Below are 552,288 nucleotides of genomic sequence, written 5' to 3' on the forward strand. Positions count from 1 at the left end.
AAGCAAGGTGTGGTCGCGGCCCTAAAACAATGTTGTCAACAGCACGAAACTTTGTGATTGTGTGATTATGTCAACATTCTGTCTAAAGTTATAATTTCAATCTTAACTAAAGTAATACTATACGATGGCTGAGTATAAAACGTTTGTAATGCAATTATTTTACTACAGAACATCTATTTTATCCAAAGAATTCTACAGATTTAGGGATTTATGGGAACCCAATGAGAATCTGTAAATGAAATTTTAAATTATACTAGTACCATTGTTCTAGAAGTTATAGAAAAGTTTTATTTGCATCTCCAAAAGTCCATCAATATAATGTATCTGCTAATTTTCTGCTTCAAGTTCTACTCTAGGGGCAATACAATTTACAGCCATACAAATAACTTTGTTGGAATTTAGGTACTTCTACACACAGCGTAGTGGGAAAATTAGTCAATTATTTTGTTATAAATAAAAGGAAACGACCTATTTCCATTATACATAAGAGAAGGCTTGTCAAATACATCTGAAATATAGTGAAACAACAAAAATATTAAAGAAAACTACAATAATACCAATAGTGGAAACCACACAATGGTTATTTTACCTTAAATAATACACAAAGTAAAGTATTCATAAACTATTTTTACTAACGGTACACGCGTTTTTTATATTCTTGACTATTTTTATCTTAACCTATAAATACCTTAAGCGTCAAACCATTTTATTTACACAGTAAATGAAAAGATTTTTTTTGTAAGTTTTCAAGTTTAGATGGAGGATGGCCTGAAGAGTTTACTCTATGAAAGTAGATCTACAAATCATTGAAGACGTCCGCTCAATTGTCCTAATAGTCCTTCCAAGATTAAAATTAAAAACATTTTTTTTTAAATTTAATCTACTAAAATTCTAAATTCAGTCAACGGTACGTAAAAAGGGTATATGTCCACCACGATAGATATAATTATAAGTAACACAAGATAAAGTTTGGTCTCGTATTAGATCCGACATATTAAAAATTTCATAGCTAAATTCTTAAAGAAATTGCGAGAATTTAATCGATTTATTATAATCAAAGTAGTATTACAGATGTGTGGAAACTTAGTAATACGTATTCCGACTTTAAAGTAGTTTCAATTTGAATGCAAGCATAGCAGTGAAAAAGAACCGGTGGCAATTTAGTAATTTAAAGAAGTAATTGAAAAGAAATAATATTCAGTCTGGGAGCAGCTGGTGATAAACGGTTAAATATGACATCACCTGCGGCAAGACGGTGGATTGGAGGTGAGATTTGCCAAGTTCTCAACTCGTTAAACTGGGAATTTCCGTAATATAAAAGTTTGGTGTCATCTAAATTGTCAAACCAATTTAATATCCCACACAAGCAAGGTTAGCGAGTCACTATGGAATCTTAAAGAAAATTCGAGTCTTAAATTATATCAGCAATATTTAACATTTTACCTATAACAATAGTCAATAATATAACACACTGTGATATATGAATAATCAAATCTTGGCTTAGAAATCAGCATTGAAGTATTCTTCTGTGCTTTATAAAAAGCTATTGCCATAAATAGCTCGTATTGGTTACTTATCGATTAGAGCTAACTTTACCTAAACTGTTCATAGTGTGTTTTACAAAAACTGATATTATTAGTTTAGTCACATTATACACAACAGTAGACTCTCAAGTACTGCAAGTCCACTAGTGAATTACAAATAGTTAACTAGTATTTAATCAAGCCTAATGTAACACTGTTTAACTTGGAAGCAGTATGTTATTGGAAATGTACACCTACACACATCTACACCTGTTGTGGTTAACTAGTTTTTATTCAGCTGTGTGGTTAGAAAAATAATGGGTTGGAGTTGTTTGTGGTGTTGTAAATGTCTCCTTCAGTTTTTTTTTACGAAAATATAGATTGACAACAGTTTTGCAGACCGCTGAGAAAGTAAACTAATACAAGCTAAATTTCATAGATTAAAAGCTCTACCACGATAAAAAATAATAAGCACAAGATTTTGGATGTTGCATATTATGGCTTAATATTTGTTGTTGGACCTTAGTTATTTTGGTCTTTAGCTAGAAAATCATACAACTTCTTGTTCGTCTAATCTAATCTAGAGTTTCTCGCGTTGCAACTTTCAAAGTCAATCCTCACGTATTTTGTACCAAGTCTCATCAGCAAGTTCCCATATCCGACTTGAAGCTAAGTTTCTTGTATCAGTTGTGGGAATCAGAGAGGTTCACTGATTACTCTTAAAGAGTTTTATTTTAGAGGACAAAGTTTATAATTTCATGCTGTTATTATTTCTAGTATAAACCTAAAATAAGAGATTAATTGCATAAGTTTTGAGTAGCGGTACTAAATAATGTGTTCTTAAAGGCCTTAAGTTTCCAAAAAGGGTTTTAAAGTCCCTTAAAGGGGTTTTTTAATCCCCCTGATATATCACGTCGTTATTCAGATCTACTATAACTGTCGCGGGAGTCATTTGGGGCAATATGAAACTATTTATCACGTTTTTGAGAATTGTATACCTCTTTTGCATTTGACCATTAAAAAACGGGATTTAAGACGGCATTTAAGACTGTAATAACAAAAAATTACTTTTTAATTTTCTTCTTAGTAAATAAAAAAAACCTGAACACCTTTATATAACTTTCAAACTAATTCCAACACTTTTATTGGAGATTAAATAAACTGTTGTAGAGTGCTTGTTTATGGATTTATTTTGATAATATTCAACAAATTGGTTTATACCGTGAACTTGTAATAATTCAGTAAAGGGAAACTTTATCGCCTTCCCTGTAGCATGAAACCAAACATAATGTTATTTAAAAAGGAAATAAATATGACATTTATAATGACAAATATATCAGCAAACATTCAATCATGCTAATTTAGTCTGAAGGTTTGTTGCGGTGAGGGTATTTTGAATTACTCGTATTACGCTTTTACCTAATTATCACAAAGAGTAAAACTCTACTTACAAAACATACTCTAAAAAGGAGAAACACAGGTAGAAAATAGCTTTCCACCGCTCCAAACTTTAATTTACTTTGTTTACTGGAATTAAACAAGAAGCAATAAAGTCTTGGTGGATAAATTAAACGCTGCAATGCTTCAAGTTCTCAACTCGTGGAGACGGAGTAAACTAGTGCATACTTTTATTCTAAATACCTTTCAGGAGATAAATACATTCTAGACTTAAACTACTTCTATTGCTTCGAGGTCGCTGGTGCGATCCTAAGTAAGTTAATAGTTTTTTGATGGTCCAAAACAACTGAACCTAGCTATCCTTGACCATTGGGCTTTTATTAAATGGTTCTGGATTATAAAACAGCTAGTCTTAGTCCGTAACAAAGCTACACAAGTATCTCAATCCATTCTACACTCATTCTTTACTCAAATCTGGGTTGAAATACTCACAAAGTGGCGTTCCCATCTCAATTGGTAATTATAATAATATCAGAAGTTCAGCTAACATTGTGTTTGTAAAATGTTCCTGTTCCTGAATTTTCCTGAAGAAGAAATAGTAATATAGGGATTGTTCGTTTACAAAAGCGGTATTACCCAAATTTACATCGCTGATAAGGGGTTTTGTTTTACAACGTCAATGGTGTCAGTCATTCTGTTTGGTATTCAAAAACTATATATGCATGCATGCTTATGTATGATATATATATATATGTGTAGTATAATCAAGGTTTGTGTATTTAACCTTGATTGTAAGGGTTAAATCGAACATCTAAGAACAAGGAAACCTAGTTAATACATAGGGATACCTGGTTACATGTTTCCTAAAAGTATAGCAGTAGAAATGCAATAGTTCTTAATGATTTACGTGATTTGTTTAGGGTTTTATTTGAAAGACAAAATCGTCAGCGTTAAACACCATTTCGTATAAGATAAGATCTTCAAACCCAAGACCTCCAGAACGATGTCGTCACCAGGACCCTACAAGATGTGATTGCAATTTCACACTTGATTTCATCTTCAGAGGGAATAGTAGTTTACGCAACGATTGCGTTAAGTTAGTCTTTACGACACGAGCAGAAAATTTAAGGCACGAGCCTTGGCGAGTGCCTTAAAAACTTCTACGAGTGTCGTAAAGACTATTAACGCGAGTTGCGTACACTACTTTACCTACGACCGTTTTTAATTACTAAAAATCTGGTTTTTATTACTAACAATCACTACTCATAACTTCCTAGAGAGGTTATGTTTTCGTTTATTGTCATTGTCACTGAAAGTGGATAGCCTAGGGTTCACTACGATACTCGGACAGAATACGATTGAATCGATCTATCGAGAGTCTGCAATTACACTATCGATATTGAATTGTGTACACTATCGATATAGGAAAATCGGATTCGAGTTTGTTGTTGGCATGTTGGATCTGAGTCTGTGAGTATTGAGTTTTCAATTTCAATCGGATTCAAATCATCTACTCAATCCACCTCTACATACTAACTAACTGTAGGCTTTGAGATTCTGTAGGTCTGTAGGCTTACGTACAGCAGTTTGTTTCTGCTGACTTCTGACGTTCTGACAAAGCCTACTTAAAAGTAGGTAGTGTCGAAAGTATACCATTTCATTTGCAAGAAATACGAATTTATATAATTAAAAGTTGCAACTACAAAATAATAGTGAATTTTAATAAATTAACCAATAACTATTAATTGCAGTTTTAACGAATTGGATCAGTTGCTGAAGAGGTCTAAATCCGAAGGTCTAATTAGATCTTCGGCACACATCCACACGTGTCTGTGTGTGTACAGACCTATGAAGTTCAATTTAATGTCATTTTGTTTGTAGGTCCTTGGCATCTCCAGGCATTTTTATAATTTTGAAAAATTTGAATTTCGATGATTTTCCATAGAAAACAGGAAAAATACAATTTTCTCAAAAACGGCCCGAACGATTTTAAGTTGATAAAAAATTAGTATGTTACCTATAGGCCCTAGTGTTTTAAATTTTGAACAAAACGGCACAACTCCCATACCTGTAAAAGTTACAATTACTTTCCCATTATATAACAAAAAATCAGATTTTTTAAAATAGTCGGTTCTTATTAAATTTTGTTTGTTATGGTCCTCAAAATATGAAAAGAAGTGTATAATAATACCAAATGTTTAATAAGGTGTATAATAATTCTAAACAAAATAATACAACCCCCATTTTTGTTTGAATTTTAATTTGTAATTGCTGTAACAGTTGCAGTTCAAGTAAAAAGCCTTTAGCACCATCTGTTCAATTTATATACAGTAGTACCTCGATAACAAGTCGACCATGATAACAAGGGTTATTTTCAGATCCCCTTGAAATTATTTTACCCCTAATAATTTGTTATTGCAAACCTCGATAAGAAGTCAACCTTGTTAACAAGACCTATTTTATAATCCTTATAAGAGTCTTGTTATCAAGGTTCTACTGTAAATTATAGCCTATACCATAAATAAAACTTACTCCCTTAGACTTGTGCTGCTATAGTTTAGTCTATGCCTATACACATAATTCAAAGTCAAAATAATCCAATTATGATGAAATTTGTTACAAACGTGTAAAACAACGTTTGTTGTAGCGTTCCGTTCGCGAACCAGCATGATCGGACTATGAGCAGAGGTAAAAATGGGGTTTCCTCATGTTTGACCTTATAAAAACTTCAAACATCTTTGTAAATAATTAATTAGATATAAAAAAAATTATCAACCTATTTTGCAGATAGCTAAATGGTTACCAGTAAGTTGAAAAAAAAACATGAAAATAACTTGTTATTTTGAAGTAGATTATTAGGTAAACTTGTTGGTTGTATTTTGGCTTGTTTATGGATATTTGACTTTAATTTTAATTTGTTGTACAATTCAATACCAATCTAAGTACATTTTACCAAGAACACACTTTACCTTCCCTGTATCTTATAACGCTATATCAGCAAACATACATATTTTAAAACAAGAAAACAAATCTTACTTTGATTGTAATGGGTGATGAGTATACTACACTTTTCAGTACCTACCGAGCTTACATGGCAATTAAATATTTTTTAAAGATTTTATTGAAGGAAAGACTTATTTTAAATAATTATATTCCCACTTGGTGTGAACAATTGGGATGATTTTGACAATGATGTGTGTGACAATGATTTTGACAGTTTTGTTGACTGATAGGCCTACAATGATTAGTGCACTTTATAATCAAGCTTCAACTTTATACTTGACTGTGTGGTAATTTATAATAGAATATATATAAAAGATAGTTAACACAAAGCGATAAGAGAGTATTTTAGTATTTGTTATGATAGAAGAAGTAAAATATCAATAGGGTTATCCCAATCGAGAGGGCTCTCAATTAATTATTTAGTTTTTATTATTATATAAAATTGTTTTTCTATCATTTGTGTTCACTCATTTACATTAAGTTTCTCTATAACCTCTACAGAGAGGACAAGAACACAAGAATGCAATACAAGAATACAAGAGTACTTTATTTTACAATTTTTAAGATTGAAAAAGGCATCAATACAATATGTTATCGATTAAAAATCTTTGTTGATTGGAGTCCTTGCAGTAGAAAGATGATTTAACTTGTAACGTAGTCGTTGCTGCCAAGACAAATATTCATCAATGCTTTAGAAAGGTCTAAGTAACAGCCCCTGTGATGTTTCTTCTTCAGTCTTCTAGAACAGAGAAACTTTACATGTTATTTAAATAAGGAGGCTCGTGTAGGATGAATGAACAATAAATTCTCCTCGGCTAGAATGCAATGTTAAAACTTTAACGTGTCTATTGAAACAACAACCTGATCTCTATTCCCAGATGCCGCACTTCTAAAGTGAAGGACAGTTTCCCACTACTGGCTTGTAAAATGTTTAATAGACTGCCTGAGAACATTAAGAACCTGGAGCCGAAACTGTTCAAAAAGAAGTTAAAGTCGTGGTGTTGCCAACAGAGCTTTTATTCCTTGGAGGATTACTTCAAAGCCCAGTTAGTTTTTTAATATTTTTTATGCCGCCTGTCACTCAAGTTAATTAATAATAATTATATGTTGAAGTATTTTTTATTTGTAAGTTTTATGATATTTGTATCATTACTGACGCAACCTATCCAGAAATGGTCAACGGTCAAGAGGATGGTAATTATTTGGGTTGAATGGAGCATGTTCTCGAGAAATTAACATTTGCAGATAAACTAATGCTAAAATTCATTGAACATCCACAACATTTTATTCACTTGTATTTAAGTACGAGTTGGATAGCAGTTTTATAAATTAACATAATTTAATTAAAATGTCCCTTTTGACCAGATTTATTTCTACCTCAAATCATGGTTTTCTCAGTAACTAACAGTTTCAACTTCATTTTTTTATGAACAACGACAGCTTATGGTTTACAAAAAATATAACCCATACCTATTTTAAAATCAAGACTAATGCAGGTTTATTTGAGCAATAGCAATGGTTTATCTGTATTAGGCCTAAGCCTAATTTTAATTTTAAATAGTGCCGCAGATGCTTTTATTTATGATCACATTACCTTAATCAAATATATTTGCATGAAATTGGTTAAAGCTTATATGCCTATTCTACCAATTTTGCTGTCCCGTTATTTAATCTTCCAACTAAATTAATTCTCTAAATTATTTCCCACATTAAAATACTATAATGCAGTGGGCGGTTCCAAGGGGTGGAGGGCTGTAGGAGCAAGAGCCCTCCCCATTAGAATCTGAGTCTGGAAATATAAGTTTAAACATAAATTTTGTCATATATAGGTGACAGAGGTTTTGGAACACAGTTCTAGAAGTAAAAACAGTTTTAAAAATAGCAGATTTTTCTAAGGAGAACCCCTGAAACCCCCTCCTAATGTTAATCACCCCTGTTAGCCCTTCACAACGTTCTAATCTAGAACCACCACTGATTATTAAATTTCAATATTGATTTTATGTTAACTTATGAGGATTCTCAAGTAGATTATCACCATTGACTATATACCTACCCAGGTAACTTGTATATAGTAGGTAGGCCCTATATATAACTTAGTCAATGTTATCGCCCACCAATCTATAACAGTGTGCTGTAGCTTTAAAATTAACTTAACTTAGTGTGGGGAATTTATGTTAATTAGAAAGCAATGTTAAGTAGCTAACAAAACTAACAAAAAAAGGATACGATTACAAATTGAGGTCCAAGTGTAAATTTATTTGTTTAAAAACAATTACTATATAGCCTACTTATAAACTCTTGTGTGTATACAATTTACATACAGTAGGCCTTGTTTGTAATTATCTTAAACTACCGTACCGGTAACTTAAACTAAGCCAAAGCGAAATGTTAGGGTACTTTGGTATTATCCGGAGGCCAATTATTTTAGAGGGATTTTTTACTGGAGAGTCCAAAAATAACTACCAGTACATACTGTAATAGGAAAACCTGCTTTAATTGACTGACTGTCCAAATTTGACATGATTACAATTAGCGGCTTTGAGTTCTGTCTCTCAGAAAAAAAGGCAGCGATGTCGGCGAGGATTGAGTTGAATGCGTCGCTGCCGCTATACTCCGCCAAGTAGGTATGCAGCACGCTGCGGCGGTCATGTTAGGTTGGATTATCATAAATGGGCCATTCCACGCCAAATCATCCAGCCAAAAGTAGACTTGTCACCCAAGGTTTTCTGATTTCAATAAAATTTTACATAGATAATACATACATGTAGATAAGAAGAAATCCAAAATTCTATCTCATTCTGACCAAGGGCTTCAGAGATACGGCCATTTAAGTTTCACACAAATTCAGTTTCCAAGGCTTATTTTTGCGCTAAACTGAAATGCATATATTCTCGTCTTTCTATGTAAAAAGGACAATTTTGGAGATATGGGCTTAAAATTTTACTTATATATCCAAAGCTTAATGCAGAATCATATTACACAAGTGAAATGATAACTATTACCTATTATCACCCAAAAAAAAATTCCTAAATACAAATAACTAGATTTTTCCAAAATCGGAACATTTAGTTACAAAAGGTTTCATAACAAAAATCTCTCTCCAGATAAACCTATAAAACTATATATCACTGGAAAGAGGATAAAATTATCTTTCAAATGGTATAATAACATGAGTGGGGTTTTGAGTATTAACATTGTTATCACACGTGAAAGACAAAAATTAAATTTGATTAGGCTAAAAATTTCATTTGATGCCGAATATGTATGATGAACTTAAATAATACTAAAGGTTCATCAATTTAATATGTTTGTACAAATGACTAGAAATCTAAAAATATGAAACAAAATATTGGGTCCTTAAGTTGTTATTTTTGTATGAATTAAATTTTTACTTATAAAAAGCCCTAACTAAATCGTCCTATATCCTACATTACTTTTACCTAAATAAAGACTAATTATTGCTTTACAATCAATTACAATTACATTTTATGCAAAATTTATAAGTTTACCACTCTCATTAACAAATAAAAAAATATGCATTATTAATTTTTATAGATCAAACTTCAATATTAAATTATGTGTTAAAAAATAAAATAAAATTGTATGACATATTTAATACACAATCAATGTTTGTAACCAGAGTTTATACCAGTGAATGTGACCAGTGTCTGTGTGTGTTCGTGTGTTTGTCACTCCTGTGATGACATGAAACATTTAAGTCTAAACATGAAAGGCTTGTTTCACATCTATCCGGCATGCCGTTAAACCGACTTCTAACCGTCACTGGCATGGGTGCACCTTTCACGTTACGCTGACACCTGCACTCTGGCAGTTGTACTCCAGCTTGTGAAACTTGTATGTCGTAGGGATGGAAATGGAACGTAACAGAGCAATTGCAATGATACTTTGAAATTACTTTTATTGAAACTGTATTTATATTTGGATTATTTTTTTATTTCATTCTATTTGAATTTGAGTAAAATTTTATTCAATGTTGTGTAATAAAAAATAAAAAAAATTGAGTAAAAATTCAATTTAATTCAATTTTGCTCTTGAACTAAATTAACAAGTAGTTCAATGTCTATTTCCGACATGACCAAAACTTTGCGAACAAATAGGCCTAACCAAAACTAATACTCAAATAACTACAAACAACTGAACTAAAAGTACACTTGGTGCACCCGACAGACGGCAGGTGCCGGTTATATGTGAACAGTCACATTAGGACCGCTACACCCACTACTCCAGCCGGCTTTTTTACAAGACACCGGCATCCCTCGACTTGTACACGGCAGCCGGGCAAGTGATTAACTGACCACGACACATGCCGTGCATATGTGAACAGTCCCATATACTTCTTCACCCCATTGCCGGTTAAACGTTAAAAAATGTTTATCATGGAAGGTATTGCTGCACCAAGTCAAGTGAGAACTAATTTGATTTGTACAGTAGGTAAACTGTCAGACTCTCCCTGTGAAAATTTTACTTTAACACAAGAAAAAAATGTTCATTTTAATTTTTTAAATCTTTCAAATGAAGAACTAGAAACATTAAGGTGGCACACAAATCAATATAATAAAAATGATTCAATTTGTTCTCATCATTTTTGTTACTTTTTGAAATATAAAAAAAAAATCATGCTGTGACCCATTTAAAAAACATGTGGTATCCTTGACAAAGATTTAAGAGCAATTTCTTTAGAGAAGGCAAAAGAAGTTAAAGAACTTAAAAGACATAACTTTAGTGCCAGGAAAGCTTTTGTGCAGTAATTGTAGAAAGTTATTGAATGTCGTAAATACTGGTTCAAAAAATGAAGAAAATTCTGCATTTCATGATAGTGACGAAGATATTGACAAAGAGTTTACAAAAAAATTACAACAAATTTACTACAAAAATAGGATGTATTTGGTTTTGTTTTACGTTTCAATCAAGTTGTTTTCTTTTGACTTTGACGTGTAATAAAAATGTTAATACTCCAAACCCCACTCTTATTTTTATAACATTTGAAAGATAATTTTAAACACAAACACACCAATACACACAGACACTGGTCACATTCACTGGTATAAACTCTGGTTACAAACATTGATTGTGTATTAAATATGTCATACAATTTTATTTTTATTTTTTTAACACATAATTTAATATTGAAGTTTGATCTATAAAAATTAATAATACATATTTTTTTATTTGTTATTGAGAGTGGTAAACTTATAAATTTTGCATTAAATGTTATTGTAATTGCTTGTAAAGCTATAATAAGCCTTTATTTAGGTAAAAGTAATGTAGGATATAGGACGATTTAGTTAGGGCTTCATATAAGTAAAAATTTAATTCATACAAAAATAACAACTTAAGGACCCAATTTTATTTTGTTTCATATTTTTAGATTTCTTGTCATTTGTACAAACATATATTAAATTGATGAACCTTTTGTATTATTTAAGTTCATCATACATATTCGGCATCAAATTAAATTTTTAGCTTAGTCAAATTTAATTTTTGACTTTCACGTGTGATAACAATGTTAATACTAAAAACCCCACTCATGTTATTATACCATTTGAAAGATAATTTTATCCTCTTTCCAGTGATATATAGTTTTATAGGTTTATCTGGAGAGAGATTTTCGTTATCAAACCTTTTGTAACTGAATGTTCCAATTTCGGAAAAATCTAATTATTTGTATTTAGGAATTTCTTTTTGGGTGATAATAGGTAATAGTTATCATTTCAATTGTATTATATGATTTTGCATGACATTTTGGATATATGAGTCAAATTTGAGGCATCTAGCTTAAAAATTGTCCATTCTACATAGAAAGACGAGAATACATGCACGCTCCCTTAGCGTCAAATTGGACCTCGGAAACTAAATTCGCTCAAAACTTCACATAGCCATATCTCTGAAACCGTTTGACATAATGAACTGAAATTTTGGATTTTATCCTATCTAAATGTCTAAATTATGTGTACAAATTTTCATGAAAATCTGTGACTAGTGGGTGACAACCCCTGGATGACTTGACATGGAATGGCCCTCATATGTTTATAAAACTTTCCTCGTTTCGTTATGAATTGAACTATATACCAAATGAGTCATACTTTCGCCCGCCAAATACCCCAGATACAGGTGGTAACAGGTGATACATGCTATGGTCAATGACCTGGCTAAGTACTTGAGGGGATATGGCGTGCAAAAGTAATTTATGACTTATCTGGTATTGTAAGATTCATAAAGAAATGAGGAAAGTCCTGCAAACAAAAATATTTGTGAAAACCCAACCTAACATAACTGCACTGTGTAAGGGTGGCCTCCGGATAATACCAAAGTACCCAAGTTAACCGCCACAGCACGTGTTAACGAGTCCTTTTGAAAAGCATAAGTAGCCTAACTTAAATAAATAAGTTATTCAAGTTATATCAAGTGAAAACTTCTACTGATAGGCCTACGATAGAAATATCAAACTGAATTTTCATCTGATAGTAAGTAAGGCCTAGGCTATTAGGTTCTCTACAGACTAGGCTACCTATCGATTCAATCGATCTGACAACTGCAAAAAATTGCAACTAACCAGCATCTTAAAGTTAAGCTTTCATAACTTTAATGTTCTTAAGAAACCGATTAAATCTTACTGATAATCCTAAAAATGTTTTCAAACTTCATCAAGTAGGCATAAGTCCCTACGTTAACCTTACCGCCACTCCTCAGAATCTTCTGATTAATATTTTCAAGGCTTAGAGGTTAATGATCTAATCTATTTAATTTTAGTCCATTATCAAATCAAGGAGACAATAACATGAATGGATTTATTAGGTAATAGCCACGAAGGTAATAATATATTTCTACCTGTACTTCTCGTGGAAAAAGCAAATCCATTTGATGCCAGACAAACATACCTAATTGGTCAAATTCTTCCTTTGACCTTACATAGCCCGAAATTTCCTTGGCGTATAACAAAATCTGTTATATTATGTGTGTTGCACAAGCTTCCATCTCTTTTAAAATTAATTCCATTTTAAAATCTAATTTACGTGTATCGTGTACCTGGCCAACCCAACAACTAGGCCTATAATATAGCTCAAGTCACACAAATTAATGACAATGTCAACAATAACAACATAAGTTAACACGTAAACGTAAACAAACATAGGATACCAGGATACGATACGAGATACGATGATTCCGTCGTCATAGAACCGATTCGACCATTGCCATTCGACTTCAGTAAGAAAGATCGCAGAGTCACGATAGATCGATTCAATCGTATTCTGTCCGAGTATCGTAGTGAACCCTAGGCTATCCTTGATGCAACGACTTATTTTATTATCAGCTGATTTCATGTAATTACGTGTTTGTAAAACTTTGTTAAATAATACGTTACTTTTTCAGGCAATAGGTTCTGCTAGCAGCATTCTTACCATAAATACTGTATCAGGTACAATTAGGGAAATATTGCATATATTTTTGGACAACTGAATAATATAGTGAAACAGTTAATTTACAGTTAGATCTCAGCATCGACTATGTGGTCCACAACGAGTTGGGTGAAAAAGTGGTTAAGAGGTTTTCAAAATAAACCAGAAGAACATTTTCATTTATCAATTTAACCTTATTTTGTTTCGTCCATTTAATGAATTGCTGGTATGTAATTGCATATGGTACCTTTGTTTTGATTTTGGTGGCAAAAGATTAGCACAAACAGTTTGTGCTCTCATTTCTATCTCGTCAACATCACTTTCACTAACCGATATTTTAAAATCAACCTTTATTTAACTTCCACCAACTTAGGTTAAGAATACGCGAGTATCAACAGGAACAAGCCGGATCAACAATTAAAATTGTCAACTGGTCAGCTGACGTTCGAAGTATTACACTTGTACTTCTTTTCTCTCAATCCTTGAACCCCATTGGTCCGTTACCTACCCGTGTTGATATGAGAAAAACTATGCTGATATGAAATGAAACTATGCTGATTGTTGAATTGAAAAGAAAGTTTCACTTAACAGCTGTTTACTTTCATGTAAACAGCTGTTAAGTGAAACTTTCTTTTCAATTCTAAGAACTGAACTGAAATGGCTACTTTAAAAAACGGTCGTAGGTAAAGTTCTATGTATGTGTCTTAGCTCTTTTAACTTCACAGGTACTATAGTGAACGTAGTATACAAGACCGCTAAACATCACTGAATCATCATGTTGGTACTTTTGGTTGTTCAATTAATTGTTGAAATTAAATGATTTGTGGCAATGTTAATTTTCAGTGTACCAGACAAAACCAATTATAATTGCAATAAAAACAATTATACATATAGATTAATTATTAATTACTAGGGACCACGAGAGTCTGCAGTTAGCGACAGCCAATAGCAAGACTGGACTAGCGCGACGTTGCAACATCGCCCGTTCACTAATTATTCTCGACACTAATTAAAATATACTAAACAATATTTTCAAATCAGCTGGTATAATTAGATTTTGAAACACTGTCCTCATGGGCTCCTTCGAAGTCAGGTGATAAATAGGCCCCTCCCTCAACTGCAAACTCTCGTGGACCGTACTGTACCTTGTGTTTACTGAGAAAAGTATTCAAACGAAATTCGAGTTCTTTCGTCTCAAATTAAATGTTATTCGTTTGATAGATTAAACAAATCTCATTTTATGACTACAGTATTACAGTTTTATTATAGGATTTGTTTTAATTGAAATTATGAATATGTCCACCAAGGGTGGCTTATTAGTCAAAGTAAATAAATTGTTATTAACAATTATTCATATTAATATTATAGATTTTTTATAATAACTCATGAGTACCTGTTGATACTGTATTCGATGATAGGTTGAGACTAGCCAATCAATACCTGATGTCACAAGCAGCGTTGTTGATATTCTGTAGGTGAGATGATGATTATTCATATCTGTTCTGGAAATGGTATTGAGTAAGATCAAACGGGACGAAGACAGATATGTTTTAATGAAAATGATAACATATTTACGTCGTTTAGTGGGTAATAAAGATGTTCAATAAAATAATATTATAATAACATTGAACATGTATTAAGGGTAATTAATACTGTACACTTTATGTTTAGTAATCTACCAATAAACCAAATATAATACCGTGAATTTTCGATATAAAGCATACAGAACAAAGACACATCCTGATCATTTCACTTGGCAACACACAACTGAAATTCTCGTCAGGAAGTAGCCCCTACAAGTTAGTAATGAGGTCCCATAGAAGTAGAGGAAGGATGCACAGAACATGAGTTGGCGCAAGTATCAAGTCTGAGAATAGTGTAACTAAGTTGTTTGAAGATTACAAAATACTACAGTAGTTGTTGTGCGGATCTTACGAAGGGTGTACAGTTGGAAGTTATAACAAGCTCTTAAAGGCGTATAGCTTATAAATAAATATTATCTACTCTTATAGTGCATATTCATATACGAAAATAAAACTATTTAAAATAACTTCTTGTATTTTTTTGTCCCCATCTCATTATCCTTTCAAGAGTGAAAGTTTCAATACTTAGCAGGAAGAAATATTTAGATATTGTTATTATTAAGGAAATTTCGTTGTATTTCTTAATATGATTTTTGAATGAAAACTACTGAAAGGGGTATACTCGTATTGATGGTATAATGTCTTTGTAGGATACAAGAGTAATGGTTGTGGAAATGGCTTAGTTTGTATACGTCCAGTTTAGTTAGTACTTTAATAGTTTGTAAGCTAATAACCCGATTCGTAATGTATGAAAATGAAGCTATTAAATTTATAATAATTAATTATTAAATAAAGAGTGAAAATCAAGTACGTTTTGGCGTCCATCCAAAAATCGACAAAAATAAACATAACATCTTCTAATATAAATAAGAATTTGGCTTTAATTAGCACAAAGAAGTAATAATAATTGAAAATAACAATGCTTGCATAAGATTAAATCTTGTTTATGATTCCGCGACCAGGTAGGAATAGCAAACGTAATACAAGTGGTTAGTACAGTAGAGGCGACAACCAAGTTTGTCCATTACAGAAGACCGGCCTCTGTAAGCTCCTTGTGGTCTGAGTGACTGTTTACATTACTGATTGTTTTGGCAAACTCTGGTGTGCGTATGGTTCTAAAAATATACCTACTTTATTTTAATAAAATTATCAAATTCCAATTACTACAATTAAATGATGAAAATGAACAAAAATACACACCCAATAAATAAAAACCAAAAACGTTTGATTTAGAAAAAATATGTTTAAAGAGAGAAATTGTAGTGGCACTACTTGATAAAACACGTAATAGTTGTAATAAAATATGGTAGTTTGGTTTTTTTTTTAAGGGTTTTAAGCCATTCCGCACCCTGAGAAGCTCGATGACTTATCAGTAGTACCAGGCTTCTGTGTGCTTAATTCGCTTCCGACTACTGGCTACATGAATTGTCTTTTCAAGCTCAAGCTTGGAACACATTACTTTGGAATAGGCTTTCTTGATGCAACATAATGACCAGGTAGTAAAAAAAAAACTCCACTATATGTGAGATAGTACCGAATGAAAGATAAAATTAATTTAAGTATAAAATTAAATCATGTTTAAAATAACCATTATAATTTAAAACCAATAAAATAAATCAATTGTGCATGTGTAAACGCTACGTTATATTTCATTGCTCGCTGTATAAAGTTAGAAACCCAAAAGTTATTTATAATAGTTTTACAATACAATTTGAGCTGAATAAAAATATTTATATTTATGATGATGTAACTGGTATGGTTAGTCCCTTGATGGTTTGTAGTACAAGCTTCCATCTACTCTAACTACTCTCTAGGGGTAAGGATAGGCAAGAGCTTATCAATTATTTTGCAGGCATTTGATTGCGGAGGCCACAAGCCTGCAATTCAATCCGATTCACCTGAATTAAAGCGGGTTTTTTTCTGTATTTACAATAAACTCAATTATATAACATGCACGTTTGTAAATATTGAAAGAACTAACTATTATACTATTGGATGAGTAATACGTGTATTTCAATTGTTTTCCAAGCTTTGCTTGCGTAAGACAGGATATAGCATGCAGGCCTAAGATAGTATTTAGGTATGAAACTATCAACACCTTTTATAGCTAAAAAAATTAAACAAAATCAATCCTGTTACAAACTTAGGATACTTGTGTGAGACTAAACGAAGGCTAAACCATAACTTATAAAAACTATATACAACTTAAGAAGTCAATTAAATAAATCAACTAGTTTCTCGTTTAAGGAGCTACATAAATAAATCTAAACTTCACAGTTAACACCAACTTATGTACTGTTAAACATATGGAAAGTATATTTAATAATGGAATTAACTACAGTTTTGATGTTTAATCTAGCCATTTTAAAGATCAAAACACTCGTATTTTTAGGTATATTTATACATTTCTACAGAGAATCGCCTGAAGTTATGACGACACTTTGCAACAGATTATGACCACGTACAATACAGAGTTTGGGCTCAGCACGCACGATGCTGATATATTACTTCATACTTTCAACCTTACATTAATCATAACAGTGTTCTTTGTCTGTAAAATATACTTGGTTGTGACTTTCAAAGAATTTAAACACAATTTATTTGTATATTAAAACTACAGTATACGTAAACGCAATGTTTAAATAGTGATATGTATTCCTATCTCTTTCATTAATTAAGATTATACCTCACTACTTCATAGATGAGCTGATGAAAATAATAAATTGAATACCACTCGGTTCATCTAGAAGTAATTTTTTCCTGTTACTGTATTTACATTCATTGTACAAGTAATTTAACCACATAAACAATCTAGTTATAACCAATTGCATATCCTCTGACCTTTAAACCAAATAGTTAAGAAAAACAATTATAAAAACCTTTAAAATAAAAGGATAAACATTTTTAGTCGTTATTAGTGCACTCCAAACGTTTCCAACACGGGACAGCAGTAGATATAATAGGAGAATATGACCCCACTTTCGGCGTTTTAGAGGCACTTTTAGGGCACTTTTTATAGGGGAAAAATGAGAAAAAAATGGAAGAGCTTTTTTTGGCCACTTTTTTTAAAGACCCAGCTCTCGACCTATACACCCCCAAAAATTTTCTACTTTTTTAATACTAAAAATCACGTCTGGAAATGGTGAGCTTTTTTTTGGCCACTTTTTTAAAGACCCGGATCTCGTCCAATACAAGCCCATACAAATGTTCAAACTCCATTAAAATTTCAAATCCACATCCATTCCCATGTATATTTTCAAAACCATGTGAGGTTTGCGCGTGAACTCGGGCACGCTTATGGCTATGTGTAAACTATGCCTGACTCAAATGAATGACTGAGAGTGTAACCTAATGACCCCAATCAAAACCAATTGTCAACATTCTCTGCCTGTCTGGCGCCAGTCTGTCTGGGGCAGGTTTAGACAATTACCAAATATGTTTGATTTGATTGACCTCAATTATTCAATTGTTCAATTTCAGTTTGTTCAATTTCCATTGTTAAGTTCTAAATTAATTTAGACAATTTTGTGGTATATAAGGGGGGCATTCTACGGAATCATCACTCACTCTTCCACCTGGATCTTCTTGTTATGGTAAGTCTTTGACATCTAAGCTAGACTATTAATTGTAATATGTTGTCGCGTGTCGGGTCATGGGATCAATTGGTGACGTAATTGATGCTTGTACTCATACCCTGTATTTCTTTTAACTTAGGAGTGTAGCTAATTTCCCGAGTCCATTTTTCAAAACTTAGCCGAATTGAGTCACTAAGGAACTTGTAAAAAATGTATATAAGTCTATTTTTAAACACTTAGAGTATTTTGAACAGTCACCAAGGAACTTAAAATGTATATAAATCTATTTTTAAACACTTAGAGTATTTTGAACAGTCACTAAGGAACTTAAAATGTATATAAGTCTATTTTAAAAAACTTAGCCAAATTCACTCATGGGGGACTTTGAGTCAAAAATTTGCACAAGTTATTATTTAAAAACTTAGCCAAACTTCATGCACTAGGGGACTTTGAGTCAAAAGTTTGCACAAGTTATTATTTAAAAACTTAGCCGAATTATACTCACTATATAATTTTGTCGAGTCCCTTTTAACATAGGTAACATAGTCTTCTCTATAACTAACACTCACTCTGTATATATGTAGACTCAGCAATCTGAATTGCTAAAAAGTATTTTTATTTAAGATTTTGGATTTAGTTTTGATTTAGAAAATTACAATTGCCAAATCTTATTGTACGAAATTGTTTTGAATATTAAAATTTAAAATTCTGATTTAAATTATTATTTCCCATTAATTGAAATTGTCTAAAATGTAATTTCCACCATATAGAAGATGCTAACTTTGTTTTTTAGTTACATGTCAACTGTGTGCTGCTTCTCTATCCAAAAAAGTAACTTATTTTGTTATTACTATTTTTAAGTGAGTCAAAAATATATACAAGTTATTTTTTTAAAACTTAGCCAAATTCACTCACGGGGGGGACTTTGAGTCAAAAGTGTACAAGTTATTTTTTTTAAACTTAGCCGAATCTCAATCACTGGGGACTTTGAGTCAAAAGTGTACAAGTTATTTTTTTAAAACTTAGCCGAATCTCAATCACTGGGGACTTTGAGTCAAAAGTGTACAAGTTATTTTTTTAAAACTTAGCCGAATCTCAATCACTGGGGACTTTGAGTCAAAAGTGTGCACAAGTTATTATTTAAAAACTTAGCCGAATCTCAATCACTGGGGACTTTGAGTCAAAAGTGTGCACAAGTTATTATTTAAAAACTTAGCCGAATTATATTCACTATATAATTTTGTCAAGTCTCCTTTAAAATAACTAACACTAACTCTGTATAAATGTAGACTCAGCATTCTGCTAAAAAGAGTTTTTATTTAAGATTTAGGATTTAGTTTTGATTTAGAAAATTACAATTGCCAAATCTTATTGTATGAAATTGTTTTGAATATTAAAATATAAAATTATGATTTGAATTATTACTTCTCATTAATTTAAATTGTAAAAATGTAATTTCTACTATATAGAAGATGCCAAACTATTTTTTAATTTCATATATAAAAATGAAGACCACATGTCAACATTGTTTTGCATCGCTCTCCAAAAAAAGCAACCTTATTCGCCACTACAAGGTAATACATAAAATGAAGGTGAAACTGTGCAAAGTTTGTGATTTAATCTGTGATAGTAACATAGCTCTAAAATCTCATATATTACAAACTCATAAGACTTGTAATTTCTGTAAAAGAAATGTTGTTGGTCATTTTAAAAGACACGTAAATTCTTGTAACAAATGTCCATATACAATGATTAAATTTGTTGGTGAATCGATTAAAACTGAACTTAAAAGTACTCTTCAATCTTGTCCTCTACCAATAAAATGGACTTTAGTAAGGAGAATCAAATTTATAAAATATACAATAGATCAAAATGGAAAATTAGTTAATGAGAAAGAATGTATTGCAGATTTTAGAAGCCTTACTACCTTAACCATTGAGAAGAGAGATTTAAAGCCTCAAATTGAAAATGCTCTTTTAAAGATTGACGCTTCCATACACAAATATCAAGCCGAAGGTAGTGGATGGATATATGACCACACTAAATATTGGCAGTTGCACGTTTACAAGTATAAGCCCCTAACTCCAAAGTCATACATTCCTACACCAGAAAGCATTAAATTGACAAAAGCAGTTTTAAATATAAAAAATTCGGATAATAAATGCTTCCTTTGGTCAATTTTAGCAGCTTTATATCCAAGGAATGCTAAACATGCTAATAGAGTCTCTAACTATGCACCCTATGTAGGTAAGTTGAACATGACAAATATAAAATATCCCGTAAAAATATCTGACATAGATCAATTTGAAAGAAAGAATAATATAAGTGTTAATGTATTTGGAGTTGAAGACCAAAAATTTATATATCCATTAAGAAGAACCAAACTAAATAGTAATACTCATATAGATCTATTATTATTACAACAAGGTCGTAAATCACATTACTGTTTAATTCGTAATTTTAATATGTTAATGCTGCGGTCTACAAAACATAACAATAAGAAGTATTTTTGCAAGTTTTGTTTACAACATTTTTACACCAAAGATAAATTAGAACATCATATAACATATTGTAAGAACTTTGATGCTCAAAGAGTGGAAATGTCTAAACAAGATACATTACAATTTAAAAATTATAAATATCAACTTAAAGCCCCATTTGTGATTTATGCTGATTTTGAGTGCTTTATAAACTCCAATATACATATTCCATCGGGATTTGCATTTGTCGTAGTAAAAGATTCTAAGATTATTTCTGAAGAGTTATATAGTGGTGCAAATGTTATGGATGTGTTTTTCGAAAGATTATTTGAGACTTATGATTTTATTAAAAGTCAAATGGTGATATATATTCCCCTTGTAATGACTCCTGAGCAAGAGGCATCTTTCCAAAACTCAACACATTGTCACATTTGCGAAAAGCCTCTATATTTTGATAGGGTACGAGAACATTGTCATTCAAATGGCCAATACCGTGGAGCTGCCCACAATGATTGTAATTTAAACTATAAAGTAACAAAGAAAATACCAGTATTCTTCCATAACTTGAAAAATTACGATGGACATTTAATTATGCAACACTTGGGAAAATATAATCGTAAATTAAATTGCATAGCCAAAGATATGGAAAAGTACATTTCATTCTCTGTTGATGATTTAGTATTTTTAGATTCCTATAACTTTCTGTCCCTTCCATTATACAAATTAGCTTCCAATTTAAATACATTTAGATTCATAGACAATCCACTACTACAACGCAAAGGCGTATTTCCCTATGAATATATGACAGGACCAGATAAGTTTGCAGAGTCTCTACCTCCAATTGAAAAATTTTACAGTACTTTAACTAAAGAACATATCTCTCCCATCGAATATGAACATGCTAAAAATGTCTGGACCCATTTCAATATAAATAATTTACAAGAATATCATGATTTATATCTTAAAACAGATGTATTGCTACTGGCTGATGTGTTTGAGACATTTAGAGACCTGTGTTTAAAAGATTACAAACTTGACCCCGTACATATGTATTCACTTCCTGGACTAACATGGGAGGCTTGTCTTAGAATGACTGGTATAAAATTACAATTATTTCAAGATATTGACATGCATTTGTTCATAGAAAGTGCAATCAGAGGAGGAGTCAGTATGATTTCCACACGTTACGCTAAAGCCAATAATAGATATATGGGAGAACATTATGATCCCAATCAAGAAAGTGTGTATTTAATATATTTAGATTGTAACTCGCTATACTCCACAGCTATGTGTGAGATACTACCCGTGGATGGATTTCGTTGGACGAATGAGATAGACTACAAATACAATCAAAATGATGAGTTTGGATATATTTTAGAAGTTGATTTAAAATATGATAAAAGCTTACATGATTTACATAATGACTATCCATTAGCACCTGAGAAAATGAATGGCAAATTAATACCTAATTTAAATGACAAAACTAAATATATTTTACATTATAAAGCATTACAAAAATATGAGGAATTGGGTTTGATTGTAACAAAATACCATAGAATTTTAAAATTTAGACAGTCTAAATGGCTTGCGCCCTATATTAATTTTAATATTGAAAAACGCAAATGTGCTAAAACTGATTTCGAAAAAGACTTTTACAAATTGTTAAATAATAGTCTCTTTGGTCGAACAATTATGAATCAACGAAGGTTTCGCGACATATATCTCAAGGATGAGTCACTATTAACAAAATATGTCAATAATCCAAGGTTCGACTGTAGCAAAAAGTTCGATAACAATTTACATGCTATACATTTAAATAAATTAGTTGTAAAGTTTAATAAGCCGATATATTTGGGAATGACCATTTTGGATATTAGTAAAGTAATAATGTATGATTTCCACTATAATTATATGTCAAAATTTAAGAACAAAAGATTTCTAATGACAGATACAGATTCTTTAATGTATTCTATAGTTACAGAGGACTTTTACAAGGAAATAGAATGTGACTTGCACTATTTTGATACCTCTGGATATAGTAAAGACCATTTCTTATACTCTGATAAAAATAAAAAAGTCACTGGAAAGTTTAAAGACGAATTAGATGGTCATATTATGTATGAATATTGTGGTTTAAGACCAAAGTTATATTCTTACATTCCTCTAAAATGGTTATATGAAGAAGACAAGCAAGCTTTAGAGGTAAAGAAAGCTAAAGGAGCTGATGGTGCTACAGTTAAACATCTTCTCAGACATCAACATTATTTGAACTGTCTTGCAACTGGGCAAGATTACTATGAGAATGTGACAAGAATTAAATCTACAAATCATCATCTTCAAACCTTGACCATGAACAAGAAAGTACTATCCTTTGACGATGACAAGAGGTTTATTCTAGAAGATGGCATCAACACCCTTGCTCTTGGTCATTATAAAATTGATCAAACATAAATCTATATTTGCCATTATTCTTCGACCTTTCTTTGTCTATTACAAAAAAGCCATATTTAGTTTTATCCCAGCATTGGTGGCAGAGATTTCTAAATTGGATAAATGAAAAGTCATTACCAACATGATTGTTATATACATGTTTTAAATTTAAATCATCTTGTTTAAATAATATTAGGAAATTTACATTATCACGTAAATGTTTGTGTACTTTGCTGTAAGATTGACACAAGTAAAAACAGTTAATATTTTTATGTCGACCCATTGAGAAAAATTGTGTAATATTTGGACCATTTATGTCATCAAATATGACAACTGACTGTGATTTTACATCATTTGGTGTGATTTCACAGTCAGTAAACGTGTGTAATTTCACTTCGTCACACAAACGAAATATTTCAATTATTTTTTTATATTTTTCTTGTTCTAAAGATTTTGATATTAAATATAGGTTTGTAAATTTTAATCCTTCCTTTTTTACAATTAAATTATAAATTACAACCGTCTTCCCACTTCCACTTGGACCACAAATAACACATCGAATATTGGTAGGAAATAGACCCAACTTCTTTGGTATATTTTCCTTAGTATGAACTATTTTAAATTTGTGTTTTTGTTGAATAAAAGACATTTTTTATATAATAAAAATGGTAAAAAATAATAAGAAAACATGTAAAAAGGGCAAAGGTTTATTCCTAAAGCCTTACAGGGGTCGAGGGTTATTGAATACTCTTATAAATAACCTTCCATTTAATTTGAAAATACCAACATATCAATACTGTGGACCTGGAACGAATATTCGTGAGAATTTAGCTAAAAATGTACCTCCAAAAAATAAGTTAGACTCTTATTGTAAAGAGCATGACATATTCTACATGAATAATCCCGATACCGCTGCTCGGAACAAAGCAGACATGAGATTAGCAGACTTAGCTTGGACTAGAGTAACGGCGAATGACGCAAATCTTGCTGAAAGAGCTGCAGCTTATGCGGTGACAAATTTGATGAAGGCAAAAGCAAAAATGGGAATGGGATTAAAATTTTATAAAAAAGATGGACAACTACCAGCTGTTAGAGGCCGCAAAAGACGTGCCTCACTTCCGGGGGGTGTACCTAAAAAACGAGCTAAAAAATCTAACACCAAAAGTAAAAGAGTGCGGAATAGTTAATTTAGACAGTTCATCTGGCACACATTGGACAGCATATCGTAAAAATAAAGATATTGTAATTTATTTTGACCCATTTGGAATCCAACCTCCGAAAGAAATAATTAAATATTTTGAGGGACATAAAATATTCTATACAACCGATCAAATACAAGATTTAAATAGTTCTATTTGTGGAATTTTATGTTTATCATTCATAAAAAATTTTTGTTTATAAAAATGGATTCATTTACTATAACATTTTCGGGTACAGAGCCAGAGCTAAAGTCAGTGTTCTTTCCTCCCATAGAATTAAATGATGATTATGTTATTGGATTAGTAGATTTTCAAAGTTATAATTCTATATTTAATGTAAAAAAACCACTTAATACTTTAACATATTACAAAGTAGAGAAAAAAACATTACCAAAGGGAGAGATCTTAGTTGATGATTTAAACCAGTTATTAGATGGTAAACTTAAAGTTATAATACATAAGAATGGAGAAGCATTAATTAATACTAAAGTCAAACTTTTATTCAAAGGGCTTATTCCAAAATTAAATAAACTTAAAGGCAACAAATTAACCATTGGAGAAGGTGATGATGTTTTCTATTATGACCACAAAGCTCCAGTTACAATAGAAATTTCTGAAGGAACATATGAGGTGGTTGAGCTTGCAAAGGAAATTCAAAAGCAAATCCCAGACTTTTTCCTTACAGCTAATAATAAAACTATGAAAGCGACATTACTTTCTAGCCACGTGTTTGATTTTACAAAACCATGTTTAGGGTCTGTTTTATTGGGATTTAAAGGTGTTTCTACTCCTGGTGTTCAGTTTGAATCTACAAATAAAATAAACATTAATAATGTAAATGTGATTAGAGTAAAATGTAATATTGCAAACGGGTCCTATTTAAATGGAAACAAATCACACACCATACATAGCTTTTATCCAGAAGCTCCTCCTGGCTACAAAATTATTGAAGTTCCAAGAAATATTATATATTTTCCTGTAAATAAGAGAAGTTTAGATGTTGTCAGTATTACATTTGCCGATCAGCATGACAAGGCAATTGACTTTAATGGAGAAGAAACTACAATTACTTGTCATATAAAAAAGATATGAGAATTTATAAGAATTTATCTATAAGTGTACAAAATGCTAGGTTCCTAAAGTCAATAGGACTAAAGTTAAAATTTTCTATTAATAAAAATGGAAGATTTTCTAGACGTTACAGGGAAATCCCAATTCGACGATAGTGTGGTTAAAATTACAAATCACTCCTATGTTCCCCATAACACTTTAGCAATAAATAATTCTGATGAAATTCGAATATGTATTAATAATCAAGATTTGCTAACTCTCCCATGTAGGAGTTATCTATATATTAAGGGAGAAATTGAAAATCATGATAAAGGTCATTTTATAAATAATGCATTTGCATTCTTATTTGATGAAATTAGATATGAAGTCGCAGGTAAAGAAATAGACATTGTAAGAAACCCAGGAATTTCTAGTCTTATGAAAATATTGAGCTCTTACAATAAAACAACTAAATTGTCAAATGTGGCATTTGATTCTGACACGAATTTAAAAGAGTTCCATAAAGGTGGCAAGTTTAGTACTTGTTTGCCATTAGAGCTGTTAATGGGTGTGTTCGAGGATTTTAATAAGGTATTAGTAAATGTCAAACAAGAATTGGTGTTGAAAAGATCCAAAAATGATTTGAATTGTATATTAACAACCACTAGTGCTCCAGCCAGTGGTGCTGTTGATACAATTCCCAAAATTACACTTAACTCAATTCAATGGGTGATGCCACATGTGATACCATCAGATGGGGAGAAGTTACAATTACAAAAGATGTTACTGCAAAATAAAAATTTGCAAATTGCATTTAGAAGCTTAGAGTTGCATGAACTTCCATCATATCCCAATACTACAAGACATACATGGTCAGTAAAGACATCTTCAAGTTTGGAGAAGCCTAGGTATATTATATTTGGTTTCCAAACAGCTAGGGATAATAGTGCACGAAAAAGAACTGATGAATTTGATCACTGTAAGTTAAAAAATCTCAAAGTATTTCTAAACTCTGAATATTATCCTTATAGTGATTTAAATCTCGACTTTGAAAATGGAGATGTCTCTAAAGCTTATGAGATGTTTATGAGGTTTAGAGAGACTTACTATAATACTATCCCAGATCCTATGATTAGTAGGGCTGAGTTTATGAAGAAATATCCACTAATTGTAATAGACTGTTCTAGACAGAACGAAACAGTGAAGGAAGGAATTGTTGATATTAAATTAGAGATTGAAACTGCAGAAAATGTGCCAGCAAATACATCTGCATATTGTTTGATAATACATGATAAAGTGTTTGAGTACAATCCTTTGTCAAATGAGATAAATAAAATGTAAATAAAAGATGAAAAACATTCAACAAGAATTGGTTGACTCTGCAAATCAAATACGAGAGAAATATAGAGCTTTAAAACGTGGCAAGTTTCTAGAGGCTGAAGAGAGGTTTCAAACATTCCAACCTTTAATAGAGCCATTACAAGAATTAAAAAAAATCGCCAAAACAGAGAGGCCTCGAATGGAGATTCTCCCAATGACTCCATCTAGAATACCAATAATACCAAGATTGCAACCATTACAGCAATCCACCCCACAGAAATTAGATTTTGGTCTTTTAGCATCAGACTATTTAGGAAATTACCTCAGTAAAAGTAGTATGACAGACACTACATATGGTATTAGACGAGAAGCAAATAAATTTTTTATTGGAAATAAGGAAGTTGATATTGCCAATGATGATGTTACAATTGCAAATAAAACCTACAAGGGGACAAAAGGTTTGTGGCAATTGTTAACTTTAAAAGAACCTGAGGATTATACTCCGGCCGATTTGCAAAATTATAAAGAGATTTTGGAAGCTACAAATGGACATTTAAAGAGTTACAAAGATGGTGCACCAATTTCAAGTAATAGACATACTAAATATCTTAATATAATTAAACCTCTTTTTAAATCTGTTGGTGAAGGTTTGAGACAAGTGACTGGTAATAAAATAGACTACATTTATTGGGATGATCCTAATGAGCTTGTAGATAGGTTAAGACTTCTTTGGCTAAGTCGCCAAGCCGGTAACTCAGGAGTGGATAATGAAATAGATTCCATTATTGAGGAATTGAGAGAAAGTGGTATTATTTATTAAATAAAAATATGTTTATAGATAAATTTTATCGTTTATATAATCCATACGATAAGCCTGCAGAACCCAGGGCTAGTAGTGAACCTACTTTAAATTTACAAGACGATAGTTGGAATGGTTTAAACCGTAAAATTGGTAATGTTAAAGATGGGGAGTTTGTAGATGATGTATCAACTTTGAGACAGACATTAACTAGAAAAGGTGATATCTTTTTACAAGGTAAAACTAAATTTGAGTTTTTAGAATCTAAGAATAAAAATTGGAATGCTAAAAAACAGAAAATTACTAATGTGGAAAGGGCTGAAGGTTTAGATGATGTGCCCACTTTACAACAGACTTTAATACGAACAGATGGTGGTATATTTGTACAAGATAATAATAATTATGAATTTTTAGAATCAGAGAATGGTGTTTGGAATGCTAAGAAACGGAAAATTACTAATGTAGAAAAGGGTGAAAGTTTAAATGATGTGCCCACTTTACAACAGACTTTAATACGAAAAGATGGTAAATTTGTACAAGACGATAATAATTATGAATTTTTAGAATCAGAGAATGGTGTTTGGAATGCTAAGAAACAGAAAATTAGTAATTTGATGGAAGGTACAGATAGTAAAGATGCTGTGAATGTTTCACAAGTTCCAAAAATGGAAGTAGGCTATTGGAATTTTAATAATAAAAGGTTAGTACGTGTTAAACCTGCCATTGATGACACTGACTGTGTTACAAAAGAACAGACCATAACTTATAATAAAAAACTACATTGTTGGGATGCAAAAAATCAATTTATAAGAAATCTACCAGAGGGGGAACATTCGGATGATATTTGTCTAATGTCACAATCTATGCATTACGATGGATCAAAATTTGTATATGGAGAAAAAAAATTTAATTTGATGGAATATAATCCTGATTTATTAGTTGCTGACCCCACATCTTTGAGTGGATTTAAGTATATAGATAATAGACCATATATACCAGAAAACTATGTATTTAAAAGAATGGAAGATAATCTATTGATTGGGGCTAATGGTGATGTATTTAGAGTTACAGGAAAGGATGATGTTATAAAAAATGAATGAAATTGCATACGAACTTCATAAGCCTGCAAGAAAGAATTTCATTAGAAGGTCTTTTAAAGTATTAGGTATAAACGAAACCATACAAATAGATTTAATTGATATGCAAAACTATGCTAGAGAAAATTCTGGCAATAAATATATTTTAACTTTAATAGATACATTTTCTAAAAAAGCTTATGCTGCTCCACTAAAGAATAAGACAGGGTTAGTGGTTACAGAAGCCATTAAAACCATTCTACCAAAGGGGGTTAAAAACATTCAATCTGACAATGGAAAAGAATTTTTTAATCAATATTTTAGCAAACTAATGAAAAACTTAAATATTAATCACTATCACACTTTTTCTACAACTAAGGCTGCAATTGTGGAGAGGTTTCAGAGAACTTTAAAGAATTGGCTATATAGAGAATTTAGTGCTCAGGGAAGTTATAAATGGTTGGATTTACTTCCAAAGTTAATTCGAAAATATAATAATAAAGTGCATAGATCTATAGGAATGAAGCCTAACCAAGTAAATGTTAAGAATAGTAAATATGTACATGAGAGGTTGACTTCTAAAGTAGAGCAAGTTAAAAAGCCAAGATATAAGGTAGGTGATAGCGTAAGGATTTCCAAGTATAAACATGTTTTTAGTAAAGGTTATACTCCAAATTGGACAGGGGAACTATTTACAATAGCAGAAGTTAAGAATACAAAGCCTGTGACTTATATCTTGAAAGATGAAAATGGCAATATAATCAGGGGAGGCTTCTATACAGAGGAGTTGTTAAAGACCAAGTATAAGGACATGTATTTGGTAGAGAAGATAATTAGGAAAAAAGGTGATTCATTGTATGTCAAATGGCTTGGGTTCCCAAGTAGCCAGAACTCATGGATTTCCACTAAGGATGTCCAAGGGAGCACGTCATGAGCCGGGAGCGTGCCCGAGTTCACGCGCAAACCTCACATGGTTTTGAAAATATACATGGGAATGGATGTGGATTTGAAATTTTAATGGAGTTTGAACATTTGTATGGGCTTGTATTGGACGAGATCCGGGTCTTTAAAAAAGTGGCCAAAAAAAAGCTCACCATTTCCAGACGTGATTTTTAGTATTAAAAAAGTAGAAAATTTTTGGGGGTGTATAGGTCGAGAGCTGGGTCTTTAAAAAAAGTGGCCAAAAAAAGCTCTTCCATTTTTTTCTCATTTTTCCCCTATAAAAAGTGCCCTAAAAGTGCCTCTAAAACGCCGAAAGTGGGGTCATATTCTCCTATTATATCTACTGACAGCCATATAAAAAGCTTTATTTTATTTTATACTATAATATGATGAGAAATCTATTTGCACTATACAAATTAAGGGTATTCATTAAAATTAAACATAGTAAATTGAGCTGCTCACATATAGTGCTACTGTAAAAAATTAATGTAATTTCTTACTTTTCGATTCAACGATTGTTTCAATGATTCAATGATTGATTCAATGATTCAATGATTGATTCAATGATTCAATGATTGATTCAATGATTCAATGATTGATTCAATGATTCAATGATTGATTCAATACCATCGGAACTACAGATTGGTCAGTAGGATTTTTTAATTTAAAGTGATGGGTCTTTAGAAAACAAGTTTCTTGTGGAACAACAGATTGAGTCTGTAGAGTTTGATTAATGAATCAACAACACAATAACAAAAAGGTCTCATATTATTATCTTTGGAGTAACAAATGGGACCCCTTTAACAACTATACTTTTTAGAGTTACAAATTTAGAGTTTGTGAATTTTATCACTTAAATTGCGTAGCACAATATATGATATGATAAAGATATGATATTGAATGGCATAAAAATCAAATAAAACTAGAATTGTAATCTTTGAATACTATAAACAACGATTGCTGGGTTGAACGGAGTTAAATACTAATTGAAGATATTGCATGACTGTATAACGGAGTATCCTAGTATCAACCTTATATGTGCTTAGTGTAAATAAATATGTCTTGCAGACGTGAAGGAAATATTACAGTTATATCATTTACGTAATTATAACTTTAGTGAAACATTTTACAAAAAAAAATACGTATATATATAATCTGTATGCACTTTGCTAACAATCGATAAATTTTGTCGCGTCAATGGGTACCTATTACCTATATATTTATTAAAAATTTGAAAACAATAAGTTAAGGGGTCTGTGTAATCTTATCGTCAATACAGCATAATTCTCCTAGCTTAAATTCGACAAAACAATAATTGAACTTTCATGCAAAGAAGTGCATATTCTTTACTACAATTACGGTAAACACTATAAGTTTATTCGTATCAATCATTAGGTGATTTGCATGCATTTTAATAAATCACCCCTGACTGATCACATGGCTTTGATAAGCTCAGTCCAAGATGGATAGTGACTAGTATAAGCCTGGCAATCCATTTGGGTGAAATGAAATTGAGGAAAACATCTTGTGCGTTATCTAAAAAAACCTGTAAGGTTTTGTCTTCATGGGGAGAATAAAGCTAAGTAGTGAAATAAATCAGACTATTTTGAGCAAGTTTCTATCCTATGGAAATTATGTCTTAAGCTATTTTACATATGATCGGAGCTTGAATCCTTCAGCCAGTTGGTAGTCGTGGCGATGAGAAAATAATTGCTGCATGTCTTTATCACTTTTTTTCCTAACAACATGTTTAGGGCCAACATAAGTTGTCAAGCGTTCATAAGTTGCCATTTGTGTTATTATAAAGAATAGTATTAAACAAATAAATCGAATGCAATAAAATATGGCGACATATTTTATTTCTGCAGAGATTATACTTGACTTTGAAGGATTTAGATGATAATTGCTTGTGTTGCATTTTGACGTCTTTTAATGTTCTCCAAGGTACGTTGTGGTTGTTCTGTTGGAATGTTACTAATCTATATTTACTTATTATAGTCGTTGCATTTTATCGATGAAGTGGAATAATCAAATTATAATTTAATACGGTATTTAGTTGGAATGCGACAGGGCAACTCCAATTATTCTGAAGGTTTGCTGCAACCGTAGGATTATCCTTGGCAATTGAACTAAAAGATAAAACTTTGAATTGAGAGTAACAGAACTGAGATAGAAAAAGCGTGGGAAATAAAAGTGGTGAAGATCTGTAGCAGAGACTTTCGCTCCATCGAAGAGTGAAACTCGGAGGTAACTTCTTTCGGTTAATATTTGATGTGTGACTTGAGAAATCATAATGAATGGTATAATTCACGAGTTGTTTTACCTAGACATGTGACAAGCTTTTCACACTTAAAAATATAAATTGACCACATTTAAACGTGTTGTTAGGCTGTATTTTAATTGCTAATGAACTCTTAATCAACTGAAGTCAAAGCCGTTGTATCCTCATCATAACTATATTGTTTGTACACACAATAAATATACCTTCCAAACGTATTTGTATTACTAGAATGTGCATCGAAGGTATAATTGATAATAACATTAATTATTATTTTGACAGAGATTTAGACAGTACAGATAATTGATTATATATCTCAGCTTTAATACTTTTTTTACCGTGTATAATGAATTGATCAAAAGTTTTAAATACAAATTAAATTAGTATGGTTAAAATACTTCGAAAAGATGCAAAAAACTAAAAATAGCTTATTCCCTATATGGGAAATTCGCTAATAAACAGAATTTATTACAAAAACAACGTGTTCTAGTTCAGACTAAGTGATAACTTGAAATCTAGAATAAGTAACACAGACAAGAATAGTAGTTTACACAACGATTGCGTAAAGATAGTGTCGTTAACACTATTTACGCGAGTTGCTTACACTACTTTACCTACGACGGTGTTTTAATTAATAAAAATCACTACTCATAACTTCTAAGAGAGGTTATGTTTTTGTTTATAACCTCTAATTGCCACTGACAGTGAAGCAACGAAACATTGTATCAAATACTAATTGCACCAATCAACAATTAAATTGGCCTGAACAGCTGATTAGTTGAATTTCGAATCATTACAATTTTGCTTCTTCTCTCTCAATCCTTGAACCTCATTGGTCCGTTATCCGTGTTGTTATGAGTAAAACTATGCTGTTATGAATGTAAACAACGCTGTTATGAGATACTTTTCAATTCTAAGAACTGTACTGAAACGGCTACTTTAAAAAACGGTCGTAGGTAATAGTATATTACGTTACTAGTCCTGAAAATAAGTGTTTACCGGACGAGTGTGGTCGTTCCCGTGCGAGACGAAGTCGAGTACGGGATTACCATACGAGTCCGGTACACACATTTTGGACGAGTTACGTACGATAGTTTACGCCATACTACTAAATCCGTACAAATCCTTATATATTTCCACCAACTAAAGGAATAAAAATCACTAGTCATGAGAGGTTATGTTTTTGTTTATAACCACTAATTGCCACGAAAATACAGTATAATCAGCTGATTGGTGTCCGGCAAAACTCATTGCAGCACAGTAGTACGCAATGAAACCCCATTTGAATAAGCTGGCGGCAAACAGCTGTTTTCTGGACTAAATCCTTGCGTGGGAAGTTCGTCAAAATAATGTAGTGTGGCGTAAAAATAATAACCAACTCACGTTAAGCATTATTAACAATAAACAAAGTTGCATTTAACCATTAATAAAATTACCAAGCGTAGCTAAGAAGTAACAAGAAGACGAAAAATAATCGCAAAACCATCATTATTGATTGTACAATGTACATTGCAGCTAATGGAACTTTAAATATTTAGTTTTTCAGTTGAACATATTATGAAGGAAACTAGTGGAATAAACTTAAACGTAATAAAGTATACTCCATTTTTCAAATGTGATTTTTAATTTGTAAAAGCCACGAATGAAGACGATTTACTTCGTTTTCTAAGTTAAAATGGAATTTAGAACGTCGGATGTAAATGGATCTCCATAGCAGGTTTGAAGCTCCAACATCCGTCACGTTATCAGGGACAGTTGTGACTGATAAGGCATTGTGACGTCACAATGGGCTTTGTGTAACCGTCTACATTCACTCTCTACATTTATTCCAAATATACTTTTACGGATATTTTGATTTATTAAGTTTAGTCATCATACCGAACTTGATATGTCGTGACAAATTACAGAGTATATAATTGAAGTCTGTAAATCTTTTTATTTTTATTTTTGATTAAGGATTTTATTTGTTTACTTAACAATCTGTTCTTTAAATACGTTGAACAATAAGTAAATGCCATATAATACAACAAAGTAACTTTTGAGTATTAAAATAGCTGCAAAGCAATTTCAACAACAAATATTCTTTAACAAAAATCACACCACAAAAATCAGAAGGGCAGGTCCCGAATTGAGGGCCTCTTAATTCTGTAAATTGAATCCGTGTTTTTGAGTAAGTTCAATGCTAAATTATTTTAATGCGATTCTAATTTAGTTATATATCTTTCACTTAAGGTCATGATTTCATCCTTAACTGTAGGCATCTTAAGGTCTCGATGTCACCTATATTGGTGGCGTACCCAGGCGCATTAGTTATCCTTCTCAGCATTGTTGAGGACACTTCCATGAGGAATCTCAGATTCAATAGGATGTAGGTCAGTAAGAACAATTTATGACTACCCTGTATATTTGGAATAAATGTAGAGAGTGAATGTAGATGGTTACACAAAGCCCATTGTGACGTCACAATACCTTATCAGTCACAACTGTCCCTGATAACGTGACGGATATTGGAGTTACAAACCTGGTTGGTATGGAAGTTCACTTACTTCTAACAATCTGACAGTCCACTGTTAACCTTATAAAACATAGGGAATCTTACATAAAAACATAAAGAAACTGTGTCCTTTCGGAGAAAATTATTCAGATTGAAAAGAAAGAAATCTGATTTCTGTTGCACTTTAATGTACTATTTTTTATTCAGTTCAGTTATATAGATACAGCTGTCCTAGTTAGCTATATTTTTGAATATCATAATTAAATTCAGAAGTTTTTAGTTATACGATACACAGCTTTTGCGATAGCAAATTTTACTAGCAACTTGCGGAGCACATCAAGCTTGTTAATTAAAATATAACATCTTGAATTACCTACTATTACTCCAAAACAAATAACTAATCTACAAACAAATGAACATTTTTCATATTTGGAGAATTATCAATTGTAAACACAATTTACTGAATGTTAAACACTACTTGGTTATAACTCAAACTGAGTTACAGCCATTTAGGGTGTGCATGTTTGGAATGTAAATGGCTTCATTTGGTCTATATCATTGGAGTAATTTGCTGTTCAGTCAGTGGTTGGCAAAATTACATACCAATTAAGTTTTTTATACAGAGGAAATAGGCTACATGATACAACTTTGTCTATTACAATATAGTACCCTTTTCTTTGACAATATCCCTTTCTTTCTACAGAGTCATTGTATTCCTTGGTGAAAAGCAAAAGTGTAATGCTGGTAGAAAATTTCCTACAAAATGTCTTTTTATATTTTTTGTTTTTAACTGTGAAATGAATTTATGAACGAAAGTAAACATTTAACTGAGTATCATCGTAAGGATTCCCGAATATAATGAGAAAAAGATATGTATTGTGAAAGAACACAAAAAAGTTGAATAAATTTATGATAGTCAAAGAAGTATTACAGATGTGTTAAATGTTAGTAATAAATGTTACAATTGAGCTTGGTAGCAATATCAAAGGTTTAAATTAAAACTTTGACGATATCCAATAGTCAATGATTCAATGCAAGCATTTGAAAATGACCTGGTTTAATTTACGAGAATGCTGCTTGAAAAACAGCTGATGATAAACAGTTAAATATGACGTCACCTGCGGCAAGATGGTGGATTGAAGGCGAGATTTACCAACTGGAAATATGCTTCGTATAAAACTTTAGTATTCTAAAGCAAAACTAATTCAATAATCCTCAAAATAAAGTTGGAGAGTCACTATGGAATCTTAATAAAATGGTAATAACTTTGAACTTAGGTCTAACCAAAACACTCAGCCCTGCTATTGGAATCGGCATATTGTTGCATTTGTTACCAAAAGATAATTTTTTGATTAAAAAAGTAATGTTTTAAATATTTATAAAAGAGTAAGCAAAATTTCCCACTGTTGTAGACATTTTTTTTTGTCTACATACTTGTAGATACTTGATTTTAATTTCATTGTTTTTCGGCATTTTTTACCTAACTAATTTACGTTTCAAAGTTATTGTTCATAGTCACCTGATAATATTAACTTATCTACACTCTACTCAATTACCATTAGTAGTGCCTTGACTGCTACAAGTAGGCCTCCACAAGTAACTTAATAGTTAACCGAGCATGCGTTAACTAAGCTTAACAATAGTTAGTTAGTTAACAATAGTTAACAAAGCCTGATGCAACTGTTCAACTCGATGGGAGGGAATTATTGGAAATCTACACCCACCCATAACAGTCCTATATGCAGCTGTTAGGGTGGGCTGAAAATAAATAGTACTAGGTTAGAGTTACTTGGTTTTTATATAATTTATTTCTTTTAAATATACAATTTTCAAAATTTAAAAGTAGAGCCCTTTTGTAGACTGCTATTAAACAAAAAAGTTTAAGATGATACTCCAAAGTTGAAATGGAAGCCGTGGAAGTAAAAACAATAATTATTAACTGAAAAACATTATTAGTTTGATCCACATTTTTAGTTAATACATGTAAAATATAAATGTAAGGGGCATATTGGGAGGGAGCCATCTACTTTGATTTTACATAGTTTTGAAGTATATTAATAAATAATAAAAATAAAACAAAAGCGTAAACATACTTTTACTGTAAATTTATTTAATTTGTAGATTTAATTTAACTGTACCACCTGTGGTAGGTTTAAATGTGTGAGTAATAAAGTGATCTTAAGTGAGTAATAAAGTGATAAAGTTAGCTATGTGCATTTGTTAGTGGATAGTCCAGATAATAATTATTGCAGAATGTATTAACTATACTTTGAGCTGATCAGTTTACATTTATCTAGTTACATTAGTTGAAATAATAGCAGGTGTACAAAACAAAAATAAATTTGAACTTTGGTTTCTTCAATAAGAACCAAACATAGAATTATAAGTTAGAATAAATGTTAACAATTGATCTATAATGATAAACAAATTGCATACTAGGCCTGGTCGTCATTAATTTTTAATTTTATTGGTATAGTTTTTTTTAAAAAAAGGAAAAATATATAAGTTTATTTTATTTAGACTAGAATTTTACGCGTTTTACATAGTACTCAAACCTCTAAGTATGTTGTGCCTATTATCATTACCAAGTTTCCATATCCAAGATGAGTATCATATTAGAGTTGTGTTAATCAGAGTTTTTGCATTCTTTTATTCTTGTTCAGTTCTTACGAGGAGATTTAATTGCCTGGTTATTTAAACCAACCAAAATATAAAATCCTTAACAGTTCTTTGTTATAAACCCAGATTAGGTTGACAGCACTAAAGTAGCTCTAAACAACACAAAATTTCAAATTTGAAAATTTACGATAAGAAAAAAAAATTATAAATAGAATCTAGATGTTAGAATAAAAACAATTCGGCGCGCTTAAGTTCAGGCCTAAGAGGAACAATACAATGCAAACAGCTCTATTTTTACACTTATTACAGATCCTCATAAGAGAATTAAAGAATATACAATAACAATTAAAAGCCAGTAAAGAAATTATTAATTATTTAAAAAGTTTATAACTCAGCTGTTTGTTGTCCGATCTTTAAGATCTAGGTGTCATGTGATTTGGCATAAAATTTCCTACATTTTGTTATCCTTGTGTTTTTTTTTGTAACTCTAGTGGTTTTCATGTAATTTGAGGTCAAAGATTTTAGATGGCCGCCATTTTGAAACGGCTATAGTCAACGAAATGAAATTTTGCATGTTTGTGTAACACGTTAGAATACACAAGTGTGTCAAATTTAAAGTTTGTACCTCGATTCAAACTCGAGTTATAAAGTTATTTATAAAAAACACATACAGACAGACAGACAGAAAACGAGGCTCCGGCGACCCATGTTTATAATGTAAAATATTCATGTTTTAACCCAAGGAATAATCCTGTGAATTTTTTCGAGAGAGTTCACAAACACCCTGTATTTGTAAAGACAATCCATAGTTTAGTTAATCTATATTCTAAATGTCAAATTGCCGTAATCAAATTTTTATATATACTTGATTACGGCAATTTGACATTTAGAATATAGGTTAACAATATATTGTTAAAAAGGTTTATTGTCCCAAAATGATTTCTTCGCATAAAATAGACGCTTGATAAATTTCGTCGTTATAGAAAATCTACTATATCTGTCACTGGAGTCATCAAGTGCAGTATTAAGCAGTTTTTCACGTTTCTTAGAGCTGGATTATGTCTTTTCCAGCTTTTGGTAACCTCAGAAGTACGATATTATGCTTTTAATAAAAATTTAAAACATATTTAACAAAGTACCCTTTTTAAACAAGTTTCCTGTAAAATTATCATTTAGTTTTTAACAAATGATTTAAGCCACCTATAAAATCACTTGGCGAACACGATAAAGCAACTTTGCTTCAAACGTTTTTGTTTTATTTAGAAAATTATGAACATTTCAACCTAATTATGTTTTTGTAGAATATAATACCAAACTTTAATACTCTGGTGACTGGAACTAAGCAAGAAACAATATGGTTTTGGTGGGTAAATTTAATGTAGCAATGCTTTAAGTTCCCAAACTCGTGGAAGAGGAGTAAAATGGTGCTCAGTTTTATCCTCAATGCCTTTCAGTAAGGAAATAAGGCCTTTTCACACCGGCGTACTGGACGTACTGTACGTTTGGTACGGCCAGTTCGTACAGTACGCGGTCTTTTCACACCGCACAGAAACTTCCAAAACGTACACTTGTTCGTTTGCAGTCAGACAAGTAACACTGGCTGAGCACGTGGTTTTGGTGTGACCACTGCGCATGCGCGAGCTCGCGTACGCCTCGTACGATTTAGAAAAATCGCTCTCCGAGCGATTCTCACAAAACCATCGCGTACGTACTGTACGTACAGTACGTTCTGTACGCGCGGTGTGAACGAGCCCATATGATAACATGGACAGCGATTTGTTGAAAAAAAACGTACCAAACGTACAGTACGTCCAGTACGCCGGTGTGAAAAGGCCTATACATTGTTGACTTAATTACTTTTCTGCCCGCTCTAATGCCAGAAGTTGCTAAAATTATGTTAGTGATCTAGACATATCCCCAAATTTACTAAACGTAATTAGTTAGGACAATATTGGACTTATTTGTTAACAAAAAAAAAAATGTATAATTTTTCCAATACAAAATTAGTGTAAACCGATAGTTTTCCAAATTAAGTACGTTTACCGTAGAAAACATTATCTTGGCGTCAAAAGTATTTTGTCAGTCGGCTGGTTCAGTTGGCAGTGCAAATAACTGCGTATACATGGTAGCAATGTCTAGGTATACGCTCGTGGCCACCACTAGAATTATCAGTACAGTTTATTTTTTACTCTATCAGTGTATCCCTACACACGTTTTACAGACCCAAGGCTTGTACGGACGGACATGCGCGAGGTTGAAAGAGGCTGCCAAACTCTGACAAGAAAACAAGAAAACGCAACATAACACTTCTAGCTAAGGCATACCTTTTTGTTGAGAATTAGTGTTGCAGCGGAAACCAAATATTTTACAGGAACTTAAGTGGTTTCGTCTAGGAATTATTCTGCCAGAACATGATAATCAGTTCATAACGCATTTTCGTACAACATGAGATCCCAAACCAAAGACCTCCAGAACGAAGTCGTCGCAAGGACCCCACGAGATAAGATTGCAATTTTACACGTGATTTCTCCCTTAGAGGGAACGTTATAAATGTATGTCACTACGTGGACAAGACAATGCGATAAACAATACAAACCTGTATAATTCCTGATATTTGATGACATTTTGACAGTGTTCCCTAATTCTCTTGTGCCAGAAAACAAGTATTTTCATTGGATCATAACAAATATCAGCGATAAATTATTTAACCATTTGTTGTTTATTTAAATTGCTATCTATACAAAATAGTTTTGCATTTAACATTTTATATTACGACAGACTTAATGAAATTGCTTGACCCTATGTGAGAAATGTCAATATTAATTAACTAGTATTAGCAAAATATTAGATTCATATTGAAATATTGTTCATTATGATTCATTAGAACTTTTATTTATATTAGTATTTATATAAAGTAGTAGTGCATTTAACAATTTATATTATGACGGACTTTATTAAATTGATTGACCCTATGTGAGAAACGTCCATAGTAATTAACTAGCATTTGCAAAATATTAGATTCATATTGCAATATAGTTCATTATGATCCATTACCGTATTCTATGTTAAGTTGAGTCTAGACAATCAATACCTGATGTCACAAGCAGCGTTGTTGATATTCTGTAGATGAGATGATGATTATTCATATCTGTTCTGGAAATGATCTTGAGTGAGATCGAGCAAGACTATATCTGAATTAACATGTTAAACAATTTAGACTAAAACTGTTATTTATAAAATAAAGTGATCACAACATCTGTATACTTCACGCTGTACTAACTACAGTCAATATTAGTTAATTAAATATTTTGAGGCTTGAACCCTTTGTATGGTAATAATTAAAAATAATATACCAAACAAATCTATATATTATTATTTATAAAAAATTTGAAAAAGGTCATTCCTTTGTTACTTAAAAAAGTGATGTTGATGGTTCCCATGTATAGTAAAACTATATATTGATCTTAACACAATTTTTTGTTAGTAATTACCAATAACGTTGTTGTAATTACAATTGTCTTAATTTATTACCTGACCATTACAAGTATTTTTAACGATTGTAGGAACGTGTTCGTTTATGATATTAAATTAACTATAAATGGATAGACTACATAATTGTATTTTTACACTATAATCTTATATAAGTTAAAATGAGATGCACGATAGTAGATTACTAGACAAAGAGCTTATTTGTTATAATTCGGTTGGGGTTTTATATCTGATACAAAGGTAAAACTTTGCATCCCTTTATTCCCAAGTCAGCAAAAAGTTAGGAGTTGTATTGTAACTGGTTCGTAAAAACTGATCTAAAAAACTCTCAAATTAGATAGTCTCACATTAGTAATGCAACAAAAAATACAATCAATGAATATAAACTCATCTACAGGACTCAACGTGATTAATGGAAGAAATTCGCAATCTCCGCTTCATGGACGAACACTACAATTGATTATTATTAAGACATTTGTACTAATTTTTTTTTACGTTTATTGAACTATCAAACAGTTACTCATTCAAATATTTTTTTTTCGTTTCTCATACAAATAGTTTTTTGTTTTGGACGAAGATTCGAAATTGTTATTATGAACTCATTTCTCTGTTACACTTTAAACTAAAATTCTGTATCCGTATTAATGAATCTGAATTGTAACAGGTAAAAATAGTACGTTTGATTAACTAATCAAGTAAAGTAGTTTATTTTGATTAGTTTCTTAATATTTGGTGGAGATAATATTGATCATGCTATTAAACATTGTTGGATGGCTAGTAGCTAGTACTAGAACTTAATTTTTAATCACCTACTAACTAAACTAAGTACGATACAGTCGATTTTCTTTATCACACTTTCATAACAAAGGCACCTTTTTATCATTCCATTTGACAACAGTCTACCAAACTTCTTGGAAGGAAGTTCATGTTAGTAATGAGGTCCCATAGAAGTAAAGGAAGGATGCACAGAACATGAGTTGGTGCAAGTATCAAGTCTGAGAAGAGCGTAACTAAGTTGTTTGAAGATAGTAGTAGGGAAATATTAGTTGTTGCCCAATTTGCACTAAGAGTATTTTATATACAAAAAAACTTTTGCAAAACCTATGACAGCTAGCCTGGCCATACTACTGGACCAAATTACACGCGGTTGGTACCAAATGAAAGATATTTTCCTGTAGATGTGCAGAATCCCTTCATAAATTAAAATAGGCTCAAAAATAAGCACACAAATTAATTTGAACTCTAAAAAAAATAACATGGCCTTTTGGGTTGCCACGTTGGTGATGAAATAACAACAAAATGTAAACAGAAAATCAAAACAAATCGAAGAAATTACAATCACATGTTTTATTTACAGCGTGGGGTAAAAATAAAGAAGTTAGCGCAATACTTACTTAGGCACATACTTTTGGTAGAGTTTTTGACCACGGGGTGAGCTCTCGTACCGTACTATTTAAAATGCCTACTGGCTATTAAAGTTGTATATTTTAATTATAACTAATGTTAATTGCCAGTGTGCACGCATTATTACTAATTTTTCTCATACTACTGATTACTTTACTTAAATCCTTTCACATGTTAAAATTAATAATTGACCCAAACTAAAACCTATACCATTAGTAGCACGAACAATATATATAACGTATTTGCTTGGCCTAAACATAAATTATAAGCATTGGATTTTTGATACTGTGTTAATAGTCAATGCTATAGCTTAAGTATAAACAAATTGCGTTAATATTTTTACTTGTGTTAGGCTACATGTGCATGAATAATAGTATATGCTATATTTATTTAGTTTCACACAATATTATCCCTTGTTATATAGAGAACATAGAAAACAAATAAATTGTTTAACGAATGAAAAGTGATTTTTGATGGAGTTATGAAGAGGATAACAATTTAAGCCGCCCAAGTCTGTGTAAGGCGTCGCTGACAGCTCCATAAATATCAGCTGCAGCGATTGTTTTGTAGAGCAATAAATAACTTCTCATATACTGGCTAAACTTACTCTTGGTTAACACTCGTATGTTCAAGGTTCCGTTTTCTTACATGAAGCTGTTATTAATGACATATTTAGCTCTTTGCTAAATTTCACGTTGCGCGGGGACATGACTGGACGTTTGGACTATTATAGGTGTCAAAATAAAACGTTCACTTTTCGTGACTTCCGTGATAAAAAGCATTTGGAGAAACGCAAATGCTTCATGTTTAACTGTATTCAGGCTGAATGTAAAACGCAACCTTAACTGCCATTAATCTGAACAACAACTGTAGTTGGCCTTTTGTTGTAGAAATAGGAAAACGCCATCTTCACTTCACCTAGTATTTTGGTATGAATATTTTAATAATTAATAAATATAAATTGATAACTATCTTAGGATTGAGTACAAACGCACATGGATAATTGAATTAAAATATTAAAATAAGAACTTTAATATCAGGAGATATGAACTAAATCCGATTCAGTTTCTTGCTCATACAAATTGTATACTTAATTCAATACTTAACGAGCCAGAAATAACAGCTATATGCTATAGCAACAAAATTAATAGTTACAAAGATAATGAAGAATAGTTTAAATCTCATTATTGCCAAACTATTTTACAGTTTTATTTACATTTTGTAAGTTGTAATTAGTTAAATAAGTTGGAAAATAATAAGTTGTAATTATTTTTATGACATATAAATCGGTGTGTGTTGTAGTTATGTATTAATATTATTAGTATTTTAGTTGCTTTAACTATCTCCTTACCTTTCAATCCACGTTTCTCTACACTAAAGTTACAAATACTGTCAGAGAAGTCACCACAATCACGGAGAGTGCACAATGTTTGTATTGTCCTACATCCAACGTCTGTAACTCTCTACTCTGCGATGTCTGTTTGTGGGTCGGAATAATATAACTTAGACTTAAAGGACTGCATACAGTCGTATACCTTAGATTTTGTAAGTGTTTACACACCCTCAGCCATAAAATATATTCAATCGATAGAGAAGTAGTAATTTTAACCCAAGTTAAATTTAAATATTCTACTTGACTTTCCAAATCAATAATGGAAACTGAATATAGTAAAATCTTCTACACATTTTAAGTTTTTTAAAGCACTTTCTTTGAAAATAGTAAGTGAACGGTTTTGAATATGAGTTAATTGAAAAAAGTCATAAGTTTATAGTATATTGATATTACGTTACTAGTCCCGAATATAGGTGTTTACCGGACGAGTGTGGTCGCTCCCGTGCGAGACGAAGTCGAGTGACGTACGATATTTTACGCCGTACTACTCGAAGCTAACTTAACAATAAAAAATCTGTATACAGGGTGACAAAAAAGTCTGGAAACGGTTTGATATCTGTTTAACTAAATTCGTTAGAAAATTCAAACCTTTCACATCAACTTATATGTAGGAAAACTACTTTTTGCAAGCATTACCATTTTTCACCAGGGGACGGCCCATGAGGAGTAGGTACATAATCTTTAATGTAAGCATAGGTTGATATGCACATAACTTTAAAGGTCTGGTCAAGTGGAGTTCATTGCCGTAAACTGCGTCAAAAAAGGTTCATCTGTTACAAAATGGTGGCAGTCCAATCAGAATGGTAAATACTCGTAGTCGACATTAGCCGGGAAATCTGAAACCCGGTTAAATTTGTTCTGAAGATTGAATAAACTTAGTATATGAGCTAGTTGACTTTAAAATATAATTTCAGCTCTCAAGCTAATGTTTAATACGAGTATTTACCAATGCTAAGGCCTGTGCAGGTATATTCCACCAGTACTTTGAACAGCCGCCATTTTGTAACGTATAAAGCTTTTGAGATGCGGTTTCCGGCAATGAATTCCACTTGACTAACCCTTTAACATGATGTGCATATCAACCTAGGCTAACTTTAAGATTATGTACCTACTCCTCATGGGTCGTCCCCTGGTATAGGTAAACAAATGAAAATGCTTGGAAAAAGTAGTTTTTATACGTGTAAGTTGAAGTGAATGGTTTGAATTTTCTAACGGATTTAGTTAAAAAGATATTAAGCCATTTCCAGACTTTTTTGTCACCCTGTATACACCCACTGACTAAAGGACTAACAATCACTACTCATAACCACATAAGAGAGGTTATGTTTTTATTTATATTCACCCTTTGCAAAATATATTAGCTGGTTGGTGAACGGTAAAAACTCATTACAGTATGTATGCAATGAAACTCTATTTGATTAAGCTGGCAGCAAACAGGTTTTCTGAACTAAATCCTAGCGTGGGAAGTTCTTAAAAACATTGGAGTGTGACCTAAAAATGTTTGAAAGTGTTTGTAAGTTTGAAAAAGGTGTATTAAAAATATTTTTTAAAGCATGGCATTATAGCTTGAAATCATAACGATCTTTATTACTCGTCAATTATCCATCAACAACACAATGAGTGTAATATTATCCAGGTCTCCATTGTCAGTATCAGGTGTTCAACACAAAGGACATCTCTGTGTCTCCTCCGGCGGGCTGAGACTGACGTTGGGGTTTCCTGGATTAAATAACTTATTTTTTACTCGATAAAGTACCAAATGTTTACTAAATGTTAATAAAAGCTACTAAACATGACTTATTAAAATGATACAAGTAGAACGGATTGTGAACGTAATTTAATACAAACATGCAGGATTTGTGCATTTTATTTAATGAGTTGTTTATGACATAAACCCATCATAAGATTTAATGAAGAGGAACCATTACATGAAAATGTATTTCATAAAGTTGTGTATACATCTTCATAATCAATGATACAAGAAGGTCTATTATCCACATCTAAGGGTTTGTTACAAACTCTTTAGGTAAATAAACCATGTGTTGTTACGAAATAAATTGACTCATAGGAAGATACACGTAGGCACTGTACCTACTTTTTAAATACGTTTGTTTTACTTACACAGAATTTAAAGTATGTGCAAAATATGATTGATCATACAAAGTTATTAAGTTATAACAACTTAATACCTTTAATACTCTAACACCTCTAACTGTAATGGCACCATACGATTGCTGGAAAGGAAGTAATTCGAAAGGCAGTACATTCAAAGATAAAAAAAAAAAAAAAAACTCGTATCGGCCCTTAGAAAATGCTGTATCCATGCTAATTAAAGTCAGCTGGCCTACATTACGACTATGCTAGTGGAGACATTTTGTATTTGTTCATATTAGGGGTTGAACATAAGGATCTAGTTCAGAGGTTTTTTCATATCTATGTTGTGTGGCTGAGTTTATGTCAAGAAACTAAATAGCCCTTAGTTCACTATGAATTTATTTGGATTTATTTTGTACGCAAAGGCTGATATCAATACTAAAAAAATTAAAGTATTATGTAAACCTCTATTACAAACATTTTCCAGAATTTTGCTGGAAGACCAAATTGTACGGGGATTTTATACTTTTTAATGTTGATTGATTAAAAGATAGCATAAAATTGATAATTGATGCAAAATGAATACATAATGTTAAATGTATATTCAGTTCTAGCTCGATACGGCAGACAATGGTAATACAAGTAAATAATACACAACGGTTGCTGCAGTATCCAATGCAGAATCTAAGAACGGAGGAAGATGGAGTTTCAACTGCATTCATCAGGGATTTCAGTATTCTATTGCAGTTATACATGCAGTAATTTATTTCTGTAGATCTCAAAATGTATCGCTTCATGTTGCCTTATTACATGACGTTATTTAAAGATCTCATGCTTATCATAGCCATCTGTTTTTCTACATAATACTATTCCTTCAATAAATTATCGACTATTTGGTTAATTAAAAATTAAAAAGACTCTTTCACTTAATTAGTCATAAGTCATTTATTAAACTAGATTTACATAAGTTACATGCATTGATTACGTCAATTACAGTAATGCATAAAATATATACAAAGTTCCTTATCTTACATAAGCTATTTACATAGCTAATTACTTAACAATATTTTAAAACTATAATAAAAAATAAATAAATAATAATAATTGAAATGTCAAAATAATTGAAATAGCATCAAATCATAGTGTTACTAAATTGTTACTTTACAAATTGTAGAACAGGATGATTTGCAGTGTTGTAGTACATACACTCAAAGTAAAACCTTAGGCAGTTTTGAAAATATGTATGAACATAATAAACAATTTTACCCTTGTATGAATTTAAATACATGATTTATAAAAATACCAAATACCTTTTACATATCCCTTTTTTATTTAGTCTATCAAGAGTTCTGTTATAAAAATATTTGCGATTTTAAACGAATTACACATGAAATTGTGTTTTAAGTATGCCAGAACGCTTGAAGGTACTGTAGCAAACCTATAGAATAAGTACATCTATGTAAGTGAAGGCTACTTAATATTGGCAAATGTTATAATAAAATACCATAAAATATTCCATAAAATACTCAAAGCTTAAAATTTTCCAAATTTTCTCTAGAACAATTTTGAAGAGCTTAAAAAATAAATAATTTAGTATGTTGAAGTGTTGCTGTGTTATTATTGGTTACTGATAAATGTGTAAATACCAAATTCCCATGTTATTCTTATGGAGAATAAGTAAACTGTTGTAGTTTGCTTGTTTACGGATATATTTGGATAAAACCTGGCCAATCTATTTAATTTATACTAAGCTATTAATATTTTACTAAAAACACACTTTATTACCGTTTACCTAATGTTATTTGATTAGATTTAATTGAAAATCAAATCAGGCAAATAGAAATTCGCTTAGTCTGCAGGTTTGCTGCGGCGTGGGTATTATAATATTAAGGATGCCTAAGGATAAGATTAGCTCCCTTCCCGTGTTTTTGGTAAAGCCATTACAATAATAAAGAAGTTTCATATTAAATCGTATGTACATAAACATATGGTTAATTTATAGTTATACCGTAACGAACAGTTAAATAGTACAACAATACTTACAATTCATAAAACTCAAATAATTATTAACTACTAAAATAATGCAATCGTAAATATTAGAAAACTAAATAGTACTATTTTTTTAAACCTAAAGATTATTTACGTAAATGCAAAGTTTTGCTAACTAGTAAATGAGCCATTTACCTACACTAATGATACATTGATTGATAAAGTATACAAATACGATAGTTCATTGAATAAAATATGTTGTAGCGTATACAAATGCTGGCTGGTATACTAACCATAAACCTAAACAGCTGATTGCAGCAAGTCTGGCAGCAAGTCACCTACTCGCATGACGCGCTAGATTCGTATTGGTTCATTGTTGTCCTGTACGTATCGTGAACGTTACAATGTATTTTCACGTTATTACGCGTTAGTTGTGGTCGTGTGTTCGTGTAGTGAGTGTTCGTTATTCGTGATATATTGTACCTGTGTCGAGTAGTGTTCGCTAGTGTGTTTTAGTAGACATTTAGTGTTAGTGTCATGTGACTGGTGATATTTCAGCTGCTAATTCCTGTGACGACATGCATCTTTGTTCAGATCTGGTAAGTATTTTAAACAACTTTCATTGCTCAGTTACCAAGCTTATTATCTTTGAAAAACTGAATAAAATAGCAGTAGATTATGTAGATGCAGTAGATTATATGATAATGTACAGGGTGTCCCACAAATATGTTTAGATGTTTGATCTTATTTTTTATATCACTGTTCCATTATTTATGTGTAGACAACTTTGAAAATGTACACAATTTAAGAGGTAGGTTTCGAAAATATGTCGTCAAAATGCTACATCTTAAAGCTTGTAGAAACCAAATGGTGGCTTGTAGGAACAAAATTGTGGCATAATAAAACTTACCAAATATATTCTTTAAAAATTCGTTCTTATGTTTTCACCAAATTTCTTGACTGCGTTGCAGTTTGGCTCTTATTGTTGTACAGCTGTTTGATTGAAGAATATTTCTTGAACCGTGAAAAGGTTAACCTAACCTTCTCAAGTGCAGTTTTAATTCAACTAAAGTTCATAGGCATCTGTTTTTCTACATAATACTATTCCCTCAATAAATCATCGACTATTTGGTAAATTAATAAGTCTAAAGATTCTTTGACCTAATTACTTAGCAATACTTTAAAACTATTATGAAAAAAAACACAAATAAATGAAATTTCGAAGTACTTGAAATAGCATTAAATCAGAGTGTCACTGATTTGTTAGATTACAAATTGTAGAACAGATAATTTGCAGTTTTGCAGTAGGCCTACATACACTTAAAGTAAAACCTTACGCAGTTTTGAACATATGTATGAACATAATAAACAATTTTACCATTATATGAATATAAATACATGATTTATAAAAATAACTTTAACATATCCCTTTTTTTATTTAGTTAAGGCCTATCTGTAGAACAAGAGTTACGTTATGAAAATATTTGCAGATTTCAAACGAATTACACATGAAATTGCGTTTTAGAATGCTTGAAGTATTGTAGAAAATCTATAGTGTAAATACATTTATGTACGTCAGGACTACTTCGTAATTGAAGGTGTTATAGTAAAATAGGAAAACAATACAGTATATTCCTTGTTTTATATTATATATTCCATTTCCAATGATCTTATTTTAACCAGCACATCATTGCAAAACTGAAAGACCATTCTACTGCTGTTTGCTTGAAAAATATTTCTCAACGTAAAATTAAAATATTTATAAAATGTAATGTGACTTGTTACAGATTTATTTTACGAAAGACTTCATCCATAAGCATTACAAGAAATTAAGAAACTAGTTTCTCTTAAATCGGACGGAATCTATCTCCGAATGATATTATAAATGTACTTAGAATGTACCACTTTACGATTGAAACAATAAAATGTCACACACGCTGTAAATATTGGCATCCCCAAGGGCCGTTGGTGAGCATTATAATCCACTCTTGAATTTCAAGTAATTCTTGCCTATTATACAAACATTAAACATATATTTTAAAATATTTTTTATTTTGTAAAATTTTTCAGAGAAGAAAGGCTTAAGTAGTCTTACTTAAATAGATACATACTAAAATATATTTGTAAGACTATAATAATTTGTTAATAGTTAGTTTTGTAACACAACAATTTTGTTCATAGCCTAATTAATATTTTGTCACACCAAAAGTTTTGTCCAAGTTAACCATTTAAAACTTTAAACTTGAAAACGAAAACACAATGTTTTTTTGTCCAATATGTATGACTAGTAAACAATATTTTTAAAATTAATGTTGAATGAGGTGTTCGGATTTAAAACGTTTAGCGGGTTTCACCAGGCCTACTCATGTTAACACGTATGTGCTGTAACATTTAAGACTTTAGCGGTTAGCTAAAGTGATCTATTAAAAGTCGCATCCCTCTAACACACTCCAAGTACAGAACAGTGGTCATGAATAATCATCATCTCAACTGCAGCACACTACCAGGGCTGAATGTGACACTAGAATATTGAGGGTCTCGTCTATAATATATGAATATTCACATTGCTATTGCTATAAAATATTTAATTCCACAATTAACAACCACATTGCAGCATGTTTACAAAGTAAAAAAATGGACTCTTTCAAACAAGCGTTCTGATTATAATAGCTCGCAGGACATACTACCGAGTGTTTGAAAGCAAGTAAGATGTTCTGTAGCTGACAAATATTATATACAGTATAAAGACTTCAAAACAAAAGCAAACTAGAAAATTGATTAGTACTAACTGGAAAACTGTTTCCAGCATTAACTCAGCGAATGATATTTAAAAAATCCACAATAGTTATCTCTCCCAACAATTAACCAAGCACTCAGGCTGTTTTGTTTGATGAACGAGTTTCATAATAACTGACAACTTAAATTATTAAGAAACTTTGCTTTTACATTTTCCAGACTGTCAAAGAAACCGTGGTATCAAAACTACATTCATCTGGTTGGTGCAAATCTTACCTTGAAATGATTTAAGAAAATTACAAATTATTTAAGTATTATTAAAGCAATATTTATTTAAACAACTGAATCTTTAGAAATTAACTCGGCTTCAATTGACATCAAGAATGTAAAAAAGTATGTTAAACACGTGGTATAGTAACAAATATCCACTAACAATGCAATTGTTCTAGATCCATGTGAGAAAATAAAATCGTTTGTTATAGTAAATTATAGTAATACCTGATAATTAACCTGTAGCTCTTGCAAAATAAAATAACTCTGAAGAACTCTGCGTAAATTGTGCAAAGCTGTCTATTGTATCACACCAGATAGCAGAAAAACGTGTCAATTTAACACTATTCCTATCCCTCAAACCTATTAAGTGTTAAATGTATAACAGTACTTCAAATTATTTTATCAATTATTATTACTTACCATTTTGTGCTAGTTACTATTATTTTAATATGCGTCAAATTTATTCCGTGAGGATACATTTTACATTATATGTTAAAAAAACTTTGTATTATAATACATACCAAAGTTATATGAATAAAGCAACATTTATGATGATGATATTGTCTGTGGTAACATCGTACACCAGGTGTGCTTAGAGTTGGCAATGTGCGAGACAAGAGTTGACAATATTCTTTGATTACGTTCTGCCATAACAAAGAAAATATCATCATGGTTCAAGTATGAATATGATATAACCATACAACGTTTCTACCTTTGTTTTATCCAAACAAAGTTCATAAAACCCTGTTGTATGTACTATTTATTTGAAATTTAATTTTTTAAATAACGTGTTCATTAAAAATGTCTGAAATTTAATCCATTTGCGTTAACACGCTAAAAGAGTTTTAAAAATTTAAACGTTTCTTCATTAAACTAGTAAATGCATTTTGCTTATGTTACTAATATTATAAGTGCGTTTAGTTTTAACTTTCAACCTTGATAAAGAAGCAGTATTGTAATTTTGATCCCGTCTATTTAGATACATTCAACATTAGGCCACTAATTATTAAATTGACCTGAGATCTTACAAAAAATACAGCTTATTGTACGTAAAACATATTGCATATTACATATTGTACGTAAAACTATACGACATTTGACTGAACCGTACTGATAAGTAAGTACACTGTATACTGTAATATATTTTTAGTATACAAACCCTCTACTGTACAATACTGTACGTTTTCGTGTTTTACGTGAAACTGTAGATGAGTGTTTCGAACATGACTCTTCTATTTTTTACAGAGGTGATAATTCATACGTTAGTTCCGGGATCACAATAGATCCATGCGTCCATTCCACATACCATCCCCTCTATTCACTTTAACTGGGCTACAACTTCTCATGATTATACAACTGTGTAAATATAATTGAAGCAATTAGCTTGTGCTATCATGGTTAGGTCTCATAGTGGAGCTTGTTTTTGTAAAAAATATATTCAATTCCCGAAATTTTATAGTTTTTGTTAATTATATTTCAATAAAAAACCTGAAAATTATGTAACACGAAAGTCAACTACAATATATGCTTTTTATAAAGTGCTTACCTTATTGATATTGATTCATATAAAACAATCTTTATAAAAATTGATCCTAGAGTAGTCCTACATTTTGTTTTCGTCTTAAAGTATACCTTACGAATACTTGAAAAGAACCGATATAGACCATAAACATAAACAAATAACGTTTTTGACCCGATAATTAACATTTTTTAACATTGTTAAAATTGAACTGCCAAAACATATGTTAATACTATTAGTATATGCATTGACTATACACAGATTTCTGTGTATAGTCAATGGTATAGGATTCGGGCAAACAAAGTCATTTGTTTGTGTTTATGATCCATACCGGGGTTTATTCTAGTATTCGTGGGCATAGAAGAAATTTTACTTTACCAAATCTTTGTGTTGGTGGATGGTTTTACATCAAAACAATGCACGTACAAATTGGAAATAATTAAATAAAGTATTCCTCAAGTGGCAGAATAATAATCAGTGGGTATTTAGTGAGTCGGTGGCTCAGTCGGTAGCGTCGCGGACTTCGGGCCCAAGGCAGCGATGTCGTGGGTTCGGATCCTGGTCACTGCCGATAACATTTTATCAGTACAGTTCACCTTTGTACTGTACCGGCTCACTACTTGCTTTGCTGTAAACGATCCACACACGGGCGCTTAGTCTATGTGGACGGGCAAATGCAAGGTTAAAAGAGGCCGCCAACCTCTTAAAAAAAAAAAAAATCAAACTACAGAAATTTAGTATTTCTGTAAGAGCATGCTTACAGCCAAACGGCTTTAATTTGTTGAAAACATAAACTTGGTCAAAGTTATACTAACGAAAACTGTTCATAATATTATGACTTACTAGCAAACATTGATTGTACAAGTTCATAAGCATAGGGATAAGGAATTCTCTTCGTGAATACTCTAAGAAGTTATATACATATTTAATTTCTTATCTTAATACGTTTTAACTTGAATACTAGGGCCTACACATAATATTTTGTACACTTAAGTTTTATAAGGTTTAGATTAAAACTAGTGTGATATGTTGCATCGATACGATCTGCAAAAGTTCTTGCACGAGGCAATAAAAACTACAAATACAATTTTGAACAATGTGTTATTTGCTAAAAATAATTTATTTGTCCCCTATTAAGACGACTTTTTAGTATATTTAAGAACATTTCGATTTCTTAAACTATTTGCTTGGTTATGGCTTATGTTTGCACTTATTTATTATTGGCAATGAACACAACAACAAACCAACAATTACATCGCAGTCACACAAGTGATGGTTAAAATTAAAACAGTCAACAGCAAAATCAAATTATGTTATACAAAACTTATACTAAAACCTTTACGTTCTCAACACACGTTTCAGCCAACACGTTCCGAAAAACTAATTGGATTTTAAGAAACAATTGCGACTGATTTTATACCTACTAGTAGTTTTAGGATCTTCTTATATTTGCATTTAAATGTTGCAACAATTTTTTCAATAAATAAAATTTCCATAAAACCCTAGAACAATACATGAAGTAGAGCTGCAAGGTATTGGGTCTGAAGGGTCTTCTTTTGTGATTCACAACACGTTTTACCTCCATGGGTAAACTGATATTTCCACGTCAGCCCAAACAAGAATGAAAATACCTCGTTTTATCGATGTTCATTAAAAATGACACAAGCCTCTTAAAGTTACTATGGTTAAGTTATGTAAATATATTATGCTCTTTACGCTTGAATAGAATGTAAAATGTATGGTTATCGATATTAATGACTTCACGGCTTTGTGCTTAGACTTTTTTTCTAATAAAGCTGTAAACAGATAATAATCTTCTTCTATTAGACATGAACAATATAATTGGTTTACTGGGGATTTCAAGGTTGGGATGGTTGGCTGAAGGAAATGTCTGGTAATGAGAAGAATGGGTCGCCGGTTTTATCGTGGTTGACCTTTTGATAGCAAACAACTGCATCTAATTGTTTACAGGCAATGAGCATATAGTAAATAATATTGGCTAATGAAAAATCTTATTAAATCAATCCATGATTTTAATTCATTCCTTAATATTGATCCTATACCCTTAAAATAATTCTTTTTGTTTCTCTACATGGCAATATCTTCTTCTAACCTGGATAAGATTTAAATTACAAATAAAGCTAATCAATCCTCTTAATTTCCTATGTATGTAATTTCTTCCGATATTACAGATATATTAAAACCTAGTTTCATGTTATTTGAAACAGTGACCGAGTAAATAACCGTATTACCAACATGTTCCAGCTCAACGTTGGTTTTCTTTTCAAATTTACCTCGTAAACAACAGCATGTGACAAAACCTCTGCAATCTGGAATAAACTTGACTTGACCACTAGTATAATTTATGTTCTTTTCACTATTCCAAATTTATGGCACTTTTATTTAAATTAATAAATGTTCAGTAATTAACTAGATCCCATTGGACCCTAGGGACGATTCAATGATTTAATTTGCTATATTTCAATAATTTGAGTGTCCATATTATGAACACATAGATACAATTTCTTGTAGGATTGTGGTGATGACACACTTACACCATAAGCATATTCTAAATATAGAAACCCTGATTATTTTTTAAATGGTAAATCCAAATGCACACTTAAAGGTAAAAAGTCACCAATATACCGTTTTATCCCTCTATACAGACACTTGGCTGCCAAAAATTAAGAGAACGAGTGGTATTTACGTTTAATATGTTTTCCTAAAATTAGTTATATGAATGCTATAAGTGAAAGTAGCCATTTTGAGCCAGTCTTTTGGTATGGTTGCCACTAACTAATAACAGTTAGGTGTACTATAACAGGAGCTGAGCCTCAAGCCACAAGCCACAGTGAGCTCAGCCACTGACGGATGAGAGGCTAGAAGACGAATGAGGCTGTATTGTACCTGCAACGCTATTTGCGATTAGTGAAAACAACTTAAACATTAACTAAAACTAAAAAAAATAAATAAAATGGTGTAATGTAAATATGTCAAGAGAACAAATAATAGCTACTAAAGGTTTAGGTATTGAAAACTCAAAATAATAGCATATATACGAATATTTCATTGATAACTAGTATTTCAATGTTGTCATTTATGTAAGCCTATTTGACCTATACATTTATTTTGTCGAGTTAGTTTTTTTATATAAAAAGCTTGAAAACTTTTAATTTCTTAATGTAGTTTAAGGGGGTACACAAAATAAAACATAATACAAAGTAGTAAAGGGAACTAAGCATTGTTGTTAGTGGAATTAAAGTTTTTACCTTGACCATGATTTGTATAATGGAGTTATAGTTTAGATTTTCTAGTGAAATTTTTAGATAGAGTTTCGTATTGTAAGTGATTGAACACCCATTATCAATGAATAATTTAAAATGTCCTTCCCTTGAACTGATGTGAGGCAAAATATTTGTTCTCTAGAAAAACAGAGATACAAGGTTAATTGTTAGCAACAAAAATGTTATGGTTTTACATTCCTATGGCTTTTTGTTTATTTTACAATCATCAATACATCAATACAATCATACCTTTTAGATGCAAAACATGGTGTGGAATTAAACAAGGTTTCTTTCTCTTCTATATATTTCCCAAGTAGGAAATACTCTATTACGCAGGTCTCATGATAAGACTGAGACCCGTGACCGATTTGCAATTTGTTATGATGTTCCTATATATAAATAAAAATATATATTTATAAGGAGCTCAAACCGGTTTCGTCCGAATATGGGAACGGATTATTATGGGATAACATTTTAAATTTCCCATTGTCGACCCCCAAAACATAAATAAATTTCTAAACAATTTTGTAAAGCTTAAACAATGAAAAATGTAGCATTATCTAAAGTGTAATCTGTAGTAAGCTTGTTTATGGATGAATTTTGATAAAATTAGACCGATTTAGTTATTCATTTCTAAGCTATTGCCATTTCACAAAAACAATCTATATTAAATTTCATATTAGAGCATAAAACCTAAGCTCTGGTAAAATGTAATCTAAAAAAAATAATTAACTCAACATTTTTCAGGAAATATTTTAGGGAAAATCCAAACAGTAATTCCCTTTACCTGGAGGTACCCCCTGCTGCGGAAAGGATATTGATTTTTATAAAATTATTCCCCATAATATATATATATTATTTTACAAAACTACAATTACGAGTAAAGTAAAAGATTTGAATAGGCGTATTCATGAAAGTTAATGGTCCACTTAGTAAACAACATAGTATTTGTTTAAGAACAACAATTACTCTGACATTCCTTTTCATTGAACACTGTGCTGAGGTCATTTATCTTCGTCTGCAAATCTTTTAGAACACAGATTCTTTTTATTATGAAAAGTAGGTAGTTAATTTAGTTGCTGTAATCATTAAAGATCAAGGAAAATGCTGTTGTTTGTACTATAAAAGAAAATGTTAGTATTGCTAAAATTGTTCTTGGAATAATAAATAAAAAACATTTCAGGAAGGATACGGGTTTACTAGTTACAATTTAAAATATGTTATAATAGTTTTCTCATGATCCTTTAGCTACCATTTCTTTAGTACAGGCCATTTGTGCTAGTTTTGAATTAACTTTTTCGTAAGTTTTTACGCAATTGTTATTTGTTGTGCTTTTTGTAAGAACACTCAGTAAAATGGTTTGTTACTTGCCAACCTGTTTTTGTATACCATTATTAGTTTATGGGTCAAGTAACAATTTTGCTTGGAACCAAACCAGCGTCCTTCAGATGTGTTGTCAAGCACTGTAGCCACTCGCATTCACAGACGAATTAATTGTGGAAACTATAAGTACTGATAAGCTATCAACTTGATGTTGCTTAGAGTCATGTTGTCAAAGAGATTCATAGTAGTTGTATTAAAAAAAAATACTAAAATATGCTATTGTTTTATATCAGGTCATGTGCGAAATAAAATAAGGCACGAAAATTAAAACAGCCAACATGAACACTGTAGGGAAGGCATGAAATATCGTAAAGCAAAACATAGTGGTCAGCTGAAATTTATACCAAATTGCTGTGGTTTGTCACATTCCACATCCTGTAGCTTATGAAATGATTTGGTTAAACATTTTTAACAAATGCCACCAGCTAAATGCTACTGTTGTGTATGTTTTTGTTCGATGCCTTACGAAATATCTCAACTTACATTTATGGGAAGCGCTAACTAACAGTATCCAAATAGGCCGAATATTTTCGGGAGCAAGGTGGTCCTCAGTCTGTGAGGCCCCTGGTTTATTCCACCAAATATAACTAATCGATTTTATTTAAGTGATAATGCCTCTTAGGAACCCATAGTTATAGCCTGAAGTAATGTAAAAACGATCCCGGAGTAGAGCATAGCGTCCTTGGACAATAAAGAAAACAACTGTACATTTTACACTTCTTTTACTTTTTATCAGTAGTCAGAGTATACTCATTATGCTAGAAAACATTTCAACTTAATATTGTTGGAATGTTATGATATTACAAACAAACGAAACAGTTTTCTCTCAAATAAATGTTTCAATGACTTGTTCATCTCATTGCTGCTTAAATGTCTGTTCTGGGATTTCTGCGCCCCGTCGTAATCATAACTTTACCTCTCGAGGGACTTTGTTATATTTGCTGAGGTAACCATGGGAGTTTTGGGTCCTCTCTTTATGTAATACTGGAAAATCCGTTTGAAACAACAGGGAAGTCAGTTTAAAGTCTCTGGAATGCTGCGATAGTTATTAACATGTAATGTTGTGTAATTTAAACTGTAACAATCATATTGTGATGCATTAAGTTGTATAAAAATTATGTTAATTTGCGATTTGTAAGTTATACCAGGAATTTACTAGTAACGTTTATGATTGAATAAAAATATTGAACAAATTTCAGGGTCGTTTTGTTAATAGGTACATGTATAAAAGCGAGGGAATATTGATTTAAAATTGACAGTAAATGTTCATAATGCAAGTAACATGTTCACCTTAAAATCTTCCGTTAGCCTTCACAAAGATACTTTGTGGACGTAGTGCTATTTAACCTACTTTTACGAATAATATCTTACTTCTTCCTACGAGTTATCATTCCGATGGGTGACATTGTACGGAATATGGATTATTGTCAAGTATTCATCAGTTTGTTGTGCATTTTATTAGGTGGTAAGATATAAAGAAAAACTATTATTTATAAAACATATGAAAATTATGAATATATTATTTTTATAAAAAGCTCAGTTCAAGGTCGCAAAGTATTCATCCTATGGATTTTCATGTCATGTTAAGAATTTTTTTTTGCAATAAGCAGATTACATGTTTGATAGTTCGTTTTACTTTACGTTTAAATGTCTGTATATCAATATGGACTAATGTTGGTTGAAAAATCGTTAACCTGTAGTGTGCAATATTTTTACTGTATTTAGAAAAAAAAATTGACGTCAAGATAACCTATAATCAATTTATACCATACCAAAAGGTCCCTGGTTTGATTCCAATCGAGATTGTAATCAGATCCAGATTTTTTTTCTCTAGGCAATAAGTATTATTGCATAGTGACAAATGATATTATTTTGTTAGATTGTGTAAAGACCAGGGTTTGGACCCGTTCTCATAAAAAATTCTACGAAATTGACAAAATCATAGATAACACACAAACATTAGAGAAGCTGTTCTAAATCTAATACACTTCACTTTTAACCGAATACTTGATCCTCTTGAGCAGGTCGGGACCACAGATGGTATCATTTTCTACCGCATTTTATGATATGATAGTTTCAAAGTTAATAAACTACAAAGAATCTTGCTATCGTTTTCCACATTACCAACAATTAATCTTGAGAAAATTATTTTGATAGCTATGCTTTTGATATACTGTATATAGTAATATTTGGGCCATTTATAGCTTATTATGTAGATTGGTAGCTGAATGGAACTCAACTAAAACTAAAAATACTTAAATTAAAAGGTTTTCAGTTTGAGGATAGCCAGTAGGTTTGCGAATCATTGAAGCTGTATCCTACATATTACAATTTTATTGATCTGATTACCTAACATTTTTTGAATTTTAATGTAAATATGATCAAAAAATAAATAAATAAGAAACCCCTAAATCCCTAAGTCACACACACAAGTCGAACAGTACTTAAGTGTCACAATCAGCATTTAATATGATAATATTATGATAACGCCTGTTAAGGCGTTACGTAGATGATTTTTTTATTATTCATATCTATTCTGGATCTCATCTGAAATCAGGTTTAACAAGTCACTGTCAAGATGCTGAAATGCTAGAACGTCTGAATAAAAGAAGTAGTATGTTTAATTGGGTTTACTACAAGAGTACCACTACTGTTACTAAATAATATATTCATCCCGAATACTTATTACACTGCTCAATAATTCTAATGAATAATGAAATATACTTTGTTAAATATTCTAAATTCTAGCTTTACTATTGTAAAATAATTTTTCAAATGTTTAAAATGCAATTTTAACAGAGAATGAAGTATTGCAAAATCCAAAGATGTCATACGAATAAAACAAAGACGATGTGAGGAAAATCTGAAAGAAGAGAAATCCGACTTTCTAAGAGTGTTGTATAGTTTGGACTTCTAATCTCAGATAAGGCTTGAGCTTCAATGGACATGTTAAACTTCTAAGCTTCTAGATTTGGAACTTGGATTCACTCTTACGTGTGACTGTTTTACTTGAGGAAAACCGATTTAACCAATGCAAAGAGAAAAATAAATTTCTGGTCAAAACTAAAAACGTGTTGGAGCTTATATAATAGTCAATAAACAAATTTAAGTTGCATATATCCAGATGTAATATTTCTATTGTATATTTTACAGTAGATTGTTTTAGTTGAATACCAGAATGCGAAAAATATTTTTGAAGAATTAGTTATTTTGTTTTATTTTGGATTGAAGATGCGGCAAAAGAAAATCCAAATTAGTTTAAAATTACCGTGTTATGTATCTGAAATTGTATTTTCCCGTGAACGATATACTATTAATTAATTCTATACCCACAGTTTGTAGCTCAAATAGAAATTTAATAAACATTTCCCTTACATCAGTCCAACCTAATTGTTCTTCTGAGTGTGGTTGTTGGAACTGGAATTCAATTTAAATTAACACAAATTAACTAATCAATACAATTTACTTCTTAATTATTCTTAATAGAGGAATAATTAGTTAAATCCCACCATCCACTTTATATATGAGTAGGTTTTATCATTTTCTATTAATGTATAAGTTTATTTCATTGTATAAACATAACATAGTTATTTTTATTTTGTTATACGTATCTAGTTAGGTGTTAAAAATCAGTTAAATTCTTTATTAATTATATATGAACCCCCAAAATACTGAAATTGGTTCAGAAACTTTCGCTATATTTGTTAAACGCTGTAAACTAAAATCTTGTTGTACAAAGCAATGAAAGTTATTAAAGACCATTTTGTTTTTAATATATATATATACAAAATTTCTTTACACTTCTAACATTTTTATTTCAAAAATTTTACTTAATATTCCTTTGATATACTTTTAGTATTGATTTTAAATGATTAGTATTATATTTAAATTTATATAAGTAATCAAAACATTTTTAATTTCCACCATCATTTTTCAATTGTGCTATTGTCCTCAATGTATATCGAGTAAACTTATAGAAAATCTAAATAAACGGTAAAAGTAATGTTCACAAGTAATAATCAATTTTATTTTATTTCTTATACATCGCACTGTTATTGTAAGTGACAGAAAAAAAACATGTCTGATGAAATAAAGTTAAGTCCCACCTGCTCGTGCAGACGTGTCCAAGTATGTCCTCATAATATTCATTTGTCACTTGCAGCTACTGAACTTTCATATTGCGTATATGAAATCCTGTGGCTATTTGCTCTCTAATACAATGTTAATTTTATATTGTTCTGTTTAAGGGCTTTTGATTTTACTTAACTTTTTTGTACTTGAATACTTCTGAGAGGGCTTATAGAGTTTCCAGCTTCAGATGAGTCACTTGTATTGTGAAATCTAAACATTTTCTCACCTGTGATCGGGATCAGATCCCGGTAAGGTCGTGAGAACTTTGTTTTTACGTCCGTAATAATCTCTTTGATAACATAAACTCGACCAAAAATAAAGTTAAGTACACGGTTCGTTACAACAAATATAAAAAAATAGAGAATTATTGTAGTCACTATTAAAAACCGGTGTTGGGTACGAATGAAAATTATTAAATTCGTGTAAATATCTGCTTCGTAGTAATCCTAATTGTTGCTAGTGTCGCAACTAGTTTCGAATTTCTACAAAGTCATCTTCAGGCGTAAAGGATGTTAATTTTCTAAAATGAAAGTTATTACTTCTGAGCGTGAAATAAACATTTGTATGATTACTGTGTGAAAAGAAAATAACATAGCTTGACTCATAAAACCTCATCCATTTGTCAAGCTCTGAGTTTATCTTAACCTGGGGAAATTGGATCGGTCTAATCCCCTTGGGCTTTGAGAGTGTTGCACAGTTCTCTTCTATAGTAGATTTGATAGAAAACGAAACGTTAAAAATGTTAATAGCAATTTTCGTGCCAATATACGGGATCCAACTGTAGTTAGAAAAAAATTATACTGCTTTCATCAAATATATAGGTTTCTGTTGAAGGTTTTATAACGAGGTGTTTCTTAGACTTTACACATTAAATTAAACAACCCGAATCCTAAGGAACAAAGTGTTTCAAGGCAAGCTACTTCCTAATTGGTGCAAACATTAAATTTCTGAATAATAAACAAACAAAGCACAAATATTGATTTTCGTTCTAGTTCAATTTACATGTTGATATTTTAAGCTTAGTATATAATCCAAAGACGGTTTTAATAAATTTTAGAATCGTTAAGTTATATTGGCATATTAGTTACATTATATAACGTAATGCTATTTTTTATGGATAACGGTTGATAACTATATGACTTATCATTATTTAATTGTCATTTTTATTCTGTGTAGTTTAAAGTAGTAATTTATATGTTCAAAAAAATATACAAAAAGTAAATTTAATACTTTTACAGATATCTCCTCCTTAAACTCCTATGATAAAATAAGTGTGAATGTGAGCTAGAAAGTTTTAAACCGAAACTGTAATCTCTTGAGGGTTCAAATCCTGAGTGTTACACTTCGTCAGATTCGTCAGCTGCTACTTCTATAGCTTTTCTCATATATTATATGAGACAGGATCTGAAGTTCATCTAGGTTTACAAATAATTTATAAAATACGAATAAGATCAATTGATGAAGTATTTTATATATGATTGGTAAAACGGATAAAACAAATCCATCCAGCAAAAATGACAATTCACTTTGTATTGTTAGGTCGTAAACATGCATGCAACTAACCTGAGCCGTTGTATTTAGTAGTTTTTAAAACTTGATTAATTAAAAAAAAAATACAGAAATCTCAATCTTGGTCGTTATTCCAGTTTTCTGCTTCAGAATATTCCATCACATCAGCTCTTATACAAGTTTTTCGAAACTAGACGAGTGAAATATAATTACCCATTACGCATCACCAGCTAAACCCAAAATTTACCCAATAAGACCTTCTAGTACTGGGGTTGATTTATCATATGGATTTAACTTAATGTAAACTAAATTTACAAACACAAATATTCTAGTGTAAATTTAATAAAAAGTATTATAATTTAAGAAGATAGTAATATTATAAGATTTTTGCACGTTTGATGTGAATCAGAAAGTATTACAAGGTACGTTTGAAAGTGTATCAAATGCAAGTACTGAACTCTGGTAAGAAACAAAACATAAAACTAAGTCAAAATCATTTTATATAACTCGGACACTTTATTTTTGTATTTTAAGATGTATCAAGTAGGACTCATGCGTAGTTTGTTCTCTGTAATTTTAAATGTTTTTCTTTTGCCTTTTTAGTCTATTTTTATAACAAATATTTGAAATGATATAGAGTCAAGGCTCTTGTATATTTTTTATGTAATATAGCTCGTGTGAAATGCAATGCATTATTACTACTAGAGTAATATCATTGAGTAAACACGTAATATGTAAATTTATTATAAGCTATATTGATAATGACGAGAATATGCATTTTGACATAGGTTATTTGTTGCAAATGTTGGACAAATGTTTCTGTTTGTTTGACTTTCCATTACTTGATTTTGACTGCGTTAATACATTTTTTCTATGTGAAATATTTCTTACATTATACAGTAGTAACCCAAATGTAGTTATTCAATAAATTTGAATGTCGAGAATGTTAACATGTCGAGAATGTTCAATAAATTTAAAACATGAAGCATACTAAATAACACAATTATCACAACCATTCTAATTGTCAATTCGTATTAAAAAATCCAAGGGTAAGAGTGACGTTTTTCATATCCCATCTCCCCTCAACAAATATGCCGGTCCAGGCGTCAAAATATACTTTGCAATTTCATCCGCAAAAGAGAGATATTCTCCCACTTCTCGGCATAAATAAATAAACGACCACCTTCCCCGGGGCGTCACGTGCACGTAATATTTCAGTCCGAGTGAAAAAATCACACGAAACGGAATACTCTAATCATCGTGTACAACATTCTGCCAGCCACTTTCCTTGGTTGATACCCCCCTTTGGCATCTATTTTGTGTCAAACGGTGGAAGCTAATTGAAATTAGGGTTAAAAATTGTTGTGCGATAAGAAATGTTTATTTACAATCAAATTATAAATTTAAACTTCGATTACGTTTGCAATTTTATTTCTGCAGATATACGTACCTTTTCTTGTAAATAATAAAATCATTCCCGCTAGAATTTTGGTCCCACTCATACTAATTTATCCATGTACTACTAAATTTATTTCTAACCTTATGAAAATAATCAAATAAGAACTAAACAATGACAATTAAAAACTAGTTGTTAGTGGGTTTTAAATTTGATAAATCACTTTCCCAGTTTATCATGCATTTAATAAATTAAATCATTGTAAAGTAATACTTATGTTAAGATTTTTTTTCAATAAAGCCTGATCGATTCATTAGTTACGCACTGATAACAAAAAAACTATCTTCAATTTATAACGATTTGCTGACGTCTATTAATGAGCACGTGAACCTTTTAATGAAAACAAAACACCGATGGACCATTTTGTTGGTCGAATGTTTACACGTCACACACTCTCAGATACACAAATGATCCATTAACATAGTAAATATACCAACCAAATGTAGAAAAATGCTACATGCCTCATTTAGTAAAATTGTAGCTTTATGATAATAAGTGACACTAACACGACAATACTATAGTAAATCATAATGTATTTATCAGTAATGTTTAAATAGATAATCTTTTGATTATTATTTTAGGCCTTACACATTTTTAGTTACCTAGTTTGTTCAATCTTGTAAGAGTGATTCACCGTTAGATAAGCCATAAGGCCGAAAAGAATTAACGAAACTGTTACAACTTAACTTAAACAAAAAAGGAAAAAAAACACTAAATATTACACTTAATTTAGGGGATAAGCTACATAATACTCAATCAAAAGTGCTTGGTTCTAAATATATGACACATTTTACAAATCAACAACAAAGATTGTTTTTTTTGTAATCCCTAATAAATATAGTAATTATAAACGATGAATAAGTATTAAACATGTCTACAGTTTTTTAATCTTTAAAATGTTAACGTTAATTATATGAAACTATTTCTTATTACAGATTCCAACTGCTCCAATACCACACACCGGATGGAGGATACACACCCTTCAATTTAACTTATAGATGAGTGAACGAAGTGAACGAATCTATGTATCGTGTATAGCGGAGTCGGAGAAAAGTTGTCCGCTGGAGTATGTGTGTGTGTGTGTGTGTGTGTGTGTGTGTTCGCACCTAAAACTCAAGAACCGTTGCACTTATAGCGTTCAAATTTTGCACAAATAGTTATGACACCAGTGTAAAGACACCATTAAAATTCTAGACGATTCCGCTCAGTAGTAATTATAAAATATTTAAAAAACATTTTTAAATTTGTCCCATAAGAATAACATTAGGAGCTACCTTCTTCTTCTTTTTATTTGTTTACGTTTTGCGACCAACAATTTTGTTGTCTACTTAAGACAGAGAGAACGACTTTTACTCTAAGCTCTTTCATTCATGGAGTAAACAGTTTGGCGTCTATGAATATATATCATTATAATTTCACAGCTTTCAGAATAATGTTATTTAAGCTAATTAAATCTCACAACTTTCATAATAATAAATTGAACTTAACAATATTAGTCGGCAGTTATATACCGTTTATGTTCAGTATTAAAGTTTCGCCTTTTAATTAAAAGTATATAGGTATGTATGTATTTAGAACAAAGCAGCTTTTTACATTATTCAATTTAATGTTGGCATTGAATATTAAATATTCAAAAATGTTGGTATATTTTTATACTAAAATGCTATGCGAAGGGGGGGGGAACAGGTCCCTGACGTAGAGAGTAGTAAAGAAAGCGGAAAGGTGAGCAGTGAAAAGAAAGGAGTACGGAAACCCTTTATGACTGTTAAATTAACATATCTTTAATACTTAAATGCTATGGAAAGATAGGGAAACAGGTCCACGATGTAGGAAGTAGTGAAGGAAATAGAGAAGGAAGTAGTCAAGGCGAGCGCTGCGGAGTGTGGGGGGCCTTTATGACAGTTAGAATAATGTATCTGCAATTCTAAAAATGCTATGGGAAGGGAGGGAAACAGGTTCACGACACTTAGGAAGTGGTGAAGGAAGTAGTCAAGGCGAGCATTCCGGAGTGTAGGAACCCTTTGTGGCAGTTAGATTAATGTATCTACCATAATAAAATGCTATTGGAAGGGAGGGAAACAGGTCCACGACGTAAGAAGCGGTAAAGGAAGTAGTCAAGGCGAGCAGTCCGGAGTGTAGAAACCCTTTGTGGCAGTTAGATTAATATAACTGCAATTCTAAATTCCAATAGGAAGGGAAGGAAACAGGTCCACGACGTCGGAAGCGGTGATGGAAGTAGTCAAGGCGAGCAGTCCGGAGTGTAGAAACCCTTTGTGACAGTTAGATTAATATACCTGCAATACTAAAATGCTATAGGAAGGGAGGGAAACAGGTCCACGACGTAGGAAGTGGTAATGGAAGTAGTCAAGGTGAGCAGTCCGGAGTGTAGAAACCCTTTGTGACAGTTAGATTAATATACCTGCAATACTAAAATGCTATAGGAAGGGAGGGAAACAGGTCCACGACGTAGGAAGTGGTAATGGAAGTAGTCGAGGCGAGCATTCTGGAGTTTAGAAACCCTTTGTGGCAGTTAGATCAGTGTAACTGCAATTCTAAAATGCTATGGGAAGGGAGGGAAACCGGTCCATGACGTATTAAGCGGTGATGGAAGTAGTCAAGGCGAGCAGTCCGGAGTGTAGAAACCCTTTGTGACAGTTAGATTAATATACCTGCAATACTAAAATGCTATAGGAAGGGAGGGAAACAGGTCCACGACGTTGGAAGTGGTAATGGAAGTAGTCGAGGTGAGCATCCTGGAGTGTAGAAACCCTTTGTGGCAGTTAGATTAGTGTAACTGCAATTTGAAAATGCTATGGGAAGGGAGGGAAACAGGTCCACGACGAAGGAAGCGGTGATGGAAGTAGTCAAGGCGAGCAGTCCGGAGAGTAGAAACCCTTTGTGACAGTTAGATTAATATACCTGCAATACTAAAATGCTATAGGAAGGGAGGGAAACAGGTCTACGACGTAGGAAGTGGTGAAGGAAGTAGTCAATGTGAGCAGTCCGGAGTGTCGGAAGCCTTTGTGACAATTAGAATAATGTATCTGCAATTCTAAAAATGCTATGGGAAGGGAGGGAAATAGGTTCACGACACTTAAGAAGTAGTGAAGGAAGTAGTCAAGGCGAGCATTCCAGAGTGTGGGAACCCTTTGTGGCAGTTAGATTAATATACCTGCAATACTAAAATGCTACAGGAAGGGAGGGAAACAGGTCCACGACGTAGGAAGCGGTAAAGGAAGTAGTCAAGGCGAGCAGTCCGGAGTGTAGAAACCCTTTGTGACAGTTAGATTAATATACCTGCAATACTAAAATGCTATAGGAAGGGAAGGAAACAGGTCCACGACGTAGGAAGTGGTGATGGAAGTAGTCAAGGCGAGCAGTCCGGAGTGTAGAAACCCTTTGTGACAGTTAGATTAAAATACCTGCAATACTAAAATGCTATAGGAAGGGAGGGAAACAGGTCCACGATGTAGGAAGTGGTAATGGAAGTAGTCGAGGCGAGCAGTCCGGAGTGTAGAAACCCTTTTGACAGTTAGATTAATATACCTGCAATACTAAAATGCTATTGGAAGGGAGGGAAACAGGTCCACGACATAGGAAGTGGTAATGGAAGTAGTTGAGGCGAGCATTCTGGAGTGTAAAAACCCTTTGTGATAGTTAGATCAATGTAACTGCAATTCTAAAATGCTATGGGAAGGGAGGGAAACAGGTCCACGACGTAGGAAGTGGTGAAGGGTGTAGTCAAGGTGAGCAGTCCGGAGTGTGGGAACCCTTTGTGAAAGTTAAATTAATCTATTTGAAATTCTAAAATGCTGTAGGAAGGGAGGGAAATAGGTCCACGACGTAGGAAATGGTGAAGGATGTAGTCAAGGTGAACAGTCCGGAGTGTGGGAACCCTTTGTGAAAGTTAAATTAATCTATTTGAAATTCTAAAATGCTATAGGAGGGGAGGGAAACAGGTCTACGACGTAGGATGTGGTGAAGGAAATAGTTGAGGCGAGCATTCCGGAGTGTAGAAACCCTTTGTGATAATTAGAATAATGTACAGTATCTGCAATTCTAAAAATGCTATGGGAAGGGAGGGAAACAGGTCCACGACGTAGGAAGTGGCGAAGGGAGTAGTCGAGGCGAGGAGTCCGGAGTGTGGGAACCCTTTGTGACAGTTAGATTAATGTATCTGCAATAATAAAATGCTATGAGAAGAGAGGGAAACAGGTCCACTACGTAGGAAGTGGTAAAGGAAGTAGTCAAGGTGAACAGTCCAGAGTGTGGGAACTCTTTGTGACAGTTAGATTAACGTATCTGCAATATTAAAATGCTATGAGAAGAGAGGGAAACAGGAAATACGTTACGTATATTACCAATGACTTTGGTTAATTAATGGACGAGAAGTTAGGATTGTTGTTGACTGAGATTTGTTTTTTTTAAGAGGTTGGTCCAGCCTCTTTTAACCTCGCCCGTGCGTGGATCGTTTACAGCAAAGCAATTGGTGAGCCGGTACAGTACAAAGGTGAACTGTACTGATAAAATTTAGTGGCAGTGACCAGGATCCGAACTCACGACATCGCTGCCTTGGGCCCGAAGTTCGCGTGACGCTACCGACTTGAGTCACTGACTCACCATTATTTGCGTACACCATTTTTTATTGTGTACACCAGTGACACCGGTAAGTGTGCTAGGTGTGGGTAAACTCTTTCATTATTGCGCTCATGTTCACTCATCCTGTTACGTGCAGAATAAGCGTACTACTAGTATTAAAGATGGAAAGACGAGCTCCGAGCCATTATAAATGTTGAACGTATATTTGTATGCAGGGTTCACACCATAGCTTTAGACGCTTTTTGCAGTTCTCACACGTTCGGACCAGGGAATGGTTTTATCAATCATTGGCTGGGAAATCCCTAGGTGGAATATCTGAGAAAACACCACTTATACTGTGGTAGCAATGTTTATACAACATTTAAGTTCAGAACAAATATACATGATTTTTTTTTATGAAAACCTATTTGACAATAATCATGTTATAAGCAGTTATACCATTGACTGTCAGATACTGTCAAAAGTTATACTTATGTAGAATAAAATATTATTTTTGCAATTTCTGTTATCATCATTCCATAGTTCTATCAGGTACGTATTTAAAACAATGTGTATGGATGTATCTCTTACAAACACATCAATTTATTTTTTAGTTATAAATGTATTATTTACTGAATAGTTAATTAATATTACTTTAGTTATTAAATAATGATTATTTAATGTGTTATTTAATGTTATTATTAAAGTTTGTGTAAATTCATCCAAATTAAATAATAGTTTTCTACCACATTATTCAAAACGTACATTACACCACTGACATAAATTAAAGAGTCTTTGCTATTGATAGTAAAACTGACCAATGTATAATTACATTTCCTGTTTTTATTATACTTTCAACCCTATCATAATATCATAATAACATCGTTTCATTAATTTGCATTTAGACTTATCGAAAACTGCAGCAAATCAATGTGTATTAAAATGTCTATATTCATGAAAAACTCTTTCAAACACTAACATTAGAAGACAGCTGAGAAGAGTTGGGAGGAAATAGGTAAAGTAGAAATTGAATAAACCATCGTAGGGGGTAATAATAGAGGATGAATCTAAACATTAAATTACTTACATGAACATATCATCTAATATTTATTACGTCTTCTTTAGGTAAGACCAAATATTAATTTGGTTTTACAAAATCCACAATACTAGGTAAGTTATATAAAAATGTTCTTTTCCTGGATTTTTCCTATATTGTTTTACGACTCATCCAAAGGATAGAAGATTTTGAATGGGCCTAAACGCAAAGGATAATAAATGCACGCTTTGTTTGTATATCAATGTATGAACAGATTTTCGCACCAAATAGCAAATAGGTATTAGCTTAGCTTCGAATGATTTTCATCTTAGTATATTTGTCAGCTCAATTTGGTTAAATGCGATGCGTAAAATCGGAATAATTTTTTCAGCCAACTGTATTGATTTAATTATTATAAATTTTATGTCGGTAGTTAATACAATTTTAATAAAGGTCTTTGATTTCCTGTTATTCTTTCGAGCAAAGACAACTTTATTTAGAGGCGTAGTGCATAATGTAAGTGGAATTATTTTCTGTTTCTACAGTTTCATGATGCAATGTTTTTAAATATCTCAAGTCAAGTAAGCTTTTTACCTTGAAAAATACACCATGATGAATTTAATTATTGTTTCTAATAATTACTTGGCCATTACTATGCATACATAATACAATGCCTTCATATTTAAAACAGTCCACTATCTTTTCTGTTTTACTTCACTGAACGCATATCAGCCGTTTCTTTACCAAAGTTATTCAATCTGTTGGACACAACTGCAACTTGAAGTTAATTATATACTGCTTTTAATTTGTATTACTAATAGAAACAGTAATACTAATACTTTAATATTTCATACTACTCCAGAGTATAACTCTTTCATTGCCAAAGGAAATGTAAAATTTTCAATAAATGTAATAAAAACGCCAACGTGCTAATCAACAATAGGTTATATCGAACTTGTTCGTGTAAAAAAAACAGATCCGTTCAATCAATAGATTTTTCTCTCAATATTGACACTATATTAAGACTACAGGAAGTTAGTCAGTTGCTGAGAAGATATTTATTGCTCTACAAAACAATCGCTGCAGCTGATATTTATGGAGCTGTCAGCGACGCCTTACACAGACTCGGGCGGCTTAAATGTTTAACCTTTTCATAACTCCATCAAATGCTATTCGACTCGGAGTATCACGAATGATAGCCAATTCTTTTCTACGTTAAAATCATCAAAAATTATTTTTTTTTTTGAAAAAATATTAGTTTATTTTATTTTTAGTCTTAAATTTTAAAATGTAGTTATATTTAAAAGTAAGTGCTTTGGGTCGGTAAAAATATACCTGAAATGAACTTGTAAAATGAAAATGAGTCTAGTACCTAAAGCGACTATAATATTATCATAATATATCTTACCCCAAACATATTCTACTCCTTTGAAACATTTCCAATTATTGGTTTGCGTACTATTGAAAATATGATTTAAGTAAAATCATATGAATCATATGAAATTATATGAAGAGTAAAAGTAAAATTATGATGCATAGAATTTAGACATTCATAAATATACAAATCATGTATGGGGAGTGTCTACAAATACAATGGTGAAATGGATTCTTTAACCGCAACCAAAGGCATTCTTTTCAGTTTAAATTCGGTAAAATAGTATAACAAATCTATAAACGACTAGTAACTGCAAATCCACAGAAAATTGCCATTCGATATTTTTGAATAAAAGTTTCATTGGTTTAACAGCCTGACAACTTGATTAATTATTTTGCTCAACCCCCACATTTGCCGAGCCGTTGTCGTGTCATTAAATTTATTATTAACATTTATCGTTCCTTTCGTTTTCAGGCATGGATAGTTTTAACAAAATTGACTTTTGTATCGTCTGTAATCAAAGCTTCATAACAAATTAAAACATTGATAGTTTTCAATTATTGTGAGATAAAGTACAATATGTATCTTACCAAACCTAATAAGCAAGCAATATTGTTTAGTCATCATTAAAGACTTTCCTCTGATTAGAAATAAACATTAAAATAAATAGATTTATACAAACAAAAAATCATAAATATTTATAGATCCTGCAATTAAAATCAGGCAAAATAAGACTAAACAACATGCCTTGCCTCGAATTGAAAGGTTATGTTTCCTTTGATCAGTAATCATAGTTTGGAAACTAATAAGGTGACCATGGGAACTTGTAGTAATTTATCATTAGAAACTAAATGTTTATCAGGTGCAAACATTTATCTATGGAGACAAACATTGCTCAAATCCCGGTCGTTTTAATTTTGTTAAAGTAATAACTCTTGTCTGCTTGTCCTTGTCGCCATTACCGTGTTTAGTGGAGTGAACTAAATACTTGATACAGATATGAACGATTTTAAGGATCGTCTAGGGAAGAAAAAAAACCCCTAAGACGACAAAGTGGTAGAGGCATTTGTAAATGCGAGCGTTGATTATTGTGTACAAATCAGCTCTTATTTAGACATGTGAAGTAGGTAGGTCGGGCGTTATGTGGATTCGTGAGTAGGATTAAGTGTTAGGTTAGCTTAGGAAGGTAAAGTTTAGGTTACAATGAACCGAGTTCTTGATTCATGGTATCTTGACTGTTCCTGGACTATTGAAATATTACTTAAACCCAATAAATAATAATTAAAAAAATGCTTACAAGTTGATAATAAAAAAAACTATTATCAATACATACAATATATCTGAATAGAAATATGATCAGATTCTTTCCAGTGTGGTCTAAGTTGATAAGCACAGTTAAAAAAATGTTATTATCATGGTAGTGCTATAGAGCATAGAAACATACCTGTATTTTGTTTACCGTGCTTTCTCAAAAAATTGTAACTGTGTCAGTGTCAATCAGTCTGGATGATGTTATATTAAATAGGTCATCTACCCGGTTCTATGAAATTTAAACATTATGAAACTAGCTAGTAGTCGAATGTTCGAGGGTAAAACAAAGAAATATATAAATCTTTATTCAGATCACTATTATTATAAATAAACTGATAAAATATCTCCATTTGGCTTACGAGTGTTTTTTAACGTTTCGCTTACTACCTAAATTAGGAATTCAACATGAAGAAGTAACTGTTCAAGACATGTTTTCACTTCCAGCAGAGTTGGAAGCTTGGCCAAATTGAGTCCGTGACTTAACTGTTGAATATGAATATGTGATTGGCGGTCCGAGGGAATTAAATGTTTTATGTTAGTACAGTTAACATGAATAATTATTTTATACATTATTGGGTTCAATGACTAGAACTCTTTCTATGTTTTTCAAAATGTTTCAAGCTTTTGCACTATTTGCCCTATACATATTTTATCCACTCAAAATTCCAATTTTAACAATAGGTATGTGGTTGAAAAAGATTCAAATTAGGTTAAGTTAAGAACTAGCCTATGCATGGTTAGTACATAATAGTGCTGTTTGATGTACTATGTTATCTACTAGATTAGTCAGCTATGAAGTACTGTTGAATCATACATTAAAAGCATTAACACAGACATAATACAAAACTACACATCTACGTTTATTTCGAGAGAGAAAAAAACAGTCAACCTGCTGGCGTGAAAATAAAATGTTTGCAATTATTCTACTTAAAAAAATTTACACCATAATCACGTTAAAAGTATATTGAAATTTTAAATTTTACAAAAGATAGATGATATCCACATACTACGTCAGTTTCCTATTCACTTTGCATGGAATGTCAACAAGCGGGTACAAATAACTCGGGAGGTAATAGCATTTCTATCAACTTATATTAACAATATTTCTTCAAAAAGTTTTTAACATAAATATAAAATGGTACTTATTATTTAGACAAAATATGGTTCCTTACTCTGTAGTCAAAATTATCTCTCAAAAGTCCCCAATGACTAGGTGCGTTGCAAAATAAACAGCCAAAATAAGTGCATTACATACAGTAAACACAAACACGAAAGGGATCATTTTTAAAGTTTTTTTATAGTATCGAGTATTTACTGACTGTTTAAATTTCTATATCCGTATATCTGTTATTAATTCTAAGTGTGCATCTTTGGCCCTAGGAATAGATTGTATTGACACAATTCAAATTACGGGGGATGGAAGGTATTTATGGACTGTATCATGCATCACCACCAAATGTCTTGGTCTTTTCCTAGACAACAGCCTCAATTTCCATGATCACTTTGAGCACATTTGTTAAAAGGTTCCGGAATATTCGTCATAAAAAAATCGTTCAAAGTTCACTGATCCTCGAGCAACCCTAAAAGCTTATTCTAAACTGCGCTTTTCTCGAGGTCTTTTAATGGTCAACTGCCTTTTTGTAACGCTAACGTTAAGCAGTTTTAGATCTTCTATATAATGATTTTCTCACCATAACTCAAACATTAAAACTCTGCCTTTCCTACTAACGACTAGTTAACAGACCCTGGCTAGTCAGCAGTCAGCAGTTTTAGTTTTGCTTTTTATATTATGTCGATTAATTAAAATTATTTTATATGACAATTTTTGCATAAGAAAACTGACGTTACAAGAAAGTAACCTTGTTTTATGTTATTTTAGGAAAATTTAAGTCAATAATTGTTGACAGCTGGTTAAATTCCGTATAAATTAATGTTGAATTCTTGTTTCATCGTGAATACTTTCCCAGAATTAATTAATTGAACTTGTTTTGAAATGTTATCTAGAGGTGGCAGATTTAGCAAAGCCTTTTTGAACCTTCTTTCAATTTCCTGCTGCATTGTGGGCAACTTCATTCTACCAACCTCCGATTGTGGTTGTTAGAACTGAATTCAATTTAATTAAAGAACAAGGAAAGTAAATATATAATTTTATTTTAATTTATCTCCCGATAGTATAATATGGAAATTATCTTTTTCAGAACTATTGTCGAGTTTGACATTTGGGGACATTTTTAGTGTCCCTGAACCCAAAATTTTGCTTTTCGTAGTGATGTGTGTTTGTGTGTTTTTACGGTTCAAAAGCTATTGCAGTTTATAATTTACCCCACAAAACCATTTACCGTAGGCTGGTTACCCCAAGGTCTTATTGGGGTAATCGATAGAAAGCATGTGTCTGTTTGATGATAGCGTTTATTAAAAAGTTTCTAATTATATATTATAAATATATTTTTTACAACTAATACTACAACTTTAATCACTTTTTGTGCTGTACAGAAGCACTCCTGTGAAGACAGATGTCATTTAGGTTAGGAATGGTATTAGATTTATCTAAAAGTAAAGTTAGTTTTTATTCAGTTTTATTTTATGTTTAACAATCATCTACCTAATTGGATAAGAAAGTGTTGAAGTTGTAGAACACATATTAAGTACTTACACATTGGAATTGTTAAATACAATAGTATTTCATATAGAACGAAGTACGTTTTTGGATGTCACCTAAAGTTGTTGATTTAAACACGCTTGTGAAATTTTGATAAACGAATACTGAAAAATTGCTACAAGATACTATTGTCATATAGTAATACAGTTTCACAACTATTAGTGGGAGAAATCAAAGTACACTGTTTGACACATAACGTCTTATCCAAGGCAAGCATTTCCCCTGAGTTTATCTTAACCTGGGGAATTTTGATCATCGATATAAATCCATGCTTTAAGAGCGCTGCGTAATTTTAGACTATTATACATTTAATTAAATCTGACTTTTCCTTTAATTTTCAATCGATATTTGTTTGTGATTGATTGAAATATTAGGTATACTAGGTGTTTCTTATTAAGTGTTTCTTAAGCTTTACCATCGATAAAACATTGCAAAACATTAACTTTATCACTACAAAACAAACAAATCAACATGATTAATGTATGTTTAACTGTTAATATTAAAGTAAATAATTGGACAAATTACTTAATTCTAAGCTTCGTGTTTGGTAAATGTTTGATGGCTGGGATTGGAGGGGGGTTAACTGTTTTTTATAAGGGATTAATGTACTTGACAAACATATCTAACAAATATAACTATTAAAAATCCGTATTGAAAATAAAATTAAGGTCTGAGCGAAGTTTTTAATATCTCATTGCCCCTTATCCAACGAATACGACAGTCCGGGCGTCAAAATCTACTTTGCAATTCCATCCGCAAAAGAGAGATGTTCTCCCACTTTTCGGGATAAATAAATAAACGTCCGTCTTCCCCGGGGCGTCACGTGCACGTGATATTTCAGTCAGAGTGAAAAAATCACACGAAACGGAATATTCAAATCATCGTGTACAACATTCTGTAAGCCACTTTCTCCGTATGACACATGTTGCTTTGGCCTTGAGCTCTAATTATTGACTTGACTGTCTAGAATATAAAACGGCGTAAGCTGGTTTGAGTTAGGATTTTAGTGGTCACACTATGAGTAATTAATTGATAACCAACACTGACACGATATTTCAAGTCGTCATGTTTATCACCTAACATTCAAAACACGATTGAAGGAAAAACCAAAGAACTAATAAATAGGCTAATAGGCAAGTTGTATGACAGAATTTTAAATTATATATTAATTGTTATAGTTAAATACACATCTTTACACCAATACCACTATGGTTTATAAAGTAAGTTTAATGGTAATTGTTTAGTCATAATAATGGACTGTTTCAAACAAACGTATATGTTTAAACCTGCAATATCCAAAACTGGGTTGAAAATCAAGGCAGGTTTGCTGTCAATGATCAATTAACACGGAAAACGTTTAATGAAAGATAACACCGATTAACAATTTTGTTTGTACACGTGACAAACCCAAAGCTTTTACACTAATGGGCCATTAACATAGATGAATATACCGACCAAATGTTGAACTACGCTAGATAACTTGATTGATGATACTATACTTTTATTATTTTAATTTACACAAAAATTCCAATCTCTGTAGAAAGTCAACATGTAATTACCTATTCATGTTATAGAACAATCCTTGTATTATTACCTAAACATATTTTCAACATACAAAGCTACCTCTTTTGATCAACCATTTCAATGCTATAACGTACCATTGGAATAATGAAATTTATACCTCAGATAGTGGAATTAGTAAACGAATGATCCTGCTCGTGGATAGTATTTTACTACAACTAATGATACAGGGCTAGGCAAAAGTCTGGAACCCCCCAGTTTATTTTTAAAGCGTTCCAGTAGGAAAACCAAACTTGGCACATATTTACAACATAAGAAATTGCACTTTTTGATCAAAGTTACAACTTTGCCCAAGCCCCAAAAATGGGGTATATTGGGGGCAGCCCCAAATTTTAAAATGTAAACACCTATCATGTGACCCCTCATTTTAAATGGCTTATCAAGAGAAATTGAATGTTGCAAACTAGAGGTCAATATCGCACCCCTAATCAAAATGGCAGCCATTTTAATTATTTAAGATGAGCAAGCAAGATAATGACTGGACACCCCCAGTTAACTTTAAAAATTTAATATTTTAATACTGACCAAAAGGTAAATTCTCTTTTCTTATAAAGGTATGCTGATATTAGTTTTCCTGCTATAACCTGCTATAAAAATATAATAGGGTGATATTTAAAAATGACTGCCATTTTGATTAGGGGTGCGATATTGACGTCTAGTTTACGCCATTTAATTTGTTTTGAGAATCCCTTTAAAATGAGGGGTCACATGATAGGTGTTTGCATTTAAATATTTTGGTCTGCCCCCAAAATACTACATTTTGGGGGCCGGGTACAAGTTCTAAAATGAAAAAGTGCATTTTTAAATGTTGTAAACATGTACCAAGTTTGGATTTCCCACTGCCACACGTTATAAAGTTAACTGGGGGTGTCCAGACTTTATCTTGCTTGCTCATCTTAAATTAAAATGGCTGCCATTAAAATGGGATTGTTTGTCACATTACTTCAGGTCCTGGATTGGTACTTCAGGATTGGTATAATAACATACTTTTAAAATTATTATCTAAATTATAATACTCTTCGAACAACACTGTTTTATATTAAATGTTTATTTTTACACAATTTAACACACCCGGTACAATATTTAAGGCTTTAAACCCAATGTAAATCATATTTAAGATGGAAGGACGAGCTCTGAGCCATTATAAATGTTGAAAGTATATTTGTATGCAGGGTTCACACCACAGCTTTAGACGCTTTTTGCAGTTCTCACACGTTCGGACCAGGGAATGGTTTTATCAATCATTGGCTGGGAAATCCCTAGGTGGAATATCTGAGAAACACCACTTACATTGTGGAAGCAATGTTCATACTAACACATTACACTAAAGTGCAAATCAAATGGTATACCTGGTATATGAAAAAGTTTTTCTGAAGTGAAGGTATATTACAACTATAGTTTTACAAGCAGTAACATTGGAGTGCAGTAAAATACTGTTCATGAACATAAATACTATTGCCATAACGAACATAATAAACAATAAAATAAAACCAAAGTCATTGTCTACATATTTCGTATTTTATTTGAAGTCTTATACTAATAAAAGAAAATACTGGGTACTACTAGATACTATGACATCATCAGCCTTTTTCTGGGAATACACTCTTTCATAATCAAGGAGTGTTATTTGCACAACGTTGCTCTAATCAATCATGTGGTTCAAGTAATTAAATCTTCATACTCATTTAAGACAAAAGGGAGTCAGCCAGTAGCTGAGAAGATATTTATTGCTCTACAAAACAATCGCTACAGCTGATATTTATGGTGTTGTCAGCGACGTCTTACACAGACAAGGTTGGCTTAAACGCTTAAGCTCTTCATAACTCCTTCAGACATCACTTTACCTCGTAACATAGTGACAGTTTATCAATCTATTATGTCATATTATGATTTTATTTTTAACCTTTATTTGCTTACCTAATCACCAAAAACAAAACAGGGCAGATTTTTAAAAAACATTGTTTTAGGTCAATACGAAATATACCCTTGTTTAACAAGTAGAAAAATAATCTTATGCAAGCAAATTTAAGGTCAGTATCATTGACTATAGAATATAGTCAATGGTCAGTTTCCAAAAACTGTACAGTCCGGTTACCGGCCAGGATGACTGCGAACAATAACATCCCTGACAACCTTTAGTTATATCACTGTTATTTGAAAATCAAAGGAAATATAATACTGTCAATGTTAATATTTCCTGTATAATTTTATGATAAAAGAAATATAATTGTTATTGACGAGTTATTCATAAATAAGAAAATAAAATCTGCATTAATAACAAGACTTTCTTGCACTATATTCATTCATAGTTTAGGTTTGTTTATATAAGTAATAACGTTTGGGTGAACTTTTACGTTTTAAATTCATAACTAACTTTTTTCGGCTTGAATAACGAGCTCTAACATGTCTAAGGCGTAGCAGGCCTACATAATATGTCCCATGCTTAGATAGATATGCATTTTACATTTTTAAAGTTAAACTAGCTGTGTACCCGTTCTACGCACGGGGATCTTATAATATTCAGTTGAAACCTTCTTATATAACGAACAGCAGTTGGTTTGCATATTTTAAGATATGCTGGCCAAACTATTATACATAGCTTCATTTTATGTTGTTTTTTGTTGTTCCGGATCGGTATGACAATCAATAAAAGGTTAAATTACCTCTGTGTCTGCCGGTCGATCCTATAACGGTAGGCTTACTTTTATTTTTACTATCTGATCTCGTTTGCATGGCTCAATCACGTCCTGGTTGAAGTTCGTTCGCTACGCTCACTCACCTGTATGTTGGAGCTCGTTCGCTGCGCTCACTTTCCTTCAGGTTAGCTCGTTCGCTACGCTCACTTGCCTTCAGGTTAGCTCGTTCGCTACGCTCACTCGCCTCCAGGTTGCAAATTAGCTGTTGTCATAAATGTAAAAGAAATAATAGTGCTAGTGCTGCACCCTGTTGGTAATCCTTGTAACTTTAATGCTATTGAACATCACAGAACAGAACCAACTTGTTTAATTGAAACAGCTGTTAAGATTCAATAATTTCATTTCTCATAAGGTTAACATGGGCTTCCAGAAATTCCACGTCAAAAATCGACAAAAACTTGATTTTCAAGGGTTTACTGTTAAATATCTAACTGTCTCATATTCGATGAAATACGTCTAAAACCATCTCATATATGTATAGTATTTGGAAAATAAGTTTCAGGCGGGACAGTGCTATAGTTATTGAGGAGTAGTTGTAATAAAGTGCGTATTTTAGCGTTACCAAGAGAATGACAGATAGACAGACAGACAGACAGACAGACAGACAGACAGAAATTGAGATAAGGTTTGATTCGGTTTCTCTGACCTATGAAATGTAAAAATAACCAAAAAGTTCATTATTCTAAGCAATGTACAGACAAAACTCTAATTTTATTTATATAGATTGTAATGGATTATGTAGATTATGCTGATAGTTTCTATACCTTTGAATATAGTGATACTTTTATTACAAACAAATGGTTTACCCCCCACAAAAAAAACAAAAACAAAAAAAAAAACACAAACACATTTTGATTTCTTAACTTCCTGGAGAAACGACAATAAATAAATTGATGATTAATTTATTGGAATATATTGACAAAACCTGAAAACTATAAACAAAAAAATAGTTGTGTGGTTGGTTTATGACGCTAGCTAAAAGACATTTATAGCTTAATCAATTTGCTTGGTATAATTTAGATCAAACGATCAAACCAATAACAAATCCTAAATAAATCCAGTTCGGAACATTGTTCAATGACATCATTTCCTCATTGTTCAATACAAAATTCATAATGATCAAAATTATTTCATATATTCTTTTAAAATATATGCAGTAGGCTATAAACTGGATACTTATTAACAAACACTCTTTCAAATAAAAATGTTGTAGAGTTCATAATAAATTTCATTGTATGTAATCACTGCAGACAAATGGCAAATAGACAATGGAATATTTTAAGTAACTTTCTTCAGTTTAACAACTTGACAACTTTCCAAATTTCTTTCTTACAATCAGACACCTTCGCCACAATGGTCGTTGTCGAGACATTTAACTTTTAACACAGTTTTATGTCCCTATCGTTGATAGTTATGGGTAATATTAATGATATTCAATTTTGCCGCATTAGTCACTAAAGCTTCATATACATTACCATTTTTAAGATTTATTTTTGTCTTTTCTCATGAACGATAAATATTAAAACTATTTTTTATCTATAAAACTACCAAATGAGTAAGCAATACACAAAACAATTATTGCCTATGTATAAAAAAATAAGAGTTAAGGACCGAAAAACTGTAAATTGACTGATCACGATTCTTCTAAGATGAGAGGCTAAATGAATATCTGTCTCTAAATAATCGAAGAGTGTGCTACTTCAAGTTTATGTAATTCATTATTATTTGACTAAATTTGTTACAAATGAATTTATTTTAACGTCTTAGAAACTTTTAGGCTATCTTAAAATTTGTAAAGATATAATGTACAAATTTGATTACTATGCACTTTTAGTACGATGAAGTGAGTATTTTCATTTTGGCTTGATTATATTTGCCAAGCACAGTTTTTGTTTTAAACTAAGTCATTGCGAGGATAAACACATTGCGAGGATAAACACATAGGGAGTATAAACACATGGATGATACTATGTTCTTTAGTAAATTTTTCTGCATAATACTGTGATATTTACGTCATACCTGTTTCGGTGCAGATTAAATATTCGAAATATTACCAGATTCATTGGCTAGTAGATTAGTTATTTTTCACTAAAAACAATGGTTTTATGTTACTTTCTATCGAAGCTAAAATTGTCATTACCATAATATTACAATCAGTGGTGCTAATATCTTTTTGGGTTTAGCATGAACAATCACAAAACAGCCAATTTATTTTTTACTTTTTTATTCGTTTGTAATACATTATGTAACTCTTCGTAAGGATTTTGGAAGAGCTGTAACCAGTCTACTGTAGATAGTAAAAGCTAAAACTAAACTTTATGTTGATATCAGTAAGTTTTATTCAATTTTAACATAATATATTATTGCTAATCTCACAATCATTGTATACTAATCATTTTAACCAAGGACAAAGGCTTTTTGTTTCCTTTTTCACGTTTGAATTATAAATCCCTAATAAGAAAATATTTTCGTGATTTTGATCATTGGGCTATTTTTTATATCCAGGATTAACATTTTAACGCATAATTGAATCATTCAAAATGTTAAGCTTTACCTTACACGTATATTTGGACGAAAAACTGTGTATGCAGACAATAAACATGGTCCCACAATATTTACACAACTCTCATTGATACAGGTAGATGATTTATCAGTGCCAGTATTGCACTAAACATCCGATGTCAGCAACAGAAGCTTAAAACATTCCACAACCACTGAAATTAAACTGCTTGATCATTGGGTTAATATGTCACATGCATATTTCGGACAACATCAATAAAGGAGTTCACATAAATGGTTTTAATAATTTAATGTGACAAGGAAAAAATAGTTAACTAATAATTTGCTTGAGTCTTATAAAGTTATATTGTATTTTCATTTAAACAATATTAATACCTATGCACATTGACATGCATCGAAACAGTTCACATCAATAACCCTCTAGTAACCGTGCAATAAATCATTCCAAATGGCCATTTCACAAAACTAGTTTGGCAAAAGGATTTTATTAAACCCACTTGGTATTGTTCGACGCTGCAGATCAACTCTGAGTATCAGAGTGAAGGATTACAATTTTGAACTTTTGCCGTTTAATAGATTCTCTTTTTGAATAAATCGCTGTGGAGTTACGTGACAATGATTTAACATTGTAATTTTAATATTTATAAATAAAAAGTATAACCTGAAAAATACAGAAAATATATACGTCTAATAACACTTGCAATAATATATTTACACTTATACTGTTGACTTACAAGACGGTAAATACATGTAAAAGTTGGTAAGTGGTGATAGATTTCGATTTGACACTCCACCAATCATCATCAGACCCAATAGACGAATGCCATGAATCCAAATGGCGTTCCCTTATATACTATTGGTTACCGGAAGTACCGGCCAATAAGTTTCTATAAGTACAACTAGAGTCAAAATTTACTTGTTCATTAATGAACTTATTTCTATTTTTACATTTTTCCTTATAAATATACAATTCTTCCCAAGCATTCATCACATTTCCTTTCTTACAATTCTTTAAAATACATACATTGTCTTCAATTTTTCCTAATGAGTGGCCATTTTGTAACAAGTGCTGTGCGACAATTTGATCTTTCCTGTTTTTTGTTTCTTCATGCAGATGTGTGGTTTTTGAATCGTTTAATAAAGTTTACAGTTTGTATAAGGAAAAAGTATAAGGAAGTAAACACAAAATGTTACGACAATAAATTCTGCTGCATTTGATAAATACACATTAACTGGCTGCATACAAAATTTGTAAATTATACAATTATCAACTTTTTATTTCTAAATTACAAGTAAATTTAACCCCTAATTGGTTCACCAGAAACACACGAGTAAATTTATTTCAGGCTTTAGCTTTTTAATAGTTTTTCTAAATGAAAGGTTAAAATACTGTTACATAATGTTAAAACAAACTAATCATCGATTCTTCTCTAAATACTTTACATTAGTTAAGGTTCCGTTCCCCAGTTGTCGAATTACTTGCTGCAACAACTATTTTAAAATTTTCCACTAGCACAAAATGTTCATCAACAAATTCCCATGGATTTAAATACTCTGTAAGTGGATTTTGGGATGTACCCTAAAACTTTATTTGAAAGTGAAAACATGACTTAAATCATCAATTAACAACGACGTGTTTTTCTTTTAAATTTAACAACACTAACACTAATAATTTAAATCCGAATACTAAAACTTAACTGTCAATTCTAACAAACGAGAGACCTTTTTTAAACTAAGAACCCCGTTTCTTTATTGAGATCAATTGTTTTTTATGCAGATACTGCTTACCTGCCTGGTGTGTTATTGGGGCAAGATCCTCTATATTTTACTTTAAGGTTCTTTCAAATGACGCCTAATTTTAATCAGCTTTTATGCTGCATTTTGGTTCCATCTATGGTAATTTTTCGAATATTAAGTTTTGCAATTGTAGAATTTCTGACGGTTAATGGTGTAAAGTTAATTAATCTATTAGTAGACCATGAAACGAACAAATTCAAGTCCTCGTTGAAGTATCCACTCTCTGACAAAGAATCACTGATAATATATGAGTAAACATGTATTTGTTGACAATTATAAATCTGAACCAAATTTTACCGAAAGACCGATTTAACCCTGGCTTTAAACTATCAAGAGTTTGCCCCGTAGAAGACCTGTCGGAGTTAAAAAGTGATGAAAAATTGGTCGCCTTTACGGTAGTTCAAAATTTTTTTATGCTTTGTACATCATATCCGTTAAATAAACGTTATGACTTGTAATAAATTTATGCTCAGCCCAGGCACCAACGACATGGACCGGATTCTCACATTGACGTGGAATTGGAAAGCTTTCAAAACATCTTAATGCCAGCTGCAGATTACAGTGTTATCTGATGCTGGTCTTTAAAATAATTATCTTTCGAGAATCATAGGGCCTTACAACGATGCCCTTACTTTTATCTTAATAAAACCTAAGCTCCTTAAGTAATTGATAACTTGAATAATTACTTAGTTTATTTTTGTAAAAAATATATAGTTGTATTTGGTACGGATAAATTAGGTGCACTATATGATATGTTTGTTTAATAAAATATAAAAACAATATTGTTGTGATTACTTATAAATAGAATAGATGTTAGGGTCAAATTATTTAGTGTTGATCCCTTATTTGTAGTGACAAATAAAACTGCAAACATTTCAGTAAATATTCCAGGGGAAACCTTAGATAGAAAAGGACTCATAAAGTAAGGACGTTTTAAGAAATTGTTAAAAAAATACTTAGTAGACCGTAAACACACTTTTTTTACCTTCCCTGATGTAGCAAACCTAAGTACAAATCAAACCTAACGTTATTTAAATAGGGAATTAAACTGACGTGTTTAAGAAAAGATATTTATTTAAATAAAATAAGGAAAATGGATATTCGCTTGGTCTGCAGGTTTGCTGCAACGAGGATGTAGTATAGTTTTAAATACGTATATATAAATGATTGAATATATACAGGAGAACCATCTTAGAGTAGCTTAGCTAGCACAGCAATCAATCGGCCGCACAAGCTGCTTATCAGTTAACAATGGAGATCCAGAATACAGTGACTATAACATATATGTATAATATATATTCATCGAACGTAAATTTAATCACCTTCGTGTTATGGCAAACTGAAACGGTCGCGTTCACACAAGGTCCTAGTTGTGTTAGCAAAGCTTATACGGTTCTTTCAACCATTCAATAATTTTATTATAGTTAGAAAATCACAAAGTAACTGAGTGTTTTTTAACAAACAAACAGTAATGTAAACAGTGTTGACTAAGACCACAAGCAGCTTACAGAGGCCGTCCTTCTGTAATGGACAAACTCGGTTGAGACTTCTACTGAACTCATCACTTAAGAGTTGTTTTAATTCCATTGGGCAACCATAGACCACATTCCATGGGGCCGTATCGGGATGAAAACTTTAAATTTCTGTGGCTTAAATCTACCAATAAAATGTTTGTTATACTCCAGAAAAAAATACTATTTTGATACAAATACCTTGTGTGCAAAATTTTATTCAGCTAACAGGTATACACTAACTGATTCTACAAGTTCTGATGTTTTGTATTTCTCCAAGCATATTAAGTTTTAGGCTTACGAAGGTTGTATTGGGAAAAATGATATACCACCTTTTTATTGTTTGGCCTAATAGTTTAAATAGTACTTTGTATTCAGGGAGGTGTCGCGAGCGTTAGAATGGTCCCTCAGGGTTGGATCTGGACCTCTGACGTAATGGAAATGAATACCTTTCAACAGAAATATAACTTCACCACTAGTCTACATTCGTTAAGAATCAAACTAAAAAAAACATTTAAAGATGAATCTATTGTTTGTTTTTCTGTGTTTAAAAGTATATAATGTTGCTTCACGAAATGGTTTTAAATGGTTTCTTTATATTTTTTATACAAATACGGACCTTAATTGCGTCTTGAATATTTAAATTTAAGTATTTTGTTTAATATACACGTCATAAGACTTAAGTGAACGTATTTCAGGGTAATAGTCATCTATAGATACAATGAATTAAATTATATAAATGTGATGGTTATATGATTGATTTAAATTAGATTTACAATATCTTTGACTGTTATATATTAAATATTTGCAAATTACTAATGAAATTAAAGTTTCTTAATTGTTATACAGTATTGTATTTTATGTTTTTAGAATATTATGAACCAAGGGTAAGAAATTCATTTGTAAGCGAGTTACAAAAGTATCATAGTGTCAACGGTAGTATGTATAATCAATATACTTTTGGTTGGGGTGGACGTGTGTAGGTTTGTTCGTTGAAACAATGGATTCACTTTCAGTTTTTAGCACTTTTCGCAGAATTACCCAATGCTATATTTGCCAGCCAAGTTTCTTATCAAAGGACAATAATTCAGTGAAATTAACACCGGACAAAGAAAAAGGAAAAGCTCAATTAGCTTGAGAACTACTGGAGCGAGAATGGCTTTAGCTAAAAGAAGAGCGTAAACTGTCTTTGTGTTGTGTTCTAATTTGCCTTGGTTAAATCTCATAAGAAAAAAGCTATGGTGGAGTTAAGTATTAAAAAAAGCTATATTACGGAGATACAAAATCAAAAGTAAATAACACTCATGTAAATAGCGTTTATTTATACACTGGTTACTGATAAAGATGTGTGCGGTCTATTTATTTATTTAAAATACAATAAAATTATTTTACAGTTCCTTTAATAAACAACGTTTATGATTACTTCTGCATTCATTTCATGTCTTTCACTCAATCCTATTTTCAAATACAATAAATGTAAACCAATCTCGGTTAACACACAGTGTAACATAAAGTTACACTTATCAATGCATCCCTTCAACAGTATAATGTTATAGCCTAAAAAACTATATCAATGTAAACCATATAAAATATAGTGATTAAAGATTACGTAAATCAACGGGCCTTTCTTAAGATGCACTAGACTAGACATAATTAATTAAGGTCTACTTAAAAACTAATATCCGATCTGAAAGAGAAAATAAACAAACATTCCATACTATTCTAATATTTGTAAATTATTTTTCTTTTGATGTTGAAAATTTGCTGGTAAGGTCGCGTTGCACATAACAGGCTAGACAGAGACTGACGATGGAGCTGTCACGTACAATGGTCACGTAGCAGTCACGTCATTATCAGTGTCAAAAGCCGGACGTGACCTTCAGTGGAGACTCCCCTGGGCCGAGGCACGTCCGAGTATGATTGGCTAGGTATGGGGAGGAGGGTCCAGCACAGCGTGTTTGGAGTGTATTGATAAACCGTCTGAAAACATCATTTCACCCACACAATTGCAATAATTAACATTCTCAGATATGCTATGCTAAATAGATGACAGAAACAAGTATTTACAACACAACTTCGGTTCATTTCTAATATAGACAAATTATTGTAACATTCCTTTCCTCACATGCTTAAAGAACAACATTGGCTAAACTAACTAGCATAAAACTACAGAAAAAATACTATTTTTCCATTGCCAAGTACCTACTAATGTGTAAACATCCAACTCTAAATTCAATAAAAATCGAACACGAGAAAAATATTGAGCAACTGTAAGAAATTTTGAGAACTGTTGAGTAATAATACAGCAAGATAAATGTCTTGAAAGTAAGTCATTTTACAGTATTAGCTCTTAGGGTAGAAAAAATAAATTTTGAAGTGATAGGTTTTAGTTTAAATATTTTTATAAACATAGGTATGACAATTTATTCCCGATATTCTAAAACAGCAAACGATAAGTATAAGATCATCGGTTTTTTTTTGTCCTAAGGACGCTAGGCACGAGCCTGGGATTGTTTTTCACATTACTTCAGGCTAGACCTAGGGGTTGCGGCATTATCACTTAGATAAAATCCATTGGTGACTTGGCGGGGATCGAACCCGGGACCTCAGGGACTGAAGTCCCGCGCTCTAACCACTACGCCAGCTCGCTCCCCCACAAGATCATCGGTTAGAAAATATAATGGCACTTGGGTGTTAAATACATTTTATTATACCCTGAAGTCTGGAGGTAATATATAATACTACTATTCAAGGGAAACAAGAAAAACAACACTTTTACAAACCTTAAAGAAATTTCTATGCTCACTTTTTCCATTGTGACAAGGTCATAATAATACATAATGGTCATAAAATAAACGCTTTCATGCACTACATACATTTTATCTCTCTAAATTTCCAAAGAACATGCTAAGATGAATGGGAATGTAGAAAAGAGGCATTAATGCATAGTACGTAAATTAAGTATTAAGGGCAGTTAGTATAAGATAACGGTGGTTAAATCCTCAGCCAGTAAGATTTGAATATGAAGCCAATAAAACTGTTTATCATGGCAGTACAGAACTACTGTTCATGCTCAATTAATTGAGCATACGCTCTGCCACAACACAGCTACTACGTTGTTGCTTGTTTGTTTACTACAATAGAGCCTACAATGTGGTCGATGCTTAATTGTATAAAGTTAAGTTCTCAATCTGGCGCTTCAATAAAATGTTGGCCTAGGTAGGAAAAAAAAGGCAATACAGGTTCATAAAGATAAAACTAAACTGATATCTTTTAGCGAATTTCCCATATAGGGAATAAATTTATAAGATAATAATCTGTTTCCAGACTTTTTGTCCCCCTATACATATATATATATAAAGGGGGACAAAATGTCTGGAAAGGGGTTAGCCTATTATCTTTTTAACTAAATCCGTTAGAAAATTCAAACCTTTCACATCAACTTATATGTATGAAAACTACTTTTTCATGCATTAACATTTATTGACCTCTACCAGGGGACGACTCATGAGGAATAGGATGAGGAGTTTGGTACATAATCTTTAATGTAAGGATAGGTTGATGTGTACATCATTTTAAAGGGCTGGTCAAGAGGAATTCATTGCCGGAAACCACGTCTCAAAAGGTTCATCCGTTATAAAACGGCGGCTGTCCAAAGTTCTTGCGGAAAATACCTGCACAGGCCTTAGTATTGGTAAATACTCGTCAAATAAATCTTAATCAAACAAAGAGGAATCCTTTTTAAAAGGTGTGTAGAGTTTGGTGTTTTTAGTTTGGTCTTTTTAGAAAAGGGGTATCCAAACATTTCCTTAACTTTGTATGCTGCATAGCAATAACCTTTAGAGTAAAATGCTAGCTAAGAAAATTATTTAAACCGAAAACACTGGATCAAAAGGATCTAATCATAGCATATAAAGGAAAGCTAAAGAACATTTCAAAGTATAATAATTTAACAAATAAATTGCCGATTTCTGTTCGTACATCTGTTTAGAGTTCGGCTCACTGGACGGAGTAAATGGACAGTAACAGTTCCACAACAGGGCCTGTGTTTAGCATAACCACATCGAAAATTAACTATTCATGATGGAAGTAGGACAATGTTAATTCATTATTCAAAGACCAATGAAAATTTCACCGGGTGGTTTCATTAGTCTATACGCCATTATCAGTTAGATATCATCTCATATTTCAACGAAAGAAAAAAAACACATACGCATTCATTCACTTTCATTTACATTAATTCACCTGATAGCAGTCTTATACGATATATGCGCACTATACGAGTTATATTATTTGTTTCTAGATTCATAAATAAGAAAATAGAGTTTTCTTAAATCTCTTAACTCTTTTGTATTTTGTTCAATATTGATTCCAGGATTGGTATAGGACAACATATAAAATTAACAGGCTCAAACATGAAACAGTTGTGTCGAAACTAGTTACTGTATTTGAGACTAAATTAGGCTTGCTTACATAAGGTTAACCTCTTCATATTTTCATATTGTGTTTCTTGAAAGAGTCTCTCACTTAACAAACTTTATCGGAAAAGTTGCAATCGTAAGGCATGTTGGTGGAACATTGTATTTTAAGCACTTTTTCAATTAAAGAAACCTGAACTAAATGTTCCATTGCCATGGTAAAGGGAAGCAACAAATGTAGGTTGATAAAACACGGTTATACACATAGACAAACATGTGAAGAACAAATACACATTCTAGGCATCCCATATAATATCAAAGTAGCTCGAAGTAAATTATTACAAAAATTATTTAAACTGGTTTTTTAAAATTTGGATTTAAATGATTCCGGAGCTATTACATAAGCTGTACAATCTGTTTAAGTGTTTTATTTATTTTAAACGTGTTAAATTGGCTTATTGAAAAGCAACCGCTAATATTTACAAGAACTAACCAAGCACTCAGCCTGGTTCCAGTATGACGAACGAGTTTCAAAAGAACTGAAAACTTCAATTATTAAGAAACTTTGGTTTTAAATTTTCCCCACTGTCAAAGAACTCGTAGTCTTCAAACTGTAATTTGTTCTTTAAGGTAAGAATTCCTAACTTCAATTTGGATTATCAATCAATTCAGTTTTCAAACAGGGGAGTTTAAAAAAATAGCATTGAGCTACAGACTTTGTACAAGGGAAACTACTTAAAATGATTCACACTTAACTGTTGGCTTACAACGTAACGTTCATTGTTCATGTGTATTTTTGTAATATAATTTCTTATGTGGTAAAAATAAAAACTAAGATTATTATGAAGAACCGTTGATAAAGATTTAACCGCTTTCTGATTTGCCACGCAGATCTCTTCCTCTTCTCTTTGCACTTGTTTCAGAGTGTCAGCACTTCACAATCCAGCTCTCAGCAATAAATAGTAATTAGTGCCTCCCCTCTTGCCTCTTATACATAATGGTGTTTCTTTGGGAATTATCTTTTAAAATTAGTCTCTGTAAAATATATAATTCACTTTTTGACAGACTAGTTTCCACAGCCTTTTTAACCAATGGTAATATTTTGAATGAACCAGAAGATGTGAAAAACTATACATCGTTCTACAAAAGAAGGTAGATCGCAAATATCCATCGTAGGATTGTTGTGGAGAAGTGAATATAAAAGTAAGACTGACTCATTTTCATCACTGTGTAAATAAGTGTAATTGGATTTTGAGGGCTTAAAAATAATGATAAATACTAACATATTAAATTGTTTTAATTATTATTTTTTTAAATTGATAGCATAAGAATTACCTCAAATAGTTTATCCTCTGTTACTATAACAATACCCCCGCCTGATAGGCAAAAAAATAACATTAGGCTTAACAAGTACGTAGGTTTGCTGCTACAGGGAGGGTGATTAGTAGTTTTTTTTTAAACTATTAATATCTTAGTATAAAATAAATAGTTTTGCCAAGTTTTATCAAAATATATCACTAAACAAGCAAACCACAACATTTTACAATATTTTTCATAAAAATAACATGAGCATTTTTAATTTACTTTTTTTCCTTTTTTCCGTAACCGATAACTGTACAAAAACACTTTTATATACAACATTATTTTTTTAAGCTCTTTAAAATGATTTAGAGTAAAATTATGAAATTTAGTGTTTCAGACCTCTTTTCGTCCTCTGCAATAACAAAGAAAATGGCATCATGCTTAAAGTTAAGCTAGGCATATTGCCTAGTATTTTCTCACCACGGATTTTAATTTATTTATATTAGAAAAAAACAATTTAGTTATGTGAAAATTGCAAATTACAATATATTATTATATTAATAATTGAGGCTATATATTTCAGTGTAGAACCAAAATTAATTATAATATTGAAATGCTAATTATACATTATGGTATGTAAATCCTAAGTAAGAATAATCTTCCATCTGCAACGCTAGACAACAAAATGGATAAACCCAATTTTAAGTTGAAAAATTTAACTTTTTCAACCTGTTCGTGAACTTCTTTTTTGTATTGGGATTTTTTTACTATAGTTTATATTTCTTATCCTCACAAAATAATCAAAATAAACTTCTTATTAGGTTTCTATACTATTATGCATGTCGAATTACTGATAAGGAATAACACAAATAAACCCTAATTGCAATGGACCTATTTTTAAAGTCAGATCAATAGCTTGGTAATTATGAGTTGAATAATTAACTGGAGTTATCCCTCTGGCATAGTGAATATTTTACAAGCTTTAATGTTAGTCATATAACCTGATATTTAACATTGGTTGTGGATATAATTTCTAGTTTAAAAGTTTTATTAAACATTATAAGAGTAATGGTAAAACAAAAACAAAATTTTAGACTAACGTAGTTCTCATAAGATTTTTAGTGATATTATAGTGTATTTTAGAATACTTTATAAAACCTCCTTATAAAAACTAAGATGAACGCAATGCATTTTTGAACGTTTTTTTCCACAGGTTTTGCTTATTGGGTTTTCAACTAAATTTCATACTCAAAAGCTGTGTTGTAATTATTAGATTTTAAATTATTCAGTAGGGAAAGTAAAATAAAAATTGTCAAATGTGTAATATAAGACCACCGTAACAATAATGTCATATGCGAAAGTGTACATGCAAATACATACACTACACTTTAGGCTCTACGTAACAAACAATTCAAAGAATATGTATTTTTGAAACTCTGGTATTATATTTGACAAATTAATTATTTATCTAAATTCTAAACAATAATATACCACACCTATTAATTTAGTCCTCGTAGGTTTCTTTTGGAACGTGTAAATGTGTAAAATATCAATTTGAATAAATTTATGGACCGTTAGTTAATAAACGTTTATAGAGAATGGACGTCAAAACAACTTTTCAGATTCTTCTACCCACGTTTGGAGGATAAAAACAAAAACCTCCAATTTCCATTATCAAAACAATATTAAGTTTTTAAATACAATTCCATAAAAAAATGAAAATCCACTTTAATGCATCAATGTATAAATTTTAGTAAATACGACTGAATCGTTTTTCCTAACCCTAAAAATGTATACTGTGTGTAAATACAACCAACAATTTATACGTGGATGTTTGAAGAAATATCCAACAAAGCGAACCCCAGCCATCAGGTAAAATTGCTTCGCATTAGATCTGCTCCAATGCAATACCATTAGTGACAATCATTGGTTTCTAGGAAAGCTGCAATCCATCTTGTTGCAAGCCCATTGTGTCACCTTAACCGGTTAAAGAGGGATTAAATAGTTAAACCGTTAAACGTTTCTTTTCTTGTAAGTTTAAAACAAAGAATATTGGTTAGAGGATTGGTATACAAAATTGAAACACTTATAGTAGGAGACTTTTGCCGAAAATTTGTTTATTACAATAAGTGAGTACAAGTAAATTTAAATGGAAATTATGGAAATCCCAAAATTCGTGCTGAACTTATTTACCTTATTCCTACTTTCGTCTTTTTATTTCGTCGTACATTTTACTACCACCAACAAATGTATGTTTAGGTTCATGAATATTGAAGAATAATAGGGTTAAATACTTCCTTATGCTATTTACATTTTACTCTAGTTACATTTTTAGTTGTGTTGAAAACCATGACACACTATTCAAAAATAAACATGCTTTGTTATTATCTCCTGATATCTAAAATTTCAATAAACGTTTTGCTGTGGAACTAATACATCATCAATTAAATAGAGAAAACAAAATAAATACATTTTCCCAATATAAGGTTAAACTTTACATCTAAACCCAAGTTACTTGAGATGACAAAGGCCTGCCTTACACACCACACCTATACATGGACCTGGAACACTTCCAAATGTAGTCAACTCTAGGTGTGCTGGACATAACTCTGGCCTTATCAGAAAAGGTCTTGTTCCAAACGTCCAAAAAATAATTAAGTGTTAAAATCGTTAGAGGCAATAGGAGGCAACGTAAACTTGGATACCAGATATTACCACACAAGTTCTATGAATGTCATGTCAAAATCGAATGACAAAAATCTATCAACTCAAGCATATACGGTAAGCTTCCAAATTTAATTCATCTGTAACATTCGAGGGTGAAAATATTTGACCTAACTGTGTCATAGTTACAGGAATATTGTATTGAAAATTCTTCCAAAGCATTATATACATTAATACACATTAAAAACATTCCTGGATATTTTAATATCCTTAAAGTCCTTCGTACCATTTATATTATACAAGCTATAAGGCGACTCATTTTTATAATCTTATATGATGAAATGAGAATCCTGAAAATGATGGAAATGAAATTACGTAATGAAAGTATCTTCCTATCTGTGAAATCTGTGGAACCATGTCGTCAAACTTTGCTTTGATATCACTAATATTTTTTATTGTAAAAGTTTAAATGTTCGTGAGTATGTTGTTAGACGTATTATTTTTTATGTAATTTTAATATATTTTACAAACAAATAAAAATTCTATATCATGCGCAATAATACCTCTTTGAGAAAGCATTTTTAAAATATATTTCTTAACATAGAAAATTAGTAGGCAAACATTAGATAAAACTTAATACTATCACATAGTTGTACAAATAAAGTTCTTGACGCTCAGATAAGGGTTAGCAATATTGCTCCCTTTGATACCTGCGGCTACAATATAGAAGTTGTATTAAACTTTACAGACAGGTCGGTCACTTCTGGCCCGGCGGTAGTTGACATCAAAGATATTCAGTTACGTGGGGTAAAACTATAATTGATTCTGTTACATTCAAACAAACATATTCTATTTAAACCACACGATGGTATAATGAATGTCAAACATAGTAATAGAAAATTTCCTGAAGAACATATATTTCAGTATAAATTGTAAGTTCACCTTAGGTTTATTTTTAGGTTAACTGTTATATGGCTATTTATTGTGCTTACAAGTCATTCGGTCACTGACATGATATGTATAGGAACATAACTTGCTATGAAATACAGTTAACAGCCTTAAATTTATAGTTTACAGGGAATATCCAAATGCAGTCCTGTTTGAATAACTTATGTTTATGGTTATAGATAATTCTTTACAAGAAATTACTTGATTTATCTTTCTTTTTGGTTGTAATGACTCACAACAAAGTGTTCATCAAACAGGTGGCAATTCACTATAATACTTTCCAATTATAGGTAAACCTTTTTACCTAAACAGGGTATTTTGGTTGAGTTATATAACATTCCATGAAAACACCTAAAACAAGATAAATTAATGTTTTCTAGGAAATGGATTACTACAGCCTTCACCAAGGTAGTATTATTCTCACTCCCTCTCTTTAACCCTTATTAATTGCACCAATTAACAGCAAGTCTTGAGAGGTTTTAACGCACCCTAATGTAAGAGTGCTCATTTTAACTCTTTATTTTCAACCTTTTCTCATTTCGCCCTAATTATATTTGAGACGGTTAAACAGCAGTATAACATTGATTAATTATTATTTTTAAAACATTCAATCCCACATTCAACTGTAGTTTGATTTTAATTATAAAAATGTTTTTCTGTGTTGCGAGTGTCTTGAATTATTTCGTTGCGATTGAGTTAATATTTTTCAGTGGAATATTCAAGTTTTATTTATTATAATGGATTTTCTGTGCTTAAATTCTTTATGTCTTTCAGAATTCTCCTTTCAGAAATAGTACAAAGAAATGTACAAGTTTTCTATATTCTTTGAAAACGTCTTTACTTTTCTTTTTTCGAGTTAACAAATGTTTTTAAATATTGTAAAAAAACATTCCGGAGAGTTTCTTTAATTTAAATTGATGGAAACATTTTAAAATTAACTTTAGTTAGAGGTAACCCTTGTCAATCGCAACGGTAACACGCGAGGAAATTTACTACAACTGTCAAATGTTGTCTATAAAAAGTCAAACTTACAATATTGTTCAAACTGTTTACGTTTGAAAATGGTCCAAGTTAGTGTGTTTTGGTTGGACGACGTTGATTTAACAGGAGAAGTCAGCAAACCTTTGTATTTCTGCAGCCTGCTTGTTAGGTATTTCTTTGCGGTAAGACACCCTTTACCTTACAACCTTTTCGTGGTAAGGTTCATACACATAAATGCACCCACACTTCAGATTTCCCATCAAGAAGATCAGCCTTCCTACGCTTAATACTAGGTTTTCCGTTTTAACATAGCACCCATTAGTTTTTAAACATACTTTCTATTTTTATCAAATCCTCTTTTGCTTAGTACTGAATAAGTACAGCCCAAAATATGCCTTCTTTGCAAATACAGTATGCAACAATGTTTTGACGTTTACGAAAATTCCTGTCTGACGAGATAATAGAGTATATAGAGGATTTTTTATTACAAATTAATTACATATGGATTTTTAAAGGTAGAAGCGGTTAAGTTAAGGTGTTACGTTTTGATTTAACTTAAAAATTCGAAAAGTATAAACACATGATAGCATTGCAGCCAAAGAAGTTCTTTGTCACAGAAGTCCACCAATACCTTAACTGCTTCTAGCTAAAAAAATCGAACTTTACATACGACTGAGAACGTGTTAATTGTTGTTATCTACTCAAATATTTGATATAGAGTTTAAGTGAAATTGCCCCTCAATGACCGATTCGAGGAAAGTATTTCATTATTAGGATAGATAATATGTATAATGAATTTTTAAATGCGGCAATATTTATATAGCTATTATTGTTCTTATTATGAAAACAGGGTACATTACTTATATTTTTAATTAACACTAAAAACATGACTTATAGATCAATTTAAATACAAATATTAATTCCGTTCAATATTATACGTTCTCAATATTATATTCAATATTATATAGGATGTGTTTACGTCATTATTCAATTATGCTTACTTGTGTCCTCACACTTCATATGTCACTTTGTCGATGGTTATATTTTACTAGTTGTCACATGGAGTGTTACAGTTCGTTTTTCTTTAGCATGTTCACACAATGGTTACACAGTGTGATTTTATTTTCTCGGTGACCTCATAAGCATGTTGAAGCTCGTAAGTTTAATGTATTGATCCAGCTACGTTAGATTCGTTCGTAGTAATTAAGTCCACTCTATTCTTGTAACTAACTATGCTAAGACACAAAGTTCATTGTTAAAAATTATCTTCAATAGACTAAACACAAGGACATATTTCTTAAGTATATGGTAAAAGCAATGGCAACCACATTTTCAACCAGTTTCGTGAAGAGTGTGGAGTATTGAAAATTACATGTTACACTAATTATATATTGAGTTGTGTAAGAATAATTTTCAACTTGATATGGTGCTATGTACAAAATTAGTTCTGAGGACCTCAATTCAACAATAGTTTCACCCCACGAGAAATGGCTTTGTTTAAATATCTTTGATGTTCGCTGTTTCTAGTTTGCAACAGTCCTGGTCTTGAAGTGACCATTGACCAAACTGTCTGTAAAGTTAAGTTTAATTTGTGCATTTTAGCCGCAGGTATCAAAGGGTTTATTCATGTTTTTTGTTCAGTAGTTAATTGCTTTCTATAAATAATTATGGTTACTAATACAAGTATATTTTGTATTGCCATTATAAATTGTATTATTGAGTCTCCGTTTGCAATTCTAATTTATTACTATTTTGTAAATTGCATACATTTGTAAGTAGCATAGATATGATTGTGCATTCCACCAATCCTTCTCGAGTCTACACATGTTTTAGAGTATTTTATTATAATTCTACTAAATTATACGGATACAAAATCACATATATAAAATAATATATTTAGTAAAATTTAAGACTTTTTAGTTAACTGTTACCAATAGTAGGCCTATACTAAATGTTTCAAATAAATTAATTACAAATTTAATTTAACTTACTAATTTCATATTTCGTATTTACAAAGTGTTTGAACACTATTTTTGGTATTGTGTTTTTAATGAAAAGGGTATGGTCAATTTAAGCAACGGTATGTACAAAAATAATATAATTTTTTTTAACGACCAGAATAAATTTTACAAGGTAAAGGTGTGCCATAATTATATGGAGGTGTGTACATACCAAGACTGCACAATATCACTCATACCTTTTGAGTCCCGTGTGGTCATATTCAATTTACTTACTGTGGAATACATTTTTTAAGTCTCTGAAGTTTAACGTACAGTAACAAAAATGCCATAAAATGAAGATTGTTTAGCACCAAGAAATATGTCGTTAATACTAATACTTTTAATGGCATATAGGAAGCTAAGGTGAAACCTAAATAAGGTACTGTATGAGAAGATATTAAATGTCAACGATTAGGAAAGTTATTTTGTACACCCAAAAAGCAAATTCTAATGAGACTTGTATATTGAGTATTCAATATACTTTACTAAATATGAATATTAGATATTCTTAGAGCGAAATAAAATCAGCACATTCAAACATATCTGGATATTGTGGTATCGTATTAGGCCCGTTGTAACATTTCCATTCTCCGAGCTACGGTCCCTCAGGGCACTCAATTTGGAAATCTGATATAATGGAAATGAAAATCCTCTCCTAAAATATTCATATTTTCAGTATGCGTTGTGATTTCCTCTTTAAAAAATCCCTACTGCATGAAAGTTTATGTATTTTTATTTTCGTTTAGCACTTTACATTTATTTAAACGACAATAAACGTATATTATTTGAAATTATTTTTCAGAGTCTCATTACGACCTTCACAATATTCGTATTACAAAATACATAAGGTTTTCCCATAGGATTGGTCAATATCTTGGATCCACAGGTTTTAAATTTGTTTAAAAATACTTACTCAAACTTTACTTAGTATTTATCTAGAGACAATAGGCCCTCGGTTTAAAGGAGGTAGTTTCAATTGCAGACCGTCTAATCAGGTACAGGTTTTAAGAATACATTTATATAGTTAACATGCCATTTGCGCATGAATAATGTATGCATGTATGTACCTGTTAAACACATGTAAAAAAACATCTTTCTTGCTTACAAGTTTTGTTAGGGATGAAGTTTTTAAGCTGTTATAATACTGTTATATATCCCCCACAATTAAGAGAATCAGGGGACAAGTTATTACCACTAGTATCAAAGGAAAGTGCTTACCTCTAGTTTGGGTGAGCTACTTGTTTAAAAATCACACAAACAAGACTTGTTTATAAAAATAGAGTCAATTAGTATTGTTAGTTAATGATTTTTGCTATGTATGCTCTTAACCACTTCTTACATTTAAGAAATGTTCTATTCTAAATGTATTATAATCAAAATGGTTGTTATAATGCAGTATACGATGGCCACGGGGGGTTTTATTCTTTTTGAAGTTGTAAACCATGTTGTTACTTGTATTTAGATACAAATCTTTGAAAAGTCAAATAAAAGCTGAAATAGGAAGGTGATCTAAAGGAAAACATTTCCAATATTCTATGTAGGCCTACATATAGGCCTCAAATAAGGAAGTGAACTGTTTTTGGTGACATATCCCTTTCACATACGTTCAAGGTGAAATTTAAAATCTTTACTCGTTCACAGAGGTTAGGTTTAAAAACTAACATCCAATTTAAAAAGTTGTAAGCTTATAATGGTTGATTCACGTAAATTGTGCATGCTGACTACTACTACAGTTTGTTGTAAGTGTATGGTAATGTTACAGTATTGTCAGAAGTAAAAACTGTTACCATGCATATACTAGGGCTGTTTTTTTTTCAAGTTCCGATAGGCCATAAATAATAAACACATTGAGATAAAAAGATGATTTTATTACCAAAAGATTCGTCATTTCTTAAACTTATTTTTCTACATAGTCACCAAAAATGTTGAGGCACTTGTCATAGCGAGAGACAAGTTTTCCTATACCCTCCTCGAAGAAGTCTGCCGCCAGTGAGCTCAGGTAGGCCCTTACAGTGGCTTGAAGCTCTTCGATGTCAGCGAAGCGTCGTCCACCTAACCACGCCTTCAGTTCTCGAAAGAGGTGATAGTCACTGGGCGCTAAGTCAGGACTATACGGCGGATGGTCGAAAACTTCCCATTTGAACTTTTGCAGAAGTTGTTTTGTGACATTGGCATTATGCGGTCGTGCATTATCGTGGATCAGGACCACGCCGGATGACAGCATTCCTCTCCGTTTGTTTTGTATTGCTCTCCGGAGGCGATGTAGAGTCTCACAGTATGATTCCTTTGTTATCGTTGTTCCCTGTTGCATGAACTCAACCAGAAGCACACCTTTTTGGTCCCAAAACACTGTAGCCATTGTTTTCCTCTTGGTCAAAGTCTGCTTGAGTTTTTTGGGTTTGTTAGGAGAGTGAGTGTGCATCCATTGCTTTGATTGTTCCTTGGTTTCTGGATTTTCATACAGGACCCAAGTTTCATCCCCAGTAACAATAGACTTTAAAAAATTGTCTTTCTCGTTGTCATATCGCGTCAGAAAAGTTAGGGCTGACGCCATTCGCTTCGTTTTGTGATCCTCACTCAACATTTTGGGTACCCAACGGGCACACAGTTTTCGGTACCCTAGCTCGGTGGTCACAATCTTGTACAAGGAAGACCTTGAAATGGCTGGAAATTCGGTAGAAAGTTCATCAATTGTAAACCTCCGTTTCTCCCGGATCGCTTGGTCAACTCGTTCAACCAAACTTGCGACCGACTTGCGTCCTTGACCGCCTTCGTCATGGACGTCTGTTCGACCTTCAGCAAATAGCCTACACCATTTTCTTATCGCGCTATCACTCATACAGTGTTCACCATACACAACACTCATTCTGCGATGGATTTCAGCAGCACTACATCCTTCAGCTTGAAGGAAACGAATCACACTTCGCAACTCACAACTGGCGGGAGAATTGATCGTAGCGGCCATCTTTACTCGCCCGTAGCTCGGCTACGACTGATGGATTGGAGCCGGCAACGGCGTTGGTTGTAGTGGGGGAGCGGCGCAATCGCACAACACGCAGCCCCGCCTCCCACCACTACGCTGGTTATTTGGAGAAACAAACGGAACTTGAAAAAAAAAACAGCCCTCGTAGTTTATTCCTGGTAAAAGGTTTTACATAGCCACATTTAAACCATTATACATATTCATTTTAGGACGATAAATTCTAGTAATTGGGATCAAAATTTATTTAGATTAAAAAATATTTGTGAGTAAGGCCACGTTTATCTAGAACAGTGCACTTGGGTGTAACAAGTTTTGAAACAATTCCAAGTCCATGTCGAGGTATGGAGTGTAGATTTGGAACTTATTGTCATATTGCTGGAACGTGGGGTTGGATTTATGTTTACCCTTGTCTTGGAAATATGTATTCTTACGTCAGATGGTACTACTTATACATGAAAGCAATAACCCGTAGATATAACAATAAACTATAAAATGAACTATTAGAAGTGCAACAATAAGCTTAGGTGAGGTATTTTTCGTTGGTTTCCCATTGTTAAACAGATTAAACATATTGGATATTCAGGTTGATTTATAAAGCTTGAATTTTTTTAAAACTTATGCATCGTAAACGGCGATTAAAAGACAGAATAATTGTTTAAGTCAGTAATATTCCTATCACTAATAGATGTAGCATTTACTACACAGATGGAAAATATTCGTTTTTCACAATCTATATATTAATAGGCAATATATATTGATAGGCAAGCATGTTTCTTTAAAACCTTTTTTCCCAGCTCGTGTGCATCGTAGGAAATACCTACGCATACTGTTGGAAAGAAATTTTCCTGTAGATGTGCAGAATGTTTTTATAAATTAAAATAGGCTCAAAAATAAGTACAGGAAATGAATTTAAAATTTTGAAAAAATTAACTTGGATCTTATGGGTTTCCATGCTGGTGACGAAATAACAACGAAATATAAACATAAAATAAAAACAAATGGAAGAAACTCCAATCAGATGTTTTATTCACAGTGTGGTGTGAAAATAGAGAAGTCTGTACATTGCATAATAATTGGTTGAGTTTCGACCACTGGACGACCTCTAGTTAATATTAATAACTAAATATTTGTATTTAGACTCTAATTGGAGTTTTGTGGTTATTTTCGAAACCTTATACAATGTTAGGGGTTGGATCTTTTGGTAATTTCTGTGTTTCTAATAATTTTATACAAACTTATCACATATTACATTGTTAATTAACAAACGAATACAAGTGTGTTCTGAAAATCCCAAGACTCAATAATAGAAGATAATTCAAATGTATTACAAAAAATATCAAAACACTAAAAATAAAACAAGGAAATAATATACTAACAATAACACATTTCGTGTTTATGTTCACGCATTACGATTACAGTGAATTTATATTTTACAATGGGTTGTTAACGACAATAACTAACAGTTTAACATCCAGGAAGTGTTTTAATATACTCATACAGAAAATGTGATTACCTAAGTAAAAAGAAGCTCAAGATTAAATGCAAAGGTTAGTCAAAGGGTGAGAACTCCCAAGACTAAGCCTTTCTTTTATTAATGTCATGATATCCCCAATGTGGCTCTTAATTCCTAAAGATGAACTTTACTGTTGTTGTATCTCAAGGATCATTTTTAGACCATATAAAATGTATTCCTCAAGTATCAAATATCACTATGATCAAATAACATAGGAAAGGTATATTGTAACAAACTCGTTACTCTGATTAATTAAAATTATCTATCCATCTGCAATAATAACCAATGTTCCTACTTATGCTAGGGTACGCCAAGGAGAAATTGAAAAATACTTTGTATCATAAAATGATCATCTGAATACTTAAGACCAATTATATAAAAATGGACAACAAACAAACGTGAGGGTTTGTTGTTTTCTCATACTTATAAATAGTTTGCAATGCGTTGTCTACCTTGGTCCGAAGCATTAATGATTTTAAAATACAGTGATCTTCCTAACCCGTGAAGAATATTATTTTTGTACTTTTAGCAAAATAAAATAAAAATAAGCCTTATTCTACATTAAGATGAGTGAGAGTGAATTGGTTGTGACGTAGAGCTGAAAGTGTAACGTTACATATATTTGCATTTTAGCTTCACACACGACGTTGTGGCAACAGTGGTTTTGGATTACACGTTTGAATATAATGCAATAAACTTAACTTACAGTTTATTCCAAACTCATGTATAAAAAAATTCACATTTTTCAGGACTTAGAAATAATAGAATAAAGGAAAGCGTTATATTGACGATTGGAGGATGTGTGTGGTGTATATACCATAAAATTTTCATTTTTACATTTTACAATCGAAAAATGTACATCAACCATAAAGTTTTACGATCACGCTAGGCCGGCCAAGCGTGATTGTACATAATTTTTTTTTTTTAATCTTAATGTTTCCGTATGTATTTATGTGTAATGTATTATTGACAATGGCAAGTGCAGGAAGATATGTTTGAAGATTCGACTACTGAAGATTTGATAATGGGATTTTAACCCCTAAACTATAGCCATCACGACAAATATAGGATTAATTGACGACAGGTTAGTAACCTCATTATATGTCAATTAATCAATCCTGGAGTCAAATTATGTATAAAAAATAACTAACCGTATGAGGGATGTCCCAAACATCCAAACAAGATAGTAAAAATCGGAGACCAATGACGTGCTTATTAATTCAATTAATACTTTTCTAACATGTCCCCACCCCTATGGGGTAATTAATATAACTATTGTATACGGAACACGGTTTTTACTTGGTGGGAGAGTCAATTTTCTTTCAACAAGCTTTCGATTACTATGACGAGTCTAATCGTCCCATAAGGGTAGACTATTAGATAAGGGTTAGATTATTAGTAAATTAAGTGAGGAACTCGGTGTTGTTTTAGGATTTAATCGGAATTGAACTAGCTCGCTTGAATGCAACCAAAGATCGAAGAAAACATATTTACGGACAATGCTCGTAAAAACCAATTCATGATTAATGTAAAATAATAGTTCTGTAACTATCATTATTGTTGGTGAAATATCCATTATTAACAGTGAGAAGAATAGAAAGCTAATTACTCTTTCTGAAATGAAATATATATAGGCCTATGATGGAGTATGTGGACTAAAAAAAATATATTTGAAAAATTAACAGGATACCTTTATTATTTGATTTCCGTTTGGGTGATAGTTTTACTTTTAGGTTCAAGAATAACTGTACTAAAAATTAGGATTCCTACTGAAACATATTATTCAATGTAAAATTACTAAATTGACATGCACGCTAGGTTTGTTTGTACCATAATCCCTTATCATTCTAGAAGTTTTTCTTAGATCTCGATGTAATGTATACAAACTATTCAATCTTTAAAAGAGCAGAAACATGTTCAATTAACATCAATGAAACATTTTTACGCTTTGTAATACAAGTATAGGAGTTGTAGGTTTTCACTAGGTTTGCCCTCGAGAGCTTGGTCACGTATACCTCAATATATACCTTAATATAAATATACCTTGTATCCCTTGGGTTTACCTGACCTAGTATTGGTATGTGAATTGTAGCAACAAAAATCTCTAAACAAAATAGGCTGCCAGACTACCAATATACATAATATTATGTTGCATGTGCAGCATGAGTTATATAAAATTAAAAACAGAAAGTAATGTTATCGTCTCAGATGAAAATACATTTATTATTTACAGCTTAAAGCACTACAAAGTGTTTTATCTCTACAATATTTCAAGAAAATTTCTCGGTCACAAATCTCTATTGGCAAAAAAATCCTTATTGTATTATTTTGTTTTTACATAATTTACACTGTATGTTTTTAAACCAGCTTCGATTAAGGTATAAGTTTTGACTAGAAATACAACACGAAATCAATATAACTAATCTTCACTGTGTGTTTACAAGAACTTGGCAACTATTAAAATTTAAAATCACACAGTGTATTAATATTAACTGATTATTGACGAGGTCCTTACTATTCCACCCTAAAGACATATTTGGTCTAGACAGTGGGCTGCAGTTGAGCTGATGATTATTCATGTACATCTGTTCTAGATCTAATAGAGTGATGGTTTTTGTTATAAATAATTGTATCCAATGAGTTTTCGTAGCAATATATCTTGATTTGTAGTTTTATATTTAACTAGATAGAGAAACAGATATGCAAGATCAATACAATTGAAAGTATAATATAATGGTTTAAGGGTACTTGTCTAAAGCTCTGCCACAAAGCCAGTATAGAACTACATGTACTAGATTAACTATGATTACTATGTCTTAGTTTTCAAATATCTTAAGTGTTTTTATGTTCCTATCTTAAGACCTTCTGGGTTATACCAAACTTTGGATCGAAAAGAAATGTTTTTGACCAGCTCTCGACATTTATCTTTTATACGTTTTAGAAAAAGTATGAGAGACATTTTAACTACGCTAACATATTTTGCAGACATTCTATGGTAATATATGCATTTTATTTTAGTGAAAACATTCCTACGAATAAGATTGATACTGAAATATTTTTCTCATGACAATTTAATAAACATGTTCAATTTACAGATAAAAATAAGTCAATGAAAATCAGTCAGTAACTACTATTGGTTGAGAAACATATGCAATGCAATCATCATGTCACGAATCAATGTTGATCTAGTTATTGTCCTTTTCATTAAACGCGGAATCATTTACCAGCATTGTTCAGTTAATTAGCATCATGAATGTTTCTACCGTGGTTATGCAAAATACGGAACAAGAGATGTAACTAGCTATTGGGCTACCTTCATAGCAGTGCTGCGTTTCAGAACTCAATTTGGATTGAATCATATTGTAAGATTAGCACTCTAAACACTATCTTACAAAACTAGCGTTACATTAATGGAATTAGGAGGAAGTTATAAATAAAACAAAAATGATGTTCAATGCGGTTATGACATGAAACTTGTGTTATACGTCATTCAGTGTAAAATTCTGTTAAACTATGTCAATTTGTTCAGTGTCGTAATTTTTTTGACAAATTACAATTTAAACACACAGAATTTAATTTAATTTATCAGAATGGTCGTTATCTCATAGAGTTTTTGATTGTTTTCGTTTCATTGGCATTTGCTTCTACCTAGCTGAGAACATTTTATAAAGTGACATTTAATATTATGCAGACGTTTATTAAAGTTTTAGTGGGTATAACTGCAGTTGTCCATACTTTTCCTTTTAAATGAATTCCTCCGTAGTACATCTTTATCTGAAATCAAGTAATTAAAGATCGTGCAGTCAATTAAGATTGACTTATAATTCACTATTGTATCATATAACACACAATTAATTTGTCAACTAAATCAAGCCGTGATTTAAACAATTAATCGATCAATTGTTTTTTAGCGTGAAAAATATGTTATTTAATCCAGGAAACCCCAACGTCAGTCTCAGCTCGCCGGAGGAGACACAGAGATGTTCTTTGTGTTGAACATCTGATACTGACAATGGAGACATGGATAATATTACAGTCATTGTGTTGTTGATGGATAATTGACGTGTAATAAACATCCTAAGGATTTGCTTACAGCACTGCACTTCCGAGCTCCTATTTTATGTGTTGACCAAATAATTTTAAAATTATTATAAATTGAGGTGTTCAAATAAACAAACGTCTTCGTAATGATTTAGAAAGTAAATAGAAAACTGCATATACAACAAGAAGGTAATCATTTTGATGTATATGTGACTCTAATTGTTGTAAAGTCATAAAAGTTTTTAAAAGTCATGTGACTTAATGCGGTGTAGTGTAGTACCTATCCTATTGATACTTGAATTCACTGAATTTAATTTATGTTTAGCTATTATTGCACTACATATTTCTACTGCTGACAAACTAAAATGTAAACACAATAAAACCCAAGGCATACGACTGGATGAATTTGACGGTTTAAAGTTATATTATTCCGACCCACAAACAGGCATCGCAGAGTTGAGAGTTACAGACGTTGGATGTAGGACAATACAAACATTGTGCACTCTCCGTGATTGTGGTGACTTCTCTGACAGTATTTGTAACTTTAGTGTAGAGAAACGTGGATTGAAATATGTTAATATACAAACTCCAATAGAGTTATTTTCTTATAAATAAATATCTGAAATCTTATCTAATAAATATCTTAAATATGTTAAATCTTGTCTTAAATAAATATTTGTCTTGTTTGTTGACGAATATTTTAGTCATACAGGCTACTTATATTGGTTTTAAGCCTATTTTCTGTCTTCTTTATAAAAAATACTTGAACAATAACAGTACAACAAGTACTTTCATATTTTCGGTCACCTGAGCAACACACATTTGTTATAGAGTCGTTTAAAAAAGTAATTATTCAGTCTATGTTACTCAACGGCATTTCCATGCATTCTTTAAATTAGGTCGACATGGAGAGGTTCCGGCGCGATTATCTGCATGGATAATCAACAAAATTGAACATATTAATACACATTAATATGTAGGGATAAGAATTGAGATCGAACATCAAAACTAGTTTAACCGAGCGGTCTGACATTTTCCAAGCATATGTTTGTTTTCGGGTGGGCCAACAAGGACTGTTTTCCACAGCAGCACGGAATCTATCGAATGTTAGTTGTCTGACGACCCATCTGACTTTGGACGGCTCTTGCACGGAACTACCGCTGAGTTGCAATGACTGAATCATTACTTTTTAAATTCGCATTGATTTCAAACGCACAATGCTCAAGTGACCACTGTTCTATGGCCGCAGATAATGGCATCGTGTAGGCTTTCCAACGAGCCTAATCCCACCACTCTCAGACGACCTGTTTCTGAACAGTGTGCTTCATAAAATAGATTGCGCACATGGGTGCTCTAGTATTGATTGTTTATGTTTTTTTTATTAGTGAAAAGTTTCTCCTTTAAGATGTCATATCAATTTCCTATTTAAATAACATTTCTTTTAACGAGTACTACGGTTTGCTGCTACCTTTGACTATTAATACAACAACTTCTGTATCCAATAGTCAATGCTACATAAAATATAAATAGGTAAAGGGTTTGATAGTTGAATATTAATAGTTTAGTATGAAGCAAATTTTCTAAATTTCATCAAAATATTTATGTTTATAAACACGCTAACTACAACTGTTTACTACTTATTCTTAAGAATACTTATTCATAAGAATAACACGATGATTTTTAATTGTAAATTCGTATGACATTTCTCCGTAATAAATACAGTACACGTTTTAAAAAACTCCAATGAACTAAATTGCTTGTTTGTAAGTTCCTAGTTTTGAGAGAAATATTATGTTTAAGGTTCGAAAATGAGAAAACCAAATTTTTCCCCGTTCCCATGGACCATGATGTGTCCTGTATGTGTGTAAATACAGTTATATCTTTTAAACAGTAATTTTATGATGTGGATATTTTATGTTTTGCAGAATACCAGAACGAGTGAACATCTCCCTGAGGGGTTGGAGTGCTTACAATGTATACGGTGTTATATTACTGTAACATTGTAAATAATGTAACAGCATCACCCTCACATGGTATACATTGTGTAACAATAATTGTTGTAACGTTATTAGAAAAAATGTTCATCTTTGAACAACCTTGGTTAACATTTAATTTATAATAAATAATACGAATCAATACAGCTTGACACTTGCTAATTAATTATATTATTTTATGACAATTAGCTTTTATTATTTTATGCACCTGTTTAAAAGAATATTTTGAAGAGGATATCTATCGTTGAGGGTGAAGTACATTTCAATAAAAGGCTTCAGTAAGCTTTGAAATGGAATATTTGTAACAATCTGTAATGGGTTTTGATTTATTATTTCAATAGAAAATGGAGAGTATTAAAAAGAAAGCAATTATAAATCATGATATGAGATCTCTGTAATGAAAATGATGTATTTGTACTTGTATTAATCTCAACGTCTATAGTGGCTTGGATATTTTCTTGTTTTATTTTTACATCTGTTATTGATGGGTAGAGTTGATAATAAAAAAAACAGAAGTATAGGGTTGAATTATTACCAAAATCTGTTTTCGTAACATAACCATACATTGCCATGCAACGAATACAAACTACTGTTTTCAAATACCTCCTTTAAAAAAAAAAACTGGATTTTGTACATACGGTGTAATTGAACTTTTTTCTCAATGTATTCTTAAAATTAATCAAGAAGGGTTAATATTATTGCTTACGTTCTAAGATCTTCCTTTTTCGAGGATTATCCTGATTCAATTTGCACAGGTTGGTATAAAATGTCTAACAAATCTTGAAAAACTGCAGATTTAGTTCATAAAGAGGCCAACATACACTCACCTAATGTGTCTTTTACCTCCCTTATTCGTATGTAACAATCTAATTACTACAAATCAAGAAAGAGTGAATGAAGAATGTTAAACTTGAAATTGTCGTTTATATTAGCTCTTAACTGTAATGTGAAAAGGTTCTGTCAGGTGTTTATTTTTAACTCATTGAAATTGAAAACAACTTATGTTTTTAAGTTCAAAATTAAAGATCAAAGGTCAAATTTCTATATTTAACTCCATTACTGAGAACATAGCTGTAGCATTGAACACTTTTCAATGAAATCGCTTTGCCAAACTAGTTTTGTGAAACGGCCATTTTGATGATTTATTGCCTGTACACAAGAGGTTTATTGATGTCTGCCGTTTCAATGCAGCTGAAACTGACAGAGGTATTTATACTATGAATTATTTGCTCATACGTTCTCTGGCAGCCCATGTATAACGCTGACTGTAACATTAAAGATTGATAATAATAATAGGTTAATACCTTATTTACGTCCTCAATCCAAGTCGTCTTTTTATAATGACTATAGTTTCGGGGCCAACAGCTCCATTGTCAAATTTTCTGTCTTGTTAAATTACTGGTAATAGCATTGGTCATCGTTGAAGTTCACATACAGGGTGACAAAAAAGTCTGGAAACGCTTAATATCTTTTTTAACTAAATTAGATAGAAAATTCAAATCGTTCACATCAACTTATATGTATGAAAACTATTTTTTTCAAGCATTACCATTTTTTGACCTTCCCCAGGGGACGGCCCATGAGGAGTAGGTACATAATCTTAATGTAAGCTCAGACTATACAAAGTACAAGTCATAGGTACTAGTGAGAAAGCTAAACCCCTTGCAAGCTAGTGTTTTCATTAATTAAAGACCATCCTGTAATATAAAAATATTTTTTACATATTGGTTAATTCTTTGAGTGGAATACTCAAATATTACAAATTAAGTCTGTGCTGGTAACACGACAGAAATATAAATATAAAAACTTGTTTCATAATATCATTTATTTTAAGTTCCTGACATTTAATTTTCTAAAACTGAAAAATATTTTTCTGTTAAGTCTGGCAGTTATCGTACATGAAAGGTTTTACGTTTCAGAGTTTACTCTACTACCAGTAATAATGATCTTACATGTTGGTGATATAACATTAAACGAGACCAATTAAATATAACTATGATGCCAAACAAGATGTAGAACGTCCATTTTGAAAGCTTTATTACACACTAGATTTGATATCAAATTAATCAGCCTTGACACCTTTAATATGCTATTATAGATAATAATCTACTTACGTATCACGTATGCCAGTAGGTGTCAATTATTAATACTTGGTTATGCTGTACATGTTTTAAGCCTAAATACGGCTCATCTTCAGCAGCATTTTTCTATGTACAATTTTCACATCGAGAGATGATTGTCGACTATATACAGACCACATATACACACAAACACAGAACGTTTTAGCATGCTATTTTTATTTACATGTGTTTTCGTAGCGTACGCTCGTTTAGACAATACTCAACCGGACGACATTTGTGGCCTAGGGTGAAAATTGTACATAGAAAAATGCTGCTGAAGATGAGCCGTATTTAGGCTTGAAACATGTACAACATAACCAAGTATTAATAATTGACACCTACTGGCATACGTGATACGTAAGTAGATTATTATCTATAATAGCACACTAGATTTATTGTTCTTTAATATCAACTCAAACCTAAGACCTCATTTGTTTTTCTATTATTTAATTTAAGTATAATATTCGACGAAGTGCAAATATTGGCTAATGTTACGTTAATATTCATTCATCAATATTATTTCTCTTGTAACAATCATACGGTCAAGCACATAGAATATCAAAGATATGTCATATTGGCTATGGAAGCATGGACAATGTATTGTAACTCTCCATCATATCCAAATAAAGAAGTACGCAATATTTTTATTAACACATGGGTTTTTATAAATACAACCGGTACGCAACCATGTTGTTACAGCGACAGGTATAAACTTAGTACTGTATTATTTTTAAAGGTTTAGATATCTTTTAAAGCCTTGTTAGGGGCATGAAATAAGGAATTACTAGTTGGAATGTTCTACAAAATCTTTACAAAGGGTATCTTTTTAACCTCTCACCAACTTAACTAAAATTAATTGCACCAACTTCATGAAAGCCTTAAGTTATTTTATGATTTTGACTAATTAAATTTAATGACAACATCCAATCTCGTTATTAAAAAAAATTGCTTACCTTATTACATAGGAGTTCACAGTAAAACATTTCAAATTTACATATTCTACTAATTCTTTTTACTTAAACATTTCTGCAATACATTTTGTTCAAAAATGGTTTAAACGGTATTGTTGCTAAAGATCTATTTAGATATAATTTTGTAATTCCACACTGTCGATACGTATTATGTTGTTGTAATATAAATAATAACAGTCATTGTCAATTAAGATTTCATTTTAACAAGACTCTATACGCTTTCTATGAATTTTAACTTGACTACTTTTCTTTGTTTTATGATTTAGTTAACCACAAAGGCTTGCCCGTCGTCAGCAAGACCATTATACATCAGAAACCCGCCTGTTAGAGAACTCGTTGGAGTAAGATTTCCTTTGCGTCTTTTAAAGGTCCACAACCTAAGTTTGAGGATCATAAAACGGAATCCACATGCAAGGGATTTGGAACAAAGTGCTTGCATAACATGACCCTTTGTATTATCAATAACTATTTTCCTGCTGTAAATGTTGCTGGAACGCTTTCCACTACATCAAACCAACTTTGGCTTAGTAACTAGTAATCCTGAATAGTACAGTTTGAATAAACTCTACGTATGGGTTTTCGTTGGCTTTGATTCAATTCATCATATTCATATTCATCTTTCTAACTGACTTTTCGTCGCATCTATCCAGGTTTAGGAAGTAAATTCTGAAGTTTTTTCTGGGTCGTAATATTCATGTATTCGTATCATTCTTTTATTAAAGCTTACACACAACCCACACAGTGTGCCTGTTAGATAAAAATTTCATAGGTAATATTGTAAAAGATTAAAAATAAATATTACTCAAAAACCAACTGTGTTACTTGATACCCTTTTTACAAATAGCTTAGATGAAAATCCAAAGACTGTGTTTATTATAAAAACAAATAATAGTTAGATTCCTATTTTTTCACAAAAAAAAAAAAATGGACGAGTACAGAAAGTGTTTTTACATTATAAGGTTGTCAATTAAGGTTAAGATTAATATTAAGGTGGCCAATTAAGGTTTTCCTTTCTAATAGACTCTGTCCTCATTCTACAACAATTCGTTCATATAAGTATTAGTGGGATTAAATATTGTGCAACACCACAGTATTACTGGGCGAATGCGTATGTTCATTATATAACATCTACTTAATATTTTGTTTAATATCCTATTTGTTCTTTTTGATGTACGGCAAGATAACTCTTTCTGCTACTATGTCAAAGGATACAACAATAACGTTGAATGTGTACAGGAGATGACCGAAAGGTAATAAAGGATTTGATTTTTGTACCCTACGTCAAAATAAATGACGCGAGAAATCATATATACTTATATCCGTAAAGAAAAATTATTTGGGTGAGTAAAAATATTTTACCAAGGCCTATAACAAATATTTGCGCATATATCAATCTAAAATTATGTCTAGATATTATAAATTAATATAAGAATTATTACTTAAGGCAAATAGTTCTGAAACGAAGTTGGTAGTGTACAAAAACAATGTCATTTAAACACGACTTGAATAATGGAGCTTTTCAATCCTCAATCAAACCCTTAAACCACGGTCAAGAGAGTTTAGATTTATAATGAAAAAAAACGGCCATACCACCTGCAAGGTATATTTAATAACAAAATTATAAAAGTATCAGGCGGTTTTAATGTCCATTATGCTTACCATGATTGATTTTACTTTATCCACTTGCAAGCAATTCTTGATCGTTTGTATAACATACAATGAATACGACAGAAGACATTGATTATGCATGGATTGGTTCTACTCGTTGTGAAATATTCAGTGTAGTGATGGTTTTCATGTTATAGAGTTAATTGTTTAGCATTATAACATAAAACTAACATTTAGCGTCTATGTGAGCTTTCTAAACGTTTTGTTTTTATCTTAATTCGCCTAAAAATATAAACGTTCGATAAATATTAATCCAAACAAACCAGTAAATATACTTTTTTTAATGGATATATAATTTTGTCAAAACTATTACCAAATATAAAAATTAAAAGAAAGTTAAAAAGTCTTATTGGCTGACTAAACTGCTTGAGAACTCTATACAATTAAGGCACGACCTCACTCGGCTCTGGAATGGTTAATTCTAGTAAACATACAAAAGCCACAACATAGTAGCAGTGATGAAGCAGAGAGTCTGTCCAATTGAGCGATAATTTAATTGCAGTATCTCATGTTGCGATACATGTGATAACGTCCTAAAAATAGGTACCGATGCTGGCTTTAAGTTCAAAACTTACTGGTTGATTCTTTACCGGTTTGCTTTAATTAAACGGTGTCAACATTGCATCCAACAACATAACACTCATCTTAATGTACGTGCTGTGATTTTGTAAACGCTTATAAATAGCAAAATTGACTTAACCTAGTGTTTAATGTCTTGGACTACATTTCATGAATAATAATTAGCCTACTGTTGAAAATAAGCTCATAAGTAAAAAATGTATTTTTTTAAAATTATAAATATGTAAAAATAATGTGGTACTCGTGTCATTAAGAAGTAAATAAAATCCGAACAGATCAATGAATTTTGACTTCTAGCCTCAATCTCATCACAATATGGAGTGCTATAAAATTTGTAATATATTTTTAATTTACGTAGTAATACTTCGAAAAATATTTTAATCCCACATTAATTTCTTCGTCTTTATGGTAAGATCTAAGTTACAGTTATTTACAAACACTTCCTTGTATTTGATTTAAGATGGATTGGCTTTTAACATTTTGATTAGTATTTCATTCAAATATTAGTTCAATTCGATCTTTTACTAAATTTCGCTGTTTCAAAAGCTACAGGTTCACCGCTTTTCACCTCAACCACTTCCCTAAAAATCCTCCAGGAATATTAACATCACAGTCACGTACAAGCAAGGTTCCTTCCTGTCACACTGTCAGTCAGGAGAACTCAGATATAGTTTCCGAGTTCCTACTTCGTAGCTTGCAATGTCTCCTGTAGTTCGATCTATGATATCCTCAACATATTAATAGGAGTTATGATGGTTAAGATTTCACTTGATAGAAGGGGGATTCGCTGGTTTATGGCATTATATTGTGTTATTGTGTCTCTTCAATATAGGAATAAAATGAAAAGCGAAAAATGTTGAAACTGTTAGTACCAATAAGTTGGAGAGTTTATCTAAACTCTTCATGTACCCTTCTGTGCAGGGCCTATAAAATATAATTTTCTTCACTCTGCATTCGAAAACAGCCAATTTCCAAGCAGCTGAAATCTTCGAAAATCTTCAATTTCCATACACCAAAAACCAATAGTGGATCAGCTGACTTTTCCTGACATGAACATTACTTTCGCTACACAAACAATACTTTGCCTGACATCAACAATAGTTATTTGTGTAACTAGTGGTGAAAGTGGCACTTTGCTGCACACGAGAGCAATGTTTGCTTTAAAGGTATTTTCTTGTTTATTAAGATCGTAGGAATGTTTTAAAAACGTTTAAAAGAAAAGTTTGGGAAGTTCAGAAATACCGAAACTATAAACACGAAATGACAGGTTAAATCGTAGTTATAATAGTCAATCTGCTCATAGTATTATTATCTTTAAGTGTTGCCAACCTATTTCCAAGCGTACACGGATTACGTGCCTCATAGAACCACTCTGTTTTGTGTTGTTTCGTTGGAATCCTGATGTGCGGCAAAGTTTAAACCGTACGGCAAAGTATAAATATGCAGCAATTAGCAGCTTTCTGTACTATAAACAGTACAAGGAAGCCAACTTTGTCGGGTGACTGTAGGAAAAGTAGTTTTGTCAGTTTGTTGATGTTCAATCAGCTAAATTTTACACCAAAATTAATTGTACATCATTGTGTTTGGATTAGAAAAGTGAATGTATTACGAAATATCAGATAATTTTTTTTTTAATTTGATGAAGTCGTTTTTTTTTCATCGTGATGAAAAGTATCGTTCAATACTTGTCACGAAAGTACCATTATGGGGCGAGATAGTGTTCCACATGCGAGTCGAACACGAGCATGTGGAACACTATCACTAGTGAAATACACCAGTACCTCATAGTGAAATGTCATAATTTTGCGTACGAAAAATCTTTGAATATATTCGCTACAAAATATTATATATCTGGGATTTTCCGAAAATAAAAAAAACCTGGTTGGATTTTAAATTTATCTTTAAGATGAAGGGCGGATTACAATGGTTTAGGTTTACGAAATATTATTTAAAAAAGTAAATAGTGGAAAACGAAAGTAACAAAACATTATTATTTTAAACACTTAAAATATGAGAAACGGCGAAAATCTTATGCAACACTTCGTCAGAACAGTCTTTGTTGTTATTTTAACTATGTAAACATTATTTTAAAACATGCACATAATCCTAGATATATAAACATTGTTAGTCAACATTATCAGGTTAAGCTTCGTTTACATGCTTTTTTATTATTCAATTTCTGTAGCTCCGAGCCAATTTTTTCAACTCGCCCTATTGAAAAGCGGATTGATTGATAATCCAAATTGAAGTTAGGAATACTTAACTTCCAGAACAAATTACAGTTTGAGAATACGAGTTCTTTGACAGTCGGGAAAATGTAAAACCAAAGTTTCTTAATAATTGAAGTTGTCAGTTCTTTTGAAACTCGTTCATCATACTAATACTAGTCTGAATGCTAGAACAATAAATTATTGAAAATAAGGTACATTTCTTCTGATTTTGATTTTCTAACCGTGTTTTTTATACAAAGGCCTTTAACGTCAATAGTATGTACATATATGTATATGACTCCTGTAAAAATCCAATTCGTTCTGTCTGTTTTATTGCGTAGCGAACTTAGCTGAGGTGATTCATCAATGGTTCCTAGTAATAGGATAATTCCATACTTAGAAATACTGTGAACTTATTAACGCATAAATACTTTAACTTGAAGCTTTGTCTTATATTAAGTTTTAAAGCTCTAAAGACTTTGGCATATTATAACCTATTTTGGTTTTCGTCACCAAAAGAAAATTTCCACATGTGGTTTTAAAAATATTTTATTAAATTCCGGCCAAATTTTTTGAAATCTTTGATCTTAAAATGATATGTACTGCAACTCAGATCACCCCAATTAAGTAAACTGTTTATTTACTTTATGGCAATGTGTTTGGTTTTAGATCATATAGGATAGGAAAACATAGAATTCAATAGAAATGAATTTAACAATTAGCAACAAATATACAATTAAATTTGTATGTAGAGATAAAAGGATGTCAACTTAAACTAACTTAAACTTGGAGTACTTAGGGAAACCATTCTGTAAGTTTTTTATTAGTTGTCGAATTAATTAAGACTATTTCACGAGTATCATAAATTCCTTTACATATGTAACAGTCGAATACCTATCACTTTTGAGGATTTATTGCCTGTAAACAAGAGGTTTATTGATGTCTGCCGTTTCAATGCAGCTGAAACTGACAGAGGTATTCATACTTTGAATTATTTTTTTTCTAAATTCTCTTTATCTATAACGCTGACAGTAACTTAAGAGTTTTTTCACAATCAATCAATGTCAGGACTTTTTTAGTTATTTGGGCTGTGATTACCAGTAATTTTGGTATTAAATTATACTGTCATCAACCATACAAACAATTTGCATTTTTAGGCTAAAAATAAAACCACGGTATTCAACAGACGTATTAAATTTATTGTATGCCTTCTAACTTTATTCAACATAGTTAGGACTTAAATAATACAAACTTAAGATTTACAGACAGTGGAATCCTTTTACATGGAATCCTTTTGTTTGACCGTTGGATATAAATAAATTTCCACTCCCCCTTTTAGCCTGGGGATATGATCTGTATATAGGTTAGCCTCACGCTTTCACACATTTAAAGCTACATTTATTGATTAGCACACATTTTAAGTAACAAAGTAACCTTAAACATATTATTAAAGATTCACAATTGGTAAACAGTCGAGTATGACGTCGACCTGTGGCAAGAGCCGGGATTTATCAAGTTCTCAACTCGTTAAACTGAGAATTTCAGTAATATAAAACTTTAGTCTGCCATCTGGGGTTTGAAGGCTAATGTCCCCCCACAAATTTAATATTTTGCAGTTGATTTTATTAATAAAAGTTTTGTTTTATGTAAAATTATGTTTTTATTTTTAGAATTATCTTTATGCTAAGCAATAAATATAGATTGTAATTTTGAATTAATAACTATTAAAATAGTTCTTTAAATAATTTTAATATCTTACTGGTATGCAATCATTTTTATTAGTATTTTCTGTCATATTCGACGATGGCATAGTTTAATATTTTAAATAACAGTACTATTTGTTTGTATGTAATCTAGAATAATTATATAGAACACACAAAACCTAAAAATCCTGTCAGGACTTGTTTATAGTCTTATCCAATTTGTTTTGTAAGGAGAAGGTTGTACAGTGCTTTTGTAGATATATATATTTTGTTTTGGTTCTTCTATTTCATTACATTTTTAAGTTGGTTTTAAGGAAACGTTTCAGAACCAAACGCCAGCACTATTCCCACTCGGCTGTCCAGACAAAAAAAAGAGTAAAAAAACACATAAATATAAAGCTGTGCTTCCAATATGAACAACTCAAATGCATCTAATGTGCAACGTTTAAAATTGTACAAATTACGGAAATTTTGACAGTAACATAAATTTATTGGATTAACTAGGTGAACGCAAGGAACATAAACTGAATTTGATCCAAAAGTAGAGATTAAAAAATACGTATAACACGTTACTAAGACCTTGTACCTTACCCTAGGTACATTGTTCCTTGTGTTACCTGCACTTGCAGAGGTAAAAGTGGCTATCATTTAAAATAAAATACATTATATGACCTTGATATACAATTATAAACTATTAAATGGCTTAAGCCCAATAAAGAATGTACGAATGTAATTAAAAACATTTATATGTACTTTTCAACAATACAAAATCCCGGATCGGCAGTTAAATATTCGACAATATTAGTACAGTAATTATGTGTTTACTTTCAACAGTAGACTAAAGAGAGCTGACGAATCATCTAAGGTGCAAATTATCCTGAGCTAAGATACTTGGTTGCTAATTGGTGCAAACATCAACTTCCAGATTGTTACACAAACAAAGCACCGAACCTTTCAGTTTGCACTCGTTAGTCTGCTGAACTGGTAATATTTAGACGGAAAATGTTCGAATGATTAAATTTATATCGTTTATATTGTTTGGAAAACAATATTTAAACAGTTCAAAATAATCTAGTATGCTCAAATAAGTCTATAAAATCGACTAGGAGCACTTACTAGTAACAGTGGTGATGTTAGATTCTCGGGCATTGCGGAAGATACTTACAATATTTAAACTGGATTTGTTTGTACAAATTTCGGTTTGCCCAAAAACAGTAGTGTGGTCGTTAATTTTCTAGCACGATAAAGCTCACTATTTCTATAAAAATATCGGATCGGGGATTGTTTTTCACATTACTTCAGGCTAGACCTTGGGGTTGCGGCATTATCACTTAGATAAATCCATTGGTGACTTGGCGGGGATCGAACCCGGGACCTCAGGGACTGAAGTCCCGCGCTCTACCACTATGCCAGCTCGCTCCCCCAACTAATATATTAGAGTTATGGAAAAGGCAGAATGGAAACGCCTTACCGTTCCCGAGCGTGCCCGTCTCACTTCAGCACTGATCAAAATATAATCATAGTCTTCTGTGATCTATATTTGATTTATTGGTTGATTTGATTCTTTTATTCACATTTTAATGTGTTTAAATACGAGTACATAAGTTTTTAACGCAATAGTAAAAAAGGTTTTCTCTTACAAGAAAGGATTAGAAGCTGAGAACATGAAATGGCTGAAGCTTTTTAATTACAATTAATTGTCTAGCTATAGTAAAATAAATATATTGTTAGTAGAAGGATTATAATGCTATTTTGTTACCCTAAAGTATTTAGAATTTTATCAATCACTACCAGTATTAAATTACAAATAAATTATATACCTTTTGAGTTGAGTGGGCTAAATGTTGGCAAAGGTAAAGTTAAAAAAGTTTAAAGTCCGTAAGTTCTAAATGGATTTATGAAAATGAAAACTACATTTATGAAATAAATAAAAAAATCCTAAATTAAATCTTTTTGTCACGTTAACGAAACAGAAACGCCTCTAGTATATATTCACTCTTAGTAAAATCTTTTTGTATAAACATTGCTTCAACAATGTAAGTGGTGTTTTCTCAGATATTCCACCTAGGGATTTCCCAGCCAATGATTGATAAAACCATTCCCTGGTCCGAACGTGTGAGAACTGCAAAAAGCGTCTAAAGCTGTGGTGTGAACCCTGCATACAAATACACGTTCAACATTAATAATGGCTCGGAGCTCGTCTTTCCATCTTAAATATGATTTATATTGGGTTTAAAGCATTAAATATTGTACCGGGTGTGTTCAATTGTGTAAAAATAAACATTTAATATAAAACAGTGTTGTTCGAAGAGTATTATAATTTAGATAATAATTTTGAAAGTAACATATTATACCAATCTTGAAGTACCAATCCAGGACCTGAAGTAATGTGTCAAACAATCCCAGGTCTGTGTCCAACAGAGTAGAGGGGTTTTTTTATTGAGTAGTCTGACAAGCTCAGGAGTCTCACACTACAGACTGGCTACCTGTGTGCGTAAAAGCATTTTTACCTCCTCTCCCTAAAATATATATATATACCAATCCCATTGCTTTAACCAATTATCTAATATTGTTAAATAATGATTATTAATAATACGAAATAGTGTATTTCCTTAATTTTATGGTAATATGAAAGTTCGTGGTTTATGATGAGACGAGGGTGGATGCTGAAATGGAACTTTCGTCACAAGTAGGGGACGAAATTTGTGTCGTAATTTGGTTTCATTACGACACAAAAATAATCACTCTAAAGCTTTTTAGTTTTTAATAATAAATACTGTTCCACAGTCCGGTAATTCTATTTAGGGTTGTGATAGCATTGTTTACATTGGATAAAAAAAAACAGGTAGTAGAACAGCATTTTTCGTAACAACATAGCACATTTATTCGTGTACTTAACGTAGGCCAAACCTTTGTTTGTTTGGGACAGGTAAACGTTTTTCTTGGATATTCTTTGGAAGAAGAAAGTTATTGCTTAGGATGTTTTAAAAGATAAAAAATCAAAAGCTCATTTGTTTGGAAATTACTTATTTTTGTATTCATAATGATGAAATGGAACTCATTCTGAAAGTTGTTCCTGTATTCGTCGTTGCCTTACACAAATGAACCTTGCAGAACTTTTTAGAACTTGTTAAAATATATCCTACTGTAATAAAAACATGTTTAAATATTTTGTACAATATTCTATGTAGACTTTTCTTTAAGTGAAATACACAATTATCTTATAACACTCCATTTGTCACAGAATATTTATGAAACCAGTAATTTAACTCAATTGTACAAGCGACAGATTATAAACTAAAATGTATTGTCCCTGTTTCAACTTATGAAATCAGTTGGATTGTGAGTCATCAGATACCATTCTCTAATAAAATTAAACATGTATTTTGATCATACTTAAACTTCAAATATTTCAACTTTTGACATTGTACTATAACACAAATTAATATCATGTGATAGCCTTTTGTGTATCAAATAATAATCTGGATCTTTCATGAAAGGTTTCTACAGAAATATATTTTTACAAAGAGTGAATCTTTATTAACTGTTCCCAAATTGTAAATAAATCAATAAAAGTAACAATGAAGGTATGAATTTACTAAACGTGTTTTACAGTATGGTTTTATGTTCATATTGCTTATTCATTCATTAATTGCCTTATTTGTTAATGTTCTATTTGGACAACAGCTTCGGATTCGTGCTGTGTCCACATTAAACTAACAACAAAAACGTTTATTGGTGTTTTGTTTTCATTAAAGGTTTTACGTGTTCACCAATCACTGACAGCAAACGCAGCTTGATTGTATGTTTTCATAGGTGTGCGTGTGTGTGTATTAGGGAGTAAATTCAAACACATAAATGTAATTCAAAGTCCCGTAATAGTTATTATTTAAACATAATCAATTTAATTTCTGTAAGGTACAGTATCATTGTTGTAATGACTTATAGTTTTTCAGCAATAATCTGAAATTCTACTTGATGATTCAACTACGGATGTGAAACACATATTTTGAATGTTACATTAATAAATACAACCGATTTAATATTCCAAAAACACAATTTTACTGTTCTATCCGAAACAATGTTTCTAAAGAAAATAAGTAAAAAAATTAAAAAATTATTTCTTTTTTTGATTTTATTCTTTAGACGCTAAAATTAAACACCCACCCTTAATGAAAGTTTTTGATACACTTAAAGTCGAGACAAAATATGTTATAAACAGAAAGTGACTGGTATAATGCTATACAGGGTAATTTGAATATTCCGTTTCGTGTGATTTTTCCACTCGGACTGAAATATTACGTGCACGTGACGCCCCGGGGAAAACGGTCGTTTATTTATTTATCCCGAGAAGTGGGAGAATATCTCTCTTTTGCGGATGAAATTGCAAAGTAGATTTTGACGCCTGGACGTGGACGTGAAGAGTGATGAGACATGAAAAAATATCACTCAGATCCTGACTGGACCTTTTCCTCCAAACATGTGCATATAAAAAAAAAGTTAAAATACATTATATTATTATAATTTTCGTGATATCTAAATAAGGTAAACTCGCAGTTGAGTGGCGTTTAATGTTTACAGCATCGTTTCTACGGTCTTAATAAAAGAAAATAATAATTGTAACAGTATATTTATGTAACAATCAATTATGAAATTTAAAACGTTATAAAGAGTTAAAATATAGTGTTCTACATTGAGTCTACCCGTAAAAGTAAAAACGTTTGATCCACTTCAGATGTGTATGATCCTGGTTTAGCAGTTGCAACGCAAATACACCTAATGTGCTCAGTAATCTTCTTTAAACTATCATTATCATTATCATTATTAATTGAGATGGGACACCACCTATGTGCGTAGTACAACCGAAATACAAGTGAAGGGTGTAGAATGTACTAAGATTAAATGTTTATTAAAAGTATCAAAATCTTTTATTAAAAGCCCAATGATTAGGGACAGATGGGTTCAGTTTTAAACTTAAAAAAGCTACAGTCTTATCTCAAGACCGATCCAGCAACCTTTCGATTGTTAGGCGAGCAATAGAATCACTCAACTTCATCCATGTAACATAAGAAAAAATTTTAGCTGACGACTCCACTATACAAAATCGAAAATTGTTATGTTTTGAGAGGTCAAAATGAAAAAAAAAAAATTAAACAAAAAACCTTCTTAACACCCGTTACCATAGTCCGAGCATGTTGGTTCCCAAACTTGTTCAAATAAATGTGGGTTTACACGTTTAAACCAATTATTATCGAAATCAGATCATTTTAGCACGAGTTATCATGCTAATGAATATGAGAAATTCGCCTTAATGATATAATACAAAATGAAATGTGTAATATTTCAAAATTGTCAAAAAAGATACTCATCCAAAATAAATCCTAATTACAATAATATTTATTAAGTACGCTATAGTATAGTCCCAATAGAAGTAATATGACAGACGATAAAATCAAAGTTAATTGAACAACGATACAAAATTTAAAAGTACCACAGTAGAAAAACAATTAAGAAACATCTTTGGGAAGAGAAAGAAATACAAAAAACACACGGTTTTCTGAAATATCTACACAGGAAGTTATCACAGAGTTATATTCCATGAAGAAAGTAAATAATTGGTTATTAATAAGTTAGTTCTCCTTTAGATTATCAGAGTTTAAACAGGAAGTACCTTGAATCTTTTCTAATTCGCAGCTTATTAATTGAGTTAGTGCTATAATCTTATACTTAAATATTAACAGATAAACAGACCAAGTAAGAAAATCAAGCCTCGTTGCTTTGTTTGATTAATATTCAGGAAGTAAATGTTTGCAATAATTAGGAAGTAGCTTGCCTCTGAATATTTTACACCTTTGTTGTTCAATTTGGTTGACTTAACATTACTTAGTAAGATAAGAATAATACAGTTAGAGAAAATCTTGGAGTGAAAAGATAAAAATAGTTTTATACCTAGTAAAAAAATGTGCACCTATACGTTAAAAATATAGTGTCTTATTACGACATTTAAAACTAAATTATCAATTAAATCTAAGATATAAGAACATTACCTATGCAACACTCTCAAAGCCCTGCAGGATTGGAGCGATCCTATTTCCCCAGGTTAAAATAAACGCAGAGGTAAAGGTTGACAAATGGATGAGGTTTTATGAGTCATGTTGTCTTTTCATTTTACCCAGTTGATAATCTGTTCAATGACATAGCCACGGTTATTCGAATATATGTAATATTTTTTGTATTGAATGTTGGTTTACAGCGGATATATTTTTTTCGGTGCCCAAATAAAATAGCTTTAACAAAATAAATTAGCAATTTCAGCACACATCACATACTATTGTATTTGATTGAAACATTTCTATTCCTTAAAGACGCATAAATTTGTACATTAAAATAAATAATTACCCTAACTCATATACAGCAAGGACTTATTTTAGTTTTCAAAATATTAATTCCAGTATCAGGTGAAAATGTAAATAAATACCATGCACAAAATGAAATGTTTAAACAAATATATAATACAACAACAGTGCCTTTTGAACTTTTGTTTATTATTTAATTTTTGATTAATAATCTCTCTACTAAGAATAATTAAAGGCGATTTTATTTCCTTTACATCCATTTAAATTGAATTCCAGTTCTAACAACCACAGCCAGAAGTTGGCACAATGAAGTTGCTTACAATAGTGCAGGAAATTGAAAGGCGGTTCAAAAGGGCTTTGCTAAATCTGACAGTTCTGGAGAACGCTTTGAAACAAGTTAAATTGCTTAATCCTAGGAGAGGATTTGTAACAAAACTAGTCTTAGAACAATTTAAACATCTGTTTGAAAACAAATTGATCACCTGTTTAGACTAAAACAAAAAATCATAAATACAGGGTGTGGTAGAAAGAACTCCCCTATCAGGAAAGCTAATAAAAACAAAACCAAGTAAGATATGACATTTTTATTGCTATTAACCAAAAACACACATTTTGCCATTTTAAAAAATATAAAATTATAGTGCTTTAAATAAAATGTCATTTTAATAATCGATAATTTAAAATTATCGTGTTTTAAATAAAATGCCATTTAAATGGCGGCCTCCAGTGTTAACACATTGGTTCAAACGTTCCCGGTAGTTGTCCATTACCTTTCGGGTCATGTCGGGTGAGATGGCTGCAACTTCATGCCTTATTATTTCCTTCAGGGCTTCCAAACTTTGAGTATTAAATATAAAAACGTAGGAGGAGTTTGGGAAATGAATAGAAGTCTTATTAAAATTAAATACCATTGATACTGAATGCTCAAAATTAGTCTATAAGGAGACTGTGTGTTTTAAGTGATGGCGAAAGAGACGATAGAAACTTTGTCTTGCTGTTTTTTTAATGGGAGTTGGAGGAATAATGGCTGACTATTGAAGTAGTTAAATAAAGGTCTGTGTTGTAATTGAGGTCTCAAATTTGTTATTTAGACGAACGTTAAAATAAACTTTTATGGTCTTAGTGATGATACTCACCTTGTATCTATAGCACTGCCACATTCGCAAGTAGGACACAGTCGTAGTCAGTTAAGTCTCTACCACATACCGTATGTCTCACCATATCACATTGTCTCACATTTGTGATGATATCTTCTATGGACATGTCATGCTTTTAGGTCAAACTGTAATTTTGTTGTCTATGACATCTTGCTGCTCGTCACTTACTATGTTTATAAAACATTAATTAAGACTAAAATATTTTGCTGTCCATAATCATAAAGATATTATCGCATATGGGTTTAAATATAAATAAGCCCCTGTTGTATAGATGTTCTTATGTAATCGCTATCCAACCACATAGTTCACGGAATAATGTATCTAAATTGTTATGGTAAAGCATATCTTTATTAACTTTGAAACTCAGCAAGAACGTTTATGATGGGTTACGGGATGTTTACTACATAGATGGTAGAATTTCAGTATCTTTGGAGGTATCTGTATCTATATAATTCCTGATTAATGACGAAATATGAATAATCATAATCTGATCTTCAGAATACATGCACTGTTAGTGACATTTATGTTTTAATCTAATTGCGTATACACGCCTATTATGCTTTCACTTACATCATAGGTAGACATCACAGTATATTTTAAGTCAGTTAAAATTTCACTAGCTAGTTCACATTAAAACATGCTCTCAAACACAATATTTTAAAGTTTTTTTTGTCCAAGGACACTAGGCACGAGCCCGGGATTGTTTTTCACATTACTTCAGGCTAGACCTAGGGGTTGCGGCATTATCACTTAGATAAAATGTGTTGGTGACTTGGTGGGATTTGAACCCGGGGACCTCAGGGACTGAAGTTCCGCGTTCTAACCACTACACCAGCTCGCTCCCCCAATATTTTAAAGTAACTACAAGTATATTTACTGTGCGCCATATTATTACTGTAAATTAGAATGTTTCGTATTTATTGTCGGCAATTTAGGCCTAAGATTTGCAATTTTTGTAGCTGTTTTTAAAATTGTTTGCCACATTTTTTTAACTTTATAATAAAGTGATAAAAACTATCAACTACCAATCATAGAGAAAGGGACGCCACCTATTTGCGTATTTAACCTTAATCTGAGTGAAGGACGGGTTTCATCAGCCCAGATCCATTTTAAGCCAAGTGACCTTGGACAGCTAGGTCCAGTATCTAACTATTAAAAAGCTACTTACTTTTCTCATGATTGATCTGGCAACCTATTGATTGTTAGACGAGCACTATAACCAAACAGCTACCCTCCCAGTAATAATAATAATAATACTTAAATAATAATAATATTAACAGGCAATAATAGTTTATACCAAATTTAATAGATAGTATAATATTGACAACAAATGGACAATTCAATGTGTATCATGTGGTTGATTAAGATTAGCAATTACAACATATAATTAAAAATAGCTATACTCAACGTGGAGGATGCTACACCAAAAACCAGACCTCGATACTTTTAGAAACTGCACAAAATCTATACAAAGATTGGGAAGGGAAGCTTGCAAAAGACTGACAGTTCTCCGTTTACAACGGTCTAAAACAATAAACAATGTCTTAGCTTAGACACTACAATGTCGTTTGGTTAGCCAAACTTAACAAAAATTCATTTTTGTTTTGTTTCTTTGTTATAGCTTATTCCTTATTTATTGAAATTTTGTTTCCTATAATCTCTCCTTTAAACTCAAATAAAACTTTGTAAATCTAATAATTCTTTTATTATGTTAATTTATAGTTCAATTTGTCATAATTATGTAAATATTTCTTTTCGCCTAGCAAAGTCTCGCCTATGATTCACAAGTTTTCCATAGATTCTTAGATTGTCAAATAACCCTTATTAAATGGAAAACTTTTTTAATTTGAAATATTTTAAACGTCTTTACACTATCCGTTCTGCTCTCTTACGGTACGGGAGTTAAGTAAATAATACTATGAATATTTTTTTTTACCTAAACGCAGGCAACTTTTATTTTAGCCAAAAGCATGCTATTCCATGCGATTCCGTTCAGGTAAACCTACATAGTTTCCAATCTAATTTGGGCAAGTGTAAACATATTGTCTTTGATTTTTACAGCCAAAAATTACTATGATTGCAAATGATACTTCAATCCTAATTATACTGCTCATATAGTTTACCTGGCTAATGTTAATTTTATAAAATGCACTTTCCTTTGTTTGAATATAATATTGGGATTTCGTATTCAGCAATACTTTATTTTTAAACCTTATTGAAATCTGTGGTAGTTTGTTGCCATCTAAAAAGAAACCCTTTCTTCAAGAATGAGTTAGCCTATTTAAAATGTAATTTTTCTTGTATAATTAATTTAAAAGGATCGAAACCTGTGATATTTTGTATCTATTTCTAATGTTTTACAAAGCCATTTCATAAACAACTGAGTGCAGTATGTGACAAAACCACAGCAATTTGGTCAAACTTCAGATGACCACTGTGTTTTGCTTTATGTTTACTCCCTCGGCTTCCCCAGCCCTTAACTTTCTTTTTGGGGTTACAATTTTATTACATTTGCACTAGTTGCTGTAAAAATGTATTTGAGAATTTCTTTAGAATTTAAAATTGCTATCTAATTCATAGATATTATTGACATTTATTCATAAAAGTATATTTTTATGTTGTTATGCCGAATTGGCTGCACCTTTTTAATTTGTTAGGTCTTAAATACTATGTTTTCTTTTAGATAGCCAAATAACCTGGCCAGAGAAAACCATGTAGTCCCCTTGTCATTTTGTCATTAGAGGCACAAATTTAAGCACGATGACAATTATTTGAGCGTGTTAGCATAACTTTAGCCTAGCTTACAGCTGTACAGTTGCACAAAAATTGTGCATTATGAGAAGTTATAGCCCAGTGAAACTTTAGGGATTGCAGTGTGTGTGGAATATGGAACGGACTCCCGGATCAATTGTGATTCCAAAACGAACGTATGAATTATCACCTCTGGCTATTGCCTGGCATTTGAAACACTCATCGACAGTTTCACCATTGGTCATATTCTGCATTCCACTTACAATCTCCACGTTTAAAGGATAACTAAAGGGAGTATCTTTAGAATAAATAAATCCGGTTATACTGTTAATTGCATGTATTCAATAGTATCGCTCATACTTAGCTTGCAGTACGTTTCGCTATAGTAAAATTGACATTGGATGTTTTTGAGTGGCCCAGTCCAAATTTTCATGATTTATAAAATGGCACTGAATTTTATATATTTTTGCATCACAAATATTAAGACCTCGATCACTCATCCCCCTCAGTAATTCTCCAGGAATATTAACATCACAGTCACGTACAAGCAAGGTTATTGTAACTCTGTCATTCAGATAAGAATCTAAGTATGATTCACACATTAATAAAATATTTTGGAAAATGATTGACCTTTATCCGGCTTTCTCCTCTTTTATAAAATCAAACCCAATGAACTAGTATTAAAACTATTGATTTCATATACAATGTTAGTGTCAAAATACACATGTAATAAACTAATGTGAGAGTAAATTCAATTGTAGCATAATTATTTGTTAATACAATAGTAATATAATTTTTCTTAGCACAAATTGTACTCATTTTGGGTCGGTAAAAGGCGTGTTTTGAATTTTAAAATATGGCATCGTAAAGTATTAATTGAAAGTGATATATTAAATGAATTTTGTTAATATTAAAAGGGTTAAGAAAGTTTATGATTCATTATTTAATAAATGTAATTTTAAGCGGTGTTGCTTAGAACAAATAATTTTTTGGATAAAAAAGTAGTACATCGTTAAATCGTTGAATAGTGTTTTCAGTTCAGCCTTACTTAAATTTGGGCTGCTGAATTAGCTATAGCCTTGATAACTATTATAAAGTCATTATGTTTGCAATTTTCCCTCTCATTCAAATGTACTATTATATAATTATTTTATGTTAACTTTGTTTAACGTTTACGGGCTGTAAAACGACGAATACCTCTGCTCTAAAATGTTTTACTTAATTGTTTCTGTTATGACACACATATTGTAACTACTATTGACTAACCAACAGTGTGCTAGAGATTCTCTCTTTACGTTTTATGTAGGCTTAAAATTATGCGTTTGGTGAAAAGTATATGTTTAAAAAAAGGGGAATTTGATATGAGCTAACCTTAATGTGTTCAAGACAAGAGGGGAGGCGCTAATTACTATTTATTGCTGAGAGCTGGATTGTGAAGTGCTGACACTCTAAAACACGTGTAAAGAGAAGAGGAAGAGTTCAGCCAGGAGTAGCAGAAAGCGGTGCAGAAAGGACTCAAATGATTTGGGGGGGGGGGGATTATTCTTCAGAATATTTTTTTGTACCATTTTACATATCAGTTATGCAATATACTATCAATCAAAACATACCTGTAAAAACGTTACTATGCTGGCATCACATAGAAGTAAACTCCGATCTAATATAAACCTTTTATATTTGTATTCTATGCCTAAACATGTAATATGGAAAATTAAATTAACATTGAGTAGGTCTATTAAACTTCTAATATGCCATCTTTGTGGTAAGTTTAAGTTATATCGGCCAAGTAATTTACTCGTTACAGCCTGACAAATAGACGCGATCTCTTTTTTGTAGTAATATCTTTTATTGTTCTGATCTAATAAATAATATAAAATATAATGGTGGCGTGTGTTAAAAAAAACATTGTTACATTTATCAGGATATAACAGGATTCTAATTTAGTGTATGTCAGTGAAATAATAAACTTATTATAAACTTATTTGTGAACAATAATTAAAACTTGATAAATTTTGTTTATAGAGATAACATATGTATAATATTAACTGTAATGTATTGTGTACTAAAGTGTTTGATGGATGTATGCAGGCAAGAGTCACTTAAAATACAAGAGAGGTTTACAATGTTTCACCAACGGCCCTTGGGATGCCAATGTTTACAACGTGAGTGGAGTTTTACTGTTGCCACTGTAAAGTCGTACATTTGAAGTAGAAATACAATCTAATTGGGATGTTTCATCAGATTGACATGTGAAGGTACATGCAAAATGATTCTTAATTGAATTTTAAAGGATGGATTAGAATTTCAAGAGTGTTTTGCGTACACATTGAACCCAATATTGAACATTGTACGCCATAGTATTTTTAACAACCTTTTGTTATGCAAGAGGATGAAATTGACTCAGATCACTAATTTATTGGTTCCAGTATGTTTTTCCTCAAATTTCCATTTAGAAAATGAAACTCACACATCTTTAATTCTATATTTTAGAAAATGTAAATGTATTAAACATTTTTAGTATTTACCACGGATCTTGAACCTTTTTTTAGAGGTACATAACATAATATAATGTGGTCAAACTCTTTTTGACGTTATTTTAGTAAGGAACCACTTGATTGTACAGCAAGTGGGGAACGTCAGAAAAGTCAGTAAAAAAACTCACGATAAACAAAAAAAAAAATTATAAGCAACGATATTAATAGCATTCACAAAAGACTTAATAATGCATCTCCGGCGTCATATTTATTTACTGCAAGCATACACTGAAAATGAACATACCTTTCTTATGATACAATTATGATTCATACGGTAAGCTTAAGACAATGTTTAGGTATACCTGGTATAACTTGACTATATTATCTTTATTTGCAAGTGATTTTCCAACTGTATATCATACAATCAAACATCAATCTCTCTGTAAGCTGTACGGGCTAGTAACCTTAAATTGAAGAAAAATGCGCCAACTATGACATTTGGGCTGAAATTCGAGAGAAACTTTGGTATTTGTCAAATCACTCAGCAAGCATTATTCCTTTAAAATGCACGCTAAAACACATTAGATGTTAAAATGGATATAAATTATACTAGCAATATCCACAAATAATTTTGTATAAAACTAACTATTTCAGTTAAACGAATAATGGGAATCAATAATCAATTTAATCAATTGTTTAAGATGGGAACGCCACTATGTGCGTCTGAATAAATACCATTAAACTGATAACTAGTTGTTAATATCATTGGACTACAAAACAGATACAAGATTCGTTTTACACTGTAATTTCGTGTAGTTACCCTCGTCTGGTAACGTTTTCATTATTCAGGGAATAATTAACCAGCATTGTCCTACTAGCATCATGAATACGCATTTCCGCAGTAGTTATGCTAATTATGGACCTAGTTGTATGATGTTACTTTGTATATACTCTATCGAGTGCGCCGAGCCCTAAAACACGCAGACAAACATAATTTTAAATTCCTCATTTTTTCGAACTTTTACATTATGCATGACAAGTTTTTTTTTTATTCTTGGCTTTATTTTGCAATTATATCCAGTAATTTCATCACTAAGAACTGAATGCACAGCTGTGTTTGATGCAAAGCCTTTTATATCCACTTTATTTCTCAAATTCAAACGTTGTGTTCCACAATGTGATTTTTTTAAACCAGATTTATTTACCTAGAAAACAATGTAAAATTAAAATGTGTTACTATCCGTATTTATTAAGGTTTGTGTTTTTTTATGTATATCTGTATTTTAAATAGTACTGACTGCTATAAATAAGTAAATTTAAGACAATTGCAAACTTTTAAAACAGTTTAATTTTTTTTCTAATCTCAGTGTGAGTGACTAATATAACCAAAAGTTTGCTTTTGCAAACTTACTGTCCACTATTTAAATTTTCCAAAGATCTTCCACCCAATCTCCATGAGAACTGTATTTAAGAGCCTACCCCACGTCAACATAACTGTCAGAACTTCTGTTGAAACACGAATAAAAAAAATCATAATCTAGTAATACAATATTTACCCAGTATCTCAATGCTCTAGACTAAAGTCATGAGGTATTAAACATATGAATTATTTTTAAAATACGATTATGAAAAATGTAAACCTAAATTATATGCATAATACTTAATACAAGTGTAAAATTACAGATGATGCTTAAAAAAAATCATTTCATATTTTAACCACACTAGATGAAAGCTATGGATTTAACTATACAAATACCCTTGCGAACATCCCGAAACAGAATATTATACCTTGCATTTTCTGAAATCTTACAGCAGCCCTGACTACGGTAGTCTCCTTACTTTCACCCCAACCCCTTTCTTTATCTCTAATTAATTACTCCAATTAAAAGCAAGTCTTAAGAGGTTTCAATGGGTCCTAATGTAAAAGGGTTCATTTTAATCCCTTGAGGCCTAGTCTTTGATTTGAGTTGGATAAAATAAATCTGTTTCTGACTCATGTGATTTACTTATATACTTTTTGAGGGTATTTGTAATATTAATAGGGTTCATATAAGATAATATGTGTATGTATTGGGTATTTTACTTCAATAACTTGCAATACTTATTACACCTTCTTCCATTTTACCCTGGATTAAAATCCCAGTATTCATAAAATAATATTTTACCTCCTTTGTTTGTTTTACTACGACGTTAGTGACTTTATAATTTTTTCTCTCTGCATATTTACTTTATATGATACTGATAGGTTAAAAAAGTAGTTTTATTTTGATATATGCATATATTCTAATAATACTTTAAACAATTTTAGTCCTTTGATCTAAATTTTGTTTTTACAAGGTCAAAACCTACCTAAGAAGTTAAACTGGACTACTATTTGTGTTTTGTTTGTTTGTGTAGTATGAATTCAACGGGTTTTAAGTCATCAGCAGGACCTTCATACCTCAAAAGGCTGGCAAATCCAACGCTGCAGGATTTCTTTCATGATTTTTTTTTTGTCAAGGCGAACTGAACAAATCAGAGGATCATCAAATGCTGATGTAAGTTGCGTCAATTCTTTTGCAGGAAAGGTTATCGACATACCTGTTAAACTTATTTCTATGTTTTCAATGGCTTTTCAAATATCCGATTTAGAGCATTGAGAACCTTAAGATTTCCACAAACACGAAAAACAAAATTTATAACCAAATTAAGCCTTTTAAAAATTTAGAAGTTTATAAAGGCCAGAAATGTTTTCAGCGTCATCAGTCAATTAAGTATCACGGTTGTCACTAAGCCTCACACCTGTCAAGTTCATAATTGGTTTGCTGTACAATACCATGTGATATCCCTGGTCAAACCTTTATCCAATATATGTTATATGGAATGTAGAAATATTAGAAATTCTAAAAGGAAGCTATGTTGTTATTTATAAGTAAGTATAGTGAAAAAGAAATAAACAGTAGTGTCACATTTGAGCATATTTTACCATGGATGATAATATCTACTTACATTTATTCGTATATTGAATTCCCTTACCCATGAACATTTTTGACTATTCAGACCTAATAATAGCTGGTTTCAGTAATAAGGTCAGCTTTTTAAACTATACTCTATACATACCAAAATATAAATACATAGCGTAGCATTCAGTGTAGTAAGTACAAATTAATTCACGTCCATTGCTCTATGGTATTGTCACAGAATGAAACTACAACACCGTAATTTTTACAGAAGATTGAGGAAAACATTATATAAAGACGACGATATACGTAATATGCTATCCTTCAACCTTACGTCAGAAGCAACGACACGAAAAATTGCGATCAATTTCTTTCATAAATTGTGTCAATACACGTTATTCACTCGCAGGAAAAACAGAAATTTGCCACTAATATTTTAAGATTTAGACTTAATAAAAAACCGTCGAAATCGTTAAATAATAATAGGGATAAGTGCCAAATAATGTTTTCTTCAATGGAAATCATATATTTACTGCTCAACAATAAAATAGGAATAGTTCTATAAAAAACCTCCCGAACTATTACGTATAGCTTTAACACTTTAACAGGTTTTATAGTCAGTTTGAGTTTAAAATCAAGATCAAAATATTCTATTTTATTTCTCATTTTTAATAATTTTAATACATTTTGTCTGAGGAAGCCTAACCTCTTTTGGATCGCTTGTAATAAACGTTCATTATAACATATAGTATAAAAAACAAAAAAAATCAAAAAAATCTCAACAAAACAATTAACAAACAATTTAAGTTAAGGACAGTTTAAATTCCTTTAGCACAAGTTTGTCAATATAAAAACATACTCAACTCTAACTAACAATAAAAAGGCACGTGAAATACACTAGTCGTATTTTATATAGCAATATTACAGCATCTTACATCTTTTTTAATCTTTTTCCTTGTCCTCATACTGGATTTCGGAGACTAATTTTGACCCCATTATAAAACCATTCATGATTGAAATATTGCGTTGCTACAGCTATTAGAAGAGTACGAAAATATTTATATTTCTTTAGTTTGCAATTATTTGAGCAGCCTAAACATGTTGATAACCGCGGCTTCCCTTACAGGGAAGGAAGTTTAGAGAGAGTTGATTGATATAAGCCAATAATTTCAATTATAAATAAGTACCGGTATATTCTAAAAATGTACCTTATCCACCACATATCAAGGGTTTCAACCCAGAACAGTTGTTACGGCTGAGACTTCTGTTTTAAAAGTGATTTATAATAATTTATTGAAATTTCAAACCCGGAGGGATTTTAACGACATTAAACCTTTTAATTACACCAATACTGATTTGAACCTCCTATACCTTATCACCTTACAATATAATTTATATTATGGGTCATTATAATGCTGTTAGAACTCGTTGATTAAATCAATGATTATTCAATATATTTATACTGTTCGTCGGGACATTATAATTTTTTCACTATAATTATTTTTGTTATATCGACAAAACTTGGCATGGCGAACTTTCACTTTCCTCTCTTTAGCAATCCGAGATGGTTTTGGTGGCAAGCAATGAATGCGATAGCAGGCATTGATTATTCATGAATCAGTTCTTCTGATAGTGGAACATTTTGTGATGGTTTTGCGGTACTCGTACATTATTAAGTTATTTAAATAGAATAATATTATAAGAAGTATATTCGCAAGTTCACTACATATTTACTGTAACAGCAATATGAATAAATAATTTGCATATTTAGTAAGTGCGGAAATTTATTAGATATTTCTAACTTTGTAATTTTTTTATAAGTTGAACAATGCTTTACTTTCATTAATAATTACAATATCAATAAATATAAATTTACAAATGATACTAAGCATTTGGATTCTTTCAATGTATATGTTGAATGCCTTCTTTCTCCATATTCAAATTTTCTATCTTCTCAACTATTAGCTCGTAGCCCTTAAAATTGAGCAAGTCAATCTCACTCTAGTCCCCTTAACAACTAGACTTTAAGGCTTGCCAAGTCAACTTTAATTACATTTTCATTCTCTACTGTAGGGCTATGTTATACAATTCCCCAATGCCTGCTCCATTATGTTTCCTAAAGCATCTCTTATTTCATTGTGTCGTTTTATAATTAGGCCACCAACAGGACATATAAGGGCATTGTGTGCATTAAAGTCTTTCCCACAGCCATGACATTTGGTTGGTAAGTGGTTTGGCGTCCGATCATATATCAGTGCCATGGAATCTCTAAATTATTGCGGTGACATGTCTAAATTTAATTTCTTCTATGGTATACAAATTACCAGTTTGTTGTCCTGTTTTGATTTAGGGTCAGCATTTCGTACTATTACTATAGTTCGGCCGCTTAGAAAACGACCTGCGCGCTAATGCTAAACCAATGCTGGAGGAGGTCGTTTTCTAAGCGGCCGACCTATAAAAGCCGTTGTCGTGAAAAATAATAAAATTGTTATTTAATAATTTGTTTTCTTCAGTTTTATTTTGTTCTCTATGGATCTTTAATGATTTTTAAAAAGTATCTTCATGGCCACTAAAGTCAAAAGAGGTTTTTAGTGCAAGAGATTGTAATAGAAATTCACACCCTCTTTTTGATGTTTCATGTATGTTTCGATTGCCCTAATGGATAAGGCATTCCCCATGCTTCCACTTTTTACTGTTAGATGTAGTACTTTATGCTCTTTATGCTACTTTATGCTTTGCAAAGGCCTTCTTGTAATCCAAACAGATTGGTGGAAAGTGACATTCTAATAGTGTGCTGGATTGGACTGAATATTTCTGGTAAAATTTTTACTACTGATGGACTCTGAAAAAAGTCCATTCATCTTGTAATGATTTTGTACCATCTACTTTTGAACCATCTAGATGGTACTTGATCCTTAGAGGTTTGTAGTGGATTTACTTCAAACAATTTTGAAAGATAATTAGGAGATCTACATTTAAGTGTGTGGGTGGATTAGGAGTTGTCAATGAATCATTACATTTTCAGAATGTTTTTGTTAAAGTAATTGAGGAACCTTGCATGACTATAATATAATCTCACATTCAACATTATTTTGTTTTAATTAGTTTCTCATGAATAACACTATAGGTGTCTGCATCTATTTCCCAGATTTTGAAATAAGTAGGTCAAAATGACCAGACACAGGATTGCCAGATAATTTACTTAGGCAACATATCCTTAAATGTTTTTGTCGTATGTATCCTCACCATCACTAAATTTTATTTTAATTGTAATGAATACTTTGATATGTCATTTGAAACCATGTTACTAGTATAACCTAATTGTTAGGTACAGATATTAAATTAGACACAGTCCTTAATAAGTTAAATCTTCCGAGTCATAATATATAACCCATTATCAAAGTTGATATGTTTGTGTAACTTAATGGTTTTGACGATTGTACCGAGTGTTCTGTAAACTATTACCAACGGAAATCAATTAAAGTCTTCTATAGATTTTAATTATATATGAAATACAGTTGTTCAGATGTGTTACCAATATTTTCAAAAAAACGCGCTGTGCTGGACCCCCCCCCCCTTACCTAGCCAATCATGCTCGGACGTGCCTCGGCCCAGGAGAGTCTCCACTGAAGGTCACGTCCGGCTTTTGACACTGATAATCACGTGACTGCTACGTGACTATTGTACGTGACAGCTCAATCGTCAGTCTCTGTCTAGCCTGTTATCTGCAACGTGACTTTTTGGACTAATATTAAAATATTTACGGATTTATTTTATTATGTTGTTTTCCTATGACTGTTTTGGATTTTGGCTAATATTAAGATACATTAAGTTTCATACGAACAGTAATGAAACATTATTTAAAAGGAGGAAATATTAGTATGCACGTAGGTAAGCACGTTGTGTGGTTAGTATGCAAGTAACTTGTCAATTAGTGTGTTTTTTCTCTAATAAAATCAAAAACCATAGCAAAAAATAAATTTATAGACCGTGCGAATATACACTGACATATTTTGTTCTAGTATTAAAATAATTGTATCTTCATTGATAACATTTGACCAAAACTTTCTTGGATTTTATAGTCATGAAACTGTGAATAAATTAAATAATTTATAACAATATTTACAATACATAATACAATTTTTACTAATTTTACTTAAATTTAATAATGGCAAGAGTATAAAAAAATTATGAATCTTTGTTTAATTTGAAAAAATCCTTATTTACCACTAACATTTATTTTGTGTAGTAAACCAAAGTGAATTAGAGCATGGCATAAAGACATATCACGCTCTTCTTTTAGTCAAAGCCATTCTCGCTCCAGTAGTTCTTAGGGTAATTATAATTAAGCTTTTCCCTTTTCTTCGCCCTTTTTAACTTGACCTTACTGTACTTTATATCCTAGGATGAAACTTTTTTTCAATGACTGATTTTCTTAAATTGGTTCAATTCAAATTCAATACATTGCTTCAACATCAGTTGTGGGTGTAGCTCCTTTTGAAATTCGATTGAATCCTATTTATTGATCAACCAAGCAAATTAAAACATCACTATAGTGGTCAGTAGAAGTGTCAACCAAGTTTGTCCATTACAGAAGGCCGGCCTCTGTAAGCTGCTTGTGGTCTGAGTGGGCACTGTTTACATTACTGTTTGTTTGTATATTTAGATATTAATTTTGTGTTTTGTGTTTTCCAATTTTAGTGAGAATGTTATTGTAATAGTAGACGTGTCTTTCGCAAGGGTTTTAAAATAATAAGTGAACTGTATTTCACTTAGGCCTAATATAAATAATTTATTATCGGTACTATTTTCACCAACAGGTACTCAATGGATAAGAAATTATGTGATCTAAAATATATGTGAGATTTTACTTTTCCGTAGGACGGACGGTTTTGACGTTTTAGCAAATACTTTAAAAATCCCCAATATCAATTGTGGCCCATGTCTGAAGCTCACCTGGAAAAATGGGACAAAGTTTAACACGTTCGCGGCGGCACGTCAAATGGCGGGCGTATCCCAGGTCCGGCGCAGCCCTCAGCATCGAACAAACCCGATTGCCGCGTGTGATTGGCTTTCCAATTTCGGGCTGACAAATAGCAAATAACGTGCGAGGATGTCCTGCTTTACAACGAGAGTCGACGTAGTTCGCTAAACACCAACAGATAGCAGCACTGCTTGTAACGTAGCCGGTCCCATTGGAATTGTATTGCCAAATGGAGGGGAAAAGACGGGACAAAAGTAGAATTTTGAGATTGCCAGACGGGGATTTACGGGAAGATTTACTACCAACCAACACCACAACAAAATACAGTATACTAATGAGCAGTGCTGTGCGAGGTTTCAAGTTTCTAGCTCTAATCCTGGCTTAAAAATAAATCATTTCGTACTGCATTGTAGCATGGGAGCGATCGCACCCACCAGGATGGCATTAGGGTTCCGTATGGGAGCGATCGCTCCCATGCCGCCGCGAACGTGTTAAATAATTTTACTTATAGAACAAACAAATAGATAAAAAAAGATTTCCAGCTTTCCAGGAATTATTTCCGGGAAAGTTTTAACTGGCCAACTGGCCTATTATCAACTTGCATATGTTTAGTTTATAAAAAAAACTAGCCTTCTATTATTAAGGGCCTTGGATTGGTCTTCGAGTCACAACTTTAAAATCATACATTGACCAAAACCATTCATAATTACTTAGACTGTCATTTTGTACCTGTATTATCGACTAGTAGTATAGACTAATCCTAACATGCTTGTCATTATGTTGTTTCTTAATTTAAACAGCTATTTATTTGTAAATAATTACTAATTAACAACACCTTAGTAATATATTCTTCTTTCAAATATCGTATGAATAAAATCATCCTGATGGAATCATACAACGCAACCACATGTATGGTTAGCATGAAAAATAATAATTGTTTTTTTCTTGTGTCTTCCATCCATAGCATCAGTTAATTTCCAACTATCAAATATAAGCTGTAAAAAAATTATAAACAAAAATAATGTGTTCGAAGAAATTTAATATACTACTTGTTACACCTCAGTGACATGTACATTAATTGTTTAAAATTACAAAATGTAAATCATTTAACAAAGCTATTCTACGTCTTGTAATTTTATTCCTTCACAAAACTAGGATAGCGTTTTTCTGGTTCGAGCTAATGGCACTGTGTTCTCCTAATAGAGGCTGTTAATTTACATCACTGCTGTACTTTTTATCCATATCCATGCTATCATTAGGATTCCCTCCTGACTCCTCGTAAACTGCCCCCAGTATGTTAAAAATCCACATTTTCTAAAAAAAAATACGAGTATTTTTCACCTTTACTACTTAATTGGGCAAAACGTCGCTGCATTATCTGCAAAGGCACAAAAAATAAACCATAATTGCCGGACTTGGTAAGGGTCTTGTATGAACAAAGGCCTTCTGAACTATATAGGCTACTATATAATATGCTAGATGTGTAATAAACGATGTTGATATAACATAGAAACACAGGGACCCTATATGATAGAAGCCTTTATGTCCTATATAGACTAGAAATACTAAGCTAGATGCATAATATGTTGCAATAACACAAAACAAACAGGAACCATAAATGAAAGAAGGCATTCTGACCTATATAGGCTAACACATATATATATACCATGTTAAATATATAACAGTTGCAGTAACACAACACAAATATTATGTATACACTTAACCTGATTGTGGTTCTCTTTCATACAAAACATGTTGGTCGACCATAGTACTTTAGTATACAAACCTGTTACACAACTTTGCGATAGTATTGTACCGTATTGTAACCTATATATTCCACTGCTATATCCAAATGTTTCCAAGTTTTCGGTAGTTACAACAAAATTAGTTTATTTTTTACGGTGAAAATTAGCATAATTTTTCATTGGTGGTTTAAATTCTCATCTAAATCATAGTATAAATAAATAATTAGAACCTAACAAATATTTTTTATATTTAATATTGACTTTTATAATATTTTTTTTATCTAAGTATACTTGGGCTGATTTAATGTAAGCTTTATCATTTTATCACTTAACTGTTCCGTGATATACAGTTAAGTTAGTTTTTAAAATATATTAACCCGGATTGTTCACTAAATTCAATTTGCGTGATATTTATTCGAATGTAGAAATTGAACTATTTTAAAATTAGATTTAAAGTAGTTTCCAGCGTCATGATATCAAAAAGTCACATTTTAAACAAGGATTATTAACATATAATTTCTTTGTTTATAGTTTTAACATCGTATCTCCTGCTTGCTAACTACCATTACCAATATATATATATAATATTAATATTTAGGACTTCCCTTTAATCAAAAGTAATAAAAACAATGAGATTTAACTGACAAAAAATAGACAGTTGCTCAACCAGGAAATGACACAAATAATAAAACACATATATAAGCTCTATATTAGTTACGTAGTTACATAGTTAGTTACGTAAATAATTATATAGGCACTCAAATGTTGAATGTCTATGTAAAGTTGTTTGATTAACTTTTTAATTAATTATTAATTAATTAGCTTTTTAATTTTATTATACACTTTTTCTAAAAGTATATAATAACTTTTTGGAAAAGTTTTTTTTTTGTATGGTGTACTGCACGCTTGACTCCGGTATTCCTAGTTTAAAATGTGTAATTTTGTGATTAAATCCAGTTTAATGTAATTAAAATCACTAACTTAGTCCTAGCTTTGCTTCATTGACACACTAGTTCCTAATGTGTGAAATGTGAATAAATAAGCACTATAAGCCCATTTAGTAGTACCTTTGACTAATAGTCAATGGTAGTACTTATTATTATATGTAAAATATAATCATCACTAATAAATATATCTCTTGCAATCCATTATATCCTCTTTGTTTTGATAATACATCGTGGCAAAAAGAGAATGTTTTTATTGGACATTAATCCATTACGATAATTTGTTAAAATGATGTTAAAAGCACGAGGTTTGGGTTTGTATCATTTTGTAGCGGATCGCTACAATAGCGCAAGTCACATGACTACGATGCGCGCGCAGTCACCCGGGTAGGCACGCGCAGCGAACCAAGAGCAGTACAGTGTAGTGTCGAGCGCCTGGAGCTGTACATCTAACTGGATAAGTAACTGTAGCCTAAGATGTCTAGCTAATAGAAGTAGGGGTTGGGGAAGGGTGTAGGTTAGGGCAGGAGTAATTAAATTATGTAACTTATTGGATTCCGGAATGGTCGTGGTCTGGCAATTAATATCATAAATTAGAATTCACTTTTGCTAAGTCTAGTAACCTTTTTCAAGTCTAGTAACCTTTTTCACGAATTAGAATAAGTCCATATATATATATATTTATCTGTTCATTATATTATAATTAGACACATTATGAACATAAAAGCTGGCTGTGATAGGCAGCTAAGGTAATATTGTGCACTTTGACGAGTTAGATTAATTCTTGCAATAGAGTTGGGTTACGACAGGAAATGTGCGTGATTTGGCAGTGGTTAGAGGAAGATATATAGGGCCCAGGTATCTTCATTTACACTCATACTACTCCACATCATCACAATTTTCTGGTGAATTTAAAAATAGTAAAAATTCCACCATTTAAAAATTCCAAAAATGTTATTTTTCAATGAAAACCAAATTTCTTACTGCCTGAGGTAAATGGATAGCAGGTTTGCAGCTCCAACATCCGTCACGTTATCAGGGACAGTTGTGACTGATAAGGTATTGTGACGTCACAATGGGCTTTGTGAAACCGTCTACATTCACTCTCTACATTTATTCCAAATATATTCAAATGTAACACTTATTAAATATCTCACAGCTGAACTTTCGTTTTCACTGGTTATGATAATTCTTCTTAAATAAATAAAAAATCATTTAGATTATTTGAAGTACGATTTAAATCGAGCTTTTGTAACATCCTTTTAAAATGCTATTGTAAAAATTCACCAATTTAACAGCCCTTGCAACTTTAAAGTGTGGCAATTTCGTTTGGTAGGAAAAAAGCACAATTCCCAAAGGGGATCCATAATTTACAACGTATAATTCTGTTATATAAGCGTAAAGTGATGTTATGGAAACTCCATCCAATCTCTATTTTCCATTATTACTAACTACAAAAAAATCTACATAATTACAGATTTGTACCTATACAAATCTATTATATGGTTGTATACAAATAAGGTTCTCTATGTATGGCAAAGGTATATAAAAATTTAACGGCTTGAATATAAAATCTAAAATTATTAAATAAATACTTCGAATTAATATTTGAAAAAGGTTTGATGTTAAAAGGCTGAACCTCAGATATTGAAAGCTCATCCGTGGCATACCGTGCAACATTATCTATAGGATTTGATGAAATCGCTTTGCCTAGTTCGGTTTTGTCGAATGACCATTTTGAGGATTTATTGCCTGTACACAAGAGGTTTATTGATGTCTGCCGTTTCAATGCAGCTGAAACTGACAGAGTTGTTCATACTTTGAATGATTTGTTTGTATTTTTCCTGATAATGCGTGTTTAAAAAATCTTTTATTAACACTATTTATAATCTTGAAACGGGTTGTATTGAGATGGACTTGATTGTATGTTGTATTGAGTGGGACGGAAGTTTTTTTAGCTTGAAGAAAACTTTAGTCCTTAAATGGTCACTAAACTTACCATATGATTGTAAAGGCTAAGGAATAATTGTCGTTTTATGGTAAAGTATTTGAAGTAAATGTTTTCAAATAATTCAAATTGAAAATGTACAACTTCAAAGTATTAATATTATACTGGTCCTTTAAAAAGTCCTGAACCCAGAGTTAGTAATAGTAAAAGTAAATACAAAATATCCAACGACTACAAGAATAGAAACGATAACCATAACGATAATATCATACAAACTTCGAAATAATTCCGCCAGGGTGAACCTGTAGTGAATTTCACTTTCCTGATTTGACTTACGCTAAAATATATCCTTAAAATGTTAGTTGTATTCCCTGTTTGTATTAAATGAGGTTTAATGGGTAATTATGTTTGCAGCTACTGGGAAGGTAATATAGTGTGTTCTTTAGTAAATTTAATGTCAGTATTATAGTTAAAATGATACACGTAACCAAAATATGTTTATGAACAAGAAAACTACAACAGTTCAACTATTATCCTTATAAAAACATGGGGTTTATAAATTTACGGGTTTTTGAACTTTCCTCCGTTGCCAATTTAGCGTACAAAAAAGCATTGTAATACTAACTATTTGTTTTGTTTAAGCTCCACAATGTGACTAATTGGTTTTATATTACCTGTCATCAGTTCCAAATCGTAACATTCAGCGATCTACATGTTTCAGTGAGCTGCCATTTTCAAACACATTCCAGGAATAAACACTGAACCCACTTGTACAGCTACGTTGATGGATCAAACACACGAAACATACATTTAACATACGACATGTAAATAAATACTTTTAGTTTGATAGCCATCACGGGTACGCAAAATCGCCGTTACACGATCAGACAGAACAGGCACGGACTCGATGATTTGTTTTACTCCACAATATGGTTTGGAAAGAAATTGTAAGTTTTGATTTGTTGAGGGTGAAAATGAAAACAAAATAATTTTCACCCCTTAAACCCCATTCCCATAGTCCAATCATGCTGGTTCAACATCTCGTTGAAAAAAACGTAAGTTTACACGGTTGTAAAACATTTAATAAAATTGAATCATTTTTACTTGAGTTATCGTGCTAACGGATAATCGGTACCAGGGTTGGGTCTTACCATGAGACCTACCGTAATAGCTTATTTAATAAATAGAAAATTCACTAAAACGTCCAAAATAATATACTATTTAAACAATGGCTGCTAAGCGGGTATGCACATGTTAGCGATGTGGTATTTTTAATCAAATACTTTGGTTGACGAGCTCTTTGTACTTTTGTGGTGGAATTCAACACTGGATTTCCACGGGATTAAATGTGTTTAGAGAACTCATTTCAAAAATACCTATATCTGATAAAAATGTAAAAAATTATTCTGTAACTAATTATTTTGAAATACCACTTATATAAACATTATACAATAAGTAAATACTATGCAAATCATAAATATACTTAACCACAACGTTATAAGTTTAATTGTTATTTAAAGGGAAAGTGGGTCAGTTGCGTTATTTTTAATTTTGATCTAATTTGATAACTGATAATAGTTTAATTAGATAACAGCTGGTATCCAACATTAAATAAACAGTTATTCACACCAATTGTTTTAAAATTCTTTAATGGTGAAACTAGCTGTGTTTTAAAAATTCCCTGGGTTCTTTAATTTTTTAAACTAAGTGGGATGCAAAACAATTTTTCCAACATTTGAAACTTCTAAAACTTCTAAAACAGTTTCACCCAAAAAAGTAACTGCTTTTTAAAACGACCAATTGAAATCTAAATCATTCTAGGGCTAGTCGTGTTAGCCAACCTTAGCAAACCCATTGAAATATGTCAAAGGAATTATGTCAAAACTCGCATGACATATTATTCATGTTGTGTGTTGTAACAACATATAAGTCATCGACATAAAACCTTTAATTCCCTCAGACCACCAATCGCATTCTCAATAGTAAAGTCACGGACTCAATTTGGCCAAGCTTCCAGCTCTTCTGGAAGTGAAAACATGCCTGAAACAGTTACTTCTTCATGTTGAATTCCTAATTCAAGCAGCAACTGAAATATAAAAATACTTAGCTGTGCTGGTAGGCGAAATACCATTATACATTTATTTTTATTTTGTGTTGATGTATAAAATTAGAGTAAGGATATAAACATATTTAATCTTTATAGAAAAGGCCATTATACCAAAAGCAGTGTAGTTTTAGTTGATGGTAATACAATTATTATTAATGTGCTTATGTTAAAGTTATAGCAAGGCACAATCCAATCCAACAATACTCTATGTTTAATATCCCACAAATATCCCCAGTTGATTTTTGTATCATATACTCAGGTACAAAACAAACGTCTTAGCCATCTCAACAACTATTTTTATAAATTAATATAAATCTAATGAATCATCAAAATTTAAAATGCAATTTAATACATTGAATCATTTTTCTCTATTAATTAGTGATGCGGAAAAGTTAAACTCAATAATTATTATCTATGCTTGACACGAAAAAAGGCACACATCATTGTAAAGAAAAGTTTGATATCTCGACAACGACTTTTGTGGAGAAGGTGAATTCAATAAAGGAATTTATCAACTTTTAAAGTCGTTAAGCTGAAGAAACGCTTTACTCTAAATCGCTCGTAGATTATTTACCATCCCAGTTTGCAGCGTTTGGACGTGATAAAATATATTATGGATTATGTCGAAAATCTGCAGAAAATACAGCTGGCTTTGCCAATTAAATGAATATTTTCTTATGAAACACTGTAATTTATTTTACAACTACTATGTACCATTATATCCTGCTCGACATTAGGAAAGGTTAATATTGAACTTTCTTTACTTTAAGATGATTACTTTTCAATTATTTTATACTTTACTAGCAGATTACCCGTGCTTCGCTACGGAATCATTCAAATTGGTTGAAATCTATAATAAATTAGAGTGTTTAAGTGCCAACAACCTTCAGTCAACATTTCAACCCGTTTTGCTCAAAACGATGTCAAATTAAAGTAGCTCTCATGTCTCACCTGGTCCATAAAGTGTGTATGCTCAGGGTGGTTTCCAATGAACAGACTGCATAAAGGTTCAGGTAGGTGCTGCAAAGGTAATAGTTGCACTTTACCACCATGCCATTGCAGCACATGCCCGGGGTTTCTTCTTTCCATTTTAAGGCCTCACAGTACTTTAATTTGAACGTCATGTACCTATCGCCAGCAAGCTATCTCCTTCATAGTCTATTTTCGGATTAGGCCTATATGTCATTGCTATATCTTTCACCATCCATTGAATCTTTGGTGAATGTCTTTCAGAATGAGTTTGTTCGTACTTTTTGTTTGCGTTCTTCACCTGCTTTTTACTTAATTTATCCGTGCACATGCTGCGCCATTTACGCCTTGATGTATATTGTTGAGATTCCGGGATTGGCTGACAATTAATTGATAGAAACGGGCTCATTTTGTGGCTCTAAAACGTCGAAGTGTCCGTTAGACAGGGATTTCATAAATCTGAGTCTTTACACAGGATAACGTTCTTAACGAAACTTGACATCACCATTCCGATAAACCTCTAAAGCAAATGTGAATAGTTGTGAAGCGCAACCAGCTCACACCACCCACCACAGGTAAACGGCTTAGACATTTCATAGAAGTATTCCCTGGAATTATTCCCGTCACTGTCGTGGGATAAGATTGAGTAGTAGTCCCTGTTCCTCTCAACATGTTCAACAATTTCTTCACACAGTTAGTGTGTAAGGTGAATTATGAATTTGTAAAATCGCTTCTTAATATCTGCCTACGCTATGATAGGAATATGTATGCAAAATCTCGTGCTTCTAGGTGCTATGGTTTGGCCTGTGCATTGATCGGAATTTCGCATTTATATATAGAGATTTACTGGAATTTTACTTTTTTTATTGTAGGCCTAATGAACGTTTAGAACGTATACAAAAGTGTATAATTACATATTTCCGCTCACAAATAAACTGTCATGAAACAAGGAATTTATTTCTAAAACAGTTGTAACCATGTTTTAATGTGGACCAAAAATTAAGTTTAAGAATATATATTTTAATACATTTTAAAAATATATATTTTATTAGTTACTACGAAGACGTCAAACTGGGACCTTAGTGTTCGTTGATAAATGCGAATCAATTAGGAATTTATTATAAATAAATAAGATTTTACTCTAACAAAATCCGTGATAGACGTTATGAACCTCGGTATTTATTTTACTTCCTATTATAGTTGTACAACACAATTTAGGATAACCTGCACTCATCCATTTATATTACAAACCTAATTCGGCAAATACCTTTCAAAATACCTTTTATGCCTTACCGGCCTTACGTAAAACTATACTTTCCATTTCACTGCACCGTTCTTTATAACAGCAAATTAACAAAGCTGAAACTTTTATGCCTTTGTATGTTACGTGACGTCTAAAGGAGTTATGAAGAGCTTAAACGTTTAAGCCGCCCGAGTCTGTGTAAGACCATAGATAAAAGGAGTAGTAAGACGTCGCTGTCAACACCATAAATATCAGCTGTAGCGATTGTTTTGTAGAGCAATAAATATCTTCTTAGCTACTGGTTGACTCTTAGTTAGCTTTACTAAAATTAAAGAACACGTCTACATATAATATACGTTTAAGCCCATAACCTAATTACATATACCGGTGTAAAACTACATTTTTCTGAACACTCCCTTGGGGTTGGTATTTTCTTTTAAATTTCATACGAAAATCGAATGAGACTCAAACTCAATTCTATATTTGTATCTGCATGTCTGTCATTGTATAACAACTCATACCTCAAAGTGTCTTCACGGGAAAGACAAGAGGAGAGTTTTAAATCACATTGTCAACCAGATTTAGTATACAATAGTGTGGTGTTATTCGGCAAATTCAAACTAGTGTAAAAAGTAGCACATGATCTCACTTCCGGGCTTTGCCTCAATGTTTTTTTTCTGCTGAAATCATCGTTTAAATAAAATACGATCAATTGAATAAAAACTATCAACGCGTGACTTTGATTTGCCAAACATTCAAACGTTGTCGCACACGCTCGAAAGATGCCGCCTAAACTCTCGGTCGGGAGGAACTACGTGAGGAACTACTTGTATTTCGCTCTTCAGTTTCTGAAAATAAAGTTTGTTAGGTCATCGTGTTAATTTGTAGATAAACCTATTTTCATTATTTGAATGACTATACCGAATTAAAAAGTATTAATGAGAAGAGTAATTTTAAAAAGCATAAAAATCTTCCAGAAAAATGTTTGTTTAATATAGTGTTAGTATATTACACCATATATTTTATAAATTTGGATTAATATATTGTAAAATATATAATTTTTGCATTGAATTGTTGTACTATTTAAAATTAAGAAAATGATTTTATTTTGTTAGTTATTTTATTATTTAACTATGCTTTTACCTAAACAAAAACGTATTTTAAATTTAACAGCAAAACTAGTATCTTTATAATGTATTTCTTTAAAGACTGGCGGAAATACTCTACGTTATTTAATTTATTGGATTATGATTAACTTTTTAACTGTAACTAGCCTAGCTTTTTTTACATGCTTAGTACTACATAGGTTAAAAGAAAAGATTGTTTAAAGTAATGTTTGAGTTATTAAATAGTGGAGTATTTGAAAATTTATTAAATTAGTATTATACTATACTTAAGTAAGACAATGTCTTTGGAAGAAAGGACTTAGGGAGCAGGTGTGTGGAGAGACTTGAAGTGAAAACTGATAAAACTTTTGAAAGGGTTCATTTCTTCGTGTTTTGGGATTGAAAGCAAGTTTAAATATTATGTTGTTTTTGCATTAAACTTTCATAGTTGTAAATAATTATTCTGTACACAAAATTACATTCAACAATGTTCATGCTGTTTCTACGACTATCAATCAATAAAATAATATTTCGCGTACTGTTATCAAATGTTTTACATTGATAGATTATATTTTATAGTGTTACGTTTATATACAATTTTTTCTGTTTTCCTTTAATCGTATAGTGAATGGTCTAGTGGTTGGTATGTAAATTAAACATAATTAGAACGAACCTAAAAGAAACTGAATGTTAAAATTAAATATAGACCTTTAAACCTTAATTAATTTCAACATTACTTTCATGATAATAATTAATAGGAAAATAATGTTTACATTCCCTATACCTAATTATAGAACACAATACCCACAAAGGGATAAAGTTTTATCATGATAAAACCATTAACGATCAACGTTCAAAAAGGTTTTAATTTATCTAAAACTTACTACGTAATATATGTTAACTAAGAAATAATATATATACTAATGTTTTACTGAATTATTGTTATCAATAAAACGGAACAATAAGCGGAAACTAAAGGTTCAGAACTTTGCTTGTACAACAATCTGGAAGTTAATGTTTGCACCAATTAGCAACAAAGTATCTTTACACCTTAATTGATCCAGCTTGATTTAGTTTACTTAAAAAGCTTTAAACCCCAATATTTCTTCATGCAAACTATACAGGATGCCCCGGAACCCCCTACCAATATTTTAGAGCATTTTTCCTGGGGAAAAACATATCTAAATATCATATTTAAATTGTTCCGAAGTCCTTATTTACTCAAACAGCCACCATTTTGTTTTTTTACCTATTAACTGTTTAAAAAAAGGGGTTGAAAACACGAAATTGATGATTTGCGCAATGATTTATTACAGCTAGACAAAAATATAAAAATTTAGATAATTTTCGAAATCCATAAAACAAAATGGTGGCCATTTACAATTTTGTTTCTTAAATCACTCAAAAATCTTATATTTAAAACAAATGTTACACGAATAACCTTTTAAAGGCAATACAATTACAAATCGTTCGACGGTATTTTTCAAGATTGGACGAATATCAACTGAGATATGGCTGCTTTAGTGATACGTTACACTGAGTTACATTTTAAAAGTGAGTTTAAACAGTTAGAGTTTTGCTCTGATTTAATTAAACATTTTTTGGTTAGATTTTACAAAAAAAATTATATAATCAATGTGAACACATTTTAGGTAATTCAATTACAACGACTTTATACACCGGTATAAATACATTGCAATCCACACAACGTTTTAAGGTTTAACTTCGAAATTCAGTGAGCTAACGTTCTTCCACACGTCGAGCAGCGATTCTTCGACGCTCCTGCTCAAGATGAAGATGTCATTATTCTTACACATCGCCATTGTTTCATTTATCCTGATTTAAACGTATTTTTTTAATGTTTTAAACTTATTCTTACATAAGGTGTGGATGGAGCCTTCCTAAACATAATTTAGATTAACAAACAATGCATTTCTACATATGCTTTTACTTTCGTAATATCCAACGGCAACCCATTCTTTTAAAATAAGATATTTGAGGCGTAAATATTTGATTGTTACACAATAGTCATTGCTTTAGGCAATTGGTGCAAACATTAAATTCCTGATTGTTATACAATCAAAGCACCGAGCCTTTAGTTTTCGATTGTTGGTCCGTTTTATTGATAATATGACCGCAAAACATCAGTAAAGGAAATGTAGAAATGGATTTATAATTCTTAAATATTATGAACAAGATTTTTAATTTAAAGTAGGATAAAAAACAGATGTTATTTAAACTCCATGTTTATTTTTGGATTTGCTCTAATTTATCTTTAAATTATAACCACTGATTTAGACCAATTTAGAGAAAACAGAAGAAATCTTACATTAGAAAACAGAAAAAATCTTATATTAAAAATAATATATAATATAATATATTTTCTTTGTAAAATATTTGTCTACAGTACATAGCACACAATGAGGAAAGTTTAATGCAAAAACTAGATGATAATTAAACTTGTTTTCAATCTCAAAACACGATGAAATAAACCCTCTCCAAAAGTTTGTTCGAATCCCACTTCACCAAATCCCTCCAAACACCTGCTCACTTAGACATTTCTTACTCCAGTATAAATTATGAATTACAAAACATTTATATATTACTACTTGATGTCCTAATATTACAAAAAAAAGATTTTTTTTATCTTTCTAAATCTATAAGAAAAAACGTATACTAATTGCAGTTCTAATAATATTATCCATAAGCCGTAACATTGCCATGTGTTGGTTCGAAGGCTATCTTGTAAAAAAAGTTACTTAAACGGGAAATCTACCGAGTAATGTTGATTATTTTTTTATCTCCAGGTTTCAGGGAAATACTAAGATACTAGCTTTGCTGTTAAATTAGATATATGTTTTTGTTTATGTAGTTCGGATTAAACTGTTTAATTCATTGTGTCAGACACAACTCACTTAACTAAATTATTGACCTATAATGAAAAACATAATTTAAAAAAAAATTGGACCTATAAACTAACTTTATAACTAGAACTAAAGAATGCCCATATTTCTAATCACAAATTTATATAATATCATACATGAAAGTCCGCAAAAAAAAGAAAGAAACACAATGTTACGAACAATTACGAAATTAGATTGCATCCGCAACGTTTTTAACACTGGTAAAACCTTTTTGTTATTTTTATTGCTTCCACAATGTAAGTGGTGTTTTCTCAGATATTCCACCTAGGGATTCCTCAGCCAATGATTGATAAAACCATTCCCTGGTTAAAGCTGTGGTGTGAACCCTGCATACAAATATACGTTCAACATTTATAATGGCCCCTGGGCATGTCTTTTCATTTTAAATATTACTTCAATTCAACGGTTTTAAGTACCTATAGTGTAAATGTTATAGAAACAGTTTGATTACGTTAAGGAACCCTTTTTATCTAAATATATTTGATTAGAGGCTAAACAAATTTATAAATGCAAATGGATACATTTCTAAGTCACCCACATGTTTAGTGGACGTATGGATGTGGCTACCAAAAACCGTTTATTGATTTTGTGTTTTCACTAAAAGTTGTACATTTTCATTATCAACTTACATCAACCCTTCCCTACATACTTACGGGACTAAGTAGGTAAATATTAGGTTTTATGGGTTAAAATAAAACAAAAATGATGAATAATATATTCCCTTAAACGCCTTTTCACCAATATATAAGCCATTTTATATTTTCATTCTTTTAATTTATATGTATAACTGTAAATGATATACTTATTAATTTTAGCAAACAACTTAAAATGACAATAAGCTATTTGCAAAGTGACCTTTTGAATTTTTTTAACTTCGTTTTTTTATAATTAATGAGTTTTATAATAAAAACAAATAATTTAGGACCCAGTAGCTTTGTACCAAGTTTTTTTAGGTCTATCTTAACCTTTTTATATTTAACTACCCCGGGACGTTTTCCACCCTGTATAAACTCAAACATAGTCATATTTATGAATAAATTAACCAAGATATAACTATTCAAATAAAAATCTAAATAAGTATAAACTTATATACACTCACTAAAAGCCACACCATTAGGCTCCCAAAAACATGTGTAACAAAAGAAAGTGGCTGGGAGAATGTTGTACACGATGATTTTAATATTCCGTTTCGTGTGATTTTTTCACTCGGACTTAAATATTACGTGCACGTGACGCCCCGGGGAAGGCGGTCGTTTAGTTATTTATCCCGAGAAGTGGGAGAACATCTCTCTTTTGCGGATGAAATTGCAAAGTAGATTTTGACGCCTGGACTGGTGTATTGGTTGAATGAGGGGAAAGATGGGATATGAAATTGTCACCCAGACCCTTGACAAACTTTTTCCTCAAAATAGGTTTGACATGTAAAAACTTTTAAACAAATGTATGAAAGTTAAATTTAATATAATTTACATTACAAATTGTCAAAATGTTTTTTTTCCATACGTTACAAATTAACTGTAACAATCGAAAACGATTAAGGTAAAAATACCGATTGTAGCTATTTATTTTGGTCTTATCTTAATATTTTTACAAGATCTTTAAGAAAACTAATTTATATTTCTAATTATGATTATTTACTGTTGAGTAAATTATTAGTAAAAATAGAGCTACACAAATATGTGGATTATATGAATTATAAACTAATCAAGTCTTAGAAACTATTATTTGGTAAATTAAGTACTACTTTAATACACTTTAAATTACTTACAAATAGTCTTAACAACATACTTGGAATTATTTTCAGTTGATATATGTTTCACGATAAAAATGACTCGAGTTAGAGTCACATAAATTCCAAACAAAGAACATCCCAGTTTGTCACGTCAACAGTCATGTATCATTCTAAATGTTCTCCGATGATCACTCGTCACTGGTTAGTTACCAAACTTAGAATTATAGTGAGTTGGACAACCATACTCTCCTCTCCAGGGTTCAACAATATGATTGGACATTATGTTGATGGTAGGAGAATCTTTGGAAAGTATTTTTAGTAGTAATTAAAAAAACGTAATAGTTTTTTTACCTCGCACACGGTTATAATCTATATACTAGAAATGAAAGCTTTACTCCTTCTTAAATACCACATCAGTTTTTAAAGTTTTCAAATATAAAATATTTTGAAAATTCATTTTTTGAATTTAACCCTTCCATAGCAATGTTATGATAATCGTTTTACAAATGTTATTTTTCACTCCGTACCGGAAGTTACTATGTTGTTATTCTTGTTAAAAATAAGAGGGGTGATAGCTGACAAGTTAGAGACTGTTAATTAGTGTTGATGCTGCAGGAAGTGAAGAGTGTTTGATTTCAGAATGCAGACCTATGTACCTACGTTCTTGCCGTTCACCTTGCCTTTCACGCTCAATAGCGAAAAGGGGTTGACGATTTGTGCAATTTACCTAACAAGTAGTGCTGTCATACACGTATGTTACTCAGTCTAACTAAAGTCAACACTACTTAACGTTTGAAAGTTCTTTATATTGTATGACCCATACCAAATTAAGTAATTGAATATCCCAGCACGTTTGCAAGTAGAACAAAGTCGTAGGGAAAGAGTCGTGAGTATCGAAAACAGACTGTATATATATCACATAGTCTCACATTTCTATTGTTATCTACTTCCTGTGCATGTCGTGCTTTTAGGTGAAACTGTTATTTCGTTATCTGTCATAGAATATCTTAGTTTTTAATGTTTCAGAAGCTAAATAAATACTAAATAAGCTTTGGAGTATTGAAACATAACTATTATTGACGTTTTCCTATATGATTATACTCAGTTCATACTTTCATAGTTACTGCCAATCAGCATATAGGCTTTCAAAGAACAGTTTTAAGTGAAAGATGAAACATGTCATTCTATAGTCTTACTGTTTTTATATTATACTTGAAACTTCAGAAGTTTTGTTATATAGGTAATATTTCTTAACATTTTCCTTATGTTGCTTTTTAGGTGATTTAAAAATTACAAGTGGACTAAAAATCTATAGCAGTGTATCAATTATCAAGTCTTATACCGGTTGACTATATTATACCCATATAAAATTCTGTATGTATTTAAACCATGGTGAAATTACCCAACAATTAATTATATGTTAGACCATTTAAATTATAACCAACCAATATCAATAATACTAAGGTAACTCTATTTTTACAATATCTTTCCAATAATAAGATTTTTTGCATTCGTCATATTATTTACAAATCACGTTCTGTTAAAAAATATGTTCAAATGTCTTACATACAAAAAAAATTATATGTTACACTGTGCAAGGTTATATTATATTATTAGCTTGTTTAAGGAAAAATATCCATAGACTAAGTAAAACCAAAGATTATAAGTTATATTAAGTTATATATAAGTTATGTTAAGTTAGATTATAAGTTTTAGTTTATATTAAGACGAGTGCATTAAGTAACAAACTGCTGTAGAACACAAAAATACTATATATATATTATAAATTATATTAAATTATGTGGTTTTCAACTAAAAATTACATCATAAGATTATGATTGTTATTATGAAGAAATATTATATAGATTATGAATAAAACATTTTGATACGTACTTCTTTATTCCCTATTGTAGCATTTATGTGCCTTCTTAATGTTAGATAGAAAGTTATATTTGTCATTGTATTGATAAAACCTTCTCTGTTCAAGTAAAACAGTCACACGTAAGAGTGAATCCAAGTTCCAAATCTAGAAGCTTAGAAGTTGAACATGTTCATTGAAGCTCAAGCCTTATCTGAGATTAGAAGTCCAAACTATACAACACTCTCTGGAAAGAGGACTTTTCTTCTTTTACAATTCTCAAAATCTTCTCTTTCGTTTTTTATGATTCTATTACAATTTTGTATCAGTTAGTTGTTTTTTAAAGTATTTTACGAGCTAGTGATTAATGAATAGTCAGTAAAAAATATTTTTGATGTTTTTGAACAATAAATTTAGTTTATTAAATAAGAAATTCCAATTACTTTTGCATGTTGTGATACGTTCTCAGGTCTCCTCAACTGATGTACAGTTTGTTCAACATACACATAATATTTGTTCAATTACAACCTTTTATTAAATAAACGTAATCATGAAATTTATAATATGAGCAAATATGATAACAACAATAATAATGTTATATTGTTTATTATAAAAAGTACAATTTCTTCTTGGGGATTAAAAACTTATTTTAATAATTCCAGAAACAATTATTAATTTAGTTTTTCTTATTTTTTCTTAGAATGCTTTGTTTCTGATAGCATAATACCTTAACGTATCTTTATTGTCAGTAATGACTAAAAGATAAACACTCATAGCAGTCCATTCTAACCTAACACATATTCTAATATACATCATTCTATATTATGTTTATTTTTATATTGTTAAGATACGGAATTTTACCATACGGAATGTAATGAAACTATTTTACATTTTTTTAGTTTAAATCACAAAAAAATTTTGTGGGTGTTTTGTTTGTATAATTCATTCATTAGATTAAAAGAAGGATGAACAATATATTCCGAATCTGGATTACCCATTTGTTCATATTACACTGAAAGTACAATTTCTTACTGTCTGAGGTAAATGGATCTCCATAGGAGGTTTGTAGCTCCAACATCCGTCACGTTATCAGGGACAGTTGTGACTGATAAGGTATTGTGACGTCACAATGGGCTTTGTGTAACCGTCTACATTCACTCTCTACATTTATTCCAAATATACTTTAGGCTATAATTTCAAAAAAATAATCAATTTTATAGAATTTTTTAACACAAAAAGGCTTACAGCACACACATTTACTCTAATTTCTCATTAATTTTCTTGGTAACTATATTAGTGCTTCATACCTACGACTATGCTGACGCAAGATATTTCCCCTTACATGCCCTCAATTAGTGATTTAAAAAGTTATAGATGTAAAAATTAACTTAATATGAATACATGCTTTGACAAACTTTAAAATAAAATCATTAGCTTAATGGATATATATTATCAAAGATTAAATCAGTGCAACTAGGAATTACCCATTGTATTCCCTTATAGTAATGTAATTCCTTTATAGTTATCCTCCTTCAGAACAACACAAAAACAAAATACTCAACTAAAAAAACATTTTAACAATTCAAATTGAGAATATTTTTAGTGCTAATCCGTTAGTGGGGGATTTATTCCAGTGCTAAAGCATGAGGCTTCGGTTACCGCGGTGCTGGGCTAAAATCCCGCCAATCAATAATGGAATTTATATATAAAATAACGTCATTACAATATCCTTATCTTATGTAATGTATAAATAAAGCGGTACCGAGCAAGAGCCTTGTGTTGTAGGACAAGAATGTTTGCCTAAAAACAAATTAAAATATTGTAAACAAGGTTAGTTCAACTTATTGAAAGGTGTGAAAGTAGTTCCGTTAAGGAATGTATGACAGTGATTGCATATCGGATGTTGTAACAATTTATACTTTCATTGACATAAAACATTTAATTCTCTCGGACCGCCAATTACATATTCATATTCAACAGTTAAGTCACGGACTCAATTTGGCCAAGCTTCCAACTCTTCTGGAAGTGAAAACATGTCTGAAACGGTTACTTCTTCATTGTGAATTCATAATTCTGGCTAAATCTAGACCGTAAAATAACGTAATCGTGCATGATGAAATAGTGAAAAATGTTATATAATTTATGTGTTAACGTATTTTTCATGATTAAACTCCTATTGGTACAACATAAGAACATTTACTTTACAATAAATACTGTAACAGGTTTACTTAACGAAGTAGTATGTATATATATATATAAAGGGTGTCCCAATAAGAACGCCGGATATGAAATGTTAATGAACCATATATTTTCACGCTAAATTTACAATATGAAACATGAATCTTAAAGCATAGTATCTCCGATTAGTGATATAATATTATGTCTCGTAAGTGTCCACCTGCTGCCTGCTGACGAGCCCGACATCTCTTGACAAAGTTTTCCATCACTTTTTCACACACTTCCTGTTGAATGACACGATCAATTTCCTCCTTCAGGTCTTGGATTGTTTGAGGATTATTGGCGAAAACATGTGACTTTAAACATCCCCAAAGAAAGTAGTCACACTGTGTTGAATCGCACGATCTTGCTTAAATGGCGATGCAGCGATGTGTGCTTCATCGCTGAACAGCAAAGTTTTTGTTAATTATGACATATTGATTGCCAACCACCCAGTTTACAAAATCAAGCCGTTTTACGGGATCTCTTGGCTTGATCTCTTGTGCGAGTTGAATTTTGTAAGGGCGCATGTGAAGGTCTTTTACCAAAATTCTTTGTACTGTGCTCCGAGCTAGGCCTAACTGCTGACTACGCCGACGAATCGATGTTCTTGCGTTGTCCTCTACACTATCATATTCAGCCTCAATATTTTCAAGGGAGCGACCTGCCCGACTGCGCAATGTCAAAAACTGAGCATATTTTTTCGAACTTAGAAATTAATCTTCGGACAGATGACTCATTTGGTGTATTGACCCGGCCGAAAATAACGCGTATCTTCCCACCGTTGCAGCGAAACGTTCCCCGTACTTGTAGTGCACTTTAACTATGACCAAGCGTTGATCCGTCGTGTAGCGATTCATGACTACAAATGGGACCTAATACTGATAACATAGCTGATAATTTGGGAATTCCTATCGAAATACATATAAGGATAATACGCTCTTGAAATCCGGCGTTCTTACTGGGACACCCTTTATAATGGTTTAGTTGTTAGTTGGTTAGTTCATAATTATTGTAGATTTTTAGGTGTTAGTTCATATGAAAGACGTGTTTCAAACATCAATTATTATTGCTTTATTGTCTTTTGCATAATATTATACCACATCATGGATATCTCCCATATGAAGGAGGATAATTTAAAATAGATTCTTTTATTGTGTATTAGCATTGACTATTGAGTCAAAGGTATTAGTTAGTAGTGTGGAAAAATTTATGATTTTTACAAAAATTTATGCTTGCGAAAAAGTGATTGATGATGTAATTCACTGTTAACCACAAAAAAAAACTATAATATTTCCACTAATGTCAAGGATTGAACGATGGAATTCATCCAGTTCTCAAGTCGTTAAAATGTCTTCATTTCTTTTACTTCAAACCTATCGCACATTTTCTTCCACTTACGTTTCCTGAATACATATCCTGAAAAAAATATACTATGAATTATATAGCATATTTACATAGTCTTAGTATTTCTTATTGAGCGATAAGACTAAACTTCAATTCGATCATTTGTTTTATGTCATTTTTAATGTTCATCGTTTCAAGGTATATGGTAAACATTTTCCAGTACTTATTTTAAAAACTAATATCTACTTTTGTCCAAAATCAGTTACTGTAGTAGCTTATTTGCAATTTATATCAACACTGTAATGCTAACGAGCATTTCATGCGATAATTTATACCGTAAACCATTAATGATACCCTAAAACCGGTTAAGTTAACTTAAAAATGGTACAGACAACGAGGTCTACCTTAGTAAGAGTTCTAACAAAAGATGGCTTATTTGAATGTCAACAAGTTTAACAATCATTTTCTATAGTTATAATTCGTATTCGTGGTACCGTTATATTATTGAAACATATGTGGTAAAAGTAAAAATGGACGGTTTAATGTTTTTTTTTAAATTTTGAATATTTATCAATGATGAAAAGGGAATTTTCGGACTTTTGAAAATGATACTAAGTTGACGTGTGAAGGAGTTATGAGGAACTTAAACGTTTAAGCCGCTCAAGTCTGTGTAAGGCGTCGCTGACAGCTCCATAAATATCGGCTGCAGCGATTGTTTTGTAGAGCAATAAATAACTTCTCGTCTTCAGACTGACTCCCTGATGACTTAGTATAGCATTAAAAACTATAGAGGCGAACTCTACAGGTGAATGAATAGATTTAATCATATTTTCTTCATGATATTTTTTTGTGTTTAATACACCCACTGCAAGTGCTTTAAATATCGATCAAACTTAAACAACTTGTTGATAAATTAGCTTTAAATTTGACCAAAAAAGTCATCTCGATGAAATGTGTTTGGCCGAACTTTATCATGTATGATCAACTTTGACCGTCGATGATCAGATGTAATCAAGTTTTGGTCAAACATGTTCAAACATTAATAGGGGTAGGCTACGTATTAGTATTGCACTATTAAGCCATATTTTGTAAAAATGGTTGTAGTTTTATAGTTTCAGTCATGTTTGTGAGATTGATAGAGTGGATTGAGAATCATATATAAATTAATAATTTTTAAACCTCAGTATACTTAACACGAGTAGATTCAAAACCTAATGTTTTAGATCTTTTAGGGAAGAATCCCTAACAAAAGTATGAAGATAACAGAAAATATAAATACGGTTTGTGAGCAAAACAATGAGAAAAATTCATAAAAAAATAAAAATTTAACCGAATCTATGATACAAAAAACAGTAGGGAAACATTGAATTGATCAGCAAAAAATCCGAAATCAGCCATTAAATATAGTTTTCCAACATCAATATTGGCATTATGGTAGACTAAATAAAGCGGATGGATAAGATAAAGTGCAAAGTATTCGACTCTGAGGTACTCAGTTGTTGCTAATTGGTGCAGACATTTACTCATATTGTTATATAAACAAAATGCCAAACGTTTCAGTTTCCAATTGAAGTTCCGTCTGATCGTAAATATTTTGGTGAAAGATTAGGATATCTGTTAAAATAATAAAAAATGTTCTTTTATATTGAATCCAACAACTGTTTTACAATTTAATACAAACTCAAGTCTAGCGATATTATAACTTTTGTTTACATGGTAGGTATTATGCCGGAGATGGTTAAGGCACGGCCCACTAGCTATTCAATACAAACTCTGGCGTAAACATCCATAAATGGGAAATGTTCACAGAATTCTAACATATTTAAATATTATTATCGCAATATTAATTTTAATACTGGGTCTAGATTATTTTTCATGAAATTATACGGTTTTAATCTTGAATGTCATAAATATTGCACATAGGATGTGTATGTTAAGTAAATTTGTTAAAAAAAGTGTTGTAAATTAGTAACGTGGAGAATCTATTTTTTTTTTGGACTTAAAGGTAAGATTTTGGTAAAAGAAGGATGGGTTTGCAGTCATTATGTTAGAATAACATATTTACAATATTTTCACTTGTAGTAAAATATTTTTGTATAAACATTGCTTCCACAATGTAAGTGGTGTTTCTCAGATATTCCCCCTAGGGATTTCCCAGCCAATGATTGATAAAACCATTCCCTGGTCCGAACGTGTGAGAACTGCAAAAAGCGTCTAAAGCTGTGGTGTGAACCCTGCATACAAATACAGCATTCATAATGGCCCTCGGGCATGTCTTTCCATCTTTAATATTATTTCAATTCAATGGTGTTTAGGCTCGTCGTGCAGGCTTGTATGTTGTATTATATGAACAAATTTAATTGAATTCCAAACTAGTTTAAATATACGAAATTCACAAAAATGTGTTTTATATATTTCCCCGTATATGTTAAAACTAACCTAAATGTCGTAATTGTTTTTGAGACTAATAAGTGATAGTTTCAAATGTAAAAACATTTTGGATTTTTTTTATTGATAACACTTCATCTTTTAATGTTTAGGAAAAAGAGTTTATTTATTGCTGCTAGTTTTAGTTATGAAAGATTGTTTTGACGTAGCTTATAAGAAAAAAAAAACTATTACAAAAGCCAACGAAAAAAATATAAACACGGATCCTCATTCATCATTTTTATATTATTAAGATACAGTAGACCTATATTGTTTTCTGCTAAGATCAATCAGTTGTAAGTGTGCGGTTGATTCAGGACCGACATAAACAAAACCACAAGGACATGGCAATACAAAACTGTTAAGATGTTGTAGCTTAAACATATTTGAACAAGTTTCCATTCAAACTGAAATATAAATAACCCTAAAAGTTTTACACACACAAGAGGTCTAAAGTAACTCCTGTCATGAGGAGAAAGTGAGATGTAGAATGTTATACAAGATCATTTAAATATTCCGATTCGTGTGATTTTTTCATTCGGACTGAAATATTACGTGCACGTGACGCCCCGGGGAATCGCTTATTTATTTATTCCGAGAAGTGGGAGAACATATCACTTTTTTGCGGATGAAATTGCAGAATAGATTTTGACACCAGGACTGCATATTTGTCGAGAGTCATGAAAATGTTTCCTGACCCTAAACTGGGCCTTTGCCCCAAATGAAATCCATGAGTTGGTAATTTATAAGTGTTTATTTAAATAAATTGTGGTTAATTATTTTCTTATTGAAGTAGGTCAAGTATTTTTTTAAGAGTCTAACGTTAAAACATATAACAACTAAAATAACCTAATTAAAAATAAAATAGAGGGCTAAATCAAAATATCCAAACCAACGAAAAAAGTCATTGTATTATTTGTAATTTTTATCTTTGCTTAGTATTTAATGTTCAAAACCCATTGAATAGTGAATCAAAATTGTATTGATGAAAAACCGTTAGATATTATGTTAAGTGTAAGATTTTTTTAGTAATAGCATTGACTTTTGGATGCTGAAGTTACCATCCTATCTCAATTAATAGTAGTTATATATGTTTTCATTGAAAATTAAACATAGTTTAATGAGGAACACAATGGGTTCACTTACGTTTAAAAAAATATTTTTACCTTTAGGGTTTGTTGCTGTCATAGTTGTTTTGATATAAGATACTAACGTTTGTTGGCCTATTACATTTATCTATTATTTTGGCTTGGTAAACAGTTCAGTCATTCGTCAGAAATTGGAATTTAACAACAGCGCACTCATTCGGAGACAAAATTAAACTGCGGATACATTGATTAGTAACATTGATTTAACATTGAAAAGGAATATCTAGTTCTATCCATATTCAATGGTTAAAACTATTAATAGTATAAAAGTGTAGCTCATTTTAACATTAATAAATAACTTCTTGATCAGCATTGTACATGTAATTAAATTTAACATTTAACATTAATACAAATATTATTAAGTTTGATTTAACATAGAATGACATTTTAGGTTTTATTTATTGACACGATTCCCCTAGACAATTTTCTAGAAATAAAACTAGAAAATTAATTAATTTATTCCATGAAAGTTAATTGATTAGTGTTGTGTCTAGCAAGATTAAAGTAAACAAATTGAATTTTTAACCAAATTATTCTGTATATTATTAGCACATAATTGGTAACACATATGTAGTATTAATAGGAAACATATGTAAATACACCCGGAGATATAATTAGGTTGTAATTATATTGACAATACCAATTACTCTATATTGGTTTATTACAATCGTGCTTACATTATGTGAAATATCGACGAACTAATACAGTAAGGAAAAATATTTTCCTTTAATCTTTAGGCTGATATGTGATAACCACTTTGGAAATCTGTATAAAGATAAATATTTACTCAATATAAACTGATAAGCTAAACGGTAAAAATCGATCTAAAGTATCATTAAAATTAATCTGGAAACCCTATTGCATACTAATAATAACATTTAATTTTTTTTTTGTAGTGTACTATTGATACTAAATCTTGAATAAAGACAAAATATAATGTCTATATTTGACTTCTATTCCATACTTATAAAGGTTTTTGTTAATAAACTGGATGTGGAAGAAGATTACCTATAGATGTTTTTAGATCGGAGGTAGCTGGTTCTACGATTTCTTGGTTTGGCATTTTTTCTGGAGGCTCGAGGCTTAATAAAGCTCATAAATGATATAACTAATTACTTACTACACTATTATACTAATTAGCTACTTTCCTTTGAGTAACTTGCACTACTTCTTTCGACTAGCTTGATATACTTTATCGAGTTAAGTCTAAGATACACTTTCGATTTTTGAGAAAAGACTTTAAAACTCTTTCCTCTTAAACATTTTACTATTACAAAATAATTAAATCATATCGTCTTTAATATCGATATACAGTATATAAAATGTATATGATATAGGAAGAATGTACAACTCTTACAGTTACAAAGTTCTAATGGATTAAAGGGATTCAATCTCCCCAGGTTAAGATAAACTAGAGGTGAAACTTGACAAAGTGATGAGGTTTATGAGGCAAGCTGTGTTATTTTCATCACAACCATGGGGAGTACCCGAAGCAGTAGTACTATCTTTTACAGTATTTTGTTTATTTGTTTCAAAATAAATGTTAAATCATTTAACAGGTGGGCTTTTAAATCGCACGTAAGACAAGACATTTAATTTCAAACTATTTTGAGACAGACAAATCCAACGATAATTTATACCAAAGAGTAACCTTTAGGCAAGTTCTTATACCTTCGTGGTGTTGTGTTTTTGCTGTTTAGCGAAGTTTAAGATAATTTGGGAATGATCTATTTGCAATACAGAGGGGTTCAGCTTTTACGTATCTTTTAAGTACTCCCCCCTGCTCTTGATATTTAGGATAATTCCTAAAGAATAATAAGTTTACTATCTGATTAAAACCATTAGTGTACAGACAATCAGTCTCTTGGAAAGACTCCTTTAGAGAATTGATTAGGGTAATTATACTTTCTTACATGCGTTCAAAACGTACTCAATTGAACGATTGATCAATTGATTTACGAAATGATCTAAACTTCATCAATAAATTTTTTCTACAATAAGTACGTACGAAATATAATATTATACGACCTCACTATACTTACTACATGATATATTTTTAGGACTTAACAATCTCAAACGTTTGTATATTAGAGTAAATAAAGACCAAACATTGCAAACAGCCAAGCCGTGCAAAGATGGATCAAACAATTTTATTATTAAATACTCGTACTACGCACAATCAAATTCAATCATAAATTACAACATCAATTATCTTAATTATGTGGACGAAACGCGTGTTGATAAATAATTGTGTATTTTGTCACACAATGAAGAGAAAATGTTATTAAATTACTGTAACTTACATCATTTAATTTGAATTCCAGTTCCAACAACCACAGCCAAAAGTTGGCACAATGAAGTTGCTTACAATAGTGCAGGAAATTGAAAGGCGGTTCAAAAGGGCTTTGGTAAATCTGACATTACTTGGTGGCACTTTGAAACAAGTATAATTGCTTGATCTACAGCAAAACAGATCATACAATTTTGCAAATTAATCTTGTATTCATAAATCCTGTGACTGAAAATCTATTATTGCTGCACTCTAAGTTTAGAACAAAGGTAATATATTATTTTTAAAAATCAACCAAAATGAAGTAGTCTATCGATAAAGTCGCTTTTTGTAACCTGTTATTGATAATTTTCAGCAGATTTTTTAATACTATTCTTTACTTTATACTCCTGGAATGAATTTTTTTCAATTATTCATATATTATGAAACTGCAGTAAAATGTTTTCTTTTTTTCAAAATTAGTGATAAGTAAACTTAATACAGAATATTAGCCGTATTGTGTTTACATTTGGTAACAAGCATATTATTCTTTTTGGTTAAGTAGTCATATCACTCGATAGCAAATTTAATTTTTGACATTAATAACGTATTATGGTCTGACTATATACTGTGGAATTGTAATTGTACAGGGATTTGACTGAATTTCAATTGCTCGCTTAACATGTTCTAAGTACTAATGTAGAGTTTCTACACAGCTTAAATTACTTATAAACTGTTTTAATTATTACCAAGAACAGTTAAATGTTAAAGTATTAATTTTATTAATTTGTGGATGACGAAGGTTTTACGATACAAATGGCTTGAGTTATAGTCACATGAATATCAAACAAAGAACATGCCAAGTTGTCACGTCAACAGCCGTGTATCATTCTAAATGTTCGCCGATGATCACTCATCACTAACTTCTTTCTGAACTCCATTCCTCACTATTCAACATAATTTGTGCTCTGTAAGCTAGGGAGAATGATTATATAGTTGTTTTTGTTTTTTTCTAGAACGCTAGTTACGGTCCCGGAACTGTTTTTCACATTACTTCAGGCTAGACCTAGGGGTTGTGGCATTATCACTTAGATAAAATCCATTGGTGACTTGGCGGGATTTGAACCCGGGACCTCAGGGACCGAAGTCCCGTGCTCTAACCACTAGATCAGCACTCTCCCCCTGTTTGACTATAGTAATCATAGCCAGTATGACCTTAGACAATGGTACACCTAATTCTTTCCTTTCAGTAGACAAACCATATAAACTAACTTGTTTAAAAATGGAAAAATATATATTTTGGTAATTTTGTATGTTGCCATTGACTATTGTAAATATTGTGAACTTGATGGAGAAAATAAAATATCCTTCTGATAACTTAGCCACCAATAATCAAGATATAAAGTATTCGGTATTGAAAGGGCGTCATAAAAATATCTGCCTGGATAAAATAGGGAAATAGGCCTAAGTGATTGTATTCGTTTACCAAGATTACTGATATCTTGATAAATTACCTGGTTCAGTACACTGTTGTAAGTTAATAGCTTTCTTAGCCTATGTTGAAGTCAATGCGTGTCTAATTTATGTATGTAAAACACAATATTTACGTACGTTAATTTTTTATATTTTGATGATTTTACGGTCTAAATAAAACATACCTATTTTAAGGGTGCATAAACTAACGAATAAATATTTATAATTTAAATACAAAAATACAAAACCATTTCCTTTTTAGTGGTTTCAAATTTCAACTCACAGGTTCTCTAAGGAGTTCTTATTCAGAACCCAGAAGGAGAACTGCAGACTGCTGACAGGAGCTGACAGGACCAAAACTGACAATTAGTGTTGATGCTTTAGGAAGATACTTGTGTTTGTTTTCAGACTACAGACATAGTATTTTGATAGCGTCGTAGTTGTTTGCGAATGATAGAGGTAGGTAATTAAAACAGTTAAGTTTTACCGTGTAAAATGAAGTATGATAAACATTTATAACAGTCAATTACATTCAGATCAATTATACTAAAGGCTTTAAATGCCTTTGTGCAGTATAAACCATAACACTCGTTTGCAAGTAGGACAAAGTCGTAGTCAGTGAAGGGCTGTGAGTCTCGACCACACACTGTATGTCTCACAATATTGTGATGTCATACTTCCTGTGTACATGACGTGCTTTTAGGTCAAACTAGTTTATTATCTATTACAGTATATACTCCTTTATATTGTTTTAGAAAATAACCATACAAATTACAGCTTCAGCATCCGTTTCATATAAGTGTTGTTATTTGTTAAATTTGGGTATAGTATCTAGATAATCGGCTCGAATTGCAATTACTGCCAAACTGACTAACGTTTTTAAAGAAACGTTAGGTAAAACAGTCACACATAAGAGGTAAACCTACATTCCAAAACTTGAAGCTTAGAAGTTTAACACGTTCAATGAAGCTGACGCCTTATCTAAGATTAGAAGTCCAAACTATACAAAGCTCTCAGAAAGGAGGATTTCTCTTCTTTTTCAACTTTCTAAACCTTAAATATATTTTATAAAACGTTTGTTTTAATAATACATTTGTTATTACTTAAATTGACTGTATTACATTTTCAAAAGGGTTTAACCAAGTAATTATTCATGAATGATTGGAATACATTTATGAATAATTGATGAAAACATATATTTCGTTTCTCATAATATAAACCTAGTAATATTAAATTGAGCCTATGCATGAGGCTTATCAAATTAACGATGTTCATTGAATAAATTAATTTATAAAAACAGTCGGAAAAAAATCTATGCATATGCTTTGCACGAACTATGAACGAATGGTTGTAAGATCATGTTCATAAAGCATGTAAAAATTGTATACGATCAATTTATAAATCCTTCAAAAATAAACCCATTTGTTTATTAAATTTTAAACGGTGCCGTATGACTTTAAGAGCATAAAATGTCTAATCACACTTATGTACCATGTTAAAATGTATTACAATACAAAAAATAGTTCTCGTAATCGTCAAAATAATTTCCGTAATTAATTACTGCAGATGTCACAATATGATAATCTCAGACAGTATTGAGAGAGTCTTGTTCTGCGTCAATACAGATCCGATTCAGAACATATATGAATAATAAACAGCTCATCTACAGGATATCATAAATGCTGGTTCTAAAGCTGATATATTGATCAACTTATGTGTGTCAAAATTCATGTATTATAATTATTTGAAGGTAATATTACTGAAACCCACGAAATAAAACTTAAGCTTTTAGTTAATAAACATTGGTATTGGTATCCACTATATTACGCTATAACGACTACAGGGTATAATTCTTCTAGATTATTATTATAGATGGTTTGCGAGCTCCATACCAAATTTAATCAAAATCGGACTTAAATAGCTCGAGTTATCTTGTTCAAAAACATATATACAATTGTTTAACTATTTGAAAGCAGTCTTTTTGCATCTGGGATCTCCAAGTGAAAAACGTAAATCGGTCTCTCGCCTAGATCTTACCGTGCTACTTGCGGCAATTGTATATTCCCTATAGAGACAGCCTTCCCATACAGTAACAACCTCATACACCTTAATTAGTAAATTTTTCTAGCAAAGTAAAATATGCACGCATAAGTCACATGGGCATTTATTTTTATGTGTATGTATAAATTTGAAATAGTCCATTTTCTTTACTTAGACGAATCTAAAAAATACAATTTTCATGCAAATGGCAAATTAACAACAATCCATAGCTAACTGTTTAACTCATTAGCTACCAACTATACTCATCCCTCAGTTACAGTGTGACGGACGGTAGGGAACGTGTTAAGGCATGTGCCTTTAATAAAGGTGTAAAAAAAATAAATCTCACCTTACTAATATTATTGTTTATTATCATTTAATGTTTAATTTAATATTCGTTAAGGTTTTCACCTATTTTTTGTGACATGACCATGGTTGTAGTGCCTAACTACTTACCTGTATTTAAATCTTTATTTAACAGATGATATTTATTTGTTTACTAATTCATTCAATTATTAGTGTTCACTTTATATTTTTAATAAATATACATATTTTTACTCTTGTCTAGCATTTGTGAATTTACAACATCATTTGGTGACCCCGACGTGATTCGAAATGTCAAACGGAGAACAATCAGTAGACAGAATTCAAGTCAAGATCCCTCCTTTCTGGCACTCAGATCCAGAATTGTGGTTTGCTCAAACTGAAACCCAGTTTTCTCTAGCGGGGATCACGGTCGACGAAACTAAGTTCTATTACGTCTGCGGTAACCTAGATGCAAAATACGCAGCGGAAGTGAGGGATATCCTCACCAACCCTCCAGCAGAAGAAAAGTACATCAAGTTAAAAAAAGAACTTATAAAACGGTTTACCTTGACCCAGGAACAGAAGACGAAACAACTTTTGGAACGAGAAGAGTTAGGTGATCGGACACCATCACAGTTCCTGAGGCACATGCGTACCTTAGCCGGAACCATGATACCTGATCCACTACTGAGGTTTCAATGGCTTAGCCGTCTTCCTTCAGCAACACAAGCCATCTTGGTAACACAAAAGGCTGCAGACCTCGATACACTGGCGGAGCTTGCGGATGCTGCCCATGAAGTCAGTCCTCACCATCAAGTATCGGAGGCGTCCTTATCAGCTCCCTCGATGGAAGAAATGATGGAACGCTTTACAACCACGTTGACATCAAATATTAGAGAAATAACAGACAAATTTCAACAAGAAATAGCAGGAATAAAAGAAGACATGAGACGTCCAAATTTCCACAAGACATCAGACACATATCCACGTAGACAATCATGGCATCGATTTGATCATCATGACATCTGTTGGTATCACTGGCGGTTCGGCGACGCAGCAACAAAGTGCACCGACCCTTGCAGATTCAAAGGAAGCAGATCGGGAAACGACCCAGGGAGTCTCTAATGGCGACAAGCGACTCCGACCTCACATGTTCCCGTCGCCTATTTGTCACCGATAAGGTAACCAAACAACAATTTCTAGTTGACACGGGAGCTGATGTATGCGTCTACCCTCGTAATATGTTAGATAAAAAAAGACCCAAGACTGACTATACCCTATATGCAGCTAATAATACTGAAATTACGACATATGGTCTTGTATCTTTGCCTTTAGACTTTGGTCTACGCCGCTCATTTGTTTGGCGTTTCATCGTAGCTGATGTATCCAAACCAATAATAGGGGTAGACTTTCTACACCATTATGATCTGCTTGTTGATGTACGACGTCAATGTTTAGTTGACCAGTCAACTTCATTTTTTTCCAAAGGTCAGACTCCTTCAGTTCATTTAGTGAGTAGTGTTAAAACTATTAAGTCTTGTCAACAAACAGTTTTCTCTCAATTACTTCATGAATACCCAAACCTCACAAGACCTTCAGGTAAACCTGATTGTACTTCCAAACATGACACAGAACATCATATCGAGACAACACCAGGACCTCCGGTGTTCAGTAAACCCCGCCGCCTGGCACCGGATAAGTTTAAACTCGCCAAAAAAGAATTTGAATCCATGGTACAACTAGGTATAGCTAGACCCTCTTCTAGTAGCTGGTCTTCTCCCCTTCACATGGTTCCCAAAAAAGGCAATGAGTGGAGGCCATGTGGAGATTACCGGGCTTTGAATGCTAGAACTATCCCTGATCGGTACCCTGTTCCCCATATTCAAGATTTCTCTCACCAACTTCATGGTAAGACAATATTCACCACCTTAGATCTTGTTAAGGCTTATCACCAGATCCCGGTTGCTACTGAGGACGTCCACAAGACAGCAATTACTACACCTTTTGGCCTGTTCGAATTCCCTTACATGTCATTTGGACTATGCAATGCTGCTCAAACGTTTCAACGCTTTATAGATGGCGTGCTTAGGGGCTTAGACTTCTGCTATGCTTACATCGACGATATCCTAGTAGCTTCAGAGTCAGAAGAACAACACGTATTACACTTAAAACAGCTCTTTGACCGTTTTTCTACTTACGGGATTCTCATTAACCCAAGTAAGTGTGTTCTAGGAACATCAGTCGTTAGCTTTCTAGGGTATGAAGTGTCTGGAGAAGGTATCAAACCTTTGCCTGAAAAGGTTAAAGTCATCAACACATATCCTAAACCTAAAACAGTTAAGGAACTAAGGAGGTTTATTGGTATGATCAATTTTTATCGAAGGTTTTTGCCTAACACGGCGGAGCATCAAAGCTTACTAAACGAACTACTGAAGGCTAATGTGAAGGGAAATTCCCCTGTCAACTGGACCACAGCAAGTAATGAAGCATTTGAGGCTTGCAAGCAAAGCCTTAGTAAAGCTGTGATGCTGTCTCACCCTGTACCAGATGCTCAATTGGCCATTTTCTGCGATTCTTCCGCCCATACTGTGGGGTGTGCGTTGCAACAAAAGATAGGTGATAACTGGCAACCTTTGGCCTTTTTCTCAAAAAAATTAACCCCTGCTGAACAAAATTACAGTGCCTACGACAGGGAGTTGACAGCAATATATTTATCGGTAAAGTACTTCAAACATATGTTAGAAGGTAGGCAGTTTACCATTTTCACAGATCACAAACCACTCACTTTTGCATTTAATCAAAAACCTGACAAATGCTCTCCCCGCCAATTTCGTCACTTGGAATACATTGGGCAGTACTCAACAGACATCCGTCACATCTCTGGACAAGGTAATGTGGTAGCTGACACCCTCTCCAGAATTGAGACGATTACCGTTCCATTGGACTATCAGGCATTAGCAGACTCACAGAGCAAAGATGAAGAGTTAATACGTCACATACAGTCTGATTCCAGCCTGAAACTTCTACAGGTCCCAATACCAGGAACACAGGTTTTGCTTTACTGTGACATATCTACTCCCATCCCTCGTCCCTTCATCACAAGGCCATTTCGACAAACCGTTTTTAACAGGTTACATAATCTTTCTCACCCAGGTATTAAAGCTTCATTGAAACTTGTCAGTCAACGTTTTGTCTGGCCTTCAATGAACTCTGACTGTCGTCGATGGGCCCGTTCTTGTATGGCATGCCAAAAGTCCAAGATATCACGTCACAACTGGACTCCTGTAGGTATGTTCGCCCCTCCATCTTCCAGGTTTGAGCACATACACATTGACCTTGTTGGTCCGCTACCTGTCTCCGAAGGTTACAGGTACTGTTTGACCTGTGTCGATCGTTTCTCAAGGTGGCCAGAAGCAGTACCAATCGAAAACATAGAAGCAGAAACAGTAGCACGAGCACTTTTTACCACTTGGATTTCGAGATACGGAACACCACTACGAATTACAACAGATCAAGGTCGGCAATTTGAGTCAAGCCTGTTTAAACACCTAGGAGATTTGTTAGGTTCGACTCGTCTCAGAACAACTTCCTATCACCCATCGTCAAATGGACTAGTTGAACGTTTTCACCGTCAACTGAAGGCAGCCATCAGATGCCACGCAACAGCACGATGGACTGAGGTATTGCCCGTCATACTTTTGGGAATACGGACAGCATGGCGTGATGATCTACAAGCTTCTTCAGCTGAACTCCTGTATGGTCAACCACTTCGCCTACCTGGAGAGTTCCTTACACTTAGCGATTCCAACCATGAACTTGACCCACAAAGTTTTGCCAAAGATCTGCGTCAACATTTCAAAAACTTAACACCAGTTGATGGAACAAGACATGGAGGTAGGACGCCATTCGTGTTCAAGGATCTCAACACATGCACTCATGTCTTCGTACGTACCGACATTTCTAAGGGTGCACTCGATCCCCCCTACTCAGGTCCTTACCTCGTCATTAGAAGATCTGACAAGACTGCAGTTATTCGGATGCGAGGCAATGATGTAACCATTTCGATGGATCGACTTAAGCCAGGCTATTCCTTACAACTCGACCATGATGATACCAGCGTTTCCAGAGACACCATAACTTCTACTCCTCACTTTTCTTATTCTGACATTCAACAACGAGGTACCTTGACATCTAAACCTATTCTGAGATCTACACCATTAACTACGCGCTCTGGGAGGCAAGTTCATTTTCCAGTACGGTTCCAGAGTTGATTTTTTTTTCGTGTTTGCTCAGCTACACATCTCAACCACTGGCAAGGGGGTACTGTAGTGCCTAACTACTTACCTGTATTTAAATCTTTATTTAACAGATGATATTTATTTGTTTACTAATTCATTCAATTATTAGTGTTCACTTTATATTTTTAATAAATATACATATTTTTACTCTTGTCTAGCATTTGTGAATTTACAACATCAATGGTTAATGATTTTAAAATTAGAAAAGATAACGCACATTTTTACTCCAATATTTGTCTAAAATAGTGGTTTGAAATATTGTGTAAAAGATTAGTCTGCATCACTGAAAAAATGCAGAAGTTGAATATTTTAACAAAAGAAGTCAAATTTATTTAACAGGGTATTTACAGATATTGACGGCGCATTAGAGACGTATATTACTTTCCTTACGCTTACACCTTGTTTGCAATAACTTCAAGCGGAAATGGAAATAGGTTTACATTTAGCTTATTAAAACTGCTTTTAGTAAGCCATAAATACATTGTTACCAAATATGTAACTTTATAAACAGACAATGTTTAAAATGTTAACGTCTTATTTTTTTTTTTTTCAATCGAAAGCTTATTTGATATATTCAAAGATTTATACACTGGAGTCTAGAATTCTCTTAAATTTTTTAACATATAAAAAACCAGTAATGGTAGGCCTAAAATAACTTAAATGTAAGCTAAAGTCATAATGAACAATTTTAACTTAAGCTTCTAAAACTGTTCCATTGTCTAACTACTATACAAACGACACATTGTGTGATGAGGTAATAATTTTAATCGCAAGTAGAAATAATTTGATCTGGAAGTATACTAAAGACGATTTATTGGGATCCAAACTTTTATATTACGTAAATTCCCAGTTTAACGAGTTTAGAACTTGATAATCCTCGCCTCCAATCCCTTGTTTTGCCGCAGATTGTCATACTTAACTGCTTATCACATACAGAACTTTTTGTTAGAGGAAACACTTTTAAAACAAACAAAACATTTAGCTATAATTTATTTATATGAAGAGCATTATTATTGGAATGCATTTATGAACTGTTCATCCTCTATTTATAAAATAACGTTAGGCTTAACATTATTTGTCCTGATCTTTTGTCATATTGAACATCGTTATACATAGTATTATATGCTTCAATGTCACTACTTCAATAAAATGGTATATTTCAGATTACACGTTGTACAGCCTAAATTAAGACAAAATACTAAAAAGACAGTAAAAGGAAGGTATAAGGTTGGTTTATATGTCCATAAAGACTCAATATTAGATGTTTTATTTCGAGGTAATTTTTCACCCTATTCTTCTTGGGTTAATAACTTTCATTTGTTTAAAACTGTCAAACAGAGCTTGCAAGCTAGTCTAGAGATGTATACAGTTAGTTATATATTATAAATTTAACTAAATTATGAATTGAAGTTCTCAAAGCATTCTTTGGTTATAAGATACATAAAGAGGGAACTCAAAACTCCCATGGTTACCTCAGCAAATATAACAAAGTCCCTAGAGAGTTGAAGTTATGATTACGACGGGGCGCAGAAATCCCAGAACAGACATTTAAGCAGCAATGAGATAAACAAGTCTTTGAAACATTTATTCGAGAGAAAACTGTTTTAACATGTGTAATTATGACAACTTTCCAACAACACAAGTTAAAGTATTTTCGTTTTTCTGGTACGGTAGGTATGACTACTGATACAATAATATAATACAAATAAAATGTCCAAAAGACTTCCCATAAATACTCTTTGTTTACTAGTTATTGGTATTGATAAAATATACAACAGTTGTAATAGTATAAAAGCTGGTATTTGTTAAAATATTCAAACATATTATTTTAACAAACAAAAGAGTAAAGTATGTGACAAAACCACAGCAATGTGGTATAGACTTTAGCTGACCACTGTTTTGCTTTACGTTTTTTACAACCCCTCCTACGTCATTGAAGTTTATGTTTGTTGTCGCAATTTGTATGTTTTACTTTATCTGCTATTCGCTCCAAGATAATAGGATATTTGTTATCAAACTCTCGTAAAATTTAAATTTTTAACTATATTGAATCTCTTAAATATAATGGATTAATCAGTACTATTTAAATGTCTTATCAGAGGTATACCATATGCAAACTTTTATGACTTACCCGATCGTACAAAAAAAAAAAAAAAAAAAAAAAAAAAAAAAAAAACTTATATGATTAGCCTATACCAGGAAGAATTATTTTCTTCGGACGAAAAGGACCTTTGTACACTACACTACAAGCACAACTAAGAACACAATACAAAATCGCCTATAAAAAAACTAAATAAAAAAACATTCTGCAAATCTTTGTCAAGAAACACTTAAATTCCGCTAGCAAGAACGCTTCAGTTTTGTTAACTAATTTGTATTAACGTATTTTATTTTGATATATGTCCCTACTAAGAGTGTACTTTCAAATTCTATGTTTAGAAACAAAACAAAAATGTTGTGTTTCTAACAAAAAAAGTTTAAAATTTGTAATTTATTTAACATAGTGTAAGAATACAATTTTAATGGATATATTATCAGCAACGTATCACTAGGATAAAACTTTGAACAGTTCATAATAATACTATACAGGAAATTACCGCAATAAATTTTATAAGCCTGAAATTGCGGTACTAAGAATTAATTGTTTAAAAACAGATTGATATGTGATTAATTTCACATATAGAAAAATCAGTAAAATGTATATTTCGTTATGTATTGTATAGAGAAAATGTATTTGGTAATTGATCATGCATTAATTCAAATGCATACAGAATTGTCAGTAATGTGTGTAATAGTTTTTAAATGCTGGGCCAAATCATGTCATAAACATCACAGAGCAGTATGTGACAAAACCACAGCAATTCGGTATAAACTTCAGGTGACCGCTATGTTTTGCTTTATGTTTTGCTCCATACCCACATTCCTGAAATTATTGATATTCGTATGCCTAATTTTACTAGATAACTCGCTTTAATTTGTACACAGTTTATAAGAATTTAAAAATTGTATCCTATTTTCCAACATTAAGACAATTTATCCCATAAATTACTTACTAAAACCAGTATATTTTTATATAGTTTTAATGACTATTTATTTCATGTTTACTAGTAAAATTGCCCTATTTTCTTTTATTTTTAGGTCCATAACATACTAGTTTTATTCCAACAGCCTTTTTCCAAAAAATATGATTTTCTGTTATTTTATAGGAGTTATGGAAAAATCTTCATTAAAAATACAAATTTCCAAAAATAAAACATAAACGCCTGGAGATACTATGGATTAGTACCTATACATACAAAATTTTCTCAAAATCGGACGACAGGTCTGTAGTTCTACACATCCTAAAACACAGACATAACTTTGAAAACCACTTTTTCGGGTCCAGGGGGACCCAAAACGAATATATCTTACTCAAAACTCAAACTCGAAAATTTTGACGAAAACAATACTTACTTCATATACGGTAAAGAATATAAATGGTAAAGAAGGAAAAGTTAAAAGATTATAAACGCAGTGATTGGAAGATAACTTAAACTTCAGTCCAATATTACGAAAGCAATACTAATAATTATATCACCTGTTGTTTATAATTTACCAATCACAAAATATATATTTTTCTAAATGGTCATAAACAGTAACAAGGCCATAACATGTTTGCAGAATGAGATAAACATTGTGCAATGTTTGGAAAAACAGAATGTCAGATTTTTGTTGTTGTTTGGTGATGGTAGACACTAAGCAAATACGAAACTGTTTAGATAATGGATTGTAAACACCGATAAATATGTCAATGACATTTTGGGTTGATTCGTGTTTTTAATGAGGTTACATTAATAATAACCGTTATAAGATACTAATGTTTTGAACAAATATAGAATAAAATAAAAATTATGAGTCAATGTATACTAACCAAGTGGTCACCTGGTTTGTGTTTTATTTCAGTGGTTTTGCCAAGGTTTTGTTTTGAAGGCTAGTTTTCTCAAGAGGTCAAATTCACATAACCAACATAGAAGTACATTTTAAATCTGATTCAGCAAAAAAAAAATATTTAATGTGGGTTTGTGACAAAAATAATGCCTAATAGTATTTAACCATAAACATTTAATGCGTAAGCGTAGCCCTTTCATTTTTACAATTTAAAATATATCTTACTAATTTACACGTATCCAGTTTAAACAAATAGTGATAAATGGTAATAAGTGCTTGAAACCAAGATATTTTCTTGTTTGGGCTGACGTGGAAATATCAGTTTACCCCTGGGTGTAAAACGTGCTGTGAATCACAAAAGAAGTCCCTTCAGACCCAATACCTTGCAACCCTATTTTTTGTATTGTACACTTGGGTCTAGTAGCGGATTGATAGAGGTTAAAGATAAATAACAATATGCTTCATGTTATATCAAAACATGTTTTCTAATAAAAATAAATAAAATTTAGCCTCCATGTGTATTGAAATTAAGGAAATATTTGCTTTATATGAGGAAAGATTTTTGCATCCAACATTTAAATTAAGAACATTTCCTAAGAGAAGACGAACTTTCATCTATTTGAGACACAAATTATTAAACACAATGACTTTTAGAACCTGTAACTTTCTATGATAACGACAGTTATCGTCCGAATCTAAAGTTTCTTGAAACAAAGTTTCTCTATTCTTTTTGCAGGTGTATTTGGTGACGAAATCACAGTGTATTAAGAAATTGACAATTTACATAGCCAAGGTCGTGGTAGTTCATAATGGCAACATTAACGTTACGCTTCATGGTTCATAAAGCAAATTACATTTGATATTTTTCATTTGGCTACTTTAATTGTTAACAGGTGAAAATATAGTTGTATGATTGTACGAGAACTGTGTTGAGAAAGTGAATTTGTTTTGTGTGTTTTGATATTATAGTGTGAGTAGGCTGATAAACAATGTGTTGACAGATGGTACTAAAACCACAGAGAGAGTAGATTTTACTGAGTAACGTGAAGAAAGATACTACCGAAATGATTCCATATTACTGATAATCATTAAAATCTTCTTTCTTACCGTTCGACAAAAATATATCAAATACAATATTATTTAGACATTATTTTATATGAGTATAACTGCATTCATTTTATTATTGAATTTTTTGTTGTTGACTAATTTGAAAAGATATTGATAACAGCTGGGGCAAAATGGATAGTTAACATTCAATTTAAGTACTATAGTTAATCTTATTCACTAGATAGTGCGAATAAACCCATAAACAGTAGATTCCTTAATAAATGTGTAACATTTTGTATATTACTCGTTACATAGTGTAATTACATAGTGTTTACCCCATTTTTAGTTCACAATTCTATCAAAACTTGCATAATTTTACTTTATTATGTAATAAGCCATCATATACTACAATCTCTTATGATAACAGAGTTTAAATGTTCATTTTCTTGAGTATACAAGTTAAGCAAACTCCTTGAGCGTATGAAGTTACTCAGTAAATATTTACCAATTAGGCAAAATGAGCTGAACACAACGAGAAAGCATTTGTTGGGCTAACTTTGCGGAAGTTTGTGTTTCTTCCAATAACTGGAAGTTTTGTTTTAAAAAGCAATATTATTCTTGATATTTGTTCGATAATTGAATATTTTCTTTAAATAAATACGAAAGTTTTTTTGCTGATTAAAAATAGATTTTTGTCAAATGGTATTTTGTATGTGGATATATATATATATGTCATATACAATCATCAATTACAGTGGTCTACAAATAAAAGAAGAGCTTATTATGTTCCAGCTCTCTTTTTGTGACCTATAAATATGGTGAAAACGGGTGGATGTTTGACCATCCTTTCATAATTAAAATGAATTAATAGATTTAGAAATTTATGATTACCTGTTGTGTCAATCGATCCTTGTGTTATGAATAAAATAGTTTTTTTATTTATTTATAACACAAGGATCAATTGACACAACAAGTAATCTAAACCTTCCAAATCATGCAATATCCTGATCCAAAGGCAATATCCAATATCCTATCATGGAATTTATAGAGATAAAATGCTATCTAGCCTTGTATTTTATACACAACAATTAATCAAATTTAAACAATAAACGATTATTCCTAAAACGCACTTTAATAGTATATGTCTACTTTCTGAGGCAACATTTCTGTATGTGTATTAATTCAAAATGTATTCATTTAACAGACCTTATTGGTTTAGGTATAATGGAATATAATGTCATACATCTCGTATCAAAACATAACTAATCAATGTTTAAAGAAAAAAACATCTTGTCAGTATTGCAAAAACCAAAAACTTTTGATAAAAAGTTTTTTAAATGACCTAAAACTTTCTAAAATATTGTTTTTAGTATGATTTAGTAGTTCAACTACCTATTGTATACTTGCACAATCATGAGAAGTTATAGCCCAGTGTAGGGATGGTAGGGATGGTAGGGTTTGTGGATTGTGGAATGGACGCACGGATCTATTGTGATCCCGGAACAAACGTATGAATTATCACCTCTGGCTGTAAAAAATGGAAGAGCCACGTTTGTAACTCATCTGCGTTTTCACCATTGGTCATACACATTTAGCAATTTCAACACCACAACATTTGATGCAAAATAAGTGTTATGATTTAATATGAAATAAACACGGTTTTATTTTCAATTGAGAGATTCTTAAAAAAACAGTGGTGCAGGCACTGTATTCAAATAATTTGTTAATGGGTTTAAGTTGGGTTATAAAGAAAAATTTGTCTGAGATACATGGTGTATATTATTACCTACCTATTATGTTGCCCCTCAGTAACTTCTAACGCAATTTTAGTTTTCAGAGAAAGCAAAAAAGAACTCAAATAAATTATTAGGGTACGGTGACCTGAATTTTAGTCTTTGATCTTTTTATAATACAACATAGATTTTCCGATGGTTGTGAAATAGTATTTCTTTTTTTTATATAGTCATACTAACCACGAAATTAACTTTAATTCAGTTCAACTTCTACTCACCAGTGAAAATTAATTAATATTTCTAGTAGAGACAATACGTTATTTGTGTTTGTAGGACACATTGTAATGTAGCAGAGATTTAAGTTACATGCTAGTTAGTTTATTCAGGATGAATTTAAATAAGTCATTAACGGTTGTAAAAATTCTTCAAATTATTTAGAAACAATGTTTTGCTATAATTAGGTTTAGAAATGGACATAAGCGTAAAAAGATAATAATTTTTTGTCTGTTTTTCGTTTACTAGCCTAATAATTACGGTACGACTGGAAAAATTTCAGTTTTGAAGAAGAAATAGTAGATCTGATTTCATAACGAATTTTAAAATCTCGTTTCTTCTTTACGCTAGTCATGGTTATTCGAACCATCTTACTTAATGTTTGTTGGATGTACTCTTCGAAGGTTTACATAGTCACATTGTCCCATTAGTATTTATCACCAATAAGCATTTATATGCGAGTCATATACTTCCGTCCTATCGCAGATAATGCATGTTACCCAAGCGATAACTTAACGGGGAGTTCAATGGCGTACCTAGTCAACCAAAACAAGACTGACTCCCTGATCTTCTAGGCACTTCCTTTTGTTTATCCTGATATGTCTGTTTGGTTACAGCTCTTGTAAACAAAATTTTAAATTTAAAATCAAGACCTTAATTTATTTTTGTTTAATCTGAGAGTCTTTTTAACGTTATAGTTATAAATACAATGTTTCCAATGGATGTTAGAGTCCAAAATGGCTGTGGGGTTTTATACAACTGTACGAAAAACTACTACAGATTACAGAACTGGAACTAAGACGATAATATGTTCCTTCAAACACCTATTTTTAATTTGGTAATATGGATAGTATGGACAAACAAATATTACATTGTTATATGTGGTTTGTATGAGTTTGATTTATAATTAATTCTCCATTAAAGGCCTTAATCCTTTAAAACCAACCTGAGTAAGATACGTCTATCCTGGATTAATTTATTCCGCAACAAGGCAATCCTACTTATTTAAAACTTATGTGTAATAAGTAGGTCACATTTTATACTAATTCTTGGCCCATTTTTATTTGTGTGTCTTAATTATGAAAAAAATCATCATAATATCGAATCAATATAAAATTAAACTCATAAAAGCTATTGAAGACATTGTGACACTAATAATCTAGCTCCAGAGAGTACTGGTTAGAAATTATTCCTCAAAACAGGATTACAACAAAATCAACCACATTCAACCACTGATAGACGAAGACTGTCGAAAAAACTGATTTATGTGCGGGCGAAACCAGCCCGTCCCGTACAAGTGTGAAAGCGAACATAAGAGCCCATGATCTAAAAACGATCCATGCGGTTTCGTCCCGCATTGGAAGTTTAGGTTCGTGCGGGTGATTTTTCAACCCGGACAGAGGTTTAGGTCTGTCCGGGTCAACCCGCACTGGTGTGAAAGCTCCCATATGATTCAATGGCCTAAACAGCTACATCCGGGACGGTCCCGCACCGCGCTGGTGTGAAAGAAGGCTTATGTTTAAAGTCAAGACAGACACTGGACTCACTTGGACTCGTCACTCAGACCAAATACTTCCCTTACACTAAGGAAGGAGAGTTGATGTATAGTTTTAAACATGTGTTCATTAATTGATTGCCTATGTTTACCAATTTTGTATAGGTCGGGCAATAATTTCTAAATCCTAAACTAAGTGAGAATCATTTACTTTTGGTCTCTCCGGACTAGTGAAAATAAACTCAATAAACGTAACGCGAATTCACTCTCTTTTTATATTTAGTTAATTTCTCTAAAAAATGTATATAATTTAATCAATACATTTGTAAAAACCACAAGAACCAAACATTAAAAGATCTCAAAACGTGGTTTTATTCTACTAGAAGCCCATTTCCCAATGAACTAAATGGTTGTAAGTTTTTAAATTTTTGGAGTTGAGAAATTGCAATTGTTTTGTATATTACTGTAAAGATAATTAAAATATTAATAGTGTGAATAATTATAGACTATTTAGATGACTCAGATTATTTTACAAACTCTTTAATAATCTCACCCACACCATTGATACACCAATGTGTCACAACCTCTGTTCTCATAATAGCACTATTTAGTCAACAGCCCGCGCTGCGTGTAAGCAATTATAGGATGATTTGTGTGTTTAAATTTACCACATGGTTGTAAATCTGTCCCGTGCTGTGATTATGATTTCTTTCCAACACTGAATATTGTGTCTATGTTTAGCACTGGAGTAGGACCCAACTTTATTAAACCTAACCAATGGTATTTTTACAGCCAACGTATACGATTTCATGTGCCATAAAGAGGTTTAAGACAAGATTTCGTAGTGAATAGTCAAGACTGTTGTTGTATAAGACTATATAATATTTTATGATGTCAAACTAGACTGATGGGCATCAGTCTAGTTTGACATTTATTTTACATGTGAACAGTATACACATTTTCATATGGGCATATGGGAAGTTAGGGGAAGTTTGAAAAATGTGTATACTGTAACAGCTCATTGAAATTATATTCACTGTTATCTCTAAAAGAATACTATTCGGTTCTGTTGTTAAAACGTACAACGTCAAGTTTGATATTTTCAGATTTGAAATATGATTTACTCTAAAGGTTTACAGCACCAAAATACTTAAAATAATAATACATATTAGGGGCTTTCAATATTTGATATTGGCAAACAACTAATTAAGATTATGAACTAGTAATTATGAAATGTGAAACTCTATGAGAGACTTTTTGTTCGATCTATTTATAAGGCAGATCAACTAAAACATAGGTCAATAATTTAACTTTCTATTGAAAAATGCCTTATGGTTTTTAAAAGCAATGCAAAGATGTAGATTAGATAGAACAATATTTTAATTTTTACTGCAGAGTTCTTACTAACTGTCTGTATTTTTCCCTGGAGGAATTTCGAGATAATTTAGTTAGCCTCGATTACATTAGCTACGATTTATTTTAATGTGTATACTTTTGCAAATATTCCTTAAGTCTCCAAACAACACATTCTAACTCTTAAAAATACTACTTATTCGTTGTAGTATACCAATCAAATGCATTTTATTATAACTAATTTTAAAGCCCCATTCTAGACAGTAGTAATATACAGCAACCCATCGTTTACACCACGCCAGACCACACACACACACACACTCCTGACATGTCAGTAGGCCGGGCTTTACTTGGCATCATTGTCACGTACTTCCCTGTTTGTCGGTCGCCTCTCCATCCGTCCACTCTTTGTCCACTTCTGGCCTCTCTGCTGGTTTAACTAGAGTGCTACTGTAAAAAAATGTTAAAATTTGTCTCTTTTTGTAAATTATATAAATTTAAAGTTTTATGATTTTTTAAGTACTTTGAAGAACATTATGCTAACGATTTTTTACCGGGCCTACAAGCAATATATGTTCAAACAATTGTTGTGTAAAGTATTTTTAAAGGGATTTTTTTTACTGGTAGATTTTTGTGAAATCCTTATCCTAAAAGAAAAATTTAGCCAGTTACCTAAACATTTTTTGTAACAAAAATTGTTACAAATTAAATTAAATGTACACAGTTTGCCCAAAAAGATCCCGGACCCTCGACATCCGCTGGCCCTTCCTTAAACTCAGAACACAAAAGTGAGATTGAACTGTAAATATTGATTAACTAATAAACTAACGATTGATTCGTTGTAGATCGTATAAATGAATTCATTAGTTGTGACAAAATAAATTATCGTTAAATTAATTCCTCTAATGTTAGTCAAATGTCTGCGTGAAAACAATAATTGAATGGGATATAATAACAATGGGATAAGACGGGATATAAGGTCATGCTTTTGTATAGCACTAAACATCACGCTTATGTTTTTTTATACTGAAAATGTTTTATTATATTTCTAGGCGTGTAACTATTGTGACAAACAAAAACAATATAACTATATCTTATCTGTGTGTTTTGTATGATATCCATCAATATCCGAATGATTTTGAATCATGGTTTTCTTTTAAACGTTTTAATGACCGTCATTTTGAATTCGTATAGCTTAAAATCGGATACTCTGTGAATCAGTGTATCCTGTTTGTCACTATTTATGTACTAGGTTATAAGTCAATCGCTTATGGGGTTTAAAAGTTATGTATACATTTGTAAAACTTCATAGGGGCAAACAAAAAACCAGGCATCATAAACCCATATTTATAAGATTTCTTTTCTTGAAAGTACACAACCCATTCCAGGGAGCTTGTATACATCTTTACCTTATATTTATAAATTACCTCGTTTTTCTAAATAAAAAATTCTAATGCCTTATGAGCCATTATGCTAAAGGCTTGTGAATAACGTTTCAGTTCTCAACTAACAAGGAAATATAGATATTGGCACATAATTAAATTAAGATCCTAAGCCAGGTGCCGTGTTAAGAACAAGATCTGGCTTATCTTTTGTGAGGGTTGGTAAATTGATGAATATCGCTAATAAGTAGAATGGATTTTATAATCAGCTAAATCTAATATTATGTATTTGTATGCAAATGTCCTAGAACACTATTATGCAAATCTAATAAACAAAGAAAGAAATTAATTAACTTAATGCAATAAACGAATTGGTGATTATTGTAAATCGTCTAGATATAAACCATAGCTAGGTGTAAGGCTGTCTTATGTAAGGAACGAAATGGGTTTTGGTCCATTTAAACCACTTAGGATGACGCATCGGCGATAAACGTACAGCATGGTCTTAGATCAAATTTATTGACGTGCTTTGCTTTCTGAATTTTCTTTTTATATTGGATTTGTGGGTATGATGTACTTATAAGTTATAAGTGAGTACTTATAAGTGAGAATCTTGATCTCACTGCTAGAGAGGACTTGTAAATGTAATATAAACTTGGACATTAAATTAAATTAAATTTGTTTATTAAACGGGACGAATCTTACTTTAAAAAGAAACTTGCATTTCTTGTAGTAAAGATTTTCAGCTGAGAAACCAAGCTTTTTCACTTGCAAATGAAAGATAGGCTTAGAGAGTGCTATTTCTTGTAGGGGACTTAATTTGTGTGTTTCCTCATCGGAGAGGGGTAAGGACAGTCTCGTGTTTTAGAGGGACAATGATGCATGATCTACTCAGATTTGTAGTGTTTGGTAATCTTTATTAATAACTTAAGTTAAGTGACGCCGGGTATTTTATACTAACGTAAAATTGGGTATTTCCTTTATGAATTGTGGAAAATTACAATAACACAAATTAATCTATAGGAAAGAATGAATAGTGTAATAGATCATTACCTATATATAACTTACTATGGACATTATAGTTTTATATTTTATATTTAATGACACAGAAATGTCTTCAAGTACACTTGAATGTAATTTACTATATATTCTAACGACCACTTTAAATACCTTGACTTGAGTATTGATTATTACTTGACTTATTGATACCAGTAGACGTCACATCTTCTTAAGGATAGCTCTAGCCAGTTGTTTACTTAACTTTATAAAAATAAAGTTACATGCTATTCAAGGTATTTGGTGAGCTACTATTGAAGTTAAATTTACCGTTACTTCTTAACCTATGAGGTTAAATTTCTAAACAGAAGACACTAAGGATTATTACGTGTTGTCCTTTCTGTTTGGTATTGAGAGGTAATGAGTGATTGCTACAGCATTATTGAAAGCCCAATTATCAATCTTAACACTGGCCACACATTTGTATTGACAACGTAATATCTAATTACCGGTAGTGCAACTATGGATAACATTACAGAATACAATCAACAACATTATGAAACTAATGGTGACTCAGTGGAAAAGATGAAGTGCTAAAATCTTTATTTCCTTTCACTCAATAGTTTTGTTTATTTCAATAATATTCCAATTTTCACAAAGTGAAGCTTACTCGTTTCAGGCTGAGATGTCGTTTCAATTCGAAGAGATTTCAATCTGTACACAATGACTCAATCCATGTTACTGGAAACATTGTTGGTTAAATTCGTAGTTTCAAAACTCTAGATGGATTACCTGTCAAAACATCATATGAGAATATTTAGTGTAAACTAACCGTGGTCTGTCTAGTGGGACATAACTCATCTTGACACAGGGGCGCGCTGCCCAGTTAAATCCCATTCACCATCAGTCATTAGGATTCTCTATGCAGTGCCAAGAGCAGTCGGACTCGCGCGGCGGTCAGTTACGCGGGAAGTTCTCATTTGCGCGGGAAGCTATCATTGCTGTGTTGCGCTCCACAGTTATTACTTCAAGTTGAAGTGCGGGTTCAGAGTGGATGTTCCATACAGTTTATGTGATATGCCATTTTTCGGATTAAAAATAGTTTTGTGTAATTATGGTGTCTTAATTATTATATAATTCTGTCCGAGAGTGCACCAGTCAGTATTGACATTGTTTACAAGGCTGGAAATTCAAGTTGTCCACTTAGTATACAACAGGTATTTAATTTTATTGATTCAAAGTCAAATGTTTTTATTGATGCAAAACTAAACATTATCAAACAGTTTCTTGCCAAAATTGCAGTTTATGATACCTAAAGGGGGATCTATGGGGTTTATGAAGAGGGGTGGGGGGTAGTGTATGTCTATAGACGCTTGATTTCAAAATTTTTATTTCGATACTAAGGTTCTCTATATTGCTAGTAAAGGATACAACTAATAAGTAGAAAAAAAATGCTCACAACACAATTCAAATCTAAAATGCAAAACTATTTTGATGAGCACTAGGAACATTTATTTTGCCTACTCATCCTCAATTACTCAAAGAATACCAATTTTTTTATGTGAACTGAACAGTCACGATTGAGATACATACGTAAAACAAAATATTTATAGTCATTTCAAACCTTATCTCTTTCCGTGGATTAACCAAATGCACCAGTGTTTATGACCACATTTCATCTCAACATGTCTTCACCATGAAATAATAGTTAATCAAATAGTTAATCAATCATGAAGTGGATCTTGTAAAACAGCTCTTTATGATTTAAATATTGGAGGGCTAAGACAGCTTTAGAGCTTTTTACAGTATACGCTTCTTAATTTTTATAAGAGTCGGCATTGTTCATGTCGGAGTTCTGAATCAACGGGTTTTCACAATTAGGTGTTGGATGACGTTAAAAACTGTTGTTATTATTGTAAGTTAGAAGAAATATATAGTTTTGAAGACGTTTACAATGTTAGTAAGTATTTACCGTAATTTAGCCGTAATAAACGTTTTCTGTAACGGCTACCTTATTTTGTTCACATACATGTGAAAAAGCATACGAACTGGTAACTGATCAGTATTTTTAATCATATTTAGTTAATGTTAATCCTTTTTATTACAATATAAGCGCTTACTGAAGTAGTCAAATTTATCAATTATGTCATATCATAAGTATTTACAGTAAAATAAGCAAACATTAAAGAAAGACTCGTAACGCATAGGATTAATTTAATATAAGTACTATACCTCCGTTATTCAATTTATATTTTATATTTTAGTTTTATTCTTCTATTGATGTGAGATCAAAATGGATTTAATCCCGTTATACCAATTATATTTTAATCGTTTTCATTGAAAAATGTTTTTATGACATCATTAAACAATATTTAATTGGTAAATAATATTATAGAATAGGCTAACTAATAAGGTTTCAGTATTTATCGGCAATCATTTGGTATACAATGCATTTCAAACATAGACCAACAGTTATCGTTAATACTTTTATCTAACTAATTCAGTAACTGTTATTAACTTACTGCAGAGCATCACATTAAGAAATAAATAAAAACACATTTAGCTAGTGTGTCATCTTCATAAGTGTTTCAAGATGTGCGTGAGGGGGGCAGAATGAGACGAGTCACTTGTTATTTCTGTCACAACTTCCTTTTTGACAGCGCGAAGCTTGGGTGGTCATCCTCGCCAACAAGTAGCTCTGACAGCTGTAAGTAATCACACAAGAGTTCGTGAAACATGGCACAATTACACTCTTGTGTGGGCACTTGACAATGCAGAGTCTATAATTTATACTATTGTTGTATTGGGAGCCGAGATTGTCTAGTGGTAGAGAGCGAGGCTTCAGTTCCAGAGAGAATGGGTTCAAATCCCGTCAATTATCAATGGGCTTAGTGATGTGACAATATCGCAATCTTCTAGGTCTAGACTGGAATAATGTGTATGGTGGCCAATAGTTTGTTCAATATGTAATGGACGGACAAAAAAATTCTTTAAAAAATATTATAATGATAAACAGTATTAGAAAAACGGACTCTTAATTTAGCTTTTTCTAACCAAAACATCCATATACTATTTATAAAGGTTGATGAGTTGTTTATACATAGTGATATATGAAATATTGTGACGAAGTGAAATATTTTAAACAATAAACATACAGTTTGAATCCTTTATAAGGTTTCTGTTTTTGAATAAATCATGGGGAACTGGTGTGGACTTAAAGGTTAGGTAGGGCCTAAATCGAGACATAAATGGAATAAAATCCAGCAGTAGTTTCATAACTGTTTCTAATTGAATTATTTTTCTATTCTTAGTGATTTTTAGCTGTTTCATCTATTGAAGTTAATTTTGCTGAAATAATGCAAAACTTTATGGAAGAAGTAAGCAAGGTGTGAACAAAAATAGATTTTTCACTAAAAATGTTGTAAGATTAGGTGGACTGTCTTTGGCATTGGCAACTTATTCGTCTGTAGTGTAATAGCAAGTGAATAGTAATAGTAAGTCATGTGGTCAAACTTGTTAAATTATGAGGTTAAATGAAAGAAAACAAGTTAAATTCTTAAACAACTACACTGAAAGCTATAATTTCTACTTTACTACATTATTCTTTTATTAACCCTCTTAACCGTAAGGGTATTTCTACACAAGTACAAAAAAGTCATCAGTACTTCTTAGCCCAGCAACGATGGAATTTAGCCGTTTCTCTCTGTAGTAGAAGAGATTTTAAGGAATATACGTAGCCGATTCCACAAATAAGTTATGAACATAAACCCTATTGCATTTTTATGAAACTACCGCGTCAGACATTTCTCGTAGGCAAACTTATGTATAATTAACTAGAATTGAATGCAAGCGTACATATCTGACGACCCTCGAGCTTATTTATTACACTACATTCAATCTATACTTCTATAACATAGGATATTATATTTATTAACAAAGTCTATACAAACTTAAAAACATTATAATTGAAAACCTTAAAACTGCTAACAATTCAATTTTCAACCAGATAATTGGTTTTTAATTGTGAAACCATGCGAGTAATTAGACAGTGCATTCCGTCGGAAACCATGATTTGTGAAATTAATGAAACGCTCCTATTATCTGTCAATCAGACAGTCATTTTTGATATTTTAAGCCCATCATTGATATGATATCAAAACTATATTATGTGTTTTATGAGTTAGGGGTTTTAACTAATAATAAAAAAATTGCACTACTTTTATTTTAATCATGCTATTGATCGAGATGATGTTGCAGATGAGCGTATTTCGCCCAAGATAAATAATTAAAGATGAGGGTTGAATAGAGTGGGATGTCTTGAATGAGGAGATCTACACTGTTGAGAGAGGAGTACACTAGATTGAACTATGTTTTATAGTTAGTGATTATTTTGTTGTCTTCACTCTCCTTTATTATTGTTGGTGATACGTGATACCCAGGAAACGTCATATAAAACACACATACACACATCTCAGGCAATCGTCCTGTGAATCAATTCTGACGTTTCGTGGAACCCAAAAATCGTCCAGCTTCTTCTGGGTATAAACACTTGGTTTTTGTCCCGCGAGGGTCGATTGCCTAACCCTGACTGTTAGGATATCACCAGACAGTAATAAAGGAATCTCAAAATGATTTTGACAAATGCACATCTCGCCAAATATCATATCATTTTTAAATGTCTTAAAATTGCAATATTTCATTAAGAACAGTGTAGTAAAGACAGACAGCTTCGGATGTTCTTAAAAATAAAAGTATAAAATATAAAAAATATCAGTATAGGCCAGTATAGGCTGATGACTTACTTTTTAAGGCACAGTCACAGGAAATGTTCAATGATAATATATCTTACATGTAGTGTACCACCACTTTGAGACTAATTTAATGCAAGTTTAATTTAATTTAATTTATTGCAGATCGTTTAATATGCACTGGATGGTAATAAAAATTAAAAATACAAATCCTTAGCCAAACGTATTCAAATTATTTAAATAATGTGGTGAATTGTGACAATGTTTGAATGCGGAGATTGTTACATGTTTAGCTATCCGCCAAATATATGTCTCCAATGCATAATTGATGATAAAACATTGTGCAACAAAACAAAGGTTGCGTTTTTTTACTGTTAGTTAAATGTGGACTTTGACGTTATTCTTTTGTCAGAAAACTCGCTTAGTCAAACAGGTTTACTAATGACATGGTTAGCGAATGTTTTATGTGGTTTAAGTTTTTCCGAGCTTTTTATGTGTAATATTATATGCATTATAATTCCAATATTATAATAACTTTACAATATTCCTACAAACAGATATTATTTTAAGATATTACTAAGGATTGAGCTGATTTAAATTTTGCTATATTGAGTTTTTATTAAAAATTCATCAAAATATTGGGTGTACAATATTGCATGTTTTAGAATGGTTACTATGCTTTAGATACTTTAAATTTTATATGTAAGCATTCAAACAGATTTTTTTGGTATATTTATCATTTACATAACAATAGTTTGAATTGTGTCATCAAATAGAGCTTACGTGAATAAATAGTGTACATTCAATTAAATACTAATCCGTATTTTACAGTAAAATAAGCTTTTGAATACACATGCTACAAAACTGATACGGGCGAGGGCTAATAACGTTACAAAAGCTATTCTAATTGAAGATAAATAGTAAATGTTTAACTAGTTCTATGTACAAAACTCCCCTATTTGTAAATTGTACCGCCATTTACTCAATGTAAAATGAATCATCAGATTTAATTGTACACACGTATATGATAAAATATCATGAAGTCTAAGACATTAATTTTTATACTAACTAACCAGTGTGAAATTCTTTGTATTTGCACTTTAAAAGTAGAATTTAGTTCACTTGAATTATTTTGCAAACTAGATGATTTCTCTACATTTCAATTTGACAAAACTAAAGCTAAACAAAACAAAATGTTGGTCAACCCGTATAGGAGCAATTATGTACTATAGCAATGCAACTTGTTTAAATATTAGAATACTTTTTCACAAAAGAAAAACCAGTGAAAGTATCATTGCAGTAGTAATGGATATTTGTTTGAATTCTTTTTATATTGTTTTGTGGACAAAGAAGTAGGCAAAGTACAATGCACAAAAAGCTGCTGTTCTGCAAACAAATTATCCATTGAAAAAAATTCTATTTTGGGTGACTACTTAAAACCAATGTCTATTTTGTTTTTGTTTTTTACATAAGTAACGCATAACTACAATTAATATATTAATCTTTTTAAGACATACTTAACCTTTAAAAAATATTAATACTTCAATCCTGTCATGTCTGCATGATTTGCTGTATAAACCTACTACTACGGTCAATAGTAGTTAAACTGAAGTATACATTACAATTTGAATATCGATTTGGTTCTCGATGGTAAACGTCACAAAACCGTTGAGTTTACTAATCATTAATTTGCCGGTAGGCTACTATTTCAGTTTCAAATAGTTTATATAACACATAAAGTAATAGAAAATAGTCCGCCTGGAGTAGAAGTGCTGAGGTGAGACAAGTTTACTGGTGTTACAAGAACCCTCTCTCTTGCAAACTTACTGCCTTGGTCACTTCTACGTTTCAACCTTTCCAATTCCCTTCTATTTTTGTATTTTTTAGAAAAAGGTTTTCAGCACTAAAAACTATATACAATGTATTTCATTTTACTAGATTTGCTAGATACTTTTATCTAATTGGTAATTAGTTATTAAGTGCTTTGACCAATATTGCTCATGAAATCTCTATTAAATGAGGCTTTATAAATATGACAAAAAATAAAACAAAAACAATTAAGGTTCATTCATGAAAGAAAACTAAAATATTTACAAATACATAGATAAAGGACATAGTGAATTATATTTTAATAAACTGAACAAAATATACAATGTGGTAAACTGTTATTCAATTTAAACAAACTGAGCCAGTATTTTTATGTTACAATCAATCAATCTTTTATGTTATGATCAATGGTACAAAATAATAACGAGTGATATATACATTGTATTACCTAAACTTAATTCTAAGATTCCTTTTAAAGTTCGATTTATACTATGTTGATGTAAATTTTGATAAAAGACATGATGTTTAAATATTAACAAATACCTCTTATAAAGTACATATGACATCAATTATATGAATTTATATAACAGGTCTTATAGACTTAAAACATTTAATTGAAAAGGTGACCATAAGATAGATAGCTATTTTAAGCCAAGTATGAATGAAGATGAGTGTGGAATAAATGGTGCGATCTTGTTGTCTTGTTACTGACTAAGACCGACATGTTCCTTAGACGGGACTGTTAATTAATAGCCCATACAGCCAATGGCAACTAAGGGAACTATAGTTTACAGTGGAATCTAAACCACATTATTGCCTTGTAATTTACGAATTGGTCTAATTATCACGATAGGACAGTGGGCCATAGTACTCACTAGTGACTGCTGTCGGTGGACACGGTCATACCGATGATGATGGAGGGTGAGGACAATTGGACCTGTGTGTCACTTTACATCCTGGGTGTTCTCCGCGGCATGAATCAATAAACATAAATAAATTTTATTTATTTATTTTTGTTTGCGGCATGAATAATGTGACAAACAATTCCAGGTCTGTGTCCAACAGAGCAGAGGGGGGTTTTTAGTGAGTAGTCTGATAAATTCAGGAGTCTCACACTACAGGCTGACTACCTGTGTGCGTAAAAACATTTTCCCCCTCACCCAAAAAAAAAAAAATAAATAAAAAAATAAAAAATAGTACTCACTAGTGCGTACGTTAATCCACACCAGGGAGTATATCATCCACAGTGCATGCCTTTAAATATCCACAATTCGTGACCTACAAGTAGCTGGATTACAGGACGACGCCACGGTCCCAGACTATAAATATACGTCATCTATATAATCTAAAGTTATTAGGCATGATGTCTAACTGTGAACAGAGGCGATCACATTTTTGTATGATATGCTGTAGGAGGACCAATAAGTTTATTGAATGGTGGGCTTGTCCGTTTACAAGTGGCACTACAACACCTAACATAGCTACAATATAGTGAACAGCTTCGAACCATTGGTGTTATGGAACGAAAGAAAATACAATAGTTTACCACTTTTTACTTACGTATACTAACACGACAGTTTTAGTTGTATTTCAATGGCAGTTTCCAAAAATTTATAATAATCCAATGTACTTTTAAGAAGACAAGTTGGTGTTTAAAAAAATAGTTACATTTGCAAACTGAAAAATTTTAAGTCTATCATGCCTATTACGACTAATGTCATTCATTTCACCATGCATTATAATTTATTTGTATAAAACATCATATTACATTATTATTATTTGTATTACATTTCATATTTAAATATCTACAAACTAAGTTACACGTAAAACAGTTTTGTATTGTAAATCTGTAATCATATTTAGGAAAATACTTTACTTGTACGAAGATTTAAGTTACTATACTATTAGTGGTACTAATACAATATTAAACTTTCTAAGAAACTTTAAATATTACTTTGGTTGGTTAATAGCTGATGCAATCAGCAGTGACAATGTTTAGTCTACAACCAATACCTTCAAATTTGTATGCAATTGTGTAAGAAGTTTGTTTACGAATTCAACATACATTTATGAATATCATTGCTTGCAGGCTTCTGATTGCAGTAAAACATGTTACAGAGTGAAAGCAATAAGAGCAACTTATACACACAAACAAGCTGGTATGACATGTGGTCAGACCACCATCTGTGTTCAATGAAGTACAAAAAGGATATATTTGCCAGTTCTATCCACTATTATGAGCACTTTACTAAGTAACAGCTTGAGATCCAATAAACTTATAAGTATAACTTAACCTAATATAACACATACACACAAGAGAGCAGAGCAGATTACAACAGGCAATGCAATTATAGAGTCGCTAGTAAGTGGAAAAGTTTAATTCGGCCAACAAGAAAAGTTTACCCTGCAAACCACTTCATATTTTTTTTGTATATTTTCCTAAAACATTGTTGAACTTTTAATGGTATAATCTATTACTAACCTACGTTTGTGAATCAGTGTGCTTTACTTGAATCCTAACTTGACAAGCATATTATTGCTGAACTAAATATATTTTATTTATTTATTTGTTCACACGGTAGACCCAATTTTTACAATAAATACACGAGTGGCAATTTACATGTTGAATATTATAATTAACAAACGCTATTTGAGTAAAAAAAAAAAACATAGCCAATCGTATTCATCATTGCTGACATAAAGAATTACATCAAAACAGGAATATAATAAAAAAAAACATTGACAAAAATTTGACCAAACATAACCAAGTAGATAAACATGTGACAAAAAAAAGAATGCCAAAACTGTATAAGAATAGATAATTTTACAATATAATAAGGATAACAAACAAAAATATAAAAATGTTTTACAGACAAGACTTATAAATATAAAAAACAGACAATAAATATAAATAAAAGCAAAGTTCATTGATCTTCATGTTGCAATTGTTTATTTGAATGAAAATAGCTTATAAAATTGTTAAATCATTTTAAATCCTATCTAATCTAGATTCCACATGTCTTTTCTCTAATTAATAAGTCGGCTTAAAATGAACAATCATTCCATTGATGATGACTATATCCAACATATTTGAATATAAATAAAAATACAGTTACTGAAATAATAATTATAATTAATTTCATTTAAGAAATTCAGTTTCTCGTTAACTTGTAGTGGATTTTAGATTTCTTGTCACAAAGAAAAGTTAACAATATAATGAAGAAACAATGAAATCAATAGCACACAATTTAAGTTAGTATAGCTCGTTCAATTGCTCCTTTGTTTTCACCTTTTGAAAATTTAGTTGTAACAATGTTTAAATGAGGAAACTAGTTACATATTTATTTAAATGTTTTATATGTATCACTTTTACCTTCCTTTTTGTGAACGAGGATCAGTTAGTAAAAGAAACAAATTTTCTGTGACACTTGAAAAGGTACCATTTTGTATTTGTTAGCATGGTTAAAAAACAAAATAAATCAATCCGGAATATAACTACGATTGAAAACGAAGGATCTGTGGCCCCAAGTTCCAATAATAAGTTACGGTAACAATGCTGTTACCAAGTGGGCGTGCGGTAAAAAGTTTTAATCAGATTACCAGGAAAACTTGAGACTCTGGAGAAAACTTTATCTTTTCTTTAACCAATTAAATTATTTCATTCCAAATGTGGTAATCAAAAGGTAGTTTAACTATGTTTAAGAAAATTATTTTTAATAATCCAGGGTATCTGACTTAATATACATCGTGACTTGTTTGGCAACTATTTGTCTCATTCACACTTTTAAGCCACACCACTGTTTTATTTCTAAAAATCTTATACCTGTTTTAGTATGTTAAAGTTAGTGCAGCTAAATATCATATTACTAGGGTATAAGTGGTTTGCAATAATGGTTTACGCAACGATTACATAAAGGTTGTCATTACGACACAAGTACAAAATTTGAGTGTCGTAAAGGCTAAACTTTAGGCTACTATTAAATGACGTACTATCATCCATTGCATGTATTGTACATAGCGTTAACGATGAATAAAAATTCTTGATTCTTGATTCTATTACGAGAGTTTTTTACACTACTTCACCTAAGATCATTTGTTAATGACTTTTGTCAAAAATCAAAACTTATACTCTTTCTGTATATTTTTCTGGGAACAGGAATGCTACTGCTAGCAGAATTCTTACTCTGAGTACTGTTTTAAGTACAAATAGAAAAACAATACATATTGTTTTTCAATACTGAGTTGGAACACGTTGCCTACAACATTCAAACACACTTTGATCCCTTACTTTTATGTTATCTATTCTATCTAATCCATCTATCTAGATAAAATTTCATACAGTTAGTTCTAGAACTAACTGTATGAAATTTAAAAAAAATGCTTTCTTTAACTGTTAGTTCGGGTTCAATGTTTATGTTATAGAAAGAATTTATGTGTTTTCAGCGGAATTCAAAGGTTCAACTATTGAATTGGTAGTTATCAGCTGGTAGGTTGACGATTTTTCTTCTTTCTCTCAATGCTTAAACCTCATTAGTCCATTAAAGTGCTGTAAAGTAAAACAACAATGCGATAAAGTAAAAAAAACAATGCGGTATAGTGAATCTTTGAAATTGTAAGAACTGAATTGAAAAGGTTTGTTAAAAAACGATCGTAGGTAAAGACAATTTAAGTTTACAATTAGAATTAACAGATCTATTTTATATATTTCAAGTGTGTATTAATGTCAATTTTATATAATATTTAAAATATATTATATATATATATATATAAAAAATATGTTTTTTGAATATATTAATTATTAAAGAAATAGGTTCCAATAATATATTTTTGTGAGTAATATTTAAATAAAAAATGTATTTAATATCTCTTCCAAACATCCCATGAGGCCTAAACATAAAAACATAAAATAATGAAGATTTAGTATAAAAAACACAATTATCAGTTAAGTAAATTGATTAAATATTTCATAAAAACAAATGCGGTACAGTGAATCTTTGAAATTGTAAGAACTGAATTGAAAAGGTTTGTTAAAAAACGATCGTAGGTAAAGACAATTTAAGTTTACAATTAGAATTAACAGATCTATTTTATATATTTCAAGTGTGTATTAATGTCAATTTTATATAATATTTAAAATATATTATATATATATATATAAAATATGTTTTTTGAATATATTAATTATTAAAGAAATAGGTTCCAATAATATATTTTTGTGAATAATATTTAAATAAAAAATGTATTTAATATCTCTTCCAAACATCCCATGAGGCCTAAACATAAAAACATAAAATAATGAAGATTTAGTATAAAAAACACAATTATCAGTTTAGTAAATTGATTAAATATTTCATAAAAACAAATTTTAAAAAATTTACTGGATAAAATTTTTTCAGCCCGGGTGGGTATCGAACCTGGGTCCTTCGACTTATGAGCCTCTTACCTTACCTCTGAGCTACTTGTGACTGTTATTACTATTTTTTTTTCAAATGGTAAAAGGGCGGCCGTCAGTTGCAATGGTTGCAATACTTGAAAATTGTTTGATACTACAGTATAATATGATTCTGTTAATCTGTTTTTCCGTAATTCGATTCTTAAACGGTCACCAGTCGCTAGCACCCTTTTCTAGCCAATCATTAGAGATTTCTATGATCACATTCATTGTCACATATTGCAATTTAAAAAATATAACCCATCAACACTTTTTTTCCTTTGACCCGAATGTAGCTGCCGAACATGTATACTGCCTCTTAACCATATGTGTGATTTTTTCTTTACGTGCATGATAGAGTGACACCATTCAGAGTACGTATTATTATTAACTTAATTTTAACGCTTTCACAATAGCAATTATCATACAAAAAATGCATGTATAAATTGATAGACACTATAAAAAAAACAAAAAGATGCACATTATTTATTTGCTAATTATAAAAGATTAGAGGCTATAGCCTATATTCTACAAATATATTATTATTTTATTAATAAAAATAAATGACGTTTTTCAAAATATATTTATAAATACTTTAAATATATAATATAGTTTCAAAAATATTATATATATATATTTAAAATATTCTCAACACATAATTTTTTTAAATATTTAATAGGAAAAATATACATATAAAATATGTATATTATAGATTCTATACTTATTTGATCAATATATATTATGAATCTATTATATATATTTAAAACTTATATTTAATTTATATTTTGCATTGCTTTTTGGTAATATTTTAAATATATATTTAAATATATCAAACTGTTATTAAAGATATATTATTTATATATTTTATTCGAGGTTCTATCAAATACAACTTTAAATATATAAAATATTTATAAAATACATATTTGTGCTACTAGGGTAGTCCCTCCCGTGTGCCATACCGCTGTACCCACTAACACCATAATCCACCAAATAATAAAATTTTTGGATGATTCTTAAAATAAAATAAAAATATCAGTATAGGCTAATGACCTGCTTCTTAAGGCACAGTCAGAGGAAAACTTCATTAATAATATATCTTACATGTATTGTACCACCGCTTTGAGACTAATTTAATGCAAGTTAGATCATTATTTTTAAGGCCTAAAATAATTTACTATACCATTTAGATAAGAAAGAAGATATCCTAACAAAACCGTTATTTAAAAAGGATATACCATGCGGATGGTTCTATAAGCACTTAATGGTAATAAAATTAAACATATTAATCCTTAGCCAAACGTATTCAAATTATTAAAATAATGAGGTGAATCGTGACAATATTTGAATGCGGAGATTGGTACATGTTTACTGTAGCTATCCATAAAATATATGTCTAAAATGCATAATTGACGATAAAACATTGTGCAACAAAACAAAGGTCGCGTTTTTTACTGTTAGTTAAATGTGGGCTTTGACGTTATTCTTTTGTCAGAAAACTCGCTTATTCAAACAGGTTTACTAACGACATGGTTAGCGAATGTTTTTACGTGGTTTAGTTTTTCCAAACTATTTTATGAATAATATACAACCTTCTTATTACTATAAAATATTCCTGCAAATGATATTATTTTATAATACTACCCAGGAGTAAGCTAATTTTAATTTTTTTAAATTGAGTTTTTATTAAAAATTCGTCAAAATATTAGGTGTACAAGTAGCTTGTTTTAGAATGGATGCTATGCCTCAGATATTTTAAATTTTTATATTTAAGCATTAAAAAAGGTTTTTTGGTATATTTATCATTTGTATAACAATAGTTTGAAGTGTGTCATCAAGCAGAGTTTACGTGAATAAATAGTGTACATTCAGTTAATTACTAATCTGTATTTTATAGTAAAATGAGCTTTTGAATACACATGCTACAAAACTGATACGGGCGAGGGCTAATAACGTTACAAAAGCTATTCTAATTGAAGATAAATAGTAAATGTTTAACTAGTTCTATGTACAAAACTCCCCTATGGCTAATTTTATGCTTTGTAAATTGTACCACCATTTACTCAGTGTAAAATCAATTATCAGATTTAATTGTACACACGTATATGATAAAATATCATGAAGTCTAAGACAATAATTTTTATACTAACCAGAGTGAAATTCTTTTTATTTGCACTTTTCTTACAAAGTAGAATTTAGTTCACTTGAATTATTTTGCAAAATAGATGATTTATCTACATTTCAGTTTGACAAAACTAAAATTAAACAAAAAAACTTTTGGCCAACCCGTATAGTAGCAGTTATGTACTATAGCAATGCCACTTGTTTTAATTATTAGAATAATTTGTTCACAAAAGAAAACTAGTGAAAGTATCATTGCAGTAGTAATTAATACTTGTTTAAAATATTTTTGTTTTAAATATTTTTTTTTGGACAAAGAAGTAGGAAAAGTACAAGGCACAAAAATTTACTGTTCTGCAAACAAATTATCCATTGAAGAAAATTCAACTTTGGGTGACAACTTCACACCAATGTTTATTTTGTTTTTGTTTTTACATAAGTAACGCATAACTAAAATTAATATATTAATCTTTTCAAGACATACTTAACCTTTTAAAAATAAAATATTAATACTCTTTACATCCTGTCATGTCAGCATGATTTACTGTATAAACCTATTACGATGGTCGATAGTAGTTGAACTGAAACATACATTACAGTTTGCATCACTTGTTTGGTTATTGACAGCAAACGTCACAAAACTGTTCAGTTTACTAATCATTAATTTGCCGGTAGGCTACTATTTCAGTTTCAAACAGTTTATATAACACATAAAGTAATAGAAAAGAGTCCGCCTGGAGTAGAAGTGCTGAGGTGAGACAAGTTTACTGGTGTTACAAGAACCCTCAGACCTGGCAAACTTACTGCCTTGGTCACTTCTACGTTTCAACCTTTCCAATTTCCTTCTATTTTTGTATTTTTTAGAAAAGGTTTTAAGCACTAAAAACTATATTATTTCATTTTACTAGATTTGCTAGACATTTTGATCTAATTGTTAATTAGTTATTAAGTGCTATGACCAATATTGCTCATGAAATCTCTCTGTTATATGAGGCTTTATAAATATGACAAAAAAAAAGAAAACAAAACAAAATTAAGGATCATTCATTAAAGAAAACTAAAATATTTACAAATACATAGATAAAGGACAAAGTGAATTATATTTTAATAAACTGAACAAAATACAATGTTATAAACTGTTATTCAATTGAAACAAACTGAGTCAGTATTTTTATGTTATTTGATCAATGGTACAAAATGATAACGAGTGATATATACATTGTATAACCTAAACGTAATTCTAAGATTCCTTTTAAAGTTCGATTTATACTATGTTGATGTAAATTTGGATGAAAGATATGATGTTTAAATATTAACAAATACCTGTTATATTGTCCATATGACACCAATTATATGAATTTATATAACAGGTCTTATAGACTTAAGTACTTTAAAACATTTAATTGAAAATGTGACCATAAGATAGGTAGGTATTTTAAGCAAAGTATGAATGAAGATAAGTGTGGGATAAGTGGTGCGATCTTGCTGTCTTGTTACTGACTAAGACTGACATGATCCTTAGACAGGACTGTTAATTAATAGCCCATACAGCCAATGACAACTAAGGGAACTATAGTTTACAGTGGAATCCAAACCACATTATTGCCTTGTAATTTACGAATTGGTCTAACTACCACGATAGGACAGTGGGCCACTAGTGCGTACGTTAATCCACACCAGGGAGTATATCATCCACAGTGCATGCCTTTAAATATCCACAATTCGTGACCTCCAAGTAGTTGGATTACAGTACGACGCCACGGTCCCAGACTATAAATATACGTCATCTATATAATCTACAGTTATTAGGCATGATGTATAACTGTGAACAGAGGCGATCATATTTTTGTATGATATGTTGTAGAAGGATCAATAAGTTTGCTATCGAATGGTGGGCTTGTCCGTTTACAAGTGGCACAACAACACATAACATAGCTACAGTATCGTGAACAGCTTCGAACCATTGGTGTTATGGAACGAAATAAAATACACCACTTTTTACTTACATACATAACACGACAGTTCTGATTTTACTTCAATGGCAGTTTCCAGAAATAATAATTCAATGTACTTTTAAGAAAACATGTCGGAGTTAAAAAAAAGTTACATTTGCAAACTGATAAATTCCAAGTCTATCATGCTAGGCAAGACTATCGCCATTTATTTCACCATGAATTATGATTTATTTTTATAAAACATTTTAACATTACCTATAAACAAACTATACACATTTAAACGCTTAAACTTTTAAGTTTTGGAAAAACGTTAAGTATTACATTTAATATTCTAAATATCTACAACCTAAGTTACACGTAAAACAGTTTTGTATTGTAAATCTGTATTCATATTTAGGAAAATACTTTACTTGTACGAAAATTTAAGTTACTATACTATTAGTGGCTAGAAATACAATATTGAACTTTCTAAGAAACTTTAAATATTACAATGATTGGTTAATAGCTGATGTTATCCGCAGTGATAATGTTTAGTCTACAACCAACACCTTCACATTAGTATGCAATTGTGTTAGAAGTTTGTTTATGTATTCAACATACATTTATGAATATAATAGCTTGCAGGCTTCTGATTGCAGTAAACGATTTTACAGAGTGAAAGCAATAAGAGAAACTTATACACGCAAACAAGTTGGTATGACTTGTGGTCACACCACCATCTGTGGTCAAGGAAGTACAAAAAGGATATATTTGTGCGATATATACATATATATATATACGTTCTATCCACTATTATGAGCACTTTACTAAGTAACAGCTTGCGATCAAATAAGCTTATAAGTATAACCTAACCTAATCTAACACATTACACACAAGAGACCAGAGTAAATTACAACAGGCAATGCAATTATAGAGTCGCTAGTAAGTGGAAAAGTTTAATTTGGCCAACAACAACACTTTAACCTGCAAACCACTTCATGTTTTTTTGTATATTTTTCCTAAAACAGTGTTGAACTTTTAATGGTATAATCTATTACTAACCTACGTTTGTGAATCAGTGTGCTTTACTTGAATCCTAGCTTGACAAGCATATTATTGCTGAACTAAATAAAAAAATTTCAAATTAATTTATTTATTTGTTCACATTGTAGACACAATTTTTACAATAAATACATGAGTGGCATTTTACATGTTGAATATTATAATTAACAAACGCTATTAGAGTACAAAGAAAAAGCATAGTCAATCGGATTCATCATTGCTGATATAAAAAATTACATCAAAACAGGAATATACAAAAAAAAAAATTGACAAAGATTTGATCGAACATAACCAAGTAGATAACATGATATGGTTAGAAAAACATAAGTGAGAAAAAGAAAATTAATGCCAAAACTGTATAAGAATGGATAATTTTACAATATAATAACAATAGCAAATACAAATATGAATATATTTTACAGATAAGACTTTAAAAACAAAGACAATAAATATAAATAACAGTAAAGGTTAATCAATTTGTTGCAATTGTTTATTCGAATGAAACTAGCTCATAATATTATGACAGTATTATATAGTTTGGATTAAAACGTCAATACCAAATTTAATGCCATCGGTTTTAACTGTGTCTTTTAGCTTGTGTGTGTAAAGGTTAGATTACACTTCTTCGAAAATTAAAAACTGAACGAAGAAAATATTTTTTTATCCTATCTTATCTGGTTTCACATGTCTTTTTCTCTAATTAATAAGTTTGATTAAAATGCACAAACATTCCATTGCTGTTGACTAGATTGATAAACATATTTAAAATATTTGTATATACATAAAAAATACAGTTACTGAAATAATAATTATAATTCATTTCATTTAAGAAATTCAGTTTATCGTTAACTTGTAGTGGATTTTAGATTTCTTGCCACAAAGAACAGTTGACAATATAATGAAAAAACAATGAAATCATACAATCTATGAAAGCACACAATTTAAGTTAGTATAGCTCGTTCAATTGCTCATTTGTTTTCCCTTCTGAAAATTTAGTTGTAACAATGTTTAAATGAGGAAACTAGTTACATATTTATTTAAATGTTTTATATGCATCACTTTTACCTCCCTTTTTGTGAATGAGGATCAGTTAGTAAAATAAACAAATTTTCTTTTACATTGAAAAGGCCAAAATAAATTAATCCGGAATATAAATACGATTGCAAACGGGGGTCCTGTGGCCCCAAGTTCCAATAATAAGTTACGTTAACAATGCAGTTACCAAGTGGGCATGCGGTAAAAGTTTTAATCAGATTACCAGGAAAACTTGAGACTCTGGAGAAAACTTTATCTTTTCTTTAACAATTAAATTATTTCATTCTAAATGTAGTAATCAAAAGGTATTTTAACTATGTTGAGGAAAATTATTTTAAATGATCCAGGGTATCTGACTTAATAAATAGCGTGACTTGTTCTTGCAACTATTTCTCTCATTCATACTTTTAAGCCACACCACTGTTTGATTTCTAAAAATCTGTCAACTGATTTAGTATGTTAAAGTTAGTGCAGCTAAAGATAATATTAATAGGGTATAAGTGGTTTTCAATAATAGTTTACGCAACGATTACGTAAAAGTAGTCATTACGATACAAGTAGAAAATTTGAGTGACGTAAAGGCTATTATTACGAGAGTTTTTACACTACTTCACCTAAGATAATTTGTTAATGAGTTTTGTAAAACATCACAACTTATACTCTTTCTGTATATTTTTTGTGGGATAAGGAATGCTAGTACTAGCAGCATTCTTACTCTGAGTACTGTTTTAAGTACAAATAGAAAAAAAAAATAATACATATTGTTTTTTAATACTGAGTTGGAACACGTTGCTTACAACATTCAAAGCAACACAAACCATTTGATCCCTTACTTATATGTAAATCCATCTATCTAAAACTAACTGTATGAAATTTAGAGAAAACCCTTTCATCAACTGTTGGTTGGCGTTCAATGTTTAGGCTAAGGAAAGAATGGATCTGTTTAATAATTTATTTTTCAGCGGAAGTCGATGGATCAACTATTGAAATGGTATTTATCAGCTGGTAAAATTGCCGGTAGAAATATTAAAATGTTTCTTCTTTTCTCTCAATTCTTTAACCTCATTAGTCCGTTACAGTGCTGTAAAGTAAAACAACAATGCGATAAATTAAAAAAAACTACGCGGTAAAGTGCATCTTTTAAATTGTAAAACCTAAATTGAAAAGGTTAGTTGAAAAAACGATCGTAGGTAGAGACAATTTAAGTTTAATATTAACAGTTATTTTTTCTATAGGAAAAATTATCCTTTTGTTATTCTGGACTGAAAGTGACACTGGCCCTGAGGATATACTATTACATATAGTGACAGGATATCGAAAGTAAATATACAGAATGTGTTTACTGCTTGGTACCAGATATAACTAGAAAAAGTCAAGATTAATAATACTGTTCATATTTTTGAAGTGTTACACAAACACAATAATTCTGAAGAATGCAATATCGAATCTATTCAACTGTAATAAGGATAACAGTGTATATTTTAAATGTTTGCTCAGGAGTATACTTAGTAAGCAGCATACCTCTAATTTCCTCTGTTTTGCGTTTATTGTTTTTAAGTAAAGCTACTGAGAGTCTAGAGCTACACATATGTCTTGTTTGGAAAACTATTATTATGTAACTTAATCGGAAAAAATGTTTAACCTCCGAATAAATATATGAGTTAAAAAATATTCTATTTATCGGAGGGCAGATTTTTGACTACAAAATTTATCTTACGTTCACGATAAGCTTATGTTTTTCTATCTTTATGTTGTTATGTGGAAATAAACCATCAATTTTTCTTCAAAGCAACAACAATCAAGAGAACTATTTGTATTTTTCCCTATGAGGTGTAGCTGGGTAATATAAAAGACACTCTAGTAACTGTGGGTACTTAACTATTTAACCCCTTGATACTCTGGCCAAGGCATTACACAATAGATAGTTCCAGCCTTACTAAGCTGTTTTACTTTAGTGAGCTAAAATGAGCTATAAAATTATTGCTCAGACAAACTTCTTTTTATAAATTCATTTTATACCAAGATATTATTTTTTAATTTCCTCACTTTTAAGAATACTGTAAATTCTTTTATTACTTATGATGATTAAGAATCCATTAAATCCGTGTGCTATCATCATACTGTAAAATTAAATAATTATATTTGGGGCAAAATAGTAACTAGGTCCTAGAAAATTCAAAAAGTAAAACTTTTTCATTAAAAATCATTCAAAAGTAAAACCTTTCATATTAATACTTTTGTGTGATAATAACTGTATTTTTACCTTGAAATTAAAAGATTTTTATTTATCAACCCTCTATTATTTATTTATTTATTTTTTTTTTTGAAATTGAGACATGCATGTCATAAAGATATTAAACTGACCATTGTTGTTCTTTGTTTGTTTACATATTTCAAGACTTCTGATAAACATACCAATTCTTCATTCTGTTCGTGTCACGTTGCTTGGCGTATGAAAATAACAAATCTTTATCGGAAATTAAGATCAAAATGTGTGTATTGTGAAAATTTTAATTACATTACCAAAGTCTAAATAGCTTTTTTCACCAGTTCTGCACAACTAAGGATCATTTACTTTCAAAACGTTTATCATTTTCCTCGTACGCCTTTACCTGCTATAAAATGTGCGTTCTATTATGCATTTCACATTACATAAATATACATTAATTTAGAATTGTTACTCTCATCACCTGATTTAGTTATGTGAGATTTAAAACTATTATATAGGAATGAGTTTAATAGGTTTTAATGAGTTAATAAATTTAATATGATGTTTATTTGGCCACAACCGATCCAACCTTAGCATCGTTAAAGCTATTGTGGCAAATGTCATTCCATTATTTGTGTCTTGCCCAATATTGGTATATATTTACTCAATAAATTACAAACCTTAAATAACCAATGATGTTTACAATGATCAGATTTAAAAAACTATTGTTTTTAATAATGTTAATGGGTTATGCTTAGTGCCATGGTAAAACCTAAATGTATAAACTACACACACTAACAACCTCCTAACCTTGTGGGTGATATAAAGAAACATTGAAAGCTTAAGGAGGATCGAAATACATAATGTATGGAAGTAAATTCTTTCTTTCTATGCCTCTACTAGAAACCAACTTTGCAATGGAATACATTAACTTTGGATAGGTTTATATGACAAAAGATGATATTTATACTGAATATATACAAAACTAAAGCTTGACATGCGTGTTTATATAATTAATTAACACATAATAGTTTGGCTCAGAAATATGTTTTTCATACTTTGCTGAACAATACGATATCTATGTATGACAGAGAAAGATAGAAAATAGCCAATGCCTTACGATTTTGTCCTGTATGTAACCAAGCATAAAAATATGAATTCAAGAACTGTTAATTTAAACAAATTTCAACAAGTCAACAAAACAGACATCTACTAACATAAAGATTTTAAAACTATTTAAAAATTACACAAAAAAAAACAGGTATCTAAAAATCAACAAAAACAACGTTACTAAATATCCTTTCTTGTACCTTTTTCTATAAGAGATAAGAAAGGGTGCAAAAACTATTAGCTGAGGTTAAAGTAATTGTCTCTTTTAAAAGTAATTATTCCATCAAGATCTGTTGGTAAATAAACAAAAACATTACAATACCATTATATTAATTTTATAGAAGCTATAGAAGTTAACAAATATGTGAAACAATGGTTTTAAAATTGTTTTATAACCTAGCAACTCTAGCAGGACTCAAAGACATTTTTCATTAGAATAAAAATAATTGAATGTATTTATCAAGCAAAGAGTTACGGGTCGGTAATACAATAAATCAACAGTGCTTAATCTGATCCTGGATTCCAATTATAATTGGATTTGGTAACATTGGTGGAATATTCTTGTTGATTATATTATGCACACACTTGTCCATGTTATGTTTACAGTGAATATTGATTATCAAGGGATTATTTGACAAGGGCTTGAGGTATGTAATATACCTAATCATTAACATCATGTATATACTTATTGCATCAATTGATGTTAACAGATTTTTCAATAAACCTTCAGGTTAAGTACTAACGTTGCACTACGAAACCCCTTCGAAAAAGTGTGATATATTCCTAAACTTTACTAAATAAATATTTTAATAATTAGGCTTTAGTTAATAAGTGCGTTAAGTTTTTTAAAATATGAGCTTTATATACACATAATATCTTTTAATATATGCCTACTTACCTCAGAGTTGATAGCATAGCAGATGTATTTAGAGTGTGTTAGCAGCATAAGCCTAATTTCATCAGGTGTATATTGTCTTTAATTAAAGCTACTGTATTGAAAACCTAGAGCTACTAATGATTCTTGTACAACGATCATTGCGTTACTGTAAAATCGGTTTTTGGATCCGAATAAATATACGAGATAGTTTAATGATTTAGAATATAGGCTGAAACACATGTTCCATATATCGGATAATCGGATAATAATTAAGCTCTTATGTGAATATCCTTACTCATATAATATTGCATACTTATTTAATAATAAAATAATAAATTATAAATTAAAGATTGCATACCATTAATTAAAAAAACAGCTAAATCTAGTATGAAATAAATGAACTGTTTGAATAAAATATTGGCAGTATCTTATTTAATTGGGATTAAAATATAAATGTTCATTTATTAAATATGTAAAACTGAAATTTATTAAATAGGCTTTTCCTACTACTTACCAAGATAATGAGATTATACTATGTTATACACATTGTTCTGGGTTCTCAATATTTAGTTACAAGTGCTGGAATTGTAGAGCTTAGAAAAACCCAGCATTGCAATTTAAAAATAACTTGGTTTTCTTAAAGAAAAGGACCAACTAGTCTTGCAGTAATGATGAAAATGATGTAACTCTCGGATCTTCCACTAAAGTTGGTACTGAAAAATATGACACCATCACTGATTTATGGTCAGAAAAATGTACTGGAAGAAGAATGCGTCGGTTATAGTCCATATTATAAAATTATTCAGTAAAATATTTGTTTATTATGTATCCTCAACAGTTTTTTAACAAAGGCAGTTTTTAGCCATCGCTATAAGGTGAACAGTTTACTAGAGTCTGGTAAGTTATTGAAACCACTTTACTACTTAACGCCTTGGCTACTCTAGCCAACAAACTACACAATACATTGTTGTGTGAAACTTACTCACTTACTTAGCTCTTCTATTTTAGTAACGCAGTAGCATTAACATTGATATTTAAATGTAAAATGTATCTAACAAATATACTTACTGATTTTTATTTTTTGGTTTAAGGATATCTCAATTACAAATATGAATTTATTTGAAGAATAAATATTTAATCTCATTTTTAAATTGATTAAGCCGTGTATTTCATTCGTCGTTGAAAAATTTGATTCTTTTTATTACAACGAGAACACAAACAAGCGTTTAGAATCTCTAGGGTATCTCTAGGGTAACAAATCAAGTAAAATGAAGTTTTTGTGTTTTTCAAAACTGAATTGCATTTCTCAAAGGGTTTAATAAATTGATAGGTGCCAATTGAAAACGCCCGGTTTGCCATAACTAAATATTAAACCTTGACCCCCTCCATTTGATTAGTTTTTATCAAATTAGTCAATATTTATTTAGGTGGTACAACATACACTTGATTTACAACATTTCTCAACGCGATGTTGTTAAACCATTCAATCACAAACTTTACTTAGAAAACACATACAACATATTTTTGGTATTTTCGAGTATAAAATATATTTACATACACTTATATACTTGATGCAAATGTATTGTTTACAATAGAATCATTGTTAAAATTATAATAAATTTCATATTAGAAGTAATGTTGCAAAGTAACTGGCATGTATTAGCTACATTCACTAACAACTTTTAACCTTGTTCTGTAGTTGAACAACATGTCACTGAAGGCTTTTTAATAAATGTTTCAATTACTGGAAAGGGTATTTATTGTAAATACACTATTGTATCAGATATCGTATTCAATATTGGTACTACAATACATGGCAAAGAAAACACTGCTTTAAGAAATATAATTATAGTTTACTACGGTGGAAGTAAATATTCCATCAAGAGATAGATTATTAGAACAATCACATTGAATACAGTACATTCAAATATAAAATTAAAAAGCCCATTTAAAATGTCAAAATAGTTTTTTTTACCTTGAAGTACCACATTACAAAAAGAATTAATGGTATGTTACGTCAAAGGTTGAAATTCGAATTAATCCATACGGATTGAGCAAGGAACCACGGGAAGGAAAGACAATAAAACAACAGCACACACAGTGCCTGACTCTGTATCACAGTGGATTCTGGAATTCAATTATAATTGGATTAGGTAACATTTGGATTTGGATATTCAATTATATGAACCCATTTGTTGATACTGTGTAGGTACCGATCATTGATTGGCATTGTGTAAGATTTGTTTGATCAAGCCTCTCAAAATTGGTTCTTCAACCAATGTTTTTTTTTCTTGGCACTTTTCTTCAATTAATTTAACATTTATTCTAGATTAATCATTGGCCCCCAGAACTGTTATATATTATACACACCAGATTTTCCGTATCAGTTAAGATGTTTAAATACTATAGCTTTTATTCCCAGTTATTAAATCTTACATATATGTATATAGTTTACATATCCAACCTATTACACAGTACTGCGGCTTAAACTTTAAATTACTAAATAGATTAGGTTTTTAACTACTAACGGTAGGCACAAAATATCTGATCTTTTTGAGTGATTATACTACATAAGGAAATTCTAACACGTATTTTTGAGCACTTAAAATTTTCAGCAGAGAATTGTTTATATAATACATAAAGTAATGGAAAAGAGACCACCTGGAGTAGAAGTGCTGAAGTGAGACAAGTTTACTGCTGTTACAAGAACCCTTTCCCTGGCAAACTTACTGCCTCGGTCACTTCTACGTTTCACCCTTTCCAATTCCCTTATTTTTGTACTATTTACTTATGTATATACTTTTCCATATATCCATAGATATATAATTAATTATTATTTGATAAAATGCTGCATTTAACAGTATACATTGTATATGAATTTGTTAGATTTTTTGTCCACTGTTGATCATTACATAAGAGTTGCATAGGTGCATAGGTGCTGCATAGGTAAGTAATTGTTTAGTTTTGTTAGCCGTTTCCCATTACGAAGTTTCTCAGAACAAGGAAGCTTCCCTAGCGTTTAGAAAAATAACATAACTGATTTAACAATGTTCAAGAAAGATTCATGAAAACCTTGGTAAAGGTATGGATGGATACCCTATTATGGCATTAGTGCACTTTTGATTGGTGAGCAAATTTTGACTGTGATCCCAAAATGGGGTATTTTTGAGGTAGCTTAAGATTTTTAATTGTGAAGCCCCATCAAGTGTTACACCCCATTTCAAAGGCAAAAAATTGAATACCCGTTAGGAAAAAAAGAGATTTCTATCTCAATTCAGGAAACACCTTAATTCAGGTAGTGAGTCGGTGGCTCAGTCGGTAGCGTCGCGGACTTCGGGCCCAAGGCAGCGATGTCGTGGGTTCGGATCCTGGTCACTACCGATAAAATTTTATCAGTACAGTTCACCTTTGTACTGTACCGGCTCACTCCTTGCCTTGCTGTTAACGATCCACGCACGGGCGCTTAGTCTATGTGGACGGGCAAATGCAAGGTTAAAAGAGGCCGCCAACCTCTTTAAAAAAAAAAACAAAAAAAAACAAATAACGACTATTTTATATTTCATTAGCCTAAGAGAGCGATCATAATAATGTATTTTCAACTGCCCGCAATATCATACTGGCTTGAGATAGTTATATAACTTTATAACAACATTTTAAATGAATTGTCAATCAATTGTGCTTTTACATTTAAAAATCTTAAGCTGTCCTCATTTTGGGGTTCCAAAAGGAATGCATATCTTGGTTTTCTTGATGTAACTTATCGGAAGCTATAAGGGGTATCCATACCATGGCCGAACCCTTTATACTCACGAGATCAGTAAACTGAACTATTTTGTATATTGAAACTATAGAATGTTACAAGATCAGATAAGATTTATTCGACGCTGTCACACAAAGGGTATATAGTTTAAGACAATGTTTACTTTGTAAAAAAAATGAAAGCGTTTTTATGGCTTTAAAGCTGGTTCTCCAGCCAGGGCTAATAGATTTAAAGCGTAATTAAAGCCACCTGGTTCCATTCCTGGTTTAAACCGCCAGCATTCTGACGATATATACAACTTTACACTATCTCCACTCAGCTACCCAGTCACATAATGATGTATTCTGGTCTATTTAGTCCATATTTATAAATGAAATTAAAATGCGGCATGAATTTTCTGTAGAGCATTATTAGTTAGCCCCAGTGATTTATATTAATTTTATACATAAAATGTGCTTAGTTAGTTCCAAGGTATTTAGGCAACATATTGTCATATATTTTACTAAACCTAATATTTTCCAGATAGTAATTGGATTGCAACTGTGTAATTTACTCACAGCCAGTATTTATACTAAACAAAATTATACAAAAACCACCATGGGGTTTTCAACCAATCTTTGAAAACTTTTAAAATTTTTATCTAAAGATTTGACAGCTTTTACGATGAGTATTATTCTGTATTCATCTATAGGATTGTCGTTAAAATTTACCTTTATTAAGCTTAGGTTTATAAGTTAAATGAAAATAGTACTGTCGAACAATAGGCAGGATTCCTTTTTAGCGATTCCTTGTTGTATGGTACCTTAGAGGAACAACTGTAACTTTGCTATCGAATTGCATGTGATACTGATACATTTTTATAGTACTGTGAAAAGCTGCTGGGCTATGGAAAAATATAAGATTGTTTTCATTAAACTCTAAATATTATTTGGCTGGGAGAATTATTTTTAGCGTTATAATTATACAAAGTAATTTTGGAAAGTAATAACAAAACTTAATCAAAAAGGTTTTTTTAGTAAACAAAAGATATCCAATACTAAAATTCCACTGTATGATAACATTAATCATATCTGTAAAAAGTACAACATACATAAATGAATTATTTTAACATATAATTGAACTATATTTTATTTGTCATAGCGTTACCAAACAGTACCTTAATACAACTATAACTTTTATCAAATAAATTGTACATGTTTATATTTTTAAGATTCGAAAAATATATATATGTTTTAAGATTGTGAATATAAAATAAAACATATCTTATTACGTAATTTTTTTAAGCACGTGCAGAAAAAAAACCTGTAATCATATTTAGCAAAATATTATCATAGTGTGAGATATGTAAGCCGTGAAATAATTTAAGTTTAGTGAATTAACTTTCTTAACTTTATATAGAAACTCAGGAATTGGGTCGGTAATTTGTTATAGACTGATGTAGTAGAACAAGTGCCAAGTATACTCATCGATGTATAATTCTCTACATCGAGGAGTCCATTATACATCGATGGGTATACTTCGGTATCTACAACTCAGCGGTTTCGAACTAAAGAATGTTTTTGCGTCAGCACTTTAATATTTTGTTACTTATTCAAAGAAATATTTGTTGATCTTCATATTATGCAATATCAAATAAATATTCTTATCTACTCTGATTTTACACAAGTTGTCTACATAAATGATTCATGTCGCATCAGAGTATTAAAAAAAGGATTCCTACATTTCTATTTGCTGTTGTTGGATTATCAAAATTATAGATTTTTCGTTTCCGTAATAAACTAAAAATTACTAAAATTTATTGACTAATCCAATACTTCACTAACCAAAATAACTGACCTTTGAATAAAATAATAGGATTGAAAAACAGAGGTCATGTAGTCCCAAGACAAAGTTACAGTAACAATGCAGTTACCAAGTGGCCATGCGGTAAAAAGTTTTAATCAGATTACAAGGAACACTGGAGACTCTGGAGAAAACTTTATCCTTTCTTTTGTACTTATTTTATTTGCCAAATTAGATAATCAAACAAGTATTTCAACTATCTTAAACAAATTGCTTTAAATGATTCACTATATTTTACTAAACAAACCTAGAGTAACGTGTAATTGTGTATCAAATTATAATACTAAATCACTTTCGTCATACAAATTACACTTCCACTCCAAGAATAACTCTATTTAACAACGTAAGACATATTTTCCTTACATTTTAAAATGTTTTTACAACATAGGTATATTATGTTTATAGTTATTTTTATGATCGTATTGTGCAAGATTTTTTACTTCCTTGAAAGTTTTAGTGACATAATAATTAGATATTTTTATAGGCTATTACATTCTGATGAGTGTGATGATATCGTAAGAATAAAATCAGGATTCCTTATACGAAAATACAGCTCCAGATAAAGTCAATAATGATATTGATGTAGTTTTACAATGTTTTACACACTCATTTTGAAGAGCATCAATGTTGACACGATTTATTCGCAATAAAGATCATATTGTATCTTTCAAATGTTTGCTCAGGAATAGAAGCAAGAACCTCATTTCCTCTGTAAGAGATATATCGTCCTTAACTAAAGCTACTCCTTGTTTACTGTAAGATTATTGCGTTATTTCTTATTTATTTATTTTTATATCCGACTATAATTAGTATATATCTTGAATTATAAATACCTACGCTAATGTTAAATTTATCCAATAACAACTATAAATTAAAAACTAAAAACTATTTTTTTATTTCACATTTTATCAACATACGAAAAAGAAAGGGGCTACTGGCAAATATACACCTGCCAATTATTATTCTATAAAAGTATCACTTTGATGGTTTAAATATCTACGTAACTAAATGTAGCATATATTTAATGTCTAAACAAGTATATTAAATGCACAATGTCACTTACTCCATCCCCTACCCATGCAGACACTCTAACTAATTATGGAACAGTATTTTTGTATTTATAATATGACTATGAGGCTGTCCTTCGTTGTATAGACATGTGAGTTTGTAATGAAGGGAAAATCTAACCACAATCTTATAGATGAATACAAAATAACACTCATCGCTAAAGCCGTTAAATTTTAAGACGAACAAAAGAAAGTTTTTAAAGATGGTTAAAACCCGCATGGTGGTTTTAGTATAACTTTGTTAATATAAATACAGGACGTCAGTAAATTCCACAGTTGCAATCAAACTGCTATCGGGAAACTAAGGTTTAGTAAAATATGGCAATATTTTTTCTAAATTTCTTGATACTAATTAAGCACATTCTATGTATAGAATTAATACTGTATTAATAACTGGGGTTAGCTAAAGGCGCATTTACGCCAAGTTTTACAACTAAAAGTTGATAACCAAAAGTTCTTAACTAAAAGTTTACTACTAAATAGTTAAAAATTAAGTAAAATGTTGCTCTTAACAAATTTAAGCAACTAGTGGAAGATTTTTTGTTGGAAACCAAAAGTTGCTCCTCTCTTATTTAAAGCCCCTAGTGGAAAACTTGTTGTCAAAGAATTAGCGCAAAGTAGTCAGTCGTGTCAAGGATGTCAGAACCCTTTCTGGGGATTGATTGGACATCAAATCAAAAAACGTGACACAAACTACAGGAAAGCCATACCTGTCAAAGAAAAGCTAGCAGTTACACTACGTATATTGGCTACTGGTGATTCGTACATAAGACTCGGTTATTTGTTTAAAATTGTGTGTGTAGGGGGAATAGTTATCCAATAGTTTTCTACAAAATGCTTGCGCAACGGGCGTAGCAACTAGCCTTCCACTTTCTTTGATCTTTACCGACACTCCGTGGGAAACCAAAATGAAGTGGAAACATGTCTTTCCACTAGTGGACGACAGAAAAGGTAGTATTTTGTAGAAAACCCTACATACTAATTCCCACAACTAGTGGAAAACTGAGTGAAAGACTTTGGTGTAAACAAGGCTAATGTTTTACAACGAGACTAATAATCTACAAATAAGAAAATTAATGTTGCATTTTAATTCAATATATAATTATGGACTAAATTAACCAGACTACATAACCTGAAAGACCAGTTTTTGGACAGAGTTGTGTGACTGGGTAGCTGAGTGGGAATAATGCTCGCCTATTGGTCAGAAGGCTGACGGTTCAAACCGCTACTGGAATCAGTTTGAGTTTTTGTATTTGCTACAGTTTTTAAATTATCTGAAAAAAATTAATATCTTTACACATGTTTTACGCATTTTAGTTTATTTAAAATAAGTATAAATAAAAGCAATGTTTTCAATATAAAATTTGAATGTAAAGTACTGTTTTCGTAAAATTCTGTTAATACTATAATTAACTGCTTAGTTGAATTTGGTTATCTTTTCCTAGCACGTTTGAACAATCTTAAACTTTTTTTAAATTTAGTTTTATACATTCAATGTCAATAATATCGTTTATAGTGATGTATGTTAATATATGTGTTTTTTTGTTTTACTAAACCACTAAATCTCATTAATATGGACGTAATTTTGATTTTGAGCCTGGTTTTATGGGAGCTTGGACAAATTATAGTCAAAATTGTCTTCAAAACTGTTCTAAAACTCACTGACGAAGACCCTCCAAAGGGGAGACTTGAGTTCAGAAAGTGGAAATCGACATAAATTTCCACCCAAGACAGTATTCTTACTTTATGGCCAATGCGTCATTTAAAATGGTTTAAATGGACCAAAACCCATTTCGTCGTAGCATTCACACAACCTTTCACCCAGTATTAAGACCTTTAACTAGATTTTGGAGCATGTTATGCTACAAAAGACGTTGTTTGGATTAACCTCTTCATAACTGGTGATAAATTAATAAGTAACTATAAACATGTTTATATTGTATAATACTTGTAATTATTTGACTAAGGAAAAATTGGCACAAACTAAATTACTTCACAAACTTGGTTAGGTCAAGCTGTTATTCCATATATTATTTAGGAAAAAACACTACAAAAACCCATGAAGTGGTTTTCAGGGAAAAGTGGTCTTGTTGGCCGAATTAAACTTTTCCACTTACTAGAGACTCTGTAATTGCATTGCTTGTTGTAATTTACTTTAGTCTCTAGTGTGAAATGTTAGGTAAAGTAACGTTATATTTACTTATTTTATCCAAATACTTGAACGACATAGTTAATACTGTTGAACGTGATTTACTGGACTAGTCTACATAATTTCAGATATTAATGTAACTAGTATAAATATTATAATGGAAATAAGTCAATTCCCTAAATTCAAATTAGGTTAGAAAGTTATAACTAAAGTAAAAATTGAATATGGTACAATTTAAATGTCAATGGGATTCAAACGCGTTAAGGAGGTTAAAGAGTTAATTTGTTTAATACCAATATACTTTGATTTAAGACTTATTAGGGTTAATTTGCATAAATAATCTGTTCTTTGACAGTATTTTAATTGTTATCAATTCCATTGCTCATATTACAGTGTATCTGTTAACATTACAACACCCATGCATATTTCACGCGAAGACAAAAAATTCAGGAAAGTCAAAGGTTTAGTTGTTTTCTTATTATTCAAGAAAATCTATTTAATACCAGTAGCATATCTCTCAACGCATGATTATCACCTTACTAATTTGCACATTGTTTTACTTCAAATAGTTAATACAATTGTTAATTAAAATAAAACTATATTCAACTTCAACCACATGTGTTTAAGTATCGAAGCATGAAATTACTCATCCGTTTTAGTTAGTAAAATATACATAGCGTTAAAATGTTAATAGTTTTTTATCAGTTATTTTTATTAATGATTAGTAAATTCATTGTAAGTAAAACATACACATAAGTAAACGTACACCATTAAATGGATTATAGAGGCCTGAAAATAAAGAAATAATCACTTAAATTAATAAAAAGAGGTGGCTAAAGCATTACCAAATTTTTCATTGATTGTTACTTGTATACAATGTATTCAATTTGTTTAATATCAAGATATTAAATCTTGATACATGTAGCACTGTTTAATTATATTGGACACTTGATAGAAATGGATTAGTAATTTTGCAAGGTATTGCACCAAAATGTAGTTAAAATAAAAAAAAAACAACCAATAGATACCACGTCTTTGTTTTGACTTATGAAAATAAAATATTCTGATAAATAATCAATAGATTTTAGATATGTAAAATGCGTGATACATATTTTTGGTATCAGTATAAATATTGTATTACTAGCTGGTCTGACAGACGTCGTCGTGTCCTAGTGGTTGTATGTCCAATGCTCGTTCATTTTCAAGATGAGCTCGTTCGCATCGCTCAATCACGTCCTGGTTGAAGTTCGTTTGCTACGCTCATTTACCTGTTGGTTGGAGTTCATTCGCTGCGCTCACTCGCCTCAGGTTGAAGTTCTTTCCCTACGCTCACTCACCTTTTGGTTGAAAAATATCACATTTTTTTAACACATGTTTCACACTGTTTAATGAAAACGTTTTCCTCTAATGCTAATGTAAAGGAAATTTTTTGGAATTTTAAAAATCAAATTACAAAATAACGGTTGGATGGATTTTATAAATTTCCTTACATAAAAACCTTCCCCTGGCACTAAGGAATACGACAAAAAATGATCATCCAATTCGGTGCTTTCGTTCTCGAGTTATGGAATACCATCAAAAAAGGATTTATTTTATTTATATAGATTTTAATATGGTAAATGCAATTCCCTACCCTGTATAAAATAAACACTTCTAAATAATCACCATTGCACAGCTACATGCATAAGTTTTAACGTTATTTCCTCCAACAGCTCTACATGAACGGATTGCTCATGGTTAAAAACAGCATAATCATCTAGACCTAGAGTTATGAGGATTGGTAACAATTTTTGATTTTTTTAAATAATTGATAGCACATAAATAAAATATTTAGCAAATGACAACTGCGATCCTCTCAAAATTTATTTGGAGGATTTTATTTTGATAAATTATAGCATTGTTCTAGTTTACAAAATCATCATATGTGATACACCTTATCAAATTACATTTACATTTTGAACCATAACCTCTACAGTATATTTTCTAAGCCATACAATATTTTATAATTTCACAGATAGGAGAGTTTAATATATGAATCAAGTTCAGATTCTAAAGTAGACCTTAAAAGCAGTTGCATCAGTCGTATACACAGGTATGCATATATTAGATATCACATTCAACAATGCTTGAACAAACAAATCCTTTAAAAAGGCCAAACATTATTCGCTGCCAACATAACATTGACATGTGCATGTAATTAATGAGAATATTCTCCGAATGTTACCAAATCCAATTATAACAATTGGAATCAACTGTGATACATATTAGATTGGAGATTGGCCACTGTTGATTTATTGTTTAGTGATACTGTATTGCGTTTTAAGAAATCAAACAAATTTTAAAATGTTGAATTTAATTATTATATGGCTATAATAATAATTTTCTAGTGTATACTATGTTTATTACTTAATGAATTGTATAATATACAACAGTGAAGTATATGCTGTACTAATTTATATAAAAAATAATAAGTTTTTTTTTTCAAAATATGTGTTGCGAAATGTAATCATATTTCACTTTGTATTTGTTTGGTATAAAACTACACAATTCCTGAATTTGTTTTTTTAAGGTTTAAGTAATACATTATTTTAAATATATTTACTGAGTTTATCAATTCAGTATGAAGACGTTTGCAGGTCTAGGTATAAAAAGAGGGAATTTACTTTCATGCATTATGTATTCCGATCCTCTGCGAGCTTTCAATGACTCTTTATGTCCCAAACTAGGTTAAAAGGCTGCCAGTGTGTGTAACTTACACGTCTCAGGTCTTTTTAAAGCTTCTAAAAAAGAAACCCCTTATAGATAAGGTTGAAATTATTATTTTTACCGTAAAGATAAAGATGAGTTTGTATCTCATGGATATAAAACTGTCGTGTAAGATTGTATGTTTAATTTATGTCAGAAAAAATAGAACTGAAAACAAATCATGCATGATTTGCAGAGCTTTTGCCCTGCCATGGGTCAAACCGATAATTATTAAAAATAACTGTTTTTGTACTCTATTGTAATGTTTCAGATCAATTATTTGAAACGCAATCCCAATCTTAAACAGTTTAAACCAACAAATAGAGTGTTTTGTAGCAAAAAGGTTATAGTGTTTTAAGTCAAGTTAAATGCACGAGTATGCCGAAAAGGTTGAATTACACCACAATAGGTAATTGAATGCAAGGCTGTTTAGTATTAGTTCAGTCTATATAGATTTTTTTAACTATGACCCATTCCAAATACTTTTTAGTTAGTTTTTAAGAATACTAATGGACACGGTTAAATTATTGCTTTCTAACATTAAACCAGTAGGCTGGCGTTGGAAAGCCAGCATGAAACTGTTAACTCAATTATACACATTCGGACATCGTAACTTTGAGAATTCACCGTCCACGTTTGGTAGCCTATATGGCTATTATTATACTGATTTTGGGTGTTTTTTGTTTGTGCGTCAAAATGTAAAGTGAGCTTCATAGTTGGAAGAGATTGTTGGCGATGGACAAATTTATAAATAAATATCAGAATAGTTTATTCTTCGTACCGATACACAGTTTATGATAGACATTTTTTAGAGTAGAGGTGATAAGGATTGAAATTCGTATAATTTTGTCTTTCATAGAACATTGTAAAAAAAAGTTTAATATAGGTTGTTTTCATATTTGTATTGTATATTTGGGGAGCGAGCTGGCGTAGTGGTTAGAGCGCGGGACTTCAGTCCCTTAGGTCCCGGGTTCGATCCTCGCCAAGTCACCAATGGATTTTATCGAAGTGATAATGCCGCAACCCCTAGGTCTAGGCTGAAGTAATGTGAAAAACAATCCCAGGCTCGTGCCTAGCGTCCTTAGGACAAAAAAAAATAATATTTGTATTGTAGTATTTTTCTTTTTTATTTGTATATATTGTAGCTAAGCTGTATAGCAAACAGTAATTGTTATATGCAATACCAATTAATTATCATGATATTTTCATTGATTATAAGCTTTACTGTTAAAAAACTTCACTGTTTGGGTGATTTATAATAAACAGTTTTATTTGTTCAAATTCATTTACACAATCACGTATTGACACTCATTTAACAATAGTTTTATTAAATTATAAGCCCAAGCTAGTTTAAGTTTGCACGGAAAGACACTGTGGAATGTTTATAGTTATTAGGTAAGTAATTCTTACCGGACAACAGATCCCAGTACTAAGGGTAATGCAGAAAGGAACTTATATAATTGCGCAATCACGGAAAATTGGATAGAAAGTCGGTCAGGCTTCCGAAAGCTCTATAAAGAAACTACTGCAAGAGAACAATAACAGCTTTTGCAATTGTTCAAAGTTTTATATAACCAAGTTGCATTTTGGTTTACTTTTTCGTGTTCAAGATTCATTTAATTCTAATTTCAGATTTTATATGAAATTTTGCTTGCTTATTTAATTGTTGTTTCTTATAAAATGCATTAGGTTCATACCATAACATTTTTTTACATCTAATGCTAAAAACTATGAACAAGTTATATTGTTTTCATTTTTTAGGTAAGGAACTAGATATATGAGATTGCTCTGTTTATTTCCAAAAAATGCTTTAACAATTTAAAAAAAATTCAGTTCGATGTTTAATTTGAGACTTTTCAATTTGTTCTTCAATTCAGGTATGGTACCACATTAGGTTCACTTTCCTACTCAGTCTGACCATTTTTCGAGATGTTTGTGTCATGTATACGTAGTCACAATAACTCTAGTTTGATACACTTTTAGCAAAACCTTTTAGCCCATTCAGTCAGATTCTAAATTGCATTATTATAAAAAACCATATGTAGTTAGTTATTAACGAGTCAAGCCATTTCAAACAACCATTGAAAATAAATACATTTGGAATCGTCCGTTTTTCAGTAAGAGTGTGTAAAATTAAGTTACTGTAACGATGCGGATACCAAGTGGCCATGCGGTAAAAAAGTTTTAATCAGATAATCATGGAACACTTGAGACTGAGAAAACTTCAAGTATTCCCTAATGTGTTTACTTTTATTTGATTACTACTCTAGTTTGATTTTCCAAATCAGATACTACAATAAGTCTTTCACTCGTCCTGAATAATTTCCTTGGAAAGCTGTAGAGTCAAAACCAAATAAGCAAAAACAATATTTACAGTAAAGCATATATCTTTTGTATATTTTTGTATTTAAACAATAATACTACTAACATAGAAATAAAACTCCAATGTAAATATAATTTTCGAATGTATCTTGATACAGTTACATCGTTATAACATGAAAGTAAGCTGTGATCTGTGCATCCTATCGATATCTTTACTACCCTAAAGCTAAAGTGCTCTTGGTAAATATAGTTAAGCAGTAACACATTATAATACAAACGCACGTTCTGCTAAGAAGAAATATTTCCTATTTCAAGTTTTCTCTTCAAAGAAAACAGTTTTTATAAACAAAAAAAACATTAATAGAGATCAACAGTGTTAAATATTCTACAGTTGACAAATAATTAAATTGCTTTTAACTAAGTGGAATTACTGCAAAGAAAGTTGCACGATATTTTACATAAGTCACCACCACTTAAATTTAACCTTAAGGTTGTATTATTAAACTATAAGTGATTTTTATATTATATAAGCTAAAGTATGCCTCACTTTTGAGTTTTGTTATGTGGCATTCTGTGATACTCGTAATATCATAGCGATGCAAGTAACAAGGTTTTAATAAAATTTAAAATATAAACTGCACCAATGTGTTATTGTTTTTATGAAGCATTTTGCTATGCTGGCATACCTATTGAAAAGTGTTTAATAATTGCATAAAGCTCATGTAAACTATTATTTTTGAATCATAATTGTTAACAATGAAATTTGTATATTATGTATATTTGTAAGCTTTTACACACTCACTTTCAAGAACATCAAAGTTTACGTGATTGGTCTGTGATAAGATTCCAATGTTTTTCTCAAATACCTGCTCATGAGTACACAACAACATGCAGCATGAACCTAATTTCCGCTGTTAGACTTTTATTGTCTTGTAAGACTATTAAGAGCCTACCCATATGAATTATTTGTTGAACGTTTGTTGAGCCAGTATATACAGGGTGTTTCAGAATTCATGTAGGATATTTTAGGGTATTATTCCTGGGCAAGAAAAATATCAAAATATCGTATTTAAATTGTCCGGAAGTCTTTGGTTACTCACAAATCTGCCATTTTGTATTTTGTACTTATCAATTGTTTTCTAAAAGGTGGTAAAAGATACGAAATTGAAACTTTGCATTAACATTTATGACAACTGGACAAAGAGACAACAAAATTATGATATTTTTTTATTCATAAAGCAAAATGGTGGCCATTTAAAATGTTGTTTCTTAAATAACTCAAAATCCGTACATTTTACAAACATTTCACATGGAAAATTTGTTTAAGGCTATTTAACTACAAATCAATTGACACCTTATGTATTAAGATTAGACGAATATTAACTAAGATATGGCAGCTTTAGTAATACGAAAGTCAAAGGTAATACGTGACCACTGGAGGTAAGTTTTAGTGCATGCCGAGGCAAGCGGCCAAAGTCTGCCACAATAATGCAACTGTCTCCCTCCGCTTTGCAAGTTATTTTTAAGTGATTTTAGATTATTTCAAACAATAATAAAATGTTACATAACCCCAAAAGTGTTTTTTATCAATTATCTATCTTTAGGATGACATAAAATTGCACACATTTTTACTGTCTTTAAAATTCACTCAAAACACCTAAACTTTTTATATCAGCTGTGGTGAAAGTCAACGCACTTGTTAACAAACTAATCAGCTTGATTTTATTGAGTCTGAAGATGTTATTGTTTATTCAATGTAGTCAGTTCCTCCAACTGTTTACGCTTACTTTTAAAGTGCACACGCAGTGTTCTTTGAAAGTGTCGTTGTTGTTTAGGAATTGTTTACCAATTTTAAGCAAATTGTGACGTTAAGGGTGATATAGTATACGACCAAACTCAATTATTCCATTCCCAAACAAATTAACAATGCTAACACGCATTGATAAAAATATGTTCAAACTAAAAACAAATTAATTTGTGTTAGCTAGGCCCAATCTTAAACCTTGTAGGTAACATTAACAGTCATTAAAAGCTTTAAAATACCTTCTATATCCTTCAAAATTTCATATTCTTTATACGCCCCGACCTAAAACAACCTTTTTGATAGGATTTATGTTATCCGTATACTGTAATAGCTAAAAGCAGCCATCACGCTCCTGGCCCCAAGGGCGACGGTTAATACAAGTTCTACTGTACAAATAAATTAGCGATTTCAAATTCATGTTGTGAAATATTATTATGTTTTGGTGTGTTTTATGTTATGTAGAAAGAAAATGTCCTTCTGGGCATAGGGTCGTTTGCAGTTGATACATATGGGTTATATATTATGACCAAAACACTTATGTTCAATCGTGTGAGCTTATTGCTATTACTCCAAAGGTTATTTTTCAAGGCAAGACTGCAGCATTTATAGAATTCTTATAATTTTTTGTAATATATTTTGTAATATTTGTTTTATAATAGGCCCTAATATTTTTTTAATAGTTCAGTTTAGTTTGTTAGTTTATTTGAATTTTATTATTTTTCCGTTGAATATTTATATGATAACACTGGTTTCTACGGAAATCTATATTAGGAAGTAGAGCACCCTTGGGTCTACGTTTTACCATGCCAATTATTAATGTAAAATATTATTTACTATAAAGAGGAGCAATATTAAATAATTTAAAGCAATAAAAAATGTAAATGGTTTAATAATAGAGATTTTTTGGCTGTATAATGATAGTTTATTGACTTAAATAATTCTTTAACTATAATAAATTAGTAGTTTAAAAATCTAAAGAAAAGAAATATTGAACATTATATTAATCTTGCGACCAAACGAGTGGTCAAAACTAAAATACCATGAAATTCCAGTCTGTATTCCGATAGTAAATTAAATATGATGTAAATTGATATTAAAACAAATCACATAATAGTAAATTTTAGTTTATTGACTGGTAGTCTAATTGGGGACTTAAAAAATACTTTAACTATAATAACTTCGTAGTTTAAAATCCAAAGAAAAGAAATATTGAACATTGACACTCGCGACCGAACGAAAAGTGGTCGAAACTGAAATACCAAGAAATTCCAGTCGGCATTCCTATAGTAAATTAAATATGATCTAAATTGATATTACAATTCACATAATGGTAAATTTAATTAATCTGCCATAATAAATATAATACTCGTGTACCAATAATGGAGCGCAAAATTGCTATGTTAATTGCTTGCCAACATTTACCAGTAGACTAGTGGTGGTGAGCCAACGTGAAACTGTTAACTCAATTATAAACATGAACACTCAGACATCGTAGCTTTAATACTTCACTGTAAATTGTTAAATTAAATGCATTTTCTTGCAGTTTCATTTTCATAATATTTTGAGTGCGGCTTTAAACAATCTGATAATGGAATAAGTTTAAGACTACGCAACACCATACTTTGGTTACAATCTTACGTTTAAAATGCATAAATTAAGAAATCAAGCGGTTTTAGAGGCAATTGAATAATTAGTATAGCCGGTGTTATGATTGTATACCCTTTTTAGGCTCAGTTTTTTTAATTCCACACAATTTAGTTTTTTAACATTTTATGATCACCTACATCAGCTGCTTGGCATATTAATTCATAAATACTCATAAACATTTAATTGGACAAAATCACTTTTGCAAATAATCAAAATGTTGTTAAATAAATTTAATCGTAAGATTGAAAATATCATATACCTTAGTAACTAGTGATTTCTAAATCAATTTCGAAACAAAATCAATTGGATTTATGTTGACCCAGATCATGTTGAGAAGATACTGTGATATGGTTTTTGTTATTAGATAGCTAATTCGTAACGGACAACAGATCCCAGTACTAAGGGTAATGCAGAAAGGAACTTATATAATTGCGCAATCACGGAAAATTGGATAGAAAGTCGGTCAGGCTTCCGGAAGCTCTATAAAGAATCTACTGCAAGAGAACAATAACAGCTTTTGCAATTGTTCAAAGTTTTACAGCGTTAAACTCAGTTGCCTTTTTCATATGTTATGCTGTATACTGTATATAGAGTTTAAGTTCAATTAGACGAAGAAACGGTTTTTTATACCTGTTTGCATTGTAACTCATCAGATTTGTATAATCTAATATTTTTTTTGTTTCGCTATTAAGTGGGATGTTAAGCTTTTATTTTGAGATTTTTAGATTAAGCATAAATTTTGTTTATGGTACCAATTGTCATTTTCCATTCTGTCAGATTTCCAAGAGATTATTTATATAACTTCATGCATCCCTACAGTCTCAGTAACTATTAAAAACCTCATGTAAAGAAAGTTTTATAAAGTTTTAGAAATGTTTTATTTACCTATATACATATTTTTTCCTTTTAATTATTTTACTGTTTGCTAACTTTTATTAGTTTTATTTTTAAAATTTATTTTATTATTTTATTTATTCAAGTTAATTTAACTGACTTTTAATTCAATTTAATTTAATTTAATTTACCCTTTAATATAATTGAATACATTGAACAACCAGCCCGAGTTCGTAAAACCAATTTACTGTAACGATTAATTTAGTTATACAGTTTTCAGGTTGCCATGTGATAAAAAAGTTTTAAACTCATTATAAGAATCTCTTGAGAATAACTTGATTGATTTATATATGCAATACTATTATTTAATGATTACTCTTCTTTGTTTTGCTAAATCTTAAAATCAAAAGATCACCTAGCATATTTTGAATGCTTCAGTGTACATCACTAATAAAAATGGTATATGCATAGTAAATACGCTAACTATAGTTACTGTCACAATCTTCTGAATGGTTCAACTCTTAAAGTAAATCTTCAGTATATTTTCATGAAAGTTAAAAGAATTAGGTATATAAATACTTGACGCGAAACCCTGTATTTGAAATATCCCATTTTCCCCCCTTAAAACAATATATTTTTTTAATTTTAACCTAAAAACGCTAAAATTAATTCTAAATATGTTCTGATTGTTAATTTCGAAATTTTCTTCTCTGTTGTATGTACAATCGATGAGAGAAACAAATAAAAGTTTTAAACAAACCGAAACGAAACCCAAACCATATAAAACTACACAATGTATTGTAAAATATTACTACTTAAATTACAGAGCTCAGCCGTGTTAACCCATGTTTTTATAAAGTATAATGTTCGATTTATACGTCTTTTATACACGAGTGATTTTACTTTTAAAAATATCTTAAATTTTTTATATGCCATACTCACGTCTGCAACTATATTAATAAAAGTTTGCATAAAATATGTGTTTGATACTTAAACAACACTCAACGGAAATAAAGTCTAATATTATTCTTATCCTTATATTGTTTTAAACGTTTTGCACACTCATTTTGAAGAACATAAATATTTGATTTATATTTTATGAGACCCCAGAGTATCTTGTATGTGTTTGTTCACGAGTAGAAGCAATAAGCAGCATGATGCTCATTTCCTCTGTTAGACATTTATTGTCTTTAGCCAAAGCTACTGAAAGCCTGCAGCTACATACACGTCTTGTTTACTAAATCATTATTGATTTTACTGTATTCATAATGTTTTTGGCATCTGTCCAATTATCTACTATTATGGGTCCATTATATATTAAATATAAAATATGTGGGTTTTATTTGTTAAAAAAATAGAATATACAACAAGTAAGATCTTTTTTACCTTAACTATTTGTCGTAATGAATATTTTGAAGTCTAATAATAATAGACCTGAAATATTTTATTTAAAAAATTAATTCAGCCCATTTTGTGTCTATTAAATAACTAGGTGAAACCCGTCGAAGTAGACAGTTACTGTTGAGGTTTTAAGCAAAATCATTTACTATGAATTGATGATGGATAACTTATCTTTGGAACAATTTAGGTTGTTCATGATGATAAAGTTAGTTGTAAAATTATAGTAATTTTTAGTACGTAAATAACATATACAACCAACATGTTTTATATATAAACGTACTTCAATACTCTTGAAATTCGATACAAAATGTAGCAATTTTACTAACCTCAAACTTTATTAAATTGTTTACAAAGTGTCAATTAGAATATTTTATATACAGATGAAGACAATTTAAAGATTATCTAACTTGGCATTAACAAACGCGCAAACATTAATTTGACAGTATTTTACATTTTCATGAAATACTATAATTTGAAAGGTGTTCCAATATTAAAGATGCCTATCATTTCTTTCTTGTAAATTTCATCGTTGGATATTTTTTGTACATCTAAAATTAGTTTTATTTTATAAAACAGTTTACTTTAAATCACGACATGGTCACAGAATCACAGTATAGTACTAAATAAAAAAGATAAAAAAGGTAAATTAAAAGAATTTTGAGTTACGTACAATTATGTACAGGACTTTCTAATAATCATAAACTACCATAAGAAAATAAACAGTCGAAACACCCTTGAGACTTTGGTGCAGTTAATGGTTAAATTTGATTACAAAAATTCTGAAAATTGTGGTTGTCATCTCCTAAAGAGTTTAACCATAATTTAATTATCGAGTTCCGTTAGTCTACACAATTTGTTGTTATCCAATTAGACAATATTGATTTAAGGTTGACAACAAACCTGAATTGATCAACGCAAATTGCAAACATTTTATTGGGTTACTTCTTACGATAACATGACGAGAACCGGTTTATCTGTACAGTCAGAAAGCTGACAGCAAAACACTATTAGGCAACCTTTATACTTCTAAATTAAAGAGTACTTAAAATTGTTTAAACTTTATTCTTTCAGTTAATTTAAAGATTGGTTTTGTTGTTTATTGCTAAATGCTGACCAAATCATTGAATCATTAACACCAAAATAACTAACAGGAAAGGTTTTTGGTAGGTTTGTTGTTCATTAACTAAGAAGTGTTAACGAGAACACCACAATTTTTTTTTATTCAAACAGATTGAGTAATATTTATAAATATATAAAAAAAAAATTAATAACTAACGAATATGTGTTAGAGGAATGTACTTAGACGTTTCGTCCTTTTAAGTAACGTGAAAGAGACATTGAAAGGTTTAGACGGATCAAAATGCATAATACATGTTAGTAAAGTTTCTCTTTATATTCCCCGATCTGATGCCGTCGTTTCTACCGAGGCACTGAAAATGCTAATTTCCTTAACATTATCACTAGGTCTTTCAAACTTATACCATGTGTTTTATAGGCATAAGAATAGGTATAAACATAGTTAAAAGTACATTTTTTCGTTAAGTTACGCCCTTAATATATATATTTTTTTTAGGTAATTAACTTAATTTGATATAACTTAAGTTCTAATTATTGGATTTTAATCATTAAACCATCAGTTTGCAGGGAATAATGCCCTCTAAATATTTAGGTAGAATTATAACAGTATCTTTAATTATTAATTTTTATGGGTCATTTTGTAATTTTTAAAAAATAAATTGGTTTTCTGTGGAAATAAAAAAATCTTTTTTAACTTTAGAATAGACATACATTTACAATTCTACCTAATTATTTAGATAATGACATTCTAAACACTTGGTAAAAATTTGAATCATGTAGCATAAACCGTTTTGAAGATATATCAAATTTTGTAGTTAAAGACGCTAAAAAACTGATTAGCGGGAATCGCACGCTAAAGTTACACTTGGCACCATGGTGATACTTATTGTTGAGTTATGGATCAATTTTTTGTTTATGCAAGCATTTTATTATTATTTATTATGTAATTATTACTTAATTATTATATAATTAATATTAAGAATAATGATAATTATTATTATTATTACTAAAATAAGTCAATGACCGGATTTTTTAAAAATATCTTCTGTATTTTTCTTAATAAAGCCTAAGCACAAAAAAAATATTTTATTTTTATTTTTGACCAATTTTTCTTATTTTTATGCTAAAAATAATGCTTATAAATCAAAAATAATAGACAAATTTAAAAATCATTTTTAAAAAAAAAAATCATTATTTCAGTGCCATATCCCCTTCTTCTGACGGGTTGGAAAATTATGTACTCCTAAAGTTGTACTAAAATATATATACAATTACGGTATTTTTTAATAAATGTATTTACAAAAACGAGTAAAATCATGGTTGTATAAAGCAAAAAAGGCAGTGTCCTTCATTATGTAAAAAATGTATCATGCTTTTAAGTGATGTAAAATAGTTCAAATTTTTCATATCTTTTTTTAACCTTTTAATTAGGACATCATATTATTGAGTTCATTAAACGTAAATAATACTTAAATCAATGCAAACAATCGTAACTAAGAATAACTGCCTCTGGCCTAATACACACCATTATAGCAGGAAGTAAAAGATTTTATTGGAAATTTAAAATGATTTATTAAATATTTCATCCAGCAAACATTTACAGAACTCAGGAGTACAATAAATCAACAGTGCTTAATCCGATTCAGTATCACAGTGGATTCCAATTATAATTGGATTTGGTAACGTTCGGAGGATATTCTTGTTGATTATATGCACACGATCGTCCATGTTATGTAAGCAGTAAATAGTGATTGGCATTATACATGGTTTGTTTGACCAAAACTAACATTTGACCTTGTAAATGTGTACGTAATCCATCTATCTTATTAATCTTATGTAACATATATGTATATTTTATTTAATACACAAGCACGTGACATGTCTGAGTAACTGATCTGGTATACAAATACATGTTTTAAAAGCACTACCTCATCAACCCCATATTAAATCGAGTCTTGGGGCAAGTTATTGTATAGATTAAGTTGTATATACTTAGTGTATATATTTCCAAAATAATTTCATTTGTTTTGATTAGACCTACGAATAAAATACCATAGCTTTAACTAATATAGCCGTTTTAAAATAAATAAATAATAAATCTGATTTATATTCTGTTTTAATTATTTATCCTTTACAGACAACACTGATTATAAAATATTTTAAATTCTGTTCTAATACTATAACCGTCTATATAGCGTCTTCAAAGGACTAAGTGATCTGTGGTCCTTTGCAAATCATACCCCTTTGCAAATCATGGGTAAACCTAAATGGTCCATTACATTAAACGTAATAACATAAATCCTAACACCATTACACACTTGCACGGTAGTCATAATTGAAAATGTGGAATCTGCCTTGACGACGATAAGTATAAACCATATTTTCTAAAGTAAATGTGGGAGTTTTTTCTGTCCAGGAAATTTTGTTTTTTTACAGAGTTTACTATAATATGTGCGTATTATTATTTGAACCTATTTTAATTATTCTGTATATTTTCCAAATGAAGGTGTCTGTAGAATTTGTATCTGAGTAGAAATTCAACAGCCATAGTGTTTAATATGGCGAGAATCTGTAGAACGAGAGGCAAAGTGCAGTCTACTGAGATAACGCTTTTTGAAAAAAAACTGTCTAAACTCGTATTGTGTTTTGCATATACCGGTAATCAAACCCGGTTCTACCGCATCGAATTCCGAGGCCCTAACCACTAGAGTAGCAATACATACACATTTAAACTATCAATGTCTTAAATAATAACTGTAATTTATTTTAGATTGATTTAATTTCAAACTTGGTTCACTATTTAGGTAACAATCACACCAGATAGGATTCTATGCAGAGGAGTTTTAGAATCAGGAGTCTTTTTAGAATCGTTGTCAGTAAAAATACCCCCGCCGCAGCAAACCTGCCGACTAAGCGAATTTCCATTTGTCTGAATTGATTTTCAGTTAAACATATTTTAATAACATTAGGTTTAACGAGTACCAAGGTTTGCTGCTACAAGGAAACTAATAAAGTGTGTTTTTGAGTAAAATATTGATAGCTTAGTACAAAATAAATAAATTTGCCAAGTTTGATCAAAATATATCCATAAACAAGCAAGCTACAACATTTGACAATATTCTCCATAAGAATAACATGGGAATTTTAAATTTACAATTTTTTTAATTTTCTCCGTTACTAATAACCGAACAAAAACACTTTTATATACTAAATTATTTGTTTTTTTAAGCTCTTTAAAAAGGTCTAAAGAGAAATCGGGAAAATTTGTGTTTTGAGGGTCAAAAGTGAGAAAAACCAATTTTTACCCCATAAAACCCCCCGTAAAGCCCCGTTCCCATGGTCCGATCGTGCTGGTTCGCGAACTCATTCAAGTTTATCCCGCTTTACACCTTTAAACCAAATTTCATCAAAATCGGACAAAAATTACTCAAGTTATCGCGTTCACGGACGTATATATATATATATATATATATATATATATATATATGTCTATATATATATATACATATATAAAAATTTGAACGAATAGTGTTTTTGGCCTCTGGGGACATCAAAATGAAAAAGTAAATCGGTCCCGGGTCTAGGTCTTACCGTGCCACCTACGGTAATAGCTACTTCCCTATAGGGAAATTCGCTAAAAGTTAGTAAAATATAAGTGTATTAAAAACAGTTTCAAACAATCTATTGCTCTATTGTTGTTAATTTTATTTGGTACTTTTGGGACAGTTTACTAGAGAGTCTGGTAAGTTATTGAAACCACTTTACTACTTAACGCCTTGGCTACTCTAGCCAACAAACTACACAATACATTGTTGTGTGAAACTTACTCACTTACTTAGCTTTTCTATTTTAGTAACGCAGTATCATTAATACATCGATATATAAGCATTAATATTGATATTTAAATATAAAATGTTTCTAACAAATATACTTCCTGTTCTTTATTTTTTGGTTTAAGGATATCTCAATTATAAATATGAAATATAAAAATAAATATTTAATCTAATTTTTAAATTGATTAAGCCGTGTATTTCATTCGTCGTTGAAAATTTGGATTCTTTTTATTACAACGAGAACACAAACACACGTTTAGAATCTCTAGGGTACACAAAAATCAAGTAAAATTAAAATTCTTGTTTTTTTCCAGAACTAAATTGAATTTCTCTAAGGGTTCAATAAATTGATTGGCACCACTTGAAAACACCAGGTTTGCCATAACTAAATATTAAACCTTGAGCCCCTCCATTTGATTAGTTTTTATCAAATTAGTCAATATTTATTTAGGTGGTACAACATACACTTGATTTACAATATTTCTCAACGTGATGTTGTTAAACCATTCACAAACTTTACTTACACAACACCTACAACACAACATATCTTTGGTATTTTCGAGTATAAAATATATTTAAATACACTTATATACTTGATGCAAATGTATTGTTTACAATAGAATCATTGTTAAAATTATAATAAATTTCATATTAGAAGTAATGTTGCAAAGTAACTTGCATGTATTAGCTACATTCACTAACAACTTTTAACCTTGTAGTTGAAGTACATGTCACTGAAGGCTTTTTAATAAATGTTTCAATTACTGGAAAGGGTATTTATTGTAAATACACTATTGTATCAGGATATCGTATTTAATATTGGTACTACAATACATGGCAAAGAAAACACTGCTTCAAGAAATATAATTATAGTTAACTACGGTGAAAGTAAATATTTCATCAAGAGATTGATTATTAGAACAATCACATTGAATATAGTACATTCAAATATAAAATTAAAAAGCCCATTTAAAATAAAAAAATAGGTTTTTTCCTAAAATAGGGGTTTTTCCTAAAATACCACATTACAAAAAGAATTAAAGGTATGTTTCGTCAAAGGGTAAAATTCGAATTAATCCATACGGATCGAGTAAGGAACCACGGGAAGGAAAGACAAAACAACAACACACACAGTGCCTGACTGTATCACAATGGATTCTGGAATCCAATTATAATTGGATTAGGTAACATTTGGATTTGGATATTCAATTATATGAACCCATTTGATGATACTGGGTAGGTACCGAATATTGATTGGCATTGTGTAAGATTTGTTTGATCAAGCCTCTCAAAATTGGTTCTTTAACCAAAGTGTTTTTTTTTTCATGGTACTTTTCTACAATAAATTTAACATTTATTCTAGATTAATCATTGGCCCCCAGAACTGTTATATATTATACACACCAGATTTTTCGTATCAGATAAGCTGTGTAAATAGCATAGCTTTTATCCCCAGTTATTAAATCTTACACGTACGTATATAATTTACATATCCAACCTATTACACAGTTTTTTTTTTTTTTATTTTTTTTGGGAGAGGAGGGAAAATTTACGCACACAGGTAGCCAGCCTGTAGTGTGAGACTCCTGAAAATTATCAGACTACTCACTAAAAAACCCCCTCTACTCTGTTGGACACAGACCTGGAATTGTTTGTCACATTACTTCAAGTCTGGCCAACATGTGACCTAAGCCCTCAGGGCTCGCACCGTTTCTGGCATTTAGATTCTTAATGACCTACACCGCATCCCGGTCAAGGTCGATCTTCTTGGCGCGGAGAATACCCTGGATATAATGTGACACACAGGTCCAATTGTCCTCACCCTCCGTCATAATCGGTATGACCGTGTCCACCGACAGCAGTCCTATTAATTGTTGAGCCTCCAGGCGGGGCCTTTCCCAGCGCTGGCAGTGGAAAAATGTATGTTCCACGTCATCGAGAATGCCTGGGCAGTATATGCAGTCGGGTGACACGGCTTTGCCCATCCTGAACAGGTACGACCGGAAAAAGCCGTGTCCCGTCAGAAATTGGGTGAGGTAGAAGTCCACCTCTCCGTACCGCCGATCAACCCAAGGTTGGACCTGCTGTATCAGTCGCCTGGTCCAGAGTCCCCGTGTCTCCTGTTCCCAGCCCTCCTGCCACAGCTGGTAGGTGCGGGTGCGTTCCTCTGTTCGTGCCTCGTCCTCCCCACGGCGCCGGTAAATTGCCTTTCTCTCCGCCGCCAAAAGTTTGACGGGGATGACTCCAGCAATCACCAGGACGGCGGGCTCGGACACTGTTCGGTAGGCAGATGCTACCCTCAGTGCTGCCTGACGCTGCACTCGGGCGAGCCGCATCCTGTATGCCTCCTTATTTAGTGCGTCTGCCCACACCTCAGCACCGTACAAGAGTACGGACTGGACCGAAGACATTAACAGCCTTCTACGACTGGACCGAGGCCCTCCGACATTGGCCATCAACCGGCTAAGAGAAGAAACCACCCTAGCGGCCTTGTCCGCTGTACGGAAGATCTGATCCCGCCAGCTAAGCTTGCTGTCTACCATGACCCCAAGATACTTGGCAGAACGAACAGTTTGAACCTCGACGGCTCCCACCCTCAACGGCACGATGGTGTCAATCCGTTTTTTTGTCAAAATCACGATCTCGGTTTTGCTCAGAGCAAGCGAGAGACCGTGGTCTGCCATCCATGCGTTTATGGTACGCATAACTCGGTTTAGCTTTAGCTGAGCCAGCTCAACGCTACGTGCAGCTATCAAAGCTGCAACGTCGTCTGCGTACCCAACCAAGACCGTTTCCTCAGGCATTTCAGACCTCAGAAGGCTGTCATAAGCGACGTTCCAGAGGTCTGGGCCAAGTATGGAACCTTGGGCAGCACCAGAAGTGACCCTCATCGTCCGCGGGCCCTCCGCAGTGTCATACGTTAGGAGGCGAAACCGGAGATAATCCTCTATGATGCGCATGAGGTATGCCGGCACGTGGAAGGTGTTCTCCAGAGCATCCAGCATATCGCACCACCTCGCCGAATTAAATGCATTTCGCACATCGAGCGTTACGAGCAGCACAACCCTGCGAGAGTAGTGGGTAAAATCCTCAGCTCTCATCACGGCTTGCTTCACCTCCTCAATCGCATCAATCGTTGACCGCCCCATCCTGAATCCACACTGACGAGGGGAGAGGTCCCCCGCAGCGACAACGGCTGAATTTAGCCGGGAACGGATCAATTTCTCGAGGACTTTGCCAGCCGTATCCAACATACACAGAGGTCTGTAAGAGGATGGCAGATCTGGGTCTCCCTTGCCCTTCCCAACAAGCACAAGCCTAGCTGTCTTCCAGCACAAGGGGAAAACCCCTTCAACCAGGCAGGCGTTATACATGCTCAAAAGGATCAAGGGGTTGGTAGTCAAAACCTTCTTGAGGACTTCACCGGGCACCCCATCGGGACCAGGAGCCTTGTTGTTCTTCAGGGATGTGACGGCCGCCACCAGCTCTTCAGGGCTGAAAAGTGGGACGTCGTCCACCCTTCCATAATCCCGCAGTGGGCGCAACGCGTGAGCCGGGAAAAGGGACTCGACTATCCTCTCCATAGTGACCCTGTCCATGACGGAAGGTGGAGAGCGGGTTCCAAGTTTCTTGGTTACAAGTTTGTAACCCAGGCCCCACGGGTTGGAATCAACATCGTCCCTTAATTTATCCCAGCAACTGCGTTTACTCCGATTGATGGCTCGACGAAGATACCTCCTAGCCACCCTATAAGCATCCGACTTACGCCGTCTGTCTAGGGGTTCTCTAGCCCTGGTAGCAAGTCTTCTGGCCCTCAATGCCGCTCGACGCAATTCCGCAATCTCGGCAGTCCACCAGTACACAGGACGCTTATTGCACCGGTATCTCCTGCGAGGCATAGACTCATCGCAGGCCGAGACAATCAGTTTCATCGTGGATGCAACTAACGCCTCTGCGTGAGGCACGCCAGTTGCAGGATGAACCACCGGCGTTCTTCGTAGGATGGCTCCGTTGAATTTTGCCACGTCCAGTTTTTTAATGTTCCATCGAACGGGCACTTGACGAAACGCTGCCACTTGTCTCTGATGACCATCCAGGACGTCAAAAATTATGTACTGGTGGTCACTGGCCGTGTAATCCTCCAGGACTCTCCAGGCTCTGATCCTTGGCAAAAGAGACTCAGATGCAAGGGTAATGTCTGGGATCGTTCCCCGCATCCCAGGGCGCCGGAAAGTTGGCGTGTTGCCCTCGTTGACGACAACGAGTCCGGCTCTGGCAGCAAAGTCCAGAATGTACTTGCCCCGGGAATTTGTGAGGGTCATTCCCCACTCGACAGCCCTAGCATTAAAATCCCCACCCACGACGACGTGTCCTTTGGTATTGCGCACGCTCTCTTCTAGGCGGTCTATCTTCTCACGAAAGTCACGGATGGCCTCGTTGGGAGTAAGGTAGACACTGAAGTAAGTGACATCCCTGCACCGAACCCAAACGAAACCTCGGCCATTCGCGTGACCCCGCAATTGTACATTAGCTGCATTACGAGCCCAGAATGCAGCAGTGCCAAGACTATCAGGGAACCATAAAGATGGGTCCCTATCTCGATACTGGTACTGTTCGCTGATTAACCTATTACACAGTACTGTGGCTTAAAGTTTAAATTACCAAATAGATTAGATTTTTAACTACTAACGATAGGCACCACAGAATATCTGATCTTTTTGAGTGATCATACTACATAAGGAAATTCTAACACGTATTTTTGAGCAATTACAGTTTTCAGCTGAGAATTATTTATATAACACATAAAGTAATGGAAAAGAGTCCGCCTGGAGTAGAAGTGCTGAGGTGAGACAAGTTTACTGGTGTTACAAGAACCCTCAGACCAAGGTAACTTACTGCCTCGGCCACTTCTACGTTTCACCCTTTCCAATTCCCTTATTTTTTTACTATTTACTTATTTATATATTTTCCATATATTCATGGATATATCTATATATTAATAGACAAGCATGTTTCTTTAAACACTTTTTTCTCAGCTCGAGTTCATCGCAGGGAAAATCTGCGCATACTGTTAGGTATATATTTACCTGTAGATGTGCAGAATCCCTTTATAAATTAAAATAAACTCAAAAATAAGTACAAAAAATGAATTTAAAATTTTGAAAAAATAACATGGATCTTATGGGTTGCCATGCTGGCGACGAAATAACAACGAAATATAAACAGAAAATCAAAACAAATGGAAGAAACTCTAATCACTTGTTCTATTCACAGTGTGGGATGAAAAATAAAGAAGTCTGTACATTAAATATTTTTGGTCGAGTTTCGAACACTGAACGACCTCTAGTAATTAATTATTATTTGATAAAATGCTGCATTTAACAGTATACATTGTATACTGAATTTGTTAGATTTTTTGTCCACTGTTGGTCATTACATAAGAGTGCTGTTGCATAGGTAAGTAATTGTTTAGTTTTGCTATCCGTTTCCCAATACGAAGTTTCTCTGAACAAGGAATTTTCCTAGGGTTTAAAATATAACATAACTAATTTAACAATGTTCAAGTAAAATTCATGAAAAACTCGGTAATGGTATGGATAGTGGATACCCTATTGTGGCATTAGTGCACTTTTGATTGGTGAGCGAATTTTGACTTGGATCCCAAAATGGGGTATTTCGGAGGTAGCTTAAGATTTTTAATAGTGAAGCCCCATCAAGTAAGTTACATCTCATTTCAAAGGACTAAAATAGAATACATATTAGGAAAAATAGAGGTTTCTATCTCAATTCAGAAAACAAATAACGACTATTTTATATTTTATTAGCCTGAGAGAGCGATCATAATGTATTTTCAACTGCCCGCAATATCGTACTGGCTTGAGATAGAGACTAATACTTTTCTACAGATAATATAAATTTATAACAACATTTTAAATGAATTGTCAATCAATTGTTCTTTTACATTTAAAAATCTTAAGCTGTCCTCATTTTGGGGTTCCAAAAGGAATGCATATCTTGGTTTTCTTGATGTAACCCATTGGAAGCTATAAGGGGTATCCATACCATGGACGAACCCTTTATACTCACGAGATCAGTAAATTGGACTATTTTGTATATTGAAACCGTAGAATGTTACAAGATCAGATAAGATTTACGCTGTCACACGAAGGATATATAGTTTAAGACAAGGTTTACTTTGTAAAAAAAATTAAAGCGTTTTTATGGCCTTAAAGCTGGTTCTCCAGCCAGGGCTAATAGATTTAAAGCGTAATTAAAGCCACCTGGTTCCATCCCTGGTTTGAACCGCCAGCATTCTGACGATATATACAACTTTACACTATCTCCACTCAGCTACCCAGTCACATAATGATGTATTCTGGTCTATTCAGTCCATATTTATAAATTAAATTAAAATGCAGCATGAATTTTCTGTAGAACATTATTAGTTAGCCCCAGTGATTTATATTAATTTTATACATAGAATGTGCTTAGTTAGTTTCAAGATATTTAGGCAACATATTGCCATATATTTTACTAAACCTAATATTTTCCAAATAGTAATTGGATTGCAACTGTGTAATTTACTCACGGCCTGTATTTATACTAAACAAAATTATACAAAAACCACCATGGGGTTTTCAACCAATCTTTGAAAACCTTTAATTTGTTTATCTAAAGATTTGACAGCTTTAACGATGAGTATTATTCTGTATTCATCTATAAGATTGTCATTAAAATTTACCTTTATTAAGCTTAGGTTTGTAAGTCAAATGAAAATGTAGTGTGGTACGATAGGCAGGATTCCTTTTTAGCGATCCCTTGTTGTACGGTACCTTAAAAGGAAGAACTATAACTTTGCTATCGAATTGCATGTGACACTGATTTATTTTTACAGTACTGTGAAAAGCTGCTGGGCTATGGAAAAAATATAAGATTGTTTTCATTAAACTCTAAATATTATTTAGCTGGGAGAATTATTTTTAGCGTTGTAACTATACAAAGTAATTTTGGAAAGTAATAACAAAACTTGATCAAAAAGGTTTTTTTAGTAAACAAAAGACATCCAGTTCTAAAATTCCACTGTAGGATAACATTAATCATTTCTGTAAAAATTACAACATATATGTAAATGAATTATTTTAACATATAATGGAACTACATTTTATTTGTCATAGCGTTACCAAACAGTACCTTAACACAACTATATCTTTCATCAAGAAAATTGTACCATGTTTATATTTTTAAGATTCGAAAAAAATATATATGTTTTTAAGATTGTTAATATAAAATAAAACATATCTTATTACGTAATTTTTTTTTAAGCACGTGCAGAAAAAACCCGTAATCATATTTAGCAAAATATTATCATAGTGTGAGATATGTAAACCGTAAAATAATTTAAGTTTAGTGAATTAACTTTCGATATAGAAACTCAGGAATAGTAAGATACATCAGGAATTGGGTCGGTAATTTGTTATAGACTGATGTAGTAGAACAAGTGCCAAGTATACTCATCGATGTATGATACTCTACATCTTGGGGTCATTATACATCGATGGGTATACTTCGGTATCTACAACTCATAGGTTTCGAACTAAAGAATGTTTTTGCGTCAGGACTTTAATATTTTGTTACTTATTCAAAGAAATATTTGTTGATCTTCATATTATGCAATATCAAATAAATATTCTTATCTACTCTGATTTTACACTAGTTGTCTACATAAATGATTCATGTCGCATCTTCACTTACCAAAATAACTGACCTTTGAATAAAATAATACGATTGAAAAACAGAGGTCATGTAGTCCCAAGACAAAGTTACAGTAACAATGCAGTTACCAAGTGGCCATGCGGTAAAAAGTTTTAATCAGATTACAAGGAACACTGGAGACTCTGGAGAAAACTTTATCCTTTCTTTTGTATTTATTTTATTTGCCAGATTAGATAATCAAACAAGTATTTCAACTATCTTAAACAAATTGTTTTGACTTATTCACTATATTTTACTAAACAAACCTAGTGTAACGTATAATTGTGTTTCAAATTATAATACTAATTCACTTTTGTCATACAAATTACACTTACACTCGAGGAATAACTCTATTTAACAACGTAGGACATATTTTCCTGACATTTTAAAATGTTTTTACAATATATGTATTTTATGTTTATAGTTATTTTTATGATCGTATTGTGTAAGATTTTGTACTTCCTTGAAAGTTTTAGTGACATAATAATTAGATATTTTTACAGGCTATTACATTCTGATGAGTGTGATGATATCGTAAGAATAAAATCAGGATTCCTATACGCAAATACAACTCCAGATAAAGTCAATAATATTGATGTAGTTTTACAATGTTTTACACACTCATTTAGAAGAGCATCACTGTTGACATGATTTATTCGTAATAAAGATCATATTGTATCTTTCAAATGTTTGCTCAGGAATAGAAGCAAGAACCTCATTTCCTCTGTTAGAGATATATCGTCCTTAACTAAAGCTACTCCTTGTTTACTTAAAGATTATTGTGTTATTTCTTATTTATTTATTTTTACTTCGGACTATAATTAGTATATATATTGAATTATAAATACCTAGCTAATGTTAAATTTGCCCAATAACAACTATAAATTAAAAACTAAAAACTATTTTTTTATTTCACATTTTATCATCATACGAAAAAGAAAGGGTCTACTGGCAAATATACACCAGCCAATTATTATTCTATAAAAGTATCACTATGATGGTTTAAATATCTACGTAACTAAAAGTAGTATATATTTAATGTCTAAAACATGTATATTAAATGCACAATGTCACTTACTCCATCCCCTATCCATGGAGACACTCTAACTAATTATGAAACAGTACTTTTGTATTTCTAATATGACTATGAGGCTGACCTTCGTTGTATAGACGTGTGAGTTTGTAATGAAGGGAAAATCTAACTACGATCTTATAGATGAATACAAAATAACACTCATCGCTAAAGCCGTTAAATTTTTAGATGAACAAAAGAAAGTTTTTAAAGGTGGTTGAAACCCGCATGGTGGTTTTAGTATAACTTTGTTTAATATAAATACAGGACGTCAGGAAATTACACAGTTGCAATCAAACTGATATCGGTAAACTAAGATGGCAATATGTTGCCTAAATATCTTGAAACTAAAGCACATTCTATGTATAGAATTAATATTATTCACTGGGGCTAACAAAAGGCGCATTTACACCAAGTTTTACAACTAAAAGTTGACAACAAAAGGTTTTCAACTAAAAGTTTACAACTAATATAGTTAAACATTTAGTAAAATGTTGTTCTTAAGAAATTTAAGCAACTAGTTTAAGATTTTTTGTTTGAAACCAAAAGTTGTTCCTCTCTTATTTAAAGCCCCTAGTGGAAAACTTGTTGTCAAAGAATTAGCGCAAAATAGTCAGTAGTGTCAAGGATGTCCCTTTCTGAGAATTGATTGGACATCAAATCAAAAAACGTGACTCCAGTATTCCACTTTTTGTTATCAACTTTCTTTGATATTTATTGACACTCAGCGGGAAACTAAAATAAAATGGAAAACTTGTCTCTCCACTAGTGGACGACAGAAAAGGTCGCTGTGTTTTGTAGAAAAAGCAACTAATTGCCGCAACTAGTGGAAAACTTTAGTGTAACACGGCTAATGTTCTACAACGCGACTAATGTTCTACAAATAAGAAAATTAATGTTGCATTTTAATTCAATAAATAAATATGGACTAAATGAACCAGGAGACATAACCATGTCACTGGGTAGCTGAGTCGGAATAGTGCTCGCCTATTAGTCAGACGGCTGACGGTTCAAACCGCTACTGGAACCAGTTGAGTTCTTGTAGTTGCTACAGTTTTAACTTAACTGAACAAAACTTACATCTTTACACATGTTTAACGCATTTTCACTTATTAAAAATAAGTATAAATAAAAACAATGTTTTCAAGATAATATAGTAATGTATAGTACTATTTTCGTAAAACTGAAATAATAGTAATTAACTGCTTAGGATGAATTTAGTTATGTGTTACTAGCATTTGTGAACAATCATAAACTTTTAATAAAATTTAGTGTTAACTTACACGTTTAATATCAAGAATATCATTAATAGTGATATAATGTTTATGTATGTGTTTTTGTTTTACTAAAATACTAAAACTCCTTTACAATGGGCGCATTTCTTTAGTCTGGTTTTATGAAAAGCTTGGACAAATTATAGTCAAAATTGTCTTTAAAACTGTTCTAAAACTCACTGGCAAAGACCCTCCAAAGGGGAGACTTGAGTTCAGAAAGTGGAAATCGACATAAATTTCCACCCAAGACAGTATTCTTACTTTATGGCCAATGCGTCATTTTAAATGGTTTAAATGGACCAAAACCCATTTCGTCGTAGCATTCACACGACCTTTCACCCAGTATCCTTTAACTAGATAATGGAGCATATTTTGCTACAAAAGACGCAGTTTGGATTAACTGGTGATAAACAAATAAGTATAAACAAGTTATTTATTAATATTTTTTAATTATTATTTGACAAAGGGAAAATTGGCACAAACCAAAACACTTCACAAACTTGGTTAGGTCAAGCTGCTATTCCATATATTATTTAGGAAAAAGACTTCAAAAACTCATGAAATGGTTGCAGGGAAAAGTGTTCTTGTTGGCCGAATTAAACTTTTCCACTTACTAGCGACTCTATAATTGCATTGCCTGTTGTAATTTACTTTAGTCTCTAGTGTGAAATGTTAGGTAAAGTAACGTTATGTTTACAAAATTATTTCTTCCAAATACTTGAACGACATAGTTAATACTGTTGAACATGTTTTACTGGACTAGTCTACATAATTTCAGATATTATTGTAACTATAAATATTATAATGGAAATACGTTGATTCACTCAATTTAAAGTAGAGTAGAAAGATGCAACTAAAGTTACAACTGAATAGCGAACAATTTAAATGTCAATGAGATTCAAACGCATAACCGGTTAAGGATTGAATCTGTTTAGTGCCAATACTTTGATTTCAGACTTATTAGGGTGATTTGCATTAATAAAACTATTCTTTGACAGTATTTTAATTGTTATCAATTCCATTGCTCATATTACAGTGTATCTTAACATTACAACACCCACCCATATTTCACTCCAAGAAAAAAAATTTGGAATGTTTAAATTTGAGTTATTTTCTTATTATCCAAGAAAATCTATTTAATAGCAGTTGCATATCTCCCAACGACGATTATCACCTCACAGTACTAAATTGCTCATTGACTTTAAATAGTTCATATTTTTTTTTTTTAAACTATGTTTAACCATTTGTGTTAAAGTATCAAAAAATGAAACTACTAATTTTAGTTAGTAAAATATACATAGCTAAAAAGTTAAACCCGTTACAATTTTAATAGTTTTTTTGTCAGTAATTTTTATTAATTATTAATAAATTCTTTGTAATTTAAAATAATACATCCGCCATCAAATGGATTATATAGGCCTGAAAATGAAGAAATACTCAATAAAAGTGATAAAAAATGTTTAAAAACCATTACAAAATCATCCATTAATTGTTATTTTTAACCCTTTCAGACCCAGCACACTCATTTGTGTAGGTAAATTTTTAAATCCTGACAACCAAACGAACACGATTGTGTAGGTTAGATGTTTATTTGTTTTTTTGAAGTTTTTGGATCTTTCTGCTGCTCAGACCTGTAGCAATCGATTGTGTAGGTTATGGAGTTCAGCTGGGATTTTTGTTTTTCAATCTGCCTTCATGTCTTATGGTAACACTGATTGTTTTGTTGCAATGTCACGGTAAGATAGGAGAAAGAGGCAACTGCTAAGGTTAATGACTGTTTCATTTATGTTTTTAAACGTATATAATGCTAATTATTGCTGAAACTGAAATGGTTAATATGGTATTATGAAGGTTTCGTCTTTAAAACAAACCTAATCAATAATTTTAGTATTTGAAATCTAGGTTGAAAACCAACATTTATTCAAAATTTGCTCAGGACTTAAAGCGGTCGAGATGACTAAGATTCCCGGGTCTGAAACAATATATTCAATTTGTTTAATATCGAGATACTAACTGTTAATGTATGTGTGTATGTGTTTCAATACATTGGACACTTGATAGCAATGGCTTAGTAAAAGGTATTCCACCAAAATGTATTTTAAATAAACAACAACCAATCGATACTACGTCTTTGTTTTGCCTTATGAACATAAAAATATCCTGATAAAAATAATCAACAGATTTTAGATGTAAATTATACATATATAAATTATATATAAATTACATGATACATATTTTTGTTATCAGTGTAAACATTGTAAGCTATTATTATATTATGGTAAAAACAATTACCCCCACTGTGTAAAATGAAAATTTTTTGCTAATTTAGCGTTTTCTTAGACCATTAAGCAATCAAAGAAAAAGATTTTTCTTAGCAAAGTTTCGTTAGAGAACAACCTTCAGCTTTCTCTATCACCATTTCACAGCTACATGCATAAGATTTAACGTTATTTCCTCCAACAGCGCTACATCAACGGATTGCTCAAGGTTACAAACAGCATAATCATCTAGACCCTTACTTATGAGGATTCGTAACAATTTTTGAATTAAAAAGAATTGACAGCACATAAATTAAATATTTAACAAATGAAAACTGCGATCCTCTCAAAATTTATTTGGAGGATTTTATTTTGATAAATTATAGAATTGTTCTAGTTTACAAAATAATTATATGTGATACACCTTATTAAATTTCATTTACATTCTAAACCATAACCTATATAGTATATTTTCTAAGGAATACAATATTTTATAATTTCACAGGTAGGAGAGTTGTGTATAAGAATCAAGTTCAGATTCTAAAGTAGACCTTAAAGGTAGTTGCATCAGTCGTATACACAGGTATGCTTATATTGGATATCACATTCAACAATGCTTGAACAAACAAATCCTTTACCAGGCCAAACATTATTCGCTGCCAACATAACATTGACATGTGCATGTAATTAATGACAATATTCTCCGAATGTTACCAAATCCAATTATAACAATTGGAATCAACTGTGATACAGATTAGATTGGAGATTGGCCACTGTTGATTTATTTTTTTCGCGTTATTTTAACGTTTTAAGAAATCAAACAATTTTTTAAATGTTGAATTTAATTATTAAAGGTAAAATATTTTAATTTACCATGGTTATAATAATAATTTTCTAGTGTATACTATGTTTATTACTTAATGAATTGTATAATATATAACAGTGAAATATATGCTGTACTAATTTATATAAAAAATAATAAGTCTTTTTATATCAAAATATGTGTTGCGAAATGTAATGATGTTTTCACTTTGTATTTGTTAAGTATACAACTACACAATTCCTGAAATTGTTTTTTAAGATTTAAGTTGTTCTCTATTTTAAATATATTTATTGAGTTTATCAATTCAGTATGAAGACGTTTGCAGGTCTAGGTATAAAAGAGAGAGTTTACTTTCATGCATTATGTATTCCGATCCTCTGCGAGCTTTCAATGACTCTTTATGTCCCAAACTAGGTTAAAAGGCTGCCAATGTGTGTAACTTACACGTCTCAGGTCTTTTTCAAGCTTCTAAAAAAACCCCTTATAGATAAGTTTGAAATTATTATTTTTACAGTAGAGATAAAGACGAGTTTGTATCTCATGGATATAAAACTGTCGTGTAAGATTGTATGTTTAATTTATGTCAGAAAAAATAGAACTGAAAACAAATCATGCATGATTTGCAGAGCTTTTGTCCTGCCATGGGTCAAACTGATAATTTTTAAAATAACAGGTTTTATACTCTATTGTAATGTTTCAGATCAATTATTTGAAATGCAATCCCAATCTTAAACATTTTAAACCAACAAATAGAGTCTTTTGTAGCAAAAAGGTTATCGTGTTGTAAGTAAAGCTAAATGCACGAGTATGCCGAAAAGGTTGAATTACACCACAATAGGCAATTGAATGCACGGCTGTTTAGTATTAGCTCGGTCTATATAGATTTTTGTAACCAAGACCCATTCCAAATATTTTGTTATTAGATTAAGAATACAAACGGACACGGTTAAATTATTGCTTTCTAACATTTACCAGTAGGCTGGCGTTGGCAAGCCAACATGAAACTGTTAACTCAATTATACACATTCGGACATCGTAACTTTGAGAATTCACTGTCCACGTTTGGTAGCCTATACGGCTATTATTATACTGATTTGGGAGTTTTTTGTGTGTGTATAAAAATGTAAAGTGAGCTTCATGGTTGAAAGAGATTGTTGGCGATGAACAAATTTATGAATAAATATCAGAATAGTTTATTCTTCGTACCTATACACAGTTTATAATAGACATTTTGTAGGATAGAGGTGATAAGGATCGAAATTCGTATAATTTTTTCTTTAATTATTATTTTTTTATCTATCATAGAACATTGTACAAAAAAAGTTTAATATTTACAATATTATTGCATTACAGGTAGTTATTATATTTGTATTGTTGTATTTTGTTGTATTTGTATATATTGTAGCTAAGCTGTATCGCAAACAGCACTTATTATATGCAATACTAATAAACTATCATTGTATTTTCATTGATTATAAGCTTTACTGTTGCAAAACTTCACTGTTTGGGAGATTTGTAATAAATAGTTTAAGATTCGGGTTCAAATTCACTTATAAAATCACGTATTTACACGAATTTAACAATAGTTTTATTAAATTAAATTATAAGCCCAAGCTAGCTAGTTTAAGTTTGCACGGAAAGGCACTGTGGAATGTTTATGGTTATTGGGTAACTAATTCTTACCGGACAACAGATCCCAGTACTAAGGATAATGCAGATAGGAACTTATATAATTGCGCAATCACGGAAAATTGGATAGAAAGTCGGTCAGGCTTCCGGAAGCTCTATAAAGAAACTACTGCAAGAGAACAATAACAGCTTTTGCAATTGTTCAAAGTTTTATATAACCAAGTTGCATTTTGGTTTACTTTTTCGTGTTCAAGATTCATTTAATTCTAATTTAAGATTTTATATGAAACGAGGTGTTAGCCCGTCCTACGTACGGGAATTCAGTAGTCAGTTAAAACCGTGTACAATTCAGATCAGCTAGTTTACACATATAAAGACAAAGTTTCTTGCAGTTTTAATGTGAAAAATCATCTTGTAAACAAATGTTGTATGACCAAATATGTTTTTATTCCATCATAGGCCTATACGATATGCATTTTAAATCCGATAATTTTACAATAAAACAGCAATTCTGCAATTTTTACGATCATGTGAAAAGCGTTGAAGTGAGATTTGCAACCGATTCGCACAGACGCACACTGATTATAAGTAGCCTTCAGTAGAGAGAGTAATAGTAAATTGAGAAGTGTATAGACCTAGTCAACGGTACCACCTTCCAGCATACCTGCCTCTTCCATAATTATTATCACCACAATCCAACTACTATACACAATTTCCAGTAGGTCTGAATAGAAACGACCTAAAATAAAACGATAATATCCAATAAAGTCCTAACATCAAAACTAATCGTCACACCTATCCTTTATATAAATTTCACTGCATTAATTGCTAAATAAATAAGTGTAAACAAAGAAAAGTAAAAACAATAACAGTTTGTTTTGAAACAGCTGTATGGTTCAAATAACATTCATTTGAAAAAAAGAACGGGTCACATGTAGCAGGAATATACAAAGTAAACACGCTAGTAAAGCTAATGACGTAATTGTCAATGTTTACTACCCATACCGTTATCAGTTCTATCCTTGATAATTACCCACCCTCATTGAATAAATGTACATCGTAATTTCCCATATTAGTTAATTTAAACTACAATATATTCATAGTTGAAATAAAAGTGATATTTTCACATTTGGGGGCGCTGATATAGGCACCCCCAAACGTAACCACAACTGAACACGATTTCATAAAAGGATGGTTTGTCTAATTGCAGTATCCTAGGTCAATGTTGATGTTGTGTTCAATCTATGTCATCCATCTGTTTATCTTTGTATAAAACCCGGCTGAGGTTGTGGTGGTAATTTAAAATCGTGATTCCTGATTATTCTTGATCTTCTTTTTATGACATCAATATTTCCGGGCCTAATCCAAACAAAGTTAAAGCAGACAAACATTAATTGTAAACAAAAAGCTACCATGAAGAATTATAACATGTAAAAATTGTTATTTTTCTATTCTTTCCTTGAAAAGTGGAGCAGTAAAATAATTTGCATTTATCCTTTTTTATTAAGACTCGTGTACAGAGCCTCGATTTGTACTGTGGTTTAATTAATTTTGGTTTAAACTATTTTAAACTGTGGCCTAACTATCTCTACTAATCTTACTTATTTCCTATAATCAATGACAAAATAAGAGTAAAAAAAATAACCTCATAGTTCCATAGTTTATATTCAATCAGCTGTTAGTTAAAACAAATTGTATTGCTCTAAACAAATCGAAGATTACAAAGATTGCTTTAAAAAATAATTTGAGCATCCTAATATTTTACTATGTAAATTAAGTTAATCTGTCATCCTCTTACAGAAGAATTGAACGTATCAATGATTAGCATTACACATAGAATAAATAAGTCAACCCTAAGTATGTCTTTACATTTTTATCCAAATGCTGAATTTGTGACACAAAAGCTGAATGTTTACAGCTGTTATGTTAAGCAAATTATTTTATGCCAAAAGCTAGTTTAGAATCTTAGCGTCGGCTGCTAGACTTTATTAAAATTAAAACTTAATTTCTAAAAAACTGGGACCCTAAACTAAAATTATGGCTTCGACATTCCCTAGTTCTCAAAATTATCTTTCTTTCAACACAAAAATCATGAAAATCCGTCGAGTGGTTGATTCAGAATCGTGAAATAAAAAAACACTGTTTCGTTTTAATATTATAGATTTTGCTTGCTTACTTAATTTTTGTTTCAAAAAATGCATTAGGTTTATACCATAACTTATTTTTACATCTAATGCTAAACATTATGAACAAGTTATATTGTTTTCATGTTTTAGGTAAGATATATTTGATTGCTCTGTTTATTTGCAAAAAATGCTTAAACCGTTCAATGTTTGTTTATTTTGATAATTTTGAATTTGTTCAAAATTTAGGTGTGGTACCACATTAGGTTCGTTTTCATACTCTGCCTGACCATTCTTCCAGATGTTTGTGTCAGGTATACGTAGTCAGTTTAGGAACTGTTTACCAATTTTAAGCAAATTGTGACGTTGGGTGATATAGTATACGACCAAATTTAATTATTCCATTCCCAAAAAAAATTAACAATGATAACACGCATTGATAAAAATATGTTCAAACTAAAAAAAACTGTGTTAGCTAGGCACAATCTAAAACCTTGTAGGTAACATTCAAAGTCATTAAAGTCTTTAAAATGCCTTCTATATTCTTCAAAATTTCATACTCTTTATACGCCCCAACCTAAAACAACCTTTTTGGCAGGATTTCTGTTATCTGTATCCTGTCATCACGCTCCTGGCCCCAAAGGCGACAGTTAATACAAGTTCTACTGTAGAAATAAATTAGCGATTTCAAATTCATGTTGTGAAATATTATTATGTTATGGTGTGTTTTATGTTATGTAGAAAGAAAATGTCCTTCTGGGCATAAGGTCGTTTACAGTTGATACATATGGGTTATATATTATGACCAAAACACTTATGTTCAATCGTGCGAGCTTATTGCTATTACTCCAAGGTTATTTTTCAAGGCAAGATTGCAGCATTTCTGGAATTCTTATAATTTTTTGTAATATATTTTGTAATATTTGTTTTATAATAGGCCATAATTTTTTTATAGTTCAGTTTAGTTTGTTAGTTTATTTGAATTATATTATTTTCCGTTGAGTATTTATATGATAACACTGGTTTCTACGGAAATCTATATTAGGAAGTAGGGTCTACGTTTTACAATGCCTATTATTAATGTAAAATATTATTGACGATAAAGAGGAGCAATATTAAATAATTTAAAGCAATAAAAAATGTAAATGGTTTAATAATAGAGATTTTTAGGCTGTAGAATGATAGTTTATTGACTTAAATAATTCTTTAACTATAATAACTTAGTAGTTTAAAAATCTGAAGAAAATAAATATTGAACATTATATTAATCTTGCAACCAAACGAGTGGTCAAAACTAAAATACCATGAAATTCCAGTCTGTATTCCGATAGTAAATTATATATGATGTAAATTGATATTAAAACAAATCACATAATGGTAAATTTAAGTTTATTGACTAGTAGTCTAATTGGGGACTTGAATAATACTTTAACTATAGTAACTTCGTAGTTTAAAATCCAGAGAAATTGAACATTAACACTCGCGACCGAACGAAAAGTGGTCGAAACTGAAATACCATGAAATTCCAATCAGCATTCCGATAGTAAATTAAATATGATCTAAATTGATATTACAATTCACATAATGGCAAATTTAATTAATTCGTCATAATAAATATAATACTCGTGTACCAATAATGTAGCGCAAAATTACTATGTTGATTGCTTGCCAACATTTACCAGTAGACTAGTGGTGGTGAGCCAACGTGAAACTGTTAACTCAATTATAAACATGAACACTCAGACATCGTAGCTTTAATACTTCACTGTAAATCGTTAAATTAAATAAATACATTTTACTGTAGTTTCACATTCATAATATTTTTAGTTCGGCTTTAAACAATCTGATAATGGAATAAATAAATGGCTACGCAACATTATACTTTGGTCACAGGTGTAAAATGCTTAAATTAAAATATCAATCAGTTTTAAAGTTTTTTAAATAATTATTAAGAATTATTGAATTATTGTCATAGCCCCTGTTATTGTTATTATTGTATACCCTTTTTAGGCTCAGTTTTTTTTATTTCCACACAATTTAGTTTTTTAACATTTTATGATCACCTAAATCAGCTGCTTGGCATATTAATTCATAAATACTCATAAACATTTAATCGGAGAAAATAACTTTTGCAAATAATCAAAATGTTTGCTAAATAAATTTAATTGTAAGATTGAAATTAACATAAACCTTAGTAACTAGTGATTTCTAAATCAATTTCGAAACAAAATCAATTGGATTTATGTTGACCCAGTTCATGTTGAGAAGATACTGTACTATTGTTATTGTTATTAGATAGCTAATTCGTAAAGTAAAACAGATCCCAGTACTAAGGATAATGCAGATAGGAACTTGTATAATTGCGCAATCACGGAAAATTGGATAGAAAGTCAGTCAGGCTTCCGGAAGCTCTATAAAGAAACTACTGCAAGAGAACAATAACAGCTTTTGCAACTGTTCAAAGTTTTACAGCGTTAAACTCAATTGCCTTTTTCAAATGTTGTACTGTATACTTGTTATACTGTATACAAAGTTTAAGTTCAATTAGTTAAAGGAACATGTTTTTATACCTGTGATTTTTTGAATTGTATCTCATCACATTTTTATTATCAAATATATATTTTTTCCATTAAGTGGGATGTTTAAGAGTTTGTTTGAGATTTTTTGAAGTTTTGGTTATGGTTAGTACTAATTGCCTTTTCCCGTTCTGTTAGATTTCCAAGAGTTTATTTATAACACATCATGTATCCCTACAGACACAATAACTACACAACCCATTTCTCTTTCAATAAATTTGCTAAATGTTGTCAGTTTTAATTTTTTTAGCAAGAAATAAAACTTAGTGTAATAAAATAAAAAGGATCAAGATAATTTAACTGACCTTTAATTAAATTTAATTTGATTTAACCTTTAATTTAATTCAATACATTGAAAAATCGGCTGGTTTTCATCCCGGGTTCGTAGAACTAAGTTACTGTAACGATTAATTTAGTTATAACGTTTCAGGCTTCCATTCGGTAGACAAGTTTTAAACTGGTTATAAGAAACTCTTGTGAATAACTTGATTGATTCAAATATGCAATACTTTTACTTAATTATCACTCTTATCTGATTTTCAAAACCTTAAAATTAAAAGAGCACCTAGCCTATGTTGAATGCTTCAGTGTGCATGGCTAATTAAAATGGTATATGCATAGTAAATACGCTATCTATAGTTACTGTCACAATTGTCTGAAAGCTACAACTTTTTTTGTAAATATACGGTATATTTTCGTGAATGTATAACAGTATTAGGTACATAAGTACTTGATAAAAATATATAATCCCCGTATGGGAAATATCCAGTTTTTATTTTCTCTAAAACAGTAAATTGTTTACATTTTTAACCTAAAAACACTAAAATTAATTCTAAATATGTTCTCATTGTTAATTTCGGAATTTTCTTTCTATTGGATGTACAATTGATGAGAGAAACAAATAAAAGTTTTAAACAAACTGAAACAAAACCCAAACCATATAAAACTACAGTGTTTTGTAAAATATTACTACTTAAATTACAGATCTCAGCCGTATGTTAACCCATGTTTTTATAAAGTAAAATGATCGATTTATATGTATTTTAAACGGAAGTAAATTTCCTTCTTAAAAATATATTAAATCTTTAATATGCCATACTCAGTCTGCTACTATATTAATAAAAGTTTGCATAAAATATGTGTTTGATACTAAACAACACTCAACGGAAATAAAGTCTAATATTATTGTTATCCTTGTATTGTTTTGAAACGTTTTGCACTCTCATTTTGAAGAACATAAATATTTAATCTATATTTTATTAGACCCCAGAGTATCTTGTATGTGTTTGCTCGCGTGTAGAAGCAATAAGTAGCATGATGCTCATTTCCTCTGTTAGACATTTATTGTCTTTAGCCAAAGCTACTGAAAGCCTGCAGCTACACTCATGTCTTGTTTACTAAATCATTATTGATTTTACTGTATTCAAAAGGTTTTTGGTATCTGAATTCTCTTCTATTATGGGTCCGATACATCTTAAATATGAAATATGTGGTTTTTATTTGTAAAAAAATAGAATATACAACAAGTAAGATCTTTTTTACTTTAACTATTTGTCGTAATTAATGTTTTGAAATCTAATAGTAATAGACCTGAAATATTTTATTGAAAATATTAATTCAACCAATTTTGTATCTATTAAACAATTATGTGAAACCCGTCGAAGTAGACAGTTACTGTTGAGGTTTTAAGCAAAATTATTTACTAAGAATTGATGATAAATAACTTTTGGAACAATTTGGGTTGTTCATGATGGTAAAGTTCGTAATAAAATTATAGTAATTTTTAGTAGGTAAATGACATATTCAACCTACATGTTTTATACAGGGTGGTAAAAAAGTCCCAGGACGGTTAAAGATTTTAATAAATAATGCAGATAGAGCTACAATACTTGGCACAAAGTTACAAGGCATAAAACTCTATTTTAACACATATTCAGTGATCCAATAACTCTTCAGGGGGACGGCCCACAAGGAGTCGGAAGAAAATCTTAAATAGAAGCATAGGTCAATATGCACATCAAATTAAAGGTCTTTTTTAGTAGAATACAATGCCGCAAACCGCACTTCAAAAGGTTGATCCTGCGACAAATTGCAGATGTTCAAAGATTTCTTGAATCCGCCATTTTGAATCTTTGAACGACTGCCATTTTTTACTCAGGCATTCTATTGAGCTTGAATTTACGGCGTCGTAATCTACTAGTGAAGACCTTTAGTTTGATGTGCATATCGACCTATGCTTACGTTAACAATTTTCTTCCGATTCCTAGGGCTCAGGGGGCTGAGGAGTAGGCCTAAGCGTATAATAGCAATGTAAATTAAATGAATCTTTGAACAACTGTCATTTTGCGCAGGATTAACATTTTGAAGTGCGGTTTGCGGCATTGTATTCTAATAAAAAAGACCTTTAATTTGATGTGCATAGTGACCTATGCTTCCGTTTAAGATTTTCTTCCGACTTCTTGTGGGCCGTCCCCCTGAAGAGTTATTGGATCACTGAATATGTGTTAAAATAGAGTTTTATGCTCTGTAACTTTGTACCAAGTATTGTATCTCTATCTGCATTATTTTTTAAAATATTTAACTGTCCTGGGACTTTTTTACCACCCTGTATATCAACGCACTTCAATACTCTTGAAATTCGATCCAAATTGTAGCAATCTAACTAACCTCAAACTTTATTATATTGTTTACAAAGTGCCAATAAAAATATTTTATATACAAATGCAGACAATTTAAAGATTATCTAACTTGGCATTGACAAACGCGCAAACATTAATTTGACAGTATTTTACATTTTCATGAAATACTATATTTGAAACGTGTTCTAATATTAAAGATGCCTATAATTTCTTTCTTGTAAATTTCATCGTTGGATATTTTTTGTACATTTAAAATTAGTTTTATTTTATAAAACAGTTTACTTTAAATCACGTCATGGTCATAGAATCACAGTATAATATTAAGTAAACTGATAAATTATAAGAATTTTCAGTTACGTACAGTTATGTACAGGACTTTTCTAAGAATCATAAACTCCCATAAGAAAAAAACGGTACTTTCCTGTTAAAGGGAACATTCATTATTATCGATGGATTTTTTTCTCGATATATCGATATTAACAAATTGAAACATATCATCAGCTGACAACTACGATAAATATTGTTCAGTATCAACAAACAATAATAAAATAAAACTGTTCTAAAAAAATAACCTAACATAACTAACCAAACTTGCTGTAACATTTAAAAATTCCGTGTTTAACCTGCCTTTTCTGTTATCAAACGGTTAGGTTAGAACAGTTTCATTTCTTAATCCATATAATAGATTTTTTTAGCCTAAACAAGATCAGTTAGTTAGTTGTTGTCAATTTGTAATGGATCGGAAAACAAAAATATCGATATATCGAAAAAATCATCGATAATAATGAATGTTCCCTTTAACAGGAAAGTACCGAAAAAACATTCCTTACACCCTTAACATCGGACTTTGGTGCAGTTGAGGATTAAATTTTATTACAAAAAAGGGAGATAATTGTGGTTGTCATCTCCTAAAGAGTTTAACCACAATTTAATTGTCGAGTTCCGAGTCTACACAATTTGTTGTTATCCAATTAGACAATATTGATTTAGGGTTGACAACAAACCTGAATTGGTCAACGCAAATTGCAAACATTTTATTGGGTTACTTCTTACGATAACATGACGAGAACCAGTTAATCCGTACAGTCAGAAAAGCTGACAGCAAAACACTACTAGGCAACCTTTATATTTATAAATTAAAGAGTACTTAAAATTGTTTAAACCTTATTCTTTCAGTTAATTTGAAGATTGGTTTTGTTGTTTATTGCTAAAAGCTGACCAAATCATTGAATCATTGATAGGAAAAGGTTTTTGGTAGGTTTGTTGTTCATTAACTAAGTAGTATTAATGAGAACACCACAACTTTAAATTATTTGCTTTTTAGTAAAACAGATTGAATAATATTTATATACTTAAAAAAAAACTTAATAAAGAACGAATAAACGAGGTATGTTTTTTAAGTAAGTACCGTTTTTAAATTTCTCCGTTCCAACACTGCGATTGGCATTTCGGACATTTGCGCTGTATATGTGCATTTATTGGCTAGCTCTAGCCGGAAATTCGACAGAAATCGGCCCGGTTTACATCCGGTTTCGAGCAATTCAAAATGGTGCCGCCAAATGAGACTGCCGCCAACTGTGAAGTGCGCGCTATAATTAGATTTTTAAGTGCTAAAGGTCTGAAATCCATTGAAATTTATCGACAGATTAGTGAGGTGTATGGCGAGAACATTATGAGTGACGGAATGGGACACAAGTGGGTAAGGGCCAGCGAACACAGAAGGGCATCTAAGGACGGCCCCACCAACGTTCATGATGAGCAACGCACTGATAGTCAATGGTACTGGGGACATTGACGCCACCCAGTGCGTTGCTCATGATGGACGTTGGTGGGGCCGTCTTTAGATGCCCTTAACCCACTTGCGTACCATTCCTCTAAAATCTAATTACAGTGCGCACTTCACAGTCGGCGGCAGTCTCATTTGGCGGCACCATTTTGAATTGCTCGAAACCGGATGTAAACAGGGCCGATTTTTGTCAAATTTCCGGCTAGGGCTAGCCAATAGATGCACATTTACAGCGCAAATGTCCAAAATGCCAATCGCAGTGCTGGAACGTAGAAACTTTAAAACGGTACTTACTTAAAAAACATGCCTCGTATATTAGAGGGATGCACTTAGACGTTTTGTCCTTTTAAGTAACGTAAAAGAGGCATTGAAAGATTAAGGGGGATCAAATGTTAGTAGTAAACTTTCTCTTTATATTCCCGGATCTGATACCGTCGTTTCTACCGAATATTTAATCTTCTGACGGGTTAGAAAACTATGTACTCCTAAAGTTGTACTCGTATAAATACGTTTTATTTGTTAATTATAAATGTATTTACAAAAACTAGTAAAATCATGTTTTCATAAAGCAAAAAGTCATTAAAATATCTTTTATTATTTTAAAAATGTATCACGCTTTTAAGCGATATAAAATAGTTTTTATTTTTCATATTTTTAAACTCTTTAATTAGGATATAATATTATTTGGCTCAATAAACGTAAATAATACTCATATCAATGCAAATCAATGCAAACAATCGCAACTAAGAATAACTTTCCCACTCCTGATACACAGCATTATAGCAGGAAGTAAAAGATTTTATCGGAATTTTAAAATGGTTTATTAAATATTTCAACAAGCAAACATTTACAGAACTCAGGAGTACAATAAATCAACAGTGCTTAATCCGATTCAGTATCACAGTGGATTCCAATTATAATTGGATTTGGTAACATTCGGAGGATATTCTTGTTGATTATATGCACACGATCGTCCATGTTATGTAAGCAGTAAATAGTGATTGGCATTATACATTACATGCTTTGTTTGACCAAAACTAACATTTGACCTTGTAAATGTGTAGGTAGTCCATCTAACTTATTAATCTTATGTAACATATATGTATATTTTATTTAATACACAAGCACGTGACATGTCTGACTAACTGATCTGGTATACAATTACATGTTTTAAAAGCACTACCTCATCAACCCCATATTAAATCGAGTCTTGGGGCAAGTTCTTGTATAAATTAAGTTGTATATACTTAGTGTCTATATTTCCAAAAAAAATTTCATTTATTTAGATTAGGCCTACCAATAAAACACCATAGCTTTAACTAATATAGCCGTTTTAAATTTAATAAATTATAAGTCTGATTTATATCATGTTTAAATATTTTATCCTTTACAAAAAACACTGATTATAAGCTACATCTTAAGTTCTGTTCTAATACTATAACCAGACGGCTATACTACTACTATATAGCGTCTTCAAAGGACTAAGTGATCTGTGGTCCTTTGCAAATCATAGGTAAACCTAAATGGTCCATTACATTAAACCTAATAACATAAATCCTAACACCATTACACACTTGCACGGTAGTCATAATTTAAAATGTGGAATCTGCCTTGACGACGATAAGTATAAACCATATTTTCTAAAGTAAATGTGGGAGTTTTTTCTGTCCAGGAAATTGTGTTTTTTACAAAGTTTAGTATAATACATGCGTATTATTATTTGAACCTATTTTAATTATTCTGTATATTTTCCAAATGAAGGTGTCTGTAGAATTTGTATCTGAGTAGAGATCCAACAGCCATAGTGTTTAATATGGCGAGAATCTGTAGAACGAGAGCCAAAGTGCAGTCTACTGAGATAACGCTTTTTGAAAAAAGCTGTCTAAACTCGTTTTGTGTTTTGGATATACCGGTAATCGAACCCGGTGCTACCGCAACGAATTCCGAGGCCCTAACCACTAGGGTAGCAATACATACACATTTAAACTATCACTGTCTTAAATAATAACTGTAATTTATTTTAGATTGATTTAATTTCAAACTTGGTTCACTATTTAGGTAACAATCACACCAAATAGGATTCTATGCAGAGGAGTTTTAGAATCAGGAGTCTTTTTAGAATCGTTGTCAGTAAGAAATGTTAGTAAAATATAAGTTTATTAAAAACTGTTTTAAAAATCTATTGCTCTATTGTTATTAATATTATTTTCCAATTTAAGGTAGAGAGACGATAAGGGTAGAGGCCAACAGACTAATGCATGTAGCTGTGCAATGTTAATGGAGAAAGTTTCAGCGTTACAGGAAAAGGTTACTATCAAACGACATTTTACCAAGAAAATGAAGCGTATAATGTTTTTTTGCAGTTTTAAAGTTTCGGAAAAGATTTCAAAAGGCGATAATAGTTTTTTCTCATGAAATAAGTTGTGAAAATTGTATACCTGGGGAGTTACGATAACATAATGTTTTAAAAATCATGTAAACTGAGAATTTTTACTATTACATCAAAATGTATATCATAATTAACTAAAACTTAATCGCCAAAACTGCTGAAAACCAAATATTTTTTATTTTACTTCACTTCATATTGTTACACCAAAATAAATAGTAAGCTGTAATCATTACTAGAACATATTTTTAAAGGCACACAAAACGTTAAAGATTGCAGAACAAATTGATACATTACAAAAAGTTGAGTTATTAATACAGGTGTGTTCACTTTTAACTCAATTAAATGTATATTGCTTTTAAACAGGCTCTTGTTTAACATACAATTAATAATCATTGACGAGGATAAAACCCCTCAAAAGAGAAACACGTGACAAAGAGAAGTTTTAATTTCACCAATACAGTATCTGAGAGAAAGCAGATTGTAGTTGGGAGCCATTGTCAAAGGTTTGAGTGAAATTTTAATATTTGGCTCGAGGGTTCCTAAGCACTCTATTACAATGCAGCTCTTTCTTTCACTCTTTTCTCTTTATCTCCCTATATTTCTACATGTCATTTATTTCTCAACGTTGTTTACTGGGAAGTTTATTCCTCTTACGATCTAATAATATCTGTTTAAAGAAAGAAATGTTTGACGTTTAACCCAAAGACGAAATATTACAAATTTTTCTTAATATAGTTCTTGCAAATTGCTATTTTAGCGGTTAAAAATTAATATATTTCAATCTGTTTTGAATCCATATTTCAACAATTACGTTATAACTTTTTAAAATGTAAATACCCATTTGTTATTTGATCACAAGGACTACAACTTTGCTTTAAGTTATGACGAATTTTGTATTTTATTTGTGTATTTTAAGCTAATAAAGTGAGGTGGCATATGAAGTTTTGGTACTTTCTTATTATACTGACCACACCGATAAATCGACTTCGAAATAAATTTTAATTAGTTAAAATGACAAAATCTTCCTAACCTAGCCTAAGCGTTTTATTTTACCAATTTAGGCGTGGTCGGTATAATACGAAAGTACCGAAGTGTTTTCACCTACCTATATAATTTTTTTCAATGTTTTGGCTAGGGTTATTAGAACGCCCTGTGGACAAGGCCATGTAGGTCCAGACTCACATCATTAACATGGAAAACCCGATCTCATGATTTAACATATGAACTTTACTGATTAGCAATTACAAACATTTCTTACTATTAAACCCTAAAGAAACTACTAATTTATTACCAAAGTTAAGTAAACACTTAATCTTAAAACAAATCTAAAATAATAATACCAAAAATAATAATTTAAGAAATAAATTCCGAGTTGTTAAACGTCACCGGTAGTGAGAGCCTGTGTATTGTGTAGTGTGTGTGTGTGTGTAGCCCTGCGGTTGTAGTAGTGTTGTTGTTATGTGGACAGGTGTAGGCGGCTGTTTGGCCCTGCTCGATTGTGTCAACACTGTTCTCTTCTCTCTTATGGAATTTACTGAAAAAAACATCACCCTCACAATTATTTTAGTGCTGGTTTTATTCAGAAAGGTTTAATATATTGTTTCACACATTGAAAAAATGCTCCACAATTTACTCCTTGTGTAAACAACGTTATTTTAGTAGTTACGAGCTCGTAGTATAAGCCATGGGTTTTTTTTACGGTTTAAAGTACACTGATATATAAGACCACATATATTTAAAGCAATAAGTGATTACACCAAATGAGTCAATTTAATAACTTTTTAGAATAATAATTATGTACCGGTATTTGAATGAGTATTAATTTAGTTACGGTAAAACTTAATTTGTCATGTAATCTTTTATCAGCAAGTATAAATCCTGCGACTATTGATATTAATCAATCAAAATTCTTTTTAAGGATTTCAAAGTTTTAAAAGCTGCCCCCTGGGTCGGTACGGATGGTAAGGTACTACAGGTACGGTATTTTTAAAAAATAAAAAAGACTTTGAATTAAATAATAAAGCGCTCACTGTGTCGTCACCCAGAATATTATTCAAAAGACTTAACGTCATCTTCCATTAGGTTTGGGAATAAAGCTTGGAATTCGCCACAAATCAAAATTTTCCTACTGATGTTGTGAGTCCAAGACCTCATTTTTCCTAACTTAACATTCTCCTCTTCTTCCATTAAAAAGGAACTCTCTACTACAATTTCCCCCTCCACATACGTCTTCAGTGCCGACCCAGTGGGTGCGTAGCAGAAGGTCTACACAGAATACAGGCATTCAACTCTATGTATATGATTTTATTCATTTATTTGATATATCCTGGTAACTAGACCCTTTCTATTTCTCAGCATTGATACAGTTTAAAAAGAAATACTTAATATTATTTTAAAGTAATAGTATTTATTTAAATAATCATAAAAATTGTGCGAGTATTTTCATATAGCTAACAGGTACATGCTAAGCCAAAACAATTTTTTTTAAAGATACGTGAAGTTGAGTGAATTATTAATACCATATGCGCTCTGATCAAAGTGATTATACTAAATACGCTAACATCTTGGAAAATTAGCATAGGGTAGACAATTGTAAAAATACACCCATTTTTGAAACAAAAAAAGAAAGGAAATCTATAAAAAATTGATGGATCACAATCTAACGGGTTGAAATTATGATTCCACAAAAGTATAAATCTTTCAGGGATTCAGAAAGCAACTGAGTTATAATGAATGGATGGGACCGTGTTTGGGTAGAGCTCAGGGGAAATGAGCTGGTCGACTCATCCCTTCGCCAAACACGGCTTGGTCGGCTACTGACGTCATTACTATCCCTACACTACTGTTGAAAGCTTTGTAGGGTTGTCATTTCATAGAGGTGTTTGAATTTGTTTATTAAAATAGTTCTAACTCTGAACCAAAACTGGAGTCAATCTTCTTGAATCGGGATATATTGTTGAAGAATGTCATTGTGTTTTTCAACATGATTTATTAAATGACATAAATTTGGATATGTTTATAATTGGTATTCTTGCATCAACTTCTTCTTGATTTCAATTTTTATTGCAATTAAATGAATTTAGTGTTGTATTCTAACGTATGGATACAACAGAACGTGGATCGAACTTATATAGCTATAGATGCCCCTTTATACCCTTAGGGTAAACTTGAAATATATTTTCTAAAATATTCTTTTTGACAACCAATAATCCTCTTCCCTCCCCAAGAAATACATTGAGAGATTAAAGACAAGCCTATCTAACAATATACGCTATACAAAACTTAACTGAATTAATTATTTTCCTCCAGCCAGACTTACTACACAGAATGTTGGCAAGCAAGACCAAATCGCCAAATGGACCGTGCCCCAGTATGACTCTCTCGATCATATTATTTAGGTTTTTGTCTGATGTATATCTTTGTAAATGTTACGTGGCAACGCATCATTTTAACGTATATGAGGTTAGTTTAGCATACAAGCACTCACGATAATAATGAATACCGGTACTTCGTTTGTAAAAAAATGTATAATAACCATTATAGAAATACGTCTTTGATTAAAATTACAATCCTTAGTATATCCCTTAAACATACAAGTTAGATGCACATGGTTAACGTAACGTAAGTTAACTTTATTATTTGTTTTGGCTTAATTCAACATTGAATTAATGAAAGATACATTGCAACGCGGGACGCCTGCCCAGCCCTCAGGAGCTTGTTTTAAAATGCCAGTAGTCTCACAGCTATAAGCTAATGTAACAGTAAGTCCTAGCCAACATGCCAGACTAAGCTTCAGGTTCCAGTAGTTTTGAGACAACTTTAAGCTGTATGGGGTTTAAACAAACTAAAATAACAATTGCAAAAATATATTATAGCACAAACATATCTCGGTATAATTTCTTTAACAAGCTTCAGTAATACAAAGGTTTACTTTGTCGAAATTATTTTATTCCCTTTAAAACACTCGAAATAGTTGAAGTGGAATTGGTATGGTTGATAATTTAATTTACCATTCATGTTTCATACAAAACGCATTCCCTGATAATCCAACATACGGGTTTAAACCTATAGACTAGTTCATGTAATTACCACACTGAACTACATAACGATGTATTAATTTAACAATTCGTGCCAATTTCAATTGCAGCGACCATTGCTGAAGGGATGAAGCAAGTTACACTCGCAATAACTCTGATAATTACTATGTTGATTAACAATTGCCTAATGTTAGTGAACTATTTAGATATTCCGAATGCAATTAATTAATTGTTTGATTTGATTGTATTTGGGAACAACAAGAGTTGTAACACTTCGTAAGTTCATTGTAAAATATTTTAATACATGAAAATATTTCATATTTACTGTAGACTACATTTTTACCATTAAACTTAGGCTAATATTTTCTGTATGACGAAAAAATGTGTTTATAATAAGATTAGAGATTTTAAGCCTGTATTCTAAAGCATTATTGCCAAAATTTGTTTTACGGTATTCCGTAAGTTAAGCGTTCTCTGAAGATAAGTAATATTAGTTTGAATGATAATTGGAATGCTGTAAAGCATATTTCTCTGCATGGACATGTAACTGCCTGTCCATGTAAACCTATAAACATATGGCTTATAACACAAGTTTTCTGTGAAGCCAAAAACATTTATTTTTGTAAAGAAAATAGAAATATCAAACAAGAAAAGTTTCATATTGACAAGATTAGCGTAAGGAAAATAAATGTTCCGTTAAAGACTGTGCTGCCAAAGAAATAAAAGAAAGAGTAACGTTTGGATAAAAGTAGTAAATTTCATAACGCGTGTAGACGTTTACTTATTGGTATAGGAGGATACAAAGCAGATCATCAAGTAAAAGTCAAACTGTTTTCTGGCTGGCAAAAAAAATCTAAATTCGTCATATCGTAGACAATAGCTAAAGCTAAAGTTTGGTGCTTTTACTCTAGAAACCCCCCTCAATATCAATAACTTTATCAACAGTAAAAACACGAAATACATAAATTTGAGTAACTAAACTTTGTACGATTTCTGAGGACCATTGTTGTTTTCATTTGGTAAAACCAACAGAAACAAAAAAGGGTCCCACAGTTTTTACCCCAATCCATCATCCGCCATATTTACGACGGTAACAGATACTAGAAGCATTAAATTAGCCTCGGTAACACCTTATCAGATGTTAGGCTCGCGCGGGCAGCGATCATTCATAGCAGACAGTGATACGAGATAGGATCAAAAGCCGAAACGTAAACAAGCAGTGCGTGGAGGATGGTGGGGTGGTGAGGGGCCAGTGGGCCACCCCCCGTGGCAGCCCAGTACTAGCAGCCCTCTGATAAGTCACAGTCGGGAATGAGCCGCGTTACAGGGAGGACCCTAGCCGATCACCGCGCTTGCTACTTATGTGTGCTCTCTAGTGACTTTCGCGAGTGTTTGTGTTAAGTGCTCAGACTATATCGTCGTGAACAGTGTTTTGGAAATATTCACCACGTTCAGGTAGGGATGACGTGTCATCAATATCAGATGAGGGTGAAACTAAGTAAAATAAGGGTTTGAGCGCAATTGTTTGGAATATGTGTAAATGTTTATATGTTTTTGTCACTAAGGATATACGATGGGGTTGGCCAATTATATGTCATTATTGACGATCAAATACTAGAGATTGAATCCAGCACATGGAATTTATATCAACCCTAATTATTAATAAATGAATAACAAATAAATTAAACATTTAGCACCCTTAAAGTTATTATTTGATTTAAACAAGTAACATGTTTCGGCTCTTAGGCCATGATCACAATAATTTAATTAACAAAATACACCAAACACCTTCATTAATAAAATAATGAATTAATAAATAGTAGTAAGCAATCAGTTTATAATGTTTTCTATTCATCCACTGAGCTCTATAAATGCACTAACAAGTCAGTTTATGTTTAAATACCTACTTGAACCACGTCCATTTTGTATTGGAATACGAATGCAGATAGTAATTATTAACTAACGTTTGAGTATTTGAAATGTAAACAAGCAATGACAGCATGCACGAATATCACGCAGGCGATATAGTATTTGTCAATAATATTTAAACGTGGTAGTTTTATTCATGAGTAAAGTGTATGAGGTTTAATTATTGAAAACATAGTCACTTGTTGAGAATAAAATACTAGTGAAGTTTACATCTCTAATACCTTTACGTCAAACAGCTGTTGTTACAATCTGGCCGTCACAATCAATACTAGCTCCAGCAAACGTTTCAGCTGTAAAATCATGTTTTGAGGTTTCGACAACTAATACGTTTCAATCGAAAACTTAGAATGAAATTCTTCTAATACAAGACACGTTAACTATGTAATTATACAAAAAATAATAAACTTGAATATTTCATGTCATGTTCAGTAAAAAAATCATAAACATTTTGATTTACGTGTGTTAAAATGTTTTATATACACAAATAACGATTTTTTCATATTAATTTTAGCTATGCAATGAATTTTAGTAGGCCTATTGCATTTGGTGACAATATGAAATATTATGGAACAAAGATATAACCCAAACTGAGTCTTAATATAGGCTATTCCACGAACGGAAGAAATAGTACGACAACATTTATATAGACATTTCGTCCAAATATACTGTTAACGAATAAGTAAACAGTTGCATATATATCTCAAAATTAAATGAAACTGCATTCAAGAGCTACTAATTCTGATAAAACGCAAGTTTACTAATAGTACGTATGACATTAATTTTTGTAGTGAATATTAAGGACTCCACCTTGATCATTCAGTCCTAACACTTACTCATTACTATCCATGTACCTTTTAACGTGAAACCCGATAGGTGAAAATATAAGTTAGATATAATAGTAGGATAGTAGCTATGCTGTTTTACATTGTTAAGATGAATTATATATGAATCAAGTACGATTGATATCCCGTAAATACATGTCAATCTTTCATAAGCGAGAACGTTCGACGGGACAGAGATTGTTATGGTTATATAGCCTTTGTCAAAGTTACAGGATTTGTTTACAGTTACAGGTTTATTCAAATGATTTTTCTAGACTAGGTAATGAGAGGTGTATAATTTTTAATGATAGGCTAGAAGCTTAGGTGTTTCAACTGATAAGAGGTAATTTTGTGATTTGAAATACTTAGTCAGATGTATTAGTGTATACATAATATACATACAGTACCCATATCTGTATATCAGTACCTATATAGAATCGTGGTCAGAAGACCCGTAGTTATTATTGAGTTTCTTAAGGGATTGATTTTGACTTCATTCGAAGCAAACACCTAGAATTGTAGGTCCATTCAGGTAATTATTTATCGGCAAAAGGTAATTAAAGGTAATTGTTGATACTAAGTTGAATAAAAACTGATTACCTAATTGTATATACTTAAACGCCATTTCGAAAGTTTTTACGGTATTTTTTTGGAGTTTGCCGGCCTCTTCATACCTTGCATTTGCCCGACAACAGGCAACAGATGGGCCGAACGTATCCAAAAAACAAAGGGTGAGCCGCTACAGTACAAGGGCGAACTGTACCGATCAAAAGTAGTGACAGGTAGCCTACCAGGATCCGAACCCACAACATTGCTTCCTTCGGCCCGAATTCCGTGGTGCTACTGAGCCACCGACTCACAAAAGCCATATTTTCTCAAAGACTTACATAAATTTTAGCGACGCATGACATTTTATATCTAATTAACCTAAAGAATCTTCGGGTTGGGTCAGTTAAAAATAACTTATTGTCGTTTAAGTTGGTTGTTAACTTAAATTTAATGATAATGGTGCTCAAATTAACAAAGCCTAATTAAGGCTTGATTATCGCTTCTATGTTTCTGGATTGTTCTTTTATTAAAAACTTCGCATTAAGCTAAAATACCTAAATTTGTAAAACATATTTCCTAATAGTTCTACACCATAAAACGATTTATTTCCTTTTCAAGGAGCAAAAATTAGCGCTAATGAGAATCTTTATGCACAATACTACGGATTTTACCCAAACGTGAACTAAATTGCTATTTATTATTTTCTTGTTTTTATTTCTTTCGTAAGTATTTCTTGTTGAGGAAATCAACTATTAAATAGCCACGCAACAAACAGAATCATAGATTAACTCACTTAGATACTAAACAATATTAATTATCCCAGTTAACAATAGACTAGAAAATTACTTAATTTTTTTTCCATCAAAAAACTACGTTCGAATTTTATTACCATTATAAGGAATAAATCTAGACTATTATCACAAGTCTAAAACTGATGATAACTGAGTAAACGGTCGACAATTCCCCCATATTGGATGCAAAGCCAGGCTCGTGTGGTCGAGGCTTGATCACTCTTCACCACAGAATCGAGCGCGCTTTTAGCAACTATTCGACTGATTACAGATAACATAATGCCATTAATTATTGATAACGCAGCAACCGCCCTGTTTGCGTCAACGTTTTCATGTTTGGCCATTATGATATTGAGAACACTTATTGCATTAGCTTCAATTTTGATTGATTGCCCATTGCGATGACGTGTTCCTTCAAAATATTGAATTAGGATAATAACCATCTATTATTCTATTTGCACGAAACCACTGACGCTTCAAATGTCAATTGGTTGTTTATTTGATCAAGTGTTTATGAAATGCCCTTTTTGATGTACTGTAAACAGGGGTAATGTAATCGGTTTATTTTCGTTGGATGAATTGTTTATTATTTCGATTGTCGACTGTTCATTTTACTTTATTGGACTTTGGAATTATAATTAAATTAGGCAGTTATATTAAAATAGTGTTTAATAAGTTTTTAAAATGATATCATGATCATAAACTTAACGAAAAACAGTGACATAAGAAAAATATATATTCATATAAAATTTGTTTACTATTGTAAACATATTATTACACATTATTACATATTTACATTTAAAACATTTGTGTACAAATGTTTTAGCTCTTTTTCTGAGTTTAGAATTTTATGTAAACTATCGTTTATATGCAAACGGAATACAGATTTTAAAAAAGTACTTGAATAACTGGATTCGAAACATGTATCTTGAAAAATGAAAAATGAAAACTGAGTTTTAACGAATAACGAATTAACAGGAGAAAATATGTCTATTTAGTAAACTTTATCATCAAAATTATCGTTTTAGTATTCAGTGTACTTTTTGTTTGACTATGAAACCAATTCCCAGCAAAGTTCAGTTTCACTATACCACTGATCTGAACTTTTCTGAGTTTAAAGTATCCGACAGGAAGTGTTATCTAAACTCTGTTTGAGGCCGACGACAAATATTCCTTTAGGAGTTTTTATCTCTTATCAAAGTTTCGTTTCTCGTCTGTCCCGATGATGTTTGTTGTCTGATATGTTTTCCAAGAAGTCAACATGTTGTCAACCTCAGATAACTCAATATCAGACTGAAGTGAACCAAAAATATTTAACAATACAATTGTAAATAATTTCAGTTCCCTCGCAAAGCCCTATTATTGAAACGAAATAAATAAATTATATGTCATTTTAAGATCTATCTCTTTTAAATGTATAGTACTGTATCTATATTTATATAAGAGGAAGTAGTAATATAAATAATGAGTGTTCGCTCTATTTCCAATTAATTGTATGTATTTTAATGTTATCTTAATATAGCCTACATTGAACATTATCAAAGCAAACTAGAAATTCATAATATACATATAAATGATATTTTAGCATCAATGTTTTAGTAAAAAAATACTACTGTTATAAATGCAAATTGTTGCTGTTGTAATATTTTACAGCAAATAGTAATATATATCTATTCATTTCCGCTAGCATCGGTGCATATTTTCAGTTTGTAGGATTATCATTAGTGTTTGAAGTAAGTATCTTAATGGTGTCTTTATTAAACAGAATAAAATCGTCAAGATAACTAAAATGTTTTGAAACCAACAAACATTTTATGTTAAATGATGTTTTTAGTTTGGTTGATTTAGGGTACTTAAACGTACGTACATATCCAAACAACACATTTCTGAATGTAGGGTGTTAAAAAAAAACTTCTTTTAACGTGTTATATTCTCTTGATAGTAATAGTCCCTTGTATAACTAAAAGCCTAATTTATTTCCAAACCAATCCCTTCCGTAAGTATACACGGTTAAGCCCTACAAGAATAACTTTTCTCGCGTGTTTGGAATTAGTACATCATCCGGCGCCGTGCCTCACCACGCTGGTCTGGCTGGTTATCTTGTCCTAAACAAAGCGAAACTTTAGTTTATCTTCCTACAGGCTTGTACTACATAGGCGGTCATTAAATCTAGCCCTTCTTTAGGTAAGCATATTTCTGTAATTTTTCCTATAATGGTTTTAAAACAGGGTAAAGTAATAAATTCTTTATAAAACGCACTCTTACTTAATACAGTACTACAAATGCGTATCACAAAATTAAATAATCTAGTATTCTTGAAATAATGTATGCAATTTTACAACCACTATCAAACTAATAGAAAAGCATAGTGGAGATTGAATAGTGAGTTTCCTTGTCATCCAACAAACGAAGCTTTATTTTTGTTTATGGATGACAAGATACGTTTATGAGTTTATTCTGTTAGATTGGGTTTATAAAATTATTATTTTCCATTCATAGGTTTCTGGTCACAACAGTGCGATTACAGAATTTTTATTAATTATTAACTCTCTAACTGAGTTTTTAAAGTTGTTTATGTATTTTTTTAAATTGTATTCTCACAGTAAACTCCATTTTTACAGTAAATACAGACAGTATTGACATGCTTCATGGCAGTATCAATATTATCTTTGAGTATACACGTATGTATAGGTACTCAATGATATTATGAAAAAATCTGTTATGCTTTGCTGCGATACATCAAAAGTAAATACTTATAACTTTGATTGGCAGTGGCTATGTTGCTGAAATTCTGATATGGAATCAAAACACGATGGAAAAATAATAGGCTTAAAATGAATAACTGATTTGATGGTAGACTGTCTGACAGGCAGAAGAAAATCACCCGACGCAGCAACCTGTAGACTAAGCGAATTTAATTTACCTGGCTAGATTTCTATTAAAATATTCCCTTGAAATTGTCAGATTGCTTTTTAATTTAAATACTAGGTGTACAATGCAGTTGTCTGCTTGCAATATTGAGCGGAGCCAGCATATTAATTCAATGTCAATGATATATTTGGTTCGCATTTTAAAAAGAATGCCTGTTTGTTAGCAGTAGGTATCCAAAGTAAATCATAAGTCAGGATTAAGTGAATGAATTTCCTACTTGCAGGATCCAATGCTAATGATATATTTGGTTCGCATAAATGTAATGCCTATTTACATATTCTAAAGTCAATGGTACGTCCGGTTCACGTAGACGGATTGCCAAATTCAATGGTACATGTACTGTACATGTTTTACAAATTTACTCTCAAATCAAGGGCAGTGTGATTGTTGTCGATATAATTATGTTGTAGTGTTTTTTTTTAATGACCTCGTTTTAACTTCTCCTTCTCCACGCAACATAGGCTTAGGCCTAATTAGTTGACTATTCATTGTTGTTAAAAAAAACAGAACGATTATACAATTAAATATAAACGTCATGATTTTAATCACTCAATATAAAACTGATTGTTAATCAATTCGTATTACATGCAATTAACTAATATGCTCTTTAGTATTCATCACATTTTTTTTCTTTTGTACTGTATTTATAATGTGGTAGATTTGTTGACTAACATGTGTCGAGGCTCTTGTTTACTTTTGAGTGTTGACTCGCTAATAATGTCATGGCAACCAATTAACCCATAAGGCCTATGTTAAATTTCTAAAAGTTTGCATTCATGTAGGGAAAATTCCTATGGTCCGATTTGTACCATTTCAGATTTATACCTTCCCATGGTTGGGTACTATGACTGTGTTAAATTTCGTGAAGATCGCTTCAGCCGTTCAGGAGGAGTATTTGTAAAACAAAAGCAGGAGTGTAGTATAAGAGCTTCGCTTGCTTCGCTCGCTCCGCTCAATAATTGATTTAAACGAGTCGATACTTAGGTTTGCTGCATCGGGGAAGGTAATAAGGCATTCTTTATTGAAATGTTGATAGCTTGGTATGAAATAAACAAAATTATCAACTTGAATAAAAATAAACCCATAAACTAGCAAATTACAACAAATATTTTCTATAAGAATGACAGGGGGAATTTTTAATGTGCACTTTTTATTATTATACAATTTTTATTATACAATAACGCCCCAAAATTGTTTAGAAAGAAACTTTAAAATTTTATGCTCTTAGGGCAAAAGAAAAAAAACTGTTACGCGTTCGAAAAACTTGGGTTATTTTGTTTCAAATAAAAGAAAATCCGATAATTTTTCTTGATTACTCCCACTAACGGACATAAACATAGGGCGTCTTGCAACCTTATGAACAAACTTTGTCACGTTATTTAACATTTCAAAAGAAATAAAAAAATGTAGTCTTACATGTGTCCTATCTCATTAGGTTTTCGGTCTATCTGTCCGTATGTGATTAAAAAAACATTCACAACGCCTTAACCGTTTGAGTTACAGCGTCGAAATGGTGTAAAAATGTTTATCTTATTGACCACTATTTTGTGCAAAATATTAATAAATACTATTAAATTGTAAAAAATGGCAGCTTTTAAAAATATTTGATACCAAATTCAATGACATCCTCTGGTTAAAAAAAATGTTTGCAGGACATGACAAGGTTAGTAAATGTTATTCAAATTACAACTGTATCCTATGCTTGGTTGTGACAAAGTATGACTGAGAAATTGATTTTTTTTCTTGTTATACCTTTAGTTTTCCAAATTTAAACAATGTCAAATTGATAAAACTACTTTTAAACATTTTTTACGTGGAGAAAAAATTAGGTTTTTGAGTTCCGTCGACCTAAAAATGAAAAATGAAAGCGGTCCCAGATCCAGCTCTTACTATGAAACCAACGGTATTAGCTTATTCCCAAAATGACAAATTTGCTAACAGAGATATTAAAAAGCTGCTGCAAAAACAAAAAAAATATGATAAAAAATCTTTTAAAAATATGTGACTATAAAACAACGTTCACTGGGTAGTGAAAAATAAAAAAAGGAATCTATATTGGACACAAGGAAATAAAAATAAAACTTTTTTACGAACACTTTTGCTATCGCATCAAGAGTTGTAGTATAGTTTTATTTCAGTTTCAGGTGCCGCTTAAAACCAGTAATTTAGTTTACATGGGTTTGTTAAAACATTTTTTAAAGATTGGATATAGTGTTTTATAAATACAAATAGGCCTACTAAATCGCTTTCACTATCAACTGCCATGAAGATACATGAACTAAAATATAATTCGACTCATAATACAAATAACCCAATTCTTTGATCGGTTTTAAAAACTGTTGGTGCAGCAATCTCAAGAAATAGGCCCCTTCCCTGACCTGATTATAACCTTAAAGATAGCCTCGTGAAATGATGACTGCTTGGCTTTGGGTGTCATTTTAGCGAATTTCCCTATAGGGAAGTAGCTATTACCGTAGGTGGCACGGTAAGACCTAGACCCGGGACCGATTTACTTTTTCATTTTGATGTCCCCAGAGGCCAAAAACACCATTCGTTCAAATTTTTATATATGTATATATATATAGACTTATATATATATATATATATATATATATATATATATATATATATACGTCCGTGAACGCGATAACTTGAGTAATTTTTGTCCGATTTTGATGAAATTTGGTTTAAAGGTGTAAAGCGGGATAAACTTGAATGAGTTCGCGAACCAGCACGATCGGACCATGGGAACGGGGCTTTACGGGGGGTTTTATGGGGTAAAAATTGGTTTTTCTCACTTTTGACCCTCAAAACACAAAATTTCCCAATTTCTCTTTAGACCTTTTTAAAGAGCTTAAAAAAACAAATAATTTAGTATATAAAAGTATTTTTGTTCAATTATTAGTAACGGAGAAAATTAAAAAAATTGTAAATTTAAAATTCCCATGTTATTCTTACGGAGAATATTGTCAAATGTTGTTGTTTGCTTGTTTATGGATATATTTTGATCAAACTTGGCAAATTTATTTATTTTGTACTAAGCTATCAATATTTTACTCAAAAACACACTTTATTAGTTTCCTTGTAGCAGCAAACCAAGGTACTCGTTAAACCTAATGTTATTAAAATATATTTATCTGAAAATCAATTCAGACAAATGGAAATTCGCTTAGTCGGCAGGTTTGCTGCGGCGGGGGTATTATGTCTTATTGTGCAAGCCTTGGTATATATTAGTGACAGTTATAGTACTATATCGCAAATTTATTTTTCTGTTTTTTTTTTCAGTTGACTTAGGCATTAAATTTGTATTATCCAAAGCGTTTGTTTTATACTGCTACTATACTTAATCAAAATTGATGTATTTTATTATTCATTTACAACAAAGCTTACTTACACAGTTTCATTGGTTTTATGTCTTTTTACCTGCACCTTGCATCTGAGTCGTTTCTACAAACAGCTGTGGGACAGCTGAGAGGTAATAACTAGGCCTACCTTTTTTTGTTTCAGAAGAGGTGACACTAAACATACCTATCCTTGTTGTAATCGAACTCAGCAAAAAAACACACTAACTGCTATACGGAAAGGGTCTACTGAAATTGATAGTTAGTAATTATAGTCAGTCTAAAAAATAGATTTGTGGGCACCTAGTTCGTAAAATAATAATATGGAATTTTTTATTTGGAATTTTTAATATTTCACATACATGTATACAGGGTGATTGATATAAGTGTGCCAGCCGTTTTATTCGAAAACCATAAGAGATATAAAAAAAGTTAAATGGTAAGTGCCTTGTATTTTTTATTTAAAAAATTGTAGTTCAGTCGAAAAACATATTTTAGCCGCCATTTTTCCAATATGGCTGCCAACTGTGATTTTTGTTATGGAACACCCTGTATTTTATGATGTATTCCAGTAGAAAAAGTAATTTTAAGACGATTTTATTCTTGTGATTTTTTTCATAAACCTAACCGTTTCTAAGTTGTGAAATTTTAATAGTTTTCGAATAAAACAGCTGGCATGCTTGCTTAGGCCTTTATCAAAACTCTTTCTCATGCCGAAATTTCAAAACTTTAACCAATATTATCTTTGAAACGGTTAGGCTTATGAATAAAGTCACAAGAATAAAATCGTCTTAAAATTACATTTTCTACCTGGATACATCATGAAATACAGGATGTTCCATAACAAAAATCACAGTTGGCGGCCATATTGGAAAAATGGCGGCTAAAATAATTTTTTCGACTTGACTACAATTTAAAAAAATAAAAAATCTAAGGCACTTTCTATTTAACTTTTTTTATATCTCTTATGGTTTTCGAATAAAACGGCTGCCACACTTACATCAATCACCCTGTATAATATTTTGTTACCATTTCAGTTGTACTGAAAGTAAAAATTATTCTTCTCTTGAATTACTATCGGTTCAATCTCAATTGCATTAGCTACCGTCAACAAATTTAAATGTTAATTCAATTCAAATAAAATAATACACATGAGGCGTTTTTGTCTGATTTACTCCGCACAGAAGTTGACCTCCATGTTGAAACTGTTTGATCAGTTCTATAATTCATCGAAAATAGAGGAAACGCTTTTACGGCAAGAAACTTGGTGCAAGTCCCATTGCGGCCGTGTGTCTGTGTGCGTGTGGCCGGCTGTGTGAGTGAGAGAAGGCACTGGGGGTGAGAGTGAGAGAGAGCAGAGTAGGGATCGATACAGCCAGGACTCGCGGACTGGCGAGGGGTGCCGGGTTTGAGGGGAACGTTATAAAGCCCTGAATTCTCACCCTCCCTCGCCCACCTCTTATGCTCTTATGCAACCCCTAAATTCCCCATCGGGAAAACCTCCGCAGACAACTCAAGGGGGGGGGTGACTTTTCATCGGTTTAATCCCAGTCTTCTTCGCATGTTCCAAATAAACATGTTCATTGTGCCCGGGCGGAATTAAAACTGCCACTCCTACCCGTTGTTGCTCGCTTGCCTCGCTTTCTTCGGATTATTCATCCCCTCATCGACATCGCAGCTCTGATTGGGCTACAAAGGCTGTGATACGTCTGACATATTATATACATTAAAGGGCTCTCTTGATCTTCACGTGATCATACGTTGTTTACTCTGTGGTTTCTACTCTTTTTACTCTTTGTCGTAACGAACGACTGGCGGCAACTTTGATTTGCACATTAGTCTTTGTTACAACCGCTCTCTGACTTGACAAAATGAATTACTCGAGTTGAAATTCCTTTTGGGGACAACCATTTTCATCTGAGTTATTTGTAAATGGTTTTAAGGTTGATGACCTTTTTAATTCAAGAATTTATTTGTACAACACTTTGAGAATTTAAAAAAAAACAAGTGATTGAAGTACACTTGAATGGTTTTGGAAACTACAGTGTATTTATTTACTTAAGATACAATATTTATTGAGCCGTTCAGTAATATTTACAATAGGCCAAGTCACTAAAACTAACATAAAAACAGAGTTGCATTTCCTCTAATGAAAATATGAAAAACTTATAATAGATGCATTTCATAAATCTACTTAGAAGTATTAATTTATTTAAATTCGAATGTACACAGACAATATTTTTTCATTTCAGTGTTTGCATTACTTGTACTTTTTAGTTGTTGTGGTATCTTTTTGGTTTAATTGGTGCTAGTTTTTGCTGTAGGATTTCTTAACGTGTACATTTTAAGTGCGATTTTAATTTACACCATTAGTGGAACATAGTGTAAATTAGATTAGTTTTAACTTCTCAGTATGTATTTGATTCGCGATATCGAACTTTTCTTTGTTATTTACCATAAAAAGCTCACATTGGAACACTAAAACCACAAAACCTTGGCCTCAAATCAAAATTATTACTAAAAAATACATTCGAATCCTAACAGATAAACCTAACTGATGTGGTCCTCACAAATGGTTATAGATTTACAACTATAATAATATGAAAATTTACTTGAATATTAAACTCAAACTAAATATTTTGCCGTTTAACAGCATCGCAATGAATAACATTTTAAATGTCCCAGATCGTTTAGCACCCCTGAAAGTAATAAATCACGTTTTAATTCCACAAACCTCACAGCGGGCTGTAAAGGTTGGTCGGGTGACTTTTTACAGCGGGTGGTGTTCCGTTTTAAAGGTTGGCCACGACTAATTTTTCATGAGTTGGCCGGAGCCACGATAAAGGAGTACAAATTGCCCTGTGCCCTCCCCCCAAAACTACCCAGCCTATGTCACCCCAGGTAAACGGAATCACCCCTCTCTTGATCAAGCCTCAACATCTGTATTTACATCTTGAATGATGTTTGACTTGTTTAACTTGAGTCGCTAGACCACCCAATCATATGTTTCAAAGGTATATTGGCAAAACTGATTGAGTGATGTAACTGCAAATTTTTTTTATCGCAAAATATTTGTTGAAATTGGTTAAACCAATTGGATGTTGGAATTGGGTTAATTAGTCAATTGAATTACATTTCGTTTAATTTTAAGAACGTCTTTTAGAGAATTGCAACTAATGTTTTTTTTTTTAATTGCTAACGAGATGTACAGCATCGATACAGTAATCTACTTTACATGAAATTTAAATCTCAAAGTAATATAAATTTAAGGAACTCATTACAGTTTTTAGAGTAAGCTTTCGTAAAATTAAAATTAATTAAAATTAATTACGAGTAGTTCCATTTAAATAATAAATTCTACTAAAATGCACTTCTTTAGAAATATAATAATTAAATTATTGTTATTAAGGTTTTTTAAATAGGTTTAATTATGGTATTTTGTCTGCCACTAACCAATAGGCCTACATAATAAAAAAAATCTACATTAGTAGGGAAATAAAAATTTTTTACAAGCTTGCTTTATTTTGTTAAGGTGACTCTAAAGCAACTTATTGACCTTTTCTATTGTTAAATCATGTAAATAACAATATTCTCAAGTTTTCTAAACTATAGAATTCAAAACTGAAGCCATTTTAATCATACTAAGTGGGTTCATAAAGCACTCTTTATATTTGCTGAAAGCTGAGCTTTTTAAACATTGGCTTTAAGCCGTGAGCGAATGCGAATGTACAGCAGGTTCTTTTGTCTCTATGTTTTACTAATTGAAATTAAAAAGGAGTCTTGTACTTTAGTTAAATATATTTTTTCAAGGCACTTTTTTTGTATTTTTAAGTTTTTTGCACTCTTTTTCCTTAAGGAAAATATTTAAAAACAAAAACTAGTTATTTCTTTCTGAACTAAAAAAAAATTTGAAATATTTAGAATTATTTATATATTTGAAATTAATAATAGAAAAGTGACAGTAAGCCTAAGTATAAAATTTCTTCATGATTCTATAGAAGCCCTTGTAAACGATAACTGAGTTTTTATTTTATATATGTAACAAAGCAAACGTGTAAGTCTTTTCGTGCACGGTTTTGATCATCAATTCTATACATTCATTGTATGAGAGATATCTCCAAATATCAGAGGAATCAGGTAAATAACCGGAATCAAGCATAATTATCAGGGCCCCTATCTCCAATTACAATTCTGACTACGTAATTATTATTAATGACTCTAGACTGGTTATTCGTAATATTTGTTCCATTCATATCCATTACGCTCGTTTTATACACACTCATCACTAATACTTCGATATATATAAACAACAATTGATAATAATGTATTTTAAACCCATGTAAATGTATAAACGTATTTTATTGGGTTTGCTATAAATACCGACACAAATTCACAAACTAGGCCTATTTAACTTTCAGGGTTATTCGTGCTTTTACAAATTGTATGATTTTACTTGTTTTGTGTTTTCAACAACTGTCTTTTAATTTGAATAACCTTATTAACTGACCAACAATCTTCCACTACATGTAGTTGTGGGTAGTACAAATATTTAAATTTAGTAAACTTATAAATATTTAACTCTTACCATCTTCGTTTACCTGCACATATGAGATTTAATTTTTTTAACATTACAAACCATTATTCAGTAAAGTGTGTCAATACAATATTGCCTATGCAATAGTTCGGTTTCGTGTGATGCTATTATGCGCAGTGCCTGTAGGCCTACACATTTATTAGGAAAAGTGAGTTTAATTGTTTTCTCGATGTGTTTTCAGGATCATGTAATTTATTTTGTTCGTCACAAACATTTTGTTTTACTTTTAACCGTCGAAATTTAATATATGTTTATGGTTATCAGAAAATATACAACAAATTTAACACAGTTATCTCATGAACTTTTAGTTTTTCCATTAAACACATATCCTGGATATTCTCATGAACATTATAAGGAGCTTGAGAAAGGACGGTCCAGTAATTGTCTGTCCACAGCCCCATCCCACCCACCTAACTAATGCATTACTAATGGTAAGAACCTGCTAGACCAGAAAAATGAAAAATAGAAACAGAATAGATGATTAGCGGCACATTTAGAAAGGGAGGAAAAAAGAGGGATTTAAATATAGACGAGCCGGTTCGGGCGACGGAGGGCAACGGTCGGGATGACATAGACGGAACGAACGTAAAAAGAGGAACGAAAGGAAATGAAACAGTCGGTAACCAAAAGGGACAGCGGACATGAGGAATGTGGTAGTTGAGGATGAAAGATTGTGGACTATTTGTCACACGTTGTCCATCGAACCATGCCAGGTGTCTGAATATATGAGATGACGCTGCAATGTATCATCTCACAATACGCTGCCCACACTCCACACTTCTCACACACACGCGTGTAAAAACACGTGTGTGGGAGGAGCAAACATTCGTAGCGTAGTTAGAAACTTGGATAACAAAGCCAATGTCAAATTTTGGATTTGGATATACAACTGTCAGCTATTTTTCCAATGTATTAAATTTACATAAAAAAATTCCAGTTCGTTAATTACCAATACCAACTTTTCAGACATAGGTACATAAAATATTTTTTTTTGCATACCTCACGTCAATAATGACTATGGTGATTTTTTAAACGTAACTAATTGTAACAATTTTTTTTCATATTTATTTCAGCTTCATGCCTGTCAAACCAAGTCAAAAATTACTTTGCTGTGTTGGTAGTTAGATATTTAATGTGTAAAGTTTATTACAACGTCAATAAAATGTTTTTGAATCAAGCACCTCCATTCTGTTACATCTCTTAGCGCAAAGCATGTACGCAGCATTGTTAGAGCGCTCTAATCCCTCTTCACACAAAACACACATTAATTGGAAAGGTCCGCACTTATAACATGGGGAGGTGTGAAAGGGGGCCTATTCACACTTTTCCATTAAGAGATTTAACACGTGTTTCAAACGTTACAAACAGGGCTTAGAAAGGCCCAGTGTTTTAGTTTTTACATAAATAAATCCTCAATTTTCATGTATACAACAGAATGTTTCGAACTTTAATTTGGCATATCTGTAGACACTAATAATCTATTAAAATCTCCGAAAATGAGAAGTATTGTCTTCATTGCTAAGTAGACAAATGTTTATCCAGCCTACGTTTATCTGTCGTCAAACATCCTACGTAATTATTTTGCCCTTCGCGTCTTACGTGAGTGTTTGGATGATGGAATGACGCCTTATACAAGAGTAACGGCACATATATCGTGATATCAAAGTAATTGTATATATATTAACGTCATTTTGGATTGTTCTTTTAGCTTACTTTCCAACGTGGCTGTGGCACAAGCTTGTTCAGTGGTAGAGCGAGGGGCTTCGGCGCCCGAGGTTCCGGGTTCAAATCCTGTCAATCACCATTGAATTATCTATGTTATAACCATGCCATAAACCCATGTGTTTCAAACCCATATGTTTGAACCATGCCATAACCCCAATATTAATTAGTAATGTGTTAAACAGTTCCAGGCTAGAACTAGCGTCCTAGGATGTAAAGGTGGACATTAAAGACGTATTGAATTAATCTTTGCTTAGACACTTTTGTTACCTCCTGCCTGATAAACTTCAAGTCAGCGTGACGTGTTATCAAAGCAACGGGATGTCGGACAACTAGTTATCGGGGAATGTAGAGTAACTTTTTTCTAATAAGGTGTTACCGCTGCAATATATTGTTGTGACATCGTGTTGTAGCGAATACATGTTGTTGGGCTAAGTGTTGTTGGGGCAACGTGTTAACTGGATAACTTGTCGATTGTGTTATAAAACTCATTTCTAGGAAAGTGTTATTGAGACAACGTGTTGTCGATTCAATGAAACGTTGGAGTATTTTCGGAATTTTGGCTTATGACTTATTTATAACGACATTTCTTACCATGTGTGGCAGAAGTAACTTCTTGTTACAATTGTAAATGTGAGACCAATGAATGACACTCTCGTGAGGGTGACAAGAGGGGCTCTACTCTCCACGCACATCACCAATCTCGTATTGATAATTGATTCGGAATTAGTCCAGGGGAGGATCTCCCCTCGGGGAGTCGCTACCCTCGTGTTTTAATAACGGATTAAAGAGCCCATACGGCGGTTGAAGATTAGCCCATTCCGACATGGTCTTTGCAAGTCGCAAGTCAAATATTGATAATTCGGTTCGGTTTACTTTGTTTGTTGTCATTAGCGTGTTTTGTTTACAGATTGTTATTTTGCCTGGTACAATACAACAATACAAGCTGTAACTGCTGATATAATCTGTAGTAATTTGTTTCCTATTCCTCTTGGAATCTTTTCGTGTTAGGTGGTTGAATGTTTTTTTTTTACTGTAGGCCTACTAACTATAGTTTTTAAGAAATGATATATATATATTGTTTTCAAATAATTATAACACAACCTTTACATTGTGTATACACGTGATGTAGTTAAACACCTAAAATAAAACGTTATAAAGGAAAGCTTCAAAAATTTAACTTAAGAAAATGTATTTTACACCAACTATTTGAAACTTTAGTTTATAATTATAACGTATCCGGAAACGATTATTTTATTTCCGAATTCACAATATATTAGTTCACAGTTTAAATGAAGCAACGTGACAAATTCGAATTTTATTACTGTTTTGAAGCTGAACAAATGGTAGTACTTAGTACTTGCCTCATGATTATAAGGTAGAAAATTCGATCGTAGGAAAACTCAGTAGATTTTTAATAGTTTTAACTGGACCTAGATTTTACTAGATTATTAGTATTTTAATAAATGATCCTGACTGAGAACTAGTGGTTTTTATTCAGTAAAAAATCTACAGGGGGCATTAAACTATATTTAACATTCACATTCAGCTTAAAGATAACATTATGTTCCTGTGTTATTGAAATTGACAATAAGTGATTAAGTAGTTCTTACATCACAGGTATCCTCAACTTTATCTAAAAGTAAAACACGAGGTAGCAAACCGTTATCCACAAATGGTTAACGAAGAGAGCACCGGATCAGCTACATGCCTAGCGGTCTAACCATTACAGAGTGTCCATTAGATTCGCAAACCTCTAACAGATAGGTGTACATTGTAATCCGGGCATTACCAGTGATACATGAGTGAGGTCCCGGCCTGTAGTGTATCCCACACCTGGCCGCATATCACATCTGACAATTATAGCTCCATCTTCCATTGTGCTGCTGCAAACAGATCTGTGCGGAATGTTTATAATGACAATGTAATGATTGAGGTAAAAACTATTAGGTTCGCTCATAAGTAAAGATGCCAACATTTTGAAGACTTTGATTTAGTGTGGTAAAGTGGTGATTTAGTGAGTGGCTGCCAACAGTAGGACTTACTTTAATCACTCTGGTGCTTGAAAAAAGTCTTTTTATTGTAGTTTTTTACTTCTATAAACTGTTCAGGAGCCTTTGCCACGACGATTGATAAGCCGGCACCGACAATCCAAGTGAACAATGCTATAATCGTGGAAATTTGTCTAACCTACAAAAAGCGCATTTAGGAAATGCAATATTCAATATGCATTTATTAGGTGTAACTCTAACTAAAATAAAAAAAAACCTTATAAACTCAATAGCTTACACACTATTCTTGTAGGTTAAGATTGTTATAATATTTAACAAGTAAGGCAAAAAAGATGTATTTTATGCAAAAACCCGCCTTCCAAATATAATTCACTTTTAACGAGTTGTTCAATAAATTTAATTCACACCTAAACACCAGAATTTATGCAAATATACAAATATATAAAACTATTAGGTTTCTAAGGCCATACAACTGATATAACTGTTACTGATTGGTTGATACTAGATATGAAAACATTTCTCAATAAAAATAGGTTACGTACCTACTATTTTTATATTAACGCACTGTATATAAATAAAAAATAAAATATCCCTACAAACTGTTTGTTTCCAAACTACCCTGATCTACCCTGATTCCCTAGTATCACATTATATAGTAGGAACAATTAATTGAACCCACTACGCTAATAGATATAAATTTACCCTAGCAGATCACAATCTTATTTGTTTTAACAAGTGTGCGAGTTAAAAAAGGATATGTTCTCAAATAAGCCGCACACATATTTTAAACTTACTAATCTGTATATGTGGGTATAACCTACGAGATTTTCTATTATTTACAGTTCAATTTTGCCCTGTTTCTCCTGTTTTTTATCAAGAGAATCACTTTCATCTCCAAGCTGACTTGTTTAAGAACATATACTATATAGCTAACTACATCTCTATGATTTGCTAAATATACCTACACTATAGGTAACTAATAACAGTTACAGCTATCAAACCCGCACGCAGCCAGCACGATCATCATACGAAATCTCATAGAGAGGTACAGATCTAATTGTACAGCTCAATGTAACAGTGAGGCTTTGTGTAAAGCTGCCAGCGTCGAATGATCAATAAAGCCCTCACATTCCTTGCCTCTTCTGGCGTCCGATGGATCCACCTGGCTATTTGTACCGATTAAATGACGTTTACTGTTGGTCAATTCCAGCGACAATTACACTCTGTGGGCTTGATTTTCTGTTTGTGTGATTCTGTAATAGATGGTAGGGAGGAGATTGTATACAATATCTATCTTGTTAGTAATTCATTGACTTAAGCTATTGAGAAATGTCTAGTACAATTAGTTAGATTTATATCGTTTCCGTTCAAACGCTATGGGTATATTCTTATTTTGTTAACAAGCTGTTGATCTTTGATTGGATTGTTATTTGATTGCACAATGATAAATAGCAGCTGTGCTTAGAATTGACCTCACTTGGGAACAAACCAGTAAACTTTAGATTTGACACGCTGCATTATAACCACTAAAATAATATATCATCCTAGTATAAGAAGTATTCAGGGTTTAATGGTATTAATTAAACAAAGATGTTATTAGTGGTCAAAAACAAGGCATTTTTTTGAAGTACCGAACCTTAGGCATTTGGTAGGTAAATAAATACGGTATATAAGTAGTAGGCGGTTTTCTGAGAAAATAAACTATTTTTTCATATTTGCCAAGAGTAAATAGAATGGACCTGTACCCTCTAAGACAACTACTTTTTCAAGAACACTTAGCCCAACCCTCTTGCCACTTTTTAGTAATACATAACTACATACATCAGTTGGCTAGGTCCAGTTGAATATCATCAGTAATCAATAATATAAAGGCAATCTTATGAAAATACTCCTATTCTCCCTATTCACGTTTTGAGATTAAGATTTAATTTGTGCTACACCCTACGCTTTTCAAAAGCTAAGCTTTTCATATTTATACGTTTTTCCTCAACGATGATGATGTGGTATTTAAATTGTAATATCTAGGGTGCACGAAACATCCATCAGTTTTAAAAGCAAATTCTACAAGTATAATTGGACAATTTGTGCGTGAAGAAATGCTTGGTTACTGAGCTGCAAATGAATAAGATTTTCACTGCTCAGAATTAGTGGGAGCAGAAGATTCTATAAATTAATAAAAATTTATTATTTAAGGGTCTTAATTTCTTTCCTAAAATAATTATGTTACTGTTGGCTCTATGTTTGCTTGTGCATTTCTGATTGGGACCCTGATTGGGAACCTATTTGAAAACAATAATTTAACAACAACACAGAAAAAAATTGAATTCCATCCACCAAAGAAGATTACATCAATAAGATAAACCAAACTTGTAAGATAATTAAAGTGCAGCACAATTACATTACTAAGAACTTATCTCCTCTCATAGCAATATAATCCCCCTTGTTGGGAAAGTATCAACCCTTTAAGATATTACTGTTTTAATTGGTATACGTTCTGTGTAGCTAAGACAATCCAATTATCTTCCAAGTTATTCGTCTCGTTTTCAGATGACAACACTTGATGAGGGGTTTACGTGATTCAGATAATATATTTAAAGGATTTGAAGACAGGGGGTGAAGGTGGTGGAAGGAATGGGTAAATGAAGGAGTCTCGTCGTCGAGTGAAGGGTGAAGAGATGTATTCAGTAATCGCTTACAAATTGTGGGGACCTTGCAAGAGTTCATTAAATTGACAGAGTGCCATGAATCTCGACAAGCGATCATTACGCCTGCTTTGATTGATTGGTAAATTAACGTTCAATGAAAACGAGAGATATTTTTTTCAGTTTTTATTAGTCTTATCGTAAAACCTAATAATTTTGTAAATATATCAAATAAATATACCAGATGTTCATAAATTGAATCCGTATAGTGGTTAGTCACACACATAGAGAGCGAATATTTATACAAATGACACTAAAAGTAAAAAAAAATACGTAATTGATCAATATATTTTTAATAGGAAGTAGTAAATCAATTATCTTGCTTCAAATCAGTTAAATTTTGAGTAATAAAACTATTGACATTAAATAAGTAATATGTCATTTTCATAACAAAAGTAAACCCTGTTAGTTGAGTGTTGAGATTGGCTTTTTTGTTAACCATAGACTTCGAAAATTGGTTTTAGGTCAGCAATCAAGTTTGTAATTACGTTTCTAAGACAATGAGGTCTTTATTAACATTATCGTAGACAAAATATATAAATGTGTACTTACAGTTTCTACTGTCGTGGAAAATCGTTCTTTGGGAATCATTTTACTAAAAAAAAAAAAAAAAATTGTGGGGACCTTGCAAGAGTTCATTAAATTGACAGAGTGCCATGAATCTCGACAAGCGATCATTACGTCTGCTTTGATTGATTGGTAAATTAACGTTCAATGAATACGAGATATATTTTTTAGTTTTTATTAGTCTTGTCGCAAAACTTAATAATTTTGTAAATATATCAAATAAATATCCCAGATATTCATAAATAGAATTCGTATAGTGGTTAGTCTCACACATAGGGAGCGAATATTTAGAAAAATAATACTAAAAGTAAAAATACGTAATTTATAAATCAATTGGTAAATCAATTATCTTGCTTCAAATCAATTAACTTTTGAGTATTAAAACTATTTACATCAAATAGGCTAAGTAATTTGCCATTTTCATAAAAAAACCTGATAGTTGAGTGTTGAGATTGGCTTTTTTGTCAACCATAGACTTCGACAATTGTTGTTAGTTCAGCTATCAAGTTTGTAATTACGTTTCTAAGATAATGAGGTCTTTGTAAACATTATCGTAGACAATATATATAAATGTTAACTTACAGTTTCTATTTTCATCAATTTTATCAGAAACATTATTACAACTGATTAAAAAAAATACATATTTGCACGAATTAAAGTGTAACATTATGTTGTTCTAACAACATATAATTACAAGGACTTCGTGAATCAGTGGATCTTAACATATAATTGTTACTAAAAACCCTTGCCGTTTTTTTTCTGCAATAGATTTTATTTTGTTCATAACACACTTAGATTAGTAACGTTCAACAACTAAACATCAGCAATCAAATGTGTAGCTCGTTCAAATACATAGTTACAGAGACCCAAATCTATATAATTCTGTGTTTGTGATGCAATCCAATAATTCTATATCTGTGGGCGGCAAACGAGCAATCGCCAATATCACTCCGACTACACGCGGATTCCTTTGCTGAGGTTTGCCATTCACAATTCCATCGTTCCATTGTTTTGGTAAACCTTTTTCAGTGGTATATGGCATAGAGTTTTATTTTTATTTTTGGATAAATTATTTGTAGTAATAAATCACTTTTAAAAATACCAGTTTAAGCTTTACTAATCACAATGGCTTGAACGTTTTGAGACTAATTGCAACGTGGAAAATCTTTCTTTGGGAAACATTTTACTTATTTTTTGTAAGTTTTTAAATTCAACTGGTTTCTGGAGGAATGTTTAAATGTATGTAAATTACAATGTTTTTACACGCTTATTAGATAATTTCTAGGCTCTTGTTAAAAGTACAATATTTGTTTCGTAATGTAAAGTAGTTTCATATTTTAAGCATAATACGTAAACATTTTAATCCCCGGGGTGACGATTTTAAATTATTTTTAATAACCACGTCCTGAAATTAGTAAACGCGATGCAGTACTGTGTACTGTATGAAGCTGACCTGAATGGAAGGTGGCTTTTGTACGGAGTGCGAGCTTTCATGCCATCAGTAATATTTTAAGTTCAAGATTAATGTATAAACTCCTCAGAATATTTTTACATCTTATAGAGAGGTAACATGAATGCTTCTGAAGATTTAAAAACTAATAAGATCCAGTGCACAATAAGCTGTTCCAGCCGTGCTGCTATCCCATGGCTACTTGTAAGACTGGCCCTCTATTAAAAAAAATAATAATAATAAGATCCGTCGAAATTAAATATAAACAAAAAATGGGAGAAACCAGACGGGATACTTTTTTTCTATAAATAAATGTAAACTTCTTTAAGGTAGAAATAACGACTACTAGAAGAACTAAAAAATATACAATTGATCCAATCTTCAAACTTATCATTCATAATCGTTATAAATTTAACGTCAACATATACAGTTGGTATTGACAGTCTAGAAAATGATAAGTTTCTATAAAAACCCCTTCTGTATTGGAAAAGTGAAGTTTCTGAAGCGCAAAGAGAACTGTCGCTTTTAGCAATGTGTGCGACAGACGTTGGAGGGAGGGGGGCATGAGTATGGCGCCAAAATGACTTGCAAAAGAACATCCCGGGGTAAGACTGATAAAAAGAAGTTTCTCTTCAAACGTCCCTGTGCGAAAACGCTGTCTACTTCCCAGATACCTTTATTTCTTAACCGTTCATATCCGTTTTCAACTCAAATTTCAAATATCTTGTTTTATATGCTCTAAATAATCTTAAACATTTGGAATTATTATACGCTTACTTCAGTTTAAATGTTAGGTAGGTAAAATATAGAATGTCATACAATTACATCTTGAAGAGAAATCCCTCAATTTTAGGCAATAAATAAGATTCCAACTGGCCCGTTTGCTAACAATTAATGTATAACATCTACCTATCAAAGTAATTCTAGGAACTTAATTTGACATATTATTGAGCTGATGTAACTGCAAAAAATAATGTTATCCGCATTCGAATCATTATTTCGACTGTGTATTTTAGGTCTGTTTACTATGTCCGTTTTGGTTTATTGTCACAATTTTGACACAACACCAATTTTATCATACCACAAAGAGCTTTTGTTGTTAGCGACGAGTCAAGAGTGGTTTATTTATCTGCTGTCAAAGTGATCAAAGAATGCATTTACGCCAAACAGTCACAAACGTGATAACCTATGGTGTTTTGTTGGGGTTTGTCATATTATATCCTTTATAAATCAAAACTCCCAAATCAAAGTCCCAATCGTCATTCAATGTTACGAGTTAAATTAACGATTCATCAATAATGTCACATATATTTTTCAAAAGGAAAGATTATTTATTTTTGTAATCTACTTATAGAAATAAAAATATTGGGCAAGGCCACAATGGATAGTAGCTATTACAGATATAAAAGCGATATCGGTACTTTCCTGTTAAAGGGAACATTCATTATTATCGATGATTTTTTTCTCGATACATCGATATTAACAAATTGAAACATATCAGCTGACAACTACGATAAATATTGTTCAGTATCAACAAACAATAATAAAATGAAACTGTTCTAAAAAAATAACGTAACATAACTAACCAAACTTGCTGGTAACATTTAAAAATTCCGTGTTTAACTTGGCTTTTCTGTTATCAAAAGGAATTTTTAAATAGTACAACAAGTTTGGTTGGTTATGTTAGGTTAGCTTAGAACAGTTTCATTTCTTAATCCATATAATAGTCTATTTTAGCCAAAACAAGATCAGTTGTCAATTTGTAATGGATCGTAAAACAAAAATATCGATTTATCGAAAAAAATTATCGATAATAATGAATGTTCCCTTTAACGGGAAAAGTACCGCGATATCTTTGTTGAACCGTTTTCTACATTATTTTTGAACACCATGAAAGTTGTGCAAATTCGAATTTCCCGACACCCATCAAGTCCATCTCTGCTAGATTGCATTTCAGTGTTCTAATGTTCCCCTTGCTCGTGGAATACCAGCTGGCAATGAATATATTGAGTATTCATTATAGCCCGGCGGGCAAGGGTACATGAGAGACGAACAATCAATTATGCTTTGGGTTTCAATCTCTTTCGCCCTCCCCTTATATTCCAACCCCATCTTCCACATTGTTATTTTAGCATTAGATGATCAAATACTACATTTATTACGGTGATGATTAAAACACCAACGTCACTAAATTGGCCATTAATCTTCTTGAGTTTGTCTTTTAAATTTAATATTTGTCCAAGGTGGAATTGACAAAATGGCATTTAAAGTAAGGAAGTTTACTTCCATTCGACAAACTCCTTTGAAATTTGTTTTACATTAATTTTTATACTAAACGAGCTTATTCAATATATGTGTTTTGATCAGTGTAATACTGATTTCAAGTGTATCATTTAATGCATTGTTAAAATAAGTTTTTCAAAATTTAAAAAATGGAAATTACGTAATGATTAGGCTTGTGAAAATACATGAACATGCAACCCCCAAGCTTATATATTAATTTACATTCAACGATCATTTTACAATATTTACTTAATTTTAGCATACGAATTTATATTAAAATCGGAAGTGAAGTTGTTAAATAAACAAGTAATTGCAGCCTCCCGTCTAATTTCAGACTTATAATTAATGCACCGACATCAACTCTATTGTTCAGAACAAGAGAGATTTTATCGTGGGCGATGTAGCACGCAGTATCACAGTCATGATTTGTTTATGGGATTCCATATTTCTCACTAACTTTATTTGAGTTATTCAGGACATATTGAGGATATTTTAACAGCACAGTTACTTTATTTACATAAAAAACGTACAGTAGTTTATTGTTGCTTATTATCTACGTCATAATTATTGTAGAATTTTCTACGTTCGTATGATTTACCAAGTCGAGACATTATTAAATGGTAAATTCTTAAGAGCTATTCTTCCATAAATGATAAATTAAACATAAAGGTGTTGATCACTGTTTTGAGTTTTGTGTTCCTAGTAATAATGCCAAGACAGTTACGATGAAACACTGCTTGAAGAGTGAACAATATTGATAAATGAATTATAATAATCCCTTATGGGCTATGTGTGTTCACTACGCAGTAGATATGTTTTTTTGTTCCTTAAGTGGTTGCATCATTAATTGATGACCTTATTTGCTAGTAATAAATACCAAAATATTTTAGAAGCGTTTAGAGTTTAAAAAACCACCTTCAAGTTTGAAGGTGAGCACTGTAAGTTCTAGTTAACCCAGCCAATTGAAACTATTAACTATGGCAAAAATAGTCAGACCTTGATTTCAAGTCCCTTATAAATTTAGAATACATGGGAATAGTGTAGCTACGTTTTCGGTACTATGGGTTTCAGTATTTTTTTTATTCTGTGTAAATTTAAAACAACAGCAAAAATACGTAGAGTACAATAAACACAAAAGGAAATAAAAAATAATTGAGATAATGCATTACAGAATTAGTTATAATAAATTACATCCGTTTGGAAATAATTAAAATCATAGCACAATGTATTATGATCCCATTCGATTTAGTTCATATTCATTAAGGGACTCTCTTCGCAAAATTTCGTTGGTACGCATTAAGCAATGCCCAGTGTAAAACCCGTGTTGCTATCATAAAAACATATAATGAAAGCTGTTTTGCAATACACTGTAGAATTAAGTTTTTCCCGATGCGATGAAAAGTTATTGCATTGAAAAGAGCCGACAGAGACGCGTATAACGCGAAAGTTAATTTCCTGGTCGCAGTTGAGGCCACATGTAGTGTTAATATAATTCTGTGGCGGCGACATACCTTCGGGTGGGGTGTGTGGTGGACGTCAATGGCAAACATCGCATACTTTTGTTTTAAAAATGTCTTTACATGGCACGTTTACGTACCAAGCAGGTTTCCAAAAAGTCATTTTCGCATGTACTTATTTAATGACGCAAATTTTACAGTTCTATATAAACTCAGCAGAATGTTTTCATGCTTCCAAAGGAATATTCATTGATTTATTTCAAACTCACAAATTCTATTAATTTAATAAGTAGTGTCTCCATCTCTTAAAATATATATCTGGTGAGCAACCTGGTCTAGTGGTGAGATCGTGGGACCCCTGTTCCTGGGGTCCCCGGTTTACATCCCGTCAAATCACCAATGGATTTTATCCAAGCCGTAACCCTAGGTCTAGCCTGAAGAAATGTGAAAAACGATTCCGGACTCGTGCCTAGCGTCCTAGGAAAAAAATCCCTTAAAACATGTCTAATTTTCTTAGAACAAATCAGTATATTAGTAATATATTCGGGTAGCGAGCTGATCTAGTGGCTCGATCACAGGACTTCAGTCTTTAAGGTCTCTGGTTCAAATCACTAATGGATTTTATCTAAGTGATAATGTCGTAACCCCTATAGGTCTAGCATGAAGTAATGTAAAGAACAGTCACAGGTTTGTGCCTAGTGTCTTAAGAAAAAAATTATATTCAGTATTGCGTAGGAAATGTATTTTTTATAATCTGTATTACTTAACCAGCCACTTCATAATAAAGTGTCACTACATTTAACAAAAAATGTTTATAATGATATAATGTTCGCTAACTAAAGAAATTTTATATTTACCTAAGTGTAGAACGCCATTCCTATAAAAACAAAGCTACCTTCATTTTTCCAAGCCATTTCTAATCAACTATAAGTATTTCCAATACAAAAGCTATCTTAAAGTACTCCATATCCAATTTTAAACAAACACACCTAATTTTATAAGCTTCAGAAAATAGTATATACTAGAACCGATGGGTTTATATGGAACGGTCAATACTTCAGCAACCTTCAGTTCTGACCTGACATTTAAATCCCAAATGTGACGGACTGACGCATGGTGGGGAAGGGTGGAGGTTTACTGCACCCTACAGACTCATTTATAGTCGACACTCCGTCACAACTTTCATATACTTCCACCTACCCTTTGACCATAATTCTTTGTTCGTAAGTTTACCGTAAAATCAAAGTAGGCGGTTTTTAAAAGATGTAAATGGCCTTGTTTAATTTATTATTTTCCGCACCAAATGGACCTCGGGCCTATGTGTATAGCAAAGCAAGGAATGAGCTGGTGCATTTTAAGAGTTAACTGAACTCTTAAATATTAGTAACAGTACTGGATCCACGACATCAATGCCTCGAATTCGTTGTCCGTTGCTGTACCGAATCAGCCACCGACTCACCTCCACAAAATATTTAAAATATGAGACATTGCAAGCTATTATATTTCCAGATTGTGCAGCGGGGACTATTTCATTAAATTTAAAAAAGTCACTCAAAGCTGTTAAAAAAACGTATTATGATATTTACGTATCTTCTATAATCCCCTAATACCACCCTAGATAATTATTAATCATGAAATTATTTCACATTTTCCGTCCATTGCATTCAGTTATGTGACAGTGTAAACTAAACAGCTTTTTGATTTTTTTTATTGCCATAAAGACTGACTAATAAATGAAAACGTTTAAAGCCCCACCCCCGACCTGAAATTCCTGGGCCTAGATCAATATCGACATGGGAATGTGCAAAACGTCGTTCATAGTTGTGGGTTATTTATGTGGGGAGTTAAGCTAATTTGTATATACTGTAATTTGTTTGCGATTGAAACAATTGCATATTATGTTATTCTTCTCTTTTAATTAGTTTCCAATTCGTTTCTCTTTCCTGTCACCCTAATATGCTCGTGGTTCAAAGACAACTAACTTGAAACAAGTTATAAACTATTGACGGCTTAAAATGTTTGAACAATCCGCATAAAACTTAAGGAAAAATTTATCTATTGATTATATTTTCGTGAAGATATTTTTATTGACGTCCATTAGCTGCGAAAAAGTAATTAAAATCTGTCTAGATTAATAATTCTAAATTAGTTTCGTAATACTTGAACATTTCAAATTATCAACTAGCGTTATTAGTATTTAATTTTTAGAGGTGAATTTCAAATCACTACTACTTAGTTAGGTATGACAAAAAGGTATTCATTGGGGACATTAAGTGCAGCAAGGATTTCGACAAACAATTACTCAGCCACCAATGACTGCCTATTGCAAGCAAACAAACAGCCAATTATACGGTTCGTTTTATCAACAGTCACTTAAGCCCACTTGTAGTGATTGCACTAAGCACACTGTCGTGGGACAATACATCAATCAATCAAAAGGCGAGGAAATGTTTAATGTAAGGGGCGTAAGTAGTATTGCAACTAACTCAAGTGTGGTTTTGATGGATAATGAACAATCTGAAGCATGTAAAACATAAGATGTGTTAAATATTCTACATTAACTTGGATCCTGGATTTTTTATTTGAATTTGCACGTTCATACTATTGGTTCAAAAGTGTGTTCTTCATTGATAAACTCCATACGAAAAATAGGAGGATTTGTTACCTTGAAATAAATATATTCATTTAAACACATATTAAATTCATAACTAATTGTAAATTTAATTAAACTGTTTTTTGTCAGTTCTTTACAGATTTATCACTTTCAGTTCAATTTGGACTTTTATGACGTTGGTATCTTGACTTTTCTCTAATAGAATAAGAAGTTCCAAGGGTTACCAATCACCCAAACACAGGCTACTAAGGAGCAGACGATTGTCTTTGTTTTGCTTCCATTTTATTTTTGTCAAATGAACTGTGATTTTCCAAAAACAATAATGTGGGAGCCTACCGCGATGGACAGAAATAGTAAAATATACAACGAATTTCAACACATTATACTAAAAAAACACAAATTAAAACATTTTCTGGGTATTTTTCTTTGACAATGAGGTTATGTTAGCGGAAGCCTATCGTGTCCGCGGCACGGTCAGACCAAGTGATGAGTCGGACCATCCGAGGGCGGATAAGGTGCTGAGTATGAAATTAAGTATGAATTTCATAATGATTGAAATAGATAAAACTATCGGCAGTACATAATCTTATTAATTTTTACTTTTAAAAAAACAATTATAATACCTTTTTACTTGATGTGTACATTATGGGTCCTTCCTGATTAATGTTGGGCATTGATGGACACTATAAAGGATAAGGAGGAAGAAGGGGTTACAAGGCGGCAAAACAAAGGGTGGAAACAATTAACCGCGTAACTGATACGTACCTAGCAATTGTTGGTTTAACAACAACGACAATAACAATAATGCTTGTAAAAATATAACATTAATTAAACAAGAAACCGACAATATTTTTTGGTTATTCAAAGTCCTTTCTTTTGTTATAGTCAACAAAATATAAATAATCGGATTTGTGTTATAAACAATAAGTTATGGGGATTTTCCAACAGTTATTAATAAGAAAACAAAGTTTACACGATAAATAGAAAACATAAGGGTAAAGTCGTAGGTTTTCAGTGGTAATAACTATGTGATATTGATTACGTATAAGAAATCTGTTAGCTTAAAATATCCTCAAATTTCTAAATTGTGCATATTTAAAAGCTGTTTTGAAATGTTTTCCTCTTAATAATCTGTTTTAAATATTCTTTTAACAAAAGGCAAATCTAAATATTTGATTATTTGATTTAGATTTGGTAAGCTAATTTATGATTCACTACTACAAACACGTCAATAACAATATTGTAAAATAAACAGTTAAAACACGTTCAAAGAGTTGTTTTTTATTGCCATCTAGAACATTGTAAAATAATCATGCCAGGTATTTCAGATTAATAATACATAAAAGGGTCCTTTTTTAATTCCAAGGAAGATTGGATTACAGTATAACTCAAATGTCTACAGCATTTCATATTCCACGTAAAATTTTTAACGTTAATACCAATTTTTTAACGTTAATAGGTTTTTTTTTCGTTTTATAGTATTTATTATTTCAACCCTTATATATTATGGTATATTGGTTCATACTGTTGAAAGTAGAGTAGCCAAAATACTAGACTTTTGCAACTCCTATAGTATATACTTTAGATATATTCACATCTTTGAGCGCTAAGTAATGAGTTCTAGAGGTCTAGAGCTCCGTTGACAAGCAGGTTGAAGCTAGTCAGTTGTTATCAGTTAATATGATCAAAGACAAGGTTGTCCCAGGTTTTTGTTCTCCTATTGGCTGCTTGTTGACATTTCTTTGCAGTGAGCGTATTTACATCTGAAAGGTTGGTAAACATGGAGATCAAAAGAAAATTTATTCATCTCGTTAGATTGTATCTTAAGCTTTGTTCTTGATGGACATGAATGATTCCTTTGTATCAAGTTATCTGTGATAAAGGTAATAGTGACTGTGCATTTGCAAAGAGACACATATTAATAATTATGTATAAAATTGTTGTGCATATACACCTAACATAATCCTATAATATAAAATGTTATCTAAAAAATAGTTTCGGACATTTTCCCCCACACTTAGTAAAAACCTATATTTCCTGGAAGTATCGAAATTTGGAATCTGATATTGTTCTTGGGTGAGAAAGCTTCTAAACAATTTAGGAAGAAAGGCGAAAAAGAGGTTTTTGTGGTACTTTCTCTCCAAAGTATTAGATTCTCCTTACAAGTAAGTACTAAGGACAGATCCTCGACTGGAATCAGATTCTAGTTCATAAAAAGTTTTAAAACTTCACGTTTACTGATTGCGAAGAAAAATAACAAATACACTATAACAAACACCTCCATCGCAGCAAACCTGCAGGTTTCATTCGCCTGATAAGATTTCTGAACTAAAATATTTCCCTAAATATATCGGATTTATTTCATATTTAAATAACATTAGGTTTAATGAGTACTTTTGAATTAACGAAGGTTAACACGTTTGTGCCAAATTTAATCGTATAATTTTTATTTGAGTTGTCATTGGGCACACACACATAATAAAATTAGCATTACCGCTCAGTAAGAACCCCTTTATACAACTTACTCAGTGTTTAAGTGTAACGAAATATATCATTATCTACCGATTTACGTTTATAACGTTGTGTTTTTTTTTACAGGTACTACTTCATCAAGGAGATGAAACGAGGTTGTACGTATTACAATGAATACTTTTAGCGTAGACATACTTGGATACATATTATGCTTGGGCAAATATCTTTCCGTTTTATTAACATTTATAGAGGAAATAATTCACTAGAAAACAGTTATTCTCTTAGTATTTTCCTGGCGACAAAGTATTTTCCTGGCGACTCTCCATATTTCATATTTAAATAGTTGAATCGAATAGGTGTTTTAAAAACCATCGTAATAGTAAAACTTTTCCTTAGTCGCCCTAACTTGCTTATATAGCTAACAACTTGGTTCGAAACAACCGTTTCTTCTAAATAACCCGAAATACTAAAATAACGCGTAACACTTCTAGAACTACATTCTAGTGAGATGCAAAATAATCGATATATTTTTAGAGAAACGGGCCTACAGCAGCAGTACACAATAAAACAAAGATTTTAGGGAAGTGACATTTCATTGCTCTATTTAAATAGCTTTAGAAATTCATACGAGAATTTAAATAGTAAATGTAAATAAAACCAACTTTGAGAGGAAGAATAAAACGTAAACAGTTGGTAGATACAGACAATACAGACATACAGGAAGCGCAGCTGTTACAGGACGAGTGTTTTCATTTGAAAAACAATGAGAACCATTCGTTACCAAATGTATGGTAATCGATTCAAGAGCAAGGAGGGGGTACAAACAAAAACTTTTACATCTCCCTCACAATAGGTTTTCATTTGTGTATGGAAATATTATCCTGTTATAAATCTTAAGTGAAACAAAATGTCATCAATTTGTGTGTTTCCAAATTGTCTGGACATATTTTGCGAACTTTAAACATAAAATGCCATATAAATAAGGTCTAAAATGCCTGGATTTCTGTCTGTCAATCTTTTTGTGATTAATACAAATATTTTATATCTTGGGCATTTTTAAAGATAGACATTTAAAAATTGATAGAAAATGTGTTTTCTTTTTTAAGGTAAAAAGAGCTTAAGAAATAGAAATTTCGTTCCAATATCTTTAGCCATTTCATTATGGTGGCCATTTATAATCTGTAATGCCAAATTTCACGAATACCGTGAATTGTAAGAACATTGTTTTACGATCAAAAATATCAAATGAAATCTTGTTTGTCAAAATTGGATGACAAACAACCGACCGAGTTATCAGTTTCTTTCTACATTCGGTTACGCAATTTAATAGGACCTAACTTAAGACCAATATGGTAGTCCTTTCGGAAACGTCCAATATGGACATCACGTATGGAAATTTTGAAACACCCTGTATATTCGTTTCGAACGAATTTAGGAATATTTTTTAAATATTAACTAATGATTTTAAACAGCCAAACTAAGTCAGTGAATTACATTTAGAGATAATAAGGTTCAATTTTGTTGTTTTACAACTTTGCTAACAACGTGCTTCATGTATACAGGAGCCAGGAGGGGAGGGAGCGTGGAAGTTAATTTTCAGCCAAGACTGACCAAAGTCCAGTGTCCACCACATGTAGTGTTAATATGATCTCGTGGCGCGCCACTGTTGACACACCGCGCTGTGCGGTAGCATGGGGCAGAGTGGATCATATTATCACATAAACATTAACAAAACGCTTTGATATTAAAATTGATTTTACAGCTACAAACTAAATTTTTATTTTCTTTATCTACTGAATATTAAGGTGATAAAGAAAATGTGTTATGTTGATACTTAATGCTGATATTTAAAAGTAAAAGTAGAATATTACATGTTTTTGCTAAAATTTATCGTAATAGAAAACACTTTCCTTAGGCAACTGATTGCAATAGATCTCTAGATCACTTTTACTTATATTAGCTTGATTCTAGATGAATCAAGCTAATATAAGTTCATATTACCTGTGCTACTTTTAATTGATCCTTTGTAGGTAGGCCTACTTAGAATACAGCTATTTTGCTCTGAATGAGGTCCAAAAATCTACCTTTTGTATTTGCCATGACACCACATCATGTATTGTTGTTACTCAGACTACCGTGTAGATAAGTGTATAAATTTCTTTGTTTACATTTTTATGTTTCTATTTATCACATATTCATTATTATGTGTCGTTTATAATTTTTTATGAAGACCTTATCTTTGGGAGACTAGCCCAAACTGCATTCGCTTTTGTAACAATTTCAATGGTATTCAACGATGAAATAGAATGAACATTCATCTAGTTTAAAACATCGAGGCTGCACAACGCCGGTCATTGATAGATGCTATAGGTGTTGTGGAAAAATAAAAATAAACTTAAATCTGTACTGGTCCATAAATTTGTAAGAATTTACATATGTTCAGTGAATAACTATTTACAATACAACAACATGTAGTGAGTCAACTTGTTAAAGTGTTGGTAATGTATTACAATAATGTCTGACAGCAATAAGTAATTATTGCGCGTTGTGGTTCTTTAAATAGTTGAAGACACGATAGACTTAGCACTTAGTCTTGCTGTACCTTGCACTTTTCTAAAGAACGTGGTTATATTTCAACTTTAAACGTTATGAGGTGACAAAAACGAGAAAAGAATAACTAATGGGATGTCCTGGACAGGAAAAAGTCGTAAAAACCAGACGTGGAGGTAGAAGAAAGTCTTCAGATTCACTAATTTCTTCATCCCTTTATTTTATACCTGACATTTACTACAGTTATCCGATATAAAGAACACTCACATTCTTGCTGTTTGTTGGCAATACGCAGCTATGTAAAGCATGCCTTGACATTTTGATACCGTATGGTACCCTACTTGTAGATTTTCATTCTAGGGGTTACATACAGAATTTTCTTCTTACGGTTATTAATGACGGCAATGTCGGTATGACATGTTTTAAGTTAACCTGACAATCAAATCCACTTTAAAACATGTAACTAAAGTGATCAAAACATCGAATACATTCATACATAACTATGTTAAAACATATTGTAACTAAAGTTAGCAAAACAACTAATACATTCATACTTAATTATGTTAACACAAAAATAAATATCTCAAATTGGCTGAATAGTAGTGGCAATAATTATTTGTTACTATTTATTTATTTTTTTATTTTGATTCATGTATAAACTTTAGACCTAATTTAATAATTATTATTCTTCATCCATGTATTTATGCATTTATACTTTCTGTTATTTCAGTTTTACTTCAAAATAAATTTGTGTGACCAGTTACTGACCCAAAAAGTGTTTTTCACTATATTTCTGATATTTTTACAAATGAAAATTAGTTTCTTGTCAAGTTAGTTAATCCGTTCTTAAAAATAAAACCACATGTAGTATCACTTTATTATGGTTACGTTTTTTAAACAAGATTTTATCTTGGAATATTTCATATTAAACGGTGTAATATACAATATACATACTTATACATTCAATACAAGAATCATATTCCACATTTATGCAATTTAAGTACAATTAGATTGTAAACAACAAATACAAACATAAAACAGATTTTGTTATAGTTATGGGAAAGACATCATCTCGTAGATATCTATCTTGAACAATTTTTCTTTAAACAATGCCAAAAACTGTCTTGGTGGGCCTGATAAATAAAGTTAGTGAAAATCTGTTGAATACAAATTTAATAGCATTTATATAAAACTATCATGTTAACGAAAACATGTCAAGATCTAGCTCTCATAACTGATAGGAACATTCATCACAAGGTAAATGTCAGAGTAAAAAATTCCATTCCACAGAGTTGTGTATTTTTGTTGATCAATTGCGGTTGGAGGGTTCACCCTCTACCGATAGCACACCCAAATACCACGCTCTATGGCAGTTATCTTAACTAGGGGAGTATAAAACATTTTAAATTGAAATTCGTGTAGGAATTGCCAAATAGCTTACACATCTCCGTGTTTTACAGCAGCCATGTTTCATAAAGCAAGAGGGGAAAAATCAAACTTTAGGCCAATATTTAACTGCCTGTTTGGATTATTTTTTTACTAATTCATTCTATTTTATAAATATAAGAATGATTGAAATTTAATGTCTTCCGAGGTATGAAACGAAATTTACACTTAGGTACACGGGAATGATTATATTTGAATTTTTTTTCATTTATTAGTCATAACATTTTGATCAAATGTTGAGTTTTTCTTCTTGCACAGATTGTTTAATTACAATAATTACCTACCAAAAATATTAGTTGGAGTTATATCTTTAATAAGCACGTCATTAGGTATTAAAAAAGTTAACACATATAGCATTGGGTTATATGTGTAATAAATAACTTCAATATTTAACTTAAAAAGGTTTACAATGCCTGCATATAATAATCCGTTGTTGCTGTCTTGGCAACTAGTTTAGGTTCTGTGGAACCATCATCAGGCATTAAGGTGTTAAGGTGATTAAGGGATTACCTGACACCTTGAGGCCTGATGATGGTTCCCCGGAACCGAAACTAGTTGCCAAGACAGCAACAAAGGATTATAATAAGCAGGCATTGTAAACCATTTTAGGTATAATACAGTAATAAGGAGGCTGAACAACACTTTGTCAATAGTTAATTCAAAGGTAACTAGCTAACGATTACTATAATTACAATTAACATTCCCTCGTCAAATAGTTACTCAGAATTAGTAAAGTATGATTAGTATATGAATTGTGAAAAGTACTCTTTATTAATAAACTATAGATTTCCCAGAAGGTAACAAATTCTGAGATTTAACCGGACGTCATTAACTTCAGAGTCGACGGAAATATCAATTTGTTAAATTTGATTTACGTGAAGTCCCAAAGTAAAAGAATAAGTAGAGCGAAATATTGTTCGGTGTTGCAAAAGAGAAATTTCTGAAGCGTAAAGAGAAATGTCGGTTGTAGAAGTTGGAGCGTCAGACACAAGGGTGAGATGTTTGGGGGGGGGGGGGGTGATGAGTGGGCTCCAAAATGACTTGCAAAAGCACATTTCGAGGAAGAATGATAAAATGAAAGTTTCTTTCCAATTGAGGAGTACAAGTATCCCTTGTCATATGAATATCACAGTTGGCGTGTTACATCCAATATTCCTTCTCTATTTGAGGCATTCACCTCCTTCGTTATTTTGCTTTTACACTACACACATTGTGCTGTGCTATAATGAATTATATGTACATGAGTTAGCTTTGTGTATAGCTGCAGGGCTAAAGTGGTTCTTTTTACACTTTTGAAAAAAAGGAAAAATTCTATTTGAGTTTAGGAAATAACTGTGTAGGCCTAGGTAGGTTTACCGTTGTATCTTGATTATGATGTTAATTACAACATCGGTATGCACATTTGTTTGTTCGACATTATGTTACATTGTAAATTTTTGATTAGTATAATGTTCTTTTATCGGCAATTGGATATATGTATACGTTTGTATGTTTTAGTAATTTTAAGTTGAACTTATCATAGTGTTGGCGGAGTAATACCATTGTATACCCAATGGATTTTAATACCCTATGTATTTAAGTAACGATAACAGCTATTCGTTTTAGATAGGAAAGATACATACAAACCATTTTGAGCGGTAAAATTAGTCTTTTAGGCCAGGTCATTAGCGATAAAATATGCTCTTTATTTACTTTTTAAAGATGTTGTCTTTCAATTTATATGCTGGGAAAAGTTAATAATAACTGTTCTATCCAAACAATTGTCTGACCTTAATGATTTTGGACCTATCAATGATAAACTAGTGTCACTAATTATATTTATACATCCTCCGCTTTCAAAACTGGAGGTTTTATTCGTTAAACGTTACCTTAGCAAACAACATAAAAATCACAAGCAAAAATATTGTTTGTAAATATACATTGCAATTCTTCGTCCTAATAAATATCTTGTATCACTTATGAGCACTTAGTTTTTACTAACTTGATAAATAGCAAGAATATACAGAGGCAATAGTTTTTTTTTTTCATTCAATCTCATCCATTCAATTCAATTTATTTTCATATGACTCAATACGATAAATTTGTATATACACGACTATAGTACAATAGTAACAATAGTACCATTTTTACAATTTTCATAGAAAAACTTCACATGTATGAAAATTCTATGATGGAAACTGAAATGAATCGATAAGATAGGCCTTCATGATCGTATTCATGCGGATCAATCATTGGAATTTGGTGTTTGCCGATAAGGCGGAGCAAGTGAGATGGAAGGACTTAACAACCAACACTAACTACGTCATAAGTTAGCTAAAGACAAACACTCAATGATTCAACTGAGCTGATTTATTGTTGTTTATGCTATGGATTGATCTATTGGTTCTATGACTTAGCAATATTTCTTGATACAACTTGTTGTATGAATATTCTTATTAAAATAAATTGAAGCACACAATTTTCATTATGAACATATAGAGAAATTTTTTACTAAAATTGTGGGTTTTAAAGTTCATAGTTTTAAAATGGTTGTATTTATTTAACACGCTATACTCTTGATCCTTTGGTTTAAAATATGTGGTAGATTGGATGCTAAAGAAAATTGCAGTAATTATTTTGTTTATTTTTTATTTTATTTTAAAGTATTTATATTTACCAATATTATTTGTTGCATAACTTACTTGTAAAACAAAGATGAACATTAATAAATCTGTAAATAATGATTAATTTGCCCGATCAATATATTATTCTCAACGGCAATATAAGCATTTCACTTTGAAATAACCCAATGATTAACAAATTCCATTGCGTTGAAACGAGAACAGATAAAGGGAGAATGCGCTCAGCCGGTGATCAAAGATATAGGTCAGTCCGAGTACCACTGGACTGAAATGAAACTGTTTAATGGCTCTGATTGGTGAAACATTATCAATCCTAATCTAGGGTGCAACGGTACCATTGTTCTCATTTACGTGCATGCTAATTCCAGCGAATTCTACGAATGCAAACAGTTTGAAATTATCGACAGTTTCATTTAAGGTAAAATAAAACAGAACGATGTACTTGTTTCAAATCATTTATTAGTTAGTTCGGACATAAAACACTCTAAGAAAGTAAATTGCTTTGGGTTTAATTAGTTGTTTTGCAGGAATTGAAGACGAACGGGCAATGAGATAGGGTTGGTCGTTAGGGCATGACTTCGTATACCCCACTGGCCTAAATAACTTACTGACAAATTAATGGCCCAGCTGGGTTGGAATTTATTGGCTTTATCTGTAAAGTTCTTCTTCAGTGGTGTATTTGACTCGTATTTACAATATATATCAAGTACACAGGGTTTTTCATAGATTTACAGTTACACAAAGTTCTTTAATACATCAATATTAATTCATTTTGTGTCTTAAAAATAAATAAATCTTTGGCAGTTCTTAAAGTAAGTGATAGTAGAATAGCAATTTTTCATTGAAAGAATTTCCATTTTATTTACTATATAAACCATAGAAATGATAAAGTAAACTAACAGCACATTTTAGCGAATTTCCCATACAGGGAATAAGCTATTACCGTAGGTCTCATGGTAGGACCTAGACCCGGGACCGATTTACTTTTTCGTTTTGAGGTCCCCAGAGGCCAAAAACACTATCCGTTCAAATTCATATATATATATATATTTATATATATATATTTATATATATATATATTTATATTTATATAAGTGTCCGTTAGCGCGATAACTCGAGCAAAATTGATCCGATTTTGATGAAATTTGGTACAAACGTGTAAACCTACATTTATTCGAAAGAGTTCGCGAACCAGCATAATCGGACCATGGGATCAGGGGTTTATGGGGGGTTTTATGGAGTAAAAATGGGTTTTTCTAATTTTTTACCCTAAAAACTTTAAATTTCTAAATTTCTCTCTAGACCATTTTAAAGAGCTTAAAAAACAAATAATTTAGTATATTGAAGTTTTTTTGAATGTTCAATGACTACGGAGAAAATTAAAAAAATTGTAAATTTAAAATTCCCATGTTATTCTTATGGAGAATAAATAAACTGTTCTAGTTTGCTTGTTTATGGATATATTTTAATCAAATTTGGCAATTTGGCTTATTTCATACTAAGCTATCAATATTTCAATAAAAAAAAACACACCTCAACATCTTCCCCGTAGCAGCAAACCTAACTACTCACTAAAATTAATGTTATTTAAATAGGAAATAAATCTGAAAATTTATAGGGAATATTTTAGTAGAAATCAAGCCGGGTAAATGGAAATTCGCTTAGTATGCAGGTTTGCTGCGACGGGGGTATTTTATACTACCTACCATTCCTGATATTTTCTAATTGGAACTTATTAAACTCCAACAACTTATGATTATCAATAGAGTTTTTGAAACATGCATCTTTTCATTAACAAAACATTAAATTGAGCTTTTACAACTTCAAGGACCACTGTTTTTGTAAAAGACAGAAAACAATTATTCATTTATCGTATATAATATATTCTTGTATATGAAAATCTACCTTACGATTAATCTTTACAAATGAGAGATGGACAGTCAGACAATTGAGGTTGAAGAAAAAGTGACTCATGGTGGCTAGGGAGAAAACAGACAGGGTGGATGAGTGGGTCCCAAAATGACTTGCAAAAGAACAGTTTGTGGTGGAAGGGGGGGGGGCAAAACATAAAAGACAAGACACAAGTGTTAGAATGAGGGCTATTGATCAAAACGTTTCATTTCTCTCGCTGTCTCACTAGATAAATTGTACTGTCATAGCAATATGTAAAGAGGTTCATCGACCCAGTTGTCAAAATACACTTTTTTACTAAAATCATAAAAATTAAAAAAATATATTGAATTGATTCAGAACTACAGTTTTACTTCTTATTTATGACAATGTACACTATAAATATCCTCCCAGAAAGATCGTTATAAACATTTTCCCTAACAAATGTTTATGTATAAAGGTTAGAGGTTATTTACAAACATTTCATAATAAGTAATGGTGTAATATGGCAGTATCCTTTGTTGATACAATTAATAGCAAAAATTAATTTTGGTTTGTTATTATTTTTTATATAGTTTTCCCTTCCAGTCTTATTCTGGTAAATGTGGCATATATTTACAAAATGTTACATGCGCATATGACCTAGGTTTAGCTACAAAGAATCAATCCATAAATAATCATCCATACGCCGAGTCACAAAGTAAAATTTGCCACCACACATTTTTGTTTTACTTGTACAATGTCAGCCTCAGTGGCTAGGCTAAAATTAACAGACAATTGAAGTTAAAACAGTAACTGGGAATCTTAAGTGTCAGCTCTGCCATTGAGAATTTTTACAATAGAGGCAAAACTTCCAGCAGTGATTTTGATTTGAGGAAGCAGTTGACACTGGCAGAGAATCGTATTATGAGCTAATAGAAACTGAAGACAGCCAGAAGATACAGACAACACACAGGGGGTATTTCTTTGGGGGGGGGGAGGTCCAGGCATTTTGTAGTGTTATAGGGGGAGTTTGCCAGCCCCCTAAAAACAATGTTTAAAATGAGGTTATATATTGCATTATAAAAATAACCAAAGGAGGAGTACATTCCAGTTGATTATTTGACGTGTTTTACTAAGGTGTTGATCAAAGGTGACGCTGATATCGGGCAACGGTAGAGTTAAGTGCTAAGATTAGATTCGTAAGAAAAAAATACGCCAGGGCGCGAATTTTAAGGTAAACGTGAGTAAAGGATGAGAGATGAATAAATAATATAAAAGTGTTGTAACCCTATTAATATAAAGCCCAAAAATTAAGGACAACTGGATCGTTCCAGTTTCGAACCAACGAAAGGTTACTGACTTTATTAGGATTAAGCCAATAACCGATTACTAATCGATACAAATTAAACTACTTATCCACCAAGTATCCTAAATAATAAAACAAAGTAAATCTTCACACCAATAAAAAACAGTTCTCATTCCTACATTATTGACCGGTGTAATGTAAAGTAACACCTGGTAATGAAAGTTGCTCGACTAACAGCTCGTCTATATGATCGGAGGGTGGAGTAGCATCAGTGTCTTGACAGGCATTATTTAAACGGCTGATGTATGCTAACTACGTAATTAATCATTTCATTTCACGCCTTGCCTCATCGCCTCCTTACCACTACCATTCCTCCTTCCCACAGTCTCAAACTCAAACCCTTCACCTCGTGTCGTAAGCAAAGTGTTCTGCTAACTAATAAGCTACAAACTGGGTTTGTTGTATGTAAAGAGTTGATTACTTTCCATGTTAAATATTATTGACAGCAGCGTTTGTTCTGTTTTTTTTTCTTTCGCAATGTTTTATTAGGTACTACGATAAAGATTTAGTAGGGACAAAAAGCTGTATACAGAAAAGTAAATGGGTAGAATGAGAGAGGAAGAATTTCATCTACAGTAATAGAATTAACTACAAACCACTACGCCTTAGGATCTAGGAAGAAGTTACCACATGGATCACTCCCCCATACTTATATTCGCTTGTTATATATCAAAGTTTCGTCCGTTACAGCTCTGTTTGCATGGAAACAATTGTAAAATCTTATTTTGTGTTTAGACTATTTGTCTGAATTGGGATGTTAACACTTAAACAGCAGGATATGTAATTTTATAATTGAAATCAATCCCAATCATGAATGTCCCAACTAGAGGGCTACGAACATTTTAGGGTGCTCATTATAGTTTTCTACCCTTTTAAAAAACACAATATTACGTGTCAGAAAATATGGTAAAATGTCCCAAAAAGTGTAATAAATATTCTGGATTTCCTTTCAGAAAGAGATAACACAATCCTAACACCCGGCGAATTCAACTTTCTCATACATATAAGCTAGTTAAAATCCTCCTCCAGCCGTGAACAATAGAGAAAGGTGCATTAATTATAAGGACGGGATTAGTTAGGATGTAATCATGACGTCATTGTTTATTCAACGATGCCACGGTCGCTGTCGCGGCTCCTCTTGAAACTCGACAAAAACCTTCGTAACGAACAACCACCATTTTTTATTCTCCTTCATGACGTTTTCCTCCATACTAGTTTTATGTTTTCGTAGGGTTATGGAAACATATTTGATTTTTAGCATAACAAATATATATTTGTTGTTGATTGACTTATTCGAACCTTAGTCAACTTGACAAATAACACTAATGATTAAAATACAGCAATTGTTCATGTTGTTATGTATGGTATTAAGAGGTAAAATTGTGAGAAATACCTTTAGATCCTAAAACTGAAGATCCATTAGGGTTTTGGTAGAACAGGAACAAGATGAGCAGAGAAGCGATGGCTCTGGCCAGAGTGACGAGAATCGAAGGACCACAGATGAAAGATGATGTTGAGAAATGACTATTGTTGTGTAGTATGTAATTCTTCACTGATTTAAATTAAAACTCTTCTTCATTAATAAAAAGAAAGCAATTCACTACTCATGAATATTCTGGACTGTACACGAAAATTTACAACACATTTACTTTAAATAAAAATATCTTCTTGGATCCTAGCTTGACACTTGGTACTATAAATTTGGAATCCATATTTAAATGAGAAATGATGAAATAATGCACTTGGAGCGGTAAGAGAGAAAGAGAGATTAAAATATTTAATCTGAACTAAACCAAAAGGTAAGCACTGTGTACTGTGAGAGAGGTGAGTCTAAACTGAACTGACTAGTACGAAGTGCTGTAGTGAACTTTGGACAGTGATGTCATCATATCAGCTGTTGTATCCTTTCAATAACTGAACTAAAAACTTGACTTGAATGTTAATACTACTTGATTAATTGTTTATATTTGACTGTATATAGTTCATATGTTATTAAATAAATATTTTATTAAATGTTCTTAGTTGAATTACTAAATATTTAACATACCGGCCCCCCCTGAACCCCTGGGTTCTGAAAACAACACAAAATATGAGAAAATCAATAAAAAAGGGGGGTGGTAACTCCTCTTCACTATTCCATAGGAAGGACAGACACCTTTGTCACAGGACGAGAGAGGTGTCCACTGCGGTCTTCAGGTGCACGACCCGTACTATTCCATCAGTACCAGGTGAAACGGAGAGAACTCGTCCAAGCTTCCAGGAGAGTGGAGGCAAGTTGTCTTCATGAATGACAACCAAGTCATTGACTTCAATATTCTTCTTGGGGTTGACCCATTTATTTCTCTCTTGAAGAGTGTACAGATACTCTTTCTGCCAGCGAGCCCAGATATGTTGACTGAACTGTTGGACTAACTGCCAGCGTTTTAATCGGTTGATAGGAATGCTACGCAAGTCAGGTTCAAGAGGTGTCATAAGAGGACCACCTACTAAAAAATGACCTGGCGTCAAAGCTTCTAGGTCCGAGGGATCAGAAGAAAGAGGAGTTATAGGCCTAGAGTTCATCATTCCTTCAATACGGGTGATTAAAGTCGAAAACTCTTCCAGTGACAGGGTCTGTTGTCCAATGACTCTTATTAGGTGAAATTTCACACTTTTGACGGCCCTCTCCCAAAGGCCTCCCTGATGAGGTGCATGTGGAGGTAAGAAGTGAAATTTAATATTGAAATTCTCAGCGTAGCATTGTACTGTGGAATCCTTGATTAAATTTTCAAAGTTGCGTCTGAGTTTTTCGGATGCACCTGTGAAATTTGTAGCATTGTCACAGTGAATATCTGAAACGATTCCTCGTCTGGAGACAAATCTGGTAAGAGCGGCTAAATAGGCATCCGCTGTTAGGTCGGTTACTACTTCTATGTGTACCGCCTTAGTAGAGAAGCAAATAAATATACAAATATAAACCTTGATAGGTTGAACTCGTCTTAGTAGATGTTGCTTCACAAAGAAGTGTCCTGCATAATCTACACCAGATATGGAAAATGGCCTTGAAGGTGTAACTCGATTCATAGGTAATTCCCCCATGAGTGGAGAAGAATGAGGAGGTTTACATCTGAAACATTTTATGCATTTAAAGATCCTAGATCTTATTAAGCTTCTAGCACTGAGAATCCAGTACTTGTTTGCCAGCATAGCCTGAGTTAGAGTTGGACCAGAGTGCAAATATAAGACATGATGGTGGTCAATCAAAATATCAACTAACCTATGACCTTTAGGTAGCAAGACGGGGTGTTTGTGATCTTCAGAGATATCAGCCTTGTTTATTCTTCCCCCTACTCGAATGAGGCCATCTTTATCCAGATAAGGAGCTAGGCGTCTAATGCGTACAGAGCAAGGTTTATTGGATTTCAAACATGAGATTTCTTCAGAAAAATATTCTCGTTGAACCAATTTACAAATCAGGTTATGAGCCTCTTTTATCTCCTGAGAAGTTAAATTCCCAATTTGTTTAACTTTATTTCTGGTGTTATGAATGAAGCGCAGCAGGTATGCGGAAACATGAAGTAGTGTTGTCCAAGATGAGAAGCGAGTGAGGAGAGAAAATGGTTCATCCAGAACAGCAGAGAGAGTGTTAACTGTGAGAATCTTAGTTTCAGGGATAGACTCTTCAGGTAAAGATTTACAGACAGACTTTGGCCAATTTTCTTCAGATTTACACAACCAGACAGGTCCATTCCACCAAAGTGTGTGGTTAATCAAATCTTGTGGGGCGGTACCCCTTGACCCAACATCCGCTGGATTTTCTAGTGATGAAATATGTTGCCAAAATGAAGGTGGGATATTTTCCTGTATTTCTGCAACTCGATTTGACACATAAACCTTGAGTCGATAAGAGGGCATGCCAATCCATGAAAGCACGATTGTGGAATCGCACCAAGCTGTGTATGAACTAATCTTGCAGTGAGGTGAGAGAAGTTGTATACAGTAATTTAGGAGCTTAGACATCAGGTGTGCTCCGCAGAGCTCCAAGCGAGGTATGGAAATACGCTTCAGAGGTGCGACTCTTGAATTCGCTATCAGAAGATAAGTCGATATAATTCCTTGTGAATTTACAACTCTCAGGTAAACACAACTACAATATCCTGCTTCACTTGCATCAGAAAAAGCATGTAGCTGAATATCTTTAGCTGAAGAAAGTCCCACGTAGCGAGGTATCTTGAGCATTTCAATATATGGAAGTTCATTGGCGAACTTGTTCCAAACTGATATAACGCTGTCGTCTAGGGGTTCATCCCAATCGAGACCAAGTGTCCATAAGTATTGCATGAAGGATTTGGACCAGAAGGTTACAGGAGTTAACCATCCTGACGGGTCATAGATCTGTGATATCACACTTAAAACAATTCTTTTTGTAGGAGTTTCCTTAATATTTTGAGTTCCTACAGAATAAGAAAAAACATCTTCATTAGGAATCCATTTAAGTCCTAAAACACTATGAACTGGTTGTTCGGGAGCTCGAAAACCAATAGGTTTTTCTTTGTGATCTTCAGGGATCGACTGTAAGAGTAATGGATTATTCGAAGACCATTTTCTTAACTCGAAACCTCCTTTTTTGAGTAACTGAACCACATCATTTTTCAACAAAAGAGCGTTTTCTACGCAATTACTACCCAATAGGGCGTCATCGACATAAATCTGATCCTTTAGAGCAGTTGCGGCTAGAGGATGATTTTTTCCTTCATCAATAATGAGTTGTTGAATGACACGATTTGCCAAGTAGGGCGATGATGTGAGCCCATAAGTGACAGTCGCTAGCTGATAGATTTGAAGAGGCATTTTATCATTCTCTCTCCAGAAAATAAGTTGAAATATCTGATCAGATTCCTTTACAAGGACTTGTCGAAACATCTGCTTGATGTCGCATGAAAAAACAACCGCATGTCGGCGAAAGTTGAGAATGATGTCACATATGTTGTTGTGGAGTTTTGGTCCTTGATGAAGAATACTGTTGAGAGACAGAGATGTTGATGTAGGTGCTGATGCGTTGAATACTACCCTTAATTTTCCAACTTTAAAAATTCCATGATGTGGAAGGTAGTAATGAGGATTATTTTTAAGACGTGGTGACTGACAGAGTGTCATATGTCCCGAAGACAAGTAATCTCTCATAAAATCAACATAAGTTTCCTTGAAATCAGGATTAGAACGAAATTTATTCTCCAGAGACCAGAATAGGGATTTTGCCATTTTGCTCGAGTTGCCTAATGTTGACGGATCGTCTGAGAAAGGCAAAGAGACAATATATCTTCCTTCAGGAGTGCGAGAGTGCGTAGATACAAAATGTTTTTCACATTTTTCTTCGGCTAAGGATTGCTTGCTTGTAAGAGGGGGTTCCTCTACAGCCCAAAACTGTTGGATAGAGGTGTGTAGATCCAAACTATTGGTGGTTAAGAGTGTGACTAATCCATGAAATGAATTTTTGCAAGTTGAGGCAACAGGGGTCGATCCTAAGAGCGCATATCCAAAAATGGTGTCAATTGCTACAGGCATATTCTCACCAAGTGACAAAAACTGGCCTTTCACAGAGGAGGCAAAAAGGTCAGCTCCAATTAGAACATCAATAGGAGCGGGTTTATCAAAAGTAGGATCGGCTAACATTAAATGTTGCATCTGTGAGCGAACTTCAGGAGTGATCTTAGCTCGAGGTAAATCTGGAGTGATATTATCCAAAATGAAGACAGGGTGAGAGCTTGCCAATACATATCCACTAAGGGACTGGAGAGTGACATGAGTTAACCCTTTTGTTTTCACCTGAGCAGACGAGATGCCATTAATAAGCGTTTTATTAGCATGAGAGCGCTTAATCCCTAAAGACTGAGCACATCTTTGAGTAATGAAGGTAGACTGAGCAGCAGAATCTAAAACTCCCCTACAAACTAGGGTCTTACCTTCGCTTGATTTTACCACAATTAAAGCAGTGGCAAGAAGAACTGTGTTCTCTGTATTTGTCAAACCAACAAAACCAGATTCATTTTTATTTGAGTCAGAACTTGGAGCTCGTTTGTCTGTGTTACCTTTAGACACATTAGGAGAGGGATTATTTTCAGAATCCATAAAATGCAAAAGAGAGTGATGTTTTCTTTTACACGTAGAACATGTACGCCATGAATTGCATTCCTTTACCTTATGCTTATCGCCAAGACAGTTGGTGCACAAATTTTTGCCTTTAACAAAATTATACATTTCTTGTGAAGTCAATTTAAGAAAACCTTTGCATTGATAGATTTTGTGATCTGCACCTGCGCAAAATGTACAAACAGTGCGAGGAGTTGCAATAAGCGCCGATTTATTTGAGCGCTGAGGGGGTTTTACTTGAGTGTGGTGGCCTAAGGTACCCTTAAGAGATGATCCCACATTGGTAAGATTAGCTGCTTCAAGATTTACACAGTGAGACTCAATGTACTTGGTTAACTCATCTAACTTAGGAGTTACAGAGTTATCACTTCGACTCTGTTCAAAATGATGGCGAAAATCAGAATCAAATTTTCTTAACAAGTGAGAGGTCAAAATTAAATTTTCCTGAGAAATTTCTTCATCTAGAGCTTTAAGTGCTTCAATGTTTTCATTTAAAACAGACAAAAACCTTCTAAGTTGCTTCACTGAGGGATTGTGAAGAACTGGTAAGTCTAACACATTGTTGACATGAAGAGAGATTAGTAATCTTGTATTCTGATACCTTTTAAGTAGAGATTCCCATGCAATAAAATAATTAGCATTAGTCATAGGGATGTTTTTAACAACTGAAAGTGCCTCTCCCTCAAGACAGCTTAACAAATAACTCATTTTTTCAACACCAGAAATACTATCATTTTTATGAATAGTATTTTCAAACAAATTTTTGAACGCCATCCACTTTTCATGTTGACCTGAGAAGGTACCAAGTTGAAGTTTAGGAAGCTGTACACTAACCTTAGTTGTAGCTACTTGGCTGATAGCTGCATTGGAATCATCCAGGTTTGGCTGGCTCGACTGGTTAGAGCTTGGGGAAGGTATCAAGTTCACACACAAAGAGTGAATAGACACATAGAGATCACTTATTTCATCTTGTAATGTTGAAATTGTAGTGATATTTTCACTTTCATCTAATTCCTCAGGTAAAGGCACAGTGCCGAACAACTTATTCACTAATTTGTCAAAATCATTATTTTTGGCTGTAGCGGTGGAATCCAAAAGAGTGAGCTTTGTTATAAGTTGAGGAGTGATAGGTTCCTTTTCGATAGCAAGCACTTTTGCTTCAATTGACTTAAGCCTGGCTAGCACAAGCTCAGATTGCTTCACAAAAGTTGAGAACCTCATTTTGAATAAGTCTTAAATTCAATAAAATTCCAAAATAAAAATAAATGCAGATTAAAATAAGTTTATAATGAGCAAAACTTATTTAAAGACAGCCAGGATTCATTGTATTAAATATTAATATTAGTCAACTTGAAATCAGAGAGAAATATTCAGCCATAGTATAGGCCTATAAAAAGTTTAAGTCCCAGAAAATATCTACCTGCAATTATTTCCAGATAATAAATTTGAAATTCAATAAAACATGTTATTTCAAACACAAACTGTAATTAAATGTTCAATCCGTATTAATAAACATTCTTCTGTCACTTTAATTTAAAAGTATAAGCAAACAATTGAGGTTATGAAAACATAAACAAAGTCTTGCATAATGACATTTAAGTTTTCATTTCTATCCATCAGCAGCGCTAGTGTTGATCAGCTGTGAAGTTGGTATGACTTCCATGATTTTCTGAATATTCAGCAACAAGAGAGAAACTTGTTTCACATTACAGGGGGGAGAGAGGGGGGCAGACAGGATGCAGCCCGATAATGCACAATAGAGAATAGACAAACTATGCATGAAAATACAGGAGTTGTAGACAGTACAGTCTGAGAACAAAATTTTCTGTCTGGGACAACAAAACTTTATGTGTTATTTCACAAATTACTGCAACAATTTAATAAATTGATAATAATGTGATCAAAAATATTTAATCCTCTTGTTAATGATACTTAATGTTGATGACAGATTTATTCAATTAATTTATTCAGTTCAAATAAATACAAAACTTAATAGTCACAGTAGATTATTTTCCATAGGCTGGGAAACTTCCGGCTCGAAGGACCATGTTATGTATGGTATTAAGAGGTAAAATTGTGAGAAATACCTTTAGATCCTAAAACTGAAGATCCATTAGGGTTTTGGTAGAACAGGAACAAGATGAGCAGAGAAGCGATGGCTCTGGCCAGAGTGACGAGAATCGAAGGACCACAGATGAAAGATGATGTTGAGAAATGACTATTGTTGTGTAGTATGTAATTCTTCACTGATTTAAATTAAAACTCTTCTTCATTAATAAAAAGAAAGCAATTCACTACTCATGAATATTCTGGACTGTACACGAAAATTTACAACACATTTACTTTAAATAAAAATATCTTCTTGGATCCTAGCTTGACACTTGGTACTATAAATTTGGAATCCATATTTAAATGAGAAATGATGAAATAATGCACTTGGAGCGGTAAGAGAGAAAGAGAGATTAAAATATTTAATCTGAACTAAACCAAAAGGTAAGCACTGTGTACTGTGAGAGAGGTGAGTCTAAACTGAACTGACTAGTACGAAGTGCTGTAGTGAACTTTGGACAGTGATGTCATCATATCAGCTGTTGTATCCTTTCAATAACTGAACTAAAAACTTGACTTGAATGTTAATACTACTTGATTAATTGTTTATATTTGACTGTATATAGTTCATATGTTATTAAATAAATATTTTATTAAATGTTCTTAGTTGAATTACTAAATATTTAACACATGTTATTCTTTTAAATATTGTTTTTTTAATATTCATATGAATTTCTCATAAGCTTTTGGGGTTAAGAGTATTATATTAATATTTTTAAATCCACACTTATCTTGTGTTACAATTTTTAACTTTTTTGAAATTTCGTTAACATTTATAATCATACGATATACCATTGGTAAGCCATACCATACCTGGGGTAAAGAATTACATTTTATTGATACTAATCATGTTTATTCTCAGTTTATTATAGTCAAGCGATTTTCTAGAGGTGACATATGTATATACTATTATTATATTTGTAACTATACAGGCTTTTAAACATGTTTACAAGATTTAGTTAAATTTTCAGTTTTGGTAAAAAATATGGAGTATTTTATGTTTAATATTGAAACGCATCCAGCATAACAGAGTACTAGGGTAGTAATGGAAATGAGTACAAAACACAGACGGTACTGTATATCATCTAGATAATCCCCACTTAGGATTAACCTGCGGTTCTGCCAACAAAACATGTTGGTATGGAAATGGCGACGTATTATAGTACAATCGCGTGCGTTGGCAAAAACTACGAATTTAAATTTTCTTGGTTATTTACTATATTTGTACGTTTGATGTTTAGTTTAAAATAAATTCACTAGTCTGTATTAGGTAGACTTCTAAATTAAAATAAGTTTCAGTACCGGTACGCGTCTAAGTAGTCCTTTCAACGTGGCAAGATTTTTTTACAATAGTAGAAATCGAACCCCAAGTTGCTTAAAAAAAATACAAAAATTATTATTCCAAATTTACGGGAGGAGTTTTTGATAGTTCATAAATGTACTCATATGAAATAAAATCCATCAGATATTCTGAAGAGTTTGTTATGTTGTAGTAAGCTTGACTATCCACGCACATTATGCCACGTCATTACCGAAAGACAATGCAGTACTTGACGCCGCGGCAACTTCAGAGGTTGTGTTAAATAAACAAGTCATGATAACATCCTGAATAATCTCATCCTTATAATTAATGCACCTCCTCCTTTGTTCATACGGCTGAAAGAGATTTTATCCGAGCTCATATCGTATGCAGCATTCATCGTCGGTCTCCACTTGTTTTTGTGCTTCCAAAATAGTTTTGACACGTCATTTTTCAAGCGTATGATATATTTACAAAGTAGTTATATTTTGAAACAAATATACTTAAAGACTATACATTTATACTTGTTATAAAAAGAAAATCATGGAATTTTTTTAACATACGTTATATTTTGATATGTCTTTTAATTGTTGCCTTTCAAAAATTACATCACAATTAAGATACAGTACTATATACAATATATAATCACAAACTTGTAACATGTTTGAACGTTTATTTCTAAAAACTTCCTCATGTTTTCTGTAACAATAAAGGGGGATTTGATATCCCCAATCCTACACCCCCCTACTAACGCTTAAATTAGTATTTAGCATACAATACAAATTAAAATGGCTGCATATATTACAGTCATAATATTTAATTCAATACACGCAATGAAACCCTTGAAATTAGTGCGTTAGTAAAACTGTAGTGCTTGGTACAGTGGTGTTAAATGAGTTAAAAACGCGTATGCTGAAAAATATATAACCTGTATTAGAACCAAATTTAATCTAAAGTTCCATTTCTTTTATTAATTATTATTTCAAGAATTCAAGAAGTTGAAAAAATTAGGATTCGAGTATTAAAATGCTGATGGCAAAACTTTCGCCTCTTAAAACAGCTTCGGTATAACACTCATATTAGTTTTGTAACATCCCTAGTAAAATTAATATCAATTTTCCATACCATTCGATATATTTATTACGACGACTATAGCAACTAAAACATATTATTGGGTTGTAATGTTGGCAGTACATCAGCGGCCGATATCCTGTGACGAGCGATCCGGAAATGGAACGTTATAATTTATTGCTTTGTTGGTAGCCCTGCAAATCAATCACGGCACGATTGCCATAACAGCTGACAGTTACCTGTTTTGTTTAATGCCAACTGCACAAATATTTATCCGTCACGATGATTTAGATCTGGGATTACATTATGATGTTATCCGACTGTTTGGTACATCACAAATATATACACAAACATTTGACATGTTTGTATTTATTTGCTACACGTAGTTTAACAGTTCATTTTATTAATTTACTAGCTGTACCCGCGGGCTTTGCCCCGTTTAACTTCTTAATTTTCAAGATGAGCTCGTTTGCATGGCTCAATCACGTCCTGGTTGAAGTTCGTTCGCTACGCTCACTCACCTTTAGGTTGGAGCTCGTTTGCTGCGCTCACTTGCCTTCTGGTTTCGTTCGCTACGCTAACTCGCCTCCAGGTTGAAGTTCGTTGGCTACCCTCACTCACCTTTTGGTTGCAAATTAGCTGTTGTCATAAATAAAATAAAAAAGTAATAGTGCTGCACCCTGTTGGTAATCCTTGTAACTTTAATGCTATTGAACATCATAGAACAGAACCAACTTGTTTAATAGAAACAGCTGTTAAGATTCATTAATTCCTTTTAAATATGACAAATCATAAGGTTAACATGGGAAACTCCAGAGCCACTGGGGCGGAACCCGAAAGCCCGATCAGAATAAAAACTACTTAGTTTTCCTATTTAATGTCCAAAGAATCGGTGTACCGAATTTCAGCCTCCTAGGTAAATGGGAAGTGGGAGAATTAGTGATGAGTGAGTGAGTGAGTGTGTCAGTGAGGGCTTTGCCTTTTATATATTTAGATTACGGAAAGTAAATTTAATAACACGTACAATGCTGACCAAGAAGTTATTTATTAATTTATTCAACACAAATTATTATTACGTAAAGGTTGAACTCGTGATTATAGTTACGGCAAATCTTTAGAAACAGATGACTGTTAGTGGCATCAGGATTAAAATATGAGTTATCAAAATTGCGTATAATATAACTTGACTGAAACTACTTAAGAATCCTTGGAGGCTAACGGCCATCTTGAATAGTTTCAACAGTTGCAGAAAAGTTATTTATCGTCCAAAAATATTTTTTCAAACAACAAAGTGATTATAATTTAAATATCTAGTATATTGTGGGATAAGCCATTTGATTTGTAGTTTTTTTTCTTTTTTACGAGCTAGAAAGCCTAGGATCCAAGGACTCTTAACACTTCTCCCAACTAAATACGTTATAATACTCGACAAAACGTAACAAAATAAATTAATCACATATAGATACCATATATCATAATTGAAATGCACTAAGCCCTTCAAATTCATATGATTGTCTTGTAATTTTGTAAAACAGATGTGTCTCCATTTTAAAATATTTCTTAAAACACTTGCTCCTTATTCTTCAATTAATTATGCAAATATTTCTACTTGAACACGGTCTCAGTTATATGCGTTACTTATAACTCCAATATAGTAACTAAAATTAAATTCGGAAATGTAGCGGTATTTGATTATAACAAAATTACCGAACCTCAACGGAAATGTTAGTTGATCATTTCCGAGACCGGGGAACGGCAGTCTGCCCAACCAATCATGCAAAAGTCGGGGCTCTTTTGACCAGAATGCCATTCCATATCTAATCATTCTGATGTTGATTTAATAAACGTCGGAGGAAAATTACGAACAAGAAATTCGTAAAATCTCCATGCAATATCATCCGTTATTATATTTCCAATCGTAATTTAAGTGATCCTCTTCATTTGTATTCTTACCTTGTTTCATGTAGTTAACAATGTAAATTTAGATTTAAATGTAAATTTTATTAATTGTAAATTTATTTACATCATTGCATATTTTATATTCTAATCAAAATAATTTTGTATTTCATTAAATTTGTGATGCTAAGGGATAACATTACAATTTACTACATACACAGTAATTGAAAAACCTCAAGTATTCATTCAATCAAATACCTTTATGTTATAAAATATTGTGAAATTGATTTAAAAGTATTTTTTGTTGGACTAGATTGCACTGCAAAAGTATAATTTATCCATCGTAAAGAGTAAGTGAAAAACTGTGTAGTCTCGATGAGGTTTGCCAACGTTTTGAAAGCGTTAAAGGTCTCACTTAAAACAAATGTTTTACAATAATTAATCATTGCAATATTATCTAAACAAGTATTTCTGAGTATTATTGTTGATTTGATAAGTAAATAGAGATTCTCTACAATATTATTTTATGGAAATGGAATCGATGCTAAGTAATTACTGGTACAAACTATGTTGCTACGTTAATGTTTTCATTATATTTACATACGATGTTGAAATAGAATAATATTTCACATACATCCTTTTTTCCCATTAAAAACGATTTTAACTATAATTTTATACAACACGCGTTTTAAAATATCCATGATTATTGTAGATGAGTAAATACTGATTGTAGCTATTTTAGTTCTAATTAAAAAATTAAATATCCCATTTTCCTTATATCCCTGATTAATATTTTACAATAGCTATTTTAACGCTCTGTCTTAAACCATACCAATGTTTTACTAAAATACTTATGATAATATTTTCACTATTTTGCCTGTATTATTTTATTTTAAATATTTTGGTTCAATTTTAACATCCTAAAACATATTTTTTTAATATATTTATTTTACACAGCACGTCAGGATGTGCCTAGAAACATTACCATAAAGATGTCTATTAATCTATTGCTGACTGCCAGGATATGAACCAAGGACCTCAGGGACTGACCCCCCAGCTTACTCCTATTATCAATTTTCTATGGAGAAATAAAAATATTCAATGCGTAATTGAGAAGAAAGGGGATGAAAATGCAGTCATGTTAAATACCTAAGGACGCTTATATATTGGGGAAATGTACGGTGATGAAGAAGAAGAGGGAGGGGAGTTCTTTATGACTATCGCCTGGGGGGATTCTGACATTGGCGATCGGTTGAGGAATTTGAATAAAATCCTTTGATGATGATATTGAGTCCGTATCAATAAGTTGCATTTGCATATAAAGTCATATTTTACATTATTGGAGCGTAAAAGATCCTTTGATGTTACTTTGATGGTGAACTGGGAATTTGTCGTACTATTAGATAACATATTTTGTCTATAAGAGACATAGCAAATTTAACGAGTAAAGAAGTATTTACCATACTTAATACAATTACCCCCGTCGATTAGTAATTAAATATTTGCATGTATACAATTACAGACCAAATCACTATCACAGTACTTAGCTTTGTGTACTGTCATTTTTTGCGTAGTTCATAAAATTACCTTCCATGAAAGTATTTAATTGTACATGAACATTTACGTATGTTCTTAAGCTCCTGATTTGCATTTGACATTCCGATGTGGCATGGTCCTCAAGCGGACGGGTTTCTCTTGTACATTCTCAGTTATCTTTGCAAAGAAATCTTCCATGTATGATTGAAGATCGAGAATAATAAGTGTTACTTCTTCCATGGAAGTGAAATGGCCACATCGCCACACGAAAAAAAGACAAAAGAGCAGCAAAACCTAGATGCAATTTGATCATTTTCACTACTCGTTTTCACGAGTATTATTTTCACTACTATTTTGTTTTTATAATTAGTTTCAGACCGTTATTTGAAGGACACAATATCATTTGGCTCACTGAATTTAACCCTAGATAAAAAAATCTCAATTTCTGGCTCGACGGACAATGAATTTCTACTCTGGCTTCTGAGGTTCAGCTTAGTTCATTAGTTTAACCAAATGCATTTAGTCATAAAAATTTTTTCTCAACATTCACTGTTAACATATTTCCATATCCAATGGGTTTTAACGACATATTAGTGGTAATTCATTATCTGCATTGCTGTAAAAAGTGACTATAACCTAAATTCAATACAAGTGTTCAATTAATACTATTGTTGACCGAGTATCTTCTGTCTCTTAATTTAAGAAATGTTTGATTTATAGCATGGCAAATATTGCACCAAAATGTAGAGTTTGCAAGCTCTCACAAATCCTTACAAATATCTAACATTTAAAACATGATTTAAATCCTAAAAAATCTCTTAGGGCTTTGCTCCTGAAATAATTTGATAATGCTCCTAAAACATCATGTTTGCTCCTAAAACATCGGCTAAGGCTCGCTAAATATTTCAAGCACGTGCGTATTTAATATCACTGCAATAGAAAGGGCAATAGTGTAATTTGACATCATCAGTGGTCAGGTATAAGCTGTACAATCAATTGTTTTGCCAGCAAACCTCAAATTAACCCTAGGTTAGCCATAGTTCACCTGATAGTGACGGTGTTTTGTGCATGTTCATTAATGATATCTCCCTACCTAATTGGCTAAGCTCTAAAGCGGGAGATCATACTTGTTGTAGTTCAAATTTTTTATTGGAATCTTATATCCAAATATTTATCACATGCAAGGAGGAATTATTTTAAAATTCAGTTAAGCCTCAGTGTAAATACAACCTAAAATCGTATCGCCATTAGTTAACTACCGTTGCTTTCAGCATAGATACCACACCTTGTCAAAATTACTATTTGCAGAAGTGAGCGGACAAGAAAGCTAAATTTAATTTAGATAAGCTTAGTTTTTAAAATACTTCTATGAAAAAATAATCACATTTACTTGAACTTGAATCAAATTCTAAGCAATATGTGATCTCTTCAGAACTCGCTGCTATTAAAACAGGACGTTATACATCTAGGGCTTATGATAATGAGTGTTGGAAATGCTTAAACTTTGTTAAAATAATTTGTAAAAGTTGTGGAGTCGAGTACGCCAGCCGCTAGCAACGGCCATCAAGATTCAATTTGGCAGCCATATTTCATTAAGTTTCATCCAGCAGCCGAGATATTTACATATTTATGTCGCCAACATATGTTTGAAACCCATCTGCGTCTCTGGCATCAGCCCTGGGTTACGGAATAGTTTAAATTTGTATGTTCTCAGGTTGAATTTATCACACATTTTTCATTAACTAAGTTATTCGTTTAGAAATACCAAAGACTAAACATACTCCTTCGGTAGATGTGTCATATTTATGGATCAGCTGAAGACAACTTTACTGTTAGTAATGGTCGGTGCCGCTAGATCATGATTGTTTACAATTTGTTTCTTGTTATTTCAGTTATTTTGAAACATCGTTTGTTTAACCCAATAAAACTATCGAATAACAAACAACACATTCTCAAGCTTCAAAACCGAACAGTAAAGCACACATGATAAAATTAATCCTAAAATAATAGAAAACAAAATTTCGTCGTAACTAACGCCTAGTGTCACCAAAATGGCGGCTTTTTAGAAGAGGGCTGCCAATATTTAAACTGTGAAAACCACAATTTAGGTTAGGTGATTTTTGTGAAAACGTGTGAGTAAAGCTATAAACTAGCCTCACCTAACCTAACCTAGCCTAAATTGGGGTCTTTCCACAGTTCAAGTAGTAGTGGTTCTCTTCTGTAAAAGACCCCCAAAATGAACTAGATATTAATAAAAAAAGTTTCAGATTTTAGAATGATATGAAAAGTTCACTGGTGTTGGTGAGTCTAAGGAAATATGTTATGATGTGCTGGTAGTGTAGTACATCTTTTACTACCACATGATCAATATTATTGTTATTTTTTGAAACTTAAACTTCTATCAAAGCCTAAGGCATGTTTTTATAATATGTGTATAATACCCGGTATGCCTAAAGGACGTTGAAAGTTGTCTCTATTTTGAGGGCTTATGTAACCACGTACCGGTATACTTGCTCCTTCGATATTTTGGAAAATTTAGGGAAAAACATATTAAAATCAGTATTATAAGGAAAACCCATGAGGACCTGTTTTCCGTTGAAGATAATGATAATATGGATAACCGTCTAAATGGTTCATCTATACTATGTTTGGATACCGTTATTTTCTACAGCTATTTGGTCAATAACATGATCGAACGGATTCTTTCTTCCAAAAGAATCGCCTTCAAAGAGCTCTCCATATAATTTGTGGCCTTTAGTTCACCAATTGAGTCCAATTGGGCGGATGTTTATTTGTTGTAAGTCGCTTGACCCAGAAGAATGCTATTAGCTCTTTAAACATCGATACTTGTGTCTAAGTAAAAGATAGGTCTATCAGTAACCTAATGTTCTGATTTTTCATTAACATCATTACATTCAAAATTATTTTGTCCGTATTATTTTTCCCTTTATTACCAAGCACTATATCATACCATGGTTCGTAATAGCTTACCCATACTAAGATATCATTTTTACTGCGTAAAAAATAAACATAAGCTAAATTATTTAACAAAAATCATTATATTATTATCTGTTTTCCACCCATAGTATTTAGTCGAGCCAATATAAGAAGCTTATTCTTGACCTGAAAGAAATTCATTCTTTAGTAACTAAGAATAATTATATATATTTTTCTAACACAAGATATTATTGAAAATCTTGTTATAAAGTGTACGAATTAAACCTTAGCTGTACACATATTTACTCTACAAATTAAACCTTAGTAGACATATTTAAATCCCCCATTTTGATCTTTTTATTTTTTTTATACAACAGGTTACAACTTCAAACAAACTTAGCTTATTTTTGTAATACAATTGTATTGTGTAAGTGTACAATGACAAATAAACAAGTACCTTAAACTAATGTTTCTGATGTAAACCTAAATAGCTCTATGTTGTCAGTAACGCATGGACGTAAGATGCTTGTTTATATAATTTTCGAATTTATATAGCTCTTCAACATTATCGCTTAGTCACTAAACGTTTAACCTTCAAAGCTAGAGAATTATAAGCCATGTAGTAAACTAGAAGTGAATTTTCTGTAGCGATATTAGTTATCTTTAGCATCGCTTTATCCAATCATTTAGAAACAGAGAGAAAACCCCAATAATTCACCGTTCGAGTGGAATGAACGCCCTTTCATGTAGTATGGATTTAATGTGCAGTAAATGTTGCCAGCGCTACAAATGTGCTCACTTTTATGTGCTAATCTTTGCATGTTACTGTATATTATCTCTTTTGTAACAAATGTTACTCTAGTTTTTCCAACGGTTTGCACAGATTAGCCTATGTATGGAAAACCCCTTCGGGATTTTAAAATGTAATACACGGCTTCAGGAATTATTTTTGTGTATCGAACAAAGATTAAATGTTTCATCAATGAAAACTTGAATACATTTTTCCTTTCATTATGTTTGATGAAGTCTTTGTTTTTAGATTTCGTGCCTTTTGCAAGTAATTGTGCGAAGAAATAGTTCAATATAAAGCGATAAAGCGATCTTCACCACGTTTCCTGTTTATCAACTAGAATATTTACCCAAATTACGCTAAAATCAAGTAGAGCTATTATCTAACTACACTAAAAAGATTGTTTGAAAATGGATTGTATTGCGAGTAATGTGCATGTATGTATACATTATTAACTTTACTATACATTAAAACTTAATCAAATTAATTATATAAAATAATGATGTGCATTTGGTATTTAAGTGATGCTAAATGTTACTAAATGTAATATTAAACTTTTAGTCCTCTATAACTTTCCTGTTTTCAGTCAGTTTAGATCTTGTACTTCTTGGACATTATATGATAACTTTTTGTTACCTTGGGGGCTCATTTCTATTTATTCCACAAATAGAAAGAATATATTAACCATATAAAAGCTCCTCTTCAACACTTGGAAAAGGCACCAAGATAAAATAACAAAACAGAAACACTTTTTAGTACAGCAACTGTATTTTTCTATATAAAATAAAACACTAATTAATTGGATTGTTATTTTTTGCACAATTAGAATTAAAGTACATATAACTACTACCTACTTTTTATTACTGCCATTATTTCATAAGAAAAGGTTCAATATCTGAAGACGAGATTTTGCAGACTAGGAAACCTGTTTCCACTTTAAAATAGTCAAGTAATCAATGTTAAGGTTAAACTAATAAATATTAGGAGTGCTGTTCAATCGTAGAATATTAGTTCCATTATACAAAAATTAAGACATATTTTTTTAAAAATTACATTCTTTATTAGACATTTAAAATATTTATATTCATGTGTATAAGAAGCTAAACGTTTTGTGTGTACTAAATTTTGAATTAGTACACGATTCACAGTACAAGAGTACACACCAACTCTTACAATGGCGCTCTGATATTGGTCAAATGTAATGATCAAAGGGCGAAGTCGTATTCACTGAAGTTTAAACCATCAAGAATCTTTCATTAAAGCAATCCACCGCACAGAGTAGGTTCTTTGCTCTCTCATGCGAGAAACATACGTTTCGACACAAGGGTAAATAACGTCTAACAGAAACGTAGATTTTTCTTTAACTCAACAGTTAGTTTTACGTGTGCTTTTTCAAAAGATCTTGTATGTGAGCAGTTCAACTATAGCCATTATGATGTTCAAGTAAAACTCGATATATACCAAACAATCTGAGATATTGGAGATAATTGAAAGATATTTGACAATAGTTATTTCCAAATTAATATTTCATTGTTATATTTACGTCAAAGATTTTTACGCTACACTACATTATTTTGACGTACTTCAAACGCAAGCATTTAGTCCAGAAAACAGCTGTTTGCCGCCAGCTTATTCAAATAGGGTTTCATTGCGTACTACTGTACTGCAATGAGTTTTACCGGACACCGATCAGCTGATAATACTGTATTTAGATGGCATTGAGTGGTTATAAACAAAAACATAACCTCTCTTAGACCTGATTTTTAGACCTTTAGTTGGTGGAAATTTATAAGGATTTGTAAGGATGTAGTAGTATGGCGTAAACTATCGTACGTAACTCGTCCAAAATGTGTGTACCGGACTCGTATGGTAATCCCATAAACACTTATTTTCAGGACTAGTAACGTAATATACTATTACATAGCATGTATTTTTGGTTGTAAAACATAGTCCGTTGAAAGGGTTATTTAATTTTTGTATACCTTACTATCCCAGTCATCAGATAATACCAGTAATAATAACTCCAATTGATTTGCAATACGCCATTTAGTAAGGCATGGTTGTTTCGTGACCTTGTTTTTTTTATTGTACGGTGGAAAATATACACCTTGTGAAAACAACCTTATATAGAGTATAGCTAAGAAATGAATACCATAATCGATTATTTTTTTCATTCCCAAACTAAATCCTGCACGATATACTCTATAAGATACATACATTTCCAAAAAAGTTCTTCCTGTTATATGTTCTTCCTTATACTTAAATTAGGCCAAAGCTTTGTATCGTAAGTTAAACCGTCAAAGTAAAGTGTATTGCCAGTAGAGGGCAAGAGCACAAGCTTGTCAAGAATCCGTCTACGCCATATTTCATTAAATTGACCGGAGGCTGAGGCCCTTTGGCTCTCCATTCAAGCAATATATGTTTTCTAAAGACGGGCAACCTTCTCTATTGAAGAAGTGCTCTCTCTAATCTAGCTTTGAGGGGTTCAGTTTTCATCCTGCTTTGGCGTTTTACGAGATAAAACGTCCTTTTGAAAGGGTTTTATAAATTAGAGGCCGTTCGAAGTTGAATATATTGCGAGGTATTTAAATTGTGCAGCTAAGATCGGTTGATTGAGTTAAACTAATTAAAATTGTTGGACACATACTGATCCTGATAGTATGTTTTAGTAGTGTATATTTATTTGTTTTGGCTGGTTAGTAGTGATTTAAGAGATAACAACACTATTTTTTCAGGCCGTAACTAGAAAATTTTTACAGAATTATTTAAGCATGAAATTAGTATTAAAACTGTACCTTTTACTTTAAATAAAAACTATGGATTTGTGTCAAAATTAATAACTGAGCTTGCCTTCCTTAATTATGAATAATTTTCAGGTTGAAATCTTAAAAGTAAGATTAATAAACAAAATCAAGATTTTGCGAAAACGTGTGAAAATTCTAATTAATAAAAAATTACTTAATTTAAAATCTAGTTTTACATTAGGTTTTTTTTACTATTTTCAAAATATTAAAGCTGAATCTCATCGTTTATTTTCTATTTGAATTTAATAAATTTATCACGACTAATCATACTTGTCATGCATAAACAAGGAATCCTAGGGGACAAAAACCAACTAGGTTACAAAGCCTTAAAAATATTAAAAAGGCCATTTCGTGAGAAAGTTGATCGATAATAGTAGTTTACGCAACGATTGCGTTAAGTGAGTCTTTACGACACGAGTAGAAAATTTAAGGCACGAGCCTTGGCGAGTGCCTTAAAAACTTCTACGAGTGTCGTAAAGACTATTAACGCGAGTTGCGTACACTACTTTACCTACGACCGTTTTTAATTACTATCAATCTGGATTTAATTACTAACAATCACTACTGATCACTTTTTAGAGAGGTTATGTTTTCGTGTAATGTCATTGCCACTGAAAGTTGAAGTGCCACTGACTTGTTGTATAATCAGCTGATTTCCTGTAATTACGTGTTTGTTAAACTTCGTTAAATATTACATTGCTAGCAGCATTCTTACCATAAATAATATTGTATCAGGTAGCCTACAATTCGGCAAATATTTCATTTATTTTTGGACTTCCACCAACTTAATTAAGAATACGCGAGTATCAACATGAACAAGTCGGATCAACAATTAAATTGGTCAACTGATCAGCTGATCAGCTGATTAGTTGACGTTCGAAGCATTACAATTTTAATTCTTTTCTCTCAATACTTGAACCTCATTGGTCCGTTACCTGTGTGGATATGAGAAAACTATGCGGATATGAAATGAAACTATGCGGATATGAAAGTAAACAGCTGTAAAGTGAAACTTTTCAATTCTAAGAACTGGACTGAAATGGCTACTTTAAAAAACGGTCGTAGGTAAAAATATTATCATAACTTATGAGCTTTTTCAATACTCTTCTTAGTCTAATGATGAGTATATTTCCTTTGTTCAAGATATTTTCATGGAACCACTACTATTGGTAAATAAGTGTACTTGGTTTTGACAATATAATCTGTTAACCCCCATTGGCCTGTAAATTAGTAGATGCTGAATTTCTCAAAAGCAAACTGATAACACCTTGGAAGATTTGCCAAATAAAACCATAACCATACAAGGTCAGATGTAATGCCCAAATTTCAGATCATTGCTCCAGTAGGCTTCCGAGCTGACCAGTCTACCAGACTACTGGTTGATGACTAGACTCTGGCTTCTATTATCCCGTTCATTAGTCTGGCCAAAGGTCAAGTGGGCATGATTGCTGGCTTACCCCCTCCCCCCCCCGTGAGTGGTTCCTGTTCTTTCATACATCAAATTATATAAATCACTGCTTTGATGCTATTATATGCTTCCAGTTAGTAAAAAAGATTTTCTTTAAAAATATAACTTAAAATTTGTCATATTACTTCGACGACAGATAAATAGCTTACATGCTGTTATAAAGTTAGGTTAACTGTGAACTGTTCAGAAGTAGTATACTATATGCGTAATTCTGTGAAACATTATAACCTGAACAAACTAGTATATTTTGATTTGTTGTGTAATGTTATTTAATCAAAAGTAATACCTTAAATGGGTTAAAGAAATACAGAACCAATACTCTGATTCAGGGTTCATTTGATCTCCCAGCCTACATTGGAAAAATTTAGCTTAAATGGAGCCTCAACTATTGGGCGTATTCCTCGTTTATTTTCCCTGTCGAAATTGCCAATTCAAAAGTTTCCATTGCCCCTGGCGAATTGTGTCGCGAATTCCAATATTACCGGAGAACTTACAAATTTCTTCACCGTTACAATGAAACTTTTTATATTACGTTTGCTTCTACGAATGCTTTAGTTTATTCATGTTTTCATTCGCCAGCAATAAACTCAACAATACTTAAGTTTTTCAATCATATTGACACGCCAGATAGAGTGTGTCCTAAGGGAAAACAAGTCACTAAACAATTAACAGCATGGCGTTTTACGTTCAAGATGGATATTCATATTTTAAAAATAAGTAAATCACGAAGAATGTAACCTCACTTTCAAAAATATGTTTGAAAAACAAAAGAAAAATTGATAATACCTAGTGCTATATATAGTATGTAGAAATTTTGTTAGGTCAAGTAAAAAATTTGCTTCCCGCTTGAAACAGTCAGTAAACATCTGGTTTAACTGAACGTTCCTATCGTAATGATTTTGCGTAACCTTTATGCCGGAGCTGAACCGTTCTCACTGAATGACCCTTTTCAACCTGGGTTTACACAGCTTTAGAATTTGCGTTCGCTGTTATTGATCTTCGCCAATTCAGTCTGAGGTGCATTATGTTTGCTTTCCCTAAATGTTTGTTCCAATTTCTTTCAAAGAAACTTACCTTGTTTAACATAAAGTTTTAAAGAGAATTTGGATGTAGATATGATTCTAAATAGATAAACTGATTATTAATATCCATCCAAGTATTGTATTAGAAAAGTATAAACTGTAGAGCTTTTGTTCAGATATAAAACATGTAAATGTTAACAATCATTAATTCCAGAGCCTAAATGTGTATATGCATAAAGGGGAATTTAGAATACTGCAAGTCATCCTACACAAGCTGTATCTGTGTCAAATGTAATTAATTTCTGGATATTTACTGAAACAATAACTTAATATTAATCCAATTTCAGAGAGATGGTAATAAATCTATAGTGTTATTTAACACTGAAAATGTCAATACAAACTTTAATTTGAGGTTGAATATTGCAAAGAAAATGGTTGACTGGACATTGTCTTTATAAAGTTGGCTTTTTCTCCAGTATGTATTTAAAAGTAGAAGACTAACGCTTTCTTTGTGAATACTTGTTTGATGCAAATGATGCAGTAAAATATAGGCTATGTGTTCTCTATTTAAATTTCTATCTGATTAAAAATATTCATAAAGGGACTGTCTAACCTTATAACAATTGTTTTGTCATATTTTAAGGATCCACGCTGATTTGAAAGTTTCTATCGCCAGACTTGGATTCAAAAGTATTTCTGGGAGTAAGCTACAAAATTATACATTTAATTGTTCATAAAATTATAAACAAATAACTGTAAATCCTAGCTGTAAATGTAAATTTGTGATTATAACCTAAGCTGTACATATAGTGTTGAGTATTATAATATTATCATTATTACAATATTTCAATATTCTTATTTTATAGAGGAAAGCTTCAGCGATCTGGCAGTCAGACTGATACGATGATCCATGGCGTATAATATATTTTCATGAATCTTCTGTCGATTTCCGTTTCCAAGTCATTTTACCAACGTCACATTTTTACTATCGCTGATTTCCACGCTTCTTGAAGTACGATATTTTCACAAAATCGCCTTCCAAGCGCATTTATCAACATTTGCTTTCACTCTTTCGTCTTATATTTTATCCGTTATTTCATCTCGTCTTTTATTTTTCAGATACAATTTTCCCTATGACCTATAATAGGTTTGTGTATTATTGTTTGTCTTGCATCCTTTGGCGAAATAACTTAAAGTAAAAAGAAAACAAATTCAAAATATACCTTCATGTCATAAGAGGATTTTGAAAATAATTTGAGCAGATAAAACCGTTTGTAATAATTATAGTTTTTAAACCTAGAAAATTAATAAATCACTCACTGTTTTTAAATACTATTTCGTCAGCGATGTTGCTCTGTCATTAGCACTAATGTTAAGCTACAGAATCAAGCAATTAAATAGCCCGGGCTTCGTTTACCCGCCAAATCGGCTCTTCCTTTGGTAATTACGCTGATTAACAGCTGTTTGCTTCTAACAAATCGAAACTAGAAAACAAACCAAACATTGTAAATCACGGTTGATGATCTATAAACAAACAAACCTAGTTGTGAATATGCGGTGATAAATTTATAAATTATAAATAACTGTGTGTAACAAACATTTACATGATTTAAATTTCTAAAATGTCTAGGTCCTATATCATATTTCTAATTTTTCGATTAACTTTGTTCTGTATCTATTGGTACACTTAATTATAGGTACATTTTTAAGGATTTTTAATGAGTCCTGATAAACATTTTAATTAGATTGAATTGAAAATTAAGTATTTTAATGGTTCAATGTACATTAAAAAATCTCTCGAAATAAATTATTGTTTAATAAATCATTCCCTCGTTTTTAAATTATTGTTTGGTAAATCTTTGAGTATTTTCAAATTTTATATTATAATATATTTTTCAATATTTATCCTTGCTGAAATAATTGTAAACTATAAGCTGTTTAAAATAATATATACTAAAATCATTAAACAAAGCCAATTTATAATATTTTTCTAAAACTTTGATCGAGCTCCTGGTTATTGTTTTCCTGCAAACCCAGTTGGTCAAGCATTGTATTGATCTGGCATTGTTCAAACAAGCCCAGTCGAACCAAGGGTTTAACTAGCTCCAGCAATTTCGTTGAACTTTATTGATCTCCAACTCACTGGAAGAAGGATTTGGGTTGATTCCACTTCACCGAAAATCCACCTTTCTCATTTAAGATCCAGATTTTCATTGCCAAATCCGTTAAAAGTTTACGTTTTGGTTGAACTGATTTAAAACTTATTAAATTAATCTCTTCACTCGGTTACTTTATTATTATGTAATCTTAGCCCATATTAAAAATATTACACTATAAAAATTACACGACATCAAGCATTTTTGCCATTGCAACCTTGTTCTATATTTTGATTGATAAAAAGAATTATATATGTTGTGGAATGATACTGACTTTTGAAATTTGTGCTTTTAATAATTTATCTAAAACCTCAAGCTGGTGTCGTCATTTGATTATATTTATGATCCATACCGTTTCTGTTCTAATATCTGTGGAATAATGCTATCAGCTATTTCTTTATCTACTGCATTCAAAAGTCAACAGCTGATCATATGTCTTTGTTTATGTGTCAAATACTGCTTCCATAAGGATAACATTGAAACTTTGAAACCCAGTGGGGCGGAATCCTGAGAGACTTTTTTAACGCCATATAGATGTTGGCACTCACCGATATGGTCTTTATCACCAGGCAAAATTTGAAAACGATTGATTCAGCCGTCTAGGAGGAGTTTGCGTATTACGAAATGCACAAGAGTCGACGTATAAGAGCTTCGCTCGCTTCGCTCGCTCCGCTCAATAATTTAACCGAATTGCCAGAAATTGATATACATTGATGCATCTTATTAAGATGTGCCCGAAATACGAACGAGCTTTTAATAGTTGTATCGTTTACTTAGAACGAAAGAAGCATCTGTAGAAAAGTCCCAAACAAAATAATCATAAAATAATAAAAAAATTTTATATCAAAATATTATACAATTCCAGGGATTAAATTAACCATTTAATGACCGTTTACGTCCCTCAAGCATTAAAAATAATATTTTAGATGTCAATCTTAGCCTTGGACAACTGCTATGTAAATGCATTCTACTAAAGATAACTGTGTTTGATTTGTAACAGATGGGTCATTAGTGATATTTTGAGTGTTGAAAAGAGATTATTGATAACCCAAGACTCTTACAGATAAAACGTGTCAGCCTGTCAATATGTACTTGGGTCACAAAATTTAGATATTGTGTGTTCTAAGTGAATTATACCGATGTAAAAAGTGTTTACAGCAAATAATTTTGTATCTACGAAATAATAACAAATGTTCAGTCAAATCTAACTATGACTTAAATATATTAGCCTTTTATTTATTAAAAAGGTTTTCCTAAAAATACAAGGAGGTATCTGCAGAGAAACAGGCAGAAAACAAAATATCTACAAAGTAATATATACATATATATATACACACTGTATTACAGGTAAATAACCATACTTGCTGGCCAGATAATATTGCCAAGTGTACGAACTGTTGTGTAATAAATAGTGTATCGGATTTGAATAAAAATATTTAACAGCACGACAAAATTGCATCTGTTATCTTAAGTCACGTTCGTTTGTTTATCATCTTTATACGCTTGGATGAAAAAATCTAAACTTTATTGGAATTACTTTATACATAACACTAACGAAACACAGCTTATTGTACAATTAACGAGTAAACGGCATCTCCTACACTTACCTAATGTAACCTTTTGAAACACGCACTATCGTGATGCTTTTTAAAACAATAACTAGTTTGTTTTGTTACTAATTTTAAAATTGGCACGGGTAATTCGTAAACAGCACAATCGGTGGCTTTATCAGAGGGTCTCGGAATGAAGCAATTATCAATCGTCCCTTATTGGAGGTTCCAATTAGTTCTTCCTTTGGTGATTTTACTCATTACCTCCAACCTGTCCTGATTGGGACCTGACTAGATGGGAGACTGACTCATCTAATCATTTATATAAATTAACTAAACATTGGTAGAAGAGGATAATTAATTATTTTTTTTAAAAGTTCTAGTAACTGGACATTTTATTTACTGTTTTGAAAAAAAATTGCTAGACCATAAATAATAATAAAATGGTCTTTCTGCAAACAAAAATTCCTTAAGAGTGTTACGATGGTGGTTTTTAATGTTGCACTTTCTAAAGTGAAATTCAAAATGAAACCTTTTGTTATATAGTTTGAACATTGTCGCAGATTTGCCATTACGATATTTGGTAGAACATAAAATAATTGGAAATGTATTTTCCCATTATGTGCTATCTAGGGTATCTGACCAACATACATCTTTGAAGGAATTGTTTCATTTTTGTTATTTCTAAGAATTCTTTTGGCGTATTTCCTATCATAACATTCCTCAAGTATCTGCCCCAGGACTTTCAAAGTTGCTAAAAATCAGCTTCCAAGTAACAACCCGATCACTACAATATTCTCGTATAGCTTCGAATGGTTTGGAAGTTTCATGTGATTACAATGTCACATTGCTAAACATGTGGTTAGCTAGGCAAAACCAAGAAAAAAACACGTCAAAAACAAAATGCTTTAAAAATCAATGGTGTCAATATTTACACAATCTTTCTTAAATAAAATGCTAAATTTTGTGTTTTGTCACTTTTATTTAGATTTTATTTAATGTTAACAATTTTAAACTTTACCTTACAGTTTATTCAAATGTAGACATTTGTTTTATTATTTTTGTTTTCTATTAGTTGCACGAATCAAGTCATAGTCTACAATGAATGTTGACGTCATGATTCTGCCGTCCAACAGCAGTTCAAATAAAATAAATCGTTTAAATCCCATATTCCGTCCCAGGACACGCGTAAAGCTTCTAGTCTTTATTAAAAATCCTATCTGTCAATTCGACGTATGCATGTTATCAGTCCGTTTGAAACCTAGCTATCTTGTCAATATAAATTCTGTCAAAACTCAACACGAACAATCGAGGTTTCATTTTTTTAAATACTGATAGAAATACATTTTACGCTTCCCGGATTAGAAGACCCACAGAAATAGCTTTTTTATGATTATGTTTAGCAGTTAAAAGTATTTTTAAATAGTAGGCTATTTTTCCTTACTTTGGATAAATAAAAAATATATTAGCTACGGCTTGGATTTTAAACTATAAAAAGCCAGTCTCATAAAATAAAGTTCGCCAGGTTTGCAAGCACTAACTGGGGCGGGTGTTAATCGTGTTTATAAAGGTACTGGTTGTTGTCTCGGTTTCGCACCGGGAGCCATAAAGTGAGCTGTTCGAAAATATATTCATGAACTTTATTCCTGCCCTGGATATCAAATAGGTAAATAAAGGTGTGCTAGTCTAAAATTGAGAATTCTATCAGATATTTATGATGATTTGTTTGATGTTTTGATAAACCATAAAATGTCTCTCTCTTTTATCGTTATACAATTTCACTGGTGCATAGTTCTTTGCTTGTTTAGCCGAGGAAAAAATAATTTAAATATTACTGGTATTTTCCAGGGTTTTACCATGACATGCAATGAAGTTTATTTTCATAATTCATCCGAAACATGAATTATTGTATAAAACTTAAACTAGTTTATACATTTCCCTAATCATAAATTATGAAGAAAAACTTAGTTATACTCTGTTATTAATTTTATCCACCGGTTTTAGGTTGTTTAAGGGTAAATTCCCCCAAAACATTTTTGACCATCAAAATATAGAATTTCACAGTGTTTCTTAAAAATATTTGGTAGAGCTCCAAGAAACAATTATATAAGTATAGTGAAACTATCATACTAAACCATTATAGTACGGTTATTTTTCACTGAAAAAATTAAAAAAATCGTCAATTAAAAATGGTTATGTTATTTCCAGGGAAAGTTTTGTAAACCATTATAGTTTGCTTTTCTATGGATTTATTTTTTATAAAATTTGGCAAGTTTATTAGTTTTGTACTAAGCTATTATTATTTTACCAAAACACACTTCATTGCCCTCCCTTTAGCAGCAAACCTATGTACTCGTTAAACCTAATGTTTTTTTTTTTTTTATTGATTAGTGAAAATCAAATCAGGCAAATGGAAATTCGCTTGGTCTGCAGGTTTGCTGCGGCGGAGTTATATTTTTATATAAGCTGTTGGTTTAGGGTGGGGTAAAGTAACGGGGAAAGATTTCTTCCCCTAGAACCATCTAAATTTTGTGAACGAAGTTTATATAATTTTTGTGGCCCTTACATTATTACTATCATGAAACACTATCAACCTTGGTTCTTCCCTTACTCGTATCATGTATTTTTCTCACAACCATACTAAACTAAACGCTAATCATAACCTTTATAAACATGTTATTACCTACGCCCGTGTAATGTACGGTATACTGCGAGTAGATATTCGAGAAGGGTTAGAGGGGAGTTTGAATATTGCATTATGAAGACGAAGTAATAAAACACAAGCACCGCTGCAGGTGGGAATAGAGCCCCTTTACGTTCTGTTTTCCTCTGACTGTAGGACGAGGTACAATAACAGACTAGCAATGCTGTACAACGGTTATGCGTTGTGTTGTACTTCAGTTTCTTATGTAAAATCCACGCTTGCTTTTAATACTCTTATGAAGGGTAAAATTTATAGATTATTCGTAAAACATTCATAATAGTGTTGTTGCTATTGAGTATTGTATTGTATAATTACATGGAGAGTTTTTACAGTTAATATTATTTTAATCACACAGAGGATGGAGACTCATTAAAATAAGGCAAAAGATAACAAGTACTGGAAGAAAATATGAGAATATTTGTTTATCTAATAACATTGAAATATACGTATAAAAATAAAATACTGTAAGTTAAGAACAAGGACTAAATACATACTACTTCACCATAAAAATAATTACTCTGGTCGTGTCATTTAGTGACTCTTAACCCTATACTCTTTCTATTCACTAATGTCTAGTCAAAGAGAAATTGCTTTAAAAAATGCTTCAATGCTGTAATATTATGAGAAGAATGATAAAAACGTGAATATAAATAAATAACAAGACTAACCTTTTAATAATAAACGGTTGATAATGAAAAACAATAACAAAGAACATAAAGAGGCAACATGTAAGAACATTTGACACTTTTCAAGTTTGTAAATCTAGAAAAGTACGTGTAATATTTGAGGGGAAAGGCTCATAATGGGGCAGTACAAATATGATAATGTAGTCACTTGTGTTGCTTATGTAATATTTTGTTATGTAATGTTATGTTGGATTCCGTATCCATTCCGCACTTACTTACAAAACCAGATTTTGTTCCTCCTTTAGAAGTAACAATGTCAGTCAATGATGTTTCCTTTGTTTTCAAAATTACTGAGACTAACCATTCATCCGGTCAATCTTTGGTTTAATGAACTTAGAAAAATATAGCTTTACTGATTGAGCATTATCTTTAAATGGACTGTATAAACTGCTAAAACATGTTTTAAAATCGTCTGAATACCTGATTAGCGTTAATAGCGTTGTATAAAATGTGTAGTTCTATTATAATCCTCTAACTCAATGACTATTTACCCGTCTAATGGCATTATACAAAATCCTTTTCCATAAGTTACTCTCTGTTAATCTGTTCAATCATTTTTCTACCATTTTGTATTTTGATTTCAGGATGATTTGAGTACGCGAGAGTGTTCCAAGATGGCGGCTACAACATGGACCTACGTCGTAGTGCTGTGGCTCTCCCTTCTATATCTACTTTCACCCTCTTTGGCCGCCAGATATAATGGTAAGTTAACGTGCTATACACAATGTAATACTATTTATTTATTTGTACATGACATTTTCGAAAACTATTGTACCCTGTACAGTTAAGTGCACAAGAATATTTGATATATGCGTGGCTGGTCAACTGGTTACAGACTAAGACCTATACTGAATGCTAGAGACCGACCCCACCTAACATTGGCGGTTTTTTTATCCATATAGGTATGTGCCGCGGGGGTCGGAGTCCACTTGCTTCCCTATCTAGAAAATATAAGACAATAAATAATTATTCAGGGGAGAAAAGTTCTCTTAACTCATGAAATTTCTCCTCACAACTAGTAAAATCCTTCGTTACTACGACGGGTTTTACAAAGTTACCCTCAGAATGAATACTAACATAAGGATAATCATGGTTGTTTTCTGAGAAAATGTTCAGAATGTTAACGATAAAAGTCTTACGGTTAAAGTTCATGCCTTTGAAACCACAGTGTATGTAAAGTAAATGTCGTTCTATTCGAACGTTTCCAAGGTAAAGTTGTTGGTTTTTAATCCTATTAGTGAACTCTCTGGGGTAATTGTTGTACGAGACATAAGTTAATATTCCAGAATTTGAAAGTTGTATGGCTTTTAATGCAAGCTGTAACATTGAAATTTTATATCAAACTAATTTATATTTGTTTTATACTATTAACACATCAAGTTAGCTCTGAGCAAGTTAATTAGCCTTTATTTTTAGCTGAACTAAAATTAATATATATTTTACTTAACCTATAGAATAGATTTGAACTGTTGCTGTAGGCATAAATTTTGCATGAATTAAAATGTCTACAACTAGACTTCAAATTAGGTCCATGAATTAAATGGCTAGTTATATGTTCATTCAGTTCAATCTATTGTTTCTTGTCAAATAGTTTTAGCGTCTGAATAAAATGTTATTCAAATAAAAGGTTTAATAAAATGCTAATACTGTTAAGTGATCTAGTTATATATATATATATATATATATACCAATAGCGTGTATAACAAAAATATTAAGTGAATAATTATTTGGGACCACCGTATTCAACGATTTTACACTTGACAGTATAACTGGTATTTTTGAATTTTCAAGGATTTTTTATAATTTTTAGTTATGTAAAATATACAATACATAACTGCATACATACACGCATAACTACATTATGTAGTTATGTAAATAAAATTAAAGTCAAATAAATAAGTTTACCCAACAGTAAATTGTTATATCTAAAACAGCAGAAAATTGGTGAAAATAGTAAAAATGTAGGTACGAGGTAGAGGAATCAATTCTTTGATCAGGTGAAGGTTGCACACATAAACTAGGTTGAGAAAATCTATTTTGTTTATTGAGTGATTATTTAACAAATTATGGTTCAAAATCTTTGAAAAAAGTCCTCGGTCACGAGTTTCAATTCCAGATCATAATACGTCGGAATTTTAACTAGGCTAATCGTTATGAAACATATTATTTTAACGTAACATAAACTTACAAACTCTATAAAAACAAGTCAATTTGTTTTGGAAATCGCCGAAACAGACGCAAAAGGAATGTTAAAGTGTTTCGAGATTCTATTGCCATGCCGGGACCACACTACCACAATTACCATCAGTGGATGTCAATCGTCAGGTGGCGTGACTGCAGAGGCAATGTCGCATTGGGTCGTTCCCTTGCTGCTTTATTGCCCTAATGAATGAAATTGAGGCGTATCGATCTACAAGTGGGCAACTAACGAGAATTATAATGAACCGATTGTTGAAATTGCTAAGGCAAATACACTGAATGTTATCGCTTTTTTGAAAACAGCACGCTAGAAAGCAAAACAGCAAATCAATTATTCAAAACTGCCATGTTTCAGTTAGAAAAAAATAACCAACAAAGTACAGTAGTGCTGAGTGGTGTAGTGGCTAGGATAGGGAATGTTTTTCATTCAGTTATTCAAATATACGTTTGACAAAATAAATTTTAGCTTACTTTCAAATAAATGTATTATTTTACTCCGTAAAATGCTCCAGCAACGGGACTCCTGAAAGTAGAGCAGAGACAAATCAACTTGGATTATCGTTGAACAGAGTTTAAGCTCAATAAGCCAAACAATCTTGAAGCAAGTTAAACCCCAATCTCTACTAGTTTTGGTTGAACGATACAAGATCAATACTGTAGGTACTTGTCCAGAAACATAGGTCCATTATAGGTCAGTGCATCATCATGCATTTGATACCGGGCTTAGAGTAACAATAAGTTTAATAACACGTTTTTGGCTCAGTTATCAGTATATTGGTTAGTTTCTTGGACAGTCTCAGGATTTGTGAAGTTTTTGCTAGGTTTGATCCTTAGCATACGCCTATCTCAGGCGATGAGGTTTGGATCGCTCCACAGGGATTATCAAAAAATCCTTATAAACACAATTCAAATGTTACATTTTCTCCAATCCTTGACTTTTATTATACACCACTCTTATATGTATAAAAACAGAGAACATCAATTGAAGAGCATTTTAATGAATTAAGAACGAAATAATAGCCAGAGTAACATAAGAACGAAATAATAATTACATAAGTAACATCTTTGTGAAAAATAGTTTTACCGTCCTAAACGTTTGATCTTAATTTTCATTAGTTATCATATCATTCAAAATAACATATCCTCATTGTGTATTGCATTTGCGCTTGTGAACGTGCGAGGTTGTTTTGGGCTTTCTGCAGTGACTGTGAACGTGTGCTTTTATGATTTTGTTTCTGTGATTGCGCGCGTCTGCATGCATGAGTTTTGGCGGGAGGGATGGCCGGAGGCGCGTCGTCTGACGAGTGTCAAACTGACAAGGGAGGGAACGTAATTGATTATGCATGTTCTCACACTCTCCACCCTCGGGCAAACGTCACAAACTGTCTACAACGTGAGGAAACTGTAACTAACAGAATAGAGAATCAATAAATTCTGTGTGGAAATATATTGTTAGATCTAAGTCTGGCACAATCTTTGCCAATCTACAATTTAAGACCATTTCAAACCAGGATGGGGGCTTTATCTTGCTAAATTTAATTTATGATCACGGTTAATATCTCAGGTCCCAAACAGATTTTACACTATTTTATTACCGAACAACATACTTAGGAAGGGTTTTTAATATTGGTTTGATATCGCTTTTCTACATTTTAGAAGTAGTAATATTATATAGGTTTAAAAGTCCTGCATATTCAAATTTTCTAGAATCAAATTAGGTTTAATCATTTCTGAGCAATACCTACGTGCTTGGCGAGCGAGTTGGTCTAGTGGTCAGAGCGCGGGACTCCGGTTCCTGGGGTCCCGGGTTCAAATCCCACCAAATCACCAATGGATTTTATCCAAGTGATAATGCCGTAACCCCTAGGTCTAGCCTGAAGTAATGTGAAAAACAATTCCTAGGACAAAAAAATAAATAACTACGTGCTCAGTAGAATATAGATAGTAAGCCAAACAGGATTTATAAATTAAACTTATTTATTTATGATTAAATAAAGTTATAGTTTAGTGAAGATAATCCTTGTTTACTTGAGTCAGAACGTTTTCCCTTGCCAAAGCATGCTTAATAAAAGACTTACCATGTATAGTTTAAATTAAGTGTTTGTGTCTGTATACAAGAAAATAAAACATAAACAACACTATAATTAGTTTTAGTTAAAAAATAAATTTAGTTCAATAACCAAACATAGAATAGCTAATAACAGTTGGTTCTAAAATAATACTTTACGTTTGACGGATATCCTTAGAGAGAAGTATATTATGCGGACGGTAGCTGAGGAGTTTTTAACGAGCATGCAGTTAGCTTGTAATAAGCATTTTCTTCACAGTGATTTAAGAGAGATAGAACTGGCGAGCTCCATGTAAGTAAAGAGATCAATATTAATGAAGTCAGCCTCTCTGAGTTCATAAAGGCAGCTCTAAAAGCATACCTGTATGTTTAACTATGTACTCTTGCCTGTTGTACGCTGAGTCGTCTCTACATACAATCTACTCTATGATAACAGTTGTATTGTACTTCTAAATTCACCCATACTTCCTCCAATGGACGTTTCCAGCTCAGTAAAGTACAAACTAATGAAAGTTAAAATAGTAAATATAGATAATAATAGACATTTCGTCTTGAACAGTACTATCCAAATACCACTAATCACTAATTTACATTCAGCAAGTGATAAGTGTCCTAAGTGATTCGGAAATTTAACTTAGTAGTTTCAGTGTGTTTTACTAGAAGAAAATATAAGGAATATATAAAAAATTTTTTAAAAATAACTTTGTACAGTGTAACCCATAATAGAACTACTAATTTTGAGCTATAAACTTGATGGAAAAAGTGAATGATTTCGTTTGGTTTCAAAAACTGTTTACATAAAATTTAAAATACTGTAGAGTCTTTAAAACGACTCTATAAACTATACAGTTTTCATAAAAGGTCTTGGTGGTCTGTTATTTCCTGTGCTATAGCATTATTTTTGTGCTTACTTAGTATGATTGTATTCTAAGTTAAAAAATAAAGTTAGTTTTTTTTTTAGATTGAATTTTATTTAAATATACTTAAGGGTTGACATTAAATACTAAAAGCAGATTTTTCGCCTTTTTATATAGTATACAAATTTGTTGATTTATGTTTCATAATCGGTTACAGTTGAGTGCACTGATATCAGTCGATATTTTGTTACTTATTTTAGGGTTAATGGGTGCTTAACTGTTTGGTTAAAGTACTACAGTACACTATTACTAAGTACACTATTTGTTGTTAATAGATCGATGTTGACGAAATCACAAGAAAGTTTATAATTCAAACACATAATACAAAATACCATACAAGGACGTACCTTAAAATGACCTTCCATAACAAATCATTGATCTAGAATATAGGAATTAATTTCAGGTTTGTGTGATAGCAGTTAAACATTTTTTTATTAAATTTGGTATGGTCTTATTATTTTCAATAACACATCATAAATCATAAGCAGTTTATTACATATATTAAATTATTTATTTCAACTGTACTCACCCTGTAATTTATGTAATATACGGACAGACATTTCCATGTTAAAAAAGGACACCAATGTTTTTACGTGATGCAATTGTTTACGGTCCTCTTTTTAGGTTAACCCAATTTTCTTTCCTGTAATTGTTTATTTTTCCTCTTAAATGTTTTACTGGTAAAAGAAGATCCACCTTATCCACGAAGCCCGAGCCAAGGTAGCTACACTAATGGCAGGGTGCGCAGTTGATTGTAACTCCCCCTGTTCTGTCTCTGTTTTTACACGCGATGTGATAGATTAAATGCTTCTCCCTTTCCTAATTGAAATATCTAATCAATAACAACAAACCTGGGGAATAAAAACTGTGCTTGTGTACAAACTAAACATTGTCAATGTTACATGGCTTATCAAAATGTTGATTATGCGCTTTAATTAGTGTTGTTGCTTGTATGATAATTGTAAATGCGATCGGGAAACTGATTTTGAAAGTGAATGAACAGCTGTGTAAAATCTATTGCCCTATTATTAGTTGAGTATTTCAATACACACGTGGCAAGCTAGGTAATCAAAACCCGTTCTTTGGACTCCCCTTACACGTGTTATAAGACCCTGGTATAGAAACATACACTTTAAAACCTTATTTATGCATATTTTCTACTTAAATCCCATACACATACTACTTAATTGTTTATGTAACTTGTATGCATATTTCCACTGGAGTCCAGTGCTCAATGGTAGTCATACAAAATAATTTGGTCCTGTCAAAGAAAACGCAAATCAAAGATTCGTTTAGTATTGAACCCCTACAACAAAGATTTAGTTTTTATGACCACTAGTTAAATGATTAAAAGTAATTTTATAAAGTTTCTGCAAAGAAACTCTAATATTATTTATAACCATTGTCCTTATAGGATTAAACAGCTTTAAATTTGTAAATTAATGTGGTGACAAAACAGTACTGTATATATCAACGAAATATCTCACGATCTATATTCTAATGCAGGCCGAAAGATTGTCTCTTCTGCTCATTTTCAGTTCGTAATCATCCTCGATGCAGACGTTTCATTTTTTGACATTTAAGGGACATGACGTTTTAAGCTCAATGATGCTAATTTTCATTTCAACCCTGGAATTGACACAGCATCGTGACGTTGGCGCTGGGAAGGCTGTTAGTTGATTGGTGAGAGCCTCCGGGAGCCCTCGTCATCCCGTGGCTGTTCCTCCTTATATCGCAATTATAATGTGTCTCACGAGGAATTTGTTATACTTATTCAACCTTTGCATTTAATTAATACAAATTTATTTAAATTCCTAGTTAGGATTTTTCTTTCGTCGCAAAACTAAAAATATCTACTTTATCTTGATGGTAACATGAAGTCTGTGATTTCACATTTCAAAACTACCTGAAAGTACAAAAACGTGTCAAATAACACTTGTAATCTTCTAATGTATTTACCGTCTTGTGAGTAAACTGTATAAGTGTAAATGTATTATTACAAGTGTTATTTGACGTATTTTTGTACTTTCGGGGAAAAAATAACTCATATAATAACATAAAACACTATGTTGTAAACAGACATTTTCCTCCAGAACGCAACATTAGACCAACGAGAGGCTGGTAAAACTAAATTGGATTTTAAAAAAATATTACTTGTATCTGAAGAATTACTTGTAGTACAAGAATTGCTTGACTGTGCAATTTCTATTTTATGCTGATCAAGGTCATTCGATTTTTTCGTGATTCGACTACTCAATTGCTGACAATTGCTACTCAATTGGCATCGACTGACTTTACCTAATTGATACAATTGCTTTCAGGCTTAAAATATATTCTTCTCAGAGTTCTGGAAACCTTTTGGCTTAAAGAAGATGTGACAGTTAACTCGGTTTATTCTACAGTTCAATAAATAAAACAAGTATGAACCTTAACCATCGATAGGTTAAATCATATTTTATGATATGAAGGAGATTTTGAATATTTTTAGACATTATAACACATAAATATGAAAATTGCAATCCTACATACAGTACAATTTTTAAATTACATTCCTTTAAAAAGGACGTATAAAGGACATATATTAAAGGACAGGGTGTGAACATCACATGGTTTCATGTTTCAGAATGAAAATAAAAGGTTTTAGAATGAAAGACTTGGACTCGAATTGACAGAATTCTGTTGAAAAGTAATTTAAACATCGTCTCCGGGGAGTCTAAAGTTGGAAGTATTTCCGATCATGCATCTACTTGAAATGAATTACTTTAGTTTTAGGTCAAACCGTTGCATTAGTTTAAACTTTGGCTTATACTCCCTATAAATTATTTCATGTGGGTACGATAAAGTTATTAACCATATAGAAAACTCTAAGCTGCTTGAATTAGTATTTTGGGCTGTATAATAAGTATGAAGTTTTACTATCCTTATAATCAACCTTAACTTTAAAGTGTTTTATTTTCAAAAATAAAATGTTTTTTTCTGTATAAAAAAGGAAGATTCGTAGAAGGTTTTCTGTCAGGACAGTCACTTTGCACATTCGGAGGGGACTGAGTACCCATACAGAAGGGAATGGCGGTAATTGATTATGCATGTTCGCAATATTTTCCAACCAAGGTGTCCGGAGTGCATGCCAACTGCTCACGACATGCCAGCCTTTTTATGACATGCCAACTGGCGACTGGGATGGTGAAATGTCTTTTTCGTTAGTGAAACTCGTAGTTTAACAAATTATTTTAAAGGTCGATACGTACATCGTTTGTAGTATACATTTATAGCGTTTACTGGCAGTCGCTAAAAAAGTCGGAAAACGTCTATATAATATTTTTTTTATTTTTGTTGGATTTATTAGGTTGTATTATTTACATACCTAAATCGTCAAAGTTTTTCCCTACGAACTATTTAAGAAATTCCATATATTGCATAAGTTTGTAGAACACCTTGGTGTTTAGCAGCTTGACTATTAAAGTCACCTTATTATAGTTTTATACTACAGCTAATAAAAAAAAGAATATATTAAAAGGATAAACGTTATGAACACTATTCAGTTTTCTTAGTCCCTATTAGTTGAAATTTTGGAGATTTCTTAAATTTTATACGGGGTTTTAAAACTCGTGATGAGACCAAATTAATTTAATTACGGCACAGAGAAGTAATATTACTTCTCTGTGATTACGGTAATTTTGCAATGCTGAGTTATGCTGAAGGTACCCTAGAACGTGACGAAGGCTACAGTGAGCCTATTAGCTTGACGTTCACCTCCCTAGGCCATTTGTCTAAGGTAAAACGAGGATTATGTCAATCTCTGTAATAATAAAATGATCTCGTCGAGTTGATATAGTGCTTGCTTTCAAATCGCAGGCCCTGGTCCAATTCCAAGCGAGATCTCCCTGGACTCAGGTAAACATTTCTTCTATTAATTAATGATGCTTTTTAACAACAGGTTGAAGTTAAATTGTAACAAGGCCACGGTTTGACTACTACCGTACAAAAAAAACCTACCAATGACTTAATTGAGTACACACACAAATGTGTAGGTATACCTATTTTGAGTACACACACAAATGTGTAGGTATACCTATTTTGAGTACACACACAAATGTGTAGGTATACCTATTTTTAACACCATAACATTTGGGTCTTTATAGTGAAGTAAAAAATGTACCTTTTACATTTCTTTTACTTTTGAAATACCAACTAGATATTGATGGGTTTGAACTGATAGTCTTCATTACATTTGGTAAAATCTTAGTATTATTAAAACGAGTTAAACCAATCTATTAATTAACGTTTTGGATACTAAGCAAACATTTGCATATAACTATTTATCAAGTATGGAGTAAAATGATATGATTTAAATTGGTCGATTTAAAATATTTTAAAGTTCACCAAGGCATTTTAAAATTATTACAACTTAGCAGTAATAATTCACTGGGAAGTATAATAAATCAAGAAAGCAACATGAGACCTTGATATCGAGTTTTGCGCATCAGTTTTAAAAGCTGAGATAAGGGAAGGGCGAAGTCGTAAGCGGGGACTACAAGTCTGAGTTTGGATTGGAAAATTTATTACTTCCCTAGAGCATTCGGTATACGCCATAGTACATTTACAAAAATAAGCTTTCAAATGTGAAATGAATTATATTTGTGTTTGTAAAAATAATTTTGTATCTGTCAGTTATTCCCTTTTTGATGTTGTCATATATTCTTGTCTTTTCACTGTTGGCTTTTGTTAAGTTTTTTTATAAAGGAACCATCTAAATCCTGGCCTTGGAACAAATACACAAAATGAAATAAAAATGTATGAAGATTTTTGCTATATTCGTGAATGTTATCTTGCGAGTAATTCCCAATAATGAAATCTGAAACCATCATTTAATTGTAACTGGAATATTTAGATGGATTAATTAAATTCACACAATACAGATAGAACATACCATTTGTGGTAACACTGTTCATAGTCACTAAACTACTTTGTTAAGTTGGTTGGAAGTTCGCTAAGAGAAGTAACCGCGTCTACTGAGCTCAGGCTGTAGCAACTTGCTTTGATAAGTGACGTTAATTTTCCTTCCTGCTTGTTTGATGTTTGATTGGGCCCGAGTAACTTAATGATCAGGGTGTCCAAACTGCAACGGCAAATACACATTTCCAATTCATACTAGCCTTAGTAGAATGTTGTACCATGTAAATGAGATCTAAGTAAATTTCCCCTCGATAAAGTATAACTTTCCACGAAACTACTAAAAAAATATATGGACCCTCAATTGACACACATAATAACGATATCTTGCTTAATCATAGATTATAGCCTACATAACCCAAATCAAATAGACGAATATTGAACTACAGTACTAACCTCAGGGAATATACACTCTGATACATAAATGTTTGTGAAATAGAAAAATATGCAACACGACCACTTGAAAGTATAAAAATACATTTTGTATGTTTACAACCAAAGTTAGTCAAATCACTGTAGGTTTTCGTGACAGAAGTGATTTCACCTGCAAAGTATATCCACGCCCTTTATTACTTCAAATGGAACAAAATAATACAGCGAAGGGGCGTTATCGGCGGAACGGTGCTTACCTCGACATCCATTTCCGCTCAGACACGGGGCCTCACTTTCAAAATGGTGGAGGAAAAATCTACATAGTCGTTTGGAACGATTCCTTCTTTATAGAATCAAAGGGAAGCTAATTTCATTTGTTTTTGTGTGAATTCGGATGAAAAAATCTGACTTTAGAATACCTCATACTCCTAATAATTTTAATTACCTGATCAATGTGATACTTCTTTCCGTCTCGAAGTCCCTTTCCCATTTTAAGGTTGTAGTAAGTAACACAAATTACAAAATAAAAGAAAGAAATTGCGTGAACAGGCCTACGCTATTACCAAATTATGTTGTGGGTGAAAAAATTTACCAACTGAAGGGACCAAAATTATCAGTATGTCAAACAATAACCTACGTGGCAGATTCAATTAATACCGTAGTGAAAAATTGAAAAAAAATGTTACAACAATAAATAAGGGAGAAATACTATTTCATATTGTAGTAGGCTTACACTGTATTTTCACATTCCATTCAAGAACGATATGTTAATTTTTATTTTTACTGTCTACAGATGTTCCATTTATTTAGGATTTCCTTTTAGAATCCAAAAGTTTGTTAGGTTTAATTATTGTTTGGATTAGTATTCTCTTAATAACATTTTAAATCATTAATCCATCCTGCTATAATCTAAATTACTTTGTCATTTGAACGATGATAAATCAACCCAGCAATCCAGCCTTCATGTGATCACCGTGATATGATCTCTTACCTAATTGGTCTATTGGCCTGTGATCAACATGAAGCTAATTATCCTATCATCTGCTGACCGTGATATCTTCACTCATAGATTAATATTGACCATGTATCCAATACTAGTCTGAATATGGTGATTTAACACTAAAAGGGGTTCTAAACAGAATGTCAATTATAAAAGGTATAATGTTACCTGGATCTGCCAGAGTAATCCAAAGGCTGAGACTGAGATTAGTGAGTCGGTGGCTCAGTCGGTAGCGTCGCGGACTTCGGGCCCAAGGCAGCGATGTCGTGGGTTCGGATCCTGGTCACTGCAGATAACATTTTATCAGTACAGTTCACCTTTGTACTGTACCGGCTCACTCCTTGCTTTGCTGTAAACGATCCACGCATGGGCGCTTAGTCTATGTGGACGGGCAAATGCAAGGTTAAAAGAGGCCGCCAACCTCTAAAAAAAAAAAAAAAAAACTACGCGTTTCGAAGCATTAATAGCTTCATCATCAGGTCTTCGAGAAACACTTATCACTCATCAGAGGTCGTCAAATAAATATAATTTTTACAAACATACATACGATTATACGAAAAATAGGAGGCCTACGAACCGCGTGCGCGCAGTCATGACAAACCTGTCTGTCTAAGTGCGCGCACGCGGTTCGTAGGCCTACTATTTTTCGTATAATCGTATGTATGTTTGTAAAAATTATATTTATTCGACGACCTCTGATGAGTGATAAGTGTTTCTTGAAGACCTGATGATGAAGCTATTAATGCTTCGAAACGCGTAGTCTCAACAGACAGCCTTTGAATTACTCTGGCAGATCCAGGTAACATTATACCTTTTATAATCTAAAAACAGTAATCCTGAGACAAGAAACAACATGAAGAATGCCAATGCTGACTAACTGCCTCTATGATACGACTTCGCAGGAGTTGGGGGCAAAATTGTTTCTTGAGCAGTGCATAAATTGCATCAAAAATTTCTAAAAATAAGCTATTTTCCCTACAAATAGACTAGCTTTTACATGTAGTTACTTATTAATTAGGTATAAGTTAACGGTACGGTAACGGTTAGGTATTACGGCGTAAATAGTTATTAAATAAGTGAACCATTTCCCACAAGAGAGTGAGGATATCCCACAAGCGATAAGAACCTGTTGATCTAAATGATTACCTAAAACAGTTTCTAAAATATATTACTTCTCCGCAATCCCTGATTCAGCTGTTAACACATGAGATTTTAAAGAAGGGTTATCAAGGTCATATTTATTTATTTATTTATTTATTTATTGCTCTTTACAATTTTTACATTGTGTAGCATTTTTACATTGTGTGATTCTATTATTTATAATTACATAATTACATAGGGGTTATTTTATAAAATTACACTTTATTAAATTTAACTTGAAACAAATTAATCAATACATTAAGAAATGGAGGAAAACTAAAAAAACATTATACATTTATCAAGAAAACCTTAAAATATTTAACTCATAACCCCTGGGGAATATAATACTGTGGCCCTTAACTCCAACGGTGTGCAGTGAACTCATCCACCGAATAGAATGCCTGATTTATTAAGTCACGCTTCAGTTTCGTTTTGAATAGAAGGGAACTTTCCAGACTTTTAAGCCTTTCAGGAAGACAGTTGAGGAGTCTGACACCTACTTGAGAAGGAAGTTTCTCAAATGCAGCTGTTCGGTGTTGGACAGTGCGAAAACTTTCCCTTGCTCTAGTCCCGTGGCTGTGCACAGCAGTGCCTTGGATAGGCTTATGTTGAAACCGGCAGTATACAGCCGTTTCCAACATATACAGGGAAGGTAGGGTCAAAATTCCAAGCTCCCTGAATGCTTGTCTACACGACTCTCTCCGCCTCAGATTTGCAATTAATCTGATGGCTCTTTTTTGAAGCCTAAATGCCCTGTTAAAATTTTGTCTGGCACAACCCCCCCACAATCTTAATCCGTAGGAAAGATGGGGATGAATGAGGCCATAATAGGCCATGATCAAAACTTGTGTTGAACATAAAGGCTTGAGATTACGCAAGGCAAAAACCCCTTTTGCAATTTTTGGACAGATGCTATCTACATGATTTTGCCAGTTCAGCACTCTATCCAAGTGCATCCCTAAGAACTTTGTGGAATCAACCTCTTTCAGGCAGGTTTCATCCATCATTACAGTTGGCGTTGTCTCGTCGTTACGGTGACGAAGGGAAAAATTTATGTACGTCGTTTTTGACTGATTCGTGTTTAAATTTTCAGACTGAAACTTTTGGATGCATGCGTTCAAATTGATAAAACTTTCAATTTCAAGACTTTCTTGGGATTCTGATTGAAAATAGAGAGTCGTGTCATCTGCATACTGTATGACTTTTCCGCCGACCATAGAGGAGCGGAGGTCATTAACATAAATTAAGAACAAAACTGGACCAAGGATTGAACCCTGTGGGACCCCTTGACAGACCCTTAAGGTCTTTGATCTGCAAGTCGACACCTGTACGTACTGGGTCCTACCCTCGAGGTAAGATCTAAGCCACATAAGTGGGACTCCACGGATGCCGCAGAGCTCCAGTTTCCTTAACAGTATGTCGTGATCAACACAATCAAACGCCTTTGAAAGATCGATGAAGACACCAAGTGTCTTTTTTCGATTCTCTAGTCCTTCAATTACATCTTCAATAAATTTATTTACAGCGTCTATCGTGGATTTTCCTTGTCTAAATCCATATTGATTTTCTGAGATAATATTATGTTTTTCCAAAAAGTTTTGAAGCCTAGTGAGAAAGATCCTCTCAAATATTTTACTCATAACTGGTAAGATTGAGATTGGGCGGTAATTATTTAAAATTTGTGGATCATCTTTTTTATATATTGGAATGACTTTTGCAATTTTCAATGCAGATGGGAAAGTTCCTGACTGAAGTGACAGATTGATGAGTTTTGTCAATGGGATCAGTATTGGCAGATAAATTTGCTTAACTGTCCACATTGACATGCCATTAATATCGTCAGATTTTTTTGATGGAAGATCATGAATGACCCGTGCAACCTCAATCTCACTGACTGGAGCTAAAATCATTGATGATACCGGATTGGGCCAGAAATGACTGTTAAGAGGTGTTGGGTTTTGTTTTAAGTTACATTCGCCAACTGACTGGAAAAAAATATTGAAAGCATTGGCAACATCCTCTGGGTTATTCACAAGGTTTCCATTGACGTTTAGTGCAATTGGATTGACTTTTTTATCGTTTTTTATATTGTTGATAATACTCCATATTGTTTTTGAAACGTTCTCTGAATTTTTTATTTTCTTATTGATAGCATAAGCCTTTGCTGCTTTAATAACCTTCCTATAAATTCGTTTGTATCTTTTAAAAAATATTTTGAATTGCTCATCGCTGGTTGTTTTATATATCAGAGAATAAGATTTTATATTTTGTCGTGAAATCAGAATTCCTTGGGTGATCCAGGAATTCTTTGTATTCTTTATTTTCTTTCTACACTTTTTTAATGGACAGGCTACATCAAGATTATAAATTAAAACTTTATTAAATGCATTAAAAGCTTCTTCTGTTGATAGAAAACTATCTATAAATGTCCATGTCTCTTTAGTGAGATTTTCATTTAAAAGAGATATATGACTTGGGGACATGTCACGTTTCATACTAATAAAAGGGGGGTCAAGTTCCGGTAAACATTCTCCGATAATTGTCTCCTGAGCAAAGTGGTCAGATATAGCAGTTTCAATTACAGTAACATGACTATTGGGCACGTTGGTGACGACGTTATCAATGGCAGTTTTAGTGGTGGCAGTCACACGGGTAGGTGAGTCCACCGACCATTGGAGTGAATAGGTCAGGAGTATGTCCTGAAACTGTTTAGTCACAGGGTCATTTTTGTTCAGGACGTCTATATTAAAGTCCCCTACAAGTACAAATAATTTCTGCTTAGACACTAACTTACATAATAGACTATCAAAATGCTCAAAAAATATCTCTGCCTTACTACTAGGGGATCTATAAAGACCTATAATATTGACAATTCCTATTTTACTGAGATTTACTTCAATTCCACTCAATTCAAAATTAAGATCAAAAGCAAATTTATTTAGAAAGAGTGGTTTATATTTTAATCCATTTTTAACAAAAACAGATATTCCACCACCTCTGTGAGTTTTGCGTTGATACGACTCAGCTAATTCATAGTCATTAATTTTAAAGAAATCCAAAGTATTATCGGTAAAACCATGCTCAGAGGCAACAAAAACTGAAGGCCTTAGCTCATTTGTTAGAAAAAACAATTCATCTATTTTGGTAGTTGCTATTTGCATATTCTGGTGTAATATTTTAAATTCTTTAACTGATTCTAAGTATTCCCCAGGAGTGAAAGGCATGGCCCTAAAAAATTACTACAAGGATTAACTTGCGAGTTGGTAGTCTCTCCTTCACATCGCTGGGCTGGCACTGCCACGTCCGATGATCCTGTGGAATCTCCAGCGTCATTGCCCGTGGTTGATAACCTTCTTGCTGTGTTCTTGAGTGACGTGGGAGACATTTCTGTTGTTGACGAAGTCCGCAGAGGAGGAAACTCGTCCATTGACCGAGTCAAGGTGGTGCTGCAATGTGGTTCTGGAGATGAGGCATGGTCGGGCAAGGTCAGGCACAGGCCAGGAGTTTGCCAAACTGATGAGGCCGGGGTGGACGCTTGAGATGAACGTTTGGACGATACTTCAGGGTAGACATCAATGACATCAGTAATATCATGAGATATTTTCATAGGAATGGGAGCTCTTTTGTTGACAGATGGAATATCTTTATGTGCTGAATTTGAGATGTCTACTGGAGTCGAAGTCAGACTTGGCGACTGCTTGTTACTTTGTCTTATAAATCTTGTGATCAGATTTCCTAAGCGTTGTTTCCCATGACGGTTGAGGTGGAGTCCGTGCTTTGTATAGTCGGTCCTAGCTAGATTGCTATTAATATCTTGGTAAGCCAATTTAAGTCCTCCATTGTAACACTTCACTTTTTTTAATATAGAGCAGTTCGTAAAAAATATGTTGTCATTGAGTGATGGGTTGTCATAACGATAGGGTACACTGTTTATTATTATGTTGGCTTTAAGTGTAAGCGAAAACAGTGAATTTATCCCCTGAGCAATAGTGAATTGGGCTGGTTCATTGTGATGTAGGTCATTTGTACCGGCCAGTATTATTATGAAATCATCTTCATCAAAATTTTTCACCATGTTAGATCCGTCATAAATAACATGCTTCATCTTGGCTCCGGATTTAGCATATACAAAGACGTCGTATTCTTCTTCCAACTCCTTTAGGTATTTAGCTAGCTCCTTTCCGTGACTGTCCGCCAGTATTGTAATCTTCTTTTTCTTCTTGGTGTCTACCGGTGCGGGGTCTGGGGTTCTTTGGTGTTTGTTTTTTGGCACGTCAGAAGGTGATGCTGGTCTATGGACTTGAGCCTGGACGTGGATCAGTTGACCGCAAGGTGCGAGTTGTTGAGAATAATCCGTTGCTAGGGCAGAAAAACTGTTGTTTGTTGTAGTTGGGTTAGATTCTATTGATAAGTTACTAGGCTTTACTGTATGTTTCGGCGTGATAAAGTTGTGCTTAGATGAGGTCGAAGATGGAAGTGATTCGCAGGTATTTTTATTTATTTCATGTAAATTATGATTGTCAGCTTGAATCAAATCAATTATAGCATTTTTATTCTTTAATTCTTCTTTAAGTTTTTCCTGACTAGCTCGCAGCTCATCGATTTGGAGTTTCAATAACTTCATATCTTCCTCTGTTTTCTCCTCGAAACACAAAGTGTCAATGTTTTCTTTTCTTTTGATTTTATCATTTTCCAGGAGTTTTTCTAAAAGATTTTTTTGTTCTGAAACCTGAGTAAGGTTTTCTTTTAGCTCCTTATTCGATGTTATGGTCACATCTAGTTTATTTAGAATACCAGTGATGTTTGGAATCAGGTCAACAATGGCATCACTTGTGTATTTATCTAATATAGTGGAAAGAGTACTTCGTAGATTCATAGCAATATCAATCACTTCCCCATTAACAAGTTCTCCATTTAAATTTTTTAGGTCTTTCTCTGCTTCTCGTAGTAGATTACCACGCCCTCGGCGCGTCTTAGTTCCCGTCATTCTGTAGCTCCTGCACGTTTCTCTTGAGCACTATGCAAAACAGATGGGCCTAACCTATTCACATTTGCACACGCAAGGGTAAGCAGTAGCTTGTAGTAGTTCTAGCATTCTCCGCTAAATGTTCTAGGAGGTCTATTGTAAGGTAGGCCGACAGTACTATAAGGTCTATTGTAAGGTATGCCGACTATTCTAGGAGGTCTATTGGAAGGTAGGCCGACAGCACTATAAGGTCTATTGGTAATTAGACGACTGTACAAGGAGGTCCATTGGGAAGTACACGACTATACTGAGAGGTCCGTTTTGAAATAGCCTGACTGCACTAGGTCTATCGGGAAGTAGACGACTGTACAAGGAGGTCTATTGGAACATTGGAACACTATGTTATTTGTAATTTGAGTGTTATCTTCCTAGCCTAATTAAACTTTTTTGAATAGATTATTGTTTTAGCAGTCTTATATTATCAAAAAAGCTTACAAATGCCGATCTGGAACCTCTTATTTTCAAATTAGCCTTTTTCAAAGTTCTGAAGTGGTGCCACTATGCTTAACCAACCACTCTAGTCTCTAGATATACAAGTGCATATATCTAGGTATCGAACTTTGTTATTTTATTGGATCCTACGTAACTTTCAAATCCACTATTTATTTAATCCTTTTCAAAGTGTTTATTTTTGCTTTTTTCCCCTGTGTGCTAAAATGTTTCACTGTTTTCATTAAATTCTTCTTGCTCTTTTAACCAGACGTTCTCTCTCTGATTAATATTTTCAGAAATTTTGTGATTATTGTTTTCACGGTTCTTGTTTAGCCATGAGACCAAAGATTTGATAATAAGTAATGTTTTTTTATAGACCTTCTTGTGAGTTTTACACCTATTTTTAGACTGCGTCATTTACCTATTTATCAATTTTAATTACACCACTTTACTAATTCGTATTTACATCATTCATTTTTTTATGTCAATCGAAGAAAATAAATAAACTAATTGAACTGAAATAAAGAAAGTTACTTAGAAATGTTTTGTTGCGAGGAGCTAGAGTGGGCGCAGGAAATGGCACCGTAAAAACAAATAAATGACGTAGTTACCAACAGAACAGCCTCTGTATTGACCCAGATGTTTTCCCGGAAAGTTGGCTTTGTTTGCACCGAAAAGGGTCAACAGATTAATACGCATTTATCTTGTAGTTATCACAGAATTTCCCATATAAGCAATAAGCCATTGCCGTAATGGTCCCTTCATGTACCAGGGACCAACTAACTTTTTCGTTTTGATATTCACTTAATAATATTTTTATCATTGATATACGAGTGATTGGCTGGTGTATATATTTTTTTTATATATTTAGGTTTTTAATATGATTGGATTAAAAATCATGACAACACATTTGCACAAGTTCATCGTTACAAGGAGACTAAGTACTCCCTTAATTAATAATAACTTATTTATATATTGAGTCCAAGTTATTTCCTGTGAATTTATCACGTTGTCAACCACGTTGTATCACGTTGTATTATATAGGAATTTCAATATCTTTTAAAATCTTATTAAATAATCATTTAACCGACAGGTTTTTCAAATTATTGTCATTAGTAGTTTGGCAAAATATTTAATGTTTTACCTAAATTTAAGTAACACCTATCAAATTAACTGCTATTTTTATCACTCTTTTGCAATTAACAAATGTATTTAAATATAAACAAGACATAATGAAGGCATGTAACAATAAATTGATTCACAGTAGCAATATATATCATAAGTTTCAACATTAGCCCAGAATTCTCGACCTGATATGCTGTGGTTAACTAGATACAGGCATGTGCAATCATGTTCTAGTTAGCTTCAACGTGCTCTGTGTATTACTGTACTAGATATGATATGTAGACGGTAGTCTTACAATTTCAGATTTTTTTTTTATTTTAAGTTAGTAGCAGAAATATTCTTGTCGTTATTTTCTTTTATGATTTTCAATATCATTTTTAATGCAAATCAAAAACGGTTATTAAAAACTACTGAGAACCTCAAACATTACTATTGTCCAAGTATATATACACACAATTCATCATTGGATTTGCAAGAAGACTTTAAAATAGGAAATAGAATAGTTGGGCCGGATAGCCAGTTTGCAATTATATCTCTTTTATCAAATATCTCCAACACCCCCGTCTTCTTCTCCTCTTCTCTTCACCCTTTTACTAATTTACTTTGTCGTTCTCTGAAGCACGCGATAAAAGAGGTTCATTACGCCCTTCTTTGATTAATTACAACCCTAATAATGAAGCATCTAAAATGGGCTTTTAGAGAATTGAAGATTTCCATCGCAACATCCAGAATTGGGTATTTTGTGTCAAAATTGGAAGCTGTATGAGTTTATTTATTTAATTATTATTCATTTTGGGTATTCATGAAGAAATATAAACAATATTCTTCAACTTAATACCAAAAACTTATGAAAAAATGAACTACGGAGGGACAGCGTATTTAAAAACTATTCATCGGTTAAACAGTAAAATGAGTAAATGGATGTATAAAATTATAAACACAATTGGAAAACAAAACTTAGAGTTATTCAAATAGTGTGTACTGTAAATAATATTGATAAAAAAAAAAAAAAAAAAAACATAACGAATGTTATATGAATCTTGCACAAAGCAATTTTCATTTTCACGATACATGCGATGCGCATACCATCGTATGTTGTATGCCTATATATCGTATAATGCGCCTTCACTATTTAAAAGTAATTCCTTTATAATGATAAGGTAAATGTCTATTACCTCTTTTCCCTCAAATGAACTTGACAGAAGAAATTAGTCCATGGAAATTCTTAAGAAAAATTTTAGCTGTTATGTGCGTTGACGACATTCGCTTTATGTTCTCTGACATGTAAAACCACTGCACACGCACATGGTATAACATTACAAATTTAAACTTAAATCTGTATGTAAAATAAAACTAAATCGACTAAATATTTAAATTAGGAATGTCTAAATCCGTGTGAGAAACATACTAAAACTTGAGCTATCTCCAAGTTATTGCATTCGTTCTCAAATTTGTTTTATTGGAGATTCAGATATATAAACAATGTAAAGCTACTTCAAACCTATATAAAATGTTAGCTTATCTCAAAGCCAACGGTGAATTTAAATTCTGATCAGATAGAAAAATGCAGGGTGAATGGACCATGGGAACGGAGGTTGGTGAAGAAAAAATGGGTACACAATACACATTGTTATTTGACCATCAAAACATTTACTTAGAACCAAACTAACTTAGAAAACAAATAAATGAATATATGAAGTGTCACTGTCTATACAAAATTGTCTTATGGATATATTTTCATCACATGTAGCTAATTTCTCTATTTAAGACTAAGATATTAAAATTTTATCATAATCACATTACATTATTGCCAATTCTTAATTGTTAGCAATTCTAACTTATTATAATTAGAACATATTTGACATGTATGAGAAAAAACTGAAGGAAAAGCCAATCAGGCAAATTAAAATTTTCTCAGTATCCAGATTTGTTCCTGCATGTGAGTAGTTTAATTAGATTTAAGCTCTCTAAGGGGTTTTTTTTTAGTTTAACACAGTTCAGTTCACAGTTACGGTTCTTTAGTTTTAAATACAGTTAAATTGTTTTTTTTACAATAAGTTACTACGAAAATTTTAGCTACATATCTTAACCGCTTGTCAAGTCTACGTGTCGAAATTCGCATACCAGCGTGGCATCGACAAGGCAAAGTATTCCCTTACGCTGTAACAGTAGAAAACATGTTCATGTTGTTATATATCGCTTAATTCAAGACAAACGTGAATGTTATGTCTGGCACAGTTGGTATCCCTGCAGGCCTCCAGTATAACAAGTTGAGAATTACACTTGTTATGAATTACAGCCCACCAGTGCTCCAGAGGCCGAACTTTGTTTTACAGCTGCTCTGGAGATTTGAACATTGGCTTACAGGCGTGCTTCTTTTGTATATTACCTGTTTAGTGTCAGAGTTGAAAAACATTTACAACAATACAAAATGTTAGCAACTGTTTTGAAGCGGTGTATTTAAATGAAACATTCAAAGCAGCGAGGAAAATTGAGGGTGATATACAGGGCGAGTTTTAATTGTCCCTCCCCAAACTTTCTCTACATTTTTTCAAATATCAATCCCAGACCACTTCCAAACATTGTTGGGTAGTAAGTACTTTATTTTGACAAGGTGGTCATTTCCGGCCGCCATCTTGGATCTGCCATATTGGATGCAAAAATTTTTTTTCAAATGTAAAGGTGGGGTTGTGACCCATTATTTCGAACTAGATTTTTACCCTGATTACAATGCCGCAATCCATTTTTTGTTATCAAGTTTTATTTATGAAATATTGCAATTGTTTTGTAAAAAATATCAATATTTAAAAATCAAAAAATGAAAATGAAAAACGGATCATGGAATTAAGTTAAGCTTAAAAAAGTAGTTAGAAATGATGGGTCACAACACCCCCTTTATATTTAAAATAATTTATCACATTTCAAAATGGCGGATTTAAGATGGCGGCCGAAAAAATACATCAGTCATAACCAAGTGAAAATAGGTAGACAATTGCTGGTAGTGTATACTTATCTTTATCTAGCACTATTTTGAGATTATGGTCTTAGTTTGTAAATGCACAATGTTAAAATGGACTAAAAATAAAGTTTTAAAAAACCCTCATAACTTTAGAATGAATCAAGATTTTTTTAAACTGTTTGTGGCATTGTAATCAGGGTAAAAATCTAGTTCGAAATAATGGGTCACAACCTAACCTTTACATTTGAAAAAAAAATTGCATCCAATGTGGCGGATCCAAGATGGCGGCCGGAAATGACCACCTTGTCAAAATGAAGTACTTACTACCCAAAAATGTTTGGAAGTGGTCTGGGATTGATATTTGAAAAAATGTAGAAAAAAGTTGGGGGGGGGACAATTAAAACTCACCCTGTATTAGTACGACTATAAAGTGAAGAAGGATAGTATGTAATCGAATTAGATAATTATGCAAAAAAAATTATAATATTATTTCAAATATAATTTTTTTTTCAAATCAAACAGATTACTCTTCATTAGTGCCTCCCTTTGCAAAGCAAGCCTTTAAAACTGTCTCATTAGGTTTTGTTTGACACAGCCGGCCTTAATTCCCCTTTTTACTTGAGAATTATTAATAAATGTTCATGTTGGGAACATTTAAATTTTTAATTTAGAACCCAAAACAAAAACGTAAGGTTATGTTTCATAAAAAGTAATATTTTCTTGAACTAACTGTGTTATTATAGCTGTAAATATTTGTTAATCATTACAATTAATTTACATAAAATTTATTATTTAGGTTAAGCAACTTCTAACTGGCAGGGTTTTACTAGTGTTGATAAAACACGCTATTTTCCTAATTTTATGGTCTAACTAAAGACGAATGCTGGAATATAATCAGGTTTCAAGTTTTAATGTAACTGTAACTAATACTATCATTACATTACTATATTGATGACCAGAGGATTATTTTATGATTGATATATTGTATTTCTTCATTGCTATAAAAATATACGCGTGATTTTGGGATAGAATGACACGTCTGGTTTAGTAATGAGAGTATGGAACTTGTATTCTAAACCTATATATAAATGAAAAAGTAATCATATATTTTGAAAACGGAACGTACACACTTTATAAATTAGATTTGTAAAAAGGTATGCAATAACTGAAGTATATCATGCTCAACCTACATGAGATACCTTTATCCATATCACAGGTAAGAGAGTTTTTCTTGGCCATGTTTTAAAGTGTATAAAGTGTAGTAAAAATTCTGTTAGATTATGTGGCCATCGTGTATAGTTGAGATTTTAGAACGCGCCCGTGTACTTTACTTCCTATCATCCATTGTGAACCTGCTTTGAGGTTAACAGAATCTTTAGTTAATCAAAAAGTTGCAGATTTCCCCACTAGAGGAACCTTCTCTGTTATCCCATTGCTTATGGCTTTATGCCTGTTAGTTTAAACTTTCCTAGACATCGGTTGGTCTTCCATTCTCCCAGGCAATCCACGATTTTACCTTTTAGCTTCAACGTATTCTATAACCACTATTACTATCATCTTCACTGCACTCTAGAGACATAAATTGAAGTAATCGATCACCACTAATGCCACTAACTAACGAGTAATACAGTTGAAGAACTCAGGAAGTGCTACATCTCGCAATAATGCCTCCTTTGAATGTGTAAGGACTAGGGGCGGATTAACCAGTGACAGGCGATGACAGGTTGTCACGGAATAAGACATTCTCATTACAACCCCGACTAAGGCAATCCTTTATTGCAGAGTCACCATTAGGGGAGGGACCGCGCGACAGCCGATTGTAAATGGTCGTCTAGCGTGCAAGCTGCGGGTTTATATCAAGGCTCCGTGTCACGTAGGTTGGTACAATTGTTTCGTAAAGTAATTTTAGTTTACTACATCTTTAAAGTTAACTTTTCTCACGTTTTATATGTTTTGGTGATGTGCTAGTAATCAAATTCTTTCGATTGGCTTTTTCTGGTTCTCCTGATTCGTAAATTACTGGCTTAGGTTCCTGAACCTAATTGTCATATGTATAAAATAATCTTGGAATTAATAGTTATGTTTACATGTTTAGTTAGGGTTCCTTTAGAGTTGGATACGGATATCCTTATTACGATTGACATTACTCTGAAGATTTGTATGAAAATTATCTCGTCATTATACGATTAGACAACATGTTCTGATCTGAACCATAATACCATTATGTAAATTACACTGCACTGGATTTTCCATTAATTTGTAAATTCGCCACTTTTATATATATATGATAAAAGTTAGGTCTGAGTCTAAAAATAACTATGAATTATTTTAGGTGTGCAATTTTTTCAGTGTAGGGAAGTTATAACAGTTTGGGTTGACTAATTTCTGATTGACAGAGTAATGATTATGAAAGCTAGAATCAACGTACAGTGTTGAACGAAAACGAAACATAATGGCTTCATATTGAATAGGTTTAATGTAAAACTTATTTTTCTCAAATCCATTGCGTCTCTTTAACGTATACATATTTTATATCAAAATTAGTATTTATTGCATTTTATGATTTACTAACTGCCTTAATTCATGCAATTTCAAGCAATAAATGTGTGATTAGGATTGACAGCGTTTAATAGATTCTTCATATCTTGAGAGTTCCGAATCCACCGTTGAATACATAAGTGTAGTTTTCATGTAACATATTCACGTGTATGCCATAGATCAATACTTAAGCACAGTATGTCAAGCATAGTTGGTAGAGCTCTGAAGCAGAACATCCATTACAAAGTCAGATGTTTCAGCTGATGCCAAGAGCTAAAAGCATAAACCTGAGTTTAACTAGTTTTACTTGTACACATAAATCATAACTAAGTGCTGTTAGGTCCATATTTCTTACCAATGCACAAGAAATTTTCGTTTTTGCTTTCATATAACGTCTTTGGGAAAATTTATGTATTGAATAGCATTTATCAAAATTCGTCAAAATTAAATCTTGCCAGAAGAAAAATTACATTATTCCTATTTTAAGAGCAAAGTTAAATTACCCCTACTGTTGCAAACATGCACACTAAGTGTATTTCTAGTGCCTTGATAATCTTCAAACAGTAAACCAAAATACAAAATTGCTTACATGGTTTGTATTTTCTTAGTATCATTAATAAAACATTTACAATAAAAGTGCTAAAAAGGGTTGTTAAAGCGATCTACATACACAAATTTACACCGGCATTATTGCAGCATTATTTTATGATTCCGGATTTTAAATTATAGAAAAATAGAGTTATATAGAGTACACAGTTAGTATCACTGTTGAAAGCCTCCAAATAACAAGTTGACACTCCAGCTACAAATAATAACCTACCTCTGGGAATAAATATATTTCCACCTCGGTAGCCTAACTACTGAAACATAGGTCGAGTTAAAAAAATGTGTATTTTTGCAAATATTTTACAATAAGTGCTAGGTCTACAATTTTAAATCAGCAGAAAATTATATCCAATAAATGAAGAAGTTGAGTTATTAATCGGTGTTACAAATATTAATGTAGTGATATATTTTGGGTCAATTATAGGCTACAAGAAAACCTCAACCAATTCAATGAAAGATTAAATAGTTTTGATAACATATATAACTATCCTTAATTGTAGAAAAGAACACTTTGGGACAAAAACTGAAGCATTTTAATACACAAATTGAATGTATAAACCTTATTCATACAAATTCTTTCTTATTTGATGAACACATTTTCCATTTAATATTCGTTATTTCATCAAAAATGTCTCTGAAGTCATGAAATCGCGTTATATCAACGGTTGGATAAAACAAACCCTTTTTTTACGTGCGCGTTTCTTTGTAACTGATTTATTTAAGGTTTTATACAAGTTACTCTGAACAGTTCTCGGGACGCTAAACTCGGAGAAGTTTCCCGCCTGATCGCACACCGAGTCTGTTAATTGGGTTCTACTAATTAACACTTCATTAACCCACAGATGACCCGAGAGACCGACCTTATCCCTATAATATCCTCGACATGTACGATAAATCTGTTACTTTAACTAACAACGTGCCTTGTAATCAATAATGAGTGATTTTTTGCTCTGGTTTGTTAATTGTTAGTATTCCGTTTCTATTACTATTTCAAATTTTAGGTAAATTTCTGACTTGATAGAATCAAAGGAAATGGAATATCGCGAAATTAACCTGTCTTTCTATAAACTAAATTCAATAAAGATTTTCTCTTAATCATCATTTCCCCAGCTATCATACTTTTATACCGATTTATACGAATGAGGTTGCCATTTTGAAGCTGACCAAGCTGGGATGAGAATGGTAACTAATAAGGTAATTAGTTATGTGGTAAATAATTGTGTTGTAATTAATTTTGATACAAAATCAAATAGTTCATTCGTAAAATCTACCACAAGAAATATCCTTTTTAATTAATTAAGTTGTCAATAACATCCGAAAACAATAAAAATTTGAAACTTTAACCTTTTCAGCTTGGGTTTCCCTAATAATTAGTTTTATTCAGTAACGGAAGCAAATTTAGAAAATTTCTTTTCTGCAACAGTAATGTTTATTCGTGATGGTGGTGATTTTTGTGTCCTATACCTATGCTTACATTAAAGGTTTTAAAGAGTTTATTAAAAATGAGATGAAAATGGAATTAGGGTTCTGTTAAAATTAATTACTTTGCAGATACCTAACCCCTGAATTACATTATGAATTACAGTATAATAACTTGTTAAAAGTATGTTACGGTGTTCCTCAGATTCTGGACACCCGTATAATTTGTATACCTTGCCACCATTAAATGAACATTCGAGCTTTGGATAATCCATTAATTATTGTGTGTATATAATTTCGTATTAATAATTTCTGATTCCTGTTAAATCATCAATACTCTTTAAACAGAATATCCTTTTGCAAACACAATACTGTACAAATAATCCAAAAAAAGTATTGAAAAACGTGTTAATTTACCGTAATATTGTATACAATTCTGGCGGAAAAGTATGTTATTGATACCATTCTAAACGACAATAACAGATTCAAAAAGCATCGCCATTTTGAGTTACAGTGTCGGGGGAGACTGTGTAAATTACACGTCTTGGACAGGTTGTATTGCTTTGCCCACACTAAAGTTGCTCACCCTAGGAGGGACTTCACCACATACCTTGGGTGGTCTTAATGTGGGAATTGCCGGGGATTAACCCCATTGTAAGGGATTAGAAACACTACCAAGTGCTACAATTCTCACCACAACACCAACTTTGATAGATTTAGTGTCGTTGTTGATTTTATGAAGAGTTGGACCATCAAGGAATAGGTAATTATTGAGAAATGTATTCAATATATTGTTGACAGTTTAAGAAATGGCAATTTATTCGAGAATTGTATGCAATATCAAATATAATTAACAGTAAAAAAAAATTAGTTTCATTAATTCTTTTACTTATGCATTGACTATCTTTGGGATTATTTATGTTTTTTTTTTTTTAAGTAGATGTTTGCTAGTTGTGCATTAATTTGAATTTCTTTGCTACCATTACCTTTGATTTTATATTATATCAGTAAGGCTCTGCAAGTTGAACTGAAAAGTCAAATGTTTTTATTTATATATGCTAAGGTAAATATCTAATTAAATCTCAAAACAAAAAATATATGGATTTGGACAGCTTTCCAAAAAAAACGTTTGCCCCAAAAACCATCTGCTCCATTTAAAAATGCCATCTGGTGCTTTTTAAAATGCCACCGGCTGAGCAATAAAAAAAAGTAAATTGATCAACTCCTGTTTCTTACCTCAAAACGAAATTTCATAATCACTTAACTTAGAGAATAGAAAAACCTTCAATATTATAAAAGTGAAATGGGATTCTTAAAATATATTGAAGTATAACATTTATCAAGGGATTGGTAATGTAAAGAGTGGAAAATGTATTCCAAAGAGCTCCTAAAAAATCATACATTCAAGTTAAAATGTACAATCAATTAAAAATACAGTTTTATATGACTGTTTTTAGCAATAAAATATAAAGATTTTATTTATATGTTAGAGTGAATAAGATTTTTGACTCAACGATTATTACATTTGTTCTGATTTAGTTACTTCTGTCATGCAGAAATTGATTTTCAAACACGCTCTCTGGTGTATCAGTGCATCTCTCTATAATTTTATGAAACCAAATTGAAATAATTGCGAAAAGATTAAAAAATCAAGAACTGTATCATAAAAAGGTATCAAACTGATTGAAATAAATGCACGATATAAATTATGATAACGCTGAAGCAATAATGAGAATGGTAGTTATGTTTTCAATGGTTCGTTAAACACTGGGAAGCGTCTCGCTGCTGCCCTACCCTACAGTGAGCAAGTAAATTAAGCGTCGAGCGGTTGTTTTGATGGCAGAGGCGCGGCCTGACGGAGAATAATCTGTTTAAAGCTAATACAAAGCAAATATTCTGGCAGGAAATGAGCGTGTCGAGTCAAAATATTAATAAACTGCCTTCTGCTTTACCCCATTACCAGTCGGTCTCTCCTTTTTGTTCCGGTTTAGTAAATAAATGTACAAATATATTTTTCAATTGGAGTTATTTATCTGGTGGACTATGATATTGGGAAAATACTGGTAAACAGTTACACCGATCTTTTGAACTGATTTAAATCTACCAACGTACGCAAGGTGGGTGAAATTAAAAGAAAATTACGTACTGACCTGTGGGATACTTTTCTCTTTCACCCTTGTGTTATTTGAACTCAGGATTTGAGTCCAGATTTTCAGAACGCCATCTTAAATCCCACTTGTAAACCGATATCTCACTTACTTTATACTTATTTAAGACAATCCCAATTATTATCATAGTATAGGTTCACTTTTCTTATTTTACTGAATCATAATAGGCTCTACTTTTGAGCCGAATACTCAAATGTCATATTTGCCCAGGAATTAACGCATTACCATACAAAAAGTACCTAAAACCTAAATTTGCAATAAAATAGCGACCATTTAAGGTATTCGTGACACATGTAATGAATACACAAGTACAGTAAAGGTCGCAGGTAAAAGCAGACATTATGGAGTCAGCTTCCACCCAAGTCAAGTGCTAAAAGCTTGCATCTAACTTGTTATCTCCATAAAATAGCAAGGCATGATTATATTTACATCAACGATGCAGTAAAGAGGTATCCAGTGACATAATCTTCTGCCTTTATCCTCTGTTTACATAAAATTCTTAATAAGAGTAAATTGACGAATTCGTATTAATTTTGCTGTCCATGTTGAGATGTTTACGGTTTTTAGAGGTAATGTATAAGTTATAAAATTCCTGAGGTATTTGAGGCAAAGTTTCGGGAAAACATGGAAACAACAAATTGATGAAGCACGTGCTACATATCCACTTACAATTTACTAATCCAGGCCAGTTCTATTATTTATTTTGTGTTGCAAAGAAGAGCCAATCCACCCGGTAAGGCTAGTAAACAAAGTAGTTTAGGCCTACTGTGTAATTTAAGGTTTGATTGTGAGCCCCACAGTGTCCCCACTTTTACTTCCTCGAGATTAAAAGTATTTTGATATATAGTGTGTTTTATATGTTTTTTTCCTACTGAGTTGGCATTTAGCAAATACTGAACTATTGAATCAAATTCAGAAACTTTTTCTGGATAAAAAATGTTTTTCGATACGTTACTCTGACTTTATCGCTTTTTGACTCTCCATCGTTTTGCAAGCTGTCTGAAATGGCCTGTGTCGAAACGTATGATGATTTCTTTTTGGCATAAATTATTCTAGGATGAGATGGGCCGGATAGGAATTTTTATATTCTTTTATAAATATTTACGATGTCTCTTAGATAGACGGGACAGATTTTTACTTATCCTTGTGAGCCAGGGTGATTTTTAGCATTAGCCCTAATAATTCATTTCCTCACTGATTCAAAGTAAATCTTGACAAATGAAAGCAAAACCTTAATTTGACTCTGCTATGGAATTAATACACAAAACCCTAATATTAAAAGAGTATTTTTTTATATCGAAGTTGTAGAGTTAATGCGATTTACAAGACTTAAAACAAGACGAATCTTCTGACGTAAGGCGTCCATATTACCAACATCATACACCCTCAAGCTTTTGGTGCAGAGTTAGCCAAATAGAGGATCTGAGGATGACAGCTGATTTTCACTCGTCAAAATGCACAGATGGAAGAATACCAGTAAGTGTGCCACACGTCTGTCTATCAGTTACGTCAATCTCAGCGGTATCTGAGTTTCAAATTTAAATAAAACACAAAATAAAAAATACTAGAGTAATATTAAACACATAAATACGATGCTTTAAATTTGTAATTTCAAATTAAATTCTATAGTGTCTGCAAAATATGTTTTTTTATTATATATCACACTGTTTACCCTCTTTTACTGTTCGGAAATATAGAATTATTTAACCTTACCCTATAGTTTTAGTGCTTGGTCATGTTAATGATTCCTCTATAATTTTTATTCCCGATGTTATTTCTCTAACCCTTCCACATCCTACTTTGTCGTTTAAACATAACAATAAACAATTGGGACATTTGTTAAATTTATTTTTGTCACACCTGGGAAAACAGCTTTACTTTAGGGCGTAAAAATCTTCAGTCAAATTAGTTATTAATATAACACTAGTAATTTATTCCGCATATGTGATTAATAGTAGACATTTAAGCTTTAGTAATGAGTTGTTTAAATAGGGCCTACTCACATAACATTTCCGTATCTTAGGCTAATAAGGCCAAAAACCTTACCATCTTAAGTTTTTATTAACATTTAAAGAAAATCAATATGTTTCGAGTGGATAACATAATTTTTGCATACACCATGCAAAATCAGTCAATAATTTATTTAGTGGTTTTACTTCCTTTGTAAAAGTTGTCCACACTAACAACCCGGTGCTTACTCTTGCCTAACGAGTTTCCGTTCCAAACTAACGTTAAAAATAATTTATTGTAGAGAGGCAGAGGGAATAAATTACTTTAATGGTGGGTGGTCACACCTTGCAGCATTGCCAACCACCCAATAAGTCTTTCCCCCGTTTTATGTTGGTTGTTAATGAACCAGGCCCGCTTTAGATTACGGTGTGCACATTTTTGCCCTTGCAATAATTAGTTATTTATTACACAAGGTTTATAGTAGCCAGCAAATGTTATTGGAAACAGTATTTGAGAGATGTATCATTACGTTTATTGTATAAGGATTGCATTATTCTTACTTGACATTATTAGTCTTACTTACATTATTCTTAATATTGAAAAAATGTAAAATTTTTTTGTTTTCAAAATAAATGTTTCTAAATACAAAATCACTGTTTCAACGAATGTTTACTCACCAACATACAAATCTTATTTTGAAACGGACAATTTATTGTAGCCTATATTCAATTTACTAAAACGGGTTTTTTGAGGCAGGTCATGTACCTTATGTTCCATAAATGGTTTATATTGTAACATAAATAACTAGAGCGACACAAGTCTAACACACTAAGTTCATGTGTGAAATCAAAGAGGGTCAAAGTGTTTCTAGGAAATGCTTTTGTAATCGGGTTTACTACCTTCAGTCTCGCAAACCGTATTATCGACGATATTCTGATGCAAGCATCTTTATACGAGGAGATTCAGCTGTATCACATACAGAAAATACATGAAATTAGACAATAAAAAAATCAGAGATTTACGAAATTTACCCTTATGCCTAAGTATGCGTAATATGCGTAATAATAACTACCGATCCATAATTCTGAAGTGTTTATCATTATAACTGTCAATGCCTGTGGCATATTTGAAGAATGAGGAATTGGAGATACAAAAAAAACCTTTAGGGAAAGCGGTCCAAACCTATGTTTTGTGGGTGGGCTGGTAATGAAATCCGTCCCTCTTGAAATTATGTAGAGACGGTAACTACAGGAATAGCAACGCACCCAAGCTAGACAGGAATTAATAAATGTTATAAAAATCTTTTTCAATAAAGTGCCATACTAATTATTTTATAGTAAAATATGCAATAAAAGAAGCTGTAACAAGTTCTGCAGCTCCCCCTCCAGTATTTAAATAGTGTATTCCTTTATTGCGTAATTGAATTAGTCTTGTTTTCAAAGTTTATCACAAGAACTAACTATTTAAATTTCCACTAGTTACAGTTCATTAGTTCACTGCATTTATTTTATGAAACAGCTCTTTGAAAACAAAGTAAATTAATTGTTTAAAATTAACCATCTGAAATATAACTCTTTGCTCTTTTGTAACCTTAAAATAATTATCATTTAATAACAAGCTTTACTTCATCACTTCAATCACGGTTTATACAACAAAAAACGTACCTATAGATGTCTGTTGACATGATAAATCTATGAAAATACTTCGGTTACGATTTAACTTGGATCAAATGTGTACAAATTAATTTGTTCGATCTATTTATTAATTATAATTTAGATAGCACGATTTAAGATCGAATATCCCGATCTATTAATAAAAAGAAGATTTTGAATTTGTAGTTTATTATAAACCTTAGGAACCTAATTTTTTTGCTTGTTGTTATTCAGTTACAATTTACTAAGAATGGAGTTTGTCACTGTAAAAAGATGAAGATAACGAACAGAAAGAAATAGATGATGAACCTTAATTTGAAATAAAAAACAAGTAAAAAGGGAGCCGCACGGGTTCCCTACTTATAAATGAACATATGTTATATTTTATTATATTTTAACAGTCACGTTTATAACTTACATCTATTTGTTACTGAATTGTGAGTGATAAACGGAGTAAGTTGTCTTCCATCTCTTTGTGGAAAACGTTGTCCTTTAGTAAATTTATGAAAAGTTGCAGATGCATCTGAAAACAGTTAGGATAATTCCTATATGGCACTATCTGTTTTAATAATACAACCAAAATAATTATGTTTCTTTTCATCCTAGCATTAAACCTTAGTACTAATTCATTACTTCGCCATATAGACCCCCCTGGATGGGGCTAGTTTAATTTTTTACTTGTTTGATAACACAACAAAGAAGCTGGGAATTTGCTTACCAAGCAGTTTTTTATGTGTACAAGTATTTACAGATACATTCTGAGTGTTACTAAATAATCTCGCTATAGCTATATCATCAATTATCGTTCAAGGTGTGACCCTGAGCAAGGTTGAGACCGCCCATGGTTATTAGCCTTGGGATGAAGGGTTATTGGTGTAGACCTAATTAATTAGGGATCGTGTGATCAGTTAGTTGTAGTGTAAGCTTGTTTATTAGCCTTCGTGGCTGGAATACCAAACACTTCATCTTATCAAGTGGTATTCTATACGCTAAAATAATTAATTTTTGGTAATGTAATGTATTTTTTTAATTTCGGACTACGGTAGTAAACGTACCTATGATTTATGGTGGGATTAGATAACAGAAGGTTTTTTTATTTGAGAAATTATAGAAATTGTAATCGAGACATTATGGATATACGATGAACCTTTCCCTTTGAATTGTTTCCACGAGTTAATTGCCAGCTGTAAAGTAAAAGAAAACTCTGTAAAGCTTTTTCAAAACATATTTGCTAAAAATGTTTTTGCATATGATGTAATGGAAGAATATTTAATATAAATAACGAACGCTTCCCAAACTATACTAGCAGTGTCGTTTCCCTTGTAAAATAAGCATATCAGGCTTTTAATGACTATACTGCATCGTTGTTTTAAAATTATTATTATTAGGAGCTACAATTAGTTTGTAAAGAATTAATAAAGAACTTATAGTTGTGGTTTGTAATTTTTTATTGTTTTGTTATACTGTTTTTTAATTTAACCTTGGAAGAACACATTGGTCCTTTTCCGTTACCTCACTACCACAATTTTTTTTAATATTGAAATTCAATTTATCCACTACCAGCTTTTTTCCATAATCAGCAAGTTTGGTTGGTTAGGTTGGTTTAGAATAGTTTCATTTTATAATTGATATATTTATAGACTATGTTAAATGTTGAAATTATCGGAATTGCAATAAATAATAAGTGGCAGTGAATTAACGTAAAAGAACCAATACACTTTTAATCTAGTAAAAAATACTAAATAAGATAGTTCAATAACATTATTTAAGAGCACTGCTTGTTTCTTGACTACTACATTTTGTATATAGTACCGTATTTAAAAACTCTACCATTTTTTTCTTGATAAAAATTCTAAATTAAATATCTAATAACTTTAAATATCAGATTACTGTGCATAGTATTATTCTAAAAGTTGTATCTGTAAATTAACAAAACTCATGAATAAAGAAGAAGTTGTGTAAAACTTAATGTATTTTTTCCATTTTCAGGTATGAGACTAGTTCAATTTCTAACGTACACAGATTTGGTAAGCATACTATTGGAATTGCTATACAGTACTGTTAATTAAAGAATAAAATGAAATATTTACATGGAAAGGTTATTTTACATGAGAATTGTATTTATAATTATGTTGTCATTTGAAATGATTCTATAAATCTACTAGAATTTACTCTTGGCTAACTGCCTTAGAATACGCCTCTAAGCGATTTAAACTGTAATAAACTGTGTAGCTATCCATAAAATGTGAAGCTGAAACCCTCTTACTCTTCTGAAGATTGAACAAATAAATTGAGTGTTAAGATGGTTGTTTTGACGAGGGGAGTTGAAGCCGTAATGGGGGGTAATCCGTTTACGGCTAATACAAGGCAAATATTCTTGCAGAAAATGTGTGCATAAATGTTAAGCTGTACCTTACTTATTATGAAACAAAACTTTGAAAAATATGAAACTTAAGTCTTAAACTTAAGGAAATTACAATACGTAACCTATTAGAAGCCTATTCCAGTGCAGACATGTATGTATTTGATACGTATATTTGTAATAAAACCTTAAAAGAGTGTGTTATTCGTCTTTATATCCTTTGTATCTACAAAGGACACAACCATTTATTCAATTACACTTACAAGTATATTAAGCTTATTTTAACTACAACTTTTACTACAGCTCTAGTCAAATCATCTTGCTCAGTTTTACCTTTATGTGAGTGCGCAATATTTTATTTGCATGGTTCTCACAGATGATCGAAGTTTAAAGTCTATACACTTAGAAAACAGCAATAGCAAACTAAAAAATAACAAATAGTTTGTTTAAAATTTATTACAAGTAACAACCAAGGTTTTCTGATATTTTTTCTTCAATTCCATGTCATCGATCCAGAGGATTACAGTTAATGGCATTGAAAAATATATAAATAAAAGGGTTTACTTTTTAAAAGTCAGTACAATACATTAATTCCTATCCATCCCTTATTTAAAGATGAATTTATTTCAAAATACCGTTTTTATTTTTATTTTAACGAAATTTTTATTTTAGTTTGCTCATATATGTCATGCGTTTTACTAACATATATTTTTTAGCGAATTTCCCTATAGGGAAGTAGCTATTACCGTAGGTGGCACGGTAAGACCTAGACCCGGGACCGATTTACTTTTTCATTTTGATGTCCCCAGAGGCCAAAAACACCATTCGTTCAAATTTTTATATATGTATATATATATATATATATATATATATATACATATATATATATATAGATATATATATATATATATATATATATATATATATATATACGTCCGTGAACGCGATAACTTGAGTAATTTTTGTCCGATTTTGATGAAATTTGGTTTAAAGGTGTAAAGCGGGATAAACTTGAATGAGTTCGCGAACCAGCACGATCGGACCATGGGAACGGGGCTTTACGGGGGATTTTATGGGGTAAAAATTGGTTTTTCTCACTTTTGACCCTCAAAACACAAAATTTCCCGATTTCTCTTTAGACCTTATTAAAGAGCTTAAAAAACAAATAATTTAGTATATAAAAGTATTTTTGTTCGATTATTAGTAACGGAGAAAATTAAAAAAATTGTAAATTTAAAATTCCCATGTTATTCTTATGGAAAATATTGTCAAATGTTGTAGTTTGCTTGTTTGTGGATATATTTTGATCAAACTTGGCAAATTTATTTATTTTGTACTAAGCTATCAATATTTTACTCAAAAACACACTTTATTAGTTTCCTTGTAGCAGCAAACCTAGGTACTCGTTAAACCTAATGTTATTAAAATATATTTAACTGAAAATCAATTCAGACAAATGGAAATTCGCTTAGTCGTCAGGTTTGCTGCGGCGGGGGTATTATATATGTATATTATATATATATGTGTCCGTGAACGCGATAACTTGAGTAATTTTTGTCCGATTTTGATGAAATTTGGTTTAAAGGTGTAAAGCGGGATAAACTTGAATGAGTTCGCGAACCAGCACGATCGGACCATGGGAACGGGGCTTTACGGGGGATTTTATGGGGTAAAAATTGGTTTTTCTCACTTTTGACCCTCAAAACACAAAATTTCCCGATTTCTCTTTAGACCTTATTAAAGAGCTTAAAAAACAAATAATTTAGTATATAAAAGTATTTTTGTTCGATTATTAGTAACGGAGAAAATTAAAAAAATCGTAAATTTAAAATTCCCATGTTATTCTTATATGGAGAATATTGTAAAATGTTGTAGTTTGCTTGTTTGTGGATATATTTTGATTAAACTTGGCAAATTAATTTATTTTACACTAAGCTATTAATATTTGACTAATAAACACACTTTATTAGTTTCCTTGTAGCAGCAAACCTAGGTACTTGTTAAACCTTATGTTATTTAAATATATTTAATGAAAATCAATTCAGACAAATGGAAATTCGCTTAGTCGGCAGGTTTGCTGCGGCGGGGGTATTTATAATTTGTAACCAGAGCGTGTTTATTTAAATGTCCTGGGATTGCAAAATTACAGGAAGTTTAGATGTGGAGATCGACTTTGCATATAACTATTTCAAAAGAATACAGATTCATATGATAAAAGAAACTTCCAGATCCCATTAAGGGTGCGTCTAATATTTCTTTGGAATGATTTGACATACGAACCCTAAACAAAACCAATATTAAAATATCTTAAACATTTACGGTAACCCTTTTAAACATTTTTTGTATCTCAGATAGTTATGTGGGGCCAAGGATTGAGTTTCGCTCAATAGTCTATCATACATTTATCTTTATTCTATTTAGTATATTTTGTAAATGATTTAAATTTTCGAAATATATTCCTCAATCGTCAACAATATTTATCTCCTTAAATAAAAAGCACAACGTTTTAAAATACAGCTCGACATATTTAAACCAATCCGTACTTGTCTCTCTAAAAAAACACTAATAGAATTAGCAAATAAATTTGCCGCTTTTGGAGCGAGAAACGCGGAAGACTCTAATGAGAAGTAATCCGTTTAGACGTTGAAAACAAAGCAAATAATCTGACAAGGGGTTGTGAGGCAGGGGATGATAATTGTAGACAGCGTCATTCACATTGTGGGGATGTGAAGAGATCTAGTGATATGGCTGTGAAATACTGGGCAGGATTGATTACTACTTTAGACTCTTTGTTTGATACTCTTCCTTGTGTTTTGTTGTATTTGGTTGGCAAATTTTGTAATTTCATTTGAAACACCCCAGATAAACATTTAACATTATCAATCATACCCTTCAATATATTGGAACAAGTTAATTCTATCTCATTTTAAACCCAAAACATAATAAGTGCATGATTCCAATTATTCTCTTAGAAAATATACTGAAAGGTTATGTAAGTGCCCCTGGTTTTAACAACAAAAATAGCCATGTTAATCCGATTTGTGGGCTAAACTAAACCATCAATGCCGTTAAACAAACAAGAATGTTTCAGCCTGATTGTTGACAGAGTCAATACAAAGGTCAAACATCCGTCACACTCTTCAGTAGGAATCGCATTTCAAAGATTAAAATTAAATATAGGAGATATTGAAAGAAAATGTCAATCGTGGGTGGTGTAAACTTTGGTTTTGAAAATGAAACTGTTTACTGATTTTGTAAACAATTATGAATGAGTTGACGGAGAATAAATTAGTTTCTCCTTCGACGTCCAGGATAACACAATTTTAATTATTAGGGATGGGGATTTTGCTAGTCTAGAGGTTTGATGATGTTATGACTAGACATTACGAATTTCACATAAATGTATAGGTCAAACTATCAATTAACATTGACTTCATATGTATCAGAATTGTTTACTTATTGGAAATTCCTAACATATCATATAATTATATAAAGTGCATTTAAAACCCAAACAAAATGAATTGCTGTTTAGTATAGTTTGCGGTATATGGTGGACAAATAACATAAAATGTCAAGTTTTAAGTAGGCCATGTTTTTTAATTCAATACACTAAATCTACACGATTTTAGAGTGGTGTGTATTTTATCTTGATATTTCCAACTTTCATTTTCTATACAACTTTTTTATAGTTTTAACACTTTACTTTCAAATGGCGTACTTACAACTAAACACATGTAAACAACTACTAATGCTAACTTATTTATATGTTAACAGCTATTTAGATTGTTAGTAGCCACCAATATTGTATTGCTTACGGCGGGTCATTATTTGCCAAACATAATACAGTATTTAAAGACCATTGTTTTGAATTTGGCTGTAGAAATGTATTAATGTTAAATCTCGTTAAAAATAAAACCAGTAAATTATGAATATAAATAACATTCCTATACTTACTTATACTAGGTAGCAAGAATTATTGGATTAACAAATTTAAAATACTTAATTATTGATCGGTTAATAATGAAAAACTTTCCACCGTTTATATAATAATGTACAGATGTATGCAATCCACAAATAAAACAAGCGATAAATTCTGTTTATAACGATTGGGCATTTCTTTACATGGAGGAAACACAAGAACCGTGGTAGCTTTTCATCCCCAAATCGATCTTACGTGATCGGATTTTTGTAAGCCACTTTTCACTAAATCATTCCCCTCCGTCGTGGTTTAGGGCGAGTGATTGGAAGGTGGCAGAGGAGAAGTGGATGAAAACACCGTGGAAATATTTTATTTAACAGCATTTTGGTTCTAGTAAATAAAAAAGTATATATCATTGTTACAGTTTTTAGCATGTAACAGTCGAAGCAGTATCGAAAATAATATGCTTTTTGCCTGCTCTGGTATATATGAGTTTATTCTAAGATTATTCTTAGAATGTATAACAGTTTTATTATCAAATATTAAAACCATTTTTGTTATGTTTTGGTAGTGGTTATTTGTAGTTCTAACTCAAAACTCAAGACAGCATACAAACACAAGAGTAATAACTAAAAAGCAAATTCATTGGTAATGATTAAATAGTCTAGGTATATGCAAACGTTTTAATGTTTTCAAAAATGCTTTATTAGATTATTGATCAAAAACATTTAATATTGCTTGATTTTCAAGTAGGTATACCCTAACTATGTTCCATAAATGAAAAAAAGCTAACGTATTAACGAAGATTATATATTGCACGTTTCAAACATATTCTATTTAAAAACAATAACAACTACAGGAATACCATATCTATATAATTAATACGCTACATGAAACTTTGTCGGTTGAACTCCTCCTCCATTTCTTAACCGATTTTATCCGTTGACGTCTCATTGGAAAGAGCGTGTCGCGTAGATTTGCAAACTGGCTTTACATGTTTGAAAAAGTCCCGTGGGCTCTGCCCCAGTGGCTTTGAAAGTTCCCATGTTATCCTTATGGAGAAAATAATTGTTTACATTTTGATCAGCTGTATAATTTAATTGCTGTTATTTATTATTCAATTCAATGAAACGCATTAAGTACATTTATTTACTATTTGAGTTTTTGTAAACATAACCCTCAAGACGGATCGTGTTACTATGGTTGTATCTTAAATTTGTGTGTTTATGGTTGTTTTGTGTCGCTATGACGGATCGTGTTAGCACGATTGTAACTTAAATTTGTGCATTTATCGTTGTTTTGTGTAGCTATAATTTGTTTATTTGTTGTTTTTTTCTTTTAAATGCCTCCGACGCGACGACAACGAAACATAGAAAGGAGGCGTAATCGTGATAACGACCGCACAGAACAGTGGCGCGTAATAGGCCTAAACTTATCACAGTCAGCACCTGACCCTAGACAATCTCAACTATTAGGTTACAAATGCGCCCTAACATTACCCCAACACGACTTTTCGTTCTCAATTGGCCCTCTATCAATGACCTGTGTTGCCTGTACAACGAGGCATTTTGAGAAGGAGAAAACCGGCCGGAATGCTTTAGGTTTATCAATAACGAAGATAAACATGGTCTGAGTTACACACCGGTAATATTTAAGTTTACTCTTTTAAATTAATTGTAAATATGACTGTTATTCGTTTTGAAATAACTTCTGTAATACTTTGCAATTGCTCAAATTCGAGCAACATGTACACTAGTTTTATATTATTATTCGATATTTTTTAATTTCACATCGATAAAATATGGTGTAATGTCATATTGAACCGAAATGGGTATATTCCAAAGTATTAACCACTTCCTAGCCTCGAGCAAGTGTAGCGGGAAAGTTAGATTATTAAACCAGAGGTAGAAACCGCCCAAGGCACTGCTTTGAGGTAACTCAATAAATTACAAAGTTCCGCTTTTAATTTTTACCAAGCCCCGACACATCATATATGACGATGTATATTAAACAATGTAAAATTGCCACCAACTTTTGTTGTGTACATTACTCAAATCTGTTACGCAACCTAAAAAATATGTGGTAAAATATGTATAAAATGTGTATTACTAACATGCGTTGATTACTGCGTGTATTACCCATGCGTTTTACTAACATTCTTTTAACCAGGGCGTGTTTATATATAATCATGATTGATCTCTCAATGATTTAAGTACACTATCTTTAGTCAATTGCATGATTTTAAACTATAAGTAACATTTTAGAAAAAAATACAATGCAGATATATATGTCTTACTCATACAATGTGTTGGTAATACAATTAATTGTGAGATCAATAGTAGGACAAAGTCCTAAGCGGGGATTATCTAAACATTTCTTAGCAAGCAACTGTTATTTAAATGGAATATGTTATCCGATATTCTTTCGAATGTGTAAAGGGTTTTCGAGGAATATTATCTATATAATTACATTAATAAATCAATAAACATATTTATTTAATTGCAAGACTATGACATAACATTTATTTTTATGAATTTGATTAATGGATGGATATTTTCAAAAATTGCAGTGCATAAGTATTTTTTAGTAAAACAATTTGAGCTGGTGTAAAGCCTAAATTGTTTTTGTTTAGTTGTATTTTCTTTGTGGTCACAAATTGAAATACAAATAGAATTATTTCATTTAAAATCTACTAAACAATTGTTCATTCATGTCCAACTGTTTTTGTAGTTAAGTTATTTTTATTATCAGTTTTAAAACTATTTATCCACATAACATTTCAAAAATATTTTATCACTCCAAAACATTAAAACTTATTTGAAAACTTAAATTTGGTTTTTTCTGGTTCATCCTTTAATCTATCTTTGTATTATAATATTAAAAAAAAATAATTGCAATTCCCATTCCGAAATAGTTAACAATAAAATAGGTTTTAACTACATTAAATTAATAAACAAGATTATAATTACTAATGTTTCGTGATTTTTAAAAGTCAATATGAGACACTCTAATAAGTACAACGTACTTTCTTGTAATCTTATTACATTAATTGCTTCATTTTACGCAAAAAAGGATTATTCATTAGTGTCTTTAGCTCTACTGTCACAAACGAAACTTTTAAACCCCATTAATTAATGTCTTAATTGGTTAATTGGTTGTGTGACAATTATAAAATGACGTCAGTTGTTTGACGTACGGTATTACTAGGTATTCAAAAAGATTGATTGCACACTTCAATTTTAAACAGTTTTTATCTTTCAACTGATGTGAATATTTTAATGATGAAGTTTCAACATATTCCTTTTGGATCATTACTGCAATTACGTTTCATGAAATATGTAACGAACAAATAAATCTATTTTATATTTACGAGTTTATATAAAGGTCTGCTAATTACAAATGAAACATCTCCAACGAAAGACTAAACAATTGCTAAGCTCTATTAAAGATGGTAATTATTGAAGGAATTCTTACATGTGTTGACAAATACAACTAACCTCTGGTAATTTAAATATATTCCATGAATTGATCGAATGGGTACCAGGAATATTATATGAACATATAAAATCACAAAAAATGAACGCATGTCAATCGCCATTTGTTTCTTTAGCAATTGATTTGGCCAAGACCAACCAATAACCGGTAACCGGTTCGGAGAAAACTACAAAGTCATAGGTCAACCTGTCAGGACAAAAATATTTCCTATGTACTGCCTCAAGCTCTTTCCTAAAAGCCCTATAATGTTTAAATTTTACGAGACAATTTAAGTTTTTCTTTTAGGTAGCTTCTACTTTGGTTATTTTGAACAAAGAATCTATAAGTATAAAAGAGGATGTTTGTATGTATATAAGAATATGCCTATATGTTAATCGGGAATGTGAGCTATCATCATACCAAATTTCAGCCCAATCCGACCAGTATTTTTCGCGTTCACTTGTCACAAACATACATCCATACATACATCCAAACTTTCTCATTTATAAATTAGTAGGATATATATTTGTTTGGCAGTGATAAACTCAGACACCGCTGAACCGATTGCCACGAAACTTGGTACATACGTGTAGAATTTCATGGAATAGGTTTATACACCATCAATTTCGTGATCCGTCCAATCGGCTCCGCCCCAGTGGCTCTGGAGTTTCCCATGTTAACCTTATGAGAAATGGAATTAATGAATCTTAACAGCTGTTTCAATTAAACAAGTTGGTTCTGTTCTATGATGTTCAATAGCATTAAGGTTACAAGGATTACCAACAGGGTGCAGCAATATTATTTGTTTTACATTTATGACAACAGTTAATTTGCAACCAAAAAGTGAGTGAGCGTAGCAAACGAACTTCAACCTGGAGGCGAGTTAGCGTAGCGAACGAGCTAACCTGAAGGCAAGTGAGCGCAGCGAACGAGCTCCAACCTAAAGGTGAGTGAGCGTAGCGAACGAACTTCAACCAGGACGTGATTGAGCCATGCGAACGAGATCATCTTGAAAATTAAGAAGTTAAACGGGGCAAAGCCCGCGGGTTACAGCTATTAGAATATAAAAGAACAAGGGTAATGTGACTTAGTGAACATGTACCTACTTGACGATATTTTTACCTCCTTTTTCTCCAAATGTTTGCTTTTGATGACTGAATATAACTTCAAATTGCACAAAGTTAACGCTATATTTAACAACATTTGTATTAACTATCTATATTTAATGAATTTTGCCTGTTAGTACTCAGAGGTTTGTTTGAAGATGTACACCATCCACTCTCAGCCAATCGTCTTATAGGCCCAATTTCTTAGCGAGACGTATCGGTTGGCCGTTACTCTTAAGGGTGGTTGAGAGACCTAACTGCCCATTTCCTGGAGCAGGGGGCTGTTTCACCCTCTTGTTCGTAATTCTATCCCGCCCAATGTAGGCGTGATACCTATATCACACGCCTGTGCATCAAGAAAGAGGCATACCCTTGTAGTCCCCAAGTACACCTCCTGTTGGCGATAGGGAATTTTAACGATTAAAACGTTAATATTAGATTTCAGGGCTCTAGATAACCAACAATTATAGATTATAAGCCATTCTATAGAAACTCCTTAAATCAATTTAACAGCTTCAGTTGGTGCATAATAATTCCGCAAAACCTTCTTTAGCATTAAGGTACAACCAATTCTGTGCCAAAATAATTCTTAAGTTCATAAGTATTTCGATTTCTACTAAAGAAACCAAACGCATCGTTCTTTATGCAAATATAGTCATACATATTTTATGTATATACTTAAGAAAAAGCCACTTTTGGACAACAGTACCATAACCTTGCACATTGATGCATGTGTAAAAGCGCGTTTAAAATAAACAAATGTTAATAAAAAAAAAATTATTATGAGTAATTTATATCCAATTCTACAGCAATAAGAAGTATGTAATATTTTAAGCAAAGTAATAAATAAAAAAGTATAAAAGTGCTATTATACTCTACCTTTTGTTTGACAAATAAATTAAGCTAAGATGGTTGTTACTTTAAAGTAGTAGGAAACCACATAATGGAGTAGGATTCTCTCTAGGCGCATAAAGTGAATTGTTTAGTTAATAACCATAAAACGGACAGTGAAAATCTAAGTGTTCTCGTATAGGTTTGTTCAGATTAGTTTCAATAATTACGCCACTGACGCATTAGTATTTAAGACAAAATAAGTAAAGGACGAGTGTTGACTACCTGAATATTAGGTTTGTTATTGACAAAATCAGCTGTTTATGCAGCATGGATCATTTATTAAAATATCAAAGATCAAAACAGTCGAGCAGTTTCGAACCATCAAACTGGTCAAACCAACAACTCTTAATTAGTAGGCAAAGTCTATATCCAAATAGCCACATGAATCCTGCTAATAATTTAGGACGACTATTCCCCTTGTGAGGCTACATTAATATCGTTTTAAGGGTGTATTGATAACTATAAAAAGGTTCACGTAATTTATTTTGTTAAAAGGTTATAGCATTAACAACTTTTCCGGGTATTTAAGAAACAAAATAACCCTCCACAATAATCAATATTAAAATGTCATTAAATAATCTTTAAGATAAAATAGCCCTTTTACTTTTCAAGCCTTATCATAAATATTATGAGACTATGTTGGAGTACTAAAATTTTGTATACTCTCTGAGCTGCAACATATTTATACATGCATTCATCCTACGCTCAGTCAAATTTAAATTTCGTCACTCGTTTACAGCGATATTTATTTTAAATATTGTTAGATGGCATTTCCTTATAAAAAAAGTAAATTGAGTATTCTATTTTCTACATTAAGCTTAACTTCTAAATTATTATTTTCACTGGAAATTATCTATCCACCATGTTTAGATGCGCTTAAAGGCAGCCTGTCATATTAACAAGCTCAGTAACTCAGGCAACTAAGTAAAACTCCATAATTTGCTTGAAAACATCTTGGAGCGTTTCGTAGAGCTAATTCATAACATCTGGTGCATAACCCACCCCATATTACCCTGGAGAGTGCTATGTTATTTATTCATCGTTTGCGTAACTCGTTACTTCTAATATGTCGAGGAAGAAACTTACTAAGGAAAATCGTTTTGGGCATAATCGTTTTACTTACATTACTTAACTCCAGATTCAAGAATTTTAGTATATAACATATCTTATTACAAATTAATGCTACAGCTAAAAATGTTTTGAAATTAACATATAAAATAAATTTTTAACCCGAAACTAATTTAAATCATTTACCATAACAAACCAAAAATACAATTCAAACAAACAAAAATATGTGGTTAGGCATCTCATGCAATTAATTGCGTTGAGATACCATCTCGGTCAAAGACAGAAGTGCTGTATACATGGTACTAATAAAATAGGATAAATATTATATTTTAAATTAATTGAAACGTTTATGAACTTAAATGGGCAAAAACATACAAATGCGTATACCAAAACTATCTATATTTATTCAGTTAAAATATTTAGGACTTTAAAGATAAAAAAAATATACAAAAGCGTACACCAACAAAGTAGTGAAGGACTAAGTGAATTAAATATATAAGAATATTGACCGCAATCTATTTGCTAATTGGTAAACAAACATGTCACAGAAATTATGGTAAAGGGCAAGGAAGATTTGTAAAAGAAAACGCAAAAGTGTTCCGATTGTTATTGAACAAATTAACCTTCATGTTCAACCTCCTATGAGATAAATATACCTTCAGAAATTTGTGTGTACAATATTCAAAATTGTATAGTTTACTGCTATATAAGTGTCATGTCACAATTGTACAAATGTATCTTACTTCCCCTAACAAGATTAAAAACTTAACATAATTTAGTATATTTTATACTCTTTATGAATCTTAATTTTTAAAATAAACAATATTTTGTGGCTCAATCTAAAAGCATTATTTAAAAGTGGTGTTATTTAATGATTGAATTAATACATTTTAATCATCATATCGGCGTAGACATCTTAAGTGTTGGTGTATAGTGAGTTTAGTAAGCAAATTTATTTTTCTACAAACGATTTTATAATAAATACATCTAACTTGAGACATTAATTCTGGGCGAGATATAAATTCCCTAAAGCAAGGCGTTGCATCTCACCCTCGCCGTGTTCGACTAATTCCCTGTGTAAACTGTTAGAGTAAACATCAATTTGGCGTCTTCATGTAGCAGGTGTGTCTAGAGCTTGGAACGCAACACCTTGCACGGTTAGAGAGCGAGTAGCTGTGAAACATGGGAACAAAACAAGATCACTAAAAAACATATTTAATACGCAAGCATTTTATTAAGTTACAGGTCAAGTTGTAAGGGTACGCCTCATTTGGTCTGGTCTGTATAGAAAAAATCTTTATTTTCACACATTTATTTATTATCTTATTTCATTAGGTGTCGTTTCATGGGACATTTTAAATGCTAGGTAGAAAATGCTTTAAATGTTTTCACCAACATGTTTTTTTTTGCAGGAAAACAACACTTTAGTTTTTTGGTAACTATATTACTAAAATGGTAACCATTTGGAAACAAAAGAATATTGTATAGTGATTACTTTTTGGAAATGACTTTAAAATTTATTGCTCTTTATAACTGTATCCTAATTGCATAAATATGCCTTTCATTGTTTCTATAAATGTACATTGTACCCATATAAAAAATAAAACAAAATGTCTGATAAGTCATTTTTGGAACAAACATCTATCTTGATGCTCGTTTTATTTTGACACATTAAACATATTTCTAAACTTGTTGTACTTACTTACTGGACACACGAGACACTCTATATATATTCAGTGCACATCTTTTGTAATATTTGTATTAATGATCTAGTGCATCAATTACAATCATTGACAAACAATATGGCTAATTCCATTAAACATTTAAGGATGTTATCATTGTTTTAATCAATGGTTGAGAATAGTTTGATGTATTTTAATAAACATACAGTATATATTTCTTACCTTGAGTTGTAAAATCCCGCTGCAATGCAACTCGGTCCATATTCCCATTGTTGTGTAGTAGTCCTATACCTACCATCTACCGCGATACCAGTACATCTAGGATTCAGATTATTCACGTAAGGAAAAATATTATTGTAGCGGTAATCTTCTGATAGCCATACTATGTTACTAAGATAGAAAATAATCTTATATTTTGGTTCCCATTGTAAAACGAAAATGTTTTGAAGAGCTACAGCCAAACAAAACATTGTTGGCGAATAACAAAAACGCGTCGTTTGATGACTTGCGATTGATCTATCACCTCTATTGTTTGTGAGAGAAGTGTATTGTGAATATTACATGTGTTACAACCTTCTGTAACACCACAATACAAATATACACCGCAGCATATTGTGATGGATCATTTTTATATCTACCAAAAAATATGTATTTTTGTTTATTCAGAGGAAAATTACCTTTTTACCTAATCTTTTACACAGTTTTGATGCATTAAAATTACAATCTCCATGTAAAATACATTGAAGCCGGTTTAATTACATATTATAGTTGTGTTATTTACTACTCCTAAGACACTAATAATTGTTTCTTGCAACCTATCGTTATTTCATATTGTACAAGCATTTCATAAATGATTTTTCAATGTTGCTACTTCTCTAATAACAACATATTTTCAACAATGCTATAATGTTAAAAAAATACTTGATATTGAATACCGTATTTCGGTAGTTTGAACTTTGCAAACATTGTAAAATCAAACTTCAATCATAAACTCATGACTAAACCAATATTATTCACACGAAGAAAAACCCCACATCAATTGACCAGAAGAAAAATTTTTTTACTCGAACACTAATAACATTTCCACGTGGTGTGCTTGTTTTAGTTTATTTTTTTCTCTTTTGGTTTCGTATTATATTATATTTGATGAGAAAATCAATTATTGTATTGATAGGTTTTGCAAAAGTTTCTACAATGTCTTCGTAGTGTTTCACTTTACGTTTGATCATTTAAATGTTGATGGATAAGAAATAAAAATCCGTACGACCTTTATTATATTGTATAATTTACAGTATGACTGGTGGCACAATTTATATAAGCTAATTTTCTATTTAGAACTGAATTCGAGTTATATGAGCTTCTCTTATAATGTACTGATACGTAAGGCATTTTCATTAAGTTTTTAGTTCTGTTAAATTTGATAGACTATGCACATAAATTAATATTCGTTAGCTTATAACAGAGTGTTCGTATGCGTTTAGCAATTTATTATAAACTAGTTGATGTATAGCAAAGAGATATGTTTTTTTCGACCTACCCATACTGTCTCAATGCAATCAAGTTGGTAATGTTTTTTCCATTTAAACTTAACATGTGAATGCAATGCCTACACATCGATATAACACTTAAAGCCAACCACATAAGTAATACAATTGTATTCCAACATATCAAACCTGCAACCAGAGTTGAGCCAAACAAGACGTAGGTTTTGCAAATAAGGACGAGGAAACTGTTACGAGACGCTTCTGAACATAAGGATCCGAAATTAGTGTTTACTCACGCAGTTTACAGATGGAATTAGTCAAACAAGAGTTCCAGGATAATATACGTTACATCTGCAGACATGCAGGTATTGTTCTTGGTTCTGAAGGTATGTTGTTGAACATTGCAAATAACAATAGATACCGTGTTGAAACATATCAGTGCTGTCTTATGAACATACCTTTCAGTACCACATAATTTTTAATATTGCTTGCAGCTGTTTTTTAGCACCGTACAGAAAAATCATATTTTTCTCTGGGCGGGCGAACCAAGCAAAATAAGTAAAAACTTGTGTTCCTTTACATAACAGATTATTTGGAAGACTTTTGATATTGTTCAATTAAATCTCCAACCGCTACGCCCAACACAAAAGTACTCTTTTAAATTAGAAATCTTATTCTACATTTATTGATCGGTAAGTTATACGCTAGCTATAAAGGTTTAAGCAAATTTAAGAGTAATTTGAAATCCAAAAAAACATTGTACCAACAGCGTTAAACAACCAAAAAGTAAATAAAGAAAATACATTGTTAGACATAACTACTAACAAAAGCTTCAACCAATCACTTTAACTATGCTAAAACTTTGGTCTTACAAATTCGAATATTTTTTATTCGTCCACAACTAATTATTAATTATTGCTTTGAGTCATACGTTATTCTACACTGTTGCTTTTCCAACTGTAAAGATGTTTCAGACTTCATACGACGAAACTAATTTCATTGTGGCAATTTGACCTAGTCAAAAATGGTATTAATAAAATTCTAACATCAACACACTGTCAAAACGTAGATAAAAGAAAGTTATAAGATTTATTGGGGTACAATAAAATATTGGGGTAAGTAAAATATTTCTTTATATCTACACAAATTCATAAAAATAACTAAAACATAGTTTCACTTGACCATTTTCAGTGACGTTTTTTTCCAGACTAAAAAGAACAGTGAAAATATCACATCCCTACTCGTGATTAACAATAATAATACAAGCTAGTAATTCATTTTGACGAATTTCTACTTGAGAACTCAGATAGAAACCGAACACCCAGACAGTAGTGCCTAGCAATCATGTTATGGAGCCAATTTCTTAGCCAGGAAGGCCAGTATCGGCAGATCGTCAGTCTTGAGGAGGGTCCGAGTATCAGACAGGCCATTTCCTGGGGCGGTTTCCTCTCCCAGCAAAGATATCATCTCAGCGTCGCTTCTGAGGGCGTGAGAGATTACATAACACACGGAATTTCAATCTCGATCCCGAACAATGTAGGGTAGATCCTATAAAAAACGTTGGCCTGAGGCATGAGGCTTTAATATTTGTGGTGTTGTGTACGTATTTCCCCCTTATTAATATTTTTGAACTTTTTCTTTTATCAAGAATATCATTGTTGATATGATGTTTTATAGGTATGTATTTGGATTGTAAACTATTAGTTCCACGATGTCAATTTCACTTGAAATATTATGAATAAATTTTAAAATCCTTGTATTTTGACTGCGTTTTCTATTTATTTTTGCCTTTTATCTTTCGATATCGGTGTTTCTGTTACTAGTGTGTTACAGTGTGTATTATTTGCAGGCCCTTTTCCAACCCGTATACTGTATTTTTGTTTAAAATTTTACAAGGTCAATATGCTACAATACCTTTAAGCATAGTAGTTCCAGAAAGCTTAGTAAACTAAGCACCGAATATACTATACACATATCTGGAGATAATATACCTTGTTATACTGACGCAATTAAATTATTAATATAATGTTTATTGTATTATTTTATATTACAATGCATTTATATGCACTGCATTTATATTTATTAAATAAAACAGATTGTGTGACCAAAAATGAAAAACCTAACCCCATTCCTATTCAAAATTATTACTAAAACCTTTTTTATGACCATTTACGATATGGGCTGTTACTAAAAGTCTAAAAATAATATAAATGTAGACTCTCAAAACGATAATAGTGTAATTGTTGTTAGCCGTTTCCTGCAAAAAATCTGTTACAAATACGTTTATTCGTAATGAATGTAATATCGGCGTTATTGTGCAAATAATTGATCAATTAATTTATTTTATGTAATAACAGATATTTCAAAGGTCATCCTCGCTGTTTTATCTTACCTTTTCCAATCTTATCACGTCAGACAGAACGTTATTGGCGTTACGTCAGGGCTTGACTGAGAGCAACTGACGGCCGGATGTAATAAAGAGTTCAACACATCCGAAGGGTTGACTATAGCTCCATGGAAACCCGCTTCACGTGATAGTGGTTATACTGAGTTTAGTCTGGTCTGGACAAATAGTATGGATCTATCATGTGGTTGTGGCTAAGTAAGATAGCTAAGTGGTGTTTTAAATTATTGAATAAATATGTAGATCGATCGTAAATAATTTAACGTTACGATGCTTTAATAATGGTTGGTAAAATAATGTGTTTACTATGATTTGGCTCATAATCAATGAATTCAATAATAAATAATTGAAATGTCATATATTATTTCATAAAATGTCCATACATACTTGTTCTATTAGATGGATAGGATTTAACTTAAAAATTATGATCGAAATAATATTAGAAGTACGGTTGAGTTTAATAAATATGTTTTATTTTCTTATCAGCATTAATTTATTAGCTAGTACCAAGTGTAGGTTAGTGGGGGGCGGTCACCTAAAATTAATGAAATCTGGTTTATTCGGTCCAAACATTGTCATATAAAAACCTTATTTTTAAGATGTTTACGTTGTGGTGAGATTTTCTTTACTATGGAGATTCCATTGTTTTATTTAGGGATACATTTTCATTGTTCTACCTATCTCCATTCTTGTCTTATTTCTATGTTATAGCATCAGTGCCGTGATATAACCAGATACGTATAATTTTACAGAATGGAAGCTATTATTATAGCAAATAAAAGGTAGTAAGTGTAAGTTAATATAGAATACGAACTCACGCCAACACCATTATTTTAAACTTTAAGAATATATACTGTACGTTACTGTATGATACATAATTAAAGCTGCTCAACCACCACACTGTAAAAGCCGGTGTCGGTGTGGACGCGGATGTCTAGGATCATTATGACTGATGTAAGTTCCGACTTTTGAGAAATGAAGTGAGTCGTTGAATGACACGCGTTTTTCTGCAGGGCGGGGCTCATCTGTAAATGGCCCCGTCAATCCTCGGCCCTCCTCTGTAATTTATATCCTTCTTGGAGTGTTTTGTTGCCTGTCAGCCCGAGATAATGATATTAAAGACATTTTACAAAGTAATGGTGTTTTTGTAGTTATTATGTCAGAGGGATGGTAAATGATAATCTAAGACGTTCTTTTTTAGCAGTGAAAAACATAACTTTTAATTATTCATTGGAACGGAATAATATGGGACGTTTATGTTTTCTAATTACGGAACTAATAAAAAAATCTTTTCTGAGTATATTTCTGTAAAACCTTCTTAAAGATGCTAGTCACTACTTTTCAAATGCTTCGATTACTGGGTGTGAACTCAACAAGAAGTTGTCGATTGATTTGGCATTAAAAAAATCTAATGGAAAAAACCATCTGATCATTGGTTATCTGCATATTTTTATTGAAAAACACACTTCCAGACTAATCATATGATAAATAAAATTGCTTTATTATAATATTAAGGTATATTAGATTGCATGGTTAAGTTTTACATAAATTTTAGGGCGAAATATTTATTCAAATTTTTAAGGGAAATAAACCCAAAACTTCTTGTTTGTCTAGGCATATTATGTGTTGAATTAGGGATTTTTTTATTGAAAAAGATGCCAAAATATGCTTACAGTTAAATTAAATAAATTAATGGCTTAGGTGACACTAAAATCAAAATAAAAACAAGAAAGTTGTGATGATTAAAAAGTGTAGAAATTGGAGTAGATGTTTCTTTTATGAGTTGTAGACAATAGCCAAGTGTACATACGTGGGGGTAAAAATCTACTTTGAATCCACTAGTGATCCTTGTAGTACATTGTAATGCATAGATACTACCATTGCAATCTCAATTACATATTTATTTAAGAGAGATAATAATAATAAAATTGAATTCAAGAGTAACTAAAATAAAATGTGTTTGTTATATACTCTCATAATTATACTACAAATAGCATGATATAGAACACATGTTAACTAAGTTATCATTTCACGCAAATGCATCTATTGAAGTGTTAAACCTAATAAAAATTACTAATTAAAAGTATTACTAATTAAAAGTTATTAATAGGTGCATTTCTGACAGTTTTCGTTGTTTAGGATTCAAAGTTACTGGTATTTGTACACTGATAATGAAATAGATTTTACATGATTTTAAACGTTTGTTATTATTAAAGAGTTATTTTTATGTTGTTTTTTTATTGCAGGTAAGCGGTTGGAACGCTAAGAGCTTGTTGTCGATGGGTAACGTATAATCAATTCAAATTTCATGCTTACACTAACAACTCTTTCCCAAACACTGATTCGGTAAGTAATGATGGATTCGTTTATTCCTTTATCGATCGGTTTTGAAACAGACAAATTTATATGTAGAACAAATTATTTTTTATCATACTTCACTCAAATCTTATCAAACCTTTCATTGAATCTCAAACTTATCGTTTTTTAGATCATAGTTTTTTACGTCCATTCACAACCATTGGGTTAACATGTAAATTCCACAAATGTGGCGTAGATAAGTCATGGTAAACACTTCCTGTATAGCTACTTTCCTTCAAAGGAAATTTGCCTAAAAACCCAAAGCACTTTACTTAACTCAGTACACTGAATACACCTCTGAAAACCACTTGTACTTTGAGCTGAATAATTCCACCATTTACTTACAAATGGCTTTAGTTGAACGCTGTTGTAGATTGATGTTTTCACATGTTTGCAGTGCCGTTTTAAACATATTGGTTATTTCCTAAGTCGAGACAGTTCATTACATTATTTCCCATGACTTTATTTAATAAATTATTACATGAAAATACTCTTTGTTAAAACATATGATAAAAGTTGTAAAATAATAGCGTTTTTGGCTGATTCAAGTATGATTTAAGCAAGTTAAGACTTGGAAGACTTTTTATTCACATGCCAATTCTTGAAGAACAAAGCCTTAACGCGTGAGTGGAGGATGGGTCGGAATATGAATAAGGGTAAACAAAAGCTGACTCGGGATCACGTGAGAACTAAAGTAAACTTTGCCTACTCACAGCTCGGAGGGAAGAAAGAAAAAGTCTGGGAGAGTATTATCATTGAATATATAAAACCCAAAACCTCACGAAAAATACAAAAAGCAACCAAGCTAAATATAAATTATGTGGCTGTAAACATTGTGTATTTTATATTCACTTTATATTCTTTTTTCACCACTGCGTTCATGTAGCAAAACCGGAGTTTGACTGTATCGCAAATAGGGTTTAAAACAATAAAGTACATGCTATATTATTAAAATCTATGACTCTTTTAATTTTATCAAAGTTTCTGTTCAATTTCAGTTAGATTTTAAGAAATGAATACGACCGAAAGATTAAAGATTCCAAAGCACTAAAACAAGGGAGAATTGTAACTCGTTAACAATTTAGACTCACAGATTTTTTGTTTAGAATATGGCAGAACAACACAAATGTTTTTTGTTCAGAACAACAACAAAAACACATAATTAATTAAAAGTAAGTTCCCTTTCTTTTAAAAGCAAAATATTTAGTCCTAACACATAAAAAATCAGTGGCTATTATGATCTCTTTGGGCTTAATCAAGAAAGCTGAAGCTGGTAGTATCGCTTATCACTGAAACAGTAAATTTTAAAAATCATAGCCAAATGCATTTTAGCTTTCAAGAATTGAAACATAATAATTTTTTTTCAGTTTTAACGGCTACTCTAATACACTGAAGTACTTTAGACTGTCAAGTGATGAAGTTTCTATGGTTAAAGCAACTCAAATCTATCTACGATGAATATTGGTTGCTTATAACAATAGACAGGAATTATACAACCCGGGAGCCTCGGTGTAGAATAGTACACACTTCCCCCTCTGTAGTGACAAACTCCCGCCGTTACATATTTTACACCCCGTGGCTGTGGGAAGATGTACAACAGGGTGAATGTCGCAGTAGTCTAGGGTGTTTATGTGATTGTTATATCTGGTAGCAACTTTGCACAGCACTACGTTAGGATCCAACGAGCCTTTGGCATGCGATCGTGTGGATGAAGGGGTAGGAAATAAGTTGTATACTCGTTTTTAAGTGTTGTAGACATATACACTGGACTTCACTTAATGACTATTGTGTGGAATTAGCATAGACAAAAATAATTAAATATAGACTGTCAGCCGTGCTGCGGTTACCATGGTTACCATTGGTTCTGCCACACACCGTTGGGAGCGCCATGTAGTTATATAGCGCGTACGCCATAACTAAATGGCGCTCCCAGCGGTGTGCGCCAGAACGTATGGTAACCGCATGAATGCTGACGGTCTATATTTCATTCTTTTTGTCTATGACTTTAGTCGAGTTTGTAAGTTATTAGACAAGTCTTTTTCAACGGATAGACAACAAATTAAGTTTTTTATTTTTGTCAAACAAGCATTGTGAGGTTTTCATCTGTGTATCAGTTTTATAATTGTGTTTACGACTTACTCTTTGAACAATGAGGACGAGAACTAAGGATAATGGCATCTACAAGAGTTAATTCACGACATACATATTATTTAAAGCCGCGGAAATTTGATCAAGAAATTCTAGCCTACGATAGGGACTTTTTAAAGTTAAAACCCATTTTTGAATGGTATTCGTTCCACTTAAAACAGTTTTTTTTTTTTATAAGATGCAATACAAAAATACCATTTCAGTTTAATTCAATGTTTAAAAATATGTTTTATAACAAATATTGCAGTTTTGTTCACATTGTAGACCCTTGGTTTGTTTTAGCAAATTTTCCCTTTGAAAGAAATTTACTGTATAGGTGCATGGTGTGACCTAGATACGGGACCGATTTACTTTTTCATTATGATGTTGAGGATCGACATTCGTTGAATTTGCATACATACTATGCATACAACTGGAGCTAACTATTGTAGTGCGACTTTCATTAACCTCTTTATTTATTCGTAGAGCTGGATATACTTAAATCAGTTCGCAAACCAGCATAAGCAAGCTTATCAAACCAAGTGTTATGGGGTGAATATCAGTTTCTCCCATGTTTAACATTGTTAAAGTATAACATCGCGTAACATATTTCGGAACCATTTTGAAGAGCTTAACGATAAAATAATAACAGTATTAAAGCGCTTTTGTAATGCCTTCGGATAAAATTACCAAGAACTGTACATTTATAAATCCCGTGTAATTACTGTTTCGATTATGTAATATGTTGTGTAATACTTTATTTTATTGATATATGTGCTTATGACATTTTGCAAAGTATTTATTTCATACTAAACGATTTACATTTTACAATAAAAACACTGTAGCAGCCAACTTAAAAGTACTCGTTAAACCTAATGTAATCTGAATAGGGAATAAATTTGACATCTTAAAGTGTGTATTTTAGTTAAAATTTAACCAGTCAAATCCGGCTAGCCTGCAAGTGTTGTGTGACGTAGGGGGAACATTACCTAAAGCAAAAATAAAACTGCAAAAGGTGTAATAGCTGTGTTTTAATTTAAATATAACGAATTTTCCGTACCTTTGAACAGCCAGAACTGAGTAACATATTCAGAATACAAATCCTGAGTACTTTTTATTAAATTAAATAAAATTAAACAGTTTGACTTTTCAATTAGAATGACCTGCAGAGCTTGTATTTGAAATTCCACAGCCTGTGTACTATAGACGAATGAACTCATTAAATACAAAGTCTAGGCTACACCACAATTTAAGAGAACTAGAATCGTACAATCTGCCATTGCAGCTGATTCTTGTATGATGTATTACTCTTTTCATCGGTTTACCTATACATGCGCAATGGTTGGGGACAATGTGTCTGACATATTGTACTTAAATTTATTTTTATTCTTGATTAATTAAGTTCTTTGATTTTTTATTCTTCAAAAATGTATATCGAAGGAGTAAGTTGTTTAAGATATATACTAAATAAGAAACCTAATACAACTGGCTATAGCCTAATTCATCTCTATAGCATATTTTGTGTAATATTAAAACTTAAGATTTAGAAATTTTGTTTACACAAAATACTTGTTCAATAATTAAATATATTGAAATTACAATTGTTGTTAAAATGTATTGTAATTAAATGTATGAATTTAAATATATTACAATTGCTGTAGTCAATGAGTTTACCTGTCTGCTAAACTACACATATGAGGATATTAAAATGCATATACAACATTTTAAAATACTTCCAAATATATTAAAATTGCTATATTCTATGAGCTTACCTGTCTGCTAAACTACACATATGAGGATATTACAATGCATATACAACATTTTAAAATACTTCCAAATATATTAAAATTGCTGTAGTCAATGAGCTTACCTGTCTGGTAAACTACACATATAAGGGTATTAAAATGCATATACAACATTTTAAAATACATTCTCTACACTAATGCAATATTAACCAAACTAATTACTTTTTTAGAACCCAACTCACTAGGTAACAGTTGCGTAAATTAAGTATATATACAATTGTCTTTGCTATCAACTGTATTGGAGAATTTTAAACACTTAAATTCATCATTTTAAAGTTCTGGAATCATTTAACTTGTTTCTCTGTATGTTTTTTCCTCCCCCAGCATTTATAAGGAAAAGACTGAAAGACGCCATTAAAGGGATGAGCCGAGCTCCAGTTCGGGTTATTTCCCCAATTCAACATTCCAAGTTTATTTCAAAGGAAGTTCGCCTCGGACCAATAAATCGCTCCAGTTCTATACGTGAGATGGAACCCAAGAAGTTGCAAGCTAAACAAATTCATGTAACGGATCGAAGTATTCCATGCCTAAGTGGTACCGTAATAGTCGTCTCTTACGAGTGTGTTCTTTGTAAAAACAGATACAACAATCTGTACACTCGTTTAGAACGTATACAAAAATATAATTTGCCTAATGGGACATAAAGACAATTGCTATTTTTTCGATAAAATTTTTAAGGTAGTTCTTTACTTTGATAGCTTATGGTATTATGAGCTTCTTTTATAAAGTCATGTAATTATTTAAGGTAGCGATTTGAAAGGATTCAGAATATTCAAAGTACCCAAAAATACTGAATACAAGTAAATAGTTTTATTGAATACAGCATAGAATATAATTTCACATTTTATTCTTGCAGTTTGTTGCATGGGTTTAAAATCTGTAAACATAATTGATTTTTCCTCAGTTTACACTCTCAAGCCCACAATCATAGCATCGTCGTAGGCATCACCACAAAATAATCGATCAACACCTCATCATTATTTTAAACGATCTCGACATCCACGATTGTCTCCTGAGTGAAAATGGTAAAATAGAACTAACTGCAAGCATCCAAATTTTATATTGGTTATATTGGTTGGTTGATATTTATATTGGATTATATTGGTGATTATACAAAAATTCAAATATTCCGGCACTGGGACGTAAAATTAATCGATAATAATTTGATGATTTATTAATTTTAACTTAAATCCAATATTTTATAATGATTGTATTAATTGTTATGAACGGGATTATGTGGTTCAATTACAAATTAAAAGTTTTGCAATATCTATTATTGTCTTAAAACCCAAAAACTTAAGAATGGAAACGTACTTGTGATGATTATGGTTTCTTGGATAATTATATATGGTATAATTATTTTTTCTTCTAGAATGATTTCATCAAATAATTTTAGAATTAGGTAACAGATTGTTTATTTTATATTTAAATTTGGAGGAACAGCGATCGTTCCATGGACGAAAAGTGTTTTTTTTTTGCCTAGATCTGTAGGTTCCCAACGTCGTTTTAAATACGATCCCAAGCCGACAATAGATCATGTTTTACCTAAATGTTACGGTACTGCCAACTTTATTCCTATTCTACTAGGAAAATATAAGAAACACTTTGCGTGCAAGCATCATAATACAGTAAACGTGTATTCACATTACAAGTACGGTTTTTTATATTCAATCAGTACGAACATTGTATGCATTTCAAACAGAAGTATGGTTACTACAAGTATCATTTTCCACTGAAAAAGTATTAAAAGTTCTGTAAACACATTTTACATTCTAAACATGATAGAAAACCCCCATTATCAAATGAAAAGACAATTCAGAAGAGTCAAAAACGCGATAAAACCTAATTTACCCAAGACAATAGATTGCTTAGGCCATTAGTGAAGATTACTCCAAGCATCCCAGATCACAGTTGCTATTGAAAGGAGTTTTTAACGACTGAATAGCAGTGGCAGTTCGATGGACTCTCTTTTATTGCGCTTTGCTTGATTTGACCTTCCAAAATTTCCTTCTTACAATTTGTCCTTTTTATCTAGCTTTAAAGGTTTTCCATTAAATTAGTCTATACTATTAATTTAACATGAATACGTTAGAGTTTTGAAATAATGTGATTTAAAATATTAAGTACGTTAAGGTTTGTTAAAAATTTGCAAATGATAGTATAAACATTAAAGATAAGAGTTGGGAGGGATTTTTAAAATTTTAAGTTTATCAATGGTTGCACTACAATTTATATAATTATAATTGATTTTAATGAATTTATCCATATTATTTAAGGTAAGAGGTGGAAATCCTTTGCAAAAACTATACATTTTACGAAATGAAACTCATCGATTTGCTAATTACAGTTATAAATATTTGTTAAATGTAATGCACAAACCTCCATAAAGAGCTAGATTTATTGCAATTGCTTTTTAGCCTAGAATATTTCCAAGTTAAACTTACCATTATTTTAAGCTTTAAAAAGACACTTGTATCATCTTAGATTTATGTATACAGTTTTCCTTTTAAAGCAGAATATATAAAAAATTCCCTTTAATCTTGATTTCACGAACAAGATTAAAGGCAAACGAAATAACTTATTCCTTTACAACCAACTAGGCGTTGTTAGGATTCATCTTTCATGTTTCTTATTTAGTTTTTATATTCGCAGGTGTCATATATTTCATTAAATAACCTGGTAAAATTGATTTTCATTGGTATATGGTTCATGTTATTGCCCTAGTTAAACCTTTAGGTTAAAACATTCAAGTTTCGTTTTAATGTGATAGATTTTCCGTTTTATGTATGTGTATAAAAAAACCTGTATGTTCAATATCTTAGCTAAGATATTTTATAATAAAAACACTTCTATTATAACAGATGGTTTGCCAATAAATAAAAGACAGTGCACTTATTTGAACATTTAATAGAAGTGCAACCTAATATTGGATGGAACCAATTTATCTTTTACATTTTTACTGCACCCATCTAAAACCTGTGGATTAAAACTCCGATTGAGAAAGTCGTTATATACTTAATAGTTTTTTTTATTAGACGTACTAAAGCAATAAGCACAAACCAACCCAAGTATCCCTTTTCGAGACAGGCAGTTTCCAGTTACAAACAAAGCGAAGTCAGCGTTCCACCTACTTCAGGTAGTCTTTTGTTGCTGATTGTGAAGTGGTCACAATCAGTCCTTTAGTATCAAGTGAGACAAAACCACTTTTACCCGTATCTAAAAAATAAAGAATAAGTAACCTTTTTCACTGTATAAGGGAAACTCATGTTTATTTATTTTTTTATTATTTTATATTCATAAATATTTGAGATGCAAGTGTGAATCACTTGAAGTTAAAAACACTAATTCCCTCATTGAAATTGTAGCATATGGTAAACCCCTTGACATTAAAACCAAAAGCCCAGAGTGAAATTTAGGTATTATTTCGAACAAGTTGTAACACATATTTCGAGGCTTCTAGTGTCTCGATTCGTAGTGTAAGTGAACCATTACCACTACAATCATTCAAAAAATTTGTATTTTTATCAGGGAAGCAAACATTTCTTTGCTTGATTACTTAGTATGTCTAAATAAATTGCTAATACATTTCAACACTGAAAGTTTAACTAACAATCCACAATGATGCTTAAATTTGTTATTAACACGTACAGTCCATGAATCAAACGGGTTCTTGTATTTCTCTCACAGACAGTTTTGCTATAAGAATTTTCTGTCTTAGGTGTTCACCGTGCTGTAAGGGTATAATAAAACAGAGAAAAGTAATTTGAATAGCTCCTTGGTATAATACAGTTATTACTAAACACAACAAATTAGGTATGGAAAAAACTTTTAAAACAATTGTATCTTAATTTTGTTACGAACAAACTATTAAGATGGTAATACGGTAGTACTATGCTCTTTAATAAAAATTAATACATCAACAGTTGCCATTACAGTGCTACAAATTATGAAATACTTTTCAATAATATAGCAGAGAGCTAAACTTATAATAAGCGATGCATTTAAATAAATTATTAGAAAGTCTGTGTATGAAATTTCAGATTAAATTGTTTGTCACATATTGGATCAGCAGTTTACTTTGACCTAAAAACGTATTATTATGCTTTGGTCAGTCTCTGTTTGGCCAAGCTAGATTTTAGTGTTTTTATATTCAATAAGATCTTACATCTATATCTTCAATCTTTATTAAATAAAATATATGGTTGATAACAGTTTTATAAATCCTAATGGATCAGCTGATCACAGTTTTCAGATTATGTCCAATATGTGTATGGCGTGGTTTTGATATTTACTTAATTACATCACCATCCTCCAACCTGTTTAGAAACCAATTCTGGTCGTCTGGTATAAATTGCAAGGCGTTAACACAAAAACGTCTTTCATTGGCAAGAGCAAATTATTTTCTCGACAGCCAACCTATACGATACGTAACATACATGGAAGATAAATCAAAACATATTTCGGATTATACAGTATCATGAGAAGTCTACTTGTATTTTACAAAGTCGATGATGGTAGTTTCCTTCCCAGACAATCAGCTGATTATATCTTCATAACACCCAGTACCGTGACAGGGAACCATCAGAACAGCAAATAGAATGTGAGAATCAATATCCTTACATCAGATACCCCTATGATATCACCTTCTCAAATGCAACCCTACATTGTAATCCATTATCGATTGTAATACAAAATATTGTACTGAAAATGTTAATGTGTACCTAATATCAATTGATTTATTTTATGAGGTGAAACAAATGAATGGTTAATTAGAATGAATATTGTGTAATATGGAACTTATTATCAGTTATTTTTTAACAAGGTTGTCATAACTTACTTACCTTAGACAAATCTCAAACTGTTCCCTAACAAGACGTATGAATAAACTTTAAATGGTGAACATTCTAAATGCTTATCTTAAATATGTTAATCTTTTAGAATTTTAAATTTTACCATCTTGCGTAATGATTCAATACTATTAAATTGATAGAATGAAACAAAGTTTTTCTGACAGAATAATAATGTACTGTATCACTTGGGCAATCAGTTGTTTGGTTTTATAAAAAAAGTAATGTATTCGAGAATTACCAGGGTAGTCTAGTAATATTCTATTTTCAGAAACTTGTTTGATAACCATTATAGGTTACTTCTAATCTACTTGTAGCAGTTACCAAAAACTGTATTGGGAAAGTGACTCATACACATTATTATCAACTGATTTTACTCTAGACAAAGGCCTAGAAATCTCAACAATCAGTCTTCTATACAGTCACCTTCCAGTCTTGTAAGCACAATTAAATACTATGACATCTCCAAAAATCTAGTGTTTCAAGTCTCCATGAAGATTTTCATGTTTAATCTCATAACCAAAAGTCTTTGATAGCAAAACTCTTAAATTACCTACTGCGGTTAAACGGATGATCTTACTTTCACCGTAGGTTTTGTATATCGTGTCGTGATTTGTCGCCTCCAAAATGAAGCTATTACGTCCACGTTGCCGTTCAAAATAAGTGGTGTATCGTTAGTTGTAGTGGTCGTTTAAATCATAAATTGACATGAGACCCAGAAGGGGGTGTTACCCTTGAAAGTGTCCCTAATAGCCCCCAACAGGCTATGTTCACGTGTCGAGTCCCATAATTGTACCTCGGGCAACGCTGCCACGTGCGGGGCTCAAATTTGGATCGATGGCGCTCCGTCGTCCAATTGGCTTACAACTGTAACATAATACTACACTATTCATGTTGGCGTTATTTATGATATGGTGGTGGTGTTATTACAGCTTTACATGTTTTGGTTCTGTCACACTAACGCTGGTTGCTAGGGTGGATTATTTACACACTTTTATAGCTTTAATGGAAAAAGCATTAACAAAATTGTATATATTTCGATGTACGTAAGCTTAATTCCTATTATAATGAGTGTTTATCAAGTAAACTAGTTACTGAACTTTCCATAGGATCCTTTGGTCTTAATCTGACATTAATCATGTGTATGTAATACTTTTCCAATAGAGTTGTTAAGTAGGAGTCGATGTCAGGCTTCTCAGCGTGCTCTATGACTATGATAATAGAATATTATTACATAACTGTCAATATTCTCCTATCAGTTTTCTGTAAATAAAAATACCCAACTGATCCAGTACAACATTTTACTATTTTAATAAATTTAATCCTACCAATTATCATAACAAAATTACAAACCAACGGTTATTTATAACTCAAGAATATGTTATCTATGATAACCATTTAGGATAGAATATTTTTATGCATGGTAAATATATTTTTATAATCCGTGGCGTGATTTCACGTATTATTGCAATATTGTTGCCGTAAAAGTTATCTCACGCACTCAGTATGATAAAATCTGTATTAAGATTGTAGCCAGGTTACAAAGGTTTTCTACTAAATTGGGCTCTACGATGTTCATAAAACCACGGTTTTTCATTAACCAAAGATATTTGTAACGTTCTATAAAGTATACTCCTTCTGTTATATTCAAAAAGCAGGATTTTGTAACACAAATCATACTTTATAATTTATCAACCCTCGTGTGTCATTTATTTATTTCAGACTGAGTAGGAAGATAACTATTATGATAAAGCATGCTGACATCCGGTGTGGCATAGACAAGTGTGACTAACCTAATGTTGACCTACTATTTTTGTTTAAATGAACCCACTGTACTATTAATCAATAAGGATAAAGCACGCTGTCTATTTAAATTAGTAAACATACAACTTTATTATATTGGTCACGGAATATACGTACATGGCAGTAAGCTTTATTTCAGTTATACCCAGGTAAAAACTTCCTCATAATTAAAAACTTTACAAATAATAGGTAGTCTACCTGGTCTTGTATATACGTGCAGATGAGCAGACTTTATTTGTGGTAACTTTGTTGACTTTATTCTTTGTTTTCAAAAACAATTTTTATTCAGATTTCTCTGATGGATCCGCCATTAAAACACATTTATCGGTCTAGTTTCTCTTAGCTTGAAAACCAAAATAGCTTCACCCCAACCAATTTTCATGTCGTCAATAAATATGTCTGCAGTCTCATCCCCCTTGGTAATAACCTCCAAAATAGATCTACTTTGTAGAACATTCCCGGGGTATTTCAGGAGGGTGAACAAATTACATCTATTCTTAAGATTACAAACTAGAGGTGGAGGTCGAACTGTGCTGAGTTTGTAGTATAGGCGAATGTTCTTGTTCTTATAGGAGGGGATAGAGAGGGCGTGGATTGTTTAACTGGCGAAGTAGATGATTAAGTATGTCGTTCGTTGATATATAATAGTTAGTATAGGCTTAAATTATACAAAGCTTTGGTAGACTAATTACATTGGTTTTGAGCTTAATAGTTATTATAATGTAGTAAGAGGAAAGATTATGGTAGGTTTTCAGTGGTCACTTTAATAAACCTCTGGATAACTCCTCCCATATTAGATAGGGCAGTGTAAATAAAATTTCAACTGTAAAGCAAAATGATTGCTGTTAGTCAAAAGAACTATCTATGCAAATCAATTCACTATTATTCGTGTAAATGAACCATTTTCAGTCCTCGCATAGCAAGTATTCTACTAAAACGGAAACAATTACTCAGTTCCTGTTAACAGAGATGTTCGGCCAACATTTGTAGTTTCATTGAACGCGGAAAAGAGCCTTGGGCTTAAAGTTGGGACTCATTGTACATGCACAATCAATTATGCCCCAGTTGAACCCCCTGCCTCCCCACAACTACCCCAGTCAAGCCTCTAGCTACCATCTGGTCCCTGCGTTCTTTCTGAATCTATTTTCTTTCACACTCCTGCAGCTAAATTGAGAAAAAAACACTTGAACTAGTGTCAGACTCAGAAAAGGAATCTATTATCATGACCTCAATATACTATGTCACAAATATTATATTTATTCGTCATCCTATGTATTTCCGTTTAGATTGAAATATCTGAAGTGTACAATGATTAAATATTACACACATACACTATGAGCAATATACGAAACACTGGATATATTGCTTTAATGAAATAGTTTTTTTTAATTGTTTACACTTTAGGTAGTTTAATTTAAGGAAAAACGTCATACTTAAATGTTTTAAAGGGTTTCGAAGCTGTTTCTTTTTACTATCAACATTGTTTTAACAACTTCAGAATCAAGCCCGGAGAAATAAACTGGAAAAAACCTTATAACTAGATTTTTTAGTCTTTTACGAAATTTTAAATTTCTTCTGTAAGGAGTAACCACATTGTAAATATTTCACTCCATAATACACTCAATGTCGTAAGTAAACTGAGGTATTTTGACTTGTTTATACGATGTTATTTAAGTCACCCCCAAGATCTCATACTAAAGGGGAAGTTCCTTTGACGAATCTGAGAGTTCAGAGTTGAGGGAATTTCTCGAGAGGGTGAAAGTCAGTTCATCTCCGATCATATCTCCTTTCTGTGTAATGTAGAATCAATACTCACATGTATTTTGGAAGTAATTTCAGATTCGGATGCGTGTCTCTGAACTTACACTGGAAGATAAGATTGGGACATCGTGTTGACGAATGTTGTCGACTTTACAAACATCATTACACAATCAAGGCTGTTTACATTTCTTAAACTAATCTATAAAATAACAAAAGTTTGCTTCGTAGCTTATGTATGAAATGTTTAGACGGAATTCTAGAATTGTAGTATTAACTGTTCAAATCACACTGGAATCGTGTGCGGTCTTTTTAATACAATCCTAACAGTCATAAGGTCTCCGAATAAATTTAATACCGTAGGCTATCTACTTTATGAAATAAAATTCAAGTTAAATTTGTTTTATCGTACGCACATTAAAAAAGTATTTATCATCTTTGTACATATAACCCCTTTTTCTATTTCATGTAATCAGGATTATTTCTTCTGTCTCTTTTAAATTTGAGTTATAAACGACCATTCTGGATCGGATAAGCGTGGATCCAATCAAAACTTACTAATCCATTAATTATATTAAATGATGTATTTTTTTATGTTAAATATGTTTTTTTGAACACTTTACCAACAAAAAATAAAATTTAGTATTTAATTTTTCGATTAATTTGTTGCTTGGAAATGAATGTCAGGTGTTGTAAATCTAATGTGTTTTTTGTTTTAACCTAATCTGAAAATTTAGGTTCCCACAAACTACCAGTTCCTCACAAAAATAATATTACAGAAACATCGACTATCGGTATTCAAAGCTAGAACATAATTGTAAAAACCACGTGTGTCTACATGAGTGTTATCATTAAAGTAACTTGTAAAAAGACCATTCTAATCCGAGGAGGGAGGTTTTGTCCGGGGTAGGTGACGAATCAGGGTCCCAGATTTTGGGACATTGATCCAATTCCGAGCCCCGGAACCCTACCGTCGTGACCCTCGCGGCTTTCTGCTCGCCTACTCGTGCGTGATATTTGGGGGTCTGTAGGGTGTTAATGGTTACAATTATATTCCTCGCCCACTAAAACCGTTATATGTTGTCTCGTTACCAAGGATTTGTGGGCTTGTGTGTTTAATTATCGACGATATCGTCAGATAACTCGTTTACAAAGGGTGGTCGTTACGTTGTATGTTTCACACTATTAATATGGGCTGTAAAATGATCTCATCGTTTACTAAGTTTTTTTCATTTCGCTTTATTTGTGAGTGTTCAGCTTGTATTGGGCTCCAGATCTCCAGTAACTTGTAAATTGAATTGGAAATATCGGACGCAGAGTTAATTGTTGATTATCTGGCATGTTTAAACTGAATGCTTTAGTGAAATACACCAATACCAATTTTAGTGTTTTTAAAATTTGTTATATAGTCACGAGTCAGTACATATTTTATGCATCAACAAAATACTAACATATATATTTTAATATGTCTCTCTTTTTGTCATGCAAGACAAGCGTATCTCTGGACTTCATTGAATTAATCAATGCAACAAATACAGTAGATATCACTAGTACAGTAGTCAACACATTACCAGACCTTATCAGGTTGAATCGAAAATGTTAAATATACGTTATACCTGTGATTATATCTATCAGCAGTATTACTGACGTATTGATATCGTTTTCCCGATTTATATCACCCAATTTCACTAATGTACATTCATTAAATTCATATAATTTATTTTATACAAAAAGTACGGAAAATGAAAACCCGTCGGTGTTTGAAAGTGTTCGATTTTTATTTCTAACGCAAAAGACCGAGGTTAAAACAATAAGTCAACTAAGCCTGGTGAATATTCATTACAAGATTGATTCAATAAATAAAATCTACTTCATCTCCAGAAAGAATTTAAAAGCGGATTTGCTCGCCCCGCTGTACGTTATTTCCTTACCCTCGGCCCTCTAATGTATTCAAGAATATTGAATTTACAGACGCCGTTCTTCGGTTAATAATTTATAAAGTCGATAATCCGCAACATAAATACGTCCCGCGCTCTGCCGGAATTTCGATGAGCTCGTCTCTTATAAAACGATTAAATCTATAGCGTCTATGGAGCGTGGGGAAGCTTTGGGGTCACATATAGCTTTAGTGCTTGCCGAATGAACTTTTACAATGCATTGGTTGTTTTAAATAACATATGTAGTGTTAGTATTTATTCGTACGGTAGATTAACCCATTGACAAGGGCCATAGCAATTTTTATCACAAGGTACCGGTAGTACTGGTAGGCGACTATACGGTACATTATGCAGTTTATTCACATAGTTATGATGTTTCAATACGATTTATTGCAGGTAAAAATCACTTTAAACGGGTTCATTCACATAATATTGGAACAGGTTTAATGAAATGAAAAATCCTGTAATTTTCAGGCAAAGGTACAGGGGGTTTACAGTTTTACTTGAAGTTTGATCTGACATGTTAATAAGAGGGTGGTTTCTCTGTACTTATAGATTCTAAAAATACCCCCGCCGCAGCAATCCTGCCGACTAAGCGAATTTCCATTTGTCTGAATTGATTTTCAGTTAAATATATTTTAATAACATTAGGTTTAACGAGTACCTAGGTTTGCTGCTACAAGGAAACTAATAAAGTGTGTTTTTGAGTAAAATATTGATAGCTTAGTAGAAAATAAATAAATTTGCCAAGTTTGATCAAAATATATTCATAAACAAGCAAACTACAACATTTGACAATATTCTCCATAAGAATAACATGGGAATTTTAAATTTACAATTTTTTTAATTTTCTCCGTTACTAATAATCGAACAAAAATACTTTCATATACTAAATTATTTGTTTTTTTGAGCTCTTTAAAAAGGTCTAAAGAGAAATTGGGAAATTTTGTGTTTTGAGGGTCAAAAGTGAGAAAAACCAATTTTTACCCCATAAAACCCCCCGTAAAGCCCCGTTCCCATGGTCCAATCATGCTGGTTCGCGAACTCATTCAAGTTTATCCCGCTTTACACCTTTAAACCAAATTTCATCAAAATCGGACAAAAATTACTCAAGTTATCGCGTTCACGGACGTATATATATATATATATAAGTCTATATATATATATATATATATATATATAAAAATTTGAACGAATAGTGTTTTTGGCCTCTGGGGACATCAAAATGAAAAAGTAAATCGGTCCTGGGTCAAGGTCTTACCGTGCCACCTACGGTAATAGCTACTTCCCTATAGGGAAATTCGCTAAAATACAATTTACTCTAATGTCAGTATTTATCATATAGCTAATTATAATGCTTAGACTACATAATGAAATAAAAATGCGAAAAATGTTGTCCTTAAAAAAGATGGTTTCAGACTAATCCAAGTCTCAGTGAAAAATAAAATGCATGTCCTTTCCATTCATCACACACCAAATATTTACACACAGATATTTATTTGTGGTTCTAGTATACATTGCATTCTTTAATTTTTGGTATCGGAGAGGTCTTTGAATGCCCTCAGTTTGACATTTTCATTTAACAAACTACAAAAACGAAACAGTATTTTTCATAAAAAAAGCTATTAGTTTAATATTTTTTAGTGTAATGGTTATAGAAACACGAATCGTGGAAACACGTAATCAACTGTATTTGCGTCTGTAGCCTCTCCTTAGCTGAGCACATGAAGTCTATAAGTTAGATTTTGTTTTTACAACGTCCAAGATAATGATTCCATTTACAGGATAAAATTGGTGTTCATATTCGACTGAAGGAGGCAGAACCTGTCCTCCAGCAAGTCAAATCGTCCTTTATAAATGGAACAGAGCGTTAATGATCAGTGAAACTAACGGCGTCGTTTTCACTAACACTCGCCTCATCAAATGCATTAGTTCCACTCACGGATTGTTCCACGTATATCTCCAAAGTTATTCCTCTTGGGAGACATTTTGCTTTTTTTGGGATGAAGAGCTTCTACGCGTTTTTTCTTGTTATTCGTGCTCTTAAAATATACCAGTAATACGATTGTTCCGAGTTTCAATTGGTAGTTTTAACTGGTTTGTTTAGAAGTGGAATATAATCCTTCTCAATAAATTAAAGTCTAGTTTCACAAGCTGTGACAAAAGCTGAAATCGACCGCAATGGAACGTATACAACAAATTGTACGACCAAATTTAACCTACCTATTGGGACACCACTTGTCTAAATTTTATCTGGAACATTTTTAACATAGTTTAGAAATTTCCATTGTGATGGTAAGAGTGTAGTCAATCTCAAGCATAACGAAAACACATAACGCCCAGTTGTATATTTAATAAGTCGTAAGGAGAAAGATTATTACTATTTTACTAAGCACATATTGTTCATATTATTATATTATTATTGATTAAACAAAAACTAGTGTTTTACCTACTGTCACGTTGAAATTTTAAAACTATTCGAGTAAAATGAGTTTTTACTTTACCAAACAAAATGTGGCAAACTCAAATTTCCATCACTGACTTGTGTGCAAATTGGTAAAACAGCCTCCATGATATACAAACAACCGATTATTATATACATCTACCGATTATTTTGCAGCCCCGTTAAAGGCCATCCTGCAGAATTTTTTTGTGTAAAAACCAGGTTCTAAGGTAAGCATTTTCAAGCAGCGCAGTTTGGCGTAAACGACGTAGAGCACATAATAACACCTTACTGAGGTAAACAGAGTGTTCACACACCACCTGATCCACGATAGTGGCGCCTGAACCAACTGATAGCGGTCCTCGTTACATAAGACTGAGTTATCATCTCCACCTTCGGCATTCAGGACGATGTGTTAGTGTCTATAACGCTTATCGTTGAGCAAATTTGTGAAGCTTCGGCTGTTAAGAAATGAAGGTTTCGTTGATCGAAAATTTGGTTACTAATTTTTGAAACAAATATGTTCGAATTTTTTATAGAAAATGTCAATGTGATTTTACTATTGGGAATAGCCTGTTTTATAAGGGTCCAAAGTAGGTTTGCAAGACTTGATGTGGATTTTTAGAGTGAGTAAAATGGTTTGATATGAAGGTATGGACCTAGCAAGTTTGAGAAAGTATTGTTTTATTAGGGGCTGGATTTAATTTGTTTAGACTGTCTAAGAGATATTTGTTTATCAATTTATGAGTTTTTAGGAAGATAAGTTCGCTTTAATTATTATTAGATATGCTATAAGGTTTACTTAATAAAGAGCAAAATGATTTTGCCATGTATTTTAAACGAATATCAGTACTTGGCATCCAATAGGCCTAATTGTTAAAATATCTGGCTTTATCGTGAGTTACTTGGTTTTCAAAGCTATTAGCTTCAACTTTCTTCAAGATAATAACGTTTCACTAGTCATATAGTTAATGTTGATTATAAATAGTTTTTTTTTTTTTTTTACTTAACCGCCTGTAAAATAAATTCCCCGAAAAACCCTTTTCAAGTAATACCTACTCGGAAGGAGACATGAGGAGAAAAATACATGTTATTAGCAGAGCTGAAAGCTCTTACTTCAGACGCAATTGTGTATTTGTGACAGAATAAATGTGTATAAAATAAAATCATTTAAATTATTATCTTAGATAGTTCGTTTCCTTTGTTTGAAAAATCCTAGCTTTACAGATTGGTAAAGACTATATGGTTTTCAAATTAAGTCGAGTGAATTCTGTAATATAATTACTGTTAATTAGTGCCTCGACACCCTCCATATGTAGGCGGGTGATACTGGAGATAAGCTAGTCACTTCCGGCACGGGTTGGACATGGGTGGGACTGTACACTCACTAGGCAATAGACAATATGTCCAAATGTGACTCATACATTACTTCTGTATATCTAGATGTACAATATTGTTTTTTTACAATATTGCAAAACAAATTAGAAGACATTGTCGTTTCAACGTATTTTTTCGAAAACGTTGTTGTTTCAATTTATGAAGAGTGTATAATTTATTATCCTCTGAGAATTATTTATTAACTTTGGGAAACATTTAATCCATACGCCTTAAGTGTTGGTTTTATTATTGCTTTTAACACACATGAATACAATGGTATCCTTCAATTTGTGTAAATCTGTATTTTAATATAGGTTTGTATACCAAGGATTTGAACTCCAAATTCGAGAAGGTTTGTCGGCTTTGAATGCAACGAACGGTGAACAAAGGCAGTCGTGTCATGAGTTCGCATTCTGGTATATAATAAATTAATCAAAATATGCGGTGTACTATATGGTGTGTATACGTTTGCTATGCAGCGACCTGGTGACATCGGTCCTCCTAAATATAATATTTAATCTGTAATATTGTATAATATTTAATCAAAATATGTAAAGTTACTGTAAAGGATCATCCCTTGATATTTTTATTGCTTTATTGTTCTTCTCAAAGCTGTAACAGTTCAGTGTTTAAAAACCAATGAACTGTTAACCCTTTGAGTGCCAACGTCCGGGGAACCGGACGTTTTTAAAACGAGCCAAAAGTGCCAACGTCCGGCCGACCGGACGTTTTTAGAACGAGCCAAAAGTGCCAACGTCCGGCTGACCGGACGTTTCGTAATGATCGAACAGCTGTCATAACAACCGAATAAATACTCGGATTCTTTTAACCCATATATTAACATTGAGTCGAAAGTTGCTAGATGCGATACATCGATTTTCGTTGGTCGAAATATCGAAAATTCGATTTTTACGAAATTTTAACCTAAAAATCGCCAGATCGCGCTCGGCATTTTTAGCGCGACCTTCGGGAAAAATCATCGGCATTTTTTGAGCGTTACTTTTATTTCTCGCCTGGCACTCTAAGGGAGGATGAAGGAGTTTTTATTTACTGGATAGTTTTTCTTGTGTATTATATATTAAGAAGAAAAACTATAGACTACACGAGGAGAGTCCTGGAACAAGAATTTCCTAGATAAAGAAGTTCCTTGATACTATACCACTAGAAATTATATAGTAGCCCATTCAGGCCATAACAATTCTTCTCAGAGCTTTTAACACTTAGCTCTTCGATGCCACGACAGTGAAGTTGTCGCGTCTGGTGAACGTAAAATTAAACTTTTCAACTTATTTCAGCATAAACATCCAACACGTAATGTCGAGCTGCAGATGCGCCTGAGAATAAATACTCTCCCTCCGCACGCCATGGTCGTAATTTCCTTCCCATTGCACCCTTGGGGGCGAACCCCCCCCCCCCACCCGCTGCGTCCTATTTTTAAATAATGAAGATAACAAGTTTAAATCGGGACGACTCTTGAGTAAATGCTTGCTGAAGTTACCTACCTTCGAGCTTTATTTTTCAAATCACCTTTTAACCTCATTACCGTCGTAGCCAACAACTTGACGTGATTCGTTACCGGTTATAATACGATGTTTAAAGTGGGTGTACAAGTGATTCTTAACCTGAAGAAGTTTTATTGTACTTTTATATTCAGCAGTTAAAATAATTTTTTTAATTTCCATCTTATTGCACTGAGTAAATTGGTTGTTTTTGTCCATTTTTAAATTGGTCTAAAGTCTTCCATTCAATTTTGTAACTTATCCTCATTTCTCTAATATCAGGTTTATTATTTAGTAATAAAATGCCCCACAAGCAAATAAATTAACAATTGTGGGACAGTGTATGTAACCATTTGAAAAGTACAAGACTTTTGAAACAAATCAATCATAATTTTGATTCATTGATTCTATTTTTATTGAGAGCAATATTTTTAATGCATAACACGCAAATATAGGTAAACAAACCTAAACCTATATGACAACAGATTTTTCTTATGAAATTAAGGTAGTTTAGTAACCCCTTTACACTTCAAATATAAATTATCCTTGTAGCACCACTTTACTATATTCAGTAAACCGTAATAATATTTAGTAAATGTCCTTTCATTAATATCTAGATGAGACACAACATTTCATTGTAACATTTAATTGCATCAAAGCGTAACAATTATCTTCAGACATTAACGGAATAGTAGTTAATTTACAGAAGGCGCTGAACTGTTAAATGTCAAAGTAAATGTTTACATTAAACGTAGTTTATATGTACTTGGCACTTTCATTTGCTTCGTGTTCAAACACAATTACAACTATATTGACCCTTCAACTCTTTGAATGCTGATTGTACATTGAATTTGTCAACGCCAAATGGGATATTTGGTGCTGTATTCAATGTTATATTGGGAATGAATTAATTTTGGCTGTTTTGAATACCTATTTATTTTGGGAACTATTTTGAAAATTGTTTTGCGAAATAATGGTTCTGGTGGTGCAAAATCTAAAGACATCTTAAAGTCTAAGGGGACAAAGATTTAGAATACCATAGCAAACTGAGAATTTATATGGTAAAAGTAATCAACAATCAGTACTATGTTAATGTTTTGGATTAAAATTGTCATACGTTTCAAATTAGGCTTTTATGAACATCGTCATTTTAGAAAAGTATATTCTTGTGACCAATTCTACTAAATTTTATCAATGACTTTAACTTTCTACTTTTAACCTCCGGATCAATTTGAATGTACGAATTGGTGTAAATATCTGCTTTGATGTAATCCAAAAGTAAGAATTTGTAGTTAATTTTAGGAGAGGTTTTGGATCACATCGAAGCAGGTATATACATTAACTATAATAATATACTAGTATTAATACTCATCAATATAATAACACTGCATATAATTTACAGATTTCTCAAATCTTATAAGATTTGTATGACCTAAATGCAGTTACTAACCACACTTGGGGAAATTTTCATTCATTTTATGATTGCTCATCGTAAATATAATTGTATACGTAACGAATATTTGGAATAGTAAATATTTCGTTACACTAAATGGTGTGAAATACCGTAAAAAGCTTAAACTATGTTTGACCGAATTTCAATACATCTAATCCCCAACGTATACATCTTGATTTACTGGACGTATATTGTTCTTTGGCAAAACATCAAACCACACATACTGCAAATACATCCATAAGCTTGGGTGTGGTAGTAATTCTTTCAGGTCGAAGACACATTGAGTAATTCAGTTACAAATCTTACACGCTCCAGATCAGAATACACCCGTTACTCCAAACAACCGCGATACATGTGAATAATGACTATACAGGCACAACGACTTCTTGTTCCCGTTATTTACATCAGGTCAGTTCCGATATCTATTGCACTTAATAAATAGTTTATTTCTAAGTACAACCCCCCCCCCCTGGAATAGTGTTTCGCCATCAATAGTAGTTTACATAATTTTACAAAGGAAAAGTAAGTTTGATGCCTGGCTACCTACTATTGAAAAAATAAGTACTTATGTGTAATAGAATGTGTTTTATTATAACGATTCAATAGACATATGATGATTGAATTATATCAGGTTATAACGTTCTCTCCAAATAAAACTACTTCCAGATTAATTTGCCATATCAAGGTTTATAAACTATAGAAAATCTTCAATCATAAAAATATGGGGTTTCATGGAATTGTGTTACTGAGAACATATGTGAAGTTATCGATGGGGTTTGTTTTAATTTGAATTTGTATTGACATAATATTAGCTCTTATTTATATTGTACGATTCCCTTAAAAGTTAAAGCTTTGACCACTTGAATATAAATTTTTACTAACCTTAACTTTCTATATTGGTCAACACTATCAAACTAACTGAAATTATAAAATTTCCGTATAGGAAGCTAGGAACTATCGTTTCTTTTGCTCTATTTGTTGTTTTTATATTCTGCTGGTTATACGTTTCTCCGTTCAAACCAATGTAATTTTATGACACCAATCAATAACTTTAGTGAATTTAGCAAAATATCGTATAATATGTTACCTGCTCACATTAAATGTTTTGAAGTGAAACAATTCAAATTTACGAGAAATATTTTGTGTGATTTACGTATTTATAAAGTCAAAGAATTTGTAGAACATATCAAGAAGGTTAGTGAAAATATTATGATGAAAACTGTATGACGTTGCTATCTATACATGTATTTAATGTTGATGGCAATAAATGGATTTGATTTGATAGGGTAACCAAATATTTGAACGGATACCACATCATTTATGTATGATTCAAATAAAGAAAATCATAGTAAAGAAGTAAAGTGAAACATTTGATCATGAATATTCTTTTGAAAGAACAAAATATTTTGATTCCACTCGATGCACCAGCTTCACAAAATATAGGTTATGACGGTCAGTTTGAGTTTTTACTGTTGGTGTTTCAGTTGAAATGTAAATGTGGCATATGTGCTCTGTCAGCGTCAGTTGGTCGCGGGATTTCAACATGTGGCCCTACAGTCCACACTGCATATCGATCGCTTCTACGTCGACCTTAACCTTAACCGTCGGTTGTGAAGGTGTATAATCAAACACATCTTACTTAAATATTCTAACAAAACTTCAATAAAGTGTTTGAAAAGTGATTGTATTGGGTTGGTCATAATATACCCTAGCATCTACCATAACGATAAAAATATAGTTATTTTTTATATAACTAGTAGTCATACCCATGCTACGCAACGGGAAGAGAACGCTAAAGAGATTAGTTATTATGTTCCTTAGATCTGGTATGGGTAAATAAACTTTTAGTAATCCACTAAAAGTATTAACTAGTTACTCCGTTTGTAGTTATTGATTGGTATGATCTGTGTATCCTATACTCCCTGGTGTGGATTAACGTCTGCACAAGTGAGTACTACGGCTATCCGCAGTACTATCCCGATAATTAGACTAATGCGTTGATTACAAGTCAAAAATTTGGTTCGGATTCCACTATAAACAGTAGGTCCCTTAGTTGCCTATGGCTGTATGGACAATTAATTAACAGCTGTGTTTAAGGAACATATCGGCCTTACTCACTAACAAGACTACAAGATCGCGCCACTTATCCTACACTCATCTCCATTCGTACTTGACTTAAAATACCTACATTCGTGTGGTCGCCTCGTGTAAGTTTTCAAGTTGGAGCATTTCAATATAATTATCGATTGGTACTTATGACAAAAAAGACAACCGATAATTTGGACAGTTTGCGCTATAAAATTGTACTTTCTTCAAATTTTGATAGTTACATTTCCGTATTTTATTCTCCTTTATAACTGATTATAAACCATAGTGTTTTATCACAGACAAAAGAATAGATAATAGCTTACCTTGTCTGTGGTTGTATATTGCTATAATGTAATTATTGAGTTTTCTTTCCTAAATCTAGATTGGAATTGTAAAAATATTTTCCACGCTATCACTATTGCTTTTGTGTAAGCTTCTCACTCCGTAGCAAGGCACGTCCACTTATATATTTGTCAATGTATTTTTGTTTGTAATTTTTATTCATATGTGATTAGACTGACAAAGTGTTACAAAGTGAATACAAAGTGCTTAAAGATCTTGAAGAAAATTTAAAAGTTATACGATTAGTTTTAAATCAATATAGTTATCATTCGATGCTATAGCTAGAGATGCTAGTTAACTAATAATCAACTAAGTGATCACCTGAAGATTGTAACCAGTTTAGTTACTCAAGTAGTAAAACGCCCGGATACGACCCACTCTCTTAAAAAAGCGATTGAAAATTTCTAAGGCGAGGAGGAACCCAAAACAACATCCAACTTCATTTTATAAAACTGCTGCGTAAATCCTAATCAAATGTGACACTTTTCATGTTTTATTATTTCATCTTCAACCATCGTATACAAGAAAATTAAAGTTGGAGATGTTCACGTTTAGTACTGTACAGCAAAGTTTACTTACAAGAGGTCCAATTGTTTTCGTTGCTCCCTCGTTCACGTATGCATACTTGGTATAACTTAGAATGCCAAGTTGAGAACAACACTTATGTGCCTGACAGCAACGTAAAAGTTTGAGCACTTCAAGCTACGAGAACAAAGCCCTAAAACAAAAGTGTGCAACTTTCAAGTTTGGAAGTTACTGAATATAAATGTGGAGTGAATTTTTTGTCTGGTGGCAGGTGAAACTTCAGCTGCAGGCTACGTTGATATTGAAAAGTGTTGTGAAAAGTGGTATTTCACTTTACAATCTTTGTTTTGAATTTTTTGGTATTTTATCTAGTACAACCACAACACAACCCTAAACAATTGTACATTAAAACCCATTTTTAGCCTTAATAACCTCACTTCTAAGCTTAGAATTATTAATACTTTTTTTGAGGACTAGAGAAGAGCAAAGAGTTTGATTGTTAACGAATTACTTTGCCCACAATCAAGTAGAATTAAATCATGTAAATAGTCATAAAAGTATACAGAAAAGATTATTCCAATCATTTTACGTCTTCTAAGCCACATAGTACGGAAGTTTATTCAAATGGTTTCATATTATTTTCATTATCTAATAAATTAATTAATTTGGTTTTTATTTTTATTACTTCATTGATTTAAATTCTTATAATCAATCTAACCAGGTAGTTTGATTAATAGTTAATATTGTCTATACGCATTTTTACTCCTGTCGTATAATGTAGGCCTATAATATTTAAAACAAAAAATTGCAGTGTACGGTAAACAATTATAAACATTACATGTTATACACACGGCGATTGAAACCACGGTAACTGTTATTATAACTATCTTATTGAATATCATATACGAATAGTTTACAAAACACACCGTGCATAGTTTTTTTTTTTAATTATGTAAATTTCAATCGAGCAATAGCGTGTTTCTCTTTCCATAAACCTATAATTTGCATTTTACAACTTGCATTGCGGTTGTGAAATACTAATGCTTAATCCATATTAATGTTTTGGTTCAAACAATTTTCTGCCAACGTATGTTTTTTATTCTTTTGGATTACGGATAAACTTTTCAGTTTATATTCGAGTTATGTGTAAGAGTATTTCAATTTGATTTTGTATCCTTGTTTTAGTATATTTTGTTAATATCATCGCACAACAACTGCACAAAAACATATTTATCTTAATATAAAAACTCAAGTTTTGAAATATAAATGTGAATGTTATACATGTCTACACTGGACTGGTGAATTTTAGCACTATACAGCTCCTCTTAAACGTTAAAGGAGTTTTCGTAAACAAATTTACAGTGTCTAAAGATATGAACACAATTTAGACCTAATGCACAGTTTATATCTGTTAGTTATACAATAAATTCTGTCTTGGAATTAACCCGTGGGAACCGAGTATTTATACGTGAATAGATGACCAACCCAGATATTCTTAAAGAGTTTACATAACGTTATCTACAACTATTTTTACGAGCATTAAGAGAGTTCTAAACTCTAGAGTAAATTTAATCAGACTTACTTTTAAGTTTATTATACTTAATTTTGGTAAAACCAACGAAACTAGGCTATTATAAATACTATCACAGAAAACGTATAGTAGTACGTTTTCTGTGATACTATGCACTCATGATGCTGGAGTTCCTGTACAATATAAACACTATGACAAGTACAACATTAAAATTAAATTGCAATTGAGCACAGCAAATTTTATTAATAACGCTGATATCTTCTGAGACACTGCGAACAAAGGATGACAGCTTCCGATAGTTGAGACCGATCTTTTGTCACGTGACCTGGATCCTGGCTATCTTAAAAACTCAGGAGACCTTGATATTTTATGAATAGGTATTACTTGATATCAGATTTATAATTACAACTCTATACACTCACATACTGGTATGGTTATAAATACGTGGTTTTATTGGAGAACATTAATTTACAAAGGATTCTGTACAGCCATGTTCACCTATACATGCTTTAGATGCAATTTTTATGTTAGATGTAGTTTAAATAGATTTTTGTTTTGCATGGGTTTTGTTTGTGTTAACGCTTCTTGTTTTCGTTGGGGGTGACTGAAACACTATTTTTTTTTCTTTCTTGTAAATATTTTATTAAGTATAAGTAACTAACGTATAGCAAAATGGCAACAAGGGTAAGAGTTCAGGATATACTCATTTTGTGATTTAATCGGAATAGCTATTTCAAGCTGGTTATTTTTTTCTTAACACACTCACTCCTGGGTGGTGAGATACTTCACATACAGTGGAGTGTGACGGCTGGGACTGAACCTGTTAAGGCCCCCAAAACCGCATATATTGAAAAATCCGTTTCAACGGCAGTACAACAAAAAGTTTTTAATTCAATAGGTGGTTTATTTTTATAAAATCGATATTATATAAAAGCTCTAGATAAATAACAGTTTTATGAATGTTGTACTTTTATTGCGGAAACGATCCTACTTTTAAAGTGTTCATTCTGATGAGATTAAATTAAAGTTTCGTGACATGGGGGATCCCGATTGGTTGGAAATGAATAAAGTTACTTGTTCCCGGGGGTTGATTTGAATCAGATCCAAACTGAATGTAACTGTTACTGTAATTTGATACTCAACATACATAGCAGGAACATGTTCAACTGAGAAACGTAGTAACTGATTTTGTTGAAGCTAAAAAAATGAATATTATATTTTCAAATTATACATTTTACTAACACTTATAGCTTTATATAACGCGATTGCAATAACTAGTAATAACAAAGTGTAACACTGAATGCGTGCATTTTCATCACGCAAATTACTCGAGTTCATTGGTTTTTTGCGTGCTTATCTAATCTGATAATTTCACAATAAACATTTCTTTTGAACGCGTAACCATACAACCAAGTTTTAAGCATGCAAATTATTATTAAATTAAACAATATGGTGATAAGATTTTAATGTACTAAACATATGGTGATGGAATTATTAAAGTTGTAAAACGGTGTTTAAAAAATACAGGCAGGATATTTTCATGTAAATTCGCACTTTTATGATTTAATATTATAACCTAATTTAATACATACAATTTTAAATGGTTTTAAGTAGACTGGTTAGGAAATAGAGCCATCAAGGTATTTGTAGCAGTTTATGACAAAGGCAATAAATGTTACAACTATGTGTATGAATATATCCCTAGATTTGAGAATGCAATTTAAATGTAACATTTCCATGCCTAATTGCCACAAATAGAAAGTAACTAGAAGGATATATTTGCGTGCCAGCACACAGTAACCTAGACTGAGATCCCCTTTAAAATTGAAATTGGTTAAAAACATGCTTTATTTTATTTAGCAAATATTTTTTTTTTTTTCATAAAATATTACTTTGAATAGTACATCAATTAAAAGCTATGATGAACTTTAATCTAAATGTATGAGGTAGTTCAAATACATATATAAAAAAAAACCTAGAAAACAACATTTTGGATTTTGCAATCTAAAACCGTTATAATTAATCTATGCCAAAAAAATAAATCTATCATTTAATAGAAAAACATATTGCATATACAAATAGTTTTATACCTCCATTAAAGTTACGTATTTTTAAACATTATAAATTCATATTTAAGTTTCAGAAGAATCAGAATTATAGAAGAGGACTGTCATACCTTTTAAAATAAGGTCATAAAACAACAAAGGTTAGACACAACTTCCATTCGGTAAATGCTAGGTTGAATATTATTAGCCGATATTTTTACAAAGAGAGATGACAGGTGTCCAATCTTCCAACAATATCATTAACAATAACCAAACCTGCTTTCAACTCGGTTTCTCTCTCTCTAACAGAATCTATTTACACATTTCCTTATTTTTCAACGTCAATGATCTGTAAAACCTCTTTTTTGATTTTAATGTAAAATTCTTAAGGAATAGTTATAGTTCAAACACTTAACGTGGTTTCCCTACCCAATTTATCATACATTATATCATAGATTAAAAGAAGTAGACATACTCCTTTTATCTATGATCATATTAATACATAATTAATATATATTTAATGTAAATAGTAATTACCTACGAAAAGTTATAAATGTAATCTTTTATATAGGCTAAATTCATAGAGATATCACTTTTAAAATTGTACTTTATCTGTGAGTAGCTTTGGTCCTCTCTTTTATATTATGGACGTCATATTGCTCTCTCAACTCGAATTCCACGCCAAAACATCAACAGAGTAATTTCATTAGTGTGAGATATTTAGGGACGTTACGAAGAGATGCAAACACCTCAGTGAATAGACGAGAGAACAGTTGGGATACATTGTTATAATAATAACTTTAAAGTAAGTCAACCATTAAAACAATAAATAAAACTAGTATTCAATAAATGTTAAGTATAAGCATCGAGACAAAACTATAATCATAATGTACATCGAAACGTATTCAAGTATGTTGGTAGTGATGACGGCTGTTTTGCAAAATAAATTTTCTCAAAAGTAAACTGAAGATTTTAAAATTAGTATACAGAGAGTATTAGAATGTGTATTTAGAAAGTTTCCACAATGTATTGAACTCCTGAGGATTTAGACTGTCTTTTATTGTTGATAGGTGTTCATAGTCTCAGAAAGTATGCTTCGGTTTTCAGTTTTACATTTTACATTGAGGGCTACATAGATCTTCAAGAATTACAAATATCTTTGCACATTGCAAATTGTATTTGTTCTTATACTCCTTTTCACAAAAATAAAACAGGATAGAATCTTGATGCCAGGTTAAAAGATTGCAAAAAAACGCAGAAAACCAGGATTAATATACAAAGATTTACTGTTTCACAAGTTTTACTTACCGAAATATTTTTTTAATAGGCTACATCCCTACAGAATAATCAAAACATCAAATGCGTTTTATAGTAATAGTGTTGCATTAACAGTTTCATAACTGACAGCTGTATCTTGTTTGCTCTTCATCAATTAAAAACTGTTTAAGGTGGCAATGTACTGCTCATTAATTACCAATACACTAAACTTGTTTTATAGTCGACTAACACTGTAACTTTAATAAAAATCAATTTGAGATGGGCTTCATACCTCCGCAGAATACCCAATACGCCAAATGCGTTTCATTGTTGACTAGCGCTGTTACTTCAATTACATTAACAGTTGCGACACGGTAATAGTTGCAGATAACACTTGTTACATTCCAGGTACAGCTACATCTTGTCTGCTCTTCATCAAATCACAGCCATCCTCACCTCGGGTAATCTCCGTGTAATCTGGTGGTGTTAATTAATGTATTAATCCCCTCCAGGTGGACGACGACATCAGGCGGATTAATTAAGTAAATGTTCTCCTTGCTAGCGGACATCAACGATATTAGTTACTCACTGTAATCTTTGCCTAGCAGTGAACCCTTTGTGTTACAACTTGTGTATAACTATGAAAAATATGTAGATACTTTACATGATCAACACTGAACGATGAAAGTATTTTTTTTTTTTGCGTTGTTAACTTTTTTCACTTGTATGTAATACAATTTTAACTTAATTATAAAATATTATCATAAATGAAAGTAATTTTTGTTATGCTTCATTAAAAGTTACAATCAATCACTGTAGGTTTAGTGTTTAGTTTCTACATTAATAAATCCCCTTGGCAACGATCTGGTAATATCTACGATAATAACTACTTATTGTAATCAACAAATCGATGTTATTCAGTAACAGTATTTCGCAACAATAACACATTTTAAAATCTACTTTTGTTGTTTGTCAAACCTCCAGGTTATACCTTGCTTGGTTATGGTTTAACCCCAATTCAAGCACTGGTTAAATTGCTTTAGTTTTCAGAAATTATTCATATTCAACGAGGTACATTTTTACAACTAAGAAAAAATTGAACTCCCGACAGTGTAATTGCGTGGAAATAAAGAAAAATTTTAAAATGTAATTGTTTTTCATTCTGGTATTAAATAATTTTAAATTTAATTAAACTAATTCAATACAAATGTGTTATGTCAATTAAATGACAGATGTTACTGTTTTATATTAATATGATTGCACTTGTAACTGCTTTATTATTTCCTCCTTCTGCTGGCATTCATAATTTCAATTATTCTCATTTCACAACAATATCAGCATTTTAGAAATATATGAAATAAACAGGACAGTTCCACTACCTCACATTATTAAACGAAGCTGAATGAAACCAACTAATTGAAAATCACTGAGGCTAGATCCTTATCTTTGTTTAGTGAAAAACCTCTGAAGCTTAACCTTCAAACTGAATTCAACATTCGTCCCACGATCGCAGACAACAATAATGAGATTGTTCTTTGGGTGCGGTTTCCGGCGGATGCAGTCAGATAAGACCAAAGACCACCTCAACCGATGGGCTCATAGACCTCTAAAATACCGAGATGCAAATAGATATCGCTCCTAAAGGGTTTAGAATGCGAACCACGAAATTAAGTACGTGTTCCTTAAGTATTTTATCATGATGTGGATAAAAACGTTTTTACCAAGTGGTGCTTTTTACTAAAACATTTTACCTAAAAAAACAAGTTCTCGGGGAACTGGACCTATTAATGTTTGGGTTGAATCTAACACACGTTATACATTTTTGTAGGGACAATTTCGTCCATTTGGAATCATAATGATTTTCTTTTAAATTATTTTTATAAGAATGATTTTTCTAAATTGTTTTGAACGTATGAGTTTTTTACGATTAATTTGCATTCAAAAAATTAAAGGTAGATTTTAGGAATACATTCTTCATCGTTAAACGGTTTGTGATGCATAAATATAATGCAATTTTAAGATTAATCAGGAAATATTTGTTTCCATCATTATTTAAAAGATGTTTAGGCCTAATACCTTTTACCGCTTGTTTATTTTATAATTATCGTACAACACAACACCACCTATTCCCATTTTTGTTATTAGTAATAAAACTAAATGGAAGGTCCTGGTTACAATCTTGGTTATTCTCAGCTAATGTATCCTCAACCTGTAACAGTAAGCCAACTTCAGGTTGGTGGTTTGGATTTGTCAAGCCGGCCAAACAGAAACCCAAAATGTAACTGTTTTTCGATAACTTTAAACTCCAATAATTTATTTCAGAAAGATTATTCTTTTTTCTATAAAGCAATTGGGTATAAAAGTGATTCTTGTTCATAATCTCCTCAAGTCTTCTAAGCTGCCTAGTTCGCTCCCAGACCAGCCATATGGCGGTAGCCTTCACTCCCCTTGTTTATTTAGTTCTCAGACAACTCGGCAGTGTGAAAACAAAAGACTTGTGTCAATGTTTTGGCCCCTCTGCTCTTTGTTTTGTGATGTTGCACTTCAAACCCGATATGCCGAGTACTCTGAGAGATTAGACTTGGAATGTTGACAGAATAATACTGATTATTTCCATAGAAACGAAATTAGTTTATGAAAGAAAATTATACTGGAAAATACAGAATTCTTCATTCATTAAAGGTGAATCCGGTAAGAAGATTTAGTTCTTAATGTGATTTGTGATGTGATCATAAAAAGTCCAGAGGAAATATAATTCTGTATGTGATTTCTCTCCTGAGTGGGTTTTTTTTATTTACTTGACTGCAGTGAAAATAATCAGCATTTTCAATTATGTTTTAATAGTAACTACACTGTACACATTTGGATAATTATTTAACCTAGAAATCATATTTCGATGACATTGCATAAGTTAAACTGATAAACAAAAGTTGTTTTTACAATTTGGTATTATTTCAAAACTGGCAAAATAGTAAAAATGATTCATGCTAATTTCTGCCGTTCTAAAATACTGGAATACTAAAAAGATCGTATTGAAAGGTTGTATTAACGCATGACATCACCCATGCCTAATTTTCAATTAAATTTTTTTCTCTTTTGTTTCTCTTATTGTTCTATCAAAATAGTTTCTAAATCCATCGTTTAAATTTTCACACACAAATTATTTAGGAGCAGAAGGTGATAAAACCATTGTTAAATGTTCATGATACAGACTTTGTTCGAATCTATACATGATAACTTCCTTCAATAGATTGTATATGTTAAAATACTGTGTAACAATAAAAGTATTCCCTGTTTAGTTTTCCAAAATGCTTATTCCAATAAGTATATCCATTACTTGCTTCACGGAGACAATATTATATTTCTTATTAAATAATATAAAGTTAATTAATGTTGTTTTAGAATAAATAAAAATTAAGTTTTAGATTTTAAACTCAAAAAAATTATTTTTTTTTTTTGAAATTATGTCGGTTAAAACGAGAATTAATCTAAAATGAATACAAATATAAACTTTTACACAAATCAAAAATAACACAAAACATAAAAATAATACAAAAATTCAAAAACGTAAACTATTTTAGTTTTTGCTCAAAATCCACGAATCAATATTATATTTACCTCAAGACCAGAGAATGTATTATTGTTGACATAGTTCGAGCGTATATTTCGTCAAACAACAGGTGGAGGCATTGCCGCTTGGTTTGGTTTTACTCCAATAAATATTTACTTTTAATCAATTTCTCCAGTGAAGCAACTATTGACACATAGTTACACGAGAGAAACGACCATTTCGTTACAAATCCCTTTTAACGAATTAATCCTGAAAAAATACAACCATCCAGTTAGGCTATAGGTTAAATAAGTTGGGAAAAATATTTTTAATTCAACAGACCAAAGGTAAATTGGCGAAAAAATAAAATGTATCTTCTTTTGGGTTTATGGGACTTTTACTGCGTTATATGCACAATCGTTAAAATACTATCAGTTATAATACGTTATAATATAATACAGTTATAACACGCACAATCAGTTATAATACGTGATTTCTACTAAAGCTATAAATTTAATAACCTAATTAATAATTCTTCTTTTAAATGCATGCCGATCTTTATATCTTACATTATGAACCGTACTGGAACTTTTTGACGATATTACCACCTCTAGTTTTCTGTTTCTAAACATGTAATGCACATGAAAGTAATGGCTGGCCCATAAGGGGGGGGGGGTCTTAAAAAGGGGGGGGGTTGATCAAATCGTTAGAGGTTGGCAGTAGAATGAAAACCAATTAGTAATTTAATCTAGACAGTACCTGTGATTTGCTTTCAATTTAATTCAATCTACCTCGAACGTAATTGGCCAAATCAAAATAGTTCTTTAAACTGACTTGGGGAAAGTGTTCGTAACTAAACTATTTAAACAACAAACATTGTTATTGTTTCAGTAGAAGGTAATTTTCTTAGCGAAATCATTGTATATCTCATTCACCTAGATTCACTAATTTTAAACGATCAGTTTTGACTACGAGTTTGTTAAACGTCACGCATGAGAATAACCGATTTAATAAATCATCATATTGTGCCGAGTTCTACATAATGAATGTTCGTGTGATGTCATTTAAACACATTTTCTTGAGTGCTCCACTTCCAAGTGACACTGTCAATTATTACACTGTCAACGATTTGAAAATTATGCTTGAAAGCAGTTGCTCATATATGAGTTTGTTGTTAAAGTTTGTAAGTTGGTATTGCGTACCATTCACTGCTTCGGCTTTATTAAACTAAGCACACATAAAGTGTTATTTAAACTTATACATAACTTATATTGGAGATATCAGCAATTAATAATGAAATATATAAATCAATTTACAATTTCAACATGGCCAATATATAATTATTTTATTTTATCTAAACATCAGTTTTACACTGATTGGGTAGATCGATATCCAAGTTTTTGGAAGTAAAATCGTATTTTTTTGGAATATTTGTTCTAAAAACACAAGTTACACTGTTGGAAATGTACGTTAAAATTTCATGTTCAAAATTATGTAAGTTTTAGAATGCTACTACACTGAAAGTATACAACACAAATCTGATTAATTGCATAATATAATCATTTTTAAACATACAATTACAATAATAAATTTTAGTCTACTACGCTTGTGAAATCTTCATAAGTACGTGAATTAAATGGAAAAATGAAAACCAATGCACAAAGGATCATACTGTAACTAAAAAGGTTGGCAGTATCGTACAAATTATCGTACCTGATAAAAATATATATACGTCTAATAACACTTGTAATAATATACAAGCTGCTATACCCGTGCTTTCCAACGGGAAGAAAATATGACCTGGAGGGCTATTAAAGTGGTGCTGATGTGTGTTAAAATACAGCAACTCTATGATTTAGTTTGAAAATATAAACTAATTTAAAAGCGTAAACCTACTTACTTTCAAACCCCTACTTTTGATGTTAATAGATCCATAAGAATATGACAACATACCTTAGTGTAGCAATAGCATCAATTGCTTCATATTGATGCTTCAAAAATGACATGTTTTACCATAATTCTTCAATTTTAGTCAAGCCTCTTCACATTTGGCTTACTATTAAATTAAAAAATGAAACTTTGATCAATACTTTACAAAATGTATACAACATCACTGTAAAACCAAACATAACCCTCCTCAATCTTTTTCGAGTAAATAAACGAACACCAGTTCTTTCATTGTACTGACCAGCTGTTTCATTAATTAAATTAAATTAAATCATTTAAACATTGAAAGCATGCCAGGCGTAGCCTTTTGGAAATCAGCCTGTGGGGCAGAGCCCTTAGGAAATTCGTCTATATCAATACTTTTCGGCAAATCTACACACTCCAAGCTCCATTTAGATGTACCATATGCCTATATTTTTATTTGGTAAATGACCTTAACCGTTTACATAAAATTTGATTGTATCACTTTCATAATAATAGATATTTACACTTATACTGTTGACTCACAAGACGAGTGTTTCATATACATATAAAAGTTGGGAAGTGGTGATCAATTTCGATTGGACACTGCAATCATCATCAGACCTAATCATAAATTATCATTGAATGAGTTAATGTCACTATTGGAAGGTGCTAAAAAGAAATATATATATAGTTTTTTATTTAACATTTGATGAAAGCGGCGTTTATAAATGGTAATGGTATATTGTAAAAACTCATAAAACCTAATTTTGGTTTTTCTTTTACTGTTACGTTTTGCTGTTTTAATAGTAACACATATTATTATGTTTTTTATTGTGTTTGTACTGAGCTAAATTTACAGCTTTGGTAAACAAAGGCAAGTAATATTGTAAGGAAACTCATTAAGTCGTTATTAATTTTAAATCTGGCGTCGCCATCGGGGTTTTATTAGGCGCTTCTTTGTTAAAGTTTTTACATTTTAACATCTTCCGACGCTTTTAGCACTACAAAACTTTGTTAATTTGTTTTTATTCTTGTTTTTGTTTATTAATATTGTTTATTTTTTTATCGATTGAATCATAGTCAACTTTCACCATGCAATCGTTGGATGGTTAAATTATTTTTAAATCAATGGAAAAAAGTTAACATAGGCTTTAAATATATGGTTAGTTCACAATACAACATAGAAGTTTATTTATTGATTGAAACTGTTTGGATAGATTCTTTCAATATTAGTCATAAAACTATCTTTTAATAGTTAATGGGGAATACATTACCTGTATCTGCCAATGGCAATGGTTATTGCACCCCGACTCTCTACCATTCATCCGTCTGATAAAACGTTCTGCTACACTGCGAGTCTTTATTCATAGGCTGATAGTTCATCACGGCGCGTCGCGTGGCTATTGACTTTAAAATTGTAAATAACACTTAAATCCCAAATAAAGAGACTACAATAAACTGATTAAATAATGAATTAAAGTAAGTGTCTTGAATAAAGGCAAAATATTTAGTAATCATAACTACAGAGAACACCGGGCTTACATATCTTTTAATATTAGTAAATGCAATAACATCTAGAAAAAATCTGTCTTCTTAAATAAAAAACCGATGTTATAAAGTTTTGCAGTTTAAGATAGCACATTTTTTCTAAAAAGAGACGTAAGGTTTTAATATATGGTTAGTTCACAACACAACATAAAAGATTTATTTTATTTATTGATTGAAACTGTTTAGATAGATTGTTTCAATATTAGTCAACGGTAGATTATCATAAACTATATTTTAATAATTAATTGTTAATATAGCAGGTTTGTATTGTTTAATTTCCATTTAAAATCTTCCATGGATCACTAATGCGATCAAACTTTACACTTTCCTCGTAAAATTAATTAGTTAACCGTATGCTTTTATCGAGTTGGATAAGTAGTCCTAGAATATAAATATATATATAGTTACGTTAGGATTTTTTTCTGCTTCATTAGATAATTATCATTTCTCATTTAGAAATACTAAGAAATGTATTATCACATTACATAAATGTGAGTGGTTGGGATAAACGGATCAAATTCATAAATCTCATTTGAGGTCCATGTCAAGTTTTGAAGTATACAAATATACTTGAATTTGAAGTCTCTATCAGGTATTTTCTTCTACTATTTTTTCTAACTGTTATAAATTTCAATAAGATTACTGACACTCTACAAATATATTTCTATTTAATGCCGGATAAAAAAATAACTACACTTCAAGTTATTCAACGCGTTATTTAATTATAGAAATTTACTTGAAATTTATTAACGGAAGACATGTAATGTAAAATCTTTTAGTCAATTTTAGCTGCATTTAATATTGCCCGGAATACCCATAGTATATATTACTGTAAATGCAGGATACCAGCTAAAAGTGAAAATAAAATATTGCATCCATTTTACGCAGAAAAATACAATTAACAACTTGTAACGCAATCAGATCAACAGTGAGTCGAGTAAATTTGATTTCAACTGAGTTATTGGAGGCGACAAATCAGCATACTACCTCTCGTATATTCTGCACAATGAAAAAATATATAATCAAATCGTTAAACCTGAAAAAAACAACAATCGGTTTACTAGTACCAGGCTTACAGTTTATTGCGGTAACATTTTACAGTATAGATTTAATTTAATATAGAGTTTAACCGTGCATTGGATTATTAATTTTAAACAATATATCGAAAGCGGGTTTTAATTGTTAAGTCAGATGTGTATAAATTATGATACACTTTATTTTATTGTTATTTTTTGTTTTAGGTATGCTGTTCATTGTGCTCGTATTTGTAATTAAAATATGTCATAAGCTATAAAAATAAGCATATCCATAATGTCTTGTTGAATTACTATAACTACTGTGGTTGGTGGCTAACATGGGACTGACATACGTATATTTGTAGTAAATATTATATTCTTTGAAATATATTCGTAAAATTAAAGTTCGTAATAATAATTAAGGCAAATAATAATAAGTAAGGTAAATAATTCATTAATTGAAATAAAGGGACAGAAAAAACTAATATTTTCCATTATGCAATTGCACTTTGATACATGACGTTTGCAAATGTTAAACTGATTAATCATGAGAAACATGCATGGTGAAAACTAACTGTGTTTAGCACTCATGAAGGCCCATACCCTAGTATGTTTTTCATACAGTTGCTACTAATATTTAGTTCTTTCATATCAAATGTCTTTTTAGCCATCTATAAGTAAAGTAATCTTATTTTTACTACGATAAAACTTATACTTTGGTGTATAAGTTATACACGTTTTATACATGCACATCATTTTATAATTATACACATTTTCAAGATGTGAACTCCACACTGTATTTGTTGATTATCTAATTAGGTAATTTCCTTTTGTTAGAATCTGTTGGACTGGGTTAATTGACCGGGATTGCGCCAGTTATGTGAGGGTTAAAAAGGGTCAGCCTGGCAGGCACTGGGATTGAGCCAACGCTACAATAGGTAGCCAGGTAATCGGGTGGAATATGGAATGTAACCTAACCTAACCTATCATATCCTAACCTAACCTAACCCAACCTAACCCGATAATGAAGGGAGAAACTAAAGTTGAACTTGAAGTATGTTCTGAACTTGAAGAATTGCCCGCATTGGCGCAATATGACAGTGCGTTAGCCGGGAGATATACTAAAATCCAGTCAAATGCATCATCTTTGTAGTACACAATGTCAGTGCACTACACTGCATTTGTGTCACACTATTCATCCTACAATCACATAATTACTTCGCCTACAAACGTCTATTCCAGAACACTTTCAACAATTACTGAATTAAATTGTATTACTAAACATCCTACACTAACACTAAACAGTATTGCAGTGTCTTCGTAACTGTTTTACGCTTCATATTTCACCACTAGCAGCTTAATTAACACGTGTACAATCCATGCCGTTAAAACTGTATTCAATCTTCTTGCTAACTTACTTAAATCCTTTATTTTGTGCTACATATTCTTTTTAGTATTGGAAGATAATCTCTGATGTAATGTTTTCTACATTGCTCAAGGTGTTCTGCCCGAGTAGTTATTCTCACTCGACGCCTGGCTGAAGTAGTTAAAAGCATCGTTTATTAATCATGAAGGTTAGAGGGTGTTGCGATGGGTCAAAGCTCACGCACACTTCATGCCTACCTAATGGTCAGCCACGCGATCCACTACATTTTGGTTTATTCATGCACAGTCGATACTTTGCTGTAACTAACTTTCCTGTACTCGCTACACTCTTATAACGATTAACTATGGTTTCAGGAGGCAGTACTGTATTTCTTCATAAAGAGTATTTTCTTACCTGCATACAGTAAGATAAAGTGTTCGTATATTCAAGATTCATGGGTTTATATTTTTTTCTTAGGGGCATATTTTAAGGAAATGGTTTTTTCTAACGTTGTACTTTTTGTTAGATAGCATCATCAATGGAAACCCCAATGACAAATGACATCTGAGTCCAAAATTTATTATTGCTGGTGATTGAACCAGCGACATTCAAAATTGAATGTGAGTACTTTTACCACTCGGTTACCTAAACTATTGTTTATTACAGGTATACTTTGGTTGTGAGATGTGATATTAGGAAAGGAACTACTGCAGTATACCACAGACTATGACTGTGATAATACACAAAAATTAATATTTGTTCAGATAACGTATTCTACAGTTTTGAGCTTTTAGACTGATTTGACTGGTATCATTCATATTTATGGGAACGAAAAGGCAAATATATTTCTTCAGTACGAATGACATTTATGTACATTTTCCTAATTCAGCTTGCATAACACAAAGAAAATATAATCAAGCAAATAGTTGTTTTAACGTTTAACCTTTCCTCCAAGTCAAGCTTAAAACACCACCCGTATCCACCTCAATTACTTATCTAGAGAGTCTAACCTTATATAATGAGTATAAATGTTCATAAAACGCGTATTCACTGAGTTTCTATGAATGATAAATAACACTTTTTACAGCTTGAGAAGGTTTTATGAAAACATCTTGCTTACTCATCTATTCATTACAACAGGAAAATTCGTGCTATAAACTTTAAGTTTCCAATCTTTTTACATAATTAAACTGGCTAAATACGCCTTCCCAATTGAAAATGCCAATCAAATATATTTTCTAAAACAAAAAATCACAATGTTTAGTTTATTATATATTCAATGGTGAAATGCCTTTAACGAATCCTAGATTATTTGTTTGAGGACTTTTTAACACACAATGTTACACAATGGACTTGTTGTTGATTTGTTTGAGGGGTTGTTATGTCATGTATATTTATTGTTATGTATATTTAGCTTTAAAAAGTTCTGCCATGTGGATACAGTACAATAATAATAAACGTGATAGATATAAAACGTAAGCCTCAATTTTGTGAACCTAATCAAATATCCTAACATCTTCAAATTGAGTAATAAACTAACAAAATGGTGTCACATAATGATAGATATAAACATGAAAATCGGTTTCCCACCGAAAATATGCTGCTGGTGTTAGTGGCTTCAGGTTTTATAATGATTAATGCTCTAGGCGAGCGCTGCGGCAGTGAGAAATGTGGCGGGAACGAAACTGAACAAACATAAACTAAGCGGAACGATAGTAAATTAAATATACATTAGTATGAGTCGCTGTTCTATATAATACATGTAGATTACCATTCATTTATCTTCATTTTGTTTAAATATATAGGCCTATACTAATGCTTATTTATTTACTTACTAGATTTGTAGTATCACATTTTACAGAATATTGTATACAATTAGTTGTTATAGAAATAAGTTACTTAGGCTATATTTTTAATGACTTAAATACAGACAAACAGTTTTTACTTCTCCAAAAAAACTATACGAGGAAGGTAAAATAAATCCCCTTTGCTTCATAACAACTCAATAGGGGATTACTTATAGAGTGAAAATAATGTTGAAAAAACACTATTATTACGTACATCGCCATTCTAAATCACGAAGAAAAGATGTTTAATTTAGAATATTATACATTTACGTCTCATTTCCTGTCACTATCTTAATATTGAACAGTCTTTTTTCATATTTCCTTTTCATAACGTACATTAGTTCAATTTACATTCGTTAGCACGTATTTTCCAAATTTTTTGACGATTTCCCATGAAACGATTTGGCTATAAAATCTGAAATAGTTGGGTTGGTGAAACTAAATTTTGATATGAAAACTTGATTGCGTTTAATGAAAAAGGTAACGTGGACCACTTCGTATAATTCATGGCTCGTTTGCATGCGCGGCTTTAGGTTTAACGGCTGCCGCAAATGGTTTCCATGTTTTAATTTTCCCGCCACAGTGTGTTTCCAATGTCGGTCAAAAGTCAATTTCACATGTCACCTGATGTATTGACGTGTACAATTAATCAAAAACTGCATCGGAAAATAATAACTCTATAACACAAAGCGTCATAGTTCCAGCCAAATTATTGGTAAATGAATTTTAATTGAACGAAACAGTGATGAGAAATTAATTGGTAGAATACACTTATATTTAATTTGGAAATGGATGCATGCATTTAGTTTGGGTTTGTTATTTATGGTTTTTATTTTATATATTAATTTGACAGGTTTACAATCATTAAGCCTTGTGCACAAGTTTTAATTTGGCTCGCAGAAACCAAAAGTGCAACCACTGTTAAATTCTAAGACAGTTTTTCACATTCTAATTATGTAAATGAATTATGATATTATAATAGTTGTAAATGATTTTTACAATTCCTTAAAAGCCTTCATCCCATCTTTAGAAACCCAAACACTATATGACACAACACATTGTATTCACTATCATCCAACACCTAGACACCATAAAGGTTAACTAATCCTACAGGTTAACGTTATTAATCCTATTTAGACAAACTTCTATACCAGTGTTTTTTTGTAAAATTTTTGTGATGTTGAATTGTCAACGATACTATGTGATATATTTTTTTTCTGTCATATATTATTTTGGACGTGTACCGTTGCTATCATTATAGCGTTTATGTTCATATATCGTGTGTGACAATAATATTCTTGTAACATTTGTCACTCAAACCTGATGAGTTTTTTAATCTGTATCAAACTAAAATGAAGGTTTATAATATATTGTGTAGTCTGTTGTAACAAAGAAGGTAATTAAATTTTTACATATAATTAACCTTATATATATTTCATGTAAACATAGTGTTCAACTGTTATTTATACCGTTTAATATTTATTCTATTTTAAACTAATAAAACACTAGTACAATCACATTTGTAATACAGATTGTTCATAGAAACTTTAAGTACACTATTGCATGCAATATGAGTGAATATTTCAAAGAATACTATAATCCTAATCACCAATTAAGTTTGTTGTAAAAGTAGTTTTGATGGCTGATTCAAAGCTCCTTTATCTTTATATTCAATGAATATTCCATGATGCTTCGTTATTGCTGTAAATGTATGATGAATAATAAATCTCTCACATTTTATCATCGTCCATAAATTAGGCTTTACAGCCTATAAACCTGATAACGCAATATCCATAATTTATCATAGGGTAATAATCTGCTTAGTTGCCTACGTGCAGTAACTTTCTACCAAACATGAAACAAAAACCTTCGGACCGATCAAATATATCATCATAAAATGAACAGGAAGCAGAATGCTTTACAAGTAATTTTTTTTAAATCTTCGTAATTTATAATGCTTGTGGTTCTGTCATATCAAATTTCACAACATATAAATATGAGATACTCGTTAACATTCAGTTATCATCTCTTCTTAGCTTTTTTTTAACAACTAGAAGATAATTTTCGTCTTAAGTGCCTTTCTAGTGGTCTCGAAAAAATTAAAAAAAAACAATTCTGGCTTATTAAAACTTACCATCTAATAAACCATGAACCAAAGAATTGATTTACTTGTTTATTAGGTTGGTGGTAAAGTCGGTAGCGCCACGGACTTTGGGCCCAAGCAAGACCCCACTAGAAAAACATGCCATGCTGCAGGATTCATGACGTCACACTAGTGGATAGATTTTTTGATAGATTAACTGCCATATTCTATATGTTTAGGTAAATAAGCTGGCTGCTTGTCAGATTTTAACGGTAAAAATTTAGTACAACCATTGACTATATACCACATAGTCAATGGTACAACTATCGACCACTGTGACGTAGTGTTGCGCTGCAGCATGACCTGTGTTTTTCTAGTGGCAAGGCAGGAATGTCGTGGGTTCGGATTGTGGTCACTGCCACTACTTAAATCAGTACAGTCCACTCTTTTATTGTATCGGTTCAACCCTTTCTTTACTGGATACGCTCCACGCACAGGACGTAGTCTTTTATGAACGGGTAAATGAAAAATTTAAAAACACCACAAACCTCTAAAACCCTGAATACCTCATAATTATAAATGCAATACCGATGACTAATCTAAGTATGTTGTAATTGGCTTAAATGGAAAAACAAAAGACCACCAAAAAAAGATTTTCAAAAGTGCTTGTAAATGTATTTAAGTATTCTTTTTAGTGAATTTGGAGCAAACAGTGTGAGTTACCTTCAACAAAGTTATCATGTAAAGCTGTAGTCAATAAGCCTGACTCATGAATATACAAACAAGCATATGACGTTACCTTTTCACGGAAGTAAGGGACAAGGTAAACTCCAACAAAAAAGTATAAAATATATTTTTACTGTAATTAAGGTTATCAAGGAGGGTTTTAGTACGGATATTTTACAGCAATACTCATTTATCTTTGGTTTTTCCAATGCACACTTAACAGATATAAATGAACACTAACATAAGGCAATCATATTGGAGTCACATCGACGAGTTTCAGTTACCGGTCAGAACCTTTTCCTTCTTCAGGGGTGATTATCTTTTTTTCGGAATTTCACGTAATGCATGTCTTGAGTGTACTGTTTCGATTACTGGACAACCTAACTAGAGGTTAGAGTTACTTAAATTATATTTTAGTAAAATAATCAGGATGTGATTTTAAGAAATTTGAAAACATATTTGCTTGTTATCGTATTGGAATACCTCTACAACAATACAATACAACTTTTCGGTCTCAATGTGCAAATTTTCTCTCTTTATTTTGGTATAACTAATCTTTTACGATACAGTCATATTATATACTATCAAATATTTTAAGTATACGGATAAACCAATGCTATTATTAGAGCTAGGCAAATGCTACTCATGACGAAAGTGATAGATGAACCCAGGGATGGAAGTCCCGGTGACTCCAGTGTATTCGTCACCAAACTAAGAGTGTCGGAGCCCAGAATTCCGTCCCTCTCCAAACACTCAGAAGCAATAACACTTCTCTACTTCGCCCCTTCATCAACAAACACTCTGTCCTGTAACAGCTGACTCCCATCTCTGACTGATTGTCTTTGAACCAAACGGCCCGAAAATAATGGCTTCGACCCCATCGTGTAAAGAACTGTTTGTTTCGCTTTATAGTTTACTGTTTACTTCAACAGATTTGTAATAGTGTATTATCATAAATCTTTTTATCATTTGAAGACCTTAAACGATTAAGACAAAACCCTACTTACTGTGATAAAAGTATAGACTATGGTCCAGTTATTTTAAAAATTAAAATATTAACACTAAGGAAAATACGAAGAAACATTGTTTTTTATCAAAGCTAATTTTAAAATAATAGATAAAAGAGAGCTGCTAATAAATGAGTTTCGCAACTTTAAACGCTTCCAAAAGAGATGAAGGAATGTAATCTTTAACATCTTTTGAAAGCCTTGAAAAATATTCTTGGAATTAAGTTTCGATTAAGAGTGATTTTATCGAATGTTTAGAGATTTCTCGTTATTGTTTATTGTAAAAATAGTTCATATTGTAAATACTACCTTGAAAGGTCTATAACAGGTGCTATTGATCGTGGATCCGATAAGCCCAATCGCTGGACTCATAGAATGATGATTTGAGTTCAAATCCAAACAACCACTAATGGCTGGTACGTGATATTGTCAAGTGTTTCGGAACATACATTAAGCTGTAGGTCTACTTTTCTAAAAATACAACAGGATGAACCGCTTTGCAAGGAAAACTCTTTCTATACCTGACAACCCATCCCCCTAAATAACAAATAAAATAATTAATTGAATGCTCGAGGTCAAGAGTACACTGTCATTTTGACGTGGTAATATCAAATGAGCTGCGCACATTTTTGTGTTGTGTTTCAAATATGAGATTGTTTGAGTTGATTAAACAGTAATATTGTTGAACGCTGGTGAACAGCCATATGAGTAATCTTCTACGAAGTTTGTCATATGATGCTGTTGTCAATAAGCCCTACTCATGAATATACAAACATGAGGTACTGTATGACGTTACCTGCTCGCGTTAGTTATCAAACACAGACTAGGTGATACTTAGATAGGGTTATAGTATTGATTCAATCGCATATTATTTTTGGATTTTTTAAATTAATAACTGTGGTGTATAGAATTTATGATTAAATATTTGTATTTTAGAATGAACCTAGCCCAATTGAACACATCTAGTAAACTCCTTAACTTTGCATTTTGTGTTAGTTTTGAATGTATCGAATAAATAGGTTTCTTTACTAACTGTACAATGACCTAAAATAGTTGACCAAATAAAAATGTATACTACAAGGGTTACAAGGTTAATCATTTAGTTAACCGATGATAAAAGGAGCCGTAATTACAAAATGTTTCATACAGATAATAAATTGATGTTAAGAAAAATCAATAAAATGATTATGTGTTTAGATATTTCTAACCAGTGTATATGACTGCGTTAAAAGGGTTCTACTTTAAAACGTATAGCAAAACATCAATACATTATTTAGGACTAAAGATTGACCGGCTGGATTACCTTTTATCACCGGTTAATATCCATTGGTGATCGTGGTTTTCATAATGTGGTTTTTAAATCGAAATGGACTATTCAATAACATAAATATTAAGAATATACGATTTATAATACACCAATCTTTGAGTACGTTATAAAGATGATTTTAACCAACTTCAATCGCATTGTTTACGTCCTATTTCATAAAAGTTTACCACTACGATGGTTGTATAATTACAAAAGCCCAAATAAATCAACGCCAAAACAAACCAGTGCACCTAGGCATGCATAATGTAAACATATTCAGCTCGTTCAACCATACAGAACCCCACCTCTGTAAGTGACAAATATACGAGCAGTTACATATATTACGTGTTACGCGAGGTGGGGGAGTCAGGGATATGCGAGCGTCAAACCCTACCGGGATATGTACAGTGTGAGGCTGTTTGAGGGAATTACAAATACCGTGTTTAGTTCATATAGCTGCAACAACTGTAAATGTGTATTGTATTTTATAATATAATACTAGCAGCCTGCGTCACTTCGTGACTTCAAAATCCATTATGTCATCATTGACACAAGGGTGAAAACGGTTATTTCTCATCATAGCCCTATTATTTTTGCATTGCGTGCATGATCTCTTCGAGGTATCCTTGCAAAACGCTAATAAAAAAACATCCTATGAAAATACAAAATCTCTTCTTTGCATTTTAAACAAAAAACATTACAATATTTTACTTAAATCTCTAAAACATTAATAAAACATACAGTACTATGAAAAAGTAAAATCCTATCACAACAAAAAACCCAACGTAAGTAATTTTCTTCTATACATTTTATACAAATAGCATTACAATATTTTACTTGAATTCACCATTACTATTTACAGATAACACCATTTTCGTATGTATGTAAACAGAATTGTATCAAGGTTTTGATGTTAACAAATTTAAACTTGAATCAGTTCAGATGATTGACAACATAATTCAGCACGAACCCGGAAATTTTAAAAGCCTGTAGGACGAAGGGCTTATTCCAGGGCTTATTAAGGGTGAACTTATTCCTTGGGCTAAGACAAACATAACATGCCATATAAGTATGGGTCCAAAATGCCTAGATTTCAGTTTGTCGGTCTTTTTGTGATTTTTAAGAATTATTTTATATCTTGTGCATTTTTCAAGATAGAAACTTCAAAATTTGTGTAAATGTGTATTTTAGTAGGTAAAAAGAGCTTACAAAGTTCCGTTCCAGTATCTCAAGACGTTTTAATATGGCGGCCATTTAAAATCTTTAATGCAAAATTCCATGAAAACCGTAAATATTAAGAAAACTGTTTTACAGATAAAAAATATAGAGAATTTAAATCCAAATCAAATCAGACCTTGGTTTTTAAAATCGGATTACCCTTGATTTTACCAAAATATGCTATGTCTCTTAGATTTCTTTCACATGTTAACTGAAAAAGGTGTTGTACACTTTACTAATAGAAATTGCTACTTTGAGTTCGTTGTCTGTCGTGCACCATATGAGCCGCTACACTGTTGACAATTTCATTAAATTTTGAAATATTCCGGCCCAATAACATTTGTAATAGTTTTTGTTTAACTCATTTCTCATAAGTTAATAATTTAATTTTTAATGTTACAAGCTACATAGCTAATTTAATATCCATAAAAGCTTGTCAAACTGGCGTCAACAGTTCGCAACCTATGTAAACATGATTCATGTAAACAACTGCCCCTCTGACCTTCCTACCATGCCTGTTTACATCCTTCTCCACAGGACAAACACAAGCGATCAAATATACCAAAATATGGACATCACATAACAAGTAATCATTTTCAACACACTAGGTGATTTGTAACATATAATATTTAATTATTTTGGTCTCCACATTGTACTACTCTATCAAACATTTGGGGTTTTAAACAGTTAAAACCATTCTCATAACATAGATAAAGATTTTTTCATGAGTATTATTTATATTGGTTGAGTTTTAGCTTTGACTATTAATACAACGTTTTAGGTACTGAAAATAAAAAATAGCACGTGTAGGAATGCATTGATTATTATACATAGTTTATTAAGTTTATGATATACTTCATAACGTTTTAAACTTAAGAAAGAGGCATTGTAAGTTTATAATGCCAGAGATATTAAAACGTTACATTAAAGAGTATTGAGAAAAATGAAAGGCATATTTTCCGTAAAAGCCAAACTCCATATTAGTCACGGCTGAGCTGTCTGAAAAGCTTTGTGAGTTATTAACAGCATTTTATAAATGGCGAACGGAAATATGTGCACATTTTGAAAACTTGACCGAAAAAAATCATGTAAAGTTATTATATTTCTTTAAATACATTCTGTAGAGTTTTGTAAAATGTTTATTATAACAAATATCTTTTTTAGACTTTATGTGGCATGAGATTTCACTATATTCAATTTATGTTAAACATATATAATATATTAACTATATAGTTTTGTACTTCATACAGAAGGTTAGTGTAAGTTAATTTTTTTTTATCGTGTTCGGCTGTCTACTTTTTGTACAAATACTTTTATGTTCAAACGGACTTACAGCATAGGACATTGTTGGGTTTAAGTTTTCAAAATATGTTTACTATTTGTAGTATCTATGAAGCATCTATCTATTCGCATAGTGTGAAGATAACACTTTGGGTGGGAACATATGATGGTAGAGTGAAGATTGACTTATGAATAACCAAGCACAGACAGGAGGTTGTAGCAAGCCGTGTGAGAAACATCTTCTTGATAACATTTAATACAGCTTAGTTATTAATGAAGTAAACAAACAATGCTGACATATTTTAAAACATATTTCAAATTTATTTACCTTAATGTATGTTCTTAATGCTTATTCTTATTCTTATATACTTATTCTTATTATTATTGGATTTTTGTGCCAAATAAGTTAATGTTTATCATAAAGTAAAATTTTCAAACTATGAGCTAAAAAAGTTTGTAGTTGTCTTGACTTCAAATTCTTAAACTTTAGCAGTTAAGATAAGTTGTATAAATATTGTTTAATTTACTTTTCTGTTCAATAATTAGGTCAAAGGCCGGTAAAGCTGTAAGAAAAATATTTTAGGTCACATAGATTGTGAAGCTCTAAATAACCTTTTTACGTCTAATTTACTATACATTGCAACATGTTATACTTATGTATAACAACATGTAATGTACGTTAATGAAACGTTGTCTGAAACGGTAGCACAATGAATCCATATCAGCAATTTCGCGTTGTGCTACCACCCATATCATTTATGGTATTTTATAGTTGTATTTAGTAGGTACAATTTTATTTCTGTACTGGCTCGCTCCTAGCTTTGCTTGACTCGTTCCACGTTCGGGCACGAGGCCCACTCACGTTAAACTGTTAATGTTTACTTCCATTAAAACTTGCAAGATTGCACAGTAAGACTAGGAGTTGTTAAACATTAGGTCGATATTTATTTCAAACGGCCCGTCACGGGATTTCACATTTCCGAATTCATTCACATTCCATCTTGTAGTGCACACGTTATTTATACTATCTTTTATGAAGCGTTGGACTGACATTCCACAAAAAAAACTATTGGCACAAATTCTTTACCAGGTTTGATGATGGAAACAATATTTTTAGTTATGACGAAAATAAAACCATCACTCACTTTATCAACGAAAATAATGAAGCAATTATTTATCAAAAATATTTATTTTAAATCACAGTTCATATAGTGACGAGAGCACAGCTTTAAAAACCTATTATTACAACGCACATTGTTTAGTTTTTAGAATCTCCTAACTATTTATGCAAATCCGCTAAGCGCTTCTCACAACAAAAACACTTTCAACTTCTAACTCTCAGTGTAGACGTCACTTTCCCGTGGCTTTAAACACGACCAGGAAGTCAAACAAAACATGTCAAATTAACATAAACCAAAAGTTACTTAGGCTTTGGAAATGACTCACGTGTAGGCCTAATGTGTTGTTTTCAAACCCCAAAAGTTTTAAAACCGCTCAGCATGATTTACTGGTGTAAAATCCTTCTTTTGTTTATGATTCCCGTGTTTTAGATTGTGTATCTTTGTTAAAAAGTACTTCAGTATCAGTAACAACAAAGTTGAGAACGTAAAATAAATGTGTACGTAAGGATAACTACTGACTGTTTGCGTTTACACATTCTAATATGTTCTGACAAAAACCGAAACACGTAAGGTAAGCTAGTCCATGTCATAAGAAACGGCTGATCTAGTGTTTAGAGCAGATAAAGTGTTTTAGAGCTTCGCTTTAGAGTCGCTAGTCTACTTAATCACTTAGGTACCTATGTGTTCCGTAGGGCCGAAATCGCTCCCTGCCACTCACTTATGGATTTTTGCTAAGTTATAATTTCCTAACTTGGGGACTGCAGCCTAACTCAATCTTTACATCCACTTATCAAGGAAACAACAAAAGGTTTCTAGTCGGCTCTGTATTAGACAAACCAAGATCCATATACAGTTTTATTAGCTTTGAAGAACAAAATTATACATATTCTACAACTTATAATAATCCATAAAACGTCCTTTTGTATGGTTTAGGATATAAAACTGTTTCTAAATCACAAAGCTGATGCTGTCACTAAAACCAGTATTTCGAATGGTGTAAGCCAGTAGTTAACTGAAATAAAAAATCATATTTAAATTCTCAACAGCAATCAAGGACTACTGCCTCCACTATCTGCATGTTGACGAGTCCAATTTGGATAAAATGTTGCTGTAACCAATTGAGAATGCCATATTGGCGAAACATATGTAGTGGACTTCAAACACTATATTTGAACTGCAAGACGAGGTACGGAATAGTTTAGTCTATACTACGCAGTTCAGGGGCTACTAAATGGAATTTAAATTAAATCAACGGACTCTATATTAGGGGAATGATTTACCAATTTCAGTTCGTAGATCACTAACTATTTTTTAGCTAACTAGCTAATTTTTTTTTTTATCATGTCAACTTGAAGTGAAGAAAAGATATCAAAATCATTGAAATTACTACTTAAGTGTTATTGTTTTTAAATATAATAATAGCCAAAAATTATTATAACCCTTCAGTAGTAGGTAGTTCAAATGATTTTGATACATTTTCTATGCTTCACGTTGACATGATAAGGATAAAACCTAAACTATCCCTTCTAATAAAGTGTACTACATAATTTGTTTGAATTAATTAACAGTTAAAAGTCTATACTCCTATGTCATTAAATTATTTTCTTTTTTAGCACCTTAAAAATAATATAACACTTTAAGATTATATATTAAAAAATCTTTTGATCTTGTTAATTTATTTCATCTTGTTATATAACTAACAATAAGTAAACAGTAATGTGACCTTTAATAAATGCTGAATTGTAATTGAACAAGCAAGTATAACTTACAAAAATACGATAAATAGATGCCATGTATGAATTGCATTGATATCTCTTGATAAAACCACTTATTTGATACTTTAACAGGATATTGCCGTTCATAAATAAAATTTGGATGATTTTAATGTAAAGAATTGTTTATTCATCAGCCAATAAACCTAATTTATAATATCGTTTACAATATTATCCTAATCATAAAAATGTGTTATGTTTAATGAAAAACGATACCATTAAATTTATCCATCCTATTGGCCTTTTTAAATTAAACATGATCAATTTAACTTGAGCTCTTTTCAGGAGAAATTAATAAAGTTTTGTTGTATCGTAAACAATGGAAGTTTTTAATAGGGCTCCATAACTTTTTACAGCTGCCTGTCCAATAAGGTCCTAAATAATGAGGAGATTAATTAAAAATAACTCGACGACGTTTTATGCATCTTCATTGTTCTACCTAGCTCCTTAAGTCATTCTACTTTCGCAATACCCGTTAACCTTAAAAATACCCTTATGTAATAAGTATGAAATATCCTAGTTGTTAATACTTCGTTGGTTATTTTTAGTAACTATACAAACTTTCTATTTTATTCTCCCTTAAATCAATAAGTATTTACCTAAATCTTTGTATTCTGAATATTTCTAATACATATCTTCTTTCAATGTTTATCTATATCTTCATCATAAAAAATGAAATCGGTCGGCTCAGATCCTGAGGATATTATTCGACTTTGTATATGCTTAGTTCCTTTTTATTGAGGTTGGGGAGCGAGCATGTCTGGTGTATAGCTAGGGTTTTGGAGCCCGAGATCTTGGGTTCAAATCCCACCAATCATCACTGGATTGTATCTATTTAATAATACCGCGACCCTATAGAACTAACAAATGAGTCAAATAGTTCCGGGCTAGAACCTAGCGTCCTAGGGTGAGAAGGTGGAATAAGTTCCTTTAATTTCCACGCGACATTTGCTTTCAACTCCTACAAACAGGGTCAACTTACTGTTCCATCGGCGTAAACTCTTCTGGGCAGTTTGGCCATTACAAACTGTATCTCGCAATATTTAAAAATTGCAGAGGTTTAACTTAAAATGATAATAAAGGTAAGTCTTGCCAGGTCTAACAAGTGGGAGCGTTACCTGCACGTATCAGCATGTCATTACCCCAGCAGATATCGGTCAGGCTGATAATGTTGACGACCAAATCTCTCGTCAACCAAATCAAGTTGCACCGACCTCCCATCCACACAGCAAGTATCTGTGTGCAATGCTTAAACATATGTGCACCATCAAGTCATTACGTAGACGTATCTTTATTAATATTTAACCTCTAAAGTTGTAAAGTAAAATGCATGAATTATCAAGTGAAATATTTTTTAATACTAAAACGCACGGAAATGTGTGTACTCTATAATATAAATGCAAAATTATTAAATAATGATCAAACTAACGTTCGAGAACACGCGCAGCTCTGCAAACCGTAACCAGACCAGATAACATTTTAGAATATTATTACTATAACAAACAAATACTTTACACACACACACTCTTGAAAGTACTATAGCCTGTAAAAAATGTATAAAATGTATATTAACATTTATTTATATACATTTTCTACGGACAAATTTATATGCCATAATGGTGTTTATTACAAATATGAAACTTTAAGTAACTTAGATGTTCACAGAAATATATTTACTCTTGACATGTATATTAGAAGGCAGAATCTTGAGTGTACACAACCCTCCTTCATAAATTTATTTTCTCTTCATATTCCCTCTCGTGTAAAATATGTTAGTGGCGTGTATATTTCATTTCCAGCCCACGCCAATGCAGTTGTTCGCCGGTGGAAATGTTTTTATTTTTTATAATTTTTTATTTACAAGAATGTTTTATGACATGCTTTAAGATTGTTGTAGTATTGAAAAGGTTTATTGTTCGTATTTGAAATTGTTTCATGAAACTATCACGAACGTTGTACAAAATGAATATTAGAAGTTGATGTAGCAAACAGAAAGCAGTTTGTGGAAGTCGCATCTCAAGGGATAATTTTCATGAGGACGAATCAAATACTATTCTGGATATTATTATGAATAGAAAATACTCGTTTATTTCAATCTGGTTTATGGAATATTTAAGTAAAAATTGTTGGGTGCAATAGTAAAATCTGATACTTCTACAATATAACCATCCTTAAATATTAATCCCCAACTTTGCTAAAAGGTTCGTTGGTTTAGCCTAAAAATCACTTGGCATCCAACACAAGTGACCAACTCACTTTATGACTACTGCTTGTGTTTGTAATATATTAATTGTTTTCATGGATATGGTACATAATACAAATAGTGGTAAATGTAATAATGCGGTTTTGTTAACATATTTAATTCTTGAAAAATTGCAATTATAAAACCCATTAGTGATAACAATTTCCTAATCATGATTTGAATGTATTTAATATTTTTTCTGAATACATTTTTGTAGTTAGATGTTTATCTTATTCCCTTTAATTACTAAAACTATTCATAAATGTCAACCTTCTCCAAACGACTGTTTTGATCGAGACAGGATCTTAGACATTGTGCTTGCTACTGAGCCAATTTGTTATTGTTACCCTTTAATTATATCGTTTTTTCGACCTTCGTATTATATTGTTTGCCTCCTTTCTTAGGATTAACTATTCATTTAGGTTAAATGTTTCTTGAATCAAAGTAAATGGTTTATTACTTATTTCAAATCATATATTTCGTAACGTTCTTTTGTTTTCTTTACAAAATCGTTCTATGATTTTATCGTGATATTCTTAGCCATTGTTTGTATTTTTATAGTAAATATTTTTGTTGATTTCCATTTTAATACATGGTACCGTGATAAAACTTCAGTGCCATATAACAGTTCATAAGGTGAATGTTTATCTTTTGACGTAGTGTTTAATAAAGCCTAATAGAATAGATATATTAACAAAATATTATACAGTTAATATTTGGTCTAAGGTGTCTTCATCTTGTTTTTAATAATATTGCGATGGAATATGTTTATGATTTTTTGACTTTTTTCTTAGATATCTACGCTTTGTCTTCCTAAATAGATTTGAAAGTGGTAAACAATCAGTGATGTTTTAATCAACACATTTTGTTTACTAAAGTATTAGTAAATTTGCCTAATTTTATTCAATAATTTACTTAACAAAAATTCAATAGATATTCCCTTGTGTATTTATCAGGCTAAAAGGTGTCAATGTAGATATTATTTTATTTAAAAAATCAATAAATTATGTAAAAGAGACTCAGTCAGTATCACAACGGACTAACCAAGGCAGCAATGTCTTGGGTTCGCTCCCGGAGGCCGCAACTTAAAATTTGTTCACTCTTGTACTGTACATACTCGTATACTCTTGCACCGCTTGCTACATTCTACGCAAAGGCCAATTGAGGGTAGCAAAATAAGACTGCCAACATTTAAAAAATAATATTATATTTTATGATGTATTTTTTTTTTATAAATCACTGTTAATAATGTTTATTATTCGTTTATTTATTTGAACTACAGGAAGAGGGAAGTCGTGCAATTATCAAACTACCAATTCAAACACCACTTGTAAACTATAAGTTAGTTACTGGACATTGATCTATTGAATATCAAACAATGAACAACTTTACATCGAAGGGATGGTTCAATACGGGTAAGAGGGGTAACAACATCCATAAACATCAAATGATAATAAAAGCTGCTCAAAGCAGTAAGGGAGGGAACTGCTAGAGGGAGGAAGTCGTTTGATGAATGTTTCATTTATTATCTTCTTCTTTGTTCTTTTTTCGCGTGTAACTACAAAAAGTGTAATTTGTTTGTCATTATCGTTAGCCGGAGTCGTTGTCACTAACGACAGTGGTTCTGGAGGTCGAGAATTGTTGATTGCAGGTGGGCACTTTCTATGTGTCTTATATCAATTGGTGATGGAATTGGTGTAAGAATTTGTTAGTAATCTGGTTGTTGGTTAGCTAACTTTTAATTGTAACACAACATTGTTGGTATTATGTAAGATATTAGGTACGTAGCGATGTAAAAATATCTTTTTCGATGCCATGAAGTATTTTTTGTCTCCCTAGGAAGTAGGCTGTTACCACGCACGGCCCTCACGGCTAAAATCTAGTTGTAATGCCACTGTACTGTTTTATCTTTATTATCTTATTAATATTATAGATTAATTTTTTTTTCTACAATTATTCATTTTGTTTATTCAGCTTAACCATGATTCTTAAAAAATCACTAACTAATTACCTCTATGGGACGCATGTTCCCTCATGCATTTTATACTTCCAACCATCAATTTACTATTAATATCATTAATAATGATTTCTTAGACAATCTATGCTTCTATTGTTACATTATTGTCATAATTAATCTGGATATAACAAAAGTGAAACTACAGAAGAATTAATTACATTATGAAAAACAAATTCCACGTGCACATCGGATCTAGTTTTGAAATAGGTTGGACTAACCGTTGTACCTGTTCGAAAATAACTTACTTATTTTAACCCTACCTACTAATATTGTGAGATATCCCACACTTATTTGTCCTTTCCTACCCTTTTATTAACTTTCAAGGGTGTCCTGTGCTAATGAGCTATTATTGTTGCAGCCGACACGGGCTGCCGGTTCCCCACAAGATGGACAGGGACGTGGTTCCAGTCCGGGATCAGGCAGCCAATCACAATACAAGACGCTAGACTCAGTACAAAGGGTCGATGCTTGTTCTCGGACGGCGACAAGTTCCTATTAGTAGACGAGTGAGTATGATTTATTCTAAAAATTGATACGCAAATAAGCGTGCTTAGCCAAATCATGTAAATATAAATGAAGTGACATGCCTTGAATAGGTAACTTTGTTACAAATACTAAATTGTTCATTAGCAATGGGTCATTTACCAAGAACCCAATGATCAAGGACAATTGGTCGAGTTTCAAACTATCAAAAAAGTCAGGTACTTAAATGTAATTATGATTATTTACATTTAAAAGTGTAGGCTAGTAAATTACAATCATCGTACTTTCTCAATTTGGATTGACTTGCTACGAGAATCTTGGTTATTAAAATTAGCATTACGCTGCATTTATTTTGGGATGTGTAAGGAAATAATTTCGACTATTTGTTGATCCAGACAATCTAAAACGGTGTTAGGATGTGTGCTATGTATAGGTTTAATAAGTTTAAACCAAGTATCGCCTAAAATGTATTGTTTCTTAAACATCTATTTAAAACTTTTACATTTAAATGTGTTGAATAATGAATACTTATTAAGGTCGTCCAGTGGTCGAAACTCGACCAAAAATATGTAATGCACAGACGTCTCTATTTTCACCCCACACTGTAAATAAAACATGTGATTGGAGTTTCTTCTATTTCTGTTTTGATTTTTTGTTTATATTTCGTTGTTATTTCTTCACCAACCCATAAGATCAATGTTAATGTTTTCAAAATTTTAAATTCATATTTTGTGCTTATTTTTGAGCCTATTTTAATTTATAAAGGGATTTTACACATCTACAGGAAAATATCTTTCCAACAGTATGCGTAGATTTTCCCTGTGATACACACGAGCTGGATAAAAGGGTTTAAAGATTTATGCAAGCAATTGGTATAAAACTCTACTAAATATAAACAAACTGTTATTAAAAATGCTTTCCAATCGATCATTACGGTAAAAGCCTTTACGCTACCGTATGCCGGCAACGTCCAAAGTATCAAACGCTTTATCAGATAACGGCTGTGATACCATTTATGCTTCTCTTTATGTAGTCATTAACGTTCCGGTTGGTCAACAATCCGCTAAAAGCCTGTTGTAACGGACAACTGATTCTCTCCGTTTTATAAAACTTCTTTTCAAACTTCTGCACATGATCGAAAATTGTAATATTTTGTTTCCAAATAATAGTTATGGACTGAGTTTTTTTACTATTTGATAAGTGACCCTATTGTAGCATTTTAAGCATGATGTTAGTACAAATCTGTAGGTACACAACTATTTATCCGAACGTAATCCATCAAATTAACTTTATAATTAATCACAACAAACATCAGCTGAATATCTTATGAACTCAAATATCGTTATTTGTCTTAACATTATAACTCTTTAAGTTATAAACCTGATAAATGATTTCTAAACTTACAAATACAAAATAAATTAGTTTCCTGGAAATTCTGCTATAAGCCATTTTATAACTTGAATGTCCTCTCATCTTAAATACTTAAATGAGTAATTAAATTCCAAGTATTGCTGGAATGATTTCGATGATTTATCATAATTCATTACAGAAGTGCATAGTGTCTGTACGAAAAATTCAAATTCAAACGTAAATTACTATAACCCAATAAAATATGTTCATTTCCATACCACAATGTATTGTAAAAGCATAAGTACATATGCAGCATATTCATATTGTTATTTTACGAAAGTAACATTGTATGCCTATTATAGCTATCGTTCTGTTACTCTAATATGTTATTTGTTAATTGTTTGTAGTTGTTGTAAATAAGTCTTTGGTGAGAAAACCTTATCATTTAACGGCTCAGTAAATACAAAACAGGCAAAATAGCCTTGGAGCGACCTAAAGCAGTGTTATTTTTAAATCGTTATAAAAATTATCCTTTTCAGACAAATAATTTAAATGCATTTTTAATATTGTAGATAAGATTGAATTTAATTAAAATTTGAGGCTAATTTTGTAACTAATATGAAATGGTTTTTTCCAGCAAGAACATTTGCTACCGATGTGTGGTGATCCACGAAAAGCATATAAACGTCCTACAGTACAAAGAAAGTAAGTCTCCTTACATAATTTTATAGTAGGTTAATATTATGGGTAAAATCTTCAGCTATAAAATACAGTATATGTCTGTGATGACGTCAAACATATAAATATGTTTCGCACTACTTGTGATGAATTAATAAACCAAAACAACGTTTTGTTGTTTAACTTAATCAGTTAATTAACTTGTGTGTACTTTGTTTATCAAAGTTTATTCAAATAAAGTTTAAATATTCACTCGTACTTGTTAGTATGTTAGTCTATTTGTTTATTTGTTGGATTCTCAATTATTTATTTATTCCATAAATAAGACAGGATATAAATATATTTTACTGTACAAATAAATAGAGTAATAGCTCCAAAGGCCCCTTACAGTTTATATGACTTCAAGCGAATCAAACCAAGGAAGTTAAGTCCGCAACTGGCCTTCAATCAATCTTGTGATTGGAAATCCGACATAGCTTTTGACAAAATAACGCTTTACTCCCTTGCGAAATTGATTGGAAAACTTTGTTACAAATGTGATTGGATTCTTACAGTAAGTTTGTTGTGCTAATATATTTAATCCTTGTTAAGTTCTAGTATAGTAGCTGAGTTTCTGTGTGGTGCATTATTTCTTATTTGTTAGTTATAGGAGTGAGCTAATTAATTTGCAAAACTTTACATTTTATAAGATACTTTAAATACACTTTAAAATATGCTTTTTAACCAGTATTTTTTTAAATATTATATGCTCTAAAGGTACATTCAAGACGATACTAATACTTTATTTTAGTAACTTGAAAGTAACTTGATGAAATTTGGTAAAACAGCATAAATTGTGTGTTAAAGGAGGCAGCATACACGGGTTTTATAACTTCAATAACAAGACCTTACTATAGCATTTCACTACTGATAGCACAGTTTAATTTTCAAACCCTTGGTTTTTTTATCCCCCCTAATAATATGTACAAACCTCGATAAGAATTACACCATGATAACAAGGCTTATTAGATATTACCCACGAGAAACTGTTGTTGGTACATAAGCAAAATTATATTTTGATTATGTACTGATAACAGTACATAACAACATAACAGTACATCAACATTTTTACAATTACGTTAATTTTAACCTTTAGCCTCCTACGTTCACCTTCTATCACACTCTAAAAGATATTATACGATAGGGGCCTACGTACCTGGTTACAGTGCGTGGTATTTAGTTTGAGACTAAAGTTTCTGACAAATATATTTTTCAGGACCTATCATTTACTCGCTAATCTCATCGTGTGTTTATTTCCTTCAGCCTACTGTATGCCACGAGACAGTCTGCAGACCCTGTGCTCTCTGATCACCGGCGACGCCCTGTTATATTCCATGTTCCGTGAGGCGGCTACCTCGGTGCCTTGCCCGTTCAGGGGAGGACACACGTTCACCTACAACCGAGGACATGGCGAGTGTCGTTATCCTGTCAGCAGTATCGACTCCTGCACTCAGGACTCTCGACTGCTCCTCAGATATCAGGCGTGTCCTGACGTCCACGGTACTGAGAGTACAGGTAAATTACCTATTTATTTGTAAATAATCAAACAATTACAAAGATGTCTGGGTGTTACATTTTTACACGACTTTGCTCACTTGTAAGCTCGCAGTCCTTAAGGATCAGTTTGTGATAGTTTTAACACATATTTCTGCCCGGTGAATAAGTAGTTTATGTTAACGATAACTACCCATACCTTTCTTGTATCATTCCAAACTTTAATTTTGTGTAACCAAATGAAAAACCTTTATAGATAAACGTTGTAGTATGATAACCATTAATTGAATAACTGGTATATTTGTAATAAAGTAACGCTAAAACAATCGACATCAGCATCCTCATGCGTTGAGGACTTCTAAAGTCAATAGATTTAATCAAGATGTATACAAAAATGTATGTATATTAAGAAATTGATGCGTGGAGCAAATGGAAGAGATGATAACCTTTTTATTAAATTAGGTCGTCTGGATTCTTGTACAAAATTCAATAAACATTCACCTTAAGCATCTAGGAGACATATTCGGACATTTGCTTACTGTCTCTAATCTCTGCTTCTTTTTTACTACTACGCGTATACACATCCACTGATACTTCAATTCAGTTTCTCACTTTCTATCTACTCACACTTAAAGTTTGTATTCTTTCCTTTCACCTGTCCACTGAACTATAAAATTAACATCAACAATCAAATAACCTTAGAAAATTCATTTTGATTAATTTCATACACTTTGAGTTCTGCATTACTATTACAAGTACAGTACTTGCATTTGTTTAATTCTGCATTCCCTCTGCAGTGGAAGAGCTGGAGTGCCTCGCCACCTGGAAGGAGGGCTCGTCCCGCTACCTGGTGGGGAAGGTGGTTCCTCTACATCATACACACTCCACTTCCAATGAGGACAGCTACAGGTGTTTTGTCTACGAGAAGATGTCGGGCCAAGGTCAGTCTGCCATGCAGCTGTATGGTGAGGATCCTGAGTTCCCGAGGCCAAAGGCTGACGATGTCGAGTACAGGTAATTGTTTATTTCATTCGGGTGTCATTTTAGTTTAATAATTGTAATAAACTTAGAAAATGTATAAACCTTAATGAACGGCATCAGTAATGTGACACATGTCTTCTTCTGTTGTCTTGTCAACAACCTTTATCATGGGTATGGTGGGCGTGAGGAAATCACAAAAGTAGCAATAACTGTAAAACCGTAATTGTTTTAGCATTGGAGGTTATACCATTCTATTTAGAATCATAAATAACTTTCGAAATCTTAAAAAAAATCAGCCAAGCTGTTTTTTTAATTTTCTCATTTTTGTAAGTTTTTATGGAAAAATTACAATTAAAACCCAAAATTTAAAAAATGACAAAACACTTGGATATACTATTTATTAATACACACATTCCTAATTGAATCTTAATCATACGAGGTGTGGTCTGTTGCTTTGTCTACATATGAACATTCACATAGACATCACTTCGAAAGCCACTATTTTCGGGGATCCAAACCGAATACATCCGTCGCAATATGTCCGTGTTTGTACATTCAGTCAGTTATTCTGTAAAAATTCGCATAAATTCTTTATGAAGAGAGCCTCTCAGGATCGTAAAGGTTGTACCAAAGATGTATATTAATGCAGGTATAAAGGTATTGAAATTTCATCATTTGTATAATTTGTCCAAGTTATTGGCAACAACAAACTTTGTAAATACTATATCTTTGCTTATTAGGAAATTAGTTTATAAATGGGAAAAATTATTTAGTTATTAATTATTTATCTTTTATTATGTTTACAAATGGCTTTGTTGCTTCCTCACGACAGACAGCATTATCTAAAATTGAATTTTAGGTGCCCCAATCGTTACGCATTAGCACATTATAAAGCTAATGCTATTTGACTATTTTTACAGTTAATTTTTCACTTAAACGTAAAATACTCTCTTTGATTATGAAATACACTGAACATTGTAAAAAGCAATAAAGGAAAGGGAAGAAGTATAAAGTATTGTGTTTATTGGCAGTAAAAGCCACTGGTATTAAGGCAAGCAATATTACTTCGATCCATAATACCACACACTTAGGGGTTTTATTGCAGCTATTAAGAGGTTTTTATTGGAAGCCATATTGATTCGTGGGTGTTTCTTTATTATAATTCCCTCAATATCAACTACTTAGTTAGTGTTTTAAAGGAAAATAATCCGTCATCCAGTTTATCTATTTTAAAATCAACGTAACGAGGATTTTACATAATTCATTTTGCTGACCTAAAGTTAGGAAGGTCTTTAGATGTTATCCAAAAAGAAATCAAAACAGTATAATGAACTAAATAGGATTGTAAAATTGTATTTAAAATTGATTGTTAACATAGCTAGAACTAGTTAATTACCGACAAATTACTATCCCTGCAAATTAAATGGAAGACGTTAAAATGTTTCGTTGGAAGTCAGTACAACCTTTTAAACGAGTAAAGAATTAATGGATCATTTTAAGGTAAAAAGATTGCGTTGTTATGTGTTGTAATGTCTGTTAGTTGTTTTATAGCTGATTGATGCGTTACATTCTATGTTTGCACTATTTAAAAATATATTAATATTTTTTCAGAGTTGCTCAGTCTGGAGACGCCACATGTAATGGACTCTTCAGCCCCATGGAGGGGTCAAGAACAATGACTTTGAAAAAAGGTAAGCTTAAACACAACATTAATATAAAAAATATTCATTTACAGCCTTTCTTTACCCTGTATTAGATACGTAAAACTAAATTATGTTCAGCAGCTAATTTTATCATAGTGTTAGCTTTTCCTAAAAAATCACAGAGTTACTCTGTTATGGTGGTTATGTTATATTGGTTACATGTTGTAGCTTTATTGTGTGGTTAAATATTTTAAAATTCTTATTTATAAACTTTGATGTTAGCATATGTTAAGGGCTAACCAAGGAGTTTGATTCACTAGTCACACTTATTAGCCTCAGAACAGTCACTTATTTATAAAGTAAAACATTAACCGTAAACATACTCGATTGGAGCATCAATAATGGTTTAAATTAATCTACATTATAACGCGTTATTTTTTATTATGTTCACCATATTATATATGTATGCTGTATGTGTGGGTCTATAAAAAGCGTCACAATAAGCTGTCTTTGTATTTTCTTATATTTTATGGGATTCAAAAGAGGACTTTTAATCTTTTTAATGGTGAAGTAATAGATGTATGTTGAAACATTCCATATTTTCCAGTGACTGCGAGTCAGAAGTGCAAGTTCCCCATGTGGTTGACCCAGCATCACCAATGGTACACTCTGGACTACCGCAGCTCCTACAAGTTCCACCATCGCAACACAACACTCCACATATCCAACACCAGTCTGGGGTCTCTGCCCAGCGAGGGGCCTGTGGTGCAGCAGCAGCTGTCTGCCTACGACAAGGAACAGGAGGTTGGTAGCAGAAGATGTCAGAGCAAAACTCACATTGAATTATGGGTTGAATAAGACCAGGATTTGTGAATATATTCAATAATTTGTGGTTAGGAACACAATCTAGCTCTGATTTTATAATTCAGTTGGTTAGTATGTGTGCAATATTTAAGGTGTCAAAACACTAAGCTGGAATAGCTAGATATCAGCAGTGCAGTGGCAAGTAGAGGGAAGGCATTGGTAATTTTATGGTCTAGAACAAACTCATTGTTTTGATAACAGTCGGTAGGACAGTAAATAAGTTCTGTTTGTTTCTAAACTCTTAATATGAAATAATTATACTCGAGAAGATGAATGGGAAAAATTATGAAGTGTTTTTGGGAATTTTTATATATCCAAGCAATACAATCAAACTATTTTCCCAATAAGATAGATTTTGATAGTCAGTAGGTTAGTCAGCAAACAAATTTCAGATGTAAGGAGTAATAAAATAGGAGAAAGAAATAGCAAGCATAATGCATGCCTGGAAAATTGTCAAACTATGATTCTTCACAAAAGGCCATTATGTCAGTTAAGTGGAAAATGTAGGTTATTATAAGCTTTGAAGTATTGATGAATATACACCAAATTTAGTATAAATGTACAGGTACCTAAATACAAATAGTTTTGTTATTTGGTAAAACAAAACCAACAGCAATCCCCATGTTTTAGTCCATGGACATTTTTCAAACATGCAAATCATGCCTTTATGGGCTTTTGTCTTTAAATTATTTATATTTTTTTAATGAGCATCTTTTATAAATTACTTTTTGTTGTATAATAAACATTCTATCAATTTTCAAAACCTAAACAAAATGTGTTACATGTCAATCACACGACTGCTAACCTCTATAATATTCCAAATTAAATATTCTTAAAATATATATGTAATAAAAGGTGAGTATTGAATACTCTCTATGGATAAGGATAACTGACCCATTACTAAGGTAACAGGAAAATTAAGTTTACAAAGTATACAATGTTGTGTTAATAAGGTAATTGCTAACATTGATTAATTGGTTGCCCAAGGGTGTTTTGATATTCCGCTAAGGATATTATGATTTTGCAATCAAAGTCTACATCCCTGGCATATTGGTCTTCCTTTTAACTGTATTAATTACATAAACACTGTTCAGACATCAATGAAAATAGATGTAATGCATTAATTTCAACCATAACGTATTACAGTATGTCTTCACTGTTAGATAGTTAAATGTCTATCAACCACATAAAAACAACTCCCTACCATCCTAAAAGTAATGGACTTGTGGAAAGACTAATTCGTACTTTGAAAAGACGGTTCTACACAACAAAGCAGGATGTTGGAGATGGAATGCTAGCTCTTCAAAATGTTCTTTTTAGCTACAGAAACTCGCCTCAGAAAACAACTGGTAGGGCTCCTGCAGAATTGTTTCTCGGTCGTAGACTACCAACAATTTTTGACAATATGAAACCTAATCTTAGGAAAAAGATGGAGATGAAGCTTTGGAAAGAACAAGGGAGGGACAACAAAAAAGTTCGAACTTTTGAAGAGGGAGAAGATGTGTGGATTAAGAATGAACATGGAAATGGTTGGTCAGCTGGAATGGTGAAAAATAAAAATGGACTGTACTCATATGATGTACTTTGTGGAGGTGTTATAAAAAGGAAACATGCGGACCAGATGAGACAAAGAATGGTAGCTGTTGAATCCGTGTAAAAAGAAAGAGGGGAAAAGTGTTAGATAGTTAAAAGTATAAGTAATTAATACATCAGCTGATTTATTATTATTAAGTTTGTTAGTAAATATTCTGCTTAGGTTGATGTGTTTAATAATTCAATAAAATGGTTCTTTTATATTTTGAATATCATTTAGTGTAATTCTATATTCACTATTACTGTACTGACTTTTGATAACTAACCAATTCGATTGTTATTGTTCATTGCAGATTTAAGGTACGAAACGTATGTTAAATATATATTTATTTGCAGGTTCGAGTTGTGTGTTCAGAGATTCTCCAAGCCAACAGTGAAGTGGCTTATATCATCACCCACTACACTGTAGGATGGTAGGTTTTGTACAAAGTTTTATACCTTCTTATAAGCTACTTACACAGATTAAACCTTGGACCAGTTAAATTAGAATTGTATATGATTACTAACATTTTGGACTCTATATTTTAATAGACCTATTGAAAAGATGTTAACAATAATCCTTGCCTACTGAAGCCTCAAAATTTAAGTAATCAGTATTAATAAAATGTTACATCTACGGAATAGTTTTCATGATATTACTTAATATTGTATCTATTTTTTATGAATTGTGTAAAATTTTTTAACTAGTATTCTCAGAACTAAATTATTTGTATATAATTTTTACTAATTATTGTGAATTGTAAATAAATCTGAATTCACACATACAATTTACTAAACATTTTAAATTTGTTTCAGCCAAAACGGCTACATGTGTATGATGTTCCACAAAAGAGACGCCCACATCATCGAGGTCCAGTCAGGTATTGAAAAAAGATTAATATTATAAAATGTTACAGCATATATGAAGGTAAAGGTTTTACAAAAATTGATGGGATTTTGAATTAGTTTGGAAACATCACTACCAGCGAGCACATAATAAACATCACAACTATCCTCTTCCCTTGATTTCACATCGTCGAATATTTCTTTTTAATTTACTAAAACCTATCTAGAATGAATCGATAAATGCAATTTTGAAATAGTTTAGCAAAATATTATCCATCCAATTTTCTGGTATTAGCCTCATAGATTTGCTTCAATTTACTAAAAGCTTTATCCGAATACTTTAAAGAAACAATATATACTGTACTACTCATATAGCAGTTTAACTCTTAACATATTTTAGATATGTAATTACAGTTAATCCAGTATAATTGTAAACACATTCAACATATATTATTTGTGGTTTGATTGATGGCTATCTAACCTAACTATAGTTTTAACAAAATAAAAATTTTCTAGTGAGCTTATCAAATTGGCCAAACATTAAATGGACAAGTATACGTAAATCCATTTGTGAAATAATGTAAATTTAATGAATACCGTATTATGTGTACTGTATTAGGTGTCTGTATGTAAGTCATGTATATCATTATATCTAATGTTTCAGGAGGGTTTACACGAAGGCCTGAAGACGCATGCAACTCTGGTTATTTTGACAGGAACACTATTCCGTTCATTACTTTAGTCAGTGAGTATTTTTATTAACTGATTTGTTACTAAGGTGTGTATTACTATGTTCATTTAGTATCGGCTGTTATAAGACATTAATTTAATGAAAAATATAAGTATACAATATATTTTTAAAAATAACACTATTTTCTAGATCGTTTTACATTTTAAACCAAGTATGATTTATGATTAAGAATTACTTTGTAAATTGTATTATGTATGAGAGAAAAAATTAGTAGTAAATGTCAATGATTAATAAGAGATTATGTATTTCAGGTTCTGTTATTAATGTGTAGGTTATGTATTATATAATACTATTCCAGTTGGTTTTTAACACTAAAACTAGGGAAAATCTGATACACTTGCTGAAATAATCCTATTTTAAACAAAGAACAAGAACTTTATTAATTAGACTATGTGTATCTTAACTTCAATAGTTTGCAAAATTATATAAGTATTAAGAATAACAGGCATCATTCAATGCCTACGGTTCCTTAAAAGTAACCAAATAAATAAAATACACGTTTATAATATATGTAATTTATTGGTCTGAACTATAATCTTCGTAACAAATTATTCAAACAAAATTAGGTACACTATTTTCAATAACTGACAATCTTAATAAATCACTTTAAATTTAATATTATTCTTTGGACAACATTTAACCGACTAAAATTGCTAAATTTACAAATAAGACTAGGTTTAAAACTCCATTTAATTGTTTTGGAATTGTTGATAATAGTATGCTATTTCTTAAATTACAAATTCTATAATCTTATGAAACATGCCATGATAAAACCTCTAGAACCCATATCCCCCCCCTTCAACTGTTTGAGAAAAGTATGTTTAAAATCAAAGGTAATTTTTTTTAATTTTTTTATAACAGTACAGTACAGTTAACAACTTTTTTTATAAAAAAGAACCATTTAGTCTAATTTAGCCGGCAATTTATGTTTAATAATACCATAACATGCCATAACATTTTATTTATATTCAACACGACATTATTCTTAGCCTTCAGGCTACAAAAATTTACGTTGGATTATTACAAAGATCCATAAAACAATTTAAAAAACAAATGTGATGACTGCTTAAATAGTAAATGTATTACCCTCAAATTTTAAATAGAATTTTTGGCATCTGTTAATTTTTTTCCCTTATTTCCAGCTGAAAACCCAGAAACCAAAAAATGCCCCCACTTTGGCCGGTTCTCGGTGAATGGGGTGAGCAGAAGAGAGCGACACACGAGGTCCCACTCTCGGGACACAACGGTAAACATATCACGTCATCAGGGGTACAGTGCGGTAAAGTGGATAACAACCACCGAGGGACAAACTGACATTCAGGACTTGTACAACAGAAGAATCAGGCTAAAACGAAACCTGAAACAATCCAAGGTGGAAAAGCCCTTTCAATCTAAAAATAGGAACTATGACATGATAGGGCGCCATCTCAAAAGAACCCACAAAAGACCAAGGAGAGATTTGGAGCCCTATTCCCAAACAAAAGCTTGTTCCTTGGACTTCAAGACTTTGATGGTTGGCTGTGCATCCTCTGACACGATGGAGTTTCGATCAGAATGCTCTTCCCCAGACAACAATATGGTGTCAGGTATGGAGATTTTGTTTTTACAGTTTAAGTTAAGATTTTAAAGTTCCGGTTTAAATTACACTGAATTTCACATGTTCATTAAAATAATTTATACTGGGATAGAATTTATAGTTTATTATTCCAAGAATGGTAATTATATATCCAATTGTCATGAAAATCTATATATAAAGCCAAAAGTACCCATGAACTTTTGAGAAAACTGCAAGTCACACCCCCATAAACCATATACTTAAAATGTTTGTCATGACGAGAAACCTTCCAAAACTATCCATTAATTCATAAATTGCCCTTTAAGGTCGTAATTCCTTTCTAAAGGGAACTTTCAATATACCTAATGTTAAAATACCTCAGCTGTATTTATTTGTTTGTATTAATGTATTCTGTTTTGTTTATTTCAGCTCAACCTAACCAATATATGGTTAGGTTGGTTAATAACCAATAATGTTATTAATACTTATGAAGTCAAACGGGGTGAAGCCCGTGGGTAACAGCTAGTTCTCACTAAATCTAATTTCAAATTTCTATAATATTTTTTTACATGTTACTTTTTAACACATATTATTGTTAGGTGTTTTAATTTTGAATGCATTATTAAAATTCTTAAACGTGTAAATTTATATTTGTTTTGATAAACTTCAAGTAGAAATGAAATAGTACAAATGTAAAATTAAACCGTAGAAATACTAGCATTTTCACATTTGTATAGGAACGTTTCCCCTAACATTTCTCACAGTATTAAAAACCACTCTCTTTCTCCTGCCCTCCCTGTATCTTATTATGTTCTACCAAGTTGATAATTCTACCTCCTGCTCCTCAGCCTACTCTTGCCACGGAGGATGGTCTGACAACTCCACCGCTACTCACTACCTCATCACCACCCCGCTGTCAAGGAGCTCGCGAGGGGCAAAGCGCTACTGCTTCGTCTACCAGAGCCAAGCAGACAATGTGGTCATGTTCTCGACCAGCGCTGATACTTGCAGACGAGACATAGTCCCTGGATCCACCGGAGTGTTGGCATTCAACATTACTAGTGAAGGTGAAATCTCTAGGATAAACTAAATATTCTTCAAATCAAATCTTGTTATGTTTATTAATATTTTTTATGTGCCAACTGTTCGTTCCTATATAAAGACTACTTGGCACATGTGATGATCTAAGGAGGAATTGAGTTACTGACACGGTATTTGATTTAGATGTTTAAAAGCTGTTGTAACTTTTTAACGTCTTTTGAAAGGAAAGATTGTTTTCTGAAAAACAAAGGGAAGCACTTATATGTAGTATGCCTAAAAACTACTCTGTGGTCTATGTCTTATGGGTAAATCAGTAGTGACTGCAAAGAAGGTGGCTATTCTGCAATGTCCAGCTTATGAACCCTTGATGCAGCCCCTGAACTAAACTACTACAAAAACAAAAAATCTTTCATTAAATCTTTCATCTTTGTTTTAATGAAATAATGTTGGGAAACCCAATATATATTTTAATGTCAGCAGGCTTATCAGCAGAATAATAACCAAGCAAACTTTAAATACTGATCTTTTACAAAAGTGGATTCCCCTTTTGCAATTAAAAAAAAATTATCTACAAAATCTTTGCATTTTATTATGTATTTGTGTTTTAACAACTGTGATATCTCATTCACTTTGTCGAAGGAGGAGCTCATTCAGTCATGAGTTAAAGTAAATAATTTAAATTTAATTTATACCAAAACACTTATAACAAATTTTTATTCCAGGACAATGCCAGGAGCTAAACACAGCGTCTAGCCTGCGCCACTCCCTCTACTTCTGCATGCTGCTGCTCTCAGTGGTGTTTTGCCTAGTAAGGCCAGAGAGGTGATTTTAATCAGGACTTAACCTAGCAAAGTAGTTAGCCAATAAAGTGGTTACACCACTCAGAGTTAGCCGGTTTCCTTCCGTCAGCATCTGATGAATTGGTTACTCTACTCTTTAGTTTGTTTCCAATCGTGATAAATGCGGTGTCTTTATATATAAATGAACATATTGTACATAGTTTCTAAGGTAAAGTTTTTATAGCTTTTAAACGTAATCAGATTAGGGAGAAAGTGGATAGGTGGACCTTGAGAGTGTTAAGGTAAATATTTTGTTATTTTTTTTTGTTAATTATCTATGAAGACATAATATTTTAACACGTCATATATATTTTGAGTGTACAGATAAACATTTTAATATATATGTCTAAGTTTGTTGTTTTGTTTTTTTTGTGATACAATAAAGTAAACTCGGTTATTTATTTCCTATTTCTAATAGAATGAACTTTATCTACATAAAATCGTTTATATTAGATCAAAATTAAATTTGCTAATACTAAATGACTTGTAAATCATTAAAAAAATATAAACTATTACACACTTTTTTAACAAACAAAATTTTATATATATTGGCTTAAGACTTCTTCAGGAGCAAAAAAAAACAAATAATAGACTAATAGTTTATTATTTTTATAATGAATCAGTCATTTGGTTCTATGAAGAAACTATGATTTGTAAACATTTTTTTTATAGTTTTCAACAGTGTTAAAATTTTATGCGCAAGCAATTATTGTTTTGATCGCCCGAATATTGGCTAAAATTTATACTATTATTTAGTGAAACTGCTTATAAACACTTTTTTCATCACTATGTAATTATGTTATATTTTTTGGGCCACAAGATTGATATTTTCAGCAAATATTATTTTTTAGAGTTCTTCCTCTGTTGTTGAGTATATTATTTTAGTAAGAATATTAGTACTTACGGTAAAATGTTTAAATTGAATAAGCATTTAAGTGGCCATTAAATTATTTATTTGTTCAATATGTGTTCTTATAATTTTTGTTAAATGTTTCTAAGTCAGCTGTATTGTTATTACCAGGGGTTTTGCTATGAAACAAAGCCAACCATAATTTTCTTGTGGCTCAACATTTTACTTTTTAATCTGCATTAAGTATGTGTGATGTATTTTTTTATCCTTACAACTTATAGAATTAAACAGTTAAATATTGCTTTAGAGAGACTCCATTGTCAGTGGTAATCGTAAAAATGATCTGTGATAGGTAGTAGTGGCTCATAGTGCACTGGATATACAAATTGTGCAGTGGACTTGGTACAATAGTAAAATGTTAAGTGTTGTGTTATTTAAAAAACATTTGCTTTGGGAATATTTGTTGTTGTGGTTGTTTATGCAGTTACTTACAACTATTTAATGATTCCAGTGTTTTTTTTATAGTAAGAATTTCATGTGAAAGCATAGTTCTTTTCAAGTCTATTTTCAGCCGCTGCTTAATATATTTAAGAATCAAATTTTTTTTTATTGTTTGTCACAAGAAAAAAAAGGAAACAACCTAAGCAGCAAATATAACCCAAAATGCATAATGTAACTTTGTTATAAGTCTCATAAGCAATGTACAAAGTGATTTAAAAGTAAAACATTTACAAAAGAATGCCTCTTACTATATTTGATGCGTCGAGCTGTATGTTCTACTAAAGGTGCCTTGAATGTAACGTATTGTACGAACGGTTGGTGGTTTAATATTATGTGAGGGTGTTATTATAGTGTTTAGTTGAAACTGTTTTGAAATCTGATTTCTCTCTTGGATTGTTTGTCAGACATTGTCTATTGTTGTTACATAGTTGTTAAAAAATATTTGAAACAAACATTTTTATTTTGGAATTAGCTTGCTTTATACGTTATGACCATAGAAACGGCTTTATTTGAGAATTGAGATACGTTTATCTGGTTTTGAAGTAGCTTCGCAGATCTAAAACAATTGCAAGCATAGAAAAAACATTTTGAGAACATGCACAATTGTTTTTTTTTATAGAGTATACGTGTTTTTTCTTTATAAGTAGTTGTTGTTAGTTTTTGTTTTTTTTTTGCGACTGCTAGAAGAAACCATTCAAATAAGCAAACATAACACAAAATTAGAACAGTAGGGTAGTTAAATTTTTTGTTCATAGATCTGTATTTTTATTTGTTTTTATAAATATAATTAATTGTTAATTTGATTACAAATGAACTTACAAATTTGCTGGTTTAGACAGTTTTAAGTATTATACCAGCAATTTTTTGTTATATCAAAAACTATGATCGTTCTGAAAAAACTTTGTAACTTGTTTGATATTCAACCAGTTTCCTTGCAATCGAAAGTTCTTTTGCAATCATGTTTTGTTGTGATCAATTATAGAAATACCTATAAAAAGGTTACCATGCGATATGATTCCTTATAGTTAACAGTTACTAAGAATTCAATTTACTGTACAATTGATTTTTAATCTCTTAGACTTTCAGATAAATGCATAAACAACGGTTATTTATTACACCAGACAGTTTACACAAAGCGTTGTTGGTATCCAAACTAACCAACGATGATTTTCATTATCATATGACTAGACATGTTTCGGCAAACTCTAAGGGAGAATCATTTATCACTTGTATATACTAAGATATGAATGTTGTTATGATAATCATGCAGTGACTGTCTGTGCAGAGTTCAAACTTTTGAGGCTATTGTTGCGTTACCCTGTCCATCATATTGTACAAATGTTCTCAGATGAGTTGTGCTGTTTATTCTTTATTTAGCTGTTAGAGGAAAGTAGCATATTCTCAAGTAGACAACGCCGAAAACCTGATCATTTTAGATTAAATCTTCCTTTAAAACGAAGTTGACTAGGAATTTTCGACAAACAAATTTTAAAACCTTTTTATAATTATTTGAAAAAGTCACAGAAGGTTTTCTTAAAAAAACTGTTTTGTTTTACATAGTTGTGTCATAAACATAAATAGTTTTTAATAATTTAAGCGATTTAAACTTTGTTATTCATTGTAAAAGTTACCGCTTATGTTTTTATTGATAAAGTTTTATTTTATATTCAAATTTTATATTTTTTTAGAATGATATGCAGTATTTTTGTTGAAACTTAACTATTGTTTGGAAAACTGCTACTCCTTCTGTGGCAATTTATGTTTGAATTAGATGCGGTTATTGCTCTCCTAAATACGACATTGCGTACACTTACTTTTACACTTAGTGAAGAATTTATAATTTATAACATTCATTTAATTCCCTCCCCCCTCGGTTACGGATGGCTTATCCAAAAACAAATATTACGAACTATTTGTTAATATACAAATAAGTTTTTTTAACTAACTAATAAGGCCAGACGTATTGGACTTATTGGCAGTGAAAACGTTTTAAAGATGTTATATTTTCGTTTTACTTGGTAGAAAAATGCTAACTTACCGTGCTGCTTTAGTTTTTGTAAAATAAATAAAATGAAATAAAAATTTATATTATGCTTAATGTATAGAACAATACATGTTTTTTTAGGTATGGATCTTTCTTAGGATATATCACTTTCAGTTTGCTACCATTAGTTTTTCATTATAATAGCAGAACAATAATTTATATTCTTTTAAACAAGACTTATGTATAGGTTGTCAGATATTTATAGACTATGTTGTATATTATATTTATATATAACAAAAACAAGCAATACGTTGATGTACATACACAAGCTCATATTTGAGTACAAAACCATGTGTTCTGTTTTATTTTCCTTTCACTTTTCCAGACCTACGCTACCTGTAAATTACAACAAATAACGTTAAAAGCTGTCATTTAGGCCAGGTTTAAAGAGACCAGCGTCACTGACTTTGGTGCTATAAGAACGAGCCAATCCTTAAAACATTTTCATAAACCATTTAATTTTCTGCTTTACTTATTAATAATCATGCCACAGGACAATCAAGATTTTAACAATTAGGCCTGATATTTTTATATTTTTAACAGCTCTTAATGACAGACAACTAGAAATTGAGAGTGAACACCAAAAACACACTCCATATATACTACAGTAATAGAAATATCTGTTTACAATGTGTTCAGATCAAAAAGGGTGATTAATCAAAACATCGTGTTAGCCTATAGTTATAGAGACTATTAAGCCATTGATTAACGAAAACTCATCAAATGTTATATTCATCGGTAGTACAAGATACTAGTGTACCTATTGCTTTAAAATACACAATAATACTATAGTTACAGGTTAGGTATTGTGTGTATATCATAAAGGCTAGCAAATTACAAAAGGTGGTGCAAGAGTTTAAGCATCAAAATAAAGGTTAACAAAATGTTTAGTTTTTCAAGGATACATTATCTCTCCCAAAGGTTTCACATTAGATAATAAGATACCCCCGCCACAGCAAACCAGCAGACTAAGCGAATTTCTTTTTGCCTAATTGGATTTACACTAAAATTTATCCTTAAAAATATCACATTCATTCCTTATTTAAATATAATTACTTTAACGAGTACTTAGGTTTGCTGCAAGAGAGAGGGAAAAGTGTTTTTTTTTTGTTTTTTTTTATGTTAATAGCTTAGTAAGAAATAAATGCATTTTCTAAATTTGATCAGCATATGTTTTTGGCCTCCAGGGACCTCATAACGAAAAAGTAAATCGGTCCCGGGTCCAGGTCTTACCATGAGTACTACAGTAATAGCTTATTCCCTATATGTGAAATTCGCTAAAAAATAAATATCTTAAACAATATAACCAATTTTTTTCATTGATTGCTCACCTTTTCTGACAATTGGCTGAAAACCAAGTAAACGACTTCGGCTACGTTTTTTTAGAGCATTTGGAAAATCAGAACCAGATAGTTGGTCAAAATTTGTTAGATAAGCCAACATATTATCCATGTCGCCCAACACTAGGATGCATATCTAAAACAAAAAAAAATTACTCTCAATTTGATAATATTTGTAGACACCGTTGTAAACTCCCTCTAAATTGATATGTTTAGTAAAACTGTTATTGATTAGCTTGTAATTCAAATTTAAAAAAGTATACTGTTACATATTAAATAAAAGATGTGTAAAATAAAATAGGTGTATTCTGAATTGAATCCTAAATAACAAATGATTGTAAACAAAAACAAAGTCAACTTATTAAACATAACATATGGTATTTTGTTAAACATACAGTATGTTAGAAAAGACACATCAATTTTCCCCCTTTAAAGTCTTGATCGCAGCATTTGATCTACATGGCGTCTGCATGTTACTCCGTTCTCCAGTTCAACGTTGTAATGTAGATTTCCATCTCTTGATGTAACTTTTCCGAAACTCCATTTTGTCTGACCCATGTAGTAGTTTCTCACTTGAACACGGTCTCCCACCTTAAATATGCGTGTTATACCTTTAGGTTTGTCTTTTGAGTCCTCGATTCTAGAAGGTATCATAACACTGAGGTATGTTCTTACTTGTCTGTTGAACATGAGATAGTATGCCGTGTTTCCTGTTGAGTTTGGTACTTGACGGAGTTGAATTAACGCCTTGTGAATTTTACTGTCAAGTGTTCCTGGTTCATCTAATATCGACTTCAACATCTTCTTCACTGTTTGTACAAAGCGTTCAGCTTGTCCATTAGATGATGGGTGGAACGGAGCAGTCGTTTTGTGTTGAGTTCCACATGACTTAAGAAACTCTTGAAAAGTAAGAGAAGTGAAACTTCGTCCATTGTCTGAAATTAGGAGGCTTGGAAGACCAAAAGTACTAAAAAGTTTCTTCAACTCCTTAATAGTCCAATCGGTAGTTGCTGTTTTTGTGGGTATTACCTCTACCCATTTGGAGAAGGCATCAACAACAATGAAAAATTGTTGTCCATTTGTTGGGCCCATGAAATCTATATGTATTCTCTCCCATGGCTGAGTTGCTGGTTCCCAAGGATGGTTGATCTCTTTCGTTGGAGAATTTTGTTTCTCACGACAAGGCTTGCAAACAGCAATCATGTTTTCAATGTCTTTATCCATACCTCTCCAAAAGCAGTAACTTCTTGCCAAAGCTTTGGTTTTTACTATACCAATGTGCCCGTAGTGTAGTTCATTGAGAATTCTTTTCTTGAGGGAATTTGGGATGATTACTTTCCACCCTTTGAAGAGGCATCCTTCATGTAATGTAACTTCATTATCGTGACATCCCAATGGCTCTAATGATTGACCCTCCTCAAGAGCCTCAAGAATTTGTTTTAGATATGCGTCCTTCTTAGTTTCTTCGGCTAGTTCTTTGGGATTGATAGTTATGGTGTTCAATTGGTTTGTTTGAAAATGTCCAAACTGGTCAATACTTGTAAATTTTGAATCTTCCACAGGAAATCTTGAGAGGAAATCTGCATTCCCATGGTCACCAGTTCTCTTGAATTCAATTGTGTAGTTAAATCCTGATAAAAAATGGGAGTAGTTGAATAGTCGCGTAGCTGACATTGACGGTAGGCTCTTGTTGGGATTGAAGATTGACACTAATGGTTTATGGTCCGTGATGAGTGTGAAATGACGTCCGTAGCAATAAGAAAAAAATTTCTTCAACCCCCAGTATATACCTGTGGCTTCTTTATCGATTTGGCTGTAATGTTTTTCAGCATTGGTCAATGATCTTGAAGCAAAAGCTATAGGCTTTTCACTTCCATCTGGGAAACGATGTGATATCACTGCTCCAAGTCCCACTGGTGAAGCGTCAGTTGCAAGGATCAATGGCAGGTCTGGGTTAAAGTGACAAAGAACTGTGTCACTTGTTATTCTTTTCTTGATGTTTTGGAAACTTTCTTCACACTTACTGTCCCATATGAATGACTGCCCTTTTTTTAGAAGTCTATGTAAAGGATTTAAAACAGTGGACAAATTCTTTACAAACCGGTTGTAGTAATTAACAAGCCCTAGGAAAGATCGGAGTTCCTGTATGTTTCGAGGCCTTCGTGCATTTGTAATTGCTGTGATTTTATCCTTACTTTTGTGGATTCCAGTGGCGTCAATAACATGTCCTAAGTATTCAATTTTCTTTTGAACAAATTTGCACTTGTCACGGTTCAACTTCAAATTTTGACTCCTTAAACGCTCAAACACTTGCTTTAGTCTTTCTAGTAGTTCTTTTGATGACGTTCCTTGAATTATTATATCGTCGAAGAAGCACTGAACACCTTGAAGGTCTTGAAGGATTCCGTCCATCACCTTTTGCCAAACTCCTGGAGCAACTTTTACACCAAACATCAGTCTGTTAACTATGTATTGTCCTTTATGAGTGCTCAAAGTTTGAATTTCTGCACTCTCAGCATCCATTTCCAAGTGGAGATAAGCGTTACTTAAATCCAAAGTACAGAACAACTGTCCTCCATTCATTTGAGCAAAAATGTCTTCGATCCGAGGTATTGGATGATGTTCTTCTTTGATTTGTTTATTTACTGTAACCTTGTAATCAGCGCATATTCGTATGTTACCATTAGGCTTTACTACAGGTACAATTGGAGTACCCCAATCGGACTTGTCTGTTTTGGAAATGATCCCAGCTTCTTCCAGACGATTCAACTCGAGTTCTACTTTTTCAGTTAGTGCATATGGGACTAGACGAGCCTTCACAAAAATAGGTCTTGCCCCTTCAACAAGCTGTAAGTGTGCTTTTTTGTGAGGTATGAGTCCTACTCCTGGTTCAAATAATTCCTTGAATTCATCCAAAAGATCTTCGAGTGCAGTAGATGTAGTATTGTTACTAACTGTTTTAAGTTCTGCCCAATCCAGTTTGACCTCTCTAATCCATTCTCTTCCGAAAATTGCATCGAAATTTTGGTTCACTATGTAGAGTTTTCCAACAAACACCTGATCATTGTAAGTGCATTCTACAAAGACGACACCCCGGGGTTTGATTATTTCGCTTGAATATGTCCTTAGTTCTATGTTTGTGTGGAAAATCTTTTTATTTATGTTGAGACTTTTGAAGGTAGAGTATGGTAGAATACTTATTGCTGCTCCAGTATCTAACTCCATCCGCACAGGTTTACCTTCAATAAGTATCTCGACCATAAACTTGTCATTACCGGCACTCTGGTTGTGTATCTTAAAAACCTCTTGTTTCTCTTCCTTATAATAGTCTATAGTATTGTCAGTTTCGGTACAATGAATTTCTGTTTGTTTTGTGCCTAAACATACGCTAGCAATATGCCCTTGTTTGTTGCATTTCTTACATATTTCTCCGATAAATTTACACTGATGTGCCCTGTGTCTAGGTGATCCACAACGATAGCATTTACCTTTGAGGCGTTCAAATGGAGACTTTAACTTTTTGTTCCAAGTAGGAGAAAAATGGGGTGGTTTTGTTCCTGTACCTGCTATCTTGTTGATTTTCTCATTTGAATGAATGTTTTCTTCTACTATATAGCTTTCGTTCTTTGCCAATTCCATGATGGAGGCAAGTTTCACTACATCTTGAAACGATGAAGCAGATCTTTCTTGTAATAATGTTGTTCTTATGTCTGAATTGCTAATACCTCTTATAAACTGCATGCGTAGTAATGTGTTTGCAATTGATTTCCCACAATTATTACAGTTGAAGTCACAGTCTGAAGATAACTTTTGAAGCTCAACGGAATATATTTTTACGGTTTCTTCAGATTCTTGTGTTCTTGTCATAAATTTGTGTTGTAAGGCCCAAGTACTAGGTTTAGGGTCAACATTATCAGCCAAAAGACTTACTAATTCAGCATATGTTTTATCCAAAGGACTTTCGGGAGCGCACAAATCATACAGCTTCTGATGTAAATGTGGGGTTAAGGCATGTAGCATTGTGTACACTTGATCCTTTGGTTCCAATTCTTGGCTATGTAGATATAGAAATATCTCAAATCGACGAATGAAGTTCTTGAATGATTCATTTTCCTGATATGGTGTGAAAATCATTGAGGAAGTAGTGGATCGACGTTGTGGAGTAGACAAATTTGATGTACTAGGCACAATATTTTGAGTGTTCACTTGTAGTTCTGCAAGCTGTCCCATACGTTTTTGTAACTCATCCATTACCTTGTAATATTTGTCCTCCATTTCTACTCTGTAATCTATTTCTTTCTCAATTTCAGCTTCTTCAGTTTTCTCTTCTATTAATTGTTGTACAGAATTAAATCTTTCCCAATAATCTTCAATTGTTGTTATCCTGGTTTTGATTACTTCTTTTGACATGTTTTGTAGGTTTGCTAGCCATCTTTCAGCCTTAGACAACTGACCCTTCACTACTACTCTAATCTTCTTTAAATCAGTCAAACTTTCAGTGTAACTTAGGTCACTCATATTAAAAAATAAATTGTAATAAATAGAATGTAAAAAAAATTAAAAACTGGTTTTTCCTCGTCGCCAATCTGTTACATATTAAATAAAAGATGTGTAAAATAAAATAGGTGTATTCTGAATTGAATCCTAAATAACAAATGATTGTAAACAAAAACAAAGTCAACTTATTAAACATAACATATGGTATTTTGTTAAACATACAGTATGTTAGAAAAGACACATCATATACATTACTAAAAAAATCTAACAATGGTTACACACAGTTATATCTGAATTGTGGAGCTTAACCTCCACGAAGGTTTGAATTTGAATCCACTTAAGGAATTTCCAAATTCTTGTCTAACATTTACTTGAGTGAACACTTTACCGTACTGTTAAATGGTTAAAAACTGGCTTTGAAATAATGCCTGACCAGAAAAATCTCAAAAAATCCACTAAGTACATATAATTTTTTTTAGATCAAAGAACTGTTTGATGCTGGTTCATTTTCCGTCCACACCATTTTCCGATGTTCTTTTTTAATTTAAAACCATCCCACACACTGTTTGTTGATTTCAGAATATGTTTCAGTAAATAATTCCAGTATCAGGTCTAAAATTCAACTTAAACTCATCATTTGCAGCTTAAGAAAAAATCACAACAATCCAAGCAAGATATGTAAAAGAGTACATCTATCTTTACAGATTGATTAGTTTACAGAATGGAAAAGTCCATAAAAAATAAAATATTAAAAATTTTTTTATAGGTCTAGTTGAAAGATCCAGTAAAATTATAAACTAATACAATACAGTAACCTACTAAATTCAAACCATCTTTTAACACAAGATTAGTTAGTTTTGGTTCCATGGAGACTAAAAATTCAACTATTTCTGTCTCCAAGAAACAAAATCATTTTCTTTTGAACATTTGACAGTAACAGGTCAATTTAAAAATGTTCAACGTAAAAAGGTTAGTGTGTGGTTTAGGCGCTGTATCGACTTGGTGGTTCATCTCCCGGAATCCTCCCCCACCACCACCACCACCTAGCGAGAAGGAGTTGAGGTTTTGGGTCCCGATCTGGACTCAGTGAAGAAGAAGAGAAGAGACTCATTCCAGGGAATAGAAGAGAAATGCCCTGGACTGGTGATGTGGGAATGCACTTGGGAAACTTATAGTGCTCAAAACTTTAAAGGAAGATTTGAAGGAAAACAACACGTGGGGAGGTAGAACAGACTGCTCTGAAAGGAAGGCAGCATAATCTATGAAGAATTATTAGGTATCAAAACTTGTGTGTGGTGCTGCTGAAGGAAACATGGTGATCACCTTTGCACTGACAGTAACCAATGCTTCTCAACTTTCAAAAATAAAATAAAATTCCAAACCCAAACTGAATTTATGAGTTTTATATGCTAGTTTTTAAACTTAAGAAAATTATATTTAAAACTGGGGGAAATTGAAAAACAGAATGTTAAGGAAATGAGCATATGATTAAAAATTTCAACATACGTATTTGTTAGAATTATTTCCCCATTGATTTTTTTCAAGTCACGTACATTTTGCTAATGATAGTCTAGTACATTTTTTTCTACTTACCTATAGGGAAATTCCTTTATACAAAACTCAATGTTCTTCAGTACATTTGGTATCAAAGAGTCGTCTTCAAAAATATCTGCTTCGTCAATCATCTGATGGTTCATATTCAGTTTCTGAAAACAAAACAAGACAAATTGCTAAACAATAGCAGGCTAATTATATGAATCCAAACAAAATAATTAGGCCGACTTTAGTATATTCAGATTGTTATAATACCTACTCAAAACCATTTTTCATTTTAAAATAAAATATGGCGTTATCTGAGAGAATGTTTAGACTTGATTGAAGTTGATAAAACATCGCCTCTAAAGTTGATAAAAGATCACCTCCGATACCAAATACAACCGGGACTTAATGTCCTCTTCGATCTAACCATTCAAAATAATCAAGCAATACTCCAAAAATACCTCCTACATATTCTGTGAGGCCAATCAAATTCTCAAACAATTAATGCACGAGAGTCGTCCGTACATTAAGGTCTCCATCATGCTCTTGTCGCAGCGAAGAGAGTTAGTTGAAATCTGTGATCAATTCTTTACTTCATCAATTACGATTCTAGCTAGTTCTCACGCCTAGAGGACGATTAGTCTTGTCAATAGTATTCAAAAACGTGAATAGAAAATTTACACTTCTGACAAGTATTACGTTCTATTTATCATTAGATCTTTCTGGTCTCAGTCATCAACCGAGACTGAAGTCCTATGCTGATGGACGGACAAGAAAGGAGTAAGTGTTTGGACAAAGAAAATATGCGTAAGGGATGCTGAGAGTGAGATGGTCAATCGGTTAGGCTGACTAAGTCGTTCATCAGTCTCGTATGAGGCAGTTGCCAAAGTTGGAGGACTTTTACATAGAGATCGTGGTATTACTGAGCAATAGAGATTCCCAAACTGATATTAGACGTCTCCAAATCACTATCACGGGATACTGTAAGTCCTGGAAGTCAAACAAACCAATCAGTAAGCAATGTTTCCACAAATTCAATCTCTGCTGTAATGGAAACTAATGAACACTTGTTGCCAGCCCTGATGAGCAAATTTGTATGACCTTCTGAGAACTGGCTAAGCCGCTTAGGCATGCTAATTTTAAATATAAAAATACTTTTTGTAAACATCAGTCAAATGGTAACAGATTTCAACAAGTATTAACCTCCTTCCAACAGAAACTTAATCACAGAACACGATTGATAGTTGGTGGTAGCGTCAATTTTCTCTCACAAAATTATTTACCACTTGACTAAGGTGAGATTATAACCATTGTATAAGTGTGGGAATAAGCTGGAATTGTAGTAGGCAAAGTAAAAAAATGGACTTTGGTCCCGGATTTGAACCACAGCTAGGAGACCTTAATTAACAGACAACTCTTGAATTCGGGAGAATCGCAATTTTTTTACATTGGAGGATGTTTATCATAAACATTACCATTGCTGAATTAGTAGGTTTTATCTAACAGTTACCAAAATAGGTTCATACAATTTGGTTTTCTAATGAAGAGTTATTAATGTTTTCACTACTTTAAGGTGGTGTTAAAATCTTAAACTAGTGCATCAAGTACGCATATTAAATACAAGATGGAACTATTGTTATTACTCTGATACTAAAATAGAAACACTTTCGGTGCATTAGTGATGGTAATTTCAGTTTTGAAAAGTTTAATCTTCCATTCTAAATTAGTTTCAAACAGCAATCTGAATCGTCAAGCAGACTGAAAGTCAAATAGAAAATATTGCTGGAAGAACACGATCAAAGGAATTGAAAGCCATCTAAGAAGATTAGTTTGAAACTTGGGTGATTAAAGGGTAATTATACAGTGGTAAGAGGGGATTGGACGTGATTACAGTGCAAGCTGTTAAATCCTTCAAGTGTCTTGAGTTTTGTGTCTTAGGAATTAATCAGCCTCAGCTGTGGGATAGTAAGTTATGTAGTCAATTTTTAATTTAAACACAATTCCTCAATTTGTAATTACTCCTGTCGCAGCAAACCTGTGGACTTTTGCACGTTTCTTGTCGCTCTATCAAATTGTCACAAAACATGGTAAAAAAAGGAATTTCGTTTAAATATTTGTTAAGTATAGATAAGTTTAGGGACTCAAATTGGTGCTTAAGAAGGCATTTAAAAAATTTTCTATAGTTTTTTAACCAATTAAGAAACACATATTTGGAATTATTAGCTCATAAAACAGTAATTAATTAATGTTCAGTAATTAACTGATTTTCTTTGAGAATCACATGATTAGAATTGTAGGTCGAGTGTTGAATAAATTAAATTATAGGTTTATTACGTTACTCATTATGATTATATTACTCAACTCATTACTGAGCTAGTATTACATTCACTTAGCTTCCTATGATCGAAGATATAGTATGCTATAGTAAACCACTTATACAGGGTGTCTTAATTTAAAGGAAACCGAATCCGAATTAAAGAAAAAACTCAAATTTCTATATTTATGTGAAAATCAAATGAGGCAATTGGTAATTCGCTTAGTCTGCAGGCTTGCTGAAACAGGGGATTTTTTTTTGTTTACCATGGATACGAAATATACAATGGTACAAATTTAAGGAAACTAACCCCGTGGTAAACATAAAAAAACCCCGTCACAGTAAATCTGCAGGCTAAGTGAATTTGTATTTGATTTTGACTTCAATTTTAACTCGCTGTGTCTTATTTCCAATAAATTTCTAATATGACTAAACCTCATAGATATCTATGCAACAGCTCATATATCCTGATCGGCAATAAAGTAAAGAAAACGGGGATCCCAAAATGTATGGTTGTTTTGTCATTAAAATGTGTCTGGCAGTAGGCCTACTTTTAATTTGGGTTGCTTTAAAAAAAAAAACACCATTTATAACAGTAACCAATTTGTTTAGAGTAAGGCTACAATTAAGTCAATTTTTTTAGGGTGTAGGTCAAATTTGTTACCAAAATTAATATAATTTTGTGTAAAGCAAGAGTTCTAAGAGTTCTAATTCTGTTACACAAAAGAAAACAAGGAATAAAAAGAATGATTTGGATTTCTCGATTTATGAATATATTATAAACAAGCTTTCCGAAATACTAAATATAGTAAAACGTTTTACTAAAACAATATTTGTGTAAATCACTAAGGAAATGTGAAATAAATATTTTACAAGTAAATTAAATCAAGCTTAAAGGTTTAATTAGCTAGGTCGTAATCAGCAGGATAATTAGCTAGTTATACTGGGTAGTTAATTCGTTTAATCTAAATAAGTAAATAATTTAATTTAAAACTCCCCGTTTATGTTTTTTGCTTTTATTAGGCTATTTACTTGAGTTTTGTATTTTTTCTGGGTAAAATGGGAACTAAAACACTAAACTGATGACTTTCTGAGCCTCAATCTACATGGGCTCTCTCTCTATCTGTACCTAGAACTAGGAAAACCTTATCACATGTTTTTCTTACGTCGGATCAGATTCGTCTTTGAACTTACCTCCAGGTTTTTTGTCCTTATTTGTGTTACGTTTTATGTAGATCGTATGGTTATTACTAAAGTGGCTGTGCCTAAATATAATGTTCTAGGCCATGTGCATCATGGAAAATAACTTATATTGTTAATGTGTCACAAATATAGGTTCGACAAATATGGGTTGCCTAGATTTATAGTGTCGTGTTATGAGAAACAGCACGGTTTTGCATTATGTAGCACCTTGCAAAGTAATAAAACAATATTATGTATGTTTCCACAGGAAAACGTTTACGAATAAATCTACATAGTCTTCCCGTGACAACGGTGAACGGCAAAACACTATTTTCACTTCATGTCACATAATAACACAGCTTATATACTGTACTAAGTCACGTCATAGTTTTACTTAAAAATAGTTTATTAAATTAATTTTTTATCAATCATTAAATACTGTATGTGATAATTTTTCGTTTTGACATTATTTCCGAGGATTTCTAAAAGCCGATGATTTACTATAAAGCACGTTGGACGTTTGTATAACAATTTTATTTTAAATAATAGGTCAATTATTGGGGGTATTTGCATATTTGTCCACCCCATTTATTAGTGAAACTCAATTATTTCCTACAACAATTATTGTAACATCATAAACGTACCCTACCACGAATAAAACCTTAACAAAGAACATGATTTATTGTGAAACTAAGTTTAAAATACAGGCGGGTGTTGGCTCTATCTTTTTAAAAGCAAAGCTCTATAAACCAAAACCCAAACAAATCCAAATTGCTAAAAACACATCACATAACATATTTTTGGATCAAAATGTGCATGCTACCTTAAAGCTGTTCGTAAAAATAGGATACATTGGAATTGTTTGCTACTAATATCTGTAATATCTGATTACTAATTGACCAATATCAGTACTGTTTGAAGCAAGCAATGAGTATGAAACAACTATATTTTTATTAAGTTTTAATTTAATAGCTTGCAAAAGTCTTGTTGAAACATAAACAAAGAGAAAGTTTTGGAAAGCCTTCAAGTTGTTTTTAATTAGTTACATCATTATATTAAACGTTATTGGACAAACCTTTGTAACAAGTTGAGAAACCTTAAAACAACTTTCGTCACGTACAATACTGCTCGACTTCCTTCATTTTCTCGGTGATTGCCAATCAAATTGACTTGTAATTTTCTTCCAAACTACCAACTATCAGCCAATCAAATTTGGTTAGTCCTAATTTGCACCTTAATCAGAATTTAAATAATTATCTGGTTATGTAATTGAATGAAGCTTTTTTTTATTTGATAAATTCTTTATGAAATGAATGTTTCATGATCCTAATCTGAACATGTTATAAAATATAATTAGCTTGTATATTAACTTTCCCTTTGTTATGTATCGTGTACAAATAAACAGCTTTTAAAGGAATCAAGGATATAATTTTAAAATATTTTAAGCTGATTTAGTACTGTAATCAGACGTTTATCATAACGTTGCTGGTTAAGATCCTTTCTATCACCACTGACTTTTAATTATGATATTCAACTATGGCTTTACGTGGTATTTTAGAGCCCGCCTTATGCTTCAAGTCCAGCTATGAAACAACAAAACACTTCTCTCAGTTGAAGAGAAGTTTCTCTGTATTTGAGGACTCATCCACTAAGTACCATAATAACCAGACAAGAAACATTTTGTACTCAAGAATGAAAAATGGGATGGTTTCTCATACGATTTGTATTTAATTACGAACTTACTTAACTGTATTGTTTGGGAATAAAAGTAACTCATCCCACATGAAAAGTAGCATTAAGTTTATCGCAGCTTGAATGGACGATTTTACTACAGTACAATCAAGTAGCAACAATAAAAACTGTATTTTACGCCACATTGCTTCTTGTGGTGTATTTATTTATAGAAAAATTAACATTTATAAAGGCATAAAAACCCTATTGTCTTCATAATTTTTATACCCTTAGCGATCGGTAGAAGCATTTTAAAACAAGAAAACCCTGTTATCTACAGTTCATATTAGTTAGCCGAAAACATGTAGGGATCGATTTCATATCCGACTATTACCAGTTTGATCTGGCAAGGATACATGGTAAAAAAATTAGTAGGGTTGGGACCGTTTCCTAAATCTTAGTCGTAGGGTACATAGTACCATACATTAAAGGAGTAGACAAAAAGTCGTTTACTATGATATTACAGGGCCACAGGTGCAAGTAAACAATATATTTAAGTAATCTATATCCAAGTGGAAAATCAATAAAGAAAATGTTATAAAATGCATGGAGCTATATTTTCCATAAACCAACCAATTAAAAAAAAAACTTAATTGTAACTAACTATTTTATATTTTTCTAGTATGGCTAACATTTGTCAGCGGAAAAATATGTATTATTTTGATACATAAAAATATATCTAGCACATAAATAATGCCTACGCCTACGTCACGTTTTATCAACAATGCACAATGGTTTTTTATGTACTAAAAAGGTTTTATATACAGACATCTATATTACTCTACCTGTTTATTTGGTTATCAAAAGTTTATCACTTTGTATTAGAATGTAGCACAATTCACATCCGGCGCCGACTGCAATAAAAATACAATCAGATTACAAAGCTATCGACACGTCATGTCGTCGCCCTATCAGAACTGTGACAGAACAGAAATACAAAAATGGTTAATCTCTTACTGGAACTTTACCAGAACAGTTTATAACTAGTAATTTTTAAATAAATTTAAAAATCATCATCACGCAAATGTTTCTGTGAAAATAATGCTTCTACCGGTGTGGGAAAAGATAGAATTTTACTCAGCCTATATATTAAAAATAGCTATTTTAACACCGTATTAAATAATAAGCTAAATGTCCGAATATAAATGACTTTGTAAAACTTGAGAATTAATGAATACAAAAGTACTTTTGTTTTATTTGAGGATAGAACCAAGCATTTCTTATTTGAAGAACACTAAAACATTGAATTACTCTGGCTCGTTGGGATGGATTAATATCCCTTATAGCTTACATTGAAGTAGGCCACTTACATGTGCAAAGCGTACACTAGGCAAATTATAGAACCTTGTCGTTTTATTTTAATACTGTTGAAAATATGTTTAAATATTAATTCTGAGGAAATAAATTTTATAAAGTTTACACTTTATTTTAGGCTCCTACATAGTATTTCCATTTATACTCTATGTAGGCTATCAATAAAGATGGATCTACATCCTTTTTGCCGTTGCATTCAAGTAGAGAAAACAGTTTTAAATCAAATTGTATATTTTTGGTCGAGGTTGTTCTCCTTACAGAACACGTTCTTATAGACTTAGAGATACGTCCATTGTTCTCGACTTGATAGGTAATCAAACATCTTAATTAAGAGTTAAATTAAACAAATCTCAGCATTATCTTGTAGCCATGATAGTACAAACAAATAATATTTCCTCACAATATTTAAAAAAACTAAACAACATAGTTTGTATGATTTACAATAATTCCTCGTGTTCCTGTAAGATTATGTGCATTTGACGGCCTGCAAACTAAGGCTTGTTATTCTCTGGCACTTACTTATGAATTATTAGTCTTAACCAATTCAATTCATAGTTATAGTAAAATTTTATAAAAGAATTTAATACAACAGATCATTTGACTGTTGTTAAATTTAATCAAAGAATAAACCTCAAATTATACAATCAATGAAAGCAAGCAAGATGAAAATTCAAACTACCTCTGGTTCGTTAAAAAATATTTATATTTTTATATGAAGAATCTATTGTTTAAAGGTTGTTCGAGTAGCCTATATCGTAGACGAATGAACGATCAAATTCGTTGTGAGTCATCACAATCACGTGATCAGTTTAAGGGAGGGATAGGAAGGGTGAGGTGGGAGGGGTAACATTGTTACATTGCATTGCGTCCTGATTCAAATCGATCCCCAACATCGACGAAACTTATTTCATTATCGAGAAATCTAAATCACTCCAATGTCATGTAACTTAACTTCAGTAGAAGGTGAATGTGCAGAGGTATTACTTTATGTAAATGCAGAGTATTTGGGTTTATTATGTGAGATCGATAGAGATAATCTAGGTATATGAAAATATAAATTTATTTGAGGGACTAAAGTGTATTTAAACATTGTGGGTTATTTTAATAATATGAGGTTGAATTCAGTTCATGAAATGAAGTTGATTCTTTACATTACTATTGTTAGAGCGTAAAAACATTGACAAATTTATAAAACATGTATGCGTTGTTTAAAAAAATGTTACATCTTCAAAGTGGGTGAATCTTCAATGCTGCTCCTCGATGTTGACACGTTGAGTCTGGTGATCGCATGTTCCCTCTAGAGAAGTAGGTATTAGCGTACGTAGGTGGCACGGTAAGATTTACGTTTTTATGTCTCCTGAGGTAAAAAACGCTATTTTGCACATTTTAGTATACGTATGTCGTTGTCATCCGATTTAAATGAAATTTGGTATGAACGTGTAGGGCAGGATGAAACTGAATGATTTTACGAACCAGCAGGATTGAGTCATGGGACCGGGTGTTATGGGGTTTAGAAAAGTAAACTGTTGTAGTAAGTTTTAGTTTAAGGATATATTTTGGTTATTTTTTCACATTAGATAAAAACACCTCCCTTCCCCGTTCCAGCAAACCTAAAATTAAATTAAATTAAATTTGAAAAAAATAAATCATTAAATCTAATGTTATTTGAATAAGGAATAAATGACTTGTTTATGGAAATAAATTATTTAAGGTCCAATCAGTCAAACCGAAATTCGACTACTCTGCAAGTTGACTGTGATCGGGTAGTTTTTTCTTGAACCTTTTATTTCAACCTATGCACACAAATCATTAATAGTCTTTTAAAATGTCTGTCTAATCCCATTTATAGTGGAATAGAATACAGAATAGGACTGGCCTCTGAGGAGGTAGGGGATGCGACGTTGCCACTTCGTTCTTGGCTGGTGAGCTGACTTTCACCTAGAGCCGGGGAGCGGGCGCGGGCTTCCCTCTGACTTTGTCTTCCCACTTGTAGGGTAGTTTAACACTACAAATTATTAATTTTTTGGTGGTATCGGTTAGTGTTGTCATGCTTATATCACTTGGAAGATACATTCATCCCTTACATGATTATGGATAGATTATTTGCACAATTAATGACTTAAACCGCTACTAGATTTAGTTTTTGAAAAATTATTAACATACAATTAATAAATATAAAATGGAAATACATTTTATATAGGGTCACCTTTATAAAATGTATTCCCTTCTGGGAAATATGTTGCCTATAGTCAAACGTTGTCAACCCCAATTTTTAAACAAATCACCGTAACAATAAGAGCAAATGAATACATATGGTCCAAAAACTTTTATAGCAGTTCTAAAAATCTTGTAAATTGTTGCCCTGCTTATAGTTTGATACATAAAACAAATTAACATGGAAATGAAGAAGGCAAAATCTTCCATAGATAACATAACTGCCAATTTATTGCCAAAATGACTTAACTATTTTTATTAGAAAATATTATTACAACTGGAAATTGTTACATAAAAATATTTACAAAAGAAAATATTGACGTATGAAACTTAAATAAAATGTTTAAGGGACAATGACATTTTTATATAGGCCTATCAAGATATCTGCATTACGTAAAGGAATACCACGTCCGACGTTACGATATCGCAAACGTTTCACGTGTACTCGTGGTCGTCCACGTCGCGTACTGTTGTCCGTATTCATTGGGCGAAACACAGTTCATAGACGAATTCTTGACAAAACAGGAGGGTATACTAGAAACGCACAGGTCGGCTATCGGGCAGAGACTGAGTGCGTGGCACAACTTGGCAACAGTGGACAGTTTTCTAAAAGCTGATTGGATGCCGCATGCCCCGCCCCACCCGACTCGAACTGGTTTCGGTCCTATTCTGTATTCTATTCCACTATAGAACAGACTTGGGACTAGAAAGAAGACGTTATGTTAGTAATTACGTATTTTGTAAATTACTCTTATCTGTAATTAACTATGTCTTGTCAAATTAAGTATGTTTTATGTATGTGAGGAAAGGGTAAAGTGGAGGTTCTACATTTAATTGTCTCGATTTCCCTGATACTTTATCAGTTTTCAAATGGCCAAAACCCAAAATATTTTAAATATTAAATAAAATATATATACACGGAAAGAAAAAGGGCACTTAATTTTTAAATGTTCAGAATGCATAGCTGAAGACGAATGAATATATGTTATTTATATTTATTATTTCATAGTGACATATTAGCATTAAAAATCTCATATTATCTTTATGCATTCTATTTCAACGAATGGGTACAGAAAACTAAAAAGTATTGTGTTCCCAGAAGTGATCCCATAACCAACCTTTCAATGAAACCTATGGTATCCGCGTTTTCATTATATTAAACTACTCACTAATATTAAAGGCAAGTAAAAAGATCGGTTGAATAAATTGATATCCCAAATCAATTTCAATTCCAGTTATGAAATTGTGTATGCATTGATTAAAGCACACAGAGTTATTTATGTCTCCATTACTCGAAATGTGTTGGACTGTTAACATGCAAATCACAGCACGCGAGCTTGTAATGGAATGTCACATGTTTACTTACGTCCTGTGCAATTGTGGTAAAGCTCTTGTCAATATTTATAGACATCTGGTCAAATATTTGTTTTTGTAATTAGGCTAAAATAGATAGTGTAAAAGTAAGTTTTCGTTATCAGCATATAATAACTTTAAGACTGCTACTTTTAGGTTTTAGATCCAGCATAGTCAGCATTATCATTTTTATGATAATGGGTATAACTGTATCTCATTGCATCAGAATGTAGCACAATTTACATCCGGCGCCGACAGCAATAAACATACAATCAGATTACAAAGCTATCGACATTTCATGTCGTCACCCAATCAGATGATTTCTGCTCCAGGACGGTCTCCGCCCCCTTGGCTACAGAAGGGGGGCCAGGGGGGACAGAACAAAAATAAACATTGTGTTATGGGACATATCGAGGTAAATTATTAATTTTATATTGATACTTTTCATTTTTGTAAATTCTGAAGATTACATTTACGTGTAAATCTTATTTTATAAAATAATTAAGGCGTTTTTTTGGAAGTTCTGATGAAGTTAGTCTTGATTAAATGGCTCTTGAAGGAAATGGGGCTTTTTATTCAATCTAATATTAAATATTATTAATAGCGCATTTTTAGTACATGCATTACATTCATTAACATTCATTTAATAATTCATTTAATAATTAATGGGGCCGTGACGAGTTGCATTCGTCAAACCGTCGTAAAGTGTTGGAAAAAGTACTGATTAAGTTCTTAAAAATTTAGTTGAGATATTATTATTTTATGAGTATTTTAAATAAAACAGAGATCTCCTATTCAATATTATCCTTGTGAAAAATATCTCGCCTTTTGTTTGTTTTCTTTCTTTTTTTTTTTTTTTTTGATAGGTGGATTCAGGCTTATGGTGAAGGTGAGCTTTGAACCACTGAGGCATGACTTATCACTTAACTAAAAATAATTTATAGATTCGTGTTGTTTGAGATTTGAAGTTGCTTTTCTGTTGAATTGGTGCCACGTTCACTATCTATATATGCTCTCGATTGCATGTAAAGTTTTTTTATGAAAATATTTTTTTTTGTATTATTACGATTTCGTTATACGGTTCACACTAAAACTCTAATACATGAACAATATGTTTATATGTTTAGCTAACTAATTACTTGTATTTAGTACAAAACCTTAATTTTAAAAATTTATTAATCTGTAGTATGATAGAATATTGTTTAAAAGAAAATTACAAGTCAACTTGATTGGCAATCACCGAGAAAATGAAGGAAGTCGAGCAGTATTGTACGTGACGAAAGTTGTTTTAAGGTTTCTCAACTTGTTACAAAGGTTTGTCCAATAACGTTTAATATAATAATGTAACTAATTAAAAACAACTTGAAGGCTTTCAAAAACTTTCTTTATGACTTAAGGGTAAGCAAATTGTTCGTAAGCGAATTGTGTCATAATAATTATATTATTTATTAAATACTGATTACTTGGCTATAATCAAACCTCAATTAATTAGAATTGGTCAATTTATGTTACTATTATCGTTAAGTAAGAATAAGGTTTTGGTATAATCATATTATTATGTTAACAATTATAACAGTAACTGAACTATTCTGATTCAAACCAAATATTTACGGATAAAATCGTTAAAAATTTACCATATTTCTATAAGTTCTTTGGAAAATTCAAATCTTATTTTTGATTGATAGAATTTATCAACCAAACTGTTTTTACAAATGGGTTGATTTTTTTAACAAAGTTATGACGTGACTTAGTACAGTATAAAAGCTGTGTTATTACGTGACATGAAGTGAAAATAGTGTTTTCCCGTTCACTGTTGTCACGGGAAGACTGTGTAGATTTATTCGTAAAAGTTTTGCTGTGGAAACATACATAATATTGTTTTATTACTTTGCAAGGTGCTACATAATGCATAACCTTGCTGTTTCTCATAACACCGCACTATAAATCTAGGCGACCTATTTTGTTGAATGGATGAACTCGTACAAATTACAGTACGATTTTTTAAATTGTATTCACAGATAAGAAAGGTTTGAGAGTTTCTTGTAATTCTTGAGTGTGTTTATATATATTTTTCGCGTTTCATGGTCAAAGGCATTTATATTAGGCGGACTAAATAGAACAACTAAAATATAAACTGCTGCTTGGCCTACGGGATCATTACCAAATAATAAACTCTAACTGTGAACTGTGATATACAGTATACCCTGCAATAGGGCAGAAACATTAATTCGGCATCAGTGCATTCAATCGTAACCGGATTGTATCAGACGAGAGTGAGATTTTACAATAGTTAGAAAAGAACACCTGCAGCTTTTGAAGTTGGTGATTTACCAGGCACTAAGCTTCAACTAATATGTTGAAACATTACCATCACGACAGCTCCTGGTTGTAGGGAATTTAATTATTTTAAATACAGGACCCCTTAACTATAGATAAATGCATTACTATTCCCTAACTTCAAATGCAGGTTTAAATGCAAACAAATAGTATAGTTTTTTTTCAAACATTTATATTTTGAAATGCTTAGACCCATGGTCATTAACTAAACTAAGGAAAATTATGTGCACCAGGCACACAAGTTATTGCCTCTAACTTTACTTGAATTGGCGCTCATTTAAAGTACAATGAATCACATCTCTCTGTTATTAAGTAAGCATGCTAAATTACCGTCACTATTTTACAAATTAAATAACATTTTTGAACAAATTATTGAGAGATGTGAACATTTGTGTACTCTTCCTGTATTTAAATTTGCATTATTATTTTTTATTTTAATCGTGTATTTTTTAAATTCCTATATACCCTTACTATTTACAAATACAATGTGTCATCCTAAAAAATCCCCCTAATCGAAGTTATCTTGTCACACAGAGACACAATCTTAATTTAATACAAAATCTTACTGAAGTTTTAAAAGAATATTACTAAACCCGACACATCCTACAATGACTCTGTTGACATATTTGTAAGTTCCGGAGCTGATTTACATATTCAGTTTCCAGTCAGAACTGAAACCGAGCGACTCGTTACCTGAATGTCTGAGTCCTCCAATCAAACATCAGCGCAATCAGGAGGTCCAATCACCGTGGTTCCCGCACTGTGATTTCATTATGTACAACGATATTACATGCAAACAATTATATCATTCCATCTTTGATTTTAAAAATACCTAAGCTATTAATATAAACGTAAAACTATATTTTGTTCATTTTTAGCAATGACAAAAAATTAAACAAATGCTGATGTAGTATAAATTACCTTGCTCCGTAAAGTGATTCCTTGTAATTAGTTAGCACATTAATGTAGTTTAAAACTGCAGAAACAATCTACAGACAAAAATATAGACAAATTAGTCTGAAAATCCAGTAGTGTCTTGAAAGAGCAAGGTAATACTATTTTAGTTCAAATTCAGTGATCCAGATGCTATTATCTTTTTTTTATTAATGAGAGTAAACATGATCAAGGTAGGCTATACGATAAACGGTTAGGACATACTGTAGTGGAATTCACAAAATATATTCCGTATGTATGGTTATTGAATTCCTTTTCAATTTTACATTTGTAAAAAAAACTTCATTGACTACTATTAAACATTGGATGTCTTAAATTTTATATCAATGACTCCTTAATTACATGGCCATAAATGAAAATGTAGGAGTGATCCAACAACTAAAATCCTGGGAGTGTTTTAACGCAGAATATTGAGAGCTAAATTATGAAGACAAACTGAGAACATTTGTTTTTCAGACTAATGTAAACTGTTTGCTCTTATAAAGAAACGAAACACTGGTAGAACGTATGGGTAATGAGTGTTGTTTATTGGGGCATTCGCTACCTGAATATATGTTTATTTGGTGTTTTCCTACACCCAGGGGGTTTTATTCTCTCGAATTTGACTTCTTATGGGTGTTGCAACAGGATATTTCTCAAATAATCAATTAATGACGTTACTAAGCATAAACTAAATAATCATTTACACTAATTTATATTTTACTAGAAAATACTTCTATTGTATTAAGTGTAAATTATGATAGTTGAGTTGTAATCGTGTTTTAGTATAAACAAAACATATAATAATATCAGGCTATTCATTGGATTTATTTTATTTTGATTATTAAATAATCATCGTATATCCTTTCAACACTTGATAATTTTTCCAAATGACTTCTTTTTCAAGGGACTTGCAGATAATATCAGAATCATATTAAGACTATTATACCGGGTGTCCCATAATAGTCCCCCTGGTTAATTTTAAAACGGCTGCATATATTCAAACTAGTTTCGATACACGCTACAAGGGTAATGTAAAGCACTTTTTGGGGGTATTTTGAAATTCACCCCCCCCCCCCCAAATAGTGGTTGCTTGGGGTAACTAAAAATTGTTAAATAGCTACCCCTATCAAGTAGCACATCATTTTAAAGGCCATAAGTTAAAAAGGATATCGGTGAAACCAGAGGTCTCTATCTCAACCCATTACAGAATGGCGATAATTTTTACTTTTCATCATCCAGTGAGAGTCCGTATAAAAATATACAAACTATAATAACTATTGGACTTGTTTAGACTATCTAAATTGATAGTTAAATAATAGCCTCGACGTATTGATCTTTGTTATGGATAGTATGGGTTTAATGTTCACAGTCTTTAACTGTCATAAGGTTATTGCTAACTTCTTTGCTATAGTTCAAACGCCTAATAGCTTATATATCGATAATCATTTATTCACAATTTATGAATATCTTTAACTTATAAATGATAAAATACGAAAACAGGTTTTTACAGCAATCAGTAGAGTGGCATTATGTTTCAATTTTATTTTAATTTTTGGTTTAAGGGCTACGCAATGAATCAGTATATGGCATATTTTTCTATTCGAAGCTATCAACAGTTTTTTAGAATTTGATGCCCAACATCTAAAGTAGTGTAGTGATAATCAAAAAATCTAGGTCTAAACAAGATTCACTTGCTGTTTCAAAACAACCATTGAACGTTGCTATGCTTTTGATCAACATATGTTGAAAGAATCTTTCCCTGGTGCCTAGACGATATCTTAGTTAAGAATAACAGAACAATTAAGTTTTATCAATGCCTTTTCCATGTATAGCGTGATTAAAAAACAAATTGCCGCATTAGGCAAGTATCGTTTCACAATATACCCACCAGGTGTGTTTTCCTGGGATTTTGGTTCGTTACGTGTAGAGTGTATAACACAATCAGCTGATCCAATCACCACTGTTTGCTGCTGGATAACGCAATCAGAAAGATTTGGATCCTGCATTCATACAGCGATTTTCGTTTGCTCTGATATTTTACAATAACTATTTTTATACAAAATACAAATTTAATTTGAAAACCTGGTATTCTTAGCCTAAGTAATTCTTAATCTATGTCATTATTAAGAAATATAATGTAATGGTCTTAAAACGTATTTTTTGCAAATATATATTTTTGGAGTGTAAATTATAAATAAAACTTAGTTTTTCCACCTTTGATAAAATATATTTTTACCCAGTAATTTATCATCTTGATTAGGAATTGCATTTTCAAAGGGGTTGGCGGTTTCGTTCACTTTGCATGTGTCCGTTTACATGGGCCACAGAGGCCTGTGTAGTGTGTGTGTGGAATGTATCCAGCAAAGCAAGAGGTGAGACGGTGCAGTACAAGGGTGAACTGGACTTAAAAAACGTAGCGGTAGGCACCAGGATCCGAGCCTGAAGACATCGCCCTGGCTTGGGCAGAAATACCGTAGCCCTACCTACTGAGCCACCGACCTAAATTTACTTGTATAATAAAGAAAATAATATAGCTAAGAACAAAACAAGTGTCTACAATGTTTTTGTAGAGCGCGTTGTCGTTTATTAGGCATCACTTTTCCCCTTATCATCTTCTGAAACGTTTTAAAAAGGTTGGGCACAACAATATTTAGATTTGATGAACAAGAATAGTTTGTCACCTATTCAGCTTTTTGGAATGTTGATTGGTTATATTATTACAGCTTAACCTTGGAATAACAAATAATAAATTGTTTTAAAAATGAGTTTTTTTAGGGCCTTTTTCCAAAGATCTTATTTGATTTTTCAAAAAGAAAATGGTACTTTACTAAGCATTAATTATGTGTATCGTCCTGTTTATTTAAAAAGACCACATTTTTTTATTCTTCTAAGATTATATAGAAAAGCCAAAAGCTATACGAACGTTCATAAACCAAACCACAGTCTGCATATTATTCCTCTAGATAGGTTTATATCCTGGGGGCGGAGGGAGGTTGATTTTAAACGAGAACATTCAGGTAATGTCTGTTGTTTATCGGCACATTCACTATCCTCCAACTGCCTACGCTGAATTGGCTTTTGACTCTGACGTTAACCTACTCCTCGAACACTCTTTTTAGATTACTAGCAAATAAGTGAAAAACTACCATTCAAATAATCTTTGTTTGTTTACGCTTTCTGTAAATTAAGTTTACTTATTTGCCTAGGGTTTGAAACAAAGTAAAATATAGCATACATTAATTTATATTAAAATTTGTATAGCATTAGCCAACCAATTAAAATACAGGGTGTCCCGTAACTCTCTGGACATATGTATATAGCGTTATTCCTTAGGTCAAGACAAACACATTTCCCCATAGGAACATGGGTCTGTGGTGCCTAGTTTTTCGTTTGTCTATATTTTCTATCTTTTTTCTCCATTTAAACAATGTAAAAGGAGTATTAGCATTGTTTAAAGGGGAAAAGTGGTAATTCATTACGAAAATAACACGTATCTCTGTTATTATTAATCCAATCTTGACAAATAAGGTACCATTGAAAACAACATAAAATTTACTAACTATTTTGTCTCATGCAATCCTTTTGTAAAGTTAACGGTTTTCGTGAAATTTATCATCAAATATTTTAAATGGCCGCCATTTTGAAACAGTTAATGCTTTTTTAGTATAATTTATAGCGGTAATAGGTCTTAATAAGGTTAACATTTTTACAAAATATCAACGCTGTATCTCAAACCATTTAGGAGTTATTAGTTTTTTTGTAAAAAACACATAAATACAGACGGACGGAAAACTAGGCACCACAGACCCATGTTCCTATGGTGAAATGTGTTTGTCTTGATCTAAGGAATAACGCTATATACACATGTCCATAGAGTTACGGGACACCCTGTATAATATAGGCTAATTTAAATAGTAAACTTTTTAATAATAATAGATAATTTTATCGTCTTGATGAATTGTTGTATTATGTTGTCTTTGGCAGATGAATGAGTAAATACCTTAATCCGTGTTTAGGTGTCTTGTTTACATGCATGTTAATATTTAATCTATATTTTACTCTATTTATAAACAATAGTAGCCCAAATACTAAACCAAAATCATTTAAGAGTCACTGAAAAACTACTGCTAAAGAGTTGTCTTTGAACTAATCAATATCAAAATCAAATTGCAGCTCTTTCCTGTGGTCAAAAAATCAACCACAAAATATAAAAGTATTTGGTCTGCAAGGATTTTCTTCTTGTTTTGGGACAGAAAAATAAATCTTAATGGAATGTTAGGGGTTTGGATCTCGTATCATCTTGAAGGAAAGAAAACATAGGTAATTATAAATACAATGATAAAAGCATGATTTGCTCGTTTAGATTAGCACTTACGAAATTGAGTTCTCCAAGCTCGTTACTGAAACAACAATTTTCACTCAATTTTCTCTGACCTTACAAGTTTCTAATTGGATCAGCAAACTGGCAATTTCAGGGCTACCAATTACATCAATGAGAGAGTTTCAGACATGGAGACCTCAATGGACAATTGCAGGGTGAGGGTATTGTCTGGTTACTGACAATGTCTCTGTCCAGTGTAGCTTTGTGATTAAGCTTGGCTAGTTAATTTGTTCAGCAAGTAAATGTCGTATTATTTTAGCAATATTTATCTCATTTTAAAAATGTTTGTTCTGGATCATTCATCCCTTCACGTACATTTTGCTAGATGGTAATTACTATTGTTTCAAGATATCTTACACTCGGGTTTCAAATTGTCTGCAAACTATAGAGAAACAAAGCTTGAAAGTAAACGTCAAATGATAATAGTAAGGCTGTGTTTAGCTTATGAAAAACTTTTTTTTAACAGCGGGCTTCTTTCCATTATTAGAGTGTAATAATAAACATATATGTTGAAATAATTGTGTTGACATAAATTGTTTGGGAAAATAGATTTTGATTTGGTTTTATAAAATCCCACTAGTTACTAGTTTAATAGTTTACTAGTTACCTACTTAGCTTCAGTAGTTCACTGACTACCTCTTGTGTGAAAAACTATAAATTCCCACGATAGTTACTATCGTGTGAATTTTATAGTTTTTCAATTTAAAATGTCTGCCTCAAGAAGTCTTAGAACTCGCTAAACTAACGATATATAATTATAAAATAAATTTTAAAACAGCAGGACTAAAGCATTATGATGTTTATGTCAGGGTAAGTTTGGGTGGTATATGAGTTTCATGATAAGTATGTTTAGAGTAATGCTACTTAATTGTAATATCAGTGAGACGAGCTTAATTGTACCCAAATACTACTTTGAAAACTCAAAAACGTGACTGATGATAATTATTATGCAGATTAGAGAAACATACATGATTTATAATCAACCTATAATGCATAAATCGTTGTTACGATTGTCTCGGCCACCACCACGTTAATCAAGGGATGTGCGCAGTTGTCAAAGGATTGTCAAACATCTGCAGCTGTCAACAACAGTGAAGGATGTCATACCCAGAGTGATACATTCCTACACACTCTCTGTACTGAAATAAATCTGATAATTACCTTTAGCCCGGTTTGATAGTGGAACAATCACTTCACAGATTTGACTAATCTTCTCAGTTTGAGGGTACTTTCATCCAACCAGAACTCGTAACGTATTTAACGTAAAGAATCAAAACTCTCTTTCAAAATTCTTATTCGTTATGAGAGATTATTGTACTAAGTCTGTGAAATAACTGTGACGCCCCCTTTCATGCAATTATTTTAAAACTTCCTGCCAAACGAATGGAAATTGCATATGACATTGGTAGAGTTATAAAAGTTACCAAAATATTACAGTTGGCCAAACATCAATACCAATCAGTTTAAAATGTGACTAATAATAAATCAATAATTCTAAAAATAAAATTTACCCTTTTTAGTCTAGTTTTAGACAGTTGTACAGTTTCATTTGAACTGTTAACAAACATTTCCTCAACATAAAATGACCATTGTAATGTGAGCTAATATCGCATAGTAAATTCAAGTTCTAAGCTATGATTTGCTATTTCAATACAAAATGAGCAATTCATGAATTGATTAATATCACTAACTAGTGAAGGCAATTAGCCGGTCAATTAACCTGAGGTATACAGGTCACTAACGAACCTTATATTGATCACAATTCTGTGTAATGGACCCGTGTATTTTAGCTTTATAGCTTTCCTTTGTTAATGAACTGGTGATAGGTTTTATAAAACGAACTTCCCTATTATGAAACTATCTCAAATCTCGTTTGGTTTATAATGCTACTGAATAGACTATGTTTATTGTTTCACTGAAACCTTATGGATAGTCTGCTTTATTTTTTACCAAAAGTTTATCTTTGCTTTGCCCAAAGATATATATTGCTTATATTTGGACGGAAGGGTTCATACAATACCCGAGCCAGACCGTGTTCACAGTATTTTAAAATGTTTGAACAAATCTCACCTTTCTTCCTCAAATCTAAGTCATATAATTTCCTAAAATGGAATATAATACTACCAAAAAGATAGAAGAACAAGATGGAGGGTATATAACAATCAAAAGTACTTAACAGGAACGCTTGAAATGACAATCGCTTGAAAAAGGGGGAATCGTAGGCTCAAGGCAGAGACTAGATTGAAAAAATGATCATCTCATTAAATAACCGGAAGAAGTCCTACACTAAAACTGCGAAAGAGCGTCCGACACTCCGACTTGAGATCTTGTATGATCAGCAAGATGATAACGTAGCTTAATCTGTAAGTGGGTCTAGTGTCCATCTAACAATCAAAAGGTCACTGGCCAAAACCCTGAGACAATCCTGAAATATTCTTTATTCTTTGCTGAAATTCAGTTTAAAATACGCACTTAAGTGAAGTTTCTAAGTCAAAACCAATTAAGGAAATAATAAAATAAATAATGGAGATTTAATACTCTCTAGTGTTCATCAGGCTACAAAGGATTTAATAAACGTATTGTGATACAGAGAATTTACACATACCAAATGGTAACTGTACTGATATTATGAAGTCTACAAGTGCTCAAACCAGAGCATAAACCCCAGAATAACTACAAATAACTGCTACAAAAATAGAGATTTTTGTCTTAGATTTTCGTTGGGTTTTCAATTTAAAACTTTTCAATGTGATATAACAGCAGCCCAATTTTGTTACCATTTGCTAATGTAATGATTCCTGATGATATTGCAGTAAGAACTTAACGTTCAGTAAAAGCTAAATAAAGAGCAGCGTATAAGTAATGACACCGTTAACTTCAACTGTAAGGAATTTAAACTAATTAAAAGAAACTTCAACAATAAGATGTCGTTAAGTTTCCAGTCCAGCAGCACAATGCTGTAACTAGAGCTATAAATGAAGTTGATGTCGGGACGAGACGTTTAATTGCCAACTTGACGACAACAGTTGCTGGACCAAACCTCCAGTCTGACCAACAATGAGACTCTCCCTTCAATAGTTGAGATGGTTCGTTGATGATTTGCAAGATGTAACTTTCTGTATAAAAAATAATATAATCTATATTATTTGATCTTAATATGTATTACTCGTCCAATCACCATGATTTTTTTGTAAATTGTTGACAAATAATGAGTTACAAGTCAGATTTTAAAACGTCATTGACCCTAAATCTATATGTCAATAGGCAAGCATGTTTCTTTAAAACCTTTTTTTCTCAGCTTGCGTGCATCGCAGTGTAAATCTACGAATACAGTTTGAAAGATATTTCCTTTAGATGTACAGAATCCCTTTGTAAATTAAAATAGGCTCAAAAATAGGCATATCAATTTAAAATTTTAAAAATGTACCCCCCCCCTTCCCTCCATAGGCTTATGGGTTGCCATGCTGGAAGAAATTCAAATCACATGTTTGTTTACAGCATGAGGTGAAAATACCCCCACCACAGCAAACCTGCCGACTAAGCGAATTTCCATTTTACTGAAATGATTTTCAATTAAATTGATTTAATTAACATTAGGTTTTATGAGTACCTAGGCTTCCTGCTACAGGGAGGTTAAAAAAGTGTGTTTTTTAGTAAAATACACTTAAAGGGTATTTTAAATTTTACTTCACTAAAAGGGGTTTTCAATTTTATTACATTTTAAGGATGTTTTGATTTTGACAAAGGGCACTTCAATTAACTTGAACTATGGGTCATGACCTACATCTGTTGAAGGTAGAAATACAGACCAGCAATACCGTCACGTATTGTGTTATTTCCCATCGGGCTCAGCTGCATAGTACAATACACAAGTTATAACCGTGTTTCAACAAATAACTGTATTATATAGATGAGTTATACACAGCTATACATGCAGTTATACATTAGCTTTATTACAATTTTTAATAAATTAACTTATATCCCAAAATTTTGCTTAACTTTCAAACAGTGTAAAAAAACTGCTTTCTAGTATTTGGTATAAAATACATTATGTCTATTTTTTGTTTTTTTTCATCCCAAGACGCTAGGCACGACTACGTCATTATCACTTAGATAAAATCCATTGGTGAATTTGCAGGATTTAAACCCGGGACCTTGGCATCCAAAGTCACACGCTCTAACCACTAGACCAGCTGCTCCCCCGCACAGTATGCCTACATACCTAACCACTGACTTACCACTAAATAAGTAACTGATTCTTAACAACGATAACGTTAAAAACACTTTATAAAAAAACGTGAAATATATAAATGAACTACAATTTTCAATATAATAACCTAGGTATTGAACTTTGTGTTTAAACCTTTGTTTTATCACGCTCGTTATTCATAAAACGAGACTGAGGTCCGATATCCTGGTACAGTAAATATAATTACTATAACAATTACTCACATATTCGATCATATTCCTTAAATGAATACATGGTAAAACTAGAAAAGAGGAAGTATTTCGTTATATAAAACTTTATAATTTATGATGCTAAGGAAATATATGTTATTCATCAACGATCCTCGCTATTGAAATGATCAATTACTTTACTTTTACTAAGACTATTCGCCTATTGGGTCTGATGATGATTGGAGTGTCCAATCGAAATCGATCACCACTTACCATCTTTTTTGAATATTTACCGTCTTGTGAGTAACAGTATAAGCATAAATATATGTTTAAAGTGTTATAAGACGTTTTTATTTACTTTACTAAGACTATTGACAAGGTTTAAACGTAAGCGTGTTATATTTGGTAAATTGTTCTTACTCAATAAAATAATGTATAAATTTGTTAATTTTTTTCCGCGTATGCTACCATGGCTAAAAGAATACTTGACACGTCACTGAGTGGGTAACAAAGCAATAGACGATTATTTTTACGATTAAATGTCACGTGATAGATTGTTCGGATCTTAATCACAGACTTTTATAAATACACTTATTTCCAATCACTTCTAATTATGATCAAAGAAGCAGAAAGATGATTGACAAAATATTATATTGTAAAATAAAATCAATGTTTTTCTTTTGTGATAGCCTAATCTTTGCTCAGAGCCTGATCCAAGATCTGTCTATAAGATTGATCGTAAGGTGAAGCTCTTATTCTGGCTTAAGGAGCTGAGTGAACTTTAACTCTACTTAAGGCTCTTAGTTGATTGACAAACTGACGTTGAAGCTTAAACGGATTAGCATACATAAAACTTATATGGTGTGTGTCTTAGATAGTTTTAACGTTACATTGCATTTTCAAAGTTTAGTTATTTTAATACAACTTAACTATTTTATTTATTATAAATAATAAAATAGAAAAGTGTAAATAGAAAAGTGTAGTCGCGTAAATCATTTGTGCTTCTTGGAGTTGAGTAAAGGAGTTGAGTTGTGTTAAAATAATAATGTTTTTAATAATCCACTTTTAACATTAAGTTTCATTGATATTTTTTTCTTCACATACTAACAATAACAGTCAAGGTTAGTATTCTAAAATATGAAGATTTGGAATGGCAAATTCAATATGGTATGATCAATCAATTAGTAAGTTATCTACCATTGGAATATTAAAGTTATCATTGATAATTTATTTTTTATACTGTTAATGTTGTCTCTTTGCTTTTTCAAGATTCAACTCTACCCTTGTATAGTTTTAACCTCTTTGTTCCAGGTTGCAGTATAATTCCCCCTAATCTGTTCTATAACACAACTTCCGCCTCTAGATGAGGTTCTGGTGTAAATGAGCCTTTGTTTAATCAAATCTTCTACTTTTCAGATGTTCCCTTCCCTTTAATGTCGGCTGTTTATCTTCTACCGTCTTCATATATATTCTTTAACCCCGTGGAAAATATATTATACAGACTCAACACTGTTTATTTGTGATGAAAGAAAAAACTAGAAACACTACTAGAATATATTTCTCTGGAAACAATCTTTCACAGTTAAATATGTTTGGTCGTTAACACCCGAAGTCATTAAGTTAGCTCCAATGTGAGATTACCAACACCGGGCACACAATTTACTGCAAACTTTACTGTAAGATATCGAAAATAAGTGAAGAAATTGTGAAAATTCAGTTGCGATGGAGAATTTTAATTATTGTAATTGACTGTAGCATGACAATTATTATTAACGCTGCAAAGTAGACCTTTTATCGTGACCGGGAGTATGCTTTATCCATGGTGGCATCTGATAATGTTATTTTTTTATTTATAGCTAGTTTTATTTACCAATAACTTATGCAGTGCTGCTAGTCGGCTTCTACTTTTCTGTGATTTTTTACTGCTGATAAAGATGTTATATATTAGATCATTATTTAGACTTATGGTGCCCAATAAATGGACTTTAAATATGTACTTTTATAGCCTAGGTTGGTATATCTCTAACTAAATTTGCATTAACGAACCTCTACACCAGGGTGTTCAAGTTATAAAGATTACAAAATTTTTTTAAACTTTCATCATTTTGGTAACAGCAAGCTTCTACTTACATTTAGAGCGAGCTAAACCTTGGTGAATAATGGTTGTAACAGTAAATACGTCTGACTCGGTGGTTTAGTCATTGTTCAGACAAAGTTTGGTAATGGCCGTTTGAACGTGAGGCTGTACCAATTCACAACAGAAAATATTGGAGCAAGTTCTGGGAGCATTTACTAACTTGTCAATGAAATTATCACAAATGTCATCTTCAAAGGGAATCCAGCTGTTGTCAATAAAACGCCCATCATGCTTAATACTTAATAACTTTATACGTTAAATTTCTGGGGTTTCGTTAAAGAAAACGTGATAAACAAATGCATTGAGCAATCTGCAAGAAAATGATTAAAGAAATAAATAATTTTCTTAACTTACAGTCAAATCTGCTTCCAATATACAACGGCCCTATTAGCAGTGTTGCGTATTTATTCTCAATATATGTAAAGCAGCCTGTATTATTGTAGTTCTTGGTGTTCCTACTCTTTGAACACCACATAATGTCTAAGGGAGGCCACTGAAACCTAATCCACCTGATCTCATTAACGGAAAGCCCAACTTTGGTGATTGGGGCAGCTGATTGAGTTATACGGTGGGTAACGAACCTTCATAGTATTCAGACGGACTCTACTGGTCATGTCTAGACCAATGAAGAACAAATGAACGATCATGTTATTTTCTCTTAAATTGAAACTGGTCAGGTAAATATTATAAGTAAAATATTAAATTTATAAAAGTATCAAGGCAAATATCATGTTAGTGGATGAATATAATGTTAAATGTAATAAGTATCTGTTTTCTTTTCAATGTTCACATTCTTTTTGTTGTTCACTGTTGAGAGGTTAATCTAGGTTTGATCCAGAAACAAGAAAATGGAGAAGAATCAATTTATCATTGAAAATTCTACACTTATTAAAAAAAATTGCATTCGTATATTTAAATTAGGCAAAACATGTAATAGCTCTTTACCTAAACCTTTAGCCTTGACTTGAGATTCACTACTTGAAATAGGTCAGCCATTGTATTAGCACTAGTCTTAAGAATGTCCAAACGTTTGTGCCTATTATCAAAATGGAGCAGTCCTTTGAAAATAATAAAATGGTTGTTGCACTCCTATGTTAAGTTAAGGAAGGTCAGCTTTAGGCAAAATATTTATAGACATAGTTTGCAATAGTGTAAAATACGAAAGGTCAAATCATACTAAAAGAAGATCTTGATACAAATAAATAATAAGAAAGTTTAAATTCTACATTTTAAGTATCCGATTTTATATTACCGTTCTTTTGTAATAAACAGAATAAATACAATCCACATAAACCATAATCCATAATCCACAATAGTGAGGGTTTAAATAGCTATCTTAAAATCGAGTTTTGATTGGGAGAAATACGAAATATCTACAAGGATGAGGTTTATGTGGTTTATTACGATCATAGGGAAAAAAATTTTCTCTTTATATGTGGTGTCTTGTAAGTATACTGCTAAACTCCAGGAAATGGTTCTATGGGTGAAAATAAAGATAAGATCCATATTGAAACTTTTTTATAACTTAATACTATTATAAAGAAGAGGTGGTGTCTGTCCGTCTGTGTGTCTGTGTGTTTGTATGAGCTAAACTAAAAAACTACTGAACCGACTGGGCTCATATTGAACAACAAATAAAGCTACCACCCCGAGGATGCATTCCCCCTTCGATAATGACCTAGGACTCTGCCTTGGCTTTCAAAGTTCTGAAGTGAGAGATTTAAAAGTCAATATTGATTGGTCTCCGTGGCAACAAAGTACTTTTAATGTAAACAAGCAGAACTGACAAGTATCAAATTAATTTTGATATCATATTTCCACACAGCTAGTTCAAATATATTAAATACTACACGGATATTAGAACAGAAAGGGAATGCTTCATAAACATAAAAGATTATGTCGCTCACATTACTTAAATGGAACTATCAAACCATATGTTAATGTCATTAGTTTAGGATTCTTTCAGTTGCGTCATTTGTTCATGTTTACGTTCCATACTGAGGCTGTTCTGGTATTTGTGAAATGCTGTAATAGTATATTACGTTACTAGTCCTGAAAATAAGTGTTTACCGGACGAGTGTGGTCGTTCCCGTGCGAGACGAATTCGAGTACGGGATTACCATAGGAGTTCGGTAAACACATTTTGTACGAGTTACGTACGATAGTTTACGCCATACAGTACAACTAAATCTGTACAAATCGTTATATATTACCACCAACTAAAGGACTAAAAATCACTAGTCATAACAGAGGTTATGTTTTTGTTTACAACCACTCATTGCCACCCAAATACAGTATAATCAACTGATTGGTATCCAGTAAAACTCATTACAGTACAGTAGTACGCAATGAAACACCCTTTGATTAAGCTGGCGGCAAATAGCTGTTTTCTGGACTAAATACTTGCGTGGGAAGTTCGTTAAAACAGTGGCGTAATAATATTTTACAGGGAATAAGTCATTGTTAAGAGATTAATCATGTATATAATGATAAGATTCGTCCTCTAATCATTGCCGTATCAACCTAGATTTTTACATGTATATGAAACTTGCTTGCAAAAAAAGGCATTTTATTGATTGATTTTATTTGTTTGTTAATTTATTAATTGATTTTTTATGTATTTATTTATGATTCTAGTTGTGAAACAACGCAAAATGAGGTGCAACCTGACTAACTTTGCTTTATTCTAACCCAATTAAAAACAAAAACATGTTGATATTCCAGGTACCTTTTATCCGTTATTTTTTAATTTGATGTCGTTTGATGGAAAATTTTAAGTGGTAAATAAACCTTATTTTACATTCTTTCATGAAATCAGCCAGTTTTAGTAAGAATAATTTGCCTGCCATTTTAAAATTTTGAATTGTAGCAAGTTAAATTTCATTCTAACATAGGTCTCTTCTACCTTAACATACGTACCAAGGTACTTAAAGATCAATTGAAAAATATGCATGGATAAAAATGTCTACGGAAAAATTACAAAATGGCAGATATATGGATAACAAAGCAATTTTGGAAAAATCTTCTTCCGTGGTTTACTCTTCATTTTGACCCATAAAACCATTTCCCAGGGTGTGGTTGTTTACTTACGGGACACCCTTTATATGTAAAGATAATTGTAATTTAGTTATGGTTCGTTATCATGAAGTTTTTAATTTCATTTTCTCTTTTGTGGCATCTAAAGAACACTTAAGCTTTAATGAATACAAGTTGTTAAGTAATTTGAAATCCAGAAACTGCCAGACTGACGCTGGAAGGATTATTAAACAAACTCTACGACTCTTAATAGTAAAGTTTTCTACTTATCAGTTGGGAGAAAATATTTCTCATTTTGACAACAAAGTGCATAAGGATTATTTATTATAATCTTAATCAGTTGGTAATCTTGTGAAATCGTTAACAATGTTTAAAGAACGACAATAGACAGTTATATTATTGAATACATGTAAATTTACTTGTATTAAACTAACAAGTCCTCTTTAGAGACAAATTTTAATTCACCTAAAAATGTTACATAAGTTTTCATTCAATGTTAAATTTATTATAACCGTTAACAGTATTGACGAGGAAAAAGTAAAAAATAAAGTAAACTATTCAGGCAAGATAAATGGTTTATATTTAAGTTACGTTTATTATTTTTGAAACGCTCATAGTTGATTGAATTCCTGGTGAAACTTGTAGTTCAATATTGGCTTTGGTTTCCATCAGCAAAAATTTATGTTTAGACAAATCACAAGGTGATGAAAAATAACTTTATCAGCAAAAGAGCATCCTAAAACTTTTCAGCCTTAGATATAACAAACAAAAAGAAACTGTGTTGGATGTGGAAAATCATATGACTAAAAAACTCCATACTGAATACACGACGTACAAATAAAATATTGTTCTGTTGTAGCAAATACTTATAAATGATGATATTGGGATTGCATCCTTCTTGAACGAATGCCAAATGTTTAAAAAACGCAAAAATCTTTAATTATAAATAACAAATATGAGTTAGAGGATACTCTTGCAAAGTGTTTTACGTTGAAATTATTAAATTATGAAATATATTAGCGACCACATATCTTGTTCATTTGGTGCTATTTCGTTTGGTCAAAATGATAATTTTGTGTTTTACTCACACTACCTGGTGGAGTATGGTGCTAGACATACAAGCAGGGGAGTGGGTGGTTAGAATGAAAGCTGTTTTTTAAGGTAAAATTATTTTTTCTCTGCTCTTATTTCTATCACACAGTTATAGTTTTGAATAATTAAAATATTCATTTAACGGGTAAAACACACAAAACACAGGCAAATATTATTGTTTGGTTTAAGATATTTCACTTTAATGGTTAACAGCTACTGTGGCAAATAAAGCCCATTAAACTCGACAATTTCTACCAGGTATTGGACGATAGAATAACGGTGTTGGTAAGGGCCATTAGATGTCATATCGCAAGCCTAAATGGCGAGTAAATAAATATACTTAAAGGTCAATTGCTTTAGGACAATATCAGCACATCTTTCAGTCTATATTTTTTTTCTTTAAATAGAAAAGAATAATGCATTTTTTCCCATAATACATTTAATCAACACATCGATCATAGTACAAATGTTTCAACTAAACACGAACAATTCGTAATATCAAAAATTATTAAATTATTACCAAACAATCATTTCTCAATAACAGAAAATCTCAGTTTATCTCGTAGAAAGTCAGCACAGTGACGTCAGCCCGAAGGAGAAGTTGAAGCTCAAGATTATACGTCAAGTGACGTCACTCGCTGATAACCAACTTGAGACATTTCTCGGAATTAATACAGGGTAGAAAACAACGTTACAATCCTTTTCAACAAATAAATTTTTTAGACAAAACAGTTATTAAGTAGGCGATTTTAAAATACAAATTTAGTGCAAAATTAAAGTTTAAGGAAAGTTTTTGGCTAACAATCACCCTCACGTAGGCTACGCCTTGGTACTATGATTGTGTATTGGTCAACAATTGACACCAATATCCAAATTGTAGAGAATTTTGAACAATCCTAGGATGTAGTGGACGAACGAATATATACAAACTACAGTCTTTATACGATAGCTCATAAATAACACGTCACTGTAATATAATGAAAATGTGAATGATAAGTCACTATAATTGAGCTAAGAATGTTTTAAAAAGACATTATTAAACTAAGATCAAATAAGGTGATTCAATTATTTTCTAGCATTTAAAGCACAAAATAATTGAATAATCGAGGGGAAACTAAACCCTGATCTGTTGTTAGGTATTATTAATAACTATTTTTACAAAAGTAAATATAATTTAATATGCAACTTGGTATGATTGATATCTCTTAAAGACAAACCAATAACCATAAAATATTAGGGTGACTCAAAACATTGTACTACCAATATAGGGTAAGGTTGTAAATTTAAGCTCTTAGGTGTATAAGATTGTTTTACAGACCTTCACGATTGTAAAAGCTGGACTCTCAAAATGGTTGTTGAACCCCTTCATCGACATTATCTTTACTATAGATGTAAGGTGACCCTGTTGTTTACGGCCGCATTTTACGAAGCATAAATTTTAACCTCAAGAGGCGACACGATGTAAAGTGAAGATTTTCATTGTTGTCACTTGATCTGTATCATCGTACGTTAATGTTAAGATAAACCTTTTATGTAAGGCTGAGTTAGCACTTTTATCCCCAAACAATGCGGAGGAGTTTCTCATCACAGACATACTGTATTATCTAGGTACCGGTAACCTTTCCATTAATAACTATTTTTATGTAGCCCATGACTAGCTGTTTTGTTATTTTTGCTACAATTCAATATTGATTATCGAAGGGGCTTCTCCAACACAGAATGGTTCATAATTTCAGATGCATATGATTTTATTTCTTGATATTCGACCCTATAGTGTAAGGGTGTTTTGCTCCACCTTTAATCTTGGTATTATCATTTTTAATAAGTGATCGCTAGTTATCAAAAAAATAGGCGGAATAAAATAATTAACAAATTGACACGGATTTTTTAAAAAGTTTACAAATAACTATGTGCAAACTATTGTTTAATAGAAAATAAGTTTTAAATCCAACAAACTTGAAATAGGTTTCTTCACTATTTCAACCCAAATTTATATTTTAATTTTACTATCAGTAGATCAAACTGATACCATGTATTACGCTTCCTTTCACTTTAACTAATTGTTGGTAGGAGGTTACACAACATCAATTGATTAGGTAAGGGTTCGGGGCTTTAAGATGGCATTAGTCGACTGAGGGTAGAGGATAAAGTTTATATATTGGCCTAACTAACCATCTTACATCATGTGATCTAATGTCTACTCAACTGATTAGTGGTTCGTCGTGACTGCTTGGGAAGAGTAACTGATTATGTTCCCTTCCATGATTATGTCCCCCTACGTACCCTTCCAACTATGCAAACACGAAGAAAACTAAAGTTACAGTGGTAACATAATTTGAGGTTTCTTGTTATTTTTCAGCAATTTCATGGTTAATTATGGGTACTATATTCACTATCGTTGTACAGGTGGATTATTTTATGACTTTGGAAATATTAACCTAGCTTTTCTGAAATATAACATTTCTAAAAGTAAAAAAGTTCTAAAAGTTGTTAAATTAATGAAACATTTTCGGAGAAATAATTTGTTTTATACAAAGATTATAATGTAAGAATGAAAGGCGTACGTACGAGTAGAATAATTTATTAGGAAGATAAATTATCTTTACTTCAATTAAACGTACCCTATTGTTGATTTATTTCCAGCTTTATCATAGAAAAATGTTGTTAGATAGTATAAAACTATAGCAAAATAAAGACTTGAAATGCATGTGTTATAAACCCTATAGCCATTCCTATTATCATCCTTTATAAATCTCCTTTACAATAAATTAGTGGTAGTGGTGCAGTCCCATTATTCATTTATAAAAAAAAGAGTTTAAAATCTTTTAAAACAACTGAAGTAATGTCAAAAAACGCTGTATGGTGTAAGTAAAATAACTAACCCCAAAGAAAATAAAAACACGTGAGTTTATTATGCTACTTTTGGAGAGTTCCAATTATTTTTCGCACATGAAAATATTTAAAATTATCAATTGTTAACATGATATGGAAATTCCTTCTTGTAAACATAATTTAAAAATGGATCTTGACAAGATATTTGTAATACTCAAGCTGTGTACAGTAATGCAAGATTCGGTGATCTGAGTGAAAGAGGATCACTGATTTTGAACCTAAATGTTGATTAATGTTTAGACATCAAGTTAATCGAAGTACCCATCTTTAATCCTGGGACCAGTTATGAATTTAAACTTTAAGTTTATGATCTGTGGTTACCTTACATAGAGAAAAGACTCACTTAACAGTATTACAGATATATTTATACATTTTTAGTGTTAAATGTGATATAAATGCTAAAAATGATTGGTTATAATTTGTAAAATGAGCGTAATAACAATTAATGTTTTGTTATCTACTACAACCTTTGATCTTATAAACTATTTGTATGCTAAATAGTAGAGCCGTTGTCATGAAAATGTATTTTTAAATCCCAACTTATTTTTTTGTAATTTTTGTTCTAGGAAAGGAAAACTACAGTTAATAAAACAGTTGTATTACATTTGTAGACGTAATAAACGTAGACAAAGCTATGACAACTCTAGTTGTGTACTTTACGATCTGTTCCATCGGTAAACCCTTTTGTTATCCTGTAACGGTAGTAAACTGTATTGGCTTCCATCAAAATGAATCTGATAAATCAAGTAAACGGTCAATTTTGTTTTGTTTGAAGTAATCTATGAGAAGATGGTTTCTTTGTTATTAATGCACTCTGTAATTATTATTAACTAATATTTTGTAGATTAAATTCACGAATGTTCGTTAAATTATCTAATTTATTTTAAAGTTCAATCTTTTTGTATTTATAATTATAGCTTCTTTAATATTTCTGATAGATTAAGGACAAATACGTTACTCAACATTATTGCGTTCCTTATTAGTATAATCTACATTTAAACATAAGATAATTAACTAAACATAATAAAAATAGTTTAACAATTACACACTTTATTAAAAATATATGTAAGCGTAATTATGGTCAGGGGATCAAACATAGTTATAAAGTAATTGGGTATTTAGTCATAGGGAAAATTTAATATAATATTAGAAGGTGCTTTAGAGAAATTAAATACATTTCCTAGTAATTTCAGATTAAGTTTAGTTCTGAAAAAGATATATAACAACCACCCGGGTTATAATGGCTCTTATTTTCGTCTGTAATTCGTCGATTTCCATATTCAGAGCATGTGCTTTTTATGAAACTATTGCACTTTTGAAGCAGTTGATCAATGAAAAATTTTACCTATGAAATTACATAAAGTTATTATTTATTAACTTTTTCTATATTTGTGAAACCTTTCATTTACTCTGCAATACTTAAATAATTGTATAATTCTATTAATCTGTTGTAATTAAAAAGTCTAAACCATTTCAGTAATGTTTAATTTTGCTTATTAGTAAGGCATGTTGTATTCTTAGAGCATTTTAACTAAGTGGATCATAAATTGAAACCATTAAAGAATGGTAATAAATTCCACGTAGTTACATTTCAATGTTTTAATGAGAAAGAATAGTAACAAGCTTATTATTAAACTGAATGATATGCTGAATAATAGACACTGCTAATAATAGAACCAACTATGTTAAGAGTAAAATGATTTCCACATAAACAAGACTTAGGCAGTAACAGAATAATTTGAACATTAGCGATAGTTTATCTACGAGAATGTTGAGCACATTCATAGATTTCCCTTGAGCCTTGACATACAGTTCTAATTCTTCCGATAGTACACATGTTTCCTGTTATTAGAATGGAAAAGCTAGAAATATACACTCAACTTGGTTTATAATACTGTACTGTACTTTCAGGTATAATACTCGCACATAGGTATTTCACTGCAAATGAATAAGTAAATTCTTTAAAATATCTATGGCTGTATCTGAATGATTTTTACGGTTTTTAAAATGCTATTGAACTAAGGGAATTTTCGACTTAAAAATTATTTGTTACCATAGTTTAAATTTAGATCTTAAATTGTAGTTTGGATGTAAATAAAACATAATAACTAAATGTACAACCAAATTATGTCATACTGTTTTATCAGATTTTACTTATTCTAAAGTAGATAGTGGCGATGGTAGTGGTAGTAGCCCTAAGTATGTTAACGTAGTAGTGTTAGAAGCCCTAAGTACACCATAAAATGTCCGGCTAAATTCATTAATTTTCGAACAAGATTTAAAACAAATCAAGGTATAAAAATTTATGGTTTTAAAAGTTCAATGTTGACTATACAAAACATTGCTATTTTGGTATGATACAGAAGATGTCATAAAACAAGCTTGAATAAGGAGAGCTAGTAAATAAGGGCTGAGTATTAGCTCTAGCCTACTAATTTGAATGCAGTTCTAACTTGATCCATGTAAAATTTTGTATAAGGGTTTTTATGAATCAAAGAGATTTTCAGGAAAATTCCTAGATTAAAATTAAAAAATTCCACTTTCTTAGCTAAGTCTATACTTCTGGTTTCTAAAATGGTTGGTGAAATGGTAAATTGTTCTTAATTTGGCAAGTTTAAATGTCTGACTATTTCTGGTTATTTAAAATAGAGTTGTACAAAATAATTTTATTAGTCCAATAATGAGTAAAATCATTAGAATTAAGTATATTAACATAGTATTCTTAAATCTATGTTTTTTAGTTTGAATTTTGTCCACATGGTAATTTTCTATTCGATTAGTTTTACAGTTACCCAAGGTAATAAATATAACCTAACGTATTAAAACAGCTGGTAGGTTCCTTAGGTTCTTCGGTAACTAAATATTAGGTTCTCCTTAGGTACCAACACATAAGCATAAGACATAAAGACATAAGCACGGAACCATTTAAAACTATGCCGATTTGTCTGCTAATACTAACTAAACCACTAAAAAGAAGAACAGCTTCCTTTTTAATCACCCTCGCGCTCTATGATGTAAAATTGTTCTTACTAAATTCAACAATCAATTTGACCAATCTTCTAAAGATGCCTTCCCTTTGCTTTGTACAATGTCTTTGATTATCTTCACCCTCTTCTTTTGACTTAGTAAAATTTAACTATGAAAAGTTTGCACCAAAGTCTAGGGAAATCATCCAAAATCACCGAGAATTAAATATTCTTACAAGGATTTTTGCAAAGATAAATGTTGATTTATTTAGTTTGAAAATTAACAGTTTTGGAAAAGAGCTAAAGACGAATACGGTTTATAGGACTATTTTCTCAAGTAACCTGTTAATATTCAGGAACGTTAAGTAAACACATAATTGTTTATGTTATAGATGTCTACCTCAAATTCCTAAAAACAGTAACGATTTCTTAAAAAAAAGTAATAAAATAAAATGTTAACTTTTGTCGCTATAGAGTTGACTTATAATAATGACGGTATATTTATAAATATTTTATGTTGTATATACCTAATACTTGATAACAAGTAAAGGTTTCTGTCAGTCTCAAGTTGGTTATCTGAGAGTGACGTCACCGTGAGCGTTTACTTGACTCGAGATAATCTTGAGATCAACGACTACTCCCTCGGGCTGGCATTACTTCTGAGATAAAATGAAGAAATAATTTCAATAGTGATCGATTAATTATGAATTTTATTTCCTTTTGTAAGGAGTGTACAATAACATAATAAATAAGCACACCAAAAATAAGGATTCAAAAATATTTTCATCCACATGAATATATTGAGAGCAATAAGCAATAACAATGTGGCAATGTCCCTAACTTTACAACTTATTTCTTAATGTTTAAGTTTAGAAGAGCAGATAATATACATCCCTAATTAAACCTGAAAGTTGAGTTATTGAATTAATGAAGATAATTTCATATTCATTACTAGAGTGAACCAGCCACTGGATGAAATATTTAAGTAACCGTCTAAACTAATTACTGCCTGTTCTTGAAAATGTTCGGGCAAGATTTTATGAGAGTTGTAAATTATTGAACTGAAAAATTTGTAAGGGATGAAATGCATATCATGGCTTAGAATTGGGTTATTTTCTATTAGAGCTGAGCAGGATAAAATTGTTCATGACAAATAAGTTATACAGATTTATTAGATCGTGTGTATTTTCTCTTGTATTGATAAAAAAAAATATTTTCTTATTTTTTAAAAGTAGATTATAGTCCTACAAACGTTATTTTTTTACAATGATACACGTCGTAACCACTTTTATACTGCCATCATTTACTTATTCATCATTTAATTATTGCAATTGAAAATTTTAAAGACAAGTAAGAGTAAGTGTTACGGAGGAATGCGAAACTTTGCTTTTGATTGAAAACACATTCGATTAGAGCCATAAATAAAATATAAAAGATATAGTTTTATTCCAAGTAATACCTAAGAAGTAAACTATATATTTTATACGTTTTATTTGCACACAGACTTCCATGTTCTGAAAGACTCAATTTAACTATGTCAAGAAATAATTTATGAAATAACCTTATGTTAAAACATAACTATTCTGGGTTTTCAGTTATGTTTCAAAATATATTATTTATATTACAGCTCCGACTGGAAGTTCTTTTCTCGTCGAGTAAAATGATGCAAAGGTTTGAATATTCTAACGTTAAGGCAACTAATATGAATGTTACTCATGACTTTATGTGCGTGATAATATAAAAGGTGAACTGGCAACGGTGGTAGGGTGCCAAAGTGGTGTGAAACATTTACGTCTGTCAATTAAGTTAAGAACGTAGTTACGACTTGTGAGGGCGGCGTAGCTGTTACATGAGGCCTGTCTTGTACAGCTCTTGCATACGTTAAGCTAGTTTACTTTATCATTCAGGAATGTATGATTCTGTCTGTTAATTTCTGGGCAAAATGAGATAAATTATAAGATGGAGCCCATATATAAAGTCATTGTTCACTTCTGAAGTAGTTAGAGCTAAAAAGGTAAGTACACAAAATGTAAAATCTTGTATGGGTCAAAATTAAACCAAAATCAAGAATAATATTTTGTATAAAAAACGGATTTTATATGAAAGAGTTGCCAGTATATAGCATATTTTACTCATAACCTATACCTATTAAAAACCACTTCAAGTTATCTGTATAAAATTCTATGTGTCAAATTTTAAATATCAATGTACTATTTGCGAAAACAAACAGTATGGGGATAATCCAATTTTGTCCTATCTTTGATTATTAAAAAAATATTTTTATACTGGTTCCACACTTTGTTTTAACCTCGTCAGTATAATTTTAAAATAAACATAAATATTGGAAATTCCTCGTATCATATTGAATTTCAAATAGGCTCAAAATAATAATAGGATCAACGTTTTTTTTAAACTAGTATGAGACGTTGAATAATAATTGAGTAACGGCTTTCATCTCAAACTATTTTGTTCATATTTCAGTTTTCTGTCATCAATCTCTTTGATGGGTCAAGAATTTAAAGGCCTTTATGATCATTCATCCAAAATTACTTCAATAGTATTATATTTTAACTTTATCAAACATTTTAGTAAATAAAGCATACACAAGCGCAATTATGAAAGTTTGATAAAAGCTTTAAATGCATTTTATGTTTGTTGACAAAGTGGAGATAGAATGTTTGATTATTCATGCACGCGACGATACTCATAAAAGATAATTGCATTATAACATTTTATGACGAAATGGTAATGGAATATACAGATGTACTTGTTCAATACAAAACTTTTATACATGGAATGCAGCGTCACGTAGCTGATCGTGGGGTGATAACAGAATCGGCTAAATTGTCCAATTTCAACTATCGATGTGGCATCGGTGGCATTATAGTAGGGAGTTTTGTGATGCACTGGTTTTACTGTAGGTGTACTGATGAACTAACTAACTAAATATATTTTTTTCGGATAACCAATCAATTAATTATCAGCTCTACAAACTTAATTATTTACCCTATTATAGGGTTTGGTTTTTACCTGTATTTATTTATTTTAGCACTTGCTCTACAGTGTATTGTTTGTACGTGGTTTTGGAGCTGTTCAAAGGAACTAAACATACAGCTTAATTGATACAAATACTGTATATACCTTGATAAGTTTGACTGCCGAAGGTTAAGCTAAGCTAACTTGAATGGTTAGATGTTTATGTTAAATAGAATAAGTAAGGTAATTCAACCACCATAAAAGTGATTTAGCAGTAAGTAAGCAAATTGAATATAGAAGGTTAAGATTCCAGTACTTCTTATACAGGGTGGAGCAGGGAAATATCCCTACTTTTAAGATGGCACTGTGAGTAGTGGGGGTGTGCTGGAGGAATGGGGTTACGCTCAAATGAAGCTTTTGTTTTGGGAATTTCTAAGAATATCACTTTCAGTAGTAGACATGGCTTGTTCGAGTGAGCAATGTGCTTTTGCACTCGAGATGTTTTTTTTTTTTTTTTTTTATCAGTCTATTGTTCAATTGTTGCTGTGCAGCTACCAGTGGCTGCAAATTTGTTATCGGGTGGCCTGTCGCAATGCTGTTACAATTTGGTGTGGTTAATTACTTTCGTGTATGTAGTGGTGTATTGTGAAGGATATTTGGAGCTCAAAGAACCGTCCGGGGTCCTGAAAACATTGACCTTGTCAGAAGATCAATTTAGCAGTCTCCTCAAAGTTCTGCTTGTAAGCATGCATCCGTGCTGGCGTTTTCTAGTCATACTGTGCCTCGTTTTCTCCATGGGGACCTACACCTCCATCTATTACGAGAGGGTAGTTGCTCATGAACTCAAACAACGGGACTGGCAACAACGAATGCAGGCATGTGAAATCTTAATTGCGGGACTACCTCATGCTGCTCGGGTTTTGTTTAGTGACGAGGCACACTTCCATATTTCTGGAGCGGTAAATAAGCAGAATGTGCTCTATTGGAGTGATGCTAAGCCTAGGGTAGTTCAAGGGAAGACCCTAGATGCCTTGAAGGATGCAATTCACCTTGAATTTTGCCACATTCCACAACAAATGCTTCACAAAGTTATTATGAACTCCAGAACCAGAATACAGCAATGCATTTAAGATTAGGGACACCACTTGCAGGATATGCTGTTTAAAAACAAATTAAGTTATATTAAAATAAACTCCCAGATGTAACCTTTTAATCTCAATAAAAAGTTTGGTTCTAACATTTTTGGTTGTCTTTAAATGTACCTTCAAAATTAGGGATGCTTCCCTGTCCCACCCTGTATAGTTGTAAAAACTTATCAAAACTGACTCTAATTTGTTATCAATCGTACTTTTTCTTAATGTTGTTGATACAGTATGATTGAATTATGTTATCCAAGCTCAAGCCTTTTTTCATAAAGACAATCACGAGTAAGCGCAATTATTGAAGTTTTGGTTAAACAAATTATAACAATGTATTTTAATTGTTTCATACCAGACGGTACTCCCAATTTTGACAATTCATTCATACAAAAACCTATATTGAAAATGTAGTATTATTTCCCAATATAATTGAAGATGAATCTTTCACGTTCAATTAAACTAACTGTAAGCACAAAAAGATGGAAGAATGTGTCATACAAAAATAGAATCTTAATCTGTGTGCATAGTATTCATAACAATGCTTAACTAATATAGTTGATTTTTATTTATCAATCATATGCTATAAATATCTCGTAATAAAAACTAGAGGTCGTCCAGTGGTCGAAAACTTGACCAAAAATACGTAATGTACAGACTTCTCTATTTTCAATCCACGCTGTAAATAAAACTTAATAAGAATTTATTTAATTTATTTTGATTTTCTGTTTATATTTCGTTGTTATTTCGTCACCAGCATGGAAACTCGTAAGGCCCAAGTATTTATTTTTTTATTTAAGTTCATTTTTTGTAATTATTTTTCCCTCTGTTGAATTTAAACAGGGATTCTGCAAATCTACAGGAAAATATCTTTCTAAACAGTATGCGTAGATTTTCCCTGCGATGCACACGAGCTAAAAAAAGGTTTTAAAGAAACATGCTTGCCTATTAATATATGGGATTTCTCAACTTTTCTCATGTAATTTCCTTTGCCTCAAATTTCATCAATGGATGACTGTTTATTTATTATAGCTTTAAAAAAATATGTTATTGTTAACCAACTATCAGGCTATTATGAAGATACCGTAACAGAAGGATGCAGACAAGGTTGTGTGGGATTGTGACATTTTAATTAGATGACGTCAACATAGTGAAGAGGCTCTGACAGTGAGCTCACTTGTAACTTTACAAGACTCAACCGTTTATACCTTGACAACTCCTTCTATCTAATGAAGAAAAATGTTTTTAAAATCTTATAACTTGCCTTGTGGTTAGGAGGTACTGTTAGAAGATCTCTAAATACATTTGATTTTAATAACATAGTATTCGAAAACATCCGATGAAAATATGTATTGCAAAAACAGAATATTCAGTTAAATTATTAAAATGGAGTTTAGTTTAGTACTAATGTAGTTTAACTTTATATTTGAAAGTTTATACCGTTCCTCCTGTTATGGTAACAAGGTTAAAATTGTACGATTACATTTTCTTATGCAATGTCCTAATTTGATGTTAAATTAGTTCCGTCACGATTTCTCTGACTTTCTCACTCGCACAATGGAAGACAGAAAATATAAACATAAGAGGATAAGGAAGCACCATCTCAAACGCAGACTTATGCCCAGGCAACCAATCAGGTGGTAGAGGACGAGATGTCTGGGAGCGCAGCATCCACGGGTCCGCAAAATCAGAAGGATGGGTTCATGACATCCCCACTCCAAGACGCGGCGTGAGAAGCCGACGCCAATCCTCCGCAGGACGATCAGTCGAGCCAAGGATGTATTTCTTACCCTGTATTTCTTAAAACCACTCAATATGACTGGATTTTAAGTATGTATGTTAAAGCATTCTTCGTTTTGGACTTTAAATTGTAAAGTGTGATTTAAATTGTAGTTAAACTGATAAGGTAAAGTGTATAAAAAAGGTAATTTAAGGTCAAGCTGGTTATAAGTGCTCTTTAGCTAATATATATTTAAACCTGAAACTATTAACCTTTCAAGGTTATTGAATGTCACACAATAAAAGAGGGTTGTGGTATAGAGTTCTTTGTTAATAATATTAAGAGACTAATAATATTTATTTTTCATATGGAGATGCATTTTTATTTACCAAACGTTCTAAAATTTTTTTAAGTTCGTTTTTATACCACAAAAGCCTTCGAAATTATTAATAATAAACACCGGATACATTGGTGCCTTAAAATCGTAAATTCATGCATGATAAAACTACACTTATTTTTTTCAGCATAAAAAAGAATCGTCTTCAGAATACTCTTATATCATTAGTCACGTTTAAAAAAAAAGATAAGCTTATTTTGTATAGTATTCTTCATTTTTTGTGTTAGAGATTTGAGAACATAGATTATGCACGAAGTGCGTAATTGTCCCGCGTCCATTGTTTGTTTCTTAAGTTCTAAACTTAATAGGTTTGATCTTATGAATCACCTAAGAGTTTCAAACTTAAAGGTGGTTTTTAAAAGCAATAACATTACTTTCATTACTTTATTACACTATAACGCATTTTACATTGATATTTATTTTAATAAATAAATAAATTAAATATATTCCCGCAAAGTCAATGACTCAAAGGTTTGTGTTTATTTGTTATCAAGAGTTGAACCTTATCACTTTGTATCAGAATGTAGCACAATTCACATCCGGCGCCGACTGCAATAAAAATACAATCAGATTACAAAGCTATCGACACGTCATGTCGTCGCCCAATCAGAACTGTGACAGAACAGAAATAAAACTGCTTTGTTTCCAAAGAAAACATTAAAATTTTTATTTTTGTACTAATTATTTTTATTATGTACGCAATTTTTGCACAAGAATATTGTCTTTTAAAATTACTGTTTAATGCAAATTAATGTTAAGTAGGTGGTCGTCACGGGAAAAGGAGCTACTAGGTAATAAACGATTTACTTTAGGGAATAATCAAAACAGCCATTATTATATGACTAGCCTATGTAAAACTTCTATATACATGATAATATACGCTGACTATTTTAAAATAACCTAACACATTTAGCAAGCCAACTAAATAGGTAAACTAAATTAATTAAAGAAGGTGGGCATATATAATTACTTCTTAGCATATGTTAATGCAGTACTGTAATAATGTTTTCGTGTTGTGTTGTGTGTTAAATATGAAATATATCTATTACTTATTTAATACGCAAACAGGATTTTTGTGACAATTACTCCTCCGAAACTAATGTACCGATTAACATGTTTTTGTGTCATTGGAAAGAGCGTAACATGAAGTTGTGCAGGAAACTTTATTTTCAAGAAAATAATCAGAGAGTAAGGCCCTAGGACCTTTTAAAGTATCATATTTCTCCATAAGATTAACATGGAAAACAAAAATTGTTATGAAACTCCAACTGTTGTCAGAAATTAAAAGTGAGAAGAACATATTAATGTGAACAGTCAATAAGTTTGCTAATTTAACAGTTTGCTAGAAACATTTACTGACTTGGTTGAAATGAAATATTTACTATTTGAACTTGGGCTGGTATAAAAATTACAATAAAAAAAGCTAGAGAGCCTAGATAAATTGATATAATCTGTTATTTACATCTTGAGTATTTCCATAACCTTTGAGCCGAAAATTTTTAAAGTCATCAGAAACTATGACTGTAAATTCGTTTTATAATAACACATGTAATACTTAGCAATTGCTCGAGTTCGAGCAACAGGGACACTAGTACTTATATAATCGTTGACGCAATGCAAATGAAGACATTTCGTTTTAAATGTAAAAACTCTGATTTAGTTTGGTGTATCCGACGATGGAGTAATCTCCGAAAAGGCTGTAGTGCGGTATTAAGTGGACTGTAAAGATGGTTAGGGATTAGTATATCAATCTATTTACACACAACCTTTAAAAAAAACATTTAAGAAAATAGTGTAAGTAGTTAAGATATGAGGAAGGTACAAGAATAATGTTATAAGATACATCCGAGGTTTCCAACACCCAATGATATAAAATTTTAACTTCAAGAAAATGTGCGTGGATTGGATATGTGTTATTGCAACCAAAAAACAGTTGAATCAATAATTTACTATCTGTAAAATCAATCATTGGAACTTTAACACCTTAAAGCTTTATGTAAATGTAACAATACTCTGCAAAATACAGTATAAACATGTTATTAAAGTGCAATTAATGTATAAGAGCAATCTGGTATCAGTAATAACCAACGTCCATAGGAATGATCAATCAACGTCTCAAAAGATCAATTAATTTTACATGACGCTTACATCAAATTTAACAATGCTCAAAACTATGCCCAGCTGCACGTACTAAAGTAGAATATTCACACATATAACTACTGTACAGTATGTCATTTAACTCCTCGTAAAATACGTGTACCACGTAATAATTACTTTACAGCTTAAGAGGTTTGAAGTAAAATAGTGTTTATTGACTATGAAATCACAAGAGTTGAGGAAGAAATACTATCCGGTACCCATTAATGTTCACTCTTTAGGATAGGCTTTTACAACACCGGTTAAGAGGCTTTAACCCTCAGGAATATGGAATATTAAGTGTAAGGGTCTTGGTTTCAGCATTAAAACTGTTGAAAACAATACTGGCTGACTACTAAACATTTTTTGTGGTTATACCTCGTAAAACATAAAATATGTAAATTAGCATACAAATTACGCACTAACTATTTGGAAATAAATAGTTTAAATACCAGTACACCTTTGAATATTATCGTTAAAATATGAGAGATTTCTGGTGTAGCATGTTAGTATTTAAACATGTGCATGCTAGTAAAAGCAGCGTGGTCGTAAAATTATCTAAACAGTTTATTCGTGTGTTTTAAAACATGTAGAATACTTCTTTATTGTACTTAAAGGTTACATGAGAGGTTGAGCTTTTTTTAGCTATTATTTTAGGTTTATTAACGTTTTTGAGCTTTATATGAAATATTACTATGAAACACCATTAAATATTACTATTAAACACCTACTGCTAGTTTATTTAGTTTTTTAGTAAGATTTTGAAATAAATAATTTTTCTTCGGAGTATATCACAGCGAATGAACTGTAGTCGTTATACATATTGCGTAACTATTTAAACGTATCGTTTATCAAGTGATCAATCAAACTGAAAACTCTACAAAAAGCTACAAATTGTGGATATTAACTGCAAAAATCACAAAATGGTGTATTTACTGATATCTTATCAAGTGAACCGGATTGAAAAATAAATTATTTATGATTATTGACTGAAAATAATATACCGATGTAGAGAGTTATAATTTAATAGATAAAAAGTGTTGTCAAGGCGGAGATAGTTAAGTCTTGTAAAGTTACAAGATAACTACAGACAAGTGAGCTCACTGTCAGAGCCTCTTCACTTTGTTGACGTCATCTAATTAAATGTCACAATCCTACACACCTCTCTCTGCATCCTTCTGCCTTGGTTTTTTCATAATAGGATAGAAACTTTACTAACAGGGCAACTTGTTTTGGTTTTGTAATTTCCTGTGATTTTTAAGGATGTATAGAGGATAAACAAACGCTTTTGGGGGAAACGGTCCAGAACCTGGATATGTGTATGTGCCGGAAACCGAAACCCATCACTCTTATACGAAGTACGATGCTAACCTTTAAGCTGGTAACACGCTAAAAATTTAAAAATCCGTGTAAACCTCAAGTTATTTGAAACTTGGAGAAAAGTTGGAATTATATTTATATATTTATATAGACGGAATAAAATTGAATTAGGTAGAAATGGTAACTAATATTTTGTAGAAATGATTATGAAAATGCACATTAGCTTCTATATATTCACCATTCTAAAATTTCAAGTAATAAATGTCTTTGGCAATCTCAAACAATAGTTATAAATACGTAAAATTGGTTATTTCACTGGTAAACCTACAGTTAAAAACAACACAACACACAACAATCATCTTGAAAAAAGGCTTTAGTTAATGCCCCATCGATAACTGACAATGCCCAATTTAGCTGCTTCAGTTATTGCAACACACGTGAACTTCATTCAGAACTTCATCAAATGTTACAATCGTTTAGATATGCTGTCGCGTGCAGGAATAATCTTATATCTTATTTAAAATATATCATTGAACAATGCTAATGTCAATCATAATTGACGTTTCCAATTTTTACGATTTTACATATCCACTCTTTATGTATAAGGTGTGACGATGTTGAAATAAAATTTGAATGGATTTTTATTTTAACTATACTTTTAAAAATGTGTCAACGATGTTGTTCGATGTCTATTACGTGGTTTTTATAACTTTAGGTTGAAATTGATTGTACTGTATTTTACTAACCCTATTTAAATTGCTCACTGCTTTTAGTGTATTTTCATACCTCGCTTTAATTATTACCAACCGTGATGGAGGATACAATAAAAACAAGGGATCAGTACGAGTGTTGTTTTGAGAAGCAGAAAGAAAGCAAGACTCCTAGAGCGCACCTGATCCAATTTGTTGATGTCATACTCTAATTGTAGGTATTGTTCTTTACTCGGAAATGTTATTTCTTTAAATTCTTAACGTAATTATAACTACTCTATTTCCTCAGTCTTATGTTCATATTACACTTCACCGGTTAACTAGTATCCAAGTAAAATAAAAGAGATACCCATACATCTCCGGGACATTGAGTAATTTCATGCGTAAATAAATGCATCCTTAAGTAAAAACTATCGTCAATTACATTATTGTGTCACAGAAAAAATAATACATATTTCCTTTCTGTTATAGTGGATATTTAAGTGTAAATAACTTCTTGATCAGCATAATTGTAAGGTACTAGTTACCAATCAAATGTTAAAGACTTTAAAGATGATTAGAAGATTCGAGAAGATTAAAGACGTTTGTTAAAGGTTTTGTCACTTCACTAAGTGTGGTACAAATATCTGCATTTAATCATATGTACTGTCTTTACAAAGCCTACAAAGCCTTTTTCTAGCTTTGTAATCCAAGTTAGCGTCTAGATGACTCGCCTGGTAATTCTGGTAATGGACGATTAATTCCTAATTTTTATGAATCAACGTATGATTTTCAGTGCCGCAAACGTATGATTCATCTGGAAGGCGTCCCTACTTCAACCAACAGGAATATGATACAATTGTGTTAACCTGCAGTTAAGCCCATATAATTTCAAAAGCCAAGCCTTTTTTAATGATCTAAAATGCGGGAAGCTACACCAATAAAACGATTTAGAATTTTATAAACCTATCAAATAATTATGGCGGAACAATCTTATTAAATTTGGTTATAGGTTAGGTAAAAAAAATCCAACACTAATGAATATTCTACAGTTAATGCACCAGGTTTACCCGAAAATATTCCAGTTATAATTAAAATATAGGCTAAAACATATATCTTAAACTTAATTATATAACAAAATAATAACTGTAAACATTTCCGATGAAAAATAATTATAGTTTTAATATCAAATCCAGATTCAATAAGGCAAAGAAAATTTAATTAAACGTTTCACAAGAAAATTAGACGCAACAACAATGTTTAATTAAGCAGAATTTTAATTTAGGTTGAGAAGGCTTCACTAAACAATGCACCAATGATATTATTCTCCCTTTAAAAGTCATCACTTAATTAAATAAAAACTTTATGATTGCATAGTTTATGGATGTAAAGCTTTATGGTTCTATTTTACATTGGAAAGGAATTTATCGTTGTTAGTTCTTAATAGAGCTAAAAAATAAACTCATGGAATGTCATGGTCCTTTTAAACAGTTAAACTCCAACAAATCGAAATGTATTTTGATGAAACTTTGGAGAGTTCTTGCTTACTACTATAAACGTTTCATATTACCCACATGTAACTTATTGTATAGTAAGTAAGGTTCGTTGACCCAATCTCTGTTTGGGGTCACTCTGTCCTGCTATGAATTTAGCAAAAGATCCACCCTTTTCCTGCGACGCTATAAAGAACCTCAGAACTTTGCTTTGACATGGGATTATAGAAATAGTAGAATAATTTTCTTAAACCTAAACTACAGCTGTTGAGCGGTTGTTGTTGGGAGGTGACTACAACCATGGACAATTAATAATAAAAGCTACAACGTATAAATAGATCAACAGGCGGGACATATGCGAGAGTTGTACAGGACAGACCTCACGTAACAATTACTCCTCCTTACTAGTCGTAACTACAACATATGAATAGATCACCAGCTAGGTCACATAACGTATGCAAGAGCTGTACAAGGCAAGCGTCATGTAACAGCTATGCCACCCTCACAAGTTGTAACTACAAAATAGCTAACCCACCAGTTCCTCACAAATCGTATCTCTACAACATATAGCTAGCTCACCAGTTAGGCCACATAACGTATGCAAGAGCTATACAAGACAGGCCTCATGTAACAGCTACGCCGCCCTCACAAATCGTATCTACATACAACATATAGCTAGCTCACCAGTTAGGCCACATAACGTATGCAAGAGCTGTACAAGAAAGGCCTCATGTAACAGCTACGCCGCCCTCACAAGTCGTATCTACATACAACATATAGCTACCTCACCAGTTAGGCCACATAACGTATGCAAGAGCTATACAAGACAGGCCTCATGTAACAGCTACGCCGCCCTCACAAGTCGTAACTACGCTCTTAACTTAATTGACAGACATTAATATTTCACACCACTTTGGCACCCCACCACTGATGTTAGTTTACGTTTTGTATATTGTTGAAAGTCAAGAGTCACTATAGTATTTATTATTAAATTGTTTATGTGATCGAACACTGTATTGTATTGTTTTATTTGTATACAAGCTAAGACTTTGTACGATATTGGGTTTTATGTTCTGCTTGGCTAAACTATGTGACACTAAACAATTAAATATATATTTCGCTCCAGAGATTTTCACAGAAAATCTCAAACTTTCTATGTGACTCATTAATTTATGAGTTAATATGACATCTCTATAACATTATTATAGACCTAACTTACACAGTTACTTATGTTTTATTCAGTGGCTGGTGGCTTGAACTAACTAAAAAATCTACCTTACTAAACTTTAAATATCAGGTTTACTGCAGGATTCATCTTATCTTCTACATTTTGATATTTAGAGATTAATTTTGAATTTTAATTTCTTGTCACGTGATTTTTCTTTAAGTTAACAAAATATCTAAAGATATTATTTATTATTGGCTTAGACCTAATTCTAGAATCAAAAGGAATTTAAACGACAAATGACACCTGTAAAATGTTTAAAAATTTTAATAAACGTCATGCTATATTTTACATCTCGCAGCCTTCTACCGATATCTATAAGTGTACCTTTGTTACAAGAATTTCAATACATATTGTTTATATCACTTGAAGTCCTTCTTAATTTATCTCAGAAGTAACGTCAGCCCGAGGGAATAGCTTTGAAACTCAAGATAATCCTAAGTCAAGCAAACGCTCACGGTGACGTCACTCACTGATAACAAACTTGAGACCACCTAAGTCCTCTATTAGTCTTATTCCCATTTTCATAAAATTCCTGTAAAACAGTAGATATGTTCAATCTGTATCTGTTAAGTTATTGGATAGTAAATGATAATATTTAATGAACTTTGTTATCTCAAGAGTTAAACTCAATTGCTCTTGACATACCGATTAAAAAATGTAATTATTCTTGGCAAACGTAATGAGTTTTACATACAATAACGGAAACTGTAAAAGTATTATAAAGGCTTCTTAGAAGATTGGTGAATATTTTAATAGATAAAGTAAACAGGAATTATACATTAGTGAGCGCAAAAATGTGATTAAATATAAATTGCTTCTCTTAGTTCTTTACGCAATTATTATAGAAACATTATTTACTAGGTTTGACAGTTTGAAAATATTTTGATCAGCTCAGTGAGATAACCAAAAAGATGATTTCTTATGAAAATAATTAAATTATTCATATCTTTAGCCAATCTTACTAGGTGGGTAAAATGGTAATCAATGCTACAATAACAGAATGTTCCGGCAGAAAATAGAAAAGCTCCGGGAGATGGTTTAATTGGTCAAATTAATAATAAAACCAAGAATGAAAATAAAAATCCCTTTTTAAACACATATCCGCCAATTTGTTCTTCACATTAACTATTTTAGCTTTGAATTTTTCCAACCAAACCTTATGAAACTCGAACGAATCATCTAAGATATGTTAATCATGTATTGCAGTTAATCTCAGTTGAAATCAATAGCATTTTATCCCCCACCGTAGTGCAAGGGTAAACTATGAATGAGAGTAAACATTTATAAAGCGTACGTGACAGTTTTACCGTTGTTCTACGCGACTGGCAAGCATCGTTTTGTGTTGTTAATATTGCATTGCATCAGTGATCAATGATAGTAATTCCTTTATAACATGGCAACTTTACAAGCCAGCTTGGCTCCATATTGACACATGAAAAACATATGCAAAGCCGTTTCACTTGGATAGAAATAATTACTCACTATATTGAAAACACACACTACTCAATAGTTTTTAAGTCCTTATAAACTAAAATGATTAATAAATTTTACTGTTTTCACATCGTCTTAGTTAGTTATATGAAAGCAGTACTCTTATGGCCAGTTTATTAATAAAATGATTGCATTCTAATGACATTTTTTGCTCCGAGTACAAGAGACCACTTGCTTTAGTGGTTGCAATTTAAGATCCATTTTGTTAAAATGCTCTGAGAATACAACAGGCTGGACTAATTAGCTAAATTAACCATCACTGCAATTGCCATTCCGCTCTCAAATAATAACCTCTTTTAGCCATAATACACTTAAGTAGAGAGAAGGAAACCTTTCATTGATGTAGAGCGTCTCTTACCCCCTGAAATTTATAAATAAAAATAAAGTTTTAATTTTAAATTGAACCATATTTTATTAATGTTAAGGTTTAAGGATAAATGCTTTTCGTTTAACATGCAACAAATTGTTCTGTATATTCTTAGTTTGTGAAAGGCTAAAACGTATAAACCAACAATGTTTGATACAAACTAGTTTAACATGTTTCTTCCCAGTTCTGATCACTAAAAGAGCGTTAAAGGTTGTTGTGCCAAACACGATAAACGTATAAGCGATAAACTCCCTCTTAAAACTATTGTTTACAAGACTTTATTTTGTATTTTATTATACTTACATTTCAGAAGTACCATTTGTGCCATATTCTTTTACCTAACCCACCATGTTAAACTTCCCTATCCCAAGCGTGATGTATACAACTTCTTTACTTCACAGGTGATGTCAAGTTGAAAAAACTCACTCGGTGATGTAATGAAACCCATTTAAATAACATTGAGTGGTTAACTTAAAAAATATACCTCTATGGAGCCAACGACGATCAACGCTGGAAATCAGCTGTGCGCTTGAATTTTATTGTTATGCTTTGAAGAATTTTCCTAACCTAGTTGTTTGTAAATGAACGTTACTGTTAGAAGATGAGTGAAATGGATAATGAAATAACCTTCTGTATATTGTCGGGTCAGGTAAAATCTTGTACGTTACACGTTACGCAAGAGCTTGTTAACATCACTTAGGATAATTATGCAACTCGCTTCCGCTCGTAGCACAACATTCGCCTGCGTGATGTAAAAACGCTCTTACTACACTTATAATGTAAGAGAGCTATTACCCTACTGATGTGTGTAAAGAATTCAAAATAAGTCACTTGTAAGTAAAGTAAATTAATAAACAAGAAACGCCAATATTACAATAATTATTACTGTAGGCCTATTGATATTACAGTACCAACACTTTTTTTAAGTCTTTGTTTAAAATCCAAATGTATAAATGAAGAGTCGATGGGCAATGCGTCACTTAGACGTTAATGAGATTTATAAAGATAGATGGCTTAAAAAGAGGAATGGCCACAGAGGCCAACACCTGCAGTAACTCTTATTTTACTTAAAACCTTTTAAGAAATAATTTTCTTAAACAAATTAAAATATATGAGTATGAATTTTGGCATGTAAAAACAATATTAATATTGTTTTTCAATTAGTTTGTGTACACTTTCTAGTTATAATTTCAGGATTGAGGTTGTAGAGAGTATTTTGTTTATTTATAACTACTACAGAAATATTTACATCCCACCATTAATTGTAGGGATAAAGACCAACTCTTTCTTCCACTTAGCTTGTTATAGTTTTTATGCAATTAACCTACTGTGGCAAACTAAAATAACTTCGTACAATGTAATAAACTAAAACGTTAACAGTTCAAAATTTTGCAATAGTGTTTTTTCTCTTTGTCAGGGAGACCAATCAACATACGTCCGAATTCTTCATTTATAATCTCTTGATTTTCAAAGTAGATTTTAAGGGAATAGCGCTAAATAGGCTTAGCCTATGTGTAGGCAGGACAACTGTCTGTAAAGTTTCATACGAGTCACCTAAGTAATTTTACCCTAAGCACGAATACTCATACAAATATATTGAAACCATTTGCTTGATGTATAAATTTATAAGTTAATAACTACTAGAGGTTGTCCAGTGGTCGAAACTCGACCAAAGTTATGTGTTGTACATTCTCTATTTTCACCCCACACTGTAAATAAAACATGTGATTGGAGTTTCTTCCATTTGTTTTGATTTTCTGTTTATGTTTCGTTGTTATTTCGTCACCAGCATGGCAACCCATAAGATCCATGTTAATTTTTTCAAAATTTTAAATTAATATTTTGTGCTTATTTTTTAGCCTATTTTAATTTATAAAGGGATTCTGCACATCTGCAGAAAAATATATTTCCAACAGTATGCGTAGATTTTCCCTGCGATGCTCAAGAGCTGAGAAAAAAGGTTTTAAAGAAACACGTTTGCCTATTAATATATAGACTAGTGGTCGTCCAGTGGTCGAAAACTCGTCCAAAAATATGTAATGTACTCGCATTGAATATTGGATACTGAAGTAAATATTCAATCTATTGCCATCTACCAGTTGTCGCAATTTTTTTAATTAAAAACACGTAGTTGTGTGAACCAGTATGCGTGTCTAAAATTTAAGTGATTCTTTAAGTTTAAATTTGTTGGTGGCTCACATCAACTACGACGAATTTAAATAAAAAACTGGCGACATTTTTATCATGGGGATGGCTTGTCGTAGTTGTAAGTCAAATGGACAGGCTTCTCTATTTTTACCCCACGCTGTAAATAAAACATGTGATTGCAATTTCTTCCATTTGTTTTGATTTTTTGTTTATATTTTGTTGTTATTTCGTCACCAGCATGGCAACCCATAAAGCCCATGTTAATTTTGTGTTAATTTCAAATTAATTTTTTGTGCTTATCTTTGAGCCTATTATAATTTTTAAAGGGATTCTGCACACCTACAGGAAAATAGCTTTCTAACAGTATGCGTAGATTTTGCCTTCCATGCACACGAGCTGAGAAAAAAGGTTCTAAAGAAACATGCTTGCCTATTAATAAATAGATATTGAGTCTCGTAGAGTACTTCATTTAATGTACTAAGCATATTCATCAAGAAAGTTTAATAAAATGCAAATTTATATGCATTTATTATACGCAGTTCACTTGCATTTTCAAAGATAAAAAAGGTATTTATAAAATATAAACATCAACTCATCAATTTCATCGTGGCAATCGGAAGCAAACTTGGAATAAATCAGTTACTCTTCCCAAGCAGTCACGACGAACCACTAATCAGTTGAGTAGACATCAGATCACATGATGTAAGATGGTTAGTTAGGCCAATATATAAACTTTATCCTCTCCCCTCAGTCGACTAATGCCATCTTAAAGCCCCGAACCCTTAACTAATCAATTGATGTTGTGTTTAATGTCTTGCAGCATCCCACCACCAATTAGTTAGAATAAAGAGGAAGAATAGTAACAACTCAACCTACTTAAAAGCGTTGTTTGAAAATTCAAGTTTAATTTAAAACATCGAGGAAAAAATTTATCACTGTTGAAATATTATTTTAATATTTCACCATTGTTTTTAATATTCTTTCTTTCCTTCTTTTTTTCTTTAATTTTGGAATCTTGTAAACTAAGCTTTGTGTTCAACGTGTCATTAAGCGTGCATATTTATTTTTACTTTCTCCCCCTGTAAGTAATAGAGAAAATATGGTTTTCGTACTAAGTTTCGAATTTTAGTTTTGGACGGATATGTCCGTTTTGGGGCTTCCTGAACCCAAAAAAGTGGTTTTCGAATGTAGGGCCTATGTGTGTGTCTGTTTTGTTGTGTTTATGTAGAGAGCTAGAGACCTCACCTGTGGCCTGATTTTTATGAAATTTGTTATGCGGGTACTGGTACGGAGGGTTAAAAAATACATCTAATAACACTTTTAAACATATATTTATACTTTTTAGCTTTTTTAACAAGACAGTAAATAGACCCAATATGTGAACTATGGTATCTCCAGGTGGTTTTTTTATTATTTGATTTTAGTTGTATAAAATAACGAAAAAGACGTATTTGAAAAACAGCCCAAACAATAATAATTTTGTATGTAATAAAAATACACTCCCTACCTAGAGGAGGCTCGGGGCCATTTTTTACACTGTTCTTATCTAAAAATAAAAAGTTGAGGTCTTTGATTTGAGGTATACCTCCTCCATTTTTGGAAACGATCTCCCATAAACAACATGGGAAATCATGGTAATACCTAAATGTACGCTTATACATAAAAATTCTTTGGCAAAAAAGTGCATATGATTATATAGAAAATTGTGTAGAGGATAAAATTGGTTACTCTGGTCACATGAAAGGTTGCATCAGGTTTAGCCCAGCATTTCCGGACGATGATACGTATTCAATCAAGTGACAACAATAAAGATCTTTATTTTACGTCACTACATCTAGTGAGGAAAATATTTATGCTTAATAAAAGTTATACTATGGGGTCACCTTACATCTATAGTATAAATAAAGTTGATTTTGAGATCAAACACCTTAATGCCGGGATAAATCATAAGCTATCACTTTTTATAAGGTGGAGAACTTTAAAACAATCTTGTGACCCCATAAATGTTTACATTGAAAATCTTATTTATATTGGTAGTCCAAATGTCAGAGTCTCATATTTGACCTCCGGTTCGATCATGAAAAGGATCAAATCCATCCAGCAGCGCTCAGAAAACTTTTCTTTTAATAGTCATAAGATTTATTTGTATCCTCCAAACGTCAGTCAGACAGTTTCTGGAGTTAAAATGAAGTGAAGACTTAAACTCATTAAAGCTTAAAGTGTTTTTTGATGCCACAGAAGAGAAAATTAAATTCACAAACTTTAGGATACCTAACCATAATCCAAAATTACTTTGCCTTCCTTATACATGAAAAGTTTATGAAAATTTAATAATAAACTTCCAATAAACATAAAAAAGCTCTTTAATTTCAGTACAATTTTAATGCTTTTTCTCGGCATTAAGCTGTTACTAATTGCTCTAGACATGGCCAGTAGCAAGTAGGGTCTGGCTGACTACGACTCGATGTACATTCGTTATCCAACTCTATAACTCAATCAACTGCCCGAATCACCAAAGTTGGGCTTCCTGTTAATGAGACTAGGTGGATTATGTTTTATCGGCCTGTCGGGTAATCCGGTGCTTTCTTAAAGAGTAAAAATACTGAGAACAATGATATTTTAATTGGGAGCAAAAAACAAATTTGCAGAACCAGCAGAGGATATGTCTTTGACTTTTAACTATTAGTGTCTATATGTGACTTTACATATGGGTATTATTGTTTGTTATTTCGCTATGATTTGTATGTAGAGGGTTCGAACAATACTACTCAATGTATCAATATTCACGTCCTTCTTAATGAGAATGCACTAGTTCAGAAACAAAGAGCAAATTTAAACATTGAAATGAGAACTATTTTCATTATGGTTTGATGGTCGTCATCTACAAAATAGGCAAGGACCGAGCAACGCTATAATTCTTCTATGCTAAATTATTTTGTTTACATTTTTATACCCCTTTTGTGTTCATGTTAGACCTTGTTACATTCTGGAGTTTTATATTAGTGATTAGACAGCCCTAATAGTTGTGTTGGTAAGTCTATACACATCTTAAAATAAAAAATGTGTATCAAATGCTTAAGTATGAACGTTAATGTTTTTTATGTCTCAAACTGCAGTGATATTAGGACTCATGCCAACAACATTTTAAAAACTAACATAACAACAATTTCATAAACAAGGAACAAACGAAAAGCTATATATATGGTTGCTTGTTCCGGTGCTGCATAAGTTGATTGAAACAGACTTACATTTAAACGGCCATTACCAAGCTTTGTCTAAACAATGACTAAACCACCGAGTCAGACGTATTGACTGTTACAACCATTCATCAAGGACCAAGTCAATAGCTCGCTCTTCATGTACAGTGTAGTATGAGTAGCATATTGTTACCTGAAGTCTGCAAAGTTTGTTATTGTTTTACTGTGAACTACAGAGGTTCTCTAAGTGATCTAAGTATTGATAGTTTCCTGTCTGCTTGAAATGAAAAGATAAGTCATAAATAAAATACTCTATGCTAAAAATTACTTCAAAGGTTTGGATGGAAGTTGACATTAACTCCGGGACCTGTCATTTCTTTCTTGATAGGGGACTTACAGCTTAACGTGGAATCACCATAGGTCTTTTTTGTCCTAGGATGCTAGGCACGAGCCTGGCATTGTTTTTCACATTACTTCAGGCTAGACCTAGGGGTTGCGGCATTATCACTTAAATAATATCCATTGGTGATTTGGTGGGATTTGAACCCGGGACCCCAGGGACCGAAGTCCCGTGCTCTACACTACACCAGCTCGCTCCACAGCATAGCGCATGATAGGTAAAGCAAATTCGCCTAATAATTAGCAGTTTATGTTTTAAATTTATATCTAAAGGTTATTGAAGATATAATGATAATTTTTTTATACATTTTTATCATTTCAAAGCAGGACTCAATTACCGTTAAGGCTGTGGGTCTTAACGACTAAATATATTTTACTGAAAATTATTGTCTCCAGAGGAATTAATTCTAGTAGAGTTTGTATTTTCTTCTTCCGTCAGAACCTAACTGATCCATAATAAGTTTTTGGAAGATATTTTCCAAGGAGTTAAGAAAAGAAAACAAACACGCAGACGGTAAAAGATAAAAAGGCGTCATTAAAGTGAAGGAAAACATCTGAAAAGAAGGTGATTTGATTAAACAAAGGCTCATTTACACCAGAACCTCATCTAGTGGCGGGATTTGTGTTATAGAAGAGATTGAGAGGAGAATTATGCTGCAACCTGGAAAATAAGGGAGTTTGAAACGCTACAATACAATACTTGGGTTGAATCTTGAGAAGGTAAGTACACACTTTAATTGACTAAGGAAATCTGTAGACGATGACATAAGCTTGTTTAGTAATAGAACGTTGACTTTTTGTATTCTGTATTTTTTCAATGATTACTGTATTATTTTAATGTATAATGTTTACTTACATGTGCCTAAATAATGCAAATTTTGCAAATTTTTGTGACTATAAATATCATATTGCATCTTATTTCTTGAAATTGGATAGCTATCTCTGCAACCTGATTTTGAAATGGTAAATTGGAGATCTTATCAAGTAATTTACAGTATACAACAACGTAACTATCAATATATCTTTGAAAAACACTGTCTGTTTTATCTATGATAATCCGCGTAAGCTGCAACAATAGTTTGTCAATCAACTAAGGGCTTTAAGTTCAATCAAAGTTCACTCAGCTCATTAAGCAAGTATAGGAACTTAACCTGCAATCTCCTAGATAGGTCGTTCATCAGGTTTCAAACCAAGAGTGGACTCTCCTCTCAATAACTGATTGATTTGTATTACATACAAATATGTAAACTATTTTCTGTGTAAAATAATTAGTAGAGGTTAAATCAAAATTAAAATATGACTCATAAAATTTTCGGGATCATTTTGGTATTAATTTAAGAACTGTAGTGGGAGGCTTGAGAATATTTTTTTATTTCCGTTTTACAAAAAACAAAAGAATCACTCTAGTTGAAAAGTCCTAGCTCTACAGCTGACGAGTCCTAGCACCGCAGCTGACGAGTCCTAGCACCACAGCTGACGAGTCCTAGCACCACAGCTGACGAGTCCTAGCTCACAGCTGACAAGTCCTAGCACCACAGCTGACGAGTCCTAGCACCACAGCTGACGAGTCCTAGCACCACAGCTGACGAGTCCTAGCACCACAGCTGACGAGTCCTAGCACCACAGCTGACGAGTCCTAGCACCACAGCTGACGAGTCCTAGCACCACAGCTGACGAGTCCTAGCACCACAGCTGACGAGTCCTACCACCACAGCTGACGAGTCCTAGCGCCACAGCTGACGAGTCCTAGCCCCACAGCTGACGAGTCCTAGCGCCACAGCTGACGAGTCCTAGCGCCACAGCTGACGAGTCCTAGCGCCACAGCTGACGAGTCCTAGCTCACAGCTGACGAGTCCTAGCACCACAGCTGACAAGTCCTAGAACCACAGCTGACGAGTCCTAGCACCACAGCTGACGAGTCCTAGCACCACAGCTGACAAGTCCTAGCTCACAGCTGACAAGTCCTAGAACCACAGCTGACGAGTCCTAGAACCACAGCTGACGAGTCCTAGCACCACAGCTGACAAGTCCTAGCTCACAGCTGACAAGTCCTAGCACCACAGCTGACGAGTCCTAGCTCACAGCTGACGAGTCCTAGCACCACAGCTGACGAGTCCTAGCGCCACAGCTGACGAGTCCTAGCTCACAGCTGACGAGTCCTAGCTCACAGCTGACAAGTCCTAGCACCACAGCTGACGAGTCCTAGCACCACAGCTGACGAGTCCTAGCACCACAGCTGACGAGTCCTAGCACCACAGCTGACGAAAAGTAGCATTCCAGCTGACGAAGGCTACTAGCTATCGATGATCATTGCACTAGGTCAGTTCTGGAAGTCTGAGATAGAGTCTGAGAGATTAATACCGATGTAATTAATGTGACCATTTTCTTGCTTCAACGTCATTTATTAACGATGGGTTTGACAGCAAAACAGAGCCGTCGTATATCTTCGTTCACAACGGCTTATGAAACTGTCTGGATAAAGGGTCTTTGATATACATTCTATAAGTTTTATCCTTATCATACCTTAATTTCTCTAATTCAAGGCCTGGAATGTTTTTTAACACAACAGAAGTTATTTCACAATGCTCTAAAGGGTTTACTACAGTCGCTGTTATTTACCCCATCCCTCAATTCGTTATTCATTATGTACGTGGCTGTCCACCATGACCACAAGACTTCGAATTTCAATAGCCTAGTAGAATAATAAGAATTACAATATTTCAGTAAAAAAGGACAAGGATAAATCCAAATAATACTCCATGAGTGATGTAGTAGTTGTAACTCCTCGTGCTAAGTGTGGTAAAAGGTTCCAGATCAGCTTATAAGAATGAAACACTAAAAATATGAATACCCCCGCCACAGCAAACCTGCAGACTAAGCAAATTTCCATTTGCCTGATTGGATTTACACTAAAATGTCTCCTTAAAAATATCACATTTACTAGCTTTACCCGCGGGCTTTGCCCCATTTAACTTCTTAATTTTCAAGATGAGCTCGTTCGCATGGCTCAATCACGTCCTGGTTGAAGTTCGTTCGCTACACTCACTCACCTTTTGGTTGCAAATTGGCTGTTGTCATAAATTTAAAAAAATAATAGTGCTGCACCCTGTTGGTAATCCTTGTACCTATTGAACATCATAGAACAGAACCAACCTGTTTAATTGAAACAGCTGATAAGATTCATTAATTCCTTTTAAATATGAAAAATCATAAGGTTAACATGGGAAACTCCAGAGCCACTAGGGCGGAGCCCGAGAGTCCGAACAGAATAAAAAGAACTTAGTTTTCCTATTTAATGCCTAAAGAATCGGTGTACCAAATTTCATCCTCCTAGGTAAATGGGAAGTGGGAGAATTAGTGATAAGTGAGTGAGTGTGTCAGTGAGGGCTTTGCCTTTCATAAGTATAGATTCCTTATTTAAATCGAATCAGTTTAACACATACTTAGGTTTGCTGCGACAGGGAGGGTTAAAGTGTTTTTTTATGTACAATGTTAATAGTTAGTAGGAAATAAAAACATTTTCCAAATTTTGGCAAAACATGTTAATAAATAAGCAAACTACAACAGTTTACTTATCCTCCATAAGAATAACATGGGAATTTTAAATTTACAATTTTTTTTAATTTTCTCCGTAACCATTAGGCGCATTATAACGCTTCAATATACTAAATTATTTGTTTTTTTTAAGCTCTACAAAATAGTTTGGAAAGAAATTGCAATAATTTAAGTTTTTTGGGTCAAAAATGGGAAAAACCCATTTTTACCCCAAAAATGCCCCCATAAACCCCCGTTCCCATGGTCCGATCATGCTGGTTTGCGAACTCGTTCGAATAAACGTAGATTTACACGTTTGTACCAAATTTCATCAAAATCGGATCATATTTGCTCGAGTTATCGCGCTAACGGACACATATATATATATATAAATATATGAATTTGAACGGATGCTATTTTTGGCCTCTAGGGACCTCAAAACGAAAAAAAAATCGGTCCCGGGTCCAGGTCTTACCATGAGTACTACGGTAATAGCTTATTCCCTATATGGGAAATTCGCTAAAAAATTAATCAGAGGTAACGGTTTCTCTCACTGCACAAGCCTTTCCTCGCCAGGGAAGGCTTGTGCAGTGAGAAAAATCCTGTAGATTATCTCCACAAACTATATTAAATGTCGTTACTCCCGTAAATTAGTTTTATGGAATCTTTATCGCTAAAAATATTTTTTTGCAGTTTATTATATTTTCATTAGGTTAACAATTATATTTGGCTAATGGCCTTTTAGGGGTGAACACTATACAATGTGTAACTTATAACTTTATACAAATATTATGGCTAAAATGCTAAATATTATTGTAGCTGGAAACTGTTGGATGTTTGCTAGATTAAGAAAATTTAATGATATTCATAATCTGTCAAAAGATACTAAAAACTTTTTTCTAAATTTAATAAACTAAAATCTTCTCAATAATATTAATAAAAGTAAGAGGTTATTTCAATAGCGAGGATCGTGAATGGCAAGCGCAATTCAGGAAAACATCTTCTACTTGACTGTCGAGGCGGTACAAAACCAGCCGTTAAGTAAAACATTCTGTTAATAAATAAATCTCTCCTTACCTTCACCATTGAAATTACATTTTGCATTTTAAGTACCGTTAATAATCATCTCTTGTTGGTCCTTATATTTTAATCATGTAAAATATTTAATTAACAATAATATTTATTAGGCACTAAAAAACAATATATTAACGAAAGTTGCTAAGTTGGCAGATTTCAGAAAGGATTTACTGACGTTTCCACTCAAAAAATTATTCAACCTTGAATGCGTTATAACTGATGGAAAAACTTATTTAAATCATATTCTTGTTAACAAAGAATGTTTGTTACATACACACTGCGACTTGCCTATCAAATACATCCATTCTACGTTTTAAGGCCGGAATTATGGGTGTACGTTTTGAATAAGTCACTATTATAAAATACAGTACAGATTTACTTTCAAAATTAGCATTGGCTAAAAATGTTTAAGCCACAAGTCATAGGCAATAGTTTACAACTTTACGTACACGGGTATATCTTGTGTATTGTACTATGCAGCTGAGCCCGATGGGAAATACACAATGCGTGACGGTACTACTGGACCATATCTCTTCAACAGATGTAGGGCATGACTTTTAATACAAATTTATACAATGTGTTGATATAATAAAGTGCGCTTTGTTTTATGCCCAGAGAGATAGAGGTAACACAAATCAGGAATTTTAAATGGTGTATTATTTTATTTTCCATGGGCCATAAACCTAGTTGGATTGGATAGAACAAAATAATCGTTCCTACCAATTTTTACTACGTTTAGTATGGTATCGAAATAATTTAAGTTGTTTTATCTCTAACACATCACTGTTAACATAACGTTAGAGATAGTACATATAGTACGAGAACATATAGTAAAGAACATATAGTAAGAGAAAACTAATTGTATTGATGAGCCTGCCAATTGTTGTTAGGGTATTCAGAGAACCAGACTAAACTAGAAGTCTATAGCTCGTTTCAATGTCTTCGACAGTTGAATATCCTTTGCTAGCAGTTATCAGAGCATAAATATCGTAGCCAAGTTCCATCTAAGCTGTACAGTAGTTGACTATAGCTGCACATGTCAAGACACGCTCTATAGGAGCCAAACTGTTTCTCTCTGGTAGCTTTGAGCAATACCAAGACCCAAGTTGGGTGTGTTCAACTGGCGAATGACATCTCTGGACGTTGAAACTGAGCCCTTATAATCTTATCTTTGTTATTCAAAATCAAAACACAGTAAATGAAAAGATAAATCCCTTGATGAGATAAATAAACATGGTTATTGTAATATAGTATTAAAAAAAATTCAATATTAATTATTCGATGACCAGCTACGAAAACTTATACAACAGCTAAAAGCCATGAACATGATGTATTGCGAACAATGTCTTGTGGTCTTAAAACAATTACCTGACAAAAAAAGTAACTGATATTTATTAAATATTGAAAAATATTTATGGAAATAATGAGTTTACTGTTTATTTTTTAAGATTTTTGAAATGACATAATTCAAACTACTGTATAATATACTAGCTGTGTGCCCGTTCTACGCACGGGGATCTTATAGTAGTCAGTTGAAACCTTCTTATATTAAGATTAAGAACAGCAGTTAGTTTGCATATTTGCAGATATGCTGGCAAAACTATTATATATAAACCTTCGCAAATACAGTATCTGACAGTTCAAGCCAAAATAAATGCTTTGCAATTAAATGTCACCCGGATCGTTATGGTCCATATTTCCAATGATTAAACTAAAAAATGTTTATAGATCCATGAAGCGTAGCCCTAAAGTAGGCCTATAATTGAAAGTTACTTTCCACATCGGTTAACTTAAACGTATTTAAAGTACTACCTCAACCTCACCATTTAACACTTTATTCCGGTTGACATTTTCAGTATCAAAGGTGCTCTTGTCCATTCCGTGAAACACTGAGAAATAAGGACATTAATGCGTTACCAACGGACATACACACAACAATCCAAAAAAGGCCACGAACTATTGATACATAGGTAAACAATATAAAGGCGTAAACAATTCATGATGGTTTGCCCAACAAATGTTTTAGCCTACTCAAATAGGTTATCATTTTCTTAGCATACCGGGTAAGCTAAGATTTGGAATCCAGACAGAAAAAGCAAAACTTATACAGAGTTAAGACATCACTTAAATTGAATACGGACGGCTCTAATAAATAAGGTGCAACACCAACGAAAACTAATTTGTAAACTACAGTGATGTGTTGGTACCTACGTAAAAATGATTCTAGAAGCTACCAACGGTTCTAAAAAGGAAAATAACCAGTACCTACGTAAGAACCTACCTAAGAACTATAGTACATCCGACCAATTAAATACATTAATATCTAGTCCCGAGGTTATTGATCTCTTGCTTTTGGATTTTCTCGTAAAAAGTTATAGCGTAAACTTATCAGTGTCAGTTTGAAAAAAAAAACAACCTTACCCAAACAACTTTTTGTTATTTAATAGATTACGCATTCTCTAAACAATGATTAGTATATCTATTAACATTAGAAGGAAATGTGACGAAAATCGCACAATGTTGGGTTTTTGGTCATTTGTAATTATATTTCTTAAGTAGGTAGGCCATGTATTCTATGGAAAAGTACCGGTATCAAGGATCGTCGTCAAAAAAGTTGTTATGAATAAATATGTAGGCTTACGTACCCAAGCTATGAGCTATGGGCCTATTGGCTGTATGGTCCAGCGATTGCATCACACGGTGAGTAGAAACAGAAAGTGACACATTGGAAAAGCGAGTTTAGCACTTCCTCTGTTAAACCTCTGTTACAATCATCCACTGCAGTTGTGATTTTTTACTTTACACTTTACACAACCGCCATTGAAGTGCCGTCAATGAGTGGAAACCTTTTTTGTAAGCTATTGGCGACGATCATTTCAGTGTCCAGCCCTATACAACACTGATTCAAGGCCTTCTTTCTGGTTGTCAAAACTCAAGAAACATTTTATACTCAAAGAATTTCTGGTTCCGATTTGGACGATGTCTAGTTATTTAATTTCATTTACGGTTACACTATTAGACTATATTATTGCACTTGCGATTAATTAAATCCGTTATGTAAGAAAAACGTGTTTAATCTCACTTGGTTGGGATTTGCTTTCAAAACGTGATTCGAAATGGTTGCGGTATTTGTAAACAACAGCTAGAAAAATAATCTTGATCCGAACAGCTGTTCGTTATTTCATAGACGATTATGTGATAAAAATTGAACGAAAATTTGACAAAAATCGCACAAAACTGCATTTTTGAACGTCCGTAATTTTATTTACTAAGTAGTGAGGCTATATTTAAATCACTAAAGACACTCTCGCCAATCCAGTGAATACATTAAAATGACTTGGATCTTGATAGGTACTCTGGTTTTCACGGAGAAGATTGCGTAAAATGCCATCTTGAGTGTTACAGACAAAGGGAAAGACAGACAGACAGACAGACAGACAGACAGAAATAGAGATAAGACTCGTTTCTGCTTCTTTAATGTATAACACGTAAAAATAACCTAAAAGTATATAATTCTGAGCAAAGTACAGACAAAACTCTAAATTTATTTATATAGATTATATTCAGAAAACACTTTACATGCAGTAAGACGTTGTTTATTATCTTTGAAACCATGCCAGGATGAAGAAGCAATATGTTTCGGTATTCATTATTATTTATCATAGAGTTATATTTTTACCTCTGTGGTTAAGAAAATGTGTCCCTGAAAATATGTTATACTAAGTGTAAGACTCAGTTTTCTGCATGCAGAAATATATGTTTTCGCAATTTAAGACAACGTATTTATATTGTGTGATTTTCAAAGGTAATGTAAACTAAAGCTCAAATCAATTAGAATGTAAGAGATTGGATGCAGTCTTTTTTGATCTTGTATAAATTGTAGTGGATCTGTCAGGTAAAGTAATACAACAAAATATTTTCTTTTTTAACTGCTTATATTGTACACACAGAGCTACTAATGGATACTATTGAAATTTACAGTACGCGATGAAAATTCCCACCGATCTAAACAATAGTGCTTGGCCATAGGAGCACATTGGAATTGAAAAAAATACAATTTATTAGATTAAAAATGTTGTCAAGGCAGAGATAGTTAAGTCTTGTAAAGTTACAAGACAACCACAGACAAGTAAGCTCACTGTCAGAACCTCTTCACTTTGTTGACGTCATCTAATTAAAATGTCACAATCTTACACACCTCTCTCTGCATCCTTCTATCTTGGTTCCTTCATAATAGGCTAGAAATAGGATAATTGAAAAATATGTTTCATAATAAAACTATGTATCTTATAATAAAATATGAAATCATTAAGTTTCCATCCCGATTCAAAAATGTATGCATTTTCGTTGGGTTATTACGTATCTAAAGTTGGTTTACCAATAAAAAAATTAAATAAGTTGTTGATTTCATTGCGAACCCACAATGAAAACAATGGTTCACAGAAGTCACTACTATAATGCCACATCGATAGCTGAAATTGGGTGATTTAGCTGATTCTGTTATCACCCCACGATCAGCTACGTGACGCTGCATTCCATGTATAAATGTTTTGCAGATTAAATAACATCCATATTTCATTATCATTTAGTTATAGATTATACGATGCATTTATCGTGTAGGCATATCCATGTACAAATCAACGGGGGATTTCATATTTAACTTTATTATCAAAATGTTGAAAATAAACTGTGCAGGTATAATCTTACTCTCTATCTCTATTTCCTCACTAAACAATGCATTTGGTGACGTAATGTAATTCTGCTCGGTATCCATGTTTACTCATTACAAAATAATTGACTGGAAACTAGTTATGGGCTTCAATTGCCTTTGTTTTATCTAGTGATGATATTGAGGACTCGTTATAAACTTACACACCTCACAAGTAATCATCCATGGACTCTAGCAACATGTATATTCTATGTGATGTGTGTATGTGTGTTATTATTACGAACCCTGAACATCACTTGACAAAAATAAACGGTTAAATAATAATAATACTTTGTCTACAAGTAAATCAGTTAAACCAAAATATTTTCTATCATCAAAAATGCGATTCAATGTCTATTGCACGTTGTTATCGTTCAAAATATTAGTTATAAATATTTTACAATACTGTATTTTACTATATTTGTCCCAAAGTACCCATATTATGAAGTTATTTTAAATAACTACGCGGAGTATAAGAAAACATAAGGGATCAGTACGAGTGTTGTTTTGATAAGATGAAAGAAAGCAAGACTCCTAGAGCGCACCTGATCCAATTTGTTGATGTCATACTCTAATTGTATTGTTCTTTACTTGGAAATGTTAGTTTTCTAAAGTGAAAATGTTTCTACTGTACAATCATAATATAAAAACAAAACAATTGTATGTTCTAACGGTTATCTAAGAACCCAAATCAATATAGCTAGACTCTTAACATTATATATTTAAAATCTTCGGTATAAGGAACCAATGCCTCGTTTCGATAGCAAATAATTATTGGTTAGGGTTTTGTGGTTGTATTTAAAGTGTATTTTTTATAACAATACAACTTTAAAATTATGCAAAACGAATAACAAAAAAACTGTGTTTAAAATTAATGAACATGTATATGTATATGCATATGCCTCAAAATTACATGTTAGGTTTGTGACAAGTTATTTTCCAATATCTTACATTGACGATACAATTATATAATTATTACTTAGACTTGCTTTAAAGTATGAGTTTATTTAATTTGGCCGGTGTATATTTTGTTACTGTTAATTTGTTCTATATAGGTTCAGTAAAATTAGATTGCCCCTAATACAATATTCTTCAATTTGATAGTCCAATATTAATAGTGATTTTGGAACCATTGCTACATCATTTCTCTTTTTATACTTTCACGCAGAAACGTTTTATTTTTTTTATTTTTTACAGTTTTTTGTTGTTACAATATAACTTCCGTCCATTTTTTATTTTATCTAAGAATTTCAGTATTACTTAATTTTTAATGTATAATTTGTTTTAAACATTTATCTAATAATCCGTTAGCTGAAAACATAATTCAAATCAAAATAAATTCTATAAATAAGCAATATTATGTAAATCTTTCAAATATGGAATCAATGTCATGCAGTTTACCCTCTCCGATTTCCGGCGAAATAGTTTTACTACTATACGCTACTTACAAAGCAGTTTCAATAAGTAATCTTACAATCACTTTCGTTTTCTTTCCTTCAATTTATCCCAGAAGTAATGTCAGCCCGAGGGAGTAGTCGTTGATCTCAAGATTATCTCAAGTCAAGTAAACGCTCACGGTGACGTCACTCACAGATAACCAACTTGAGGCTAACAACATTGTTAACTTGATACCTAGTATTGTCGATCTCTTTTAGCCTGTAGGCCTACTAATTCAATTGGGTTCTTCAAAACTACCATTTGAGCTTAGTAAAAACGACAAAACTCTAATTCTGTTCACGCAAAAAGATCAAAGCACAATGATTTTTAGCATTATATAACCAGATAAAATGTTTGGCAATAGAAAAGATTTGAATTTTTTGCCAAAAGAGAGAAATTAATAAAAGAAACTGTACAAAGCAATGTAAAGGCATCTTAGGAAGATTGGTCGAACACTTTGGTGAATTAACTGAGGGTAATTTTACATTAGAGAGCGCAAGAGAGGTGATTAAAGACCAAGCTGTTTCTTTTTCGTATTTTAATTATCCTCCAGTAGTAGGGAACTACCAACTTTTTATATTGTATGTAATTGAAAGTATAAATTACATAAATCATTATATCTTTAAAAATAATATCAGATTTAAATATGTTATATCTGTAAAGATGTATTCACCAATATTACGATTAAAACGCTATTTGGTTTTATTGTGATGTCTACTTTCAATATAATTTCATATAATACCCAGACAAAAGATTTGCGGGAATATTTGACACTTTATTTTCAATTCTTACTTTATAAATTCATATCCCCTTATATTCAGATATTCAGACATTAAGCCCAATTCAACACAGAACTCTATAAAATAAATGCTGCAAAATCAATGTTCGGAAAGTAATTAACGTTTTATAAATGACCTCAATACAGTTATATATTGATGTCGTGGTGATAGCTGTTTGTAGTTGACCTTATTACTGAACGGTTAAAACCAACGTGTACAAGCCAACTTATAAATGGCGTTTCCGTTCATATCATGTAAGTTCACACAAGTGGTATAAGCGCGGCCAACCGTAGTTGGATTCTATATCCTTTCATATCCAACAGCAGTGCAAGGGTAAACTATGTAGGAGACAAAACACTTATAATGCGGACGTGACAGTTTTGCTGTCGATCCACGCGATCGAGTATTGTTTTCTACCACCGATATTGCTTTGCTTTAGTTTCCTTCTACCATATTACAATTATTTGTTTAGCACTTAAAATGAATCAGCATATAAAGCATTATTTTGTTTGGCAGAGGCTAGATTACTATATTACAAACTGTTCAACCAGCTTCGTAAGAAAACCTTTACAATTTGAACCTTTTATAGATTGATCATTTATGTGTTTACGATTATTTAATCAATAACATCATCAGTAAACACATTCGTCAATATCAATGCCAGTTGATATTGATTGTTTGAGATGATGTATAAAGTTAGTTGTTAGTTGGCAACTAACAATTTATCGGACATATGCTTAATGTTCTATTCACAAATATCATCTTAGTTTGTAATTTCACTTTCTTTATCTTTTTAAGTAAGGAAACCAAAAGTAAGGTTTAGGAAAAATACATTACGGTTTAAATTTCCTGAATGAACGAGGTATTTTTGTTTCTTTTTATCAAGACTCAATAGTCTATAAAGTGTTCAATTGTAGAAAATACCATGTAAAAAAGCGACATTTTTAAGTTTTAACAAGTAAATCCCGGTATAATTAAATAAATTCCTACTGTAAAATATTGTTTTGAGGAAGTAATATCATTTTTCGTCATAGTTTTCTTATTTCAACATATAAACTAATCTCCAGTCGAGGCTATTGGCAAACAACTTATTACAGGCTTAATATGATTTTCAAAACATTATAAAATTGCGATCAACCCTTGTAAAAACCTTGGTAAAATATTCCGACAGTGTTCTTTCATATATTTATGTGAGCAAAGAATACAAAATAATTGGGGTTTTTATAGAAACATACACAACCTTTATACATTTTGATTACATTTCTGAAACGCACAACTAGTATTTCACATCCATCATTATTACAGAAGGCTACTTCCAAATATAACAAAACTTTGCTTGAAATTTAAGGGTGTAAATGAAAAGTCGATGGGTACGGTGTTACTTAGACATTAATGAGATTTATAAAGACAGATGGCTTTAAAAAAGGAATGGCCACCGGGAGCCATCGCCTGCACCTAAACTGTTAATATTACTCCAAACTGTAAAAATACACGTAATTTTCTTACAAAGAAAAATCTAACCATAAAAGGTCATGATTGTATAACTCTATACATTGTACAATAAGTTGATATGAATTCTTTTTCAAGTATAACCCTACTTTTGAACTCTTCAAAATTATAAATATTCTATAAAATTATATAACTATCCTAGAAAAGTGTATAAAACAATTTCAAATTCTTATAATGATCCACGCTCCAATTAAAATTATAATTGTCAACCATCATTATGTATTCTATTTTATCCTAAAGGCCGTCAGCAATGTTTTGCTTATAATACCTTATATTTTGCAATGTATTGTTTTTTTTTTTTACAATGTATATAAAAACAGTAAAAACTAATTTCAACGCAATTGTTTTTCTTGACTATAGGGTAAAAGGTTTTCTTTTTTAAATAGCATGACAGAATAAAATTTAAAACATTATCGAAACAAAACAATGTGAATTTCTTAGAACAAAAGTTTAAAAGTGTGATTTTGCCTTTTCGTTGCCAAAAGACAAATCGATGTACTTCCAAAAGTTCTAACTAAAAGCTGCGGACTGTGACGGGTCGAAGTGTGAGAGAATTTCAAAGGACATAAGTTGGCCATTTTATCACGGTTTTAAATCAAAAGTTTGGGAAATTTCAACCCAGTAGAGTTAGTATTGTTGTCGTCCATCTCGTGCAAACAGATATAAGACAAGGTTTAGTAGGATTTAAATTAAATCGCACGGATAAATATTTCGACTTGAAATACCATTACCATACAACGTAAAAAAATCTAGTATATGCTAGAATCGAAGGTTTTTTTTTGTAAAACGGTAATTTAATCGCATTCGTTTTATCATTGCATAGTTAGTTGCAAACTGGGATATATCAGTTACCCTACCCAAGCAGTCACGACGAACCGCTAATCAGTTGAGTAGACATCAGATCACATGATGTAAGATGGTTGGTTAGGCCAATATATAAACTTTATCCTCTCCCCTCAGTCGACTAATGCCATCTTAAAGCCCCGAACCCTTACCTAATCAATTGATGTTGTGCAACCTTCCACCATCGATTAGTTAGAGTAAAGAGGAAGCGTAATGTACTACTTAATGCCACGCGACTTTAGTTCTAGTACAATATACAAGCTCAGTTTAAAACAACAAGAAAACAAATGCCACGTTTGCTGATATCAATTAATTTATCGTACTCATTTTATTTAACTAAAACATTTAGTTACTCATATTAATTTTTTGTATTGTTTTTCGATTTGTTTATTTTATTACTTCTTTCTGCATGTTCCAATTCTTAGTTGTATCTAATAGTATATGCACAACCCAGTAGCTCAGAACTCCCCTTACGTAAAGGTCCACCTGTAAAAGAAACCCTTTTTTTCATTATTGGAACACTTTTATCAAACATTCTATGATAAATTGATATAATATGGTGACGAGACGTACAAAATGGTCATACAGTCGAGAAAGGTGTCTCGTACAGTTCATATATTTTATTATAATTATTAATATTATAATTAGGAGCTACAATGTATTGTTTGGAAACAAATGTGGTAGCTCTGCCAACATAAAAGGTTACATAAAGTATACCCCAGCATTAACAGACGATGATACAGATACAATCAAGTGACAACAATGAAGATCCTCATTTTACGTCGCGTCGCCTCCTGAAGTTAACATTTTTATGATTCGTAAAATATATATCATGGGGTTGCCTTACATCTATAGTACAGATAAGGTTTATGAAGGGATCGACAACCTTATTGCCGGGATAAATGATAAAATATACTGTTTGTTGCGGAGGGCTGTAATAGTATATTTCGTACCTAGGCCGAAATTGAGGTTTTGCCGACTCGAGATTTTTTTAAGTTTGAGACGAAGTCGAGAACTTAAAACGATCGAGAGCTGCAAAACCATTTTGGTCCGCGTTACGAACGCTATTTTTCACCATACTATACCCTATTAAAACTATTCACCACAACACTAATGCACACTGATAGTCAACCTAACAACAACTTTAAGGTTATGTGAAGAAATAATTTGAGGAATCAGCAAAAATAATAATTAGTTGCTTAGCAGCGGTGACAATAAAACAATTATATTGTAATGCTATGGATACTGGTTGTGTATTTAATATGCATTCATGTTTTAAGAAAGTAAGCGGACAGCTGATTTTGCGGCCCTAGGGATGTAAAAACCTGCTCGGTCCCCAAATAACGATGACAGCTGGCATGGCCAGCAAAACGTAGCTTTCAGCCACCAATTAACGTATGTAAAACAGCTAAAAACATCACCATTGCACTACAATGGTTTGAATCTTACCTTAGTAACAGGCAACAGTCAGTCCAAATTCCATTTATTGATAATAACAATAATGTAAAATATTATAGTTCAGAAAAACTTGAAACAAAATCAGGTGTCCCACAAGGTTCTGTACTAGGTCCAATTTTATTCATAATATACATAAATGATGTGACATATTCAAGAAAATTATTTGAAGTAATATTATTTGCTGATGACACAACCTTATTGACATCCAGCCAAAATAGAGAAGAATTGGAAATTAAATGTTATGAAGAAGCAAATGAACTAGCACAATGCTTCATGGAAAACCATTTAGAAATTAATGTAAATAAAACCAAATTTATAGAATTTTCAATCAGAGATAAAATTAAAAAAGATTTCAACTTAAATATTTTAATTGATGAACAACATATAGAAGAAATAAAAACAATCAAATTCCTAGAACTTATTATAGACCAAAATTTAAATTTCAACACACATATTGAACACTTATGTAAAAAACTTTCCCAAATTATTTTTATACTGAGAAGATGTTCTGTAGTGAAGACGCATTACTCACTGTATATCATTCTCTAATTATTTCCAATATTAGATATGCAATACCTATATGGGGCTCAACTTCATCAAAAACTAAACAAAATTTAAATTACAAAAGTCTGCATTAAGAATTATTTTCAAATTAAAACCACGCCAATCTTGTAAAAGATTATTTAAAAATTACCAATTAATGACCTTTTACTCAATTTATATTTATGAAACATTAATATTTTTAAAGAACAATTTTGAAAAATTCTGGAAAAATGATAATTTATGTGAGAAGAATTATGATTTGAGAAAACTACAAACATTTTCTTCTACTTTCCACCAAACAAGGTTTTATGAAAAACATGTTTATTACAACGGAAGAAAATTATTTAACAAACTACCAACCGATATTCAAAATTTAAAATTAAAAGAATATAAAAGAAAATTAAAACAAATCCTTACTGAAAATCCAATCTACTCTATTGAAGAATTCAATGAAAAATGCATCAAAATTTAAAGTTTTATTTAATAACATACCTAATTGTACTGTCGATACAATTTATATTGTCAAGACATTAAGTATTTATTGATTTATTATTTATTGATTTATTGATAGTGTGGTGAAAAAATCTGTTAAATACATCTGACATCTTACATTTGCAACCTTTAATTAAGTAGTTGAATTATGAGAAGGATCAATTCAACCGGTTAGTATTTTTGGTAAATTTTTCATTGCGATATTTATTGGTTAAGGTTTCCACTTCCATATTCACGTTAACAGCAAAAATTACATTGTGATCAAACCAGGGGATAGTACCTTTTCTTTTAAACACGAAATCAGCCAATTTGTAGGACAAAAAATACTTTTAAATTAACATAAATGTTAAATATTTAACTGATATTTGAACTCTATGCTTTAAACTGAACTGCCTTACGTAACTCTTGCCTTTTTGATACTCGATCAACTATTTTCACACGTGTTAAAGTAAGATTTAGAAAATGTATTTATAATACAGATAGTTCCTCAAAGTATTTCTGAAACGTTTGAAATATATCTACCATTTTGTTATTAATTCGTGTCTTCTACTGACGCATAACTTAATGCTGGTACATAGCGTAGAGTTGTTGGTCGAGTCATTCCTCGAACCTTACATCAGCACTAAACTTGTAATTTGAACCACCATCTCAATAGAATCATAAACATTAATTGATTAGGTACCTACGACAGTTTTTTTTTTTTTTTTTTTTTTTTAAGTAGTTTCATTTCTGTTCTTAGAGTTGAAAAGTTTCACATAACAGCATTGTTTACTTTCATAACGGCATAGTTTTTTGTATTCCTTGCTCGCTGAGTTTTACTCATAACAACATGGGTAACGGACCAATGAGGTTCAAGGATTGAAAAAAGGAGTAAAATTGTAATGACTCGAACTTCAACTAATCAGCTGTTCAGGCCAATTTAATTGTTGAATGGTGCAATTAGTGTTTGGAACAATGTTTCGTTGCATCACTGTCAGTGGCAATGAGAGGTTAAAAACGAAAACATAGCCTCTCTTAGAAGTTTTGTGTAGTGATTTTTACTAATTAAAACACTGCCGTAGGCAAACTAGTGTATACACAACTCGCGTAAATAGTGTTCACGACACTCGTTGAAGTTTTTAAGGCACTTGCTAAGGCTCGTACCTTACATTTTCTACTCGTGACGTTTACACTATATTTACACAACTGTTGCGTAAACTACTACTAGAGTATTGCAACGTTGTTTTCAACCCTGTATCCCTTGCAAGAAATGTCTCAAGTTGGTTATTAGGTGAGTGACGTCACTTATACTCTTGAGCTTCACAGCTTCTCCCTCGGGCTGACGTCACGTTTCTGACTTTCTACGAGATAGTCTGAACATTTCTGTTACTGGAAAGTAATTGTACAGTAGGTATTCTTAACGATTATGATATATTTCAAAAACCCCAACTGTCAGATAGAAAGTTTTTTTATGATAACTGTCACTAGCAATGAAATATTTACTTAAATCTTATTATTTATCTAATAATTAGTTCTTCTTAAAATCAAATCAATAATAAAGAAACTAGGTACAGAATATAAATGTAGTAATGTAGGCTGCATAAAATTTAAATCTATTGTTCTGTATAAATTGTTATGGATTTTACAAGATGGTCAATTGTATATGATTCTAATGATAATACCTTGTTATGTTTTATTGTCTAAACGTAATATTTTCTCCCAACTGATAAGCAGTAAACTTTACTCTTAAGAGTCGTAGAGTTTGTTTGGTAATCCTTCCAGCGTCAGTCTGGCAGTCTGCGGATTTCAAATTAAGTGACAACTTAAATTCATTACAGCTTAGAGTGTTCTTTAGATGCCAGAGAAGAGAAAATGAAATTAGCAAACTTGTTATGATAGTCATAATTAGGTAAGGCTTATTTATACACATGAAAAGCTCATAAGAAATCTAATATTGCGTTTGCTATAAATGTAAAAAGGTTTTTAAATTTTGTTTACCAAATATGAGTACCTATCTAGTGTCTGTAACTGTATTAAAATAAATTAATGAAACGTTTTAATAAATTAACTTTGCAACGTTTATGAATTAATTGCCTTGACTCAATTTCCTTTGTTCCCATATCTTTAGATTAACCTCTCAAACGTATTTACAAGGTTAATTTTGAAAAAAAATGGGAATAAATGCCCAATTACTGCCCTAACAGTTTTCTCAATGATTGGGCTGTTATGTTTCACTACTTGTTTCTTTAATTTATTTTTTATTGTCGATAGAGAACTGAATACCAACATTAATTTGTTATTGGTTGCACTAAATGTGGCCAGTAGCAAGGGTTAGTCTGTCTGAGAAAGATGAAGGTTCGTTACCCACCGTATAACTCAATCAACTGCCCCAATCACCAAAGTTGGGTAATCCGTTAATGAGATCAGGTAGTTTACGTTTGAGCGGTCTCCCCTCACACATAACGCGGCGTTCTTGACCACCAAGAACAACATAAATACAGCTATTTACATTGATAATATGTGCAACACTGGAAATGAAAGGTCATTACCTAGCTTTGTCTGAACAATGACTAAACTACCTAGTCAGTCGTATTGACTTTTACAGCCATTCTCACAAAGGTTCAGCTTACTTGCTTGTAGCAGCATATTGTTGTTTAAATGATGAAAGCTAAAAAAAAATTGTATAGCTTTAAGCCAGAGGATTCTCTAACTATCCTGATAATAAGACCAATTCGTTAATTACAAGTAAAAATGTGATTCGGATTCCACTACAAAATGTAGGTCCCCTAGTTGCCATTGGCTGTATGGGCTATTTACAGTCTATGGAAAATGTCGGCCTTAGTCAATAACAAGACTACAAGGTCGCGTCACTCATCCTAAACTCGTCCTTCACTTATATTTGGGTTAAAATACGCATATAGTGCCGTCTCCATCTGAAATAATTGATATAGAATACCATTTTATAAAAGCTCGTAAAAAAAATTCAAATGGGATAATAATACCATAGGCTATAAATACCTATTACGAATAGATTGTATTTGACACCATGTAGTCTAAAAGGGTCTAATTTACAACATCTTACAACATTTACAACAGCTGTATTTATTTGAGAAAAGTACAAATCAACTATAGGACAATTCTAGTAAAAAAACATTGATTATAAAAATGTACAACCTTTGATTGAATAACGCCAGGATGAAAAGGATCTATTTTAACAGAGTATTAGATGTAACGTACCACTGACAAACACACTAAACGACACTCAGCATTGAAACTGACTTTACCAATTTCATAAATTGTTCTCCTATTTTTAATGTCTCTCAGTAAAGTTAGCAGTAAATTGTGTGCCCGGTGTTGGTAATCTCACATTGGAGCTATGTTAATGACTTCGGGTCTTAACGACCAAACATGTTTAACTATAAAATACTGCTCCGAGATAAATATTTTATTGTAGTGTTTGTAGTTTCTTCTTCTTTCTCAGAATTGGCATTTTCCTTGCAACCAACTTATCCACCTCGTAATAAGAGGAGAGAATAAATCTGTAGACGGTAGAAGATAAACATGGGTCGTTAAAATGAAGGAAAACGCCTGAAAAGAAGTTGATTTGATTAAACAAAGGCTCATTTACACCAGAACCTCATCTAGTGGCGGGATTTGTGTTATAGAAGAGATTGAGGGGGGAAATTATGCTACAACCTGGAAAATAAGGGAAGTTAAAACGCTACAATATTCGAGTTGAATCTTGAGAAAGCAAATACACTTTTTTCTGTGGACGGTGAAAGTAAACTCAGTTCAGTTACAAATAGATAATTTACTTGTTGCATGCACTGTATTTTTACTAGGCTTTTTTTAGGTATTTTACACTATAAAACTAACTTATTTTATGTTTTATCTAAACACTACAATAGAGGATATTTTCAGACTATAAATACGGTAGTTGGATCTTTTTTCTTGAAAATGGATACCTATAAATAACTCCCATTCAAATTTTGAAATGTTAAACTGGGTTAAAACAAGTAGTTTATTGCATACACCGTAGCAATCAATATTTCTAAGACACAACCTGTCAACATTTTGTCTATTCTAATCAGTATAAGCTTCAACGTTAGTTTGTCAATCAACTAAGGGATTTAAGTTTAGTCAAGTTCACTCAGCTCCTTAAGCCAGTACAAGAACTTCACCTTACAATCTATCTTCTAGATCAATTAGGTTTCAAGAAAAGAGTGGGCTTCCACAGAATATATAATTTATTTTTAACTGCATCCGTATATGTCGGCTCTATTCTTCATGAAGCATTGTTAATAGAATACCAATAAGTACCTATAGAATGCATCAAGCTAAACACATACAACGGATGATTCTTTTAAAATGTTTTTTAAGAAGTCTAGGAGTGATAAAATTAATATATAGATTAATGAACATACATTTTACTAAGAGCATAATAGGCATTTCCTTTACGAGTTGCGCACCCGAAATACATGTGGTAACAGATTCCAGATTAGCCATAGAAATTGGAGCTAAAAATCAGAAAAAAACAACTGTTATCCTCACTACAAAACCTTGCCTGGTTTGTTAGCTGAGGTCCAAACAAAATTCATGTAGCGTTAACCCTGATTAGAAACTAATGTTAGCTTTCACAAAATCTAGATTTTTAATTTGTTTAGCTTTTTTGTTGGATTTTTTTACCAGGTACTTAGGTTTAGGCTTTTAGGTTTGTTTAGGCACTTGTCTTTTGACATACAGCAATTCCTAAATACGTCAGGGAAAAGAACGATAATATTTAGAGTTCGTTAAAGGATTTTAAAGTTTTTTATTTATTTCATAAGCTAAAATCGTCTTAATAATCTTAATAAATGTAAGAGGTTATTTCAATAGCGAGGATCGTGAATGGCAGACGCATTCAAGAAAACATCTTCTACTTGACTGTGGAGGCGGTACAAAACCAGCCGTTAAGTAAAACATTCTGTTAATGAATTAATTCATATTTTCCCTATGCATAACCATTGAAATTACATTTCACATTTTAAGTAATGATGCTCTCTAGATGTTCCTTAGATTTCTCATTCAATTACTGCGATTACTTTGAATAGCTGGATCTGTGTCATAGCTCATAATATTTAGTAGGAGTACATACCACTCACTTTAAAAATTAACATTGGCAAAAAAATGTTTAAGCCCCAAAGTCATAGGCAAATAGTTTACAACTGTACGTACACGGGTTTATCTTGTGTTTTGTACTATGCAGCTGATTCCACTGGGAAATAACACAATACGTGATGGCACTACTGGATTACATTTCTACCTTCAACAGAGATTTAGGGCATGGATTATATTTTAAATCAATTTAAATACATTTTGAGTACATTATATTGAAGCGCGCTGTGTTTTATGTCTAATGTGATATTGGTAACTCAAATATCTGCTTTTGTTAATGGTGTAGGCCTATTATTTATATTTTCCAAAGGGTATATTTTTGTGTTTCCTGACAGTAATGGAAAGAATATAATAAAGGTATCTGCTAGTTCCATATACAATTTTCATAACGGCACGACTCACACAAATTCAAATTATTGTTGTAACACTATCTGTAAGATAAGTAAGAGTAGACTACTTTTATTCAACTAAATCAAAACTATTTATACTTTTACAAAAAGACATACGCACGCCCTAATAACATTACTACAAAAAAAATATATTTACTCAAAATATTGATTACAATAGCCCTTTAATCACAATGAGTTTTCTGACCCTTTAAATATTAAAATTTCACAAATTACTTTATAGTACTTTAATTTATAGTGCCTTGCATTTCATCTTTAATATGTTTTTATACGTCGTACATTATAATTTGGTTTTATTACTAAACGCGGGTAAGTTTTTCATTCGACTTTTACTAGCCTATGTTAGAAAATAGCTCGCTCACACGCACAGTTACAATTAAATCCATGATCTTGTTTCTGGTAAAATTTCAATTTTTGCTTATACAATTGTTTGCTTTTTAACTTACTGAATAGATATTGATGATTCTGATTAGAACTATTACTCCAGTCTCCAGTTTAGGAAGTCCAGTTTAGGCGTTAAGAGAACCAACTTAAACGAAAATTTTACAACACCAATGCCTTAGACAGTTGAATGTCCTTCTCTAGCAGTTAAACAGAGCATAAATATCGTAGCCAAGTTCCATCTAAGCTGTACAGTAGTTGACTATAGCTCCAGATGTCATGTCTCACTCTGTAGGAGCCAAACAGTTTCTCTCTGATAACTTTGAGCAATACCAAGTCCCAAGTTGGGCGTGTTAAACTAGTGAATGACATCTCTGGGCATTGAAAATCAACTTGAAAGTGATATCTTTGTGAGGGACAAAACGTGCATTAAATTATGACTAAATGTAGTAACTGTAACATAGTGAACTACCTTCTGAGAGTTGTGTCGAAACCAGATACAGAAGTAGATAAAAAGTGCTGATAGGCTACATTGTTATTTATTTATTTTCGTCAAATTAACGAACAGAGTGAGATTCGCCATTCATTAGACACATCTAGTATATGTAGACATATCCTTATTCTATATCCATAGAAAGAATTCAGGAAATTATTCACTTTAACACATTTTAGCTGAATTAATCCGTTACATTATTCGTATTTCTTTTATATGATGAGGATAGATTTACTGGTCAGAAGTGCATTATAAACTACTTTATATTCGGATATAAAATTAAAATCTAATGTTATGTTGTTTCAAGTTCCGCATAAGATTATATTATACATTACAAATCATCAGTTGATTAGAGATGGTTTCTCAACTATTGAAGGGAGAGTCTCATTGTTGGTCAGACTGGAGGTTTGGTCCAGCAACTGTTGTCGTCAAGTTGGCAATTAAACGTCTCGTCCCGACATCAACTTCATTTATAGCTCTAGTTACAGCATTGTGCTGCTGGACTGGAAACTTAACGACATCTTATTGCTGAAACTTCTTTTCATTAGTTTAAAAACCCTTGATTGCTTAAGTTAATGGCCTCGTACTTAATACAGCAATTGTTTAGCTTTTATTAAGATCTTAATAGTCTTAAGTAGGGTAATCATTTTATAGCCAATTACCAAAGACTTATAAACAAGTTTGTAGAACATTGATGTTTTTTCTTATGTTAAATATAGGAAACTGAAATTGGATCACTCTTCATACTTGTTAAAAGATATTTTAATCGTTTTTATAGTTTCTTTAAAATAGTTACAGTATGTCCTGTCCGTCCACAAAGGAAGTTTGTGTAGTTAAAATACACGGGTCCATTACACGGAATTGTAATCAATACATGGTTCGTTAGGGACCTGTATACCTCAGGTTAATTGACCGGCTAATTGCCTTTACAAATTTATTGGTATTAATTAATTTATGTACTGCGCATTTTGTATGGAAATGGCCAATCGATGTTCAAAACTTAACTTAACTTTACCAGTAGATTTGGATTTTGCATTAGGCTACATTTCAAAAGTACGGTAGTTGTACAAAAATGTAAATGCGTGGCTTTCTGTGAAATGATAATTCCACTATCAAACCGGGCTACAGGTAATTATCAGATTTATTTCAGTACAGAGAGTGTAGGAATGTATCACTCTAGGTATGACATCCCTCACTGTTGTTGACAGCTGCAGATGTTTGACAATCCTTTGACAACTCTCCTCTGACAATGTCACTGGCAACAGCGTACAGGATTTTGAATTGTCGGTTAATATTACATCAAGTATTTTTTATGAGTAGATATAACAATTAATTACGTTTCCCTACCCGACAAAGTGGGCTTCCTTGCAGTGATTATAGCACGCAATTTAGCTAATTGATGCATTTACTTACTGCAGCTACTGTTTTTCCGCACTCCAGTATTCCAACCAAACAACACAAAACAGTGTGCTTAATTAGGCACCGTACCCTAAAAGTACTCTTTTGAATGTACAGTAAATAGTGAATATGTTCAATTCACCCTGAAAATTTAGTATCATTCGCCACTGCTAGTTTAAACACAAATCGAACAAATTTACCAGCCAAGCCTAATCACAAAGCTACACTGGACAGAGAGACATTGTCAGTAACAGACAATACCCTCACCCTGCAATTGTCCATTGAGATCTCCATGTCTGAAACTCCCTCATTGATGTAATTGGTAGCCCTGAAATTGCCAGTTTGCTGATCCAATTAGAAACTTGTAAGGTCTGGGAAAATTGAGCGAAATTGTGGTTGCAGTAACGAACTTTGAGAACTCAATTGCTTATGATCGTCTAAACTAAAGTGCACGTAGAAGGTTACCTATGTGTAGTTGTTGTGTTACATTGATTGACTATTTTCTGATGTAAATAACGTAACAGGACTCTTAGAGGAAACCATGAGTGATCCTCTTGGAGAAGGATTTCAAGAAAAAATATTTATTTTTTATCCATGGAAACTATATAGTTTATTCGTTCTTTTCAACATTTATTTCAAAGATTTATTAACTTTCTAATCAAAATTAGGTCAGCTCAAGAATAAAAATAGTGATATTGAATCATGTCACCCATGATTTGAACATAAAGAATAGTAACTTTTGACTGTTGATGTATACAGACTGTCCCAAAAGTCCCGGACCGGTTTAATATTTTCTAAACGACAACAGATAAATCAATAATATTTTGCACATGAACACCACACTTAAAAATCTACTTTTTTAAGGAACTATCAATTTTCTGTCATATCATGGGGACGTCCCACAAGGAGTCAGAAGGAAATCTTAAATATGAGCATAGGTCAATATGCACATCAGTTTAAAGGGCTTAGCTAGCAGAGTTCAATGCCGGAAACCGCGCCTCAAAAGGATCACCCGTTACAAAATGGCGGCCGTTCAAAGATTTCTTGAACCTGCCATTTTGAATCTTTGAACGACTGCCATTTTTTACTCAGGCGTTCTTTTGAGCTCAAATTTACGACATTGTAATCTACTAGTTAAGACCTTTAATTTGATGTGCATATCGTCCTATGCTTACGTTAACAATTTTTTTCCGATTCCTAGGGCTGTGCCCCCAAATGCAAATTAAATGAATCTTTGAACCACTGTCATTTATGACTTGGTTGTCCTTTTGAGTTCAAATTTGAAGCATTATATTTTGCTAGTAAAGACCTTTAATTTGATGTACATGTCAACCTATGCTTCTATTTCAGATTTCCTACTGACTCCCTGCGGGACGTCCCCATGATATGACAGAAAATTGATATTTCCTTAAAAAAGTAGATTTTTAGGTGTGGTGTTGATGTACCAAATCTTATTGATTTATCTGTTGTCGTTTAGAAAATATTAAACCGGTCCGGGACTTTTGGGACAGTCTGTATAATGTTCAATAGTAGTTAACGTTCTTGAATTAGTATTAAGCTCCATTTAAAGTTATTAAAAGATTTTACGAGGCATAGCTGTCACAAACCGCCATAGAATAAGTTTAGGAAACATGATAATTAGACACAATTTAGACTACTTTAGAAATAATAAAATCATTAAATTATTATTTTTTTATCTTAACATCAAAGTTGGACCAAATTGGCAAGGTAATGTTATTAATTAATATATTTATATTTATTTATAGACTAAATTTTAAAATTTGTTTATAGTAGGAAGATGACGACCCTCAAAAATTGCATTTAGAAGAATTTCAATAATCAAATCTTATCGGCTACAATTTTCTACACGGACTGGTCATGGTCGTCACTCCACAAGATTGCGAACCTGGCCTGCATTTCTATTTGGCCGACTCAAAAGATAAGTGCCTATTATAAGCCTATGTAATAACATTATAACTAGGTGTGCAATGCAGTTGTATGCTTGCAATATTGAGCGGAGCAAGTATATTAATCAATTTCAACAAAGTCAATGCTACGTCTGTTATATGTAAATGAAATGTCTACTTACTGTACCGGTATCCAAAGTCAATGCTAAATCTAGTTCACGTTAATGAGACGTCTCCTGGTCGAATCCTTAATCAATGGTACGTTTGGTTCACATAAATAATGGAATGTTTACTTGCAGAACCCAAAGGTAATGCTACATTTGTTATACGTAAAGGGGAAGTATACTTACAGTATCCAAAGTCAATCCAATGCCAATGGTGCATTTATATCACGTAAACGGGATGTCTAGTCTACTTGCAGTATCCAAAGTCAATGGTACAATTGGTTCACGTTAATGAGATGTCTACTTGCAGTATCTAAAGTCAATGGCCTTTCTGTTCTTATAAATTAAATGTCTATTGATGTATCCAATGCAAATGGCACATTTGGTTCAAGTAAATGGAACGTCTACTTGCAGTGTCTAAAGTCAATGGTTCATCTGGTTCTCATAAATTACATGTCTACTTGCAGTATCTAAAGTCAATGGCACGTCTGGTTCAAGTGGAATGTCTACTTGCAGTACCTATCGAAAGTTATTGATACATTTGGTTCACGTAAATCGGATGTCTACTTGCAGTATCAAAGTCAACAGTTCATCTGGTTTGCATAATATATTAAATGTCTACTTGAAGTATTCAAAGTCAATGTCTCCTTTTCTTGTAAATGGATATCTATACTTCCAGTATCTAAAGTCAATAATGCATCTTATACATCTGGTTAATGTAATGTCTAATTGCTGTATCCAAAGTTAATGATATATTTGGTTCACATAATTTGGAATCCCTATGTACAGTATGTGCAGTATTCAAAGTAAATTGTACGTCTGGTTCACGTAAATGAAAAATGTCTAATTGTAACATCAAAAGCCAATGGTTCATAATCCTTATTGGTTATACATTTCGTAGCAAAGAATGCTCAACGGTATCAATCCGATTGTTCTTCCCTTTTGTTCTCTATTTTGCAATGTGCTAGTTTAGATGATTTATTGGTAAACACATGTTACAACTTTTGTTTACCTTTTTATTGTTATCTTGCAAGTACTGTCATGGCAACCAATTATCCCATAAGGCCCATGTTAAATTTCTAAAAGTTTAAATTCACATAGGGAAAAACCCTGTGGTCCGATTTGTACCATTTCAGATTTATACCTTGCCATGGTTGATTACTATGACTGTGCTAAATTTCATGCAGATCGCTTCAGCCGTTCAGGAGGAGTATTTGTAAAACAAAAGCAGGAGTGTAGTATAAGAGCTTCGCTCGCTTCGCTTCGCTCCGCTCAATTACAACTTGGTAGTAAACCTGTTGACGGCACAACTTAAATTATGCACACAGCAGTACCATTGAGATGTGATCGAATACTGGAATACTCAATAACAATAATGAAGAGGTGTATTTATATCAACAACGGATTTGACAAAAAAAATAAACACATTATTTTTGTAAATGTTAAGTTAACAAAATTCCTTTTATTGCAAATTGAAAACATATTCGAGCTGAGAGAAAAGCTTTAGAGCCAAACGCCAATACAGTTGGAGGATAGTGAATGTGCCAATAAACAACAGACATTACCTGAATGTTCTCGTTTGGGATGAATCCCCTCCCCCTAAATATACAACCCCCCCCCCTTCTGTACCACTCAAGGAATAATGTGAAGTCTTAGGTTTATGGACATTCCCATTCGCACCGCTTTAATGCGGTTGTAAAGAATGTTGAAACATATATTTTGTATATTTACCCAACCCGCCATGTTAAACTTTCCTATCCCATGCGTGATGTATACAACTTCTTTACTTCACGAGTGAAGTAAGGTTTCAAAAACTCACTCGGTGAGGTAATGAAACCCATTTAAATAACATTGAGTGCCCAGCTCAAAAAATATACCTCTATGGAGCCAACGACGTTCAACGCTAGAAATCAGCTGTGCGATTCAATTTTATTGTTATGCTTTAAAGAAATTTCCTAACCTAGCTTTGGTTTGTAAAAGAACGTTACTGTTAGAGAATGAGTGAAGTTGATTTAATGAAAAATATTGTACGTAACCCTCTGTATATTGTCGGGTCAGGTAAAATCTTGTACGTTACACGTTACCCAACAGCGTGTTTACATCACTTAGGTAGGTAACCTGCGTGATGTAAAAACGCTCTTACTACACTTGTAACGTACTGTATTGTTGTACGTATTGTAGCTACTTCAATACTATTTTTATGATGTCTTTTCCATCACAAAATTGCAAACAAACATAAAGGGTGTTGAACTATTTTTATTTATACCTAAAGTATTATACCTAACTCTAACTGACTATTATCTTTGACAAAATAGAGTTGGCAGTGCCTTTTTTCATGTAAGGTAGGCTTTCTCTGTGGCTACAGGTAACTTTGTGATCTTTAGATATTTGAAATAGCTATTTATGTAACTGATGCGCAAAAGTGGCACTTTGCTGCTGTTGAGAGAAGTGCTTACTGGAGTGCAGCAAAGACAATTTGCGTGTTAGACATAATTTTTTCCTACAGTTACTGTATAGCATATAAATAATGGGTAATTGTATATACGGGTGAATTTTTATCAAGCAGTTTCGCAATTTATCAAATATAAACCTAAATGAAATTGTCTCACAAACAAAAGAAATATAACTGAAATTGTTTCACAAATTAACAAATAATAAAATCGGAATTAAATTTCACAAACATAATCATAATATGAATGTAGTTTTGGGTTTGTAAAGTTAAAGTTAATTCTCAACAATAGATATAGGTTAAAGTTAAGTCCAAAGTGGAACAAATGAACACTGCATCAGCTGATCAATTTAGTAGTGTTGCCAACTTGTTTTCAAGCTTACACACGTGCCTAACGTGCACACACTATTTTTTGTTGTTTGGCTAAAATACTGGAGTGTGTGAAAGTAACATGAGTGTGGGAAAGTGAAGCAAATGCGGTTAAGTAAGTAAATGCATGAATCGGCTACTTTGCATGTTATAATCATTGCAAGAAAATGTACGCTATGTCAGATAACCATTAACTAACTGTAGGGAGATATTATTTTATTTCAAATATATTATATAAAAATATAAACAAGTGTTATTGGAATACCTTTGAAGCAACATTTTAAAACTTAAATGTTTATTAAAATCTAAAGGGTTTTGCATTCAAGTTATCGAGGATACTAATTTAAAATGTGTTATAATTTAATTGCGTCCAGGCAATTATTGAGAAATATTAGGGTAAATAAAAATCGCTGTATGAATGCAGGATCCAAATCTTTCTGATTGCGTTATCCAGCAGCAAACAGTGGTGATTGGATCATCTGATTGGGTTATACACTACCGTACACATAACGAACCAAAATCCCAGGAAAACACACCTTGTGGGTATGATGTGAAACGATACTGAGGCAAATTTAATGTGTTTTGTTAGCATGCAAAAAACTGGTAAAAAATGTTTAAACAAGTTCTCGCTCGGGATCAAAACATACCTTCTTTTTTTAATAAATACAAATATGTAGAAAATAATGTTGAAATGATAGTAATTTGTTTGAGATAAATCAATTCATATGATCAGTATTTATATTCTATATAAGTTTAACTTATTCAAAATTGAAGACAGTTAATTAAACAAGAGATGTATTCTCTGTAGTTTATTATTGCTTTTTATATTTGGTGTAAAAAAGAGAAAAATAGCCCTGCCGCAGCACACCCGCATTCAGAATTTTCATTTGTCTGATTGGATTTTGAACCAATGGTAATTTTGGCCTCAGGTGATATCAAAACGAAAAGTAAATCAGTCCCCGGTCCCAGTGGCGGATCCAGAGGGGAGACCCCCATAGGAAGGGGGCGACCGCCATAAAAACACACATAGTAATAAACACACATAATAATTATACACATTGCGTAAAATAATTTGTCACACTAACTTTGGACAAAGAAATGGTATAAAACTGCCATTTTGGAGACTTAGTTTACACCAATTTTTTGGGGGGGGGGTACCCCCGATCCCAGACCCCCCGGTTCGCCCCCCCCCCCCCTTGTGACTGTTCTAGATCCGCCACTGCTTGGTCCAGGATTTACCATGATACCTACGATATAAGCTTATTCCCCATATGGAATATTCGCCAAAATGATTGAGCCACCTGTAGATATAAGCTTACTCCCCATATGGAATATTCGCCAAAATGATTGAGCCACCTGTAGATATAAGCTTACTCCCCATATGGAATATTCGCTAAAATGATTGAACCACCTGTAGATATAAGCTTACTCCCCATATGGAATATTCGCTAAAATGATTGAGCCACCTGTAGATATAAGCTTACTCCCCATATGGAATATTCGCCAAAATGATTGAGCCACCTGTAGATATAAGCTTACTCCCCATATGGAATATTCGCTAAAATGATTGAACCACCTGTACAGTAGATATAAGCTTACTCCCCATATGGAATATTCGCTAAAATGATTGAGCCACCTGTAGATATAAGCTTATTCCCCATATGGAATATTCGCCAAAATGATTGAGCCACCTGTAGATATAAGCTTACTCCCCATATGGAATATTCGCCAAAATGATTGAGCCACCTGTAGATATAAGCTTACTCCCCATATGGAATATTCGCT

General features: G+C 31.9%; 4 protein-coding genes across 5 annotated transcripts; 2 read left to right on the forward strand and 2 right to left on the reverse strand.

Annotated features, from left to right (window-relative positions):
* Positions 1-99,121: 99,121 nt before the first annotated feature.
* On the reverse strand, positions 99,122-100,189 carry LOC128995624 (histone-lysine N-methyltransferase SETMAR-like). Its single transcript, XM_054420642.1, has one exon. It carries the CDS (start codon positions 100,187-100,189, stop codon positions 99,122-99,124), a length of 1,068 nt encoding a protein of 355 aa, XP_054276617.1.
* Positions 100,190-167,779: 67,590 nt separating this feature from the next.
* Positions 167,780-168,595, forward strand: LOC128995625 (uncharacterized). The gene has a single exon (XM_054420643.1). The coding sequence runs from the start codon at positions 167,780-167,782 to the stop codon at positions 168,593-168,595; it is 816 nt and encodes a 271-aa protein (XP_054276618.1).
* Positions 168,596-185,055: 16,460 nt separating this feature from the next.
* Positions 185,056-456,083, forward strand: LOC128994123 (uncharacterized). 2 transcript variants are annotated; one of them, XM_054418409.1, is made up of 14 exons: positions 185,056-185,191; positions 333,997-334,114; positions 441,894-442,041; positions 444,006-444,073; positions 445,349-445,600; positions 446,377-446,593; positions 448,172-448,251; positions 448,811-449,007; positions 450,997-451,073; positions 451,456-451,520; positions 452,150-452,230; positions 453,379-453,822; positions 454,640-454,858; positions 455,555-456,083. In XM_054418409.1, the coding sequence occupies exons 2-14, from the start codon at positions 334,027-334,029 to the stop codon at positions 455,656-455,658; spliced, it is 2,040 nt and encodes a 679-aa protein (XP_054274384.1). In that variant the 5' UTR covers positions 185,056-185,191; positions 333,997-334,026; the 3' UTR covers positions 455,659-456,083. The 2 variants fall into 2 exon arrangements, with proteins under 2 accessions (XP_054274384.1, XP_054274383.1); XM_054418408.1 differs by lacking the exon at positions 185,056-185,191 and adding an exon at positions 262,485-262,619.
* A 4,752-nt stretch (positions 456,084-460,835) lies between these two features.
* Positions 460,836-461,630, reverse strand: LOC128995626 (uncharacterized protein K02A2.6-like). The gene has a single exon (XM_054420644.1). It carries the CDS (start codon positions 461,628-461,630, stop codon positions 460,836-460,838), a length of 795 nt encoding a protein of 264 aa, XP_054276619.1.
* Between the last annotated feature and the right edge of the window lie 90,658 nt (positions 461,631-552,288).

Source organism: Macrosteles quadrilineatus, unplaced genomic scaffold, assembly GCF_028750875.1.
Source record: "Macrosteles quadrilineatus isolate MER2022 unplaced genomic scaffold, UCM_ALF_1.0 Scaffold_5__1_contigs__length_97177068, whole genome shotgun sequence".
Taxonomy (NCBI): domain Eukaryota; kingdom Metazoa; phylum Arthropoda; class Insecta; order Hemiptera; family Cicadellidae; genus Macrosteles; species Macrosteles quadrilineatus.

Excerpts from the sequence above, each read along its gene's own strand:
- LOC128995624 (XM_054420642.1), bottom strand. The coding sequence starts at position 100,189 with ATGGCCGCTACGATCAATTCTCCCGCCAGTTGTGAGTTGCGAAGTGTG.
- LOC128995625 (XM_054420643.1), top strand. The coding sequence starts at position 167,780 with ATGTCAAACGGAGAACAATCAGTAGACAGAATTCAAGTCAAGATCCCT.
- LOC128994123 (XM_054418409.1), top strand. The coding sequence starts at position 334,027 with ATGGCGGCTACAACATGGACCTACGTCGTAGTGCTGTGGCTCTCCCTT. Across the intron at positions 451,521-452,149 it reads CATCATCGAGGTCCAGTCAG|GAGGGTTTACACGAAGGCCT; the intron begins GTATTGAAAAAA and ends CTAATGTTTCAG. Across the intron at positions 452,231-453,378 it reads TCCGTTCATTACTTTAGTCA|CTGAAAACCCAGAAACCAAA; the intron begins GTGAGTATTTTT and ends CCTTATTTCCAG.
- LOC128995626 (XM_054420644.1), bottom strand. The coding sequence starts at position 461,630 with ATGGATAAAGACATTGAAAACATGATTGCTGTTTGCAAGCCTTGTCGT.